The following is a 576,716-nucleotide window of genomic DNA, read 5'->3' on the forward strand; positions in this document are numbered from 1 at the left end:
AATTCCTGTATCTTATCTGCATTAGTTTGAGCGACAAAAGGTAAGTCATTGCAATGTGGATGCTCTTTTCCCTTTTGATAATTGTCACATTATTTCGTGGTGAAACACATTGTTTGAGCAAATCCTGTTGTAAAGGCTTACCTAGTTGTTTATTTTACCAATAGGCATGTAGAGATTGTATGTATAGGAACTATTGTAATAAGATAAAAACAAGTCTTACAAATCAATATTATATTTTTCACAGTACCAAATCCTGTAATTTGCACTGGTGACAAAACTAAAAATAACTGAAGATAACGTCCGTTTGTCTTGCGTAGTTATTGATATTCAATACAAATGTGCTGTATAAACCTTGTTTAAAACTGAGGATGTATGGCATGTACTGTACAATTATTTTACACATATAAAATCAACTGGGGTAAAAGCAAAGGGACCACCGTAGGCAAAGAGCTTGAATATATTGCATGGTATTGACAATTGACATGAATAACAGGTGTAAAATGAAGTAAGTCGATATAATGTAGATAAAAAGCTTTTTTAACCTGTTTTCACGCTCATAATTTAGACGCTTTGGGAAAGTCTGATGAGTATTTGATAAAAGTATGTTTATTTATGCTTCTGCTTTCTAAATATCAACAGAAAAAATGCACAGTTGAAATAGATATGAAATGTATCGTTGATTAGGTTACGATCTCGGTGTTTCTTGTAGCTCCATATCTTAAAATGGTATGCAGCATTTCCAAACAATCGAAGATTGTACAATCAGTCACATTTCATTTTATGAGAAACCTGTGGAGTGATACCCATTAGTTTTTGGGGATTCAATTTTTCAAGCCAGTAAGACAGCGAAAATAAAAACTTAGTTTTGATTTTTTGACAGATTAGGACTGATGATATTTTTCATATCACCCTAGTATATCAAAATATACATAAATTTCGAAGAAATCTAACCCGCCCGCTTAGCTCAATAGGGAGAGCTCAGATCTATGGATCACGGGGTTGTGAGTTCGATCCCCGTTGGGGCCGTATGTTCTCCATGACGATTTGATAAAAGACATTGTGCATGGAATCATAAAACCTCCACCTCTGATTTATGTGGGGAAGTTGGCAGTAACTTGCAGGGAACAGGTTTGTACTGCCCGCCGTTACATAACTGAAATACTGTTGAAAAACGGCGTTAAACCCAAAACAAACAAACAAATCTAAGAAATCTATCTTTCACAAAAGCAGCCTGTATAATTCGTCTCTGTCAAGTATTTGGGAAACATCAAACTTTTAACACTGTGTTAACTGTCTGGTTTTCTTTGGTCGAATGTGTATAGCAAAGGCGTGTCTACTTTCCAGATTTTATTTACTTCACAACAGCGGGTGTTAAGTGCTGTGTGGCGGCCGTAAAAAGTCGCCCCGACTTATTCTCAGTGTTGTTATATATTCTGGTCCTTCGGGATCATTGATTTCAATTCATTTAGATTTGAAGATTGAATACCGCTTAAGCCGGTGCTAGGGGGCGTGGGCAGTGTTGCACTTTCCATTACTGCTCATGAACAGACTCAGTCAAACCGAGTCTGCAATTTTCACTGTTTGCCTTGTTCTCGGTGCTTCCGAGGGATCTCCTTTCCAGATTTTATTTACTTCACAACAGCGGGTGTTACGTGCTGTGTTGCGGCCGTAAAAAGCCGCCCCGACTTCATCTCAGTGTTGTTATATTTTCTGATCCTTCGGGATCATTGATTTCAATTCATTTAGATTTGAAGATTAAATACTGCTTAAGCCGGTGCTAGGGGGCGTGGGCAATGTTGCATTTTCCATTACGGCTCATGAACAGACTCAATCAAAACGAGTCTGCAATTTTCACTGTTTGCCTTGTTCTCGGTGCTTCCGAGGGATCTACTTTCCAGATTTTATTTACTTCACAACAGCGGGTGTTAAGTGCTGTGTGGCGGCCGTAAAAAGTCGCCCTGACTTCATCTCAGTGTTGTTATATTTTCTGATCCTTCGGGATCATTGATTTCAATTCATTTAGATTTGAAGATTGAATACCGCTTAAGCCGGTGCTAGGGGGCGTGGGTAGTGTTGCATTTTCCAATACTGCTCATGAACAGACTCAATCAAACCGAGTCTGCAATTTTCACTGTTTGCCTTGTTCTCGGTGCTTCCGAGGGATCTACTTTCCAGATTTTATTTACTTCACAACAGCGGGTGTTAAGTGCTGTGTTGCGGCCGTAAAAAGTCGCCCCGACTTCATCTCAGTGTTGTTATATTTTCTGATCCTTCGGGATCATTGATTTCAATTCATTTAGATTTTAAGATTGAATACTGCTTAAGCCGGTGCTAGGGGGCGTGAGCAGTGATGCATTTTCCATTACTGCTCATGAACAGACTCAATCAAACCGAGTCTGCAATTTTCACTGTTTGCCTTGTTCTCGGTGCTTCCGAGGGATCTACTTACCAGATTGTATTCCTTAATGTTCTGAGAATAATAAATAAATATTTTAAGTATTAAATATGAAAATATTTATTCCACTTTGATTCACCAGACTAGAACCTGCTTAAATACGGTATATAATAAAATATATGCTGAAATATTATACGCATCTTATAATTTCATTGTCGCTCATTATGTATAATGCCTTATAGCTGTAAACAAAATAAAATGGAGAATTTAAATTCATGAAGAGAAGGCATTTTACTTTTTTGACATGATGTACTGTACGTTTGTAATGTGAAAAGTTTCGCAATTAATTTTAAACTTTGATAACATGATTAATTCAAAGGCATATTCCTTGAAACAGTAAGCGTGCTGAAATATGTTTTCGGCAAATGATTTAAAGCAGCACTAATTTATGCTCCTGTTATCTTAAAATCAATTATGAAAGAAATATATATATATAATCGTATAGTTTCAGATAGGTTGTTCAACTTCCTTATGCGTGCCAAAGACAACTTTATATGACCAGCACATTACTACGCTCCTGTTTTCTTAAAAATCAATTATGAAAGAAATATATATAGTTATATAGTTTCAGATAGGTTGTTTAACTTCCCTATGCGTGCCAGAGACAACTTTTAATTATATGAACTGCATTTACTAGCCTAGTCACATGCTCTGTAAATGTTTTCCCTTTTTCTTCTCTTTAGTTTAGTACAATTTACAAAAACGCATTTTACATGTAGTTTTCTATCTTAGACTAATGCCTCAACCTCTTTCATCCGGTAAATATACGAATACACATACACTGCGTATTGCAGACGCAAATGAAGTAACTGTTTTAATACAAACTTCCATGAGTGTGTTCAACAATATTGTATAGTATTATATTCGAACAAATTTTTGTATATATTTTTAGCTAAAAGCGGAGATAGTTTATGATTGGCGTGAAAAATAGAAGTTCATACCATTTGATAGTAAAATTATTTTAGTTTTTGATTGACCGAAGTTTTATGAAATGAACATGTTAACTTGTATATTAATAACTAATTAAATGATTTTTCAGCCATTTTTAATTCATGTAATGAATATCAACATTGTTTGTTTTTTGTATTATTTAATACTGGATTTATCTTTTTCATCGCTCTGTAATGTCACCCTGTTGATAATGTGACCATTTTACTAGACACTTTGGCACTGTTTGTTTTATCTATGGTCAATTCTACGAATTAATTTTCGTATGTCATACTTAGAAACATGTTCATGAATGACAGTGTAACGTACTTTTCACCGCAGTTGATGTTTATCACATTCAAATATTTTCGTCCAGAATCAAATAAATATATATGTTATCTGTGCCTCTTTGTTTGTTTGTTTTGGGTTTAACGCCGTTTTCAACAGTATTTCAGTTATGTAACGACGGGCTGTTAACCTAACCAGTGTTCCTGGGTTCTGAACCAGTACAAATATGTTCTCCGCAAGTAACTGCCAACTTTTTTTGTTTAGTTTGTCATCATGAAACGATTTAATTTACTTTTAGTTAGGTTGGACTGTTTAATGTTGTGGACTTGTGAGATTTCTCACATGAAATAATAGAGAAACAGCAACTATAAACAGCGTTTAAACTTAGTTGTATTTCAATGCAACAGTATTTATGACGGATATCCGTGCATAAAACGTTATTGAAACTCCAAAAAAAAAAACAGTAAACCAATGGATTATAACCTGTACTTTCTCACAGCTGACACAGTATTATCCAGAATCAATCTTCTAAAAAAACATATTCATAAAAAGAAATTCCATATATAAGTACGAAAATATCACCATTCAGTCGTGTTAAGCAAACTGATGCGTGAAAAACAGCCAATACGGATTACACAACAAATAAAAGTCATAACGAAATAACAGTGTTTGATAAAACAAATAAATCTCTGTCCTTGTGCAAGTATTAATTATACAACGTGTAGTATACAAATATCTCGTAATCGTGACAGGTTATTATGCCGTCTTGCGAACATTGCAAATAACGCAAAATAAATATCATAATTTTGTCACAATTAATCAATGGAACATATTTCAGAGAAAAGTGCAAATCAATCCAAATTCGAGTGGTTGAAGGTTATAAAACTGAGTACAGCTGTACCATTGTGCTTGATCTTTCCAATGAATTGAGCTTTTTTCCAAATATTTATTCGATTTAGATAAAGTAACTTCCCCATTCGACTCGTTGCTTGACCTTACAGGCATGCACGAATGATCTTTATCCAGCGAGAATTTGTTTACTGAATAATGTTCTGTTATTGTCCGTAAGTATTGACCTGGCACTCATTAATCTTCGCCAATATTTTCGTGCGTTTTCGTTATTTTACGTGATATTCGTGTCCTAAAAATATCTAGATTTATCAAAATAATCAATTTAGAGAACCAACGGCACAGTGGTGTAGTGGTAAGCTCTCCGACTTGGAAACACGTTACCATGGGTTCGAATTCTTTTCAAACCATTTTTTGAACTATGATTCCTTGTGTTTGTATTTGAATCTAATTAAAGTATGATTATATTTTTTTTTCATGAAACATTGCATTTTGTGTCGCTAACAAAAATTCCTTGAATTGTCCGTTGAATGAATGAATGAAGATTTTAAACGACATTTTGTATAACTCTTTTATGTATGTAGAAGAACGGTAATCAACAGTAGAGTAGTTCGTTGATAAATGTGACAAGTTTCCGTCTTTTACAGATAAAATTTAAAAAAAAAAACAATTTGGGCAGACAGAGGGCTCGAACACTCAACCCTGAGTTTACTGGCAAAACGCTTTGTCCGCACAGCTATATCTGCACATGATACATGACGGTATATAACTGGCTTTTCAATAGTTATATCGTTGTTTGGGTTCGGACACCGAAAATTAATTTACGGAAGCATACGGAATATTCATGAGTGCCAGGTCAATACTTATGGACAATACTCATATCTATACAACTTTATAAACATGTTTTACGTATACCCGCGTTCGAACTGTATATTATTCTTGTGAGGGCTATCATTTGTGGTTAAGATAAAAAAAGCCATTAAAATATAATCAAGTTTGCATTCACACTAGGCAGTAGAATGTTTATTTATGTATAGATGCAAGAGTGATGAATATTTATAAGCATTGTTGCATTTTGGGAAGTAAACAAGAATATAGAAACATGGTTGCTTTAGGGAAACAAAAAGGACAACAAACAAGGAGGCATACAGATATACGAAGGAGATGTAGAATTCACAGCCGTTGCATCAATGTTTATAAACACTAAAGATAACCATGAGCTATTCTTCCGTCAAAATTTCAGATTTGGTGGGAAAGCCATAAATATATTTTAAAACCGCAATATTCCACACGTGTATTTACACTAGCGAAATAAATATAGGTTAAATTTTAATGAAACATTAAAACTACGTCTGGAGGTAGTTTTAATGTTACATTATTTTTTAAATCCACTTGACCTTCATATAATACACATTCTTATACATATTGTGTGTGGACGCAAACTGGATTAAAAATAAATCATTTTTAAAACACATATTAAACTGTAGTTTGAAAATGCTGTTAGATTGTTACTGCCATTTCTTTCAGGTCGTAATTGGACATATGCATCACATAAGATAATTAAATATAACTATTTATGATGTCTCAGAGACAGACGGATCTATTTGTGCTCCAGCTGAGTACGCTTTATGATAAATGTTACAGCTATGATAGATCGTATCACTTGAACATTGGTCACATGTAAACTCGTAATGCACTTATATCTAACATTTTATTTTTGAATCAGATCAGATGTATGTTACGTAGTGTCGTACCCAGTACAGGCATTTATATCACGGTAGAACCTGCCCTAACTGTTATTACATTGACCTTTAAAACCAGAGTATATTGGCCTAATATACCAAACACATTTTATTACAAATAGCCAGTAACATTCGGCTATGTTTATATACAAGGTTCGGGACAAGCCTCTTTCCAAAGCATATTCATTGGTTAAGGCACGAACATGCCTATGATAGCTTTAACTCAACTTATAAACCCGATATAATCTCATATATATGTTACTCAATGGATGTGCAACAGTATATTTTTGTAAATGACTTACGTGTACAGACGTTTTATAACATTTAACATTTGTCTTGAAAATTATACGTATTCTGGCAGTTTGGCCTTTTAAAAAGTACTTATAATATCCACAATTAGATTTCCACATCTCACTTTTATTCTCATTTGACAATAGGTTAACAGTGCACACCTAAGCTGCAAAAAAAAACATTACCTTTGGTTTTCTGTCACGCATCAAGTTAACACCTGTTGTTCCATATCAATGTTGTTACAAAGCAGATGTGTGTGTGTTTCTTTTTAACACTGCGACTGATATGAACTTTGAATTACGACTGCTTTGCTTGTCTACTACTAGTTGAAGAAAACAGTGTTCGATACAAAATTAATTTATGCACTATCTTTTTTTCTGTATTCACATTTATTTGGTCTGTATGCACAAATCTAGTCGGTATGCGCTAGTCTGTTGGCACAGGTCTACTATAAGTACGCCCAAGTATTTTGTTCTTTTCATTTGACTTCTTATTTATCTGACCGGTGCTTTATCTGTAATTCAGATTTGTTATTGTTTTAATGCGTTTAACCATCTATAATGTAGGACATCATGGGTGGCTTGGTGGGTTATATCATGCTAAATTGATTCAACGGCAATACTTAATTGTCTTCGGGTATTCGATCAAAGAAGATGGAGAAATCCTACTTTTTTCAGTTTTATGTAACAAAAGAAACCCTCTGGCCTATAATGCATAAAGGTGAGGATGTTATATAGCACTTGAATTAACTAAGTATACTTTAATGTAACACAACAAAATGAAGGTGTTTCCTTTTTTAAACTGATTCTCACTTGAGATATAATTACAGTTTGAGTTACATCATACACTTCATGCTATACAAAATAATTACTTACAATTTAAATGGATATGTTATACACCATTTAGTTATTTCTCTTGAAATGTTCTTGCTGTACTTATATTGTCTTGCTGGTAAACAATTATATAAATTATAGATGCTCACTGCGACTTTTTATCATTCACTGATCCTAGGATTATGATATGTTTTCTGGTGTTTTTAATTTTAGATCTGACATAAAACGTAGATGATTTATTGCTGACAAAAACGCGCATTCACAATTGATATCTTATTTAATGATTATATTCTTACATTCCCAATGCTTTATTATACTCCTGATATAATATATTAAAGAAGCTGATGTTTAGCACGATACTTTGGATATGCCTTCGTCTGAAACGTATGTGAGCAATAAAACTGATTGTAAACATGTGTGTTGATATAATACCTCCAGGTACACATGCGATATCAATTTTTCACAATACCACTCGATCTGCTATATTAATTTCATGTTCATTTTATCAGTTTCGTACTCCTGTGTTCTTCGGGCAATGCTAATACGTATAAGTTGTCCTGGTGTTTATTACACTTTGCATCACAATATATCCTTGCGTGGCGGGGTAGTATGATTAATGTTTTGTCCCCTTTTATGACAACATTTAACACAGTTCAAGTCAAAACATGAAAACCTAAATTTTACATGTTATACTTCAAAAGTTGAGGTTTTTAATGACATGGACTAGGATATGCAGTAATACAGATATAACAACCCATATATTGCATTTGAACAATCTGTGAAATTGTCAGAGGAACGTGTACATTTCTTTTTTAGTAAGAAGTGTGGACAGTAAATGCAGGTTATTTTCACCATCTGTAACGTTACTGGCCATAATGGTTAAATGTTACAATGTAGTTGTATCTATGACAAATCCCCTACCCTTAACGTTTGATGCCTCGTTCGTTTCTATTAAAAAAACAACTTTTTTTTAAGAAATCTGAATGTGGCAGACTATCATTCTACTGCATTTACAGTGACTTTACGAACATACTTGAATGCAAGTGATTTTAAGGTATTTTGCAAACGTTTAAATCAATGTTGTAGTTCCCTGTCTTGTTTATTACATATAATGTTTTGCTGATTTAGTTCTCGAAAAGAACACGAAATAATATGTGATCATATTGCCTTTTCTTCTGTCGGCTCTTGCTTCACATCAGATTTTCTCGTTGACGCATACAACTTGCAGAACCAAGACGAACGTAGTGTTTTATGTTTTACTTGAATACTAGTATATTAACTAAATTTTAAAATCTAACAGGTTTATTACATTGAAATCACTGCATCTTGTACATTTGAGTTAGTCATAACTTATTTTAGTGAACATTGAAGTTTATTAGAACTGAAGTCAACGTCCAAGTGATCGAGTGTTTTATTTCGAGATATCTAAAATTTGACAAAGAATGATACTTTTTGCACGAACATTCGGTACTGCAATGTGACCACTTCATTTAAGGTAGTTCGCGGGGTTCCTACGAAAATTTCGAAGTATGTGATATAAGACTGATATTAGGTCTGTATGTACTAACATCTCCTGTCTTTCATTTGGAGAAAAAAGAAAATCGTTCCGTCTCCACATTTCCTTTGAAGAGCGCCACCTGGCGGCATATGTATTTTTCAAGGGAAATCGCCATTTTACTGTAATAATCTCATTAAAATTAATGTTATTACATTTCTTCAAACTCAGGAATATAGCTAAATTCATTGTTATTGTTTACATGTTGCGTTTGGTAAATTATTTCATTTGGAAAATGCTTAGATAAACAGATATCCGTAGTAGGGGTGGGGAAAAATAGCGAAAATATTCAATGTATTTCATGGCCGTTTAGCCGAAATAAAATAAAACGGAACGGTGAAAGTTCTTGATTTTCAAATATATCCTTCTTTAATCATTTCTGAACAAGAAAATAAAATAAAAATATGGGGTCTTCACGGCAGATATTTTGCAAATTTACTTTTTATTTGTTTTGGTAATGTAAATTTTGTGACGTTGATACACAATGACGGCGTTAACGTCGCGCAAACGCTGATTTCATTATGTCTTTCATTGATATAAACAGGACCTTCAGAGTTCAAAAAATCTTTAGAATCTTTTTTATTTGAATATATTCACATGATGTACATTGTTGCGTATTTTGCAGTCAAAGTATATTATCTAGTAATATATATCAGAGTCAGTTATAGCTACTTGCCCATAGTTTCGGTGAAATTTTTCAACATGTTGATGTCCACCAAGTTTGGCACAAAATGTGAATATGTCCCGCTAAAACATGTACTATAACTACTGAATATGGTATAAGTGGTTGAATTTTTTGAAAATGTTTAATCTTGCATAACTCGCGTATCTGGCTCCGTATTTAAGGGTTAGTAAAGTGTTTGGGGGACGGGGGTGGGGGTGTAGAAAAAATCTTATTAGTTTATCCGCTGTGAATTAAAACGGAACTGTCAAATTTCTTTATTTTCAAACATAGGTTTCTTTAATTATTCCCCGACAAGAAAAGAGAAAAAAATAGTGATCTGCAAATTTACATTGAGCCACGCCATGTGAAAACCAACATAGAGGCTTTGCGACCAGCATGGATCCAGACGAGCATGCGCATCCGCGCAGTCTTGTCAAGACTCCATGCTGTTCGCTTTCAAAGCCTATTGCAATTAGAGAAACTGTAAGCGAACAGCATGGATCCTGACCAGACTGCGCGGATGCAAAACCATTATGTTAGTTTTCTCATGGCGCGGCTCATTTTACCTTTTGTATGAAATGTTTAAGTGCGAAACTGAACGACATTCCTTATTGTTTTTCAATATTTCAAGTGACTAGCTAACAACGAAGATACAAGATACGAAATGTGGTGAAACTGTTTTCCAGACAAAAATGAAATACATTTTTAACGATAAAGAACATTTCGAAGGGTGACTAAAACATCAATATGTTTCTTTTTTGTTATGATATGTAACTTTATTTAGAGGTTTTGATTTTCATTATAATTCTAATTGTGTATTATATTTATTGCTTTTTAAACCTATATTGAATATTTTCAATAAATAAAATCATGGAATCTTAAGCAGATGATGAATAAATGAGATGCCTCTTACGGTAAAAATGTACTTCAGTCTGTGAACTTGAAACCGTTACTTGAATAAAGTTCATTTTGGTGCCGCTTAGTGCATTAAATTTATAACGTCAACGTGAATGCACAATGCAAACCGTATTGAGGGAAAACTTGCTTCAAAATGAAAGAACAAAAAAAAACTCTAACTCATTTCGCTTCAAAACATTTAGAAAATACATAATATAAAACAGATACAGTCGACGCAGACGATATTTTAGGATGGAAAGATGGAAGAAGGGTGATTTAACTGAGGCTACTCTTTCGAAAGGTTTAGAGGCATGCATTTATTGTTCAGACCCAGTGTTTCTGTCAGATGTTTTCAAGGAAATGCACTTTCGACATGGTTCACTGTTGTACATACAAACTTTTCGATTATAGAATTTTGGCGGCAAATTGGGATCATTCTTATTTGAAGAAGGTTTTATTCCAAAATCGAAGTATGGTATTCCAGTGCTGAATGTAATATAAAAAAAAGTAACCACTATGATTTCATCTCGTGCATTTCTTTTGGTGTTTCAAAAATTTTAAAAGGCGGATAAAACAAAGAAATAAATAAAACCACCATTTACATGTACTTTGAAATGTTTTCGCTAGAATGCTGAAAACAAAATATTTGACTGGTATTTAGTGTAAAAGTGCATTTTGACGCAGATGCGAATAAATTCGGATATTTCAGGACTGCAACTCACTGCAGACCTGGAACGCCTGTATAAATTACAGTCCCCGGTATATACCGGATTCAATCAATTTGAATGAAAATTATCTTTAATGTATATATTTTGTGACCATTGTAATACTAACCCTAACCTTTTGTCAGTATATTATACATATTATACACTAAATGCATGCTGTCGTACAATAATTTGCGTATTTTTGCCGTGCACTCCGATTGATAATCAGTTCAGGACAAGCGCAGAAGACCGCACCAGCTATGACAGACTGCAATGAGCAATATCGCATAAAGAATGTCCGTGACATTGAGCGCAAAGTGAACAGAAGTTACGATATGCAAGCATCAAATGGGGATTTTACATTTATGCGTTTTGAAGCGCCTTGTCAGATTTTTCTGTTGATTTTATTTTCACAGTTTTGGATATCATGGATCACAAATGTATCATAATTAAAATGATTATAGTGAAGTCTACAAGCAACCACCGACTGGATATATTCCTTAATGAATTACTGTGATCATTGCGTTGGAGATCCACGGCTTAAAAATGTACCATGAATTGATTACAGTGAAGTCTTCATGCATTAAGTTAGCTCTTTTGTTTGTTTGTTTTGGGTTTAACGCCGTTTTTCAACAGTATTTCAGTCATGTAACGGCGGGCAGTTAACCTAACCAGTGTTCCTGGATTCTGTACCAGTACAAACCTGTTCTCCGCAAGTAACTGCCAACTTCCCCACATGAATCAGAGGTGGAGGACTAATGATTTCAGACACAATGTCGTTTATCAAATAGTCACGGAGAACATACGCCTAGCCCGAGGATCGAACTCATGACCCCATGATCCGTAGACCAACGCTCTACCTACTGAGCTAAGCGGGCGGGCCTAAGTTAGCTCTAAAACTGTTTCAAAAATGGATAAAACAATTTAGCAGATGCGTATTGGTTGCACGCAATGCTAATTACGACGCCAGTATTCAGAAATCCATGTGACTGTAGACTCTGTTCTTGCAGACAGCTAGTCTTATAGAATTTGAGACAGGCTGAAATTTTAATACCCTGACAGAAAAGGCAAGGGTGTCCGTGGTCATCATTCTTAAATGACATTTTACATAATAATATAAACAAAATAATTAGCGTCTTTAAGGAAATTGTTGAACTGACATTGAAGTATATTTCTAGATGATATACTTAGATTGTAAATTACTTAACACTGTAAATAATGTGAATCTATTTAGTAAAAATATTTCATTCTTGTGTACTTTCATCATCGTGTATATACAAAAATGTATCTTTAAAGGACATAATAAACAAAACGTTTGTGCGACGTTAACATCATAAATGACGTATCAACGTCAAATATTTACAATATCAAAACAAATAAAAAGTAAATTTACTAAAAATCTGCCGTGAAGACCCCCTATTTTTATTTTATTTTCTTGTTCAGAAATGATTAAAGAAGAATATATTTGAAAATCAAGAACTTTGACCGTTCCGTTTTATTTTATTTCGGCTAAACGGCCATGAAACACATTGAATATTTTCGCCATTTTTCCCCACCCCTACTACGGATATCTCTTTATTTAAGCATTTTCTAAATGAACTAATTTACAAAATGCAACATGTAAACAATAACATTGAATTTAGCTATATTCCTGAGTTTGAAAAAATATAATAACATTAATTTTAATGCGATTATTACAGAAATACGGCGTTTTCCCTTGAAAAACACATGTGCCGCTAGGTGGCGCTCTTCAAAGGAAATGTGGACTCGGAACGATTTTCTTTTTTCTCCAAATGAAAGACAGGAGATGTTAGTACATACAGACCTAATATCAGTCTTATATCTCATACTTCGAAATTTTCGTAGGAACCCCGCGAACCACCTTAAGCAGCAGATGCATCAGGTGAAAGACATTCAATCGCTGATTTGTATTAACTCTTTAACTCAAATACAAAGATCATATTATGTATATTTTATATTTCACTCTATCGTTTGAATAAATCTAGCTCTACTCAACATAGTAGTTCAGTCTATTTGGCATACTAGGTATCAGTTTTGTTTTGATGGTTCTCTAAATTTGTAATCAAAGCGTACATTGTCTTTTTTTGTATCAACAAGAAATAAACGATGTTGTCAGTAATATAATCGATGGTTTCATTTTACACCCAAATCTGTTTAATTCAGTTCATGTATATGACAGATTGATTAAAATAACAACTGAAGTTTAAATTTCGTGTTGAAACTCAATTCAAAGTAGCCTTTAATGCCTGTTGAAATTGTATTCGCTAACATCTTCAAAGGGTCCTTTTTCCATAATAAATTTGCATTGAAAATTACATAAAACTGAATATGTTGGAAAGTTCTAACCTTTAAATGTTAAACAGATAAAAAATGATCATGGGTATGATATTTTAATTCCGTGAAAGATCTAGTTTTCTTCTTGTTTTCTTCTTACACGCTCCGTAATCCATATTTTTTTTATCTGGTACGATATTTCAGATACCTCTCCAAATATATATATATATATATATTTTTTTTTTCTGCATATCATAACAAAGGTACTTAAACTTAAAAAGTTGACACAAACATTTCATTGTTTTGAAAATCATTGTAAAGCTATTTAAAAGGATTTTTGGTCGTCATAATGTAACGTCATCCGAATAATTTAGCCTAGATCCTGCAAATATAAACGTACGAATATATACTCTTGTCTTCATTGATAAGAATGGCAACGTAGCCTTTGGTTCAATAAAATAAACATGAACAGATATCTCGAGTCCCGACCGTTGATCTATTATCAAAGATGGTATAAAACATGAAAATATGAAATGGGATATATTTCATTTTAATCATTTTTTACTCGTTTACGAGAAAACTTCATCTTTCAGTAATTTTATTGACCGCAATACTGAACAGCTTGTTCATTTTAGAATTCTTAGACACTATTTAAAAGACACCACAGAAGTAGTGTTTTCATGGTAACAAACTATGTACGACTACATGGCGAATTTCGGATGAATCCATTTCCTTAACCAATGTTGATACACCCGACATTCGGTAAACAATATTTAGTCTTTCATTTAATTAAGCAGAAATAATACAGGCAGGTATGTCATCATATACGGTTAAATCTTTTCTTTTTTTCTCTTTCGGGGAAAATATTTCGTTTTATGTATATGTACGAGTAGAAGCTGTAGAAACACACAAATCGCTCAACGCGACGAAATTACAATATTGCAGATTCGGTGTTTGTCTTTTCATTGACGACATCCTACCGTCCTCGCCCTCTTACCCGGAGTTAAGCAACATTTTACATTAAATTTTGCACATGTTTCAAGTAACAAATGTAATTACGAGATATCCATAGATGTATGCATTCGGCGATGTACTTGAAATGGAATTAGAATCTGTCTAAATCGGCGAATAGTCCCAAGTTAAAATTATTGTCAAGTAAACAATGGACGGTACTAAACAAACAACAATTTAGAAAAGGTTGTCGGTGTTACAATCAAGTTGAAACTTCTGACAAATCCGCGCATTATTGCTAGAACACCAAATATAATTTTATTTCAATTCAATAGTATGTATGATGGATATCCGTGCCAGTATTCGCGTGTAACAGTAAACGCGGTCCCTTACAGCCTTACGAAAGTGATCTATAACTTGAGAAATCATTTTTCCCCGAACTATGGGTCTCTTCCACAACAAAAGAATGAAACAAATAGAGCGGCAACTTGTACAATCAAAGTACATACATAATTAAGGACATTGTTATGCCGCTAGTGCTAGATGCAACAAATGTTTTAAGGTTAGTCATTTTGCACGTGTTTGTCAAGTTGAAACTATGAAAAAGGGAAATGGAAATGGTACAAGACTGCGTGGCGTAGGAAGAATGACTTATTTTATGCGGAAGAAAACATTTCAATATAGTTTGCCATTCTACTCGGTGGACAATGAATATCTCAGACAAAATACAACAAATGTATCAGCTTGTGTACAGAGAAATCATGAAATCAGATATTACCATTTTGAAAGTACAAAACAAAAATTTAGAAAATGATCACCAGAATTGTAATGAGCAGAATATAACACTATAAGATGAACTAACAAATGCATTGAATGCACTGGAATGAAAATGTGAAGAAATTGATGAGCAAGATGAAAGAAATCAGCTTTATGACATTATTAATTTTTTGACGAACAAACCAAAATTCTTCAAGGAGAAAAGATAAGCTTTCAAAATATCAGTAAATTACTCAAGTGGAACTTCTCAAATCTAAAGGATAATTTAAAGCAAAATCAAAGGAAACTGAGGAAATGAAGCAACGACTTCTAAAATCAGACCCAGAAAATGTAGCACATGAAAGACGTGTTGAACTATTATCAAATGAATTATAGGACGTAAGAACTGATTGCTTCATTTGAAGATCACACTACTACTCAACTTAAGGGAACTGTACTTTACTCTACTAGAGATATTAAAATTTCACCTAGCTCAGCTAATTCACTTAAAACAAAGGAAGAAAAGTGACATTCAGTATGTCTCCAAAAAAAGTGTTCAAATTGGAAAAATCAAATCAAGAACTTGTAGCACAAATAGAATCTCATTGGGGTAACTGTTACGAGCAGAAAGGAAATCAGAGTCATCAACACTCGATAAACCATGGGGTCTATATGCACGAAAGAGAAGCCACCAGAGAAAATAAGAAACTGTGATATTGCATTTTTTCTGAACAAAGGTCTGTGAAAAACAAACCTACAGGAATATTTAATAGAACCCACATTTGGATGTTACAATGAAGGCATAAATTCTTCCTGAGTGAAATGACATGATTTATAGACACTTGGCAACATTTCAGCTTCATTTTAATTTTTTTCAGTATATCGTATTTTTATTTGATGCTTGATATATTTTGTTATAAAGGAATGATACTTATAGACTTAAATGTTTGTAGTATTACAGGTATATTGTATTTCTTTTAAAATACTAAATATGTTTGTTATCATGTATGTGGTGTCAACTGTAATTGTAAATTAAGTTGATAGATGGACAGCTAAAAATGAAAATAAAGTAGATATTCAACACTTTCATTTTATAGGAATGAAATAACTTTGAAGGGAGGGAAAGTGTTACAATGTATGCTGTAAGTGTTTGTGTCTTTACATTTTGATGTTAAATTATCAAGAATCACTGATATTTGTGAAATTAACATAACAGGCTAACAACTGTCACTTATTTTTCAAGAATTTCTTTTTACATTTTTTTTTATTGTCAAAACTTATTGTTGAATAAATGAAAAACGGTTTCTTCATAACAAAGATTTCCAATCAACACCTGACATTAAAAGGGTTTGTGGTGATAGAACGTTGTATGCAGACTATATTGTCCAAACATTTCATTATACGCCCGAAGGGACATATTATGTTATGACGCCGGTGTCTATTTGTCCGTCCGTCCTTCTGTCTGTCCGTTAGCAATTTCTTGTCGTCTCTGTAACTCTTGAACACCTTGAAGGATTTCGAAGAAACTTGACACAAATATTCATCTCATCGAGCCGACGTGCAAGGTGCATGTTTTGGATGGCTCGCTTCAAGGTCAAGGCCACACTCAGGGGTTAAAAGTCATATGACTTTGTTTCGTGTCTGCTCTGTAACTCTTGAACTGCTGGAAGGATTTTAAAGGAACTTGGCACAAACGTTCACCACATCGTGACGACGTGTAGAGCACATGGCTCGCTTCAAGGTCAAGGTCACACTTAGGGGTCAAAGGTCATGCCTTCTGGCGTATATTGTTCCGCAGTGCATAGTATACTGGGTACACCAATTACCTGGAATCCTATTTGTTATCAGGCTCACAATATATAATAAGGTCATGAAGAACATAAAATAATGTTTTATCATAACATTGCAACACTTGTCTTCAAATAAAGAGCAAACAACTACCGAGTCTACAAAATGTCCAAGTGGGCCGCCATCTTTGTTTAATATTCAGTATATTTATTACCGTGAAACTGAATATTAGCCAATCAGAAGACAGTAAAATCTATGCAGGACAGAATTCAATACATGTACTACTGTACCAAACGTCTGACTTGTTACATCAAAATAAGATATTTTTTAGAGTTTAATTTTTCGACTTTGATAATTACAGATAGTTTTCATTTGAACTACTGTCCAATATTTGAAGCTATTTTTTTGCATCTAAGTTTCCCTGTCGCACAATGGACAAATGAATGTGTCACAGATGCTTTGTGGATTTTCATCCCTTTTTCACCTCATTATAGACCAAAGATAGTAGTTGGGGTCGTACTGACGTTTTCGTTTGACAGCCTTTGGCTTGTCTATAGTTGGGAACTGAATAATACAGAAAATGTAATTGTCAATTAAAATCCAATTAAGCATTTTACACTGACGGGTCGGAAGTTCACACAAACACGCGCACTTGCTGGTTGCAGAAACCCTTGCAATAAAACCAGTTTACCGGGTAAAAAATCAAAGCAATATGTATACTTGTATATGAAACTTACCTTGAATGTGTAAGAAAAACATACTTTTTTACATGACTGGACTATTCAAACAAATAACTTACCCGTAGATATGACATAATCGTCTTGAAAACTCGGTTTGACAGTTGCCGGTTGACAGTTGCCTGTAGCAAAAGTAAAAAGCGTGACGGAAGTTTACCAACTGTGCATGTGTCATTCGGAAATTCCCAGTAATATGTGTATCCAGGTAATAGGGATAAGTAGTATGAATCAAGTAGTGGAGTATTTTCATCTAAAATGAAAATAGTTTTAATATTGAAAAAAAAAAAAACTTGTATTTTCTGGAAACAAATAATCTTTACTGAAAGTTTGGTCTACTAAGTACATTTCTATAATATAAATTGTCATTCATGTATTTGTCAAGTTTTTTTTTTGAGAATTGTGGAAATTTACGATAATACTGGGGTTAGTAGAAAGTAAGATTTGGATCGGCCAAGATCAAGAGAATAGTTCAGATAATAAATAAATTTCAGATTGTTAAAACATTTGCCAGAAATATGTATGCACAATTTAAGAGTTGCTTTATTGATTGCAGTTGTAAATTTCATCCCTTACTTTGTAATTGCAATGGAAGGGAACAATTAATCTGTTAACAATGTCACTTTGATTGTGGAACCTACTTGAAGCTGTGATTAAGGCATTGTAACAAATCAAACATAAGAAACAGTTATATTATACATATTACATTAATCCTGTAGTGTTCTCCAATTGAACATGCCAGTCAAGATATGTTTCTGTCAAGAGTCTTGTGTTACCTCACATTTTCATGCATCTTAGAAGACAGAATATACATTGTCTGGTTTTCAGCAATAATTTTGAGAAGCCTTTGGCCTTAAGCCATAAAATCTTTGACCTGTAGCCATCTAACCTTTGACCTATAACCACAAAACCGTTGCCCCTTAGCCACCAAACCTTTTGCCTATTAACATAAGGATAATGGCCTATAACCTTCAAACCTTTCATTAATATACTGAAATTATCATGAGTCACTGTGAATCACTGTGAAGAAACAGTGACATTCCGATCAATAAATGAATAAGGAGGTAAGGAATGAGGAACTCACAGTTTCAATTTTTATGCTTTTATATAATCTTGTTTTAAAGGGACACTTCTCATGAGATTTTATATGTCAATTTTTATACGCCCGTCTAAAAGACGTAGGATGTATTATGGGAACGTCCCTGGCGGGCAGGCGGGAGAGCGGGCGGCGTCCACAAACTTTTGTCTAGAGCATTTTTTCTTCATTCACCGAGGGTTTTTGATCTAACTTGGCACAAATGTTCACCATCATGAGTCGGAGTGTCATGCGCAAGAACCAGATCCCTAGGTCTAAGGTCAATGTCACACCTAGAGGTCAAATGCCAAATTCAAGAATGACTTGGTTCAGAGCATTTCTTCTTCACGCGTTGAGGAATTTTAATGTACCTTGGCACAATTGTTTACCATAATGAGAGTGTCATGCGTAAGAACCAGGTCCCTAGGTCTAAGGTCAAGATCACACTTACAGACCAAAAGTCAGATACAAGAATGACTTTGTCAAGAGCATTTCTTCTTCATGCATGGAGAGATTTTAATGTAACTTGGCACAATTGTTCACCATCATGAGGCGGAGTGTCATGCGCAAGAACCATACCCCTAGTTTAGAATTACTTCCCTTTGTTGTTACTATAAATAGCTTATATTGTAACTTTTTTTATTACTGGCCGTAGGGAAAAATCGAGACAACTTTTCTGTAGTACAACATACATGTTATATCCAATATGTAGGTGTAATGGACCCATCTTTACCTGGTAAGGATTTTTATGGGAACATTTTTTTTTAAGATTAACCTCTCTTTGTTGTTACTATAAATAACATTATATTGTAACTTGTTTTTTATAATTGACCGTAGGGAAAAACAAAGAGACAACGAAGATGTTACTTTAAAATTTAAGGTGTATTTTAAGGTATCTCTACCTGGTAAGGAATTTTTGTGGACTTAAAAAAACAAAATATAGATTTCTTGTTGACTTTCTTTCCTTTGTTGCTACTTTTGATAGCTTAATTTTGAAACCTTTTAACATGGTTGTTAGAATTGGATATGTCATTGTTTGGGCTTATTGTCTACCAAACTTATACAGACTAACTTTTACTGTAATATTTACATTGAAGATTAATGTTGTTGAAAAGGGATGCCGATTTTTCATTGGTTAAGATCTAAGATGATTTTATTAGTAAAACAAATGCTTGTGTATTTTTATATAACACTGTAGTCAGTTTTTGAAAAGGAAAAAAAAAGAAACTTGTCTCTCCAAAGTGTTACATCAATGGTTTTCCATTAGACATAATAGCTAGTGTTTAAAGTATTTGTTTGGAATATCAACATAGAAATGATTTCAATTATTATTAGTTCTTTTGGACTGTTTCGTGCGTGAACGTTATGGACCTGCGAGAATTCTCACATGAAAGAATACAGAAACAGCAAATATAAATAGCGTTAATTGTATTGCAATGCAACAGTATTTATGACGGATCTCTGTGCATGAAACGTTATTGAAACTCCAAACAGCTCGGTAAACCAATAGATTATAACCGCGCATATTGTCTCACAGCTGACAATCAGTTTTCTGAAGAAATATTTTTATATAAAGAAATTCCATATGAATACGAAACTGTCACCAATCAATTATCTTAAGCAAACTGTTACGTAAGACACAGTCAATACGGATTACACTACAAATGAAAGTCATAACGAAATGACATTTGTTGATAAAACAAATAATTCTCTGTCCTTGTGTAAATATTAATTATACAACGTGTAGTATACAAATATCCTGAAATATTGACAAGTTACCATGCCCACTTGGGAACATTACAAATAACGCAAAAAAAATATCATAATTTTGTAACAATTCATCAACATGGTCGATAGAACATATATCAGAGAAAAGTGCAAATCAATTCAAATCTGAGTTGTTGAAGACTGAGTATAGCTTCACCAGTGTGCTTGATTATGTAACACTTGTCTTCGAAATCACAAATCTTTCCCATGAAATTTGTTGTTTTTTTCCAAATATTTATTCGATTGAGATAAAGTAAGTTCTTAATTTTGCTCTTTGCTTGACAGACATGCATGTTTAATCTTTATCTAGCGATAAGTTGTTTACTGAATGATGTTTCTGCTACTCATATCTATACTTTATTTTAAAACGCTTTACTTAGTTTGTTACTGCCATTTGCCTTCATATTGTGATTGGATGTCATAAAAAGATTTGAATATAACTATTTATGATGTCTCATATTAGACAGGCGGACTATTTGTGCTCAAGCCAAACGTGTTTTTATGATAAATGTAACAGCTATTACAGATCGTATCACTCGGACATTGAAACTCTGAATGTTCGGAATGCACTGATATCTAACATTTTGTTTTTGAATTATGAAATGTATATTAGGTAGTATCGTACCTAGTACATGCATTTATTTCAAAGTAGAAATGTCATTAGGTAGACTGCCATTACTGTAACTATATCGACCAATGCAAACACAGTACTACTACCTGAACTTAATTTACCATACTATGACTATCTTGGCTTATTAAACCAAACACATTTTATTACAAATAGCCAGTAACATTCTGCTATGTTTATATACAAGGTTCGAGAAAACTATTAATGAAGCTACTTTAAATAGCAAATTCATCGTGCAAATCACCCCATGTCAGATGACTCTCGTGCTGTTATTAACAATTAGCGATTCAAGCTAGCACTGATCATACATTGTTTATGTAAAATACGAAAATATCAGGTACCTTGATAGTTTCTCTCCGTTCCTTATACACTATTTCTCGATTCAAAATACGTTATTTTACGGTAGAAACATAACTTTACGCTACAAACAATGTTAAACTTTTTTAATGAACGTCACTGAAACGTCATGACGTCACCTCTGCACACAGTTTATTTCCCGCGCTTTGTGTACATACAAAGAAAGTATTTCTATTTGCTTTATTTTACTCTATGATATGTAGAATACGGTATGCAAGGAAAATATCTGTCAGAATAAAAAGCTTACATGTATACGATATGCAAGAAAAAATATCAGTCATGTGTTTACGAAGAAAATAGATAGCAATATCCGTCCCTCGGCCACCTGCGCATAGACGGTTACTCGGCAAGCCTTGTTACCGCCCAATGCGCAGGTGCCGACTCGTAATCATTATTCCTCAAACTAGAAGTACATCTTACTTTTATTCTCATTTCACTATAGGTTTTGTTTGTTTGTGTTGGGTTTAACGCCGTTTTTCAACAGTATTTCAGTCATGTAACAGCGGGCAGTTAACCTAACCAGTGTTCCTGGATTCTGTACCAGTACAAACGTGTTCTCCGCAAGTAACTGCCAACTTCCCCAATGTCGTTTATCAAATCGTCACGGAAAACATACGCCCCGCCCGGGGATCGAACTCACGACCCCGCGATCTGTAGACCAACGCTCTACCTACTGAGCTAAGCGGGCGGGTTTTTCCCAATAGATAAAGTGTGCACATCTAAACTTCAAAATACATTACCTTTAGTTTTCTGGCAAGCTTCACGTTCAAACTTGTTGTAAACTGTGCACATCTAAACTGCAAAATACATCACCATTAGTTTTCTGGCAAGCTTCACGTTCAAACTTGTTGTTCCATATCAATGGTGTTACAAAGCAGATGTTTGTGTTTTGTTCATTTAACACTGCGACTAATATGAATTTTGAAATACGACTGTTTCGCTTGTCTACTGTTAGCTGAAGAAAACAGTGATTGATCCAAAATTGATTAACGCACAATATATTTTCTGTATGCACATTTATTTTGTCTGTATGCACAAATCTAGTCGGTATGCGCAAGTCTATGGGCACAGGTCTATTATAAGTACGCCCAAGTACTTTGTTCTTTTTAATTGACTTCTAATTTATCTGACCGGTGCTTTATCTGTAATTCATTCAGATTTGTCATATTTTTGATACGTTTAACGATCTATACTCTAAGACATCTTGGGTAGCTTGATGACTTTAATCTGCTAAATTGATTCAACTGCTATACTAAATTGTCTTCGGGTATTCCGATCAAAGAAGATGGAGAACTCCTACTTTTTTCAGTTTCATTGAAGGAAATAGTTCCATTAGCCTATAATGCATAAATGTGGGTTTGTAATATAGCACGTGAGTTTACTGAGTAGACTGTAATGCAACATAACGAAATGAAAGTTCCGCATTATGAAGTGTTTCCCCTTTTTTAAACTGATTCTCAGTTGAAATATAATTACCGTTTGAATTACACATTGCACTTCATACTACACAAAATGACTACTTACTATTTAAATAGATATGTTTTAAATCATTTATTTATTTCACTTGAAATGTTCTTGCTGCTGTTATATTGTTATGCTGGTAAACAATCGTTTTGCCATTACTTCACTTATAGATGCTCTCTGCGATTTTTTAATCATTCACTGATCCTAGGAATATGATATACTATTTGCCGTATTTAATTTTAGATCTGACATAGAACGTAGATGATTTATTGCTGACAAAAACGCAAATTCACAATTGATATCTTATTTTTTGATTATATTTTAACATTCACAATGCTTTATTATACTCCTAAATATAACGTATTAAAGAAGCCGACGTTTAGCACGAGACTTTGGATATGCCTACATCTAAAACGTATGTGAGCAATAAAACTGATTGTAATCATGTGTGTTTATATAATACCTCCTGGTACACACGCGATTTCAGCTTATCACAATATCACTCGATCGGCTATACCAATTTCATGTTCATTTTTACCAATTTCGTACTCCTGTGTTCTTCGGGCAATGTAAATACGTATAAGTTGTCCTGGTGTTTATTGCAATTTACATCACAATATATCCTTGGGTGGTGGGGTAGTATGATTAATGTTTTGTCCCCTTTTATGACAACACATAACACAATTCAAGGCAAAACATGAAAACTTAAATTGTGCACGTTATACTTCAAAAGTTGAGGTTTTAAATGACATGGACTAGGATAATTTTAGAATAATATGCAGTAATACAGATATAACAACACATATATTGCATTTGAACTATATATCGAATTGTCAGAGGAATGTGTACATTTCTTTTTTAGTTAGAATTTTGCGGATTATGTTCAGCGTCTGTAACGTTACTGAACATAATAGTTAAATGTTACAATGTAGTTGTATCTATAACAAATCCCCTACCCTTAACGTTTGATTCCTCGTTCGTTTCTATAAAAAAAAGTTTTTTTCAAGAAACCTGATTATGACAGACTGCAAATCATTCTACTGCATTTACAGTGACTTTACATACATACTTGAATGCAAGTGATTGTAAAGTATTTGGCAAACGTTAAAATTAATGTGGCTGTTCCCTGTCTGATTTATTACATATAATGTTTTGCTGATTTAGTTCTGGAAAAGAACACGAAATTATCTGTGATCAAAAGAAAACAGAAGTTGGCATTTTTTCTGTTGCAATAAAAAATGTGTTTCAGGTGTTTATGAATTTAAAATCATGTTGCTTTTTTTTTGCTCTTGCGTCACATCAGATTTTCTCGTTTACGCATACAACTAGCAGAACCAAGACTTTAGTGTTTCATGTTTTACTTGAGTATATTAACTAAATTTTAAAATCTGACAGGTTTATTACTTTAAAATCAATGCATCTTGTATATTTGAGTTAGTCATAACTTATATTAGTGAACATTGATATCATTAGAACTGAAGTCAACGTCCAAGTGATCGGGTGTTTAACTTCGAGATATCTAAAATTTGACAAGGAATGATACTTTTTGCACGAACATTCGGTACTGCAATGTGTCCACTTCATTTAACCAGATGCATCGGGTAAAAGTAATTCAATCGCTGATTTGTATTAACTCATTAACTCAAATGCAACATATGTATATTTTATATTTCATTCTATCGTTTGAATAAACCTAGCTCTACTCAGCATAGTAGTTCAGTCTCTTTGGCATATTAGGTATTATTTTACTAGATCAGTTTTGTTTTGATGGATCTCTAAATTTGTAATCAACGCGTACATTGTCTTCTTTATATCAACAAGAAAAAAACGATGTTATCAGTAACATAATAGATGATTTCATTTTACTCCCAATATCTGTTTAATTCAATTGATGTGTATGACAGATTGATTAATTTAACAACTGAAGTTTAAATTTCTTGTTGAAATTCAATTGAAAATAGCCTTTAATGCCTGTTGGAATTGTATTTGCTAACATCTTCAAAGGGACTTTTTCTATAATACATTTGCATTGATAAACTACATAAACCTGAATATGTTGGGAAGTTCTAACCTTTAAATCTTAAACAAACAAAATGATCATGGGTACAATATTTTAATTCCTTGAAAGACCTATAGTTTTCTTCTTACATGCTCCGTAATCCATGTTTCTTTATCTGGTACGATATTTCAGATACCTCTCCATATATATATATATATATATATTCTGCATATCATAACAATGGTACTTAAACTAAACAAGTTGATACAACTGTTTCATTGTTTTGAAAATCATTTTAAAGGTATTTAAAATGATTTTTGGTTGTCATAATGTAACGTCGTCCTTATAATTTAGCCTTGAGCCTGCAAATGTAAACGTACGAATATATAATCTTGTCTTCATTGATAAAAATGGCAACGTAGCCTTTGGTTCAGTAAGATAAACATGAACAGATATCTCGAGTACCGACCGTTGATTTATTATCAAAGCTGGTATAAAACATGAAAATATGAAATGGGATATATTTCATAAAAATCATTTTTTTGACTCGTTTACGAGAAAACTTCATCTTTCAGTAATTTTATTGACAGCAATACTGAACAGCTTGTTCATTTTAGAATACTTAATTTATGCCATCAAATACTGTTAAATCTTTTCTTTTTTCCTCTTTCGCGGAAAAGACTGAATTTCGTTTCATGTACATGTAAGAAGCACACAGATCGCCCAACGCGACGAAATTACAATTTGCAGATTCGGTGTTTGTCTTTTCATTGACGACATCCTACCGTTCTCGCCCTCTTACCCGGAGTTAAGCAAAATTCTACATTAAATTTTGCACATGTTTCAAGTAACAAATGTAATTACGTGATATCCATAGATGTATTCATACGGCGATATATTTGAAATGGATTTAGAATCAGTCTAAATCGGCAAATAGTCCCAAGTTAAAATAGTTGTCAGGTACAAAAATGGACAAACCACAATTTAGAAAAGGTAATGGGTGATACAATCAAATTTAAACTTCTGACAAATCCGCGCATTATTTGCTAGAATACCAAGTATAAGTTTACTCGTTTTAATGCACTCAGAAGGAAATTCTATCCTTTTAGTATCAATTTTACAGCAGTCTGCTGCACAAATATGTGATTTCTTTCCACGAGAATAAAGTCAGAACGTTGCTATATGGAACAACTTTAAAGACAAATACCCGTACGTTTCGTGAATGACATCAATGTCGCGTGCATTGATATTATTGCACCAGTGTTGCAAGTACACACAGATACGAAAATAAACATTTTGTCTTTCTTTTCAAAACACAAACTAACTATCAACTGATGATAACTTAAATAACTTAGGTACTGCATTGATATCGGGTAGAAAATATTGTTTTATGAGAATTGGACATCAGTTATATCTGTAACCTGGACTAAAACCGCGTTTCAGTAATATATACATACGCTAATAAACAATTTGTTATAGCTAACTGAGAATAAATATATCAAAACGATTTTTCAAAAGTAAAAATGAACACAATATGGATAGGTATAAACAGACAAATGTATGTGTACTAACACGGCATTTCAAGTTTATACCGAAAATTACATTTGCATATTTCGTGTAGCATTTTGGCTTCAACATACAGGTTTTGAAGATTTGTTTACATAATTGACAAACATAAAAGCAACTATTTTTGTTTATTGTTTTCTCATCGTTCATCAAGCCATGTTTCTAAAATAAGGTAAGAGTCGGTTTTCCCAAAACTATTTGTAAAACCCTTTACTTTGACTCCATTTTCATTGTAGAATAAAAATATACTGTTAAAATGATTTCACAGCAAATTTTTCTCTCGAGGATCCGTAAACGCAATGACCCGTAAATAGCTAATTATTTGATCCTTTTAAAACAGTATTTACATTCATGTTTTTTCACGTTAACACTTTGTAATCAAAATTACAATTTAACACTGCATTTAATATATAATTACGCCGAAGTCTCAAAAAGGTGGTACGAACATAGCGATTAAAAAGTAAAAATTGTAAATAACTTACAAATTATCTTCATTAAAATGTTGTCAGCATTTTTCGCACAGAAAAATGACGGTTATTACAGATTCTATATGTATACTTACGGTTATACGTCAAAATTGTCGAAGGCAATAAGACTTTATTGGCACAAGCTACGTGTTGGCATGGGTTGGAATGCACAGGACAGTAGATATCTGATTTATCCATTTTCTACAAATGGCTGACGGAGGTGAAAAAATAATTCAGTGTTGAATAAAAAATTTAAATTCTAGTCCTTATTTTTGGATATCAATATTTCATATAATGTTACCATATAATAATATAGAAATATGGAGTTGCGTCCCTTGATGGTGAGACACGTGTTTTTCTGCATATATAAAATCTTGTACTATTTTCATTAAATTGGATTATTTTGTTTAATATTGGAATGAATATTGTGTAATTTTGGCAATGTACATCAGGCCCCATTTGGGAGGTGCAAAAAAATCCAAACAATATATATTACTATTAGAATCAGTTGAAAAGTATTTTCAAAAATGTAGATGGCTATGTTATAAGGCTCATAGATTGCATATACTGCATTGCAGCAGATAACAACATAAATTTGTTATATATCCTTTGTTGTGCAATATATTACTTTTATTTAACATTTTTACATAAGTGATTGCAAATTCTTTGAAACAAAGCTTCTCTAAAAGGTCTGCTGTGACTTACAAGTCAAATTTTATAAGAGCAGGGCTATTTTCACATTCCAATGAGCGCTTGGCATAAGTAGTTCATTATCAGTTGTAATAGTTTGATCTGAGAAAATGTCAATCACCATTTTCTACAGACCCTATGTTTTGAAAAGAAAAGGGACACACAATTTCAAAATTTGAATAGCTTCAGGAGTCACCTATTGTGAAAAAAGTATAGGGTCTGAGTACAGACTAAAGTATCATGATCATTTCTTTGTTTTTCATACCATGCATTTTGTAAACAATACGTTTGTTACGGAATCATCTGGCGGGTATAACATTTAATTTACACTGGCACGTATATTTATAAGGTGATATCGTTTTAGGCAAACCCTTAACTAGTTTGAACTTCTAAGTAATCACTGACTGTTCAACTCTGTTAATTTGTTTTTCTGCGTTGACAGTATGTTCTACATCTAAACATGTAAAAACATATTCAATAAATATCACTTCATTACAAACAAGATCAGGCAATGATATCATTATTCAAAAGACGAAAATAAGAATAATGAGTTTAAATTTCAGACTTGTGCGATGCCCAGATGTCTTGATATTATTGAAATTGCATGTCTTGTGTAATTGACATGTCTAGTTCGCTTCATAGAGTGATTTTTATGAACGTCGCTATACAAGTGATTAAATGTGATTGCAAGAACACAAAATGAAAATAAATGTATAAGGCCATGAACAGAACCAAAGTAATTAAACCTCAACACTTTAAACAGAAACAACACTACTTTTTTCCTCTGGTACTGTACTATAAGAATACATCTTTACACTTTCAGAAGCAATAAACCTATTGTCCTTCTAATGCTTATTCAAATACATCTTCCTCTTTAAAATCATTGTAAAAGAGAAGTATATCTTCACTCTTTGAACAAGAACAAACCTGCTGTTATTTCATTTTACATTCGAAAACATCGTTGTACTTCAATTAGGTCCGAAGACTACTGAATGCATCCACAAACAAGGGACATTAAAAACAAAAATACAGCAGGAACATGCATCGTGCATCGGCTTAAACAGTTCTTCTTAGTATTATACAACTGTGTGAAGATCATTTAGAAGCATAGAATGCAACCAAACAAAGTAATAACAGACTCGATTTTGAGTCTGTCCATGAGAGGTAATGGAAAGTACAACACCCTCGTGCCCCCTAGCACCGGCTTAAGCGGAACTCTATTACAAATGTATTGAATGGACTCCATGATCGCAAAAGACCAGAAAATATAACAGTCATACAAGTTCATATTGGAAACTACACCATGGTTTAGGTCTGGACTAATCGAAGTTGCATTATATTATTAAACACTCTTCTGATACATATTATATAGAATGAGTTCGTTTGGACTATAATAGATATAATATTTTAGAAGATGTGAATAAACAGACAATTTTCTGATTATGTTTACTTGTTTTTAGGAGGTCTTCAAAAGTTGATTTCATTTATAGTTCTTGATGAAGATTCAAAATAAAATTGCATTATTGTGTAAACAAAAGTGTGAGATAAATGCCTTTGGCAGACTATTGTGAATATATAAGAGATACTTAAGTGACATCAAAGCTTAAATGGAAAAATCAGAAATTAATTTTACATATCAATATATATTAATATAAACATTCAACATGACTCCATACTTGACAGACATTATTTTAAGCAACAAAAGGTAAGCCATTGAAATGTGAATGCTGTTTTTCTTTCCGATACACATTTTTGTGGTACCAACATTGTCAAATGATAACCTGTTATAAAGGCGTATTCAATTGTTTACAATGTAAATCGGCAGGTTTAAGGATGATACGAATGCAGTATATAGTGATATTATAAGAGCTAAACCAAGCAATTAATATTATGTGTTTTTTTCAAAGGTACCCTACCTTTTTGTTTCATTGATAACAAAACTATTAGTAACACAAAAAATTCTTCCGTTTATCATGCTTACATATTTGTAGTCAATACAAGAGTTGTATAGACTTTGATAAAAACTTAGTAGGACGTGTTACTTGCACAGTAACGTTTTTGTTGTTGTAAAACGTAACACTTCTAGAATCAGTTTCGAGATAAACCAAACAAGGTTTTACAGTAGCATGCGCAGTGATCGTAGATATATCATATCATATTGACAATTGATAGGTATGACAGGTTTAAAGTGTAGAAAGTCGATAAAATGTGGATGAAAAGCTCACTTAACTTGTCTTTACGCTCGTTATTTAGACAGACGATCATTCGATAAGAATTTGCTGGCATATGCTTCCAGTTGTTAAACAGAAACAGGAAGAAAATGCAAAGTTGATACAAACGTCAAATATATATCTGAGTTCATCTGTTTAATAGACCGTCTTGGTAGCTTAGTATTAGAGCGCCTCCTTCGAGTATGGGAGGTCGTTGGTTCAATCCATGGCCGCATCAAACCAAAGACGTAAAAAATGATACTGGTCGCTTCCTCGCTTGGCCCTCAGCTTTAGGAGGATAGTTTTATGACTGGTCAGCCCGGTGTCAGTATAATGTGACTGGGTGGGATATCATGTCACATGTCTACGGCGTGATATTCCAGTGAGGCGGCACTATAAAGCTGATCATTTTACTCAATGCTACAAGTAGACACCGGCGTTTATATGACTGAATTATTGTTGGAAAAAACGTCAAAGCCGAACACATACATAATCTGTGTAAATACGCTCCTAACTGTTAAATATAAACAGTAAGAAAAAGCGTAGTTAATTCCCATTATCAGAGTATCCTTAATTAAGTTTAAGTTTATATATCGCTGGTTAATCAGATAAAAGTTTTTTTCATTACACTTATTTATTCCAATTTACTTGAATAAGCTTATGTTATCAGGAAAATTTATGTAATATTATATAACAAAGAATATAAAGATATGGAAACATATACTACAAAAGGAAATCATAAGACTTAATGTACATCTTACACCTGCCATTTAACTTGCTCACATTGGGATAGATAATGACGATAATTGCTACTTAATATTTATCAAGCAACGTAAATCCCTCTGGTCACTTGCTGTAAGGAATATGTGCAAATTTATTGTCGGTATAAGAATAATGCGGTTTCAAATAACTTGTCTATAACATTACTGATAAAATAGTTAAGCGTTTTATAATGACGATGTATTTATGATAAACGTTCCCCGTCAACGTTTGACTTCTCGTTCATTTCTATTGAGAAGTTTTACAAAAATGTTTCCAAAAAACTAAATGTGGAAGACTGCAATATTACATTTGATTGCATTTACAGTTTCGTAATAATAAACATATTACACATACACTGCAAAACAAGTGACTTTTAAGCATTTTTTGCTAAAATTAATGTGGCTGTACCATATCTGATTGATTACATATGTTTTGCTGATTTATTTTTCGAAAAGAACTCGAAATATTCTGTGATTGAAAGAAAACACAATTTGGCATTTCTTCTGCCGGTGTTTCAGGCATTTATGAATGTAAAAGCATACTGCTTTTTCTACTACTGTCTCTCGCGTCAGATATACTCATTTATGTATACACTAGCAGAGCCAAGGCGTTAGAATTGTATGTTTAAGGATGTAGTATACCTTGTCACAAGGGTAAATTCTAATTAATTGAACTGTTGCTAATTATTGTATTTCGTGTAATTTAATGTTTAAGCTGCTACAATCTCAAGTTCGTTTATCTCTGTAGCTTCAGTTGATCAAGGTTAAAAATAGCTTGACCTCCAAAGGTGTTTTATATTGAAAGAAGAATGAAAATATTTATATATAAAATTTTTGATTGTGTTTCGATTACACTGTAATCCACAGAATATGCATATTTGATAATTCTATTCGTGTGCGTGTTAGCTTTTTAATATTAAATTATGATGTATATGTGGCGAAACTCGTGCTTCCATGGTAACGCATTTTCTGTCTTTTTCTTCAAGCAACTATGTGTAATAAAGGTTTTTCGGGGTTTTTCGACGGCTTCAGTGCCATTATTTATATGACCAAAATGGAATGTTAGCGTAATATTATCAGCAGAATATGGTACTCTATTTATCATAATCTTTTACGTAACCATTGCAACAGAGATGTTTAATATATCTGATATCCGACTTTTTATTGTAAATAATAATAAAATTCATCTTTCATGTTGACGAGCGGTACTTCTCATCTGACTTTTATGGAAAAATCATTGTGCCTGCAATTATTATTCTCATAGATAGAAAGCCGCGAAGTATTGATCAATATTCAAAGCGAAAGACTCATAAAGCATATTTAGGCAAATAATAACTGTTTAAAGTACCTTACATAAAGAAGGTTTATAATTACATACTTCTAAAACTAAACTGGTGTAACTAACACGTAACATCATGATCTCAATTTAACACAACAATGTTTTGAAGCATGTCTTTGATAATTTATTCATTATTTCCGCATTATTAAAACATTAAACATCCGAAAGGAGACAGGTTAATAATTTGTTTCAAAATATTAATTATAAACAAACACATTTTGTTTGTCGTAAACGTTTTCATATATACCCATATTAGTTTTCGGTTGGGCATGCGCATTTACAACTGTTACCTTTCTTATTTGAATGATTCAACTTCATTAACTGCATCTTATATACTAGTGTTAGTCATACCTTGTTTTATTGAAATTTACTATATAACTATAAAGTGAACATTTAATTTAATCAGATGCATTCCATCGCTGATTGTCATTAAAACCTGTTATTGGATAACTAAATTTCAAATTATTTCTCAGGTATTTTATATTGAATGATTAAATTATTTCTAAATGCAAAAATTTTCCATGTAACGCTGTGAAAAAGAACCTTCATTTCATTGGTGTGAGCAGTTTTTTAAAAGCTGTAAATTTTTGTCTGTTTTTAAAAACCAAAACCCCTAAGTTATGTTTAAAAAAAACAGTAAAAATCAGTTGTTTTTTTTTCCCTGAACATCTTTTTCTTCTTACTGTTTTTTAAATATTTTTCTACTTTTTGGTAAAAATTAAACTTCGCTTTTTTAATTGTTTCGTCTTAAAAGGGCGATAAAAAAATTCTTTGTTTGAAAAATCATTAAAAATGTATTTAAAAAATGTTGACTTTGTTAGGTATTTGAAGCCAAAATGTTCCTGATAATAACCCAAGTCCAGCAACATAACGAAAGAATCAGCAACCCCTTTTCTTTATTGAAAATTAAAAATCACAAAGAATCAGAGATTGCATTATGCATTTAAATAAAAAACAACATTTACAATTTTTGTTCACCTTTTGTGGAAATGTTCCCTTTAATTAACCGGGTAAATGCAAATTCTTGCAACCAATCTGTTTTAAAGCCCTTGGTTTTTTCCCAATTGTTTAAGGCGGGGGGATTTTCCGGGGCATAAAAAACCCTTAAAAAAACCCTTTTCCCACCCATTTTATAAAAACAAAGGACAGTTGTCTGAGAAAAAAGGTTTTTTCCCTGGATTCAGGGATGCAAATCTGTTTGCAGACCGTTTTTTTTTTGGAAGAAAAGGGACATTATTTTACAAAATTTAAATAGTTTTATTTTTATGATGATTGCTACTCGTTTCTTGAGCTGGTCCTTCAATGTTGCATCCATATATAGTTATTAATGAATTGTTTTTTGTTCGGGGTTTAGCGTCATTTTTTTTTAGTCCCCCCCGTGTTCCGGATCTTTACCAGTAAAACCTCTGTCCGCGTAACTGCAACTTTTAGCATGTATGAATCGAGCAAAGCAATGATTTCAAAAAATTGTTTTGGATGAAGTTCCAAGAAAAGCATTTCTTGATCAAAACTAAAAGAAGCGTACATTTAAACAAAACGTATAAAAAAAGCCTTTGGTAGAAAATGTTTAAAATTTGCGAAAATATTAAAAAAATTTGGTTTGTTATCTTTGTTAAAAATAAGGGGGGTTTACATGACTTAAATTATCTATATAAAACGTATTCATTAGTCAATTTGGGAGGGAAACAAAAGGGAAAGTCACCAAAGGCATGAACTTGAATGACTATTGAAAATTTAAAAGGACGGTGTAAGGTAAAGAAAGTCGATAGAATGTAGTTTAAAAAGCCCTTTTAAACCTGTCTTCACGCCGTTTTAAGACGCCCTTTTAAAAATCTGACTTAATTTGATAAAATTTTTTTTTAAAGGGTTTTTCAAATTGCTAAAAAAAAAAACAGAAAAAAAAATGCAAAAATTGAAACATGTCAAATGATATCAAATAATCGTTTTTTTTAGAAAATATTTCCGAGTCGAGGTTTCTGCCTGTAGCAGCCCCATTCAAAAAGGTGAAGACATTTCCAAAGATCGACGGTTTTCAAGAACAATTCAATTTAATTTTAGCAAAATTACATTTAAATCAAAAACGTAAAAAAAGAGCGGGGATAAATCCCGTAAATTATAGGACTTAATACGAAAACAGTAAAAATTGACAAAGTAAAGACTTGGAATTCACAATTTTGCTGAAAGTTGTCAGTTTTGTTTGTTTAAAACTATCAAATATTAAAAAGGGTTGCTAAAAAATTTCAAATCGATATCCAGCCAAAAAATTATGAAAAGGGCAAACAAAACAATTTATTTTTTTGTAATTCAAACTTTAACCCCCTTAAAAATATTTTTAAACACTGCATAAATAATTAAAATTTGATATTGTTTGTTTTTCTTTTACCCCAAAAGGGATTTGAAACTTTAACGAATTCAAACGTATGAAAAACATAAACCGCTGATCCTTTGGTTGTACTTCAGATTAATGCTTTTCACATTCATTTGGGTTTTATTTAATTCTGGGGAATGAGCTATAAGCCAATAAGATTTATGGTGTTTTATGAAAAAGGTAAAATGACTAAAATTTTGCAAAAATATATATAAAAAAACCCCAGATACCTGGCTTTTAAGCTTGCTAACTTGGGATAGACAATGGTGAAAATTGCTACTAATTTTTATATCAACGAAAACCTTTTCCAAAAAAAACCGCATAATACCTCTGTAAAAGTTTTTGGGAAACTCAAAATGTGAACACTTTTTAATTTGTTTTTGGTACTTTTGGTTGAAGTTGTATAGCAAAAGCGTGCTACGAAAGTTTTTCCCTCAAATGTCTATGGAATTATGTCAACAGGAAACGTGGTGGGGCCCATTTTTTATTCAAAAAGTAATTCAATAAAAAAATTACTTGATCAACTTTTGTCTTTTCATTCTTTGGTACAAAAGAATAAACTAGTTTTACGCTAAATAGGGAGTAAAACATGACTTGCGCAAAAAAACTAATTTTAAATTTTCTCCCTTTTCAGGAAAAAAAAAACAATTTTTTTGACATTTGAAAGTTTTACAAAATGAACCAGATATCTGTATTGTTATCCAATTTTTCCGAAAATTTGTTTAAATGTATCCGTGGTTTTTTCATTATTGAATGTGCTTATTCAAGTACAAAACAGTTTAAATTTTTAGGTGTTGAGCGGACAAAATGAAATTCCACAGTTTTATATTTTAATTTTTAAATTAATTACGATTTTACCACATCTTTGCAGGGGCCTTTTTGTACACGAAAAAGCTACGTATTTTTTGCGTACCTCACGAAAATAATTATCTTACAAATTGTTCATGATTGTAGTTTTGGCGTTTAAAGCAATTTGTTAATATTTTTTTTTTCTTAGGTTTTTGCTCATCCGGGGGTTTCCGCCCAAAATTTTAAAAATTGTTATATTATTGTCCCGAGAAAAAATTTTTTTATCGAAAATATCTGGGCCCCGGTTGTGTGATATGATTTTATCTGCTGGCTATAACTTTTCCAAATTTTTTCTTTCTACAAGGGGCTTAAAATTTCAATAACACGCTTGTTTGTAAAGGAAGAAAAAATTAAGCAGGGAACAAAGCGAAATTGTTCATTTATTTGTGCATGTGGTTGCCGGGTTAAATTTTTTAAGTGAAAACCCCCTGATGACATCGGCAACTAGACAAGGAAAAAGTTCTTTGGCAGAAACTATCCCAATTCTTTCTAAAATTTGAAAAATAGAAATAACATGCGACCGCTTGTTTGCCCCGGGGTATATACTCCCCTTACTCCCCAAGACATTTTACTACCCAACGCGGAAAGGATCCGACAAAATGTATGAAAACCAAAACACTTATTCAAAAGTAACATTGATTTGCCAGTGTCTTTAAAATTGCTACAAAAAATCTTTTAAATTAAACACAAAGAAAAACAATCTCATTTAATTTAAACACGAACTTTTGGGGGAAAAAAAAGCGATGAAATCGCAAAAAATTTGATATCTTTGTAAGTCAAACCCCGTTTTTTAAAAAAAAAAATTATAAACGTTTTTTTTCTATGTAGTTTGACAAAAATTTAAAAGCCTTTTTAATTTTTATGGACTGTTTTGTGTCAAAGCAACCGGGGTCAAAATTTATAAAAGGTAAAAAAGTGTGGTATGCAACGTACTTTTTAAAATTTATAATTTCTCTAATTAAAATTTTTTTCAAAATTTTAAACAATATGACCATGTGAATGGTTCTTTTTGAGAATTACTTAACGAAATGAATAGATATTGAAAAAATTAATTTTAAAAAGTTTATTTATGCTTTTTTAATTGCCAAGCGTGTTTAAATACGCTGTGTCTCCCAGCTACAGTTCTTCCAAAATCAGTTTCCTGACTTTTTAAAGAACTTTTTATATAAAAACAAAAAAGATGAAAAGTCCCAATCTTCTTTAAGAAAATGAAAAATTGTCAATGGGTTTTGTTTAAAAATAAAAGAAGTCAAACGAAAAAAACATTTTGATAAAATAAAAAATTTTGGGTCTTGTGAAAAAAATTTACAACGTATAGTAGTAAATGTCCTGAATATGAAAGGTATCATGCTTTTTTGGGGAAAAATACACAAAACGCAAAAAAAAGCCCCAATTTTGTCAAATATTCAATAAAACATTTTTAGGGAAAATACATTTTAATAAAAATCTGAGTGTCTGATGTTTAAAAGCGGGGTAAAACCCTCTAAAGCATGCTTGTGTTGTAAAATGGTTTTAAAAACAGTTTTATTTTTTGATAAAAATAATGGTGACGTTTTAATTGCTGTAGTTTTTAAAGTATGCAGAATCTTAATCTAAAATTTTTTTTCAGAAGTGTTTCGCTATAATATTTAAAAAATTTTTTGTTTAGATTGACAGAACATTACTTTCGTTTTGGGGTTTTTTAAAAATGATTCAATTTGTAATATTTTTTGTTCAAAAGACCAACGACCTGTTTGTGGCATTTGGATAAGTAGAAATTTGCTTAAATTAAATATGATTTTGTGTTTGCGGGAAAACTCTGAAATTTTGAAAGCACTGAAACTAAATATGATACAACTGGAAAAAAAACAAACCCAAGGCAGTATTGGATTTGGGAAAAAGGGTTTTTAGGTTTTTTATGTTTTAAATGTTATAAGGTGTGTCGTCCGATACATACGTATAGATGAAGCCTTTGGGAAAACTGTGCACAATTTTTGCGTATGCACAGTTTCGTGTGGTATTCATTTTATTCCCTCTTTACAAGTGTATGGTGTTTACGCATCCCTTTTGTGTGTTGCCTTCTTTACAGTTATCTTTAGTTTTTGTTTTTTTGAATTTGACTTCTTATAAAGACCTTTGGTTGGTGTTTTATCCGTATTTATGGTTTAATTTCATCCTGATGTTTTTGACCATCTGTGCTATTGGGAATCATTAATAGTAGATTGGGGTTTGTCATGCTGGTTTTATAATACTCGTTGTGTTCAGGAACGGGTATGTAGAAGATGCAAAACCAAGTTGTTTTCAGTGTAAGGGCAAGTGAAGAGTTGCCTTTTTTTTTTTTTTTTTTTTTTTTTAAAAAACTTTTTCCCAAATTTGATCTTTTTAATTTTTTCTCCGGCCGCCCAAAATTTGGGTTTGCCTTTTAAAAAAGTATTACAAAAACAAAAAGGTGTTTTCCAAGAAAATTTTGACCGGAAAATTAAAATTTTAAAGGGCAGGAAACACAGAATTTTATTTTGGCTTTGCCTTAGTAAAAAATTGTTTTAAAAACATAAAAAGGGGAAAGTTTTGTCGCAGTATTCAAAAATATTTATTAGAATAATAAAACTTAGGGGATTTTTAATTAGCATGTGTTTTGCGACCTGGGGTTACCCTTTGGGATAAACTAAAAGCAGATCAAGTTATGTCTCTGATAAGTTAAAAAATACAAAATTTAAAGGGACTTAAAATTAAAATTAAACTCTTTTATAACAATATAAAAAAAAATTGGACAAGGGGTGCACATTTTTTATAGGGGAAACAAATTTCTTTTCTGAAAATGCATTTCCAAACGACATAAATGCTGTTCAATAAAAAGGCTTTACAACCTTTTTCAAGGTCCACATTGTTAAAAGTTTAATAATGCAGTCCCAAAAAAGCCCTACCGAACTGCTACGAGAAAAAGTTGCATTCCCCCCTTGCAAAAACTTTTGAATTTTGGGCACCCGTTTTTCAGTATTAAACCCGTGGCAAAGTGGTGACAGAGTAGAATCGATTTTTACTGCTGAAGATACCTTTTAATCATTAATATTAAACTTATCCTGGATTTCGCCAGAATTTTTAATCGACCAAAATAAGTGCCCACTGTTCGTGGGTGGAGGTGGGGGGGGGGGGAGTTGTGAGGGTTAACAGGCAAGTAAACGTGTGTTAACAGAACGATTCTCGTGCACACGTGCTGTTAAAACACCTTTTTATACATGTGCTTTCCGTTAATGAATATTTCTTTTTTTCCAAACGAAATTCAAAACGTCAAAAAAACCCAAAAGTAATTCCGTTTATGGAAATTTTTAATTCGTGAGGGAAAATATTTTATTTAAGTTTTACACGTTTCTATGCTAAAGGCGTTAGCAATTTTTAATTTGTGTTTAACATCTTCAGAACATAGGATACGTTGGTCACTTGTCCCACCAGCGGGGAAACCAATCCCTCGAGTTTGCAGATGTTTAAACGAGAAAACATGCGTTTCCCTACAAAATTTTCCTGTGTAGCAGAACTTTTTAAAATTTTTATGCCACAACTAGAAGCATTCGAAAGTAAAAATATCATGTCAAAGTTTTTAAGAATACATAAATGAACAGGTTTGATTTGGTTCCCCTGCAAAATGTTTAGTCAAAGCTTTAACACTTTTTTAAATTTCCAGGATCGGGCACTAACAAATCCCTCGAATTCTGCGATGTTATAACACAAAAAAAAATCGTTCTTCACAAAAAATTTCCCGGGTAACAGAGTTACAGTCCCCTTTTATGCCCCAACGAGTTTTAATTTTAACGTAAACTATATCATGTCAAAAGTTTTTAAGCCAAAACATAAAAGAACAGTTAGTTTGGTTCCGTTTTCAAAATGTTTAAGTCAAAACTGAACCTTTTTAATTTGCGGGGTTTAAAGCAAAAAAACTGATAACAACAAAGGTTGGGGGATATGGCTGGTTATTTTGAGAGTTTATGTCCCCCGTAATAATATAAAAAACAGTAATATCAGATACTTTTGGAAAAGGATATTTTTTGTATAAGCATGTGGAAGAATATCCCGGGTTTTTTAATGTTTTTAAAAAATTGGTTGGAACATTATGGTGTATTAAATTTAAAGTTTTTTTTTTCGATGTTATTGACAAATGTTCCTCATTAACGCTTGACTCCTTGTTCGTATCTATAGATCATTTTTACAATTGTTTCAAAAAAGACTTTTAAGTTTTTGGCAAACGCTAAAATTAATGTTTTTTCCCATATCTTATTTGCTATACAAAATGATATTTTGCTGATTTATTTCTCGAAAAGAACCAGAAAAAACTGTGATTTAAGGAAACGCAAACACGCCCCTTTTTCTCTGCAATAAGAAATTGTGCTTCAGGTATTTATAATGTAAAAGAAATTTCTTTTTTACTATTGGCTCTCGCGTCACATCAGATATTCTCTTAATGCATATATCTACAGGACCAAGGCTTTGTGTTTTGAATGGCTTTTGAATAAAAAATTCGGGGTTTATAATTTAAAAATCATTTTCATTTACAGACTTTTGTTTCTCAACCTTATTTTGTGGGGTTGAATAGTGTGAACAGTTTTTTAAATCAGGGGGGTGCCAGGAAGACATTCAATCGCTGATATTAAAAAAAACGATCGTCGGAACCTTTTGCTTTGTGAAAATGGGGTAACTAAAAGGTAAGTGTATAAAAAATTTCTTTTTATTTTGAATGCGTAACTAATTTTTTAAATGCGTTTTTTGCATTGAATAGTTGAAAAGGAACCCCAAGTTATTGCGTTATCGGGGTTTCGAGATGCGGGCCCGTGCTTTCTGGTTGTCGAAAACCTTAACTGAAACATGTTTTTTTTTTATATGTTTTTTATCCTTTCTTTCATTTTTTTTCTTTTTTGAATAAATCTAGTCTACGCTACAAGCTTTGTGTCCAACCCCTTTGGATATTTTGGGATTTTTATAGTAATTTTTTAGAATGGTCTTTGATGTGTTAAAAAGTCATCCATTTTTCTTCTTTTGTAATTTCTTTAGCCGGAAACGATGTTTCCTTTTAATTCCAAATCTTTTACTTTTGTTTTTGATGGGTTTTTTTAAAAAACGACTGAAAATTTTTTTTTTCAGTGAAAATATCAAAAAATGCTTTTTAAATTTTTGTTTGCTAAAAGTTTTTAAAAAAATTTTGTATTTTGAAAATGTGTATCTTTAAAAGTTTTTTAAATTTTTTTATTTCATTTAATGGGCTTTATTTTTCCTTACAAACCGCTTTCCCAAACCTTTTCCGTTTTTGGAAGTGTTTAGAGCCTTTTTTCCAAAAAAATAGAACAGATTTTTTTCGATAACAAAAAAAGAACAAACCTCCAAAAATTTTTGCCAACATTTTAAGCTTATACGCCTTTAAGGGGGAAAAAAATATAAATTTTTCGTAGAATTCGACGACCATTTTTTTGAAAAATTTAAAGTAAATTCTTAGTTTAAACGTAAAATATATGTCTTGACAACTGCGTCTTTATTTCACCAAAAGCACGTAACGTCAAGTTAATAACATTAAAATCCATAGAAAAAATGAACAGTATCTAGGGCACCAAAACCCCTTTCTGTTTTAGGGGGATTTTATAGAACAGAAGAGATGGTGGTGATAAACTTCATTAAAGTAACTTTTTTTTCGTTTTCGGGAAAATATTTTTAAAATGTTTTTTTTTTACAAATTTCCAATTAATTCTTTTTAATTTTTTTTCATGAGTTTCCGAAACCACACAGTATCAAGTTATCAATCTTTTCAGCATCTTGATGAACAACCAACGGCCCGCTTACGTTAAAATTTCAATTCGCCTTCCGATGAAAATAAAACTCCAAAATAAAAAAACATCAATTGTGATGTTTATCGACAAAAAATATCCTTTTTTTAAAAATCTTATTGACTGTTTTGAATATTTTTTTAGGGTTTTTTTTTGTGTTTTAATTGATGTGTGGTGTGTTGAGAATGACCGTGTAAATTTTGCAGAAATTACCAAAACTTTATTTTAACCAATGTGCGAAAATAAAACCTACGAAAAAAAATTTCTGTCTTATTCAAACAACAATGAAGGTAAGTGTTACATTTTTCGTAACGGTTACTGAGGACAAAAGCATATTTTTTTTTTTTAACAGGCAACCTTGATATTTCTCAGTGGATTAAAATTGGGGTTTTATAAAGTACACATACGTTTGATGAAAAGGATTTGCATAATAATAATCTATTTCTTCCGAAATTTAAAATTTTTTTAGGGTTAAAAAAAAAGAGAAAATGTTATACGATAAATTCTTTCATAATCGTAATTGAAAAAAGGAGATTTTTGGGATCATCATACGATCGTAACACGAATAATTTTGTAACATTTCATCACATTTCTTTCATTAACGATGCTTTGGTATTAAAAAATGCAGGGGGATAAACTGTTAATTACGTTATCTTTTGAATAATGATATGTTTTTGTTAATTAATCTTAATATATATTTTCATAAAAGAACAAAATTTAAAAATCATACAGCAAAAACGCTGCCACCCAATACAGCACTCCGCATTTAAATAAGGCCTGTGTATATGTTTCCCGTGCAGCGGGAAACGAAACAATTTATCAACCTCAGCTAAACCACTCTTTTCTTAAACAAAGGGTATGTTGACACAATAATGAAAAATAACATTCTAATGTAAAGATCTGTTTTAAATGTTTTTTTTATTTTATTTATTGTTATTATAAAAAATTAAAATTTAAACAATGCTTTTGCTAGCCTTTTCTTTAAAGTATAACGTTTTCCCCAAAATGTCTAACTTTGCTTTCATAATAAGACGTATTATTTTCTTTTTCAACAATAATACATTTTTAACATTTTTGCTATAGTTCTCTTTCGTTTTGGAATTATTTAAATATAGCTAATAGACGTAATCCATAATAAGTTGTGTCCATTTGTACTTTTCTTCCTTTTTTAAAGGTTAGTAATGTAGTGATATATTTAGTTTAATTGATAAGAATAGCTAAAATTGTTTTAGTGCTTTTAGCGGTTTCGCTACTACACTAATCAAGCTGAATATGAAATAGGCGCCACTTTTTAAATTTGTTTTTGTTTCCGTTTTTGCATTTAATTTTATTTCGTATTTTCGTTGATACATGTATATTTAATTTATTTGTTTGTTTGTTTTGCTGGGTTTAACGTCGCACCGACACAATTATAGGTCATGTGGCAACATTCCAGCTTTGATGGTGGAGGAAGACACCAGGAGACTGTCCGTGCATTATTTCATTACGAGTGGGCACCTGGGTAGAACCACCGACCTTCTGGATGGCTTCCTGTATATTTGATTTAACGTTGTATACCGTGTAAGTATTTTCTGTATTATCGTTCAACTCTTCAATATTGAAGGCAAAATAAAGATCGATCTATCAACGATATTCCTGTAGCGAAATATTCTACGAACCAAAACGCACAGTACTTCAAATAGATTTTCATGAGTTTTCGCTTACAGTATTAATCTAGTATCTATAACTTTACGCTAGCGATTGTATGAAATAGAAAATGATAATAAATGCTTAAACTTATATCGATTGGGTTGTTATTAGTCCCCTACTGGTTGTTAACCAGTTTCGGGGACTATGGTCATTCCGTCATTCGGTCCGTCAGTCCGCAATTTCGTGTCAAGTCTATAACTCTGTAATTCATTAAGGGATTTAAATATTACTTGGCACAAATGTTCCTCATAATGAGACGACGTGTCATACACAAAACCCGGACCAAAGGTCTAGGTCACAACTGGAGGTCAAATGTCAACAGGGCTCTTTTCCTGTCCGGTCCATAAATCTGACATCCATGAAGGGATTTTCATATTACTTGGCATAAATGTACCTCGCAATAAACCAATGTGTATTGCACACTTTCAGATCCCTAGCTCATAGGTCAAGGTCACACTTGGCAGTCAAATGTTAACATGGCATAAACAGTGTCTGTTTCGTGTCCGGTCCATAACTCTGTCATTCATCAAGGGATTTTAATATTACTTAGCACAGATATTCCCCATGATAAGACGAAGTATCTTGCGCAAAACCTGGACCCTTAGCTCAAAGGTCAAGGTCACAATTGGAGGTCAAATGTCAACAGGTTCTTTTTTTCCTGTACGGTCCATAACTCTGTCAAAGGATTAAATATTATTTTGCATGAATGTTCCCCATGATGAGATCATGTCTCAAGCGCAACACCTAGAACCCTAGCTTAAAGGTCAAGGTCACACTTGGAGATCCAAGGTCAATAGGATTTTTTCCTATCCGATCTATAACTGTGTCATACAAAACAGGATTTAAATATCAGTTGGCACAACTATTCCCCTGGATGAGAAAACGTATCATACGCAAAACCCGGGCCTTAACTGAAAGGTCAAGGTCACACTTGGAAGTCAAAAGCCAAAATGGCTTTTTTCCTGTCCAGTCTGTAACTCAACAATCCTTAAAGTGATTTTAATATTACTTGGCACAAATGTTTACCACCTTGAGACGGTCCCTAGATCTAAGGTCACGGTCACACTTATAAACCAAAGGTCAGATACAAGATACAAGAATGACGGAGCATTTTGTCTTCATGCATCGATGGATTTTGATGTAGCTTGGTACAAATATTCACCACCATGAGACGGATTGTCATGCGCAAGAACCAGGTCCCTAGATCTCAGGTCAAGGTCACACTTAGCGGTCAAATGTCAAATTTAAGAATGATATTGTCAAGAGCATTTTTTCTTCATGCATGACGGGGTTTTGATGTAGCTTGGCACAAATGTTCATCACCGTGAGGCACCCTTGTTGTTAGAATTACTTTCCTTTGTTATTACTACAAATAGCTTATATTGTAACATTTTTATTCCTTGCCATAGGGAAAAATCTAGACCACTTTTCTGTGGTACAACATAGGCATAGGAAATAGAGATCAATATAATTGCACCTTTACTAATCCTACCACGTGTTTCTGGTTTTCTCGTTTTCATTTTCCCCTCAATTGTGTAATTGCAAAGGAAGAAAACTAATACAGATCTCTGCTTGTAAGTACTAGCCCAATGCAAGAGTTGTCATTCTTTGCAGATCACAACTTTAGATTAAATATAAAAACTTCTGTTATTGATATTAACAAAACTATCATAAATTTCACATTTGTGAAATCATTTTTGTTTTTTTCAAGGACTTGGAAATCAATTTCTAGACTTTATTTAATGTATTTCTATCATTTATAATTTTAGGGTCTATCTCTATACAACATGTTTTACCTATCTCTACCTGGTAAAGAATTTTGTGTGGACTTATATTACATAGAATTTTTTTAGGGTTAACTTCCCTTTGTTGTTACTATAAATAACTTATATTATAACTTTTTATAATTAGCCAAAAAAAAATCCATATGAAAATACAAGTACAAGTGTAAAGAAATTTGATATGACGGGCATATATAGTGACATTCTGGCACTCTTTATAGATGTTACGAAACAATCAAAAACTGTAGGTTTTTGTATATGCAAATTTTGATCCAAGTGTTTTGTTATAACACCTTGTATATATAGTACAATATTGTTTTTACACCATTGACAAATATCAGTTCATTATGTTATACTGCAGTAGAGAAAATTATGCGCCTTCCAGTAGGAAATTTTGTATTGCATGGCAACACTTCATTCACTTGTTGTTCCTTATTTTCCCTACCTAGTACAAGAGCAGTTTGCCAGCCACGGACTAGGCCATATGAGGAAGCAGGGCACACAATCCCTCCTTACGAAAACATTTCTGATGTAAACATTGCCGCTTTATAATTTTGACATACGCTTGTAGAAGTAATATATTACACATGAAATGTTTCAAACGAACAGTTAGAGGGCGATTAAACGTCAGTATTTAACAATCTTTTTCTGGAGCAAAATTGTAGTTCGTTTAAAGTGATATTTAATTTGCAAATGCAAAACGTACAATTTGAGACGTTTGTGAGTGTGAATATATTGTGTAATTAACTGTTCTATTGTACTGAAGTAGCAGATTATTAATTTCCTTATTTCGAAAATGTATGCATGATGAATGCATTCAACAAAAATATTGCTCGCATAATCATCTTTGTCAAATGTTTGGACCAATAATATTTCAAAGGGATATTAAGGTGTTTTACATTAAATGTATCCAACCCGTTGGTGTACTACTAGGCTGGATATATTACTAGACAAAATGTCCGAACCTCAAAATACTTCTAACATGAAGTTTTACTGCTGATTTATAATCTTTAGTTAAGTATACAATACGGGATAAAAGTCCTGAAAAAGAAATTCAAGCCAAACTCTGAAAATTAGGTGATATTTAAGGGCAGTTGTCTTCAGATTCTAATTTCACAAACTATTGCAAATTTATCTGCAATATCATCAACTAAACAAAATATTAGTATAATTTCTTTATTCACATTCATGCTTTATATTATAAAGCAGTTCAAAAAAGCATAAATAATTGTCGTAACTGTTTATGAATTTCGAGCACATATTGATATTATTAAGTACCCCACCCATCTGCTGCAGTAACATTGTGAAACCCCTATGAATGTTTTTCGGCGAACGCCGTCTAAGAACGAATTCGTGACCTATGCCACGTGACTTAAGTTTGCAAATCAGATTACTTGATAAGGCATTTAAATAAATTATCAAAATGAAATTTGTATGCAACACTCTCTGATTAGACGAGAGTGTCTATTTTTTCACTCTGCTGATTGTGCAACGCTGAGTGAAATATCCGACAAAGCGTTTATTCTTAATGATGTTGTTTACAGTTTAAAGCTGCGTTTCGCTCAGTATATTTAGCAAGGATATTGATATATCTAAAATGATAAATAAGTTAATAAATATAATAAAAAAAACCCTGTTCAAATACCAATATATACCAATTAACAGAGAAAGTTGAATACAGTCTGCGTATCATATGAGTAAGGGTGTAATTAGCCGATCGATTAAAGTCTTCCCGGTACAGAAGTGGCGTCCAGACCACTGCTGTAATTATTCGTCGTAGAAAAAACGAAACAAAATTGCACCCCTACGAAACATTTGTGAAAGATTAGAAGAGGACCATTTAAATTGTTGAAATATCTTGATTAGCTATGTGCAAAATGTTAGATAGAGGATAGAATAACACAAATGATAGGAAAACCTCATAAACTTCTTGTCTTATTACAATTCACCGACCATCATTTTTAAAGATATTTCTTTTTTTTCCTTGTTTCAGACTTTGAGATACATGTTTAGTGTTTAAACCTTTTAACTTCAATGCCGACAAGTCTGTTTTAGAAATATGTACATTTAAATTTGGTTAGAAATTCTGTTCTGAATTTTGAAAATCTATTTCCACTACCTTCTCTGTTGAAAACGGCGTTAAACACAAAACCAATGAACGAAATCCTCAGGAAAAATACAGGGAACCAATCAAAAACGCTCTATTTTTATAAAACCGCTATTTTTATTTATCACTCATTCTGTTGACCGATATGTTCATTGAGCATTTATATATCGAACTATACAAGCGGTATTTACGCCGTTGCTGTGTTGTTTTGATTTATGCTACCCTTGAAAAAGGCTTTTTTAAAAAGCCGAAAGCGCTCGGGTTTATAATTAACTTTTGACACTGTTTGAACATATATTTTTTCTCATACTCTATATATTTTATCTTTATGTTCTTGTATCCTTCCGGGATCCAGTGTGTTTGAAAGGCATTTCGTTGATGTTTTTTCTTTAATATCTCACTTATTATATATATATATATATATATAATATATATATATATTATAATATATATATATATATATATATATATATATATATATATATGGATTCTGTGTTAAAACTAATTTCCTAATGTATATCTTACCCTGCATAAAACACACATGAAAACTATTTTTAACATGGATAGGCTTCCACTTGTTACTCTTGCCTCCTAGTTTTACAGTACAAAGCTAATGTCATATTAATACTAAAATAATAAAAACAAAGCACAAAAATAATAATTTGTAACCATCTCACAGAATAATTGTCGGAAATATTATTTTATTTTCGGCACGACATGATGATATCATAATGTATAACACAGTTAACAGCAGACATAAGAAAACTACATAACCACAATCAAATTATTGTGTTTCGTATGAAAACGTGCAGTCTGCACATTAAATTCAGTCTACTAGCGTAGGAAATTAACTTAGGAATGAGTTAGGGAAGAAAATCAATTGTTTATGGAAATTATGATGAACAAGTAGCCTGGCTAAAGTCGTTTTGTTGAATTGATTTTTTTCATGAATGTACACATCAGTGTATATATCAAACTGTATTCAATTTGAATAAAAAGTAACATGGAAGCCTACAAATAAGTAATCATCAACGTTTAAAGTACCGAAAACAGTTCATAATGTTGAATTTAAAACTGGTTTATTTGCCTTTGAAATGGGAAAAAGTATAATTCTCTCTGTTGTACGTTGCATGGTTGTATTTTACGTCTACATATTACCAATTTAAGAAAATTAGAAGCAAAATACGAAAGTCAAATAGCAGAAAAGATCAAGGAATGACATTTGAAAACAAAAACATGATATTTTGCTGTAAAACAAAACACAAGAATGCGCTTAATGCCAAGTAGATTTTATAGAAAAATCATTGATCATTTAGGGATCTAAAGAAAACTAGAACATTTGTTCCAAAAAATTGCACGCTTCAGGAAAAAAAATCATTCTCCGCCATGTTTACCGTTTAGTGTATGATAGAGGCTTGACACCTCAAACTGATTAACTTAATTGTTACACATATCACATACTTTCTTTCAATTTTATATTCAAATCTCAAATCACACCGATTCCCAAGTTGCTCAGATAACTAAGTGATATCCTGCTAATCATTCAAAAGTCTATGAATGTAATTCAATTGAGCCAGCAAAGAAAGAAGGTACTACACCTTATATTTTAAACATGTGCAATGCCTATAAACCTGCGGTGCTGACATAAATCTCGTTGCGCAATGTTAGGTTTCCATAATAAAACTCTGTGACATAACATCCGTAACGTAGACAAGAAAATGTAAATCTGAATTAAATTTATAAGATGTAAGAGTAAGTAACTTTACTGCAGTGTTTGTAAATAGCTCTAGAATACGTTATGTCAACACCGAATTATTGGCTAGACCGTTCGGCAAGTTACCAGCGGCTATACATTTGACATTTAAACGGGGTACTGCCAGTGTCCTTTCCCATAGATATATGAGACCTCTTGTCGTAAAGACGGTTCATAGCAGCGCTCCGAAACCATTACATGGATCTTCAGTATGAACAATATCATTGTAAAACATAATTAGGTAGCATTCTTTCTTTACGATTCGTTTTATTGTCAATAGTGACAATATAACCTGATGTAAAAAAAACATTGTCTTTTAACGAGTTTCAATGTTTTAGTTTCTGAGTCGTCAGGCGTGTGTTTTCCTTGACATTGTGACGTGTTTCATTTCGTCCTCCAACTTTGATTTAGATGGAGAATATAAAATACCATATTGACAATTGATAGATATGACAAGTTTAATGAGAAAAAAAAAGTCGATAAAATGTGGATGAAAAGCTCACTTAACCTGTCTTTACGCTCGTTATTAAGACGCTCAGTGAAGATCAGACGATCATTTGATAAGAATGTGCTGGTATATGCTTCAAGTTGCTAAATAGAAACAGGAAGAAAATGCAAAATTGATACAAATGTCAAATATATATCTGAGTTCAACTGTTTAACAGACCGCCTTGGTAGCTTAGTCTTAGAGCGCCTCCTTCGAGTGCAGGAGGTTGTGGGTACAATCCATGGTCGCATCAAACCAAAAACGTAACAAATGATACTAGTCGCTTCCTCGCTTGGCGCTCAGCATTAGGAGAATATTGTTAGAACTGGTCAGCCTGGTGTCAATATAATGTGACTGAGTGGGGTATCATGTTACGTATCTCCGGCGTGATATTCTAGTGAGGCAGCACTAAAGTTGGGCATTTTGCTCACTGCTACAAGTAGACACCGGCGTTTATATGACTAAACAATTGTTGGAAAAAACGTTAAAGCCGAACACATACATAATATGTTTAAACACGCTTCCGGCTGTTAAATAATGCGTAGTTAATTCCCAATATCAGAGTATCCTTAAGTTTAACTTTATATATCGCTGATCTTGATGCGTATCTTAATCAGATTAAAGCTATTTACATTACACTTGTTTATTCCAACTTACAGGAATAAGCTTCCAAAGGATCTCGAGTGTTTTACAGATTTAATTATAGTATTAGGAAAATTTATATACAGTTGTATAACAAAGAATATAAAGATATGGAAACATATACTGCAAAAAGGAATCATCTTGTACATCTTACACCTGCCATTTAACTTGCTGACATTCGAATAGACAATGACGATACTTGCTACTTAATATTTATCAAGGAACGTAAATCCTTCTTGTCATGCCTGTAAGAAATATGTGCAAATTTATTGTCGGTATAAGAATAATACGGTTTTAAATAACTTGTCTATAACAATACTGATAAAAATAGTTAAGCGTTTTATAATGACGATGTATTTATGATAAACGTTCCCCGTCAACGTTTGGCTCCTCGTTCAATTCTATTAAGAAGTTTTACAAAAATGTTTCCAAAAAACTAAATGTGGAAGACTGCAATATTACATTTGATTGCATTTACAGTTTCGTAATAATAAACATATTACACATACACTGCAAAACAAGTGACTTTTAAGCATTTGGCAAACGCTAAAAATAATGTGGCTGTACCATATCTGATTGATTCCACATGTTTCGCTGATTTATTTTTCGAAAAGAACTCGAAATAATCTGTGATCGAAAGAAAACACATTTTCGCATTTCTTCTGTCGGTATATAAATTGTGTTTCAGTCATTTATTAATGTAATAGCATATTGCTTTTTCTACTACTGGCTCTCGCGTCACATCAGATATACTCATTGATGTATACACTAGCAGAGCCAAGGCGTTAGAATTGTATGTTTAAGGATGTAGTATACCTTGTCACAAGGGTAAATTCTGATTAGTCGAACTGTTGCTAATTATTGTATTTCGTGTACTTTAATGTATAAGCTGCTACAATCTCATGTTAGTTTATCTCATTAGCTTCAGTTGATCAAGCTTTGAAATTGCTTGACCTCCAGGTGTTTTATATTGAAAGAAGAATGAAAACATTTATATATAAAACTTTTCGTTGTATTTCGATTACACTATAATCCACAGAATATGCATATTTGATAAATTCTATTCGTGTGCGTGTTAGCTTTTTAATATTAAATTGTGATGTATATGTGGCGAAACTCGTGTTCCTATGGTAACGCATTTTTCTCTCTTTTTCTTCAAACAACTATGTGTGACAAAGCGTTTTTCGACGGCTTCAGTGCCATTCTTTTTATGACCAAAATGGAATGTTAGAATAATATTATCAGCAGAATATGGTACTCTATTTATCATAACCTTTTACGTAACCATTGCAACAGAGATGTTTAAAATATCTAATATCCGACTTTTTATAGTAAATAATAATTAAATTTATCTTTCATATTGACGAGCGGTATTCTCATCTGACTTTTATGAAAAAATCATTGTGCCTGCAATTATTATTCTCATAGATAGTGATGAAATACCGATAAAAAGTTGAAACCTTGTTCTTAGACAAGTGTCAACGCCATTGAAATTTACATTTAGATATGTATGTCACGCGGTTCGTTTATATGGTAGCATTAATCAAGTTCAGGATATCACTATTGTGTACTGAAATGTTAACAGTTTCAGAACATAGTTTTAGTATATAAGTACCAAATTATCAATGGAAACGGAAAAATATGTATCACAAATCAAACTTTCCAATTATTATTTGAAAATTGTCGTATTAAGTAACCTTGCACCCAACTGTATTTCCAGCATCGATATCAGTAATCATCATCTACTTTCTTTCATTCCGCTTGACATTTCAATACAAGTTCATAAAGCCGCGAAGTATTGATCAATATTCAAAGCGAAAGACTCATAAAGCATATTTAGGCAAATAATAACTGTTTAAAATACCTTACGTAAAGAAGGTTTACAATTACATACTTCCAAAATTAAACTGGTGTAACTAACACGTAACGTCATGACCTCAATTTAACACAACAATGTTTTGAAGCATGTCTTTGATGATTTATTCATTATTTCCGCATTATTAAAACATTAAACATCAGAACGGAGACAGGTTAATAATTTGTTTCAAAATAATAATTATAAACAAACACATTTAGTTTGTCGTAAACGTTTTCATATATACCCACATTAGTTTCCGGTTGGGCATGCGCATTTACAAATGTTACCTTTTTTATTTGATTCATCTTAATTAATTGGCTTATCATGTTAAACTCACTGCATCTTCATCTTATATACTAGTGTTAGTCATACCTTATTTTAGTTAACATTGATATTTACTATATAATTATAAAGTGAACATTTAATTTACTCAGATGCATTCCATCGCTGATTTTCATTAAAACCTGTTATTGGATAAATAACTAAATTGTAAGTGTATGAATTTAAATCATGCCTCAGATATTTTATTTTGAATGATTAACTATATTTCTAAATGCTTAAATTTTCCATGTAACCGTCTGTAGTAAAAGAACCTCCAATTTCATTGCGTGTGTAGCAGTGTTTCAAAGCAGGTCAACTTTTGTATGTTGTTGAACACCAGGGCCTAGTCGTTCGAAACTTTAATCGGCTGTTAAACTAACCGCCTGTTAAATTTTGATTCAAAATATAAGGCATGATGGGAACTACTAGTATGATGTTTTAATTTTACTGTAAAGACGTTTTAGTGTTGACGATTCTTAAATTATAATATGTTTTAATAAGTCTTCTAAAATGTCAAAATGTAACTCGAAAAGTTAATCGACTGTTGGCTTAATCACCTGTTAAAGTTTCGAACAACTGGGCCCAGAACACCTGAAGTCTGATGTTTAAATCATAAACAGATAAAAATCATAATAGGTAAAAAATTTTATTCCCTTGAGACATCTATAATGTTCTTCTTACACGCTCTATAGATATAGTTTCTGCATATAATAAAGATACAAACCTTCCAAGACTTCAGCAAATATTTTAAGAGTTTAACGTCATATTAAGTCGATAAAAACTATTCATTGTTTTGAAAATCATTAAAATAGTATTTAAAGGAATTTTGACTTTGTTACGTATTTTGAACGTCAGAATGTATCCATCCCGATAATAAAGCCAAGATCCAGCATACATAAACGTAAGAATACAAGACAACTCCTGTCTTTATTGATAAAATAAAATCACGAATGAATCAGAGATTGCATCTATTGCATTTAATGCAAACAACATTATACATACATTTGTTACATCCTTTGTAGTGCAATGTTGCCTTTATTTAACACAAGTGAATGCAAATTCTTTGCAACCAATCTGTTCTAAAAGCCCTGCTGTTATTTACTAGTCAAATGTTATAAGAGCAGTAAATAATCTTAAATGAACACTTTGCACCACTTATTATAATAATCATTATCAGTGTAACAGCTTGATCTGAGATAAGGTTTATCACCTGGATTCAGGAGATGCTGAAATCATATTTGCAGACCGTATGTTATTTAGAAGAAAAGGGACATTATTTTACAAAATTTAAATAGCTTTATTTTTATGATGATTTGTACTTGTTTCTTGAGCTGGTCCTTCAATGTTGCATTCATATTTAGTTATTGATGAACTGTTTGTTTGTTCTGGGTTTAACGTCGTTTTCTCGTAGTCCTACCCAGTGTTCCAGGATTCTGTACCAGTACAAACCTGTTCTCCGCAAGTAACTGCCAACTTCTACGCATGTATGAATCAGAGACGAAGGACGAATGATTTCAGAAAAGTTATGGATGAAGATTTAAACTAAAATTGCATTATCTTGATCGAAACACAAAGAAAGCATACATTTAAACAAAACTGTGTGACAAAAGCCTTTGGTAGAAAATGTTTGAAATTGCGAAAATATTAGAGAAGATTGAGTTGTATATACTTTGTTATAAACTAAGGATGTGTTACATGCACAGTAAATTTATCTTTATATAAAACGTATCTCGTCTAGATCAATTTTGAGGTGAAACGAAATGGAAGTCACCAAAGGCAATGAACTTGAATGTATCATATTGACAATTTATAGGTATGACAGGTGTAAGGTGAAGAAAGTCGATAGAATGTAGTTTAAAAGCCCATTTAACCTGTCTTCACGCTCGTAATTAAGACGCCCTGTTAAAATCTGACATTAATTTGATAAAATTCTGTTTAAATGTGCTTCTAATTGCTAAATATCAACATAAAGAAAATGCAAAATTGATATACATGTCAAATGTGTATCAAATAATCGTTTATTTAGAAAATATTTCCGAGTCGAGGTTTCTGATCCTGTAGCAGCCCCATATCAGAAAATGGTGAAGATCATTTCCAAAGAATCGACGGTTTTACAAGAACAATTCAAGTTAATTTTAGCAAAATTACATTTTAAATCTAAACGTTCAGAAGACCTTGTTGATAAATACAGTAAATTATCTGGGATTTAATTTTGCAGATCACAGAATACAGTGAAATAGTCAAAGTTAAAGACTTGGAATTCACAACTTGACTGATAAGTTGATAAACTTTTAATTTGTTTGAAACTATCAAAATATATAAAAAAGTATATGTTACTATCAAAATTCAATATCAGATATGCCAGCCAAAAAATTATGAAAAGGGACAAACACAAACAATCTTATATACTTTTGTAATTCAAACTTTTAACCTCCTTAAAGTATTTATTAACACTAGCATAAATAAATATAATTGATATATGTTGCGCATTTTCTTAGTACGCACAAGGTTTTGATACTTTACACGAATTTGAATCAGCAACATAAACCACTGATCCTTATGCGTATGTACTTCAGATTAATGATATTTACATTTCACCTTTCTATACTAATTTACGGGAATGAGCTATAAGCATCAGCAATATTTATGTGCTGTTATATGACAAAGAGTATAATGATACTAAAACCATATGCAAAAAGTATATCATAAATATACACCAGATACCTGGCGTTTAGCTTGCTAACATTGGGATAGACAAGGGTGATAATTGCTACTACATATTATCATGCAACGTAAACCTGTCTTTCACAAAAACAACCAGCATAATACATCTCTTTCAAGTGTTTGGGAAACATCAAAATGTGAACACTATTTTAATTGTCTTGGTATCGTTGGTTGAAGTTGTATAGCAAAATCGTGCTACGTAAGTTTTTCTCTCTAATGTCTATAGAATTATGTTCAACAGGAAACGTGTGTCAGACCATATGTTCATCTACAAAAATCTACCTGTGATCAACTTTTTTCTATACAATCATATTGGAACAAAATAATTAAACTAGTTTTACTCTAAAACTAGAGTAAATGCATGACTTGCGTAAATAACTAATATAAAAGTTTTACCATTTTACAGAAAAACAATAATTTTAGACATTTGTAAGTTTTACAAAATGAACCAGATATCTTGTATTGATTAACCAATTTTTCCGCTACATTTGTTTAATGTATCCTTGAGTTTCATTATTGAATGCTGCTTATTCAAGTACAAAGACAGTTTCAATTTCAGATCTGTATGAGCGGACAAAATAAACAGTCCACAGTTTTATATGTGACAATCTTTAAATATAATTACGATTTTACTAGACATTTTTGCAGTGTCCTTTTATGTACAAGGTAAATGCTACGTATTTATTGCGTACATCACGATAATAATACTATCTTATGTTCATGAAAAGTAGTGTGGCGTTTAAAGCAATTTGTATAATATTTTACTTTTCGTGGTATTTATGCTCATCAACTAGATGTTTCCGTCCAGAATTTTAAAATAAAATGTTTATATTATCTGTGCCTGTAGATAAAGTTTTTATCGAAAATAATCTCGGCCTGGTTGTCATGATTTGATTTTATCTGCTGGCAATAACTTTTTCCGAATTTTTTCTTCTCTACAAGAGGCTTAAATTTTCAATAACACGTCCGGTTATGTAAAGGAAGAAAAAATTAAAGCATGGAACAAAGCGAAACTTGTTCAATAATATTTGTGCATGTGGTTGCACGTGGTTAAATTTGCTTATTACGTGAAGACTCCCTGATGATATCGGCAACTATGACAATGACGAAACATGTGGAGTTGGCAGTAACTATACCAATTCCATACTAAAATTGGAAGACAAACAAAAACATTACATGCAGAGCCGGCTTGTTTGTACCACCCGTGGTATATACTGCCTTGCTACCAAGACATTTTACTATCCCAACAGCGGTACAGAGATCAGACAAAATGATATGTAAACCAATAAACACTTATTCTAAAGTAACACTTAGTATTTGCCAGTAGTGTTTAAATTATGCTACGAAAACGTTTTTAAATTAAACACAAAGAAGAACAATCTCATTTCAATTACATGAACTTTGGGAAAAAATAGCTGATGCAATCGCAAATAATTGATATCTTTGTAAGTCTTACCCCGTTTTCTAAAATATATTATCAACAGTTTATTTTTCTATGTAGCTTTGACAAAATAATAATGCCTCTTTAATTTTTATGAACTGTTTTGTGTCAAATGCAACCGAGTGTCACAACTATTCCTCAAGGTAAATAAGGTGTGGTAGTGCAACGAAACTATATTATAATTACTGATATTTCTCTAATTAAAAATATTTTCTAAATTAACAATATGACCATGTGAATGCGTTCTTACTTTGAGAAATTAGCTTAACGAAATGAATATGATATTGAGAAATTATATGAAAAGTTTATTTTATGCATTATTTAATTGCCAAAGCGATGATTTACTACTACGCGTAGATGTCTCCCAGCTGACAGATTACTTCCAAAATCAGTTTCCTGACATTTTAAAGAACATTTTTATATAAAAATCATAAAATGATGAAAATGTCACCAATCATTCGTCTTAAGCAAACTGAGAAATTGTCAATACGGATTGTTCTGCAAATAAAAGAAGTCATAACAAAATAACATTTGTTGATAAAACAAATAATTGTAATAATCGATACTTGTAATAATTTGTTTAAATTGACTTGTGTTCTGCTGGAAACTCTGACATATTTGCAATGCACTGACAACTAACATATGCATACAACTGGAATAAAGATTGCAACAAACCAGGCTAGTATTGAGAGTTGATGAAAGGTTTAGGTTTTTTATGTTTTAATGCTTATAAGGTAGTGTCGTACCGAGTACATACGCTGATAGATGAAAGCCTATTAGGTAAACTGTCTTTACTGTTATTATTACATTGGCATTAAAAAGTACAGTAGTTCTAGTTGGAGCTGACTTACGACCGTATGACTACTAGTATTTGAGCCTAGTTAACCAAAGAATATAATTGCAAATAGCCAGTAACGGCCAAATTCCACAACATACATGTATTTATCAATGAAAAAATGGAAATGCTTAAAGCAACTTCCACTTGTAAATCCCGATAAAAAGGTCATCTGGATATTGACACTTATTTCTGGACTCTGTGGACGTACATTAAAGTACATGTGCTAATGGTTTACTCTAATGATATCTCGGTTACCTTAATGTGTAATGATATGAGGTTTGGCACTTTTTAAGTTATTTATATTTTCTCCTTTTTTAAATTCTCATTTCATAATACGCATAGAATGAGAGGAATAAACATCCAACCTGGTAAATACATTACTTTTAATTTTCTGGCAATCTTCAAGTTCAAACTTGCTGTGCCATATCAATTTTGTTTAAAGGAGATTTGCGTGGTTTGTTGTTTTAACACATCTATTGTCTACCAGGCTCGGCCACCAACCAATCCCTCGAGATTCTGCAGATGTTATAACACGAAACAACATGCGTTACCCCTACAAAATATTCCTGGGTAGCAGAGCTGTACAGTCCCATTTGATGCCACAACGTAGATAGACTAATTTGAACGTAAAATATATCATGTCAAAAGTTTTTAAGCAATACATAAATGAACAGGTTAGCTTTGGTTCCGCTGCAAAATGTTTAAGTCAAAGCATGAACACTTTTTAATTTGTCGGGTTTAACTGCAAAAGCTGATGACAACAAAGGTGTGGGGGATATGGACTAGGTTATTTTGAGAGTTATATGCCCTCAGTAATAATATAAAAACAAGTAAAATCGCATTTATACTGTATATCAAATACTTTTGGAAATGTGTATATTACTTGTCAGTAATATTCAAACAAAGGAAGGATAATCCGGATTATTTTTATGTGTTTCAAATAATTTTTCTGGAACATTACTGAGTGTATTAGTTAAACGTTATTATGTCGATGTATATATGACAAATGTTCCCCATTAACGCTTGACTCCTCGTTCATATCTATAGATCATTTTCACAATTGTTTCCAAAAAAGACTTTTAAGTATTTGGCAAACGCTAAAATTAATGTGTTTAGTGTTCCATATCTTATTTGTTATAGAAAATGATATTTTGTTGATTTATTTCTCGAAAAGAACCCGAAATAACTGTGATTTAAGGAAACGCAAATACGCCTTTCTTCTGCTGCAATAAGAAATTGTGCTTCAGGTATTTATGAATGTAAAAGAATATTGCTTTTTCTACTATTGGCTCTCGCGTCACATCAGATATTCTCATTAATGCATATATCTAGCAGAACCAAGGCTTTAGTGTTTTGAATGGCTTATTTGAATAACTAAATTAACGGGATGTATCATATTAAAGTCATTGCATCTTATAGACTTGTGTTAGTCATACCTTATTTTAGTGAAGGTTGAATTAGAGTGAACAGTTTATTAAATCAGGGGGATCGTGCCAGGAAGACATTCAATCGCTGATAGTAAATAAAACTGCTGATCGTTGGATACCTTCTAGCTTTGTGAGAATGGTTAACTAAATGGTAAGTGTATAAATTATGCATCTGATTTTGAATGCGTTACTACATTTTGAAATGCTTGTATTTGCAGTTGAATAGTTGTAAGAAAGAAACCACCAATTTCATTGCGTATATCGGAGTTACGAGATGCAGGCCAGTGCATTTCTATCTTGTCTGAACACCTTAACTCAAACATATTTTTTGATATTATTGTTATCCTTTCTTTCATTTGTTTTCTTTTTTGAATAAATCTAGCTCTACGCTACAAGCTTTGTAGTCCAACCATTTTGGCATATTAGGCATTATTTTACTAGTAATGGATCTTTGTATCTGTTATAAAGTCATCCATTGTCTTCTTTTGTAAATTGTCTTTAGCCGTGGAATCGATGGTTTCCTTTTAATTCCAATATCTTTTACTTCTTGTATATGATTGATGGATTTTTCAATAATCGACTGAAGTTTTAATTTCAGTGTAAGATATCAATAAATGCTTTTTAAATTTTTGTTTGCTAAAAGTTTGAAAGAATATATTTGTATTTTGAAAGTGTGTATCTTGGAAGGTTTTAACTTTAAGATTCTCAACAGATAAAATATTAATGATGTGACATTATATTTTACATTGAATGGTCTTTATTTTCCTTACAAACACGCTCTACAATCACTTTTCCGTTATCTGGTAAGTGATTTTGAGTATTTTTCCAAATATATAGAAGCAGATATATTTTCTGAATAATATAACAAAGATACAAACCTCCAAAAATTTAAGCCAACATTTTAAGACTTATACGCCTTCTCTAGGGAAAACTGATATAAATATTTCGTCGAATTCGACGACCTTTGTTTTGAAATTAATGTTAATTCTTAGCTTTTATTAAATTAAAAACGATTACTGATTTTGTTAGGTATTCCAGACGTCATGATGTAACGTCGATCCGGCATTATAAACGTAAAGATATGTGTCATTGACAACTCGCGTCTTTATTTCATAAAAAAGCACGTAACGTCAAGTATATTAACATTAATCTTGACGTAGAAACATGAACAGATATCTAGGGCACCAACCGCTTTCTGTTTTAGCAGATTTGATAGAACAAGCAAAGATAGGATGGTGATATACTTCATTAAAGTAACATTTTTTTCTCGTTGAGAAAATATATTAAAGTGTTTTTCTTTTACAAATTGCCATATTTAATATCTTGTTAATTTTTTTTCATGAGTTTCCGAAAACACATAGATATCAAGTTATCAATCTTTACAGCATCCAGATAGAACAGCTAAACAGGTCCGCCTACGTTAAATTGTAATTCGCCTTCCGATGAAAATAAAACTCCAATATAAAACACATCAATTGTGATGTTTATCGACAAAAACCGAGTCACTTTTTTTTAAAAATATTGTTGACTATTGTGAATATTTTTCTAGATTAATTTTTGTGTATGTGAGCGTGTGTGTATCTGTGAATGTCATGTGTAATTTCGCAGAAAATTACACAAAAGTATTATTGAACCAATGTTGCAAAAATATCAACCTACGAAAATGAACATATCTGTCTGTATCCAAAACAGTGTTACATCTTCAGTTGAAGGTTATAATAACATAGAGAGCTTAGTTATTAAATTAAAACGAATGTTTGTTTTGTTAAAATGGCAAATTATGATATTTGTAAAGTGGACTAAGTTGCGTTTCACTAAAGTACACATACGTTTGTTGAAAACGGATTTGCAGTCCGCCTAACAGACTATAAATATATCAATACTATTTCCTCCGAAATAAACACTATTCTGCTAGGTCTAAATAGACAAATGAAGTATATACTAGCTGACAAATTATTTCATACAGTTTATAGTAATTGAAAAGTAGATTTTGGCATCCTCAAACAGGTCTGAAACACGTATAATTCGTTACATTTCATCATACTTGCTTTCATTAACGATGCTTTGGTTTTAATTAAAAAATCAGGACATAAACTCATGTTAATTATTATCATCTTTGAGATAATAATATGTTCTTATTAAATTAATCTTAATCATATATTCTATGTAAAAGAACAAGTTGAAGAGTCAAACTGCAAACCCTGAGCCGCCAATACAGCACTCCACATTGAAATCGGGGCCTGTGTATATGTATTCCCGTGCACGCGGCAACCGAAACAGTGTTTATCATAGCTCAGCTAAACCACCCATTTTCTTGAAACAAACATGGGTTTGTTGACACGATAATGAAAAATAGCATTCTAATGTTAAGATCTTTTTTATTTGCTTTTTTATCGTAATTATTATAATTATAAGAAAATAAGTGCTTTTGCTCAATTTTTTCTTAGATATATAACGCTTCCCTAAAATGTCTTAATTTGTCCTACATAATAAGACTTACTATGTCCTTTTTCAGAATTACATTTTAGTAAAAAAATAATACATTTTGACATTTTTGTAAGTACATTGTTTGGTAGTTTAAATGCTATTCTTCTAATAGTTATCTTTCGTATTGAAATTAGTTAAATATAGTTCTCTTCCTTTTTTAAAGGTTCTATTTAGTTTAATTGATAAGAATACCTGTTTTAGTGTTTTTATCGGTTTCGCTAGTACACTAATTAAGCTGAATATGAAATATGCGCAGCTTTTTAAATCTCTTTTTGTTCCTTTTCTTGCCTTTAATGTTATTTCGTATTTTCATTGATACATGTATATTAAATTTAACGCTGTATAACGTGTTAATATTTTCTGTATTTGTACATACATTCAAATCTTCAATATTGGAGGCAAAATAAAGATCGACCTATCAACGATATTCCTGTAGCGAAATATTCTATGAACCAAAACGCACAGTACTTCAGATGGATTTTCATGAGTTTTCGCTACAACATTAATCTAGTATCTATAACTTTACGCTAGCGATTGTATGAAATAGAAAATGATAATAGATGCTTAAAGTATCCTAATACCGGTTGGGTTGTCATTGTATCTTTTTTTCCGCTACCTGTTACAAGAGCACTTTGCAAGCCACGGACCAGGCCATATGAGGAAGCAGGGCACACAACCCCTTCTTACGAAAACATTTCTGATGTAAACTTTGCCAATTTTTAATTTTGACATACCCATGTAGAGGTAATATATTACACATCGAATGTTTCAAACCAACAGTTGGATGGCGATTTCACGTCGTTATTTAGCAATTTATTTCTGGAGCAAAACAGTAGCTCGTTTAAAGTGATATTTAATTTGCAAATGCAAAACATACAATTTAAGACGTTTGTGAATGTGAATATTTTATGTAATTTACTGTTTTTTTGTACTGAAGTAGCAGATAATTAGTTTCCTTATTTCGAAAATGTATGCGTGATGAACGCATTCAACAAAAAATATTGCTCTAATCGTCTATGTTAATTGTTTGGACCAATAATATTTTAAAGGGATATTAAGGTGTTTTCATAAAATATATCCAACCTGTAAGCGGTTAATAAACAAAACAGTTAACAATAATTCAGTAATTGAAAACACTTTTGATTTTCAAAACTCCATATTGAAGTACGTGAAGTAGCTAATCTGAATGAATGATTCATTTGTCCCTAAAAAGATTCTTTATGTGGAGTCAAAGGCAGGCATGCGACACTGGCACAAAGCAATGCATCTTGACATCAGAGATGCATCAAGTGGTCTTGATGGATTGACTGTTGGGGTATTAAGTTACTCCGAATTAACAAATTATTTAATATTTAATCAGTTATTTCTTTAAACCTGTGATAGCCAATAGGGAAAGAATCTTCGTAGTTTTTATTTGCTGATAATGTATATTTCCACTAACATTGAGCTGGCTTACTATTATAGCTGATCGAAAGTAAACAATTTCTTTTATGACATGCACTGCAATAAAGCAAAGGATAATAAATTGCAAATTGTATGCAGTTTATTAGTTATGAGTCGTAGGGTCGGTTGGTGCCATCTTAGGGGGATTACTTCTCATAGTATTTTTGGCAAGGCATACAACCATAGAGTTATACAATATGTGATAGCATTGTATAAGCGGATATCATCCTGTTTAGGTGCCTACCCTTAGAGACACGTTTTGGATATTTGCCAAGTAAGGGATAAGACATTCTTACTCAAACTGACATCATTTTAGTATCAGTTACATTCAAATGTATGTAACTTTTAACTTAATAAAAAGTACTCAGCGTGCTTAAAATGAAGAGTGTCATTGGTGATACTTATAGAACAGTATCTATAGCCAGTACGATGATTCATACAAATTTTAGAAAAATATCAGATTGTCAGATTATTGATACAAGATAAGAAACATTTAATTTATTAATTTGTCTAACAATGTTATTGTTTGTGTATATATATGTGGCCAATAAAGTTATCATCCCCCTATCTCCGCCCCCTCAACTAAATGCTTTTCTATGTCAAGATGTTTTACTTGTTGATAATTTCCAGAATCAATCAAAGGTAAATGATAGTAAATGATATTCATATATAGGATTAATGTTTGTCCGTATAGTTCCTAAACAGATAAAAACTTTCATCGATTTAAAAACTCAATAATGCATGAATGAAGAAAACAAATATCCTTATCTTGACGAATGTGTCAAAGATGACAATGACATACAGTGTCAACCTGTAGGGCAAACACTTTCAGAATTGAAAACAAAAACAACAAATATTGGTGTTGCATAAGAATAAAGGTCATTATCTAAATACAATGTGTTGCTGGTATACACTCATGAGCTTTAAAAACGCCTCATTCAAATATTTCGATATTTATGAATATAAATGCCAAAATTTACAATAATCATTTTGGACATGGCAATCTTCCACTAACCATGCAAAAGCCTCGCAATTTATACCACAAAGGTACCATAGGCTACCATTCCATACCTATATGGTCCCACTCAACATAAGCGGAGACCCGCTTGCCATACCTTGCCGCGCCTTGCCGGCGACACCTTTGTTCTACACTGGTGCACCCCTCCCCCATAGTGTTATATCAAGAATAATTTTTATTTTATATGTATGCAACAGATATGATTTATACACATTGCAGTTCATTAAATGTTCTATACCATGCCGGAGAAGTTTATTAAGTCGAAGTCGTTTCAAAACCTTCAAGTAAACTTTTGCTACAGACCAAAATTAATGAAGATCCATTTTGCAGCTCATGAGAAGAAGTTATTAGACATTTGCGAATTAAGTCTACGTGGACTGTGAACGCCTAAGACGATCGATTTTTCAAGGGGACCGTCTCAACATGATTATTTTAATTTATGTGTGGTAGGAAAACATTCCTATAATGATGGTAAGTTCTGATGTAACCGCACAGGATATGATTTTGATTTGTCTGTACGTCCGTCTGTTCGCCAGAGAAATGTTTTGTTATACATATCGAAAAAAGTATTTGATCTACCGTCATAACACTTTCCTGAAATGTTCTTCAATATTCTAAGTTGCGCATCTGCGACAAAGTTGAAAAGATGAGCTAGTCTGATCGCAATGTATCCGTATTCCATCGTCGTCGTCGTCCGACATGACAAAAATTCTAAACTGGGTCAGCTGGGATCAAAATGTAGGTCAGCAGGTAAAACATTGCGAAAACTGTAGAAAACGTAATATCTTGCGTCTCCATTCCTTTGTTGTTATTATACGCCCGAAGGGACATATTTTGTTATACCCCAGGTGTTCACCTGACCGTCTGTCTGTCTGTCTGTGCGTCCGTCTCCGTTAGCAATTTCGTGTCGACTCCGCTCTTTAACTCGTGAACCCCTTGAAGGATTTCAAAAAAACTTGATACAAATGTTCTCCACATCAAGACTACGTGCTGAGCGCCTGTATCAGATGGCTCGCTTTAAGGTCAAGGTCACACTTAGGGGTCAAGGCCATATGACTTTGTTTCGTGTCCGCTCTGTAACTCTTGATCTGTTTGAAGGATTTTAAAGAAACATTGCACAAATGTTCACCACATTGAGACGACATGCAGAACGCATGACTCGCTTCAAGGTCAAGGTCACACTTAGGGGTCAAAGGTCACATGACTTTGTTTTCTGTTTATGTTGCTTTGCATTGCGGTGCTCTTGTTTCTATTTGACAGGTCCCTTTTTTTTATTGAATTACTTCCCTTTTATGTTACTATAAATAGGTTATTTTGTCACTTTTTTATTATTGGCCGCAGGGAAAAACACTTTTCTGTGGTACAACATGGATGGTACCTGCAATGTCAAGATGTATTTTGACATACCTGTACCTGGTAATGATTTTTAGTGGACTTAAGTGTTTTTCGGGGAATTTCTTCCCTTTGTTGTCCTTTTCCTTTGGGCTTCAACAGTAAAGCTCTTTAAATTTTGCTCCCATCCTCCGATATACCGTATAGCGGGTTAATTCTGCGGGCAAAATATTTTGCGGGTTTGTCTTTAAATGTGCCTAATTTTTTTCTGCGTTTTTTAATTCTGCGACCTTCGAGAAAAGCAGGAATTAGTTTTTGCGGTTTGCATAAACCGGAAGTAAATTCTGTGCATGGGAAAAAGCTACCGCATTTACTACGTCATAATTAACGGCTCAAATGGATATCGTTCCCGTCAGTTATGTCTTGGTGGCAGTATCCAGGTCGGAATCTAGGACAGTGAAGTTGGCGCAGCTGATATATGTTTAAATCTGATTTCTTTTCAGTATCGTGCATGATCAAAAATCAGAGTTAAAAATATTAAATACTGTAGGTCTAGTACCGGTAATTCATTTTGAAAGACATTTTCATAAAAATGTAAATACCGCTGGTAGAAAAATTGAAGATTTATGCACAAATATATACAAATGCAAAATCGAGTACATAGTCCGTTCACAGTCCATTCAGTTACAACAGTTTCAACACACATCAATAACTTCTTGAACCTAGAGTGTTTTATAATATACACTTGTAAAGATTGCACGCCCGAAACGTTAACCATTCATTCGTGGACAATATTTTGATACAATAACAAAAAAGCAATCAACCACGGTCGATACGGTGTGAATAACTTGACAGCAGACGAAAAACTCGTGAGATAAAGATAACGGGTCGTTATATTAAGCGAAATATCAAACTTTATTTATGCGTCAAAAATTCTGCTGATAGTTTAAAGGTCCACAACTAACACCCGAACGAGTATTATATGAAAACCAGAGTTTGTAGCTGAGACTTCCTATTTACTGAAAATATCTGACCAAGAGGTCATTAATATATTCCAGAATAACCAACAAATATACAAAAAAAGATTGCCAATTTCAAACCGAAAGTATGGTTTCCGACTGCTTACAAACACGTCGCGCATCTCCGGATTTTTTCGGAAGAATCATCCAAAACGAGACTGTAATTTATAAATAGATGCAACATATATTATATGCCCAAACGATAACATGATTTTTACAATCTTAGCATAGGGAGTTCACCATTCTTGTAACTCACAAAAACTTAATGAAAATCATTCTTATGATACAGGTAATATACAGTTATACTATGAAATTTTGGCCCTTCCCGAATAAAAGTGTTTTCACAACTTCGTCTGCAAATCTTTTCAGTTAATATCTTTTCAGCACAGTTTTAAGAATATAATTGAATAACAATCTTACACTGTAGAAACAAAATGCGATTGATATTTACCTACATACACTGATTTATGTACATATGGCTACATTAATTCAATAAAATTTTAGACATTAAACACTTTGTTTTAGCCTAATATATGTCACTGTCAATTTGAAACTAAAAATGTGTACATTTCATAATTTGCATGCAAATCGTGTATAACTACCATCATGGAAATATAGTTATTTTGTCGCGCGTCTTTAAACGGATATTCGTTTGAATTAATTTTAAAATCACGTGATCCCGAAGAATTTCCGACCGATTACGGAAAAGTTATAAACACGAAAGTAGGACAAAATGACCACCCATGTCAGTCAAAGAAAATACAGAAACAATCATTTGTTTCTCTGTACTTACGTTGATTTCAAGGGAATATTGCACGGCTATCGTAATGTTTAGTAGTATATTTCAAAATGTGTAGTCTTGTTTTAAGATTTATGTCTATTCATTTGTCTTTATTTTGCACCTTTAAATGTAGAGATGGTACCTAAGGCTACGTATTCAACGACAACGACAACAACAACAAATCAAGTGCAAAACTGAAGCGCATACCACTTATCTCACGCTAGCAATATTTTAGCATAGCACCGTACAGTAAATACTGGAACCTTTGACAGCGAAACCGGCTTCGTTATTTTGATGGATTAGCTTTAGAAAGGTGATTGTCATTTCTTTTTAACTAACACCACCATTTTATTTATACTAAAGAACGTCTGCATTATATTAGCAGAAGTTTATGTAACGGCAGATTCCGCACGCCTTGGTCAATATGCAAATTAGTTACATTTGTAAACACAAGGTGCGTGTCATAAAAAGTGAAATAACTTCTTTCGGCACAGTTTTTGGTATGGTTTTGGTGTGACCATCAGATAGAATATACATTTTTATATCGCTCTGTTTTTAACTCATACATTTTGAAGCCTTGATTATTCTTGGCAAACGAATTTTGTAAAATGTTGAGTGATTCGATGTCGTAAAATTTTTATAGTCTATTTATATTTTTTTCTCACGAGTAATGTTTTCTTTCCTATGATCATACAGTACCTGTAAATTGTTGGCAGTAATGAATACAAATAACTGTCTTTGAATTATTTCGTTCGAAAATGAAAGATAATGCTCAACTGTTTTGTTTGACTATGATTATTCATAGATCTTGAATCAAACTATATTTTGGGAAACACATCCGAATCTATGCGTACTTTGTTCACATAACTAAATAGTCCTAGAAGAGTTATCTGTCACTGGCTTCACTTTTCCAAGTAGGACATTTTTTTTCGGATTCAATATTGCCTTTCAGCATGAAAAATGAAGTACGAAAGTTAAACTATTATATAATTGAGGTACTCCGGTATTAAGTTTTCAAAAGAAAATAATATCGGATGCAATTTGAAATTTTAGGTACCATCTCTATTAAATGTGCGGAATTTATTTCTGCGTGACAGCCTCGACCCGCAGATTTAGCAGAAATAAAAACCCACAGAATTAACCCACTATACAGTAACGCTTCGGGCGTATATTGCCCCGCTTGGCGGAGCACTTGTTATTTCTGTAACAGCCGCGTTAAAGACTTTGTATTCGTATAACTTTATTGTTTTAATTTGTCAGACGGAAGGACAGACAAATCCAAATCTTGTACTGTGTGGTTACATAATAAGCCAGAACTTACCATCATTATAGGAATGTTTTCCTACCACACATAAATTAAAATAATCATATTGAGACGGTCCCCTTGAAAAATCGATCGTCTAAGGTGTTCACAGTCCACATGGAATTAATTCGCAAATGTCTATTTAAAGGTTATTTCTGTTTTAGCTCAAGTGACCCCTAAAAGAAGCCAAGTGCCCCCATTTAAAAAAAAAACTTGGCAGACTTTTTGTTTTGTCTTGTTGGATTCAACGAAGCCCCGACACAAATATAGGTCATATGACGACTTTCCAGCTTTGATGGTGGACGAGTGCCCAAGATGCCCCGCCGTCTGTTATTTCATCACGGGCTGGTACCTAGGTAAAACCACCGACTATTTCTTTTTCAGATATCCACTGTTAATATATATATACATATATATAATATCAGCTGTTGAAACACATTTTCACTGTTGCTTTATCAAACGGATCACTATCACATATGAGAATATTTCATTCGTTTTGTAAAGTTGTGGAGTAGTTTAATCATAAATCGCAATTAAAACAGAACTAGTGAAATAGATTCTGTGTTAAAACCAATTTCCTAATGTATATCTTACCCTGCATAAAACACACATAAAAACTATTTTGAACATGGATAGGTTTCTACTTGTTACTCTTGCCTTCTGATGTTACAGTACAAGCTAATGTTACATTATTAATAAAATTAATTTTAAAAAGAACACATGAAATAATATTTTATAACCATCTTACAGAATAATTGTAGAAATTAATATTTTATTTTCGGCACGACATACTGATATGACAATGTATAACAAAGTTAACAGCAGACATAAAAAAACTATACAACCACAATCGAATTATTGTGTTACGTCTAAAAAGTGCAGTCTGCACATTAAAATCAGTCTACTAACGTAGGAAATTAACTTAGAAATCAGTTAGTTGAGAAAATCAATTGTTTATGGAAATTGTAATGAGCAAGTAGCCTGGCTAAACTCGTTTTGTTGAACTGATTTTTTCCCATAAATGTACGCATCAGTATATATATCAAACTGTATTCAATCTGAATAAAAAATAACATGGAAGCATACAAATGAGTAATCATCAACGTTAAAAGTACCGAAAACAGTTCATAATGTTGAATTACAAACTGCTTTATATGCTTTTGAAAAAGTAACATTTCCTCTGTTGTACGTTGCATTGTTGTATTTTACCTCTGGCAGGCAGCGTCTACATGATACTATCTCAAGAAAATTAAAAGCAAAATACTGAAGTCAAACAGCAGAAAAGATCAAGGAATGACATTTGAAAACAAAAACATCATATTTTACTTTAAAACAAAACACAAGAATGCACTTAATGCTAAGAAGATTTTATAGAAAATTCACTGATCATTTAGGGATCTAAAGAAAACTAGAAACATTTGTTTAATAAAATTGCACGCTTCAGGAAAAAAAATCATTCGCCATAATGTTTACCGTTTAGTGTATGATAGAAGCTTGCCACTTCAAACTGATTAACTAAATTCTTACACAGATCACATATTTTCTTTCAATTTTATATTCAAACCTCGAATCACACCGGTTCCCAAGTTGCTCAGATAACTAAGTGATGTCCTGCTAATCATTCAAAAGTCTATTAATGTAATTTAATTGAGTCAGCAATGAAAGAAGGTACTACTGTTAAACATGTGCAATGCCTATGAACATGCGGTGCAGACATAAATCACGTTGCACAATGTTAGGTTTCCATAATAAAAACCTGTGACATAACATCCTTAACGTAGACAAGAAATAGTAGATCTGAATTAAATTTATGAGATGTAAGAGTAAGTACCTTTATTGCGGTGCTTGTAAATAGCTTTAAAATACGCAATGTCAGTACCAATTTATTGGCTAGACCGTTCGGCAAGTTACCAGAGACCATACATTTGACATTTAAACGGAGTACTGCCAATGTCCTTTCCCACAGATATATGAGACATCTTGTCGTAAAGACGGTTCATAGCAGCGCATCGAAACCATTACATGATTCTTCAGTATGAACATTATCATTGTTAAACATAATTACGTTACATTCTTTCTTTACGATTCGTTTCATTGTCAATATTGAGAATATAACCTGATGTAAAAAAAAAAAAACATTGTCTTTTAATGAGTTTCAATGTTTTAGTTTCTGAGTCGCCAGGCGTGTGTTTTCCTTGACATTTTGTCATGTTTCATTGCCTCTTCCAACCTAGAGTTAGATGGGGAAGTTGGCATTTACTTGCGGAGAACAGTAAGTACTGTTGCAGAATCGAGGAACACTAATCAGGCTAACTGTCCGCCGTTTTATGACTGAAAAAGAAATACCACAGACGGCTTCCTCACATTACATTATTTACAGCCAGTGTGAGGAATAAAACCACGGAAGAGATTTGGAAGATATTTTAAGCCCACTCGGCAATTGATTATTCATCATCTTTTTTAAGTAACTGCAAATAAATTATCCTGAAAAAAAGAAATTCTTTCGGTAAAAACACGAGGAATAATTGACATTTGTCTTTGCCCGATATATGTTAATTTTATATTTGAAGTTTTTTCTTCTTGTTGTTTTTGCTTCAAAGTACACCCAATTGAAGATGCTCTATAACTTTGTTTGTGATGATTATTGATTGTCACGATTATCCTTTTTCTAAACGAACTTTTATCATTATGTCAAATATCTCGGTCAGAACTACACAATAGTGATATATTTTGTAAATAACCATACAAGGCAAATTAGATTATTTATTTAACCTTAGATGGCATATAAAGAATTATAATAAATTGATTGAAATATGTATAGAATTTGCAAATGTATTGGTCTGAAAAGGTTGCTGGTCATAGAAATGGTGTTTTATAAAAATTTAACAGATTTTGACAGACTGCTTTACATGGTTGTAATATTGCTTCTAAATCAGAGGGTAATACATTTCTAATGTGTGTCTGTTAGGTTATAGTTCTATTATGATTATGCCACTGACATTTACTACCTTCGTTGTTGACCCGTTAGGTTTTCTATTCTGTATAATTATTAGTCCCCTACTGGTTGAAAACCAGTTTAGGGGACTAAAGGAATGCGCTTTTCCGTCTGTTCGTCATTCCGTCCGTCCGTCCGCAATTTCGTGTCCGGTCCATAACTCTGTCATTCAATGGGGATTTTAATATTACTTGGCACAAATGTTCCACATGATGAGACAACGTGTTGTGCGCAAAACCCGGACCTCTGGCTCAAGGGTCATGGTCACACTTGGAGATCAAAGGTTAATAGGACTTTTTCCTATGATGAGACGTGTCATGCGCAAAATCCGGACCCCTGTCTCAAAGGTCAAGGTCACAATTGGAGATAAAATGTTAACACTGCATGAAAACGGTGTGTTTCGTGTCCGGTCCATAACTCTGTCATTCATCGAGGGATTTTAATATTACTTGGCAAAAATATTCCCCATGATAAGACAACATGTCATGCGCAAAACCTGGACACCTGGCTTAAAGGTCAAGATCACAATTGGAGGTCAAAGGTCAACAGTTTTTTCCAGCCTTGTCCATAACTTTGTCATCCATCAAGGGATTACAATATTACTTGGCGTAAATGTTCCCATGATGAGATTACGTGTCATGCTCAACACCCAGAACCCTAGCTTAAAGGTCAAGGTAACATTTGGCGATCGAAGGTCAATAAGATTTCGTTCCTGCCCGGTCTATAACTTTGTCATGCAAAACAGGATTTGAATATCGGTTGTCACAAATATTCCCCAAGATGAGACAACGTGTCATTCGCAAAATCCGGGCCCGCCAAAGTCAAAGTCAAAGGCAAAAAGGGTTTATTTCCTGTTCAGTCTGTAACTCAACAATCCTTAAAGGGATTTTAATATTACTTGGCACAAATATGCTCCACCATGAGACGGAGTGTCATGCGCAAGACCCAGGTCCCTATGTCTAAGGTCAAGGTCAAACTTAGAGGCCAAATCTCAGATACAAGAATGACTTTGTCCGGACCATTTCTTCTTCATGCATGGAGGGATTTTGATGTAACTTGGCACAAATGTTCATCACCATGAGACGGATTATCATGCGCAAGAACCAGGTCCCTTGGTCTAAGGTCAAGGTCAAACTAAGAGGTCAAAGGTCAAATTAAACAATGACTTTGTCCGGAGCATTTCTTCTTCATTCATGGAGGGATTTTGATATAACTTGGAACAAATGTTCACCACCATGAGGCACCCTTGTTTTTAGAATTACTTCCCTTTTTTATTACTTTAAATAGCTAATATTGTAACTTTTTTATTACTGACCGTAGGGAAAAATCGAGACAACTTTGCTGTGGTACATCATGCATGGTACATCCAATTGTTAGGTGTATTTTGACCTATCTGTACCTGGCAAAGAGTTTTATGTGGACTTTTATTATATAGATTTTTTTTAGGATGAACTTCACTTTGTTGTTACTATTGTTACTATAAATAACTTATATTAAAACCTTTTATAATAGACCAAAAAAATCCATATAAAAACACAGGTGCAAGTATAAAGAAATGTGCAATTATGGACGTATATTGTGACATTCTGGCACATTTGTTTATATTTATAGATGTTATGAAACAATCAAAAACTGTTTGTATATGCAAAAGTGTTTTGTTATAACATATAACATTAGATACACTGCTTGTTTGTGACAGGATACGGGATATACGCTGTCGAGGAAATCCATATCAGGCGAGAGCGAAGCCGACTACCTTTTACATCCTCGCTGTAATTGACATAATTTTTATATTCATAAAGCTACTTACAATTACAGTGCAGACTGGAATCCTGCTACCTTCTCTGGTAATCATGCTTTGATTATAGTTGAATGTGTTGATTAACACCAGCCATAAAATGTAAAATGAACTGTATTTTGACTGAATTACAAAACACAGAAGCTCATGTATACTGGTTTTGAAAAACTTGTATGTTCCATCCTGACAAAACATCATCAGATTACACGATGTCAGAAATGTCTTAAAACTTCGGCTTTCGTCCTGTTTCCTGTTAATTCCTTTATCTTGCAGGTAGACTAGATGATCCTACAGCAAACTACTGTCTTACAAATGTGTTAATTCCTTTGCTTAACGATGATTTAACTCAAACAACATTTCAACTTGGCAATCGCCGCCGTCCCATACAGAGTTACTGTTCTCTATTGCCACTAGCTTCACGAACCTAATTTAGATAGGTAAAAATAGAACGGCAAAAAAAAAAAAAAAACACTAAATTTTTTATCTCGGAAACGATATCTATAGCTGGAGCTTATAATCTGACTTCATTCAGTTACGCTATCGATGCGGCAGTCATTTTGTTTTTAATCAAGATTCTATATCTAAAATGTAATAACAGGATATGGAATATATCCTATCTCCACGTGACGTCTATTGACCAATAGAAATGCAAGAATCGTGTAGGAGGCAAGATAAAGTACAATATTGTTTATACATCATTGACATATATCAGTTCAGTATGTTATGCTGCAGTAGAGAAAATTAGGTGCCTTCCAGTTGGGGTCTTTGAATTGCATGGCAATACTTCATTCACTACATCATCTGATAGGAACAATGTTAGTTTACACTGATACGTACATTTGGAACACGGTATAGGTTTTTGCAGACTATTAACTAGCTTAAATTGCCCAGTGTTTTGTATTACTGACCTTTCGAAGTCGATGCCTAATTACATGTATGCTTCTTTGTTTGTTTAGTCTGCATTATTAGTATGCATTAAATTGATATGTGTTTGAGTTGCATATTTGCCATGCATACAACTCTGCATACACTCTTGTCAGGGCGTTAACTTATGTGGTAATGGCGTTTTCTTGTTGGTAATTGTCCTTGTTATAATATGTTGTTTGTTAAAATGCAAAAGGACATACTCTTGAAAGAAATCCCACTAACGTCTTGTTTCGTTGATTAAGGTGTCGTTCATTGTTTTTCTTTAATTAAATTATTCGTGATCTGTTCATTTGTTCGTTGTGGCTTGTGTTATTATAGTTTTACTATTCATTTTCATTTGATTTTGCTGTTGAACTTCTTTTGTTTACAACGGTAAATAATGGATTGGATTTAAACTAAGTACTTACTGATTCAAAAATATTTTATACCACCAGATACTAGTATCTGGGGACTATACTGGATTCCGCTCCGTCCGTTGGGCCGTCCATCTGTCCGAGCTCATATTTGCATACTCAGGTGGCTATGGGAACAATAGGTAACTGTACTTTTTCTTTGATATCATTCATTCAGTAAGGCTTTTATGTTGTTATTTTTCTTTTACGTTGGATAAAGAACAATACAGAGAACAAAGGAGTAGCCACATAATTACCCATATGTAGGAACGTCCGTCCGTCCGTCTGTAGATGGAATTTGTCCGCGCTATTTCTCAGAAAATATTTGCCAGATTTCCATCAAACCTTGTAATTATTATCAGTACCAAGCTTAGTTGTGCATGTGCGAAGCAGGTTCCATTTGGATGATTTTTCACCTAGTTGTGTTCCTTTATCATTTTTTTCTTTATATGTATATGGAAAAAAAATTTCCGCGCTATTTCTCGGTCCTTGCCAGACTTTTATCAAACTTCGTAATTATCATTGGTACCAAGTCAAGTTGTGCATATGCAAACCACGTACAAAGTTGTGTCCCTTTATTAATTTTTTCTTCATATGTATATGGAAAAGAAAACAACAGTTCGCGCTATTTCTCAGTCATTGCATACCAGACTTTTATCAAACCTTGTTATTATTATCATCGATACCAAGTGTTGTTGTGCATTTGCGAAGCTCATTCCATTTGAATGATTTTTCACGAAGTTATGGCCGTTTATTTGTTTCAAAAATAAAATGAGTTACATTGAAATCATTTCACTAATTTTCTAACATAATTCATATGCTGTTAAGTATAACTAGTTGATGGCCCTTAGTGTTACTTGGTCCTTTTACCATGACCTTCACCTACTGACCTACTTTCTTTTTTTAAGGTACAGCAATGAAAGTTCGAGACCTTATACAGTTTTGCACACAGATCCCAAGACTTGACTTTCAATGACTGTATAGAAACTGTTGACCTACGTTCTTAATGCATTGATATTTAGACAATATTTCGAACAGATCTCCACTTGGATGATTTTTCACAAAGTTATCGCCCTTTATTATTGCTTTCATTTATTTAGGTACTTTCAAAATGCAGTGTAAACACAACAATGTACAATTTTTGTGCATCTTTGTACATTTTCTCCCTGTACAAAATACAAATGCAGTGAATCATATTTTCAGTACCCATGTTCCTCTGACAATAAGCTGCTATCTGGGGTTATTCATCACCATTAGTGATTTTTCTGCAGTATCTTCCGCCATAGTTACGATTGTCTTTTATATTGAAGCTAAACCTTCTTTATAAAGCAAGCATTTGTAAATGTCATCAAGATTTTTCCGTATCAGTCTAAACCTGATAAATATCTTCAATAAATATCGCTTCCTTAAAAAACGCGACCAGGCAATGAAATCATTATTCAGACGAAGACAATAAGAAGAATGAATTTAAATATCAGTGTCGAATGATGACCGATGACTTCATGTCTTGATATATTTATAGAAATTGCATTCCTTGTTTAACTGACATGCCTTGTTTGCTTCAAATAGTTATTTTGTACACATAGTTATACATTGATTGTAAGAACACAAAATGAAAATAATTTTAAACAAATCTAAAGTCGATAACTCTTAAATATTTGAATAGGAATGAAACTACTGCCCTTTCAATGTAAATTTATATGAAATGTCAGCCTAACATACGCATGTACCCAATGCTTTAGAACATCAGGAGAAACAATATTGTGGGTCCGATGAAATAAGCCAGAAAACACATTTTTAACAATGCCTTGGAGTATCTCCTGTTTCCTTGGAGTCTATCTCCTGTTTATGTCGAAAGCAATTTACAGATAATGTATTAACCTAAACTGCCATATGAAGTATGTAGAAACCTAAACTGCCAAACTTGAACTGAGTTCAAAATGTTTGAAATGTTACAAAGCTCTTAGGGCTAGTAATTTATGAAGACAGGTTGATAGATAGTCATATCAGTATAAAATTTAATAGTATAGAAGTCAGGAGGTTTGAAGGTCGTCAGCAATGCGGCGACAATCTCACTTTTTTCAGATCACTGAATATGTGAATTTATTTTTGACTTTACTTGCATCTACTTTCCCTGAAATTGCTGGTGCACCTGATAAAATGCAATACATAAATAAGTGTTTGTTTAGTATGATATAACTTTTAACTAATGAGTCAGACATATAAACGTGTTTATCTTGCAATTTAGTTTTATGTCAGGGAAACAGGTGGTAATAGAGATTTTCATACTTTTTACAGATGTATGTGGTAGATTTGCCCGTAGCAGTTGAATAAGAATGATAACTTACTTTGAAAAATGCATTTTGACGAATGTACATTTTCAGTTAGGTGGCACGTTACGGATAACAAATGGTAAGGGCAAATAAATTTCAGCAATGGCATATGTGTCAGTGATAAATAAAAAGAAGATTTTTAAAATGTCTCCTTTGTGTAGTAGGGGAGACATAATATTGTCTGTCAGTCTGTTTGTCTGTCAAAAGTTAATCAGAGCAATTCAGTCGACCCCACCGGGCAGATTTACATCTGACTTCACAAAAGTTACCATTGTGAAGCCTAGCTGTGCATATCGTCGGCATTTTCCCGGTTGGTGACTTTTAGCGGAGTTATGGCGAATGATTCGTCATATATTATGACGTTTTGGTCACTTCCCTTATATAACTTGACGGATTTATAACAAACCTTACAGGTGTGGACAGTGCAAAGCCTAATTGTGCGTATTGGTAGCATGTTCTCACTAAGTGATTTCTTAGTGGCGTTATGATTGATTTTGGCATTTTATAATGTCTGCCTATTAGCGGCGGGAGACATAATGTCTGCCTGGTAATACGTTGTTCATAAAAGGTTAAGCTCTAGATAACATAGAATTGTTAAATGCACTGTGCACACATAAACTAGAAATAAATTTAAATTCATATATTTTAGTTAATGCCAGTATGCTGTCATATATTTACATGCATATTTAGTTTGTATGAAATGTGATAAGAGCATATACAGACTGGCTCACTCAATTTAGACCACTCAATAATTAAATCGGTAAGCAGTAAGTGATTTCAAACCTTCCAACCAAAACCGTTATGTGGATCACATATGGCTGCCTGAGAGGTTTTTACAAAGTCAATTGTCTCGCATTAGTTTAATTAGGGCGCTGGTCATCTTAACCAGTAGACCTGTGGTCTACCAAATATGGTTATTGTTTGGCTGTTACATATTCACCTTACTTTCAAACCAATAAATGTAATTATCTTACAAACTGTAATGACATCAAATGCTTTATGGAATTGTCAGAAATTTATTTCACATAAAACAAATATTGAAAATGATAATACTTGACATTTCTGTAGAAATGAGCGAAGTGTAATTACTGTTTATAAATTGTTCGCATGTTCTTTATTTCGTTTTCGTAGCCTTAGAATCAAGATAAACATTTTATTTTCTAAAATCAGATGTTGAAGGATTGCGATGGGCATCACACGCAACGGCATAATTTGTTATTGATTATATTTCCATTGCAGATGATACGTCATGGTACGAAGAATGTTTTTCTATTATATAAGTTTGTGGCTGATCTAAAACCTTGATACTTGTGTGTCTATATTTATTTTGGAAGGTTTCCATTTTGTTACAGCGAGGCTTTTATCTGGTTAAGTGTTGGTATGTATGCAAGCCCTTTCCAGACTTCTTTTACGAATCGCAGCACTATATAATTTCATAAATATTTCCATGTCAATGTAGCGTTTCAAAAATGCATGATAATATGATTGCATTGTTGTAACACCTTTAAATATTTACTTGCTGTTTAGCGTCAGTGCCTCACTATTTTTAAGGTTTTTATAGAGTCAATCATTTTATTATGTTAAGTGCATTTGAATACTCATCTTAAAGAAAAAATGTTTTCTTGGTTTAGTTATATAATATGTGCAGTTACATCTTCATGATTCATGTCATAAGGTATCTTGGCATCAAAGAAAATGGACGGATATAAAATCAATGTTTTTCTTTTTTTTTCTGTAGATCGCTTGTTGTCTTTATTTTTTATAACACATAATTAACTATACATACAATTAGCTTACTGGCATAGATAAGAGAGTCATATGATGAAGTCTGTATAATACTGCTCGTAAATTTTATGAAATCACGTGTGTTAAGTCGATTTGTTCTCTATGTCCTTCGAGAATTTCCTCTGCAATTTAATCAATAAAAAGGCTTTTGGATAAAACATATGTGCATGTTACTAATTCAGTTGCAACAATAACAATTCCAAACCAATGTGATCCTAATATCCAATAAACTGCCAGGACTATAAAGACATGCACAGCTAGCAAAAATCGACATTTTTGTATTTTGAAGTATGCACCATTAATAAAAATCAATGTGAGAGAAGGAAACTATAAGCCTGCATATGTCAAATATAAATTTAGGTTTAGTAATTTTCTTTTGGGTAAAAATACATGGTTGGTTTTTAAGTACGTATGTAGGCTTCCGCACAATTCAAAAACGGCATATGAAAATGACATTTTGCATTTTCAACCTCATCGCATACGCACATTGAACTGTTCAAAATATTTGTTCATTGAGCGAGCGAACTACAATGAGTTATAAGTTTTTCATGAATATTTTGGTGCATCAATACATCAGAAAACAGCCGTTTTTAATATGCTTTTAGCGAAATAATTCATTTGGTCTAATGATAGTTGTTTGAAGCCAGTTATTATTGATGGCAGAAACTGTAAGCAAAGAGTTGAGTTGATTGTGACAACTCAAGTTTCAGGAAGCACTGGCATTTCTATGATTGCATACGAATATTATTTTTCATTTTGTGGAAGAGGAGTTTTTGTTTTTGCAAGGCCTTTTTTTGCCTTCATCTAGTGCTTGACAGAAAGCATAATTTCATATATTATTCGTAAAAGACTGGTTGGTGTATGAGGCATTATGAGCAAGGAAAATTGTTATACAACTCTACGAGGGAGTAAATGGAGAAAATTTGTTTTAACAACACCTTAGACTCAATAGCTTTTATTCAAATAGTACAGACTATTGTGTACATTTGCGAATATAACCTAACATTGATTAATCTTAAACTGAAATAATAAATGATTCATTTCATTTATATATGCTCATTCAACTATATTTATATTGAGGCTCATCCTATTAATTGCGATTATATTCTGATTTGTTTCTAATTCTCAGAAAATCCCACATAATATTCATTCCATGCGGGATATTAATAAACACAAATTCTGAAACTTTATAAATTGATTATACAAGCTCAAATGCTTCTCATTTTGTCATCTCTGAAGACATTAGTCAGGTTTAGGTAAAATTAGAAAAACTTTAAATTTGAAAGCAACCATTGCCTACTGTTAGGTAAAAATTTAAAAATTAATATTTAATTTAAGCGTTAACTAATTCTGAAGGCGCAGTTTACATTTGCATTGATATGTTACCTTAAATTATTCTTTACTGTTATCTGAAGATGCTTTTAGTATGTCATTTTTATATCTGTAGCTGTTCAACAGTTCGAGCTGAAAGCTTTACAATAAAGCTCCATGTATGTTTGTCACATTGTCAGAAAACATGAACTAGAAGTAAATGAGCTACGATATGCTTTCAAATTTCACGCACAACCCTACTATTCAAACTACAACATAACAGTTGTTATTGGAATATGAAATGAATATTCAATTTATTGTTTGTTGTCTTTGTATTCTGTTTGACTGTCTCGTTGAATATTGTATCATATAAAATTATTACCGTATTTATGTCTACCGATTCGCGAGGCTGACTTTGGAACATGGCAGGGGTAAGAGTGAGGTTAGTGCACCATAAACCGGTTTAGGCTCCCCAGTGGTGGTTTTACCACTGTCCGTTCCAAGGCGGTGCCCCACTGTGTTCCTCATTCCCTTATTTGCTTGTTTTGTCCTTATTTGTTTGCTTTGCGTGTGTGTGTGTGTGTGTGTGTGTGTGTGTGTGTGTGTGTGCGTGTGTGTGTGTGTGTTTTTGTGTGTGTGTTGATCGCGTGCTGGGTTTGCGTTTGGGGAGGCTTTTTGCGTTTTATGAACGTGGCTTTCCCTGTTGGATATTCTTCCTTGTTTTTATTTACTGAAGAAAATGCATTTACAAAAACTACAATTTAAAGCAAATATTTGTAAAAAATTGAAATTGTTGAATATTGAGAACCAAAGTTAAACAAAAAGAACATGCACAAATAAAAGAACAAATGTCGCCCAATGGTGGCTGATTTCTGCTAATTTTCAGACATCTGTTATAAAACGTAGAGTTAACTTTTTCTGAAACCAGTGGCATAGGGTTTTAGAAGCATTTTTCCTTCTATTCGAACGAACCGTCAATTCAGAAATTATTTATATTCACTAAAGATCTGAGATTATAAAACAATGCAATAATATGTCAGATGTCAGTATCGTTTTAACAATACAAAGTGTATGTATAACAGACCCGGTTCCAGAAATATTTCATTGGGTGCGGTGAGCGGCAACAGTTAAAGAATGAAGGCGGCATCGGCGAGCCGAGTGGGGTTAGGTACGGAAGCGGGTAACCCCCAATGTTAGGTAGGTCAGGGCGTGTCCGCCTGGAAATGTTTGAAATATATGAATAAAATGGTGGCCCCTGCTGCATTTTTTGAGTCCAAAGTTTGAGGTACGGGGGTTAAACCCCTCCTGACAATGGAATCACAGGGTCTCTCCCTTGTCATTTTTGAAATATAGGTATAATGGTGGTCTCTATTGCATTTGTGTCCAGAATATGAGGTACCTGAGGGGGTAAGATGGTATGCCCAAGGACATTTTTGAAATTAAGGAAAGCAATGGTGGATTCTGGTGCATTTTGGGTCTAAATTGTGAGAAAATATTACTTTTATATTCGACCTTCGTCTGTCGATATATTTTTATGTAACAAAAAGGTATTCGGTCGAAATATACATCGAACAATTTTAATTCTTAAGGTCAAATTTTCTAGCATGCAGTTATGTTGTGTATTTGTTGTGTTTTCATGTTGTCGTGTCGGCGGGGAGAAAACACGACAACACGAAAACTCGACAAATACCTAATTTGTCAAATCGACAATTTGAAACTCGACAAATAAAGGGCGCCAACACGATGTTTTTATACCCGCCAACACGAAAACTCGACGAATAAATTGGTAGTATTGGCGCCCTCTAAACGTCGAGTTTTCGCGTAAAAAATGTGTCGTGATTTCGCCCCACCGTCACGAAAACACGAAAACTCGACAAATTAAGTTTTGTCGAGTTTTCATATTGTGTTTTCACCCCGCCAACACGCCAACACGAAATGGCAGAAATCAGCCACCATTATCGTCCAATATAACAAAAAAGAAAATGTTGCAGGTTCGGTTCCATTTCAGATCAGTGGTAATTGTATATTTGACCAAATAGGGGCCTCCGTGGCCGAGTGGTTAAGGTCGCTGACTTTAAATCACTTGCCCCTCATCGATGTGGGTTCGAGTCTCACTCGGGGCGTTGAATTCTTCATGTGAGGAAGCCATCCAGCTAGCTTACAGAAGGTCGGTGGTTCTACCCAGGTGCCCACTCGTGATGAAATAATGCACGGAGGGGCACCTGAGGGTCTTCCTCCACCATCAAAGCTGGTACGTCGTCATATGACCTATAATTGTGTCGGTGCGACGTTAAACCCAACAAAATAAATAAATAATATTTGACCAAACATAATGATTTCTATAATTTGATTACAATAGTTTATACCATTTATTTACTTAGTCTTGAACTGACTATGTCGAACCGAGTTGTCTTATTTTTTTCCGTTGTTGTGTTCTATACTTTTAAAGGATTTTCTTATAGACTTAGTTATTATATTCATTTTAAAGCATTCTTGTCCCATATTGATTACTTATGTTTTCAAAGAATTCATATGGTTACACACCGGTTTTAGGAAGTTTAAACTTTCTCATACGCAGGATTAGGGAACAGACATTTGGAAAGCAAGTTCACTAAGTTGTAAGAACAAGAATTTATCTATTAAATTTCGGGTTCTACTTGTCGTGTCCATCCATTGACAAGGAGTTCATAACCGTATCAGTGACGTAGTAAAAAGGAGTTTGGATAGCAGCGATAGCGACCAGGGTCTGATTCCGGTCCGAGCTTAGATCCCGAGTTCACCGCTGGGAGATTATTTAAATGTTTATTGTGTCAAGCAGTGTCCGCTAGACAGGTTTGCGGGTCGGTAAATATACTACCTGCCATTGGTTCGGCTGATATGAATTGTTCTGTCTAGTCTAGAATAAGACATATAGCACGTTAAGAGTTGAAACAAAAAAAAGCAACTTTTTTTACACATTTTCTGCTTTCGAATTTGTCATGACATTTGATCTTATGTAAATTCAGCGTAGCCCATTTCAGTTTCAATTTTAATCAGTATATCGTTTTTTCCCTATTTCCTAATGCAACTGATAGATTATGTGTATTTTTGTATTTAACGTGTTTTATTTTAATTATGTATAGTGTTCCCTTTTGCATAATCTACTTCTTTCTAATAAATAATTCAACTCAATTTGGGTAAATTTAAAATTCTTTTGTGTCTGGTGTGTATCATTTAAAACATAGGAATCAGATATTTATTTCGGCAGTAAACATTATGTAAACAGTGCTGTTAATGTGTTAAATAGTCTATGATTTTAAAATGAATATAGTGGTACAAACAAAAATGTAAGATATTTGTCGTAACTACTACTTTATTTGTATTTGAAATAAAATATCAGGAAACTGGTCATATTAACTGTATGAGAAAGAATAAGTTTCTTGTCAGTAAAATAAATGGTTTATTTTTGTGACGAAGTACTGACAGAATTATGAGGATCGGAAAATGATTATATTTTTAACATTATATTTTTCACTGTGTACAGTAACAGTATCACAAAAATATTGGGTCGATGAGCTTGTCGGTTCCAAAGAGGTTCTAATCTAATTCGTGTATAATTACTTTAGGTAATCCTTAATAACGTTATTTTGTCGAATACAAATGGTTGTAGAAACATTCATGTACCCCTCATTTCATTGTATTGGAAAAGGGCTGGTAGTTTTGCTGCATAAACAGTATTTTGTTTATAATATTTACTCTTTTTAGCTCACTTGTCACGGGTGAGCTTTAGTGATCGCCCGTCGTCCGTCCGTCCGTCCACAATTTCTTGTGAACACGATAGAGACCACATTTTGCAATCAATTTTAATCAAACTTGCACACATCTTGTATTGACATAATATCTCGGTTCCTTTCCAAAACATGGGTTTTAGAGTTATGTCCCCTTGAAGGGCCAACATTTGCTATTATGGCTTGTGAACATGATAGAGACCACATTTTGCAATACATTTTAATCAAACATGGGTTTAAGAGTTATGACCCGTTAAAGGGCTAACAACTTATCCCGTGCGCACGATATCTTATCTCGAGCGATCAACATCTTATTTCGTGCGCACGACATCTTATCTCGAGCGATCAACATCTCATCTCGTGCGCACGACATCATATCTCGAGCGATCAACATCTTATCTCGTGAGCACGACATCTTATCTTGAGCGATCAACATCTTACCTCGTGCGCACGACATCTTATCTCGAGCGATCGACATCTAATCTCGAACGCACGACATCTTATCTACATATATTAAGGCCCTTTGTGTGTATTTAGGTCATCAGTAAAACATACGGATAAGTTGATAATTAGGGTCCCGCCTTTTCCGACATTACTTAAACCTTCCCACAAATACATGTACAAGTTTATCACATCATTTGGGAGAGCAGTGCACATAATTGGTCATCCTATCTTCAAAATTAAATGAACATAATCAATGATGCTTTCTGAATGTTAGAATAGCAACAAATCGCAGTTCGACTGATAAATTCGCGCAGAAAAGTTATAAAATTGCATGCTTGAATTAAGGGAAAACAATGAAATTCTTTAATATATCGGCGAGGCCTACACACTAAATCTGTTTTTTTTTTTTGTCAAGGACTTAAATTTATTTCTTTGCGTCATCACTGCTTTTTTGCTGCCCTTTTTCCAGTTTGCGTTTGCGTATTTAAATTATAACCCTGCAAACACGTGGAACGCTTATAAGTATAATCGAAACAAAAGCAAAAACGGTGGCAGTCGTATGGTTTTAATGATGATCTGAAGTCACACAAAGGGCCTAAATATATATTGATAAGATGTCGTGCGCTTGAGATAAGTTGTTAATCACTCAATATAAGATGTCGTACGCACGAGGCAAGATGTTGATCGCTCAAGATAAGATGTCGTGCACACGAGATAAGATGTTGATCGCTCGAGATAAGATGTCGTGCGCACGAGATAATATGTTGATCGCTCAAGATAAGATGTCGTACGCATTAGATAAGATTCAGATCGCTCGAGATAAGATGTCGTGCGCACGAGATAAGATGTTGATCGCTCGAGATAAGATGTCTATCGCTCGAGATAAGATGTCGTGCGCACGAGATAGGATGTTGATCGCTCAAGATAATATGTCGTGCGCACGAGATAAGATGTTGTTTGCTCGAGATAAGATGTCGTGCTCACGAGATAAGATGCTGATCGCTCGAGATAAGATGTCGACCGCTCGAGATAAGATGTCGTGCGCACGAGATAAGATGTAGATCGCTCGAGATAAGATGTCGTGCGCACGAGATAAGATGTTGATCGCTCAAGATAAGATATCGTGCGCTCGATATAAGATGTAGTGCGCATGAGATAATTTTATCTTAATAAAAATAAATGCCTGTGCTAAATTAAATATACCACCGCACTTTTTAATGGTGTCAGAAGAAAGCGGATATTATGTGTAATACTGTCTGTATGAATTTCCGCCTTTTCCGATATTTTGATATGGCACAGTTATTTTTTTGTTTCGCGCAGTCGTAATGGTTAATGGCAGATATGTTTTTGCATTGGTATATTTATTTGATTTTTTATATTCCAAACAATGAAGGTCTATAGAGACATCATCTCAGGATTGAATTGATTAACTAGAAATTGCTAAACCTGTACACACATAGGCCTTGTAATAAAGTCATCTGTCTCGGCAACTGAATGCAAAAGGATTGAATTCGTCTTCGATAAGCCGCTGGCAAATTAAAAACATATTCTTAGGCTATAACGCGTTTTTTTGCGATAAGCATTAATATGCATTCAACAAAAATTATTGGTATATGATGATTAATTCATAAACTGAATGTAAACGCAATAAATTATCAACACCATATATTTTCTGGAGTATCGGACAAATTTGAACCATCATTCTGCCGGTATCAAATTCAAAAATATTTCTTACTTGCTCACAAGACGTTCAATTCTTATAAACAATGTGAAGGGCTTGCTTCAAAATAGAGGTAAAATACTAAAAAAGTCTGCTTTTAGTCTATATAGTAACTGTATAGCAACACTGCATTTCCTCAGACATAATTTGAAATTAACTACTACCCATCAAACTGCTTTTACACGTACAACATGAAACTTGTAAAGAGATGAATATCTATAATTTATCTCAAGAGAATTCTTAAAAAAAATCCATTAGATTTATTTCAAGAGCATATTGTATCATGCAACAGCTTGCACTTCTGATAGCGATATCTTAGTGTAGTACTGCGCTCTGTTGCAAGCAATAACATCTAAAAGTGTAATAAGAATATACACTTACCTGAAACTTTGAGTTTTGGGGCAGCTTATAGTAATATATTTATTCTGCTATATCTAGCATTAATTAAACATTGATCATGTATAAATGTGAAGTTTATTTATTTACAGTACGTTGAAGCAAATATTCTGCTAAGGAGTACAAAAACGTAAATAGATACCTTTTCGAAAATCTTGAAATTATTAATTGACTCAAACGAAATCATATGAGAGCATTAACACTCAGATCAGCGGTATCTCGTAACGATGAATACACGGTCGTGTACAAAGTGCGGCTTACTCTCAGAATCTCGGAACCTCTGCCTTTTTGTTTAAGGGCGGTTATGAGCGCAAACTTTCAAGTATACTAAAACGTCTTACTAAATAGTTAGATTATCAAACCTGGTTGCCTTCTTCCTTGCACTCGAGTTTTATATCATTAAGGTAATGAATAGCCATTTGAGCGTTTATGTTCCCCCGCACTCCTGGTCAGGGCTTCATACCATAGAAATGTTCTGCCTCAGATGAATCGATATCTGCAGCTGTGAAAATCAGCAGATAAGTAATTTACGAAAGGGATCCCAATAATTCTAATTATTTTTTTCTGCAAATTTCTCAAATTCATCAACTTGGCCCATTTTCAGGAACACCTCCATATGCCACTATTCAGCTTAAATACACATACTTAAGATGAATCTAAGGCATATAGGGGTTTAAACATTGAAACTTTACCACAGTTAGGGACATTTTACAGACCGTCGACATTTTGTTTGATAAAACAGCGTCATTTTTCACGGAGATTTTACATATTAAAAATGCTACCACATTTAAGGGTCTATATAAGGTAACTTTAAGACACATTTAAAAAAAAAAAATAGAAACTGTTATTTCAATTGTTCTAGAACTTTCATTGTTAAACGTGCGGAAAGTTCAAGCGTTAGTGAGTAAATTTCGAAACCCATAATTCAAAACCATCTTACTTATTTAATAAAGTAATTTACTAACAAGTCTATCTGTCTTACTATTAGTACAGCACCATGCAAATGATTATAAAATGTTGCGATCATTCAGTTGTAAAACATATATAATGGAGACGTTGAAATCATAGCTTAAGATGATTTGTTATAATACAGATCTTTTGTTTTCAGCTTACACGTCGATCAAGTAATAAACACTGGATCATATCAATTGTTATATTTCTTTTATTGTCTACATTATTCTAAAAAAATCAAAACAAACAACTGTGAATAGAATCTGTAATTTCACACATCTCCAACACCAGATATTTTGGTCTACATAATTCACACACGCACACGCGCACGCACACATGCATTTCTACTCATATTCACGCTAACCTATGTGAAAATGTATGAAAATTGGATTCAATCGCCAAGAATATCATTTAATACTTTCTCCGCCTAATGTTTTCTTTTTAACTTTAAGTCAGACTTCTAGAATTACAAATTTATACAATGCTCAGTTTATCGTATATGACACATAGCTTTGTTTTATTTATTCTGTTGTTGTGTGCATTAATTTCGACATTTTAAAGGCTTATAAAGCCTTTGTTGATAATGTGGCTGTCACAATTTTTGTTGTAAACAGTTAATATAGTAATTACTTGTAATGTCCAATATATGTCAAAGATTTGAATTTTGATTAACATGGTAGAAAGTTTTATTCATAGTTTTTGATTATATCCCTTTATGTCTCTTACGCCATTTGTTCATATGCAGTAATTAAAGTAGTTTTTTTCTACTCATGTAATTATGCATAACATCTATGTAGCCACCTAGTTCGTCTGTTTTTATCATAAAATTTAAAGCCTCACAGAACTTTAAACGCAAGTTTAACGCCCATTGTATGTAATGCACCGCCACATCGATGGTATCTGTATCAGCATGTGAAACGAAGCAAATTTTATGAAAGGTTTATTAGATTACATTTTCCTAATCAAGATTTGCCGTTAAATCAAGCTGAGAAAATTAAATAAATAACCTGTTAATCAGATATTTCAATTAATGGAATCAGGTATCTGGTCTTTGCATACATAAATATCATTCAGAACGTTAGTTCAGAACTCCCTTAATATTGATACGAAATTCTAATGCAAAATCTAATTGGACAAAAAATATTTGAATGATATCCTTCTAAGAATTATCATTTGCGCTTAAATGTTTATCATATGGGCGCCACACTGCTTTCGAAATTGACGTTATTTACAAATATAGGAAAGTAAAATATGGTCATTAATATTTCATAACTAAGTAAAATAATTTCCTTTCCCAGGCTATAGTACTAATAACTAAGCCACTTTTACAGCACAGCTTGAAATATTAGAAATACATCTATAAATGACAAAAATATCACCGTAGCAATCTTTATAATATATAAAAAAAAACATTATACCTCCTATTACAGTGTATTGCTCTGATAACGAGGTACACGCACATGAAACAGTGATAATCTAACAATCGAAGAAATCTCCAAGCTTACATAAGCCTATTGCGAACAAGAAGTAGTGTTCATATGTTCTCAAACGATAACTCTTTTACGGGACATTGAAGTCTTTCTTAATATGTTTCCTAACAACATGTCTAAGCTGTATTTCGTAAAATGATTATCATTGCAGAAAGGAAACTGAAGTTCAGTTAATATATATTTATAGTAATGAGCAAGTTCAAGTAGCAAAATTAAAATGTTCAATCAGCATGAACAATCATTGCTATATAAAATAACTGAAACATGACTGCATTGTTTACCGTGTCGTGTACATTACAATACCATACTGATGTAGCGCATTCAGATTGCTGAGTTATGTTATCTAATATCAAACGTGTCACATAGAAAACTTTTGGTAGACTTAATCAGGCATTGAAATGGAATGTAAAAGTACAAGGTGTTATGTCGTATGCCCCAGCAGCATACATGACACAAGGAATGGTTTTGTAGAATGACCTTCCAATTGCAACATACAGATGTGTATTTGAATGCATAAGGTATTAAGAAAGACGTTTTGATGTTTATATATTGTTGTATATCATCGCGGAGAAATATGTAAATATGTAAGATGACCGTTTGGAAACGTTTGTGTATCTGTGAAGAACAGAACCATTAACCGTCCTAATGCCAGCTAGATAGAAAACATCAACACCCAAAGTTCGGTTACAAACCCATATTCCATGATTCAAAATCAACTTTAACCACTCTTCGCAGTATTATGCTTCCAAGAATTTCATTTGTACTTTTAAGTGGTTACTTTTCATAACGATAAGCAAACAGGCTAAATTCTAGGTCATAGTTTGATATGTGAATCTTTCTAATGAAACGTTATCTCCCATATAATTTTTGGTATTCCTAGATAACTCTCGTAAATGTGATTTCAATTTATCTGGCTGAGTCTCTTCCTGGGCAATTACAAACGGACGAAATACGTGACTGAACTTCGACATGCAGATAAGGGATAATGAATGCAATATAAGGTTTTATGTACCGCCAATCAACTGGTTATATAGTCTTGTCCTTTGGGATCATAGAATCCACGCAAGTTTTCTGTTAAATAGAGTTCCTCTAAATATTCGGTGAAACCAGGATGCATTTGGCTATTTCGTCATCTCTCATTTATACACTCAGTCAAATCGATCCATCTGTTATATTATTTAGTTACGTGTCATATTTCGAAAGGATATCTTTCGGACTTACTTAACTATCAAAACACATCTTTAAATGCCGCCAAAATATGTATCGCAGTGCATGTGCTGGTCTTTGGAACTATAGATCCTATTGAATGTGTCTGTATAATGGAGTTCCATTTAGACCGATGCTAGTGGGCGTGAGGCATGTTGCACATTACATGTCTTCTCTCGAACAGACTAAATAGAATTAACTTTCTATGCATTTAATGGATTTCATATTTTATAAGTAATAGTTTATAAACATACGTTTATAGCAATTTTGCAATATGATGGTTAAAAACAGCATTACATCATATCCAATACTATTACATGACTCCCAATATACATGTAAAACAAATTGTTCTATAAGATCGGTCTTTATTTAAAACATGTTTACTGGGCTTATAAGACACACTTTTAACAAGAGCTGTCCGTAAGACAACGCGCATGACTTTTCTCAGTGCTCGTCTCTGAATTAGAGCTTTGCCAGTAAAAAAATTCCAAGTTAAAAAGGGACATAACTCTGTCAAAATTATAATCAGAGTTATGGGAATTGTGTCTCCTGGTGTAGACTTTGAAAGTAAATAACTATTTAGAGTTTCAAGTCAAAAGCTTTAATAGTAACAAAAATATTTGACTTTTAACAAAAAATTCTAAGTTAAAAGGGGGCATAATTCTGTCAAAATTCAAACCAGAATTATGGAGATTGTTTCTCCTGGTGGAGACTTTGATGGTAAATAAGTATTTTAAGTTTCAAGTAAAAAGCTTTGATAGTAACATAAATATTTGACTTTATATAAATCTTTAACCAAAAATACTAAGTTAAAATGGGGCATAATTCTGTCAAAATTCAAATAGAGTTATGGGAATTGTGTCTCCTGGTGTAGACTTTGATTGTAGACAACTATTTTGAGTTTCAAGTAAAAAGCTTTAATAGTAACAGAGATATTTGACTTTATTATTTTTCTTTAAATTCTAAGTTAAAAAGGGGCATAATTCTGTCAAAATTTAAATCAGAGTTATGTGGATTGTTTCTCCTGGTGTAAACTTTGATGGTAAATAAGTGTTTTAAGTTTCAAGTCAATAGCTTTGATATTAACAGAGATATTTGACATTATCAAAAACTTTAACCAAAATTTCTAAGTTAAAATGGGGCATAATTCTGTCAAAATTCAAAGCAAAGTTATGGGGAATGTTTCTCCTGGTGAAGACTTTGATTGTAAATAACTATTTTAAGTTTCATGTCAACAGCTTTGATAGTAACAGAGATATTTGACTTATCAAAAACTTTAACCAACGGCGACGCCGACGCCGACGCCGGGGCGAGTGCAATGGCTCTACTTTTTCTTCGAAACGTCGAGCTAAAAATGAAACAATGGACTTTAACTTTTGGTGTCATGTAATGAAACAATTTTTGATTGACTTGCCTGTCAGTAGCCAAAAATATTGGAGAACATTGGGCAAAAGTTGTGACTATTGACAGGTAAACCATTTTATAGAATAGTTTCAAGTTGGTTTAAACCGGTGTTTACTATTTGTGAGATTCGAAAGTAATGATGCGTGATTTGTTAATAAATAGGTGGTTGATTCGGTAGTTGACTGAACTGTTTATCGTCTTCGAACATACATTAGGAGAGTCTGTAGTCGTAATCATTATTTCTATCATTTATACCACATTGTCATTTTCGCATGAAATTCATCTTTGCGATGTTCGCTGTAGAAACACTCGAGTTTTCTAAAGTATTAAAGCGGGGACCGAAACTCGTTACGTAGACATAATATTAGCTGTTAGTTTGATTTACAGTCCAACCAAGCAGAAGTCAATTTAATCAATTTTCCACTGATTCATTTAGACTGATCAATTTTGAAAATCCACAGTAACTGTCTGCTTCAATTTAAGATACCAGGGTTTAAAGGCTAGCGTTCTCGAATAAGTCACGTAATGATCTTAATATACCGGTAACTAGACATAAATGATATACTTGGGAAATCATTTACTGACAATTAGGCTTGTCATTTTCAAGTTGTCTCAACATATGTACATCGCCTGCCTTTCATATATGAAGCTTCAGAATTACAGTGCCTGCAGTAAAGTTAAAGCATAAGACCCTAGGTGCCCCACCGGACATTATTTCATAATGGACGAGAGCCAAAGTGGATCTACAGACCTTCCGAAAGCCAGCTGTATGACTTCTTAACATAAAAGAACTCTACACCCTAAGGGACGTTTCGAACCTACTCCATTTAGGGGCATATGATTCGAAGTAAGCGACCTAAACCTCATGACAGAGAAGCCCCCTCAACAGCGGTCATTTGGAAGACAATGCACATTACAAATGTTCCAAAACTGTTAATATTCTAATGTAAAGGCAAATAAATCTCACCTTTGAATACGCTTAATACAAATAAAGTAACAAATAGATTAAAACTTAAACTTAACATTAGTTTTGACACTGATCTTTTGTTGACAAATTATAGGAATATGACCATTTCACTAATAAATTTGTGAAATATATTGATGTTCAACGCAAAATATTACAAATATTAATTTATTTTGATGTTTTATTTATAAGACATCCATTTTTATTTAAAAGTAAATTTGAATGCGACTAAGCGCGTCGTTTGAAATACTTGATGAAATTTTTAAAGTACAAGTTTTGTTAGATACAGCTATTAATACAGAACATTTTGTATTATTCTTGAACTTTCTATGTGACATTTATTTGTCCAATTGTATTACGTGAGTCTGTGTAAACAGGATTTAAATGTGAGCCAACGTATATCCGTATATCCTGTGATGAACATTGACAGTCCTTAATAATTTCGGGTATTCTAACCAACATTCATCTACACTTTACAGGTAAGATGTCAACATTTCGAATTAATAAATATAACGCACCTTAACAAGTTTTTTTTTTTGTCGGTGACAGAAAAATCTCCTTTTTTAAGGTTTCCTTTAAATTACCAGCATCGATATGTAATAAAGGAATTAAGTCTGGGCTCAAACTTAAAGCAACCCGAACCATCACAACCTTTGACTTAAATTTTATCCATGTAGTCAGATTGGCACAGTCGACAGCTAATTTACTTTACCATCTTTAAATTCGGGACTCAGTTAGCTTCAATAATTACTAAATTAATTGTCATTGGGGTAGCTATGCGTAAAGGAGCAAACATTTCGTGCCGCCAATTCACTTAAGCGCTTAATGACGTCATATATAATTGTATGACATAATTGAAATTCAGCGTTTGAAAAGTTATTGTGTCATGTAGTTCTTGTGTGTTTTGTATTGTAAGAAAGCTGAAGCAGTTGACGGTTTTGTATCGTACAGGTTTTACTTGGATTATGCATTTGAAAAATACTGTGATTAAAGATATTGTTCCGTATGCATAGTTCAGTTATCTACCTGAAATTCTTCAAAACACTGCCGCTCGGTCAGTCACGGACTAGATCAAATTTTAGATGATGGATTTTCTGTGTAAAAAGTTGTGCATTGAAATAGACATCGATTGGAAGGATTTACGGATACTAGTAAAAGGAATTATGAATAAAGGAATTTATAACAGTGAATACGTAATGACAGGATTCTTTCGTGCAAATTAAGTTATTTTTTCTAATTTTCATTTTCGTTTGTACACTACACAATTGTAGATTTTATTTGAAACTAAAGCTGTTTTTACGGAAGGAAAAAAGCTAAGAGTAAAAAAAATAAGTGTGAAACGTCCCCGAGGAATAACACGTGAATTTTCCCGAAAATCTCCAAAATAGAGAATACTTGGCAATGGCGACCAGAAATGAACAACAGCGAATTCCCATAGAGAAGTTAAAATTTAGTCGCACGGGAAAACCAGACGATTGTTGCAAAAATCCTTGAAATTGTCGAGGGTGACATTTTTTTAGTTTTATGTTCTTTGATCCCGTTCCATTTCTTCATATCAGTCCAAAGTTGAGGCCCAAAGTTAGGTGGAACAGACTATAGTTCAAAATGATATTGATAGACACGATGATGGTTTATAGAATACGAAAAAAAAACTTACACCATGTTGGTAAACTGCACAGTAATACTTTTTCTTTCAAAATAGCCGCTTATTTTACCCGATAAAAATAAGAAGATAAGAATAAGTAATAACGAAGTAAAAACCTGCATTAACTTTTCAAAAACCATAATATTGAAAATTGGTTAAACACCAAATATGTTATCCACGTAAAATAAAGTCGTTATTATTATTATTATTATTATTATTATAAAAGAACAAACTTTTGCATCCATCCAAGTTCATTCTCCATCTGTCAGCATTTCTTCATTTCAGTTAATCAATATTCAGCTATAGTTTACATATCAATTTGACATTCTCCCGCTAAACCTTAGAGACGACGTTGATAACAATATTACTGCATTGCTCAAGACAGTTTTGCAAACTATTCACACGTACGTTTTGTAATCCTTTTAAGAGCAATATCACACCCTCAACGTAATTACATGATTGATATCTATACGATGAAGCTTAGCAAAAGACACTATACATATCTTGGCAAAGGTTCTTAAGTAAAGAAGTGGTATGTGTGCCAAATGAAATTATTACTGAAGTAAAATATAATACATGTGCAGACCTATTTGTCGTAAAAATGTTTTTCTTAGATATTGTTTCACAATAATCTTGTAATATTAATGTTATTCCATATTGATGAGAAAATGAAGTAATTGTTGCAAAATAATTCGAATGATACTATTGATTTTATGATATTATATTGTATTATATTATATGACATTATATATATTGTATGTTATTACACAAATGTAAGTACAATTTAAAGGTTCCATAACTTTAAGAATACTCATGTAATAAGTACTGATACCGCAAACTAAATAGCTAAGCTTATAAGTCATTCGATCTTGCACTTTTAGTAGAGACAAGCCATGGACATAAAATCATCATGATGATTGAAGGTTATGTCAAATAGAAATCTGGATATGGAACATTGACTTTTCGCACCTTTTTCTTGTCAAGGACAGACAACTCATATGAAGGATATTTGCAGCAAATTTCTTTTTAAATCGTAACATTTCGCTCAGTTTTTAATAAAATTTTAAGATTTTGGGGATTTAAGTGTTTTGTATTAATATCTTGCTATTTATAGTAACAAAATCAGGTTTGCTCTCAAGTTTATTCATGCAAAACGACTTCCGTTATTTTGATAAAAAATGCTCTTTGTTGTTATATTTTTTAATGAAACCTGACAAAATTGTTATATAATTTATCTTTAGGAATGCAGAATTGAAATAATATAAATAAATAATATATTTCAGAAAAAGACAAAAATATTCATTGAGGTTTATATACAGCTATCGAACCTTCATTTTTTATCAAAATTACCGTAAAATGCGTGTATTATAATATTCATTTTTCAATACAAAACCTTAAGACAACACTTTTTACACTTTTGCATGGCGTCCGGTTTATTACTACTTGGATAAATGAAGCCCAGCAAAATTTAATTAAAACATTTCAATGACAAGTAAGAATAAAAATAAATAAGGCCGTCGAGTGGTTTTTACCTGATTTATCACGGTTCAGATCTCAGATGCGCAGGAATTGAACCAAAATGTTTTAAAATATGTTACTAAAATGCGATATTTTTAACAATGTGATTTATATAAAGACATGGGTGTAATATTTTAAGTGAAATGTATCTATTAATCTAGCAAAGCTGTTTTACTCTTTGTAACGTCATGATGTGTGTATCATGATGTATATTTTTGCAAACTAATGCAGTAAAAGATTTATATTCAGATAACAAATCAAACTATAAGCTAACACAGATTGTGACCGAATATGTTTTTTATCCTGAGCTGATTTTTATTTACACTATGGTCATAGACCTTTGAGATGATAGGTCAATAATTTCTCTGTAAGACTTTTTCATGCTTTGTTTGATTAAATCATGTTCTAATGTAAATGTTCTTTCAATCTAAAAATATTCATTTGTCAGATATAAACACAGTTTGATTAACTTAAGAAATCAATCGCGACTTAGTACTGTTCATTTGAATATATTTTTACGTGTTTTAAGTTGTTAGGGGTGCGTATTTCAAATGCACCCATGTAGTACATACTAAAATAGTGGAAACTGCTAAACCGCTATTTATATCATAAAAATACATTTTTGTTTGGTCTTTCTTTAACATTGTTTACACTGATTCAGTTTTGCATTACTTTAACACGGGTGGTAAACGCGCAATCCAATTCCCACTGGGAATACGCTAAAAATGGGTTGCGCGACTTCCGGTGCTGGTGTTGCGCATCAATACATACAAAATCAAGGTAGGTGGGTTTTTGTTTTTGTAAATAATTACACATTTACGAGTGCTTTCGAAAAAAAGCAAAATGCTATTCGACACAAAAATGAATAAGGATCATATGTGTGAAATACCAACTTATTAATTTAAGAATCAGCTCTGTTATCACGAAAACTCTAATGGCTCGAGCTGTCAAAAAAGCATGGAAACATGAAAAATGCAAATTTTCTAACTCTTGTGCCTTCTTTCTGGAAATGTGACGCTTCGAATAATCAAACACGTGTAAAACAGTCATGAATATTACATACACTTGAATGAAATGTTGCTTTTGGGGAAAGACTGGCAAAAAAATAACCGGGAATGGGATTGCGCCCCGGGAATGGAGTTGCGCGTAAACATTATACACATTATGATGTATATGAGCAACTCCATTCCCGGTGCGCAACCCCATTCCCGATGATTATTTTGTCAATTATGTCCCCGTAAGCAGGATTTGAAACAAATAATTTGGATATTCGTTACTTTATAACAGTTGAGTTATCATAAAAAGCATCAATGTCCTCAGATTAGGCATATGAGGTCAGAAACTGCCATTTTTGTTGATTTCATACTTTTTTCACGTTTCGTGTCGCCAGAGTTTTTGTGATAATAGAGCCGAATCATAAATTACAAACCAGATATTTTACACATATGATGTATTATCATATCTGTGTCGAATAGCATTTTGCTTTTTTCGAGAAAATTTATTCTTGTCTCATACTAAGCAAAATCATAACTTCACATACCTCAATTTCGTCTTATTTACGCGCAACACCAGCACCGGACGTTGCGCAACCCATTTTAAGCGTATTCCCGGCGGGAATTGGATTGCGCGTTTACCACCCGTGTTTAACGTTTTTAACGATAACCTTTTCAACTTACGGCATATATTTATACTAGCAGACATTATTTAGAAAGTGTCTTATGACTAATGTCCAGTGTAATCTAAAAGAATGACGACGCGACGTCTCTAAACAATCGTACATCCAAACGTTGTGATATTTGTAGACCCGTTTTTGGAAATCCAATTAACTTCGGTAGAACTATTTATTTCATTTCATTTCATTCTTCACACGCACTTTAAACAAACACCATGTATCTTATACCAAAATATAAATTTCTAAACTACTTGAAATATTCAGTCTAATTTTACATATTTTGGGAGCTATACTTCTCGGGAACCATGCAGCAAACGTATTAGTGTCGTTTCACAATGCAGTTTTCCCATTGGTCACATTCGGTAACATACACATTTACCATACCGCAATTGTTCCGCCTTTACGTAACGTCATAGCAATGGTACATAGGTTTATCGTTTATAATGCAGAAGCAAGTTTAACATATACTAATGAGGAAGCCTATCCAAATAGTAATGTACTTTGTTGACTTTGAAACCTACGTAAAAATACATTTGTAAAATTTCGTCTACATTCATACGACAGACTAGCATAGTATATGATCTAACCGGGGAAATGCAGTTTGATATAAATAGATTAGATAAAAGTCGCCACACTATAAGAAAAACATTTAAGCAATCATACATTTTTTTTCTCATTATTTATATAATAGAATAATGTATCTCTGACAGGTAAAACACCCCCAAAAAAATCAAATGTAGTAAGGAAATCGTTTCAAACATACGTAAATGTTCAGTTTTATTCATCAGTTAAAAAGTATATTCGGATAAGTACCCTCCTCCCTCCTCCAAATCCCCCTCCCCGCGCCCCCCGCCCCCCCCCCCGTCCCCCTCCCCCCACACACACAACACACCTTCTTTCAGAATAGTTTACCTTATCGGGATCAACTTGCATTAGTTCATGTCAAATCATTATCTCACATGCCACTTTTAAAAATGGAGTTCGAAACAAATGTTTTAAATGACTTCAATATACAATAGAATATGAGCTAGATACCTAAATAAATAGCTAATTTCAATTAGCTGTAACACTATTTTATTAAAAGATACTGTATTTTCATTTTCAGTATGTTGCCAAAAGTGACTTTTTTCAGGCTTTGCTTTGTAACTTTGAAATGCACATACTGTTTTCAATTTTTAGACAAATGTTATTTAGTATTCTGCAAGCTTTAGATGAGTGAAAGTAACAATTTTCTGAAATATCACAATTCTCCAGACAGACTTTGAAAAAAATAAAAACTTGCATGTTTCTTTAAGTAAGTTTATCATTATTGTGAAAATAAGTTTCTGATTATCTTATTATTGTGTTTGATCAACAAATATTTTTCTTTACATAGAAATGCCAAAAAAAAAACTAGTATAACTTTAAAAGTTATCAATTATATATCAATTTAAGATAAATTACATTGTTTCCCCTTCTCACTAATTGATACACTTGTAAGGTAGACTGACCCTCCAATAAACATTGACCCTTGATAATTGGAACCATACTGTGATGGTCATTAGCCCCCAACTGTGCTGGTGAAGACAGAAATCTCTTGGCCCACTGCCAAAATCTAGGCCTTTAAGTCTCTACTAAAGATTGCAAGGTTCGGCCATATTTTAGGATTTATAAGCCGGGCTAAAAGAACATTTTATTAGTTGCGCATATATGGCTTACTGTATAAAGTACTTAGGTCAATAATAAAACTTTTTATAGTTGCATTTTAACCATTTTAAGTGGTGGTCACTAAACTGCATTATAATTTATATGGTTTTCAATGTTTAAGATTTTATGACTATATCCTGTTTTACAGCAAAGACAACATTTAATGTACGGCAATTCTTAATATATTGAAATGTATCAATCATATTGAAATTGTACTAATCCTTTTGTCTTAATTTAAGAATAGCGAGCTACTGGTATCGTTAAAGGAGTCGAATTGCAACAATTGCAAACATTTTACGTGGAAAGAGCAAACTTTATTTTCGTTATGTTAAAGAATGAAAATTTACATAATTTCTTCAAGGGCCTTTTTTTAACGCTTCATACGTCTGTGTTGTAATATATTCTTACAATGTCATGTAAATTGATTGTCGAGATGTACGTAGTATATAACTGCGTTATTTTGCTCTTGTTTTTTTCTGCATTCCAGTGAATACAAGTTTAAGAGTTCGAAGTAAATGTCTCTGTTTTTCCTGACTGTGATTGTTTATAAAACAAATCGAATGACAAAGATTTTAGACCATAATCAAATGCACCTTTTTCATTATTAACTACTTAACCTATTTATCGAATGATTTCATGCAAGGATTTGTAGATTTATTCCTGTTTTATTCCTAATTGTTTATCATTGTTATGTGTAGTGAACCAGAAATGTAAGCAATTTTCTTTGAAAAACTGTATTCTATAATTATGAGGATTTCACTACCTGTTTACAAGTTGGACTTCATACGAAATGAGCTTATTTCTCTTTATGTCTTCAAATAATCTGTGGCGTTCGTCTTGGCAATGCATGATTTACAACTTTTGGAAAACTTCATTTAACTTCCTGATATGAAAATATTACTATTTTTTTCTTTTGGAAAGGTTACCGTCTTAAAATGATTTTGAGTAAAAGGAAAGAATTTGACATACTACAAAGAGATATTTTTGAGAAGTAAGGTTCCTAGAATATTTCAGCGAACCAACAAAGTGTCAGATCTTTTAAAAAACTGAATAAGATATCAAATAAATCGATCTGCCATTCGGATGTAATACCTCTGGTATTATTGTGCATATAACCTCTAAGGCGCCATTCAAACATTGTTGGTCGTTATAGGATATCTATTTTGTTTATGAAGATAAGATTTTCTATAAAATGAAAAAAAATGCATGCTGCTTATTTTCGTTTTTATTGGCAATATGTCCTATTGCTCGGGGAAAACTGCTAGCGAAAGTGTAATGATAGTTATATATATCCTTATACGTCTTAAAGGAGAGCGTTATGGGTACACTTAACTATTTTATTGAAATCGTGAACTAGCCGATTTTGTAAGGGTAACTAGGGAATTGTCGATAACGGTGAAATCTGATTGGCTTATAATGACGCATGCGATTTTGTTTACCTTCTAAAATTATTAAAACTATGCTACTAAATGTTAAACTGGTTCTCTGCAATCTACGGATGGGCGTCTTCGACTGGAAACTACGAAATGAAAGTAATGGTGTTGACTATAATAAAAGCTTTTAATGTTGTGATTTAAATTAATCTTAATGATAAAACAAAACAATGTACGCAGCAACCATTGTTATAGGCTGGACAGAACTTTATCTAAGTAAAGTGAAATAATTCAAACATACAGAAATTTAACGTTGTATAGTGAACTTGTGTATATCGTTATTACATGAATTTACTACTGCCTGTTTTTAGACATTATAACCCATTGATATTTTATAAAATGCTAAATGTCACTGAAAGGCTGGTCCGTAAAACTCCACTGATAGTTTTAAAGGCTCATCATGCCTTTGTTTAAAAGGTGGCTGCCAAATCTTTGTTATGAATATAAATTATATTATTATCTTGTTTAGTCCTATTTTCTGCAACAATTGTCTTATATCTTTGTCATAGTTTTGAATATTTGATTAACATAGTAGAAAGTATTATTGAATCCACTTTTTTGATTACCTCTCCTTATGGGCTAGACTTTATGTTCATGTTTAATGTTGAGTGTCAATGATTAGTGTTTTACCTACCATATGCTTATGCATATTCTCTAGTTGGAAAGATTCATTATCTGTTTTTGTTAAAATTAAACTCTTATGGAATTTTAAATGGATTTAGTCCAAGCCTTCAAAAATCCATAGATATGCAGTTAATGTTCAGCTATGTTTAGAACATGTGACCAATGTAAGATTCAAGAGTCATGACCCCTAAAAAAGTTGAAAATACTGTATTTTTCTATTTACTGATACTGTAATAGCTTTCAAAGGACCCTCTCCAATTAACGGAAATGTATCGTTATTACGTTAACTGATGCTTGTTTTCATAAATATTACTGTTTGTCACACCCTAACAAAACCATTCCAATTCATCATTTTTGCCAAGGTTTCTTTTTCATATATGTTGTCAATATTTACATGAACTTCCGTAAAACCATATGCAGATCAAGTTATTATATGTGCTACTGTGTTCGTCAAACGTTCCTGTTCAGTCATTTTATTAAATACATGTATTTACTTACGAAATTATAAACAAATAAACGCTCTCTTAGAAAAACGTTTGTGCGGCTAAAGAGTGGAATTTCAATGTCCTTGAATAACTAACGATATCAATTAGATGAGGAATGATTATCTTGAATCATAACTCGCTTCTAGATAATATTTATCTGTCACTTTTATACTTATTTTTTTCGTTTTATAACATTCTAACTACTGCATGAAATATAACTCTATTAAATGCCCTAAGCCTATTCTTACACGTCATACCAGCAAAATGATGTCATATTTGCTGTGTCAGTGATATATTCGGGGAAAAAACATCAGCGTACTGATAACACCTTTTTGACAAATTAAATTATAGATAATATACCATCATGTGCCGTTTTCAGTCTCAATAATAGCTAGATGCGTTCACGTTCAATCAGTGCATTGATTTGTTCTGTATACTTTAAGCTTTTACAGTCTTAGTTGCAAAGTAAAGGGTTCGCATATAGAACATTATGCTTTGACTTATATCAAAATCTACAAGTCCTTTCGAAGAAAGGAATGCAAACATTCAAAATAATAAAATTGTTCTTGAGAGGTAATAAAATGAAAAACACCCTTCACGCCCCCAGGTACCGGCAAAAGCGACCTTGTATGATCATTGTGAAAATTCATGATTCAAAAGTAACAGAAACAAGAGGGCCAAGATAGCCCTAGGTCGCTCACCTGAGAAACACACTGCAACAGTGTAAACATGTTTAACCTAGTGATTTCATCGAAACAAATATTTTGGCCAATTTTCATTAAAGATTGGACTAAAAATGTTGTCTCTTGAGTTTAAACAAGAATTTTCCTTAGATATGACCTAGTGACCTAGTTTTTGACCAAGATGACCAATATTCGAACTTATTTATCAAAGCAATCATTCTGACAAAATTGCATGAAGATCAATTGAAAAATACAGCTTCTGTCGCATACACAAGGTTTTTCTTTGATTTGAACTAGTGACCTACCTTTTGACCCCAGATGACCCATATTCAAACTAGATCTAGATTTTGTCAAGGCAATCATTCTGACCAAACTTCATGAAGATCAATTGAAAAATACAGCCTCTATCACATACACAAGTTTTTTCTTTGATTTGACCTAGTGACCTAGTTTTTGACCTCAGATAACCCATATCTAATTTCGACCTAGATTTAATCAAGGCAATCATTCTGACCAAATTTCATGAAGATCAATTACAATTAAAAAATACAGCCTCTATCGCATACTCAAGGTTTTACTTTGATTTGACCTAGTGACATAGTTTTTGACCCCAGATAACTCATTTTCAAACTCGGCCTAGATTTCTCAAGTTAATTATTCTTACCAAAATTCATGAAGATCTATTGAAAAATGCAGCCTCTATCGCATACACAAGTTTTTCTTTGATTTGACCTAGTGACCTACCTTTTGACCTCAGATGACCCATATTTAAACTAGATCTAGATTTGGTCAAGGCAATCATTCTGACCAAACTTCATGAAGATCAGTTGAAAAATACAGCCTCTATCGCATACACAAGCTAAATGTTGACAGACGACGGACACTGCATTGCTCAGGTGAGCTAAACAACACTGAGTCCAGTACAGACAATTCTTGCAGTGGCACTACATGTAGCTCAATTGTGCATTCAGTATTGATTTTCATGCAGCCACACGAAGATTTCCCTTGGAAACATTGTAAATTACATACTGTCTATTAAGTAACAATGAAGACTTCCACTTAATAATTTTAGAAAGAGATATGTCTATCATATATCTCTTTGACAGCTCTGCAGTAGTCTATCAAACTAAATTGTAGAATTTATGTAGTCACGCAACCGCGCATACTTCTAACTAGACGGTCTCTTGAGTCATACTGCGCCGGTACTCAAGAAATAGCTTTAATATTTATAACCAATTACATTAATTTCTATTTTATGGCTGTTTATTGCTGTAAATCTATTGTTAAGTCTAAGGGTAACAAATAAATTGCTTGTTACTTAAACTACTGCATGTAACAGAAAATGAAACCAGCAAATATTAACAATAACAACATTAATTATGAAAAGTTACAATTAATATACCATAAAAATGTTAACTAGCCATACAACCATTTATAATATAGAAGAATAGTCCTAGTCCTGTCCTGGTCAAATTTAAATTCAATCAGTAATAATTCCAAATTCCATCCAAACAATAAAAATCCTCCCTTTTAAAACTAATTTTTAATCCACAATATTAATGTATATCAATCACATATTGAATGGTAAAAATTAAATATTTTTATTAAGAAATACAGGAAAGTTTTTCAGTAAGATTTTACTTACGGCTCTGCCCTGTCCTCAGACAGCTTCCTATTTAAAGCATCATGGAACGTTTCAACACTTTCATGTATAACCAAATATAGGAAGAAGATACTGGAAAAATCCAGAATAATCCAGACTTTAAAATAGTATAATACCCTGTTTATTGAGCCTTCTAGAAAACCATAGTTCATAAATAACTTATTGACATACATGATGTTTTAAAAACTAGGACAGGCTTTATCAGTAAACAATGAGTCATCAATATAAAAAAGTAATACAGTGAGCATAATTTGGAACACCTCCTCACCTAAAGGAAAAGAAAGTTTTCTTTAAATTTCACTACATAATATTAATGAACCATATATAATACATAAAAAAGAAATTAATACTTCAATATATCATATTTACTATAATAGCACTTACACTTAATAGCATTCAATTTTATAACGTTCTGAGCTCTTGGTGGTAATCCTGGATGGGCATCTGGCATAACAATATCTTTTCTCTTGATATGTTGAATATCTCAATTTATACTGTTGGAGTAAGAGACTCCGTCTCAATGATTTTTTTTTATATTTCATTTTGTTAAAGTTATGAAAGTATGAGGATTATGGTCACTTAAGACATCAATAGTTAACATGCTCCCACCTAAATATACTTCGAAGTGCTGAATTGCCAAATTACGAGCTGGAAACTCTTTCTGCAATAATACAGTAATTTCTCTGATGTTTATTGAACTTCTTTGAGAAATAACAGACAGGATGATTAATTCCAGAGTTGTCTCTTCTTCTAGCATTAGCCCACAAGCACACATATTACTAGAATCTACGCCTTACTTAAATGATAGATCAAAATTTGGTGCCAAAAGAACTGATTCACTCTTCAGTATGGCCTTCAATTTCTCAAATGATTTTGACATAAAGCATTCCAGATACGTTTTGAGCTTTTAATTAGTAAATTTGCTAATGGTTCCACAACTGAAGAAAAATGTTGACAAAATATTCTGTAATACCAAGCTATACCGAGAAAACGCATAAGTTGTCTTTTTTTCTGAATGGAACTGGAAAACCAGGAGATTCAACCTTAGCATCAATATCTTTTGCTTGACACTGTTCCACTGCACGAGCTAAGAAAATAACACAAGCTTTATAAAATTCACCTTTTGATAAATTAATTGTCAACTTGGCCTCACTGACTCTTTTGAAGATTTTCTTGATCATCTGCAGATGACTTTTGCCAAGTATTATGGTATGTGATGACATCATCAGTGTATCCACCGCATCCATTAAGTCTAGAAATAATGGAATAAACTAGTCGCTGAAACGTTGCAGGTGAATTTTCATTCATATTTCATGACTTTGTACTGAAATACTCGTTAAGGTGCAACCATAGCTGAAACTTGTTTAGCTTTTTCTGTGAGAGGAACTTACCAAAATCCTTTATACAAATCAAAATGTATTACAAATGGTGCATGTCCAGCTTTATCAATACAGTCGTCAGCTCTAGACATGGGTAATGGCTCCGTTTTGTGACGCTGTTAACTTTCCTGTAATTTGTTTACAACAGGTAATGTCAGGTTTTGGAACAAGAATACAGGGGAACTCTAGTTACTGTTGCTTGGTTCGATGAAATCATTGTCCAACAAATAATATGTTTCCTCTTTTAAACAATTTTGTTTTGTTGGTTCCATTCTGTATGGATGTTGTTTTATTGGAGTAAATCTGTAACCTCAATGCAGTGAAAGATTCTATTAGTTCTAGTAGGTTCATCTGGAAACGAATGTTCATATTCTTGTATACATATGTTGTTCAGGTTATTTCTTTGTGAAGGTTTTTCATCCAGGTGTTGTAGAATGGCTTAATTCGTAAGTTTTATTTGACCATCGACAGTGCTGTTTTCATGTTCAATATCACATTCAGTTAAATTTTCAATATCCTCACTAACAGGTAAAATAACACTAACACGTTGTGGGACAGAACGGAGCTTTTTCTATTAGTGCATGTATACTCTTTCAACATATTTACATGACATAGCTGTTTTTGCTTGCGCCTCCCAGGAGTGTTAATAATGAAATTCAGACTTCTTTTGAATGGTATTAGGTCCATAATATCTAGCATGTAATGGTTTACCAGGGATAGGTAAAAGTGCCAAAACTCTATCATCTGGTTTTAAACTTCTTTCTTCGGAACATTCCTCATATCTTGATATCATTTTGATTGCAAATTTGAACATGCCAGTTCACAGGCTTTAGTCATCTTAGTTCTAAAGACAGAAACCTACTGTAACAAAATTGAAGAAGGGTCATCTTTTAAGAGAAATTTCTCCTTAAGTAATTTTTAGGGTTCACGGGCAGTATGACCAAACACTAATTCAGATGGTCTGAAGACTAATGGTTCTTGTACAGAATCTCTGACCGCAAATAGCAATAAATGAATACCTTCATCCCAGTCCTTCTCTGTATCAAAGCAATCATTTTTAAATGTTTTAAGAAATCTTTCTGAGGCACGGTGACTTTCCGGATGAAAGGCTGAAGATTTGTAATGTTTTATGTCTAAGCGTAAAATTAGAACCTTGGTCAGTCTGTACAGATTTTGGGAGACCAACTAATGTGAAAATATAATTCTGGCCTTACAATAGATTTTATCTTAATATTTCTTAAAAGAATAGCTTTAGGAAATCGTGTTGAAGAACACATAATGGTCAAATGATACTGGCTTCACAATTTAGTTTTAGGCAAGGGACCAAACATAGTCCACTACAATTCTACTGAAAGGTTCATCAAATGCCGGTATGTGGTGAATATACGCCTTGGGTATTTTCTTATTAGCGTTTCATGACTAGGGTTAGAATTTCCTTTCGATAAAATTTAGGTACCACAATTTGGTAATTAAATTCCATTCATCATCAGCTTGGACATCTGGTGGCCGCCATTTTTTGATTAAAGTCCCATCTATGACAAAATCGTAGAGAGGGTTTGTGAAGCTTCGTCGTCACTTACAGCCTTTGAAATAATAACGAAATTTCAGGATCACTGTGTTGTTCCTGAATTAGCTGTGACCTTGACAGTGAGTTATGACAGTGGTCATTTACAAGAGAATGATCAGAGAAGCTGTCTGAGTCTGTAACCTGATCAGACAGATTTGAGGAAAACAAGAATAAAAATAAAATTGTGAAAAATCCAGAATAACCCAGACTTTAAAATGGAATAAAACACTCTGTTGATGGAACCTTAATTGTGTTTATATACCTTAAAATGCTATAATGCTACCTAATGAAAACTGGAATATGCGAACATAAAATAAGTAGAGGTGAATTCGGAGGGCGGGAAATAAAATGACTACCAAAGCATACAATAGTTTAGCGAAAATTCATTTAAGTTTGTTGGTTTATATACTAACCCAATTAATTCATAAAATCAATTTTGTATTTATATGATATATCATGATATAACAAGAGATGACAACGAATAACAGTTTTGATATTCGAATATTCGGGCAACCTTCCGAACGAATATTTGAATGTTTGTTCGTTACCTGACACAAAACTCAAAATCTGATGCGCTTATCATACGCAGATCAGCGACTTGTATCAATTCTACTTTCGTCACGCCGGAAATAATTCAGACACTGACGAATTAAGACTGACTTATCGGTCTTGTACCTAGTTCATCTTTTGTAATAATATTAACACATTCGTTATCTGCCTTCATGTAGATTAAATTAAATGAATTTTATTTCTTGAAAAAGTGTAGCCTCTACGTAAGTAAGGTTCTCTTCACACAAATTACACGTACCTGACTTCTTATCGTATGATTACGTGAAATACTTCCAAATGGGAGAAGGTATAGGTAGCATTTTGACAGCAGGATAACGTAATAACATTATCAATATCAATTAAACGAGGTGTTGTAGACTGTAGCTGAATCTGATGTGGGCAATATAAATGAATACTTGCTTAAGCATACTGCTAGCTTGAATACTGAGTAGTTCTACTTGATTCAAGCGTTAACTATACGAAACTCATTTATTCAATGATATTTTACAATTGTATGGACTGGTAAATGTAACTAATGTCAAAAATACATTACATGTTGCTTGTTTTCTTCACTTTCCGGCATTTTTCTTAACTCAAATACATCTTTGATAGACTTTGATTGAAATACAAGTCAAAAGATAAAGTGCTGTTCAATGGGATTTTTTTGTTAACAGCGGATTGTACATACTGAAAACAAGGCGATATGTAACCGATTCGCATCAATATGTGATCCATAAAGTTTTCTAAAGAAATTACCTGTATAGAGTAACAAAACAATGTTCAAATATATTCGTGTAATAAACGAATATTCGAATAATGAGCGAATATTCGAATAATCGAAAATTCGTTGTCATCCCTAATTTGATTAGATTTTGTATCGAGAATTATGCAAGAGATCTGCAGTGAAAATATTGCGAAACGTATACTAGTACATGACTGACATATTTTCGAAATCCCCTATACACATGTATTTGTTTTGCCAATATATCTAGAAACATGTAACAAACAAAACCCAATTCATTTAACATTTTATTAAAAAGAGGGCCATGATGGCCCTATATTGCTCAGCTGAGTTTCACTGCTTGATTGGACAGTTTTGGAAGATAACTATGCAAGGAAAATGTCTGTGAAATTATTTTGAAATAGCATATTGGTACAATCTTTAAAAAAGGCCAGCGGTGTCTGACAATGAGATTTGTTAAGGTTCCACTATATGCATATAGGTAAAAGTGACCATGCCCACTGGCGGCAATGTTTTCCACGAATTAGAATAATCCGAACAGTCTTCATTAAGGGTCACCAAAGGAACATTTGTGTAAAACAATTTTTAAATTCGGCCTGCTTTTTCTGACAAGAAGACTTTTTAAATTTCCAATATATACATATAGGGAAACGTGACTACGCCCTCTGACAGCCATTTTTTTTTTTTTGACGAACAAGAATAATTTGAACAATCTTGGTAAAAGGCCACACAGGACCATCTGTATTGAATTATTAAAAAATCAGGAAAGCAGTTTTCATACAAAAAGATTTTAGAAGTTTCCAACCATATACATATAGGGAATGGTAACCTCTGGTGGACATTTTTGACGGATCAGAATAATTTTAACAATCTTAATACTATTAGATAGTATACAGGGACAATTTGAATAAATTTTGTTTTTCAAAATCGGGCCAGCAGTTTTCATACAAGAAGATTTTGCTAAAATTTCCACCATATACATATAGTCTAATGGAAAGTTAACCACGCCCTCTGGCGGTCATGTTTTTGATGAACAGAATAATTTGAACAGTTTTGGTAGAAGGTCATACACGGACCATTTTCGTGAAATTATTTTAAAATAGTGAAAGCAGATTTTTATAGTTTCCACTATATAAATATAGGCAAAGGTGAGCACGCTCTCTGGCGGCAATGTTTTTTAGACGAATCGGAATAATTTGAACAAACTTGGTAGAGGGTCACAGAAGGACCATTTAAATGAAATTATGTGAAAATGGGGCCAGCAATTTCATACTAGTATATTTTAAATGTTTCCAATCTATACATATAGGGAAAAGTAGCCACGCCCCCTGGCGGCTATGTTTTTTTTAGAAATCGAGATAGTTTGAACAATCTTGATAGATGGTTTATGTGCAATTATTTCAAGTCGGACCAGCGTGTAAGGAGAAGATGTCGTTTGAAGATTTTTCTTTGTGCAACCAAGCGAAACCGTTTGAACAAGATCCAGGCTAAGTTTCATCAACTTCTACCGAGTGGATTCAGAGGAGATGTTGTGCAAAGAAGTGTAGACGGACGGACGACGGACAGTGAACGGTCACAAAAGCTCATGCGGAGCACTTCGTGCTCAGCTGAGCTAATAACGTAATAAAGATATACATTCACCTGATCAAGATTGTATTATATATAATAATAACCTGCAGCAAATACAGGCAATTGCCTTCAACGTAACCGTGCAGGAAATCTGCTTAAAATTTTCCTCCCTAATGCAATTTATCGCTTTTTATCTGAGCATTTCAATGGAAAACCCGCTGGTACACGAAAATGATTATGGATATTTTTTGTATAAAAAACATTGCATTTGTGCAAACGACAGTTCGTGCTCAATGAATTTCGCTTATGGCTCTTTTCAACGACCCGTTAACGTAAACGCAGGAAATATAAATCGTAGAAGTAATAAACTATATGAAATAATTTACTTATATCTTGTGTTGTTTTCAAATGTACAAAAGCCGTTACTAAAACGACAATATAGGCATAAAGATATTGCAAATTTCAGAACCTCGCCTACCGTTAATATATCGGCTGAAAAAGATATGATATATAATATTCATTCGCCTGTTTTCCTACATAATAGTCGTATTTAACAGTAATTTTCCCTGTTTTATCAGTTTCTCAAGCTAATATATTTGACTGAAATGTGTGATAACCCGCTACTCAGTATTGATTTACAGTTATGTAACTCCTTCGGCAGACAACAATGCTAGATTAAGTGTCACATTGTTAGAACGTACGTGTGAAAACTCATGAACATAAATGAAACAACAAGTTTTTAACTTATTCAAATAAACGAACAGCGTATCAATGGTGTCCGTTTTGGGGAATTTTCAAGAAGTCACATTGGCCAATATTTTACTGCTGTTAAATATCAAGAAATCCTATTAATGGAGTTAAACACTATTTACCAGTAATAGCAAAAAAAAATAAGAAAATATAATTTCTCACTTATCAGTTTTTTAAGAATATATATATATATTACGCCCTTTTCATGACAGACACAATAAAAGAGGTGCTTTACATACATTCTGAGCACCAATTTATACTCTACCAGTATAAACATGAACCGACCTGACCAAAGGGACAGTGAGAGACAGACAAATCCCCAAATAGTTTAGATACAGATATGTCCAGCTAACATAATCTAATTCTTTGCGAATAGACAATCTGATTCTTATCGAATATATTGAATCGATAAAGGCGAAGCCGTCCTTCCAGTACTGGCTTTTAATTTAGTTAGGAGACACTCAATAGTATATCTGGAATATTCAGTGTTTGGATATGAATTCTGACCCTTGACCATTGAATTGACAGTCAAACGTATTACCACTAAACCATCGGGCCATCCATACATACAATACAGTGTAGGCATTATCACATTTTCTGGCAATGTAGTTTATAGTCTATGCAATATTTACCTGAAACTGTAAGATGTATTTATTCTGTTTGGATGTATTTTTATCTTTAGAGTTTTGTTCCATGTCACAACTAATTATATAATTATGAAATCACAATTTTAATAATTTTACGTATTCAAAGGAAACCAATACAAACTGTAATTTTGAAGTGTGCAACATTATAAAAGATGAGACATACAATGTATATTAAAATGTATATTAAATTAATCCCTTTTTATTAAAGTTTAGAAAGAAAGAAAGAAAGAAAGAAAAAAGGTAGATAGATAGATTGTAACGGCCATGAACATTTTTCACATTCACAAACCTTGATCCTGTACACAAGAGAACTATAAAACTTTTAAACATGCCAATATTTATCTAGGCCGAAAAATCTTAACATGACTTATGTACATTGTATATGACTTATGTACGTATAAACTTATCGTCATTGTCATAATGGCTTATTTATGGAGACAAATATTGTAAATTGGAATATTCAGGATGAATTCTGACCCTTGACCATTGAATTGACAGTCAAACGTATTACCACTAAACCATCGGGCCATCCATACATACAATACAGTGTAGGCATTATCACATTTTCTGGCAATGTAGTTTATAGTCTATGCAATATTTACCTGAAACTGTAAGATGTATTTATTCTGTTTGGATGTATTTTTATCTTTAGAGTTTTGTTCCATGTCACAACTAATTATATAATTATGAAATCACAATTTTAATAATTTTACGTATTCAAAGGAAACCAATACAAACTGTAATTTTGAAGTGTGCAACATTATAAAAGATGAGACATACAATGTATATTAAAATGTATATTAAATTAATCCCTTTTTATTAAAGTTTAGAAAGAAAGAAAGAAAGAAAGAAAAAAGGTAGATAGATAGATTGTAACGGCCATGAACATTTTTCACATTCACAAACCTTGATCCTGTACACAAGAGAACTATAAAACTTTTAAACATGCCAATATTTATCTAGGCCGAAAAATCTTAACATGACTTATGTACATTGTATATGACTTATGTACATTGTATATGACTTATGTACATTGTATATAGATGCGGCTCTATTCATGCACGAAATTAGCTTGTAAAAGTTGTGTAACTATACAGATGAATTCTCATACAACTGAAAACCATGTTATTATCAATTGTTAGATATGTTTTACAACGTAGTAACAACATTGTATTATGTTGAGTCAGCAAGGCTTATTTCAGAGGCACTATCCATTTTACAGCATAGTGGTTCTTGGCCTCTAGTTGCTTAGATTCTTTCCAGTGAAGAACTTCATAAACAAAAATATGGTACACTTGAAATTTTGACGAAATTTCTTGCCTTTCATGTACTAATTATTATTATCCCGGTTATAAAACTTTTTATCAAATTGAGCACACCTGGAAATATTTATAAAGATGAATAACGGTCATACCATCTCCATATGCTTTATAAAATATACAAAAACAACAACGTTTTAACATACTATTTTTGTGTACTTTGTAACTTATTCTTCTAATGGTTGGAATCGCGGAGTCATGCAATACTACAAATGTAGCATATTGTGTGCGGTTTCCACAATATATTCGACATTTATTTTGCTTTTTTATGTAATCTATATATCTATGCATTTGTAATATTCTTACATTTAGTTCGTTTATTTTTGTTTTGTTTTTGTATGCATGTCTTGTAAATTTGTATTGTATTTGTATGGAAGGCAATAAAATATGATTAAACTAAACATATATTTCGCTATTAATTCATAAAGAATTATTTGTAATTCAATTACTAAAATCCACATTGATGAATGTCCATTAATTTATTTGGCAACACATTCGCAGCCTTTTGCATTGTCTATGGATAAACCTACAAACATTAACTCCCCACTGGTCTTTATTTATTTACTACAATTGTTTATCAAGAAGTGTGTGTTAAAGATATTTGAAAGAATATAATCCTGGTTTGACCCGAAGTTTGTTTCTTTTACATAAATAAATGCGGCCATTCATTAGGCGAGCGGATGAGTATATATCAAAACATGTGAATTTACCATTAATTTTTCATACACCTCAGACACTTTGCTAATCTAACAAAAGATTAACTGTTTTACGGTATTTCTAAATGTTTTCTTTCATCTGAACGTCACACCTAAACTGTACAATTGCTCTTTGAATATGTTACTGCACAGCATGACATTCCGAAAGTATAAAAATCAGCATATCATTAAATAGTCTTGCATGTCCCTTTTTTGTTCAATGTTTTAAAATTGGCCAAGGCGACATTTGTGTTGACTTTTAACTTTAACGATTTTTGAGCCTCAGGAAATCACGTGCCGTTCAGAAATGGCTAATGCTTGGCAATATTTTGAAAATGAAACTATTGTAATACCCCAGGTTAATCTTCATTAATTCCGCAGCCTTAAAGTCAAACGCTGAAAGAATTCAACTCTTCATATTCTTTGACCTTTCAGAATACGTTCAAATGATTCCATTGTCTGAATTTTAAACGCTGTGCGTCACAACATGTGGAAATAGACATTCGAACTTCGGACGTTTCGGCAGCGTTTATTGTACCGATACGGGCAATCAACGTTCTAACGAGGTTTAGGTTCCAGATATGAATGTGTATCTAAATTGTCAGTAAGAGTATCCGGTTTTATTAACATGTTATATTAGATTGATAAATAATCTTTATATTTAAATTTAGTTTTGTTGCATTTTCTTCTTCTCCACTTCTGAGAGTTATAAACCGAACTATACTAAACCAAAGAGCTAACCCGCCATTTGCTATTTTGCAAATAGTTTAAAAATTACCAAAACTTCCCCTTCCATCCACATTTTAGTCAGACAGTTCAGGTATTAAACTTTCATGTGCACCACATCGTTTTATACAGTTGTATAGCGTTTGTCTCAAATGATGTATCTTGCATCTCGGTGTGATTCTGATTTGTTACCGTCTGTTTACTAAGTGTAATAAAGTGCAAAGTACAGCGTCCGTTCTAAAATCGTCACAGTAAGGGGTCAAACCTTCCGTAGTCTGTTTGACCTAATCTACACATACAATGATAAGAATTTGTTCATGTAAAATGTATCATTAATGATCTTAACGTATCGTTAAGTAGACTTAAATGATATACTTGGAAACGCATTTACTGATGATATCCTCAAGTAACTTAAAACCTCACGACTGTGCCATTTATTTCTAACTTATGATGTTAAGTTTGTCTACCCAATTAGTGAAAAAAGTAGTTTTGAGATTTACAGTACCTTAAAAATCGGTTTATTATTCTTTAACTATGCTCTTTGCATCTTATTCAAGCCTTATCTTATAAAGCGCTGAAGGAAGGCTAGGTAATTTTACGCATCCGTAGATAGAAAGACTACTACTTATGTGTCTTAATTTAATTATTTACCGTTACAGTGCAACTATTGTTCCTTAAGTATACATTTAGAAAATCTTCTCATTTATTTTTGGAAAGTCTCTCATTCTCCTTTTCTTGGAAAAATGGTTTTATGGTTTTGTACATTCTTGTATTCTAATGAAAAACAGTCCATAATTTATTTACATGGTCATTAGATGCTGTGTAAGACACGGGAAAAAATTGTCTGCATACTGCCTGTATGTTTGATTCAAGCTGCATACACTTTATGAATAACTTATTTTGCTATACCCGCACTAAAGGCAATGCGTTTGTAAGTTAAACTTGAAACACTTTAAATATAATATCTTCACATGCGTTTTGATGATACTTTAAGTGAATGTATAACAAACATTTAGAATTATTTATAACAAGAGTTGTTACTATTAGTGACAGAAATTTGCCGAAGAATGCTACAGTTGTCTGTGCAAAATATGCAAAAATTGCTTAAGGTATGAATCATTTTGTGACCAGACATAAAAAATGTTCTCCAAAGGTAACCTTGACCTTGGAGCTATGGGTCTGGGTGTTGAGCACAACACATTAACTCATTATAGGGAATATTTAAAATCCCTTGATGAATGGCAGGGTTATTGACCAGACACGAGATATATCCTGTTAACCTTGGACTGGTAAGTGTGACATTGACCTTGAAACTAGGGGTCTGGGTCTTGTGCTGGACACGTCATGTCAATATAGAGAACATTTATGCCAAGTAATTTTAAAATCCCTTCATCGATGACAGAGTTATGGACCGGACAAGAAACAGACTATGTTAACATTTAACCTCTAAGTGTGACCTTGACCGTAGAGTTAGGGGACTGGACTTTGCGCATGACACGTCGTCTAATTATGAGGAACATTTAGGCCAAGTAATTTTAAAATCCCTTGAAAATTGGCGGAGTTATGAACCGCACACGAAACAGACCCTGTTAACCTTTCACTTCTACGTGTGAACTTGACCTTGAAGCTAGGGGTCTGGGTCTTGCGCATCACAAATTGTCTCATTATGGTTAACATTTATGCAAAGATATTTTAAAATCCCTTCATGGATGGCAGTTATGGACCGGACACAAACCTTTGACCTCTAAGTGTGACCTTGACTTTGGAGCTATGGGTCTGAGTCTTGCGCATGACACGTCGTCTCATTATGGTGAAAATGTATGCCAAGTTATTTCAGAATCCCTTTATGGATGGCAGTTACAGCCCGGACAATAATTTACACGTACGCATGGACGCACGCACGGACGGACGGATAGTGCGGTTTTAATATGCCCACCTTTTGGGGCATAACAAGGTAGTGTACATCTGTGTTACTAAACTGACTATAAATTCTATCAGTTGACACAGAAGTATTAAGAAGATTATGTCTAGTGTAAGCTTCTACCTACTTGTATTTTTAATGGAAGATTTTATTAAATTTTTAAATATATATTTTCTCTTTTATCTATTCTTATTTCATAAAATAACGGCGTTTATATTTGTTTTGCTCTGTATGTAGTTCAAGTATGTATCACATAATTCTATAAAGTTTTGATCGCCTACATTTACTTCTGACACAGAGTCTACATTTTACATGTGATTTATAAAATGTTATGAAAGTATGTATACACTGACTGATATTTCTTTCTGCTTTTCCACTTATATATGTTCATATAATGATTACACGTATGTTTGTCGATTCATTCAAGAAACTTCCACATATTACGATTGCTTTCTAGTTAGAATAATTGATAATTGGAAGCGGAAGTATTCCTCGTAATATAAGTGCCTTTTAAAACCTATGTATGTTTTAGAAGACGTTGCAGTTGATGAACATTAATCATTGGACCTATAAATAACTGTATTGCTGCAAAACTCAAACTTTTAATTCTGTTACTACAAAAACACCCGACACTCAAGACATTATATTATATGTTTTAACGATATTCCAACGAAGTCAAAATCAATTAATTTTGTTTGCGTTTAAGATTCCCACGCCAAGATCTGATCGTTTAAGAATGCATTTGCGTCATATGATAAAAGTATATTTGTTTAGAAAATAAGGGAGGGTAATGCAAATATGGATTCATACAGATATAACAGGACAAAGAAATGTACAAACAGTGTAATTCACATGCTACTGGAAACGCATTCTGAGTATCCAAATGAAGGAAAAACATTTTCCTTATTTGTTAACAGCTAGCAGGAAATGAAATTGCTTTAATGTCATGCACATTCACCTTATCATACATGTAAAAGGGGAATATTTCGACATATTCTTCACATAAGCAAATGAGTTTTAAAGGCAACAACAACTGGTATTTGGCTTACATCTTAATTTTTTGTATCATGTCTATTAAATTCTTATTTTACAAAAGTAAACACTTTGATTTGTTGTAATTTCTTGACGTGTTGTTGAATAATACTGGTAATATAATTCAAGTTACCCATGGGGTGTTTAGACAACCAATTCATTGTGGTGTCTCCCGGCAAAAAGCAAGCATCAGTTATGTTTTAGCTCTAACAAATATATTGTAATATCTATCAAAAATGTTGTCATCTATCTAATATTTGTACATCCGAAAAATCTTTAACTTTTGTAGAAAGTACAACACTGACAACACTATTTTAAGACGCACATCGTCAAATTATTATTTTTTGTATGTTGCTGTCTTTTACATATACTTTAAGTGTTCGGAAATGATTAAATCATAATATATCTAGCAAATTAAACAATATCTGTACATTTTCAGCATAGTTATATCCAAGTGTTTGTTCTTTTTTCTCGGTGACAATGTATAATGACGACCATACTTAAATTTAGTAAATGTAGATATTAAGGACTTCAGTTCCTGATTAGCTTAATATAATACGAGGGCTGTTCAAAAATAACGTAGACTTTTGATGTCAAATGTTGCATATTGTGTAAATAATAATGTGAAATTTATCGTTGTATTTCGGAATCTCTCTGTAATTTGGTCATATATTTTTTGTAACATTTTTGTTGATAGGCGAAGCGCGTCGAACGTTTTTATTACCATAGCTACGCATAACCGGCGCAGTCGCTTTTTGATCTGTCGCGATTTGAATTCGATCGCTAATGTTCGCAGCTAAAAGTACACTTTTTGGCCAGAAATATGCCAAAATGCAGCAACACGTCAGGGCGACATGTACATAGAGTATGGCGTCATTCCGACGTGGGAGACGGAAGAAAACAACGTTTGAACTAAGTGGGTATTACTGGATGCGGATGGACGTTAACGCCAATGTATGACGCCGTAGAAAAAGACCAAGTACTCACGTTGAGTACCCTGTCTGAGATGCGTGTCGTAAGTGTTCATACATATTTATCATTCTAACCAAACAACTTGTTATGACTTAAGTATTGCTCATGAAATTTTATGAAATAAATTTACATATATGAATTAATGCAAACATAATGAAAGCATCACAATGAAGGCACGACGTCGTTAACGTCGTTGAAATATGATCGCCGTGCGCCAGGTTCGTGTGAGTGACTGTTTTCGAGGAAGCGTAACTCCTGAATGCATGATCATAATCTCGTCAAATTTGTAGTGCAGTAAGTAGAAAGACTGCAAATCATGATGGTATATTTCTTGTTTTGCTTCATTAAAGTATATAAAAGCTAGAGAAAAAGTCTACGTTATTTTTGAAGAGCCCTCGTATATAATATATTCTAAGCAAACTGACATGGCTTTGCTGTGGAAAAAACCGAGAGGTTCTGTAAACCTTCTGTAATTTATTGCAAAATGATATTGATAATTATGTTCTTCTCGAGTAAACGCCTATATAAATACCTTCATTAATCATAAACTGAAGGTAACACAGTTCATACATTTCTAACTTCCAGTTTAAGATAAAAGTTTTTATTAACTTGTCAAGCGGAAATGGGTAGTGATGTTTGGATATTGGAAGAGCTGTATTTTCATTTCAGGAAAGTTGCTATGTCCATATGAGCAAGGTCTTATAGGACAAATCGAGGGTTCAACGCTATATGGGCGTATCTACATATAATTATGATATGTAGATACGCCCTTATTGCGTTGAACCCTCGAAATGTCTTTTGGGTTTTTTACCAAGGCAAAGTTTTTTTTAACATATAATTATTTCTCTTATTGAGTCAAAGTACATCAACACCTGATTACTTAACATTAATTAAATATGTAAAGCAGCGGAACTACGGGGATATTAAATGTTTTACAACTTTAATTTTAAGCGCTTGAATGTTAAAAAAGAACACACGAAAAAATATCAGTCGTTAAGGTGAAAATATAGAGCAGATAGTTGACCTAAGCAAGGTATATTGGTTCAAACTATTTCAAAATACTGTATTTACGCTGTGCGACGGACTCAAGTTTTAGGTATATTTCACACGGGACAAGCTGTTTGTATTAAATCTTCAGAGAATTTGTCTACATCCATCTATGAGAATTTCTGGTCTGTTAGTGTGAATAAACCACTCCTTTTGATAGCAAACTATGTATTCAGAATCGACAGTGTATATAATAAAGATGTTTACCGCATCTGTCGCATCAAGTCCATTCCTAAATTACAAGTACTAAATACTTTTATCGCATTGGAAGCATTTCGCTAGTAGGCATGCTGGTTTAAATTGTTAGGTTTGTGCATTTCAAGGTCTATATATGGGTCCTATCTAGTCAGCAAAAGTAAAAGGTACGAGTCGAACGCGTAAATAAAGACTCGGTCCAAAGTGTTTTCTTTTATTCGTCGCTGAGAGGACAGTCTTCCATGCAAATTCTCTAAAACGTTCCATGTATCTACCTTTGTGCTAATACACGTGTCTGTCAGTACTTAATAGATCCCATCTGTTCTGATATTTCATACTGGTTGATTTATTTACAATGTCTATGGACATTCGTTTGATTTTTATTGTTTTATCAGCCAACTCTTCAGAAGTATGATACTTTTATACATTAACACTGCAATACAATTTAAAATGTATGTCCTATCAAATTAATTGATTCATACTAGTGAAAATGCAAATGTCGTGACTGTCAGTCAATTTATAAAAAGGCAGTCCGAATAAAACATTAATTTGTTCAAAAGCAAACGGAAATAACATTGAAACTGACATCTAATAGCATGCTTTTACAAGGTACGGAAGGCAAAAACTGGTCGGTTTACATCAACATTTATATTTCTGGTTAATCTAATAGATTGCAACAAAATCGGAGCTTTTATGAGATTGATTATGATATCATCAAGTAGTGTACTGAAACGAAACCATATGTGTTTGATTTATTCTATAAATAATGGCAAATAAATCTGTTTTCAAACGTATTTGTCTACTTTTTGCAAAAACGTGCGAGTTGTTTCCTTTCATACACAGAGTTAAAATGTAACCAAACTTCGATATTCAAAGCATTTTCAGCTGAAAGGCTACTTCAATTAACTTTGTTTTGCAATCATCTGCAAGACATGTTTAAGTTTGTAAATCATGCAATAAAAAGTGTGGATGCTCCCCTCGTTGGTTTTTCCTGACCTGGTTAGTTTTTTCCCTCCTTAGTTCTTGTTTACCAAAACGGAGAAAGAACTAACTGGTTAGTTGTTTTCGCTCGTAGTTACTCTGCCCTAGTTTTGATATATCAGTTTTTTTTTCTCCCCTTAGGTTTTATACACAAAAAGAAGAAAAATGGTTCGTTCATTTATTCTTCTCCTATGTAGTTTTTTATCCATAGTATTTGTATACAATGACGGACTTGGACTTTTTCCTCAAAAAGGAGAAAATGTTATATCTTCAGCCAGGTTGGGTTTCCCTCCGTAAATTGTGTATACAAAGTGGAAAATATGTTCATCAGCACTATCATTTACAGTATATCGCCTTACTCTAAAAGAGTATACTCGCCATTTGTAAATATTATCTGTAAAAAAGATTCACGACTTTAATGTTATCTGAAAAAATCTTATCAGACAGACTGACGAGTAACGAAAGATGAGCTAAGAGCAACAACTTAGCACAAAAAATGTTTGGGAGTAAACATTCAGTCAGTTTTTCCTCTTTATCATATTTTGATACTCAGATATAACGATACATACACACAGGGGAAAGAACCGGCTAGTAAGTTTCTTTTTCCTTCCCAATCTACTATTTTGGTAAAATGTTTGTAAACACAACTAGTCAGTATCTTTCCCCTTCGTCATCAGTTATTATTCAGGTAAGTAGATATATGCAGGAGGGGGGTGGGGTGGGGGTGTAGGGAGAAGAACCAACTAGTCCGTTTTGGCCTTCTTCCCCATCTATTGTTTTTCATATATATACGTGTGGGGCAAAGAACCAAATAGAAAGTTTCTTCCCTCTTCTACATCTATTATTCATGTTTGTAGATATACAAATAGGGTAGAAAGATTCAATTAGTCAGTTTCTTTCCCCCTTTACTGTCAGTTATTATTCAGGTATATAGATACATACACACAAAGGGAAAAACAGACTTGGCAGTTTCTTCCACCTTCAGACATATAGATACATATAGACTAGTTTATTCCTGCTTCAGACATACAGATACATACATACTAAGGGGTAAAGAATCAACAATTTAGTAGTTACTTAAAGCAATACAATTTTTATATATGACAAATGTTATCTCCGTAATGATTGAACATATTTTGAGACTTTTTTTATTTCAGTCTTCCGATTATTTGTGGCGTCCATTTACTATTACGTTCTGAATAATTCAACGGACCTGGGTAATAATTCGTGACTGGCATAATGAAACCTTCTCCTTTTGGAGACATTTAAGAAAACAACATTCTTCGGATAGAATTTGTTTTAATTCAAAGAATTATGGAGAAAAAGGCCTAAAAGCAATATGTTTTCTGAAGAGATGGTAATAACATTGTAAATGGACATTAAAATGCGAGTGCCTAGTAATAACGAAAATTTGAGACGCCTTAAGGTTTCTTGTTGACCGTGTTAAATAATGAAACACACATCAATATGCATAGCAAATTACGTAGATTAATTGAAATTGCAAGTCAGTTACACTATTTTTGCGTACGTGGTTTGTAGAATACTTGTTTCCTGAAGAGATGGTAATAACTTTGTAAATGGACATAAATTAGTGAGTGCCAAGCAAATATGAAAATTTGAGACGCCTTAGGGTTTATTGTTGCCTGTTTTAAACAATGAAAAACATATCAATATGCATGGCAAATTGCGTAGATTTATTGAAATTGTGAGTCAGCTGCACTATCCTCTGCCTACGTGGGTTGTAGAATCCTTTTGTTTTCTTCAGAAGATTCTAATATGGCGAAGATGGATTGCTATCTTCTATCTTCTACACAATGCCTATCAGAATAATGTTTCAAATTTTGTATCATTTCCTCTGCGTCATTTTAAAGAAAATATTTCTTTTATAAGTTCTTTGCATTGATAAATATATATTTTCATCATTTTCTTTAATGACAATAAAACTATTTTTGTTTTAACATTTGGATGATTTACAAAAACAATGGTTCTGCACTTTTCAAACTATGGTATTTTCATAATGGTTTGATTTTGGATATGAAACTGTGTAGAGTTCCATCATCTTCATATTGCAGCCCTGAAACACTCGTTAATAGTACGTAATGCTTCGCGATTTCTTTGATCACTATTTAGACAATATGGCAAAAATCTGCTAAACACTCGACTCTTTAAGCATTGACATAATTATATTTCTCAATTAATTCGGTTTGCCAGAGCAGTGTAGTCATGTCAAGGAAGGATTTCAATGAACGTAATCAATATATTACAAGTAAACTTCTTCAGCAAGGCTACCGTTATTACAAATTGCGTAAATCTTTTGCTAAATTTAACTATGGTAATTCTGATTCAATAGTAATTTAAAGACACTTCTGCGAGAAGGTATTTCAAAACCCGTTTTTTATGAGGATGTAGTTTACAATCTTCGTAAGATCTTGGGTCATGGTAATGTTCCAACTGTATTCGGTAAAATTATAAAACATTTTATTAAAAGAGGTTACAACCCAGCTGTTTTGAGACATACCGCATGTTTAATGTTCAACCCGTTTACATTTGGACACTAAGCTTCCCTCTTTGATTGTGTCTGACGGAAGAGGGGGAGGACTCTATGAAAAGCAGTTTTTAAATCCCACCAGGACTGAACTGTTTTGCTATTTGTCTTCTGGCTTGTTTCGTCGGGTCCTTAAGGGTATTTCTCTTGTTGCTCTGTCTTCTGTAAAGGCATTGAGTAAATACGTTTTTGGTTCTTAAGGTTTGCTTTTTATATATTTATACACGAGCATTTTTGTTTTACATGCCATGCCTTTTTGTTTCCATTCCATTACGTGTGTTAGAGATTCTCCTGGCGGTAATTACTTTTATTTACACTGTCCCGTGTCTTTAGAACATTGTGGGGGTAAGAGTGAGGTTGGGTGCGCACCATAAACCGGTTTAAGCTCCCCAATAATGTTTTTGCCACTGACCGTTCCAAGGCGAGCCCCACTCTGTTCCTTTGGTTTTGTCCTCGTGTGTTGGCTTTGAATGCGAGTTTGTGTGTGAGTGTGTGTGTGTTTGTGGTATGCACGTCTGCGTGCTGTGGTGTTTTAGGGAGGCTACGTGTTTTGTATGTGGCATTCCCTGTTCGATATTTGTCTGTTTTTTAAGGCTTGGTCTACAGCTGATGTCATTGAATTGAATATGAAAGATCTTCAAATGTGGCAAAATATCTTGAGTTCTAAAATATTTTAATTGCGAATATCACTCTGTTCTATTTAAATGTTGTATTTGAATTTTCTGACTTTGTCCTTTTTAGTGCATATCCTACTACATGTATTGAGTATTCAGCAATTTATTCAAGTGTAATCAATGAAAATGTGTTCTAAATAAAAAAAAAATATCAAAAGTAAAAAATATCTGGGGATAATTAAGTCTTCATTTATGGTTTTGCCTGTCAATTTCAGACTTTTCGGAATATAGACAGTGTAATAATAAAGGATTTAAATTTCTGTAATTATTTGTCAGGAATTTAAATGAATTTCCTAAGGCGCTGTTTTCTTTGACAAACAGTATGTTGTTATTGAAGCTCTAGAGGTTTTTAGAATGCAACGGAAAAAGGCCAGCGTATTTCAATCAGGAGTCTTCATTGAATTAGGATGATGTATTATTTTAAAGTATCTGCTAAATACAACCAAAATATGTAAACATGCTAAATGATTTCTGAATTGAAAGAAAAAATATTGAAAGAAGCAAATGTGCATTTGCATGGAACATTGTAATACTATTAACTAAAGATATAAATTGCTTTATATCCCAAGAAGAGAAAAAAGAATTTGTAATTTGTAATTTTTGCATGTTGACATCATGTCGGTTTATTTTAAATGACCTATAATTATAAAATGTTGTTACAGTAGATTTTGAATTAACTACTTTCAAATTGCCTAATTGTCCTATCTACTGTCATTTATCTTGGTAAAGTTGATCTTGAAACTAATTGCATTATTGCGCAGGATAAAAGATAAGTGGATTGTTTCTTTTCTACCCTTCATACTAATAGACTGACAATAATGTAATATTTAGACTCGCACTTTTAAATAACTTCAAATGCAGCAGAAGGAAATCAATACTTTGTAAATTGTCAAAATGTACATATTTAAACAGCTGGACACGATAGGATGATTTTGTATGCGAAGAGGTGGCTAGATAATGTTGGAATAAGTTTTGGCCCAGTTTTCGTACAAATAAAAGTTACCTTCGAGGTTAAGCATACTGAGTGTGTTTGACGGATCTATGCCGTGTGTATTCTAAACTATGGAAGTAAAAGTTTTCTTTTCATAGTTTTATAAAAAAAAATAAACATTGCTTGAGTGTTTATCATTGTCTCATGACACAAAAGTCTATAAACGTTAACAATTGATCTGTAAGTTTACGGATGGATAAATTGTTTTCTTGGAAACACAACAGTAACTAATTTCCGCTCCTCTTTTGTATCTGCAAATGTGTTTGATCTACTAAATATGTTGTTTAAGGAGGTAGGTTCCCTTGTTACCAGAATAAATTCAAATTAGTTGAACCGCAGCAATTGTTTGTATTTCTTGTAATTTAATGCTTAACTGCTACAATCTCAATTTCGTTTATCTCTGGCCCTTCAAGTACAATTATTATACAGGTTTGAAGAATATGACCGTACCCCTCGTCTGACATTTTTATGAAAAATCGTTGTGCATGCTGCTATTATTATTATGGATATTGTTGAAATGCAAATAAAAAGCTGATGCTGAAGCTGTATTCCTTAAATAGACCAGTGTCAACGCTTTTGAAATTTACATTTAGATATATAGGTCACGGGCTTCGTTTCCATGGTAACATCAATTTAATTCAAGAAACGACAATTTTCTACTGAAATATTAACAATTTTAGAGCTTAGTTTTAATATATAAGTAACACATTATCAACGGAAACTGAAAAATAGGTATTACAAATCAAACTGCCCAATTTGTATTTGTATTACATAGCCTTTCACCCAGCTATATTCCCAGTAACATTGGTTACCATCATCCATTTTCTTACATTCCGCATAACATTTCAGTAGTACAGCATAAAAGAAGCAAAATATTGATTATTATTCAGAGCGTAAGACGCATAAAACATATTCCAGCAAATAATGGCTGTTTAAAAAAAGTTAAAATAAAGAAAATGCGCAAAATTAAGTATTTTCAAAATAAAAGCTATTAATTTTGCGCAGTAACTGACACGTCACGTCATGACGCTAATGACGTCATTTTAAAGCAACAATGTTTTGAAGCATTTCTGCGGCAATTTATTCATTATTTCTGCATTATTAAATCATTAAGCATCAGATCGGAGACAGGTTCATGATTTTTTTCTCTGAAGAATGGATATATAAACACATTTAGTTTGTCGTAAATGTCGTCGTAAATCGTCACGATAGCTTCCGGTTGGGCATGCGCACATACAAATATTAAGGTAACCTATCTCCTTAAGGTTTGTTTCACAACAAAATTTTGACGTTGAAATATTGAGAATTGAAATTTTTTAAAGTAACCGAAACTCATCTAAACTTATCAAAGCCCTAGAATGTCTATTGACTATAAATATGTCTATCTCCGAGTGTGGTTTTTAAGTTTACAGGAAAAATCAAACATTTTGATATATAATCTGTAAATTTACAGATCCTATCGTATCTGTATTTATCGTGATATGGCTTTTTTGCCATAAACATATTGGACAGTTAAAATTCATAAATACTGATTATATCCTTGTTAAAAATCTACAACTAATAAGAATTTGTTTTATCAATTATCATGAAATGGAAGCATCATTGATTTTGTGAAAGAATCACGTAATCGATTAACATAGTACAAAATTATATATCTGATGTTTAGAATCAACAATTAGATTTTCTTAATGCAGGCGCAATGGATTCCCTCGTTGTAATTGTAAAAGCAACGTATTTACAAAGTTTAATCGTTTCGAGTTTCATCAAAATGGATTATGCTTTAAGCTGAAAATAGCCTTTGTATGGAAAATTACTTGGTACAGAAATCATGCTCATTTTTGAAAAAAGAGCAGAGTAAATCGTTCCAACTGAGCTTAAGTTTTGTTTTGATGCTCCTGCAGGTAGTTATGCACGTTTGATGAACCGGAAGTGATGAAGTAATCATTTATCCGTATAACGTAGAATAAATGGCGCTATATAAATCTGGTATAATAATAAAAATAATAAAGCCTGGACTCGTATACACGGAAATGTAAATCGTTTAATGAATTAATTGCAACCTGTGAGTAAATTTATTAAAACGGCATATATAGTTACTATCTTTCTAAAATTGAAGTATGATATTAAAACGTTTCTTACATTGAATGATTTGACATGTAATGTGCTTTAATCATGGACAAATATCCCCAAAACAAGTAAATGGACACATAACTTCTATTTCACCACATTTAGAGATGTTTAGATATCTTCAGAATGAATATGTGTGTAATTGGAAATCCATTTAACAGCTCCTTGAAGCAATTTTAGCACGAAACAGGAGGTTGGGTCTAAGTGCCTATTACATGTAATTGATTTAGTTTAACGCAACAGAGTCCTACGATGTCGTAATGCATCTTTGAAGCGTGTATTGAGTAAACAGAAATTAATTTAAGCATGACAACAAGCCAAAAACCGCTTACATGTGCACAAAATCGTTGATCTGTTGATAGTTTAGGTATCAAAGAATATGGAAATATCTCTTTTATAATATACATACATATATAATTATTCCCGCCCTTTCTATGACATATCACTGAATGTTCGTTTTAATCAAGGCCACGACAGTATGAACAAACATTTTTTGACTGACCTCAATGTCTTATGCTCAATAACATTAGATGTATTTCGATTTTACAAATCGAGGACAAACATCTGTTTATTGTATCACATATGCGTAGAAAATGGTTGATGTGTGCAATTTATTTGGATATTTACGGTGGTATATCAATTACGTAAATGATGTATATGTTTTTATAACTAGAATGAGTGGTATTTTAGACAGTAATGGAAAATGTATATTTTAACAGAAAAAAAGGACAAATACAGGTATATGTTGCAATAATCATTAAAATATACCAAACAACAGCAGCAATTTCAAACAGAAAGTATAATAAAATAATATTTTTTCTACAAAAACATTTTTCAGTGTTAATATGTGCCGGTAAATAAAGTTTGGCAAGTCATTGCTTTTACATATAGGAGTACCAATACTTTAAAAAATGAAAATCATCGTAACATTCTGCATGGATATACTATAAAGTGTTTACAGAAAACGAATGAAAAACACAACGACGTAGCTTAAGACTCTCTTGATTCATTTAAATCATCATAATGTTTAGAGGTTTATAATCACTGCAAGACGTTTATTCGAGTCGATGTGACTCTTCCATTAGTACTTGATGCTTGAGATGAACATTTCATTTCTAATATTTACCTGATATTCCTATCTCTGTTCATGTTGGGTCCATCAGTATGAAATTTTCTCATTAATCATTAAGAACTTCTAAATGAAAACGGAGAAGATAGGACAGAAAATACCCAAATTAACATTTATGTAAGGCATGTGAAATTTCTTTTTTAATAAACACGAAAAATACACGTATGTCCACCCGCTTAGTTCAGAAGGGAGGGAACATGTATACGGATCGCTTGGTCGTGTGTTCAATCTCCAGGCTTTACGTATGTCCTATGTGATGATTGATAAGAGACATTGTATGTGAAATCATTCGCCTTCCACCTCTGATTCATATGGACGCATAAATCAATGTTCAAATGTAATGAGGTGTATATGCTTATTAAGGAGAATGATATTTTGGGTAGCAGACATTCTGTATGTTGTTTCATTTAAGATGTTTCTGCACGGATGGAAAATATTGTTTTACTATGTAGAAGATAAACCAAAAACGCGTTGGTCTTGGAAAAAAAAAAAGACCAATGTGAAAATATTGGTTCTCAAGTCATTATTTACTACGTGTTTCTAGTGGAAAATCACACATTGACGACATGTTCTCGAATAGAAGACGTCCAACGGTGAAGGTTTTACTTAAACTTTTCTTATTTGTAAATTTACCTTGTTTCAGTCATATAGTGCTATGAATTGTATAGGTCCCTGTGCTTATTTGTTCAACATATGATCAATATCAGTTGGCGTCTTTAAATTTCTGCTAATTTTACATAATTTATTATTTTTATATTTTATATCAAAACCTTTCTCATCAAAACATTAAGAAGCACAGCAAGGCTAGCTGTTAACACTTAATGCACGGGATATAACAGATTTCAAGCCACACTTAAACTTAATGCTACAAGATTAACGGATGTCATGCATTATTGTAGGTGTTTATAATGAACTTCTGTTTAAACATTCGTTTCTGATAATACTACGAGCGAAAAACTAGACATTGAAATTGCAAAAAGAAAAAAGATATTTCAATTAAATTAATGTCTTTATTCAAATAAAATTACAAGTATCGTGACTGTCGCTCAGTCGTTAAAACATCGTGAATTTAAACATTTTTTTTTGCTATGATATTGAGGATTTAAATTGATTTGCAATCCTGTTTCTTGTTTTTAAGGTCCATTTCAGGAGACATCTAATTGGATTGCAAAAACGGTTTATTAATTTACGGGGCAATGAGTTTTTTGTATTTTTAACTCGAGTAAAATTAAGTTTATATGGCAAAGAAGTGAAATAAAATAGCATTCAATTTTGTTAGCTCAATAATACCTTTTTTTTTTTTTTAAAGAATCTTTAGAAACAAAAATCTTTAGGCACAGAAATCAGCTTTAAAATTAAATTTGTTTGGGTTTAGTTTGCCTTTTATGATAAAAACGTAAAATATACGCCACCTGATAAAACTTGCAACGTTTTGAAAACATTATCATACTCGGACGAAATACTTTTGCAGTCATAATTATGTCTTCGTCTCGGCCATTCTCTGAGCCCGGTAATTGTCTTCCATCATTTAACACTGCTTTAGCTGTGGAATCATGAGAACATACGTTTCTTTATATAGCAGTACTAAGTGTTTTTCTATATGATTTAACATGTTTCTTCTCAATATAGGGTGAACATAATATGAAGTACAATGTATTGTCTATATATTTTCTACGGCGTTATTGTTGCCTAGTATAATTATATACTACATCGTGAATAGTTGATCGATTTTACATTAGCAAAATTAATGACTGGCATTTAAAAACTCCATTTTCGTTGAGACATTTTTTTTGAAATTTCAAGTATATATTCTTGGGTAAAGAACGTTTGGTTGTTAAGCTTCCGGGATTATACGAAAAGCTAAAACAGACACTGTTTTTGTCTAAGCAGATGACGAGGATTATAATGAGATGTGAACGTTGAAAAATAAAACAATTTGAGTCGCATAATCATTGACAATAGAATAACAAAATAAAACAATTTACGTCAAATGTGTAGGAAGATCGTCGAAAGCATAGAACGCAACCAAGCAAAACAATAGCAGCCTCTAATAGGATGCATTTCTTTATCTAACTTAGCGGAATTCAATCATACAGAAATATTATGTCTCATGATAACCAGGGGACATTGAAATATAATAACACTTCAATAACGTGGAAATATATTTTATGACCACAATTTAGCACATTTGTCTTCTTAAAGTTTTGTTAAACCTCTCATTTGGACCGGCTGATTAGAGTGGTTTTGGTTACCTATATTGCTGTATAATAGTCTGGAAGACCAAAATGTCGATGGTACTACTCATGTGTCCGAATTTGCCTGACATTTGCTTCGATGACAGCTTGGTTTTGCGAATAACAGAAGGACTACTAAGCCTTTATACTTTTCATATGCTTTTGGTTACCTATATTGCTGTATATTTGTCCAGATAGTACCTTTTTCAACCATTATTATACGCTTGTGAATGTTAACGTTATGTATAAAAATGGAATTTTATAACACGCCCCTTCCCTTTTTCAAACTATTTACGATTTGAAATACCTCGATAAAGGTTGTCATTGACATGAGAATAGTTTCGTTACAGGAAATTACGTGCAGTAACTTCTGCTTAGTTTTGTGAAACGATATTCAATGATTTTATTTGTATCACCATATAATTACGTAGAATGCAGTGTCAATATGACGAACATAATCAATATCAGATCATTACAAAACCTGCTACAGTTCATTTCTTTTAAGATGTTCATGCAAAATATGAAATATGCAATGCATTTCCGTCAAAAATGTATTTTCAAGGAGGCATTTTCAATATGTGTTTTAACAGAAATATGACTGAAAATGTATAACAATAGTCTTATCTCATGCAACCATTGTTTACAATACTCTTTTGAGAGGTCCAGGTTTAAATATACATGCAACTTATCACAAAGAAGTAATTATTTATAATTATATTGCTGTACAATACGTGAATTATCATACAATAATATACATAATATCTGCATAGAATGTGATTGTTGATAAATAAAACAAGAGTCTTAATCAAATGTTTCCATCTTACGGCACAGTTTATAAAACGAAAACGTATTCAGATTTATCTCATGCTTCGAAACAGCTTTCTTGTACCAGTAAGAGAAGTTAAATATTGAAACGTAACTGTCTCACTGATCTTAAATTGATAAAAAATAAACTAGAAACAGTATGCAGCTTTTTGGCATAAGTAAAACAACTAATCAACTAATTGTATCTTTAGAAAGAATGTCAAACCTCTAAATAAACTATTATCAGTTGAATTTTGAATGTCTGTCAGTAGGCGTAATTGGTCGTAATGTATTACAAACTGAATTGAAATACATAATTTGAAATATGGCTTTAAAAACTAATGCATAAGTACTTAAATTATTTTGGAAACTAGCTGATGTCATAATGAAAGATCAAGCATCAAGAAATTCAACATATCTATAGTTTTTATAACTCTAAATATATCTAGTTTTCGTAAGATAAAATTCAACACATAAATCATACAGATATTTTCAACAGAACGTTTTTATTTCGAAAGTTAGTATAGGCAGATAATTTGTGTTATCTGCAATCTGACTAAAGTACATCTCCTATTACGCTACGCATAGGATCTGACAACGACCTATTCATAGCCTCGTTCTGACGACCCTTTCGCTAGCCAATCAGAGCTTAACTTACAATATCTTGCAAATCTACCTGTAGACTTGACTTTTGATATTTACAATTCTTATGTCGTAATGTGTTAGACAGCCGGTTAGCTCAATCGGTAGGCCACTTGCTTTGTAAGCGAGGGGTCACGGGTTCGAACCCTGGAATGACTGCACATTTTTCTTACTCTTCGACATTCCAACAAGTCGTCTGATTGGTTTAAATAAAAATAGCAATACTGGAAGTCCAAAATATACAGAAGACGTATGTGAATGGGTCGTTCTCAGATCTTCGTGTAGAAGATCAAGTACTTTAGTCAGATTGTGTTATCTGTAAATGTATTTGTATGTTTACCATTTCTAAATCTGGCATGGCAAATCATTAAAATTTAGTAGCAAAAATGTCTTCTCTGTTGTTTTATTTGAATGAAGTGATCACAAATCTGATAGAAGTGATTTTACTCTATCGTACCGTAAATTTGGATTAATGGTGCACTTAAAATGAGCCGTGCCATGAGAAAACCAACATAGTGGGTTTGCGACCAGCATGGATCCAGACCAGCCTGAGCATCCGCGCAGTCTGGTCAGGATCCATGCTGTTCGCTTTCAAAGCCTATTGGAATTAGAGAAACTGTTACCGAACAGCATGGATCCTGACCAGACTGCGCGGATGCGCAGGCTGGTCTGGATCCATGCTGGTTGCAAACCCACTATGTTGGTTTTCTCATGACACGGCTCAATTATCAAGTCAAACATTGTTAATCACCATTTGACGTGACGTGGTATAATTATACCCAAATAATAACGTGATATAGTGTAAACGCGAGGACGTGTCCATTTCATGATTTTTAATATACTGAATTGTCAAGTAAAAACGTACAAAGTATTAAGAACAGTTGTTGAACTCCCCAGTATGTACTGCACAGTCAGGTATTTGTGTACGTGTATATCTTCATTCAAGATGTTTTCATTATCAACTTTCTGTTTATTATATGCATTTTTAAAATTATTATCGATTGTTACATACTGTATAAATATTTCTTGCAAATTAGCGCAACATATAATTTTATATCGTTATGATTAATTTCACTGTCATCATGTATAAACCCTAAAGTTCACTGCGTTACGTTATTTAAATCATCAAGCAGCCTTGTTGTTAGATATTGAGCGGTTGTTTCTCCATGCATATCGACTGTATCACTATAAGAATGCAATCATTATAAATTTAGGGCTTCAAAATTAGAATGGGAAAAATCAGACTGAAACTACCGAATGTATGGCAGGCAAATTGGCTCAGATGTAAATGCAGAACATTGGGATTTCAAAGATGCATGTAAAACTTCATTTTTGGAACTTAGGAAACTTATATATGCATCAACTCTCGCAATCAAACCGATACATTACGTACCCCCAGTGAATAAGTATGTTTTTTTAATTATCGGCAGAGTGTCTGTTTGAATAATTTACCTCGTTCTGAGAAATTTAACTATTTTGTGCAAAATAATGACTTTCGAATTACGCACCTTGTGTATGCCTGGAACCAGTAAAGTTTCAAATAATAATAATATCGTAGTCAGCTAACGTTTGCTTCGTCAGTTATTGTTATACAAATAGTGCTGCTTTGAAATGTCATTATTTTCTTAGACAAAAAATAGAATTTGCCGAAGTATCAGACAAGGTGACGCATTTGTAATATTAGACGTTACATTATCGTGTTAAGTACCCATTTTGAAAGAGACTTAGCTTTGCTGTAATTTATAGTTTTATCTGCCGCTTTCATACGACCACAGACGTAAAGTTACATTTTAGTACTGCAAATCAAACTGAAAATATTGTTTTTTCACGATCAAATTTACAACTGTTTTTCCAGAGAAAAGAAAAAGAGAGAGATCTTGACGGCCGCTCATTTGTAAAAATAAATTTTGTTTAAAGTTTATTTCATGTCTTTCATTTTAGCCTGACGCTAATTTTGTATACCCTCTATTCAAGAATGGGTAAAGGGTTAGTTGTTAATATGAAAATTTCAACAAAGACTGTGAGAAGTCGTAAACATTTCTTTAGCTAGAATCACAAAATCTCACATAGTTATTTATTAGCACAATACCTTTGCAAACATTTAAGGAGAACTACAATCTATGGAAAGAATTTGTTCTGTTGTTAAGATTCTGAGTACCTTGATCATTTCTTTATAAAAATAGACATTAAGCGGTTAGTGCCTAAAAACTCCGAAATTTCAAGTCACTTTTTAGCACAAGTTGAATAACACATCCAAGTGTTTTCCGGTTGGTATCATTGTGTGCAGGGGAATATATTGAGCGGAAGAGTGAACAATCGGCCAGTGACAGGTTTCAGAGCACTGTAACAACGAGTTCTTGCACCGAAATCGGACAACCACAGAATAAGAAAGTTATCTCCTAACTGGACACGGGCACCAGTTATTTTCATGCGCGTTCTCAAAAAAAAAAGGCTCGCTGCGGTATTACGTGATTATGATTATTAAAAACGGTACGGGTACTCGTACGTATAAGGTCTACGTTGAAAATATACACGTTCAACTGTATCTGTGCAAGGACATTTACACTGTTCATTCGTGTACGCTGATCTGCAGCGAGCGACACGGACAATTCCAGCAGCAATCTATTCTTAATCATAGGAAAGGACAGTGAAAAAACTACTTTTGGGAAGCCTAGAATTGTTTATTGTACGCATCTAACATTACCCACACTGTTCGAAATTTACAGGGCAAAGTAAATCAAATAATCCCCACAAGATGAGTTCCTGAAACACGCAATGGCAAAGGAAGGCGTGACTTGTAAAATACTCTTGTAAATTTGTATAAGAAGGTAATAAACACAAGTAAGGGCCCGACGAAACGGGCCAGAAGACGGATATTAAAACAGCTCAATCCCGGTAAGATTTAAACTTTGCCTATCAGTATCATCCGCATGTTCCGTCACAGCCAAGCTAAGAGGGAAGCATGGTGTCCAACTGTTAAAGGTTTGAACACTTAAACATGCGGTGTGTCTCAAAACAGTTATATCATAACCTCTATCTATTAAATGTGTTAAAATTTTGGCAAATATATTTGAACAACATCTTACGAAGTTTGTAAACATCACCCCCATGAAATCAAGTCTCGCGGACTATTGAATTTTATAACCTAATCCGAATTAAAATAGTAAAATGTCCTAGGTATTTGTAATATATAAGTTATATTCATTTAAATCATCCACACTCTTCATTGACCTTTAATTTAAGATATTTTGCATGGCCAAACGTAAAGATAATTTGTTTCTGCACAAAAATTTCGCAAAACAAAAGAATATTTTAAATTCTCTTTATTTACAACGTATAGGGTGTATAAAGTTTCACTGGAATTCAAACATTAATGCATCCTTATAAATTCTGTTTCCTCTTATATAGCAATTGATATTTTCAAAAATGGGTTGTCATTGTAATTATTCTGTCACACTGCCAGATATTCAAAATTAAGAAACTCATATCAGATTATCCATAGAATCTTCTACTATGTATATATCTCTGTTACTAGCCATCAATATCTAGGACACAACCATTGTTATATATGTCAAATATTGGTTCCGCCATGCCCATGCCCATGCTACAAGAGAGAAATCAACCTGACACACTTTATAGATGATCTAGATCACTGACCAATCATCGGAATATAGAAGGAGTTCATGGAATGGAAATGACAGGGAATTGATATTTGCCAAATACCTTGTAGGTGACCGACTTTAGTATGATATAGCTTTTAGTGTTTTGAAGATAAAAAAAAATATTTTCAGTGCAAAATAAATCAGTTTGATTTTCCCTTCTCATAAAAATCTTACATAAGATTTTTACACATTCCTAACTCTGTGTAAAAGCGCTATTCCATAGTACATCAGAACATTCTTAAACATTAATTAAATATGTAAAGCAGAGGAACTATGGGGTATTAAATATTTTACAACTTTAACTGTTAAGCGCTTGCATATTTAAAAAAACACACGAAAAAAAAATCAGTCGTTAAGGTAAAAATATAGAGCAGATAGTTGACGTAAGCAAAACCTATTTGAAAATACCGTATTTACACTGTGCGACTGACTCAAGGTTTAGGCATTTCACACGGGACAAGCTATTTGTATTAAAACTTCAGAGAATGTGTCCACCTATTACAATGTCTGGGCTGAATAAACAACTCCTTTTGATAGCAAACTGTTTATTCAGGATCGACAGTATATATAGTAAGGATGTTTACCGTATCTATCGCATCAAATCCATTGCTTAATTACAAGTACTAAATACTTTTATCTCATTAGACGGATTTCGCTAGTAGGCATGCTGGTTTAAATTGTTCTGGTTTGTGCACTTGAAGGCCTATCTCTATATGGGTCCTCTCCAGTCAGCAAAAGTAAAAGGTACGAGTCGAACGCGTAAATACAGGCTCTAAAATTTCGACTCAGTCTAAATATTTCTTTTGATTCGTTGTTGAGAGGACAGTCTTCAATGTAAATTCTCTACACGTTCTATGTATCCACCTTTGTGCTAATACACGTGTCTTCCAGTACTAAATAGATCCCATCTGTTCTGATATTTCATAGTGGTTGATTTATTTACAATGTATAAGGGACATTGATTTGATTTATAATGTGTTATCAGTCAACTCTTCAGAAGTATGATGTTTTTCATATATTAATACTGCAATAAAATTGAAAATGTTTGTCTTATCACATTAATTGATTCATACTAGTGAAAATGCAAATGTCGTGATTGCCAATCAATTTATAAATAGGCAGTCCGAATAAGAATTAATTTGTTCAAAAGCAAACTGAAATAAGATTTGAATTTGACATCCAATAATATCATGCTTTTACAAGCAACGGAATACAAAATCTGGTCGGTTTACATCAATATTTATATATAGATTGCAACAAAATTTGAGCTATTGTGAGATTGATTATGATATCATCAAGTAGTTTACTGAAACGAAACTATATGTGTTTGATTTATTTTGTTGATAATGGCAAATAAATCTGTTTTCAAACGTATTTGTCCACTTTTTGCAAAAAAATTGCGATTCGTTTCATTTAATACACAGATTAAAAATGTAATCAAACTTCGATATTCACAGCATTTGCAATTGAAAATCTACTTCAGTTAACTTTGTTTTGCAATCAAGACATGTTGAAGTCTGTAAATCATGCATTAAAAAGTGTTAATGCTCCCCAGGTCCCAAAAGGACAGAAGAAAAACGAAAACGTTATAAGATCAATTTGAAACGCGTTTAACCATCTACGTCCTCTTGACCCGATGTAACACCCAAATTTCCGCCAGTCAGTTTTTACCGCAGTATAAACAACCAACCGGTTTCCTCCCCATGAAAAAAATCAGGTAAAAATTAGCAAGTTGGTTTTCCCTCACCTAGTTAGTTTTTTCACTCCTTAGTTCTTGCTCATAAAAAGGGAGAAAGAACTAATTGGTTAGTTGTTTTCGCTCGTAGTTACTCTGCCCTAGTTTTTGCATATCAGTTTGTTTCTCGTCACCAGTTGATTCTCACCTAGTTAGGTTTTTTACACAAAAAAGGAAGAAAACAAGGCTCGTTCATTTATTCTTCTCCTATGTAGCTTTTTATCCATAGTATTTGTATACAATTAGGGACTTAGACTTTTCTCAAAAAGGAGAAAAAGTGGATTATTGCTTCTGCCTGTTTTGGGTTCCATCCTTAAATTTTATAAACAAAATGGAGAATATGTTCATTAGCACTATCATTTTCGGTATATCGCAATAACCTAAAAGTATACCCGCGGTTTGAAGATATCTGTAAACAAGAAATATCTTTAAAAATGATAGTCGGCGAATTGTAATAAGGAAAGAAGTTTATGAATTTTTCATCTAACATTCATCTTTCATCTAACTCTTTTCAAATTGTAAAACTAAACACCGCACTTTAACAATTTAATTGGTTCTCTTTTAAGTTTTCGCAAAGGTTTCGTAGGGTTGCAATTTTGTTTCGTTTATCCTTAGACGAATAATTACAGCAGTAGTTTGATGAAGATTCATGAAGCGGTTCATGAGAAGAGGTCATTAAACGTGTTTATATTTTTAGCTAAATTGGTCCCTATCCCATTTGTAACAAAATAGCAGGAGACCTTACGATATTGTTACACATCGAGTTTGATAAAAATCCATTACATTTTAGTGGTTAATGCGAAGAAAGGTATATCTACTTTTAGCTATAGTGGTCCCTAATAGGGCCCAAGTTCCTATATAAATAAATTTGGAAGAGGACCTTATAATGATGCTCCAGACCAAGTATGACAAAGATCCACCAAGCTGTTCATGAGACGCTGTATAAAGGCATTTCTAGTTTTAGCTCTAGCAGCCCCTAAAAGGGGTCAAATAACCCAGCTGAACAAAGTTGGCTGTGGGCCTAATAAAGATGCTACAAATCAAGTTTGATTAGAATACATGAGAAAAAAAATCAATTAAAGCATTTTTCATTTATTATTTTTATTTATTTCTAAAATAGGCCAACTGATCCCGCTTTAACAAATGCATATTCGCTATTCATGAATCTTTGGACAATGACGTCACACTTATAAAAAAGTGAAGGTCAAGCAAAACATACAATTGTAATTATTTCAATATTTCTGTTTCATAAGCAAAGTTTGACCGTAGTCATATCACATAGATAAACTGTATGCAGCGTACCTTCATTTCAGTGTAATAAGAATCAGTCATTATATAGCATATATATAATGAAACAGATTTCAACTGAGTTCAATATTTGCATACCATACTAAAGAAAAATATTCATATATAATAAATCAGTTAAATAATTTATAACAAATATATCAAAACAAACAAGTACTCATTTTAATATGCAATCTTAATAAGTCACAAAAGCAAGAAACCTTTTCATATACAGACGACAATTGTAACAAGGAAAATCTTTTAAAAAGCACTTCTCTACATAAAAGACTCTTATCACACCCTTATTCATGTGATACGCAGACCGTATTCAGCCCTTTCTTAAATTTGATATATGTTGGTATTTGAACAGGTTTTTATCATATTTATTAAACTTACTTATCATTTTGAGATATATCAATATTCTTGCTAAATATACTGAGCCAAAGTAAGCTTTAAAACTGTGAAAAGCGTCGTTTAGGATAAACGCTTTGTCTACCTTTCACTCAGCGTAGCACAATCAACAGAGTGAAAGAAATTGACACTCTCGTCCAATCAGGCAGAGTGTTGCATAAATCGTCCATTTTGATAAATTATCTATAATGCGTTATCAAGTAGTTTGATTTGCAAACTGAAGTCACGTGGCATAGGTAACGAAAACGAATTTAGACGGCGTCGCCGAAAAAAGATTCGCGACTTTAATGTTATCTTAAAAAAATCTTATCAGACAGACTTACCCAGCAAAGAAAGATGAGCTAAGAGCAACAGGTTTGCACTAAAAATGCTTGGGAGTAAACATTCAGTCAGTTTTACCCCTTTTGATACTCAGGTATAATGATATATACACACTGGGGGAAAGAACCGGCTAGTAAGTTTGTTCCCCCTACCCAATCTATTATTCTGATAAAATTTATGTAGATGTACTCACTGGAGAAAGAACCGACTAGTCAGTCTATTTCCCCTTCCCGATATATTATTCTGGTAAAATGTATGTAGATATATACCTACTAAGGGAGTGCGCGAGAAACACAACTAGTCAGTTTCTTTCTGCTTGATCGTCAATTATTATTCAGTTAAATAGATGCATGCATACTAGGGGGGAGGGGGAGACAGAATTAACTAGCCCGTTTGTTTACTTCTTCCCCGTCTATTGTTTTTCAGTTATGTAGATATTTTGATATATATACATGTGGGGCAAAGACCCAAATAGTACGTTTCTTCCCTCTTCTGTATCTATTGTTCATGAATGTAGATATATAAAAAGGGTAGAAAAATTCAACTAGTCAGTTTCTTTCCTCCTTCACTGTCCATTATTATTCAGGTATATAGATACATACACACGATAAGAAACACAGACATGGCAGTGTCTTCTACCTTCAGACATATAAATACATATATACTAGTTCATTCCCCTTCAGACATACAGATACATACATTCTAAGGGGTAAAGAATCAACCATTTAGTAGTTACTTAAAGCAATAAAATTTCTATGTATGACAAATGTTATCTCCGTAATGACTGAACATATTTTGAGACTTTTTTATTTCAGTCTTCGGATTATTTGTGGCGTCCATTTACTATTAGGTTCTGAATAATTCAACGAACCTGGCTAATAATTCGTGACTGGCATAATGATACCTTGTCTTTTTGGAGACATTTAAGAAAACAACATTCTTTGGATAAAATTTGTTTTAATTCAAAGAATTATGGACAAAAATGCCTAACAGATATTTGTTTTCTGAAGAGATGGTAATAACTTTGTAAATGGACATAAAAATGTGAGTGCCTAGCAATTACGAAAATTTAAGACGCCTTATGGTTTCTTGTTGCCCGTGTTAAATAATGAAAAACACACCAATATGCATAGCAAATTACGTAGATTAATTGAAATTGTAAGTCAGTTGCACTATTCTCTACGTACGTGGTTTGTAGAATCCTTCTATTTTCTTCAGAAAATTCTAATATGGAGAATAAGGATTGATATCTTCTAGCTTATGTAAACTGAAAAACGCTGAAATTAACAATAAATACCTACCAGAATAATGTTTAAAACTGTTGTATCTTTTGCTCATTTTAAAGAAAATAATTCTTTTACAAGCTCAGCTCTTTGCATTGATAAATATATACTTTCATCAGTTTTCAAAAATGACAAAAGACTATTTTTGTTTTAACATTTGATTGATTTTCGAAAACAATGGTCCTGTACTTTGCAAATTATGGTCTTTTCATAATGATTTGACTTTATATGTAAAATTGTGTAGAGGGGAGCGGTGGTCTAGTGGATAAGGTGCCGGTCGCCCAATCCAGGGGTCGTGGGTTCGAGTTCCACAGGGGTCACGACCATGACTTCTCATATGACACCAGTACTGGTTTTTCAAGGAATTTGAATGAATTTTCTAAGACGCTGTTTTCTTTGACAAACGACAATTGTTGTTGCTGAAACTCTAGAGATTCTTAGAATGCAACAGAAAAAGGCCAGCGTATTTTGGTTAGGAGTCTTCATTGAAATTGGATTCATTCTTACAAAAGATATATTATTTTAAAGTACCTGCCAAGTACAACCAAAATTGTAAACATGCTAAATGATTTCTGAACTGAAAAAAATATTGAAAGAAGCAAATGTCTATTTGCAAGCAATATTGCATTAAGATGTAAATTGCTTTATATCCCAATAAGTGGAAACAGAATTTGTAATTTGTTATTTTTGCATGTTGACCTCATATTTGTTTAAAATGATCCATAATTATAAAACGTTGTTACAGCAGAATTTCAATTAACTACTTTCAGATTGCCTAATTGTCCTATCTACTATTATTTATCTTGGTAAAGATGATCTTAAAAATCGTTTTATGAATTAATTGCAACCTGTGAGTAAATTTACTAAAACGGCATAGTTACTATATTTCTAAAACTAAAATATGATATTAAAACGATTTCTTACGTTGAATGATTTGACGTATAATATGCATTAATCATGGACAAATATAAGTACACGGACACATAAGTTTCACGTCACAATATCATATACCATAGCTTTATTAACGACATTTAAATCTACATTCTAAACAAATTCTGTTCTCTAAAATGTTATCAAAATTATGACTTTCTAATAGACACAAACAATGAAAAAGACATCAGTGGGAACTCAAAGGTCGTTCAACACAACAAAAATGTACATGTTTGACTGTTCATGGTCGGTATTGGAAATGCATTCTACCGTCCACGCCCCATGTCCAGTCTAACATAATGCTAGCACGCGACCTGTTCTTATTTGTTGAGATATATTGAAGTATATTTTGAAGTATTTTATTTCTAAAACTCAGTGTTTAACCTAATACTACATTATAGAGAAAAATCATCCAAACGTGCAGAACTACCTTAAACCTTTTAAAACCCGATTAAGTTGTTTGTCCAATCCTATATTGATTCCTCTATCTAGTAAGATAAGAATCGGATCAAAATACATACCTCGTTTCCAGTGACAATTGAAGGTATAACGATGTCCTTGTGATCCTATTTAGATTCAAAATAAATCACTCTGTTGACATTAAACCTGTAACAGAAAATGTTGTAGTATTGTTACAGGTTCACTTCATATTGTTGAGTCGTACGTCCAGTTTGATTTAAGTTTGTTAACCACATGCTAAACATGAACTTATATTACTAACGACTATCAGTTTAAAGTTTACTCAGACTGTTCTTTTGGTAAAAAGGAAGACATGCCTGGTTCAAGTTGATGATGTATAGCAAATGTTTGGTAGTAGTGTCCGTGATCAAACAAGACTCGAAGATTTTACAGTTTGTCTACTTTCCTGATTTATTTGAAATGTTAGTTGTTCGTATGTTCAAGGCGTGTAGATTTATATAAACTGATGCGGTTTGCAAAGTATTAGTTTATTAGACACAATTTCACATTTAGAGATGTTCAGATATCTTCAAAATTAAAATGGTCGTGATTGGAAATCAATCTAACAGCTCCTTGAAGCAATTTTAGTACGAACCACAGGAGGTTGGGTCTAAGTGCCTATTACATGTAATTGATTTATTTAACGCAACTGAGTCGTACGACGTTATAATGCATTTTTAAAGCGTGTATTGAGTAAACAGAAATTAATTTAAGAATAACAACAAGACAAAATCCGTTTTCATGCGCAAAATATCGTTGATATTCTGATAGCTTAGATATAAAGAATATGGAAATATCTCTTTTGTAATATAGTTACATATATATAATTATTCCCGCCCTTGCTAGAGCATATAGTTGAATGATCGTTTTAATCAAGGTCATTATAAACAAACATTTTTGACTGACCTCAATGTCTTATGCTCAATAACATTAGATATGCATGTATTTTGATTTTACAAAACGATGATGAACATCTGTTTATCATTTTATTGTATCACATATGCTCTGAGAAGTTTTGATGATGTTGCTCGTAGAAAATGGCTGATGTGTACAATTTATTTGTAAATTTACGGGGGTATATCAATTACGTAAAATTAAAATTTATGCTGTATTTTAGATGGTTATGGAAAATATATTAACATGAAAAAAGACAAAGACAGATGTATGTTGCAATTATCATTATAACATACCAAAAAACAGCTGCCATTTTCATCAGAATGTATACAAAAACGTGTTATTTCTTCTACAAATTCATTTTTCAATGATTATATGTGCTCGTCAAGCCATTGTTCCTTACATTGAAAAATTTGTTCAAGAATATGAAAATCATCGTAACATTCTGCATGAATATACTATAAAGTGTTTACAGAAAAGGAATAAAAACACAACGATGTATCTTAATATTTTCTTGATTCATTTTAATCATCATTTTAATGTTAAAGGTTTATTATCACTGCAATACGTTTATTCGAGTCGATGTGTCTCTTCCATTAGTACATATTGCTTGAGTCGAACATTTCATTGCTAATATTTACCTGATATTCGTATCTCTGTTTATGTCGGGTCTATCAGTGTGGAATTTTCTCATTATACATTAAGGACCTCTAAATGAAAACGGAGAAGATAGGACAGAAACTACCCAAATTAATATTTATATAAAGGCATGTGAAATATCATCTTTTTAACATAAAAATACACATCTGCCCACCCGCCTATCTCAGTAGAGATTGAACAGATTTACGGATCGCTTGGTCGTTAGTTCAATCTCCAGACGAGTCGTATTCTCCCTGTGATGATTGATAAGAGCATTGTATGTGAAATCATTCGTCTTCCACCTCTGATTCATATGGGGAAGGACGCATAAATCAATGTTCAAAAGTAATGACGTATGTATATACTTATTAAGGAGAATAATATCTTGGGTAGCAGACATTCTGTATGTTGTTTTGATTTTAAAGTGTTTCTGCACGGATAGAAAATATTGTTCTACTATGTAGAAACTAAACCAAAACGCGTTGTTCTTGAAAAAAATGAAATGATTGGTCATGTGCTTGACTATTTATTTGACCAATATGAAAATATTGGTTCTCATGTTTTCATTCACTATGCATTTCTGCTGAAAAATCGCACTTTGACGAGATGTTCTCGAATAGAAGACGTCCCACGGGAAACTTTTCTAATTTGTCAAGTTACCTGTTTTAATCATATAGTGCAATGAATTGTATAGGACCCTGTGCTTATTTGTTCAACATATGACAAATATCAGTTGGCGTCTTTAAATTTCTGCTAATTTTACATAATTTATTATTTTTATATATTATATCAATACCTTTTTCATCAAATTAACATTAAGAAGCACAGCAGGTCTAACTGTCAACACTTAATGCACGGGATATAATAGATCCCAAGCCACATTTAAACTTAATGCTACAAGATTAACGGATATCATGTATTACTGTAGGTGTTTGGAATAAACTTCTGTTTAAATATTCGTTTCTGCTAATACTACGACCGAAAAACTAGACATTGAAATTGCAGAAAGAAAAAAAAAATTCAATTGAATTAATGTCTTGATTTAAATTAAATTACCGGTATCGTGACTGTCGCTTGATTTTTAAAACGTCCTGAATTAAAACATTTTTGCTATGATAATGAGGATTTAAATTGATTTGCAATCCTGTTTCTCGTTTTTACGATCAATTTCAGGGGACATCTAATTTGTTTGCAATAACGATTTATTAATTCGGGACAATGAGTTTTTGTATTTTTAACTCGAGTACAAATTTTAGGTTGCCATAAAATTAAGATTATATTGCAAAGAAGTGAAATGAAATAACATTCAATTTTGTTAGCTCAATCATATCTTTATTTTTTTACAAGAATCTTTAGAAACAAAAACCTTTAGGCACAAAAATCAGCTTTAAAATTTAACTTGATTTGGGTTTAGTTTGCCTTTTATGATAAAACGTAATATATACGCCACCGGATAAAACTTGCAACTTTTTAAAAACATTATCATACTCGGACGAAATACTTTTGCCGTCATAATTATATCTTTACACTCAGAAGAAAGCACGTCTCGGCTATTCTCTCAGCCCGGTATTTTTCTTTTATCATTTAACACTGCGTTACCTGTCGAATCATGAGAACATACGTTTCTTTTTATTGCAGTACTAAATATTTTTCTATATGATTTAACATGTTTCTTCTCAATATAGGTTGAACATAATTTTAAACTATGTCTATACAGTTTCCACGGCGTTATTGTTGCGTAGTATAATTATATACTACATCTTGAATATTTGATGGAACTTACATTAGCAAAAATAATAACTGGCATTTAAAAACTCTTTTTTCTTTGAGACATTTTTTAAAATTTCAAATATACATGTATTCTTGGGAAAAGAACGTTTGATTGTTATTCTTCTGAGATTATGCGTAATTAAAAGCTAAAAAAGAGACTGTTTTTTGTCTAAGCAGATGACGAGTATTACAATGAGATGTGGACGTGGAGCTGCATAATCATTGACAATAGAATTGCAAAATATAGCAATCTGCGTCAAATGTGTAGGAAGATACGCCGGAAGCAAAGTACGCAAGCAAGCAAAAAAAATAGCGTCCTCGAATAGGATGCATTTCTTTATCTTCCTTAGCGGAATTCAATCATACAGAAATATCATGTCTCATGATAACCAGGGGACAATGAAATATAATAACACTAACTTACATAACGTGTAAATATATTTTATGACCACAATTTAGCACTTTTGTCTCCTTAAAGTATTGTTACTTTGGGAATATAACTGACTAGGATCATACGTGGATCAATTTTGCGGAAGTTTTATAACCGTTTAACAAAACGTCGAGGGTACTATTCATGTGTTCGCATGTGCCTAACATTTGCCCTGAAGACAGCTTGGTTTGGCGAATATGAGGAGGACTACTAAGCCTTTATACCTCTTATATGGACTGATTAGAGTGGTTTTGGTTACCTATATTGCTGTATATTTGTCCAGATATTACCTATTTCAATCATTATTATACGCGTGTGAATGTCAATGTTATGCATAAATATTTAACTTTAGTACGTGTCCCTTCCCTTTTTCAAACTATTTACGATTTGAAATACCTTGATAAAGGTTGTAATTGACATGTGAATAGTTTCGGTACAGGAACTTTCGTACTTCTGCTTAGTTTTGTGAAACTGTATTCAATGATTTCATTTGTATCACCATATAATTACGTAGAACGCCGTGTCAATATGACGAAAAGAATCAATATCAGATCATTACAAAACCTGCTACATTTCATTTCTTTTAAGATGTTCATGCAAAATATGAAATATGCAATGCATTTCCGTCAAACATGTATTTTCCAAGAGGCATTTTCAATATGTGTCTTAACAGAAATAGGACGGAAAATGTATAACAATAGTATAATCTCATGCAACCATTGTTTACAATACTCTTTTGAGAGGTCCAGGTTTAAATATACATGCAATTTATCATAAAGAAGAAATGACTTCTATATTGCTACATTGTACAATACGTGAATTATCAATACAATAGTATACATAATTTTCACATAGAATGTGATTGTTGATGAATGAAACAAAGTCTTAACCAAATGCTTACGTCTTACGGCACAGTTTACAAAAGGATAACGTATTCAGACGTATCTCGTGCTTCGAAACGACCTTCTTTTACCGGTAAGAGAAGTTAAATGAGCCGTGTCATGAGAAAACCAACATAGTGGGTTTGCGACCAGCATGGATCCAGACCAGCCTGCGCATCCGCGCAGTCTGGTCAGGATCCATGCTGTTCGCTAACAGTTTCTCCAATTCCAATAGGCTTTAAAAGCGAACAGCATGGATCCTGACCAGACTGCGCGGATGCGCAGGCTGGTCTGGATCCATGCTGGTCGCAAACCCACTATGTTGGTTTTCTCATGACACGGCTCAAATATTAAAACCTAACTGTCTCACTGATCTTGAATTAATGAAAAAAATCAACTAGAAACAATACTATAGCTTTCAGACATAAGTAGAACATTCAAATAATCAACAAATTGTATCTTTAGAAATAATGTCAAACCTCTAACTAAACTATTTATCAGTTGAATTTTCAATGTCTGTCAGTAGGCGAAATTGGATATATGTATTACAAACTGAATTGAAGTACATAATTTGGAATACGGTTTAAATAACAAATGCATAAGTACTCAAATTATTTTGGAAACTAGCTGATGTCATAATGAAAGATAAAGCATCGGGAAATTCAACATTTCTATAGTTTTTCCATTTTTTAACTATTTTTCCTACGATAAAAATCAACAAATAAATCATACAGATATGTTCAACAGATCTTGTTTTCGTTCGAAAGTTAGCATTGGTAGATAATTTGTTTTATCTGTAAATGTGTTTGTATGTTTATCATTTCTAAATCTGGCATGGCAAATCATTAAAATTAGTAGCAAAAAGTTTTTCAAAAGCGATTTTATTGTTTCGTACCGTAATTTTGGATAAATGGTGCTCTTAAAATATCAAGTCAAACATTGTAGGTCATCACTTGACGTGATGTGGTATAATAATTATACCCCAATAATAACAGAACAGAACAGAACAAAATTTATTGATTTAAGCATACAAGCTCATCATCATATAATCAATATGACAGTCACAATAAATCATGTATAAATCATAACTATATGTACATGTAATAAATACAATCACATTCAAAATAACAATAAATAAAACATATCGAGATTGATCCTATACAAAACAAACATAGGTAAAGCGTTCTTACGTGTTCAAAGTATCATTTCTAAGTTTAAAGCTTTTAATACAACAAGTGCCAGTTTAGTCAACAAACTTTTGTTTTCTCAGTTTAACAAAGATACCAATTTGTACGTACTAGGTCGAGTTGTATAGAACCTCGGAATATACATATTTCTAATCTGGGTATACAATGGACATTCTAATATGAAGTGTTACCCATCTTCCAATGCATTTAAGTTGCTTAAAGTGCATATTCGTTGATTCCTTTGTGTATGTCTATGGCGCCCAGTTTCAATACTTAAGTTTTGAGAATTTAATCTTATTTTTACTTACATTTCTAAACTTTGGGATTTCTCTAATATTTAGGTAATAAGCACGAGATATACCATTTATACCAGTACTGATATGTTTATAAAGAAATAAAGAAACAACGAAGAACAAGCTTCCACTCCAACGTGCCATCATTCCGTTGGATATATATCTTTCAGTCGAGTATTAAACAAAGGTATAAAGACATTCATATTAACTGATTCTGGAAATAACCACACATCTGTGAACCCTGAGGTTTGCAAAATATTTCGTACCTTTGATGACCAATTTGTAAATTATGGTCGGTAAGTATTTCCATTCTTTGTTTATCTACAATTATAGTTTTTATGATACAATTATTTTGTTTGCAACCATATAGCTTCAACCAGTATTTTATAATTCTAGTCAGACGAATAACATATAGTGGAAATCTATCTAGTTCCGCATATAAAGACAATGTGTTAGTTGATCTTTTTACATTTAACAGCCATTTGCAAAAATTTCTATGGATGCGTTCTATGTTGTCCGCTTTTAAAAATCCCCATATTTCACAACCATCGTTTAACACAGATAAAACAGGTGCTTCCATATTTCTAGTAACACTAAACAGAGAATTCATAGCGCGTAGACCTTTTCCGGCTAATGTTCTCGTGGCATGAATAAAAGACCCACCGCTTGAAAAAATAACCCCTAAATAACTGAAAGTACTAACAATTTCTATTTCCCAATCAGCATAATACCATTTGAAATTTTCTCTTAATCTGCTCCCTTTTCTGAAGACGACAATTTTTGTTTTTTCTACGTTCACATTTAAGTTCCATTTCTTATAATAAGTTTCTAAATTGTCCAATGACTGTTGTAACCCCTCTCTAGTAAAAGAAAATAACACCGTGTCGTCTGCAAATAACAGTAAATAAATTGACAACTGATCTAATGTAATGCCGGCATCTAAGTTTTGTTGCAGATGAACTTCAATGTCGTTTAGGAACAGTGAGAACAAAATCGGAGATGTTATCTCACCTTGTAATAAACCAAGATAATCTGACTATGTATTCATGTGTCGTACACTTAATTTTATATTTTCGTACATTGAGCGCATTACGGATAATAATTTTCCATCAATACTAGATTTTATCAGTTTATACCATAAACAGTTCCTATCTATTAAATCATAAGCTTTCTTGTAATCTACAAAACAGCACATTAAATAGGATTTATCTTTCAATTGCTTTTCAATAAGAGAATTCAATATGAATATAGCGTCGACAGTACTGTAACCGGATCGAAATCCAAACTGAGCATTGGTAAGTATATCGTTTTCATCTACCCACTTCTTTAGCCTATTATTTATTATAACAGTAAAAAGCTTAGAAAAAGCAGAGTTATACCTCTATAATTATTTGGATCACAGGAGTCACCTTTTTGTATAATGGTATAACAACTCCTTTCGACCAGCTAGGCGGAAATTTCCCTTCCTGTAAAATATAATTGAATAAAAGCCGAATCGGTTCACCGATTACTTCTATACTTGATTTAAAATATTCATATAATTATGATATTATCAAATGAAGATGCTTTATTTGGAGACAGGGATTTCACTGCTATTAAAATTTCCACTTTCGTGATCTGTGAGCCAAGTTCGGAAAATGTACTCTCGTTTAGGCCGTTACTATCAAATTGAAAAAAAATCTTCGTTTTCTGTCATATCATCCATTTGCGCTAAATTTTCAAAATGCTGGAAGAACTCACTTAATACAATATTATCCGTGGGTTGACTAACAGTCTTTTTCTTGAACATGTTCCAGACATTTCTGGGACTACTTCGACGCATATCATTCATTTTCTTACTTAATTATCTATTGTCTATTCAATTTCTTTTTATATTTTCTACAACAATCTTTTTCTTGTCTAACAATGTCTGTCTTGTTAAGTTATTTTTACTTATATTACACTCAAATACAACATTATAATGTAACTGATATTTATTTTTACATTCGTCATTATACCATTTTTGTCTGTTTTTTGTCTAATAATAATGTGATCTAGTGTAAACGCGAGGACGTGTCTATTTCATGACTTTTAATATACTTAATTGTCAAATAAAAACGTACAAAGTATTAAGAACAGTTGTTGAACTCCTCAGTATGTATTGCACAGTCGGGTAAAATGAAGATACTGGTAGCATATCATCAAACATTTATGCACGTGTTCAAGTCCTCGAGCGGCTTTTTTTTCAGATCAATTTTGTTTGTTGTTTATCCGATTTAACTTTATGTTCAAATGTTCAAATGTCCATCGTTTCTTTCTTTGACGAACTGGAGTACATGTATATCTTTATTTAAGATGTTTTCAATATCAACTTTCTGTTTATTATGTGGATTTAATTATTATCGATTGTTACATACTGTATAAATATTTCTTGCAAATAAGCGCAACATATAATTTTATATCGTTATGATTAATTTCACTAACATCATGTATAAACGGTTAAAGTTCACTGCGTTCCGGTATTTATATCAACAAGCAACCTTGTTGTTAGATATTGAGCGGTTGTTTCTCCATGCATATCGACTCTTTCATTATAAGAATTGCAATCATTATAAATTTAGGGCTTCAAAATTTGAATGGGAAAAAATCAGACTGAAACTACCGAATGTATGGCAGGCAAATTGGCTCAGATGTAAATGCAGAACATTGGGATTTCAAAGATGTATGTGAAACTTCATTTTTGGAACTTAGGAACTTACATATACACCAACTCTCATAATCAAACCGATATATTACGTACCCCTGGTGAATAAGTATGTTTTTTTAATTATCGACAGAGAGTCTGTTTGAATAATTTACCTCGTTCTGAGAAATTTAACTAATTTGTGCAAAATAATGACTTTCGAATTATGCACCTTGTATGTGCCTGGAACCAGTAAAGTTACAAATAATAATAACATCGTAGTCAGCTGACGTTTGCTTCGACAGTTAATGTTATATAAATAGTGCTTCTTAGAAATGTCATTATTTTCTTAGACAAAAAGTAGAATTTGCCAAAGTATCAGACAAGGTGACGCATTTGTAATATTATACGTTTCATTTTCATGTTTAATACCACATTCTGAGAGAGACTTAGCTTCGCTGTAATTTATAGATTTATCTGACGCTTTCATACGACCTTAGACGTAAATTAACATTTTACTACTGCAAATCAAACAGAAGAATTTAGGTATCCTCACGCTTAAATTGATAACATTTTTCCAGTGAAAACAAAGCAGGCATCTTGACGGCCGCTCATTTGTAAAAAAAATAAAGCCTGAATCAAAATTAATTTGTTTAAAAGCTGATTTCATTCCCATATCATTGCTAATTCAAAATGAATTGACAACGCTATCATGTGGTCACTCTTGTGAGCATACAATAGTCGTTTGTTTAGTTACATGAAAAAATGTCTTCATATTTCGAAATAAAGTATTAACTGGAATATCAATGTAAAATTTCTTAAGTATAAGATTTTGTCAAATAAGTCTTCTTTTTAATCACATTTTTCTCATCTGTAATACATAATTATATATCGTTCAGTCTAATGTATTTGTGAAAACTTTTATACCGGGTAATAAAACATGGATTTGAAGTCAACGTGATGGTAATAATTGGGTACTTACGAATGATCTGTCACAATAAAAATAGACCTATTCATTTAGTGTTTTGTCTTGTATAAAGCTTATGATATGAGATGGTAAGTTTTGTAAACGGTTAATGATCACTCAGGCTTATCCTTTATCTCGCTCTGTATCTTATATTGCATTTACATTTTGTTTAGAGTTTATTTCATGTCTTTCAATCAATTTCGGCTGACGCTAACTTTGTATACCATCTGTTTAAGAATGAGTAAGAGGTTATTTGCTAATACGTAAGTTTCAACATTGTAAGAAATCGTAAGAATTGCGTGACTAATTTAATAAGCATGTTAAAAAAACTAGTAATATCATTACCCCCCGCCGAAGGCGGAGAGATACAGATTTGGCGTTGTCCGTTCTGCTGTTCGCCTGTGCATACGTTCGAGGACATTTGCTGAGAAGCGATGACAATAGGTAACAACAAATTGTGTTCCTTCCCTATCGCTTATTCGTAACAAAAGAAATACCAACTGAAATTGCGTTCGTAGGAACGTCCGTCCGTCCGAACTTAAAAAATGCTTATAATTAAAAAAGTATTCATTTAGCTAGAATCACAAAAGCTCATATAGTTATTCATTTGCACAATACCTTTGCAAACACTTAGTATTATCTTCCTTGACCAGTAAAAGCAAAGTTTTTCCTCTTTAATTGGTAAAAAATAGCGATTTGCCAGTATCTAAGCAATCCATTGATGGATCTTCATGACACTTTACATAAATATAGGTCACTTTTGGGCGGTGGTGCTTGTACAATTGTCGTCATAATCACTTCATTACATTAGTTTTTGCTCTTTAACTGTTTTACAATCCATACATTCCAGTATAACCAAGTAATCCATTGATGGATCTTGATGAAATTTAATACACAAATAATAATCACAAAAAGACGATGATACTTGCACAACTTGTCAGGGTCTCTTCAGTAAATGCAGTTGTTGCCCTTTTATTGTTTTAAATCATGAATTCCCATATTTCAAAGTTACCTATTAATGTATCTTAATACAAATATAGATCACTGTTGGACAGCTTTGTTCATGCAACTTTTTTTCTTATAAGAGTTTTTGCCTTATTATCTGTAACCTTAAGAATGTTTTTTTATCTAAATTTTAAATCACACTATACTCAAACCAGTCAGTGAACCAGCAAATCATGACAATATATAGTCCCTTCATTCACATAAATAATCTATTCGGCGAGGAGATATAAATATAAAATATTCAAAGTGTTTGCATATCAACAAAATCAGTAACTTGGAAATTTGGAAACAAAACAACACTTGTATTGAATATGCTCATCATCTCTGTTTTGCTACTTATGTAAATAATTCATCAAATTTAACAAGATGAAAGACTATTTTAAACCATTTTGTCTTTGGGACACTAATATGAACTTCATCTTTGGAAAGGATTTGTTTGGTTGTTAAGATTCTGAGTACCTTGATAATATCAGGATAATATCTTTATAAATTAAATTTATAGATTAAACATTAAGTGGTCAATGCCTAACGACTACGAAATTTCAAGTCCCCTTTTAGTACAAGTTAAATAATACATCCAGGTGATTTCCGGCTTGTATCATTGTGTGCAGGGAATGCAATTTAGGTAGCAAACTAGCCGGTAAAACACAATTATGAATTTCTTTCATCTTTTTGATATATATAATTGTTTTGTTTTTTTTGTTTTGTTTTGTTTTGTGTTTAACGCCGTTTTCAACTATATTTCAGCTATATAACGGCGGCTTTTTGATATATTTGATTATATATATACAATGTATATCGAGTTACATAAGCCAAAGCGGAAGAGTAGAAATTCGACCAGTGACAGATATCGGAGCACTATAACAACGGGTTCTTGCATCGAAATCGGCCATTCACAGAATACGAAAGTGTTCTCTTCTAACTGGACACGGGCACCAGAGCCTGAACTGGTTCTTCCCAGGAAAGACGGCTTCGCGTGTATCGGTGCTATACACCGGACAAGTTAAAGAACCAGACTGTCTATTCGCAAAGAGCTAGGCTAAGTTAGCCGGACAGACCTGTACCTAAAACGGATTTCCCTCTATCTGTTCTGGGGACTTCATCTCACTCTGTCCCTCTGGTCAGATCGCTGTGTGTCTGTACTAGTAGAGTGTGTGTGCGTGTGTGTGTGTGTGTTCGGGTTGAACGTATTTTTTCAACATTTTTTCAGTCATATAAACGACGGTGTCTACTTGTAGCAGTGAGCACAATGCCCAACTTATTAGTAGAGGATGAATTTCTCGCCCTGTGTGGCTGCGCTTGCTATATGTAATTAAAGCGCCTTTGAACGTGTTTATCATGAAAAGGGCGCTATATAAATCTGGTATAATAATAATAATAATATTTTTTTCATGTACGTTGCCAAATACAATAAAATGTCGCTGCAGTGATGCTGCACTACGTGATTGTGATTATTTAAGAGCATACGGGTACGCTTACATATAAGGTCTAATGGCAAAATATAGTCTTACACGTTTAACTTTATATGGCCAAAAGCATTTACGCGTTTTAATCGCGTACGCTGATCTGCAGCGAGCGACATGATTAAATTGATCGGACAATTCCAGCAGACGCCTATTCTTACGCACAGGGATATAGAACTCATAGGCTTTAACGCACGTGTATGTAATCTTAACTTCTTGATAATAAATTCACATTATTACATTCATTAACGCAGTCTCCCCAAATCGCAACTCACGGCACGCGAACACGCATAAGACCGGTAATAACGGAACACCGTTGGGCACCGCCTTGGAACGGTCAAACATAAAAACTACTACTCAGTCTGGTTTATTGTACGCATCTAACCTAACCCAAATTTACAGGGCAAAGTAAATCAAATAATCCCCGCAAGGTGAATACCTAAAACACGCAAAGGCAAAGGAAGGCATGACATGTAAAAAAACTAACCTTTTTACCATTTTCATTTTTTAGAAGATAAGAAACACCATTAAGGGCCCGACGAAGCAGGCCTGAAGACAGATATCATAACAGCACAACTCCGGTGGGATTTAGACATTCTGTATATCAAAAGTTCCGTCACACGCGATCAAAGAGGGAAGCATGGCGTCCAATTGTAAAAGAGTGGAACATTTAAACATGCCTAGTGTCTGAAAACAGTTATGTCATAACATCTATCTATTAAACGTGTTATAATATTAGCAAATATATTTGAACAAAATCTTACGAAGTTTGTAAACAGCACTTCCATAATATCAGGTTTTGATGAAGTGTCTTTCAGTTACTTTTAAATTATATAGCAAATTCCGAAATTTGGTAGAAAAATTTCGCACAATGTCCACATTATATATACTTAGTCTAATGGTAGCATTGCTTATTTGTAACAATATAAATTATATTCATTGAAATCCTCAACATTCTTCATTGACTTTAAATTTGAGATTTCTTTCCAAGATGAAAAAATTTCCCCAAACAAGCTTTCTTTAACAAAATATCTTTTAAAATCTCTTTATTCATAACGTAGAGAGACATATAAAGTTTCACTGGAAATCAAAAATACCTGTAATTTATACTCGATCAGAAATAGAAAAAAAGAGTTTAATGAATGTATTTAACATTTAAAACAATATTTCCGCCGGTCGCGAGTGGTTTTAAACACAAGATCAGGGGCCGTATTCATAAACCATCTTAAATATAAGTTTTGACTTAAGTTGAAGATTTTACTTAAGTTTGTGGTGATTTCAGTTTAAGTCTAAGTAAAAAAACTTCAGTCCTATTCATAAAACAGCTTAAACTTAAGATAGTAAGAAATGACTTAAGTCAGAAAACAAAATGGCATCGTGAGTATGATTAAAGTGTTGTTTTTTCAGATAAAAGCACTTTAAACATAATTGTGTGCATGTTGTATCTGTTATTAATGTTGTCTTTTTTAATGTTTTCGTCCATGAATAACAAATATTCTTAAGTAAAATAAATTTCTTACCTAAGTAATACTTAAGTAAATAATCAATTTCTTATACTTATACTTAAGATGCTTTATGAATACGGCCTCAGATCTTAGCATTTATGTATCCTCTTAAATTCTGTTTCCTCTTATATCGCAAATGATATTTTCAAAATGGGTTATCATTCATTATCTGTCACACTGCCAGATATTCAACATTGAGAAACTCATATCAATTTATCCTTAGAATCTTCTACTTTGTATATACATTTTGTATCTCTGTTACTAGTCATCTGTATCTTCTGACACAACCATTGTTATATATGTCAAATATTGGTTTCGCCATGTCTGTGCTACAAGAGAGATATCAACCTGACTCTCTTTATAGATGATCTAGATAAATGACCAAAAAAATAAGACAGGTTATTCATCGGAATATAGAAGGAGTTCATGGAAGGAAAATGACAGTGAATTAATATTTGCTAAATACACTGTAGGTGACCGACTATAGTATAATTATGAAGCTTTTAGGGTTGTTTTATTTATTATAGAGAAATAATTTTACTTAAAATAAATCAGTTTGCTTTTCCCTTCTCATAACAATCTTACATAAGATCTGTACACATTCCTAACTCTGTGTAAAAGCGCTATTCTTTGGCATGTGGACTGGTCGGTTAGTATTTAGGGTCATGTTGTCAAGGTCCTACTTGGGCGTCTTCAATGCTCAGCTGTCCCGATGATACAATTCTAATTCCAGCGAAGTGTTTATTAGATTAAACAATTGAGTTTGGGCGGTACATTGTATGCACCCACTGCAAGGTCGTGCTTTGATTATACTCATGATTGTAAATTTTATTGTCGCTCTGTGCCAGAAAGTACAATAGATTAACATTGCAATTTACTCCCTTGTCCTAATAAAACAATTTCTGTTATTTCTATAAGTACTTTCTTATTTAATTCCCTTTTAGAGCCATTTAAATTCTATTTTTCAAGCTAATGCCTGAAGCTTTGTTCCTTACATTAAAAGTTCTTCATGTTCATGTTGCTAAACTGTGTCGTTATCGCCAAGAAAAAAACTGTTATTATAGGCTACTTCACAATATTGATTAGTTTTGTAGATCAGCATTCAATGAGTCCTTTATATGGCTATGGAATTAAGACAACTCAGTAGTTATGCTGGTAATAAAAAAAAAATAACAAAAACAGCACAATCAATTCAGTCCCAAATTTGCGTCATTCAGATAATGATTTCAGTTTGAGTTTTAGAATTTCCGTATAAAAAATCAGAAGTTCGTTTTTGCAATGTTAAAGAAGGAGTGCAGTTGCGTCATTGGATAAAAATATGTCCACCAGGCATTTCTGTTGTTCTTGAAACAAGGATAATACAAATTTTAATGCGGATTTATACATATACATAACAGGACTTCTCATTGCACAAAAAGTATAGACTCAGCAAATGGTACTTGAAACAAAATGACGATATATAAAAACTAAGGTGTAGCCTGAGGAATAATGTCGCTTAGAAACAATTACCTGTTAAAAAGATACGAGTACCTTACACAGGCATGATTCTAGATATCCCTTTTACATGAGAACGTTTTTGAATCAGGTATCAATATATACATATAAATCTTATAGATAATCAAAATGCAGATGGTTTTTTTTCAGTTTAGTTTTAGGTTTATCACCGTACAACATGCATGTATTTTTACCAATATCTAATTTTATTTTCACCCACTTCATCATTTTTCAGTATCATATATTCATTCTATGCCAAACTTGGTGGAAATGAACATGTTTTAAAAATTTCACTCAAACTATGGGCGAGTAGCTTTAATGCCCGAACGTAATTGCAAGTAGACACGTGCTACAATGCTAGAACTATAGAATCATGTTTAAAACTTCAGAATTTTTGAAAGTGTTACATCTTCCTGGACTTCTTTTCTTGATCCTAAGATATATTTAAATACAATGACAATTCTTTAATATCATAATAAACATGTTTATTTGATGTTCAATTTATCTATAAAGCACACTGTGCTTAAGTGAAATACAATTAAACCTTAATAAATTCAGGCATTTAAATTAATAAGATCATTTTATAATAAGTGGTCTGTATCTGACAATGCTACAAAAATATGAGCTATCTTTTAAACAAATTAGGTGGCACTATTACATGTAAGTCTCTACCAGTAAGGCAAATACCTTCTACCGAGAATATCCATATACTTTTTCACTTATTGCAACTCTTTCATTTGCTTCTTCTCTCCCTCTTTACCTTATATGAACAATCCAATGATATGGTCACTTATAGTAAATGTAGAAAATCAACGAACAGTGTTTTATCAAGAATTGGTAACAAATATATCATATATACATTTACTCTAAAAATGTTATTGGTATGTACGTTAGATTGTCCGCTTAGCTCAGTAGGGAGAGCGTTGGTCTACAGATCGCAGGTCGCGAGTTCGATCCCCGGGCGGGGCGTATGTTCCCCGTGACGATTTGATAAAAGACATTGTGTCTGAAATCACTCGTCCTCCACCTTTGATACTTCATTTTTCGAAGTTGGCAGTTACCTGCGGAGAACAGGTTTGTGCTGGTACAGAATCCAAGAACACTGGTTAGGTTAACTGACCGCAGTTACATGACTGAAATACTGTTGAAAAACGGCGTTAAACCCAAAACAAACAAACAAACAAACAAAATCTATAAACCTAGCAGCTTTCCGGCGCAAATAATGATACGGTTTATGGTGGTAGTATTTTCTAAAATGCTTCATTCAATTTGAAATTCCATGCTTTTCAGAAACTACGCAAAATTTAGGACCCTAGCATTATTGACATCTGTTAACAAATTATTGCAGGAAATTTCATTACATTGATTAGTATTTTTACAGCAACACTCAATTTTTCCAAACTTACGATAAACGCAGTGACAATGCTTCAACAATCTAAAATTTCATTAAATTTTAAAGCACTGTAATATCTTATAACTTACCTGATTTTGTGGCTAAACGCTTTTCTTCATTCAAAGAAAACTTTTGCGTCAGTTAATAAAAGTATAGTTTGAATGCCTGGAAAACCATTATTTTTTTCAAATGTGGATTTATACAAGCATTAAAATTTGCAAAAATGTAATTTCGATCTCAACTGAACAAAGAAGAATCCTACTTTATTCGATAACTATTTACAAATGAGGAAACTCTGTTCTGATACTAACTTCTGCCAGATAATGAATTTGGTTTATGGCCATCTGGTTATATGTGCCTTTCCACCGAAGGACACGCCACTATGTACCCATAACTATTTTAACTGTTATCAACATCCATACATCAAAACATATGTAAGCTGATATATTGTATTGTCATTTATTTCACATTTAAATGCGTACGTGTAATTGACTGAACTAAGATAGATTTTCTACAATTTTACAGGATATATAAGTAAGAATACACGTAATACTCCAAAAGAGGGCGTGGCAGTGTAAAGACCACTTTGCAGTGACACTTATTTATGCTAAACAATGGTATTTCATGATATGCACTTCTCAATCAGGTACAATGACAGTTATGGAACGGTTTCACAATAGCCGATATAGATTTCTAAATTTCAAGAATATACAGGTGCTAGCGCTAAAAAGACTTGTCCGAAGTCGAAAGAAGAAAAAACTTTGATTTCTTCACAGAATATTAACCCTTCTTTGCGACTCTGTTACTAAAAGTTTATTCGTGCGCAAATACAACCAACATGTCTGCGGCAGAAGATAAGTCGGCAGCAAGCGGTTTCGTCAAATCAGTACAAACTACAAAATATTAGTAACATATCGACTAAACTGACGGGGAAAGCAAGAGTTATGGATGCTATAAGTAAAGTAGTATAATGCATTGTGGCAGGGCCGCGTAAATGCAGACCCCGAGTTTGATTATTTCAAAAAACTCCAGTCTGACATAAAACACGCCGTAATTTATCAACTCGCACAGGCTCTAAAGAGATATAATAATAGCAATTATATAGACAAGATCCCTAGATATAACGGAAGACTTATATTATGTTAACTGTGATATCCCATTCCTTGAATATCTGTCTCACGTTATAACACAATGTCAATAAGTGCTGTTACGACGAGAAATACATTTCACTGAACTAGTTTGATTACTTACTGATAATTACATTACAAGTATCAAATGGCTAAAAGCAAGAATTGTTTGCTTTAGAATTACTCAGAGATATGACTGAGACCGAGTATTTATCAAATTCTTATGGCTTCCATATGATTACATTATAGACTGTTTGTTTTTGATATCAGAGAAATACACTTTTGAGAGAGCGTAAATCAAATTGACATGGAAGCAGTAGATATAGTTGTAAATGATACTGCGGTATACATCAACGCATTATTGCTGATATGCCATCATAATTATATATATATTTTTCACCTATGTACCTTTATATGCATGCATGTGTAATAGTTATATGCACCATATGGTCTCCCGAGTGGAGGAAATAAAGAATCAGTTCAGCTCAGTTTATACTTAAAACTGCCTGCATTGTATGTATAAACAATTTATAGGATAACATTGAAATGCAGAAAAACCTTCGGTTGAGAAAATCATCTGGACAAAGATTTGCATCAGTCATTGCGTAAACATTAACCATCAAACATTTCCATTAAAATAGAAATTATTTTATGCAAATTGAACATCTGTCATTATTTTGGTGCTGTTTTATCAGAAAATTGAGAAATATATTTTCCGTATGACAATATGATAAACATCTAAATTTACTTTGTCTTTAGTTTGTAAATATTTGTTGTAAGAGAATTTATGGAGTAAACTTATTCCTACATCAAGAGGCAAAAAGCAGTCAAACATTTAGATGTTCAAGAAAATGTAGTTTTTTTACATTTTGACGATTTCATTCAACTTAATTTTTTATTAACGTTTAGGAATCATTCTGCTCTTTAGAAATACGGTTTCAAAAATACAAAACACAAATCAATATATTTACCAGTTTCACAAGCAGGCACATAATTATGTAGACAAGTAGAAAATTCCTGTTTCTGTATTCATAATGATATACATTGTATTGATATGTAAAACATTAAAGCATGAACAGGTGTAGAAAGTTTTCTTTCATTACGATTGAAATATTACATGGTGAGGTACAAGCAGTTGTTGTTGATGTAATCGTTGAATTGTTAAATAATCAGTTTCGCTTATAATGTGTTCTGTCTAAAAACAGGTGGTAAGATTACAATTATATTAAATGAAGTAGTCCGTAGCATGTTAAATGTTCAATATAAAGAAGAGTGAATAACGCTTAAATCATAATCTTAAAATGTCAAATTTATGATTTTGTACCCTATATTGGTATATCTGTTTTAAATTTAAGGATTTTTCATGATTATTTACATCATGATATGTTCTGATTAAAATGTAAACTGTCTACATTCATACACTAAAATCATACACTACTGTTGGGCTTCGTTTTCTGATGGATGTGTTCTCGAAACGTGGATTTTCCTAGTGGAACTTTGCCAGTGCTTTAGATAGATTTTTTAGCAGTTCCTAACCTTTACATTTAACGCTAGTGTGACGTGAAACTAAATTTTTGATATGTACCTTGAAATAGTTATCCATTGTTAACACTTGAATTCATGTAATTAATCGTTGTTCACGGAAGTTACGTGTTACAGTATCATTTTAACCAATAACGAAATTAAGAACAAAATGAATGTAACTTTTGCTAATAACTCTGAGAGTTTTTGACTACATTTTTTTAGTATTTAATTAAGTATTGCGTAAAAACCTCGCCTGAATATCTGTTGTATAATATTGATTTTTAAGCTTTCACAATACCTTTGTTTTATTTACATAAACGAAATACAATCCTAATTTATAATAGTCATTACTTGTGGAAAATAAATGGAGTAAAATAACCCGGGTTAAGTGACAGAACCGATTCTATTACAATCATACTGATTCAATGATTGTTTGATGAAAAAATAATTTAGATTATTTTAAACGCTGCTGTTTTATATCATCAACATCAGCATCATGATATATTATTTCATCAGAACGTTTAAAAAGTGTTACAAAGGAATATGCAATTTATCGTTACTAACATCACATTTTTCGGTGTATTCTCATGTTTAATAAAAGCAAGGATAAATATCCAACAGGGAAAGCCACGTTCTAAAAACGCAGCCTCCCCAAACGCCAACCCTGTACGCGGACGCGCACACAACTAACACACACACACGCACGCACACCACACATACAAAGCAAACACACAAGGACAAAACAAACAAAAAAAGGAACATATTGGGGCACCGCCTTGGAACGGTCAGTAGCAAAACCACTATCGGGGAGCTTAAACCTCACTCTTACCCCCACCACGTTCCAAAGTCAGTGTATATAAGACATAGGAACCGCGTCGTCATACACTGAACGAACTAGTTTTATTGTAATCGACAAATTGACAATTTCTGATAACGTACTCATGTCCTTTATCAAGGTATCATTTGACCAGACATTGCATTAGTGTCCAATAGCAAATTTACTTTCGTCTCGATGTTTAACATAACATAAAAGACAAGTTAGCTAGTTAATCACTTTACATTTCATTGGTCGTAAAATATGAAAAAAAAACGTTTATTTTATCTTTTATGGTTTAAGTCAATGACGAAATACACCGTTTATAAACTTATATAACGTTAATTAATTAAAAATTCATTAATTATGTCATTTCATATTGGGTTTCTTCAATTTTTCAAATATTTATAATTCGTTTGTGAAATACAACGTATTTCAGACAAAAAGAAATCGTAGGTATAAAGAACATTTGTCACCAGTCAAATTGATTCTTCCGAATAAAATACTTGACTGTATAAGATAATACCATCCACGGTTGAAAAAGATCTTGTGAGGAAGCTATCTAGCTGTTATACTGTACGCATTCCTTGTATAAATGGCTACGGTATTTATGGAAGACATTGTAAAATATTAACAAATTTTGCAATGAGCCGTACTGCGGTAATTACAGACAGGTATTGGAAATAAAATGTTTTCTAATTTATACTTATAGGAGAGGCTTACAGCCAAATGTCTCGTGAAGAATTATATCAAGTAGATTAAAAATGAACTGTTGTTTTGCGCTGCACATACTAATGAATTTTAAGAGTTACGAGACAGTAATTGTGTTACAGGAATTAAATTGTAGATTTATTAAGACTCCAAACAGTTTATTTCTGTTCTTTGACGAAGAGGTTGCATTCTTGTAAACAAATTAAGCTTACACAGTAATGAAATTATTTCAGCACAGAAGTATTCATTTTGTTGTTATCATATAAAAATAAAGTTTGCAAGAATGATGCAAGAACGTCGCTAATACATTTTGTTTCGGTACATGTCCAGTTTCATGACGATGTCTTACATGTATCTAATATTTTAGCATTTGAATCTAGACGTTACAAGTATTGAACATTCGCTGTAACATGTTTAATATAAAATTATAAATATTACATTTAAGGTGAATAAGATTACGAGAATAACTGATGTTTTTTATTACATCAAATTATCCGTGGCTTTTTTTCTGCATAAATATTAAATTTATTACTTCTTCAATTATTCAACGGATCTGAACAACTTGAAACTATAACTCGAATTCCAAGGGGGTCGATCGTTTTACTTCGAGATAACCGAAATTCGACTTAAAATGATGTTTTTGCACGTGGTTTCCAGACTGGCCTTGAATATGTCTCCGAGATAACCGAAATTTGAGATAAGAAAGTTCGAGATATTGAGTTTCAACTGTATGTATTAAATAACAAGCGTTTCAAGACATTTCAATTAAATTGAATAAAAACCACATTCCACGGAAACATAGTATTACTATGTTTTGCATTTTAGTTTGTTATTCCGTGTATGTCACAGAAGAGGAAACAAATATTTATCTTAAATTTATTAAATATGAATAGCCTAAAAATTTTGAAAAAAAAAAACTCGGGTGATATAGGACTTTTCCATGTGTGTGCATGAACACACTGCCTCCCTACATATTGTGTTGATGTGTTTATATTAAGTAAGCTCGGAAATAGATAAAGACGGACGACATACATATACGTTAAGCTTTGTTTTATACTTGACGTATGAAATATGAAATATTAGTTCCTGTTGCTACATAATCGGTGACCATTTAAACTTTCAAATTAAATTTGCATGATGTAATTACAATACTTAATCTTTGTCGTTTTGTTCGGAAACAACCTTCGTTATGTCCTTGTAAGGCACCAGAACACAATCTCTGAAACAAAGTTATCAATTGTATAAAGGATCCTTTTAGATAATGGATAAATTTACACATTTGAATGATCACAACTTGCCATTACATCGAAATCGGATAAGATTTCCACGCAAATGCTACAAATTGCTTTTTCAGGGGGAATTTTAACGAAGACAGCACGCATCAAAGAACTTTTCCATATTCTTGCAGAAAACAAATATTCCGCTCTTTGAAGTTTGTTTTCTTGATAAAAAAGTTTATATAACTGAGCTCACCAATAGTTATTTTTTTTAATTGTTTAGACCCGTATGACTATTAGAAATACTCTCGTAACAAAACTAAACATTACGAATACTTTAACGATTTTATTGACTTCCGGTTTATTTTTGAACTCATCCGATGCATACGCTGTCACGGATATCAATATCTGGTTCAATATAGACGCAAATAGTTTTTCAGAAATTCATAAGACATTTATAAAATAGTAGTTAAGGAATTGGATAGAAAGCTTTGCTAGTTGTCCTCTCCTTGAAAGTAAATATTAGGAATTTGTAAAGGATACCCTTGCATCTTATCATCAACTACACATATAACCAATATAAGAATGATACAAGTCTCTATATTACCGATCAAGTTGAGAATTATTGTACTAAGGAACTGCAACTTCACAAGAAATGTAATGTGACTGACAAAGACGTTTGTGGTAAGTGTGGTAAAAAGTCGACGTACAATGTGTGGTCACCTTGAAAATATTTTCTTTTCTGTTTTGGAAGTAGAGGTTTTAAACAAAACTTACGATATCAACATTAAAAACAACAATTTGACCGTTTTCCTCTAATCATTTTATCATCACTACCGATACCATACTCTCTGAAAGAAGACCAGCATTGACATGGCCGAGTGGTTAAGGTCGCTGACATGGACTCACGTTCCCCTCAACAATGTGGGTTCAAGCTTCACACAGGGTGTTGAATTCTTCATGTGAGGAAGCCATCCAGCTCGCTTACGGAAGTTCGTTGGTTCTACCTAGGTGCCCGCCCTTGAATAAATAATGCACAGATGAGCAACTGGGGTCTTCCCCCACCATCAAAAGCTGGATAGTCGCCATATGAGATAATATGTTGTCGATGCGAAGTTTGACCCAACAAAAACGAAGAAAGTAAAGCAACTGCCAGAAATTTTATTACACACATTAACTTTCAAACACCTCCAGCGGCAGTTTTTTTGCTTCAAGACGGCGACTGCTGCTAGAACATATAAGACACATAAGATGATTTAGTGGGAAGTGAAGCCCAATACATTTAAATTTAAATTTAAATAGAACATTACTTTGCCAATTATTGGAGCGATTATAGATATTTTGTATAGCCTTAAATAAAGTAATTCTGAAATCCGCACCATTCAAATTTAAAAAATGACGGAATATGGTTATGCCATCAATTTAATTGGATATAAAAGTATAGAAACACAGAAATACCAGAGTGTGATTGTTTCGCAGAGAGGATAAAAGTCTTAAATCACTTAAAAAGAAATATTTTGATCAGTAAATCAGTTTGGTACTTTAAACAACTCTTTACTACATCTAAAAGAAGCTAGGCCTTGTCATCGTTTAACATACATGTATACGTTGTCTAGATTGCTGACAATTGATCGTTGCTTTTAGTTTCCATATTTTTGTTTGTTGATGGTTCGTGACGTGTGTTTTATCTTAAAAGTTGGTAGCATCTATAAGAAAATCACCGGGAAGTACATGATGCAACCATCTAAACATTGTAGCTGAACATGTTCCTGGGAGGATATAAATGTACAACACCCCTTAAGTATCCTAGCACTTTAAGCGGGACTGGTGTGCATAAACATGAATGTATGCTCGTGAAGGACGTTTCAAGCATCCTTTAAAAAAGAATATTGAACTGACTACAAGAGCAGTTAAATTAAAATGTAAAGTTTTCCTGTCGAATTCCACCTATTGTGTACATTGCATTGTAAAAACTATCATTTTATTTCATAGTCTTTGCAAAATATGTCTTATCTTGTTTACAGCAACTATAGTTTTCCGGAAATTGCTTGCAAACGCGGCAAGACGTCTGAGCGACATACACCGACATTTAGTATCATTCGACGATGGAGGCGGAAATATACAATGCTAACATTTTATAAGCACTGCTAGTCTATTTATGACAGATGTAATATGAACCTTATCACTGGACCCCATTGAAAATCATACTGTTGTTAAATTCTGAAAAAAAGGTTGTATCAAACATCTGAAACGTTAAATTATTCAAAATTATGATTTAAAATTAGCGTGAATTGTGCGGTTCACTGTGATCGTGGTTAAAAAAGGACATGGACCTATATATTTTATTTCACCACATTAAAGGCCGTATGTTTATTAACAACTGTGCGAAGTTTCATCAAAATCTGTATTGTAGAAAAAATTCTATTCGCGATAATGTTATGACAGTTATGATTTTCCTATAGACTCCCATTTTGAAAAATTGCATAAGGTCCGAATTTTTCTAATCAGTCTAGCAAGAACCTATCTTTTTATTTGCAGAGTTTTCTAAGTATATTCTGAAGTTTTGAAAAATCAGAGTTTAATAGAATTCTACATTGTAGAACAAATTTCGATCCGGACGTGCAGAACCACCTTAAACTGGTTAACGTTATGGTTTAATTTAGCGCGTTCTGTTTGTTAACATCCACTAAATGCATATGGAAACTATTGCTATCAAATCAGCCTTCAATTCTGCGATTTGTTGTGTTGATGTGTTGCGGATGCTTATTTCTGATGTGCATTACTCTGTTAATATTGATATGTATGCAAAGAGCCGACAACATCTGTATGCGAAATTAACAATAACATTTTTTGTATATGGACCATTGGATAAAATAACTTAAGTAAGATGTGACCAATAAGATTTTCTACTAAAATTATAATGGTATATAATTATGAGAATATAAGCCATTAAATGTATCTTTATTGATCTTATAGTTTGATTAAGTAGACTATAATGACTTCTTGAGAAATCTTCTACTGACAGTTTATTCCAGGAACGTTCAATATGTCGTATGGAATGCAATATATGTCCGTCATGTATCAAGCAAGTGAACATAAACATAGGGAAGAATATATTTGTAATACAAAAATCCTCAAAAGAAACATAAAATATAGCTGTCAAAAATGAGCTTCAAAAGACATACATGCATATATAAATGTGTCACTTATCTTGAAGTTTTGAGTGGCTACTTTTTCTACAAAACAACATCAGTATTATTTAACATCTTTTTTATTATTTCCAGGGTAGACTGTGTTCGTTCTAAGGCGGTGCTCCATTGCATTCCTTTATGTCGTTGTTTTCTATTTGTCCTACTTTGTCTACGCTTGTATGTGTATTCATGTATGCCTATCCATTACACATACATAAGAGGCACTGCGTTGTGGTTTTGTTTCGGAGTTCTGCGTAGCGTAGGTATACATCAGGATATACCTACTTCTGTTACACGTTCATTTTACCCTGCAATTACGAAACGAAACTAGAAGCATATATAGTTTCTTAAAATCCTCAAGAGACGTTCCTATTTACAGCCAAACGTCACAAAAGGTGATAGGCCTTTACTAGTTGGGAAAATAGCACAATATATTAATATGGACTACACTCGAGCGGACACGGAGGCAAATCCGACGAATTATTACCATCATGCCTGAAAACCGTAATGAGGATTAATCATTCTCAGACAAAACGTTTTTATTATAAATGATTCATTCTAAACATTTAGCGATTATAAAGTGTATTTAATCTGAATGCACTAGCAATCTAATCTAATATTCGTACATGTAAAGACTTGTGACTTTTGCATTAATGCCTTCTATATTTCAATAATAGGACAAAGGTGACGTCACAGTACTTGTGATGTTGGACCTGTCGGCTGCATTCGACACCATTGACCATAACACCCTTCTTCACAGACTCAAATTTAATTTTGGATTTGCCGATAAATCCCTTCAATGGGTGTCATCATATCTAACAGACCGCTACCAAACAGTATGCATCGATGGCAAACTCTCTGAACCAGTCCTTATGAAATTCAGTGTTCCTCAAGGATCTGTTCTAGGCCCAAAATTCTACACGATGTACACAAAGCCAGTCGGGTCCATCTGTAGAAACCACGGTCTAAACCACCACTTTTATGCTGATGACTCCCAACTCTATATATCGTTTAAACCAGTTGACCAAGCATCAAAGGCAGCCACAATCACACGAGTTGAACAATGCCTGAAAGAAATCATCTCATGGATGAATTCAAACATGTTAAAATTGAATGCAGACAAAACTGAAGTAATTCTTTTTTCGGGTCAAAAACACTCCAAACATGTTGAAAATCTAGAACTGAAAGTTGGCGAATCGAGCATAAGACCATCAAAAACTGTTCGAAACCTTGGTGCTACGCTTGATTCGAACATGCACATGGACCATCATGTTAATTCTGTGACTCGAACATGCTACGGTCAAATACGACACGTTGGTCATATTCGACCATATTGACAACTGAAGCCACAAAAACCCTGATAAACTCGCTTGTGACCTCACGATTAGATTACTGCAATGCTCTTTTGTACGGCGTGCCAAAATCAACAACGAGCAAACTGCAAAATGTCCAAAACACAGCTGCACGTCTTATTACGAAAACAACCCGTTTTGAACATATAACACCAATCCTTAAAGATCTTCACTGGCTTCAAATACAAGATAGAATCAAATACAAAATTCTCATTCAAACATTCAAGGCCTTGCATGGACATTCGCCTGTGTATATGAGAGACTTACTGGAGGTGTACGTGCCAACTAGAAATCTGAGGTCAACAAATGCAGCAACAACCCTTGTGCCACAAAAAAGTCGACTGGTTACCTACGGGGATAGAAGTTTCAGGGTTGCCGCCGCAAAACTATGGAACTCTCTCCCTGACAATCTCAGAAAAGATTCATCACTTAATTCATTCAAAAGAGCTCTCAAAACACACCTTTTCAAAATTTTCTACAACACATAGATACCAACTGTGACTGTTTCTACTCATAATAAATATGTCATTGTTATTTTTGTAATACAGAACTACAGCAAGTCATTCGTCGCTGACGAAGGTCTCTTAACTGTACAATTCATCATGTAATTAACTAAATTGACAATCCATCTTTTATTTCATCATGTCACATTTTAAGGGTTATGACGTTCTATGTGTGTGTTTTTCGCAAGACTTGAGTTTCACTTGAAATGTGTGTTATTTCTTTCTAAAACAGTACATGATGGCACCATTTACCGGGAGGTTGAACCACTATATGCAGCCCGTCTGGGCGTACCAGATGTTTAAAGCACTGGTATTGTCAATAGGGGTAAAACGACCTCAGGGGTGGGGGGTGCGGTCATGGCTGTTTGTTATAATAAGGCTGTAAATATTATCATTGTTCATTTATGATATTGTTGTTATTTTTTATTATTATGTACAACGCCATTGAAAATATCATTTATAAAAAAGGCGTTTAATCAAATTGTTCAGTTTCAGTTTTGTGATTGCATATGTCACGTTTTGTTATTTTCGTACATATCTGCGATGTGTCACATGTTTAATTGTAAAGCGCCTTTGAACGTATATTACATATGAAAAGGGCGCTCAACAAATCTGGTATAATAATAATAATAATATTTCCCCTCAATAAAAGTTATCACAGCCTTTACCTGCCGCAACTCAAGATAGCTAACATTGCGACAATATATCAATTTACCCGCTCAAGCTGTCACTTCCTACATGATACTTTTAAAAGCCAATATTATTTTCTGACACACCTACTGTTATATATACATGTATCTGTATTCATTCCGGAAGATTCTCCAATTCTGAACCAGTATTAATCAACGTTTAAAGCCTGAAAAATTGACTTAAAAATTATACTTTTTTCTTGCTCCGCCGTTGTTGAACTGGAATTATAGCAACGACACTTAGCGTGAACTTGCAATAGCTCTGATTTAATTCATCACTCCAAATCTACAATAAACAAAATTATGGGAACATGAATATTTGCAGTTTTCAAGTCAAGTCTAAGTTGCAGACTTGAAACATGGTTGAATACAGGTCCAGTGCTATGACAGAGATATAACTGTACTGAAGACCAGACTCTAAAGACCTGTCACTCGGTATTGATGACCAGAGATAGTGCATAAATTACTCGACTTCTTCGTGGAGAAGTAAATGACAGTTATTATTTGTTTGAATAATAAATTAAGTTTTCATTATGCAATTTATTCTGTTATATTATATGGCAATATGGTGTCACTGAGTTATGGAAAAACTTGTATACACGTAACATGAATACCGTCATTACACTATAATCTGACGATTAGGTATATTATCCAATTAAAATTCCCCAATCGCGTTTTTCGGCGTAGCTTTCTAAGCCAACTTTTGACCAACTTCAAAAACCAATTCACGTCAATTTAAAATTCTTCATCAAATAAAAACAGCGGAACTGGACAGAAATGAATACATGCCTACGTTTAATTGGCTGAAATCAATATATTATAATTTTAAAGTCCCGATACATTTTAAAAGAGTAATACATAGATACAGTAGATACTGTCTCTAATGACGTTTATCGGAGAAGCACAAAATATTACTGTAAACAGGAGGTATTTATACACGTAGTATTTGATTTATACCTGAATGATGATTGAATGATTGATTTTGGGTACACGAGTCTTGGAATTTCAAATTTAAGTAACTATTTATGTATAGTGTAGTTGAAAGTTCTGAGCTCGGCTATCTCCCTAAACATGTACATGCGGATTGATTTCCACCACTTGATTAAACCAAAACTAATAAATGCAAGTGTATTTTATGGCTTTTAATCGTAACATGCCGTCTATTTGCTGGTAAATCTACCGAAAAGTGTCAGAAATGCAGTATTAATTTAATATTGCACAGGAATAATGTAACTCTTTTGTAAAGCTCCATGTAAACAACACGCAGGAGACTGACATTTATAATGATTTTATTTAAACTTCATATTGTTAAAGACTACATCGCGAAAAAGTATGCACAGTATGATAGAATAACTTTATTATTATACTTCTTCATCTACTGCAAACCACCATTTTCAATACATTTAATCCCAACCAACACCGAATTTCTTTTTAAAGATATTCCTTGTTTGCAATTAACCTGTCAATCTATTGATTTCGTCCTCGTTGTCTTTATGTTTTACTTTTAAACTGCATTTTGTTGTGTAAATGTATATCATATACACATCACCCAGATACTATAACAAGGGATGGCGGTTGAGTGGAAATGCGTTCTTCCAGTGTTACTTTTCTTGTTGACTATATCCGTGTTGTTTTGTACCGTAATGAAGCTGAACAGCGCTCGAATCATGACTTTGCACAACTGGTTTTTTCCACTTACTGTTTAAAATTTGTACTCCTGTGTTCCTTTATGCGTTTGTTCCGACCTTGATGTCTTATTATTTTACGCTTACATCTGGATTTTGTCATTTCGCTTAACCACCATCATGGTTTCATAACATTAAACATCAACATCTGGAGGCACTATAAACATCTTAAAAGGAGAAGGTAGTTAGAAATTAGGACCTCAATAGAAGTTCCTGCCAAAATGGACAGTTTTGTGCAAACGTGAGACTTCACCGTCGTATAATAATTATTAGAATTAGAAAAGTCTGACGCATAACACTCTACATCACTTTATTTCAAGTTTCATATAGATTTGTTCCTTGTTCAACACTTCATATGAACAATCGTTGAGTCTGCTTTTAGTTGTCTTGGTAGCTTTTTATGCTTCTTATACTTTTTGTATTTCATTCAACTGTCTGTTTCTTTTTCTTCAAAATTTCTTATACACCATTCAATGGAATATTGCATGGTATTGAAACCTTTTGAAAGTTCTCCTTTTAGTTAGCTGCAAAAAGAGGAACTTCCTTGTGTAGCCTAAAGAACCATGCACATTTTGAAATTTCTTTGACGGTTCTGGCCAAGATGTAATTAAATTCCAGCCTAAATCATGACAGATACAGTGAAATTTCAACTTAAAAAATCTTGTTTCCAAACACGTTGAATTCATAAGTGGTATAGCCTAACAAGAACAAACTATCAGAAATAAATTTGCAACACTTTCGCCTTTACATTATACGTAATTATTCATAGTTTCCTTTACACATAAGTTTTGTTTCACTTTTAGCTTGAAATGATACGAATACGAGGATAAAGCCTTTAAAAGAATTTATCATATATTGCAATATAACATGTAAACTTCAATTTACTTTCCATGAAACGGATTCAATATGAGTAGGCCGATAATGATCCAAAGATAAAACGGCGAATGTGTCACATTTTAATGCATAGTTACTGTGTTAACATTCAAAATAGTCTGTCAATAGCTTGGATCTTAATTTATTCTGGATTTGTTAATTATCATTTGTTAAATGTTCACTGTTAGGTAAGCGTGGTATTAAATGTTATGGTATCATTATACATACTCTGTAGTTTGATCGAACAGTAACTATTCAGTGTTTTTTCTTCTATCATTCTTGATAAATGAACATTTTGTCGTACAGATATGCACATTCGTAAATAAATTGTCGTCATTTACACAAACTATTTTCTTACATGGGGATAAATGCACACAATTAACTGCAAAGACTCGTGATAATGTAACTGTAACACAAGCCGGCGTTTATGCTATTGTCGTATATGCTGCAATTCTGAAACAGTTTAAAATGCATAATTTGTGTTATGATTACATCTTTATCTATAGTCCTTTGCATTGGTCTAAATAAAATCACTTAAATTATAATAAACAAGTATTGTCTCGAATTCCTGCACTGACGTCATAATTTTTTATTCATAACAATGTGACATTGTACACAATTGAAATCCAAAACACTGGTAACGATTTCAAACAATTGACACAAATCTCCTTTAAAGTTGAATATATACGTTCACTAGTTTAAAACATTTTATATGCTATTTTCGTATAAACAACATTTATGTAATAATTTTAAGAACTGCTCTTTCTGCAAGGTTGCACGCGCAATACGACGTCATTATTTAAAGAAACATGAACAAACGGCGTCGTTGGAAAATTTCTTTCGAAATTGGACTCCAAAATATCAAAAAGAACATTAAATTATAGCTTTATCTATTTTTTCTGAAGGTAAAGATAATAAATAAAGTAAAAATAACTGAATGGATACGACTGTATGATGTTTTACTCTATTTAACGATATCTTGAATAGAAGCCAGGAACTAAGATTTTGTATGTATAAACTAAATTGGTACTTCGTGCAAACCACCCAAAATCGCTAGCGAAACTAAGAATTACTTCATGTAGAAAGAATTGACAATCCATTGTTATTTGCCAAGTTTTTTTCTCCAAAAGTAGGCGAGGAATTTGTGTAAAGCAATGAAATCTGTGACATTCTGTTATCTTTGATTAACGACCAAAATCTAAAAAGTTCAGGGTCAAATGTCATTGTAATGAGGACTGTCCGTAAAATTGATAGACATTATATGTGTTGTTTCTTATCTAAGTAAATTAATGTCAAGAAAGAAAAAAAGAAAGGAAGGACATATCTTTGTTTTTGATGTTTTGAAGTTTGATCATGGAGTGCTGTCATACACAATATTTGTTCAAACTTTAGCATGCACATATCTGTTTTTTAATAGAATATCAAGAAGCCTGTGCGCTTACATTTTGCTACAGCTTTGTAAAGAAGCATTTGTTCCGTTGATCATACCTTAAGTGTTTTGAGATGTCCAAAACTAGGAATGCGTTCTTTTCTGTAGAATGGTATAGTACAATTTCGCTTCAGCATCATCTGATAAAGTTGTTATTTTCCGTCAGACATTTGAAATGCCCCGGGAACCAGGATAATCACGATATTGATTAACAAATACAGAGATTGCAGGAGTGCTAATTATACAAAAATCAGTTTACAAATATTTTCCTTAAACTCTGTTGAAGATATTTGTAAAACAGAAAAAGTAACGTTAAACCTGACAAATAGTGTGTTACTAATTATAAAAGTTTCAACACAATTATGATTTCTTAGGAAATCAGTGCATTATAACTGTGTAAGATTGGCATATAAACATTTACGTACTTATAAATTAAAATTAGAAAAGAAATACTTTCTGTTTCTGTGGTAGTTCTTTTATTTATGTCAGATTGCAAACAAGTAATAGTATGATAAAATGCCATGGAAGATTTCGATTCTTAACATGTAAAAATTGAAAAGTATTACATTGTGTAGCTATGTTACAGGCTACATGATTAGTGTTTTATAAAATTAATATGTACAGACTGGAACTCATTTTCATTACGTTGTTTTTAATTTCTCTTAGTTTCTTTACACGACCTCTATCAAGTGCATGTACAAAATATATACTGTAGTTATAACGGTACATAAGTCGGTAGGAGTACAATTAGCGTAATATAAATTTTCTTTCGCTTGAAGACGAATACAGAACACATGACACCCGGCGATATACATTGTGTATATTCAGTTTTTTTTTAAAAAAACCCTAAATATTATCCAGAAAATAAAAAAGTCTGATTACATCGAAAATGCTCCAACGCTAAAGATGTCTGATTTACAAAGAAAACGAATTGATCACGTTCAAATGTAAACAAATGTCCGTTTCAGACAATTCTGCAAAGATGTGAATAAATCTTTCTGTTAACTTTAACCTTCACACATTTCCAATCGAAACGCAAGTATTATTTATATGCAAATAGAATGTCTGTCTGTTTACAAAATATTTCAGTATCTTATATTGTTAGCAGTATAATCCTGTTTTAATCGGACCACGAAAAGAGAGCAAAATGGAACAAACTGGATATGGCTTTAAAACAAAAACCGAGAGGTTGTTTTGTGTAAGAATCAATTGTTTCCGTTTACATCTAAGTAATTTCAGAATTCATGAAATGACGATAGCGTTGTTCACAGGTAACATACTTCCGATTTAGTTAATGGTATCGATTACTTGTCAAATCTAAATGGGTACTTTTGCTTTAAAGTTATTCGAAAATGCAATAACTTGTATCTGCCGTGCTTCAGTTATAATTGATTTGTAATCTGGAGTGTATTTTTGTAGTTTATTTCGGAAAACACAACCGCTTTTGATTTTCTGTTTATTTACAAGCATATCAATGTCCATCACTTGACGAAATAAATTACATATATTTTATTGACAAGTAATACTGCAACAACCGGGTATGGCAAATATTTCATTCTAGCAACTTGTAGTATACATTTATCATTATTTATTAAATACTGTCTTTACTGTGGTTTCTTTTGTGTTACATAAAGCGTTAAAAATTTTCACAGGTGTCATCAGTATTTCAGTTATATAACTATCGGTATTTGACCTTAACAATGTTCCTGGATTCTGAAACAGTACCAACCTATTCTGTGCAAGTAACTGCCAACATGTCCAAATGAATTAGAAGTGGAAGTCAAGTTATATCAGACATAATGCCTTCTATTAAATAGTCACTGAGGACAATCGTTTCTCACAGGGATTGAAATCAGGACCCTGTGACCCATAGAGTTGCGCCCACCCTATAGAGCTAAGCGGACAGTACGTGGAGATCCTGTTAATTCTATATTAGAAAAGTTACAGTTTTCTGCAAATAGCACAGGAATCAGAAGTTATATTTACGAAATGTCAAAATGCAAAATGAGTCAGTTTAATTGATTGACACAAATTCCTCTAGCAGGACTAATATTCTTATAGATTGGTCATCATTGTGTCTTACAGAAGTATTTAATAATGTTAAACTTAACAATGTTAATAATTGCTTAAAATTACAACATTGCTATTATAACTGTTGCTACGTACATTCTCATAAGAATCTTCTGTAATAGCGAGTATACGGATACACAATAGAACAATATTTGTTTCCTTTAATACTGATTGCCTATAATATATGGATGTCACTCGTTGTATATCATTCGATTAAAATGTGTCACATGATTTTCTATTTCATATAAAACAGGCTCCGACTGAGCACCACACAGTATGCAAGGGAATATCAATAGTGGAACAATTATATAATTATATCTACTGATACATGATGGAACTATACGATAACAGTGATACTACGTGTTTGAAAATAATCTGATACAAATGACAATTGTTTTACTGGGTTATAAAAGGCACGAAGTAGGCAGTTCCAGTGTAGTTGTTCCCAGTGATTGTAGATTTATTATTCAATCCCATCCTTAATTTATATATGTTCCTGTTATATTAATTCATTAAATAACCCAATCTTTATATTTTTGTCACTTCTGAATCAAACTATTAACAATGTATAACTATCTTGCACTTTCACACGGGAACAAATTGCATCATCCGCATAATCAATATTAACAATTACCCTGCTAAGTTTCTATAATGTACTTGTCCATCTTTCAATTTGGACTGTACCATGATTAACTGTTAAAACGGGTGCATAAACAGTGCAGGATGTGCAGGCTTGATCACGATGCATACTGGTCACGAAGGCAGAATCAATCTTGTCTAGTTAACTGCAATAAAAAGTATTATTAAATTTGTTTTTAAAATAGGAATTCGGTGTCCGTTCTTCAAGGTGCCAGTATTTATTGACCTTTCTTACAACAAATAGGTACGCAGACAACAGAATGCAGCAAATATTATTAACTGGTAAAATAGTGTAAATATTGCTATGTAAAAATGCATATAGGTAAATGGCATAATTTAAATTACTACGGCTTCAATAAGTTAATGAAATACACAACATTTTGTTATTGTAATGAGTTGTTTGCTGAATTACTGAACAACATATGATATTACGACTACACTTCATTATAGATAAGACTGCATTCAATTTAACATTGACAGGTGGCGGAAAAGTAAAAGTAAGATCATCCAAATGGAACGCAGATGGGTTTGCCATTAAGATTCAAACATAAAATCTAAAATATTGCAAATCATACTTAACGATGCGAAAAATCTCGTAATATTATCCGTTCTTGATGAACAAGCAGCCTGCGTTAAGATAAAAGTAGTACAAAATGCATGCATGATGATTTAGTATTACGTATCTATCAATGATAATTATGCTGACTTTTTAAATCGATGTACTATTGTTATAGATTTATATCTGCTAAAGAAATATATGTAAATATATATGTGTGTATGTTTTCCAAACAAAATGACAAACAATTACGGATGAATAAACTAAAACAAATGTAACACGAAATGACAATTCATTTTCGTATAAAATCTGAAGTTAGCAATCAATTTCACATATAAATAGAGACAGAGTAGTCATCTGGAAATATGAATAATCGAATATTGTGTAATTAACGTTCCGCAAGAACATTCATTTTACTATAACTTTATTGTTTGGCTTACATACATATTAAATATTGTCTATAATGTGTACGTTTATCTGCTGGGATATTTAGCATATTATTACATTGTATTATTACATTAAAACCTATAAAAATCGCCCGCCAATACTTTGTGCTATGGACTAATCTACATTTCAGCACAAGTGTGCTGAGGTATATTAAAAACTTAAAAATGTAACAATGTGATATACTTGTGATATTATATAATAGAACACCTATTAAATACCATGCTGGTGACAATTATGGGTCCTCAGTCCTCAGTCATTTGACCTCGAGCAGAAAGGTTTAGCCATTAACCATCAAGCCGTGCGTAGATGGTTAGCCCGACATTTTGAAAACAAAAATCAAAACAACAAATCGTAGAAAGAAGGAGTTGTTTTCCACGAAAATTGAACAGCATGTTAACATGTATATTACTCCACAATTCAGTCGTCAGTTTACTGATATACGCATTGAATTCCAGAAAAGGACCGAATAATGGGGCCATACTTTTTAGAGAGTTGAATGTGTTTAAAAAAAACTTCACTATTTTCAAAGAACTGATAAATATCTTCGTTTTGATACAATAATGTCCCAGTGCTGACATTTCACATAACTAGGTTAAAAATAGTTTTCAGCAATTGTTATTTTTATTTATTTACAAATTACATTCATTTTTAATGAGGGACAACTTTTTGGGAACATTTTAAGTACTCAGTCGACCGGGACAGTACAGTAAAACATGTACTGGACAAGTAGATTGCTGGTATAGATGTTGTTCGATTAATAAATACGTCTGTGGTTTTGCCATAAGCGCTTGACAATATACAAAAATAGTTCAGACAGAGTATACATTATTGTCGTAACTGTATTATTTTCTCTTAAAATACAGACAAACATATTCATTTATTCATCACTTCCTTGCATATGTTTTATTTCCATTACTTCTTGTAAAAATAAGTATATTGACGTACAAACTTCATTAGCGGTATGTGAAAATTGTAGTTTAATTACTTACATATTGAAATATGATATATTGGCAAGATTAACGGGCCCGAGTTCAGCAAAGGAAATTATTGCTATTTGATATTATCATATATCTGTATTTGCTCGATATTCCTACATAACAGTTTTTGTTTTTCATTTTCAGTGTGTTGCGTTTGAGATTCAGCAAAGAAGACTAGAGTGTAATAAATACGCCAGCAGACCTAGCAGATTCTCTTAATGGTAACAATAGCCGACTGAAATTTAGAAACACCTTTGGAAGTGATTCTGCTAATATATATATATATATATGGTTTTCGAACTGCCGATGTGTTTAAATAAATTGCAATAAACTGCGTCTAAATTTCTTAATAAAACAATGAAAGACATTACTAAAAACCTATCTTAATAACCTATGAAACTGTACTATGAGACTGGATTTAGATTTTAGTGCAATAAATTGGTAACGTTTCTGAATATTTTTGTACTATTGGAAAACGGAAGCTTTAGTCCGAGTAAGATACATCTAAAGTGGCAGATTTCGCAGCAGGATAATGGTTGATTCCTATATTATTGGACGAATGCCACTCTCGGTATTTCATTCAGAATTGGTTATCAAAACTTGATTGTTCTTTATGGGACCCATTAATTGTTTTAGGGAGATAAACAAAACGTTTAAACGGAAGGCAATCTGCTAAATCATACGTTAAGTCTAGAGTTAGAAACGTATGGCAAAATGTTTTGAAAACATTAGTATCGTATTAAGGACACATAAAAGGACTTTACTTGGCTTAGAAAACAGTAAGGTGAAAACAAATTATACTTACTGTTGAAACGGTAAATAGTGATATATCAGACATGAAGTTGGTTGTGACAATGGAATTGCTTCTGGTGATTCTAATGGGTGAAATAACGATGGGAATAGAAATTTACGATCTTCGAAACCACCAGGTAAGTATTTACCTAAACATTTGTAGAACTAGTCATTGTATGTTGTACAGTGATAACATGAAATTTGGTAAACAGAATCAACAGCTATTTTATTGACTGACTATTTCCATACAACAAAGATTTATACTAATTCAGAGAACATTTTGAGAACATGAACTAATTTATGCAGATGAAAAATGCAACAGATTTATATAAGAGAAGTCTTCAGATTTTTATTACGGGATATACACTGTATACCTGCAAATAACTACAGATATAACTGTAAATATGTCCCATTACTATATGTTACATAACATCATACAAATACTAAATTCGTGTATTTATTTGTTTGATTTATATAATATATTTGCAAATAATACTGAACGTTTTGAAAATGACGATATCAAAGGCTATATGCCGAAAAATAATATTTAAAAGAATATAGTGCTAAAGAGTATTACGCAATTCAGAAATTGTAAGTTAAACAGCATAATATTATGTGAATTACATGTACACATAATACTAAAATGTAACACAATAATATCGATTTTTTATTTACACTTTAAAAAACCGGGTGTATCCAAGATAAGAATTTAATATGTGACGGAAGTAACGTAACGTCGAAAAGACGTTTCCTTGCCGGGAGGTCTTTCATTAAGAAGTTAATATACGGCTTGGTTGTGCCTTCTTGCCATAATGGCACACCTAGTGTCATAATTGCCCGATGGCTTTAGCCCGAGGGTCATTATGAAACTAGGTGTGCCATTATGTAGAAGGCACAACCAGCCGTTTTTTGACCTTTTTATTATATACCTTTGCTTCATACTCATCTTGTTATTTTCATTTTACATAATCTTTTCGACAAATTTATGGGGTCTAAGCATCATTTGTATTGATTTTTTCATCAAAAGTGCCATCATTATTTGACAATCGATCTGAAAATGATTCAGCACCCTTTCACCCGCCATAATGACGTTGCTACATGACATCAACGTCAGAACGCGCTAATATTCCGGTTACACGGGGCCATTATGGATTCGTCAATAGAGGCCGTAATAACCAAACGGCTTTTTTGTTACTATTTATAATAAACATACATAATTATTCTCGTTGTTTATAAAAGAAAATAACACCAGATCTAATAACAACAGGTATCCTATTTAATAAATTCCATTACATTATCTAGTAAGCTACTGTCAAAGAAGATTGAAAGAGCATCCTGGGCATGAGTTTCTAATGTACAAACGACATTTTAGCAGCACATTCTAGATTTTATTATTTTAGCATAATTGTAGTAATCAACATTTCACAGTACAAAAAAACGCAACAAATGACGACGGTGTCCGTGAAATGTGTTTGTTGTTTCTTGTTTTGGATTCATGAAAGCAAGTAGAAAGCAAAATAAAGAAAAAAGTAAGATGGTGCAGAAGTATAGATGGCAAACCTACACACATTCAGCCAGACTTTGTGTGTGTAAAACTTAGGTATCTCGACATGTTTGAATCACCTGATACGTAAGTATTTTACAAACGCGATAAGCTTTCGTATTCCAAAGAACGTTTATCGAGTGATTGACGATCGGTCTTTTTGTGTATGATATAATGAATATATAAACTGTGAGGAAGTTACATTACATTAATAGTAAGAGCTTACACAAATACTATAGATATTCAAACATAATAACATAGTTGTGAAGCGAATTAAGAAAATCTGAATCTAGAATATCGCATGCAATTCTAAAAGAAATAATACAATTTTTACAAATTTAGAACCTTATAGTCCATAATTATGTTCATTTACTAAAATTGGGCGTAATATGCATATTTTGTGTTTTAAGATGGCTGATATATAATAAATTACCTAATATATATTTAAAGTACATTTGTTCTGTCATTTTTGTAAAATTTCAACTTTTTATGATTACTTCCTGAGGAAAAGGCAGTTCCTTTTCTGAACTAATGCGAACATTTGAGTGCAATAACGTAATAAAATATTTGTCTCTGAAAACTAAGCCTGCCATACCCTTTGTATATCTTTCATATTTAAGTGCTTACTAATAAGTAATGATTCAAATAAATTGCAAAAACTAGCATTTTTTCCATTTCCGTTTACGCTGACGTTTTACAAAAGACAACTAACGATGCAATGATTCGTATACAAAACCCAACGTTTCAAAACATTTTAACCTTATCAATGAAAACCTCTTTGAGCGCATGATGAAATCTATATTTGGTTTTTGCCTTGAATTCTAACAATGCATTTGTTATAAACAGTTGTCAAAATTCATTTCGATCTGTTGACAAAACTTCAAACGGTGTGAGATTGAATTAAAGTATATTACAGTTAAGAGGAAACGGGACAGTTGCCTATATGTATATAGGCAAAAATTTTCCTACGGGCAGAATTTCTTAAAACTTTGTGTACGGACTGAGAATCAAGTTTAGAACGGAAATATTTATTAAAAATCATAGGTACCCAGGCTTGATCTTGAATTATCTGCCCTTGAAAATTTTCAGATAAGGGCAGATAATATAAGATCAAGGCAAGAGAACTGTGTATTTTAAATTTCATTTCTGTTTCAGACTTCATTTGCAGTAAGTCTACACGGTTTAAAGAAATTCAGTCCATGGGAAAGACTAGGACTTTGTGGTATCATTTTGTCATGTTCATAGTTAGGACATTTGCAACAGTCTGTGAAAGTCGGAAAATACTGAAAAAATATATACTTTTAAGGGCAGATAATTCAAGATCAAGCCTAGGTACCTATAAATTTTTATTCATATTTCTGTTTTAAACATGTTTCCCAGTTGGTACACAAAGTTTAAAGAAATCCTGCCCGTAGGAACTTTTTTGCCCTAGATACATATAGGCAACCGTCCGATTTCCCCTTAACATGACGTGACAATCGGCTAAGTATTGTCAATAATAAAGTCGCCACATGACTTTTACGATTGCATATTTGTAGATTTGAAATATCGAAATATACTGTATGTCTATATATTATCACACCAGACATTTTGCAATAAATATCTCGACGTAGCCTACCAAAAAGTTGATTACTTTGTAAATGGAAAACAGTAATATAATTTGAAACCGGGTCTGTTTGCAGTGTGATAAATTCGTTCAGACTTCTTCCGACCTGTCCAAATCATTTTTCATGTTGTGTCTGAACCACTCTAATCTTCAAGTTCCAGAAATATGCTTCAGATTAACGTCCAATATTAAGTACAGCTTTATTAAAGCAACTTATCAAAAGAGAATTGCAATTTGACATTATTCAGTCTGGCTGTTTTCGTTTTGCAAAGGATCAGAATTTTAGAAAAATTGAAGAGCAAGCATACTACTCTAGACAACAGTTATAGTTGATATTCAAAAAATACTGCAGTAGGTGGTACATTACTTATATTACTGTTCTATTTATATTACTGTTCTGCTTCATACTGTGTTTATGTATGTATAAAATATTAAAGCGGTAAATATTATTGCATGCTATTAATGTACCCGTATAAAAATTGCCGGCACATAGTTTGGGCTATTGACAGGAATATATTTTAACAATAAATTCTCCTAGGTTAAAAGAAAACGCGAAGAAATAAATAATGTTAAGTTATTTCTGATATCACCTTGGATAAATATTTTTGATTATTGACCGAAAAGCCATTCAATAAGCGTATATAAATACATTTCAGAATAATGAATTTAATTTCTTTTTCACATTACTCATGTTCACATTGTGTATTACATCTATTAAAGTTGCCAACAATTAATTCGTTTCGAAGTACTTTTACTTTGTGCTGTAATACTACATTCTAGCACCGATCTGTAAGGACGTTTTTTAAACGTTCTTTTTTAATTACTAGTATTCTAGTACGACACAATGCGGTCTCATTTAGAACGCATATTGTGTTTTCTCTTGAGTATCTAATTATCTACGTTGGAAGTTCTTCAAATATTAAAATGTAAATAAAGTTTGCCTTGTGTTGGGTTAAGAATTGCCGACACAAGTTAGGCCCTATGAAGACTTTCCAGATTTCCATGAAGCAGGAAGACCACAAGTGTATCTTCAGGCATTGTTTTGGGCATGTCCGGGCATCTTGACAGAACTACCTATTTCATAAGCCAGCGGAGTACTTCCTCACACGAAGAATTCTACACCCCAAAAGAGGATTCAAACCCTAACCGTAAGCGCAATGAGCACACCTTAAAATTGGATGCAGTGACACCGAGCAAGTTCAAGTATTTCAGCTCTGGTACATTTACATAATTATTACGATTCAACTTTTATATAAAAGATATAGGGAAAATACATTCCTTTGCCACCGTTAAAATGAATCAAACGACGAAGACCGGTGTAAGACATGTATTATTCTGTTTACATACCATCGGAAGTGGGTTTTAAAATATACAATTTTGATAAACAGAGCAAAGACGTAACGGTTTTTGAAGAGCATCGAAGATGCTAGGTAACTGGGGAATAAGCTATAAAACACACGTCAAAGGTGTAACTTGGTTGTAAGTTAAAGTTTTCTTTACATTCTCTTAGCAAATAATGTAGTTTAATATGTTTACAGACAAGATGTACTTCATTGCTTCAGAATACAGATAAAGCTAGGTAGAGTAAATTTCAAGGTACAAACTACCTAGTTTGAGCCTATTTGACAAGGATATGTATACCTACCTTACATGAACGTGTAGTTATGTGTCCGACTAATTCGTGTACTTGCGCATCCCTCGATTTGAAAGAGAGTCCATACAAAAATACCCGGTAGTGTTCAAACTTCAGTTATTCTCTAATTTGAATTTATTGTGAAAGTTTGGAGAAAAATTTCAACCTCCTTTATAACAGCAGTTGATCTTCAATAACTAATGAGTGGCTTGACAAATTTAAGTAAATGTTGGTACACAATGTAACATCATAAAATTCAGGTCAAGTTCGACTTTGCCTACAAACCACAACTTTTGGACGTAGTTATGGCCCCTTTCCAACTTTAAATTTGGCAAATTCGTAGTTTCCGGACAATAACTAATGGAAGGCTTGATAGATTTTGAAAATTGTTGGTACACAGATGATACCTAAAATACAGGTCATGTTCGACTATGACTCAGACCACCAATTCTTTGGCGTAGTTATGGCCCCTTTCCAACTTAAAATTTGCAAATCTCACGGCTTCCGAACAATAACTCTTGAAAGGCTTGACAGCTTTAAATAATGTGTTGTACACAGGTGTAACATCCTAAAATACACGTCAGTTTCGACTTTGGCTACAAACCACCATTTTTTGACGTGGCCGTTTCTTTCTAATGGTTGCCATACTTTTGTGAGAATGCCGTATGTGGGGTATTATTCGTCACTACTGTGACAGTTCTTGTTTGATACTTCTGTGTTTAGCAGTCGACACAACACTATGTCCCTCCACCAGACACGTCAGTAAATGTTTGATTTATAACATATAAATAAAAATCGTGTTACCTATTGTTTGGTTAATGATCCGACAAAAACATATCCACCAAATAACTGATTAATGGCTGGCGTACACCAGATATGACTTCCCTCGTCATTAACGCTGAAAATGAAGATATAAGATCCACTTTCTTAATTGTATCCCCCTAACAACGAAGTTGTAAGGTGTGTGTGTGGGGGGGGGGGGGGGGGGGGGTGTATGCTGGCTTCAAGTTGTCCGTCTGTCAATCTGTCCGTCTGTCTGTAGACACAATTTTGTGCGCACCGTATCTCCTCATCCTCGTGACACAATGTAAAGAAACTTCACACAAGTAATCAGTAACAACAGTAGTTATGCATGGTGCATGTTAGATTCTTTCAGAAAAAAATTCTGCAGAATTATGGGACATTGATTTCTGTAACTATCCTATATACATAGTCTATGTACATACAGTCCACATAATTATGCAATCTTGTGTGTGTGTCATATTGCAATGTACAGTGTCAGTGCGTACGGGGTGTACATTCATCACCTTCAGTGATAGCTCTAGTTGGAAATGTAGCTGTTCTTGCATGTACTTAAACAGATGACATACTCTTTCAAATATCGTCGCGAGAGTGGAACGATGCTCTATCTACCATTTTTTAAACGAGCGAAAATCGCTTCCAAAGTTTAACTCTCGTCCAGTTTCTTTATTTCTGGGCGAAAAAAGATGATAAATATATCTAGTTGTTCCTTGCGTTTAGTTCTTTCAGATTTTAAATGCTTTCAAATATATTTCGTTTTTACGTTTCTGCAATTATACATTTTTCACTTTGGAGATAGAGCAAATTTGAAAAAAAAATGTTAAAGGTGTATTGCTGTAAATTTCCAAAATTGGACATACAGCAAGATAATTTTTATTGCAACTGTATATGGAAAATAGGGCAAGAGCTCTTAAATAGTAATTACAGTCGCTGTACTCATTTTGAAATTAAAGGAGGATTTGTTTTGGTTTTAGCATCGTCAAACTGACACAATATTATAGGCCATATTGCAACTTTTAAAATTGTCATTGTGGAGGAGGACTCTAGGTGCATTATTTTGGGCACGGGCGGATACCTGGGTATATGACTTCCTTCGTGTCAGCTAGATGCCAAATATAACTAGCTTTTTATTACGCTGAGTAAGATTGTCCATGTTTTGTTATCAGTTGGCATTAAGTTTGACATAATACTAAGCATTATAACAATACCTAATAACATTGTCTTTGCAATTAAATATTCTCAGTAATAGCTGTATTTTTTTTCACAAAACAACAATTTTAATATTATGTTCAATTTCTGCATGTAACACACTGTGTTATTTATGTCTCTTTTTAGCTATTAGTATAGGTGAATTATACTGCGTCCATCGTCCGTCTTCCTGCGTCAACAATGTACTTAAAATTCTTCTCTGAAACTACTGGTTACATTTATACCAAAACTTGGTCAGTAGAATTTTCAGATAGACTTCTATCAAGTTTGATCAAATGGTTAATCTTGGCCCCTTTAAGGGCCACCAGAGCAGAAAAAATAGGAAACACGGTTAAAGAACTTCTCATGATTGGTGGATCTTCATCAAACATAGTCTGTAGCATCATTTTAATATCCTCTGCCAAATTTGTTCAAATGGGGACGATTTGCTCCTTTGAGGGGTTACCAGAGCTAAAATTAGAAATGCCTTTAAATGATTTCTTCTCATGAACCACTCGGTGGATCTTCTTCAAACTTGATTTGTAGCATCATTATAAGAATCTTCACCAAAATTGTTCTGTTGGGGGCATTTTGTCCCCTTTCGGGGCTGTTATATTTCAAAATAGAAATACCTTTAAACGAATTCTCATGAAGCACTTGATGGATATTCACCAAACTTGGTCTAGAGATCAGTATAAGGTCCTTTCTCAAATTTGATTGATTAAGAGCATTTTGTCCCTCTAAGGGGCAACTAGAGCTACAAATAGAAATACTTTCTTGTCATGAAACCGCTTGACGGATCTTCACCAGAGATAGCCAGTGGCATCATTGGAGAGCTCTCTTCCACTTGTATTCAAACGGAGGCTGTTTGCTTTCTCTAGGGCTAAAATTAAAACTACCTTAAAGTTTAATGACTACTTCTAATGAACCACTCAATGGATTGTCATCATTCTCGGTCCGTAGCATCATTATAAGGCCCCCGTTATTTGTTTTTAATTGTGGGTAGGCGCATGGGCCTCTAATGGGCCACTAGACTTAAAACTACACATGCCCTTAAATGACTACTTCTCAACCGTTTGATGGATCTTTATCAAACATTTATTAGGTCCTTTAACAAATTTATTCAATTAGTGTGGCCTCTTTTAGGCTGCCAGAGTTAAAAATAGAGATATCTTTTACTAAATTCCTCTCTAACTCCTGAATGGGTCTTCATAAAACCTTGTCTGGAGCATCATTATAAGGTCCTATACCATGTAATGTCTTATAGTCAAATAGGAACACTTTGGCCCTTTTAGGGACCACTAGAGTTGAAAAAGAAATAACTTTAAATGATTTCTTTCGATGGTTATGTGTTTTGGTGCGTGACAGCAAAATGATGATAAAAAATAATGACCAGCTTAAAAGATTTTCACCAATCCTAGTTAGAAGCAATGTCAGATTGTTAAGGTTTTCTTCAGTTGAAGGATTTAGGCCCATTTAGGTCTCTTGTTAACTTTTCACATAATTCTGACAATTAAATCAAGGCTCAAAGATATTACATCGCAAATAATATGTCCCGGTCATACCTTTCATACTAATCTTATTGTATATATTCATTTTAGTTTCTGCATGTCGTACTCAAAACTGGTGGCATACATTCAACTTAATACTGAGTATCATAACAAGAATTCATATTACTAATTTTACAACTAACCATTTGCAGTCACAGCACATATGTTTCATATTCGGTACAGTTACAGCATGTGAACCTTTAATAGTTTTGTGGCATTGATTTTGATTCACACCAACCATTTGTAATAAGTATTGACTACTTGAAATTCTAAGAAACATCTATTCTCTCTCAGAAACACAATTGTTATTTATATTCCTCACAGTTTCTTCATGTACGTACGTTCATTTAGCATCCGTTTGAATTTCACCATTGCATTCCCTGTTTGATATTTGTCTTACATTTAATTTTCTCTGGTGACAAGGGTTGCAAGTTTAACGATAGGATTTTTGCATCTGGTAGTAGGGATATTGTACTGCCAGTTCTTGTTGCCCTACAAATGCTGCATTCAGCAAAATTTCCATAGCTAAAAAAAGTGATCAACAACAAAATTAGTTGGTGCCTTATTGTACCTTTGTAAAGTAAAATATGTTCTGTTTTGGTTTTATTTATACTGCTCTTAATAGACAATAACACAAATTTGCTTCACGGAAACATGTTTGCAAATACCGCTATTATATTCAGTAGTATTTCTCAAGATACAGCTTCAGAATGATGAAAATAGCTTCTATCTGAAATGCACATCACTACAGGTTTGTTGAAAAATCTTGCATGTATTTTCTTGCCTATAGCTTGACAAAGCTATGTGTCTGTATAAGTATTAAAATGATAAAATGATTAATCTATGTAAGCAATCTCACCTATGCATGTCGTGTAGATAGGCATTCTAAGTATATTTCAAACATGCTACAACTATGCCTATCCGCTATATTTTGTTGTGATCACATGCATATAACTATGCATTCTATTGGTTAAAATGGAGTTAGAGCAATTCTGGATTAAGTTACCTGGAGATAGAACATTCCTTTACAAAGTCTAATGATGACCACATGATGTTAGTTTATGCAAAGAGCTATAAAAATAAATAGATTGGCAACTTGAAAGGCATATAGAGCAAATTTCGCCAACCTCCCGTGACAAAAAGACGAGATCTCGTTTACCGGAAGTGTCGCTTTCTCCACGCGCCATTTTGTTTGCAAAAACAATTTGTTCATCGGTAAAATGTTAATACCCGTTTTATGATCCACGACGCTTCAGAATGATGAAAAAAAAACGTTTGTTAACCAATTTCTCCATATTGAAAACTATTTTGTGTATTAAAAAGCTAAATGTTATTATGTAAATTACTTTGTCGTGTAGAACATTAGTAATTCCATGCTACCGCTGATGTTTTTTTTGTAGATAAGCAATACAGCTATGGAAAGGAGTAGGCAAGGATTAAGCCAGTTGAACATTCTTTACATTTATATGCCACTTGTTAGTTTATGTGTATATTGGTCAGAATAATTTTAAACATTACAGTGCTTTAAGTCCTGGAGATAGAGTACTTTAATCGTTACTGTTACATTCAAACAGAGGACATAGAGCAAAGTAATGCCCAGAATCTTCCTCTATGACGTCGAAAGTTACGTTTTCTTACTCCAGAACGATAGAGCTCGGCGAGACAAACAGAATGATGTAAAAATCTCATTTTTTCAAAAAATGGAGATAGAGCACTATAAGAATCAGGCGACGATATCCTGATGTATGTATGTAAGAAAATATTAACATTGCTTTTACTAAGATAGTAATGAGAATTTGTGTCTGTCAGGTAGACTTATTGTTTTGTCGATAAATATCACCATAACTGATAACATTTGTGACATTTTGTTGTAATGAGATACCCTCTGTTTAAGAATATAAGCGATGGAAGTTTTCTGATTCTTTAAAATCGGAAATCGCAAAAGAATGGCAACGTCTAGTTCGAAACATATATTGTGTTACAGAACGTATCCTCTCTGGAGTTGACAGTGATCTTATTGCAATTTGTTATGATGAGATTTTCTTTGGGAAAATGATGTGAAGACAATCAAAAAAGGACACCGAAACAAATTTATAACCCTTGGCGTATAAGATAACTCGGAAACTTTTGAGACTTTATTTGTTGGAAATTAAGTTGACATGTATTTTTGTTTTCGATAATTTAGAAGTTGATCAATATTATTTACATCACCGGCGGCAATATTTTTAACAGCAGTAGCAGCAGCAATCGTGAAAACATCACATTCTTTCAGCATGAGGAATATATCACCTAGTAAATAGTGTACAGTGTCTTTTAATACATTTCAAAAGATTGTTTATTTTAGAATTGAGATAATTCCCTAAGTATTTCGAACACATTTCGCCAACGACTATTGTTTGTAATGCTGAAGTCCATTTTTCTTCCTTACACATCATTAAAAGAGCGAGATGGCAAATTAGGGTATTTCCCTGGTACGTGCATTTTCCATGCTAGTGAGGCAAGCATATATTGTATATGAACATGACAACAATGTCTATATCTTAAGTCACATACATTTGGCAATATTAAGGGAAAGAGGAATCAGATTTGTTAAAAACTCCAAACTCTTATGTATTAAGACAAATATCAAGGATGGGAAAGCTGTAGAAGTAACAAATAAATAAGCTATGCACTTTACAACACACTCGTATATTTATTCTTACATCAAAGAAATAATTTTATGTAAACGTTCTGCTAACTATTTTCAAATCATGTGTAATAATAATCTGTTTTATAGATTTCATATAAACTAAAACATGTAACATGAATACGAAATAAGTATTGTTAACACCAATTTAAATACAGCTGTGCTATAATATTCAAATCGAGATAGTTTGGGGTAATTTGATTTAATTGGCAAGCATTATCTGTCGAAATAAAAATAATAACAAAAAAACCAATATCAGGGAAAAATATCTTTCATTTATGTTCATATACGTTCATATACAAAAATGTAACAAAAAAAAATAAACTGTTTTATCTTAAGCAGGCAATTATTGTTTTTATTTTAATTATAATTGGAATATAACAAAACGTAATAATAACCAAATAAAGTATTTCGTATATTCATTCATTAACAACTATAATAAATGAAACATCATTATCGAGTAATCTTAATATCATATCATGAATGTTGTCATTGTAGCAATGTTGTCAATATCGAAATAAACAAACAAACAAACAAATACTGTCGCTGAAGTAGCTGAAGAATGTTTCCGTACTACCATCATTAATCAGCAATACCAGGAGTAACCATGAAATGTGGAATATTAACTGTCAATATATGTTGTCAAAATATTGCTCAGTAGAGACAGGAAACGTTACAAGTTTCATCGAAATGGTACTACATCAAGGCAAATCAATCTTTTGGCTTAGAGACATTTCAATGCCAACGAACCGGCATATTTATTTAATATAATTCATAATACTGCGCCATGATGCTGAGTACATCTCTCATTCAATCAAAGCCGAAGGATACCATATAACAAGGGTAGATGGCTTTAATCAAGAAAAGCTAATCAGCTGTAAACCCATCATCGTCATATATCTTACCACGACTGTCAGTATATGTCAGGCTCAGCAAAAGCAGATACGGATGTCAACGAGACCCGAATGGTTTTATTCGTGGTCGTAGAGCAAACATAGCACTTTATCAATTTCCTTCCGTGGAATTAATGGCAAGTAGTGTCATGGATAAACCATTTTTGCCAGTATATGTAGGCAATTTATTTATATGATAAGCTATAATGTGCTTTCAGTCTTGGGCTCTGATGGAAACTGGATAGAAACTGTTGTCGAAAAAAGTTACTTTGTTACATTTACCTTTAAAATGACTATATATAACAAATTTGGTAATTTGTAATAATAATTAATAATTTGGTAATATTTTTCGAATGACAGCTGTAAAAACAAAGCACAATGTGGTTATTCAGTGCAAATACCAAATTGCGCTTCGGTTGTCAATACATCCGGCCCCTTTCACTGTTTTACAGTTGCAAAATTCAGAAATCAGTTCCACTGCTAAACAGTGAATTACCTACACTCTTCGTTTCTGAAAGCCCGTAATCTGAGAAGCATACTTCTATTTTTCAGCCTTTGACCATTTTGTCTTTTGTTCATAACAACCTTACTTTCTACTTTACCACAACAAATACACTATAATTTTTCTAAACTAGAAGTTCAGTTGTAATTTAAAAGGCTATTTAGTTTTCAATATTCATTTCTGAAAGCACTGTACATACGAAGACTTCTGTAAATGTTTGCAAGTAAACGAGTTAATCGTTTCTCGGTTTACTACAAATAAAGTTTTAAGTATTACCGATTTGTGTTTGGTAATGAAAACTATAATCAGTAACTTTATTGTAGAACTGTATTGAAAATGCTGATTATGTTAATAATTTCAAAAATGTCCGTTACGAAGGCAATGTAATAGTTATTTTACATGATATTAAAAAAATAAAGACGAAATGATGTGTAAACAAACTGAAGATTGATTTTATATTTAATCAAGCAAGAAACGAGTTGTTTTAAAACCCGATCTAAAGGCAAAAACAAAGAAAATAACAAACAGTTAAAAAGAGTCCATCATTTTCCTAAGTGAAAAAGTAATTGTATAGACGTGAAGCTAGACACCGTTACCTTCTGAAATTAATTATGATTTTTATTTTTATTTTAGTTACAGCAATGTAGCCTGTATTTGCAAGAAGTAAAACGTATATAGAAAAGATATAAACAATTACATAATCAATTAACTATTCATTTCAAGGCATGCAAAAATAATTAAATTAAATACTGGTTTTTGAGATATTGCCTATATGCACTTTTTGAGGGGTTTGAAATTTAATTACTATAACAAAATATTAATTAATCACAAACATTTTCTAGAAGCTCAAATAATCAAGAAACAGTCAGACATCATAAACTCGCCTTATAGTATTTTATACAAGAAAGGCTTACAGAACAGCAGACCAAATGATCAATCATATTTGTAACAAAAACGTGCATTGATATGCCTTCAATGTTTTGAGAAATAAATAGTAATAACATATGTGCGTGTTTATATATAAATGTTACGATTTATAAAAAAAGAATGGAAAGTATTGCCAGATGGTTTAACATTTAACCAGTCTAGACAAACTTAAAACCATTTCAATTTCTAAATCACGTGTTGCACAAAGCAAACATAATTTTAAAAAAAACATCACCACCAAACCAAATGTCATTCATCCAGACATCTGATCTTTATACCGTGCAACAAAATATGCAATCATTTGAAGATATAAACTGAAGTTCAAAAAGAAAATGATTAAAACTGATCTCGAAATCATTCTAAACTGACGATTTCTTGATAACATATAATATAATCTTAACGTTTAGTTCTGTCTGCAACATCAGTATCCAATAAGCATCAGTATTTGTTCAATATCTTAAACATCAATTACTTGTTTCTCGTTGTAATCATTAAGCATTAAGTCCTGGTCTAGTAAATAAGATAAATCTAAGTAATGAAGTGAGAAAGCTGAGTAAAAGATCTCGTAAAATCCTGATAATCCAAGTTTAACATCTATTTATACACCGGGACACGATCTTCATTTTTAATCTCGATTAATTTTCTGTAATGTCATGTTATTACGATTTCATTGATACTGTACTAGGTCATCTAAGATTATTCTGTCTATCAACTTATATTTGTAATATGTATTTTTTACTGTGTTATTTTGATTTTTTACTTGAAAACTAATCCTAAAGTCACATAGCAATAGTTTAATATTTAAATATTAATAACATTTGTATCGCGCATATCTCAAATGTAAATCTATTTACCTAGAGTGATGAAATCAGTGTAGGACTGTTATTCAGCATGTGAAGCTGTGCGTTTTTGTCTGGAATTTCACTAAATGATTTAATAATGACCACTGACTTAGTCACAATATTCAGTTTTAATAGTTTTATATCATATCATAAAATCAGGATAAAACTTGAAAAAGAAATTGCATTATCAAATGACAAAATAAACCAACATAATATCAAATGGTCTGGTTTTGAGGTATGAGTTTAGATGCTGCGGGTTGAAAAAAATGTCTTATATTTTTACTCCTCTACCCATTATAAAATGCCACCTTTTTAGAAAGTGTGTATACAAAATACAAAATGGTTTACATGATTGCAGCTGAAATAACCATTACAATTTTTGATAATTATATGAACTTGGAAACGATCTAAACATTCCATACATCTATGTTTTATTATTTTTTTTACATTAAACATTTTTTTTTTAATTTTTCACATGTTCCCATAAACTTAAAAACATCTTCTTTGACATCTAGGTAACACAAATGTTTGCTTGATCTGACGATCCTTAAATACATGTTTATTTGTATTGTTAAAAATATTTTTCATCATATTTTTAATGTACGAAAATTGAAAAAAAAATTATAAAAAAATAATACAGGATTTTACAGTCATGCATCTGAAATTGTTTTCTTTGTTTTTCTCATAGTTCTAGATATTATTTTCCCCATACTTTTGCGCATATATGTGGGTAGCATGGGTTGTTCTCTTTCCAGCAACATCTTTCTCAACATATTTCGTCTTACAAAACGCTTTGGGTTTTAAATTTTTAAAATTAAAAACAAATTGTCTGTTTGTTGACAAATTTCACCACAAAAAATGTCACACTTTCCCCAGAGCATTAAATGGTTTGATCTTTAAAAGTTTACATACATTTCTTTTCAATGTCATGAACATTGCAGTACTTATAAAGTAAATGTTTTAATGCATAATGGTAAACAAGTGCATGGTTTCCATGAGGTACTATGTACATAGTCACCTAAGCCTACAATAATGTTTTAGCGGAGTTGTCTCCATTTGTTTTCAGATATCTAAACCAGGATTTCGTTTCAGCTGAACTATTTTTTACCAGAAAAATTATATTTTAAATACTTTGTTCAGACTGTGTACTCTGTTGCAATTAGTAACACATATATCTAAAATAGGTAGTGCCTACTTGAAGTAATTAACTGTTTATATTTTTACTTCCAATGCCTACAGTATGCATATAGGGACTAATTAAAACAAAGACAAAATGGATTTATTCCAAACTGATCGCCTCGGTCTTTAGGCTACGCAATATTATTATATTTTGAAAATACGGAAATACCCGATGTTTCACGATTGGGATATATTCGTTTATGTATGATTTCCCTTCGCAAGACTTCGTCAGTTCTTTTGTCAGCTTACCTAGTTAAATTTGATATTAAGTTTCGTATGACTCATTTTTCGGCGAACGCCGTCTAAATTCGTTTTCGTTTCCTATGCCACGTGACTTCAGTTTGCAAATCAAACTACTTGATAACGCAGTATAGATAATTTATCAAAATGGAAGATTTATGTAACACTCTGCATGATTGGACGAGAGTATCAATTTCTTTCACTCTGTTGATTGTGCTACGCTGAGTGAAATGTAGACAAAGCGTTTATCCTAAACGACGCTGTTCACAGTTTTAAAGCTAACTTTGGCTCAGTATATTTAGCAAGAATATTGATATATCTCAAAATGATAAGTAAGTTTAATAAATATGATAAAAACCTGTTCAAATACCAACATATGTCGAATTAAAGAAAGAGCTGAATACGGTCTGCGTATCACATGAATAAGGATGTGATAAGAGTCTTTTATGTAGAGAAGTGCTTTTTAAGGTATTAGATCACTAATAGAGAACCTCCTTTTTGAAGAGTATTCAATTCCTACCATAAACCTACTTTTACTGCAATTCTTAGGGGTGCGTAGGTTCAAGCCCTACTGGGACCAAATTTTTTTCCCTTATTTTCCTTTTTTACTAGTAAGTGTTTACTTCTTTCGAGACTTTTTATTGATTTTTGTACAAAAATGTAAAAAGATGAATCTTATAAGCGATTTATTGGTGTTAAAAAAGTAAATTTACTACTTAAACAGATGGGGTAGAGTTACACATCTCTAAAAATATTGAGTTACACGCGGTGAAAGTTCTCTATTTTGCTTTCACTCTTAGATTATATATTGTGGAAGAAATCTAGATAGGTTTTACATCTTCCCTAAGGTTATTTTTAAATGGAGTAAGCAAAATTCAAAACAGAAACACATCATTCGACCTTATTTTTTCAATGCTGAAGTATAAATTCTGTCCCATTAAATTCGTTTACTTGAGGCACCATAGGAAAAATGATACTGACATTTTTATTTTGTGTTTTAAAATTGTTTACCAATAGTTTGATGTTTCTTCTATTGAAATTAATGGTAAAATGAGTTCTCTGCAAACGTTTTGGATACTGGCTATCACTTTGAAATTTGTCTCTACTTGAGCTTGAGGAGATACCACAAGTTATTCAAAATTTATAAAAAACGGCACGGTAAAAGTTGTTTAAAATTTGCAGAATAGTGCAAAACACGGTTACCTTTCAGAATATACCAAGCAAAGGCCATTTTGTAAACCTTACTATTAGTGACCTAATACCTTAAAAGATTTTCCTTGTTACAATTGTCGTCTGTATATGAAAAGGTTTCTTGCTTTTGTGACTTATTCAGATTGCATATCAAAATGAGTACTTGTTTGCTTTGATATATTTGTTATAAATTATTTAACTGATTTGTTATATATGAATATTTTTCTTTAGTATGGTATGCAAATATTGAACTCAGTTGAAATCTGTTTTATTATATATATGCTATATAATGACTGAATCTCATTACACTGAAACGATGGTACGCTGCATACAGTTTATCTATGTGATATGACTATGGTCAAACTTTCCTTATGAAACAAAAATATTGAAATAATTACAATTGTATGTTTTGCTTGACCTTCACTTTTTTTTATAGGTGTGACGTCATTGTCCAAAGATTCGTGAATAGCGAATATGCTTTTGTTAAAGCGGGATCAGTTGGTCTATTTTAGAAATAAATAAAAATAATAAATAAAAAAATCCTTTAATTGATTTTTTTCTCATGTATTCTAATCAAACTTGATTTGTAGCCAACTTTGTTCAGCTGGGACATTTGACCCCTTTTAGTGGCTGCTAGAGCTAAAACTAGAAATGCCTTTATACAGCGTCTCATGAACAGCTTGGTGGATCTTTGTCATACTTGGTCTGGAGCATCATTATAAGGTCCTCTTCCAAATTTATTTATATAGGAACTTGGGCCCTATTAGGGACCACTATAGCTAAAAGTAGATATGCCTTTCTTCGCATTAACCACTAAAATGTAATGGATTTTTATCAAACTCGATGTGTAACAATATCGTAAGGTCTCCTGCTATTTTGTTACAAATGGGGATAGGGACCAATTTAGCTAAAAATATAAACACGTTTAATGACCTCGCTTCATGAATCTTCATCAAACTACTGCTGTAAAAATTCGCCTAAGGACAAACGAAACAAAATTGCAACCCCACGAAACCTTTGCGAAAAATTAAAATAGAACCATTTAAATTGTTAAAGTGCGGTGTTTAGTTTTGCAATTTGAAAAATGTTTGATGAAAGATGAATGTTAGATGAAAAATTCATAAAGTTCTATCCTTATTACAATTCGCCGACCATCATTTTTAAAGATATTTCTTGTTTATAATGAAAATACTATATTTTTGCTTGTAACAGTATTTCATATTACATTTTATGTACAGGTGTAATACTACATCGCAAAGTAGTGAAGGTATAATCAAATTAATCTGTAGTGCCGAACATATAAAACACCACGTATCCTTCAGAACATATATAAATCATATTTAGATACGCACGATACGTATATGTATGCGCTGGTTCATATTCGAATAACAGTTTATCATCATCGTGCTTTTTATTAAAAGACTATTTTATGTCTCACACATAGAGCAGTAAAGTTACCATCTTTAGCTTAGTTGTATTAATTAGCAAATAAAATATTCTCAAGATCAAGAATGAAAATATAAGGGGTTCGTCATTGTAATGTCTGTCGAAATAACTGTTTATTTTATGATTTTTTACACACAAAACAGTAAAAATAATAAAGTGATCAGTAATTCAAATATTTTTAACTTATCTTGGAACCTATAAAAAGCAGGTCATTAAATACAAGTTATATTCATAAACTTAAAAGCCCTACACATCTTAAACTAGGCCGACTACAGATAGCTGTTACAGCAATGGATAGATAGAGCAGACGAATTGCTTCAAATATCCTTCATCGAGTACATTTTTATATGAACAAGTTATGATATATATATATACACACCGTATTGTGTTGTTTGATGGAAATCTCCGTCAACGTCAGGAGATTAACAAGTTCAAAGCGGAAATCGTATCTTTTATCGACATATTATTTTGTTTTTAATTTATCATAATTTAGCAAAATGTTAGATATAAGTCCAACAACTACGCCTGCTAACCAAGACAAAGGACATTGTGTGATTTCAATTACCGTTCTCCTCAAGTAAACTTCAAAATAAAATTTCTACTAATCTTCTATGGAAAGAAAAATATGACCCTGATAATGAAAAAAAAACGACCCCACAATGTCTTCATTCACCAAAAAATGTAGAAAATGACTTTGAAACGTTTTGTCTGAGTACTTCCCCTTATAATTCATATACAATTTCATTTTCAAATGGCATGACTCCCCCCCCCCCCCCCCCCCCCCCCCCCCACACACACACACACACTCACACCCATGCAGCAAGAAGCCACTCATGGAATATGTGTATATATCAATAATCAACATTATGTGTTAATATTTTTCTGTTGCATTGGTGGGGGGGGGGGGTACTTTTATTTCCAAAAAATGCACATACACGGTGTACCATGATTATTGACACATATACATTTTTTGTATGATGAGTTTCTATCAAAGATAATATTTTACACTTGAATGGGGCAATATTAACATTAAATAACATTCTCATGGTTCCTGGACACTTCAAAGAATTAATATGTTGCCTCTCCGACCTTCTAATTATCATATTATTGGTCATAATATTAACATCATTTTTTGACTAACCTATCAGATTTTTGGTATGTAGGTACAATTGAAGGACTTACCATTTTTGATAAGGTTAAAAGTACAGGACTGAGGTCAAGGTCACTGATACTAAACAGATTTCTGAACATTACTCCACATGTTCTATTTTCAACCATACAATAAAATACACGATTGCCTCACTAAACTGGGATGCATTTAACTATATGTGTGTGATGTAGGGACACTGTGGTCATTTAAATCAAAGACCACTGCAGATACAAATCAATGCAAAAATGTTGATTTCTTTTGGTTTTTGCTTAGTTAGGTACTGTAATATATGTCATATAAAATTCTGTAGACATTGAAGCTTACATGTCTTAAAATGCTTATCAGGAATCAGAAATATTTTTGGATATGGTCATTGTAAAGAAAACCATACTTAAGTTTAAGTACATTAATTGAATGTTTCACACATTATAAACAGAAGTCTAATATATAACATAATAATACTGCAGTTGCACCAAATACATCTCTCTATATTTTACAATACAATAACCCAGATATGTACAATGTACTCAGATTTATATATAAATCAGTCTAGATATTGACCACTACAGTTAGAAACATACCGTTGTGATAAGGATGGACGTACCGGCGACAATAACTATCAGAACAAATCTACACCCTTTACAATATTTACAAATTTATTTACATAAAATGATTATTAACAATGAATAAATGATCAATTGAAAAAAACTGATTATAAGAAAGAAAAAAAGAAAATCAGAGTTCAGTATCTCTAGATACAAAGTTTTAACACTGACAGTTCAGTTGTAACGTGACGTGGCACAGTTGTTTCAGTTAACTTCGAACTTTAAGTAGCACAAAAAATATAACATATCTTCAGATAAAGTCCCTTTAAACCGTGAATACGTTGACTCCGTTTTGGCTCCCTATGATGGTAGGTGATTGCCTCCCTGATCTGACTTCAGAGGATATCAAAAATCATCGTCTTTGCGGTTTACGGCACAACCATGGGACGAAAGCTCCGCGCTGGGAAAATCACATCCAGGCGAGTGAAGACAAATGAACCTCGGGTATTGTACTTCCGGGTTGTGACATCATTACCAGGTAAAAATCGTCTGGCGGAAGAAGCTAAAATATATAACATATGGTAAGCACCATAGCAAAACAAACAAGTGAATGAAGTATTGCCATGCAATACAAAGTCCCCTACTGGAAGGCACCTAATTTTCTCTTCTGCAGTATAACATAATGAACTGATATCTGTCAATGATGTATGAACAATATTGTACTATATATACAATAAAATATAACAAAGCACTTGGATTAAAATTTGCATATATAAAAACGTACAGTTGTTTCATTTGGATTTTTTTTTTGCCGATTATACAAAAAGTTATCATAAAAGATATTTATAGTAACAACAAAGTGAAATAAACCCTAAAAAAAAAAAAAAAAAAAAAAATCTATAAAATATAAGTCCACTCTTTACCAGTAGAGATAGATCAAAATACACCTAAAATTTGGATGTACTGTGCATGTTGTACCACAGAAAAGTGGTCTCAATTTTTCCCTATGGCCAGTAATAAAAAAGTTACAATATAATCTATTTATAGTAACAACAAAGGGACATAATTAAAAAAAAAGTGTGCCTCATAGTGGTGAACATTTCTGCCAAGTTACATCAAAATCCCTCCATGCATGAAGAAGAAATGCTCGGACAAAGTCATTCTTGAATTTGAACTTTAACCTCTAAGTATGACCTTGACCTTAGACCTAGAGCCGGGGCTTTGCGCACAACATCTTGTCTCATCCAGGGAAATGTTTGTGCCAACTGATATTCAAATTTTGCATGACAAAGTTATACACCGGACAGGAAAAAAAATCCTATTGACCTTTGATCTCAAAGTGTAACCTTGACCTTTAAGCTAGGGTTCTAGGTGTTGCGCGTGACACGTCGTCTCATCATGGGGAACATTTATGCCAAGTAATATTGTAATCCCTTGATGGATGACAAAGTTCTGGACCAGACAGGAAAAAAACCCTACTGACCTTTGGCCTCCAATTGTGACCTTGACCTTTGAGCTAGGGGTCCGGATTTTGCACATGACACGTTGCCTCATCATTAGGCACATTTGTGCTCAGTAATATCAAAATCCCTTCATGGATGGCAGGGTTATGGACCGGACAGGAAAAAAGCCCTATTGACATTTGTCCCCCAATGGTGACCTTGACCTTTGAGCAAGGGCTCCGGCATTTGCGCAGGACATGTTGTCTCATCATGGGGAACATCTGTCTAAGTAATATTGAAATCCCTTAATGAATGACAGAGTTATGGACCGGACAGGAAACAGACCCTGTTCAATGCCATGTTAACATTTGACTGCTAAGTGTGACCTTGACCTTTGAGCTAGGGGTCTGAAAGTTGTGCACGACACATCGTCTTATTATGAGGTACAATTGTGCCAATTGATATTAAAATTCCTTCATAGATGGGAGAATTATGGACCGGACAGGAAAAAAGCCCTGTTGACCTTTGACCTCAAATTGTGACCTTGATCTCTGAGCTAGGGGTGCAGGTTTTGCGCATGACACATCGTCTCATCATGGGGAACATTTGTGACAAGTAACATTAAAATCCCTTCATGGATGAAAGAGTTATGGACCGGACACGAAACAGACCCTGTTCATGCCATGTTAACATTTGACTGCTAAGTGTGACCTTGACCTTTGAGCTAGGGCTCTCAAAGTTGTGCATGACACATCATCTTATTATGAGGTAAAATTGTGCCAAGTGATATTAAAATCCCTTCATGGATGGGAGAGTTATGGACCGGACAGGAAAAAAGCCCTGTTGACCTTTGACCTCCAATTGTGACCTTGACCTTTAAGCTAGGGGTCCGGGTTTTGCGCACGACACGTCGTCTCATCATGGGGAACATTTGTGCCAAGTAATATTAAAATCCCTTCATGGATAAAAGAGTTATGGACCGGACACGAAATTGCGGACGGACGGAATGACAGAATGACGGAATGACGGAATGACAGAATGACGGAATGACGGAAAAGTGCATTCCTATAGTCCCCGAAACTGGTTTTCAACCAGTAGGGGACTAATAAGTCAGGGCATAAAACTGTTCCTTTGAGTACACTATACCTCCGTAGGCGCCCATAAATAATACGTGCTACTTATAAAAAATATATGTGCTACTAAGTTCATACGTCACGTGATTAAAATACGTCACTTATTACTTTCATTATTACAAAAATTAATTACTTAAAAGTCTAAAGTTAAAGTAGGAAAGAGATATGAAAAGTTTATGATGAAGAATTATAGATACGGAAATGATAAACTGCAGCTATTATTTACAAATACAAATTAACAAAATTCAATGCAATTTACACGTTATACCATAGTTTGTATCAATATGATGTCTAATGCCATACAACAAAACGGGCATTATATGTATATGCTATAGACTGGCTTACAATTTCATATTACAATAATATAAATTACATACATGGTACTAGACTTGCCATTATAGATTTATACATTACAGTGCAATGCAGTATCGGCGTTCCATAACAACGAAATGTATGACATATGCTTTTGAAATAGAGTACTTTACAATTATCATGTTACAAATTTCAGTACAAATCTTACATCTTATATAAATGAAACATTTTAGGCTCTTCTTTCGAAACAATTTACAAAAGTCTGAAAAATTTAATAAATAGTCCTGACATACCGAAACTAGCCAAAATCACATGCCGAAAAGTAAACGTGTTACAAAATTCTGTAGAATGAACAAAAAATTACCAAATAAAAATCGTAATTCAAAAATCATACAAAAATCTAACAAGTAAACTTCTTACCTCGATCGAGCATAAATTTCTACCAAGAAAAATCAATTTGACATAGATTCGTCTCATGTCGAAATGTGGTGTGCGCTAGGCAAATCTAGTCCAGTCTATATGTAGGGTAATGTCGCCAAATACTAAATTTCATGGGACTCACGGCTAATGCGGGAACTCTGACTATTTTTATTTTCACGGGATTCACGATATAGCCGGGAAATCTGACTACTTTGGCGCGGATTGAAATTGACAATTTGAGGCCCGTTATAGTGGTTTTGGGGATAAAAACATGAATTACTTAAATGTAGAATATTCCAACTTTCTTATTACTGGACCGAATTTAATAAAATTTACAAGGAAATTTAAGTTATGAAATACAGAAAAACATGAGAGGTATTTTATACGTAAAATCAGACATTTATCTCAATAACTCAAAAATTTACAAAAAGATGATGCAATACCTGCATTTACGCTACAGATACAATAAGGCCCGTACGTCAGTTTGTGACAACCGTCTGTTTATACCTGTCCTGATTTACACACAATAGAGTGGTCAAGGTTGATATGAAAACGCATGGGTGTGTTCAATGATACAGGGTGGACAATAAGTTTTACCACGATTTGATGTTTTTCTGTGCAGTTTCTATTGAACAGTATCTTAAACTCTTAAATAAAACATATTTTCTGCTAAACGATATATTAAATGTGTATCAAAATTGTAATTACTTAATGCTAGATCATTACTAAATGAAAAATGTACTCAAAAATATTTTTTAAAAATTCAACCCTTGCTAATTTAATCTTGTTATTTTTCTTTTAATAATCAAAACTCAAAGAGTTATTCAATGAATATTACTGGAGACATATCAAACTAAAAGATTTAATTCACTTTTATGCCCTTGTGCGCCTTCTCTTTTAAATATTCATGGTTGAAAATGAGGACCAGATACCATCAAATCGTACGATGTCCTTTGGAATTTCATACTTTTAGCTATTAGACACAAATCATCAAAACACAAATATATTTTGATCAATTTAGGGTACAAAGCAGCAAAACAATGATGGAAACAGCGTCGCTCTGTTTAGCTGCCAATATATCAAGTATAAATAAAACGTGTACGGTAAACATAAATCACCAAACACATAATATGGATAGAAGAATTTTACGAACCTTACCAGGTGGTATCTAAAAGTAAACAGTAGAATAACATCTAATTCGGTTTTTGATAAACGCGGGAAATATAACACCACAAAGTGAAAGTCATATTGACCCGTTCTTGTGTGACTACACCCACCAGGGTTTTACAGTATGGGAATTTGTGTGCGTGTGTGTGCCTGTGTGTACGTATGCGTGTGCGTTTGTGTTGGTGTTTCTTTTTGCGGAACAGTTCGTGCAGAAACATTAGCATGCACATTTGTTAGATCTTCCTCATAATTTATATTTCCTACCACTTAAGGTTAGGTAAGTTTAGCTATATGACGACATGAAGTAAATCAAGTAAATATTTCACGCAGTCGGAGAAGTCAGACTCTATATAACTGGATGAATAGTTTTCCAAATACGAAGAATAATCAGCTGTATACGTTTAATTGAATATCATAGAAAAATTACCCCGACGTCTGCCAATTGGTGAAATGGTCCTCTCAAATGAATTAAACTGTGTCATTTCGACAGATTTTAAGAGACACAAACCTATCAGGGAAATTATCGCAATACTTCTTACAATTTATATAATCTAGCTGTTGATAGTAATATTTTCAATTCATAAGGTATACATGTAATAAGACATTACATATATAATGAGGTATTGCATGCATCTTGTTATGTCCAAAAATGACGCCTGCAACAACTTAATGAACTGATAAAAATCTAGTTGGTTCAACTAAAATTTGGGTTTCTAAGATAGAACGTAGGCACGAAACATAACGGTTACCGTGATATTAAGTATTTTTCTTATATTTCCTACCACTTAATGACCCACCACGATCTAGTGACCTATTTTTCCTCCTACATGAATATCGTGAAAATCACTTGTTGAAATACAGATATATCACAGGATGACAGGTGGACAATTTAGGTCCTTTTTGAATTAATGTGTTTTCACAACTTTATCTGCAAATATATTCAGTCAATCTCCTTTCAGTATAGTTTTAAATCATAAATAAATAGCAATCTAACCATGTAGAAGCAAAGTGTGGTCTAAACTCTACTTACTACATCAAATACTATGCGTACTGTAGTATTCCTTCAATAAATTGCTTAGACATTTAACAGATTGGCTTGGCCTAATATATGTCACTGTCAATGTGTAAAGAAATACTTGTATTTCTCAATTTATTCGTGCAAATCGAGTATAATTACCATCATCACGATCATGGAAATACAAAAGAATACAGTTATTCTATTGTGCGTCTTAAGTAAATCTGTTTGAGTTAAGATATTGTTTACTATAACGGGATGACCTAATATTGAGAAAAAACAGTAACATAATCCTAGACGGTCCAGCTGGTTAATGCGGTTCATAAAAAGTACTTGTCATTTACATTCTATGCTGCAGTCGACTATCTTGATTTTAAAGGAAATCACTAGATACAGTCAGACTAATATGACGTCGAAGACGGATATGTTACAATAACAAGAACAAGGGATAAGAAAAGGAGTCATGACTATTACCGATAGCTACTTTCCATCAAAATCGCTTAAATCTAGTAATCAGTATACTATACTCCAAACAAATTATACATGGCAAACTACAAATAGTTTGTCGCAAATTCGTGATACTCGTGTTATCTTGTATAAGAGATATATATGCTATTGTTAAATGAAGCGATCGCAGAAGACAGATATAGTACTTTGTGAAATGTGGTTAATATCTCGTTTTGTTTCAAAGAGAAAAAATAACCAATATTCAGTTGTTAAAAATCTTTAGAGTATACGTGATCAATTATTCATTTATACTTTGATGCAGTCACAATTTACATGAACAAAAATAACGTTTGTTGTACAAAGATGTGAAAGTGCTTTTATGTCATGCACACATATTTAAGTAAATTATATATATTAACATCATCTACAGAATTCATCAATTAGAATTATGGTTGAATGACAAAATACGTTCTAACAGCACGTTCTGAAATTAACAATAAATATAAATGTGTATATTAAAACGAGCTGGTTCGTAGAATATAGCAACGTAAGGAATGTATGTTCTGACACAAATCGCGTGTTCAAATTGAGAGATTAATTGTTTCTCACCACTGAGATTCCAAGCTATACTCGATCTGTGGAATGATGTTATCACAGAAGCATTCAAGCTGCCTCTACAGTTGGTGTTTAAGATGAAAGAACGTTTGGGATTACCTATGCAATGCTCTAATTAAATTTAAAGGCACAAAATGAAACAAAAAAAAAAAAAAAAAAAAACAACAACAAACGTTTTCACATATTTTACAATCTTAGATTTTAGTAAAGAGCTTAAGAATTGCTGGGTTGTCTGAATAGAGAAACAAAAGAAAACTAAAGATAACATTTACAATTATGTGTATCGTATACCTAGAGATCATATTCATTTGGCATTGACATACATTCTAGTGAAAAATGAATGGTTTGAAAAGAAACGACAATTTATACCTAATATCGTACATAAGATATTTATCGTAAATATAACCATACGCAATATAGAATAGTGGCAATTGCAGATGAAATATTAACAGTAATTATGGTCTGAGATTTCGTCTTTGATAATCGATTAGTTATTAATAGAACTTCATTTTGGAGCCTCTTCTCCCGAGTGTGTTGTTCATTGAAAATGAATGAAGTCATTTATATTCCCGCAAACTCAAAGTTGATGAAGATCTTCGACGGTGATTGGGTGACAAAAAGTATCCGTAGGCGTTTGTTGCTTCGATGTGTATTCAAATGTCATACACTTGCAATGTCATTAGTTAGCAAATAGTGTTATTGCTGAGCAAAATATTTTCTCTATATTTGTTTGAATTGCTTGTACAAGTTCATAACATAATAATGTAATAGCCAACATAGTTTCAGACACGGCATTTAATTATATCACATGTTATTGTACTGATTACGTAATTTATCATTTGTTTCTATGTGAAAGGAAAAATAAAAGAAGAGTAAATTTGGCCAATAAGAGAGATTAAAATTTTGCTTTCAAACAGGCTATAACTACGATGCACATACAGGCCTTGTTCAGACCGCGCATTATATCTTAACACGAGGAAATTAGAAACACGCACAGTGAAATTACAGCCTACTGATAAGCATTACTGTCAAAATAAGGCAATTTAATAACTTTATCTAAATGATATAAGAAACGTTGTGAAACTTAAATCTGTAGCACCAGTAATTATAAAACTGAGTCACAGCACAGAAGGTGTTTTTTGCCGCCACTTGTTAGTTTGGTATGACTGTTCTGATCAACATTTGTTCTACACAGCAGTATTTGATCAAAACTCGAATCTTTTTAATATTTAAGAATAAATGCCTTATAAAATTTTGCTACACTGTTTTCAAAACATTTGGACCTCAATGATATTTTAAAAGCTGTGAAGAGACGGTTTTGAATAAAGAAATATTTTACGTAGCTTGTATGTTTTACTGCTGTAAATTTACATATTTCCTATCTTGTGGTTAGATATAGCTTTTGTGCATATTTGTATTGATATATTAAGTCTAAAGAAAGATATCTACGTTCTCGATTGCATTAATGAACAGTAGGCTTATTGTTTATTGATGATATGATATTCCATTCCATATGAAAGATTCAGACTTTATTCTATGTCTCCGATAAATGATGTTACACTAAGACGTATATGTGCACGGTATTTCAAGCATAAAGAACTTCCTTAAAGGGTGCTGTTGTAAATGTTATCTAACCTATAAAAAGATATATTGAAGCAAGGAATATTATATATAAGAACAATCAAAGACGCCTCGGTAGAAGTGAATATTCCAAAAGTCACATTTTATTGTCAAACGAAAGCCAGTGATGAATTTTCGATACAGTACAGTACAGTTACAGTTTCAGTTACAGTACAGTACGGTACAGTATTGTATTATATTGAAAATTCATCAAATAATTATTTTTGATTGTAGTGAAAGACGCAAGATGCCCCTCCGGACATTATGTCAAACGGACGGGCACCCAGTAGAGCCACCGACCTTCCGTAAGCCAGCTTGATAGCTTCCTCACATGAAGAACTATATGCCCCAAGCGAGGCTCGAACCCACATTGGTGGGGGCAAGTGATTTGAAGTCAGCAATCGTAACAACTCGACCACGGAGGCCTCTGACTTACTTAATAAGAAATTATTCTTAGATGTTTTCTTTCTGCGACAACATGAGGTTGAAATTTTCATGGATTTGCTAACTTGACCAACGTATGCCAGGTTAGGATAGCACTCAAAATGCAATAAAATGTCATATTCTACCCTTTAATGTTACGCATTTATACCACTGAGAATGTAAGATAATTTTGGTGTCAGGATCAAATTACGTATTGGGATAATAAAGTAAATGTTCTTTTCATTTTCACATTACATGTAACTTTACTCAATTCAGAAATCATTCACACATCATAAGGAAGTGAATGGTCAATCATTTATTTCATGTTTCAGAACTTTAATAGGTGAACATGATGCAGTGTAGCAGTCTCATACGCAGTGATCTCCCCTTACAGCAGAGACACCTGCCATCACAAACATTTTTATCAGGATTCAAACTTAAGTTCTTGCTTAAACTTAAATCTGTTTCAGTATTTTTCTGTTATAAAATCATATAATTATGTGGTCAGGTATTTTGCAATCATGACATTGTGCTCAAGTGGATGTTTTCTACCATGCAATCAACATGTGTGCAAATGAACGGAACTTTTAAATGAAAACAGAGTTAATCAAAACTAAATCTAGAAAAAGATTTCCATTGTATTGTTGAAGTATTCTCATAAATTACCTTAATTAGAATCAGCACGCGTCGGCTTACAATTTTCGTTCGCTCTGTCACAAAAGTACTTTGAATAAATAGTTTGATATTTATATACAAAATGGCAAATGGCAGAACAAAAGACTGGATGTTGATCTACAGTCAGGTATATGCATAACACGTTTGCTTAGTAATTGCTCATAGATAAACTACATTACTACATAGTTTCCTGCTACAAGAATACGGCCCTAAGCAACTACAGAAATTATTTGGATACGTCCTACAAGGACTAATGACAAAGTTACATGATATCTTTTTTCTCATATGTGTTTGTTATGTTTTTTGCAGAAGTCAGTTTTGTTTTATAATTAATCAGTCAGTCAAAAAATTCATTATCATTCAGCAAAAGTACGTTCCAGATAAACTTTATATGGCGCGAATGTGTTACATTTGTTCATGGGTAGAAAATATTGCACTAAATAGCTGGTTCAAATTCCGATGCATTGCAGTGGTACAAGAACAAATGAAAAGACTCTGTTTATCTCTTGACAGCCTTGTCGGCTTAAAAACATAATTATACAATGTACTGTTGGAATCTCTTGGTGCCGTTTGGTCATATAATTGACAAAAGAAAGATCGGGAGAATACGTTTTAATCAAAAAGAGTTAATCAGCCGTATACGATTGTTAAGCCATCATAGGAATTTATCATTCCTTGACTGTCAGTCCCTGACAGCCGTGCTCTTACAAATCAGATCGCAGTCAAACTTGAGCATATTTTAGGAAAAGAAAAACTTCACTGACTTTGTCTGTGTTACGTCTCAAAATGTATGAAACCAAACATTTGGATTGTGCTTATGTAAACTGCCAATATATACAGAGTTACACAGATGCAATTTATTAAATATCATAACTTTTCTGGCAATTTTCGTCAACTAATTCACTAAATACAGTTTAGGAAAGGGAATGGATATCACTACTGGATGCACATACCATTAAATAGGGTTTAAAACCCTGTAAAATATCCATTAAAATAGGAAAAACCGTTAATCAACCCCATTAATTCTTGCATTACTTTATTTAACAGGTTTCACAATATTAATGAGTTACATGTTAAAATACCATTAAAACACCCATTTTGACCATGAATCATGCCATTAAATATTTAGTTTGTAGCTAAAATAGTTAATGGCTTTGAAAAAATAGTGAAATTCTGTATATTTTGAATTTAACAGGATTATTCATGGGCCTTTAATTTGATTTAATGCCCATTAATTGTTCAGGTTGTGTACGAGTTCATTTAAGAGTAAACTTAATTGCCCTTAATAGCAATGTAATGCCCATTAAATCCTACATTCTGTAAAATGTGTTTCGTATATATTCTCTTTTTGTTTTTTTGCTTGCTCTCCTATTGTATGCTTATAATTCCAGCAGTCTCATATTGTTCTAAAATGGAATTTAATCACAATAAATACATACTATGCACTTATCGTCTATAATATACCATGATGTTATATTTAGTTGCATTAAAGTTATTTCCCCTTGATGCAGTTTCGCCATATTTTTCAAATGTTTGCCAAATTGTAGTTATTTCAATGAAAGCCGGATGAAAACGTATTAATTTGTTTGATAACATCAATCTACAATATTTTGGTAAGGGGAAATACGTATTGATGCATGCCAATTTTTCTGTTCTTTGTTTTTCTTGTCCAAATATTCAGCATTTGTATAAGAAAATGGGTGGGGTAAGGAATTTACATTATAAAATGTGTTCAGACAAGTTTAGATTTTCAAATTTTCCAATCCTTGAGTAGAAACTAAGGTTTATAGAGAAATAAACAGTACACATAATTGTGAAGATTTACAGTCTGATTTAGATTTATTTGGGGCATGTGCAGATCAATCGCTTCTTCGTTTTGAACAATGAATCAAAGAGTGTGGTACGCTTGATTGGAGATGAGAGAAGCCCTCAAACATTTGCTCTTAGCTGTTTAAGTGCATGCACGTGAGCACAAAGTACTGAAGTAGAGCTAAATTGTGATTGCCCATTGTGAGCTGACATTTTTATCAACAGTTGCTTTTTGAATAAACCTGATACCTAATGTCTGTACCAATAAAAACTTGGTCAGACTGTTTGTCAATATTATAATGTTGAATAGTGAAAACTACCCACATGGTCACTTGATCTATTAAACCGGTACCTGTAAACCCTTCTCAGTACAACTTAATACAATACAATATCCATTTATTTTCTCATTTCATATGAACATATGACAGATTAAGGATACAATAATTATAACAAATGTTTGAACGAGGCTGTTACATGTGTTTACATTACAAAATAATAAGAGAAAAAACAAGAAACAAATATTCTTCTAGCATTTTACAAAACAGTACAAATGTATAGATACTATTACATGTGTAGTAATAAGTAGTTTAAATTGATACGGCAAATATTAATATGAAGTTGATTATCTTAAGATGTCTAGTTCTGATGGCAAATTTTCATGGCATTTAATTTGATATACAATTAAAATATTATGATCCCATTAAAATTAAATCTGACATATTTAATGAGACCATTAATCAATTTTTTTAATAATCAACGGCCATTAACAGAGTATTAGAAAATTAATGGCCCCATTAGTTCTTACTAATTAATGTGGAATTAAGGGGTACTTTTTTAATGGCACATGAATTTCATGCCAATTAAATTTTTCATGGAGTTTTAAGGAGCCTGTTAACTTATTTAATGGTTTATTTTAAGCAGCTTTTCATGGCCATCAAAGTAATATTTTATGTATGGCATTAAAACTATGGTCATGAAAATCCCATTAAATAGTAAGAAATAATGGGTGAATTTTAATGGTGATCTGTTCAAACTCTGTTAAAAACGTTTGAAAAATTAAGGCCAATTTCATGACCCTTTAAATGGCATGTGCATCCAGTAGTGTATCTTCACGTTATAACTTTTATTTCGACAATTTGAAACTGATTAGAAACAAAATCCAGTGACATATCAGAAAATCGTGCACAGCTTACGACTCCTCTTCGTTACAGTTATTTTGTTATCTTAATCCATCATTCATCTAATAATACAAACATTTGCAAAATGCAATCCGATAAAAATACAGTTCCTTGTTTATATTCAAAATATCGTTAAAATAGGGAAAATGATATAGCCGTTTCAATTCAATTTTGATCAGAACCGTCAGGACAAATAGTTGTAGCTATAATCAAATGTTTGTTTTCGAAATGTTTGTGTCACGTTATGAAAGACTTTCATAAAGAGCAATTTTTGACATTATTACACAAATGTTGTTTGTACAAAAACAAACGATTTGTGCTATTTACTTTACAAAATATATACGTATAAAGTGAATGTTAATTTTGTATAATACCTACTGAAATGTGTTAAATACAGATTAATAACAGGCTGGTAAGTTTCAATTTATCAAATTTTAAGAGAGATGTTGTTCGTATATTTAGAACTAGTAACAATCGCTGTACTTTAGCATCATCTTGTTACTTTCTACTTACCTCTTCACTAAATAGAGACACATGGAGTTTTCAGACATCACTTTGTACTTGATACGGATTTCCATTCTACAATGTAAAATGAAATAACAAATGACCCAATTTAATGCCGGATATTATGTATGGATTGTGGCACGTAGTGCATATATCTTCACAATAATTAAAAAACACTACGAAATTCACAGTAAAGTTAATATTCGGTTTTAGAATACCTTTTATATTCGTCCTTGCTTTTCAAGAATCGTATGTCAGTTCAACCATGTATTTAGTGGCAAATACGCATATAAATATGACAAATCTTATCTTTCCCCAGAGGGGGAATACAGCAAATTTGTTGGACAAACAAATCGATACTTTTAGATTTTGGCCAGATATCAGAAATGATCTTTGACAGTAAGTTCATATCTTAGACTGATTAACAATGACCAAACAATTCACAATAAACATTGTGTAACATTTCCGGTAATCACAGTCAACGTCAGACCTTTTAATGCAATAATCAATTGCATTAAAAGGAATGAATGAACGTTCATGCCCTGCATTTCATATAAAGTTTAATAGATTGGAGTTCAACGCGCGGAAATATTTACGTATCTAAAAACATGGTATAGCATATCCTGTGCTCATTCTTAAAATTAACGTAATTTTAAGGCAATTATCGATTCGCATGAGAAAAAATGAACGTACCGACCATTCAGCTCCTATAAACGTTAAATTAATTTAAGACTATCTGCATGTACTGACTGCCGGTGATCTACACTGGTTCTTGTTTGATGAATACACATTGGGTACATCAGTTACTGTTTGTAGAGGTCGTTTAATCACGATTTGATTTGTTTGGACTCAGTGTTGTTATATTTTCTGGTACTTTGGGATCATCAAGAACATTCATATTGACTGTAATAGAATTCCACTTAAGCCAGTGCTAGGGGGCGTGAATTGTGTTGCACATGTCATTACCTCTCATGAACTCAATCAAACCGAGTCTGCTATTAATGTATCGGTGTCTGTACGTCTTCAGATTTGTCGCCTTTTTAATGCTATTTCAGTTGTGTAACGAACAAATTTTAACAAATCAATGCCAAGTTATTTGGTGTTTTAAATGAATAAAAACTGTAGTAGTAGTGGGGTTCACAAGTGAAATATGTACCGTAATATTGTAAAGTCAAATCAGTGTCATAACTCAAGGCATAAAACTCAAACGTAGAATTAATGCGCATGCTTCCTTCATGTTAATGATGTATATTAACCTTTACTTGAATTTGGTTGGGGCTGTAGGAGGAATTGAGTAAGCAAGGTACAGGTGTAGTTACAATATTGTTATGTCCAAAAATCGGCTTTGCTCAAGAAAACGTAAGTAGGCACCCAAGTCCAAAGAATAGGCGCACGTCATGTCAACTATATGTTAAAACTTTACCAAAAAGTATGATAAAAGAGGCTTTGCACCCAACACAGATACATAAGAGTAGATTTGGTTTAATTGATTCTGTTCATGAGTGGTAAGTTAAATTCTGTTTAATAGCGGAATTCTAGTACAGTAAAACTGAATGTTTTCCATAATACAAAAGGATAAAAAAGCATAATAACACCGAGTCCAAGAACGGGGAGACGTTTTACAGCGTTTTACCCTTTCAATACATTTACAAAGTTGCATTTGAACTGGATGCAAACTGTAGGAAACTGTAACTGTAGGAAGAGTTCTGCATACAGTTTGTAAGTGTTTTTGTTATTGCTAAGTTCAAACGAATGGAATATTACTCTCAAAAAATCCCAACTATGTTCATGTCCACTTGATGTTTATGAGGTATATCCACTCAAGTTTCATTTGAATTGAATAAAAACTATAGGAGTTGAATACATATGTACATACGTTTTTATTTGTGATACTGTTTAGTCCATAAAGCATCATGACTCAAAAACTAATGATTTCATGTTGATGAGGTATATCAGGTTTCATTTGCAATAGATGAAAATTTATATGAGGAACTGGAAAACACTAGGTAGTTCCGTTATTTTTATGTTCGAGAAAAAGGGCATGATTCAACTGATGATAGTTTCACATTAAAATCCTGAAAATATGCATATATCTGCATCATGTTAATTACAATGTATTCAAAGTTTCATTGAAATTACATCGAAACTGTAGAAAAGGTGGAGTGCATGAAATCCAAATGTTGTTATAATATAATCAGTTTCAAAAAGGAGAATTATTCAAAATAATAACCAGACATATGTGTCCGGACAAGATGCATATATCCGCTTCATGTTGACGGATGAAAACTGTAGGAGGGAGTTATTTCACAAGAATGTGTTACGTTTGAACGGACAAATAGAATGACAGACGGGAGGACAGTTCAAAATAACATATACCTCGGGGGCATAGAAATCATTTCATTACCTCTCATGAACTCAATCAAACCGAGTCTGGTATTATGTTTCTTGGTTCTATGTTCTAATGTATCGGTGTCTGTACGTCTTCAGATTTGTCGCCTTTTTGATGCTATTTCAGTTGTGTAACGAACAAATTTTAACAAATCAATGCCAAGTTATTTGGTGTTTTAAATGAGTAAAAACTGTAGTAGTAGTGGGGTTCACAAGTGAAATATGTACCGTAATATTGTAAAGTCAAATCAGTGTCATAACTCAAGGCATAAAACTCAAACGTAGAATAAATGGGCATGCTTCCTTCATGTTAATGATGTATATTAACCTTTACTTGAATTTGGTTGGGGCTGTAGAGGAATTGAGTAAGCAAGGTACAGGTGTAGTTACAATATTGTTATGTCCAAAAATCGGCTTTGCTCAAGAAAACGTAAGTAGGCACCCAAGTCCAAAGAATGGGCGCACGTCATGTCAACTATATGTTAAAACTTTACCAAAACGTATGATAAAAGAGGCTTTGCACCCAACACAGATACATAAGAGCAGATTTGGTTTAATTGATTCTGTTCATGAGTGGTAAGTTAAATTCTGTTTAATAGCGGAATTCTAGTACAGTAAAACTGAATGTTTTCCATAATACAAAAGGATAAAAAAGCATAATAACACCGAGTCCAAGAACGGGGAGACGTTTTACAGCGTTTTACCCTTTCAATACATTTACAAAGTTGCATTTGAACTGGATGCAAACTGTAGGAAACTGTAACTGTAGGAAGAGTTCTGCATACAGTTTGTAAGTGTTTTTGTTATTGCTAAGTTCAAACGAATGGAATATTAATCTCAAAAAATCCCAACTATGTTCATGTCCACTTGATGTTTATGAGGTATATCCACTCAAGTTTCATTTGAATTGAATAAAAACTGTAGGAGTTGAATACATATGTACATACGTTCTTATTTGTGATACTGTTTAGTCCATAAAGCATCATGACTCAAAAACTAATGATTTCATGTTGATGAGGTATATCAGGTTTCATTTGCATTAGATGAAAATTTATATGAGGAATTGGAAAACACTAGGTACTCTTGTAGTTCCGTTATTTTTATATTCGAGAAAAGGGGCATAATTCAACTGATGATAGTTTCACATTAAAATCCTGAAAATATGCATATATCTGCATCATGTTAATTACAATGTATTCAAAGTTTCATTGAAATTACATCGAAACTGTAGAAAAGGTGGAGTGCATGAAATCCAAATGTTGTTATAATATAATCAGTTTCAAAAAGGAGAATTATTCAAAATAATAACCAGACATATGTGTCCGGACAAGATGCATATATCCGCTTCATGTTGACGGATGAAAACTGTAGGAGGGAGTTATTTCACAAGAATGTGTGACGTATGAACGGACAAATAGAATGACAGACGGGAGGACAGTTCAAAATAACATACACCTCGGGGGCATAGAAATCATTTCTAGTCTCCGGGGTAGATCATGTATGTGTGTCAAACAAATAAGTACAAACCGCGTAGTACTACAATGTACCAGCATTAAATGTTCCTGGATTTAATATTTGGCTCAATTCAACACATCATTGTTTCTCAGTAATTGTATTAATATACCACACGCCTGGGAAACAACAGGGCTACCTCTTTCAGAGGTATACGGTAAATCGCTCTGTCGGTATTTCCGAGCTAGTACACGTCGCGAGAAAAAACCGTTAACAAAGGTGAGTGCCATCATATTTTTGGCATTTTTATGAGCATTGTATCGAATATCAAAAATCGGGAAATAGTAGGCGGAGAAGATTTTATTTAACTTTACAGTCGAGTTAAAGTTGATAAATTTATTCCTGATTTGTGGGCGTGGCGATATTTACCAGATAGCTGATCTAGCGTTGAATGTGCCATTTCGTCATGAAAACACTTTCATTCTCACACACTTGCCTTTTAACTGATATCAAGAACCAGACCGTCTAGGGATGAGGTAGCCCTAAGGTATAAAATTTATTTGGAATTGAAATTTGTACCAAAAATCGTTTTGGCGTAGAAATATTTACTTTAAATTGTGAGAGACAGCTATGCCGTGAAGGAGACAGTCATGTCGCCAAGGAGATAGCCCTGTCTTCATACGCTGACATCAGCTGTATTCGTCCAATTTGTGTAATATTAAGTGTACTATCAATCTGACTAAAGTACATATCCTATTACGCTACGCATAGGATCTGAGAACGACCTATTCATTGCCTCGTTCTGACGACCCTTTCGCTAGCCAGTCAGAGCCTAACTTACAACATCTTGCAAATCTACCTATAGCCTTGGCTTTTGATATTTACAATTCTTATGTCATAATGTATCAGATAGCCGGTTAGCTCAGTCGGTAGGCCACTTGCTTTGTATGCGAGGGGTCCCGGGTTCGAGCCCTGGAATGACTGCACATTTTTCTTACTCTGACATTCGAACAAGTCGTCTGATTGGATAAAATAAAAATAGCAATACTGGAAATCCAAAATATACAGAAGACGAATGTGAATGGGTCGTTTAGAAGATCAAGTACTTTAGTCAGATTGGTGTACTATATGGTTCTTTTTTGAAATAACTAAATTGGTAGACTTACTGATTCACGTTATTGAACATACATGTGTATTGATTTTCCAAGCATTGATATAATAGTGGTTTCATAAGGCTTTATTGCACAATTTTGAATAGTTATACATTCTGTTTGTTTTTATTAGTTAAAATGAAGGCAATATTATCATTTCGTAACGAATGCTTTCGTTCCAGATGGGTGTATTAGAAGGGCATAATTCAGACTTTAGAATGGAAACTCCCATTACATTTACAGCAAGATCAGGAGAAGCCAGTGGAAACAAATACATCAACATTCCATAAAAAGAAAACTGGTTGTTCAAAATTCCACCAAATTGCCTCTTTCGAAAAAAAACAAAAAACAATACTGCTGACGCCATCCTCACGCAAAGTTAATCGATCTCATTCAGGAACGACACGTAAGAGCCAAAAGAAGATTAGAATTTAAAGAAGTACAAAAAGACAGTTTTAACCAATATGACCAACGTATTCGATGTCATGAAGTAACTAGAGCTGCTTTTGAGAAAAGCGCATGTCTCCCAGAACTGCGAAATCATCTAGATTGGCATTTCTTCTCCATTATGTATCCGAGTCAACCATGCACCAAGACCTGTATCACTGGCATCAGTATTTCCGGTATTTCAAGGGCCATAATTCTGAAGTGCCTGGGCCGATTTGGCTAGTTATCGAACTTGGTCGAGGACAAACGCATTTTGTTCAAGTTTGGTGAAGATCGGATGAGAAATGTTCGACTTAGAGCGCGGACAAGATTTGTGATAGACTGACGGGCGGACACACACACAGACAGGAGTAAATCAATATGTCTCCTACCACAGTGGTGTGGGAGACATAATTAGTGATGCAGTGGAAACACTGGAACACACTGAAGGTAACATTGAATCAACTGTGCAGGATGTACAGACAGTTGATGTTGATGTTGAAGATAATATATATAAAAATATCTTGATGTTATTTAAGAAATGAAAGAACGCAGTCTTAAGACGGAATTTTAGTCTTTTCTTAAACTAAGTTCTTAGCAAAAAAAATCCTTAAAATAACGTTGCTTTTCTTTTATTCATGGTTGTTGTTTGGTTGAAAATATGATTACTTAAATGTTCAAATTTAAATGAATTAAAAAAGGCTGCGATTTCAATTTTTGCTTGTGTAATTCAGAGGTTGCTATTTCAATGCGTATATTGTTAACACACTAGATACGTAATAATGTATCCGATAAATTTTATCGGGTCGAGTATTAAAGTCAAATCTAAATGTTTTAGATTTACATGTACAAGTGCATTTGAACGTTCACGTTCAGTGATAAAATCGGAACGTCTCTGTTAATAGACAAAAATACACATATTTACGTGCAATGTCCTCCACGAAAAGTAATTAATGTTCGGATTTGATTTTACAAGTGTAATTCGCAATGTAAAATAATATTCAGAGCCATTGGTTAAATTTCTGCAGCAAGCCTAACGTTTGGCTTTGAGGGACAGGAAAAAGTGTTTATCAGGTTAATGAGCCACAAGGACTAACCAACACCCTGTAAACTCGTCTACAGTTTTCAACAAGCTAATTTCGCGTAAATCATTTCTTCTAATTGAATAAATTCAATTAAAAGGAAAAGTAGCACATGCATGTAGATTCTAGGAAACTATAACCCGTCCGCTTAACTTATTAATAATAAGAAATTTCAGATCTGTGGACCGTGTTGCTGTGAGTTCGATCCGCTGCTGAAGCGTGTGTTCTCTGACATTGTGTCTAAAATCATTCGTCCTTCATCACTATGTGTAGAAGTTGGCAGTTACTTGCGGAGAACAAGGTAGTGCTGGTACAGAATCCAGGAACACTGGTTAGGTTATAAATCTGAAATACTGTTGGAAAACGGCATAAAATCCAATCATAAATAGATCAGCATTGTCTAAATATAAAAAAGGGATATAACTGAATTGTACCTCGCAACTGCACATAACTACTGTTCTGTTACGTTCTGGAAGACTGTTGACTGTTAAGGAGTCGAATAAACTTTTGAAACAGAGCTATCTCCTTGGCGATATGACTATCTCTTTCAGAGCTGTCTATCGCAATAAAAGGTAAATATGTTTACTCCAAAACTATTTTTGGTGCGAATTTTATTTCCAAGTGTAATGTTTACCTTAGGGGTATATGTATCTCAAACCTACTCGGTTATCTTCTTGATATCAAGTTAAAAGGTAAACGTTTTACCATGAACACACTTTCATGACCAAATGACCCTCTTCACAGCTAAATCAGCTTGATGGTAAACATCTCCAAAACCACAAATCGAGAATAAATTTTCTAACTTTTAGTTGTCTCGAAAGTTAAATCAAGTCTACATCGCCTACCATTCACCGATTTTTGATATTTGATACAATGCTTGTAAAAATGCAAAATAACTGATGACACTCACCTTGGTCGCGACATGTACTAGCTCGGAAGTTGCAACAGAGCTATTTACCGTGTACCTCTGAAAGAGGTAGCTCTGTTGTTTCCCAGTCGTGTAGCAGCTGCCATACGATTGCACATTATCATTATCTTGACAAATATGAGTATTTATAGCTGACTTCTTAATGAATTTCTCAATGTCTGCTGACATGTTTAAGGTAATGGACCTGTAACAGTGTACCTCCTTTTTGAAGAGTATTCATTTCCTACCATAAACCTACTTTGACTAATTTTAAGGAGGGCGTAAGTTCAAGACCCATTATGACCAAACTTTTGTTTTCTTTATGTATCTTTTTTCTATTAAGTTTAATTATTTTTTCAAGACTTATTATTGATTTATTGTATAAAAACCGATTATTTTCATTTGATAAGTCATTTCGAGCTGTTTAAAGTGAAGGTTAGACATCTTTGATAATACTGAGTTACATGCGGTAAAAGTTCTTTATTTTGCCTTTAGTCGTTAGTTTACATATTGTGGAAGAAAAATAGGTAGGTTTTATTTCTGCCCCATGGTTATTTTGAATAAAGCAAAATTTAAAACAGTCTCACAGGATTCGGCCATAATTTTTCACTGTTGGAGCTAAATTTCTGTCCGATTAAATCCATTTTCTTGGGGCTCCCCAGAAACAAATGTTATCAACAGTATTATTTTGTGTTTTAAAATTGTTAACCAATACTTTGAGGTTTCTTTGATCAAATTTTTTGGTATAATGAATTCTCTGCGATTGTTTTGTACAGTGGTTATCACTTTGAAATTTGTCTCTTTTTGAGCTTGAGGAAATAACATAAATTATACAAAATTTTGAAAAAAAACGACACGATAAAAGTTGTTTAAAAATTGCAACACTGTGCGAAACAATGTTATCTTTAAGACTGTATCAAGTTAATGCAATTTTTTAAACATTACTATTACGGGTCCACTTCCTTAAGATACTTTGTGCCTTCAATCGTAAATAGCTGGACTAAAAATCATATTATTAGAAAATTCTTTTAGCAATCCTGAGAAAAGAACAAATGTGTAAAGTGCAACTTGAACATTCTCTAATTATTTCTTACAGACAGAAAATTATGTTTATTTTTTAAAAACAAAACGTTGGTTGGAGATTTAACGTGCGCTCAATCATCAAAACTTAAAAAATGCGTCGTTCAAAATAAATCTTTGAAAAGCGTCAATTAAAATTTAAAAAAGAACATTCAGTAATTATAGCTAAAACATCTTTTTCTTACGGTGAAGACCAAAATTGAAACGACATAACTATGCAAATAAGAGTTAATGTTGGATTGGATTAGCTTTACTTTGTATTAACTGTATAGATAGAAAAATTATTATATGACTTCCTTTATATACGGAACCTCATACTTTTGTAGAAGATACTGTAATTCCTACTATCTTTAGCGCGATTTATGGCTAGCCAAAAGTCCAAATCTGGTTCATACACGTATAAACGCATAAGAAAAAAAACATTCAGTCCTTAACTGATAAACTAAATGGTCACGAAGGATTTGCATCACTATTATGAGTTTCACCTTTCAACAGAATTTCGGTGTTATTTAAGAGGATGATTTGAGTCTCGATTGAAATTCGCTAATGCCGTGTTCTCGATCATGTACAGGATTTAGTTATTATATTGTTATTATTTGGAAATAATAAGCTATCAAGACTTTCCTTCATGGGATGATGATTAATCACTCTATTTTGTATGGTAATTGTGTAATATTTAGTAAATAACAACTTAGTGGCGCATTATACCTTTTTTATTAAATAATGAAGCATAACAAACCTATCGGTCCTACACAATAATATAATTTTCTACCTAATATTGTGATTTATCCTTCAAAACACAGTTTATTGCCCAAATAGTCTTTAAGCGGTGCATATAGGTTTTATCTAATGACATTTTGTAGAATACTTTATTCATTAGAGAAGTAATTAAAATGACGATAACAGGACCATGCATGTTAGCAAACAGCCTATTCGTGGCCTTTTTACTGATTTCATATTTATGTGTCTAGTTCAAATCTGATGCTAATAAAATAAAATATTAAATTATATATAAGACATCCCTTTAAATCAACAAACAAAACAAAGGTATAAGCAAACGAAATGTGAATTTATTAAATACAAAGAGAATGGAACTGAGGAACTTGATCACACTGCATATAATATATAGAAAATATTTAGATACGACCTTATGAGCTTTCGTACGTAAATCAGTCATACAACCCGCAGTCACAGAAGCTATATAATCGAATACAGGAATTTTAAGCAGAAGAAATTATTCAGCTGTATAAGTATTATTATTATACTTACTGATCATCATTGAAATATATTCTTCATCAACTAGTGATCTGAACACTGACGTTTCAAACAAATTTGCAAACTGTAACTTTGCACGTACGAATGTGTCTGAACAATGCTAGTGCTACTCATCTGGAAATTATGCAATTAAGTGATTTAGGTGATATGAATATAAGACCAAATTACGATGTACAAGTTATCTAAAAAGGTAGCTAACAAATCTCTAAGTTAAAGAAGTATAAATTACGTTATTCAGATTTAAAATACTTATCAATACATTTCTCTGCTTGTCTATACTTCAGTGTGGGATGTGTGCAAAGTAAAAGTCACTGTTTTCGACGCTTCTGTTTCCTTTTCCCTTTTTTCCCCATAAATATTCATTGTCCATATTACATTTTTTACAGTATGATACATGTACAGCTGTATATGTAGAAAACAAAAACATGAATATCAAGACAATCGTTTGTATCTTACGGATTGCGTTGATTTAGATTGCCTTTGACCAAGAGGCTCATCGTGTTTTGCAGCGGGTTTATACATGTACCTAAAGGCTAATTATGCCTTCGTTTTAAATGTGGCTGCCACATTTTCTGTTATGAACATAAAATACATACATGTCTTGTTAAATCTTTTTCTGATAATAACTTTCTTTAACATTTGCCATAGGTTTGAATATTGCTGAATATACTAAAATGATTTATTGAATCTATTGTTTTTATTACCTCCCGTTATGGCTTTAACTTTAATAGTGCATTTGCAATATTAAAATTAGTGCTTTTCTAATCATGTAATTACGCATAACATCTATTTGGAAAGCTGTTTCATCTGTTTTTAAGATAAAAATTTAAAGCATTATGAACCACCTTTAAGGTATCCGATCCAAAAAATAGGTATATTCCGATGCCTGGCGACCCCATGTTTTTTTTTTTTTTATTTTATTAGTCAATAAGATGGTCATAAATAATATGCAAGAGTCAATGCAGTCATGTTTTTTGACTGCCAAATGATAAATCTTACACAGTAATAACTAGATTTTCATCGAAGACTAGAAAGTGAAAAAAAAAATATTCTGTAACATATATTTGTCATGCAGTTTATATTATTTTTTTGAGCTGACAATACACTTTTAAATGATACCAAAATTATATGAGCCGTGCCATGAGAAAATCAACATAGTGGGTTTGCGACCAGCATGGATCCAGACCAGCCTGCGCATCCGCGCAGTCTGGTCAGGCTCCATGCTGTTCGCTTTTAAAGCCTATTGGAATTGGAGAATCTGTTAGCGAACAGCATGGATCCTGACCAGACTGCGCGGATGCGCAGGCTGGTCTGGATCCATGCTGGTCGCAAACCCACTATGTTGATTTTCTCATGGCACGGCTCATATGCGCTTACCAGGCGTCTATATTTGATATGTATTTAATAGCACTATTCTCTAGAATTTGCTTTGAATTTGGATGGGATACCTTAAGTCAAATATCCGTATATATCATACAAACTAAACAATCTATCCATACATGTAAATACGAATCTTTAACATAACAAAGGTTTTGCATTACCATGAAGTGATGTAAGTATTGACTATGTAAACGATATTTACTTTAACAAAAATCAATTCAAGTCAAACAAAAAATATTGCTAAAGATAAATTATACCTTTTATATACCATATTGTGTATAGCTACATGTATTTGCCAAATTCAGAAACAGGAATACATCGAAACTCATCAGTCTACGATCAATCATAAATGTCTTAGAAAGACGCTTGCCACTATATTCCGTTTCACATGTAGAATTATTCGTCAAATTAGTTTGTCATAAGCGTACGTCTATACAAGATCATTTGTATAGTGTAATTACAGGCATAACTCTGTAATATGGCGATGGTCAATGCAGTTTGCATGCACACAGTATTGTTAAAAACTTTCGACCTAGTTGACACCATTTTAAGTGTTGAATATTCTTCTGTTAAGTGTTGATTGGGTCTTCTGTTAAAGTGCACTTCTGGATATGAAGAGAGAACAGACAATTGTTTTCCATCAAGATACAATCTCCAAGCATGGCTATTTCTGTCTCGTGAACATACGAGTCACCTTAAGGGTTCTGTAAACAGCCGTCATCTATTGTAAAACATCATTCAAGAAGTTTGTAAGTAGTTGCACATTTCCATTGAATTGTGTAATTGTGGGATCTGCAAATATGAATAGTGAATGGAAATGGTTTAAACTAGTTTTTGCTTTTTAAAATGGAAATTTGCTGAATTTTGTAAAATGAAAGAGTTTTGCAACAGCTGAAAAAGCCAAACGGCGAAACAGACTTATGCGCCCTTAATACACGCGACTGCAGTTACTGTAATGGCAAATGAAACTTTAAGTATAGTTTGAACTGGCTGCGGATATGTCATTTCAACGTGTTAGTGCCATTTTTGGTCAATCAAATTTTGAAATGGAGGGAAATTTCAGCGAGGTTATGTGCACCATAAACCTATGATGGTTTTGCTGCCAACCGTTCCGAGGCGGTGCCCAATAGTGTTACTTTATTTGTTCGTTTTGACCGGGTGTGTTTGCTTTGTTGAGTGTGTGTAATGGTCATGTGCACGTCCGCGAGCTGGGTCAAGGTTTTGGGAGGCTGTGTTTTCGGAACGTGGCTATCCCTGTTAAATACTTATTCTTGCTTTTCCGGCCGCAGGCCGGTATTGAATTCATCTTTTCTTCCTGTAAATATCTGAGGTGAAGGTCATTTAACAGCTGATTGAAACTGTACATTATGATTGGTGGATGATAAATTCTACAGGGTTTCGAATGGAACAGATAATAATTTCTTAAGGGGTGTGCAGAAGCTCTGAGCTGTATTGTTAGACAGTATACGTTGCAAGACTCCTGTGGAAATAGCTTACGTAATAAACATGAATCCCCTCGGTATTTGACTGCGGCAGAGTTGGACTACAAACCTTCTAATACGAAGTGATCTCCCGTAAACGATTTACAGTCATTTCGTCCCCTATTCAACTCGTCCCCATTTTGGTCATTTGGTATCCTTTGACGATTTCAAATTGGTCATTTCGTCCCCCACTTTTCGGCCCCTCATTTTAGTCTTATTTTTTGTCAAAGTTTCCTAGATTATGGTTAATTTAATTATGATAAAATAATGATGGGTTCTGTAAAATATGTTCTACATAAGAAATGTGAAAATTTTACTTTAAAAACTACATTTTGTTTTGCTTTATAAATACCCGATCGTATGTAAAAGTGCAGCTAGAGTGCATGCACGTTTCGTAGCTTAAAGTGTGCATTGACTAATGCGGTCGTTTATCTTTTTTTACAGGTACTTCTTGTTTTTCTTATCATGAGGTATAATATTGTACATCAACTGAAGTTTTTCCCTTTGATATTTGTCGACGACTTGCTTTCCTTAATTAACAAAGAAAGTTATCGTACCAGACTGGACATATATAATGTATTTATCCGAAATATGACCTTACCCCGCCTTTGTAAGGTTGTTGAAATATTTTTACTGGTTGAATGTATAGTTGGGTGCATGCAATTAAATAGTTGAATATTACCATATCATACAATTATAAGGATAGATAAATTAAACAAATTTATGTATGCACTTTTTATTATTGTAGCATTCGAATTAAAGAAATATTAATAAATCTTGTTCACAATGGTGTTTTGTACTACACAGAAGTCATCGGAAAGCCGCCCTGTTGTGTAAGACGAGTATTGTTGAAAACACCGTATACCCCTATCCAACATTGTTGAACTGAAAAGTTTCGTCAAAAAGAAATTATGTTCATTGGTTACACTGAAAACTGCAATTGATTAAACTACTACTCGCATATGTTAACAAACTACAGTGTACTTATGGCTTTAAAACAATACAAATATACATGTAGATGAATTTTCAAACGGTTTTGCGAATTGCAGAACAGACAACATTCAATGTATTTTTGTAGCGATTATGCTTTTCAGTGAAGCTTTTGCTGATTATTTTAGTGTATATAAATATCACTTTGGAAAAATTCCTGCCAGTAATTTAGAAAAATACAATATGCTGTAAAATGTCAACAATAATATGACTTATAATGATCAATAGATTATTAACGTTGCTGTTAGTTTCAAACATCATGTAATGGTTATGCTCAGCTTACGTGCAGTCCTTACATTGTATCATCGCAATCAATCATCAGCAAATCCCCCTCCCGCCCAGATAAGAAAGGAATAGTTTTTTTTCGCATTAAAATAATTCATTAATGACACAATCCTTATGTTTATTATGTCCGTAGTTCTTATGCTGTTTTAGTTATTTTCTTAAATGATTTATGCATATCTGCTATGATATTGGTTTTGGAAGAAGCTTAGGAAATATGTAAAATATCTGAAATAATAATGCATATCCTTGCCTAAAAGCTATAAGATGAAACAAATATGTAAAGGACTTATTTATTTGAAGATATAAGCGTCTATATGCACGCCATTATTGCAGGATACTTGAAGTTGCTATCGCCTAACAATATTATTCATTACAATTTAATAGAAAGCCTTATTTGCCAGCATCAAATGGTTATTGAAGGACAAAATAGCAGAACGACTAGAGGAAAGACTTGCCGCAGGCACTTCTCGCAATTTCCCATCATGTCTTCAAACCATTGCTGCAATTGTGATACAAAAGTGCAGGTTTAATTATCTTTATTTTAAATGTCACTCATTCGGCCCTGAAATAAAAGAGGGCGTGATTTGAACATAGTTTCAATTTAGCTAACGAATATAGGTTTGTTAAAGTTATATAACTTTTTAGATTACGTTTATTATATAAAATTGGTTAAAATGGTCAAACTGGATTACATTGTTCTTAAGCATGAAAATGCATGCGATTAAAATATCTAATTGTAATATGTCTCCTGAATAACAAAATGTTTTATGCTATTTTCATATCCAATATTAATATTTAAATGTGCACAATACTATAGTGGCTGATTTCTGCCATTTCGTGTTTAATGTTGGTGGGGCAAAAACACGACAACACGAAAACACGACAAATTTTACACGAAAACAAGACGTTAAAAGGGTGCCGACACGACATATTTATTTGTTGAGTTTTCGTGTTGGCTTGTATGAACATGTCGTATTGGCGCTCTTTATTTGTCGTGCTGTCGTGTTTTTTGCTCCGCCGACACGAAAACTCGACAGATTAGGTATTTGTCGTGTTTTCGTGTTGTCGTGTTTTCGCCCCGTCAACAGGAAAACTCGAAAATACGACAAATAAGGATCTTATTTGTCGAGTTTTCGTGTTTTCGCTTTGGCATCTTCCGTTAGACCTGCACACAACAACTACTGAACTGAACACAACATAACTGCATGCTAGAAAATATGTTTAAGAATAAAAATTGATTTATATTCTATGTATATTTCGACCGAATACCATTTTGTTACATAAAAAAATATCGAAAGATGAAGGTCGAATATCAAAATCATATTTTCTCACAATTTAGACCCCAAAATGCACCAGAGGCCACCATTGCATTCCTATATTTCAAAAATGTCAGTGGGAATACCATCTGACCCCCTAAATAGGAGGGCATGACCCCCTCACGTACCTCAAATTTTGGACAAAATACAGCAGGGAACACCATTTCATACCTATATTTCAAAAATGACAAGGGAGAGACCCTGTGATTCAACTGTCAGTAAGGGTTAACCCCCGTACCTCAAAATTTGGACTAAAAGTGCATCACGGGCCACCATTTTATCCATAAATTTCAAACATTTCCGGGCGGACACGCCCTAACATGAGGGGTTACCCACTTCCATACCTAACCACACTCGGCTCGCCGTTTTCACTCACCGCACCCCAATGAAATATTTCTGGAACCGGATCTGTTATACATCCACTTTGTATTCTTAAAACGATAACTGACATGACATCTGACATATTATTATTTAGTTTTATAATCCAGCTCAGAACTCCTAATGCAGCCTTAGTGAATATATGACTGTTCGTTCGGATAGAAAGACAAATGCTTCTAAAACCCTTTGCCACTGGGTTCAGAATAATTCTACGTTTTATAAGAGATGTCTGAAAAGTATTTGTCGTGTTTTCGTGTCGGCGGGGCGATAATACGACAACACGAAAACTCGATAAACACCTAACTTCATGTTGTCGTGTCGGCGGGGCGAAAACACGACAACACGAAAGCACGACAAATACCTAATTTGTCGTGTCGGCGGGGCGAAAACACGACAACACAAAAACTCGACAAATTAGGTATTTGTCGTGCGTGTTGTCGTGTCCGCGGGGCGAAAACACGACAACACGAAAACTCGACAAATACCTAATTTGTCGAGTTTTCGTGTCGGCGGGGCGAAAACACGAAAACACGACAAATAAAGGGCGCCAACACGACATATTTATACCCGCCAACACGAAAACTCGACAAATAAATTTGTCGTGTCGGTGCTCTCATCGAGTTTTCGCGTAAAATGTGTCTTGTTTTCGTGTTTTGTTGCCTTTTCATGTTGTCCTGTTTTCGCCCCGCCAACACAAACTGGCAGAAATCAGCCACCATATCAAACTGAATTGAGACGCCAACAATTTGTTATAATAATTAGAAATACTTTATGTAGTTCAGCTTTGAAACAATACAAATATACATGTAGATGAATTTTCAAACGGTTTTGCGAATTGCAGAACAGACAACATTCAATGTATTTTTGTAGCGATTATGCTTTTCAGTGAAGCTTTTGCTGATTATTTTAGTGTATATAAATATCACTTTGGAAAAATTCCTGCCAGTAATTTAGAAAAATACAATATGCTGTAAAATGTCAACAATAATATGACTTATAATGATCAATAGATTATTAACGTTGCTGTTAGTTTCAAACATCATGTAATGGTTATGCTCAGCTTACGTGCAGTCCTTACATTGTATCATCGCAATCAATCATCAGCAAATCCCCCTCCCGCCCAGATAAGAAAGGAATAGTTTTTTTTCGCATTAAAATAATTCATTAATGACACAATCCTTATGTTTATTATGTCCGTAGTTCTTATGCTGTTTTAGTTATTTTCTTAAATGATTTATGCATATCTGCTATGATATTGGTTTTGGAAGAAGCTTAGGAAATATGTAAAATATCTGAAATAATAATGCATATCCTTGCCTAAAAGCTATAAGATGAAACAAATATGTAAAGGACTTATTTATTTGAAGATATAAGCGTCTATATGCACGCCATTATTGCAGGATACTTGAAGTTGCTATCGCCTAACAATATTATTCATTACAATTTAATAGAAAGCCTTATTTGCCAGCATCAAATGGTTATTGAAGGACAAAATAGCAGAACGACTAGAGGAAAGACTTGCCGCAGGCACTTCTCGCAATTTCCCATCATGTCTTCAAACCATTGCTGCAATTGTGATACAAAAGTGCAGGTTTAATTATCTTTATTTTAAATGTCACTCATTCGGCCCTGAAATAAAAGAGGGCGTGATTTGAACATAGTTTCAATTTAGCTAACGAATATAGGTTTGTTAAAGTTATATAACTTTTTAGATTACGTTTATTATATAAAATTGGTTAAAATGGTCAAACTGGATTACATTGTTCTTAAGCATGAAAATGCATGCGATTAAAATATCTAATTGTAATATGTCTCCTGAATAACAAAATGTTTTATGCTATTTTCATATCCAATATTAATATTTAAATGTGCACAATACTATAGTGGCTGATTTCTGCCATTTCGTGTTTAATGTTGGTGGGGCAAAAACACGACAACACGAAAACACGACAAATTTTACACGAAAACAAGACGTTAAAAGGGTGCCGACACGACATATTTATTTGTTGAGTTTTCGTGTTGGCTTGTATGAACATGTCGTATTGGCGCTCTTTATTTGTCGTGCTGTCGTGTTTTTTGCTCCGCCGACACGAAAACTCGACAGATTAGGTATTTGTCGTGTTTTCGTGTTGTCGTGTTTTCGCCCCGTCAACAGGAAAACTCGAAAATACGACAAATAAGGATCTTATTTGTCGAGTTTTCGTGTTTTCGCTTTGGCATCTTCCGTTAGACCTGCACACAACAACTACTGAACTGAACACAACATAACTGCATGCTAGAAAATATGTTTAAGAATAAAAATTGATTTATATTCTATGTATATTTCGACCGAATACCATTTTGTTACATAAAAAAATATCGAAAGATGAAGGTCGAATATCAAAATCATATTTTCTCACAATTTAGACCCCAAAATGCACCAGAGGCCACCATTGCATTCCTATATTTCAAAAATGTCAGTGGGAATACCATCTGACCCCCTAAATAGGAGGGCATGACCCCCTCACGTACCTCAAATTTTGGACAAAATGCAGCAGGGAACACCATTTCATACCTATATTTCAAAAATGACAAGGGAGAGACCCTGTGATTCAACTGTCAGTAAGGGTTAACCCCCGTACCTCAAAATTTGGACTAAAAGTGCATCACGGGCCACCATTTTATCCATAAATTTCAAACATTTCCGGGCGGACACGCCCTAACATGAGGGGTTACCCACTTCCATACCTAACCACACTCGGCTCGCCGTTTTCACTCACCGCACCCCAATGAAATATTTCTGGAACCGGATCTGTTATACATCCACTTTGTATTCTTAAAACGATAACTGACATGACATCTGACATATTATTATTTAGTTTTATAATCCAGCTCAGAACTCCTAATGCAGCCTTAGTGAATATATGACTGTTCGTTCGGATAGAAAGACAAATGCTTCTAAAACCCTTTGCCACTGGGTTCAGAATAATTCTACGTTTTATAAGAGATGTCTGAAAAGTATTTGTCGTGTTTTCGTGTCGGCGGGGCGATAATACGACAACACGAAAACTCGATAAACACCTAACTTCATGTTGTCGTGTCGGCGGGGCGAAAACACGACAACACGAAAGCACGACAAATACCTAATTTGTCGTGTCGGCGGGGCGAAAACACGACAACACAAAAACTCGACAAATTAGGTATTTGTCGTGCGTGTTGTCGTGTCCGCGGGGCGAAAACACGACAACACGAAAACTCGACAAATACCTAATTTGTCGAGTTTTCGTGTCGGCGGGGCGAAAACACGAAAACACGACAAATAAAGGGCGCCAACACGACATATTTATACCCGCCAACACGAAAACTCGACAAATAAATTTGTCGTGTCGGTGCTCTCATCGAGTTTTCGCGTAAAATGTGTCTTGTTTTCGTGTTTTGTTGCCTTTTCATGTTGTCCTGTTTTCGCCCCGCCAACACAAACTGGCAGAAATCAGCCACCATATCAAACTGAATTGAGACGCCAACAATTTGTTATAATAATTAGAAATACTTTATGTAGTTCAGAAAGAACTCTCCAAATGAATTTTACTTCCACAGTGAAATGTAATGAGGGAATGTTTGTTTTCGTTTTAAGAAAGTTTTGCACAGCTTTTGTTTATTGCTTCAAAATATTTAAATTCATTTTGGTATCCGTTTATGTATTTCATGAGAACAGTGTTTAAGTAGAGGTGATATATCAGACTTGATTTTGTGCCCATGTAGCCGCTATTGGACTGTTGCTTAAATTATTACCTTTAATATCTATAAGCTATATATGTATACTGACTTTTAATTCATATTGTAATAACACTTTTGTTCATAATTGTATTTTCGTTTTGTCTCAACACTTTTGTTTATAGTTGTGTCTTCGTTTAATCACCATTAAGGCACCAATATATTTTGCCTAAGTAATAAAGTAAATTAATTCTTATAATAAAATCTTCTTATGTGTGTAGCTGTATCTTATTTTAGCACCGTAAAGGCACCCAGACAATTCTCAACGGTAATAAATAACTGTTTCATTTCAATTATTTAAATACGGCACTACAGTCTCACTTTTACGTCTGTGATTGTATCACCTGCAGTGTTTTCTTCGTAACATCAAATCATCTAAATTTAAATTTATCTGAAATAAATGCATGAAAGTTTGGATTTATGTATATTTAATGCTGTGACACCAAGAAAAGAGAAAACATTTCAGTGCCGTTGTCCACGTATATAATACAATTCGAATTGATTGATAAATACAAAGACGATCTTATGGTGAAAAACTCTTGTTATAAATACTTTGGGACACCATCTAGTCGTTCTATCAATCATAAAACAGAAACAAATACTCTCATATGATACAGCCAAAACGGGATCAGAATAAAGAGAAATTGGAATGTGTCAAGCTGGAAGTGGGTAGATACAGACACTATTTTGATTTACAAGGCTTCGACATAAATAAAATATCTTTACAAAGTCAGAACAAAAGTGTCTATTGACTATTTCTTGAAAATAACACTGTCACATATAAATTCAGGAACGTGTTAGTTTACAGCTGGACAGATTTATTTTGCACCGTTAAAAATTAAGTTATTTAGTTTGCATAAAGAATATTTTATATGTTGCTTGCTTTAGTAAATGTATCATATTGTCTACACAGAAAGACTCAATATAGTTAATTTCAGGAATAAATTATGACAAAACAATTCAGTCAATCAGCTGTAAACGAGTGTTGGTAATAAATGGGATTTATCTTTTCCTACTGTCAGTCCTTGACAACCGTGCTCTTAGTAACGTTAATATCAGTTTAACTTAAGCAGACTTTCAAAGACTACACTGGCTTTGTCTGAACACTGATTTGATTGTCTCCAAAAATTATCAAAGCATTCGGTTCTAATTTACTGTCAACAGTAAAGACAGAATATGCATGATATAGAGACTCGGTTTGATTGTGTTTGTGAGAGGTAATGAAATGTGCAACGCTCTTTCAGTCCCCTAGCACCGATATAAGTAGAATCCCATTACAGTAAAAATGGATGAATTTTCCGGTATGTTATGATTGAAACGTTCATCATTAAGTACATGATATTGCTGCAAACAATGTAGAGTTATGTAAGTATATACCACCATCAACAAGAGCAATATTGTCATCATTATTGTCTACAACAAAAACTCCACTGGCAGTAACCTTGACCTAGGATTTAATGTTCTAGTTATCAAATAGACATTTGTTTTCGTAACTGTGCAATACGTGAGACTTGATTTAGTCAAGGATTCACATGGTAGAGCTTGGGTTCTGAAAATAGTTGATATTGTGAATGTGCTTTAAAAAGTATTTTTTATTATCTGTGTGTTTGTCTCAGGAGTAGCATTTTTAAACGTTTTTTAATATGGAACTGCCTCGTCTTTCTGGTCTTGGTGTAACATGTTTGTTTCGATATTACCAGTTAGTGGCTAATTTAAATAATGACGAAATATTATTCTACTCAAAAGAACGTTGACATTGGGTACAATCAGAAGTGTTTGTACAACAGTCAAATTACTTAAATGAAGCCGTAGAAATGCATCTGATTCGGAGTAAAAATATAATTGTCCTGTTATAGAGAGATATTTCTAAAGTTGATTGTTCTAAAATGCATTTTCTTATGGTATTGTAGGAACATGTTAAAAGTGTTATCTGCTTGGTAAGCGTGTATCACCATTCAATCTAGTTTTTATTTGTTGGTATATGTATAATTTCATATCAAGCATTAATTATCAAACATAGGAATGTCGAAATACAATATTAGAATAAGGCAGTATGAACTAATATTTCGTGCATGCCGGACAGGCTTTTTCCGTGCTTCTACGGTTCTAGAAAAACTCATTTTACACCCAGGAGTGTAAGATGACTCGCATGCTGTATTTATGAATGAATGCGACATTCTATAATAAAATAGTGTTTAAAAGAAAATGCTCCGTTTTATGTCCATGAAGTGGGCATATTAAAATCGCACTGTCCATCCGCTCGCGCGCGTGTGTGTGTGCATGCGTGCGTGCGCGTTAATTCTTGTCCGGGATGTAACTCGGCAATAAAGGGATTATGAAATAACTTGGCATAAATGTTCACTATAATGAGAAGACGTGTCATGCGCAAGACCCAGACCCACTAGCTCCGAGGTCAAGGTCACACTTAGAGGTCAGATATTAACAGGGTTTGTTTTGTGTCCGGTATATAACTCTGCCATCCATGAAGGCATTTTGAATTAAGTCATAATTGTTAACCACTATGGGACGTTGTGTCATGCACAAGATCCAGACCCTAGCTTCAAGGTAAAGGTCACACTTAAAAGTCAAAGGTTAACGTAGTCAGTTTTGTGCCCGGTTCATAACTCTGTCATTCATTAAGGAATTTTAAAATTACTTGGCATAAATGTTTCCCATAATTTTATTGAGACGACATGTCACGCGAAAAATCCAGACCCCTAGCTCTAATGTCAAGGTCACACTTAGAGGATAAATGTTAACATGGTCTGTTTCTTGTCCGGTCCATAACTCTGGCATTGATGAAGGGATTTCGAAATTACATGGCAAATATTACCCTATAATGAGATGACATGTCATGCGCAAGTCCCAAACCCTCAGCTCCAAGGTCAATGTCACAATGTCAAAGATTAACTTGGTCTGTTTTTGTCTGGTCCATAACTCTGCCTTTTATCAAGAGATTCGAAAATAATTCGATATATATGTTAAACATATTGAGCAGGTATGTCGCGCTTATGATCCGGGTCTGTCAGGTCAAGGTTAAGGTCACAAAATGATCCATACCTAAGCTATTCTGGCATATTATGCGCAGACAACTGTAGCATTCTTGGGCACGCTTCGGGTGATTCTTGTTATATCTTCTACAAGTTGAATAATACGGCTTGCAAGAAGAAAGAATTTATCACTAATTGAAAGTGAGGATGGAAATATCTTATCTCATTTTGACATCTTAATTCAATAAACTGTTGACAAAAAATATTTTCCCAAAATACATATTTATCATGGACAAATTTGTATGATTGTGTAATTTAAACATAGAAACTCAAAATGTATATCTAGTGGTTAAATGTTCTTTACTGAAATCAACCAACTGAAATCCATTTTTTCAAATATACTCACCTACCATTCAGTAACACCGTATTGTAACAAGTATTGTCTACATCGTCTCAACTTAAAACGTACATTTTTTGTTTCTCGTAAGACGAAAAACAAAATGCACCATGCGTAGTTTTCTCTTCATTGATCCCCTTACAAATATGTTGCATAAATCTTTCGATGTTTTACATCAAGGCAATGTTCTTGTATTGGAATTTTGTGTCGGTTTTAATTATCTTCACAAAAAAGAAATGACATGGAAATGACATAACTACGTGATATCATACATTAGTACGTTGGCCCAACTATTTGTTTGAGGGCAAACATATTCCTTTTCATCGTAATTGAATCCGTTAAATATTGAGGCTTTTTAAAGGAGTTTATACATTTTTGATTTCATTTTGTCAAAACAAAACATTTTCAATCTATCTTCCTTTCATAAAATTTAAATTTGAAAATGTAAAAGCAAAGTATAAAAGATAATTTAGTATAATGTTTATATTAGAAAGTTATTCATTTTTAATCTAAATTTGTTCGAAAAGAAAACGCGTCATAAAGGGCAAATAAAGCGTTATTTCAAAGTTTTGTATTTACTTTCATACAGACATGTTCGTCGTATATGTGATCAAGAATATTGAAGTTCATTAATTTATTACACAGAGTTATTTCGTCACCTGTATGATACTGTTTCGCAACTAAATAGATAAACAATTTGTAATTTCGATGACAATTACAAGTTGTTTAAGTTTCGATTACAAACTAAATCTGAAACAGAAAAAATATAAATTAATGTATATAATAATACAATGCATAAGAGAAACTAATCTTGTTGTAAATGCATTTATTTCAGATTGAATTAAGGTGATTAAATAAAATACTGTAACTATCCACTGTGAAAATGGGACCCCGTGAAATGGAATACGTCTTATTTTCTTTAAATTGATAACAATCTTTTGCAATGAGACACATTGGAGACCCACCGAGGATTGCATGTTATTGTCCACCCTCTCTAGCCCTGGGTGGAGCAGAACACAACATTTACACATGTTACAAGTGCAAGAATACAATATCGAGACATCCACCTTCATTCGATAATGTGAAAGGAACTCTAATTGTAGTGCAATGGCATATGGTTCCCATTTAATAAAATGAGTAGCCTGAACTAGAAAAGAGGCGACAGAAATAGAGAAACTAGAAGATAGCGATGGGATCAAAGTATATGCAAGTCAAGCTTACTACACGTCAACAATTACATGCTACAAGGTTGACATATTTTTGATATAATCTATTTCTATTTCATGTCTCACGCCGCCATCTAAAGTAGATCTGACATTTAGTTAAAAATATAGACAACATATCACAAATGGTATGGTGTTAATGAGAACAAATAAATCAGCTGTACACATTTACAGACCATCATCTATCATACATCCTTCACGTTCTGTCAGTCTATGACAGGCTCTGATTTAACAAGTTAACAAGTCAGCAAATCTCAAGCGAAATTTAATCAGTTTTTTGTATTTGCAGTGTCTGTTGATTAATAAATCAAGAACTTTGAATCAGTTGTCTGTCTGTGTTCCCAAATTGAATTTAAAAAAAAAACGAATGAGAAAACTGAGATTTACAAAAGATAATAGGTAAGGGTAGATTTCTCGGAAGCACAGAGCACCAAAAACACATACCCAGAGCCACGCATTTACAAAACAAAGAGTGGGTTTAACTTTGTTTGTTTCAGTGTAAGATTATACCATATGATATGTGTTATAACAAGTAACGTTACCCCCGATGCTATGTGCTATTGAAAACTACTGTAATAACAAATGAAGTTTGAAAACCTAAACAAAAGTTGGACATACACATACACTTTTCATATTCATGATAGCACGTTAGATGTTGTGGAACTGTTCAAGCAACTTGGAATTACGCTCTTCAAAAACGGAATCTGGTATCGTAATCAAAAGCTTATCGCCTAGCAGGCCTCTAACCTGTTTTTCTAATTCTTTGAAATATTAATAATAATTAATAACATTAATTTTTAATATTATTGGTTTGCTCAATCCTTAACTTGGAATGTTGGAAGCTAAATACATAGAATAAGTATACTCCAAGTTTGTACGTCGGATCGTCGTTGCTAAAACATCTACAAACCTGTCAGTGCTCTATGGTGAGCTAGGACGCATACCACTCAATGTATATAGACAAATATCAATGATTATATACTGGATTAAATTTCTAATACTTATTGATTCATCCCTTACAAAGAAGACTAATTTTTTTTACCTGGAAACAATATAAAGGACAAACATATAATTTAAAAAATAGGCTCATGTAACTTTTGAATGAAAGGATTGAAAAATACTTTTAAGCAACGTATTATTGAAACATACCTACCACCATAAAACTCTGATATCAATAACTTAGTCGTTTGAAATCATACTGCATTTCTTAGCATAATTTTGGATCGGACAAAATATATGGATTTCATTAATGAAAGAAACTGCCTTGTGAAGACCCAGAGTATCTTCACATGACTATTTATTGATAGCATAAGATATCATAAAATCCATCGCAAGGAAAGAATCTCTAACTACCATACGATAATACATCTGATAAAAAGAACACTATCTTTACCCCGTAGAACCATTTCAAGCGAAATTAGAAAGTAATCAAAAGGAAACACGATAGGTGGTTACGAAATATATGTGAAAGAGTTGGATGATTTTCATTATCTAACATAATGATTTATTAGAATCATCTAAAGAACCCAGATAACTAATAATAGGTTGTGTTTTCTTTCAGAAATCAGGTTAAGTAGGACTTAAAAGAAAAAGCCGATCGTGTTACTTGAGCTTCCTCAGTAGTCAGTTTAGAAAATTGCTTAAGGCAAAATATAGCATCCGTCGTACAATTTGATAAGACAGTTAGTGACGCGACGTCTTTGTGAGAATATAATTTATGTATAAATTCTGTACATATAATGCATTATAAAGATTTAGCATCATCTGAAGATACTTAAATTAAAGTAAAATAGAAGGGCAAATTAATCTGATTTGCTAAATTCTGACTTTGGTTTATTGGTCATCCTTTTTTTTTACTGTGATTTAATTGTTGGAGGCTATATGAGAAACAAAATGTTGAATAATAGATTTATTCGTAAGACAATTTAGATTAAGACCGGTCGAAATATTCTAAGGTCATTTTAAGGAAGTATTTAACGTTTAGTGTTTATATATTTCTATTAACTGAAGGCGTCTATTCGTTATCAGATATCACTTCAGAGAGAAGTACAATACTCGCATATCCTTTCTGCACTTTCCGCCTGTCACCAATACCATTAACGTTATACTATTCAGAAACCAGATCTTATTATATATTTGAAAGCGATTGCTGAACTTATACTTCAACTGATAAATATTTGAAACGAAATATCTACGCCTTTAAGGGTAAATGATCGATAATATCAAAAACATTTAAGAAAATTAGTACATGCTTCTGCAAATGAGTGAAGAAAAAATTATTTATGTTACGTTAAGAGTGGTCGATTTTATCTTAACCAGAAGGCAATGTGTATCAGTACCAAATTTTACATGTCATCGAATACGATAAACTAACGTAAGAGTCGAATGTGAGGGAAAATGTAGGAAATTGCCAATTTCCCAAAAGCAAAAAGTTAGTCTGAACAAATTATATGGCACAGCGCAGCAGGTGATTGTTTATTAAGGGTATATATTCAGTACAAAGAATTATAAGATTTTCGAAAACCAAGAATAGTACACAACACATTTGTATATTGTATATACCACTGAAATCAAACTTTGACTGTCTATTGTGTATGTAATAAAGAGGTCAAAATGTAAACGACATAAAAAGAACAGCTTCGTTAAATTTCCAGCGGCTGTTTAATTGACTACTATGATATAGAACTATCATAGCATTTGCTGCTGTGTTTAAAAATGATAATAAGCACGAACTCAAATTATGGTGATCTATTTTGTTTTAATATAAGAGTTAAATTGGTTAGTTCATTGTCTTGGTATATTGGCGCTTTCCAAAGGCATTTCGGTTATGTTACAATAGCCATTTAACCAGCTTAGTATCTGGAATGTAGTAGTGCTGAAGAACGTTATGGAGCATGTTGGCTGTAACAGTGAGCTAGTCGTATGACATTTGTTATAAAAGCTACATGATAATAACAATGTTATTCATAGAAATGAAAATAAACTAGTATGAAAAGGAACACTGCATAGTTGCAAACCGTTGCAATATTGGCCACTAAAAACACTTCCCAATCCAAGACGTATGAGTGTGATTTTACACTACACAAAGTTAACCTAATGGAAGAAGATAGATAAACAACAGAGTTTCCAACTTTGATCCGCGGTGTCAGTTACGAGAAGACAGGGATATCTTTATTGACGTTTGGAAATTATTCAGCGCCCGTCAAGTGCTATACTATAAATTCACTACATAATTACATTTCCATTGTCTTCAAATAATCCATTTGTAAAATATTATATTTTGAAACTGAACTAGATCAACTGGGCAGATTTAATTTAAGCTTTTGTACAGTTAATACATTCGGTTTCAATGCTACCCAATATGCAACTTTTACTTCTTCAAAATAGGACACACTTCAATGTATAAAGGTAGATGATATTATTAGTTTCAGTTTAAGATTGAACTTTCACGAGTGAACACCAAATGCAATATTTTCACGAGTGACATAGACATGAGTAAAACTGTAACTGTAAACTGTAATGGTTCCCACGAGTGAAAGATATTTTGATCTTAGATGTAAAACAAAAGTTATTTTGCCAATGAAAAGTATATTTGATACTGTGAAAATACCAGACATATTTAACTCAAATATTGCAATTATTTACTGAAAATAATGTAATAAATTATGCTATTAGGTATTAGTGGTTTAGTATGATATATCTGCTGTAATGTAAACCAAATATCCATTTTATGAAAACATCAGATATTAGAAAAAATCTACTCAGCGTTGTCATTTTGCATTTCTGCAACCCGTCTATAACATTTTTTTCCGTCACAGCTTTTTTTGTTGCGGACCTACTTTGCAAATTCGTGGCGCTATGGCTGTGTTTGTGGTGTTCTGTGCTTCCGAGAAATCTACCCTTACCTTTTGTCGTTAAATGGATTTGTCAAAGGGTGAGAAAAATGTGCAGTCGGTCCGAGGCTCGAACCCGGGATCCCTCACTTACAATGCGAGTGCTCTACCGACTGAGCTAACCGGCTGCCTGACACATATCCTCCCCTTACGTGACCAAGTCCGTACCGTGACATACACCCCCACAAATTAGAAATTCGTCCTCGAATTCCGGAGGTACATAATATTGCATGCGTCGTAAGACTGACCAAGCAAGTATGCCACGGACCCATGTGGAGTGCCATATGTCACAGAGTGAGAAAGATGTGCAGTAAGTCTGGGGCTGGAACTCGGGACCCCTCGCATACAGGGCGAGTGCTGTACCGACCGAGCTAACTGGCTGTCTGACACATCTTCTCCCCTAACGTGACCAAGTCCATACCGTGTCAGATTTGTATATTGTTTCTATGATGCGATAGTGTAAAAATGGCAGACATGACAACGTAACTATCCTTTACTGAAATGTAAATCCTTCAACTAAATTAAATATATCCTTTAGCTCATTGAAGAAAAGGCAAATAGTGTATTTTTGATGTTTGCTCATAATTACCTTATTGTCACAGGTCCTCTTTAGCAATATAAATACTTATAGGCACGACATAATAAATTGTATAATTTACACATACGAATTAAACGTTTCTTACTTAAATTAAATGGTACAATTGTGTATAATCCACTCGGATGAATTAGAAAGAGTGCTTATTGTAAGTTATACCCGTACGCCGGACAATAGTGCGTGAGTGCTTGCCAAATTCGGAAATAGCAAAAACAATTTACTTGTTTATGATCAATCATCAATATATTGGGGAAGAAGACACTTGTCAGTTTATTGCCTTCAAAATAATAACTATCCATCACATATGAAAATACCTACATCATCAGTATACGTTCAATTAATATCATTATCAAATACACACACGCACACACGCAAACACACGCATGTACGCACACACACATAAACACACACGAATATATCATTATAGGTCTTCCCCTGTTATATGGAGATGCCAGAAAAATTTGCGCACTCGCCATTATTGATGACTGTCCTTACAGGTCACGTCATTTCAAGTGTCTTCGTCTGCTATTAAAGTGCTTATCATTTTGTAAGCTTAAAGATATGAAGTACATGTAAAAGAGGAAAGATAATTGTTTTCCGTCAAGAACAATTTGTTGGCATGGCTATTTCTGACTCGTAAAGAACTGTGATTTGTGAACTTCGTTAGCTAAATTGTCAATATCTTGATGCCAGAGTAAAACTTGTAAAATAGGTTTAATTTTTGCATGAAAATCAATCACATGTCATTTTAAGTTAGTATTTAATACAAGAATTCGCAATGCTATACTACAGATAATTTTGGCATCTCGTACCGTTTGATGACATTTCATGCTAGCGATTGTCACAAATTGACATACGGGCCTTATTTTATATGTAGTGTAAATGCAGGTATTGCATCATCTTTTTGTAAATTTTTGAGTTATTGAGGTAAATGTCAGATTTCACGCATGAAATACCTCTCATGTTTTTCTGTATTTCATAACTTAAATTTCCATGTAAATTTCATTAAATTCTGTTCAGTAATAAGAAAGTTGATATTTTATAAACTTCAGTAATTTATGTTTTTATCCCCAAAACCACTATAATGGGCCTCAAATTGTCAATTTAAATTCGCGCCAAAGTAGTTAGATTCCCCGGCTATATCGTGAATCCCGTGAAAATAGAAATAGTAAGAGTCCACGGCTTAGCCGTGAATCCTATGAAATTTAGTATTTGGCGGGACATTATCCTTTAAATAGACTGGACTAGATATGCCTTGCGCACACCACCTTACGACTTTATAGACGAATCTATGTCTGAATTATTTTCTTGCTAGAAATTTATGCTCGATCGAGGTAAGAAATTTATTTGTTAGATTTTTGTATGATTTTTGCATTACGATTTTTATTTGGTAAATTTTTGTTCATTCTACAGAATTCTGTAACATTTACTTTTCGGCACATGATTTTGGCCAGTTTCGGTATGTCAGGATAATTTATTAAATTTTTCAGACTTTTGTAAATTATTTGGAAAGAGGAATCTAAAATGTTTCGTTTATATAAGATGTAAAATTTGTAACATGATATTTATAAAGTACTTTGTTTCAAAAACTTATGTCAAACATTTTTGTTAATTATGGAACGCCATTACTGCATTGTATTGTTATGTATAAATCTATATGGCAAGTCTATTACCATGTATATATTATTGTAATATGAAATTGTGTGACAGTCTATAGCACATCTAATTAATGTCCGTTGTAGTGTATGGCATTTGATATTATATGGATGCCAACTATGATATAACGTTTGATTTATATTGAATTTTGTTAATTTGTAGTTGTAAATAATAGCTGCAGTTTATCATGTCCGTATCTATAATGTTTCATCATAAACTTTTCATATCTTTTTCATACTTTAACTTTAATCTTTAAGTAAGTAATCTTTGTAATAATGGAAGTAATAAGTGACGTATTTTAATCATGTGACGTATGAACTTAGTAGCACATATGTTTTGTATAAGTAGCACGTATTATTTATGGGAGCCTACGGAGGTATGGTGTACCCAAAGGAGTAGTTTTATGCCCTGACTTATTTGTTTTGCTATGGTGCTTACCATATGTTATATATTTTAGCTTCTTCCGCCAGACGATTTTTCCTGGTGATGTCATAACCCGGAAGTACAATGCCCGAGGTTCACTTGTCTTCACGCGCCTGGAGGTGATATTCCCAGCGCAGAGCTTTCGTCCCATGGTTGTGCCGTAAACCGCAAAGACGATGATTTTTGTTATCCTCTGAAGTCAGCTCAGGGATGCAATCACCTACCACCATAGGGAGCCAACACGGAATCAACGTATTCACGGTTTAAAGGGACTGTATTTTGAATTTAGAAGCTATGTTTTGTTTGTGCTACTTAAAGTTCACAATTACATTAAAGACCTGTGTCACGTCAGATTAGAATGGACTATAAGAACTTTTGTATGTAGAGATACTGAACTTTCTTTTTTTTTTCTTTCTTATAATCAGTTTTTTTTTCTTTTCATATCTATTCATTGTTAATAATCATCTTTTGTAAATAAATTTGTAAATATTGTAAAGGGTGTTGATTTGTTCTGATGGTTACTGTCGCCGGTACGGCCTTTCCTGTCACAGCGATGCATATACAGTTTTAATCGTTCCTTCTCAGAATGTTAAAAACGTTTGTACATGATTACAGGGCAACACAAGAAAGGTACTAAGATGTTGTCTTTGAAAACCGATTAACTCTAATCAGTATTTCAGAGCATCGTTTCTTGATTCTTTCATCATCAAAAATAAACGAAGCTAGTTTATTTTCCTGAATACACAAAACTAATGAACATCTTCAAGAGTGAATCGATGATAAAATGTATCCGTGGGCAGTCTAAGATTCCATGTAGGCTTAAAATACGGAAATGTCACAAGCTATACATGTTAAATAATTTTATAGATGACGAAAGAGCTTGTAAACAATAGTACAATATGTAAAATATTCGATGAATATTTGACATTTTGATGTTTTAACATCATCAAATCATAGAAAGAAAGAGACGTTAAACATGAAAATTGAACAGCTTAAAAATAGGTAATTACTGTAATATTCTAAAAATCGATTGTCAATGAACTGATGGATACTTGAATTCCCGAAAAGGGTCCACATTAAGGGGTCACACTTCTTGACAGATGTGTAATACTGCACATTGAGTAAATAAATCAGCAGCCTATTAGAATAGAATATAAGGATGTTAATGAATTAAATTCAAAATGCTGCGGTCTATACAGTCTAACAGTCAAGCCATATAAAATACAATGAAAAAAGCTTTAATTACATTTTTAGACGTAAACCTCTAAAAGGAACTGACAAGAAACGGACATTTCCAGAAATCGATTTACTTTCATCTTCTTTGAAAACTCTCCTATACGAAATGTCTCCAAAGAGATCTCAATGAGATACTTTTTTCTCGGGTCGTGTCGTAAATTATGTAAGTCCTTAACTTAATAAATAGACAAATAATCAAAAATACATCAAATATTTAAATCCCGACGGATATTAATCAAAACTTAATACTGAAAAATGCTTCCTTGGCTAGAGGTTAAGAAAGTGTTATAATTATAAATTGCCACAGTTACTGGAATAACTGATGCAATCATTCTACTTTCCACTGAATATAACAACGTAGAGCAATTTATCTAGATTAATGGGACATCAGTTTGTTAATGTTGGTTGACAAATATTCTACTATAGTAATAGACACTGATAATAAAGCATTATAAACATAAGTGTATTTAAAACAAATGTATAAGATGAAATGTATAAATCTTCACAATTATTCGTTATATTTTTGTAAATCTGACTTAAAGACAGCTACGTTCACGGTGTTAATTAAACCAGATATAGTACATGTAAGTAATAATTTAAACATATTTTCCCATTTTGCGACTGACACCACAGTACAACATAAACGTTTCCTGTCTACTGTTGGTCGATTTGTGTTGCTATATTATTATTTCTATAATAAACTGCTGTGATTTCTTAAATGTACAACGTTATTAAATAGTCTAGCCGTTCTCTGTATTTGATGACATTCTTGTTTGCTTCGAGAATGCATATAACTATAACTAAATAACATACAATTATTGAACAGCAATGGCGTGCCATAGGTGTGTTCGTTTGCAGGAATACACTTACATTGGTGGAATGCTTATTAAGTTTTAGGAATGTCGGTACTTACTGTGGGCATTTCCTTCGGCTGTGTATTCATAATGCATATAACCGTAACTTTCGCTGTCTGAAATATCAAGAACCATGCCAATAACCGTTCACCCTGAACATTTCCACCTGTCTGCATGGGTTATAAAATTTTGTCCTGTATAAAATGGGTAACTGTTTGTAGTAAGTTATGATTACTTGTTTGTATACGGAATTTACGAATTACATGGTATTAACAATATTGAACTAAATAAAATGGTTACCAAACTCCGTAAATTAGCACCTGTATAAACGTTGAATATGTGGAAATATTGCGCATAATTACTAAAAGGGACAACAAATAAATATCTAGTGCGTATTTACAAACGAAAGTTTGAAGATATTTCTTCAAAATTCATTGTCAGTATTACATGTAAGTGTTCTCTAAATACATATGCTGTCTAATATTCAATTAAATGATATTTGTTTGTTTCAGGGTAATTAGAAATATCTTTCATTGAATGTACACTGGATTCGGTATTGCAACGCGTGTCCCGGCAACGAGTGAAATGTGTAAAATATGGTGCTGAATAGTGAAAGATATTTCAGTTGTAAATGTACAACAGACATGTATTACTTTCTTTTAAGAATATTCAATGGTTTTAACAAAGTCACAGCATTTAGAAGTACCCAGGCAACGTCATATGCATTGCGACTTGACGTCATAATATCTATGTTAATTTCTTTTTAAAACAAGTGTCAAATAGTTCTTTGAGATTTCTGCTTACTACGATGTAGTGTGTATCTTTATGTTCGCTTATGTATTTGTATACATCTAAGCCCATTCAATTACATCAATAGGCAAAGCACAGATCTACAAAAAGTGAGATCGTGAGTTTGATTTCAAGGCAAGGAATATGTTCTATGATTAAAAACACTGTTTCTGAAATTAATACGTCCACCACCTCTGACTCATGTGGAGAAGTTGGGCAGTAACTTGGTGAGAACAAGTTTGTACTGATACAGACACTAGGAGCACTGGTTTGTTTAACTCCCGCTCTTCATAACTAAAATACTGTTAAACAACTGCGCTAAGCCCGAATCAAACAAACAAACAAATGTCTATATCATTGTTGGAGAAAATTAATCTTGAAATGTCTTTGATTATCTATTATTCATATTCATTCGCATTTAAGTACAGTTATGTCCTCGGAGATTTATAAGTTCAGTTACCTACTAATTACCTATAAACGTCCTGCAAAAGCCTGTTCTTAAAACGTTAAATCTCCATTTTGCCCAGAATAGAAAATAAAAGCTTTTACCGCAGATGAAACTAAGATATTCTATTAACATAAAAAAGCATGTCATTGTTTATCGTGGAATACACAATACTGATAATAAAACAAGCATACTGTCGGAAACTGTGACAGTCGCCTTTTTCCACATTAAACATCTAATTTAATTCCGTTAATTGCGCGCACTCCTTATCAGCAAGCGTAAGCGAAATTCTATCCTCACCCGCACCATTAAAAAGGAACAGTACGTTTTTTCGGCGAATGCCGTATTAAGAACGAATTCGTGACCATGCCACGTGATTTCAGTTTGCAAATCAGACTACTCGATAACGCATTAAAGATAATTTATCAAAATGAACGATTTATGCAACACTCTGCCTGATTGGACGAGAGTGTCTATTTGTTTCACTCTGCTGATTGTGCTACGCTGGGTGAAATGTAGACAAAGCATTTATGCTAGATGACGCTGTTCACAGTTTGAAAGCTAAGTTTCGCTCAGTATACTTAGCAAGAGTATTGATATATCTAAAAAATGATAAATAAGTTTAATAAATATTTGAAAAATGTTAGATAGATGATAGAATGACACGATTTGTAAACCTCATATACTTCTTGTCTTACTACAATCAGCCGACAATCTTTTTTAAAGATTGTTCTTGTTTTTCACTCTCCTGATTGTGCAACGCTAAGTGAAATGTCAGTCAAGGGGTGTTTAATGACGCTGTTTACAGATTTAAAGCCACGCTTCGCTCAGTATATTTAGCAAGAATATTGATATATCTAAAATGATAAGTAAGTTTAATAAAAATAATAGAAATCTGTTCAAATACCAATATGTATCAATTTACAGGGAGAGCTGAATACGGTCTGCGTATCACATGAATGAGGGTGTGATCAGCCGATCGATTAATGTCTTCTAGGTAGAGAAGTAACTTCAATACCACTGGTGTAATTATTCGACACAGAAAAAAAAATGAAACAATATTGCACCGTTACGAGACCTTTGTGGAAAAAAATAAAAGGGAACCATTTAAATTGTTCAAGTGTTGTGTTTAGTTTTGCTATTTTCAAAATGTTAGATAGATGATAGAATAACACAAATGATATGAAAACCTCATAAACTTCTCGTCTTAATACAATTCGCCGACCATCTTTTTTAAAGATATTTCTTGTCATATATGGAATAGTCTTGGTATGTGCATATTTGCAGACGTTTGATTCCACTATCTTGTTTAATGTTTCTTGGATATCCGCTATAATTATATGTATAGAAGCGGAAGTTCTGAACAATTATCAATCAAACATACTTAAAAATGCGTAATTCTGGCTTACAGTAAAATTTATTACAATACGCGCAACAACACAGGTTATTGTTTGAATTGAACCGGGCGAAGTCTTATTTTAGGTAGGGTAGATGCCTGGTCATTTAGAAAATGTTAGATTATTCCTTCAATCATAGCAGGAAACTGACGTTGCTATTGTCCAGCAATAGTCCATATTATTTTTAAGAGGGTAATTTGTTACCAAGACACAGGTATTGGAAGACAAAATAACAAAAGTACCAGACTGAGTGCGCAGAAGCCATTTTCTGAGTATATCTTTAAAACGATGACTGAACTTGTGACAAAACGGTGCAATTTAATTCAACATGCATACAGTTGTATTGTGTAAATACACCAAATTACCCAAATTACAAGTTCACGGATATTTCCTTTTGTCTAGTTAAAGTCATAACATCTGAGACAACAAAGAGCTGTCACAGGAAAACTTTAAGCACGTGACCCTATTGTTTTATTTGCCTAATTTTCTAAGTATGATCTGAAAATTTGTGTGCAACACATTTATTTTAAGTTATAATTTAAATCCTTCATATATAACAGAGACAATAGTTTAAAAGCATCACAAAATTAACAAAAAAATTTAACTTAAGTAAAAAGTGGGGCGCACATTCATGAAATTGGTGCAAGATTTGGACCTTGTGTCAATAATGTGGCTTAAACAACTGTTTTAGTTATTATTATTAGTATTATTATTTTATACTTATTATTATTAATAACGATTTGTATAGCCTTTTCAATGAATATATCAAAGCCTACAATACTTCAAGTGAAACTCAAGTCTTGCAAAAAACACACACATAGAACGTCATAACCCTTAAAATGTGACATGAAGAAATAAAAGATGAATTGTCAATTTAGTTAATTACATGATGAATTGTACAGTTAAGAAATCTTCGTCAGTTACGAATGACTTGCCGTAGTTCTGTATTACAAAAATAACAATGGCATATTCATTATGGGTAGAAACAGTCACAGTTGGTATCTATGTGTTGTAGAAAATTTTGAAAAGGTGTGTTTTGAGAGATTTTTTGAATTAATTAAGTAATGAATCTTTTCTGAGATTGTCAGTTAGTTTTGCGGCGGCAGCCCTGAAACTTCCATCCCCGTAGGTAACCAGTCGACTTTTTTGTGGCACAAAGGGTTGTTGCTGCACTTGCTGACCTCTGATTTCTAGTTGGCACGTACACCTCCAATAAGCCTCTCATATACACTGTCCATGCAAGGCCTTGAATGTTTGAATGAGAATTTTGCATTTGATTCTATCTTGTATTAGAAGCCAGTGAAGATCTTTAAAGACTGTTGTTATATGCTCAAAACGGGTTGTTTTCGTAATAAGGCGTTCAGCTGTGTTTTGGACATTTTGCAGTTTGCTCGTTGTTGATTTTGGCACGCCGTACAAAAGAGCATTGCACTAATCTAATTGTGAGGTCATAAGCGAGTTTATAAGGGGTTTTCGCGGCTTCAGTTGTCAAATATGGTCGAATATGACCAATGTGTCGTATTTGGCCGTAGCATGTTCGAGTCACAGAATTAAAATGATGGTCCATGTGCATGTTCGAATCAAGCGTAGCACCAAGGTTTCGAACAGTTTTTGATGGTCTTATGCTCGATTCGCCAACTTTCAGTTCTAGATTTTCAACATGTTTGGGGTGTTTTTGACTCGAAAAAAGAATTACTTCAGTTTTGTCTGCATTTAATCTTAACATGTTTGAATTCATCCATGAGATGATTTCTTTTAGGCATTTTTCAACTCGTGTGATTGTGGCTGCCTTTGATGCTTGGTCAACTGGTTTAAACGATAGATAGAGTTAGGAGTCATCTGCATAAAAGTGGTGGTTCAGACCGTGGTTTCTACTGATGGACCCGACCGGTTTGTGTACATCGTGTAGAAGTTTGGGCCTAGAACAGATCCTTGAGGAACACTGAATTTCATAAGGACTGGTTCAGAGAGTTTGCCATCGATGCATACTGTTTGGTAGCGGTCTGTAAGATATGATGCCACCCATTGAAGGGGTTTATCGGCGAATCCAAAGTTAAATTCGAGTCTGTGAAGAAGGGTGTTATGGTCAATGGTGTCGAATGCGCGGTATCACATAGTGATATGCGTCCGTCTTCTGAAGTAAATGATTCATTCTGATCCTGGGATGCAATACTAGTTCTGATTTTTTCTATTTTATCTATGAAGAAATCGCTGAACTCCTGTGCTAGTACTTCCGGGTTCTTGCCTGATGGAAGTGCAGCTTCACTTGGACCGTTCAATAAATGTTTCGTTATTTTGAACAAGCTTTTTTGGTCTCGTTCACTTGATTCTATTTTCTCTGAGTAATAATCAATTCCTGCCTTTTTAACATTTTGTTAACGATTGTGTATTGGTTCCTATACATTAAGTGGTAAACGGTGAGTCCTGAAGTCTGCGATTTACGTTCTAGTTTACGTTTCAAATGTTTGGCGTCGTAGAGGTCCTCCGAGAACCAGGGTCAAGATGGTCTTAATGTGATATTGAAGTTGGTATCAAATCCATTTAGTAATACCAGAGTGAAAGTGCACGAAAACTTTAATCCGAAATTCGATGGAAAAAAAGTAGTGGGGGCGGGATAATTAATGGAATATTGGTACCAGAATTATAGCCCTTGTGCCAAATAATGTGGGTGATAATGATGAAAAACTATTTTAAGTTTGAAGTGAACCCATCAAGTAATTACAGAGATAAAGGGAAAGTGCATCAACACTTTAACCAAGACGTGGCGCGGATGCCGAAACCGGATCAGGTAGTTCTCCGTATACTAGAGACCGTACCAGAGCTCTTCGCATACTTCGATTTTTCAAAATATAGTAGTTTTTACAAGTGCACCGGTTATGATTAAAATGTAAACAACAGACTATGTCTATGAATTATTGGAATGAATGAATGATAGACGATCTTATTCATAATTACTGATTGACAGTGGATGCAAATGACTTCGTGTGATGCAGAAAGGTTTTTAGTTTGTAATTGTAATTTCCTGTCCGTTTAAATCTCCTCGAAAATGGTAAAATTGTTGCTTAAATTTAGAAAAGCTCACTGTCTTTGCCGTTCGCCAGCTGCTAAAAGAGCAAATATAAAAGATTCAGTGTAAGTTCTATTTCATTTGTACTACCAGTTAGTAAGTTCATACTCTAAGAAACACGTCAAAGAAATTTAGGCAGTTTTAACCGATTAAAATGTTGGCAAAATTAGATAATATTTTTTCTTTACATGAAAATTGCCGTTATGTAACAAAGCGAATACGCCGATAATCCGGAGAACACCGTACATGTTATTGTCACAAACGTACGTAATGTAGTCGGGAAAAGAATAGGGATGCACTAAAACTGCCTAGCTATAGCTACTGCTGTTATAGGGAAGTGGTAGAGTGTCTGACTTAGGTGTGAGAGGTCCTGGGTTCGAGTCCCGGTCAGAGCTTAAATATTTGCATTCTGCTACAGCATGTTTCTGCTGTTATCAGACTGTTCCAGATGCTCTATATTTTTAGCGAACAGTATCATGGATCATTATATAGCAATCCAGATCACAGCTGAATGTAAAATCAAATGCACCTAAATAGAAAATATCCAATATATTATGTCCCTTTGATGTTTCTGCTCTCTATGTTCAAGAAGAGTTATATTTCTTTGATCACAAAATTTTCTTTTATATTTGAATATTAAATGCTCGTAACTGTACGCTTCTAGTTAAAATATTGTCAAAATATCTATTTTTTAGAAATATATGGACATTTGCCTTCATTTCAAAGCTTTTTAACTACATACCTATGGTTTGAAAAAATTAGGTACTAGCTGTACATATACTTTTATATTTGGTTTTCCTTCATTTTATGTTAATCGACTAACACTTAAGCCATATTCTTGTCATCGAACTTGAGTGTTTTTTTTTTTAATTTTTTTTTAAATATTTTGTGTAAGTATTATGTGACCTTTTATAATTTTTCATGCTGTGTTCACGTACAGAAATGTCATAGTGCCGCAGTGTTGCATAATGAATTCTCACAGAATAGTGTAATTTACTAATTAGATAATGGTTATATTGTATATTATAGCTGCAGCTAGCTAATCTATATCTAACCGCTATGACTTTGGTAGCTGCTGTATCTCATTTTAGCACCGTTCGTGTTAACGCCCCCTGACAATTTGTCTCAGTAATAAGGAACAGTTTCATTTCAATTATTCTAGTACCAAGTAATAACGTCTCGTTTTTACGTCTGTCTTTTTATCAAATTCTGTGTTTTCTCACAAAAATCTAATTATCCACGTCTAGATCGATCTCAAATTACTGTTCCGAACTTTAAATTAATGTATCTTTAATGCAATGACATCCAGAAACTTGAAAACATTCAAGTGTTTGCCCAAATGCGTAGTGAATACTACAGTTTAAAATGAAACCTGTTGTTTGTATTGGTATATTGTCGTTCCAAAAAAAATGAGACACTATAGGAAGATATTGATATCACAAAAACTGAATTAATAGACTGGAAAACAAATTTCATGTGTCAAGCCGAAAGACATAAGTCATTTTTAAAGAACCAAGAACAATATAAGCTACTGCCTACTTGAGGACGATGCTATTCTACATTGTTTAATCACTTTTTTTTTGCATGATAAAATCTGCTGTCAAAGATATTAATTGGTTAAGCTTTTTTTTAAAAGGAGATAGATTATACTAAAAATATCAATTTCTTCTACTGCAGAGCTGTTTTTACATTTAAGAAATATATTTACATGTAAAACCAATCTGTATTGTATTTGATAACTGTGCTGTATATCGTTGAAAGAGCAAATACGCTGAAAATCCATTAATTTTCATCTATGTCTGACTTATCTGAACACTTCGTTTATCTGAGACAAATGCTAGAACATGTGATGTTTCTTTGCGCTATCTATATGCTTCGTACTCTTTATGTTATCATTGTTACACTAAATGCTAAAAACTTTGGAGTGTTCATTACATCATAAAATCTAAAGTCCAACAGATATATATCTTCCATTAGCAAAAAATATCTATTCTCAACTTTAATCTTTCTTTTGGCGTTCTGTGACGCGTTTAGATTTCTCTAAATAGAAATTCGAACTTGAAGACCCATGTTTTAAAATTATAATTGATAGGCATTTTAAATGAGAGTGTCAGTAAATACATTGTAAATGTTCAATGGCATACATGAAGATATTTCGTAGTCTGGATTGTGAAGCATATCGACTGTGAAAACAAGAATAAATATCCAACAGGGAAGCCGCGTCCTAACAATGCCTTCCAAAACCGCAAAACAGCACATGATGCGCCAACGACCATCACCCCCCCCCCCCCCCCCCCCCCCCCCCCACACACACACACAAACACAACAAAAACAAATTACGGTTTGGGGCACAGTGAGTGAGGAAAAAATCACTACTCGGGAGCTTAAAACTGTTAATGTGAAAGTAGTGTACAAACTATAAACGTTCTACATGATTCTTGACTAGACATCTAATAAAAGTTGACAGCGGTTTTTTTGGAACTAAACATTCATTCGATCGGTCGGATGCAAACTTTACGTGAATCGACAAAACTTGTAAGATAATTAGTAGGTTCAAAGTCATGGCAAGGTCGTCCTTGGCGGCCGCGTCATACAAAATACATGAAAACAGGTAGTTGCAGCTTCCTTGATTGGTGCCATACATTAAGAAGAAAGTTTTAGGACTGGTCTGCCTGTTGTCAATATTATGTGACTGGGTATGTACCATGCCACGTGACTGTGGTGTGATATTCCTGTGAAGCGTCACTACAATGGCATTATGCTCACTGTTACAAATAGACACCATCGTTGAAATGACTGAAACCCGAACACACACGCACGCACTTACGCACTCACACACACACTTTGGTACACACGCATATATGCACGCACTCACAAGTTAGCGTCTGTTTTCGAAGTTTTTGGCTGTTCAAACAACAAATGAAAATATTCATTACAGGCTTCATAATGCTTACTGCTATGTTAATGAGGCTATCGCTTTCTACTTTCGTAAGATCGGGAGTAGCAAAGGACGACAGCGAGTCATCAGAAACTTATTAGTTTGCAAACTTGTCCTGTCTGGAAATGACAGTGCTCTTATTCCCGTAAATTATAATACAAAAGGCCTGTTTTTAAACATGCGTACAAACTTTGCATAATGCAATGGCAGAGCACCAAAATGATACATTTGACTACTTCTGATTATTATCATTGAAAATATTTGTTTTGAAACGCTCCTGTTTTGCATTGTATAACTAAATAAATACTGCCACAATCGTCTACAGATTGATATAGAATAAAAATGACAGCAACAGTGGTAAGAACAACAACAACAACAAAAACAACAGCAAAAAATGAAATAACAACAGTACTTCACATTGTACGTGGTTTCATACTACACCACGTTAGGAAAATAAAATATTTATGTAACTAGTGCTTGAATAAGAGCGACTCACTCACACATGGATGATTTGATCCGAAATAGTTTTCGTCAAATTAAGGACGCATGCAGCAGCTTTGGGTAAAACAATCCCAATAATAGAATTTGTTCAAACTTTGGTTATGAACACAGTGCTAACGGTTGTCAAATAACATGTTCATTGTTTCATATTTGTGTCAAATGTTGCAAGTTATGAACAATCCTTATCATTAAAGTGTACCCATTTTATTTACTTTACTTTATAGTGATATGTCATGTCCGTTTGAGTCTTAATTGTAAAAAAATCCATTACCCATTACAGATCTATATAATTTATTAGCATGAAACTGAGCCGTAGTCCAAGAATGATTCAGTCACATCACCAATGAAGAGTAAATTTCGTAAAGAGGATTGTTTTCCACCAATATCAGAAATATCAAACAAGTAACATATAAAAAAACAACTTAAGTTGATTCGTTTTCTGATCACATTTAGAAATTCTATGTCTTTTGAAAATAACATGTTAAAGTTCTTGTAATTGTATTAAAATATAGTTAAACAAGAGCTAAAAATGAAATAACATGGAGATATGAAAACTGATGATTAATGCTTTCTCAATGCCAAAGTAATATTCCTTTCGAATTGTGACTCCCATGTCTCACAATGAATGTCAGTTAGACAATGTGCCATAATTTTGTCATGAATCTTTGCTTAAGATGGTGTACAATGTAAAATAATGTTTCGATAAATCAATACAAAATGTATCTAGAATTGATGAAATTAGTATTATTCAGAAGTATAATATAAAAATGCTGTTGTGTTGCTAGGCTTAAGTGTTTCCATAAATTTGATGAACAAGTACAATCACTCATCTTCTTACGATTTAGAGATGAGTGTGTCACAATGTGACAGACATAATGAATTTCGCATTACTGCTTGACAAATCCTATTACGAATAAAATGAATTAGTCGTTTGATATTTACATACAAAAAGGCAAATTTCTAGTATTGACCTGTGGTTTATCTGGTTATGCAAACGACCGCAAGTACGTATTTGTCTTAATTCGATACATTAAGTTAAATTAAAATATTTCGCAGTTTATAAGTTTGATACATTAAAAATATGAAATGTAATACAAACATTAAATAAAAAACGCAAACAACATCCTTCACGATCATCACCAGAGCGCTTATCCAAATAAGTTTTCATACCGTCATCAAATTATGACACTTTAACAGTGGGTTCAGGAATATTTTCTAATCCAAAACAGTTATCATCTTATTACAGCAAATATATGTCATTGAAATAGATCTTTCTCTGGTTGTCAGTCTTTTAAAGTCGTTCTCTAGCAAAAGATTAACATCAGTCTAACTTAAGCAGGTTTCGAAATGATTTAAATTTATTTTTCTACACACTAATTAAATTGTCTCAAAATACCATCAGACAAGTTGCCGTTATTTATTATCATACTTAAAGAAGAAAATTGCAAATAAATTGATAGATGAGCAGTTAATTAACAATTCGTAGTGTTGTATCTTTTACACAATGAAAAAAAAAACAAGTGACATCTCAACTTAAGTTCGATTATAACACATTGTCCTGAACGCTTAACCCTTACTTTAGTCATTTGTCTTTATTTTACCGCCATACGCCATTGTTTCTAACACACAACAATGTGAAAGTCTATAGTATCTAAAGAGTTGGCAAATAAAAGAATAATCATGTCTTGGAATAATGACACAAAACACCATCTGCGCCCATGAAATTGCTTCTGTTATTAGTCCCATCAGTGTATAAACTTAAAAACTACATTGGTTATGTAATAACAATACAAGAATGGTAAATTCTTTTATTTAGCACTGTTTACTAAAATTAAAGGGAAAGGAAAAGTTGTTATTATGTTAAATCCTTCTTCTACAGATTCTTATTTCATTTAAAGAAGTTAAAGAATTTTCAAATTCGGCTTGAAATTGAGAAAGGTATGAGCACTTAAATATTGGAACAAAATTGTGGCCATTTTGTATCCATGGTAACAAAAAAAAAACAAAAATGGCGGATTAATTAAATTAGATAGTACATACACTTTTTGGAACCGTACAAGTATTCACTTATTTCTGTTAAATAATTTATCTACTTGTTTCCAGTTATAATTACTTTTTTTCGGCGACGCCGTCTAAACTGGTTTTCGTTTACCTATGCCACGTGACTTCAGTTTGCAAATCAAACTACTTGATAACGCATTATAGATAATTTATCAAAATGGAAGATTTATGCAACACTCTGCCTGATTGGACGAGAGTGTCAATTTCTTTCACTCTGTTGATTGTGCTACGCTGAGTGAAATGTAGTCAAAGCGTTTATCCTAAACGACGCTGTTCACAGTTTTAAAGCTAACTTTGGCTCAGTATATTTAGCAAGAATATTGATATATCTCAAAATGATGATAAAAACCTGTTCAAATACCAACACATTTCAGATTAAAGAAAGCTGAATACGGTCTGCGTATCACATGAATAAGGGTGTGATAAGAGACTTTTATGTAGAGAAGTGCTTTTTAAAAGATTTTCCTTGTTACAATTGTCGTCTGTATATGAACAGGTTTCTTGCTTTGGTGCCTTATTCAGATTGCATATTAAAATAAGTACTTGTTTGCTTTGATATATTTGTTAAAAATTATTTAACTGATTTATTATATATGAATATTTTTCTTTAGTATGGTATGCAAATATTGAACTCAGATGAAATCTGTTTTATTATATATATGCTATATAATGACTGAATCTCATTACTCTGAAGTGAAGGTATGCTGCATACAGTTTATCTATGTGATATGACAACGGTCAAACTTTGCTTATGAAACAGAAATATTGAAATAATTGCAATTGTATGTTTTGCTTGACCTTCACTTTTTTATAGGTGTGACGTCATTGTCCAAAGATTCATGAATAGCGAATATGCATTTGTTAAAGCGGGATCAGTTGGCCTATTTTAGAAATAAGTAAAAATAATAAATAAAAAAAATCCTTTATTTGATATTTTTTCATGTATTTTAATCAAACTTGATTTGTAGCATCTTTATTAGGCCCGCAGCCAACTTTGTTCAGCTGGGACATTTAACCCCTTTTAGGGGCTGCTAGAGCTAAAACTAGAAATGCCTTTATACAGCGTCTCGTGAACAGCTTGGTGGATCTTTGTCATACTTGGTCTGGAGCATCATTATAAGGTCCTCTTCCAAATTTATTTATATAGGAACTTGGGCCCTATTAGGGACCACTATAGCTAAAAGTAGATATGCCTTTCTTCGCATTAACCATTAAAATGTAATGGATTTTTATCAAACTCGATGTGTAACAATATCGTAAGGTCTCCTGCTATTTTGTTACAAATGGGGATAGGTACCAATTTAGCTAAAAATATAAACATGTTTAATGACCTCTTCTCATTAACCGCTTCATGAATCTTCATCAAACTACTGCTGTAATTATTCGTCTAAGGATAAACGAAACAAAATTGCAACCCTACGAAACCTTTGCGAAAAATTAAAAGAGAACCATTTAAATTGTTAAAGTGCGGTGTTTAGTTTTGCAGTTTGAAAAATGTTAGATGAAAGATGAATGTTAGATGAAAAATTCATTAATTTTTTTCCTTATTACAATTCGCCGACCATCATTTTTAAAGATATTTCTTGTTATATCTTACACCCAAAAATATATGAAATTAATATAGTTCAAAAGTCATTTGCTAAATAAAGAATTCAGCATGTGTAAATAGTATCATAAACACACTAAGATGCCTCTATGGGCGGCCATTTTCTTAAATATCAAATTGCCATATCTTTTTCAATAGTGGTCCGATTTTATGAAATTCTTTCAACGTAATAATGGATGGCTTTCATGAAATTAAATTATCGAGATGCGTTCCTTGCCCTTTAAGCAGGTTTAAATACAGTTTTAAAAAAGACAGTCTGCATATTTGTTATAGCTTGATGCTGTTAAATTTAATTGTTTTGATCTTTTGATATATAATGTGAAAAGCTGGAGATGGAAGTTATATATATATGTCATTCTCTCGAACTGCCCCCACCACATGTATCAATCGCAAATACTGTTAGAGTTGATATTTACATACATCAATTCAGCTTACGCTTTAAAATCCTAAAAGCATTTTCTCGTTAGGTGACTGAAGAATATATAACGAGCAGTAGTTTTCTCTTGACTAGTCCATTTACAAATACTATGCATAAATCTTTCGATATTTACATATAAAAAGGTTAATCCTTGGAGTATGTTTGTGCTGGAATTACTTCTGGGTTTTAAATTTCTTTAAGACGGAAACGACATGGTAATAGTATATGGCAAATTAAGTAACTACGTAATATCTTGCACTAGAACTTTTTCTTGGCTGGAAAGCATAATACTATATATTCCTTATGAATCTGTGAATCTATCATATAGTGATGTTTTTGAACAAGGATACCGCGAATGCGTGAAATAATACTTCAGTTCATAATCATTTTGACAAATTTTCAAATCTGTTTTTACTTTTTAAATCTTTACTTTGAATATCTAAAACAAAACACAAACTTACATTTAAAAGAAGCAAATTTAGTTATTAGAATTGTTTAAAAAGTAACGAATAAGAAGTTAGAAACACATTTTTTTTTCAGATAAAGAAGAAAGAAAAAAACCAACAGATGCAAACCATTTACAAGTGTTCATGTTCTTGAATTATCAGGAAATACACACGAGGTTTTCAGCGGAAATATTGCGCTACTTTAGGGGCACTACATTCTTCCGCTGAAGAACGAGTGCATATTTCCCGATGCAAAGATAATAACCTTTTTATTATATACGCATCTACACGTTTAAATATACTTTCAAACCTGTGTTAAAGACCACATCTGAACAGAGACCACCTGGCTCCAAAGACCACATGTTTTGTTTCCCATTTTAACATTTTCAGTGTATTTTAACCTGTCCATAAAGACCACCTCCCAATAAAGACTACATTTTAGATCTCCCAAGGGTGGTCTTTATAGATAGGTTTGTCCGTAATGTAAATATTATGAATTTGTTCAATAGCCTGAATAGGATTGTCAATACTGAACTATATAAAACAAATAGTGCAACAACACACACTAAATTACGTCACGCACCCGATATTTAATTCAAGCGTCAGTGTATGGAAAAATATTGACGTTTCCGGTACCAGTGTAACTTAACGGGGAATAGAAACGAGTAGGTAATAAGTTGACGAATTACATTAAGTGTTGAATATGTCTCTTAAAAAATGGTGCTTTAAAGGCACTGCAACAATATATTTAAAATACGGAAGTATAATTCAGTTTTAATGGATTTATTTTGTAATAAACTGAATGTAAAAGAATTAGATCTCTTTCGTTTCTCCATTTATCAAACTCTCTAATTTAACCTTTAACCTGCCGGTGACTACTGATTCTGCCTTTGCGACCAGTGCAGACCAAGATCAGCCTGCACATCCGTGCAGTCTGATCATGGTCTGCACTGTTCGCTATTCCGTCAGTAAATTTTCAGTGAACACCCTTTTGAATAATAAGTGATACTGCCCAAACTGAACGATGGAACAGTCCATTCTAGAAATTTAGCAGGGTAAAGGTTAAAAGCACAAAAACAATTTGAAATGAAACATGACTACATGTGTAATTACAAACAAAATATTAATCTTTACCCCGCTAAATTTCTAAAAGGGACTGACCCATCATTCACGGACGTGCAGGCTGATCGTGGTTTGCACTGGTCGCAAAGGCAGAATCACTTGCCGCCAGCAGGCTAAAGATTAAAATAAATACTGGTAGCAACAGAGACAACTGTACCTATTCTATAGAATCGTAAGCAATAAGTAATGATTCTTCAATCAAAAGGTAAATAAATGCAATATGTGTGTATAAGAGTGTAAAAACGTTGAATGTTTTGCGTTTTGCACCGTCTTATATATTTTAAAATTGTAAAACAACTAAACATCTTTTCTAGGTTCGTCTAATAGAATCTTTCTAAAGTGGTATAATCTAACAATTTGTAGTATTTCTTCCTAAAATGAGGTTAAGCTCGACTTAAATCATACAATTCGATCATGTTAGTTAAGCTTCACAATTACTGTTTAGAAATGTGACACTGCTATGAGAAAATGGGCAGATTCATTTCGACCAACTCCTCGGGATACGCCGGCAAGAAACAAATTGCTTAATACTATATAGAATGCCGTTCGAATGCTTCGAAACAGAAAAAGTGGAAAATCCACAGGTCGCTCAACAGACAAAAACAAAAATGTTGCAGTCTCGGTTTGATTGAGTCTGTTTGGACGGTAGTGGTAACGGATGGTTCCGTCCACGCCCTATAGCCATTCCAAAAGAAAGCGCTGATATGTTCACCTCTTATTTAACTGAACACATATAGTTGTTCTTAGATATCCTTTTGTAGAAGTGTAAGATTCAGATATCAATTGTGTCATTTTCGCCCGAGATCCATAATGCTCTAATAGATAAATCAAAGCGATACTATTTTCTTGTCAAGGGATATTTACAGGATTAGAGATGTTATTACATGAATCCATATATAAAACGCCGAACTATAGTTTGCGCTACTGTACTGCTTGTAGTTCAACACAAAATATTGCAGAACAAAAATCAAAACTTGAAGAAAACAATTAAGAAAATGTATGTCGTTTGTTAGGTATACATTTTGTATATACTTCTAGAACGACTTACCTGTCAATACTTATAAAACTGGCAAAACAAAACAACGATAACACGAAGCCCAGATAACAGTAATGATATCTGAGCGCATAATCAGTTCCAGGGTTAGCTAATTAGGATGACTTGTTACCTAAACATTTTGAACATAAGTCATGAGGGCATAAACGTCTAGAAGTATACGTACCTAGTAAACCAGCGTAGCAAATACTTAGAAATTATAGCAGGGGATATTCGCCTGTATATGTTTACTTTATGACATTTTATCTTGTCATATTGCATTTGTAATTTAGGACTGTTAAATACCATGTGCCTTTTTGTTGTTTTAATGTAGGCTCCTGTAGTTTGATATTTATCGCATGCTTATTGGCAACTGCATATTGACTTTTTCTGTAATAAATGTGTAAGTCTCTTGTCCTTTTCGGGCTTGGTTATTGATGTTATATTGAATAGTGATTAGTTCCACGAGTAAGTTCTTATTTTTGCATTTGGTTTCACTTTATATTATTGGCAGCGTTGACTGTAGACTGATGTGTCATTCAATTTCAATTCAAAACGATTACAATTTAGCACATACATGTAATTTAAATAACTTTGCAATAAAGCAGTATTGGTAACGGATTTTGACAAAGTGCATTGTGACAAAATTATTGTTATAAAGATCGCATAGCAGTATATTAAGTGAGTGTTCAATTTTTTGTATAAATTGTAAGGAATACTTGTAAGATATCAACTTGTATTTTGTTTTGTAATCAAATTGAAAGTCAATTTGAAAAACAGTGACGGTCGCTCTTTTCGAGCTTTCACAACATATTGCTGCAAAATATGGAGAATTCGCTGATAGAAAATATCAATTAGAATAAAACGGTCTATATGCGATGGTCCGTGCTATTCATAAGATAAAATCGCAATTTTCTGAAAATTATAGAATGTTCCATAGAAGAGATATTGTAGTGAAATTATCTGTATAATTACCAACCCAATATATACTTCTGGACCCCTTACACCCCTGTTTAATTCTAAACGATAGCATGATAGGTGTGGATTGCGTAAATATTTTATTAAATATAGACCAGGTAGTCTTCGCACGTATGGGTTTCCGACCTTGTTTGAGCCTCTTTGACCAGAAACTATACAATATATGTACATTTGATACATTCAGGGTCTGAGGAAGGTATATGCTGGGACAGTAGGGTCCAGACATAACTATTTGGACCATGTCTGGAATTAGTTTGGTCGTCGGTGGCAAGGACAAATATACAGTTTAAGATGATGAATTGGCAACTGGGGCAACCACATAAGAAAAAAAACGTCGAGCGCTCGAGATAAAATATCGTGCGCACGAGATAAGATGTCGAGCGCCCGAGATAAGATGTCGTGCGCTCAAGATAATTTAATCTTTTGTATAATAATACAACGTTGAATAGATGCGCAATGGACGAAGTGGCATTACTTCTGAATCAACCCTTGTATATATACACTATATATTAACACTTGAACAAAAAAGGGCATTAAGAAAATATCAGTCATATCTTTGTTTACTTTCTATAGAGCGTTGTCACTCCAAAATGGATTCCAACTTTGATTTCACAATGCAATACTATAAAGGCAGCAGATATTATTATAAAACTATCTGTTCTTCTGATACAAATCAATCACCTAAATTAAGTATTATCCTGGAGACAGATAAGTATGTGCTCGTCTAATAAAAGGCGGCTGAGTAATTTATACCAACCCACGTAATTCATTTGACGAATAAGCCTTTTGTCAGAAAAAAAAAACACTTTTAGCGATTTAAGTACTTTCAATAGTAGACACCATCTAACCGGGAAAACGGCTTCAAACAGTGATGCCATTTATTGCGCCAAAGAATACTTCCTTCGTACAATATCAACAATATGGATGACCATTCGATCTTCTGTCAGTTGGTATAGTATAACAATCGACTTTAATTGATAATTCCTTGATTTTGGAAAGACGGGAACAAGTAGAGGTAAAGCACGAATTAACTGTAACGGTTACCGTAGACTAAATAAGGTAAAATGTTTACATCTGACCGTCTCGCATCCTATGCAGACAAAATCTCAATCAGATATATATTTTGCAAGTGTTCATACATTTGGAGAGTATTGCTTTAGCTCCTTGCCTTATCAGCAATATCTAGCACTGTCACTAGTACAACATAGTACTCCACAGTGTAATGTATATGCAAATCATGTTTATATAGTACAGTTGCTGTTGTGCGATAAACGTGTAAATGCTTGCGGGCTATTTTCATACGAAAATGGCCCGTGTAAGCGCATATCATTTGATTTGAAGGTATAACGAATATGACTTTATAATTTATATGTCAAAATATATGATCAATTGATAATTTTTGCACAATTCTGAAAAATTAGGGATAATCAGATTTACGTGCGTACTAGATAATTCCATCAGGAATTGTGTTGATAGACATGCCGTCAACACCTGGTATAGGACGAAGCTCGTGCTGCACAGAAGTGTGCAAATGTTGTTGAGATACCGGGTTATAGATTGTGATGAATATACCGTGTGTACGTCAAAGCAATTCGATGCACTGAACAGATTTTCTTACAAATGAAGGCTTATTTTTATAGATGTTGTACTTGATTTGAAACAATGTTATAGCAAACAGCACAGTTATGAAATACGAGTAATTGTACGGGAATGAAAACCTCTATACCAATGCAGTTTATTTTGAATACCGGTGTAAAAACGGAGCTAATCCCAAGACAAACAAAAACACACTAGAATTGTGTCCATTAAATACGGATATCCCCATATACTGTGCCATCCTCTAAATAGCAAAGTTCTTCACAAGAAGGATATTTGACTAAAAATTTGAAGCAAAGTGTATTCAGACTAGGTTGTGCATCTGGGCAACTTTGAATCCATTCTTTTAAAATGTGATGTAGGAGTTGAACACACTAAATTGTTTCACTATTTACTATTTTGTGAACTTAAAAAGGGCCATAATTATAGAAAAGGAATACACAGATAAAAGTCCATCTATGAAAGTTTGAAGTAATTCAGGTTAAGAGTGTGGGAGGGGTTGGACACACAAGATTTTTCTATATATTGTTTTAGCAAACCTATCAAAGGACCATTACTGCCGTCAAGTAGTCACAGAAAAAAAATCTTCCTGTATGGTCATCTGCATATCAAACTTATGCATCTGTGACAGCAACAACGCTGTATGCCTCCACATAAATGTTTAGGCATACGAAAAAGTTTTGGTATTTAGTTCTAAGATTTCACTGGACTGACTTATCAATATTAACCGGTTCTCTTTCTATCAATGTATTTAAGTGAAACCTGTTGTTACCACTTCTACACTGCGTTTCTTGTTCGTTTATCTTTTTAAGATATTAATCATGAAGCTGACTGATAAATAATTTGTGTTCGACTGAATCCAATAAAAGAGTGCTTAACTAATATTAAGTATGCCATTTATAGTTTATAGAAAATATCTTGCACGTATTTCACAGGATTTCGAGCAATGTATTAGCAGTAGACTCGACCAAATTGACATATACACAAGTATTAAAATTTGAGACTTCAGTACGCATTTGCCTTATATTTTTATGTATAATACACCCTAAAAAGTTGACTAACGATCCAAATGTCACACATTCAGATCTGTATTAATGTATTACGTAATATGTATAAACATATTGTGTACCATATATATTACGAATTGTAGCAAAGGACAATATAATTTGACACTGAAATATATTAACTTAAAAAAATAGTTCTCTTAATAATGCTTTGTGCTACTCATTTTATATTCATTACTTATCACTGACTGGCAAAAAACTCTGAAGTCCTAAGGCTGTATAATCTTGAGATGAACGTAACGTAAACAAATTAACGTATTTACGCTGGCTATATAATGCATTCGTCAAGTCGTCTACAGAACCAAAATGATTTCAGAAATATTTCAGTTTAAAAGGGGGAATTATGTGCCGGGATTAAATTGAATTGACTTTTTTTTACTGGTCGGATATGCAATTATATTATGATCTTAATATGATCTTATGATCCGTTTGAATGTGATGAGTTCTAAGACAAAACGATGTCTTACCTCATCATTTCAATTTATAGGGTGATTTTGTACTACATTTTTCGAATATTTGCTTTTAACATATCCCATTTCATTTAAGTACTGAAATCTTAATTTGCTAACTGAACGTGCAAATCACATATTCTTTAAGCCATGTCTTTAAATGTACGTCCGTAAATATGTACGTGTTATACAAGAATGCATGGTTTTTATTGGTTATAAACTGAATAAGAAACGCCTTAATTGATTCAATGTTTTGTTTTTGAATAATTTCTGCTTTTTTATATTTACTTTTAGACTGTATTATCTTCCGGAGCGGCAGAGTTGCCTATATAAATCTTTTATTGGTTGTACTACTGAATGGGAATACTATGTAGTCGGAAGCATACTTTGATTGATTATTTGTCTCGCGTGCCGTATTCTGCAAGTAATAATAGAAACATATATAATTCCTCATAAGCTCTTTTTTGTTTACCAGAATACGAATTTCCACATATATTCATCAATATCGCTAGTTTAATGTCAATTGTAGCACAAATGTCACTCCGCTACTTCATACTATGACATAAAGTGAGCTTTTCCTACTTTCGTGAAATCAGGGGAAACTACTACTGTCATGCATTTCGTTTTTATAAACATACTATTGCACTTGTTTAGGTTGATGTTGAGTTATGACTTTTGAAAATTGTTCATAACTGGTCAGATATTTAAACACGAGAAGCAACGCCTGTTGAAACACTTGTGACAGCCATACTTTATCTAAACAGGAAACAGCAAATAGCAGGTCTGTGATGTGACACCCTATATCTGTTATATATGCAACAATACCATCTTCTAATGTCATTGTGGGTTTCTCTTTTCTGGGTATAGGTCTTAGTAAATTTGTCACAATTTAGAAACCACAAGATATTTCTAACAAGACCGATCATTTAAGCTTAGATGAATCCTTATACGAGCATTAATCAAATATTTTGCATGACATTCAAATAATATTGTAAGATGCAAACTTTAAAGGTAATTCTATAATTCGTGAACTAACTTTGCTAGAAGTGTTACTTATTGATAATAGTTGTTCTCTTTTCAGGTTTGGTTAATCATATTTTCATATCAAAGTAATATACTTTAGATATCTATTAAAACCATACAACAATTAAAAGACAGAAGAAAACAAAATTTAGACAGTTCATATTGTTAAGCGTTAACTGTTTGAAGAATCTTACTAGACTTCATGCATAGCTGAACAGCGTAAACGTTTAGATATGGTTCCTCTGTATAATTAAGGTAACATTTCCCAAAGAAACCCAATCATGCAATCCGTTAAGACTGACACTATAATAACCAGATAAGTGGTTTCCAAGTCTGGAAGAGTTATTCAGCTATATACTTTAATTGACTATCTGTGTGATATATCCTCCATCAAGTGAACATTTGTGAATTGGTTTATTACAAAAATCGTAAACTAACTCTGCATAAACAGACTGGACGAAAGGACTATCTTACTAGATATATCATCATCATTAAAAGGGTGACATTATAACCAAAATAAGTTTGATTAGAAAAGAAGTTCAGGTTTTGTCGTTATTTAGAAAAAAAAAACAACATACAGTCGAATACCGTTACCTCGATATCCAAGGGACTGTAAAAATTGCATCGACGTATCCGAAGTTCGACGTAACGATATCGACTATCTGGAACTTCTTTGTACTTGTGTTGGACGTCTATATTGTCATTATATATGGGTTTGAAAGGGGAAAGAAATAATATAAAACGTAAATACGATTTTAATTTTATTTACAAATAAAACATCTTAATCAAATACATACATACAACATTTTAATTTTTCAAAATATACATTTAAACAGTAGCATTTTTATTCCTTCCCTAAACAAGCCTGAATGCTACGGTAACGTTCCTAGTTGGGTAGTCATTTTGACTGTGCTTCGATAACGAAAATTTGTCAGTTAAATATGCATATTGTTTCTCAATCCTAAATGGCAGAGTTTTACTCCGTCAAACAGAAAATAATTCATCCAAATTAGTTGTTATATTTTTGAAACAGCTTTCCTGCTTGCACGTTGTTTTATAATACTAATTATTGGGAATTAAATGCAAACTTCCCGACATTTAAATTGGATTAAAGATTAAAATTTAATAACAAACAAACAAAAAAAAAACACACACAAACTAACTTGAATATGATTAATACATCGCGGGACAACAATAGGTTGATTTTCACACCTTACAAATAACATGGATATTTTTTGACAAGCTGTGATATCGGCGAAACCAGGTGTAAAAACAGTACAGGTAAGTTGACGGGACTGAAAAATCTCATCGAGCTAAACAAAATATCGAGCTAATCATATCGAAGTAATGATAAATAATTACATTAAGATAAAGAGGGAAAAATTGGGACCGACTCAAACACATCGTACTAACCGGAGTATCGAGCTAACCGATATCGAGGTAACGATATTCAACTGTAGTTACATGATTCCAAGGAAATGCCAGAAACAATACACGGATATTTCAGTGTAACCCACTTAAACTAACTAACCAAACATGGAAAATACAGATTAGTATAGGCCATTTCTGAGAGCACAGAAAGCCACAAATTAAGGAAGGGGTACCGCCTTGGAACGGGCTGTACTCAAAACGCTAGACAGGTAATCATTTGTAATCAGGTGTAGGCTTGCCTCAATGAAAACAGATTTCATAATTTTAATCATTACAAGTGCTACATTTAGTTGGAACAGTAACTATCACTGAAAAAGGCGTACATTTACATACAAGGAATTTTGAAATATTGACAATTAAATAGCAAAATTTGATCTACTGTTGTATGCCATTTAGCCTGTGTAAGATAAGAAAAACGCTTATCCTGTGATGTTCTTTTGGTGCAAGTAATTATTACGGTACTTAACAATGACAGCAGACAAGCATTCACTATATTTAGCCTAGGATACTGTTAACTCACAGACATTAGATAATATGTAGATCAATGAACACTCTGTTTTTCGTTCTAAATGAATGGACAAGGAGACAATTCCGTTTTTTTTCCATCGATTTATTACATGACATTGTATCTTTTAGTAAGGAAATGTTCTCTTGTCAATGTTTATCAAAAAGCAAATGTAGAAAACCGGACGCGGCGGCGGGTATAATTGTAGCGTTAATTGTGGCAAATATCGCATCTTTCCCGGAGAAGTAAGACAACAAATCAATTGTATCAAAGAAGACTAATTTTCTTTTTCATACCTGAATTTACAAGATTACAGTGCTATCCAAACAAAGATTGCGTTTATTGTGAAAAGATAAAATAACTTGGGTGTTAAGCAGAAGGATAATGCAGATGAATTAATATCATTAACATCAACACAATTGTGACTCAACCATACCGAGCCAGCTAAACTGTGATTACCGTTGTGACGTTATTAAGGGACAACAAAATATTGTTGAGAAACGCCTATATTTTTAATAAATATGTGCTTAAGTTATCAAAGTCTGGCAACTTTGAAAAAAAATGTGATTCTCTTGTTTGTTATCAAATTTAAGATTTGATAAAATACATGATTTGATCAAGACAAAAAATATATAGAAATATTTGCATTTCAAGCTGCAGGAAGGAAATAGGAATATGTGCCGTAAATATATTTTACGTTAATAAACTTCTTGTTGACTTAAACGTATTCTGGATCTAGCCAGTGGTCTGACCCTTGAGCTTTTCATATCCGACATTCCCATTGTTTTGACAACTTCGTACATTGTAAAAGTATATTTATGTCGACGAAACTTAATCATATAATTCTTAAAGTAAGGTGAATAACCAGCAGCATACGCTTATTGATTATAAATAGAACATTTCGTCCCTTGGCTATCAGTCTGTGAAATGATCTGATCATTCATAACCGGCAGACTGAGAATATATGAGCCGTGCCATGAGAAAATCAACATAGTGGGTTTGCGACCAGCATGGATCCAGACCAGCCTGCGCATCCGCGCAGTCTGGTCAGGATTCATGCTGTTCGCTAATGGTTTCTCTAATTGCAGTAGGCTTTAAAAGCGAACAGCATGGATCCTGACCAGACTGCGCGGATGCGCAGGCTGGTCTGGATCCATGCTGGTCGCACACCCATTATGTTGGTTTTCTCATGGCACGGCTCATATGAATTTGTCAGAGGACCGGCAATTTTCTATGTAAGACTTAAGATTCTTTTATCGTTAAAGGTTCAGAAATAGCATTACGCACTCTGATTTTTAATAAATAAAGCATTTAAAGAAGTGGTAGGCAAGGCATTATAAAATTTACTACTCATTGCATTCAAAAAGCATAGATTCATATCTGTGCAATGTTTAGTATGTTTTTTGTCTTAAAAGACATAACCAAAAAAGTTTGCAGTATAGAACACATTCGGAGAAAAGATGACATTACTTTTTGTAAACAGTCTACGGTTGAATAAACAAATAAACATTTATCTTTAATGTTAATACTACTTTGAACAACAATAAGACGTTAAGGAACTAATTTGAAAATAAAACAGTGGGAGACACAGGAGTAAAGACTGGTATTACATATTACAGTAATTATCTTTGTTCAGTTATCTCTGCATTCCTTTGTTCTATATCAGCTAAGTCTTAGATATGACTCATTGAACGTTATAACAGATTTAAGTGACATAATTATCATCACCATAAAATAGTGAAGAAATATGGATACATAACAAATTGATTAGTATAAAGGTATCCGTTCCACAAATAGATAACATTTCGATGCCTGGTGACCCAATGTTTTTGTATCATTTGAAAGAGCTGTGTCTGCTGATAAGAATTAGTAAATAAGATGACCATAATGATATGCACGAATCACATTGTTTGACTGCGAAATGATAATTTTAAAACCATTCACGGTATAACTGGGTTTCTGTTGAAGTATCATTGAAAACTATCAAGTAAAAAAATAAGAATTCTATAACATATTTTGTCATGTAATTTATATTTTCTTTTTCAGTAGACAATACACTTTCAAATGATACCAAAGTTATATGGGCTTACCAGGCATCAATATTTGACATATTTTAATAGCACTATTTATTTAGGACCGGATACTTTAAGTGAATTTTTTTTTCACAAACAATGTCACGTATTATATGAGTAAAGGAAACGTGACTTAAATTTCGATACCGGGAATAATTGGAATTGTTATTGGAATAAGTGGAATTATTATGTCATACATATTAGATAATAACTCATCATGTAATTTCAAGGGAAAGCGTGGTATTTCAGCATACAAAAACAATACCTAGAAGATTGGGTTTGTACAATTAACAAACGACTTAGAAAAAATGATTGAGTAGCTTTAAAATGTCTAGCAAATGTGTATTTTAAGTTTAAAGTACATGACTAGTCCTTGAACGAAAACTAAACAACAATGGCTTTCGAACTTGAGCTTTTTCGCCAATTTTGGGGCAGAAATGTGGCCCCATCCCCAATCAAAAATAGAATGTTTAATCCCAATTTGTGAAGAAAAAATTCCAAAATCCATGCTGCAAAAACAATCATCAAAATTGGTTGAAAATGACAAAGTTATTAAGTGTACGTCTCCAATGCTAGTTTTCACACCTTGCTTTAGATCTAGGCATCAATAGTGGTTACCAATGGGCTTGTTTGGTAATTGAATATTGTTATTTTTGGAGATAAATTATTCCCATTTGATACAAAATGACGTGATTTTCCCAACTTGAAGGGAACTGGCCCCCTTCCCAAAACAGTGAGAAAAAAAATACTGCAAACTTCTTATAAAAGCTATTAATGTTACAAAGTTCAGATTGACAAGATTTGTCTTGCACAATAACTGGACGAAAAGCATGGTTAGTGATATTTTTTGTACCTAAATACATGTTAGTTGGTCGAAATTACACGTACGACAGACTACGAAAGTGTTCGAGATGCCTGCGCCCCTCACGATGCCTGCGACACAATAGAGATTCCTGCGGAACTTAACTAAAACGTCGGCAGAACGAGGGGATATGCCTTTTCCTGGACATCTCAGTCGATCAGATATCATGTCTTTATATAATATACGACAGAAATACATCGTTCCTTTTTAGCATGAGGTAAAATGACTCGAAATATTCACTGCTTTTGGAATTTTCACGTTACTATACCCGATGAAAACACTCGCAAAATAACAATATTACATATTTCTTCACAAACTGGGCATGAGTGTGTCGGCAATATACAACTACATCCCGCTGCATTCCCTTATTTCTTAAAAGCTTTTACTGTAAAAAGAAAATAACCAAAAACATTAAATTTTACACACCGTGCTCGTTATTTCTGCTAAGCCCTGCTCAGTGTGTGCGCGATGCCTTCGTTTCAGCGGGGCACATTTTGTGCCGCAGGCAACGTTTCATACCCGTAATATTGTGCCAGTGCAAGGGAAGTTAACAAAAATATATCAATAGATGTAATTGCCAGTACCTAACAAATAACTACCTAACCCAGGAGTCAAGATATCAGAAAACTTAAAAAATGAAAGTAAGCTCTGTTAAGCGTATTCTACTTTGAAGATAATTTCTATGTCTCTTTAACATTCCATCTCCGCATAGAAATGAACTAGAATATATGGTTTTGTGTGTTCTGTGCTTCGGGAAAACTACCTTACCTTTTATCTTTTGAGTTATTGTTAAATTTTATCTTGGAGTGCAAAATTAATTAAACAGAACGTTGATAACGTCTGCCTAAGACGTTTATTCGATTTGTAGACCTTTTACTTCAAAATAAACCAATCGGGTTATTAGCATTTACTACGCACAAGACATAAAACCTACAATAAGGTTTAGTGTCCTCAAAATTTATTGTGGGTCTGAAGTCTTAGAAAATAAAATGTAAGAATACATTATATTAAAGCATTGAGCAATGGAAACATATCCAGAGCAAGATATGACAGAGTAGGTCAACCACAAATAGAAACTGTTATGAATACATATTATTTAAGATGCCCAACAACACGTATATTTTAATTATATAAAATACGCAAAAATACGCTAAAGATCGGGATGAGATTAAAAAGGGGGAAAGCTTAGTAAAAGTTAGGTCGGGGGGACATAAAATGTCTTGGAGGAGGCAATTTAGGTGGCCGAGAAAAGATAAGCTACATGTGCGCATATTCACGTCAACATTTACCGTCAAATTATAACGTCATAGTGTATATACGATTTTTTATTTATAGTAAAGAAAAACGGATCTATCAGCACTGCGTTGATACAAATCTTCGGTTCGCGAGTGCTCGGTTTTCCATTCCATGTTTAACCTCGGGTTTTGGAAAACCCTGTCTAACACAGGCAGTCATAAAAGATTTTTATATTCTTTGCCACACTTTCGTTGAATTGCACAAACCTGATAATGCTTTTAATTTACCAGCAGACCTAAACTGTGAACTCAATTCCCTAGAAAGGAGATATATTTGACACGAGCTTGTTACAAACTATTCTCACAGGTAATATAATTCAATAATAAGCCAGTCTGATATATATCGCCTTACCTATTTATTACATTACCGCTGTTGTACGTATTCCGAAGGCTTCTTGTATGATGAACTTACGACAGTTGTAAACAAAAATACATAAAGCAATTCCTTGCGCTTTAGTCTGTAGTCGTTTAATGTGTTACATTGTATAGTACGCGTGCAAAACTCTCAACACAGGTGCAGGAATATTTTCAAACAACCATCCCCGCCTCCAAGTAAGTCACTAGACGACGGTAAAACCATGTGACACTTAAATGGCGGCACGCTTGGTAAATCAAAGTCTTGCCATTATCTACAGAAAAATAGACATTTATGTCACAACCTTTAAGAACATAATGAAAGTATTATATGTGTCTTTTTATGCAGTGTTCTCTCATTATACTCAAAATACTGCCAACTGATTTCATTGTTAGCAGGTGCGCGTCACAAAACAAGAAAAAAGTAATTCTTGTATAATTTATTCTTAATTATTTTGCTCGTTTTACGAGCTAAATATGTAATATTTCGTATTGAGATAAAGACTTTGTACAAAAAAAAATTAAAATATGAGAAATTCAGTCCAATTCATACGTAATAGCAGTGTCTACAGAACCGATAAGTGTTGGAGGTTGCACAAATTTCTCAAATGCAGTGGCTACGGAATAAAACTGTTCTGTAAAAATGTATTAGAAAAGCGTGTTAAGCTCGTAAAGTATTAGCTTAGTTATATTGAATAAATGACATTAATATTTGGTATAAAATGCTTTAAGTTTTGCTTCTGTTTCTCAAACTTGATGTGTGGAGTTTAACTTTAAACTGACCTGAAATTATGTAATTTTCATTCTTATAAAAAACTGGTATATGTTATTAAAGGATGATCAACCTATCATTCCCTTACTATAATCTCAGAACCAAAAAAAATCACAAGGATAAACTTTCAGTAGGAACAACAGGAGCCATGAACGTAGCCTCCAAACGCCAGCCTACAATGTAGTTTTGTGCACCAAAAGATGATAGGTAGTGGTAGATTTCTTGGAAGCACAGAGCACCACAGAAACAGCCTCAGAGCCACGCATTTGCAACTAACTAACATAGATAAACAGACAAGTAAGAAATAACAACACTGTAGGGCACCGCCCAAGACACACAGACCCATAAGCACGCAAACGCACACAAATAAGCAGAAAAAACAACAATCGGGCACCACCTTAGGATTCCGGCAGCCAAAATTAAGGTGAGCACGAAAACTGACTCATAGTAAAGGGGGAGGGGATGCCAAAACAAGGGAGCGCTATTGCAAGAGGAAAGGATGGGGGCGATAGGGGGAGTGAGGTGAAAGAGGAAAAAAACGCTAACAACAAACCAGAAAACATACGCAACACAAAATACAAGACGGACAGAAAACAAGTTGAAAAAAGGGGCACCGCCTTGGAACGGTCAGTAACCTATATAAAGGAAACTTGGGGTTTAAACGCTTTTAGGGCATGCTAAACTCGCACTTACCCTATTCCCAACAAGTCAGATAAGACAATGCTAATAAAATGTCAACAACAAACAAGACTACATACGCAACACAAAATACGAGATGGATAGTTAATAAAATGCCAACAAGAAACAAGACTACATACGCAACACAAAATACGAGATGGATAGTTAATAAAGTGCCGACAACAAACAAGACTACATACGCAACACAAAATACGAGACGGACAGAAAACTACGGAAGCCTATTAGGGACATTTTGTCTTAGTTTTTATGCATTACCTCTTATGTTTGATGTATTATGCGTTACGTATAATTTATTTACTCTTTGATTATACACGTAAGGTAGAGGTAAAGTTGGAAACATGAACTGAATCCTTTACTGATATGTGGAATGTATAAAGTTTTCTTTCACAAAGCTCGACAGAATAGCTCTGTTAACTTGAATCTACATTCCGCATGGTCTAATGTACTTTGTTACCAAAGTATTTGATCCGTATGATTTTGGCAAGGAAGTACGCTAAGAAGATGTCAAAATATGCTGTGAAATGTCTGGCTCCTATAGGAAGATATATAGCCAAGGCTCAGAATGTATAGTAAGACTGCTCAAACCAATAGTGTTCAAATTTCCAAACATGTACAAGATGCTATATAGAGAGCTATTAACACTTGTTGAAGAAAAGCTTGATTTAATCACTTATTAACATAATGAAAATATCTTTCATTTCATATTAGTTGTCATTGCATCTGTGAAAATAAAGATTCTATTTTGTATATGATACAGATTTGGTTAGGGGACACTTCTATGACGTTTGAACCAATTCCTTTGCCTCAGGGAATGTAAAATTAACTTGGGTTTACGCAGAACATTGATTTGTAGCAAAAATCGCACGTACGCTTTAAGAATATTTTCATCGAAATTCTTAGCTGAAAAAGGGACAACAAACTGCTGAAGTGATAAATGTTTTTGTTTTTATACGTTGGTGTAAAGTGTTTAACAGCTCTTAATACTGGTGAATTTATAAATACGTAGGAAGAAAACTTCAGTCCTTAGTACGGCGCGAACTGCGAATTCCTACTAAAGTCTTATTTATCAGCTCTTGCATATATAAAATGTAAATAATTATGCATTAGGTAATTTTATCTTACATCTTATGTCTAAGGTTTAAGCCATTAGGTATTTCATCCTAATGTCAAAGGGTATTAGGAATTAGGTATTTCATCTAATGTCTAAGGACTTATATACTCTCTATTATGGCTATCGTACTTTATAATAGTTTGTATAAATATAGTGTTCAGTTACATAAGTTATTTCAGAGATTGCTAACTGCGCAGTTAAAACAAAAGACGACGCACAAGATCTGTAATGAAATATATAATGCAACAAGATAACAAACCGAGAAAAACAACAGAAGATAAGGAATTGGTTTATTTAGCCTGTTTATGGGCAGTAATGAAATATATAATCCTGCACGTCAACAAACTGAAATGAATCACTAGGAAGTAAAAAATGGGTTTTATTGAGTCTGTTTGTGGTCAGTAATGAAATACATAATACTGCATACGCCCGTTTGCGCGGGTTTAAGACATTCTCTATTTTTAGGAACAGCCAAACCCCGACTTCCTTTTACAGTAAGTATATTTTATTTAAATCATGGCCATGGTCTGGTTTTTAAATCTCAAACCACAACACCACCAGAAGTGCAACGTCACATGTTTAATAACAATCATAGGTCTGGTGACTCTAGGTTAAATACTTTCTGAGATATACATGACATATATTCGGATGGACGTACTGACAATAACAATTTTAGGTCTCCCATAAAACAACAATAAAAAAGCTGTCGGTTGACCGGACTATTCGAAGAATTGACGGAAGTATGGGTTCAAAATATCTGACAAAAGATAAAAGATTTATAAGACAAACAATCTTCCTGTATTTGGGGATCAGGATACATCTTGCACTATATGGCAATGTATGGCCATGATGGTAAGCAAGTGTTCAAAGTTTCGAAGTTATATATCAAGCATTTTAGAAAAAAATATGGAATTGTATGCGAAACGTAACTAATTTCTATGGCAAAAGAAAACGCCATAACTGAGCTAAAGACCTTGTCCTATTTATTTAGTCTTGCCTACATATGTATACTGTGATAGTAAACAAGTGGACATCAGAAAAAGTTGTTTAAAGGTACTTCTATTTCTGCGCGTTTTGAAACAAATCTGGAAATGACCTTATAATAATCAAGATCCATCATGCTGTTCATAGCATAGGCCGTTTAAAGCTTTTTTTCTAGTTTAAAGGAGTTCATCACAATATTTTGTGCGCAGCTCAATCGCGCAGCAAGCGATATCCACGTAACGTTCAGAATTGCCACGAAAGTGCATAATTGTCTGATATGCAGCGACTCGCGCAAAATATATGTATGTATGACATATAGGTCGTGCATCCATATTTAGCCTTAAATGATGGTGTTTATTGGAGGATAGTTGTAGGAAGGTTCGAATCGAATACATTGGGACAGCCAATTTGAAAGTAAACATTCGCCATAAGATGCAGCGACTCCAGTCAAATAAATTCCAGAAATCTTAACGTAGATAATCTCCTTCAAGTTAAAATGTGACTTCCTAAAAACGTTGTTATACTTTGTGCCCCATCCGCATTCACGTAGTAAGCCAGAGTATGGCCCTTGATAGTCAATTAAATAAAGGGTTAAACATTTGTGTGCATGTACCTCAAAATATATGCGCCAAGAGTCATGAAACCATCAGAATTAACTCAGCATGCGAAGTGTGCACCATGCTTATTAGGTTCACTAAAAAAACAGATTATGTCCCTTGACGTGGTCAAATATATACGTAAATGGGATGAGAAGCTTGGTAGACTATCTCAAAAGTATTTGACCTAGAGGCATGCAACCTTAAAAAAGCATATCCGCATGTGAGTAAATATTGGTTAAGAACTGATAATAACATTGTGCATTGTTTTGTAAAAAAAATGTTCATAATTTTAGGTGGGTGGGGTACGAAAAACTTTGGTTGGTGAATTTTAATTTCTTGAAAACAGCATGGTTCTATATTTTTATGGTTTAGATTTTTGTCTTATTCTAGCTTACTAATATAAAATTTGGAAATTCTGTCCGCAGATTTCATATCATTAAGAAATACTGTGTTTCTCCGTTCAGATACTTCTACATCTGTCAAAGAATCTTCGAGTTAAAATCTATATGTTGACATTTATGCTAGTTATAGTGGTGTTATAATCGGATGCATAAACAGTAACATCAAGTGAACTTCGAATAAATAATTGTTTGCAATAGTTTTATTATGACAGATGTACTGTTTCTTCAGACAAAAATACGATTTGGTGTTCTTAATAAACTTTGAATATTGAAAAAAGAAGCACGGTACCTATTTTTATTTTATTTTAACTTGTCATACATCAATCTAAAATATGCAAAGTTACAAAAAATTCTGTCCGCCTGAAATAATTGTGAAAAACATCTTTAAGCTCTAGTGGTCACCAAAAGGGGTAAAGTGCCACAAGCAGTTATCGTTTACGTCGCCATTGTTTCCTATTGAGAACTAGGCAAATCTAACTTTGATATAACACACAAGGATAACACCTAAGAGGTAAACGTAACATGTAAGAGGTAACTGATACACTAACACATATATGTCATACATAAGAGGTTATGCAAAAAACTAAGACAAAATGTCCCTAATAGGCTTCCGTAGAAAACAAACACATTTCTTGCGCACACGATAGCAACACAAGGCACAATCCGTTTACTAGAGAAATATTGCTAAATAGCTGTTCATTTAAGTCACCGCAACCTGTAAGAAAACTGTTTTTAAAAAATCTAAACTTTCAAAACAAATCGTTATTCACATTTGGTTTTTAAAGGTATCTAAGTTGCAACAATACTTACTCAAGGTGATAACCTAACTGCATTCGGTAATATAAACCTAACTGTGCATGTTTGTTGTTAGTCGATTTACATAATATGTATCATATATAATTTATGTCTGACTTTACTTCAACTGATACTGAACTGGTTTGTCTACTGATTTTCAACTAACCTTGTCGCATACCTAGGCAAGATAGACGGTAAGAAAATGAAACAAAAAATGTTTGCTAGTAAGCCGCTCAAATTCAAATTCAAACAATTAAAAGTCGAATTTGCGGTCCAGTCAGTATATAATGAGGTTATTTGTACCAAACAGCAATATATTAGTGCAGTGATTTACTTTTATGTCACCAGATTAATTTTTTTAATAAATACAAACAATAAACGATGACAGATTTCATCTAAGTATAATACTGGAGTCGTTTTCTTAAGAACTTAAATATGAAGTAAATGTAACCCTACTGCCTTTTCTTGATTGCTCACCAAGGTGGTTATTTGTTGATGTGGTGACTGGTAAAATTGCAGTTTACTCAATAATGGACATATCTTATTTCATACAGAAGTTTCAAATGTCATATTATCTATTACATGCTAGGTCGTCATTAGGTATGCGTGATATCAACTGTGATGAAGATATTTGGTTAAGTCTGTTCTATAACGAAGGAAGGGAATAAACTTGCAACAGACGTAGAACTTGATGCATTGCAGAGTTGTATCTCTTAGTATACAAGTCAATTGCCAGTATCAAATAAAGATAATTCACGTTATTCTTTGTGAAATTGTGTGGCCGCTTTAAGATGAGATATTATGTTATCTGACTTATTTCTTTATAGAACGTTTAACCTTTAATGTCTGGTTTAAACTCTTGTTCAGTCATGTTATAAAAGATATTTATATGCCATTACTTTGCATACCACACTACGCTTAAAGAAAAGTAAAAACACTGTTTATATATAGAAAGATATAAGTTCGAGACTAAAATCAATCTACTAATACTGGATACATCGTTTGAGCAATAAAGCCATCACACTATTTGACTGACTTGCTGTATTTCAGTTACATATCTAACCTCCGGATATACAGAATATTTCTTTACGTGGAAGCTAAATATGATAGCCCGCATTTGCATTAATGATCTTACATAAAATCTTTTTGATATCGATTCTGCAGTTACTTTTAATACCTTGTTGGCAAAATTTGATTTACAATAGAAATGAATAATCAACATGAAAAATAGCCCACATCTAGTTTATATTCGCACGAGCTATTTGGTATTTTTCTGGCGTGTATCCCGTCATATACTCCAAAAATTTCTTTACTATCATCATATCTTTATGTTTTAATAGTGAATCAAGAAAGTGTAACGATCATTGGAGACCGTGATAAGTGTAAATTAGAAGAACAAAAACAAATATTATCTTCTGATTTACAAATTTGCTGCACAGTCATGACAAACGAAGAATAATATATAAAAAAGTTGCAATTCATGTGCAACGAAAAACTTATACATAAATCGTTTCTGAATTCTAACTATTAAGGTTAACAACAAAATACCCAAAGGAAATTACACTTTGTTATTGCTGGCGGCTGTGTGGGTTAACTTTCATCATTTTCTTGGAAAATTAAAACTTTACATTAATGTTATGCCATGCTCTCTAGGGAATACAATAAAAAATCAAAGATGTCGGAGACAGCTTTTGTAAATGCCTTTACTAAGCCTGTGTTGGATTTAATGTCATTTAACTATTTTCAAAGTAGATTTTAATGTGATCCTATTGTTGCATACGGGAAAACGCCGATACCTCTAGCACAAATTGTGCTGACATGAATTTCCGTAATGGGTTTAGATTTAAAAAGAAAGATATAGCTGTTTTAATAGCAATTAACAACGTCTTCTAATGACTGCACAACACATCTGTAACCGCGCGAAATGATAATGGTATGTCTTAACAACATTAATCATATTTTTTCATACATTTATACATTTCTAAAACAATTGCAAAAAATGTGATAATCAATATAACAAGTCTTAGAAAGACTGTTAGACTGTTACATTATACGTGTAAATATTTTGTACGTTGATAAGACTGGCAAGCAGGAACATACTAACACTGCTGTCTCATCAGAGCACAATTAGATTATAGTAGAGAGGTTGGTACTTAACATGCTTAACGCAGTTTAGACATTGGCATTTTGTCAATGAAAGGGGTTGTTGATTAAAATGGAAACTGAAAACGTACAGATTGCATAAAGTCACAGAAATACAAAATTACATGTAATTAATAAGCAGGGTTGATTTCACAATGACATATTTAAAGCATGAATTGGTAGTTTTACGTTTACAGAACTTTTGTCAGAATTTCTCAACAGTTAGATATAACTCAAACATTTTATACGAACAAAAAAAAAATAATTACGTATCGTATTTGATTTTGTACTTATATCTAAACATTATTATTTTGAATTAACAATTAAATAAATGAAAGTCCACTCTAAAAAACACGAATGAAGGCTACAAAAGATAGAACATGTCGTATATAACATAGTCAACACCTGTTAAAGCTAGCAATAACTGATGTATTTTCCCCGTGTATTTCCTCTACACAGGAAGTACAACAACATTTGCTTATAGGGCATACAACAAAAAGGCTTAAAACATTTAAAAACGATTAACCTTTCTTGCATATGAAGGTTAATAGATTTTTCCATTGCTTTGAATATTATGAAAGGAAAAATGTTTGGAAGAGAGAGATAATTAAATAATATATAATACTTATATGTGAGTTCTGTTTATACTTTTATCTTTCTTTGAATTCCATTTTATACCTTTTGCAAAAAGGGGCTTTGTTTAGAAACCAATCGCGGTTTTTGTTACATTTTTACGCTAGGAATTAAAGAATACTGAAATAAATAATATTTTATATTTTATTTTGATACCGTTTGATAGAAGAAGAAGTGTGCGTTTATTAGTCGAAAGGTGATTATTATGGCGTTTACAGAAACACATGGAGAGTATGCATTATATATATATATAATGCCAACAGAAGAAGGTGTGTCTTTGTTCGAGGGGAATATTCATACTAAACTAAGATGTAGGTAATACATGCATCTCCTTGCAGTATATTTGGTAGTACATGCGTATGTTGACTATATGAAAAAAGACATGTTTTTTTCCTATATTTTTTTTCGAAATTGAGGGGAAGGTTTTATACTTGGCAATACGTTAGAACACGTATAATATTACTATAATATACTACGACAGCAAAGGTATATATTTTAGTAACTTGAACTGAAAAGCTTTTGAGCAAAATTTCTTCCCTTTTACTAAAAAAAGTTATGTGCGTTTAGCACGCACATTTATGTTCAATTATTGACGTTTTTGTTCAATTATTAACGTTTTAGGCAATATCTTTGACACCCCCTTTGATGGAACTTTAACATATTTTTAGACAACAAAAGGTGAAAAAGGTGATAACAGCTTGATAATTGTATTTTGAATACATGTATTTATTAAATTGACACTGTTTTTTTTTTATCCGAATGTAACTTTTCACATTCATTGATATTCTAAAATTTAACCAATTCCTTTTATTCCAGGATTTCTTTGTCATTGTGTTTGTCACATAGGACATTATAGGTACAATGAGTAGCATATTTTTCATGACCATATGGGTCACCTTAAAAGCAAAGAAAATCTCCTATATAAGTGACCCCCCCCCCCCTCCAAAAACCAGATTTTTTAATCCCCAATATACAAGATCCTATCTGGTCCAGTCTGAAAAGGGTCCATAGAACCCCATGTAGAATTGACATGTAGCCTAATTATTGTCAGGGAATCATAAATTTTATTGCCTACAGATAAATTGGTTATTTCCTGTGTTTTGTATTTTATTGATTGAAATGCTTTTTTTTTCTCTTTTAAGAATGTACACAAATGTTATTTTTTTAATTAATGTTGATTAATGTCCCGGCCAATTAAATTAAAACTCTTATAGCAAAGCAATTCTCACTCCTTAACCTTTCAATAATTATTCAAAACTTAATAAAAGAAATTAAAGTTTGTTTATTCAATGATTATGATCTTTTTATCAAAAGTAACAAAGAAAAAAGAACAAAAAAAGATAATTGCTGGACTGTATTAGAAATTAAAGAAGCGTTCCGTTGCATTTTTAATAGATAAAATGGAATATCGACAGAAGGATTTTATACATTAAAAATGCATAATTCCCCTTGTGTTGTCTAAATAACGTTTCTTTTATGTATAATAAAATCCAGCAATAAAGAGATAAAGTTATCATTGTTCAAAATACACATACTTTATTATTTCTAAAAGCTATGTGTCTGAATGCATTTTTTATATTTTTGATTAAAAAACAGCAATGATGAAATGTAATTGTTAAAAAAAACTTGATTATTAAAAATATGATAAAAACATTGTTGTATCCTATCACTTTATTTATTTAGCCCCAATTCAATCAAGCTTTCTAAACTCGTCTGATTTGCTATGAAGGTGAGAAATATTACCTGTAATTTATGTACTGCACAGTAACTATACAGTAGCTTATTAGTTATGATAAATAGAAGCAAGTCTATCAATGGTCCAGGCTTGTGTATTGGCCATTACCGCCAATACGCAGACCTTATCATTCCCATAGGCCACATACCAGGCATACCAGAATCAGTGTCTTTAAGTGATGGCTCTAGTTTGGACTAGGTCTCTTGAAAACAGTTACTGTATACAGGAGAAATCTTTACTATAGCGAAATATAGCATTTGTAAACTTTCATCAAAGGATCATCGTTATCAAGACACCGCATGTATGTCTTGACAATATACATAGTATTTTATTAAGTTTGGACCAGTTCCCCTTGAAAACTGTATGAATTGTTCGAAAAGACTTATATTAGTATTGCATAATATACAGCATTGTTTTAAAATATTGTTGGACATAATTCATAGACCAGACATCACACATTCATATTCTGACAATATGAGCAAGATCAGTACAAGTTGCAATCTCCTGTAAGTTTTGATCTAGACCCTTGAAAACCGAAGTATCAACACATATACTTCAGTACATGTATTACACAACATACAGTATTCAGTCAAATTTCAACGGTCAAGACTATTAAACCAGACAAGAAAACAATCAGACCCTGGTAATAGGTGGGATTGACTTCATAGTTATAAATATCTGTATGCTTTAGCAAAATCCTTTGAAGATGTAGGAAGAGTTATCATTCCAATATTTCTTGACTGACGGATAGAAATACAACCTAATATCAATCACATATATTGGTTCATAATTTTTGTCGAGCCCGCTTGCGGATGCGAAGACATAGTTGTCCAAATGGCTGTTCGGTGTATGTGTGTGCGTGCGTGCGTCCGTCCGGATTTGTTTGTCCGGACCATAATTTTGACATGCATGGAGCAATCTTGTTTATATTTGGCATGAATGTTAACCTCAGTAAGACGGAGTATCATGCGCAAACCCCAGGTTCCTATCTCAAAAGTCAAGGTCGCACTGACAGGTCAAAGGTCAAATTCAAAAATTCAAATTTTACCTGCATGGATGGGGGATTTTGATGTAACTTGGCACAACTGTTCACCATCATGAGACGGAGTGTCATGCGCAAGAACCAGGTCCCTAGGTCTAAGGTCAAGGTCACATTTGGAGGCCAAAGGATACAAGGATGACATCTTTGTCCGGAGCATTTCTTCATCATGCATGGAGGGATTTTGATGTAATTTGGCACAAATGTTCACCACCATGAGACGGAGTGTCAAGCGCAAGAACCAGGTCCCTTGGTCTAAGATCAAGGTCACACTTAGAGGTCAAAAGTCAAATACAAGAATGACTTTGTCAGGAGCATTTCTTTTTGATGCATAGAGGGACTTTGATGTAATTTGGCACACTTGTTCATCATCATGAGACGGAGTGTCATGCGCATGATCCTAGAATTACTTCCCTTTGTTGTTACCATAAATAATTTATATTTGTAACATTTTTATTACTGGTCGTAGGGAAAAATCAAGACCACTTTTCTGTAGTACAACATGATTGTTACATCCAATTTCCAGGTGATTTTTGACCTATCTCTACTGGTGAGGATTTTGTGTGGACTTAGAATTTCTTTCTTTTCATTTTTTTTTTAAGATTTACGTCTCTTTGTTGTTACTTTAAATAACTTATATTGTAACTTTTTGCAATCTCTTTTTTATTTGGCATAAATGTTTGCCTCAATGAGACAGGGAGTGTCATGTGCAACTCCCAGTCCTTTTGACGGGCTCGACATTTTGCCCGTGGGCATCTAATTTAAAGTTTGTCATTCTGATTTAGGATGCATTGTAATAATTTTCAACGCTGGAAATCAACACATGTACGGTGACAAGGTCAGCTAAACACGGTCTTTTCCACGTTAGATTAAGATGTAAGATGCAGTATAGATTGGACGTATGTTTCAACAGCTAGTATGATACTGGATCATTTGAACTAAAAAAAATTGAAACGATGAAAGTGCAAACGTGATTTCTTCTTCTAAGAAGCGTTATTATTGTTTTGCAGTAAGTCAGTTATTGACTCTCGTAAATCATTGGCGTAGAATAGTATGACTGATAATTAATGGTATGGAGGTAAGAATTGTTGAACCGTAATTTTCACACAAGCGAATTCGTCACAAGTTTGAAAATTTCGTACGAATTCCTCACATATTGGGTGACAAATACGTGCGAATATGTCACAAGTAGGTATTGTGAAATTTTCGAGCCCCATTTTTTAACCACCTCTTAGTACCAACAAAATTTTCACAAATATGTCATACATGTATGAGGAATTCGTACGAATTTTTCGCATATGTGACTAATTCTCAGTAAAAATTATGGTTCAACATAGGGTCTGTGTGAAGAAAGCAGAATAGCAGAATAACAAATTTCAAGGGCATATTTGAGGGGAGAGGTTTCAAGGTCAAAAATATTTTTTTGCGGGGCGGGTTTTTTTTTTGTTCGGGTGTGGGGGGGGGGGGGGGGGGGGGGTGAAAATTATCTATTTTTTTTACAGTGCGTTTGTAATTATTTATAGCAGGCAGTGATTTGACATTTGACTTAAAACCACTAAAATCATGCCGTAAAATTTAAAGATACTCATCCACCAATCTTAGCTGAACTTTGACCTATAATCAAATAGAAGGATTTAACCGTCATTACAGTGTGCCCTTGACCTTAGATCTAAAGTACTTTAAAACAACAAATGTACTTCACTTGTAAATCCGGCGAAGTATGAAAACTCTGTTACAAAATACTCTTTACGTATTGAGTGATTCCTGTGACAGTGATCTTTGACAAAGTCATAAACGAGTGAATGGAGTATTGCCGTGCAATACAATGTCCCTTACCGGCTAATATTATCATCCGAAAATTTACTGTTGTTAATGCCAGGTTCCATGATGAGAGTTTACCTAAGGGTTCTGCATGGTGTCACAATGAGGTGATAATTTGAGCCAAGTTTCATGAAGAATCTGCAGTAGGCTAGGACATATGGAACGAAAACGAAATTCCAATGCTTCCTTCAATGGTGATCTTGACCTTGTATAAGTGTGCCTAGATCATGGAGCATGTCGTCTTGATGAGCATTTGACCCAAGTTTGAAGAAAATCCTTCAACGGGTTTTGGACTTGTGGAGAAGGTGAACATATAACTAGTAGGGGACTAAAAGCCTATTATTTGCTCAGAAAGTATGAGTCAACACAAACGGTACCATCAATACACTTTACATTTAAGAAAATGTCTAAAAGTGCACTGTGACCTTGACCTTCAAGGTATCTGGACAGTTTCTGAATACGACACATCGTGATGTTATAGTGAATATTTATGCTTAAGTCATTTTAAAATCCCATCATGAATGACAAAGTCACAGGCCGATCACCATACTTATATAGTGAAAATCAACAAAGTTCAAAAGTGCACTCTGACCTTTTCCGTTGACTACGGACCTGGGTCTTACACACGACACGTTTTCATGCTAGACCTGCCGTCCACTAGGCTCCCGAAGGGTTCCTGAATGCGGAATTCGCAAAATCTGGATGTTTCGGCATGTCTTTGTGATGTTCTGGAACCCTTCCTTGTCCTTCTGGAAACCCTTCTGGCACTTCGAGGCCAAGTCAGTATCGGAAAACTTCGGCATCCAAATTTTAGAAATTTTAAAATTTGGACGCCGAATGCTTTATTCGGGATCTTCGGCGTAAACCATCGGCAGTCATTCGGGATCTTCGGGAACCCGTCGTCATTTACTCGGAATCTTCGGAAAGCCTTCTGCAAGGTTTTGTAATCTTTTTAGCCATCCCGAGCGGCGTTTCGAGGTATGGGTAGGTGACTACCTCACAGGTTTTGCTCAAGGGAGAGCAGTTTAAGACAGAGTGAAGATACAAAGGAATCCGGGGACCAGGCCCTAGTTCTTCTGTGAATAGACTTCCATGGTTCTTCAACGTGCCGGAAGTATAGCACCGATACACAGGGGCTCTCTTTCGTGGGAAAGACCAGTACTTAGCCCCAATGTGTGAAGTCGCCAGCCTCTGGTGAGGCTCGAACCCGGGACCCATAGATCCCAAGTCGTGCGCTCTACCACTGAGCTATCATAACAAGATTATCATAGTAGTTTGGCATTGTTTATATCCCCGACTCTCAAATCGGCAACATTTCAACATTCTATCGGCAACGATTCGGCAACTCTTCTGCATGTTCTGCATTGTTACAGCAACCTTTCCGCATGATCGGGAAACATTCGGGAGCCAATTCTGGAGCTGTCGGCATTCTTCCGCCTCGCATTCGGCTACTTCGGATAGGTTTCAGCGTTAATACCACAACCGTTCGTATGCCACTCCTCGAATACATGCCGAACGAGCCCGATGGCTAGGCTCCGCCAATTTTATTGACTAATGATCCCGAAAGGTTCCTGAAAGTAGCAAAATTGTATCGGCAACCCTTCCGCAAAGCATCGGGCTGTAAGCGGACGGCAGGTCTTACTTTTGCCAAGTCGTTCTATAATCCCACTATGGATGGCAAAGTAATGCCCCAGACACCAACAACACCATCACTATTTTTATATAGTGAAAATCAACAAAGTTCAAAGTATATTGTGCTTTTGACCTTTATGCTATGGACCTGGGTCTTGCACGCTACACATTGTCGTGAAGTGGTCAACACATGTGTCAAGTTATTTGCAAACCGATCCGTGAATCATGAAGTAACTGACCGGACACGAAATGCGACAGACTGAAGTATCAGTGTCAAAGGATTATCAAGATATTGAGTGCTGAAGAATATGACATTTTACCCCCTGTGACCTTGGTCTTTGATCCAGTGACCCAAAATTCTGCATTGTTCATCTGCTCAATATGTTCTGTCATCCTGTGTAAAATGAGACTCTATCACGTACTGTTGTTTGGAATGTGTTAAATTTTCGTATGAACAATATTTTTACAATGTACATATGTTTTTCTACATTTTTTGACTTGTGAAGTATACGTTTCTGCTTTGAAGCGGGGTATAGGAACAGAACTAATTTTTCACAAATGTGTGACATATTCGTACGTATTTGTTACACAATGTGTGAGGAATTCAAATGATTTTTCCACACATGTGACGAATTCGTATGTGTGAAAAGTACGGTTCAACAAAGCATGACCACAAAATTATATGAGTGAGAAAATGTAAATATAGTACTATGTAAACACTACCTTTAAGCAAGAAGAATGATGAAGCTGGTAAAGATTTCAAAACTAGATTTATTAGTTTCTTAGAAGCTTCCACATGTAATTAAAGTTATTTGTCTGTCTGTGAGATAGAACCAAAATGATGTTGTGAAGTACATTATATTATACATGAGTAGAAAAAAGAACTGTGTTTAAGAGTGCGGCATGGAATAACGACACCTTGGGCATAAGTAAGTATATTTCCTGACAGACATTTTGTAAAAGCATTGAACTGGAGCTAATATTTATAAGTTCGTTATGTTATAGCTCGTTACTTTTTTTTTTTTTTTTTTTTTTTTTTTTTTTGTAAAATGTTTGAGTTTCTATCCAAATTCTAACGCACGTTGTATAATGTCAGATTTTTAATATTGTTTTAAGACGAGAGCTGCCAAAGTCCAGACAATGAATAAGACAATAAATATTGCTTTAATAATTTACTTGTCAGGGTTGACATATCCATTTAGAATTGGTTAATAACCTGTTATCTGGATGTGTCATATGCACTGACATTGATAAGCTGAAGGCCTTGCGGAAAGAAGTTCACTTTAAAATTCTGTAATGACAGCACTAATCCTCTGTAATAATAGCTCTATTTCAATTTTACCGTAGGAATTTTTTTTTTGAATGTCTATACGAATGTCTAACGACTAACCCACTGCCAACTCCACGCTCTGTATCTGCTATAAGCATGATTATTCCAGGGACAGGCGCAGAAACATCATCATGTTATCGGAAATAACAAAAATGCGTATGTGATTTGTTAACTTTTCTCCGTACAAGTAATTAAGGTCTTTTTCCCCAGATCTGTCAAAGTTTATGCGACATTAAATTGATTTATAGTTTTTTGGGGATGGTTTAACGACAAACGTATTTAAAAAGCAGCAGTATCATCTAGTTTGCAGACATTTTTTATACTTGTAACATCCAGAACAGAAATTAGAATTATATTTTAACCACGCTATAAATTTGACAATATTTCAGTAAACATACACAAATGTATGACTATTATTAGTTGAAATGTTGTTTTTGTATGCTTATTGATGAATTACTGTTTTATCGGCATAACATAATCGATATCACTCACTGCATATCACTCACTTTGGGTACTATAGCTCATTAATTACTAGAATTAATTTCATTTTTCTCGAAAAAAGGATGAAAAGTATAGTATATTCTTTTCTTTGTTCTTCGATTTATTAAAAAGGTTACTTAAGGAGAATGTTTGCAGGTGAGAAAATGAATTAGAGCATAAAACTACTGTTTTTGTCACTTATCGGGTATGTTTGGACTGGAGAGTAAACGTGTGTTAACAGAGACGTGCTGTTAAAGCACCTTTTTATATATGCGCGTTCCGTGGCAAAGCGTAAAAGCATTACGGCTCCGAAAAAAATGACGACGTCATTAAACAACGCCAACATTCTCGCGGTGGAAATGTTATTACGTTGAGGGACAATATATTAATTCATTAGTTTTTACATGTCTTATGCTAGAATAGCGTTAGCGAATGTTCATTTCGTGTTATAACAATATTAAAATCCGTCGGGGTACATGGATACCAACCAATCCCTCGGGATTCTGCAAATGTTATAACACGAAAAAAAAAACCCCAAAAAAAACATGCGTTATCTCTACAATTAAACTTTATATTGCTTCGGTCTATTTAACATAACATGAAATCTTACGTAATCTTCTTTAACGCGCGTCGTTTTCCCCCGCTAAGAATATAATTTGTTTCAAAATACGTAATTTCACGTAAAATTTAGATAAAGTGTTTTTTGTGAATATGGAATATTCGTCAGCTTGAAGTGAGCTTCTCATCCCTCGATGAGATAAATAAATCAATATACATTGATAAAATAATCAAATCGTAAGAACAGTCAAAAGGAATCGATTATGGAAAAATCATACCCACAATTCTAAAATAAATATCATATCATTATCTGCGTTATATCTAATTTCTCTATGTTAGAATATAGTTATTAATCAATTTTACAAGACAGCTTCGTAGTTGATGATATAGCCGAAAGGTTTTAATGGTTGTAAATTTGGTAACAATTTCTAAAACAAATATGGAGTCAATTATCAATCGTTATTTTTGGTTGTAGACCATCTCGAATTTGGACTAATTTGATTGTTACCAAACCTTTTAGTTGCTTAAAAGACTAAATAAGCTTGATTAGAGACAACAAAATAATTATCATCAGATAGATATAATTGTGTTGCGGAAAGGCTTCAGGTTTCTTTCACTGTGAAAATCAAATGTCATCTAAGATTACTGACTTTTGAGGAAGTTTTAGAGTGTTAATATAGATCAGAAAATATCAGCGGAATTTGGACATATTATAGCACGAAATGTTTCTAAATATATTTAAAAAAAACATAGCAAGTATGTGATTAAATTCGTTTAAATCCAGTTAAGATTTTATATGCTGTACAGTCTGCAAATTTATCAAAGTACTTAACGGCAATATGATATGAAATAAGGCCGATCTACCTTCAACTCATCTAAATTAAACTTGAAAATGCATGTTTATGAAGAATGTTTTACAATCATACAGTCATACAACACTACAAAAAGTTTCTGAACACTGGACTGGCAAAGGACAGCATGTTTGATATTACTTTATAGTGACACCGTAGAGATATATCAAGATACACGAGACCGAATAACATCTTTACACTTTGTTTTCGCCAAGGTATCATTGCATTAAAGTTTTTAAGAGTTAGTTATAGTTGATGAGCATGTGATCAAAAGAGCATGTATGACGTTAATAAGATACATTACAGAAATGTTGGGATCTCTGCTTTTTTCCATCAACAGTTTTAGGTTATCGAATTCACTACATATTTATAAAAATATCAAAATAATTCATTTAAGTAGTGGTACGACGTCAAATAACAAAATGGCGTTTTCGCTAAGACAAGCTCCTGTCACTCGTTCTCGGATTGGGCTCCTGCGTTATAGATGCGATCCGTGGATATCCGTGTCAGTCAGTAAAACTCGTTCTTGGAATAGGAAAAAATGTATACTGACATTTTATCCGCAGATCCACTTTGTGCATGTTTTTCACGTTTATGATAAAATCTTCGTATTTTTTTTTTCATTTTAACACGTAATATGTAAACTATATAAATCACTTAAGCATTATCATTTTTATTATAATGATATTTGCAGATATTGTTTGTCAATAAAACCGAATTTCAAAGTTTTCACTATGTTCAAAAGGGCCGTTATTGCATTGAACAAATGTTCAAGATTACCTTTAAACAATGATATATATAACTCCACTGCATAAATAAGATATATTAACAAGCAAATTCTATATACAAGCTCTCCAATAGTTCACATAACCTGAAAATAATGTCAATTTGTGTCAATCTTTTAACCCAAAAACATTTATTTTCATATCCTTTTCAACGTGAGAACGTGAACTCTTCAAAGTCCCTGTATAAGTTTTGTTTCATTATTACAGGATCTCACCGACACAAGTTAGTTCATCTTGGGACTTTTCCAGCATTTGTGGATGGAGGAAGACCCTAGGTGCCCCTGCATGCGTTGTTTCAAGCATGATCGGGTCCCTAAGTAGATCCACCGGCCTTCTGTGGCCTATTCACATGAAAGCTTATACACCCTGAGTTAGGTTTCGAACATACATCGGTGACGGGCTAGTGATTGGAAGTCAAACACCTTAACTACTCCCCTACGAAGGCCCCTTCTCAGTATAGCAATAAATGACAATTTATACAAATTGAAGAAAAACACTCTCCCGGTTAATAATTCCGTTTAATTTCACATATAACTGATTAATCAGCCAAGTTATATTTGTGTGTCATATCTGAGGTTGAACTATTAAATCCAAATGTGATAAATTAATCTAGCTAAGTGAAAAATGCCATTACTTTCCTGCTAATAATGAAGTCTTAACACAAAGTAATACATGTCCGTTCCAAGTTATTTTCTTACTTTTTACGACAAATGTAATATTTATCACAAGAGTCTAGCAGATAATATTAAAGATTGGATAGTCTTTTTCTCAAATTCGCATTTTGTTTTGAAATACCCTTTCTCCCCTGATTACTTCAAATTTCGCGGTTTTGACCAAAACTGCTATTTCTTGTGCATTTGAACGTTTGACAATTACACCTAAAGGGAATTTATTTCTTTGTTGAGATAAGATTTTGAATTCATGAATTGACTCAACCACAAGACCAACGAATATTAGCAGTCGGTTGCTGTTGCAGTTGCTTAAAGGGGTGATAATTATGAAACGTTATCTTCCTGACACCGTTAGAACGGAGAGTTGAAATCCAGCTTGATCAATGAAGCAGCACGAAGCAGTTTAGTTTGAAATACAATGAAAATGGACATTCTACAAAAACACAAGTCCCTGGTTATGTTTATGGTTCCCTAGTTGCATTGGAAATATAAAGAAGTCAGTTTATTATAATTGATGTCTTATTTGTTAAGCTTGACAAGAATAGAAAGCTCGTGATTTTCATCTGCAGATTTGATGTTCAAAGGATATTTTGATGACAAATGTAGTAATCAATTTATAATTTGCAATGCTGCAAAACAAAAGGAACACAGAATGTTCTAATGCTGTCCTAACTGCATTATCTCCTTTAAAACATTCATGACTAGAAGATTTATATCTTAAAATAATTAAATTTTGAACGTATTTTAACATTTTAATAACAATAACGTCATACGGATTTCAAAAAATGGAGCTGTTTATTTTTGCTTAAACGCAAACTAAATTGAATAATGTCACAGGGAATTAGCCTTGAAGTGTTTATTTTTGTTCCTCTCTGTTTAAGAATTCTCAGAAACGTTCCACCAATGGTAAAGATTAGATCTGGTGGGATCTTAAGGATTTATGCATTGTCAGAAATCTGAACAATTACCAGTTCCAGTTACACATTAAATTAAATAAATTCCAAAAGATTTAGACTTACAACAGATAGACAAAACTACTTGTTCAAGTTTGGTTAAATCAGGTACCTTTATGATTATGCATATGTTGTCTTGCTGCTGCCAATGTCAGATGGATTTTGAATAAAGCGCGGTTTCCTGCAAAGTCCTATGTTTTTGTTTGATTTACATCGGCTTGGTAAAATTATAAATAAATCAACGAAAGTGGTTGAAAATTTTCTTAAAGTGTCTTATATGGTCATGTGCTGTATTAAAACGTATAGATTTAATGTTCCGAAACAGGTAAAGCTTCTTACATCAAATGTATATTTTACATTTTTGCTTGAGTGCTTGGTACCAACATGCCTAGCGGAGCTTGGGTGAAAATATCAGACTTGTCTCCCTTGTCAGTAACGACATATTTCGATATCACACTGAAATCAAACACATGTTTTGCTTATTGTATGCTACGTTGTGAAGACCAACATATTTTCTGTGTATTACATGCTTACAGATTCAAATAAGGCAGATATTTTTTGACAAATGTCGATTTTATTTAGGCTACCGTGGGACATATCCGCGAAATAACCATAGAAAATTATGCAGAGTATCATCATACTCGTAATTAGGTCCGTGAAATCAACACGAAGTCATTATTGTTTAAATCTGAATTTTTAATTAAAAATACACCATTTTTGGCCTATAGAAATCGCCACTGTCAGACCATATGCATTTTCATATTTTTTCAGTTCGTTGAATTACACTGAAAGCTGGCTTTATTGACAGCCTGGACAAGATTACGAAAAACATAAACAATTGAGAATAACCGGGAGGCTTGGGCGAATTAATTATTATGATGGATTCGATAGAAATAGCTGGGAAATATCGCTCTTAGAGCTGCATTGCGTAACAAATTATGTTACGTAAATAAGAACATAACTGACAACGGAAACAAATCTGCTCTGGACTGGAAAACTACTTGAAAGAAATTTTTAAATTGATGTCTTGTGATAATTAACTGAGACAACAATTAGCTAATTGTGCTGTTGCCAGTATAACCTACCAAACGGTAGTAAGCAATTTTGAAAGCAAGTTCAACATTAAGTAACAAGGATAACATTTCTAGAGCAATAATATTACTTATACCATACCATTAGCAGTATTTCCAAAGGAAAAAAAGAAGTTAATTGAAGAACATATTTCAAGGGAGATTTTGTTTTCTAAAAAAAGGAAAGAATCTCGGCACAGTGAGTGAGATAGAGATATACCACACTAATGATTTTCAGTATTTTACATGTTATAAGATAATGCGCACGCGTTCGGCTTCGATGATGTATGATACTTGTACATGTATCGTCGGTTTGATTGAGTACTCGAAGTATGATGTCAGCTGTTTCGTATTTTACTGTTGGAATTGATCTTATTTCTCCATGTTTTCTCGCTTCAGTAAAAACCAAATAACTGCATTGTAGGCTGATCAGTACAAAATCAATTATAAGCCGACGCTGGTTTTGTCACTAGTAGTATAAATATAAAATGTCCTAATATTTTTTTTCTTTCCTCATACCCTTTCAAAATAGCATGTTTTCTTTTACTCTGTCGCGTTTCAGTATGTATGTGTAGCATTATATCAAAGTCGGAAGATTTTGTGTCTTGGAAAGACACACTGAAAGAAGCGAAAAGGAGTAAATTCAGCGGGTTGTATTTAATGGACTCTAGTTTTCTTAAACGTTAACACCTTTTTTTTTCTTTCTTCTTTTTCTAAAGTAGTGATATAGTTCTTTATGGGAATATAACTCTCTGAAAATCGGATATGCTGGAAAAAGTCAAAGAAACGTTATCATGTAAGTGGATTTTATATGAAATAAAGAACAGCCGGATTTAATGGTTTTCAGCCTGTTACTGGATAAAAAAAATAAGTTCAATATGAATGCTATTAACTTGATAAATGACCAGAGCACAACATCAGTCTGGCATTAAATCTAGATCTTTAGTTGGTAATACGTTCTGAAAACTCTGTTTTGAGGTTAAAATAAAAAGTACAAAACCGTGTAATACTGTAGCATTCCAAAAATAAGCAAGATAAAATATACTGAAACTCATTTTACACATCTGTTCGTAATGTCCACAGTATGTGAGATACAACACTGAACTTCTTTGATTTGAGACAGTGTAAGATTAAAAAATAGAAATATCAATAAACGGCTACTTCTTAATGGAATAGTAATGGAAAAGGAAAATGTAAAAGAAATAATTGGTAAATATGAATGACTTTTTTTGATATTCTGAAATTTAGGGTTTGGCACATTTCCGTTATTCATGCAAGGAACGTCTCGTAGGTCTTCTAAAAGGATTTAGTAAGTTTAATTTTAGACACTCGGCTAAGTCTTTTAAGTAAATGAGTTTCTCCTGATATTTTGTTATCATAGGAACTTGAGGCTCATTAATCATAGAGGTATGTCCTCTAACATTAGTCGAATTTTAGGAGGCTATCAATATCGAGTACGTGTATTTAAAGAATAACTGAGTGTAGATAAGTCATACGCATTTAAGATATACTTCGCCTCGAAATGGTACATTGCTAGAATTGTGTATACCTACAACGAAAACTACGTATGAAATAAAATAAATAGCAGTTGTCAGCATGTCACAAAAAGCTTTGTCAAAAAACATGTTTGTGTATTCAACCTTGCACTTTTTAAACACATGGATTGCTTATTGGTATATAAATGTCTAATTCTTTCTGTCCGTTTTACGGTTAAAAGAAAGGTTATGTAATGCATTAATACTGATTTCAGGATATCATCTGTGCATTTGTACGGCATCTGATAGACAGGAATGAACGCATGTTTCTCAATTTAAAGATACGCAAAATGTAGCACTTTAATTCGATATCTGAAGAGGCTATACCTTTAGCATAGAGCAACCATTAACAGAATGCATAGCACTCTTTGGATTGTCAACGACTATACTCTGTTACTATATGTGCATGAATATATTTGGTGCTACGCAAATGCTAAATACAACGAATGTCATATAATATAACCTGTAAAACATTCAAATGACTGCATGAACCATAAACATGTTGTAAGCTTTGTGGCTCTCGCCATACCACATGTCTAGTATAAAAACAGACTTGACATACTGAATACTTGCGACAGACATTGCTCAATGTCGTTGCGTTTAGCATTTTATGACATACTCTTACAATAGTGGTAGGCGATATTCTAAGTATTGTAAATTCCCCAATGAAAGATCTGTAACTATATATTCTCAGAAAGTGTATACAATTTATATAACGGTTAAAATTTTCATACGTCTTAAGAGATTCATATATTGCCTGAAGTCGCTGTTAATACCAGCCATGCATTACGTTAAATGTTCAGATTTAGGACATTAAATGAATCCCAGAAGATGCCAGTCAAGTCCATTTTTGTATGTTATATGGATAATTTATAAAAAATTCAATACGTTTTTGTAGCGGTGGAATGGAACAAGTTATGAAAAACAACATTGATTAAACGTTTAGCACAGTTAGTTTGAATCATTATTATTATGTGTTCAATAGCGATTTAAGAAAGATTGTATTGGCACTTGTAAGATGTGTATTTTCGTATTTCAAGATATTTGAAACTCAACGTTATATCTATTAACTTGATTTAAATAATATGACATTTAACGTTTCTTTTTCTATCATTTTGGGAATAATCGTTTTATATAAAGGATACCGGACCTATTGATAAATAAACAAATAATGTTATTTTATGACCACTAACAACCCCCGCAGTTCATGTTTTGATTTCTCCCATAGGAGTCGTAAATAGAAGCTAACGCGATGCATGGCGTATTTTATGTAGGTCTATAGGAGACCCGAATAACGGAATTTAATCCCTTCTACTCGTTCATTATAAAAGCGAAGATTAACTATCATTTTAGTGAGCGAGTTCCCCTACACCTACCATCGCAATTATATATTAGTTTTGGTCATCTGTACGATAATTTACCACGTCAGTATTTCGTCATTAAAGGAGCGAATCATTCCTCAGGGCTTATGATCAATTTAGAAGCATTATGACGTTATTCAGCAGCAATGATTTTGCTTGTTACATGTACAAGAAGATCGAAGTGTGGCTGCAATAATAGGTTATTATTAGAGATAGATACCATTTGTCAGATAAATTAAAAGTGAAAGATAAAAGTTAGAAGTATACGAAACATTTCAGAAAACCGCTAAGCCGTATAAAGGAAGGTTATACATGTAATGTGTAATAATAAAATATGGATTTCCGTTATGATACGCCGTCCACGCATCTCCAATCTTCCTTAGGGATTTACTTTAATTATTATTGAGTGCAGCTTATCTTATCAAAAGAAAGAAATACACGTTACAAATCTTGTGAATATTTAAACATTGCGGCAATAGGTTTCAGTTATTACAACGACAAATTTGTTATGTAAGATCATTAAAACATTGGAAGGCTTTGGCTGTTAATGTATGGTGGCTGTGCAAACAATTGCAGTCACTGGAAGTAAATCCTTTGTATAAACACCTGAGAGAAATTATGTTACATATGTGTATGTTTTGTCTATTTCCGTACGTTAGGAAATATTTTCATTTTTACACAAGTAATTGTAAGATCATAGTTATGACATCAGATTCTGTATATAAAGTGGAATTATTTCGACAATTAATCTCATATTTTGAGGCATAAAAATGGCGAAATATTAGTGATACCCAGAAACTGGAGCAATATTCGGTCTGTTCGAAACATCGAGGCAACTGCATGCTGGGAAATTTATTGAGAAAATGCATACATCACAATACACGTGGATGACGGTCATAACGTTAGGACGTGCTTCAATCGCGCGCGACTGTTACACTTTGACATAATCAAGAATCGTGATTTTGAACATAGTTTATTGTATCTATCTGAGTGAATCCCTAAATGGCGTATTAAATTACAAGAAAATGTCAATTAATTTCTCATTGTTCCAGATGTCTACGACTTAATAAAACAACACTCATAGATCATTTAAAGATGTGATAAGGTCTCAAGTTTCTTTCATCATAAAGACAAATTGTCAACCGTTTGGCAAAGCCGTGTGTAAATGTCATCTAAGGTCATTGTAACTTTAGAAATTTAGATCAGAAAAAGTATTTCCAAAAAGTGTTTGAGAAGGCCTATACTTGATGGACACACTAAAAACTTGTTAAAATTATATAAGGTAATAAAAATCTACTTATTTGACAAACCGGAAGTAATGGCGTAACGACATTTATCCGGAAAACGTAGAATAAAGCCTCGATTCGGCGTACGGATATTAAAATCATTTAATGAATTAATGACAAACTGTGAGTAAATGTATTATAAATGCAACGTAACTATCTTTCTAGAATTGAATCATGATATCAAAACATCTGACACTTTAAATAATTATAAAAATGCTTTAATATGAGCTCGAAATGCGCGGATATCTTTAGCCACTAGCAAATACCTCGAAAACAGGGCACGCTATACATTTTATTTCACCATATTATAGGTCATATGTGTACTAACGACAATGAGACATTTCATTAAAGAGCCCGCCCGCTGAGCTCAATAGGTAGAGCGTCGGTTTACGGATCGCGGGGCCGTGAGTTCGATCCTCGGGCGGGGCATATGTTCTCCGTGACGATCTGATAAAAGACATTGTGTCTGAAACCGTTCGTCCTCCATCTCTGATTCATGTGGGGAAGTTGGCAGTTACTTGCGGAGAACAGGTTTTTACTGGAACAGAATCCAGGAACACTGGTTAGGTTAAATGCCCGCCGTTATATGACTGAAATACTGTTGAAAAAAAACGGCGTTAAACCCAAAACAAACAACAACAACAAAAAAATACATTTCATTTTAGTCTACAATGTAGAACAAATTCTATTCTCAAAAGTGTTATTGAAATTGTAATTTTGCCGTAGAATCCCATAACGAAAATTTGTAGTAGGTTCAATTTTGTCATATCAATGTAGCAAAAAAAAATCAAGCACACGGTCCAATCTTTTTATTTGCCGTATTTAATAAGTGTAGTCTGAAGTTTTGAAAAATCAGGGTTTTATCAAAAGCTACGTACATTGTAAAAATAAATTGTTCCGGAATTACCTTAATACATGTAGCAGACGCGTATTTTGATTTATTTAATTTATACAAGAAAGATATAATACTTTCTACAAACGTTAACAATGTCAGATCATAATGAACGGAAATGTGAAGAAAATTGTTTATTGTGTATGTACTGTAACAATCATCCACTGATTAGTTTAGGTTAATAGCTTTGTGTGAGTGATGGCGTGAATTCAGGTAAAAGTATTATTACGTTGGTGAAAATGTGCAAATTTCGCAGGCAAAGAAATTAGTCCTTTTATTACAGTGTCATATACATCTTCTCTTATTACTATGATGCACATTGTAAATGACGTACAACTGGTTTTGATAGCCCAAGTAATATTGAGAATATCACCGTTAATGAACATTTTAACAATAACTCCCAAATAACAGATATGTTACGAAAAACTTACAAAACATATTAAGTAGAACTGTAAAAACTAAAATTGTGTAACACCTGAAGAAATTCATATCTTGCCTGAGATCTGATCTAATAATTATCAAGGGGGGTATTCGATCTACTCCTTACCACCGAAACAAAATGGCGGCCAAAACTGAAAATGTGAGTTTTTCTTACTTTTTTTCTTTTTCAAGGATATCTAGACAAAAGCACATGTCTATCAACCTGCTCCACTGTTTTCTCTATCAACCGGTACCTTTTACTTTGGAAACAGTGCTGTAATTTGTCTGGAATGCTGGTCATGAGATTCGAATCGATGAAAAATCCTCCGTTAAACATGGGATAAGGAATAGTGCGACTTGCAAAAATGGTCTTTTTTACCTAATATATCGCAGGTTGTAAGCTATTTTTCTGATTGGAAGGAATATTTCCACATACTTATCTAATACTGTTCGTTTTGTGCAGATCACAGTTCGTATTTTCACAAAAACACAATTTTTGTCCGATGGTAAGGAACAGTGTGCGAAAATTAGAGGATAAGGTGCAGTGCAATTTTTTCAAACGGATTTTACAGTTTTCTTTCATCGTTTCTGAGATAACCATGTAATAATTGAAGGGGTCGGATTGAGGAGTAGAACAGAAACATAATCCCCGAATGAACATATTACCAGACAAGATATGTCAGTAGGTAAGCACACTTGCCTTTTTCAGTGATTGTCGATTAAACAAAACTGTTGTTCTCTGTTCTACGTGGTGTCTTATATCACTTTTGACCAGATATTTGACCAATCAAACATTTTATAGGAACTTATATTTGGCCATTCAAATGCTAAATAGGTAGGGAGCAAATGTAACCGATTTTTCCATTGGTTTAATATACAAAGCAACCAATTTCCTCTTCAGAAGATATACTACAAACATTTGATTTCCACTTCAGAAGCTTTTCACGAAATATAAACAACAACGATTCTTCTGGAACTTACAAATCGGTTAGGTCTCTTGGTAGACTTTTATGATTATTCATGACGGCCAAGAACCGTTGCTTTTTATATTTCACAATCTCATTTGCATATTTAAAGTGAAACTCTGATCATCTTAATGTAATTCTTGTAGTATAATACTAGTAGCAATTTTCAGTTGCTGTGCATTTCCATGTGTAAAATGAATAATATTTCAGCATAAGTATGGTTGTCGTGCTTTTGAAATATATAAACCAGGCATTCTGAACAGGACAATGCTCTATTCTGTATGCAAAAACATACGGTAATCCAATCTCACTTGAAAGACTTCCAAGTAGGATGTCTCATCAGCCTGCATGAAAAAAGTGAAAAATGTAAACATTTTCATAAACATGGCTATAATTACGGTGACTCGGATTCAGTCTTCATTTAAAAATGCAAAAGGAATTATTCACCCAAAATCACTAGTGAGGCGCATGTGTATGTTACTGTTTACTATCTTATTCACAAATCAATAGAAGAGTAATTCGTCTCCATGTCATATAGCACTAAGCTTGTTTGATTTTTATACCAAATCTTTGACTGTTACCTTTGTCTGTTAGTAATTTATGAAGCTTCAAACTACCGTAATCAATACATACGTTACTGTCGCCAGCTCATTTTATATGTTTAATGAATGTTCTTGTAGTTAAAATTCATCAGTAGTCAACGAAATCACATATTTTTTATGAAGTAACATAGGAAGATATTTTATAATCAAACATAGATACAAATTTTTCCGGACTCCTTTGGTATCAGTCATCATTTAAAATGATGTCTCAACCATAATGATACATACGTTATGCCAAAGAATATGATAATGTTTCTGCCGTTTCTGGGTAGAATAAACATTCATACGTCTGTTCGTAAATTATATAACTATTATGCTTGCTCATTCATGCTGTTAATCCGGGTTACATTTTATACCATATCAGCGTGGAAAACCTTACCCAAAAGCGTATATAACAGATTGATACATCCGTTACCGTATTGTAGAAATATCACAATTTAATTCATTTTTTAATGCTCTTAAAGACTAAGTTCATTGTCATATCTGATAGCTGAGAACCCTTTAGGCAACAAATATCTATGAATATTCTTTATGAGCATCAAAGAAGGAAATGGTACATAGGTGATCGATACATACGTTACTGAAATATTTAAAACTAACTCCTACGTCAGCATACGTCAGCATACGTCAACTGTGACGCACGGTTTCATGTTTACAAGCTTTTTAGGCCGTCAACTTTTAGTTTTGATTACATTTTATCACGTACACATTGTAAACAAATTCAGTTTTGAGAATTGTATGCTATAGATATAAGAGAATAATATCACATCGTAATAAATTTTCATATCTAATAATTTTTAAACATAGAATATGATTATTATTTTCAAATGAAATCATTACATATATATTATTATATATAAAAGTAAAGATACAGTGTGTACGAGTGATACATACGTAACCAAAAGTAACGTTTGTATAATTTCAAATAAAAAAAACATTTTTTTGTGCTATTCGTAATGTAGTAATAAAATAATTTGAATATCATGTTCGGAATATACAGGATATGAATAGATAGAAAAGTATTTTCGCATTATGTTTAATTTTGAACGGGTGCCATTATTTATCTCAAAAGTTCATTTGACAAAGTAATTCAAGTTCCATTTGATCTGTAATTCATTTACATCAATCCTAATGCTTCAATTCATTCGTACAGGATGAATTTTATGTCGTTTCGTAGAATTTTGATGATTACATTACGCAGATTCTTATTTTTGTACAGCAGGAGGTTACATGCCAGTGTAATTGTGCAGTAATGTATGTATTTGCTTTGAAAAAAAGCTATTTGTTGTCGCGATATTGTTTATTCTTCTTTTCTGCAGTTCACATGATATGCATAACTGCCTCGATAGTGATTAAACATCTTAAAACATTTTCTTTATTATAGTTTTGGACCAATATACTAGAAATTTAGGACGTACATAAATTTCAGGCCAGTACCATAGATGATTGAATTCATATGAGATTACACTATTGCCCATTAACAGTAATACAAAATTTAATGTTATTGAAACATATTCAAAGGGCATATAAAAGATTTTATTAAATTAACGAAAAGTGGTATCGGTAAATACATTGTACATTGCATAATTTACTTAACTGGTACATACGTTACCTTGAGCATACTCATCGATTTTGTGTTATGTATGATGAAAATATGATAGAATGTTCTCAAAGCTGTTAGAATGACTGTAAATATTCCAGGACTTTTCCTTCAGACAAAAGTATTGTTTGTATTATTTGTATACCTCAAATTTTTTTCAGAATTTTTACGACCTATTTGCGCCTAATTAGTGATTTTGGGTGTATTACTTCCCCAAAAAAGCTTTTAAAATGTTTGAATTATTATATACCATTAGGAGAAAGGCTTCTGGAAAATAAGGTGTAGTCCTTTTATAAAAAAGATGTTAGCAGTAGTGTTTTCAAATCATAATATTAAGATTTACATTCGTTTATTTATAAAACTTATGGAACTAGATGTGTTGATAAACGTATTTTATAATACTGCTTTCACCCCTGAAATTAACATGTATGCTTTAACACATAGTGGGAACTCCAAAAACATTAGAAGCATAGGCACCACTTGTCAAACACAAATTGAAAAAGCACATAGTGTAAACCCTCCTATACCAAAAAGAAATTTACAGATAGTTAAATGTTGGCAAGGGATACTATATTAAATACTTGCTAAACTTTTAGCTTTCAGTACATCACGTGTCTGATAGACAGGCGGATACCTTTTAAATCTTACTACATTGAGCAAGAGATGGTTATAAATGATCACCAAAATATTATTTTATCAGAATTTTACTTATCGCTGAAAAGAGAGAAGAAAAAGGTCACTTGAAGAAGTGAGCTGCACCTTATCCTCTTATTTTCGTACACTGTTCTTTACCATCAGACAAAAAACTGTGTAATTTAAAATTACGACTTTTAATCAGCTCCAGACTAACCATGAAGGAAATATATATTGAAATTTTACTTCTAATCAGAAAAATAGCTCACAGCTATTTGAATAATTAGGAAAAAAGATCATTTTTGCTAATCGCACTATTCCTTATCCCGTGTTTAACGGAGGATTTTCCATCGATTCAAATCCCATGACCAGCATTCCAGACAAATTACAGCACTGTTTCCAAAGTGAAAGGTACCGGTTGATAGAAAAAACAGTGGAGCAGGTTGATAGCCATGTGTAATGGTCTAGGAATCCTTAAAAAAGATAAAAGGTAAGAAAAACTCATATTTTCAGTTTTGGCCGCCATTTTGTTTCGGTGGTAAGGAGTAGATCGAATACCCCCCTTGATTATTATCCCTGCCTTAAACAATGGAGAATAAAATGAGTGAGAAATGTGTTCTTTTACATTTTCATACGTTGCATGATAGTCTCCTGTGCAAATGAAAAAGTAGGCAATAAATCGGTCTGTCCTCAATTGTACCTCGGAAATGACTTCTAAGTCTTAGGGTTTTTTTTATCTCAACAGCCCCCTTTTAAACGAAAATATCAATCAGCTTCTGTGAAAAACATTTTATTAGATTTGCAGTTATATCTTTTTTAATTTCGCCATACATGCACACTATAGTCGACCTTATAAATTTCAAAGCTTTCAACTGTAATATCGGAATAATTTTTCGGATATCCCACTTTGTATAATGTTAACCAAGATATAACTTGTAACCTTCATAAAAGCAATTAAATAGATTCCCTAGTACGTGCACAATTTCACACCATGAACTGATTCAAACCCACAGGAGTATTAAAAAGATGTTAAGCACACCTAATATCTAGGTCGCCAAAATTCAGAAAATGGTATAGTCTGAAGCAGTAGAAGGAACCCTTTCCCTGCTAAATTTCTAAAATTGACATATCCATCATACAATTTGGAAAATACAATTTATTATCACTGAAAATTTACTGACTGAATAGCGAGCAGTGTAGATGTGCAGGTTGATCTTGGTCTGCACTGGACGCAAAGGCAGAATCGCTTGCCAAGTTAATTGCAATAATAGAAATTGCATTCACTTGTTGTAAATAGGGATCTTTGTCAAATAGATACAATTCAATTTTTAACAAAATATTTCAATAAGTGCGAAGAATCATTTCTGTGCTTGTTTTACTGATAAATAAAGCGATTATCTCACGGATGGCAATAATTATGGTAATATTTGAAATGGAGTATTAATGGATTTTTTCTCCATATCAGTTAACAAATTCGTCAAACTTTTTATCTCCTTTTTGAAGTTTAAACGGTCTACGAGGTAATCTGTTTAAAACTAATCTGTTTTAAATCTTCCCAGATTGACGTTTTGATGTAATGTCAACTTTACTTAATAGTCACCTTCCGTAAGGAACCAGATTGTTCCGCTCCGTTGGCTGGCTGCTAAATATAGGTTTTACTGTAAATATTTCAGGTTTGTCTAGTCAAGTATTAAAGATTGTATTTTTTCCTGTAACGACTTTGCTGACAAATCTGGTATAAATCCTTAGAAATAATTCCTCTATGGCATTTTCAAACTCCTGTTTAAAACTGATGGAAATTGGAGCGTGTCATGGACACAATTGTCCTGAAAGGCGAACAATGTGATGGCATAGAAAATCTAATATAGGAATGTATTTTGTCAGGGCAGCCGGGCAGTAGAAGATGCCAAACAAATGACATTGCTTGTGGGGGAAGCTTGTTATCGGAAATCGGAAATAATGAGTGTCAGTTATGTTAAAGCTTAATGCTTTTTGTTTTACATTTCTGAATGAGTTTTTATCAAAGATCTGACACAATTTATTTTGCATAAAAGTAATGTGGGTGTTTTCGAAAATGGCTCTAGAGACAATCTTATAAAAAATCAGTAGCATTGTCGTGTTCGCTGACATTTTAAAGCCTAAACGTTTAAAAATGTTATTTCTTGAGGTAAGGTTGACATCCTACAGGAGTCCTGGACGAAAACATTTAATGGAAATGTCAAACAGGAAGGTAACAAAGAACACAGCCACATACACAGCAGTCTAAATGAAATTTAGACAAAATGACTGGACACATGGAAGCAAAGATGCACTAAAGGAATATATTTTTATGCATAATTTCACTCTTCTGAAGATAATTCTATATCGAAACAAAAATGATAATAAGTTAGCATCTCGTTGATTAGAGCACATAACATTGTACATCTAATGAGAAGACGATATAGCTGAAGAATATAAAGAATATCATTTTTTATTTTAAATACAAAACTAAAGATAATAGGTAAGGGTAGATTTCTCGGAAGCACAGAGCACCAATACACAGCCCTAGAGCCACGCATTTACATAGTAAACCCACAACAAAAAGAAGCTGTAATGGAAGAATATTTCAGACGGGTTGCTTCAAACATCCAACAAGTACATATTAAATTATGCTGAATATTGATGGAGGGGAAGGAAACGGCAAGGGACGAAATAGGGTCGGGGGGGGGGGGGGGGGGGGGAATCCGAAGGGGAAAGTTGAACAAGGACGAATATACAAGGGAATGCCATGATCTTTAAAAACAGTCGCACTACAACGTAAACACAATAATGCAGACACTCATGTACCAAAGATAAACACACAACTACAATCAACTAAATAACATAGAAAAACGAACAAGCAACACATAAGAAAACAGTAGGGCACCGTTATAGACTCACAAGCATACAAGCGCACCCACACACGTAGGAAAAACAATCAAGTACCGTCTTGGGATTCGGCTGCCAAAACAAAGGGGAGCCACGAAAACTTACTAAAAGTAAAGGGGGAGGGGATGCAAAAAGTAGCGTAAATGCAAGGGAAAAGAGAGGGCAATAGGGGGAGTTGGGCGGATGAAAAACGCTTACAACAAACAAGACCACATACGCAACAGACAATACAAGACAGACAAAACAATCAGTTGAAAATAGGGGTACCGCCTTGGAACGGTCAGTAACCTAAATAAAGGAAACTGAAGGTTTCAACGCGCTTAGGGCATGCCAATCTCGCAATTACCCTATTATCAACAAGTTAAACAACACAATGTAAATACAATCCCCGCTGAGAAAGGCTCTAACATTAGTGCAAAAGTAACAGATAAATAAGGCAAAACATGCAATTAAGGTAAATTTAAAGACTGACTTTGTTATTCAATCATTCGATGCCTAATAATTTTGACGATCTATCCACAATTATATCATCTACTGTTCGATATAACTTGTCAAACATCTTAGTAATATTAAACATAACTTTGTTTATCGATTGGAAGTTGTAATTGGTCTAGATAGATGTGTGACATTTATATAGCTAAAAACAAAATATCATTATTTTCCCGCCACAGAATTCAATTCACTTTCAGATACGTTTGGGTTTCAAATCTCTTTTAATAAGTTTCTGTTGTAGTCGAAACTGTTGCTGTATCTTTTGCTGAAATTGGAAACAATAATTAAAAAAATAAATTCGTAATACACCGCGATTCAATAGGGTAAATACCAAATTCAGCAAGACCTACTGTATGGAGAATAAAGTACAAAGCAGAGGTTTATTCTAGGGTACTTCCGCAACATATCTGTAGTAATTAGATGGACTTCGGCGGAAAGAGGAATGTATCTTAAATCTTCCTTACATTGTCATAGTTTTTTTCCTTCTGAAAAGTACGACTCACGGCGCTCAGTCTCGTGATTTGACGTCCCAATAGTTTCTTTAAAGGATGTATTAACGACAGGGTCTACGAAAAAAATCACAGAAATTTTTAAATATATACACGATAACGATAAGTCCAGTTTGAGCGTATTTGGTAAATATACCTTTTTAAAAATGACATATTATTTCTATAGTAAGTCAAATGAAATTTCAATCTATATGCGATTACATATATATTTTAATGCTCAAGTATGTTTGTTACAGATAATAGGCTGTTTACGACTTGACAGTTTCCGGTTAATATCAAATTGCAATCAAAGATTAATAGTTCACTTTCTGGTACGAAAGGACAGTCATCAACATGAATTCAACACTGTTATATTATAACTACAAAAGGAAATAACTATGGACATTAATATGATTAACTGCTTTATCGAATTCCGTCATCGTGTTGTTTGTATCTAAGAGTAACAGTTGCAACAAGATTGCATGTGTGTGAATCCTTATGTAAAATGCTATTTGTGAGTCTGGGTGTGAGTTTATATTATGTAGGAAATCATGAGTTTTGCCTTGTCTTCATGTATTATTACATTGGGTTATTATTGTTGTTGTTTTTTTTTTTTTTGGTATTTTCATCTGAATAGTTTGTAACATACTTTTAATGGAGGAGTGGAGAATGAAATTACCGTAGGTTGCAGTGTTAGAACTTTATGGTTGTTGTTAACTATATAAAATGCCCCCATGATGCGTGTACATGTGAAAATAACAATCTATCATCAGATCATATAGAAGCATAGAACGTAACAATGTAAACTGAATTGCTTGTTCAATCTGAACATTAAGTAACAGATTTTAAATACACCAATGGTCCAAACGTACAAAAGATACAACGACATTGAGATGATGTTGTAGAAGACCATGGCACAAAAAAGAATATATATATACACATTTTAGTTATCACCATAGAGAGGAAACACGTTTAACAAAGTATGACCTGCAACATTGTGCTTCTAGCGACAGCATGTCCCAGATTGTCGCAATTACCAAATAAATCACTTTGATTGAATCCATATTACGCCAGTTAATGGAAGGAGGACATTTCATTCCCCGATGCCTATAACATTTGCTACAATGGTTATTTAATAAAAGATTATTCTTCATTGCTTTTTGAAGGGATTCATTTTGACGGAACGAACTTGAAATTGATCTCGTTTGAAAATAAAAATGCACAGTGACTACATTATAGTTATACTTGTTAAATCACAGCCTACTTTCTTATAGATCAATTATGTTAACAACCCTGTGTGGAACTTTAAAACAAGAAACTGTCAAGTGATGAATATACGAGTATTTTATAAATATAATTTATTATTATTTATTATAATCATGTCTTCTACATTTATTCAAGATTTTACAGATTTAGAAAGCAATACGATGAATTGCAATGTTTTATACAGATGTTAAATAATGTGTTATGATTTAAGTTTATGAAATACGGCATTGTTTTTGCATTTGCTATCCACAGTTGATTAATATGACTAATAAAAACTTTAATTTTATCTAAATATGTAAATGCATATTACTTGTGAAATACATGAAATACTTAGTGTTCTATATTGGTGACCTTAAGTCGTCATTGGAGGCAAGCAATATCAGATACCCGTTGGAATCCTACAATTTGTGTGTGTAGCAGCTACCGGCGGTTCCCCTTTAATTAACATTTGCAGTCGTAATAACAAAGCATAACGAAAATATGTAGATTAAAGGGCATTGCGAAGGATAAAATATCACATGCCAGTATTTCGACAAAAGTTAGAACCTAATTTTACACTGTTTATTCAAAGTGAATTTTTAAAACAAAAAATAAATGGTAAGGGTAGATTTTCCGGAAGCACAGAGCATTTCAGCAAGATAGCCATGCATCGCAAAGTATGCCCGAATCAAAAAGAAACTGTGGTGGGAAGATTTAGCAGACGGGTTGCTTTAAAAACTCAACAAATGCATTTTAATTATATGCAAAATACAAAAATGGGTAAGGGGTAGATAAAGGGCTGAAGTGAAAACAGGATTAAACAATACACACGTATTAAATAGGTTGTCGGTCAATACACATAATTATTGATCGAGGTCCAAAGAGCTTAGCGTCAATTTGTAATAATTGCCTTCGTAAGCAAATCATTAAACGCAAAAGCAAATATTTAACATTTTTGAAAAATTTACTGGATATGCACAAATGTGTATACATACTGATTACCGTGTAATGAGAGAGATAAACACTCATCAAGATATAATTAGGCAACATTTTATCGTAAAAATAGTTCCATAACCCTACCAGCAATATCAGATGATCGTTGCAATCTAAATCACTCGTTATACTCTCACTCAAGTAAAAAAGCCATACAAATTATCAAGCTATTATGTTTGAGTATATGAACACTAATGAAAATACGCAGGTGTTTTTTTTATATTAAATGTCCGCAAAAATGACGATATTACATGGACATATTTAGGAAGATTAAATTCTAAGTTCTTGCAAGCGGTAGAGTGTATGCTATCTAGGCTGAATGTGTATAAAAATGAGTAAGGCTACATATTGAGAAGATTATCTAGTACAAAAATATCTCTATAAAAGGGTAAAGAAGCAGTTATATCTATCAACTATTGATGCGTGTACGTATATTATTTCAAGCTAAGATTTACATGTCATTCGAAGTTGGCATTCGTCAGACTAACTACTGCACATGGACGCGCGGACAGTGCTACGCATGCACAACCATTGATTAACAAGTTTATCAAGCTTTTTCATCAAGGTATGGATATAAAAAAGAAGGATAAATATCAAATAGGGAAAACTACGTTCCAAAACCAAAGTCGCAATTGGATTCTTTCATATCACAATACATAAGATGATGTCTGATGATGATCTTTGGTCTGTACTTGATAATGATTTGTCTGGAAATTCCGTTGTTAATAATATTGTAGACAATGTAAATTCTAGAAACAAGTTTTCGTACAGGCAGTACTGAGTAAATCAATGCACATAACTCTGTGCAATTCTCTTATTCAATGTAATTTTGATTACGAATGTGCATCATCTCGGTACAGTGGACTTAGTAAGCAATACAAGAGTAAACTGCAGGTTGCACAAAACGTAGTTTTAAGATCCATCAATAATGTTAATTGCAGGACATCTTTAAGAATTGGGATTTTTTAATATTGAAGAAAGGTGCCGGCAGATGATACTAAACCATGTTCATTAAATATTTAACAATGAGTGTCCTAGTTATTTAAAAGGAAATTTTATGTAAACAAGTGACATGCATAGTTATGGAAGCAAAGATACCTTAAAAAGTTTTTTATTCCACAAGTAAATGGTTTTACACAAAGTACATTTTAGTATAGGAACATTCATGATTGGAATGATCTTCCTAAAATTATTAAACTTTTAAAGTCTAAAGCAGCTTTTAAGCATGCCGTTAAACAGTATTTGATGGACAAAATGATAATTCATGATAATTTAGAATATGTGTACTTTTAAACTGTGTTTTTTTTTTATAAAGTTTTAGTTGTAACAAAAATTCTGTATATTATTATGTTTTAAGTTGTGTATAGCTGTTCGTGTATGCACATTATGAGCATTTGTTTTACTATGGCTACCAAGAATATTCATCTACCCAGTGTTATATCTGCGGCTAACAACATCTTGCCAGTGTTCAAATTTATGGCTACTAACATCTTGCCAGTGTTATATCCGTGACTACTAATATCTTTCTAGTGTTATATCTATGACTACCAATATCTTGCCAGTTTTTACATCTTACTTCTTCAGTACATCTTAATTAAGCTGTGTGCTTTTTGTTTTTTAGAATAATGTAAGGCCATGGAGCCCGATGAAAATAAGTCTTCGGACTTAATCGGGTTATCCTGTGCAGGCATTTGTCATTAAACTTTGACTGTGATATTATAACATTATTGTGCAGGTGAGATTCTTAATATTAAATTGTGGTATAAATTGTCAGTATTAATTATTTGCCTAGTATATTTATTTGTCTTTGACAGATTGTTAATAATGTGCTACAAACTGTAGTTGGACATATGGCACGAATAAAATCTTATCTAATCGTATTTTATGTAAATCCATAAATTTCTGAACGGAATGCCCGACCCGATATTCAATGGGCTCCCTCCACTATACTTTTTCACTCCAAGGGTCAGTTCACTTGTTGGCTGCTTTACGATATGTGACACTGATTGCGTTTGCTGTGTCTGTTGCATCCAAAGCCAAAGAGTTTACGGTTACATTTTAGTTCGCTTTAAGGATATGCTGTGGATCTCGTTAACGTTGTTGATAATTATCAGGAATAGATTCAGTGGAGCTATAGCATTAACTCAATCAGACTAGTACATGTCTACGTAGTTCGGTCTGATTAATTTCATTGATATATGATTATATTTATGTTGGGATCTAACTAATTAACAAAATAACTAGGGTGCTTGTTTTGAATCCTGATATACAATATGATTAAGACCAATCAGCGACTGTCAGGCAGTAAACATTTATTAACGTAGGTAACACGATGAAATACAGTAGCTAGGTAATCGTTTCACTCGGACCGTACATGAACTTAGTGTTAGTCATATGTGTGTGTGTCACGGGGATGGGTGGGGGGGGGGGGGGGGGTTAGTGGATGTGTGGAGGAAACACGTGTCATTTCCTCTCTTAAAATACTTAAAATATTTATTTTTCTAAATAGAAATTTTGGTAGTTCTGATCAATTATTTGATCACTACTACAAATATATGGTGTCCGAACAAACATGTCTCATTTTTCTAGACATCTGTACAGTCATTTAGTGCTCAGTAAAGCAGAAAGACTAAGACTTAATTCTGTTGACTAACATATTAAGTGTGCAACTGGGCAAGACGAAACATGAATCAGACTATAAGAAAATATGAAACATGATTTAGCACTAAGTTATAGCACACCATTTGTTATATTATTATTGCGCTGGAAAACAACAACCCATTCCATTTGTTCAAGTTTCCGCTATCATGCACCTGATTAAAATTCAACCATAAAGTGCCCGTGTGCTGTTCTGCCTATTAAATGGAATATAATCGAGCTGTAGGATTGGTTGCTTCTTGCACACTCGACAATGCGATTGCTATCAAGTTATATGACGGTACACAACGGGTAAACAGATTGTTATCAGCATCCTGATCTATTTACGTTGCAGAAAGAAAAATAAGTAGATACATGTACATGGACACTCCTTGAATGCGTTAAGGCTAAAAGATAAATATAAAATAATTTTCATGTGCTATCAATTATTATTAATTTTATTTAAACGGTGAAATTCCTATGTTCATTCAATTATAATTTGATGTATTTAAATATACCCTTTACATGTTCTAGAGGGCACTTGATTCATGATTTATGATACGTTAAAATAATAATACAGTAATAACAAATTCATTCCTTTTTGTGACCTGTTGAATGGAAACAAGGGAAGTAATTGAAAATAATTTGAGTACAGTTAAAAGAATTTGACGAATCGCATACGGCAAACCATAAACAGTTTGAATATTTGCATAACGTTCTTAAAGGCTGTTACGTAGACATAAATGTCTGTGTGTATACTGACAAGCGTTTGACTTTGCAGCCGTTGCCAAACGTGTTACCTGGTTATACTTGCTTAGAGGCAGGGATGATTGACAATATTCCTCCAACCTTTTAAGAGCTGTAGAATTTGATAAATGCGCAGAAATAAACAGATTGATAATGAATTTTGTCTTTTCAAGTTATTGTACTCTTCAAAATTTATATCAAAGCAAGACTTTCTTTTGATCATTGATAACTTTGTTCTTAGATATTTCAGTATAAATTGAAATGTCTAGTTGAAATATGAGTCATGTAACCAATATGATAAGATATTGCAATGAAATATATATTTTAACACCTATTTTTAAGCTAATAAAAACTGCTTGTGTTATAAGTGCAAATGGAATTTTCCTATAAGCGAGTATGAATGCCTAAAATGCATGGATATTCTCTTTACAGATATTAACCAAAACGTAGTATTATCAGAGGCAGAGGACAAGATAAGATGATTTCAAATCTAACTGTCCGTTTGTAGAGACTTTCTTTAAAATTTGAAATGATACAGTATCTCCTCTGATGCGGAGACCTTAGAAAAACCATCTCTGCAAAAGCAGATATTTTCAATTCATTTCAGAGAGCAACAACCTCTCCAAGAAAAAAAAAACAAATTTCCCTATGAGCACACAACTTTATAATCTAGAGTTCCAAACAGGAACTCTTGAAAACTGCCCTTACGCTATCATTACTTCGTAGGTTATAGTAAATCTTTAACACTTATTTTAATAATAGTCAATGTTGTAATAGTTCTGTGTGCTGAAAAGTGTGGTATTGATAATGTTGGGCACAATCGTAAAACACTGTTTATACAAGAGAACATGTAACGATATATTTTATATACAGATCATCAAGCGAATTGCAAGAGGTCATGTACCACACACATATGCTTACATCTGGGGATTTTTAATTATCATGCGCAGAAGATATTATAGCATGTTTATTTATAATATGAGATCCATTTTATAACCACGGCTGTTAATAAATTGTAATTGGAAAATATTCCTTAACCGAGACAAAACATCTTGATGAAGTTTGCATTGAAGTTTTCCAACCTGTTTTAGTGCTTATCTAATGCATTTCTAAAATATTCTGGATATTATTGTAAACAATTATGCAATAAACCAGTGATTATATAACTTAAATAATCAAAAAGACGAAATATTTAATTGACATATCATCATACTTCCTATGGAATACATAATCCTCCAAAATTATTAGAAATTATATGAGAAGTCGCCAGTTCTAAGCCTAGTCACAAAAACAAACAATAAGATGGCAGACCCGCCCGCTTAGCTAGCAGTAGGTAGAGCGTCGGTCTACGGATCGCGGGGTCGTGAGTTCGATCCTCGGGCGGGGCGTATGTTCTCCATGACTATTTGATAAACGACATTGTGTCTGAAATCATTAGTCTTCCACCTCTGATTCATGTGGGGAAGTTGGCAGTTACTTGCGGAGAACAGGTTTGTACTGGTACAGAATCCAGGAACACTGGTTAGGTTAACTGCCCGCCGTTACATGACTGAAATACTGTTGAAAAACGGCGTTAACCCCAAAACAAACAAACAAACAAACAAACAATAAGATGGCAAGTTCCTCTTTCTTATAATAACTCTTTTCAAGTGTATTGCAGCCAATGAAAATAATTCTCAACATTCATAATGAAGGAGAGCGGTGGTCGGCCGCTCAATCCGTGGGAAGGTGGGTTCAAGCCCTACTGGAGTCATGATGACGCCTTCTCATATGACACCAGTACTGGTTTTACCAGGCAGCGAACTCGAGAATGGTTAAAATAACCTTAAATCTCTCATCATAATCGTACCAAAACAAATTATTACCAAGTAAAAATAAACTCACGTTCATAAAAAAACTGTCGAAATATAATCATCGTTCCAATGGAAAGGTGATTTTCCTATTAGAAATCAGTCATTTCCCATTGGAAAGCTCATCCGATGAAAGACAATATCTTTGATGATGATAGCGGTAGGACATTGCAAAAACTTAGGAGGTGATATACTGTACAAGTTGTGGAGTTACAGGGTCTAAACTACACGCTACTAAATATCAGCAACTACAACAACAACTGTTTTTTTCCATAATTACTATTTAATATTGTACTAAGTCCTAAGATAATATATATACATCAATGTCTTTCTTCATAATTCTCTTTAGTAACATAGTTCTTTAACATTTCCTTACTTATTTACAGAAATTCTATTCTTCGGCATAATTACTTCAACGTTAATTGCCTCGGTTCTTATCTAACTTATTCATTTTGCATGTATCGGACATACGTATCTAACCTAAATGAGTACCAAAAGTGGTACTGAAGTTCTATCTCAAAACTTCTGCTTAGGAAAGAAATGATTCGTGACTTGTCATGCGGCGTGATCAAAAGACCGGATGTTTATAATTACTCTGTCATTTATCCAGTTAGTCAGTTGTCAAAACGATTAGTAATTATGAAACATGCATTGCTGGACAATGCATTTACTGGGCGATATAATGTAACCTGTCATTTATTGCACATGACTAATTTCTAGACCGGATAGCTTAGTGTGAAAAGGAATGCGAAATATATTCTTCAAGTACATGACTTATTCTTGACCGAAAAGCTAACTGAAAGGAATGCCTAAAATTATTTGGTATAATGGATTCTTTAAACCATTATAGTTACCAAAGTTATATTTTTGGCAAATATTGGCAAATTAAAACTGGCGAGTATTAAAACATAATGTACAAATAGGTGTCCTTTACTTTTTGAATTCTGTTTTCGGGTCATATCTTTTTCATTATCAAATTGAGACGGGACTGAACGGAAATATTATTTTTATACGGTATATACGATGATTTAACATGGGGAAAATTGAACCATTTAATGATATAACATATTAATTCTAATATTAAAATTTAAATATAATTGTTGCTATTTGCATATTTATATGAAAAAAATAGGAAAAAAGGAAACTCCACTGGTCGCTCAACACAACAAAAACGAAAATGTTGCAGGCTCGGTTTGATTGAGCCTGTTCATGGACGGTAGTGGAAATGCATGCTACCGTCCACGCCTTCTAGCCCCGGGTTGAGCAGAACTCAACATTTACACATGCTACAAGTATAAAAAAAAACAATTTAAGAGACATCCGCAGATGTGTTCATACGGCGGTGAACATGGAACCTTCAATGCTACACTAGTGTGTAATTCCATGAAAAGCGGCGTATGGTCCCCAGTTAAAATAATGGGTTTGCCCTAAACGAGAAAACAATGAGCAGAACTAAACAAACTGGGATTTAGAAAGGGGATCTGAGGTTATGGAGCTGCATATCAAAGGAACTGCCAAAATACAAAATTAAAAAGCAGGCACCATATCCAAGGGGTGATTAAACAATACCCAAAGCTATGAAAGCGGGAGTACTGGAACCACCCAGGCCGAAATGTTCATGCTGATAAACTAAACAGTACCAGTAACACGACATAAAAGTCGTGCTGAACGATCTGAGAAGATCGAAATATAACAGCCCTGATTGAATGTACGAGGAGACTGGGCTGTTATATTTCGATCTTCTCAGATCGTTCAGCACGACTTTTATGTCGTGTTATTGGTACTGTTTAGTTTCTCAACATGACCATCTCGACCTGGGTGGTTCCAATACTCCCGCTTTTACAGCCTTGGGTACTGTTTAATCACCCCTTGGATATAGTGCCTGCTTTTTAATTTTGTCTTTTGACAGTTCCTGTGATATGCAGGCTCCATAACCTCAGATCCCCTTCCTAAATTCCAGTTTGTTTAGTTCTGCCCATTCTCGTTTGGGGCAAACCCTTTACTTTATCTGGGGACCAAACGCCGCTCTTCATGGAATTACACGCCTCAACACGCGTATCATTGAATGTTCCATGTTCGCCGCCGTTTGAATACATCTGCGGATGTCTCTAAATTGCTTTTTTTACTTTTAGCATGTATAAATGTTGAGTTCTGCTAAACCCGGGGCTAGAGGGCGTGGACGGTAGCATGCATTTCCACTACCGTCCACGGACAGGCTCAATCAAACCGAGCCTGCAACATTTTCGTTTTTGTCGTGTTGAGCGACCTGTGAAGTTTCCACTTTTCTCTATTTTTTACGGCCGCCACACGACACAAACAACGAAACCGTAAATAAAATGTTTGAATACTTTAAGGTTATTTTAAGTAGATATGTGTCTAACTAAAAATTATAGGCTTCAGTTTCAACATCTTGTTTAAAATAAAATTCAGCACATTGAATTTTCTCATTTAATGCGTATATTACATTTTTGATATTTCTGTGACTTTTTCTCGGCAAACCTTCAAAAACGCCTATTGACGGCCATTTTTGATGAACCGTGATTTGAAAATATAATAAGAAATAAACAAATCGATTCGATTTACGGAAACAATCTGAAACATCCAAAATGGACGTCAACAGAGGTGTTCGAAGGCTTGTAGAGAAAAAGGTTATCAAAAATGTAACATGCGCATTATATAAATATTATGCTGAATTTTATATTATTTGTACTATACTAAATGTCTAAACGGAACGCTTTAACTTCAGCTTAGGCGCATTTCACTTTAAGATGAGCTTTATATCATTTTGTTTATTGTGTAAAATTCAAAGACCCGTGTTTTATATTCCACTAACTCTTTTACTTTGAATGGTTAATCGGAAATGTCAGCCAGCTGAATCTCAGACAAGATTATATTTATGTTTACTGTTACAAAGAACGTGCATGGTTATGAAAACGTATAAAGGACTAAGGATTCTTTCTGCGGTAGAGGCTCCATTTGTTTGTAGACTGTGACGACACTCAATAAAGGTAGACGATGCAGCATTTACAACAGGAGCTTTATGTCCGTTTAACATCAGTTTTATTGTGCATTGTTGTTTCATGTGAAGTCTAACTGTAAACGTCGAGCCAGGGGTTTTTCAAAATATTTTACTTCATGGGTGAAAAAGGAAAGCATCTGAATAATGTTTTCTATTCAGATCGGCAAAACGAGTAGTTCTACATTGCTGTAGATTAAGCATTTGACGTTAACTTGGGCAATTACATGTCACTGCGGTTTTTTACATAAAGTGCCACTTATGCGTTTCTGTTAATACCACCCGCCGAAGGCTTAGAGATATAGAATTGGTTTTGTCTGATCGGCTGTTCTTCCCTCCGGACGTCTGAAATTGAAAATACCTATATCTCAAAATTATTTTAGCTAAAACCACCGAACATAATTTTATGTATTAATTAGCATAAGACCTTTGTTCATATTTAGTATTACCCCTTTGACATAGTTACAGCAGTTTATCCATATACATGTTAAAAACACTTTCGATTGAATCAAATAAAACTGATGATTTTATAAAAAGGGATTTGACAAAATAATCCCTGTTTGGGGGTAGTATACGCCATTTTGGGTGTCCTTATTTTGACTAAATAACGGAGGACTATTTAGGAAATGGTCGAATTTGTAAATAAATTAGGTTATGACAGGATTAACCATGCTTTGAAAAAAAACAATAAAAACTAAGCTATTATTTAAATTTTTTTCCGTGCATTAAAAACGGTTTAACCCATCTGCAAAATAACACCCATTGCTGAAAGCCTTTACAATAAAACTCCAATATTTATGTAATTAAGGAACAGTGCTGATTAACCCCAATTCGTCCATCTTTTCCCAATAATTTCTACAAAATAAAAACCCAAAACAATTTTTGCTGGATTAATCCTCTACAATCAGCAAAACTCAAATAAGCAAGCAATCGACTGAAATCAGAATTTTTCCTTTTTATCTCATTTTTTTACAAATAATGATCGTCCACTTAAATGTAATAAAAAGTGGATTAACCCATCCTTTCACTGGATTTTTTTTAAAAACCCTTTTTCTGACTGTGAAATGCAACTTAGGTTTTATCTAAAATTAAAACCAAAAACATGGATAAATCCATGCATTACTTTATAAAAAAAGTATTCTACGAACGTGCCGCATTAATTATAGAAAAAAGGGATTTCCATCCTTTCATCTTAATTGTTATTGAAATGCCATTTGACTGTGAAATACACACTGTGGTTTTATCTAAAAGTAAAACCAAAAACTGGATTTAATCCTGCATTGACTTTAAAAAATCAATTTTCCCCAAACGGCCGCATTAATTATAGAAAAGATGGATTAACCCATCCATTTTTTTTTTGGGGAAAAATTTGTTCCCAAATCTATTCATTTTATTTTGAACAAATACATGTCAATCCCCCTTCTTGTAATTTTAACATGGATTAATCCTCCTTTCATCTTGGACTGTTATTACTGTCATACCGTGTGAAAAACCTGTCGGTTAATCAAAATGTAAAATAAAACAGGGATTTCCTGCTTCATCTTTAAAGGAAACCAATTTTTACAAACAGGGCAAACTTTTAATTAAAAAAAAGGGATTAATCCATCCCCATTTTTTTGGGAAAAAAATATTGTTCCACTCACCTTTTGTTTGAACAAATCTTTATCAGTCCATTTCAGTTTAATATAAAACATGGATTAATCCACCTTTCATTGGCTGTTTATGACTTGAATACCCAATGTCGGTTTACTAAAATTTTTAAAAAAAAAACGGGATTAATCCATGCGCTTTTATTATGTGAAAAAAATATTTCACAACTGCTAATTTTTATTAAAAAAAAGAGGGATTAACCATCTTTTTTTTTGTTTAGGGAAAATATATTGAAGCCGCTAAAATGTTAAAAAAAGCATATTTATCTGTCCTTACTTTTAAAAAAAAATGCAAATAGGACAAAAAGATGGTTTAAATCCATTCCAAATTTTATGTTTGGAAACGTCTCCAAGCAAAACAAACCAAGGAAAATTTCATCTTTTTTCTTCATGTTTCCACAATTCTCACACATTGTTCATTTTTGTATCGTAGAAAAAGAGGGATTAATCCTTTCCCGTTGCTGTATTAAAAACACATAACAAACCGTAGAAACGTTTCGAATTTAGTAAAAACAAAAAACCCTGGTTTAAATCCTCTTTTTACTTCCAGTTCCCAAACCCTTTTTTTAAATTCAGTTATTAAAATTAAAAATTTTTAAATTTTAAATCCACCCTTTTTTTTAATAAAAATTCAAGTACTTTTTTTGTTGAAACACTCTTACGCTACAAATGACTTTAACGTTAATTTAACGTTTGGTAACTTCAATTTTTAAGGTTTGCGACCAAAAAAAACCCTCTTATTGTATCTTTTTGTTTTATTAAAGGGGCAATTTTAAATCAAAATAATTATAAAAAAACCCTTTTTTTAAACACTTTTTTATCATTGGGGCGAAATACGGAAAAAAAAACATTACGCTTGACGTAAAAAACGCCCATCCCTGAATAGTTTAAACACTTTTTTGCTATAAGTTTTTTTTAAAAAAAGCTTTTCGGGTACTTTAACAAAAAAATCAAAGACACGGATTAAACCCATTTTTCCCAATTTTTACACTAAAAAGTTGAAAATTAAAATAAAAAACAAAGAAAAAAGATTTTCATTGCTTTTATGATTTACTTTAGTAAAAAACTTTGGGCTTCCCATACAAAATAAAAAAAAAAAAAATCAAAGACATTGTTTAAATCAAAGATGGATAATCAATCTGATTTTTTTTTTTTTCAAAAAAAAAAAAAATTTGCGATCTTACCAAAATAAAAATTTAAAAAAGCTGGATTTAATCGATTCTTCACGGTTTTGGTGCAGTTGGAATTTCCGGGCCGAGGCTCGCCGGTTACCGCAAAATTTATACCCGGGGGCCCGGAATCTGCCCCTAAAACAGTGATATTATCTCTTTCTTCAGATATCATATTTAAAATAATAAAAATAATAATAAAATCTACGAACGGTTTCTTTTTAGAACTTTCTTAAGCAGGGGGTTTAAAAAAATAGGGGAAACCAACGTCCATAAATTAAAAAATTACTACAAAAATCTTCTCTAAAAAAAAGGTAAAGGGAAAAAGTTCTTTTTTAAAAAAAGGGCAGCCAATTTGGCTTATGGAACCCCTTTAGGGGCCCCCAAATTTGCCCCAAAAATCCTCACTATCCCGGCCCAGGCGGAAAAAAGTGGGTAACCATTTAACTAGCTCGGGGCTCACAAAACGGCCCTTTTGGGAACGAATCCCTTTACAAACATTCTACGGCGAACGCCCCCTGGGGTCGAACCTTCGCGGCGCCTTAACCCCCGGGCCACGGTAACAGTAATATATTATATATTTCGTAGACGCTTTTAAAAGCACGAGGTCCCCCGGTGTAAAGGGTTTTTTTCCGCTGGGGTGGAAAATACCAAATTCCCCTTTGGGAAAAAATCTCCAAACTTTTTTAATGAACATTTGTTTCAAATGATTTCCAAATAATTTAACAAATTTTAAAAACCAAAAAGAATCTTAAGGCATTTCAAAATCTCCCTTAAATTACAGTGTAAAAATATTTTTTTCAACGGCCCGGCTTTAAAAGGGCCCCTAATCTTGGTAGGGGGCCAAATTTTCATGGTCATTGGGGGATGATGATGTTTCTAATAAACTGGGGTCAATCATCACCTTAATTACTGTATAAATTTGAAAAAGGGGGAAACAGTGAATTTTTTTTTTAAAACACGAAATAATTTTTGTGCTTTTTTTGTGAAAAGAAAAATATTTGTTGATTAAACTCAAATAAAAATAAAAGAAACCTATTTGGAATACGTTACAAATTTCATTATGGTTTTTTGGAAAAAAAATCAAGTTTTTTTTTTCTTCGATTCTGTTTGAAGATGTCACTAATTCAAATTTTTAAAAATGTACATTTACCATTTAAAAATTTTTTTTTAATGCTTGCAAAATATTTGAAAACATTTTTCTCAGATTGAAAACCGTAATTTTCAACAACAACAATAATAATAATAATAAAAATCAACTTTCATCGAAGGAAAATCAATTTCTATCAACTCTACCCACCGTTTTCCGGGTCTAGCTGGGCCCCCTTCTGTGCAATTTCCCCCTTTAAATCACTACTGTTAAAATAATCCTGATAAGCAACAATAAGATGGATTGTTAATTAGATTGGGGGACACATATATATATGGATCTGGCCCTACAATGCAGTAGCTGGATTAATGCGCATAATACCACTTTTATGTTTTTTGTACATGTATATAAATGTAAGGTGAAAAAGTACCCGCAGGGTAAAAATTTCATCCTCTTACCCTTGCAAAAGGGTACCTCCCTTTGCAAAAAAAATAGCAATAAAAAATGTCATAATAACTGAAAAAAAGGGATTAAAAATTAAACAGGCAATAAAAACTTGCGATAATGATTCACGGGGGTGGGCTTGGAAAGTTGTGATACTGCTTACCCTACTGTTTTTAATTTAACTGCCACATTTATTTATTTGTATGTTTTCTTCTGTGAATATAAAATTTTTTAAAACCCTTTTTCCTGAAAAAGAAACTAGAGATAAAGCGCGGTAAAATTAGTTAAAACATAAAATTAAAAAAAGTTTTTTTTAATTCTGTATGAAAAAAAATAGCATTCGCGGGTTTATCAATATAATTAGGTTTTAAATTTTTGCACGGGTTAAACAAACGAGCTACCTTTATTTTAAATTTCAATCTTACAATAAAACAAAAAAATATTCTATTATAATTCATATTGTTCAAGTTATTTGAGCCACAAAGTAAAAGAATAATAATCGGCACGTTTGTTTTTTTCACCCCCCTCAAATTCCGGGCAATTTCAGATTTTTTATGAAATTTTAAAGAAAATGCCTAATCTTTTAAAACATCAAATTAAAAAATTTAAATTTAAGAATTTTTTTAAAACCCCATTATAGCCCCGAAAAAAATTTCCCAAGCATAGCCGGGCTTTTCTGGGGGGCTTTTTTTTTTTTTTTGGGGGGGGGGGGGGGGGGGGGGGGGGGGCCCCGGGCCAAATTGGAAATTTTCTATGTGCGTGGGTTTACCAAAATCGGGGGGAAAGGTATAAAGAAAATTTGTGTTTTTTCTCAATTATAATTAAAACTTTTTTTTAAAGTTCAAGTTTCAAGGCATTCAGATCCCTTACAAATTTAAAAGTACCCCAGCGAAAATTAGAGAATTCATTTTTTGGGATTTTTCTCAATAATTGTCTGTTGCACGGGAGCAAAAAATTACTACTTTTCGCCAGTCCACATAACGGTTTTCGTCCCCTAACAATTTTTTTTACTAACGATTTAAAGCTATTATTTTTGTTTTTTAAATTACTTTTAAAAGACCCCAATCTCTTATAGTTTTTTTTAAAAAAAACAATACAAAATAAAAAGTTCGGCTGGGTTTAATTGAGCCTTTTCATTTTGGTGGAAATGCTATGCTACCGCCCCACCCTCGGGGGTTTTGAGTTTTTTCTGTTACATAAATTAAACGGGTTTACTACCCAAAATTAAAAACAATTTGTACTCTTTTCACTTTTTAAAAATTTATTTTAAAAATAAGGGGACGCGAAAATTTAATCTTTAAATTTTTTTTCTTCTAATTTATTAAAAACTCTTTGTACTTTTTAAAAAAGTAAAAATTTTTAACACGTCCTACAAAATATAAAAAACTGCAGGGAAATGTATAAAATGGATTTTGTCAGCAAAAACAAACGTTTTTTTAGAATCTAGTGTAGGGCCCATGTGGTACCATTAGGAATGGCCCCTTATTATTGATTTTTCTAACTTCTCATACCGTGAAATCCTATTTAATGCTGGAAAAAGATATTTTCGGAACTTGTCCTTGTGCTTAGGACTGCATAAAATGGGATGAAACATACTGTTTATTTAACTGTGTTTTTTTCGATATTTAGAAGGGTGGTCTTTGTTTGATATTGGTTTTTTTAAAAAATAGAAGTAGACCTATTATAGTTTACTGATTTTAAAAGTTATTTGTGTATCTATGTATATAGTTCAACGATGTCGTATGACAAGTAAAAAAAATTTATTTCTTTTCTTTTCTGTTCCCTCAAATTTCCCCCTGCTGTATTGGTAAAAGTGGTGAAGGTTTTTTTTTTTTTTTTTTTTTTTTTTTTTGCCGAGGCAATCGGTTTCGACCCCCCGGCAAAAACTGCATTTCTAAAGTTGTTTAAATGGAGGTTCTTTTTTAAAAAAAAAGAAAAAAAACCCCCGAAATTTTACCCAAAATTTGGGCCCCAGACCCCAAATATTGATAAAAAAGAGGATTTCTGTAGTAAAACACTTTGTGGACATTTAAAGGGAACCCAAAAAGACATAGAAAAATTCAGCTTTTTTTTTCGCTTTTCCAAATAAAAATAAAAAAAACCCACTTTCACGGACCATCAAAATTCAAATAAATTATTTCTGCCCCCCACCTTTCTTGCATTTTTAAAAAAATTCTGCATTCAACTTGTATTCTTAAAAGTTTTTTCTTTTCAAGCAATTAAAAAAGGTTTTTAATAATATAATTTTTTAAACTTCCAATCCTTAATACAGGGGCCCTATACAGAGGGAAAAATTTTTTTTTAAAATCAATCCCAACGAAAGACAGTAAAAATATATCCTTCCCCCATTTCAAAGGAAAACTTTTTACATTCTTCAATTGTACAATTTAAAATAAACGCTGATTTTGACGAAATAATGTTAATCTAATTTCAAAGACATAATAAATCCATCATTTCTTCTTGCCGTGTCCAATTTTTTGCCATTAGTTAATATGTTTAACCCACCCCTATTTTTAAAATCAAATGCTGTAAAAACCCCTTTGTCTGCCTTTTACAGCACCTTGCTAAAATAAAAAATAATTATGAAATTTTCACACCCAAAAGATTCGAACAAACACGCTTTTCATTCATTGATAAAATATCGTCTGCTACATTTATGTTTAAGTATTTTGTTTATTAGGTAACAGCGTCTTCGTTTTACTTAAAAAATCATTAAGTGAAATTTTGTTCATATCCTTTGATTTTTTTTTTCCCCAAGTAATTCCGCTGTTTTATGTAACAGTGTTCAAGATTTTTTGTTTCCGGGGTATTTTTTTTTTTCGCTATGATATTGTTCATCATCATTAACATTTAAACATATTTTTTAATAAATGTTACATAAATTAAACTGTTAATCCACCAACAGTTTAAACAAATTCATTAAATCTACACTTTATTAAAAAGGCAAAGTACCCTCCCGCAATTGAACGTCCAATCAGCGGGGCACCTTGTGTGTTTATCTACCCAGGCGAAAAAATCCTGTGAAGGACCGCCCGAGAAAACTCTTCTTTAAATTCTTCAGGGGAAACTTGGACAATGGTAAGTACATATTTGTTTATAATTATCTTTTAATTTTAATTAACTGAATTAGAAAAAGATAATATGCGTTTTTTTTTTTTTTTTTTTTTTTAAAAACACATCATTAAACATATTTTTGTGCACTGAAACACGATTTTTGTATTTAAAAAAATGAATCTTATAAATTGCTGTATAACAAAAAAAGTGAAAAGTCATTTAAACTGACTAATTTTGAAAATTCGTTAAAAATCCGAAAAACCGAAAAAAAGAAAAAAATTTATCGTGCAAAATTTTTCATGAATGCCTTGGGAAATTTAAAACGAAGAAAAATTTTGAAAAGGGAAGAAAATAGCACTACAGAACCGTAAAAAGTTTCATTTCGTAAAGCAAATTTCTTTACGAATGAATTGGGCGCACAACTTAATTAATTCATTCTTTAAAAATGTAAACTCAAAAAATGCATTATAAGTTTAAATTATTTTTTAAATTTTATCTTAAGAAATTGGGGAATCTAAGCGTCATATTTACTGCAAATAACGCTATTTCAAGACTTAATGTAAGCGTTTTGATGTATACGTAATTTTGTTTCAAGTAATAACAAAAATTAATCGTCACTACGAAATAAATTAACACACCCTCCTTTGTTTTCCTAGGGGCAAAAATTTCGGGAAACTTGCATGAACAAAAAATATCTCGCGGGAAGGGCTTTTGGGGACGTAAACCGGTTTTTTTATTTTACTAGCCAACCTGTTCCCTGCCTTAGAGACATCGCACGTGCCACAAATTATTCTAAAAAAAGAGGTTCTGTTGTAAAATATTGAGTAGGGCTGTAATTCCGATCTTGTAAAAAAAAAAAAAACAAAAAAAAAAACCTGTCAAACCAGAATCTTTTCCCTTTTATTTTAACTACACTGATTGGCATTATACAATATTACATAATTATTTCGAATGATTTGGGAATCCAGTACGAAAAATGTATATTAAAATTTGGTCCAGTGAAATACCGAAGTGAAATTACTCTGTATAATACTTAAATTTCATTTTGGTTAATCTATAGATTGGGGGACTTTAGGTTTTTTTTAAGTACATGCGCCTTCAATTTGCAGCTTTATCTTCTTTACACATTTATTCACCATCGGGTTTACTGCGTGTATTTTCTTTTAAATTAATGATTCCGAAAAGGTGCACTTTGATACACGTAAAAATGGCATTATATACAGGGGCGAATCCCAAAATTGGGCGGGTTTCTAGGGGACCCCGGGTCCATGAATATGCCCCTCGGGGCAATTGTTTTGATGTGTAATTGAAAAGGCAAAATTTATTTTAATCTGGCGGACTTTTTGAGGGATAAAAGCAATTTTGGGCGCCAGAAAAACCCAAAATTTTTACTTTGCGACCACATGGGTCCAACCAGCGTGCATCCCGCAGTCTGGGCGGATCCCCTGCTGTTCGCAAAGGTTTTTTCTAATTGCAAAAAGCTTTAAACGGGAAAACGTGGGTCCTGACCAGAATGCGGGGGCCCAACTGGGCTGGACCATATTTTTGGCGCAAAGCCACCATGTTGGTTTCTCATTTGCGGGGTCATAAATGAAGTTGAGATGTCGTCCTGTCCCCACTTTTCAGGATTTAAATTTCGAGCGAACAAAACCCGTATATCAATTTTTTGGGCATGAATGTATGCTTGCCGCCCCGCCCCCTCCCAACACACACATACACAAACATGCAAAGGGAATAATTTTTTAATACGGACGAAAGAAATTTTTTTTTAAGGGTAGCTTATAGCAAAAAGTGTTTTAAAAGCTATTTTACAAAATAGACGGTTGTACGTCGGCGTAACGTTCCACGTACCCCTTACTCAGTAGGGGGGGCCAGTCTAGGATCATGGTCTTAGTTGGGTCCCGGACGGTGCGTATGTCTCCGGGGCGATTTGATAGAAGACATTTGTCGAAATCATTCGTCTCCCACAAGATTAAACTGTGGGGTTGACAGTTAATGCGAAACAGGTTTTTCTGTACACTGATAAGCTAACTGCCCTCCGTTTCAAACTGAAAAAAATGTTTGAAAAATACGTTTTAAAACCCCAAAATAAACAAAAAATAAAATTTCACGAGGGGGCAGGTTAAACCGACATTTCGGCCTTTAATGTAAAAAGCCTGCCGACAAATCATTAAACACCTCACGCTCCCGCTAATGGTCACATGCTGAAACCTCACTCGGCTATATCTAACTTTACATGTTTTTAAAAAAAAAAAATAAATACGTGTTTTCGAAATGATCTGAAATAAATCAAACTAGTATTTTTTTCACAATGGCCTGAAATAAAAATTTTTTCTAGTACCATGTAATAGATCCAAAGATTTTTGTATTAGGAAGGCCAGAAGGGCCCCAGGGGCATGTCGTTCATTGGTCATTTTAAAATGTTTTAAAAATCGAATAAAGAAAAGTTTTATGATGTCCCTTTTGCCGTTTCAAACGATACATAAGTGTTGCCACAGTGAACAATACCTCCAGGCAAGGAGGGGGGAGATACTACCCCCGTCTGTGCCTCGGGGTTTTAAATCCAAGGGAGAAATAAAAACACTTTTCATGTCAAAAAGATGCTATATTTTAAATTTTTTGCTATGAAATTTGCGCTACAGTTAAAATTTCACAAGTAGTTCTTAAAAAATTTAAATAAAGCTTTTTAATTTATCGAAAAGTTAAAGGCTTTTAACACTGGGGTCCTGTAAAAAAAAATTTAAAACAAAAAATTTTGACGGTTTTTTGACGATTTTTTTACTTGTCTATAAAACACGAAGAAAGAAACACAAATAAAAATCGTTTTAGATAAAAAAAAAAATCTTGCAAAATATTATATGACCGCGAGATGAAAATCAAATCTTTATTTTAGAAACACACATCTTTACACATTTGGACAAAATTTAAAAAATTAAGTTGAAAAAAATTTGACGGAACTGTACGTCACGAGAATAAGGAAAATATAAAATTATTTTTTTAATTAAAAAATAAAAAATTTCATTTCACTGCCAATTTCATCAAAAAGTACATGAAGAATTATTTTGCTTTTTTAAAATACAGTAGTCCTAATATAGGGGAACAAGTAGCCAGATAAAGGGGGAAAGAAAAAATCCTCCTTTTTTCCCCCGAAAATGGCATTTTCGTGTTTTATTTTAAAAACGGGCCTTTTTTTTATTTCATTTTGACCCATACCCCACATTTTTGGGAGCATTTCAAGGGGGGTTTTTTTTTTTTTTTTAGCTTTTAAAGAAATTAAATAAACAATTTACACATGATTCTTACCCACAATTAGAAATTTGTCTTTGGAAGATTTTCCTGGTGTAACTTCAGACATTTAAATTTTCGACATTAGAAGATACCAAATCTACTTTTCTTGGTTTCTTTTTTGGGTTTTAGGCATTTGGAACATAGGCTAGGATCCTTTTTTTAAAATGGGTCTGGGATATTTTTACAGCTGCGAAGATTGCTAATTTTATTAGAAATACAACTTTTTTTCACCCTTAAATAATCTAACTTTCGACAGGGTTTGGAACACTAATTAAGGGCAATAACGGCAGACAGGTTATGGGACACTAATTTTACAAGGATCGCTACGGAGGGGGGGCTAGGTTTTTGGGTTTAAAATTTCTGTGGGTTATTTGTGACATTTTGATAGAGCAGAATGGAAAATGTAATTAAATTTTTTTATTTCTTGTTTATTTTTTTTGGGAAGTAAAATACATTTTAGTAGGAGTAGTAACGCAATCACAACACTGCAGTTTTATGTACTTTAAAGTAAACAATTATGATGAAAAAAAATCCTTCTTTAAAAACTTTACCCTTTTTGTCTCATTTGAAAACAATTCTTAAATTGAGAAAGGACTGGCCCCGGGTATTGTGACAAATATGAAACATTGTATTTAATATGGAAAAATTATTTACAGTTTAAAGAATTATAACCATAAAAACGCAAATGAAGTTTTACACTATCTGATAGAAAAATTTTTTAAAATTTTTTTGTATCAAACTAAAAGGAAAAATTTTAAAGAATTATTTTCTTTTTTTTTTCGATGGAAGGGTAGGGGCTAATGTACTAAAACTTGTCATCCCCCCCATACCAATTTTTTTTCAAAATAAATTTTTCCCCCGGTCATTTTATAGCCTTTTTCAATCTCGTATCGTGAAATAAAAAAACCGAGTCCGTTATTATAATTTTTAAAGCGTGTACATTTTTTCAGGTTGACACACGATGGAAATACTTTTGGGAAGTTTCCAAAGTTTGGCCTGTATTTTCCGTTTTCCGGGGGATTTAGCAGATACGACAGCAGCCTTTTATCATTCAGAAGTTCGTCAAAAGTCAGAGATGAACTACCGGGGAAACCTTAAAACCCTGGGGATGCGAGAATGGGAACTGATATTCGTATCTCAAAAATTTAAAAACATTTTGGAGACATGAAACTGAATATTTCCATGGGTTTTTTTTTGTTCATAACTCCTCTTTATAGTGACGGGAAATAGAGAATCAAAAAATCTTATAAAGACATTTTTGCATGTCTTTGAAAACGAAAATCTAAAAAAAAATGTGCTAATTATTTGATCGTAAACGGCGCAGATTTAAAGTGTAAATGTTTATTACTATTTAATAAATTGAAACAAACATCAAAAAAAGCATACGTAGTATTTATGATCATTTTTCTGATTTTATTTAGGGAAAAAAGGGAAAAAAATAATATCGAAAAAGCGTATACTGAACAAACCGACTGAAACAAAACAAATTTTTTCGTTTGATTTTTATCAAAAAGGAAGGGGAAAGCTTTTGTTGAGAGCCTCGTCAACAATTTTAAACGCTTAAAAGAATTTTGAAAATCGACGATAGGTATTTGGGCCCACGGCAGTGTAAAAAACTAAAAACCAAAAAACCAGCCAGTGCAGCAATTAAGGGGTATAACCTCAATCATGATGAAATATCTTTTACCCAAACCCGCCTTTTAACCCGATTAATTTCTAAAACCCATTGAGTTTTGACACAAAGAATGCGAAATTTCTTCGTTCAAAATTGGGAAAAAAAAAAAAAAAATTTTTTGATATTTATTATTTTTCCATTTAAAACCAAACCCAAAAATTTATGAGTTATAGAATAAATTACCTTTTTTCTTTAAAACCTTTTTTATGTTTTTAATTTTTTATAGAGGGAGGATTAAAACCTGCTGTGCATAGAAATCAGTAAGGTACCCGCAAAGAGAAAGGGGGGTTTGATTTTTTCTTTGAGATTGTCAGCAAATTTTTTGTATTTTTAACTGAAAAAGGATAGAAAACCAATATTATCATTTTTATAAAAAAAATTTGGGGAAAAAGGTTTGGGAAAAAAAGATGGATTAATCCCTTTCTTTGACTTTAGACCGGACTGTTTTAGAATTGCTTCCATAAATGAAAATGAATCCACCTTTTTATCATTGTGCATCGCAGAGAATTTTTGAAATGTACAAGAAGAAATGTGGATTATCCGTCGCGACTGGTTTTTCCCAAAAATATTTTGAATTTCTTTATCTTTTTTCAAGTTTTGAAAACTTGAACACCAAAACCATGGACTAATCCATGTTTTGCAAATATTTTAGACGGGCTTCAATTTGTTTTTTTTTAATATAAAGGGGGTTTTAAATTTATCTTTTTTTCAATAAGTGCCTCGCAAGTGAAGTTTTTGAAAGTGCAAAAAGAAACGATGGATTAATCCTTCCGCCATGGGGTTTTCACTCAGAAATAGTTTCGGAACATCTTTTACATTTTGTAAATTGCACACCAAAATGCATGGATAATCCATTTTTTCTACATATTTTTGAGGGGCTTCAATTTTTTTCATTATTATAATAGGGGGGGTTAAACTATCTTTTTATCAATATGTGCTGCATGAGAAGTTTGTGAAATGTGCAAGAAAGAAATGATGGGTTAATCCCTGTTGCGAATGGTTTTTACTACATGAAATTGGTTACGGGGTTACTTTATCTTTTTTCAAGTTTTTTAAAATTTCACACCAAATCAGGATTAACCATGTTTTGCAAAATTTTTTTAGACGGGTTTTCAAATTTGTTTTTTATTATATTTATAGGGGGGATTAATTCATCTTTTTTAAAAAAAAGGCATCGCCCTTAGAAGTTTTTTTGAAATGTGCAAGAAGAAATATGGGTTAAACCATTCGCGAACTGGTTTTACTACATGAAATTGTTACGGTTTTTTTTATCTTTTATCAAGTTTGTAAAATGCACACCAAAATACATATTTTTCCATCTTTTGCTATATATTTTAAAGGGCTTAAATTTTTTTTCATTTTAAAAAAAAGGGGTGGATTTAACCATCTTTTTTATACTTGCATGCTTAGAAGTTTTTTAAAGTGCATAAAGAAAAGATGGGTTAAACCCGCCCCAAAAAAAAAAGGGTTTTTATTACATGAAAGAAAAAGTAATTTATCAATTTTGAAAACATGCACTAAGAATGCATGGATTAAACCATGTCTTTGATTTATAATTTTGACGGGCTTACAATGTTTTCTCATTTCAATATAGGGGTGGTTAATCCATCTTTTCATCAAAATTTGCATGGGGTTTTGAAAGTTTTGGGAAAAATGTAACAGGTTTTTACTACTTTAAAAAAATAATTTATCTTTACAAGGGGAAGGGGGGGTTAACCATCCCTTTTTTACTCTACAAGAGATAGCTGTAAGTGTTTCCACTACAAAATTTTTGGGTGGATTAAACCCTCTATTTTTTTTTTTAAAATTGCTGTAAAACTCGCGAAGGGAAGGGGAAAAATATCTAGCTTTCATTTTTAATTTTTGCATTGACTTTACTACATGAAACGGAGATGGATTTAAACCTTCTTTATTTTTTTATCAATATTTTTCATTTTTTTGTGCTTTTTTTTCAAAAAGTACACAATCAGAGGATTATTTCCCTGTCTTACATTTCCCGATTAGATGGGACCATTAATTTGTCAATTTCTACTTCAAAACACATGATTTTTTAGATGATTTAAAACTGCAAAATAAAAGCATGGATTAATCCATGTTTTTTTTTTTATATATCATCCAAAATTTTATTACCATGATTATGACATATAAAAACATCCAAAGAAAGGTGGGTTAATCCATGTTTTATAATGAACTAAAGTGTAAATTTCTTAAAGTATGGAATTTATTTGGGCGAAAATGGATTAATCCTTCATTTTTCAGTAATGAATTATTTTCGCAGAGAATTAAACCCGATAAAATGGAAAATTATGCTTTTTTTTATTGGGGTTTTTTCCAATGCATGGATTTAACCATGTCACAAATTCCGCGTTTTTTTGCAAAGTTGCTTTCCAAAAAATCCTCCGATATTGGGCAAAATAAAAAACACCTAAAAAGGCATACTACCCCCAAACAGGGGTTTTTTTTCAAAACCCTTTTTTTAAATCATCAGTTTAACATTGCTGGGGCCAAGAAACGTTAACAAATGTAGACCCCTACAGGTTTGTGGATCATGTTAAATGTAAAACAAAATTTATTAGATCACTGTGGGACTGTGCAAAATCCCTTTTGTCGGTATATTCCGTTAATTGCTTAAAATCTTTTTTTCAAACTAAATCAAGTAGCCAATTAAAAACATTCACCTTAAGTAAATAAAAGTAGTAACAGAAGGATGAGTGGCGAGGTCACGACGTCCCTCCCTAAATCAAATTATTGCCCTTTGTATTGTACTAATTTTTTGTTTATTGGAAATTTAAAAATTTTTACAGTCCCAAAACTACTGTGGGGATATACATTCACTGAAAGCCTTTAGTACATCATTTCTAGCGAACAGAATATGTCAATGTCACATACGTCAATCACAAATGCAAACGTTAAAGAAAACTGCTTCTGTCATCGTCATAGAGGTTTTACATGATTCGCGTCATACATTTGTACTACGTGGATATCAGGTAACTTTGTTTTCTTTTGCAGCATATCAGCTGATAAAGTTACAGCCTAAAAATGTACACACAAATAAGTTCAAACAAGGTTGCTTATCTGTCTTCACCTATTTGTAGCATTCGGGTTAGAGCACTCGTTGATTGTAACATAATTTACTCAGTCAGTAACATGTTTGGTTTTGAAATAAAAGAAATAAAGATGAATACCATTCTTTTATGCCAGTCGTCCTCCTATCTGAAAATAATAAAAAAAGTGGGAAACCACAGGTCGCCCAACATGACATAAACGAAACTGTAGCTGGCTCGGTTTGATTGAGCCTGTTCATGGGCGGATTAAGCAGAACTCAACATTTACACGTGTTTTAAGTACCAGAATTTCATTTAGAAATATCCGCAGATGTATTCATAAACAGCGATAAACAATATTACTTTTAAAAGTGTGCAAAGAGATAATAACTAATGTTAAATTGCATCAATTCTAGTTAAGGCATCGAATATAACCAGACACAACAAATGTCCATTTCTGTGTTTTTGTTCCGCCATTGCAAGGGACGTTTAGGGTATTCAAAGCAATATCATCGATTTCGTGCTCTAATTGTCCTGTGTTCTGATGAGCCCATATTAGATGAATATAGATCTACTGAAGCAAGCAGCCGAAAAAAAGATAAAAGATCTAAAAAATGAAAGGAAGCTCCACATGACGTTTACATCTATATATACACTCAGCCAATCAACGCTATCTTTCACTGATTTTATACCTGACTTGTTTGATTAATCGATAAGCTGCTTCCCCACGAATATATGCAGTTCACGCGTGATAGGCATGATTCCATTCGTTGAAGGTCGCTTTCGAGTAGAAATACATCTTTTTTAGATTCTGTTATTACAATATTTTAACAGCGAATTTCTCTTGGGTGATTTCTATTGTATAAGTAATATCATTTCAAATCAATTTTCCAGGTGATATCGCAAACGCTTGCTGCTGCTTTCTTTTTGTTAACCAATGACTAGTTCTTCATGTGCATTTGACGGTTCAGATCTAAAGACTTTCACCGAGTGTCTTCGGATTTAGCCTAACTAAAGCAAGTGACTCTGACGAGGCCTTTGCTAAAAACCGTCAGTAACATTAGTTACACTACATATTAAACTTACATTTTCTGTGAAGAGATAAATTTGAGATATCCAGAAAAATATCTGTTGACAGAACAATTTTAAAGTAACGATACTATATATAGTTCGGTCATGTCTAACTACCAATAATATTGCCGGTGTAATGAAGTATTTCGACCCCCATAGAATAACGACCCCCCGGTCATTATTCTATAGAAAATGTGACTCCTTTCCTGTAAAATATTGACTCCCCTTATAAAATTCTGACTCCCTTTGAAAACTCTATAGAATAGCGAACCCCCGGTCATTATTCTATAGAAAAACTGACCCCTCCAAGTAAAATACTGACTCCCTAAAGATGACTCCATTCGAATCTCATAGAATAACGACCCCGGTTATTTCTATAGATAAAGTGACTCCTTCCATGTAAAATACTCACTGCCGTAATTACTACATTCGAACTCTCATACAATATCGATTCCCGGACATTATTCTATTTAAAAAAGTTACTCTTTCCGTGTAAAACACCGGCTGCTAAAAAGACTTTCGACGATAATATCTATTAAAAAGTGATCCCCACCAAACCTAACGGACAATTTTACTAGATCTACAGCTCTAATACCCTCCATTGCCAATAGTTAACATTTTGATTGTACTACTACTACTGATGCCGCTACTTCTATTGCTATTATTACATGTACTTCTTCTTCTACTACTACTAGTGCTACTACTACTACTACTACTTCTACTACTACTTCTAACAACTGCTACTACTGATACTACTATACCTGCTTCCACTAATACGTCTTGTATATCTACCTCTTCTTCTCCTGATGTTGTTGCTGTCACTTATTCCTCTGCTGCTGCTGCTGCTGCTGCTGCTGCAGCTGCTGCCGCTGCCACTGCCACTGCCACTGCCACTACCACTACTACTACTACTACAACTACTACTTTCTATTGTTGCCGCTACCGTACTTTACTGTCACTGCTAAGTATTGCAACTTCTATTAATACTAAGTTCTATGCTAGCAGTTTCTTGTGCAGTTTTCTTCTGAAGAATTACTTCATACCGAAGTTTGCAGGGATTATTGACACTGGTGTGTTTTGTGAACGTATTGTGAATTGTTATTTTCCTGAAAAAAATGTATACACCAAGATACAGCGTTTAGAAATAGAATGCCTTTTCCCGTTGCGGAATGCTCTGATTTCTGTTTCAAGTGTGGTATCTGGGGCTAATGGTCAAACGGAAGGACGGACGGACGGACGGACAAAGGCAAATCTATATGCCCCTCTCCCCCCGAGTGGGGGCATAAAATGCAGCAATTAGGCCTTAGATACATGAGTTATCACTAAATTTGACCAAATGACCGGGGTCGTTTTTTTATGGGAGTCAATATTCTTCGTGATGTTCAGTTTACTTCACATGGGAGAGTCATAGTACTATGATCTGGAGGTCATAATACTATGACCGGGGGGTCACTTTTTCTATAGAATAATCACCGGGGGGTCATTATTCTATGAGGGTCGAAATACTTATTACACCGGCTTGTTTATTTAGGCAAACAGTACGAGGGTTGGGAATGATCCTATAAAGCATTTGAATTGCAACACGACTCTTGTACATTTTATGTTTAATATTGATATAATCTAACTCGTATTGAAAATAAGACTATGGATGTGATTACGTGTACAGGGTGTTCATACATACGAACGCAATTATAAGACATAAAAGAAACAAAGTTTAAATAAAAATACACGAACAGGCAACACAGCAGGGCACCACATCGAAACAGTCAAAACCATCACTTGGGAGTTTAAACTCCTGTACTGGCGCAATAATTCATTCTTTGTACCAAATATAACCTCATGGCGGGCAGCAATGGGAGTATGAACCTCTAAATAATACGGTTTGCAAGAATACGAATCCATCAACGGCAGTAGTAACATATGAAAATGCTTTGCTCTCGGGTAGCTGTCAATGTGTAACCTGACAGCCTCGCCACCACGTGAACAGTAAACGTAAAAACTAGAACTGCACCTTAAAGAGAATTCCTATAGTTTTTTTCCTTTCATAGAATTTTTTTTAATTCACATATATGATAGGAAAATTTGTGCTGAAAACAATGAACAAATAAAAACAATAGGTCACCAGGCTTGTTTTTGTGAAAAATTGTTTTGAACACACCCACTGTTGCTGAAACTGCCAGCGATTTTTCAACATTTTCATAATTTTCTGCTTTTTTATAAATACCAACCAAAATATACATCCAGGCAGCACAATACGGTTTTTTCTTTTTACAGATTTTATTATATACTTATTTGATATCATAGTCATATTTGTAATACTCTATCCTTACAATAATTGGTACAAATGAAAAAAATATTGTTTCATATTTACTTTTGTGAACTTTTTCAATGAAAAATACCCATAGTGAAGAATATTTTTTTTTTAATTTTGAAAAAACTCTTTCATAGAATTTTTTCTTTTTCTTCTTGTGTATAGATAATTGTATTGTGAGCATAAAAATGGCTAAAAATGTATGGGTCACCAGGCTAAATTTTATGTTAAGACCGCTAGAATACAACACCTGTTCGGACGGAAATGGCGCGAACCTGGCCAAATTGATTACATGTATGTCTGCTAAAAGTTAAAAAAAAGTTTTAAAAATCCTTAATTCTTTCTATAATTGAATACTAAATAATCTGAAAGGTGATATTGTCTTATCAGTACTAAGTCAATTATCTTACATTATATGAACAACACTGTCTTTGTACTAAAATGCGATGTGAAAACACAACCACAAAAATAGCAAGACACCTGTCAGGCATGATACTTGTCAATGCAACATAAACCAGTATCAACATTTGATTACTGATATAACTTATCAAAAATGTTATTTCATTCAAAATTCCTCATATTTAAGATTGTCTGTAACATGTTTCAACAAATGTTGACTTCAGTTCAGTTTTCCATAGAAAGTGTCGGCTGCGCAGAAAGATGCGCATAAAAAACTATAGGAATTCCCTTTAAGCCATTGAAATTTTCTTAAATTACTTTTAAAACTGTGCAAAGAGATAATAAGTGCCATTTATTTTTGCAAAAGCAATTACGGGCAGTTCGAAAAATGAAAGCACGTTCAGAGGATGTATGGCATGTTCTCTCTTAATACGTTTTATTTCGCCTTCGACAAGGATTGGCCGGTTGTCCCGGCAACAGTTGCGTCACTAACACATGTAATTTATCAAGGCAAATGTAAATGCTTTTTTGTCACGGACGTTAATGCAATCTATGTTAATAAAAATGTAAGCCAGGTAAATCAAGTCTCAGAAAATGATTAAAATGAATGTATGCTCTTAGCCATTAAAACGCTTAAAGTTTGATTATTACCTTTAAGTTTTTATGACACTATGACCCGAACGGAAGATATAGGCCTTAAGATGAATGAAGTGTGACGATTGCTCTTTGATATAACTGCTGTGAATGCTTTATTAAAGAATGGATAAACCTCAAAGCACAAAAAGACAATTAAGAAAGCACCGAATCCCAGTAATTATAGAGCGGTTCCTTTTTACAGCCTCATTTCACTTGATGATTGTTACTATGGATGTAATTAACAATTATATTTATAGCCCGCTCGCTTGGCTTAGTAGGTAGAGCGTTGGTCTATGGATCGCGGGGTCGTGAGTTCGATCCTCGGGCAGGGCGTATGTTCTCCGTGACTATTTGATAAACGACATTGTGTCTGATATCATAAGTCCTCCACCTCTGATTCATGTGGGGAAGTTGGCGGTTACTTGCGGAGAACAGGTTTGTACAGGTACAAAATCCAGGAACACTGGTTAGGTTAACTGCCCGCCGTTACGGTCAGATGTTGTAATTATTTGCCGGCTTCGGATTGGTTGAAAAATGTGTAGGGAAACCCGTAACATTCAATGAGACTTCAGCTGATTGGTTAAAAATGTGTTGCTTTGAATCATGAAAATATCCTTAAAATCTGGAAATATAATGTTTTCTGTGCATTTTGAAGTATTTTATAGCTGCCTGGCTATATATTTAACTTTGAAATTAGCAATTTAGTGAAGTCAGTACTTGTTGGAATTCACCACTAAATTCAATGCACAGTTGAGGGTGGTTGTCTTTGAATGGAAATAAAAAAATATGGATCCTGCATGCCCATGTAAAAGTGTTATTTTTTGTGTCTGGAAGGCTATTTGACAGGGTAAATGGCACCTGATGTGTCAACAAAAGTTTTAAGGGGGTCCTACAGAGTCATTTCTTACAATGTAAGCCTATGGAATATTAATAGCAGTGTCTGACCTAAAGAAGGTTTCATTTCAGCTGTGACTTAACTGAAGTAACAGGTACAGAAAATAGATTTTGCTATTTAACATACTTCTGCTAGTGTTTTTAACAGAATCAAAGCTTCCAAGGTTGTTTAGTACTACAATTGCAGGAATTTAAACAAGTAGGTACATACTTTCAGCCACTATCAAGACCAGAGGTGCTCAAACTTTGTATTATCAATATTTCAAATATTTGTTTTCATGTTATCTAAGTGATATTTCAAGTTTTTGGTGTCTGCATGGATCCAGAGTTTTCTCATTGAGCAGGATATTAAGGAGGAGTGGAGTGTTGGATGAATGCATTGTTATTTTCTTGTAAATCTTTTATTTAGGTCTCAGAACATACTCAACTGGCTGTGGTTCCATGAAGATTTTTGAACAAGATTGTAGGAAAAACCATGTACTGACAGTGCCCAGAAAGCTTACTGATAAATAATTGTAGAGATATGACACTAAAAATACATAGTTACAGGCAGACTTAATTTAAGTTTTGCCCCTACAACCTTCAAAATTGTAAATAGAATTTTTTTCTCTTTTCCTTGAAGCAATGAAAGTTTCCGGGGCGCCATTTTTGCCATTTTTATTTCTCTTTTTGTGTGAACAAAGATTATGTATCACATTTTTCAGACATTTTTTACTGATTCAGATGCTCAAAAGCTCAATTTGAAGCAGGAATAACATTGTAAGTAGAATATTAGAATATCTGTAAGCTTGCTGCTTACAATATTTTATCAAAACAGTACATTAAAGGGCACATGAATATTGTGTAAAGACTCAGCTATATAGACATTGCTCTAGAATCACTTATTCAGTAAAATGTGTTGTTTGTGGGGTTCAGCTGGAAGTTATTATATTACAAAAATTAGTTATTTTACTTGTATTGTTTAAGTGGCCAGTCTTCAGTTACATTATATAGGCATTCTAAAGATCAAACAGTAGTCTGTTGTGTGTTGTCTTGTTGGATAGAGCAGGAGAGGTATTTGTCATTTGAACACATTTCTTTGGTGGTAAGTTGATACATATTTTATTTGCTTTCCAGTATGATGAACACCTTTTATAACCCGTTTTTAGTCTTGTTGTTAGTCAGGTTGTCTGAAAAAATGCCAAAATTGAGCCAAGGATTTATTAGAAATGAAAAAGTAATACATATATTAAGTGAATTATCTCCCTTTAATTGTTTGTAATTCTTATATTTCTGCTTTTAACTGATTCATTGAAGTATTTTGGGCTCTACAATAATTATTTTCATGCAAGAGTAGTTTGTCAGGCATTCTTAATTGCAAAAATATGTTCTAAAATATGTATTTTACATTTCCATGATCAAAATATGTGTGAAAGTAACCTTCAAAATGGCACTTCAGAGGTGGTTGACTGTCATTTATTTGAGAGTACAGCAATTTTCAGCAGCAAAATTGATATACCTGGCAAGATCATGCCTCCTTTTGCTTATATTTGCATCATTTTTATATAATTTATTGTCTTTCAATGGGGAAAATGCTTATATCTACGGCATAGTGGCCAAAAACTGATGAAAAGAATATGCAGCAGAGGTCTCCTTGAAGGACATGTAAGGTGCAAAATGCTCTAATGACAGTGTCAATAGTGTGTAATCTTTATTTTGGTATCAGCTAGTGTTTATTTATTGTATTTTGAATGCTTAAGTCACTTTCAGTAATCCCCTAGGATGAGAAATGTGTTGATAATGCAGAAAAACACTGTTTTTGTGATGGGTGGGGTATGAAAACAGCTCTTTGCAGTAGCATTTATGCTTGAAAGTGTATGTAAGTAGTATTTTGTTGAAGTGGACTATATTCATTCAATATAGGAGGAGTTTCATGTATATTGTCTCAACATTGACTTCATGGTGATCATTTAAATAAGAAAATGCAGTTTTACTCCATATTTTCAATATAGCTGATTTAAGACACTGTGACACACTATAGATAAAAGGGGACAAGAGGCATGGGATTTGGATGAGAGTAAAAATAACACATTTGTTACTTTGGTAAGTGTTTACTTTAACATAATAATAGCTGAAATGCATGTATACTGGAATTTTATATTCTCTTTAGGTCAGATGTTGTTATTATTTGCCGGCTTCGGATTGGTTGAAAAATGTGTAGGGAAACCCGTAACATTCAATGAGACTTCAGCTGATTGGTTAAAAATGTGTTGCTTTGAATCATGAAAATATCCTTAAAATCTGGAAATATAATGTTTTCTGTGCATTTTGAAGTATTTTACAGCTGCCTGGCTATATATTTAACTTTGAAATTAGCAATTTAGTGAAGTCAGTACTTGTTGGAATTCACCACTAAATTCAATGCACAGTTGAGGGTGGTTGTCTTTGAATGGAAATAGAAAAAAAATGGATCTTGCATGCCCATGTAAAAGTGTTATTTTTTTGTGTCTGGAAGGCTATTTGACAGGGTAAATGGTACCTGATGTGTCAACAAAAGTTTTAAGGGGGTCCTACAGAGTCATTTCTTACAATGTAAGCCTATGGAAAAATTAATAGCAGTGTCTGACCTATTACATGACTGAAATAATGATGAAGAACGGCGTTAAACCCAAAACAAACAAACAAACAAAGCAGCGCAAAACCCAATAAACTTAATCAAAGTGAGCATAATTATACCCTCGTGCAAATTGGGGTCGGTCGTGTGAATTATAATGTGGAGTGTTACATTGAAAAAAATCATTTTTGTTTATCGCTGTTTATATCAATTATATTGAAGAATTATATATTAAAACTGAACAGTGTAAAGATAAAATTGACATATTTATCAATCATAATTTTTTCTTTCTGTAAGGTAAGTATTCTGCACACTAAAACAGGTTCAAATGTTACAACTTGCATTCTACAATAGGGAACACAAAAAAAAAATACCAACGATTTGTCACTTATTTTCAGACTTCTTTTGAGGGAGCATTTATAAATTACGCATTAGGATCCATTACCATAACATTACTTACGGACAGTAATTGCATTATATTGCACAGCAAAGACAACCATGCCCGACACTTTACATCGCGTATAGTAAATGATGCATCACTCTTTCAAACCATTTTATTCTTATTGCATATTTATTTTTAACTTAAAACTAAGTCCTTTTTGAGTTATCGTCGCTATGAGAAAGATTTTTACCTCAGGATTGGAACAAACTAGATTTTTAGCAATCATCTAATTATTCAATGTCCGCAGCACCGGTTTAAGCAGATATCTTTAATGCATAAACGCATGTTAATAGCAGCTTTGGTGTCACTTCTCATAAATAAAAGGTAATGGAATTTGCAATACATGTCTGCCCCTAGCTCAGGCTCGATACGTAAATATAAAGCTAAAGAGTTCCAAGCTTTTGTAAGAAGATATTCTCGAGTACTTTACAATTAATGAGCAAAGCATTTTTAGCATTTTACTATAATTTTGGGTGCTAATTTAACAATAACATGAAGGCTCTCAGAAACAATCTATGCACAACATATGTGCGGACTGGATTTGAGGCTTCAAAAAATATTCTCAAATTGTATCAGGTTTACCTTGCTTTTTACGTGGCTTGCGGAAGCTTATATTTTGTGAATCAATAATTTGGTATATAAGTGGAAATGCACTTGTTGTCCGATGATAGTTTCCTCTGTTATGCCCCTTATTTCACTTTTAACAAATATACCCGAACATTGTGTACTCAATAAATTCTACAGTTTTAATCCCCTTCATACGAAACTTGAAATAAGTCTTTAACATGCGCAGTAGTCAGGACTATATTTTCTTTAGTTAAGCCAAATACCAGATTGTATTATATATCACATGAACTGCTTCCTTGCGTAATAAATTCCCCCTACAGTTTCCATCTAATTCAAATTAAACATGGTATACCTAATCTCAATTGGACATGCAAATACTGTCAGCATTTTTATGTCCATTTTCTTTCTTTAATTATATTCCTTTTATACGTTTAAGTATTACATGCACAATGGTTTCTAGGGTACTAAAATAATAGCTGCAGATTCAACCTATTTTCAAATAGAAAAAGTAAAATCTGAAAAGTAGATCCCTCGGAAGCACCAAGAACAAGGCAAACAGTGAAAATTGCAGACTCGGTTTGATTAAGTCTATTCATGAGCAGTAACGGAAAATTCAACACTGCCCATCCCGTCCTAGCACTGGCTTAAGCAGTATTCAATCTTCAAATCTAAATGAGTTGAAATAAATTATCCTAAAGGATCAGACAATATAACAACACTGAGATGAAGTCGGGGCGACATTTTACGGCCGCCACACTGCATTTAACACCTGCTGTTGTGAAGTAAATAAAATCTGAAAAGTACATCCCTCGGAAGCACCGAGAATAAGGCAAACAGTAAAACGTCGGCATACATCATCAACAAAAAGTGGACATTCTTATATGGACGGGACTTCACAATTTTACGTCTTCATTTGTACCTAGTATACTCATAGTGTTCATTCACTGGAAATGAAACAGTATACATGTTTATAAACAGTATGCAGTTTGCATGAGCATTTTGTTCACAAGTTTCATGTCGAATCTTTCTATAGTCCATTTTCGCACTTTATAATATAATTTCATCAAACAGTGTGGAGAAATGTGTTAAACTTTTATCTTGTATGTGTACATATGATATAATTTAAAAAGGTCTTTTGGAGGTTTGATAGAGATGCATGTTTTCGAATTGTAGATAAACGTGAGATTAATTAAACAAACGTTACGCCGTTAATTATTTACCCATTACTTTTAAAATTAGCTTTTATTAATACCTTCCAGTAATTCCATTCATGCTGATAAAAATTCTATTAGAAACCTTTTCAAGCAATGTTTAGTTTGATTTGCAAAGTACTGTCACGTTTATAAATGAGATATGGCATTAGGAAATAACACAAGCTTACTTGTTGCTAAGAAGCTTATTTCTTACTCAAAGAACTCACAGTGAATTGCACAAATAGCTCTTCTTCCACCTTCTTTTTCACCGTAATGACCTTGATCTGCCGCAAATAGATTTCTTAATCTGATATATTTTACTAAAATGAAAAATGGATAATACCGTTATGTGGCACATCCCTTTTTTATTAAAGAGCTGTCCTATCGTGCCTTACATTCATTTGTAAATTTGTCAAAACATATAAACTAAAACGCTAAAACGACTGAAATTTCAGAATACGTATACAGACAGCGTACGATATATATTAATGCATTATCCAGACACTTGAAAAGCGTTAACATGGTTAAATCTTTTTGGTAAATTAGTCACTTGAATGAAATGTTCAAAAGAAAGACCATTTACATTTTTACGCAATTATCAAAATGGTATCAATTTGCTTCCTATAACTTGGTTCCTTCCAATTCTCATGAAGTGGTCAATAAAATGAAATTCACAGAACAGACAAAGCTGTCTGCTTTGACATTTCCTTAGCAATAAATATTTGAGCTACGGATCATTGAAAATGACAGTCGAGTACTAGCAGCGGTTTCTATCTGATGTTGCTAATGAAGATAAGCGAGAACTATGTCTGTTTCACACTTCCTTATTAGCTGTAAGTGTATTTCTTTGATTAATTTTTATTACAACACTCTAAAGTAAATTGATCCATATTTTGTAAATATCTTGTTTTATTTTATAAAAATGTGTTTCATCCTTGCTTAGTTTCTAAGGTACAGCTTGTGACCCTAATTCATTTGATCTGTCGAATTTTCAACCGAATCATATTAGACTTTTGGTAATATTTCATAAACTTGCAAGTGTCACGGAAGGTATTGCACTCGCCAAAGCATATCGTTCAGAGGTCTAGAAAGAGGACTTTTACGGTCTACAGATTTACAAAACATCCTTTAGAGGTACTGAACGTAACTACACTAAACTTGCAGAGTTGATAATAAGACTAGAATAATTTGTGAACAAATATTAGAAATTTATACATGTATAGCAAAATACTATAATTATAGTATCTATGTAACGGGGAAGCCATATTAAGGAAATATTTTGTTGACGTGTTTATGAAGACGTCTATAATCGAATTCGTAAAAGTATTCTCATCTGATTAACTTTAGACAAGAATTTTAGTTAGTTTTCTTTGAATATGTTTGCGACCAACTCATACCTAAGGCGGTGAATTCAGACAACAGTAATCTAGACGAGAATGTCTGAGCTATTACTGTTTATTTAACCACGGTATTTAAAACCATTTAAGGCATCGATTAGCTGCGAAGAACAGAAGGAGATGTCTTGTAAGCTTTAATTTTAAATGGCCAACATAAAAATATTGGGGAGCAACCTATTTTTGTTCATAAAGACGCTGCAACATATTTACTAATAGTACAAATGAACGCTTGAACTATATGTCATTTTTTTTAACTTATGAACGTTTCAGGTGAATCTAAGCCAAAACAATTATTATTGGAAACAGATTACAACATTTTATTTAATACGGTATTATCACATTTTTGACAAACATAGTTTAACGTGATTATTTATTAGATTACTGACGATGATTTGCTTATTCAAAAGGATATTTTGCAAAATTCGTATGTCCGTACATCAGTAACACTGATCTCTTTCACATTACCTTTTACAGAATGAAAATGCTGCTAAAATATGAACTAGTCGCTTTAAATATCTTACGCTGATATTGAGTAGGTAAGCTGATTGGCCTGAACTACTTATTATATTCAAAGGGAAGCTGATCCCTGAATAATGTTTCATATTTCAATATAAATCATTTGTTATTTGAAATAAGACCTCTTCGTTATAAGTGAAATATTTCCACGAACACCATAAATGTTTACAAGTCAAATATTATTTCATTATTATTTCCGTGCATTCGTTATAATACAAAGTGAGAACATCCTAATGAGATTGGTTTTGGATTTTCGTACTTAATTCACTTTTGCGGTCGTAATAACAATGCATGCAGAAAATATGAGCAGAATTAAGGACATGCGTATGATGAAATATTACACCACGACTGTTTTCAAAGAAATATCGGATTGGTATGCCAGTTGAAAACTTAATTTGACACTATTTGCTCAAATTGTTTTCTCAAAGTCCATTTCACAAACTTAGTTTATATAGGCATTCATCTTCAAATAGAAATGAAAAACAGCAATAGTTATTCAGAATACACAGAAATGATTCAAACTGTCCAAGTTGATGGAGGTTAGGACAATTTAAATATAGAGCAAGCTAAGCAGTATTTTATGAATCAGATAATGTCTTTTATTAGCACATAAATGCTATATTCATGAACATTTATAAACGAAACATGCTGAAACATTGGTCCCATTTTAATTTTCTGTAAACTGGTGCGCTGTACGTGTAACTTAAAACCCACAACTTTAATCCTCTCTCAAACTACGTGGACACGGTATAATTCCTGCTTATTTTTTTGGTGACTTCTTCATAACGTACTTGGACATGTATTTGGCCGAGGGACATTGAAGCAGTCTAAATCTCACTGATTGTGATGGTGGATCAGTTGCTGTTATGATCGAGTAAGAAGCATCAACTTCGGTTTTCTCATTATGTACAATACTCCGAATCGCTGAAATATAATACAAAAAACTAAAATCGTGGATCAAAAAGTAATGGCAATCAAAAGAATGCTAAAATGCCCTAAAATTTTCGTTAAATATAGAAGAAATCTAGAACGTTTCTGTAAATAATGGCACTTGAGTACTTGATGTAGTATCATGAATATCTAAAAGAGACAATATTCAGTCAAAATAAAGGCGTCAGAACATGTTTCCCGTACATCCTATCATTTACACCTGTCTGAGAAAACTCCGTACTACCTATCATTTCTTAATATCTCCCACAATACGTCGAAACTTTCGCTTTTTTGACTTGATCGACCTTTACGATTAGAAAATACAATGTGCAAGTAAGATTTCTAGTAAATAGATTAGCTGATTATTGAGAAAAAGATGGAAAATGAAATTTCACGTAACTCCTATCCACCGTAAAAATGCATTTTTGTTCACTTTCTTGTCATTTGTCAGGGCATCAATAACAAATGAAGGCAATGACAAAATACATAGGCACATGCATTCGGTGTTCCGTTAAGGCCAGCGCTTGCTCCCTGTGAACGCGAAGCGCGAAGGTACGTACGATGGAGAAGCGTGGCAGAACAATGGCGATAGCACGACAGTTTGATGGCGAAGCGCGATAGTTGGAAAAAATGTAGATGTATGTTGAACAAGATTATTAGTAAGTAAACCCAAAGCACGTCCCTGCGTCTGACGTCAGGTAAACTAAGTGAATTCTTTTGCGCATGCTTGACAGGAAGGCGACAGTAAGATGGTAAAGCGCGAAGGTGCAATGGCGAAGCGCGACCGTACGACGGCGAAGCACGACAGTACGATAGTGACACTACGATGGTGAAGCGCGACAGTGCGATGGCAAAGCGCGGCAGTACGATGGTGACACTACGATGGTGAAGCGCGACAATGCGATGGCACTACGATGGTGAAGTGCGACAGTACGATGGCGAAGCTTGACAGTACGACGGACTGTCACGCTTCGACATCGTACTGTCGTGTTATCGCCGTGTTTTCCCGTACTTTTGATAATTGTTTGCACACGACACGAACAGCTTCGCCACAGTGAACTTCCAAGATATATAATTTCAATCTGATCAAATGATTTAAAATTAAATAAAACCATTGCACAGTTATATTTTTTGAATTAAATTCTACGTACAATCATTAAGTTTCTCTTGATCAGGAGACGTAAGAAAACACATTGAATTACGCATTTCGATCTTGGGTAGGGGTAGAGTAATGTACGATGGGGTGTCGATTTTATCGCATTGTCATATATCAAATATAATTTAAAAATTTAAATATTGAGTTCTACACTGAAATAACTACGTGCAAGGTAACACTGTTTTGAGGGCTGTTTTCGTTTGATTATACTAAGATAGTACAGTTTATCTAAAAAAAGAGGATATGCAGGAAAACAATACTAAATTGTGATTTGGTGGGTAGGGGTAGCGTAATGTAATATTACGAGAAAATAAATTTTGTGACCCCATAATTGTATTCCCTCAATCATCAGAAAATAAAGTTTTTAGCATTATGTTAGTTTTGTGTCAAATTCTCTCGTTTAAGTTATACATGAGACAAGATTAAAGGAAACCATTTATTAAAAACTCAACGTCAAATTTGTCGCTCTGATGTCACTTCAACGTAAAGATCGACTTTAACATCTAGAATAATCTCCACACATTTTACACCATTTTAAAGACATTTTATATGAAAATATGATGAGTATTAAGCAAGTCGATACTTGTTGAATGAACAGAACGGTTTACCAAAACAGTCTGACGGACGTGAAATCACGGTTCATCAAAAATGGCCGTCAGCAGTGGGGTTTGAAGGCTTGCAGAAAAAAAGTTATCAAAAATGTAAAATGCGCATTACATAAAGAATATGCTGAATTTTATATTATACTTGATGTCGTAACGGAACCCTATACAATTCGGTGCATTCTCTTTATATTATTATGTTTATAGTGTAAAATCCAAGTTAAATCAATTACCCAGTTTTATTATATATCATATGAACTGCTTCTCCTCCTACAGTTTCCATCTAATTTCAATTAAATATGGTATACATAATCTGAATTGGACATGCGCGTACTGTCAGCAATTTTATGTCCATTTTCTTTCTTTCATTATATTCCCTTTTAACGTTTTAGTATTAAAAGTACAATTGTATCAAGGGTACTGAAATCATAGTTGCAGATTCAACCTTTTTTTCAAATTAAAATCGACATGCATCATCAACAAGAAGTGGACATTCTTATATGGACGGAACTTTTTATGCCCGTTTTTTTTTCTGTCTTGAATTTTGCCCTTTTCACGACTTAACAATTTCACATCTTCATTTGTACCTAGTGTACTCATAGTTTCCATTCAATGGAAAATTATTGAAACTAGTATACATCATCAATATGAAGTTTGGTTTAAACAATAATTTATTTATCATAATTTCAGTTGTTACAATTATAGTACATATATTAACATAAAGGATTGAGTAGGAAGCTATTAGCTTTTTTTGAAACTCTCTCCCTGTGAATTTTGCATGGGCATTTTGTTCAGGAGTTTCAAGTCAGATCTTTCTATAGCCCATTTTTTGCACTTTATAATATAACTTTAGCTTTAATACCTTCCAGTAATTCCATTCATGTAGATAAAAGTTCAATTACGGAAAGCATTTCAAACTATGCTTTAATTTGCAAAGTATGTCACCGTTATAAATGAGATATGGCATTAGGAAATAACGCTAGCTTACTTGTTGCTAAGAAGCTTATTTCTAATCTAAAGAACTCACAGTGAATTACACAAATAGCGCTTCCACCACTAACATTTTCAACGTAATGACCTTAGGCCAATAGATTTTTAAAACTGATACATTTAAATACTAAAATGAAAAATGGATAATACATGTACCTTAATGTGGATCTTCTCGAATTGTGTGTGCCTGTTTTATAATTTTGCCATAGAAACACAAAATTTGGCACACGCTTTTAAAAACTAAGATTCTTTTTGCATTTTCAAATAAACTAAAAACGTTCATTTGTAAATCTATCGAAACTTTTAAATACATTAGCTTACTTAGTACATGAACGTTTAAACGACTCAATTTTAACGGGTGTCTGAATATCACATAAAAAGAAGACGGTTACGAGTACATGCCATACATACAGCTACTGCAACACCATAAACTACATGTATTTGTGTAGTATCTACACATATTAAAAGTGTTAGCATGGTTAAATGTTTGTTGTAAATTAGTCACTTGAATGTTCAAAAGACATGCCATTCACGTTATTACACAATTATTGACATTTTCATCATTTTTACGCATCCCCTAAAGCTAACTACTACTTATAGTCCCATTGGGCCGAGTGTTAGAATATGTATTATGATATTAATGTATTTTGATTATGCAAAACACAATGTCACTTTAATAAACTATATTCTATTCATATTCTATGTATAAATTTGTTTCCTTTAACTTATTTCCTTCCATTTTGTCTTGCAGTGATCAGCAGAGTAAATCTCATAAAACAGGTAACGCTCTCTGCTTAGACATTTCTTTTCAATCGGATTTCTGAAAATGACAGTCGAGTACTAGCATGGGTTGTTATCTGATGTTGCTATTTGAGATAAACGAGAACTGTGTCTGTTCAAAAATACATTGATCCATATTTTAGTAAATACCTAGTGTGTTTCACCATTGCTTAAATTATTCTACCAGAAATATAAGGCACTTCAGGTCATATTTCATACATTTGCAAGAATCACGGATGGTATCTCGTTTTAACTCACCAAAGTGTATCGGTCAGAGGTCAGGAAAGGGGACTTTTACGATCCACAGATGTAAGAAAACATACTTTAGAAGCACTGAACGTAACTATATACTACAATTGCAAAGTCGATAATAATACCAGAATTATGTCATATATAATTGTCATGAATAAATATTTTGTTGCGGTGTTTACGAAGACCTGTATAATCAAATCCGTTTATTTGTTTGTAGTCCTCTCATCGCATTAACTTTAGACAATTATTTTGGTTAGTTTTCTTTTAATACAAGTGCGACTAAAAAGTACAGACAGAGGGAGATAAAATGATATATTTTCTTCAGGCGGTGAATGCAGATAACAATAATTTAGATTTAACCACGGAATTTAAGATCATTTCAGGCAACGATTAGCTGCGAGGAACAAAATTAAACCTCTTATAAGCTTTAGTTTTAAAAGGCCTACATAAAAAACATTACGGAGCAATTTATTTGTGTTCATAAAGACACTGAAACATACTTACTGAAAGTTCAAATGAATGCTTTAACTATAGTTTAACATTTTATTAAGGTTATGTTTCAGCAATAGTTATTAATGAAGATCAATTACAAAAGTGTTATTAAATTAATTAATACGATATCATCACATTTTTGACATACGTAGTTTAACGTGATAATCAAATAGTTGATATGCTAATTTATAAGGATATTTTGTAAAATTCATACATTGTTTGTCAGTAAATTTGTACTACAGTGCTCTCTTTCACTGTACGCACAATTTATTATTTTTTTTCAGAAAGGAAATATTGGTAAAACATGAACGATTCGCTTTAAATATCACTCTGATATTGAATAGCTAAGCTAGTTTGCTGTCACACTTTTAGTGATGTCGCCTGGACTACTTATTATGACCCAAACAAGAAATATCTTTAAAAATGATGGTCGGCGAATTAAATAAGGAGAGAAGTTTATGAATTTTTCATCTAACATTCATCTTTCATCTAACATTTTTCAAATTGCAAAACTAAATACCGCACTTTTGTTTCGTTTATCCTTAGACGAATAATTACAGCAGTAGTTTGATGAAGATTCATGAAGCGGTTCATGAGAAGATGTCATTAAACGTGTTTATATTTTTAGCTAAATTGGTCCCTATCCCCATTTGTAACAAAATAGCAGGTGACCTTACGATATTGTTACACATCGAGTTTGATAAAAATCCATTACATTTTAGTGGTTAATGCGAAGAAAGGCATATCTACTTTTAGCTATAGTGGTCCATAATAGGGCCCAAGTTCCTATATAAATAAATTTGGAAGAGGATCTTATAATGATGCTCCAGACCAAGTATGACAAAGATCCATCAAGCTGTTCATGAGACGCTGTATAAAGGCATTTCTAGTTTTAGCTCTAGCAGCCCCTAAAAGGGGTCAAATGTCCCAGATGGATAAGTTGGCTGCGGGCCTTATAAAGATGCTACAAATCAAGTTTGATTAGAATACATGAGAAAAAATCAAATAAAGGATTTTTTTATTGATTATTATTATTTATTTCTAAAATAGGCCAACTGATCCCGCTTTAACAAATGCATATCCGCTATTCATGAATCTTTGAACAATGACGTCACACCTATAAAAAAGTGAAGGTCAAGCAAAACATACAATTGTAATTATTTCAATATTTCTGTTTCATAAGCAAAGTTTGACCGTAGTCATATCACATAGATAAACTGTATGCAGCATACCTTCATTTCAGTGTAATAAGATTCAGTCATTGTATAGCATATACATAATAAAACAGATTTCAACTGAGTTCAATATTTGCATACCATACTAAAGAAAAATATTCATATGTAATAAATCAGTTAAATAGTTTGTAACAAATATATCAAAGCAAACAAGTACTCATTTTAATATGCAATCTGAATAAGTCACAAAAGCAAGAAACATGTTCATATACAGACGACAATTGTAACAATGAAAATCTTTTAAAAAGCACTTCTCTACATAAAAGACTCTTATCACACCCTTATTCATGTGATACGCAGACCGTATTCAGCTCTTTGTTTAATTTGAAATATGTTGGTATTTGAACAGGTTTTTATCATATTTATTAAACTTACTTATCATTTTGAGATATATCAATATTTTTTCTAAATGTACTGAGCAAAAGTTAGCTATAAAACTGTGAACAGCGTCGTTTAGGATAAACGCTTTGTCTACATTTCACTCAACGTAGCACAATCAACAGAGTGAAAGAAATTGACACTCTCGTCCAATCAGGCAGAGTGTTGCATAAATCTTCCATTTTGATAAATTATCTATAATGCGTTATCAAGTAGTATGCTTTGCAAGCTGAATTCACGTGGCATAGGTAACGAATTCGTTCTTAGACGGCGTTCGCCGAAAAAGCTGATCCCTGAACAAAGTTTCACATTTCGGTAGATCTACTTAATTCCTGCTGCATTTATATAATCATGGGAAACTTGACATAACTTTATATAGCAATACGTACAACACACTGAGATTTAAGAAATATGTAAGAGCGATTAATCTATTTCTTTGTATTGTACTAAGGATTGCAAATTTAAAAAAAAAATACCTAACCGTATGAATATCTAAGAAAAATTATTTGATAGTTTGGCCGCGTACAAAGGCCTCCTTTTGGACAGTAACTACAATCTTATTACACTTTAAGTGAAATATTCACTTCTTTTCTAGGACTAAAAATGAAACATAGAGTATACCGCTGATTAATTTCCTGTCATATAACAATGTTTTCTAACCATACAGTTTCACCGTCAGATATTTAATTTAGACTTCTTTGAGGACATTGTACTGCTTTTCAATTAAGCATTTGACTTCCGTATGAAACGACCAGTTCTTTAATGAATGCCAAATATAATTTATCTCATGCACTGAATTCATAAATCATCCGTTCATTTTTTATCAGTTCTTTGAAATGATACCTGAGGTTAAAAATTTGCGACTGATTAACCTTCTTTGTAATCAAATAATTGCAAAAATAACATAAAGGGCTACAATACAAAATATGATATGATCAATTATTGACTTTCCGTGCATTCATTAGAATATATGGTCAACTCTTGGAATGTTCAAAGTAATGAGGTTAACACTGAATATTCGTACACTATTAACATTTGTGGACGTAATAACGAGGTATACAGAAAATTTGAGCTAACTGAAGGGTATTAGGTAGGATGAAAAATTACCGTGACTGTTTGCAAAGAAATATCGGTTTTGTATGCCAAATTTACGACAATATTTGCTCAAAGTGTTTCGTAAACAAAACAAAAATTTAAAAGGTTAGGTTAGATTTTCCGTTTGCACAGAGCACACCAGACACGACTAGAGGACAATGCATCGCAAAGTAAGCCCGCAAAAATAAGAAACTGTGGTGAAAAGAAATAGCAGACGGGGTGCTTCAAAAATCAGAAGACAAGTACGTTTAATAATATGTAAATACAAAAACGGGTAAATGGTAGAAAAAAGCGGTGAAAGGTGAACATGTTTAGTTAAGAAACACTTACTAAACAGCATGTTGGTCAATAGTCAAAAATATTGCCCTAGTCAAAAGGAACAGAGGGTCAATATGCAAATACAAAAATGGGTAAATGGTAGAAAAAGCGATAAAAGGTGGAAATGATTAATTAAGAAACACTTAGTCAAAAATATTGCACTAGGTAAAAAGAACTGAGGGTCGATACTTTTTAACTACTGACCGTCGGGTCTCTGGCAAAAAAAATGTGGCTATTGGTCGGCAAACCTTTCAAAAAATGTTTCATTACATCCCATTTGAAACTAATGTTCATACTCTGTCTTCAAGTTTTAGTTAAGTTCAGCAAAATGTAGAGTGAAAGAAGGACCGGACAATGGTTAAACATATTAAATGGTGAAATTGTGATTTCTGTAGGAGTCCGTGGTATGTATTCAAAATTCCATAGCGACCAAGTGATTAAGCAGGTGTATCTCGCTTCATAGCACCGGCCTCCAGATCGTGCGACAACAAAAAAATTAAAACTATTTAAGCATCAGGATAGTAATTTTATAAATTATTAAAGTAAGTTCTGAAATCAATTACTGACAAACTATATTAGTTGTTTTTACTAATTTTGTACATTGAAGATTGAAAAATGTTTGTAACGCTTAACTCGAGGAAAACTGCCTTAATTGTAAATATCTATATTTAACGTTTGCTAAGTACGTATGCCTCCGTGGTGTATTGGTTAACACCGCGGGAAAGTATTTATTGCCGCCAATGCCCTGGTTCGACTCCCGGCTGTTTCCTTTGATTTGGTATTTTAAAGATAGTTTAGAAACAAAAATCATATTCTTATATTCATAATATGACCAAACTTTAATTTAAAGAAAGTTAGTTTTTAGCCAAAATGTGGAGGTCAGTGCAATTAATCTTATAGGGAAAACGTAAATATGATTGCAGATATTGATATTTCTACAACATTCTGTTGCTAAAATTACTCTCTAGGAATCTTAGAGGAAAATAATATATTTTAGTATCATCTTGTGGAACTGAATTTATTCATTTAAGAACATGTAAAATAATATCTATTTTATATCTATCATATGTATGATGTTTTTACAAGTTTATTATATTTCATTCCATTAGGCTAAGAAGCCCATGAGGAAAAACATTGCATGGTAGTAATAATATGATGAACAGTGATATTAACAAATAATATTGAAACTTAATGACAAATGTTCTAAATAGCCGGAGAAGGTTACATGTAATTTTGCTAAATATGCAATTCAAAAAACAGAAGAGGTATCTACATAGACACATAATTATATGTAACCATACTACAAGAAACATTCTGCCATGTTCATAAACAATGTCATACCTAGAGAAATATATACATATACATATACATAATTAATCATACCTCAAAATCAAGATTACCGTAAACCTTTCACGAAAGCAAAAAGAAAGGTCCAGATGATAATAACTTAACTGTAGAAAATATTCTATTTGTGTTAACCTTTTTGCTAGCACAATACCTTTGTATGTTGTTTGTATTTTTGTACAGATTTAGATCTTCCTAATTTATATGAAAGTGAAATAATTTTCTTGAAATCAGTAAAAGATTCCAAGTTTACAATATTATTCTTATTTACAACAAAACACTCATACGAAAATAACAAAACTTTTAATATGTGCAACTGTTACAGTACTCCTCATCCGACCTTTATAAAGAAATCTGTGTATATGCAATAAAGTCTATTAGTTTAATAAAACATTTTAAAACACATTTTAAAAACTGAAATGCCTTGTTCCTTTTACGATAACTGTTCCAGCATTTGAATTTTGAAGATGAATATACAATAATAATTCAGTTCACAAAATCAGCAACCTATATGCAACATGTACAACTGTCCGCACTATTTGAAAATTTCCGTATTTCTCGTTTTACACCTGCTATCTTCCTCATGAAATCTGTTACATTTTGCATGCCATTCAAATAACAGTGCAACACAAAACTGATATCGTGTAGTCAAATTTGAAAGAGAAGCATCGTCAAACTATTTCGCTATTTTAACGATGTTAAAAAAGCTCAAATAAAACTAAAACCGTACTCAAAATCACGTACTTTCCAGGTAAAAGTTATTAATTTTGTGCCTTAATACTAACTTCATTACGTCATTTTGTGTCATATTGATTTAACAATACATTGTATTTGTAAAGCTGTTGTGGTAATATATTCAGTATTAAGAAAATTCCTTTAAGCATCAAAACAGAACAGTATTAATAGAATATACATAAATACACTTTATCGTAAAATACTACTTGCCTCCGGTTCAACATACGGTCAGTCACGTTTATCTTCAGCTAAATCGCGCTTTTACACTCTTCTTTCCTCTACTAAGACTTTAGCTCCTCCAGTACGCGGAACATCATATACAAGCAATGTATTTCTAACAATGTTATCTGAATACACAATAGAATTCTATGTTAAATTGCTAATGAAGATTTACGACTGCCATCTACAATACATTTCTCTCTATTCTATGTGATAAGAAATGTACTTTATATATATATAATATATATATATATATATATATATATATAATTCAATACTACCGTAGAAGTGGGCATCTATATCTTTGATCTATTCCGTAAAAGTGGGCATATGGAGCCGTAGAAGTGGGCATTTTACGGATACCAACTTCTACGGTAAAATATATATAAACTACATGAAGTAATTGCTAATGTTTTTAAATATGAATTCTGTATCTTTTATCCCTTTAAGAAGACATGCGGAGTCTTCAAACTAAACAGAGCGAAAATGTAGCAACCACAAATTGATACAATGTTGCTAAAGTTTTAAGCACTAATGCGACCAAAGGAATGGCAATTATTATCAAGTCTCATTTCTGGTGATATAATCTGTACTTGCATAGAAATACAATTTTACAATAATAATTTGTTTTAGCTAGCATAATCAAATACTCCTTGATTGAATTATCCTTAGAAACGTCATTAAAGATTTTCATAATTAGGAAGCCATACGAAGCAAAGTTCGTTTAGTACGAAAAATTGAATTCGTTAACAAGGTTCTCCTCATCCTATTACTGGAGCAACATTTCAGTCTGAATAAAACAAGTGATTATGAAAATCTAAACAAGTAGTAGCTATTTTCTTTGTTTTATTTATAAAAGTAATTAAAACACAACTGAACCATATTATCAAGTTTCTGTGTACCTATGAAATATTGTGTTGTATGATTGTATTAAAACGACACCATGGAATTGATAAATTAAGATATTAACAAAATAATGAAAAATGAAATGAAAAAAGTCTATAGGATAAAACAAGGCCAAAGAAACTTAGGGAATCGCAACGTTTTAAGACAATCATACTGGCTAAATCCAAATTCTTCGGCTGTGTCTGTATTAACTTTTAGCCTGCTTGCGACCGGTGAGTCTGCCTTTGCGACCAGTGCAGACCATGATCAGGACGTGCAGGCTGATCTTGGTCTGCACTGTTACTCAGTCAGTACATTTTCAGTAAACAACCCTTCGAATAATAAAGGATATTGTTCAAACTGTCATTTAGAAATTTAGCAGGATAAGGGTTAATCACTAATTACGTTTGAGATAGTTTCGGTCTATTGGGATCATGGAGTCCATCCAGTTTTATTACTAACAATAGAACTTGGCTCACACCGGTGTTTACGGGGCGCGAGGGATGTTGTTTATTTCATTGTCTATCATGAACTGAGTCCATATTATGTTGATGCGTTGGATTCTTATCTTCTAAAATGTCTTCTTAAAGTCTTTCCCGCAAGCTAATACATGATTGTATAAAAAGATCGTATTGAATTATAAATGCACATCCGAGATATACATTAAGAGACATTTATTCTATACCTTTTTTATCTATCCAATCGCGAACGTTCATTTGCAACACGTGACCGTACAATATATTACGGTATTTAGATGCACGTGCGTACAAAATCCTGTATTTTCTGTATTTGGACGCACGCGCGTACAAAAAATCCTGTAATTTCTGTATTTCGACGGTTCAACAGTCCCATGTTAAACATACGATAAAGCCCGAAACGCGTGAAAATGTTCCGAATGTAAATCGGATGAAGTAGGCGCTCTATGTACAGAGTTTGATTATGCATCTTGAAATCTGGATTTAATCTGAGTTTTTTGTTTTGTTTACAACACACAAAAACGATTCAAGGGATAAAAATGCTATCTGATTTTGATATTAAAACGTTTGTTCATAATCAAAACTTAAAAATACAGTAAAAAGGATAATCAGATGTTGGAATATTTGAAAAGTCGCTAAAAGAAGCCGTTCCGAACGAAACCTAGAAATTGGTATCAGCCATTTAACGGTTAAGAAACAAAATGGAGAAGATTATGAATGGCAGCGGACGGGCGGTCAGCATCCAAAACATGTCTGCTCTATAATTCAGTTTTCGTCGGATCTTCACCAAACTTGCTGACAACGTTTGTTGGCATTACATCTCGGCCATTTTCGATAACCAGCCAAATTGTACCAGGCACTCCTTGATTATAGCCCTTGAATTACTCGAAAAACGGGGAATTTAGCCTTGTCCGCTCTTTTAAGTCGAACAGTTTTCATCCGAACTTCACCAAACTTGCTGACAATGTTTGTGGGCATAATATCTCAGCCAAGTATTATGGCTGTTGTAGGGAGGTTGCATCATATACTTTTTTAATGACGATACGCAGAAAAAACAACATTCGATGAATTACGTATATTATGTATGAAGTGAAATAAATATAGAATAAAAAAATTATTTAAGGTCTAACATTGTTCTATATAATATATATTTGCACTCATACCAAGCTGGGAAAAACTAGAAAAGGCAGGAATACAATATTCAGTGAAATATTCTTACAGAACAATGTTAAATAACCTAATAATATTAGTGCATGAATAAAGAACAAGTCACATGACAAACATCTAAGCATGTTACCAGTAGGAAGTAAGGAGTGTTCCGCATATTCCTTCAGGCAGTCTCGGAAAAGCCATATCAATATCAAAATCAATCAGTAAATTGTCAGTATAACCTTTAAGGAGACAGTATTAGCCAGATTTATTCCATGTCAGTTCAAGCAAGATCAGTCGTTAGATATTATAAGCCATAACATATTATTCGTCAATTACAAGCGTATAAATCATTATGACATGATACAACATGAAATAACACAGGTGTTGACTGCAAATTAAATGGTGAAGAATTTGATAATATTTAAAAATATGTGTTAAAGTGGTTTTTGTTTTTTGTAGCAACCTTAGAGATCAAACAGCGTAACGATATTGACGTGGATCATCAACAAAATATATACCACCAGTATTGTTTCGTACAGTAAATTTTAATTATATCTAAAAAGCGTAATATACAGTGCATATTATACATGAATTATAATTGTCTCTTTTAGAATGTAAACGCCAAAGATTGAAGATGTAGGAATGTTACAAATGCAAAATATATAACCATGTGATATGTAAAATGAAGACATGACAAGTGATATATTTAAAGAACATATATTTTAAAATTGAAAACAACGGTAACTATACCACACACACACACACACAAACACGCACACACGCACGCGCGCACGCACAAATACACGTACATGTGTGTGCGCGTGTGTGCGTGTGAGAAGCTTTTAAGTACCTGTGCCCGCCCGCTTAGCTCAGAAGGTAAGAGCGTTGGTCTACGGATCGCGGGGTGGTGAGTTCGATCCTCGGGCGGGGCGTATGATCTCCGTGACTATTTGATAAATGACATTGTGTCTGAAATCATTAGTCCTCCACCTCTGATTCATGTGGGGAAGTTGGCGGTTACTTGCGGAGAACAGGTTTGTACAGGTACAGAATCCAGGAACACTCGTTAGGTTAACTGCCCACCTTTACATAACTGAAATACTGTTGAAAAACGGCGTTAAAGCAAAAACAAAACAAAATTAAGTACCTGTTATTTATACCCTAACTGAATGTATTTATCACACACTTTCTTTGAATACACTAGTTCGATTACTAATTTGATTACTGTACGCAGTGAACTGTGTTTTTAAAAAAAGTTTATAACCCTGAACTCTGAGCAGTTCAAGGGACATTAACGTCAGTTAAAGCTCGGGATATCATTCCAATACAAAGAATGCTTTTAGTGATTTACAATTGGCCCATATTTGTAAAGCATCCTAATAGAAAAGAGACACGCAGGTCAGAAATATAGATATCTAATATCGTTTTAAATTTCTATTTGAAATACATGTAACCATTTCGGATTATTCATTTTATATACTTTGGACAGCATTTATTACGATGATACTAAGAATGACGCAAACTGCATTGTGGACACGCTCGAACGTTACAAAAATATCTTTCAAACATGTCTAATCGCGTTTAATAATAATGGCCTCAATTATACCCAGATAAAGTTTCAAGTTTCAAGTTTATTCAATACTCAATTCATGTAGTTCATGACAATATGAGCTATAACATATATACATATTGAAATATATAATGAACGTGTCTCGTTTTGTACAAAGGAGGGAGATACGTTTATAATAATAGTCAACATACATTCATAAACTACAATGTATATTACTTCTAATAAAAATGAATGGCCATCTAGATAATAGGTGGCGTTTCTAACAGAGACGAATCAATAAAACCAGTTAGTTCATTGAAAAAAATTCAAACCTTGTATAACATAAATAGTTCCTAAACATTACCTGTTATGAAATTTCATAATAATTTTCGAAGCTATTTATTCGACATTGGCATGCCTAAGGACTCAATATGTTTGCCTAATTGAATCATTTCTTCTTGACATGATTCTAATGTATTTTGAAAACAACAAGTATTTTTTTATTGAAGTGTTTACAGGCATATGATTGAATTATTCCTTTATATTGAAAGTAATGAGATACGGATTGACACGAGTTTTAGAAAGCTGATAGATGACCTTACTGAGGTAATTCTTTTACTAACTGCGTCATTCTAGATAATAAATAGGAGAAATACAGCCGTCTTTCGTTAAGAAAAAAGGTATATTACAGTTATTTTTTGTAGCATCAGAAATTAATATCTTGTTGAAAATTTAATTATTTGTCGTATCCATGATTTATTATAAAACGTTTTTGCTCACATCAAATCTGCATTTAAATGCGTTAAGTCCGATTTAAAGCCTTCTGTTAGAATGAATAATCAGAGGGAATTCTAATCGGGAAGAACGAAAATACGGATTCATTTTCTGGTCCTTTGTGATCATGGAGGCCATTCAATATCTCTCGAATAGAATTTCACTTAAGCCAGTGCTAATGGATCGGGGTTGGGGTGCATGAACAGACTCAAACCGAGTCTTCTAAAATTTTACTTGGTTGCATTCTATGCTTCCGCAAGATTTTCTTACAGGTGTTGTTATTGACATTTTAAGATCACCTCAGCAGGTAACGTAATAAATGCTAAGTTGTATCTATGCTTCTAAATTGTAGAACATAATATTATATTTATAGGTAATAAAAAATACTCACTACGTACATCGAATCAATGATAACACACACATAAAAGGAAATTCCTTCCTCTACTTTTGACAAGTATATGAGTTATGTTTTAGTGATAAGCGATTTGCAGTGATCATTTATATTGACGGATCAGAAATGCATTCAAAACTGCTTTTGCAGCAGCCTCGATAATATCGTGTCATAACAGTAATGCAAAAGTGTACACAATATTGAATTTCATAAGATAGCTAGAAAATAGAACTATACGTCTCAAAATAAAGCATGGAATGAAATACACCTAAAACTTTTAAATGCATGTAATTCTTATACGCTTCTGTAGTGTTATATAGTGAACACTTTGTGGGTTCTATTCTGGTTTCGACACGTTTAGGTTTCGTGCGGTTTTCTAATTTATTGACCGTTCCTGATTCTTGCGCTGCTGTGCCTTCGTCCATACGTTTTGACTGTAGATCTGCTAATTCCATGGTGGAAGCAATCCTACAAAGTTCGTTCAATTTTAGATCTTGACCTTTTTCTAACAGTTTCGTTCTTAATTTTGTTGACTTGCACTTTTCGATAACCTGGTCCCTAATTTGTTCATCAGTATTTTCGAATTCACAGTGAATTGCTTTTTGCCTTAATCTAGACACGTATTGTTCTACTGTTTCCGAATGTTCTTGTTTAGTGGCTCTGAATTGATATCTTTCGTACGGTATATTGACTTTTGTGATAAAGTACTTGTTCAATGTTGCCACAGTCTTTAAATATATGTTAGCGCCTTCTTCTTCTTGTAACGTAAAATAAATGTCCTGTACGTCCATACCAGCGCAGTGTAATAATAGTGAACGTTTTTGATCAAATTTGGTAATTACGCGTCCCTCAGCGAACAGTTCAAACGATCTGAGCCAACGCTTCCACAAAGTTCCCTGTTCAGACTGGTCACAATGAACATTAAAAGCTTCTATGCCGGTTAAGTCCACAAATTTTGCCATCTTAATTACTTATCAAACTTAATTTGACTGATTTAATCACAAAAAAAGCAATGTTCTCGAATTTAATCAACATTGAATCTTCCGAATTTAATCCATTTAAACCATGTAGACAGTTTGCATGTCCTGTTTTAAATCAGTCCTAGAATTTAATCAGTTACAAACGAATTAAATCATAATGTCCTTTGAATTTAATTCAAAAACATCCCATTGCGTCGCCAAATTGTAGTGTTATATAGAGAACACTTTGTGGGTTCTATACTTTAATACACAGTTATACTCATAGATGACAAATATACAACTAACATCAGCATCAAGCATGCATACATATTAATACATAAGATTCCCGCCAGTACATGACCACGTGATATACCGTATATACTCTACAGCTTCAATGCACTGCTTTGTGTCATTTCGAAAAATCGGAAAGAGTTATATATCAGACAGCAAATATTTAATACTTTGTTTATAACTGACATTTGGACTTAACAGTATATTAACAGTATATTAATAGTAATATCGTCGACTAAATTTGAACCCGATGAAAACTTAATTAATGCCATCAGTTCACTATACTATTTGACTATGAAAGAATGGCATTTCCCATGCCGTCTTGAGATTGAAACGTTTCTGGGAGGTAGACTTACTTCACTAGGCGGAACTATCCAGCAGATTTGTAAATAGTTGATGGTTCTTCAAAGGTATATAAAATAATAAGTGAATCATACTTTAGAATATAAGACACATCGATTTTTCGAACGAGTGAAAATATTTTACATAGCACAAAGAAGGAGTCCTTTACTTTATTTAAATTTGCGGAAAAAATATTTAAGCTACTTTGCAAACGATGTGATAATGTTCAACACATTGTCTTTCTCATGAATATTTAATTTTAAAATGAATATAAAAGAAAATGGTCTTATTGCTTTGTACTTTATGCCTGTCTATCCCGGGCTTCTGTGGCCGAGTGGTTAAGGTCGCTGAATTCAAATCACTTGCCCCTCGTCGATGTGGGTTCGAGCCTCACTCGGGGCGTTGAATTCTTCATGTGAGGAAGCCATCCAGCTGGCTTACGGAAGGTCGGTGGTTCTACCCAGGTGCCCGCTCGTGATAAAATAATGCACGGAGGGGCACCTGGGGTCTTCCTCAACCATCAAGGCTGGAAAGTCGCCATATGACCTATAATTGTGTCGGCGCGACGTTAACACCCGCCCCCTCCTCCCCCACCACCACCCCAAAAAAATGCCTGTCTAATAAATATATAATAAAATATGAAGTGAAATACGGATAATTTGCTGAAATTACTTCTGAAAAGGATTAAATAATTTGTTTTAAGACCATTGCAAACGACTGAGTAATGTATATTCATTTAGCTATTGTTTCATTTTAACTTCAGTTTTCTAGATAAAAATGGCCTTTCTTAAGCGTTTTGTAGATGAGTACATGACTTTGTATTCTTTCGTTATCGGCAAGACTCTAATATTCTCGTATATTTCCGTATACTCTTACGGAAATAAAATTCCCTGCACAAATGTACGGATTTAGAAATTAAAATCCGATCTTATTTACAGTCATTTTAAACAGCCAGAGGGTAGAAATTCAAAGATGATTTTGAGTTTGAATCGAATTTGGGTCTAGACTGAAGCTCGAAACTGAAATTTTCAGCGATAAACGCGAGCCAGAATTGTACTTTGAGTCTGTCGAAAATGGAAATCTAAGGAACTGAATTCGAGCCTGAATTAACTATCTGGCCTGTAAGAAGAAAGAAATCAAAAGTTTTTGAGGCGGCAAATTTTGAGCAAATTAGAAAATTAAAATTCAAATCTTCTAAAGGATGACGTTGAATGTCGCTGACATTGAATTTCGAGCAAATTCGGAGATCGAAATTAAAATCAAAAGAAAACATCAGATTCCGAGGTAAAATTGAAATAAGAGCCAACTCGAAATTCAAATATTTGGAGCTAGCATATATTTCTAGTCAATCGGCATTTTGAAAATTTGACTTGCGATCTTCAAGCTGACTCTAAATTTGATACCTGCTCAATATTCAAATGGAAAATTTGAATTTTCATGTCCGAGCTAGATTATCAAAACGTCGAGCGGGCTCGAAATTAAATTCCTTCAAGATCGACATTCAGACATTTCAAAAGTAAGTTTCATATTCAATTCGAGCTTTAAATTCGATTGCTTTGAAAATTATTGCAGGCTTGAGATATATTACCAGGAGTTATATATTTAGAAATCTTGAATTTCGGTAAATCCTATCTGACACGACTTTGAGTTATATATTTAGAAATCTTGAATTTCGATAAATTCAATCTGACATGACTTTTGTGTTCTGCTGAACCCGTGGCTAGAGGGCGTGGACAGCAGCTTCCTTGAACAGGCTCATTCAAATCGAGCCTGCAACATTTTATTTTATGTCGTATTGGACGACCTGTGGTTTTCCACTTTTCTATTTTTTAACTTAAATTATAATCTTTAGCAGATCTAAGTTTTAGTATTTCATTGAAATGCATCTTTTCAAAATTTGAAGTACGATTTTCGAGCTGGCTCAGCTCAAATTTTCAGTATCAATCTCTTATCAGATGTATATCAATACCAGGTCGAATTTAGGTTTTTCGAATATCATGAATTTCAATCATTGAGCTGGCTCGAAATTTAATGCTATTTTGAAATTAGACTTTTGGAAATTTAGTGCTAGCTTGGGATCGAAATTCTGCAACTTATAAAGCTGAATTTCGATCTTTGAGCTGACAAAAGATTATAGCTAGTTAGAAATTGGCGACGACTTGGTGATAAATGTGCAACCATATATTTGATTACACACAAAACTATTTAAAACCTTATTTCATTGTTATGATTATCAATATAGTATTATAAAAAGAAGCATTCTGATCCTAAATTATTTTTGCAAATATAAATTAATTTAATGGATGTATTGGTTTTACAGTAGAGAAAGTTTTATTTTGAAATTTTAAACCAATTTGATTACCAGCAAAACAGAAGGAGATATTATCTTTTATATAATCTAATATGACCTCTTGAATTCGGTGAGTATAGAATTGTAAAGCAAATTAATTAAGATACACTTTGTCAAAGTGATTATCGTAGTCATAAAGATTATACCTCATTGTGTGTTATCATGCCATTTTTAATGATATTTCATTAAAAATGTCCTCACTAAAATAACATAAATTGCAGTATTAATGGCGTCCATTTATTTACCAACAACCATTTTGTTTGAAAAAGTTTAAACGAAATATATGTCTGCTTCGCTAAACGTCTGCATTAAATTTAGAAAAATCGTATACTAATTTGAGATAAACAGTCTCCGGATTTAGTTTGCAAATCCGGAATTTTCGCAAACTCAGCTACCTTTTGCCTTTGACTTTTCTCAGATTTTTTGACATTAAACGATAGTTCTAGTTCCATAGAGTAATAATTGGTCATTTCCTTCTTTATGTTAAAGAATGAATTCATGGGAAGTTTTCAAAGTTGGTACTCCCATGGGAGTATTTTTTCCTCCTATGGGGTTTTTGCTAACCCATGGGAGGTCCCACAGGTGGATTTCTCCCACTTCACCAATTACGGGAGAAAAAGAACGTGGGTTTTTTCTAAAATTTTCAAATCAAAATATTTTAACTCAAATTAATAATTTATACAATACAGAAGTTCTTACATGATTTCGCGTTGAAAAACGACTTTTGCAAAAAAACTCCCATTTTCCTTATGGGAGGAAACCCCCCACTGGCGACTCGATGAATTTTTGAAACTGCATTTAATGTTTCACTTTTTGCTAATTAATTATAATTTTATCAATATCAACTCAAATTTAACTTAAAGATGTATTACTGTGCGAAATAAAAAATAATCGTAAACCCCGCGGGTGAATACCTCCCATTGTTTTAAATGGCAGCACAATGCCGTGGGAGGTTAGAAAAATAAATAAAAAATTAATATTGTGACATTTTGACAGAACAAAACATCAGTATTTTATTTTAATACTAATATTCCATCATAAAGTAACTTCTGGGTTTCTATTCAGCGAAAATATTATACATTGTATAATTACAACGCCACAAACACAGGCCGCCTTGCTAATTATGACCGTAGCATTGCGATCTCAACGATGTCACATAATTAGACGGGGTCATAAACTTACTGAAGTATATACGATATATTTGACCTGACAAATATGCACCGCGGGACTTTTTTAATCCAAAAATTAAAAAAATGCAGGAGATTAGGTGAAACTCTCCTTTTAAATTGAGGTTCACAAAGAAAAATATATCCAAATCTTACCCGATATGCCTCTGTCATAATGCTAGTGTCAAAGACTTAAATCATTATTAAGTACTTCCTTTCTTATTTTATTCTTCATATAATTGTTAAAAAATACGATGCGAAGAAATCAATAATTTTCAATATTAATGACATTATTAACAAAATAAACTGGAAATCAAAAGATAATGACCATCCTCCAACAACCTAGACATGCCGCACCTTCTGGAAAAATTCTACTCCGTAATTTGACCAGTCAAGAACCATTGTAGAAATTAAATCAACAGAAAGGACGATATAATGATAAGACCTGAGAAATGCCCCACTCAGTTTTTATAAGAATTTGAAAAATTAATACTGTAACTTAAAACTTTAACTGTTAGATCATAACTGTTAATACTAGGATTAAAAATATCAAATCAAGTCAGAATGCAGTTACTAAAATAAACATTTTAAGAGAATGTTGAATTTCAGCTTACTTGAAGTAAACAGGATAACGCACTTATCTCTTCTTAAGCAACCGTACATAAAAAAGATACATACTGGGTGGGTGGGAGTATAAGAAATTTTAATAACTACGAGTTTGATGTTAAGTGAAACTGAAAGTAACACATGAATGTTTACCCAAAATCAACTGCATTTGGCGTTATTTAAATTTGATAGTGTTTAAGCGGCATTTCAAAGAAAAAAAATGTTTGGTTCCTCAAATGTTAAAAAGCATGAAAGACACCTTTGAGCAACGCAACTACTCAAAGTTAATTTTTGTTTATGTAAGAATTATTTTCTGCTTTGACGCGATCGTACGCTCGCAGCTCAGTGGTATTTGAGGTCAAAATCCTAAAGGCATTATTCTGTCAATTACGACGTCATACTACTTGATGATTAAAAACACTAGACTTTCGTACCATATTTTGTATTTAGTATCGAGTTTAAATATCCTGAACCATTTATCTAGGCTATTTTCTTTCATTTACTGTATGTCCGTTACATGTTATAAAATGTGTTTTGTACTAATGATGCAGAAAGCCTACAATCTGTATGTACTTAACGTACCATTCGATAAGTGCTTTCATAATTGTAGATAAATGCCATGTTTTACTAAACCGTTTAAATACTTTCTTAGTATGAAGTTTCATAAATAAGCGTTGAGATTGAACCCACGACTTCCCATATAAGAAGCGGTGCGGATTAGCTGTCTGCTCGTTAGTGAATACTTTTTGAAATAAATATTCTTCAATCCGAAAATGGAGGTGATAAATTTAGAGGGTTATGCCGTTTTCGTTTCCTAAAAAACAGTACTAATCTAAATACGGGAATACATGTTTGTTACGGTGGCACAGAGTCACATAAATAAATATCTATGGCACGTACGTGTTTGGCATTGGTATTGTCAACCCGAGGGCAGAATGTTACCCGATGAGAAATAAAGATTATTGTATTTCATACAAATACGTGAGCACATAATAATTATTTCGGACGGACGTATTAGATCTTAAACGCGCACATACTTGTATTGAAATAGCTGCGCACATATCAATATAAGATATATATGAGCCGCGCCATGAGAATACCAGCATAGTGGCTTTGCGACCAGTATGGATCCAGACCAGCTTGCGCATCCATACAGTCTGTGCCAGAGTCTATGCTGTTCGGTTTCAAACCCTATAGCAATAAAAGAAAACGTAAGCGAACAACATGGATCCTGACCAGACTGCGAGTATGCGCAGGCTTATCTGGATCCATGCTGTTCGCAAAGCCACTAAGTTGGTTTTCTCATGACGCGGCTCATATATCCCCGCACATGTAAAAATGTATCACTCACCATGTTGGAAAGTACCGGTGTTTTGGCTTACTATTGTGTAAGCACTTACCAGCTATTACCTGCGAACATATTGCTTATTACGTGCGCAGATGCTATCTTTATATCAATACGCGCAGGTATTAGATGGTATGTGAGCACGAAACAAAAGTAGTACTAGCCTCGCAGCGTATATATGGTTCCTTCAATGTGTATTATGTATACGTCATGAGCATAAACAACACATAGGTTTTGTTTTATGCAACCTTTTAAGTTAATCCTCCAGCAAAGAACATTAAAAATAGTAACTTAATTGTTTTTTACTGTAGCTGTACCTTCTCAATCTGTGTAGAATGTTTAACTTGACTTTTGAGTATGGAAAAGTGGCTTCTAGTCAATTGCAAAGCGGTCGTCTGCTTTTCATTATGAAACCTTTGCCTTTATTTATCATACAATTTATAAATTCCGTCCCGCTGAATGTAATATTCAGTATCATTTTTAGACAAGCTCATAGACTATGATGTATTCTTACATTTTTTGACAATGTAGTGAATATATCCTATGTTCAACATCCTCTCTCAAATAGACTGGCTTTTGTCTCTATGGAATTAAATTCGAAAAAAAGGGGAATGTAGAAATATATCTATCAACTGTCTAGTGGCTAGTCTATATCATTTTAAGAACGTAAAGTGATCTATCGTCTGCCGCGTATGAAAATATCATTTATTTGGTATATCCCAGGCGGCCTTATAAAACGTATTACCGTCTGAAGGCTATTTAACGCTTCCATAGAATCAACAGGGAATTTCCCTTATAAGTTCCAAGTGCATGTATATTAATTCTTACTGATTTTAAAATACTAGATATCGCGTGAAATGTTTATTTTTTATTTAAAAAGATCAGCTCCGCCACGTGATATATGAGCCGTGCCATTAGAAATTCAACATAGTGGCTTTGCGAGCAGCATGGATCCGGACCAGCCTGCACATCCGCGCAGTCTGGTCAGGATCCACGCTGTTCGCTTTTAAAGCCTATTGCAATGAGAGAAACCATTAGTGAACAGCATGGATCCTGACCAGACTGCGCGAATGCTCCATGCTGGTCGAAAAACCACTGTGTTGGTTTTCTCATGGTGCGGCTCATTTATTTCTGAAATATGTAGGTATGCAGCGCTCAAAATATAGAGTATCCGACATCAGAGGTATATGCTAACACTTTTAGACAATATCAGAAAAGATCTTTGGAATGATTTGATGAAGTTTGTGTTATTTCCGAGTGCAAGCATTTTTTCGTAGATGGAAAGCTGGCATGTCTTACTAAAGCCCAGGTATTTTCAAATCGTTAGAAGAAAATGAACATTGACCCCATATAAGCAAATAAAAAAGAAGTCCACGCTGATACATTTAGACGGCGTAGTAGCCCCTGCGCAAGACAAATGCGACTTTCTTTTCCGAGTTTAACCTAAGTACATTCATTTTCACTGCTTCCGCAAAAAAGCTGAAGATTGTCATTTCTTGTGTTGTCAAAGACGTATGTATACCTGGCGAGATTGTTTTAAAATAAAAATAGGTCGGTCGTCCTAGGGATAAAAGCCGTGAATATTTGAGGGGGTGTGTTGTAACATTATACTGTTGTTAAAACTTGTTTACAACAATAACCTCCAAAAGTCAAATAATTAAAAATCTCAAAACACTGAAAGTGGCCTTTTATACACCAAACTTATAAAAAACTGTAATCTAATTTTATCAAGAATATGCAAACGCTGAAATTGAAATATAACAAAATGGGATGAAATCAAATTGTTATGTTTATAAATAGTCAGATTCTTTGCAAGGAAAATACCAATAAATGAAATTGCTTTTTGTTTCATATAGAATTCTGCTACTTCAGATCCAATTTTGTTTTTGGATTTAACGTTGCACCATAGGTCATATGGCGACTTCAGATCCAATTTGATACAATTTCTAGGAAGACCTATTTTCAACAAAACATCGATCAAATCATTTGCTACAAGAAAAACGAAAAGAAAAAGGGGTAGTGAGTAATACGCAGTGAAGAAGTCAGATATCTTCATGTTGCCGCTGTCCGCAGAATAAAAATCTTTTTGTTTTCAAACAAACAATTGGAACGCATGCAAAGTGTCTTATTTTATTTAAAATACATTGAATTTCTTGAGTGAAATAATGCCCATTTGGCTCCCGGTTTACGCACCAATGCGCTAAAAATAGAACAAATAGGATCTATATTATCATAAGGGTCTACTTTCGAACTACACCACGGAAGTATATTTTGACCGAATTACTTCTATATAACCTGCAGGAAATAGGGAGCATTTAAGTTTCATGCTAGTCTGGCTAGCGGCTAGATAACCATCGTTTTAGAAAAGATTATGTTGAATATTCCGACTTCATCAGTCTTGTCTCTGATTATCTAGCGTTTTTGATAAGAAAAGGGACATAATTATAAAAAGTTTGAGCAAACTCAGGAGTTGTCTCATGTGAACAAAACACAGGGTCTGAAAACAAACTATAGTTTCATACAAGCATTTTCGTGGAAAAAACTGAACCCGCCTTTCTTGTCTGTCATTTCATAATAATTTAACAAACGTGCATGTGTTTTTAATAATTCATATTTATGTTATAGAAACGGTTTCGAGTTTAGTCCAGTCAGGTGTACACGAAATCATTATCGAGTCATCGAACTGCTGCGTGCACTTAATGCTCACACGCTTCCTGTGTATTATCTGCGTAATAAAGAAAATACCATAACCCTCCGTAGTTAATACATTATGTTTTTTCTTCTTCTTTTTTTCATTTTTTAAGCATGTCGGACATGAAGGCAATAATAAGATAGATTTATGGCCACCGATCTATCGCTATCAAATTAGGGGCATGCAATGTTCACGACACTTATTGACGCAACTGGACGGCGATGGTACGAGTCTAAAATGTGGTGGAATGGACCTGTCATGAAGTATTAAAAAAAAACACTTCAAAACTCTAATGCATGATGACGCATAAATTATGTCTCCAGGATAATTCTGAAAAAAATTCATCCTCAAAATGTTTCTGTTAGGTCAGTTACTTGAACGAAACGAGCTTAATGATGTTAAGGTATCCAAGACACTGTCCGAGGTAGCAGAAAGTTGTAATTATCAAATAAAACACAGATATGTATAACTTCACTATATTCACTATATTAGATTCATCTATTATATCACAAATGTAAATAATATTCTTAACAATTAATTTTAAATATCATGTACACATTTATATACATGTATCCTCTTGATAAATTTGCACAAAACACAGAATTTACATTTTGGTGGTTTTGTCGTTGTTGTTGTTTTTTGCTCAAATTGAGAAAATCTTAAGTTTTCAAACCCATAGATATTTTAAGAAAATTAGGCAAACGATAGAGGAATCCACATGCCGAGTCCAGGTTTTGTGTTATATTTCCAGTTAAATGACGTCATGCCTTTACTTCCGGTTTGTCAGACGTGTAGAATTTCCTATGTCAAAATAACTCTAGATGAAACATTGTTTATAAATCTTGATAATCATTGTACTTATTGTATTATGCTGCTTTCTGAATTCGGATAACAGCAAAATCCAACTTCGATACCGGTCTATCAACTGATTTATCAATATTTTGTCAAGAAAATGTCAATGTATCAATTACGGAGTCCGCAGAATACCAGTTATAAATCGACAAATATATGATAAATTAAATGGCAATATCGATGCCGTTTACAGAGATGTAAATGCTGGCTGAGAGTTCTGTTCTGGTCCGTTCTGTTCTGTTCTGTTCTGTTCCGTACTGTTCTAGTTAAATATCCATTAAATGATAGAAGGTATTTCATCAGCAAAGAGGAGAATTTCCAAACGATATATCAGATCATGATTTAGAATGTCCAACGACTGACACAATTTGTTAGATTGGGTTCCTTTGGCTTTAAACTGTTGTTGTCTTTTGAATTACACGTATATGAAGCAAAATGCCGTGCTGTATTCTGGTTTACCGCAAGGAGACGTATATTTCTCTTCGACCTGAAATATAAATTATTTAATTGGAACACGTTTACAAATTCTAATGAAATCATCTAGCAAAATATCTCTATTAAAACACACAAACTCACAAACACACACATTTTGTGCGCACACGCACTGTCGCACACACGTGCAACGCACATACATAATAACAGTGCATTTTTAAAAACATCTGAAACATGATGAAGACTCATGAAGTTCTCATTTTACAAGCAGGTTTTTGTTTGTTTTTGTTTTTGGGTTTTACGCCATTTTTCAACAGTATTTCAGTCATGTAACGGAGATCTACTTTAATACGGCAAGACCATTATTTTAACTGAGGACTTTACGCCGCTTTTCGTGGAATTACATGCTAGTGTATGTTTGAAGGTTCCGTGAGCAACGCGGTATGAACACATCTGCGGATGTCTCTAAATTGTCTTATGTACTTGTAAGATGTGTAAATGTTGAGTTATTTCCAACCCGGGGCCAGAGGACATGGGCAGTCTCGTGCATTTCCACTACCGTCAATGATCAGGCTCAGTCCCTTTTCCAGCTTTTCAGTCAACGTAATTACACATAGCTAATTGTGTTCCCTGAAATGGTATTCTTTGATGTGATTATAATATAAGCTTCTATCAGTCGTCATGCATATAAAACTTATTAAACAAAACACTGTAAAGTGGGAAATAAAACCAGTTTTGTTTTATTCTTAAAAATAAAATTTCTCTTTGGTGTAAACTTATAATTAAATTCTTAGACGTCAGTTATTTGCAATTATTTTCAACATGCATCCGGAGCATGCTAGAATAACAACACTTTTGATTGGACTCCAATGCTTTTGATGTAAACAGTAAGGGTAGATTTCCTAGAAGCACAGAGCATCTCATACACAGCACGAGAGCCATGTATCACAAAGTAGACCCGTAACAAAAAGGAACTGTAACGAATAAAATATAGCTGACGGTTTGCTTCCACTTTCCAACAACAAGTACATCTTAATCATATGCAAAATACTAAAATAGGTAAGGTGTAGATAAAAGAGAAGGGGGTGTTGCAACAGTATGCAGCACAATTGTAACTGTCGTGCGTTTTTACAAACCATTGTTTGTTCCTATGTTAGGATATCGCATTTTGAGTCTTATAAGCTATTGTCATTCTAATTGGTTTTTTACTGAACTCCACTTGATATGAAATGAGCTTGGACTTGATATGAAAGTGATACATTTAATGAACCCTAACAAACACATAATGTGATACTGCATACTTAAGGAAGTTCTGCACGTTTGATAAACCGGAAGTAATGGCGTAAAGTCGTTTATCCGGATAACGTAGAATAAATCCTTTATTCGGTATCCGATATCGTTTTATTAATAAATAGCAACCCGTGAGTAAAGTTATTAAAACGGCAACGTTACTATTTTTCCCAAGGTGAAATATTACTGTTGACGCGTTAAATAATTCCAAATAATGACTTAAAATCAACGTGTAATGTGCTGATCTCTTAAACATAAACATATTTCAAAAACAAGCACACAGAGCTATACATTTTAGTTCAGCATATTATAGACCATTTGTTTATTTATAACCATGAGAAGTTTTATTAAAATCTACATGGTAGAAAGATTTCTATTCGCGTCAATGTTAACAAAATTGTTATTTTTCCCATTGGTTTCCATAGAACACTAGTACGAGCTCGAGGTCCAAATTTTTCAAACATTCTAGCAAAAGATCAAGCACACGTTCCTATCTTTTCTATTTGCCGATGTTCCATCCATTTCAGGTGGGGACTTTCGTCAACTACCCACGTTAAACAAGAAACTTTACTCTGTTTTAACAACGTTTTTGTCTAACAAAGCTGGTTTACTCATTTCCTTAGTGACAGCATAGGAAAACCTTCCTCTTGTTTTTACTCTGACAGTGAATTAGATTGATGCAGTATTTACATAGTTAAATTAGTTTCATTTTTCAATTCAATCAGATTGAGTCACTTTCAAAATGTGATGTAGAAAGTGCAAGAAATTTCTGTTAGTGCAAATAGATCACAAGTACATTTTTTCAGTGTCATCAAAATCTTCATTACAACTAGACTGTGAAGTATCGATAGGTGATATTAGATTATTTATTTGCTTAGATGGTGTCTGTAATTTTGACAAGATATAATTTCTTTTATTAAGAGTTTTAGTAAATGCTCTCTTAGACTAATAAGACTATCCCAAAATGAAATATTGGGACATAAAGCATCATTTTGCATGTTCCTTAAGGTCGGTTTTGTCTGGTTTTGAGATTTTTATACAGAATATAGAACGATAACAGACATAACCTTTGAATTCATACAAAATGTTCTCTGTAAATTTTTATTCTAATAACCAGCTAAAAGGCAATAGAAAACTCCAGTCTGAAACAGATATAATGAAGAGTCCCGTAAGGGCAATCTGTTGTTAAAAGCTGTAATTCTAGTATCATTACTGAATTATTAGTTCTGCTAGAGATATCCAGGAGGAAACTGGCTCTCTTTAACGCTAAAATAGAAATTATGCTTGATATTTAAGATGCTTTCAACTTTCATGACTTTCTTCCCTTACCTTTTATCTTTTATTCAGCTCAAAAATGAAAACCTCTGTACAACTGAGTGGACGGATAGCTCAGTTGTTTGCACACTGACCTTCCAATCCTGAGGTCGGGGGTTCGATCCCCGGCAGCTACTCGGAAATTTTCAGAAACGCTTTTCAGTGTTTCCCACCAAACTAGAGGTGTACTGGTCAGGAACCCAGGCAATCCTTGCGTGTATCAGTGCTATACACTGGGCATGTTAAAGAACCAGGCTGTCTATTCGCAACGAGCTAGGCTAAGTTAGCCGGACAAGCCTGTATCTGATTTCTGATCTCTCTGTCGTGGGAGCTTTGTCTCACTCTGTCCCTCTGGTCAGATCGCTCTGTGTCTGTACTAGTAAAGGATGAATTGTGCGCCCTGTGTGGCTGCATTTGAACATTGTAAAACGCCTTTGAATGTGAAATTAATCATGAAAAGGGCGCTATATAAATCTGGCATAATGATAATAATAATAACTGATAAACTGATTAAAATATGAAAGGAAACGTAATATATTTTTATGCTTATTTCAATAAGAAAAGTAGTCAAAACTTTGATATTTTTGTTTTGTTAGTTGTATTGATGTATCCATAGAACTAAAACAATGCAAATAGTCCAGAAGAACTTAAACTGGACCTTTCAATGGAGTATATGCGTTTTTTTTGTAGTTATCTTTTCGCTACGATTCATTTAATAAGAATCAACTGAATGACACCATGTCATCTTCTGGTTGGCTAACCCAGTGACTTTTGTATACGGTACACACGGAAGAAAATGTGCGATTCAGGTACATTTGCAAATATGTTCCTTTTTTCTCGACGGATTTTCATAACAAGCGTAGGAGACAGCAAAAGGAGTGCTTTCTCTCGCATAAAACGTCTGCAATAATATCTCAGAACTTTTCTCAAACACTTCGTCCAACTGCAAAAGTGTGTACATTATCTACACAGTAAGTCCACGAAAAGCAATTGGGCAAAGTATTTGAGAAAAGTACTGAAAGCTGATAACATATAACGTCACTATTACGTTTTGAAATGACAAAGTAAATGCTTGTTTAGAGCATCTGTACACAGTTAAAGGGAAAGAAGTCGTTCATGGTGGCTTTTTATTTACTGATTTAGATAAAAATAGCACAGGGCACTCGGTGGCCTCTTCTTTAAAATAACCTAAATGGCAGAATACTGCAAAGAAACCGTGTATATACCCTACTGTAAGGTTCTGTCTCTTTTCTCTATTATTCTATTGGACTTAACAGTAAATGATATTAATTGCATTGACATTTTGTTTTTAAATTCTTCATCAGTTGATTCAAAATTAGTTTTGCATCATTACACGCAGGCATTAGCAAAGTGTGTAATAGTACAAGGCTTCATAACTGTACAATTTTAAATTCGGAATAGATCAAAGCGATCATATTTACCACTGACGAATTTAATGAGAAATGTATGTTTTACATTGAATAAGATTATCAATTTTTCAACTTTCTGTATCACGCAGGTATCTTCATTTATTTTCTTTTCGGTTTTGTATGTAACTTCTTAAAATGTGCATCCGTTTTAGAGTATTATTAAGACATTGAAATTAATCTTTATGAGTTATATTAAGGAAATCAACCTCTTACACTTTCTGACTAGTTTCAATGATTTACGACAATTGCTGCTCTTCTCTAAATGAGCCGTGCCATGAGAAAACCAACATAGTGGGTGTGCGACCAGCATGGATCCAGACCAGCCTGCGCATCCGCGCAGTCTGGTCAGGATCCATGCTGTTCGCTTTTAAAGCCTACTGCAATTAGAGAAACCATTAGCGAACAGCATGGATCCTGACCAGACTGCGCGGATGCGCAGGCTGGTCTGGATCCATGCTGATCGCAAACCCACTATGTTGATTTTATCATGGCACGGCTCAAATATCGTTTTGTGGTCAGATCTTACCCATAGGATGAAATGCACATCATTTACTACTTAGTCTATAGCCTGTAAAACAAATGGACAGATGCAACTTAATTTCAACGTCAACCACAGGTTTAAGGTATTTTATACTGACCACTTTGTTCCAGTCTCGGCTTATAAATACAAATTTACTCATAGTTCAACTATTCATTATTAACAGAATTCGGTTAACAATGTTCTGCTCTAAAATGTCAATCTTGGTTTTAAATTCAAGGAATATTTGTTCCAGCCGAAAGCCAGATGAGAAGCGTCATAACTACTATATTACATTGAATTTCATTACAATTTATTTAAATTGATTTGCAGGCATTTTTAGAAACAAAACAAGCTACAGATAATTAGATAATTATCTTTATGGTTGGACTGATCCAAGCACGACATCTTAAGTTGTAGACTCTTCTGAATATATTGAGTTTATTTTGTCAACACTACAAAATGGTTTTTAAAGTTTCTCTAAAATATAGCAATAGGCAGATTAACATTTTTACCAACTTGACTTTGTTGCTGCTATATGCCACAAAAAGATGGCCAATATGACATACGCTGGATTTATTATCGGGTACGTGTTTTACTTAAACCTGTTAGTATGATAAAACGCAGGCTGAAATGGTCTATCTCCTTTTTTACACTCATGTATATAACTTCCTTTTGTTACTAGAATGAATAAGATTATTAAAACCTCTCCGGAATTTGCTTTTATTCAATTTAGAAAATAGGTCACCAGTGAAAATTTAACATGGCTTCAGGAAAGAACTAGGTTGATAGTTAAGATGCCTATTCAAAAATCGTTCAATGTATACCACTGACATTTTTATTTTTAATGACCATTAAACACTGCTTTGGAAGACGTTATTCAGAGACACCTGACATGAAATGGAAGACTACATTTTTCTTGTTCTGTGATATATTTGCTGGTATAGTATAAAATAACTGTTTAAGTTGTTCTTGTGTTTTATTTAATAAACAAAAATAATACACCAGACTGATTATGCCAGATATGATAATAAAGAATGCGGCCGTCATTTTTTGTTTTACCAGTGACATATAATGTCTTAAACTTTGCACTTATGATGCATATACATTATTTTGTCGCAAGTCAAGTACACAAAGTATATTGGCTATTTTATATATTAATCCTTATTCATATATAAAATAGTCCCAATTATAAACAGTAGTATAGGCGCCGGTTTGGCCACGACTGCGCATGCGTGAAAAGACGTCATGTGCAGCGGCCATTTTGAATTCTAATTTTAGAATGACATCATCTTCCTATTTTAAGAATGACCTCACTCTGCTATTTATATCTCCCGGAAGTATATAGAGCTGACTTATATACCTATCTAGGGCGTGTTCGCGCACATTGAGGGTCAGGTGCTCAGCCCTAGACGGGGAGATAACATGAAAACAAAAACTATATATCAATAATGTTTAATTAATAATCATATAGATTTATCTATAACGTAATATACATTGTATGGTAATCAAAGAACTTATTAATGATAATTTAAAGCAAAATATTTATTCCATTTAAACTAAAACATAAAACATTCTTTAAAATAAGTACATTATAACTTAAAATAAAGTATTACATTTTTGCCAACAATGTTTGCTCCTTGGCGTCCACTGACAAAATGACTCCAATCATAAGCGTATTATTCCTAAATGCGCATGCTCGGATCTATTTTTACAATGACTTCATAAGCTATATTTAGATAAGATCATGAGTGCATCAAACATGATCATGGTCAGAATGTCTAGCGTGTGTTGATTTAAGGCCGGATAGACGGACAATAAAAAGTAAACATGTCAAAGTTAATCCCTTTAAAGTCGCCACAATGTCTGGCGTGTATTTATTTAAGAGCGGATACATTAACAAAAGCGTATTCAACTGTCAAATTTAATCCCTTTAAAGTCGTCATAATGTCTAGCGTCTGTTGACTTATGGACGGATGCATTAACAATAGCCTATTGATCTGTCAAAGTTAATCCGTGTATTGAGTACGGGAAGGGAGGCGACATCAGGCCTGGGTCACATATGGACCGAAGTGCCTCTTTCATACCATCAATGATATGATGTTAAAGAATATTTTTCTTAAACAATTGCCAACATTTTTTATGACCATCCAGAGTTTTAGAACCAGTAAAGGACTTTTTAAGAAAGTTGCTAAAATCATCAAAATAAGACGTTTTAGGGTCCATTTTTACATTTTGAGTAATTGACATTTTTGAAAAGCCCAAAGAGTGCACTTTACCATAAACTAGGTGCCAACCGGAAATGAAGTCATTAAAATTTCAAAGTCATCGTACAGACTCGGGACCGGTACCGTTAGAAAGATCTTTTCGAGTAGGTGCAGAAAATATGTACAATTACGTGTCTATCTTTATCCGTTTTCCAGATATTGAGGTTTAAACCAGAATCATTCATCCGGAAACACCCGGGTTCATGCCTTTATTATTAAAGATAACCTAGGCATGTTGGGTATCTAACCGAAGGTCTCGACTAGTACTATAAGTTGGTACACTCAAACCGGAAGTGAAATCAATCACGCGTAAAATTCACATTTTCTGCACGTCCCTAGACTCGAACCTACACAAGCACAAGCACAAGCACACGCGTACACACGAGAACACACACACACACATACACGCACACGCACATACACACACAGACACACACACACACACACACACGCACACGCGCAATCACACACACACACACAAGCACACCCACACGCGCATACATGCATGCACGCACACACGTACGCGCCATTAAACAATATATGTAACATCATCAAAATATTCAAAATTATCAAAATCTTTCGTGCCTATTACCCTAGTACACAGATTGTGTCTGCAACTTCATTAACAGGTATCACAATAATATCTTCCTTTGTAACTTTACATTTGTCATCTATAGTTATTACAACAACATCATAGTCTCCGAAATTGAACATGCCAGTTCCACTACGGTGTAGATACTCCAACACATCACACAATATTTCATATATATAATTTGGAACATTTTTCCAGAATTTTGAATTTACAGAGTATACACTTCAATATAATCGTACAAGTCTATGCATGAAATTCAACCTTCAGCGGATATTAGTATTAATATTTTTTGACTTGAGATCGCTTAAGATAATGTATGAAAGAGAACTGGCCAATGTTGACACTAATACTTTGAAAACTGTAAAAGCGGATTAAATTTCGGTCAGTTTTATGACTTTTAGGAGAAACTTATAAAAACGAGTATTTTGTGTTATAAAACTTTTATAGTCCTTTAGGATACTGTCTTAAGTACAGATAGGTTCTAGAAAGCCTATTTCGACTATTTTAGGAAATCGTCAAGAGTTTCAATGAACAGAAATACAGTTAACATTGAACAATCAGTTTTCTCCATTTCGTGACACATTTTCTATTCATCAATTCTGAGATGTTAATTTCATGTGATAGAATTCATAAAAATCTTTCACTTGCATCCCCCATTCTCGATTCGATTTTCAACCGTTTACGCGTTATGACGTAACAGCGATTTTTAAACCTTTCTTGAACTTTGCAATAAACTCTTGAAACAGATAGCATTGGAAAGATCTCGTCGCATAGGTTCAGAAAATGTATAGATATTTACCTCTATCTAGATCCGTTCTCAAGATATTGGCGTTTAAAGATCGAAGTGATGTCACCTTTTGAGCGGTAAATTCAAATTTCGCAACCAAAATTTTCAAAATGTAATTTCTCCTCTATTTGTGGACCGATTTTAATGATCTTGGTGTCAAACCAAAACGCTTGACGAGAACTAAGTGTTGGTAGCATACAACCGGAAATGAAATCACTCATGCGTAAAAAATCGATTTTCTCCTTTATTACTCAACCGACTATACCCGTGTTTGGTATCCTACGAAAGGTTTTGACTAGTACTATTCCATTGTTTGCACTAAATGAATATGGAGTCACTCACGCGTAAAATGCGTCAAAGTAAGCTTACCTGATCCATACACTTTGAGATCAAAAATGACAATGAACGAATTCACAGGGTCATTTAGAACTGCTAGAAACGCTTATTGCGAAGCATGATATCAATCTGTGAAGCAATGTTGGAGAAATAAAATACAATAAAGGAATATGTTGTTTTATTTGTGTACACCACAACACCTACTGACGCTTCTTCTTTTCTTTCAAATCAAATTCAAACGTATGGGTTATAAATAACAAAGACATATTGTTCTTTTAATTTTTTATTGCCAAAGCTTGTATCACTAATACAGGTTACATGTATCATCTAAAATAAGACAAAATAAAGTCATCATTCAACTTCTTGCAATACACATTAAACGGTTTTACAATGTCCTTCATTTTTCGTCCAGAACATCGGTTCATAATGTAATATACGCAATACAGCCCGCATATGTTTGAATCTGTATCCTGTATTTGACTGAAGTTCATCCGGTAACGCTTCTTTAACACTTGCTCAAAATGAACTTTGTAGTGCGCTGGTCTATTACCTAGTGAATCGAAATATTCGTCGTGTCCCCTTTTTGGAAAATAAAAGGCCACCCAATGTTTTCCTGATCCCTGGCTCGTGTCTGTATTTGAGATGACGTATTGTCCTCTACGTATCTGAAGTTGATCCGCAGCACATATTGTCACAGGGTATTCTTTTAACATTTCCTCGAGTTCATAGTTATTCATTTTAAAATGTATAGGTGTTCCAATCCATAGTATCTTGGGTCATATTTTGGCGATATTTCTTACGTCGTGGGCTGTCTAAATCACGACTCATAGGTGTGTCCAATGTATTCCTATGTCGCTTTAGATCACTATGCTTTCGTGACCGTCTTATTTCCGACCTAGCAATATCAACCGCTTGGGCTACGGGTGTCACAAGTTTTACTACGGGGAGATCTTCCCCTTTTTGTTCTTCTAAGATGAGCACCGCTACCCACGATGTAACGGCCCATATGATCAGGATACACATATCCGTCCCTCAAGTCTTTGAAGTGTTGTATTCATTTTTCCGGGTCCGGTTTATCCGGTACCCATTTTTCTTGTTTATAATCATATACCTCTATGGTACCCATTTTGCATGATGAAAAGTTAAAGCACGCCAATCCTTCTTACAACGTTCATTCATCATCATCCGATTCTTCATCGTCATCACTTTCTTTATTATCATCTATTGAATATTCTTCTTTGCTTTTATGATCGGGCCACAACTCATCAAATAGGTCTTTTCTAAGGGCAATGGCTTGCCGAACAGATTCTTTGACAGTCATGCCGTGCTGACTTCTTAGTTTTTTAGCCGACTGTAGAATCTGCTGCTGAGTAGGGTCGTTTTGTAGCTCATAAAAGTCAATTAGAAATCGGGCATAATTTTGTCTCAGTCTCTTTCTTAATTGAGGCAATTCATCATTAACAGTGCGACGGTACGCTTCTTTAAAAGAGAGCCCTTGTTGTGTATAGTTGTTAACTTTAGCTTTAAATTGTTCTTTAATAGATTGTATGAGAGGATCCTGAAAACGCTTATCCCATATCTCACGGCGTGATCGCTGTTCTATAATCTCAACTTTTCTACGTTTACCTGGAGGTCCCTTGATCAAAGATCGTTTCTTTACAAAAGTATCATTATTTCTATTTTCTGTTTCATCATCACTATCATCATCATCATGGTCATCAGAATCCTCCTCCTCATCTTCAACCTTGTCATCATTTTTATCAGATAAGTATCCTTCACCATTGAAATAGTCTTCTTGTTTATATTCATCATCTGTTCGTTTTCTCTTTTCTGGAGTGTTTGCCTCGAAAATGTTTTCACGTAAACGGTGTTGTTCTTGGGTGCTGGATTTTAAGTCTATTACCAAATAACCGTGAGGTCTTGATGTCGCTCGTTCAAACCGTTTCATAAAGATGTTACTAGACGAAGGATATATTCTTCTTGCCAATGTAGCCACTTGCTGTCTATCAATAGGATTATTAAATAGCACCAGATACTGCGTATTCAAAGCGATGTCTCTGCAGGCTTTACCTTGAGGAAACAAATTTTGGGTGAGATAAACGACAGATATGTTCCTGTGGTGACTGCCCTTCGTAAAGAGATCAGCAATTCTTTGGTCGCATTTAGCTTCAGTCATCAGGTCGTCAAAGACCAGCAGGTTCCTTTGACTAACATTTATATATTGGGAATCATTCAAGTAGTCTGGAATACCGTGTACAAATTCGACACCGGGGATTTCACGCTGAAGTTCATCATACAACGGTTGCCATTGTCCAAAACACCATATGATACGCTGAGGCTGAGGTCTTACAAGATTTGATGATAGCAGTTTTCTTGTCCATTCAGTTTTTCCACTACCACTTGGTTCTGAAACGACCATAGAAAATGGATGTTGAAACGCCGTTTCTCTTGAGATGTCCCATGTCTGTAATGGCGGTGAAAAACTGTCAGTTGCTTCGTCATTTCCGTGGACATAACGTTGATGTCTCCGCATGTTGTCAATCCGGGAGAAAGACTGATGGCAAACAGGACACTGATACATTTGTGAAACCGATGTAAGTATCTTTTATCAAAAAGACACTGCTTTATTCTGTTTGCCATTCTTACGCTTTCTTGGGGCAGAGGAGAAGGAAGAGGAGGAGGAGGAGGAGGAGGAGGTGGAGGGGAGGAGGAGGTGGTGGAGGAGGTGGAGGAGTGGAGGAGGAGGAGGAGTGGAAGAGGTGGTGGGGGAGGACGAGTAGTGGAGGAGGAGGAGTGGAGATGGAGGAGGAGGAGATGGAGGAGGAGTGGAGGAGGTGGAGGAGGAGGAGGAGGAGGAGGAGGAGGTGGAGGAGGAGGAGGAGGAGGAGGAGGGGGAGTGGCGGAGGAGGAGGAGGAGGAGGAGGGAGGAGGAGGAGGAGGAGGAGGAGGAGTGGAGGTGGAGGAGGACGAGGAGTGGAGGAGGAGGATTGGAGGAGGAGGAGGAGATGGAGGAGGAGTGGAGGAGGAGAAGGAGGAGGTGGAGGAGGAGGAGGAGGAGGAGGAGGAGTGGCGGAGGAGGAAGAGGAGGAGGAGGAGGAGGGGAGGAGGAGGAGGAGGAGGTGGAGGAGGAGGAGGAGGAGTGGAGGTGGGAGGAGGAGGAGGTGGAGGAGGAGGAGGAGGAGGAGATGTGGAAGAGGAGTTCTTGGTATATACAGTAACTCGTAACACCTTCAATCATGGTTAAATTTACTTTACGGCTTATATATGACGTGTGATCCCTAAGTGATCAATCAGAATGCGTCATATCATCAGCCAATCAGAGCATTGCTATAAGTAATACTGACTTATCAGAACGTTGCTTTTGCTCTATTTATTTTACTTTATCCTGTGAATTCGTTCATTGTCATTTTTGATCTCAAAGTGTATGGATCAGGTAAGCTTACTTTGACGCATTTTACGCGTGAGTGACCCCATATTCTTTTAGTGCAAACAATGGAATAGTACTAGTCAAAACCTTTCGTAGGATACCAAACACGGGTATAGTCGGTTGAGTAATAAAGGAGAAAATCGATTTTTTACGCATGAGTGATTTCATTTCCGGTTGTATGCTACCAACACTTAGTTCTCGTCAAGCGTTTTGGTTTGACACCAAGATCATTAAAATCGGTCCACAAATAGAGGAGAAATTACATTTTGAAAATTTTGGTTGCGAAATTTGAATTTACCGCTCAAAAGGTGACATCACTTCGATCTTTCAACGCCAATATCTTGAGAACGGATCTAGATAGAGATAAATATCTATACATTTTCTGAACCTATGCGACGAGATCTTTCCAATGCTTTCTGTTTCAAGAGTTTATTGCAAAGTTTAAGAAAGGTTTAAAAATCGCTGTTACGTCATAACGCGTAAACGGTTGAAAATCGAATCGAGAATGGAGGATGTAAATGAAAGATTTTTATGAATTCTATCACATGAAATTAACATCTCAGAATTGATGAATAGAAAATGTGTCACGAAATGGGGAAAACTGATTGTTCAATGTTAACTTTATTCTGTTCATTGAAACTCTTGACGATTTCCTAGAATAGTCGAAATAGGCTTTCTAGAACCTATCTGTACTTAAGACAGTATCCTAAAGGACTATAAAAGTTTTATAACACAAAATACTCGTTTTTATAAGTTTCTCCTAAAAGTCATAAAACTGACCGAAATTTAATCCGCTTTTACAGTTTTCAAAGTATTAGTGTCAACATTGGCCAGTTCTCTTTCATACATTATCTTAAGCCGATCTCAAGTCAAAAAATATTAATACTTAATATCCGCTGAAGGTTGAATTTCATGCATAGACTTGTACGATTATATTGAAGTGTATACTCTGTAAATTCAAAATTCTGGAAAAATGTTCCAAATTATATATATGAAATATTGTGTGATGTGTTGGAGTATCTACACCGTAGTGGAACTGGCATGTTCAATTTCGGAGACTATGATATTGTTCTAATAACTAAAGATGACAAATGTAAAGTTACAAAGGAAGATATTATTGTGATACCTGTTAATGAAGTTGCAGACACAATCTGTGTACTAGGGTAATAGGCACGAAAGATTTTGATAATTTTGAATATTTTGATGATGTTACATATATTGTTTAATGGCGCGTACGTGAGTGCGTGCATGCATGTATGCGAGTGTGGGTGTGCTTGTGTGTGTGTGATTGCGCGTGTGCGTGTGTGTGTGTGTGTGTGCGTGTGTGTGTGTGTGTGTCTGTGTGTGTATGTGCGTGTGCGTGTATGTGTGTGTGTGTTCTCGTGTGTACGCGTGTGCTTGTGCTTGTGCTTGTGTAGGTTCGAGTCTAGGGACGTGCAGAAAATGTGAGTTTTACGCGTGATTGATTTCACTTCCGGTTTGAGTGTACCAACTTATAGTACTAGTCGAGACCTTCGGTTAGATACCCAACATGCCTAGGTTATCTTTAATAATAAAGGCATGAAGCCGGGTGTTTCCGGATGAATGATTCTGGTTTAAACCTCAATATCTGGAAAACGGATAGAGATAGACACGTAATTGTACATATTTTCTGCACCTACTTGAAAAGATCTTTCTTACGGTACCGGTCCCGAGTCTGTACGATGACTTTGAAATTTTAATGACTTCATTTCCGGTTGGCATCTAGTTTATGGTAAAGTGCACTCTTTGGGCTTTTCAAAAATGTCAGATACCCAAAATGTAAAAATGGACCCTAAAACGTCTTATTTTGATGATTTTAGCAACTTTCTTAAAAAGTCCTTTACTGGTTCTAAAACTCTGGATGGTCATAAAAAATGTTGGCAATTGTTTGAGAAAAATATTCTTTAACATCGTATCATTGATGGTATGAAAGAGGCACTTCGGTCCATATGTGACCCAGGCCTGATGTCGCCTCCCTTCCCGTACTCAATACACGGATTAACTTTGACAGATCAATAGGCTATTGTTAATGCATCCGTCCATAAGTCAACAGACGCTAGACATTATGACGACTTTAAAGGGATTAAATTTGACAGTTGAATACGCTTTTGTTAATATATCCGCTCTTAAATAAATACACGCCAGACATTGTGGCGACTTTGAAGGGATTAACTTTGACATGTTTACTTTTTATTGTCCGTCTATCCGGCCTTAAATCAACACACGCTAGACATTCTGACCATGATCACGTTTGATGCACTCATGATCTTATCTAAATATAGCTTATGAAGTCATTGTAAAAATAGATCCGAGCATGCGCATTTAAGAATAATACGCTTATGATTGGAGTCATTTTGTCAGTGGACGCCAAGGAGCAAACATCGTTGGCAAAAAAGTAATACTTTATTTTAAGTTATAATGTACTTATTTTAAAGAATGTTTTATGTTTTAGTTTAAATGGAATAAATATTTTGCTTTAAATTATCATTAATAAGTTCTTTGATTACCATACAATGTATATTACGTTATAGATAAATCTATATGATTACTAATTAAACATTATTGATACATAGTTTTTGTTTTCATGTTATCTCCCCGTCTAGGGCTGAGCACCTGACCTTCAATGTGCGCGAACACGCCCTAGATAGGTATATAAGTCAGCTCTATATACTTCCGGGAGATATAAATAGCAGAGTGAGGTCATTCTTAACATAGGAAGATGATGTCATTCTAAAAATGTAATTCAAAATGGCCGCCGCGCATGTGCAGTGAATTCATTTCTTATATGCAAATGAGTTACTATATATAGTAACTAGGTCATCCAAGATGGCACCCGTTTGTTTACCCCCAAAGAGACCCCTATACTACTATAAACAAAATAGCCCCTCTGGTTTTACTTGACTGTATAAAAGAAAAGCACGTATGCCTTTTGTAATTGCATTATACGCGTAACGCGCATAAAGTCAGTCTCGCGGTATTTTGTGGTGCAGTCGGCATATGCGGCGATACTCCAGCCATAGGCTTTACGTACCATTACTAAGTGTTCAAGAAACAAGCTTTTGGCCTTTAAAGGTATATCATGCTCAAATTTTACATTGTTATCACATGTTCGATATATGTCCTTGTTTTCTTAAACATTTCAAGTTGACAAACAAAAATAATCCAGATTGTATATGAGTTTCATTTCAAACCAACAAATATAAGAATACCTGTTTAGAACTTGTGGTGATAAATCATATTACAAAGTCCCTGGAAGATACTTCCGCCAAAACAGTTTGGTATTATAGATACTATTTGTATTACGCGGAATGTTTCAATTCCATCGTGTATTGTTCTTAATCTTAAAACAAAAATATAATAGTAAAGCTAAGTAATCATGTTAGACCATGAAACTGGTGGATTCAATCAGTTTTAATCGCTCTTCGTGTTTCCTACTTATATGTTTGGTATTTTTATGGTGTCAGATTCATGCCATAACGTTTAAGCGTTGATAGAACGTTGCTCATCCTATGTTTATCGCTGTTGTTGTGTTTTCTTTCATCAAAATCATGTCTTGATGAAAACGATGGATATAGATACCACACTTAGTACAAATGGACAAGAGACGTGTGTAAATCAGGCGACAAAATGTTATATTGTACAACTTGTCATCTTCCATTCATACCCAAAGGTATTGATTTCTTGAAGCGGTAAATAAAATTAATCTTCGTCGACATAACGCACTCTACGATGTGTAAAACACCAGTCAGTAGCGTCATTGGACGGAAATGGTCTTGATAGAAAATAATGGTCCGAAATAAAAGCATTTATTTGATTATTCATTCTATTGGAATGGCAAACACCATATGCGCTGGGGTACTGACATCAACATCCGATTAGCCGCTGAATTGTCTGTCCAATATTGCTAATGAAAGACAGCGAGTGCTCTATTTTTGCCAAACTGTTCGTGAAAAATTTCTATCAAATGCAATTTTCTGCGATCATTAGGATTACATCAACAGGTCTGAGGTAAATATCAATATAGTTTATTACCCAAGTCGTAGCTAAATCATTATTTTAATGTCCAAATTTGGTGTAAGGTCACACTTATTAAGATAATATAAACATGATGTTTTATTAATTTAATGGAGCAAAAGGTCAAGTTATCCTACCTTTAATTATCAGGACGACTGACCTTAACTAATCATGTCTCAGCCCGAATCGAGACAATAGTAGTTGCCAGTGAGGGTTAACATTTTTAAAGTCAGCGACCCTAACCTTATTGCCAAGTAGCGTTTCAGAAGAACTTTTAATTGCTTCTTGTCTTAAGAAACAATTTATATCTTGGACGTACTAGCAACTTAAAATTTAATACTCAATTTTGAGGTCCATTTTGTATTACAACATTTTTACACAGTGACACAGAACTTACTGAACAAAAGTTTTGTTAAATGAGGTTCCGTTCCTTAATGCCTGCTTTCTTTAGTATAATAATATACACGTTTATCATCACTTGTTACTCATAAATGTACATTTGTAATTATGTTTTAGATAAGAAAAGTTCATAAATTCACAGGGATATCATATAATTATGAATAAACTGAGTAGTTTGAAAACAGATGTTACAGTTCATAAAGTGTAAAAAAGTTGCCCTTCCTAGATCTTTGCGCTGACTTTGTAAAATATCATTTTGCGCTTACGTAGAACTCATAAACATTTGACAGCCTTGATTAGTTGAGGCTAGGGTAAATGTCTTTCTTTGGATCATATTTCATCATATTAAGTTACAGACATGCCTCTTATACTTATGTGATACAGGAAAATACAAATATCATTAGATGATGCATTTCGAAAAAAGACGCACCTACATGGAAAATAAGGGAATAATTGGAAAGAAAACTCAGACTGATTATTTCCAACAGGAAACCAACTCTGTCCTAAATAGACACAAGGAATATTTCTCACATAAACAATTTATAAATTGTGTAGAATTTTGGAACTTCCATTAACGTCATTATTACGTAAATTGCAAAACGTCTCCATTCATTATTCGATATCGAAGATTGATACTACAATATATCAATGCAAATAAAATGCATGATCTTTTCTTGCAGCATTTGCAGTTAATTTGCATACTGGATTTTTAAACGTGCATTTGCATAATTTGAGGTAATGTCAGTGATGTAATGTTACTTCAAACAGTATGAAAACAAGCCAGACGTCATGCAGATATGTTAGATAATGTATAGGATAATTTCATAGGGGCATAATATCGTGTATTTTGAGGTTATTAGGCAAAGTAGTTCGCCAGGTGACGCAGCCTTGAATCCGCATATTAGTAGACTCGTGTACTGTAACACATTTATGGTACTTCGGCAATTTTTACCATTATGTTTTAAGTTATCTGGAATTTTCTGAAATTGGACAACAAATGCACGAGTTAATTGACGTAATATGAAGTGTCTTATTTATCATGGAAAACTTATTTTAGTAGCACTTTCTTTTATTTTTGACGGATATTTCCGCTAGCATTAATGTTTCCACTATCGGTGCAGTCACTCCTAACGAACTGCAGAACAACTACTTTATGACTGTAAGTTCTCGCCGTAATCAATAGTTTATGAAACATATATTAGAACTGTTGTCATTTACAGATATATGCATTATACACACACGTTGATATTTTTAACATTGCCATCAAAATGTCTATAAATAATTTAACAACAGAGGAGCCTTTTTTTCTTGTCTAAACAAGTATTGAATAGAATTATTGATACATCGGTCAAGTATAAAAAATATTTCAGACAGTATTCTCCTTACCCGTCTGATTTCTGATGTTATGAACCCATACGTTTGAAATAAAATTTCAATTGTCATGAATGTTATATAAAAACTTTAAAGCTGTAGTGCGATTTCGAATGACCATTCGGGCAAAGACACCAATCTGATTCATTTTAGTTCAAAATATGTTTAGGATCAGTGAAGTTGCTCCAAAGGCTATGCGCATCTGCGCTACATAAGTAAATGTTTTATGAAATAGTTCTATAAACAATAGTCAAAACAATCAAAATGTTTATTAAACATGAAACATTTCATAAATGCTGATATCCAATACAAAATTGAATTTCAATGATAGTGAAATTAGATAGAAATAATAACGAAAGAGAGATACGGTGCTGTCGGGTAATTTGGCGCACCTAAGACAAACTTTGACGTATAGATTAATCATTTGCATATGCATAAACAATTACTTATCATTTTGTGAAGAATTATCCTTTCTGCTACAACTTGCAACATATAAAAGAAACTTAACTCCCTCAAACTGGGTCAAATATCACTTCCAACTGAGAAACCATATTGTTTACATTACGTCATTTCTGTCGGCTAATTCCTGCGCTTGCTTACTGAAAGTCAGTTATAGTCTATTTCAACTATCCCAGATATGTCACACAGTGCTCTGGACCTTTGAAATTAGGGATAAGTGATCTGAGAACTTTGATATCATTGTATTACACATAGAAACTGAGTTAATAGGTTCTATTCCAATTATTATTAGTGGCAATGACAAATGTTTACACTTCAGGTACAGTTTAAACAATAAATTTCATTATCAAATGATTACAAAAGTCAACTTTATATCATAATATTATAAAAACCCTTTAACAACTTAAACAGAACAGTTTATGTGTTAATTAACTGTTTTCTCATTACTAATTTAATTGGCACTTTGGACACTTGAATGGCTCATTACTGTGAAGCCGTGACTCCAGAGTAAAGTATTTAAGGTGTACCCAACCGCAACATATGTCCCACTTTGCCCAATTTAGTATTTCTAACTGGCCATGTTTAGCAAACCCAGTAGGAGTAAACTGTCCACAGACTACACATAGGGCATCATCATCATCTTCTCCTTCACTACTGTCACTATTACTATGATAGAAGGTCAGCCATTCTTTTCGCATGTTACTGGGACCAGGTTCTTGGCTGTCTAAGACCTCAGGTGTTTCAGATTTGTTACTGAGACTATTTTTTCAATTTACAGTCTCCAGAAGTTATAGCTACTTGCTCAGTGTTAACTGACTTTACCTTTTTTACTTTTTGTTTACATGTAGGTTCTGATTTAGATTTTGGCTTTTTGACATGTGCTTTTGGCTCTACCTCAGTTTTCCTTTTCAGTTTTTCTACAAACTCACATTCAGTAACAGCAGCTCCATGATTTGAGATGATGTACTGTTTTGTTTTACCTGCTTGGGTCTCTTCCAGTTGCTTTTCCACGTTTTTGTCAATATCATTTAGCAATAGTTTAATGTTTCTAGCATCTTTTCTTTCCTTTCTAGATTTTGGTTTTGCTCCACTGGTGTGGTATTGATCATTTACAGTATTAGTTAATACTTCTGGGTTGAAGGGGACTATACCTGTTTTGCGGAATGCAGCCATTAAGTTTGGCACTGTCATGGCTGAATTGTAAGCATACGCGATCAGCTTTGGTAAGTCACTGCGAGTTACATGTCTTCCAACTTCAGCATGAATAGGCCAGTGACAACCTGTAGCTAATGCAGCCTTAAAAAGCCCAAACACTCCGACATCCAGGGGTTACATGATGGCTTGAATGCGGAGGTATCACAAACATATGGGCATTCTGCTTTTGGGCTAATTCAATGACGTCCTTTGTCATGTGTGTTGCATGCCCATCATATAGAAGTAGACACGGTCTGCTCTTAACATGGACCAGGAAATGGTTCTCTAAGAAATCTTTGAATGTTTCAGCGGCGGACCAACCATTTTTTGTCATTGTAAACTTTGTCTGTGGCAAACACCCTTTAGTAAGTTCTTCACTAAGACGCTGACCCTTGTAAATTACAGATGGAGGTATGGTCTCTCCAAGAGCATTTCCAGCTGCAATGACAGCTGTTGTAGCTCTACGTGATGAAGTTTCAATGAAAGGCTGTTCTCCTTTACCACAAGCTATTTTAGGAGGAGGTACATCTAGGGTGATCCCAGTGTCATCTACATTCCACATTGAAGCAGGAATGTTCATAAGGTTATATTTGGAGAGTACAGTTTCAAGTTCAATGAAATAATCCCCAATGTTAGAAGCGGACCCACCAAAGACCCGAGCAAGTTCTCTCTTTTTGGGTCTGTGTATAGTCAAGCCCATTCGCCTTATGAATCCATAATACCAATCCTTCTGGGGTATTACAGTCTCAATTCCTTTGGTCTGAAGCATATTCTGGGCAAGCTGACACACCTGCCATCTGGCATAACCATAACCAAGTCTTGCCATTTTCTTAATATGGACAGCTAGTTGTTGTTCCTCTAACTTTGTGAACACTGTTGGACGATCTGCACAAGATTCAGTTAAATATGACTGGTTAATATGTCTCCTGAGAGTTGGTTCAGGTATAGAGTATAGTTTAGCTGATTTTCTAATAGAGTCACCAGTTCTTTTCAAGTGTTCATGAGCATTATGTACAGCCTGCCGTCTAGTTTCTGCCTTTTCTTTTCTTGCCTTTGCCTTTTTAACATCAAACTTAAAAAATGCAAACACGAACTGAAATAACTTTGGGCAGTCCAGATGCAGAGTACTTGAGATGACAATAACATTTTTGGGTATAAACTTACACATAATCTTTAAATTATGATACAGACTATAGATTTCTAGGTAGACATGTGCAATGTTGACATTTGAAAAACAGCGTTCATATTTTTCATGACATTGGATTTCATTTTCATGGGAATTTTTGACAGGAGTGTACATTAACAATTGCATTTAATTGCTTTATATAGAGGGAAATTTGTTACTTGGCGTTTCTGATTTTGTCTGCATGAAACGACGGAGCATGGCAACCATTTTTAACTTGTTTCGGGTCAGTGATTACAGCTGTCAAAGCTGTCAAGCAAAATGAAAGTAAGTTGGATTTTACAAATTTACATTCAGGAAGGCAGTATCTTTTGTCGATTTTGATCAGTTATGCTTTGAAAAATACTAACCTCATACTGGAAAATCTTCATTTACCCTTAAACAATGTAAATTACAGTAAAAATGCCGAATAAACGCATCTGCAAACGCGTAGTGACGTCAGAGATTGTTTACGTGAATATGCAAATGAAGGTGCGCAGAATTACCCGACCCGCCGAATTAGCCGAAACTACTGTATAGCATAAAGTAAGTAATTTAAAAGGTGTACCGCGGAAGCTGTGACTTATACAAATGAACCACGTGAACTAAACGTAGAATTGTCACAAATATTCGTTTTTATACGCCCGTATTATTGGAACGCCCCTGGCGGGCGGATGGGCGGGCGGGCGGACGGGCGGCGTCCACAGACCTTGTCCGGAGCATATCTTCTACATGCATGGAGGGATTTTGAAGAAACTTGGCACAGTTGTTCACCATCACGAGACGGAGTGTCATGCGCAAGAACCAGGTCCCTAGGTCTAAGGTCAAGGTCACACTTAGAGGTTAAAGGTCAAATTCAAGAATGACTTTGTTCGGAGCATATCTTCTTCATGCATGGAGGGATTTTGATGAAGGTTGGCACAATTGTTTATCATCATGAGACGGAGTGTCATGCGCAAAAATCAGGTCCCTAGGTCTAAGGTCAAGGTCACACTTAGAGGTCAAAGGATACAAGAATGAAAACTTTGTCCGGAGCATATCTTCTTCATGCATGAAAAGACTTTGATGTAGCTTGGCAAAGTTGTTCACCATCATGAGACGGAGTGTCATGCGCAAGAATCAGGTCCCTAGGGGTAAGGTCAAGGTCACACTTAGTGGTCAAGGATACAAGAATGAAAACTTAAACTTGTCCGGAGCATTTCTTCTACATGCATTGAGGGAGTTTGATACAACTTGGCACAAATGTTCACAAGCATGAGACGGAGTGTCATGCGCATGAACCAGGTCCCTCGGTCTAAGGTCAAGGTCACACTTAAAGGTCAAAGGTCAGATACAAGAATGACTTTGTCCGGAGCATTTCTTCTTCATGCATGGAGGGATTTTGATGTAACTTGGCACAATTGTACACCATCATGAGACGGAGTGTCATGCACTGGTCCCTTCTTTTGAATTACTTCCCTTTGCTGTTACTATAAATAGCTTATATTGTAACTTTTTCATTACAAGTCGTAGGGAAAAATCGAGACCACTTTTCTGTAGTATAACGTGCATGTTACGTCCAATTCTGAGGTGTATTTTGAGCTATCTCTACCTGGTAAGGATTTTTGTATGGACTTGTAATTTTTTTTTTTTATTTTTTTTTTCTCTCTCTCTCTTTAAAGATTAACTTCCCTTAGTTGTGTCTATAAATAACTTACATTGTAACTTTTTTATAATTGACCCTACTGAAAAACCAAGACCACTTTTCTGTGGTACAACATTGATGTTACTTTCAAATTTTGGGTGTATTTTAAGGTATCTCTACCTGGTAAGGATTTTTTTTGTGGACTTAGAAAAATAAAAGAATTACAATAATTTCTAAAAAAAAAAAAACATTGTAAACAACAAGAAAATTAAAATTCCATTTGCAAATACAGGTGCTAGTGTAAAGAAATTTGCTGTGATGGGCGTATATTGTGACATTCTGGCACTCTTGTTATTGTATATTTTATAGTTCAAACAAAATAAAATGGACTTTTAAATCGAATGTTTAACTATTTTCTGAAGTTTGATTACTGTAAAACCAGAAATTTTCACGAGGGTTTAATTTTCTTTATATTCGCGAGGCTCTCCATTTCGCGAAAATTAATGCTCGCGTAAATATTCACCATTAATATAATTCAGATTCAAGTGTATGATACCTTTTTAACAAATTCGCGAATACTAAACATCGCGAACGTACTCAAAATTTCAAATTCGTGAAATTTTGAAAGACATTGTAATCAATGTTCATATCCCCAAAATTAAACTATCATATCATTGTAATAGTATCCTTACTCCTATTCGTAATGTTTCGTTTGTTCCTCTTTTTTTTAATGTTGTTACACTAAAAAAGTGTTTATATCCTACCGTCAATTTATACAATACACATGTGACGTTATCACCTTTGGTTTCGGCAGACATGGATTTTCTGCCGTTCTAACTGCTCTTAAACCGCCATATTTATTACGTCATATTTTTTCAAGTTACGTGTCTGGAAGGACATTTAGTTTGATAACTCATTTACTATAGATTTTCCCCACATACAGATTGTTTTAAGTATTCCTTTTTCCCCAGGTTAATACCAGTCTGGAATGGCAAGTCTGAGTCAACTGTCTCTATTAGTACAGTGGACTCCTTCAAGAAGGCCATTATGTCAATGTAAGGTAATATAGCCCTGTACATAGTTTTAACAGGTTGTGTCGGCTACCCTTTTTAAAAAACATATAATTTGTCTGTCAGAGCGATTTTGGCATCAAAATTAATTATTCGTTTTTATTAACTATATATTTTATATGGGTAGTTGTTTGTTTTTATCAACTCCTCTGACTGTACAAATTGCCACCAGCATGTTGTTATGATCAGTAATGATCGAAGTCATTATAGGAAGAAAGAAAGAAAGAAAGAAAAGAAAATGTATAGCAAAAGAGCGTTTTAACACTATATATGCACGATGGGCGGTTATACGTCGGGCGTAATAATTTCACGAGAGCGCAGTCCGAGTGAAATTATTTGTACGACGTATTATCGCCCGAATGTATAAACAGTGTTAAAACACTGTTTTCCTATAAATTATTTCGATTCTAATAGGCCCTTACTCTTAAACAAGGTAAAATATAGTAGCGGTCTTTCTTGGTAGCAACAAAAACATTGACGTCACCGCATGTTAACGTGACGTCATTCTAGTGTAATCGTGTTTTAACAGTGACAAGCATATTAGAATGAAATATCTAAACATGTTCAAAGTGTTTTGTTTCAAATATCTAGGATAACTGGCACGGTTCTTCTAAAATATATCGAGATTTCTGATTTGAAGAATACATCTTATTCTAAAGTTTACCTTAGCAATGGGCCAATGGCTTTGGTAATATTTTGGGGATCTACCTTAGTGACATCATTTAATTTGTAAACTACTCATTGAGATCTGATTATTCGGTATTTTTATACACATACATCATATAACATATGCTTTGTCTTAAGTCAGAAATAGTTTCAAACAAAATGTGCTCTAGATATTTGTCAGTAATGATATTTACTTGTTTAGTTTTTTTACTTGTATTATAATCATGCAGGTTAAAAAGGTTCAAAGGGTACGTAAAGGATGTAAAGAAACGGCATGTAGTTTTCTAGCTACATTGGCATCGATCGCAAGCCGTGCTTTTCTTCCACTGGCAGCTCTTCATTGGCAGCGAGCCTCTATTGCATTTAAGATTTCAAAGCATAACATCATACTACTTCGATTGTCTCTAATCCTTGCCACTGGAACAGAATATTTCTAATCTGTTTAACGTCATGTAACTAGTGATTTTTAAATTAATATTGCAAAATTATTACACACTTTTAGCTTCCATTATTATTTGTAATTGCCGCTTCAGCAAAAATGATATTGTAAATGAGACGGCTAGAAAAAAATAAATGGTACATTCTTCAATATTTATCGTTTTATGGCGGATGGACATAACAAGAAGAGTTGTTTATATTGAAATCAACATGTTTCATTGGATTAATATTTGTCCAGGTAATCATTTTCATCAATTGTCATACTACCATAACAATTCTAATAAATTTTTAACTAATGAAAATGTGGCAGTCAGTTTTGTTGAAAGATACAATAAGATTATACGAGCACAAAACTATAGGGGAACAGAATGTCATTGCGTCGATTAAAAAATAATCAGATGTTTATATAATCTAATTTGGAGAAAAAAGAAGCTACAAACTCCACTGTTTTCTTAGTATACAAAGTAACGCTATCAGTGTTTATAAATGTATCTTTTGAATCAGCCAAATAAATAGTTTACAACGTTTCAACATTCACACGACGTATATTGTTCTCTTTTTATATTTTAACAGAGATTATATATTTAGAGATCAATGTACGGCTTGGTGGTGCTTTCTTGCCGTAATCGAGCACATAGTGCAGTAGTTGCCAGTGGGCTATAAGCAAAAGTTATTCTAAAACTAGGTGTTCTGTTAAGGCACAAAAACTGTACATTGGTCTTGTTATGTATGTTGTCTTCAGTTTTGTCTTTGTATTTTATTCACAATTTTAACCACAGACTTACAAGCATCATGAAATGATTTATTAATCCAAACTCCCATCAATAATTGCGTCTCTCACCCTCTCATATGCAATACTGCCGTTGAATCCCGACGTTGATATCTTTTTATATGTCTCTTCATACGTACAGCAGGATAAAACATTACAATATTAAAAAAAATACGTATGCCTTTCTATACAGAAATATAAGCGACAGTTTGACCTATGCACATTTACATATTCTAAAACCTAATATCTATTAAGATGACTATGTCACCAATATAAAACTATTAAAATCCTTATATGTAGGTATACCTTCAAAAGGTTACTTACATAAAATTTTAAAAAAGCATAAAATTAAAAAGCATGAGGAAACTGCGAATCTATCTGTGGCTATCTGCAGATAATTGCTGCAGGGAAATTTTGTATCTAGTAAGATGTTAATATACGGAAATTTAGAATCTATCTGTGATCAAATAAAGGTAACAAGAGCTGTCCGAGGACAACAATGCTCGACTATTCAACAGCCTTGTCAATTGAATGAATATTAAAGTTAGAAAAGGGGCATAATTTGTAAAATTGCAGAACAGGGTTATGGAACCTGTACAATGCATATCAGCTCATGACAATAGACAATTGTGTGAAGTTTCAATCCATTCCCACAAGTGGGTACTAAGATATCAGCTTACATAAAAAACAAAACTGCTAAGTCAAAAAGGGAGACTAAGTAACAAAATGCAAAGTAGAGTTATAGAACATGTGCACCGGATGTCAGATCATGACAGTGAACAATTGTATTAAGTTTCAATCCATTAGTATATACTGATCAGTGGGCATCAAAGTTCAAGTTATAATGGCCGTTTCGAGGGAAATTCTGTTACTATTTTATAGTGACGTATACAATAAACGTTTTAGTGCATATACTTTATGAGCCAGGTCATCGGAATTCAGCATCATAACCAAAAACAGTGTTTCATCTAAATTTTATGATGTTGTAAGAACTTAATTTAAAATAAAGGTACCCTAGCCGAATTACTCCTGTTGACTTCTTTTATTAAAATATAGGAGTAAACTTCGGTTAGTTGTAAATTGTTTTGTGAGAATATCACATTAGCGAAATTTTCTGATTCTTGAACTCAATGAATGATACGATAATATGTTTAAACGATCTGGCATTCAGTAACAATTCTAAAACCGCTCATATCTTTTTTTCTGTAGCTTTCCCTAGTGATATGGCGGCGGTATTTTTAAGAGGTCGTTATAATAAGTCAGTGTCAAAAATATATTTCATGCTGAAAGAATATTTGCTCATATACCCCTTGCAATACAAAGCAGAAATCAGGTTTTGCATAGCCAGAAAAAACACACCTTTCTTATAAATGCGTCCTTAGTCTATTTAACCACCTTCCCACAAACTGTGTTGCTTCATAACGTACCGAAAGTTCAACGGATTTTTGTGATGTGACAGTTTGTGTGATTTATGTTGTCAGTTTGTGTTCTGTGATTGTGTGATTGAGTGATTGGCTGTATGTGGCATTATTTACAATAACGCGTATTCTATCAGGTTGTCGATAAGAAAGTACGATTCCAAACGAAGCATTTATGAAATATGTTTTAACGGGACATGCTAGTTCAGTATTCCTGATTATTTTCAATGACAACAATCTTCACTCCTTATTTGAGGAGTAAATTTAGTAAGAATAATTAAAGATGTTTTTACATTTAGTGACATTTATTTGTTTTGCCTTTGTCTTTTAATTCCTTTATTTATTCTATGTTTGGTGTGTAAATGTAAACTGCTTCAACAGATGTTTATGCATTGATTTAGGATTTCGTTTCGGGGAGGCTGTATTCTTGGAACATGGCTATCAATCAATACTAAGTAATAAATAAACGTGGTCTCTGAAACGTCAAATTACAACGAAATTAATATTTGTCTTAAAATAATTATACAGTTATGCACTGACACAAGTTGATATCAGCTGCTTAGGTTCAGCTGATTAGCGTAAGTCATCGACGCTTGTCATTTTAATACAGAGCTAATGACTCGGAAAAAAAAAACAAAAAAAAACAACAAAACATATTAGCTTGAAACTACAAGTACAGTATCTAAACACTATATTTGTCTTCCTGATTTTACGTCTTCAAGACATTGAAGATTAATATTTTCAGTACACGTTTGTTGGGCGGATATTTAGTAGTAATACATAATTGTCAGGTACAAACCTTCAATCCATTTATGTACCTTTCTTGAGAAGTAGCAGTGAATTGATGAAAATTGACGAAACTTAGATTTCTGGTAGGGGGTAGGTCGAAGTAGAGTTGAAAAGGCTGTCTTTATCTGTCGTGATATTCTCCTGAAACGAGGAAAATTCTTTGTCTTATATGTACCATTATTGATATAGACCGGCCAGCTGAGAAAGGAAACAAGGTGTGTTAATTTCCTTATTATTTGTATTGAAATTTCTCCTAATGAAACGGAGGGAATGGTGTCCATTTTATTATTATGAAATAGCACAATTTAGAGCCATTTTACGATTGAAACATTGCTAAGCAGAAGTGTATTTTCAGTTCAGTGTTACGAAAATTTGAATGAGAAAAGTAGACGTATGTCTTTTTACAGATGTGACGACAGATGGGAAAAGTACATACATATACATTGTATATGCAATCTTGTTTCCTGATCACTAAAAATATTCTAATTACTCTTGTCAGTCAACTGTATGTTCTCAGTTACCTTTTCATTTGTATATTTAAAAATGTTATATTGTAGATGTCTCTTTTGTAACGATTTAACTGTGTTTATTTTCAATATAATTATTTCGCATTGTTATTATATTTGCAAATAATAAAGAACAAGAACTTAGTTCATAAGCAATCAACTAAATTAAAATAAGGCAATACGCAATAATATGGTTCTGATGGCAGTCATTTTGGATTTCTGTTGATAGAAAACAATGATGAAATTCACGATCGTATAAAAAATTCAGTTTTCAAATTGGTAATGTTTTTGACCTACATTTCTCAATTATTACCAATAACATTCTCTTTTATAATATTATGAAATATGATACACTGCAACGACTTTAGAGGTAAATGTCTAGATAAAAACACTTATTAAAAGTCACATACAATTCTATGTAATTATTATTTTTTACACCAGCTCTGACTCCTCAAGAGGTTACTATGCAAGGAAACTATTCTGCATGCCTAGACTTCTGATGGCATCGTAAAACTAGGAGCTAAACATGAACAAAATGGAAAATGTTTTATGTTGGTACATTTGTATGAATAAATATACAGATACCGTGTACAAAGGTGGACGTTACAGAACGTAGTTGCGGCGAAGGTAATCATACATTCACACATTAAAATGAATATTAAAACAAACTTCCAAAGCAAGTCCGATTCAGGTGGAAAATTTCCTTGAGTTTCCCTTGAATTTACTTAAAAATATACAGAATTGGATTGTTAGTAGTAGATAGTAAATTGCAATAAAATATGTTTTATTTGTTTTATATTTCTTTTATTTTCTCTTTTATGACATACATATATGTTATACTTGTTTCTTGTACAATTCTACAGATCTGTCGAATAATAACAAAACAGAAATAATATCTTTGAAATACATAAAATATTTGCAATTATTTCTCGTTCAATTTGCTTATAAAATTGTTTTGTCAAAAAGTGTATCCACTTTGCATGATAAGACGCTAAAAATGAGACAAAAATGTAATGTAAATATTAAAAAGAGAGAAAGAAAGAATATAGTATACACATTTGCGCTCATGATTACTTTTAAGTAGTTTTTTTTAAATTTTATTTTTGCATGTGTCTCTGTCCTGTACGTGGTAAGGATACATACTATAGATTTTAGAAAGACAATTAAATTTTGAATTCTTAAAATGATAATCAATTTTATTTTGCATACTTGGTATTTCGTTTCCTAGACAAAATCTGATATTTAAATAGAATAAAATCTGGTCGAATACGGGAACCTTATATCTGTTCTTCATTTGAAAAATAAAATATTCCATCAAAGAAATCATGAAATTTATGATATTGCTTTTTAACCCCTTTTGCAAATTCACTAGTAATTCCGTCTGAACCAGGACTATTTTGGATTTTCATTTCTTTTAAAGCCTCTTGTGACAGAATGGACGCACCGGGGACAATAACTACCAGAACAAATCAACACCCATTTCAACATTTACAAATTTATTTAAAGAAAATGATTATTTACAATGAATAAATGAAAAGTGAAAAATAAATCTTATTGTAAGAAAAAATGAACAAAAAAATCTAAGCGGAGTATCTCTTTTTAACAGATATAAAGTCCTAACACTAACAGTTCCTTTTTAACATGGCGTGACACAGATGTTTCCGTTAACTTCGAACTTCAAGTAGGACCAAAATAAACAACATAGCTTCCAGTAAAGTCCCTCTAAACCGTGAAAACGTTGACTCCGTTTTGGCTCTCTATGATGATAGGTGTTTGCATCCCTGAGCTGTTTCAGTTGATTGCAAAAGTCATCGTCTTTGCGGTTACGGCACAACCATGGGGCGAAAGCTCTGCGCTAGGAAAATCACATCCAGCGAGTGAAGACAAGTTAACCGCGGGTATTTTACTTCCGGGTCGTGACATCATCACCAGGTAAAAGTCGTCTGGTGGAAGAAGCTAAAATATATAACATATGGTAAACAACATAGCAAGCAAAAAAAATAAGGGCATAAAACTGCTACTTTGGGTACACCATACCTCCATAAATAATACGTGCTACTGATACAAAATATATGTGCTACTAAGTTTATATGTCACGTGATTACAATACGTCACTTATTACTTCCATTATTTCTCAATATTAATTACTTAAAAGTCTAAAGTTAAAGTATTGAAAAAGAGATGAAAGGTTATGATGAAAAATTATTGATACGGAAATGATAAACTGTAGCTATTATTTACAACCACTAATTAACAAAATGTAATGCAACTTAAACGTTATACAAAAGCTAGCATGAATATAATATCAACTTCCATTCAAAAAACGGACATTGTATGTATATGTTATACACTGGCACACAATAATTTCAAATTACACTAACATATTACATACACGGTTCTAGATTTGCCACATAGATTTATACATTACAATGCAATGCAGTTTCGGTATATCATAATTAACAACGAAATGCTTGACATGTGTTTATGACAAAGAGTACTTTACAATTATCATATTACACAAATTTCATTACAAATCTTACAGCTTATACAAACGAAACATTTTAGATTCCTCTTTCGAAATAATTTACAAAAGTCTGAAATATTTAATGAATTAACCTGACATACCGAAGCTAACTAATCTCTTGCCGAAAAGTAAACGTTTTATCAAATTCTGTAGAATGAACAAAAATTTACTAAATAACAATCGTAATTCAAAAATTATACAAAAATCTAACAAATAAAATTCTTACCTCGATCGAGCAAACTTTCTACCAAGAAAAATCAATTTGACATAAATTCGTCTAATGTCGAAAATGGTGTGCACTAGGCATATCTAGTCCAGTCTATTTGTAGGGTTATGTCCCGCCAAATACTAAATTTCATGGAACTCACGACATATGTGTGAACTCAGACTATTAACATTTTCACGGAAATCACAATATAGCCGGGAAATCGGACTACTTTGGTGTGGATTTGAATAGGACAATTTAAGGCCCGTTATAGTGGTTTTGGGGATAAAAACATAAATTACTGAAGTTTATAAAATATCAACTGTCTTATTACTGAACCGAATTTAATAAAATTTACATTGAAATTTAAGTTATGAAATACAGAAAAAACTTGAGAGGTGTTTTATGCGTAAAATCTGACATTTACCTCAATAACTCAAAAATTTACAAAAAGATGATGCAATACCTGTATTTAAACTACAGATACATTGAGGCCCGTATGTCAGTTTGTGACACCTCTAAACATTCATATTCAGTTAAATATCCTTCGCTTGTGTTCTTCTTACTTTCATTTAGTTTATTTTATTGGCTGATTGAAGAAGTCATAATCTGTTGTTTTTTTTTGGTCGTTTTAAATACAAATTTTCATAAAATGCTTTTTCTGCTTTAAAAATTTCGACTTGGTCATTTTTTCAGCATCTCCAATTTTTACTTTGAATATGTTTTTCGTCTCTGATTTTTTCTTTTCCAAACTTGCGAAATATTTAGTATTTTTTCGTTCCCTTCAATGCTTATTGCTTTTCTTCTTACCAAATTTACCTTCTCCATCTTACAGGTTAATCTAGAAAAAAATATGTTAACGTCTTTGAAATGCATCGCAAAATGCAAACATTTCCTAAACATTCTGATACAGGTCACAGCAAAAATGTATTACGTTCCAATGTCAAAGAAAAACATTCAAAGAAGATATCCATCAAATGTATGAGTAAAATGCTTTTTTTAGGATTTGGCAGAATATATTAAATAATATTAAAACATTTTCATTTATATATGATATCAATTGCTTTGTATTACAACGCTTAATTTAGACTAAGCATTAACCTCTTTGATTGTTACATCGTATGAGTTTTTGCCGTAATATATGACTTGTTAATCTGACCCAGATAATTCGTAAATGTTGTATACGAAAATAAATGGATTTATACATATATTTAAGAGCTATGAATTAGGCACTTGCCTATTGATTTCTAATTGTGCGCCAAATTTCTCTTCACATATAAATGCCGTTCCACATTTGGTACATTTGTAGTAAACAAAATCTTATTATCAAAATAAAGTTAATTTTTCCTCCTTAGTATCTACTTGCTCGATCAATTTGAACAAGTGTCTTCTGATTACGTGAAATGGTCAGTACAACCGCTGTATAGATCTTCAGGCTTGTACATATTGGCAGTTACATATGTGCAAAGAATGATGATTAAGACATTGCGTAAATCAATTGTGTTGTTTGCAACTGTAAAATAATCATTATCGTCACTGTTCCATTTCGTTGAATAGTGATTTCATACAAATGTAGAAATCTTACACTTCCAATATTCGTTATAAGATGTAATTGTTATCGGCTAGCGGGAAATAAGAGTTTATAGGTTTCCAAGAGATTGCAATTATATTCATTACGGCGCGAAAGAAGCTGACAAAGGACGCGAATTACGGGAAGAGTGGTTTATAATTGATTTAAAATCGGTCGAGTTGGAATAACATAATTTCTAGGTAAAAGTTTTAGTAAATATTTCATTCTTCTTTCAAATGCATCATAGATTGTTATTCATTCTCGGTAATATTATGTTAAGAGTGGTTTATACTACTTTCCAGATTTTATAATTAATATAAAATCGGTCGAGTTGGAATAACATAATTTCTAGGTAAAAGTTTTAGTAAATATTTCATGCATCATAGATTGTTATTCATTCTCGGTAATATTATGTTAAGAGTGGTTTATACTACTTTCCAGATTTTATAATTAATATAAAATCGGTCGAGTTGGAATAACATAATTTCTAGGTAAAAGTTTTAGTAAATATTTCATTCTTCTTTCAAATGCATCATAGATTGTTATTCATTCTCGCTAATATTATGTTAAGAGTGGTTTATACTACTTTCCAGATTTTATAATTAATATAAAATCGGTCGAGTTGGAATAACATAATTTCTAGGTAAAAGTTTTAGTAAATATTTCATTCTTCTTTCAAATGCATCATAGATTGTTATTCATTCTCGGTAATATTATGTTAAGAGTGGTTTATACTATTTTCCAGATTTTATAATTAATATAAAATCGGTCGAGTTGGAATAACATAATTTCTAGGTAAAAGTTTTAGTAAATATTTCATTCTTCTTTCAAATGCATCATAGTTTGTTATAAATTCATTCTCGGTAACATTATGTTAAAAGGATACGGAACTTATAACACTAAGAAAGCAATAAGTAAGAAGTATCCATAACAGTTAATCATGGTAACGACGAATGTCTGAAAATGTGTTTAAAACAATTTTATGCTAATCCTGTTTTAAAAGTTTTCACGTAATGGTTTATCACTAGGTGATGTATAATGAATATTCCGACACATTTTAAATGTTAGAGAAATCGTAGTTATTTATTAATAGCCGATTTTAAAAGTGAGCTTGTAAAATTAAATATATTTGAGTTTAGTACGATTTTTCATGCCCATAATTATGTTTTAAGTTAATGAAAAGAAATTAATCAAATCATATACATGAATAGGTTCATAGCATTATTTCATTTTTCTAAGAATATTGAAACAATGATTGCTTTAAATAGCATAGTCTTTTGTCCTGAGTATGCAACCTGTACTTGCTGTTGGAGTGGACCTTGGTTTTCAACTAGAACATTGGTTAGATGTATTCACTACACTATTTTCTCCTAGAGCTTTAGTTTGAAATGTCTTTCACGATAATGATTGTTCGCCTCTGTTCGGCGGAGATTATTATTCACTAAGCTGTCTGGGTAAGGTTTCATCGTCATTAGCAGACTTCATTAACGCGTAGACAATACTGAGTAAACAGCAATATGGAGAGGCAAACCATTATTCAAAACGCACACGATTGTTGCTTTCAAAAAAGTAAGTGACTTGTACATTAATTTTAAAGGTGCCTGTAAAACACTTGTATCTTCTTTGTTTAATGCAACTTAATTATTTGTTTGTAATATACTAATGATAATGACAATGGAATTATCTAAGAAAATGTTCAAGGGTAGCGATAAATATTGTAAATGTTTACAGTTTACTAACAAGTCATAGAAAATGGTGATTCTGTCATAATTATTGTTGTATATTAGCATTTTTATCATCATAAGATTTTCTTATTTCTAGTTGGATGTGTTATATTTTACAAACCTTCTGGTGCTCAGTTCTATTTATATTTTTTCTATGACTACTTGACTTTCATCTGTTAAAACCATACATACATGACTTTCGTCTGGTAAATAGCATTTCATTGTGTAACTTCAAATAATTTAAAACAAACTAAATTCACAGAAACAAATTTAAGTAGATTTAATTTAATCTACCTAAGTACAAAAATTATTATTCAGACAGATGGGTAGACAGACATACACTTAATTATCCAAAGGTATGAATATCATAAATGTACGCTAATTCTTTTAAGCCATTATATCGAACGGAGTTTTGCTTTGCGTCAAACATTTATATAGATGTTTAATTTTGGTTTTGTATTAAATCATAAAATACCTAAACGAATACGACAACTATCACTGTACTATCAAACAACTATCAAACAATGGACACATACTGTATTTACCAAGAAATTTTGCCTTACTTTACTGCATTTTGTCTTCATATAGATTAAATCATTTATCTCGGTTGTCATGAAATGTTCTGTTTTGACTGTAGTCCCAGTGCCAGAACTTTTCAAATTAGGCCTCCCGACACTAAATATTTCAAATCTTCTATTTTATTTCAGTCCGTCGCGACGTGTCGGTATTAAGACAGATTTTTGTTTGAAAATAACGAAAAGAACTGAAACGTACGAATCCCTCGGACCGATGTTTGTTTTACCTTGCAACTTCAAAAACAATGCTAAGCCGATACAACACCCTTTCTAATTTCATTTGTTTTCCGTTTTCTTTGATGGTATACCAGTATATGTACTTCGCAGACTTTTCAGACACAGTTATGCTGAACATAGATATAATAATCGAGTCGCGATGTGATCACCCATCGTGGTCTGTCAGTTCCTAATGTCTCTAAGCAACTTCTCTGAAGGTATTGGTTTGAAGTTAAAGCTTGTCAAGGTTCATTTTTTGGTCTTCTTCCGAAGTTGTTCAAACGATTTCTATTAGTTCACCAGAGTGAATAAAAGTTATACAACATCTGCTGCTTAACCGTTAGTACTTTTTACAGAACTGCTTCTTTGACGACTGCCACAAAGAGTTTTCTAATTCGATTCGTCAAAACCATACTCATCAGAGGGCATGGTCACGTTTAAAATATGTATATAGTGCAACATTTTCAAATCTTCTTGTCAGAAAGTGCTTTTAAAATTATAGCTCTACTCAAGCGAGTCATGGGTAACCTTCTACCAATCTATTTGAAATCAATCGATTCGTTAAAAATAAAATGTAGCGGTCACGGACAAGGTCAGTTTTTCTATATTATGTTTATATAGAAAGTTCAGTTATTATATTTTTATCAGAAACTGCTTGCATCCATTAGTCTAAGAATACTTTCGTCGATGACCCATTACCATGATTGTTCAAATTATTCCGATTTAAGGAAGAAAATTGACAACCAGAGCTAAAAATCTAAACGGCCACTTATCTAAAGTGTCAGATTTTAAAATGATTCATAGAAATGTTCCAAGTGTGACACTTTTTCTACGATAGTTCAATGTGAAACCCATTAGATTGTTTTTCAGTTTAAATACGTGCCGAGGGCGGAATTGAATTGTTGTCTTTTTATGACTTCAAGGTAATCGTTGAAAGTATTTTTGTCTGAATCTGAAGCCCTTTTTGAAAGTAATTGGCAGATTGTTTACCTATTTTAGCAATGTAAACTCAGGTGAGCGATCTGCGGCCATCATTGCCTTTAAGTTATTCAAGATGGCATTGATCAAATTGTTAAAGCCAGATACAGTAATCTTATCTAGGGTGTCACTTATCGCTATAAAATTGGGAATCATTTCAGATATGTTTATGATGGTAGATTCAATGTCCCTGAAGTGCTTGTTACGATTGCAGAATTCCAAGCAGCTTTCGCAGACTAAAATTACTAATAAATGAATTTTATTGTTGTTAAATGTTTAACATTTAAAATTGTTATTATCACAAAAATGTGCCTAAGGTATGTATAATTATGATATCAACAAAGTGAATATTTGCTTTCGTACAGGTAAATAGTTTCTTCGAATTACATTTTATTCCTTTTAAAAGTACTACAAACTTCATGCAGCTGTTTAATTAAAGTTTACTTGTAATTTGCATGAAAAAAAGAACATCCAAAGATTTTGCTAATAGATTTTGCTAATGTGTCTCTAAACAATTTTTGACATGCATGATTTCATCAGCTGTAAGATACATTTAATCTCTTAAACCTAACCAGTATGATTGTGCAGTAATACTGCAAAGCTTGTCATTAAAAGCAGAGGTGATATTCTATTTTTTTAAACTACTTTCTTCGACTGGAATGTGGCATGAATTAACTGGAGAAACAACATTGTATTAACAAGGCAACGTGCTGTTCATACATGACTTTTATTTTGTAATGATGAGTCAGGGTTCATTATCTACTGTTTCGCCTCAGTTCACCCTTCCGAATTTGCCGTCACGAAAATGTTCGTCGGTAGACATGAATATATTGAAAAGCATGTAACTTATGCGATTGTTTATTTTATCTTAAGGAATTATATCAACGATTTTCGGAAGTGTCAGTCAATGTGTTATCATTTATAATATCACACGGAATCCATATAAATCTGTGAAGCAAGGCAACACGTTGAAACTGTTCAAAATAACTCGTATGTAAAACTATTGAAGTTATGTTTCTGTTTACTGAATATTTAAAAGTTATGCAAACATATGGTTAATGTCTTGTTTGCAACAACGAGAAATTGAAATAATAATCGTTTGAAAACATTGAATAGATGCTTTTGACTGTGTTGTTGATTTGTGGAACCCGATTACGGATAATTTAAAAAAAGACAATGGTAACTGAAATTGTACAGGAATCTGGAAGTCCTATCCTACATTTAGTCTTCGTGTCATGTTTTTACGCAAGAACAGCTTTAAGACATATTTCGTTTGTGTATAAACGTCTGCAGTAACCCATAGGATGTTGGTTACATCGGCATTCGGTCTCGGTCACCATCACAAACAATCCCGCAGACGTCTGCAGACGCTAATACACTGAAAATGTGTACTATCTCTGTAACAGGACTATAAGATCAAACAATGTACTAAATGTATACGTATACTCAAGAGTTCCGCTTATTCCGATGTTTGAGACGTGACACATGTACAGATCATGGACAGATTCAACCAAACCGAGTCTACCATGACTTGTCTTGACTGCATATTCTGCTTGTTTTTTCTTCTGTTTTTCTTTATTTTGGTGTGTGTGTGGGGGGGGGGGGGAGGGGAGTGTATCGGGGTATTTTCCTTTCTTTCCTACTTCTACTTGATCTTTCACCAGAGCTCGATAGAACTTTAAAACGATAAAAACAACAATATGCACTCTGTATTTTTAATATGTGACACAGAGACGAAAATATACATCTGTTAGTAATGAACAGTAGAAATATTTATATTTTAAAAACATATATTTTCAAACAGTTTTCTGTTTTTAAATTTTCATTCTAAAATACTTATAATTTTGTGCTATCGCAGAGTAAGGCATAGACTGGCATCAGTCGTTAGAGTCCTTTAAAATAAATAAGTGTCGAGATGAGCCTAGGGAGAAAAGAGTTTTCTTAGAAATCATCAGTGTCATTATGAAGAAATACATAAACTTTACTACATTTTACTTGATCTCAACAGACTTTATAAATCTAAGTAAGGCATATCTGATATTAAAGACCAGTTCTGGTGATATCATATTTTGTCATATTTAATGTTTTCTCGATATCTATCACAGGATGTCTACGATAGAAATGAAGGTTACCATGGATGTAACATAGTTGTATTGCAGCAACAACACTTTAGAAATAAAGTGTAAATGATAAGTTTACTCAATACGGAAGGCCACTTATTCTTGAACACTTCAGAAATTCTCCCGGGAAATTACAAAAGTGGTAACTGACAATGTGACAATTATTTCTGCAATGCGTTTTTAATAACACGCACAGTAATCAGAATAAATATCCGGCGAACTAGAATATTGCCTCTTTTAATGAAAACACCGTGCCAAACAGTAGTAAATTTGATTTTCTGTAATTATTTAAGATAAGACTGAGATTTATTCTGGTGCTCAGGATATTTACTTGACGATTGAGCATATTTTTTGCGACTTCACACAAAGTTCCAAAGTGTAGATTCAGGATGACTTTTAAAGTTTTTGAATTTATAATGGTTTTAATTAAACGATGTAGGTATGTATTGTATAAACTCCATATTTTATCTCCCCTTTGAGACTTAACTTAGTGGGTTTTTTTAATATTAAAACTACTAGTACATAGTTATTCTGTTTAATCTTATTACGATTAATAAAGAAGAAACAAATTTATCTTTTAACTGTCTATCACTTTATCTCCCCACTACCCCTTAACCCCGGTATTCAATGTTGATTGTCTGGTGTTGTTCATGTAATAGATCTGAAGCTGAAAATGAAATAAACTCTTGGTGTAATGACATTTTAAACCATAACGTATCAACAGTTGTTGCCATTTTGCATCACTTTAATCCAGTTGTGTCTTAAATAATTCAAATATTAGTTACGTTTTAACGTGAAGAATGCATTCGAGAAGCACAGAAGGGTTTACCAATACCTCGTGTTAATGTTGTTATCTTAACATGTCGATATCACTTGGTATCATTAAACTGTACAAACAAATATACATATCTTTTGTAATAACAGTTTTATTATCGGTCGTAAATGGGTTAGTAATATATTATGAAAATGTCATGGTCTTCTTTCACATGGATTTATGCCAATGGTATGTTATAGTAAAGTATGTGAAGAGCTGAATAACCATTCGGAATACTCATACAAGTTAAGAAATATTAATCAACTGTGAAAGAAGAGAAAAGGTAATGCTTTGAAAAACGTAACCAGTTAACAATGAGATGTATTCAATGATTCCGTCTGCGAAATATATAGCTGATGGTGAAAATTGTGTATTCAAAATAGAACACAGCATATGCAAAGAATGAGATTATCTGAGTATTATACCTTGTGGTTAATATGTCTTCAGTAAGAAGCATTTATTACCCAACACAAATGAACCTGTATTCAGATTTTGATTTTCATTTAAAACACAAGGGACCTTCTTTCAATATAAATGATTAAACATGGAAATTGTTAGGGAGATACGTATGAGTGTGGTGAGTGTACAGCCTCATTAGCTTTTTATTTCTTTCATTCCATAGCTTAATATGCTGAAGATCACTTTTCTGCACATTTTGGGATAACGTTTGCAAAAACATACTGTGTACAACACCCAATATTACTCTGTTTTACATATAACTGACAACTGTTGAGTGTATTCATGTGAGGAAGGGGCAGGATCGGTGGAACTGCCCAGATATCCACACCTTGGGTTTTCCTCCGCCATCAAAAGCGGAAAAGTCGCCAGATGTACTAGAATCGTGTCAACGATGCGTTAAACCCAACAAAAACAAAATTAAATTTCTTGATAGCGAAATAACATTATATGGTCTGAAACAACAGCACAATCATTGGGATTTATACTTTAAAAAACAATATTTTAGCTTTATCTAAATGGACATTTCCGCCGTGCATAACTCACAATACTAGAGAGTCGAATGATTCATTACAAATATCGTGAATGTTTACACTTAACACTTTGCAAAATATCGTATAATTATTTTAAAAATCTGGCTTTTCTTTATAATTTGTATCTTACATGTAATAATTTAAATACATTTTTGTGATTTGTAAAAACAGAAATAACTCCTAAATCGATTTAGCTTTTATGACACTATTATTTAAGATCAATGGAACTGCAATTTCATTCTGACATTTAAATATGTGCACATTTTCAGAGTTGTAAAACGTGCATTTTAATGATTTTTGTAAAATATAAGCCAATATGTATGCCTTTTTCTTATTGACAGAACTCTTAATGTGACGTCCGACACCATTTTCATATATCGGTGTGTTTTATTTCTTATTTACAAAATATAAATATAATATGATTTTATGAATTAAGATGTGTTATTTCAATAAGAAATATTTGTCGTTTTTAAGAAATATCATCTTATATTTACAAAATAAAATAAATGTAAAGTGTCAGATGTCACTTTAGGGGCTCCATACCTATTTGACACAATATAATCGCGTTATTCACAAATAGTCTGTTCTTGGTGCGGCAAAGGATGCAATTCACGACACATACATTGTATTACTTGCTGAGAAACTGTTCAAGAAATAAATATATTTCGGAAATGTGCCTTTGCGCTGTATATGCTCGTATTACAGGATACGTGTCATCGTATATTATTGTTAAAGTTGTTGGCGAAATACTTACATAAATGTTAGAGTGTGACGCAAAACGGTGGTTAATGAATACAAATGGCCTTAGAAGGAAGTCGTCTAATAAACTCGTAAATCACAAATAATCTGTTCTTAGTGCAGCAAAGGATAAAGTCCACCACGCTCACTACTTAACGAACATCAATAATTCAATCCAATGTATTTACATATGTATTTACATATGTATTTACATATATAAGATATAAAACGTTATTAAATACATTATCCCTTTCATCATCATAGAGCATACGTACTTAGAAATATTTTGTTAGTTTCGTATCAGATTTTATTTGTATAATAATTATATAGATTTATACACATTTGAATACTTTTCCGACTAGTCCATGTTAATAAATTGATAAACTGTTTTGGTAGGGAAGGTACGGTATTATGATAATGTACTAAATATGTTATTCTTATGTCTCTAAATCTAGGATAAATTAAAAGAAAATGATATTCGTTTTCGATAATTCCAGTATTACAATCTGTAAAAGTTTATTTTCTTCCTTGTTACGTTAGTGTAATGCCCTTTCATTAGTACGATGTTTAACCATGGTTATAGAAAATATTGCTGTTTAGAGTCGCCTGCCTCAATATTAGTCATCAACATATTGTATGTTTAAAAAATATTGATTGTTTAGAGTAAGAAATCTCATCCAGTATTTAACTCATTAACAATACTTTTGGGTAAATATTCATTGGCGTGATAAATGATTATAAACAACCTTAGAAGGCAGTCTCGTAAATCACAAATAATCCGTTTTTAGTGCGACGAGGGATACAGTATACCAGGCTAACGGCTTGGTGTATATTAGCAAACGAATCACGATTATGTCTTCTATCATCAAGTGCTAATAGTGTTGCTTACATACACGAATGTGAGTGTCTTTTCATTTTGAAACAAAGGCTTTTCTTTTTCCCAATTTAGTTGTAGTTGAAAGAAAATAAAACGTTTAACGATAGCGCTGAAAAAAATGTATTTACCAAATTATTCAAAGTTGTAATAAAAGAGGAAAATATTGTAAACAATAAATAAGTAAAAGATATGTTGATAAATATATATCATATTATATCGTGTGTTATCTTTACGATTTTTCTACCTTCCTATCAACAATTTGCATTAACACTATGTGGCCTTGCATGGTATTTTATCAGGTATAGTAAATAAAGTCGCCCACCGATAAAAGTATCCGCATAAAATTCATCGTTACAATAATTATTGTACATATGGGAATCATTATGCACAGAATTTCAGAAAGTCCAGTGGCTTAGTCGGTCGGAAATTGAACCACAGTGCTCTGGATGTGATACCGCTGAACCATTATCAGTCTTTTGTTGACAATGGCTGGTATTCATGTTTTAAAAATATTTCATACGAATGAAAACTCTGTTTTTAGGGAAATTTAAATGTTAAGGATATCAGACTAATTTGTATGCGCGTTTAAATATCACTTACTAAAACGGAAAACGATTTTTAAAGAGATTCTGAACAGAATACTTATGTGTTCCTACGCAAAATTCCTGAAATTGTAAATTTGCACGTGATACTTAATGCCAAAAGTTGCTATGCCGTTAATACATATGTTAATCTCGTGGCTGCCTTGACTGCCCTTATTTTGGTCAATACCTGTGCCAGTCATTACGGAATTTTAATATTACTTGACACAAACGTTCCCCATAATTAGACCACGTGTTTTGCGCAAAGCCCATATCCCTTACCCACAGGTCAAGGTCACAGTCGGTGGTCGAAGGTCAGAAGTGTATTTTATTCCTGGCTGGTCCATAGCTCTGTTATCCATTAAGGAATTTAAACGTTGTTTGCCACAAATGTTTCCAATAATAAGGCAACGTGTCATTAGTAAAATCTGACCCACTAGCTCGAAGGTCAAGGCCACACTTGGAGGTCAAAGGTCAACATGGTTTTTTTTTCTGTCTGGTCTGTAATTCGACAATCCATGAAGGGATTTTAAAACTACTTGGCGTAAATGTTCCCCATAATAAGATGATGTGTCATGCGCAATACACAGACCCCTTGTTCAAAGGTCAAGTTCACACTTAGAGGTCACATGTTAAGATTAATATTTTCTTGTCAAGTTTGTAAATTATTTTAATATTAGCTCATATATTATATTGACTCAATTAAAAAATGTCAGTGTATTTTTTATGCCCCCGAAGGGAGGCATATAGTTTTTGAACCGTCTGTCTGTCAGTCTGTCCGCAATTTTCGTGTCCGGTCCATATCTTTGTCATCGATGGACGGATTTTCAAATAACTTGGCATAAATGTGTACCACAGTAAGACGACGTGTCGAGCGCAAGACCCAGGTCCATGGCTCAAAGGTCAAGGTCACACTTAGACGTTAAAGGTCATTTTTCATGATAGTGCATTCGTGTCCGGTCCATATCTTTGTCATCCATGGATGGATTTTCAAATAACTTGACATGAATGTGTACCACAGTAAATCGACGTATCGCGCGCAAGACCCAGGTCCGTAGCTCAAAGGTCAAGGTCCCACTTAGACGTTAAAGGTCATTTTTCATGATAGTGCATTCGTGTCCGGTCAATATCTTTGTCATCGATGGATGGATTTTCAAATAACTTGGCATGAATGTGAACCACAGTAAGACAACGTGTCGCGCGCAAGACCCAGGTCCGTAGCTCAAAGGTCAAGGTCAAACTTAGACGATAAAGGTCATATTTCATGATAGTGCATTGAGGGGCGTGTCCGGTCCATATCTTTGTCATTCATGTAGGATTTTAAAATTATTGGGCATGAATGTGTACCACAGTAAGACAACATGTCGCGTGCAAGACCCAGGTCCGTAGGTCAAAGGTCCTAAACTCTAACATCGGCCATAACTATTCATTGGAAGTGCCATCGGGGGCATGTGTCATCCTATGGAGACAGCTCTTGTTTTTTTTAGAAATACTAACCTTTTATATGATGAATTCTTACATGTTTTTCTCATATTTTCCCACCAATTATAAAATGAAATGCTATCAGAATTGAAATTAAGTACATTTTTATATATATGGATGTTATAAACAACCAACAAGGCAACAACTGGATGTTTTAAAGAGGCAAATTTCAGTCTTGACATTGTGTTATAACATATTGTATATATCGTACAATATAGTTTATACATCATTGGCATTATGTAATACTGCAATAGAGACAATTCTTTGCCTTTCAGTAGGGGATTATGTATTGCATGACAATACTTCATTCACTTTTTGTTTTTCGCTGTATCTACCTAACTTCGCCCAAAATCTAACTTTACGGTTCATTTTACGTTAAGTAGCACTCTAGCTGAAGTATTGCTTATTCAGGGAAAAGGCTTGTACGAAAAGAAAAATATGGATAGGCTGTATTACGTTTGACAGGAAATCATAACGAAACCCTAATTCCAAACGTCGCGTCTGCAATTACTTTGAGTGTAATCAGAGCTTCTCCGAGCCTTGCCATTACGTGATAATAGTCTAAAAAGTGCCGGTTGAAACCCGAAAGCGATTATCTAATGGCATGTATTATTCAGTTAGATGTGGGTTATATTAACACTTCTGCGTGCGTGACAAGCTTAATAATACGATGTACCGTTCATTCGGAATCAGACGCCATCGTTTAATATACATTTAAATATAAGATATAACATGTCAGCACATACAAAGTTTTTCAAAAGAATTTGTAATAAAAAGCTTTAAAATATTCTTTATTCATTTCTTTCTGGTAAATGCAAGCTTTCTCTCCTATCATTTTCAATACTTCAAGCACTGTAATGAGGATGTCTAACATTGCATTGATTCTGGGATAAAATATTATATAATAACTAAACAACGATGGAAAGCACAAATGTACTAACTTGCTGTTTTATTCCAACTAGACCTTTAAGCAGTTACAATAATCTGCATAATTTGTCAATTAGTTTAGATTAGTTTTATTGTCGAGCCAGCTTGCGGAGAGCGTAGACATAGTCATCCAAATGGCTGTTCGGTGTATGTGCGTTAGTGCGTGCTTCCGTCCGGAATATTTTGTCCGGACAATAACTTTGACATGCATGGAGCAGTCACTCTTGTTTATATTTGGATATGAATGTTTACCTCAATGAGCTGGAGTGGCATGCGCAAACCCTGAGTTCCTATTTTAAAGGTCCGTGTAGCAGTCATGTCAGATCTTGTCCGGGCCATTACTTTTATATAAAATTATTTATATTTGGCATGAATGTTGTCCTCTATAAAACGGAGTGTCGTACGCAACCTCTAGGCTCCTATCTCAAAGGTCAAGTCACAATTAGGGTAAAAGGTCATTTAAGAGCTTATCTGGGCCATAAGTTTGATAAATATGGAGCAATATGTCTTTTTTATTTTGCATTTATGTTCACATCCATGAGACGAAGTGTCGCGCGCAAACCCAAGGTCCCTATCTCACAGGTCAAGGTCACACTTAGGGTGTCACATGTCATTTTAGACCTTGTCCGGGCTGTAAGTTTGCCATGCATTAAGCAATCTTTTTTTATTAGGCAAAAATGTTGGTCTCAATGAGACGGAGTGTAGCGCGCAACTCCAAGAACCCTACCTCAAAGGTCAAGGTCACACTTACGGGTCAAAAGTCATTTTAGAGCATAAATAATTTCCTCAATGAGACAGAGTGTCACGCGCAAACCCCAGACTCCTGTCTCAAAGGTCAAATTCACACTTGGGGACTAAAGGTTATATAAGATCTTAAGCCTTATTTTTGACATGCATTGATCAATCATTTTTATATTTGGCAGATCCATTAATAGCTGACTTACAATTTTTTTCTATAGATTTACTTTCCATTTTTGTTACTATAAATAGCCCATTTTTTTAGTTTTTTATTATTGGCCGTATGGAAAATCGAGTCCACTTTTCTGTGGTAAAACATTGAAGGTACCTGAAATTGCTAGGTGTCTTTTGACATATCTGTACCTGGTAGTGATTTTTTTGTGAACTAAGATATTTTTGTGGACTTATACGTGTTTTTAGAATTACTTCCATTTCTTTTCCTATAAATAGTTTATTTTGTAGCTTTTTTATTACTGGCCATACGGGAGAATCAACACCATTTTGTGTGGTATAACGTGGATGATACATCAAATGTTTTCAAGTTTGTGCATTTTGGGCTATATCGACCTGGTTAAGATTTTTTGTGGACTAATAATCATTTTTGTGGATGATTGTTTCTATTAAATAGCTTTAGTTTGGGTCAAGATATTGAAATGAAACATGTTTTAATTGGCTGAAATGTTTGAGTCATTCAAGCGGTGTGTCAACAGATAGTGGGCTCGACATAGCCGCCTTTGGGCTTCAACATTCTAGTAAGAATTAATGAACGAGTCATAATAGTAGGTTTAGTTATTGTTTACTTCTAATGGTGTATATTTTGCAGTCATTTAGACGCTGCACGTGATTTGAAGTTTACGACAACGATTCTGAGTTGACTAAAAAAACCAATATGTAATAATATCTAAAAATGATTTGATACCGTAGATAAAATATTTCTATCTTTTCTTCTTATACTGCAGGTTGTGAAGTTGAGCCTTGACGAACAGATGGGTATTCTTAAGCAGAGAAAAAGCGCATGTGAGCTTAAAAAGCTCCAAGATCCTCCTGGGTCAGGTAAGTGCGATGTTACTTCCATAATCTAGTATGTCTTTTACAAAAATGGTTCACGTTAAGAAGTGATTGAACGGAAGCAAAGACAGTCTCAGTAGTAACTTCGTTATGATTGAAAAATATTACTACATCGTTATGACGTCATAGACGATTACCTAAATATTTTAGTGCTGTATTATTACATCAGAGCACCGCTCAACATGACAGGCCTGAAATCTTATTTTGTTACCGAAGAGTATCTACTTCATGACGTACCTGAGTGAGTGATTGAATACATTTTAAGATTTTAAAGGATGATATTTAGGTAGTCATATGACTCTCATCCCTTACTGTATTTCACTATTGTGTCATAATTCATCTACTGGTTAAAGTTACTTTAGTGAACATTTTGTTGAATTATATTCAAGTAGTCTATCGCTATGTATTTATTCATTTGCTAAAATATTCTATCAGCCTTCCATTAATATAACTGACTGATACAACAAAATATTTAATGAAACGATCATATCAGGAAAAGGACAGTCGTGTACTTTTGTAAACTTTACCTTCAGTGACCAAATGTCCTTCCTTTCAGTAGAATTGAAGTCAATCTTAGAAAACATAATTTTATAGTAACAGCAAGTAATCATATCATTGTTTTTATCTTTATTTCAAAGAACCCGTAACGAAGTTTTTTAAATAGACTGCATTAGGTATATATCTAATGTATTATGTCAGAATCTACATCGTCTTAAGATCGTTTGATTTCTTTACCAAAGGAAAATGTGACATTTCATTACTTGTCCGTCTTTTTGTTATAAAATATGTTCTTTATCACTACTCACTAACTTTATCACTACACACTACCCTTAAGTCGACATATGACCTATATAACGTAGTAACAAACTCAACAAAAATAACTTGCACACTTACCCTTGATTCCGTATTTCATAAGACAAATATTTTACATATACCTGTTTCTCAGAACGTAAATAATACAGACGTAAATATTACCACGTTTCAATAAATGTCTTAGTTAAACGTGAAATGAAATCCCATTACTGTCCGGCCTTTTATATATTTTACGTAACTTGTTGTGAACTGACCTATTTGTCTGCCTTTGTTGTGATGTTCAGTAACACAACGCTAAAGCAGACAAATCGCGCATTTGTGGTATTCACCTTTACTTCCTGTTTATGTCTTGGGTGAAGGTAATCTATTAGCTGATTAAAACTGTATATTTTAATTGGTTGATGAAAACTTCCACTGGTTTTCGAATGGAATAGATAATATTTTTAAGGACTGTACAGATGCTTTTTAAGTTAGTACATACGCTGATGTTTCCATGTTTTGATTACGAGCTTGAGTATATTGTTATAATACTGCAACTTTCGTTAGATTTTGGTAAGGTAACCAGTCCGCAAAATGCCACAGTATGTTTTATGTATCAAAATGTTTGTGAAGGTTTGTATGTTTTAGAACTGCATGTTGCAGTTGTCAAATCTGTGGTACAGCACAAGTATTTAAGATGGCCGCCACAATATTAACATTTAAAAATAGCTTATGTTAAATTTAACTAAAACGTTTGAATATAAACAACAATTTATTCTGTTACATGTATATATTCTAGTACTTTAGCCCCGTCAAAGAAAATTGCAAGCAAAATATATGTCCAAGGGAGGTAATTTGTATATTTTGATTCTTTAAAATTTTGAATATTTGGTATCTGATTCGGAGATCTTTGTGTAAATAAAGTTCATATAGGTCAGCTGTCATTATTAATGCTCTGTAGTGTACATATGCATACAGAAGTGAAAGGACTGGAGCTTAAAAAACAAATGAGTCTTCTTTAACAACACCATGCCTGTTATTGGCTGCGTCATTAGGACTTGTTTCAGAAACCGCATATTCTTTCATATCATATACATGTACGTATTAGTGGTATGAACATGTTTTTTAAGTAGAACATCTACATTCGTGGTACAAAATTGCTTAGCCATTGAAATTATCGTAACATTGTTTGATATATAGTTAAACCAACAGAGTTGATGTATATTACGTTACTGCAATTACGTTACATAAAATATTTTGTATCAAAGTATTGTAGTTACTATTTAAAATGGTTAATGCAATATCGTAAAGTATCATCGCAAACTTAAAGCATGATTGTGTTATTTTCTAGTAAGTAACTGATTAAAAAATCCATGAGAACTGGAGTTATATTTTACGTAACTGTGACGATTACATGTGTGTAATTTATTACTAAACTAACTTGACAACAAGTAATTTGTATTTATATGTACTGTACTTTACAAAAATTAGAGTAAACACATTGTCGATGTAGAAATCAGAAGGTAACATGCATTACATATGATACGTTACTTATTCATTTAACTTTTATCACATCAGTTTACTCTGTAGAAATATTTTGTAGTTAAATTACTATAACGCTAACTTCAGTATCGATACGTTACCGTTTAAATCATTTGGCTATATATTGGGAACTATGTTTCGACTTAGAAGAAATTGAAAGCAGCACGGGTATCAAAATGTTGATGGTTTGTTTAAGGTGAAATATGACATAAGCCTTTTAATAATGAAATGTATATTTGCAGTCACTTATATGACTGCTTAAGCCTTATCATGCTGGACACAATTGATTCTGCCTTTGCGACCAGTGTAGATCTTAATCAGCCTACACATCCGTGTAGTCTGGTCAAGAACTGCAGTGTCCGCGATTCAGTCATATCTTTTTGGTAAGCGCTTTTAACAGTTAATGATACTGTCCAAATTGAAAGATGGACGAGTCTATTATAGAAATTTAGCAGGCTAAGCGTTAAGCACAAGTATATTATGTTGCAGAATTTATACAGAAGACCTATGCTCAGTAATGTTCAGAACTTCAAAAAGATACTGTCTCATAAAGCTATTGATAGTTGTCGAATACAGTTTGAACTGTATATTATATCTGTAAAGATGCTGAATATTGCAGAAGGACATAAAACATAATCAATTTAAGACAGTATTTGTACTGGAACCACTTGTTGCCCTATAAATGTTGTGACTGCCAGTATGACGTTCATGTAAATCTTTATCATATATTTCTCCTACATTGGTTAAATTTCATTGATTAATATTTTGGTTTATTTGTATAAAAATGCAAAGTTATTGAAGAGCATGTCCTTTTTGGGAGCAAGTTAAAACTGTAGCAGCAGCAGTTACCGGGAGGATGATAAATAATTATAAAATGATGCAACATACTTCCCAACCAAGTTGTTCTGAAATGTCATTCCTGAATGATAAATTAGGTAGAATCAGGAAATTATGCTAATTATGCCAAATTCGCATGACTGTATAAATGTTACTTGTAGAGCCAAAGTGGAGCACAAACTAAATAAAACTGTCAGATATTTAACAAATCTTGAGTTTGACAATAGTACAACATACATTCTGGCATAACAAGATTCTGATTCATCATACAAACAAGGTAATTGAACAAAATTATAGCAGATTTTTATTATTCTTTTACACACAATTTAGGCCATATGGCGACTTGTTCCAGTTTTGATGGTGGAGAAACCCCTCAAGGGTCTCCTCTCGTCATTATTTAAGGTATGGGCGGGCACCTGGGTAGAACAACCGATCTTCTGTAAACCAGCTCGATCGATATTCTAATGTAATACAATTTTGCTGAATATACTAAATGTGTTAGGATTCCAGTTCAGACATACTTAATACAGTTTGTTAAATACTTGAACATAATTTTGCATACATTCTGAGAGATAATTTAGTATTTTACCATACTTGTTCTCTTATTACTGAAATAATAATTCAGACAGTTTATTCATGTCTAATGAATACACAATATGTCATGATGAACATTTAATATACACATCACAGCCTGAAAAGCAGGATTACAATTTAATTAGAATATTGTTTATACAAGAGAAAAGTTATTGATTGATTAATATAGTGAACATATACAATCTTCACCATGTCAAAAATTATCGTGAGCATATTTAAGAAATATATTTCGTACACACAGACTGAATTGTAACATACATTTTAAAATGTTTTTTTTTTTTTTTTCATTTCCCTGGAAATTCAAAATAGCTATTAAAATTTCTAAAACCAATATAGACAAATAATAATTGTTATCAAGTTTACTTATACGAGTAATAATGGTTATTTATTTCTTAGGCTCAAGAATATCGTAATAACTTTTCTATCACCTTTCAAATAAACGTGTTCATGTTCATCAGTGTATTTTATTTCTAATGCAAATAAGATTCTCAGTAACGTACACAATTTGATGAATTGTTAAGTAAAGTAAGTAATATTATCATTCAGTGAAACCAGGTATGGTAAAGTTGGTGCCAATCAGCTAGTTAGGAATAATGCATGATCTAAGTCAATAAAATGCATTTGTTACCATTATTGAAAAGTTATATTTTACTAAAGCGAGCACAGCTACATGTATTAAAAGTTCAGAAGAAATATACAGTTTACCAATTATATCACATAATGTTGAAAATGAAATGCTCAGAGTTCATTTAGATTAACAATGATTAATAATAGATTATGATAATTTCTGAAACACCAATTTTGAAACAAACATTCATTTCTTATTTTTGGTAACGTAGTAGCATAAATTTCTTACATTAACTGTTCAAAACATTATAAGAGTAGTTGTACACTTAAAATGCACATAGTTTCACACATATAAATCAATAAAATAGTAAAATGCATGTACATTTAAATGATACTTATTCAGTTTAATTATTATATAAGATGAAACACGGTACCATAAATCTACCATTCAGACGTGGATTATCATAAAGACGTGAAAAATGTTTCGTTTTATTATGACAACAATAAGCTTTTATAATCTTATCATCTTGTTTTGCGTAAAATATGAAGAGTTGGTTCCAACTGATGTACGGATAATATTGGTATTTTCAAGGTAACATTATTTGTAAAATTATATTGTAAGGAAGGCATAATTAAGATACTTTGGTAAAATTTATACCTGTTTATAGCTGATAGGTCAGAAAACTCAGATATGCTATATTATTTAATATCAAATTCATTACATAAATATAATTTGTGCTTGTGAACGAATAATGTATTGTTACAATTTTAAACCTATAGAGGATATTTGTTTGTTTTAGTGTAAGATCGAAATATATTTCACCGAGTGAACAAAATAATGCAATATTTTCACGAGTGGCTGCGCCACTCGTGAAAATGTAAATTATGGTGTTCACGAGTGAAATATATTTCGATCTTACACTGAAACAAACAAATTTTATATTTATTTTATGCATTTTTAATGGTTTTAACCAAAATATATTCAGTTTGCCCGCGCAACGTCACGTGCATCGCATCATAACGTGATAATGTCGTGACGTGAGGATGTCTTTGTAGAAAAACTATAGATAGTTCTGTTACGTTTCTGATTTCTTTGACATTTTATTATGATAAAATGTAAATATTTATGATCCTTTTATTATTTTTATACATCTTTACCTTTACTGAAGAATATTTCGCAAGGAGTTTCCTATCATTTATAATTTATATCATTTCGCATTCAAACGTAGTTCCGTACCAGTGAAAAATAAAAATGATATTTTCACTGTTTGAAACAGTGAAAATATCAATTTTATTTCACTGATAAATTTCAGTATTTCACAGAAGAGTATAAAATAAAATGTTTTTAATCGACTGTTACGGAAAACGTCCCGCCTTTCAATATCTTAATATGTTTTCAAATGTTCGTAATAGTATAACAAGTTTTAAAACAGAATAAGTATAAAAAAATCCACAAGTGATAACACTAAAATATAGGTGCGAAAATCAAGTTAAAAGGGCAACAGAATTTGATATTCATGGAACAAAGTTGGAATGTTCTCCCTTTTCCGAAGGAAATCATAGCAGCGACACATGGGAGAATGTCTTTGAAATGTGAAATTGAAAGAATCCAAGCTTATACACACGTGCAGTAAGATATGAATCTTTAGGCAATATGAATATATTTCTATAATTTTTGTATTTTTTCGGCCATCTTGGACGCCATTTTTGATTATCTGCGTTGCACCACAGATTAGGCAACTGCAAGACGCAGTTCCAGAAACTACAGACCCTAATGAACATTTTGATATTTAAAGCATAATGTGGTATTTTTAGACCGGTTTTCCCTGAAAAATACACCATTTGCTCTCCATATCGCAATTCTGTTATTTGCAACATGTTCCTGTGGTTACTATTATCGTTTCTGATGGTTTTGCCTTGCATGTATCTTTGTGGTTGTTTTGCTTTCCCCTGAACCAATGAAACTCGACTTATCGTCTATGGAAAAACGGGTGGAAAAGTCAGTAAAAATCACATGTTATGTCTGTGCCGATTAGGCGAAACGTGGGATTCCTCGTGATTTCAGGTTCATATTTTTATATGTGAAATATTGTTTGGTTCATATGCAAGCTATTTCGTCTTTTTTTACAGTTCTGAATTAACACATTTTAAACTGATACAGGAGATTAAAGGTTTGTGTTGCTCATTTATGGTTAGAATTCTGCCTAAACTGATCCGCGAAAATAATGTTTAAATAATATTTAAAAACATATATTGTCGATTCGATAGAGCGAGGCAAACAGTAAAATTACTGGGCCTAGGTCGAAACACGAAAACCTCGTGACCTGTCATAGAATGATACAACAATAAACCTTTATTAAAGACGATGAAAATTTGAGGCCCGTGTGCTAAAATAACATTAAAGCGCACCAGAGTTTTGTGTTGTAACTATTCAACTGCATAAAAAAATCAAGGCTTTATTGTAAAGACACAACTAAAGAAGTGGGCCTCAAATACCCCGCGTTAAATCCTAACAGTAAATATCACAGTTTTAAGCGCGCCTCTACAGGCTCCCGTCCCTGTGTTTGTTCTGGCATATTTCTCATAAAAAATTATATAAATTTTCTTCATTAATAGTGGAAGTAACTCCAGCAGATTTTTTTCTGTATTGACATTTTTTATTGCCCCTGGCTCCGAACATAGGTGTATGGTTTAGCCATCAAATAAAATGTGCTATTTTGGAGGCTTGGAATTTACTTATAAAAGGTTTGCAGTATTCAAAAAAAAAAATAACCATGCAGCCATGGAGCCAGGCTAATCAAGGGCGGGCAAGAAAAGCATGTATACTGTGTTTTTTTGAATATACCAAAGTAATGTCTTTAATGTAAATGCGCCGTTTATCTTTTTAAAGATATTTCTTGTTTACATTTACATCCCAGTTCTTTTTGTTTGTAGAAACGTGCTGACTCGGACTGTACGTGTGTACATCTATACGTATTCATGTTTCCAAATGGAGCACGATATAGGTTGCTGCTTACATTGAATATGAATTTCCTACCGGACTTTGTTCTGTTTTATAATTCTCTTTATTTTAAGGAAGTTGATTTATGTGATCCATAGATCGATACTTTTGTTTTGTGTTTTTACATCCGGTAGTCACAAAGGCATTTGCAATGAATTTCAAAAGCTCTGTTAAGTTCAAGGGATGCAGTAAAACTCAAGAAATAACTCCAAGCATCTAAACAGAAGACATATATTTTTCATTCCTAATAAACACATTCTAACCTTTGAATAAGATTGAAACATGAAAGTTATAATGATGCTAAAATATTTAGAGTGTTAAGATATAAAATGGTTTAATTCCAATAATTCATAGCGAAAAGAGTGGCTTAATTAAAATTTTATTAATATCTTTCTAAAATGTTATATATATTCAGTTCAGTTCTTCACTTACAAGGTAGTGATCTTGGAATTGTCATTACCTGAAATCAAACTCTTTTATTCTTTGACAATAGTTTTATTTTACTTTTATTAATAACGGAAAAGTGATACATGTATTGAAATACAAATTCCATCATAATTGACGTAAAGTGTATAATTTGTTCATCCTTCTCTGCAAAACACCACAAGTAATATATGGCATTCATTGTATAAATATTTATTTCGCTTCCTTTTACTGCGTTTACATAAAGTATATGTATTATACAACATGTCAATGTTGGTAAGCTTTGAGGATAAATTAATCTTTAATACCATCCGCCTTTTTCAGATGTTGAGTTTATACTGAAATTAGAATGACAAGATATGTCTGCACTAACTGTTTTGTTTAATTATAAACAACCAGTTTAAAGGTGAATAGGTTAACTGTCTAACTGTTAAAAGTTTTCGAATTGTCGTCAAACCTCTACGTTATGAAATTTATCGAACGTGTTCATGAGAGGTAATGAAGTGTGCAAAACTCCTCACACCTCTAACAACGGCTTAAGCGGAATATGTTATATGGTGTAATTCTGTTATAGTAACACTAAATAGACTTCATGATCACTAGGAACTAGAAAAGATAACAACACTTAGTCCAAGTACAGAGAGATTTTTACAGTCGCACGACACAAGAAGTAAAAACAAATATATAAGAAGTACTTTTAGAAGCATAGAGTACAACTAAGCAAACTAATAGCCGTCTCGGTTTGATTAAGACAAAATGAAATGTGCAACATCTTTCAACGTCACCAACATTTCAAAACTGAATTTGAATGTAGAAGTATAATTGTATGGACTTCCCTCCAGCGTTTAGTACATTTGTTTGATATTTAAAAACAATTTAGTCATAAGAAGGATTATGATAAGTTTTTCTCCTAGCTCATACATTCATATATGTTACCTAATTATATTTTATGTCAAAAGGTACCGTAGAAAAAAAATACACTATTTTTAAAATTCCAACTGTTCGTTAAAGATTCTAATAAACATTGGCAAGTACACAGAATCAGCACATCGATGAGTTGTTGGATGAATCTTTTGTTTGTTTTATCATTGGAATATCTTTTTTGTCACGATAGCGAAATGCCAATGTCCTTTGAAAATCCATAAACCATAAGTCTGCTTTTGTCATAACGATTAGGAAACCATTTAAAAACGAAATGATAATTGTGACGGTCATCGTAAAGATGTTTCTTATAATTAATTGATCTTTCCACAAACAAAGAAGAAAAAAAACACATTAATTGAGCCGTGCCATGGGAAAACCAACATAGTGGCTTTGCGACCAGCATGGATCCAGACCAGCCTGCGCATCCGCGCAGTCTGGTCAGGATCCATGCTGTTCGCTAAAAGTTTCTCCAATTCCAATAGGCTTTAAAAGCGAACAGCATGGAGCCTGACCAGACTGCGCGGATGCGCAGGCTGGTCTGGATCCATGCTGGTCGCAAACCCACTATGTTGGTTTTCCCATGGCACGGCTTAATTATGTTTTCAACTATTTTGACTGTTTTATATTTCCCAGGGGTATACTGCAACGTCACATGGGATAATGCAATGTGTTGGGACTTCACAGCGGCCGGTACCGTGGCACAACAGTCATGTCCAGATTATATAAATGGTCTCAACAGTGCAGGTTTGTATCAATTTTCAAACGCATTACTTACATTTCGTCTTTTGTCCCTTTATGCAGTTTATCCTTACCTGTGTATGATATTGATAATAACCAGTGCTTACCCACAAGACGTCTCCATTTGACTCAAAAAACTGTTTTAATCATAGACTGTATTAGATAGATTGCATAGTCATTTAGTCAAAATACTATCATTTGATTACGTCATTAATCATTTCTGATATCTATTAAAAATCTTCAAACTATGTACTACCTATTTTGTTTTTCTTGTGTAAACACAGTTCCTTTACACACTTATGTTTAATTCTAGAAGTTAATTAATAATGAAGTCTTTATTATTAAGTCTGCAATAGCTGTGAAAAAAATAGGATATGATAATCTTCAACGTGCATCATTGGTGTTACAACGATAACATTCAACACGGATAAGACATCATTCAATACTGACATCTTTGATTTGCTTCTTTGATAGAAGTGTGGTGAACAATATATATTATAGCTTAAATAATAAAATAAACCTAACAGTTTGGCTAGTCAATCAGGACGTAGTGATTCATCTGGGATTCATCTGGGAATATCTGAAGCAAATTTGTACTTCTGAAAGTACATTGAACAATTCGTGTAAGCAAATTACCGGAAACAGCGGGAAATTATACGAGTCTGGCTTTTGATTAAGCAAGATTACCGCTTCTGTAGTGTTATATATGGTATTAGTTTATAAAGGCTTGTATACCCACAAGGATAAATCTTAATCAGAAGGCGGCATAGACGTAACGTAAATATTTTGATATATTTTATACGAAATATAGAATGCCAAGCAGAAATCTGTGTTTAATGATTACATCGCAAGTTATACTCCTATGTGCAAACTTTCTGATGATTGACCTTATCAAATAAAAATATTCTATTTTGATAAAGTATATATAAAGTGTTAAATTAAGATCATCGCATCACATTATGTCAGACGTGTTAGATAACATTTTTAAATACAAATTTACTTTGGCTTAAACATCTTACAGATTCTCAATCAGAGACTGGCATGAAATCTTGCTTTGATACATCGTGGCTGGTTATGGTCTTTCAATGTGCTGTTCTCAATTAAAAATGATATGTACAGACTTATCTTACACCCTTTTTACACAAGGGAAATTTGTTCATAGAGTAAAACTATTGAGTAAACACCGCTTTTCAGTCCTTATCCCGTCCATGGTATATATATTGTACAGGATAGCACCGTCATGCTTCTAACAGTCCTGAAATTGTTTTCTTTAATTTTCTCATATTTCTAGATATTTCACCTATACTTATATATATCCTATTTGATAGCTTTAAACTAACATCAGTGTTTTTTTAAACAAAACGTTGAATGATTCTTTTCTATAATTATGAATAAATCTTGTAAGAGATTGTAGTGTCACATTGGGTGCTAAAATCATTGCTTGTTTGATTGATGCAAGTGAAGGGATATGGTCCGAAGGTTTCAGTACTTACAAAAAAAAAAATACATACAAACAATCATTTTCTGTATGAAATTTTCATATGGAGCAATAACCCTCAAGATGCAGCGTTTTACAGATATTAAATGTTAATCTTTAGTACAAAAATTGATAAAAAGTGCTTGAAAAGCCAGTCCATAAGATTTATAAAGTTAAATACAGTACATTTTGTGAATCATTTGATCAGATATTACCGAAGCTTGAAGTAATGCAACAGCTTCAAAGATAATAGAACGAAAATATTATGTATCTCTGCGGTAATTTTCTTGTTGGCTCCCCTTTAATGCAAATGGTAATAAAAAGATGTTCTGGATTTCCAAAGCCTACTGAAATTTATAACAAGTGTGGCATTGGTGGCCCAGTTAAAGTCACTGAATTAGAATCACTAGTCCACCATTGCTATTGCTTGTCATGTAGAACTAGTAATCAAAATGTTTTACCGAAGGTAAGCGAAACTACCCGCTGATGCGTGAAATGATGCCGACAGGTCTTCCTCCTCCACGACAAGCTGGAATGTCACCATATGACCTGTAATTGTGTAGGTTGAACAAATAAAAAACTATTTATCATAAGTAGTAACATACTTGTTATTTTCAATAAAATGATATTGCACCGTTCTTCAAAATAGAAATGTTTAATTTAGAGGGTAATAGGGATAGGAGAAAGATATCTAGACAGGCTTAGGTTACTGTCGAAATTAAATAAAATACTTATATTAAAATAGTTATATTTGGTTAAAACTGTAGAATGAACTGTTATATTGAAAATAAATTAATGTCAACACTTTGAAATGTGTTCTGGCGTTAACCCACAATCATTTTATTAAATCGCCGACTTCCTATTTCTGGGTATTTCTGTTTCTTTCCGTAATTAAAATTGAATCGTAAACATCAATTAAACCCTGTGGCACAAACGTATTAACATGTTTGGCAGGAAAATGATCTTAACTTGTTTCTTTAGTGAAATTGTATAAAATCAATAAACCTTCTAATGTTGAAAGAAGTTCAATAATCAATGATATAATCTCCTAAAACCTTTTTTTCATTAACAAAAATAAGCTAAAATAAAATAACATTTATCAATCGGATACGCGTTGTGCAAAATGTAATCAACGAAGTCAATTCGTGTAATGGAATAAGATTGTGAATGACCTTTGCATTCAAACTTTTAAAACAATAAAAATCCAAAATCAAAAGTATATAAAACGTAAAAATATAATATATTTCTAGTTAGGACTGTCTTATGGTACGTCGAGGTATATAGGAAAAATATTTTATTATAAGAGGAATCTTTTTAAAAAAAATCTTTGTTGAGCCCGCTTGCGGTGAGCTCGATATACAAATGTAGTTGTCACTTTTGGCGGGTCGGATTATGTGCGTGCTTGCGTCCGTCCGATTTTGTCCGGACCATAACTTTGACATGCATGGACCAATTTTGTTTATATTTGGCATAAATGTTTACCTCAATGAGAAGGAGTGTCATGCACAAACCCCATGTTCCTATCTCAAAGGTCAAGGTCACAGATGGAGGTCAAATTCAAGTTTGTGGGAACCATAACTTTAACATGCATGGACCAATCTTGTTTATATTTGGCATGAATGTTTACCTAAAGAAAAAGGAGTGTCATGCACAAACCCCATGTTCCTATCTTAAAGGTCAAGGTCACATTAGAGGTTAAAGGTCAAATTGAAGTTTGTGCGGAACATTTCTTCTTCATGCTTGGTGGGATTTTGATGTAACTTGGCATGAATGTTCATCATTATGAGACGGAGTGTCATGCGCAAGAACCAGGTCCCTATGTCTAAGGTCAATGTCACACTTAGAGGCCAAAGGTGCTGGCGGTCTCGACATTCTGTCCGTGGGCATGCATAATGTATTTCTAGTTACAGTATACGGGCAGATGCTGCGATACCACCAGGAGAAATTACACAATTAACTGTGATCTCTGCCAAGCCTAGCTATGCATTTCATTGGCATGTTTCACTGCGATGTTTTTCAGCAGATTCGCATATATGGCCTTTGATTTGTTAAATTTTAAAATGTTTTTGCCACCTCTCTTATATAATAGGGCGGATTTCCGCCAAACCTTACAGGAGTGATCAGTGCCAAGTCTTATTATGCAATAAATAGAATGTTCCAGTTGAGTGATGTTAGAGGAGTTATTTTTCGTGAACAAATTTTTTTTGTTTTAATTTATCTAAAAGATATCTTATGTCTGATATATATCCGTCTGGAATAAATGTTGATTGTGCATTTATTCCTGAAGTGTCGTTTCCTGAAGGTCTGTTTTTCTATGAGCATTTATTACAAAGTTGCATAGCAACAATTCTTCCGCATTACTAGACAAAATAGAATAACTTTTTTTTGAAAAGACACAAATGAGAAATACATGTACTTTTAAAACACTGAAGCGCTGATGTAATTCAGTTTCTTTACAGGAACTAAATTAGCAAATAGCAGACAAAGAGCATTTTCAACCATTAATCTTCTAAAAAAGGTTACGTATTTTTGATAAATTGAAGTTTTTTAATCGAGTAAAATGTTATAAGAAACAAGAGGAATATCAACGTGTTTGTTCTATTCCGTTTTATGAAATTCCAGTCTGGTATGCAAGTAAAAATAAAAAGATCATGGACCAGTTTCATGACAAAAAGGACTGGATATCACTTTAAATCCGGGAATGTCACGAATGCCTTGCGAGTTAAAACAACCCTTTATTTCGACTTTAAGTATCTAGTTTTTATAAAATGACCACAAGCAGTGTGAGTTGCAACCGTTTAAGCGAACATATTTTTAGCTCGACTATTCAAAGAATAGGCAAAGCTATTGTATTCCCAGTGCGTCGGTGATACGATTTGGTTAAGTTTTTGTATGTAAAATAGTATCGCATTAACCACTTGTTGGAATGGAATTTAACTTCACACATTCACTGTGATTAACTGACTTACATTGCATATATTCCATCATCCTATTTTTTTATTTTTGTTTTTTACAAATTTATGCTCCGTTTTCGACTTTTGGCTAAGGTTTTATATGTAAGCTGGTATCTCAGTACCCACTAATGGGAATGGATTGAAACTTAACACACTTGTTCACAGTGAGGACCTGACATGCAGTACACAGGTTTCATAACTCTATGTTGATTTCTTGCAAAATTATGCCCCTTTTTGACTTAGCAGTTTTTTGGGTAAGTATTTGTATGTAAGATGGCATCTCAGTACCTACTAATGGGAATGGATTGAAACTTCACCCACGTGTCCATTGTCATGAGCTGATATGCATTGTACAGGTTCAACAGCCCTGTTTTGCAATTTTACATAATTATGCCCCGTTTTCGACTTTTATATTCTTTCAGTTGACAAGGCTGTTGAATAGCCGAGCGTTGCTGTCCTCCGACAGCGTTTGTGAACTTAGTTATCTAATAAAGACTATGCAGTTTAAGAAGATTGCTTCCTTTTACTATGTATTCTTCCTCCATTAAGGTCTTGGCCTTCCGTTCGAAGGCTATGTCCCTATTTTCGATATGTTTTTGTCCGTTTCGTATTTTATGTTATGTATATTGTCTTGAATGTTGGCGGTGGTTTTTTCCTTATTCCTCGAACCACGCTTTTGATTTTTCGCCCCGGCTAACTCGCTGTTTTCTATAAGTGAGGTTAGGTGCTCACCATGTTAGGTCACTGTCCGTCCGCAGGCGGTGACCCACTGTGTTACTTTTTTCCAGCGTGTTTGTTTGTCTGCTTTGTGAGTGTGTATGTGTGTATTTGGTTCGTAGGCATCCAAATTTGCGCTGCTATGGTTTATGGTCTCGGGAAACTGCGTTTTTTGGGCTTGGATTTTCTTGTTGAATATTCATTCTTGATTTTTCCTCCCCACTTAATACTCCAAACCCTTTCTGTACGCCTTACCCGTTTTTGCATCTTGCATATTATTAAAATGAACTTCTTGAAATCCGTCTATTATATCTGTCCACAATAGTTTCTCTTTAATGTAAGGCTACTTTGCGATGCATGACTCTTTGGTTTTGTTTGGGGCGCTGTGTACTTTCGAGATATCTACCCTGATCTTTTTGTAGATATATACCAACTGATGCATTTCAAGGCAATAAATAAAGTCAGGAAAAGCTTGTCAAAACCAAGCTTCCATACGGTATTATGAAAAGGAAACTAATGTCTGGATTCAAAATGACTGTGGAAATCAGTGTGACATAAGATTTGATGTGTCGTCATGCTTATACAGACTTTTGTGCGTTTCTAGGCTTTTGTTGATCGTCTTTCACAACATTAATGTATGAATTAATACAGGGTATGATGAATAATTCTGTGCTTTATTTGCGTATTTGTTGCATTTGTTCTCGTAGTAATATACAGAACTGTATCAAAGACTGTGTTTATTTTTTTACTTCAAACAATGACAGTGTTTATAACAGGTGTATCTGCAGACAAGATTAAACAACAGAACACAACTAAATACCACACGGTTGCCAAATCTAAATAGCTGTTGCCCGTCACTTTAAATTTAGTGGTTAAGAACAATAACTTACGTATCAAGGTATAATCATTTAACAATTCACTTCATGCAGCTGACTTAGAAATTGGATTTCCTGTAATAAATGTTTTAACACGAATGTTTATTACAATGATGCCAATATTTGTTACAGGCTTTGCAACACGTGAATGCCTAACAAACGGTTCATGGAAACCGAACTCTGATTTTAACAATACTGACGGATGGACTAATTACTCCGGTTGCATGGATGGGTCTAAACCTGACCCACCAAAAGATTATTCAGTAAGTTTAGCATATGCTAGTATATTTGCAGCTATTTACATAATCAAAACACCGATGAATGCACATTTTTGTTCATGTAATATTGATATAGTTCATAAACTTATTGTTAGGTAATAGAAAAGCTAGTTAATGTAATATTGTTGCAATGCAATGTATACTTCTTTACAAAGGACAGAAGAATCAATAATATTTACATGTTGAGTGACTTGCTAGTCAATAGTCAATATTGTTGCCAGAGATCCAAAGTTTGGTATTGACTGCTAGGCCATTCAGTAAGTTTTCTATTATATGACACCATTTTCAGTGTGGACATATTATACCTGTAAACATGTGCTCAATATAGGCTGGCCATATAGCACAAACAACGGACCGGCGATTCATATAAGAAATAATATAAGAAATAATATTATTACAATCTATATTTGGTAGACGTTTTCGATGTCATTACATATAGTAGATAGTATATAAATAGTTTCCTTGCTAATTATTTGGTTTATATCAATAGTGCATAGAAGCCTTAAAGACACTTTCATATTGATGAGAAATAATAGTAAAACTATAATATATTTGGAGACATTTTATATGTATTGATACTTTCAGCATCATCTAGCTAAAATACAGCTGATGTCGGAGATAGGCTACGGAGTGTCCTTAGCTTCACTTGTTGTTGCAGTGACGATAATGATAGCGTCAAAGTAAGTCTTTCATAACTCGGTCTACTGTTGCTGTTATTTTGCTTGGTTGCGCTTTATGCTTCAAAAGGGTCTTCTTACAGATTATATTATTTATTTTTATATCATTGACTTTGAATGCGAGTTCCTGAATTGTTTTGTCTCCGTATTCGCGTTAGTATTACCTAGACTTTTAAAAATAGCTATTTTGAATATTTATGCTGGTATTGAATCACATTTTCATTAGAATATATATGAAGGCGAAATACTATACTCTCGTTGTTATTTGTATTTGTTGTCGCTTAACACTTGCATGCACTCCTCTTTAAGAAATAAAATAAAGACAATATTAAATGCAAGACGAAATGGCGACCACAGCTCTTCCCTGTTTTTCCACGGGAAAATGTGTAATACCTGTGTTCTTGTGACAACATCTAGTGTGGTAAATAATCATAACTGGATTGAAATAAACAGTTTAATGAAATACTCGCTTTCAATGTTATACAATCTACAAGAGAGTATCTTATAAATAAAGAAGAATATGTCTTTGTAATAAAACTCTTAGACCCATTGACATTTTCGATCATTGCAAATATATGATATAAGGTCTTTTAGAAGTCAATTCTGTTTTGATATATGTGAAATTGTTATTAATTTAATGTGAAACGTAAGAAGGTAAATTAATAATAAAATCGAAATGAGATGTACATTATCGTGATATAATGAATAATGGAACATCCTGGTTACAGCAGAAAATACTTACGGTGTTACACGTTTAGGCCTTAAAGTACCAGCGAAATGTTGTTTGGACGAAATGAGGTTGATTCGTTTCGATGTTTACAATTATGACACTTATGTAGATGCACTTCCGACTCATCAATTACGATTATAAAGCGCATTATTTTCTTTTCCAGAAGATTACATTGCAAAAGCAACGTGCTGCACATTAACCTTTTCCTTGCATTCATTCTCCGAGCTTCTGTTACATTCATTAAAACCTTGGTGTTCGTGGATGACCTAGGTTTGGAAAAAGACATAATTCGCCATCCTGGTGGACTGATTACTTTTAAACCAGAGGGATTGGTAATTTATCTATATTTACCTTGATTCAGTACTCCTTATTGGCCACCGTTTCCTTATGTCTGTACATTGCATAATACACCCCATGTTTTCGATTAACTCTGGTACTAACTCTCAACCGTGACTATGAAATACACCTTTCATCGTAGGTACAACTATGCTTTTACTTTGGTAACTTTACGCAAGTTTTACATTGATAAAATCATTTAAAAAGACAAAGAGTGGTAAATTATAATACAAATTTACAGACATGTTCTTTGTTAAAAAGAAATCTTTTATTTCCCTTTCTATTTTTCCTGTCCAAAAGAACTACCGTTAATTTAATTACTCTTTTCATCTTAGACATTAGAAGACAAATTACTGAAAACACAAGTTTTCGTCTTCATATTTGAAATATAGAAATACATAATGATTTATTTCTTTTTCATTTCCACAGCATTGGGAATGTAAGTTGATAGTTAGTATCTTTGTGTATACCGTTGCATCCAGTATGATGTGGATACTGATGGAAGGACTTTATCTTCAAATGCTTGTGTATAAAACGTTGTTTACAGAGCGGAACGGGACACGAATATACGTTTTAGTTGGCTGGCGTAAGTAAACATACATTCACAAATAATCAAGAACTGGATTTCAAAAAAAAGCAACAAAAAAACATTAAAAGTTTAGAAGTACCGCGTTTGATTATCTAAATAACTGCACGTTCGCATTACTGAAGAAGGAAATTTAAAGGTTGATATGTACACTGCAGTATTTGTTCGAAAGGCACTAACCATTAACGTTTGATTCCCAGCAAGTCGTTGAATGTAACATTTCTTTCATGATATTGTTTTAGGATTACTATGACTGTATAGAACAAGAAACAGTCTAAAACGTATTGAATAGCTGATTTTTGTAAGTATTTTCCGCAATGCTGTGGCGTAGTTCGGGTGCTTTACTGCACAATGTATGTATGTATGTATGTATGTATGTATGTATATATGTGTGTATGTATGTATTATACGACAAAACAATTCTGCGAATAGAAACTATTACAATCATTCTTTTGCAGTTTCACCGTTCGTCTATTTGATACCATGGATTATTGTTCGAATATACAAAGAGAATGAATTGTAAGTATGAATAATGTACAATACGTATTCAGATACTTCATATCATCGTTTGAATAAAAATAAGAACATTTACAGAGTGTTCGGCTTCAGCCAAGACCAAATTGACGGGACTTGTCTTCATTTAGTTATTACAAATATTTTGGCTGAAGACTAGATTACAAAATATGGGCATTTAGCACGTGTAAATGACAGCAACAATACACCAACATGCGAATTAACAATTATTTTGCTATTCAGTTTGTTATACTGACAGAAACAAGTTATTAGATAAGTAACACTCCAAATTCCGTTAGGCACACACAGACTTGGACAAAAAAGTTACAAAACATAAATGATAGAAGTAAAAGGCAGTCTTTGTTGTGTCCAATAGAGAAGTTTAGTAAAAATATTAAGGACATTCGCTGTATGCAGCGAGTTCAACAAAACCGTGAATGACCGTTCTCTTACTGTTATTTTGATTTCAACGTATGAAACTGATTGCAGTTCCGAGCCGTGGATAAAAAACCCAAGGATAAGGACCGTGTGATCTGGAACTTCAAAATAAAAGTCTAAATTATAACGAAATTGTAATTTCAAGTGTGATGCAAAATATTTGAATTTTCTTTATTGTTCATGTTTTTTGTAAGATTCTTTATATTGCGGCTTGTTGTTAACAACGATACTAAGTAAGAAGAGACAGTCTTTCTTTTCTTGCAGTAATTGCCTTAAAACTGCGTTAAAAGACAAGTTTACAATGTCGACGTCCTTGAAATAAATAATGTACCTGATAATAATCAACGCAGTGGTATTTGAACTTTATCTGTTTCAATTTTATTTTACTGTAAAAGCAGAAATTTTCGCGAGGGTTTAATTTTCGCCATATAATCGGGGTCCCTCACCTCGCGAACGTTAATCCTCGTGTAAATATTAAGAATTAGTATTATGTAAATCATGCAGATGTCGTCACTACTGGTACTGATGATAAACCCGAACAGATGATAAAGTCGACCACCTTTGAAATATTCGATTGCAATCGGTTACTTATAAAATTGAACACACCATCTAAAAGTACCACTTACAACACCAACTGGTGTAAACAAAAACAAAATTGGTTAATATTCTGTATAAATAAATAACTTACATAAATTTGTATAAAAAATATTTATCCAAAATTACTGGGGAAGAGGGTGTTTTTTGCGCATGCTCACTGTCGAAACATGAAGGCCTGACATTTGGTTACTTTTCATTACTAGATCAGGAATGACTGTTGCAGCTTTTTGGGGAAAGTTTCAATATAATAATACCAAGAAAATTTTGTAAATGACAAAGTGTTCGAATTTATCATCAGTCAACGTTCATACAGTCCTTTTTTTACATACCTCTTTCAGGGCCTCACTTCGTGTGAGTTTGTTTACTAAATATAAATTTGAATTATGTAAAGTTTTAATCAAAGGTTAAGCTTTATTTTGATACCGACCGTTGATTACAATTTGCAGAAATAAAAAAGTTACAGGTAAAAAACCTCATTTTCTGTTTGGGTTTATCATCAGTACCAGTACACAAACCTTCCCAAACATATCAATTGGAAACGGCCAAATTTACCAAAAATGACTATGTTAAGTGGTTCCGTAATAACTATAGGGTAGCTTTTTTAAAAAAAACCACATAACTGTTTAATTAAGTACGATATAAAACCTAGCGAACATACTCAATATTTCAAATTTGCAAAATTTTGACCCAGCGAAAATATGTGCTTTTACAGTACATATGTATTTCCTATTTATTTAACGAGGATTGTTTTGTATCTAAAGATGTTGGAACCGGCACAGGACCGACGGGTATTTCTGGATCATTAAAGCACCAATACAGTTATCTGTTCTTGTGAGTATTTTTTCTTCTTTACGTCATGTTAATGCTGTTAGAATAAAACGCTTTTATTTGTAATAGAAAACCCATTAAAATCATTCGCGGCATCACAATTTATTCACGATTTATTCTTACTTGACAAAACTAGAACTAACACGTCGCTAAATGCTAATAGGAGAACAATGAAATACGTAAATATTTTATTAACACAAACTGGTAATATTACAGTATTTTGTCACTTGAGGAAGAACGTAATTTTATACAGACAGATACTTTTGTATTACTAGTATTCCTAGAGGTATCTGCTCTAATTTATTCAAAACAATGTAATTATAGATTGCGATTTGCAGCTCGATTCTAAAAAAAGGTCAAATGCGACATTAATATTATAAAATAGTGAGTTTTTTGTGTTTTTATTTTCGTTAGAAAGAAAGTATTACGCGCAAGATAATCTCAATGCGCAATAATTTTATATATTGGTTAGTCTGGTTGGTCTTTCAATCGGAGTATATGCAAGTTGGGGTTTGGATTTGAAGGATATTGGAATGAGCTATTGGAAAGTGACCTTTCATAACGGATATTTTCTTCGTTTTCGTAGAAATGTCAGAGTTAACAATTATTTAATCATTAATTTACATTTGTAATACTGCACTCTTTTATCTGGTTGTAGATATTTTGTACAGGAGACAAGCAGGTTCACAGTTTGTGATATTAAAAGCAAAATGAGTTTTTCAAATGCTTTTGTTTTGCATATGATGAGTTTCAAAACTGACTCCATTTTGTAATTATCGTTACAGATTAACTTCATATTTTTCATAAATATTGTACGAGTTTTGTGTGTGAGGGCCAAGATAAGTCGACATGTAAAAAGCGATTCGCAGCATTTGAGGTAAGAAGGAATAAAATGTTTCTTTGTAATTTTATGTTACATTTTACTGTATTTATGCTGATACGGTTGAACGACTTTCAATAGTCAAAGATTGTCTTTTACTGTCAAAACGTGTTTGATTGCTTAACCAACTTTTCAGAAGTGCTTTTCTGTAATTGCATACGCATTAATTCCATTGTCTGTTGGTAGAAGATTTAAAGCAAATCCTTCTGGAGATTGTTCTAAAATTAATGTTATTAATAATATAGGCATTGTATTGTCTTCCATTTAGCTTTTTTTATAAATGTGTATACTTTGTTATACAACATCAATGTTTCGAAACTTTTGAATATTCAACACATAAAATTTCACTTCTTTGTTGTATATTTATCAAAGATATAAATTATGTATCAAACTTTGTTCATATTGTGAGATAGAGCATTAACTTTATTTTTCTTCTGTAAGTGCAAAAAGTAGTTTTCTTAAGAGAAACTGTGTCTTCAAACTAATCACAAGTCTGCAGAAAATACTGGTTTTATCTCACTTCACGTTAATCTCTTTCCTTGGAAGTCATTTGTCTTCAGTTTGTTTAGTTCTGCTCATTGTTTTCTCGTTTAGGGCAAACCCATTATTTTAACTGGGGACCATATGCCGCTTTTCATGGAATTACACGCTAGTGTAGCGTTGAAGGTTCCATGTGTACCGCCGTATGAACACATCTGCGCATGTCTCTAAATTGTTTTTTGTACTTTTAGCATGTGTAAATGTTGAGCTCTGCTCAACCTGGGGCTAGAGGGCATGGACGGTAGCATGCATTTTAACTACCGTCCATGAACAGGCTCAGTCAAACCGAGCCTGCAACATTTTCGTTTTTGTTGTGTTGAGCGACCTGTGGAGTTTCCACTTTTTCTATTTCAGACCATAATGAAGCAATCCTCTACAATTTGAATAACTTATATAATTGAAGTCAGAGATATGTACTTGGAACAATTCAGAATTAATGACTCTGACATGTTTTGTTCTCTTTATATTTTCCAAACCACACCTTATAGATTAATATTTTAGCGGTTTCTGTTAGTATTCTTCGAATTGCTGCTCAAACATTCAATGTTTCATGAAATGCGAACAAGGCGATTAAAGTTAAAATAATCTTTCTAGAATATTAAATACTTTTGACGAAAAACAATCTACCTTTTGTTTGTTTGTATAATAAAACGGTAAGTTTCAAAATGCCTACAATCCGTGTCTGATAACTTCGGAGTGACTATTTGGACGAGTCCAAGTCAGGCTAAGTACAGACTTTCATATTATACTACTAACTGGAACGCTTACTTTGAAGTAGAGGGATAGTACCGGCCGTAGAGCGTTAGCCTTACATGTAAGATTCTTTTTATTTCCATTGTCGCGATGGTTCGAATCCCACCGTAATTGATACTTTTTTTAAATCTTTGTTTTTTATTTATGTTTTAATTACATTTTTTTTTTCAAAGATGTTTTTTCTTTCTTTTTTTTTCTTTTTCTCTTTTTATTTATATATTTCTTTTTTATTCAAATGTATCAATCAAATACACAAATATCATAACATTACATTTCAAGCACAAGAGGCCGGATTCGGGATTCAGCTTGATGCAGTGTCTGTCCTCTAATAATATTATCAAAGTCTTCCAGTTTCTGTGCTCATCAATGAATTATCAAATGTCTCTCCATTCTGTTCAAGCTACAGTAGCCATAGTTTTCTCAACTTTCATCACATGAAAACAGCATGCCCGCCAGTCTTCTGCAGATACTGATGCAATGACTTCCCTGGTAAGCTGCAACACATCTTGTTTGTTGAAGGACAGATTGCGGCGCGCTATGCATCCTTTGATCCTTGCCCAAATCAACTCTATAGCGTTCAAATCGGCATGATACGCAGGAAGTCTGAGACAATCATGTCCATGTTGCTGTAACTTGGTGTCCATTAAGAAGGTCGGAGGTGTTTTTTGTTGTTTGCATCCAGGAAAAAGGAATGATTATGGTGGTTAACCTGAAAGAGAACCCCCCCCCCCCCCCACAAAAAAAAAAAAAAAAAAAAAAAAACACCAAAAAAACCAAATCACTTACCTGGATTAGAACCTACGGCCCGCAAAATTCGACATTTCAAACATCAATGCTTACCACTGAGCTACCGGGGCTGACAGACGTGTTGCAATAAAATATACCCAATATTATTGTTTATTGTAAGCTGCTTTACCTATTTTGTTAGTTTTATAAGTCCAGAAAGCATAAACAAACGTGACGTCACTGTGAAGTTATCAGACTTTGACTGTTGATTTGCAAATAAAATCAAAAATTGGTTTTATTTATTGTTTTTATATTACACAGTTTTTCTTTTAATAACGTCTCATGTGAGATGTTCAGGAAACTAGTACTAAAACATTACAATTGAGTTTATTATCACTCAACAACGTGAACCATTATTTGATAGCATATTTTACTAATTTTACTTAAATTCTATACCTATGGCATTTATTTTGTTCAACTTATGTATTATATCATTATTACATGATTTTAATTTGTAGAAAAACAGCCAAGTTTGTTTTGGTGCTCATTCCTCTGTTCGGTGTGATATATATAGCGTTCTCGGCATACCCTTCAGGAGTCGTTGGCATGGAAGCTGATATTATCTACCTGTACTGTGAAATGTTTTATAATTCCTTTCAAGTAAGTACCGTTGATAAATGAGTAAAATATAAGCATTATTCATTGTTATATATTTTGATATTGATAGAATAGCGTAATTAATATTGATATAAATTCTGACAATATCCATTTCTGCTTAAATATACTTTAAATTTGGATTTGACCGTTCCAAGGCCCCACTGTGTTCCTATAATTGTTTTGTCCTTGTGTGTGTGTGTGCGTGTGTGTGTGTGTGTGTGTGTGTCTGTGTGCCTATGGTGGGGGGGGGGGGGGGCTGCGTTTTTGGAACGTGGCTTTCCCTGTTGGATGTTCTTTCTTGTTTTTATTGTTTATGAACCTACTCGGTTGAAACTCCAACAACAGCTCAGTGTCCTAAATATTTTGCCGTTAGTCATTGTGTAGCCTGAAAGGTTTTATACATAGATATACATTATTAACATTTTTAAGTTTACTGAATTATTTAGTTATTGTTATTATACCACATTTATATAGCACTCACTTTATGCACATTACACGTTCAAAAGTGCTTTACAGAATAAATTGCAAACAATACAAACAATTACACATTCAGACAAACAAAATATGCATTTTGACATTAACAAAATTCCTGAATGTAAAACATAAAGACAAACATGTATTGGTTAGTTTACGAAATGTTTTACAAAGTAGTGGGTTTCGAATAACATTTATTATATTTTTTTCATTCAACTGTCTTGCAGACGTTCAATGCACAAATGTTTTAAAGATCATGCCTGACCTAAATTCATTTTCTTTCTTTTTTCAGGGTTTTGTTTTAGCTCTGTTGTTTTGCTTTCTGAACGAAGAGGTAAATATTTGCATTAGAGCATGGACTTCTAGCTTATTAAAGAGGTGTGCATACCATTAGTGATATTGATATTGTAGAGTGCATAGTTTGGGCATAATACATATTTTACAGTTTTTACAAACTAACGCATAATTCGCTGTCGTTGTACATTGTATCATTTGAAGAATATGAATCTACAGAGAGTACATACCTCTTTGGTAGACACTACCAATATAGCATATGCAGTATATGCCAGAACGCAAACTAGTCTATTTGTATTTTACCCAAACTATTATCTTTTTAATGTTACATGTAACTAACATGCGTTTAACTTCTGTATTAAAATTACCGATTATACTTCACATGTAGAGATGTAATAATGTTGTGGGCACTACCGTAAAACATATACGAGCAGTACGTTTGATCTTCCACCATTACAAAATTACAACATGTAGCGGTTTTGAACAGAACCTGAAGCAATTTAAAGCAACCCTTATACAAAATTGTTTGAAAATGAGGTCGTGCAGCAATAATTTGTTCACAGCATGATACTGTTTTTATTATTTTATTATACATACATAAAGTGATTAATAAGTAAACACAGGGGACGAGGAGCGGGGAAGTGAGTGATGAGGAAAATACTTATAAGAGCCGATGTTTTAATAAATTGAAACATTTCAATTTGTTTTAACGAAGCAGGATATAGTTCACTCAAAAATCGCCTGGTCTAATCTCTGAATAAACAGTCTTCGTCGAATAATGTACAAATAAAACACAATTTAACAAATGTTAGGTAGCAATATTTTAAGTTCATTTTTATTTACACAAGGATTGCGATCGATAATAGTAATGCAACTTATGGTATCGCAAGACTTATTATTTCTTTATAAAATGATTAAATTTCGTTGGATGTATGATGACGTCAGATTTCATTTCCCGCTACGATTAAAGGTAAAAATATTTTCCCCGCATATTCGAGTCATTCAAGTAGAATCAGATACAAGTTATTATAGTGTAACTATTTGTGACCATATTGTAACTGGTAGCTTATATGTATACAGAGTAAAAGGAAGTATTATATGTATTGTTTCAGCTGGAACATTTGTGGCATATGTTGCATTCTGCCTTAGTCATATTGTTATGTGAAACCTTTATGTCGTTATTTTCCATTAAATAGAGTTATGTAACATTTTCCTACTCAGTAGATTCATTCGTCAAATAGTGCAAATATAGGCGATATTTTCTTCGATATCGTAGCTTGGACCAGATAGTAATGTGTGTCCATTTTTCAGAACAACGCCTTCAAAGATTAATTCTGAAGCCTTGATTTTGCTAAAGTTTTGTTAATCAAAATAAATCTTTGATATTAAGCGGAATTCCCCAAAAAAACAAGAAAAATGTAACACTAAATCCCAGTACGGGGTAGTTACTTTTACAGCCGCCGCCACTCGGCACTTGAAGGTTGAGGTTCTGGTAGTTTATAAAATTTATAAGGTATTTTGGAAACATAGAATGCCTCCAAGCAAAATAATAGCTGGCTCGGTTTGATAGAATCTGTTTCTGAGAGGTAATGAAAATTCCAACACTCCTCACGCCCCCAAGTATCGGCTTATCAATAAGTGGAACTCTCGTACAAAGATATAAAATATACCCACACGTCTTAAAAGATCGGAGCATGTATCAACACTGAACCCAAGTACGGGGAGACATTGTACAGCCACATCATGGCACCTAAAGATTGGTGTTGTAATAATTAATAAAAATTATAAGAATGTCGTTTGGAATGCAAGCAAAATAATACAATCTCCGTTTGCTTAAATCCGCTCAAGAGAAATACTGGACAGAGCAACACCCCTCATGTGTTCTGATAAATACTGCATCCAATCATAAGTATAGCAGTTTATGTTTTAAACACTTTTGAATAATAAGGATTTGTATTTAGAAACTTAAATTTTGCAAACTGTAAGAAACATGCTAACACTGTTATGAATTGTAAATTGGAAGAATGAACATAGTTCAGCATCATATTCATAGAGTGTGGAGTTCAGTATAAAGTACAACAAAACATGTGAACATAGTGTGTTTAGTATATATGAGTCATTTCCAGGACACGAGGTAACCTAATTGCCGAAAGTGTCTGTCAAATATGGCGCGATAAGTGATAATTGCTTACTTAACTGTAGGTGTAATATCTTGTCAATGGGTCTAGGAAAGACTCTTCGGTAAAAAAGTCAACGGCATAAAACTATTAAAACATGAACATTGGTCACTTAATCAATAAGTATCAAGGAACGATGTTTAAGAACGGTTCACATTTAGAAATAGATCAGAATGGCAGTATTCAGGAACCTGGACGTCCCTCTTTCACCGGTGCTGGAAAACTCCATCTCCATCTCCTGTCTTAAATGACGTATAAAGAACTACATCTATGTAGCAGATTTTTGCAGTAATTTATTGTTAAAACGAGAAAAAAATCAAATCCCTTGAAACTTCCTCTTTATTCCTTAAATAATATTTACCGATACAGAAAACGTTATGTTATGAAAAAAGACATAATATTACGCTGCAAAACAAAACCGGAACTAAACTTTGTTATGTGCCCTTGAAAGGTATGACGTCTTTCCTGTTTACGGACGTTGAATTCCCGCTCTTTGTTTAAATACGCTACTGTAAGAAAGAAGTGCTATATAGAATTCATTCGATTGATTTTATTTTTACTATCGTTTGCTGAATATGGTATGCAAGAAAACTAGCTGTAAGGTCAAATTGGAATATCCGGCTCTCTCGGGTAACTTTTAACACGGTAACTCGGAAGAGCCTCATTACCGCCTAAACAGTTACCCTCCAGCCGGATATTCCCATCTGCACCTACAACCAGTGGAAGAATCTTACAGTATTTTCTTCTCCGGTAATGTCTTAAGTAACTTGTTATTAGAAAGCGTTTGCTTTAATGAGCAAGTCTATGAATCTGTAATCACTCATTTCTTGGAAATCAATAAGAGGTTTTTTAAATCTTATTTTTTGTTTCAGTCTGTTATTTAGTATCAATGCAAATATAAACGGATTGATGCAACTAAATACTGACATATAAGCATTTGAAATCAAATATAATATGTACTGCAAATATTTGACAGTAGCACATAATATACAATTAACAAAGATATATCACCATTTTTGTACATTAGAAAGTATTATGTCCTTTCGTAAACTAAACTGAAAGTATTGCTAGATGTAGTAACTTGCAGGAAATTTAATTAGAATTACATTTATTATAAAATGAGATTTTATATAAAATATTCTTTTATTGTTTTACCGCAACGTGAATTATTGCACTCAAAAGGCGAAGATTAAATTCTACAAATATAAACATATATCAGTAAACTCTTTATTTAGGTCATTGTTATGCATTAATAATGCTGGCCTTGTACAGGTATGCATATGCCGCCCCACTTCGTTTTCAAACAAATGTCTGTTACAGTATTGTGTCAGTTTAATATTAACACGGCTTTGGTGAAAGATTGAGCATACAACTGTTATCTTGATGCTTATTCCATTCAGGACAAATGTATTTTACAGGTGCACAATGAGATTCGGCGATTCTGGTACAGACGTAGATTCAATCGTTTTAACACGCGTTCCATTATCCTCTCGTCGTGGCGGAAAGCCTCGAGGACATCACGTGACACCTACTCAAGGGATACACGTTTGACGGAGGGCGTTGTCCATTCTCATGGCAATTGTGTTGATACCTGTAAATTAAATAAAAAGTGTCAGGAGCACGTTATGTGGTCAAGAAAAAGTCACGAGAAACGGAATGGAAAGCCTACAGTACCTGCATGGCAGAACGAGGATATGGACGGTATTATTACAGAAACAAAAGCTTGTAATTCTGCTGGTGATGAGGTATAGATCTATTAGTGCGTGAAACCATATACAACAAGAGTTTACTTTTACTCGATTGAAAGGTGTGGAATAAAAGTACACTCGCACGTATAAACGCAAAAGCACATAGAATGACGTCTCCTTTATGTGGGGATACACTTTTATAAACAGACATATACAGGTTAAAAACGAAGTTTCTTTAGCTCATTTGATATGAGACATTGCACAAGTCATTATGCTAAATATGTTAGCATATCACTATGTATGTTACGCCATTGTCAAATACCTGTAATTTGGTTCATTAACACTATAGTTATCTACTACTATATATATTTTATTCAGACGTTATTGTTTTCTTAATATCTACATTGGATGTCAATATAAAACTTGTAATTAATATATTGTTTCACTGAGAAGTATTTAGGATTAAGTGCCATTACAGTTTCTTAGCAAATAAAAGTAAAATTGAAGTTACATACTTTAGATAAAGGAATTTGATATTTGAAGATGAAAACATTACTATGAATGGAAGTATTGCAATTTGTTAGGATTCGTGTTTGATTTTCTTATAGTACATTATGTACGAACAATATAATTTTGATATTGATAACTGCAGTTAAATCTGTGATTCACAAGATCTTGACTTCACATAAATGACAAAATAACTTTCAGTTAAATATATTTAATGCCCATTTCCTACGTCGTCGTGTATTTTTTTACCGTTAGTGTTGAATATTGAAATGAGTATAAAAGGAAACTACGTAAATATCAACATCAAAATGTTTGGTTTTTCATTAATTATTTCGAAATACTCTAAATGTCAACAAGCTGCCATGTTGCCTATCTCTCTGTATGTGTATATATTTACACGCTCTCCAATGCAGCCCGTATGCACGTGTTCTTCTTACCCAAGTATAAGACTTCGTATGCTGTTTAATTCCTATTATATTATCTTTTACTTTATTCTTTTGTTGAATGAAATGACACGTCACATTTTTATGTGATTCAAAAGACAAATTCCCCCGAAAGAAAGTTCAAAAATATGATAATACAAAATGTTGAACTGCCATTATTTCATTTTTGTTGTGTTGATAGCAAATGTTTATTTACAATAAGGCTCTCTACAAAGCTGTTGGGGGCCAACATTACTTAAGTCCGACTATGTTTTAAATTACCAAACATATCATTGTTCTGACAAACAACCAGTCCTATTATTAAGAAGATTTACTAGAAGCTATCTGGTTCATTTTTAAAGAATATATATGCCATTTTATGATTAACTTGAAACAAATCTATATTTCCCTACAAAACTTTGACATATATATTTCTTAATTTACATTTAACCATGAACTGTAGATATTATGCTCACAATACACATTAATTATCATCCACATACTGTAAATGCTAAAGTGAATGATATATATCGTGATTGTTTGTGTTCTAATTTCAATTCAAAATGATTTTTTTTAATTATTTGAATGAGTCTTCTCATTGGCCTAAAGAGGTCCCTTGCAGTCAAATTTCTTCTTTTTATATTTGGAGAAATATCCGTTAACAATTGTTAACAATTATTATAAAATTATAGAATTATACAGCTCCGACTACAATTTAATATAGAAAAGAAATAAGTGTCTTTGGAATGGCGATTCTTATTATTGTGTATCCGAAAAAGAATATACCATAACATCTGCAACAAACAGAAACAAATATTTATTACGATATATTTATTAATTGTAATCAAAAGTGATATCAACAATAAACAGGGGCTGGTCTATATTTAGTTACTTTTGTCAAAATACGACCATCCTTTCAAAAATACATTATGTTGTAGAACTTCTGAAGAATTAAGTTTTGCAACATTTCTTGGTAATAACTAACCAACACAAATGAATTATTTTATTATTTTATTTTATGTATTTTTTTCTCGTTAACTACGATGTTTTCATTTCTTTTGACATACATGTATCTTGTATCTAAATTTTGTTTTGTACTGAATCCATCTATCAAGTCAACTGTATTTGAAATCATATTTCCTTACTGAATTATCTCAGAAACAATGCTTTCGTTGGACCTGCTACAATCTTCAGTGAACAATTGACTGGCGATCTATTGATCGTTTCTGTGTCCACCAAAACATTTTCCGCCTAAATGGATGTCCGATCTGAAAGTACCGGGCAATCATGAAAAAGACCCAGTGATTCTCAGTCAGTAGTTCCGTAGTAGGAAGAGCCACTTTTACAACAAAAAAGACGTTTTGAGTTGTTTCTTGATTGAGTCAATTCCAGCAACGAAAGTACTAAGAAAAATTAAAATGTTTAGGCTTTAAGATTTTGTCTATTCTAATCTTTATTTTATCTAATTTCCTAATGGACGAAAATGTCATAAATAAAGATTGGTGTACAGAAGTGAATACAACAAGCCAAAATTGAAGAATAAAATAGATACCTGAATTATTCGCATTGTTATTTTAATATCTGTCTTATCAAATCTGCAACATATATTTGTCATTGCCCTTAAATATGTCACATGGCGTCTCGTTTCGTTTATCAAAAACAAATCACATTGCTTACTTCAGTCTTGATTAGTATTGTTATACGTTTACGGTTTCATGAGATTTTATGCCCACGAATGGGCATCATATAGATACCGGACCTTCCGTCTGTCTGCCTATCTGTCTGCCTGTCCGTCCCCTCCCTCGGTTTGTTGCCAATCACTAACTGAAGAAAGTTTGCACGGAGGAAACTCAGACTGTCGTGACCGACAAATATCACCTATTGATTTTGAGGTAGATTCCTCAAAAGACAAGGTTAACAATTGGTCTGACCTTGCTTTACAGTCGTCAGTTATCAGTGGTTGATCACCTGAGGTCAGTAAATGACCCTTGCTTTTGTTGTTGGCAGATCAAAGGTGATGTCACGGAGACCTTGAGCAGAAAATCGGCTTCCGATCGATAATTGAAAAATGCCTTTGTCTACAGTTATCAAACTTCATAGGATGATAACTTATGACACTTAATGTTTTAAGAGGTAAAGATCAAAGACAAAATGTCACTGAGACTGAATACAGTTTCCTGTCATTAATTTGTATAACACTTATTATGTTGGGTCAGTAGATCGAAGGGCAATGTCGAAGTCGTCTTGGACTACAATATGGATAGACCATCATGTAGGGCTTACGTGTTTTACAAATTGCTCTTAGACTAGTGTATTTACAGGTATTTACATAATAATATTTGTTTCACAATGTTTTCCTTTAATTAATGTTTCCTGTCGTGAGTAAGGAATGCACCTGTCGGGGCGTAATTTTATGTACACTGTCATATAATAAAGGAAAAAGGTGGAGGTTAAATTGAGTTTTTGCGCCAGTAAATTAAATTCTCCAGTGATAATTTTGCTGTAAAAGGTGGTGTCTTGTTATGTTTCATTTTCGTGTTGTTTGTGTTTGTTTGTTACTTGTTTGTTTTATTAATATATTAATTTGTGTTTATGTGCACATACCACAAGCCAGTGTATAACTGTGTATATTTACACGTAACCATTTCCGTGTGCGACTGAGTTTTTTGGATATGATCTTTCCTGACTGATGAAAAGTGTCCTTTTTGTAAAACCGTCAGTTATTTGGAAAACAAGAACACTTTCATCTGTAAATGATTTATTTGAGAGGTATCGCGTGACAGTCTACCAAGCTGTATTATCTGTTTTATGGAAAACCAATCCAATTTGTCGGCACCAAAATCACATACATATGTAAACAATCCCAGGTTATACCTACATTTGTCTGAGCTACTTAATAACATGCAACCATTACATAAAGCTGCAAATATCGAAAACTGGGTTTCCTTTCAAGGTTAGAGGAAACCAATAATTGTTCATCATTAAACTGTAATTTATCAACATGATTTACATATTTTCTAAGCGGCTCAACGGTATGAATAATTTCTTAAAGGAATTGATGCAGTTATCTTTTTGTTGGGTCCAACGTCACACCGATACAATTATATGTCATATGGCGACTTACCTGCTTTTCATGGAAATGGAAGACCCCGGGTGCGTCTCAGGGCATTTTTTCATTACGGATCGGCACCTGGGTAAAATCACCGAACTTCCGCAAGCCAGCTGGATAGCTTCCTTACATGAAGAATTCTACGCCCCTAGTAAGACTCAAACCGACATCAGTAAGGTGCAAGTAATACAAAGTCAGCGACCTTAACCACTCGGTCGTGGATGCCACTCCAATTTAATGGACATAATTTTCATCCCATGACATAATTTCATGCGGGATTTAAATACCTGAGAATGTGTTTTGTTTTTCAAAACAGGGACTATGGTATATCTAATAATTACAAAACATAAATAAACCAATATCATTGCAGAAACACTGCAGCTTTTACAAAACAATGCAATAAACTAACTTATATCATATTTGTGCACCTGAGCATTGGACAGAAAAATGCTTGCTGAATTACGTCGCACATAAAATATAATATTGTCAGCGGAAGTGAAACTGGTTAATGCACGGTAATTCTACCTCATATCGGAGAATGTTGTAGAATATTACATTATAATCCCGTTAAACGTCTCAGAAATTCACGTTGTTGAGACTAAACAAATTGGAAAATAGCAACAGGACGACACACCTATTAATATAGACAAAAAAGACATTAACATTTACAATTAGCATTAACCGGTCAACAAGACCGTAACCGCTTATCCTCAGTAAATTCCAATGCATTAGGATAGTTGTAACATGTCGAATTCCAAATAAGTGACAAAACTACACATAACTTTAGATGAAATAAGCAAACATGAAGATCCGAAAATATGCTCATGTCAACTTCGTGTTGATGATGTATAACAAGTTTTAGAATACATTTTATTTCTTGAATTCAGGACGTTTCCTGCTGCTGGCGTTACACAATAGATCTTCATCAAAATAAACGGTAAAGGCTGTGCGCATTAGATCAATAAAAACAATTAGCATTCATGCTTATAACGGTACCTAAAGGTTATCAGTATTTATGTTTCTCATATCACTTTGACTGTCACAAATTGGCTTTGTACTGTTTACTATTTATTAAACATGTGTAATTGTTTAGCCTAAATTTCAAGTATTAAGTGTGTATACGTTTACATATGAAAAGAACTGAATTAGAAGTGTCAGCTCAGATTTGTAACTCCTTATATGGGTATTCGGCAAGTACGCGTACTCGTTTTAATATTTCGTTCTCTTTAATATCCAAATAGTGCATTGCTTTGGCCAAGTAAATTCAAAATTCCATCGAACATCGATACATGTACACATCGAGGCGCTTTCCATGAGAAACACACCAGTGCTACCAATACAAATGTCAACAATGTATGGAGAGGAAAATATTATCCAGATAGACAAAAATTAATCAACGGAGTCAATTGAATTTGTCATACTAGAATAGAACTTCTACGACAGATTAAATCAGATGTTATCGATATACAAAAGACCTGCTACAACGAGGTCAACGGAGAGATATATTTCCTCATAGTTGTGTGACTTAATTATCTTTTTATAGATTTTATGGTAATTATCTAAGCCTATTGACGACCTCTCTAACCGAGCATTTAAAACAATTTAGTTCCACGAAAGAACAAACCGAGCTATAAACAATTAAGTTTAAAGTGTATCATATGCCTTATAATACAGCCAAGTACTTATTGAAGAATGCTATTCAATGATAACAAAATTCTTTTATCGAGTATCGTTTACAAGTCATGTATTTGTAAGAGATCAGTACTAACAATTAACGACAGATACTATACTTAACATAATATTTGATCGGTTTGGTGATACAATATTTTGATAGAATAAGTTTAGTTTGCATTTTATCCTTCGTCCACTCGCATACTTGGGACTGAACAACAAATTTATTAATTTGCAGAATGGGATATCCCACAACAACGGTCACAGTACGCACTATATAAAAAAAATCCAGCATAGGCAGATTTACGGCTAAGCAATGAATCTGAAATCGACCACTGAAATACATAACAAGAAAAACTCAGATATTTCTTTTCTTCATAAAATAATTATGCTTTCTCCAGTTCAGATTTCTCATTTAAGTGCAAACATCCCTTTGAAAGTTCAGTTACAAGTGGGTTTCAGTATTACGTGCAGGCAAATGTAACAAATTGCTAAACTAGAGACTGTCTTAAATATACCAATATAATTGTAATACGAGCATTGCAATGGTTTTCAAAAGGCATTGCAATACACTAGCCAGTGCTTTATATGTAAATGTGTTACCTGTCGAAGTGTGCAGAAAAATTACAGTAAAATTGATCATTTAACAGACATATGCCTATTTAAACTATTGGATAAAAGTGTATGTAATATTCTTGTTAACACGCAGAGATTGAAGAAAGATACTAGTAAATAAAATTGTTTTTATAAGTTTCATGAATTATTCATAAGTGGGAACGCATAGTGTGATGACGATAGTCGTAAGGCTAACCGTTCGTCTGACTGTCCTTCTATTAACGTTCCGCTTATGATAAAATGCACGAAACTATACTCCAAAAGTAAAAAACAGGTAAACATATCCCACAGGGAAAGCCACGTTCTAATACCGTAACGTCTCTGAACCGAACTTCACAACATTACACCAATGTTATACAAGCGGTTCACAAACACTCTCAAGCAAGACATACTAACAATGTGGACATGAAAAAACCAAAAGAACACAGTGTGGCACCACCTAGGAATGATATGTGGCAAAAATACAATTGGGGTGGGGGTGGCGGGGGTGGCCATGGGGGTGGGGGGGGGGGGCTTAAGCTAGTTTATTATGTACAACGGATCTACTGTTTCCAAAGTCACATGACAGCGTAAGTTAACACCGCCTGGTGAATTAGAGGGCATGCCATGTAAAACATTAAAACTGTCTTTTAAAACCTTAAAACTCTTAAACTTATGCATGTATTCAGTACCTTTGCAGAAAACTAGCCATCAGGAAAAACATCGATAAATCAAACTCATTAAGAAACAGATTATTGCACGTCTGGAATACCATCTGTCGTCGAAATATATGACGCTTAAAATAAACACACAATTAACTTTAAAACAATAACCCAATTAAACAGACATGCGCTGATCGCAAGAACAGAGATCGATCGAAATCACACGGAATAAACGAAGACTCTTTACTTTGGCGACATAGTCTATAATATCTTCGTCTACAAGTCACAAACGAGCAAAATATATAAAGGTTATGAACTATTTCACAAAAGCTAATAAAGAAACATATATCTACATAATGGCAATTTATATATCAAACTGCTCAATGTACTTACTGTCATCACAAGAAGCCGATATAAAAATGGAATTCTTGTAATAAAAATTAGGGTTCTTTTATCACCTCGCTTTCTACAAATGTCCCTTTCGTTTGTTCTAAAATACACATACTGAAGTCCATATTGGCTAAACAATTACGCATATAATTAGAAAGAGCATTTTGAAAATATTCTATGGAACTTTCTGCAACGTTTTACGTTGCACTGACACAATTTTAGGTCGTATGGAGATTTTTAAGCTTTTTAGGGTTGACGAAGAGCCAGTGGACGCTGTATGAGTTATTTCGGCCTGACAGGTGATTTTCGCCGAACTTCCACAAGCAGAGGAAATGCTTCCTCACATGAATGAATTCAACATCTCTAAATATATATCTAAACGAATAAGGTGTCAATAAATCAAATTAAAACATTTACTTTTGTGAATAACATAGCAGATAACTAACCGCCTTGAATGCTTGAAACAGTAGAAATTAAACATGTCTGTCTAGTGACTTAACATGATTACCGTTAAAATAATCCGATATCTCAGACAAATGCATTCCTGCTAGAACACGAAAATAAGTCTTGATATAAGTGGCTGTGAATTTTACCACGTCATTAAGCTTGTGAAATTAGTTATTAACGGAACAATTTCCAATTTTCGGTGTGACAGAAAAAGAAGTTGTTTTATCAACTCAGGTAGTACCATCATAATGATATCAATGTTTAATGCATATTTAATGTTTCTACACTAATATGCATAGCAGGTTTCAAGTAATATTTTCAATAATTCATGAATCATTTAGAAGCATAGAATGCAACCAAGCAAAACAAAATCAAACAAAAAACACAACAAAAAAAAGAAGAAAAAACAAAACAGACTGGGTTGGTTTATTATTAGTAGTAAAAAGTGCAACACTCTTCATGTCCACTAGCACCAGCTTAAGCGGAATTATGTTAGACAAGATATTGATTAGACTCCATAATCCTAAAGGGACAGAAAATAAAACAACACTGAATAAAAGTACGGGGGAACTTTTAACAGCCGCCATATGTCACTTAAAATTTGTTGTTGTGATAGTTAATAAAGTCTGTACGTAGATCCGTTGGAAGCATAAAATATACCAAAGCAAATTATAAGCAGAGGTTTTATTGACCTTTAAGACTTTATTAATATAAGGATAGTTACCATGGTTACATTAAAACTAATTATCTCAGCCGGTTGCTAACATTTGCTAAAGCACTGTAATTCAAGTTGCTGAAACGTCAAACAGACGAACCACAGATAAACTGAAACACAACCCTGGGAATACATCTTGCTTTGCGATTTTTTTACTTCACCGCCAATTATTTGGAACATACCTTTTTCATTTAATGAATCTTGTCCAGATTATTGCGTAAAATTCTTCAGATCTTAATAAGTCATCTCAAGGAACACTTAAACGAGATTTGTACACCAAACCCTGTGATTCTCATAGTCATCTATAAGTCTTAAAAAGCTACATTATTGGGGTTTTCATGACATTCGTTACGTTTCTACGTACATTAATATTTTTCTTAAGAACTGATTGATATGAGAGTTTACCCAGAATTAACCGGATTATGCCACATCTTTTGTGCTATTCAATATATTTCCATCATGTTTTCACTCGAATAACTTCAAAATTTGCTTAATCAGTGTTATACTTTAAACCTTTTTTACAGCCTTACTATTCTTCGAAGTAGGACTCTAAGGAAACCGTTCGTCTTGAAAGCGGGACCACTTTATTTTTTACAATACTTTGTATGTGCGCAAATAACGCTGGCGTTATTTTAGCACCGAACAGCATGCAAGCAAGGTGACAACCCTTATATCACTCAACAACATTCGGATGTTATTCACATGTCCGTTACTAAATGACAAGCGTCAAAAGACATCTCAATGGTTTATCGTCATTGGATCGGCAAGAAACGCGCCAGATTAATAAGTTTTGTTGCTAAATTGGATACTCTCCAACGAAAACGTGTGAAATGCTCAAACAGACATGTACAGGGAAGAAAATATGTAGAATTTAAGTTTTTGAGTGACATCGGAGGTTCCGTGAAAGAAAAAGCTCAAAATGTAATGATAATGACAGACGTCGGAAATCTTCCGTGGATACGACGTTATTGAAGTCAGTCAAAGACATTTTTGATTGTGTCAGGCGTGTGACAATACGTGACATTTGCGATGAGACAAGCTAAGGGACAGTTCAACGTGTTATCACTGAAGAAATGAACATCAGTGCGAGATGGATACCTCGTCGACTATTCACTGACGATCACAGGCGGAACCGAGTAGATGCTTACATCGCTATCGCCGCAATGAAGCCAATTTCCTGGATTTAATCGTGACCACTGACGAGACGTGGATGTATCTGTTCGATGCCGAACCAGAGAGCAGTTGCGACAGTGGAAAACTGTGGGTTCCCTCTATCCGCAGAACGCAAGATTCTGCAAAACAAGCGGAAAGCAGATGTTCGTCTTCTTTGCCGATTTTGCAGCATACCATTCCCGTTGGACAAACGGTCAAGATTGCGTTCTACAGAAGTAAGTTTTGAGTTACTGATTATCAACACTCAACATTTATATTATTAACTAATCTTTTTTTTTCTTACAGATGATATGTGGTTTCTTAGAAAGGCAAGATATGAATATAAAGCATATAAGTTTCACGATTATTACATGCTAAATTAGTACATTGTTTTACAGGTTCTGCTAAGGTACCTCACACGAGCGTTACAGTAGATGCCCGGACGTTCTTCTCAATCAGGACAACGCGCCTGCGCACATTTCGCAGACAACTTTGCTAGAGATAGGGTTTCTTGGATTATAGCTCATTGAGCACCCAGACCCAGTTTATTCACCGGACAATGTCCCAAAGGCTTTTTCGGGGTTTTCTTGTTGCCAAAAAAGACGAGGATGAATATCCAACAGGGAAAGCCACGTTCTAAAAACGCAGCCTCCATAAACGCAAACGCAGCACGCAGACGCGCACACGACCAACACACACACCATACCCACACACAAAGCAAAAACACAAGGACAAAACAAACAAATAAAGAAATACAGTGGGGCTACGGGTTTGATTTCTTTCTGGAACTGTCCCGGACTGTGCATGGTGTTGATTCTTTTTTAGAGTGTTTGCTAGACATGAGACGCGCTTTTCTTGTAAGGTCAATTACCTAGAAATATGACAGTCTGGAGCACTTGCTGAACTGTTGTTACAGTCATTTACCTGTTACTAGCTTTGTCTTTATGTAAATGGTTTCAATGTTTGATGTCAGGAACTGTGCAATAAAGATAGTACAACTATATATATAAATTCTACAAATGAATGTCGATTTCTTAAAGAAAGTTGCCTAGTCCGGTTAATTCTGGATCACCCCTCGTATTGCTCGACCATTTATACGGGTATAAATCACAGCATAAAATACTGTGATGATTTATATTTATGACTAAATGTACTTTAAAGGTTATATTTAAAACATGTTCCATATTTGTTGAAAGGTTGTATTTTTAACAATTTTGAAGCATACTGAAGTCGTTAAAAGGAGGATACGTGTAATTCCTTGTCCGTTATCTAAGAAATGAAATATGTTTTCGGAATTCATGCAAAATGAACGACAGAATAGGTTCGGCAAATCCACGAATCACGCGATTCATGTTAAATTTTCCCATTCTTCTCTGTCATTCATTTCGCATGAACCCGAAATAAATTAATTAATTTCTTCTGTTTACATTATATTACCTTTTCATTTGTAATTCCCGTTTGAATTTCAAGGTTCAGCTTATCGATTATCCTGTTAACCATACGGAACAACGGCGAAGCTAAGGAGCGTTGTCCCATACTATAAGCGGATGTTGTCAATAAGCAGCGTCGTCGTATCGTTGGTGCATTTCCTTTTATTGTTCAAACAAAATCAACGTCAGACTTTTCAATAGGAAAGAACAGGGCAATTGTACATATTTGAAATGAGGCCAAAAGTGATTTTTGCGTAACCATCTTAATTACATACATTTTGCTATAATTAATTTCTTAATTTGTTATTTTCCTTGACTCGATATAAATTAATTTACATGTTTAAATGTTTTTATATCATCAGTGAAGAACTTACATATTTTATGCCTAATTCACATATGACTGGGACACCGTGCAATAAATTAGTCTACGATTTCCCTTGCGGTTTTTCGGGAATCGTAGGAGATTATACGGAAATCGTGCAATTTTAGTGCAGTTGCCGTGCGGTCTCCGCAAGCTTCCCATGGAAATCGTACGATGCCCGTACGGCTTCCGTGCAGAGGCTGCGCAGAGAAGATACGGTGACGATGCAGCTGAAAAATGTTTTGCCCATATCAAGGCAGCCGCACGGCAATGGTGTAGGGTGCCGCGCAAAACTTGCTCAATATCCGTGCGATTTCACGGGTACTGCACGGGCTTCGAGCGGCAACCTTGCGGCAGCTGTGCGAAGACCATGCAACTGTCCCACGAGTCTACAATCTCCGTACGATTTCTTTTTTGGCACCATGTCCACGGAAAACCGTACCAACAGCGTGCGGCCTCCTTACGATGCCCGTGCCGGGATTGTGCAATGCCACCTGCGACATGTCTACGGGCTACGGGCTTACGATTTTTTCAAATCTGTATAACGTTTTGCTACACAAAATCGCACTGCCGCCTCCTGCCTAGGCACTGTAAGGAGGATACGAGCAGTTTACGGGCTCCGAAGACGAATCGCCGGCCAAATGTGAACTAGGCATTATTTATTAAATGAGACCCGAGGGAGTATTTTTGTAAAAAAATGTCTACATGTACTTTATAGGGTTAATGAATTTATTTTGATTATGAATAAACTATGAAGATCAAACATCCAGGTACTTTATAGGGTTAATGAATTTATTTTGATAACGAATAAACTATGAAGGTCAAAAATAGCTTTTTTGAAGACTTGTTCCATTTAAACATTAATCAAGCACTGTTTTCATTTTAGTTTCAAAAAGCATGCATGCATAGTTTGTTGCATATGCCCGTATTACTTTTCCGTTCTCAGTTCATTCTTACACCCATTTAACAATGCTATTTTTGAATTAAAAGTAACTTGGGATACATTTTGACTTTGGTACTCATATTAATCAAAATGATTTTAATTTAAAAGTGACATATTCTGTTTTTGCATTGGAATGTGAAGTTTAAATTCCTTTAAATGATATTATAAAGATACTTTCATATGTATTTACTTGACAATTAATTGCATTATGTTACGCAAAGCATATTAAATAAATTATCATATGTCCTATTGTTCCTAGCTATTGTTTGTCATTGTTATTATTAATTACTACTTTTATGCCCCTTGAAACCATTCTAATCTGAGCTTGATTCAGAGGAAAGCTAGCTGCTTGTCTGTATCAGTCTCAAATCCGCTTGTACCAGAAGTTTCGGACGTGACCAAAGTTGGGATTTAATCTACGACCTTTCTGTTGCGGCCGGCACTTTTACAACGGGACCGCAGTTCCTCTTAATACCACCGCACCTCGCACAAATTTTATGTTTATATTTACTTTCAAAAGCGAAGTGCCTTTCTGCAGACACTCTAAACTTTTATATTCGTATATTGTATATTGTTGCTTTAAATATTATTAGACATAAAAGCAAACAAGACAAATGGTTGTAGACTGAAAACTCTGAAAGTCAAGATTAGTCTGTCTGTTAACAGTGTTTTCTAACATAAAATGAACAGACTGATTCAATCCAAGCTATTATATTGCATAGTAGCGTTCTTCAGTAATTTGATTAACTATCACATCAACAGTCTTTATATGCTTTGTAGCGGCTGTAAAAACACCCTTATACTTGTTCACAGTGTTATATTTGCTTGTCCACCTTTACCATGGGGAACATTCACCTTTACGATCTCGTTTAAGCCGTTGCTATGGGATATAAGGGTATTGAATATTTTATTGCAGATTCAGTAAAACCGAGCAATGTTGTCTGCTTGCGTTCTATGTTTCCAACGGAACTTTTTTTCTATTTTTGAATCTAGTCAATGTATCAACGTGTCTTAACTGTATTAACATGACTGGAATAAAATCTGGAAAGTAGATCCCTCGGAAGCACCGAGAACAAGGCAAACAGTGAAAATTGCAGACTCGGTTTGATTGAGTCTGTTCATGAGCAGTAATGGAAAATGCAACACTGCCCACGCCCCCTAGCACCGGCTCAAGCAGTATTCAATCTTCAAATCTAAATGAGCTGAAATCAATGATCCCGAAGGACCAGAAAATATAACAACACTGAGATGAAGTCGGGGCGACTTTTTACGGCCGCCACACAGCACTTAACACCCGCTGTTGTGAAGTAAATAAAATCTGGAAAGTAGATCCCTCAGAAGCACCGAGAACAAGGCAAACAGTGAAAATTGCAGACTCGGTTTGATTGAGTCTGTTCATGAGCAGTAATGGAAAATGCAACACTGCCCACGCCCCCTAGCACCGGCTTAAGCAGTATTCAATCTTCAAATCTAAATGAGTTGAAATCAATGATCCAGAAGGACCAGAAAATATAACAACACTGAGATGAAGTCGGGGCGTTCTGTAAAGAGCGTTCTGGAAAGAGCGTTCTGTAGTCTAGACTCAGTGCACAGAAAGTTTCGTTTGCCACAGGCGATGGTTCTAGCCCTTTGCACATCTAATGAAACAGTATCTTTTGATCTTTGGTTCCTAACCGGCCTGTATTCTTATGTCATGTCCCTAATATAGGCTTGGAAATGATCATGTAGAACATTGCATATTTGGACAGAGTTTCGTTCCGCATTCTGAACCACACGGAAAGCAAGTGGAGTTCATTCAACACATGGTAGGACATTCTATTAGCTGCTGTGTTCTAGACATGCTACACTGTCAAATACTATTACATACTCACTAGCACTAACTTTAAGGCCTTTACAAAACACAAATTTGTACACAGGCAATTTACTTTTTTTTTTTGGTTGGGTTTAACGTCGCACCGACACAATTTTTAGCTCACCTGCTGCTCAGGTGAGTTTTTCTGATCGCTCGATGTCCGGCGTCCGTCGTCTGTCTGTCGTCTGTCGTCCGTCAACATTTAGCTTGTGTATGCGATAGAGGCTGTATTTTTCAACTGATCTTCATGAAGTTTGGTCAGAATGATTATCTTAATGAAATCTAGGGCGAGTTCGAAAATGGGTCATCTGGGGTCAAAAACTAGGTCACTAGGTCAAATCAAAGAAAAACTAAGTGTATGCAATAGAGGCTGTAATTTTCAGTTGATCTTCATGAATTTTTGTCAGAATGATTACTTTGATGAAATCTAGGCATAGCTCTAAAATGGGTCATCTAGGATCAAAAACTAGGTCACTAGGTCAAATCAAAGAAAAACCTTGTGTATGCGACAGAAGCTGTATTTTTCAATTGAGGTTCATGAATTTTGATCAGAATGATAACCTTGATAAAATCTAGGCCAAGTTCGAAAATGGATCATCTGGGATTAAAAACTAGGACACTAGGTCAAATCAAAGAAAAACCTTGTGTTTGCGATAGAGGCTGTATTTTCAATTGATCTTCATGAAATTTTGTCAGAATGATTACCTTGATAAAATCTAGGCTGAGTTCGAAAATGGGTCATCTGGGGTCACAAACTAGGTCACTAGGTCAAATCAAAGAAAAACATTGTGTATGCAATAGATGCTGTATTTTTCAATTGATCTTCATGAAATTTTATCAGAATGATTGCCTTGATAAAATCTAGGCCAGTTACGAATATGGATCATCTGGGGTCAAAAACTAGGACAAAAGGTCAAATCAAAGAAAAACCGTGTGTATGCAATAGGGGCTGCATTTTACACCGGATCTTCGTGAAATTTCATCAGAATGTTTTTCTGGATGAAATCTAGACTGAATTTGAATATGGGTCATCTAGGGTTAAAAACTAGGTCACCCGGTCAAATTAAAGAAAAACCTTGTGTACGCAATAGGGGCTGCATTTTACACTGGATATATATACAATTTAGTCAGAATGATTGCCTTAATGAAATCAAGATCAAGTTAGAATATGGATCATCTGTGGTTAAAAACTAGGTCACTAGGTCAAATAAAAAAACCCTTGTGTATGCGATAGAGACTGTATTTTTCAATTGATCTTCATGAAATTTGGTCAAAATGATAGCCTTGATGAAATTAAGGTCAATTTTGAATACGGGTTATCTGGGATCAAAAACTAGGTCGCTAGGACAAATCAAAGAAAAAGGTTTTGTATGGTTTCAATTGAGGTTCATGAAATTTAGTCATAATGATTGCCTTGATCAAATCTAGGCCAAGTTTGAATGTAGGTTACCTTGGCTTAAAAACTATGTCATTATGTTAAATTGAAGAAAATATTTGTTTACACTTCAAGAGAATACATTTTTGGTCCAATCTTAATGAAAAATGGTCAGAATATTTGTTTCCATGAAATTACTATGTCAAACATGTTAACACTGTTATGGTGTGTTTAGGTGAGCGACCTAGGTCCATCTTGGCCCTCTTGTTGGTCATATGGCGACAATCCAGCTATGATGGTGGGGGAAGCCCCAGGTGCCCGCTCGTGATGAAATAATGCATGGAGGGATAGAACCATCGACCTTCCGTAAGCCAGCTGGAATAAAAATGTCATATGACTGCCAATGCAGCGGCAGTACCAGATAATAAGAGCATAAGGCACAATTTTTTTTTTGACAAATACTTATGAAAATCGTAAATTGTTCGGAATGGCAAAATGCAGGTACATCCATCAAACTGACTTACCGGTTAAACTGATATAACACAAAACTCGGCGTTTGTTCAGTGCATCATTTTTCATTTATTGCCTTGTTGCAATGAATCTACATACAACAGCATATGATAATCAGCTTTTATTCCGGGTGCAGGACCCAAAATATGTTTATTAGGTAATCGTGCTTGTTAATGTTTAAGTATCATCGGGTAGTGATTCTACACATGTGCAGGCGTTTACATGAAGACAACCGTTTTGCTATTTACGGCCATGCTTTGTCCAATACATTTGTACCAAATACTACAAAACACGTCGTAACTGATTGGGTGGTCTTAACACTTTTGCGCGATACATTGCTGAGACGTTTGAATTGCTTAGTCCTGGTCACTCGAGAGGGAACAAGAGTAATGTCACTTGGATTACATTATTGAGCACAACTTCTATGTTGCTAACAGCTGCATGGAACATTAAATGTATATCTAAGACAACAGACATGTCAAAAGTAAATATATCAAAGTCATATTACTATGTGCATAGTTATGTCATTTTCAAGGTCTTTGTGCTAGAATGAAGTTCAGAAAAAGTTGATTACATGTTTAGATATAATATAATTATATTGAAAAGGCACACACCACCTTTCTTAATGTTTTTTGTGTCTTTAGATGAGCCATTCAGTATATAAACATGGTTAAATACGTACTTGTCATGTCATATATAAAATATCATCATTGTTATAACAGTTGTTTTTTCACATATATAAACTGCTTGTTTCAATATAAAAAAAAAACAGAATAAACATATAAAAAGCTTCACTTTCGAATGCATATGTTTGTTTGTTTGTTTTGGGTTTAACGCCGTTTTTTCAACAGTATTTCAGTCATGTAACGGCGGGCAGTTAACCTAACCAGTTTTCCTGGATTCTGTACCAGTACAAACCTGTTCTCCGCAAGTAACTGCCAACTTCCCCACATGAATCAGAGGTGGAGGACTAATGATATCAGACACAATGTCGTTTATCAAATAGTCACGGAGAACATACGCCCCGCCCGAGGATCGAACTCGCGACCCCGAGATCCGTAGACCAACGCTCTTACCTATTGAGCTAAGCGGGCGGGTTACTTTCGAATGCATATCATGTGCCTTAATATATGTATAACAATTAACATTTAAACCAAATGAAGTTTTATCTTAGCTAAATGGCTGCGAGAATGAAAATACAGTGTTTTACGGAAAAGGAATGAAAACTGAATAAACAATACAACTATTGAAGGGTACAACACGTCCTTAAAGGTTCCTGTCATTTTGTTACATAAGATTTAAATGTAATACAAAACCTATTCATCTTTTGATATAATTTATATATAAAATCGTTTAGGTTTTTCAGTTCAGCGATACGATATCTATGAAGAGAATGCATTAATTTGCTCTTAAAATGAGTTAATTTATTTTTCCTGCGTCTTGTATGTGAAAAGTGTATAAAAACGTAACTGAAATACTTCGTGTCAAAAATGCTTATACTTGATTTTGGAAACTGTATTTTAAATACTTTATGATTGGACCCCTAATAGTAATGTTTTAAAAATGGTATTTGCTAGCCGAAGGTATACTCTTAAAGTTGACTGTGTTTTGCATTGAGTTGCGAATTTTAAATAACTTTTACCATGCCGTTTTCTATAAGTTTTGTATAATTTATGGTATTTCCTCAAGCTCAAGTAGAGACAAATTGCAAAGTGATGGCAACTGTCCAAAATGTTTGCAGATAATTCATTATACCATTACTTTTAATAAAAGAAACACCAAACTATTGGTAAACAATAACAGAACACAAAATAAAACTGTCAATATCATTATTTTCTAAGGTGACTCAAGTAAACGGATTTAATGAGACAGAATTCTAACTCCAAAATTGAAAAAATATGGTCGAGTCCTGTGGGACTGTTTTAAATTTTGCTCACATCAATTAATAATAATCTTGGGGCAGAAGTAAAGCCTACCTACATTTCTTCCATAATATGTAATCTAAAGAGGAAAGGCAAAGTAGAGAACTTTTACCGCATGTAACTCAGTATTTTCAGTATTTTTAAAGATGTCTAACTCTGTCCCCTTCTGTTTCTGAAGTAAATTCACTTTGAACAGCAATAAATTGCTTATCAAATGAAAAATTTTCACTTTTGTACAATAAACCAATAATAAGTCTTAAAAAATAATAACTTTCTAGGAAAAAAGAAAAAAAATGGTCCCAGTGGGGCTTGAACCTACGCCCTCCTGAAAACTTTCAGTCAAAGTTGGTTTATTGTAGGAATTGAATACTCTTCAAAAAGGAGGTAGTCTATTACGGGTCTCATACCTTAAGAAGCATATCTCCCCATTTACGGCCTCGTTGTAAGGTAATTTAGACCGACGAGTCGTGTGTCATCAGTTTTTAATTTAGGTCCATCTTCAGATCATATAAATATTACTGTACATATATATTTCCATTTACAAAATGTACTCGGAATTGACGGTTTTATTTCTCTCCTCTGGTAGGACTTGGCATACCTTAATTTAATGCAGTTAGGTTCTTATCTTATACACTAAGTTTAATGTTTTTATACCCATATAAACTGACAAGAGATCACAGTGACTCCTTACAGTTGCATTTTCATAGTAACTTAGTACAAGGATATTTTCCTTCCACAAATATTAACAAGAGGGCCAGGATTGCCCTAAGCCGCTCACCTGACAAACACACCATAACAGTGTAAACATGTTTGACCTAGTGATTTCATGGAAACAAATATTCTGGACAATTTTCATTAAGATTGGACCAAAAATGTGGCCCCTTGAGTTTAAACAAGCATTTTCTTTGATATGACCTAGTGATCTAGTTTTTGACCCCAGATAACCCATATTCAAACTTTTCATCAAGGCAATCATTCTGACCAAATTTCATGAAGATCAATTGAAAAACATAGCCTCTATCACGTACACAAGGTTTTTCTTTGATTTGATCTAGTGACCTACTTTATAATCCCAGATGACCCATATTCGAAATCGACTTAGATTTCATCAAGGCAATCATTCTGACTAAATTTTATGAAGATCACTTGATAAATACATCTTCTATCGCATACACAATGATTTTCTTTGATTTGAACTAGTGACTAGTTTTTGACCCTAGATGACCCATATTTGAACTCGACCTATATTCTATCAAGGCAGTCATTCTGACCAAATTTCTTGAATATCAATTGAAAAATACAGCCTCTATTGCACACACAAGGTTTTTCTTTTACTGATATTCGAACTCGACATAGATTTCATCAAGGCAATCATTCTGACAAAATTTCATCAAGATTATTTGAAAATGACAGCCTCTATCGCATACACAAGATTTTTCTTTGATTTGACCTAGTTTTTAACCTCAGATGACCCATATTCAGAGTTGACTTAGATTTCATCAAGACAGTCATTCTGACCAAATTTCATGAAGATCAATTGAAAAATACAGCCTCTATCGCATACACAATGTTTTTCTCTGATTTGACCTAGTGACCTAGTTTTTGATCCCAGATGACCCATATTCAAATTTGACCTAGATTTCATCAAGGCAACCATTCTGATCAAAATTCATGAAGATTAATTGAAAACTACAGCCTCTATGATAATCGCATATACAAGGTGTTTATTTTATTTGGCCTAGTGACCTTGTTTTTAATTCCAGATGTCCCATTTTTTACACTTGGCTTAGATTTCATCAATATTATCATTCTGACAAAATTTCATGAAGATCAGTTGTAAAAAACAGCCTCTATTGCATACACAATGTTTTTCTTTGATTTGACCTAGTGACCTACTTTTTGATCCTAGATAACCCATTTTCGAACTTATTCTAGATATCATCAAGATAATCATTCTGAACAAAAATTCATGAAAATCAATCGAAAAATACAACCTCTATCGCATACACAAGATTTTTTTTTTTATTTTTGACCTAGTGACCTGGTTTTGGACCCAAGATGACCCATTTTCAAACTCGGCCTAGATTTCAACAAGGCAATCATTCTGACCAAATTTCATGAAAAGCAGTTGCAAAATACATCCTTTATCGCATACACAAGCTAGATGTTGACAGACGACAGACGCCAGACGACAAACGACGGACGCCGGACATCGAGCGATCACAATGAGTTAAAATTCGACGACAATTGATCTTCAAAATAAACAGAAATAATGATCTACCGACGATTAATTCTGATAAAATAACCGTTGTAAATTTTTAGTAAAACTGTCGGTAACTATGAGGGCATCTCGCAAAGTCATGTCGATTAAGATTTGATATTTATCATGAGGAAAAACGAAATTTAGCGAAGCTTTATTAGTCTCAAAACGGACTATACTTTACCAATTACTTTTAAACTACATGTGTTTTTACAGAAGCTAACAGTCAAATGTAGAACATTTTAAAACGTATCACTTGATTACACCTTAAAAATGACTATGATGACGCGCGGAATAGGTTACAAAAACATACTTTTTGGTTTTATTCCAATTGTTCAATTTATGACCAATACGACAACCTCCGCTACAATATTTCGATTGAAGCTTTTTATACCGGTATCCTTGAATCAGCCAAACAAACGAATTTCGTAGTGCCTTAAAATCTTATTTAAAAGACAAAGTGAAGTGAATATTAACTGAAAGAATTGAACACTTCAACACGTTCAGCAGCTTTGCTACACCTATTGCACGCGATGATTTTTTGTCCTTTGACGGCAAACATCACTTTTGCTTTTGAAATGTCGTGTGTTTCTACAGTAGCTGTACGTCAAGGAATAATCTTTAAACGAAATAACTTTACTCTATAATGTTATGTACATGACATTTCCCGTTATGCTTATTTTTTTATTTTTTATATTGATGACTCATTCTTTAATTCAAAGACTTTCCTAGTTGTAAGACATGTATATCAATAAGTTATTTATAGTCTATGGTTTTCTAGAAAGTTCCATCAACAGGATGTTTACATTATTTCAATGTATGCGCTATTTTTGATTTTTCCAGAATCTATTTATTCTGGTGATACGTGAAACTGCTAAAACCTTCCATGATGCTTTAAAGAGAAAGCTGTCTGAGAACAGGGCAGACTCTAAGTAAGATCTTATTGAAAAATGTTCCTGTATTTCTTAATAACTAAATATTACCAGTTTGGACATTTAACATTTGACGGTATTATATTAAGATTGTGGATACAAAAATAGTATCTTTAAAGAGTTTATATTCTTTATGAATATCAAATTCAGATTGGATTATGTGAGGGATTTGTAATTATTTCTGACCGGATTTAAATTTGACCAGTATTTAAACTATAATTGCATAGACGATTGGACTTTACGGCTAGTTTTCATTTTTAAGTTATCCGAGTTGTTCCTTTTCAAAATAATCTTAGTATTTGTAAACAGTTGCTGGTTTGTTTTTCTGTTACATTTAGTATTATAAGTAACAAGCAATTTTTTACCATTATACGTAGCAATAAAGACAATGGTATTTAACGTATTTCAAGCATTACAATCCTCAGATTGATGATAGGTTTAATAAATTGCCGAAGGCGAAATGATCATGTATTTATAAATCATTACTACCATTATACCAGATTTATGTAGCGCCCTTTCAACAGGTATAGTGGTCGCCAAAATACGACAAAAATGTGGCAGGCTCGTTTTGACTTGGCCCGTTTAATGGACGGCTTAGAAAAAGCATGCTACTCTACACTCTTTAGCCCCAATTGATCATACATCAAAATCAAAATTTACGCAAGTTTTATGTACAAAAAATATTTCAAGACACCCGTAGACATGTTCATATGACGGTTGAACATTCAATGATACACAGAGTGTAATTCCATGAAAACCGGCATATGGTCTCCAGTTAATAAATGGGACAGCCCTTAACTAGAAAACAAAAGGCAGAACTGAATAAACTGGAATTTAGGAAGAGATCTGAGGTTATGGAGCTTATATATCACATATACTGCAGAAAAACAACACTAAAAAGCAGGCACCATATCCAATAGTTGATTACACAATACCAAAGCTATGAAAACGGGAGTATTTAAACCAACCAAGCCAAAATTTTTAAGCTGGAAAACTCAACAGTAACATTTACACAACATTAATGTCTTGCTTAACGACCTTTGAAATATAACAGTTCTGACTGAATGTACGGTGAGAATTTTTAATGCAGCCACATGCCACAAACGCCACTGCTGTAATAATTTGATATAAACCTTCTTTCTGGAAGTTTTCAATAATCAGTTTCTTCCAACAAAATACTAAATCATTAGATAACAAACATCGACCTGTACAACATCAATAATCACTTCCTTCTAACCAATGTGGGATCGGCCTCGCTCGGAGTGTTGAATTCTTCATGACATTGTGTGGAAGCTATCAAAATGGCTTGCGCGCTTGTGATAAAATTGAGCACGGAGAGACACCTGTGTCATCTCATTCACTCGATGATTTTTCATGCATGAAGTTATTCAGCTACCAAGAAACAAAACCGTGTGCTAAAAATGTAAAATTAAAACACAAAACTTTCCGTCCCCATTAAATGCTAGAAGTCCCAGTTATTCCTTATGAACTGAAACTAAACCAAATAAATAAACATTTTACATGTATGTATGTTGTCTGATCTTTAGCCGAGGAACTTTTTATTGGATATTTAAATCTTAGACTGTCTGCTATAACAGGACTGTTTCCATTCCAGCTGAGAATTCTGCTACCATTCAGACTTGCAGTAATAAACCAAGACAACTGCTAATGGCAGGAAAAAGACAATAAAGAAAAATGTTTTCCTAAAGGAATTATAAAAATGAAAAAAAACGTCTGAATACGATAATCAGAGACCTAACTAATCCGTCATCTATGTTACAATGTACTCGTATGATTGGTTATGGGATTTGTTTGCTATTAGGGATACGCTAAGGAGTAAATTGGCATTGGTTGGACATTTTTTTTGTGTTAATTTCATACAATCTTACCATAATTTCCTCTGTCAGGTGCCAAAGAAATGAATTTAAAAATCTTTTAACACGTTTTTGAAAATAACAGCGAGGCTATAAATTTAGTCACGGTATACCTGGACCATCAGCTTAGCATTCTCAGTAATTACAATGTGGTCATCAATGTTTTAGAGGGAGCGTTAATGGGAGTTTTATTGCTTCGACGTAACCAAAATTATATTGGGGATTTTCACCAGGTAAATATAACGGATTTTGACTGAATGTCTTGGTTGAGAGGCCTTATTATTAGTGAATAACTGTTAATAATGTTCAAACTGCCGACCTATTAAAATATGGAATGGAAGAATGACGCAGTTTGATTCATTGGCAGATAAATCTTTGAAGACGGAGGAGCCTAAGGATAAAGTTCATATAACATTTTTTTCTCAAAACAGACATTTTACTACTTTGTAAAGTGTTTGAAGTGAATCAATTCCTTTATTTATACGGAAAATGTTATAAAATTAGCAGTGTGTTACATTGAAGAGTACGTATCGTAGTTTTGCAGTAAATTAAACCATTCTTGCAGGCATTGGAACTAAAATACAAACTTTACGTAGGCACTATCTGTTTTACATATATGTGTAGCGAACTGAATCGAAGTACAAAATATATTTAAATATCATTTTCTGAAAAAAAAAATTGAGCTGAAAAAAAAATCATATTTGGTAAAAATCGAGACAGTTCTGCTAAAACATCATTGTAGGCTTAGGTGACTATGTACGATGTATCTTGTGCAAATCATGCACTTTTTACCTCTGGACATGAAAAAGTGATGCATAATTACTGCAGTTGAAAAGAAAATTATGTAAAGATCAAATCATTTAATGCCCTGGGGAAAAGTTTAACACTTTTGTAGTGAAATTTGTTAAAAAATAGACGATGTTTTTAAAAAAGTTAAAACCCGCATAATTTCACTAGGTAAAATATGTTGAGAAAGCTATTGCTGGAAAGGGAACAATCTCTGCTATCCATATATGTTTGCGTCAAAGTTTGAGCACATATCTAGAAATATGAGAAAACCAAAGAAAACAATTTCAGGACTGTTAGAGACATGACTGTGTTATCCTGTATAATAGCAGGTAACATAGATAGCTTTCATTTCCATTGCATTGTTATGTCATGGGCAGGATAAAGATTGACAAACGGTGTTCACTTAACAATTACCGATTGTTTCCCTTGTGTAGAGAAGGCTTAGGGCAAGTCTCTATATTATGTCACCTTTAATTCAGTAAGGAAGGAATCAGAAATTAATTAATTTCTGTGTAACTTTTCGTGTGATAATTTGGAGAAATTTGTAATGCATTTGGTAGTTTATGGGACTGCCACACAGCACATAAACAATGTGGCTCATTTTATTTACTGGTGAGAGAGCTGAACCTGCTTGAAGATAACAATAGAGTTTCATATATTTTAATATCTTAACAGAAATGTGTGCTTAAAATCTTAAAATAGACACCCCTCACTGTTAGTGTACCCTTAATTGTATTTTCTCATAAGATCATATTATCAATTGAAAGAACATGAAGAATATTAACATTTGTTGGTGTAACTTTAATTCGATTGTGTGATAAAAATAATATCTGCATTAATAGCTTGTGCTGTATGCGTATTAATCAGATACTTTATTTGGTGGTTGAAACAAAACAAAAATCTTCCATTTTATTGCCTTATGATTAACAACCAAATAATGTGTTCAGAGTCTGAAAAAATAATAAAAATATCAGGATTCTAAGCGTGTTCTTACTTAAGCTTTGTAAGAATTGCATGTAAAAACTGTAAATATACTTTTGTAGTTGTGATCATAACGGAAAAATACGTATAGCTATCGTAGTCTTACATTATTCTTTTATTATTTACATTAGTGATCACTTGTATGTAATATAATCCTAACTACACTTGTATTCTTAAAGTATGGCAGTCATAATTTCCTTTAAATGATTAGATGTATAACATTGACTCTGTGTAATGTGGCAAGCTGTCTTAAACTGCACTAAAAAGTCTTCGTATGCACCATGTAAAGCATGTAGGTATATGTTTAGGTTAGCTATCATTCTATTAGGCTTTGTTTATTTTTGAGCAAAACATAAAACCGACACCATTATAAATATGTCATAGCCAGCCTTTAATGGTGAAGGAAGACACAGGTGCCACCCCGGACACGGACACATACAGGTACCTGGGTAGAACCAATTACATTTCAAAAGCCAGCTGAGTAGCTTCAAACCAAATTCTCTTTTCTCAATACAATACATGCTAGTGTCATTGACTTTTCACGCTTACCTCTTGTATCTTCAGACCTGGAAGAATCCGGTGTTGACGTTGGAAGTAGACAATGTAACAACAACTGTTTGTGACAATCCGCCCGCTTAGCTCAATAGGGAGAGCTCAGATCTACGGATCGCGGGTCGTAAGTTCGATCAATGGCCGAGGCGTATGATTTTCGTAATCATTTGATAAAATACTAAAGTCTTCTGAAATGATTCGTCCTACACCTCTGATTCATATGGGGAAGTTGGCAGTACTTGTAGAGAAAAGGCTTGTACTGGTACAGAATCCTGGGAGACCAGTTAGGTTACATTACTAAAATACTGTTGAAAAACGGCGTTAAACCAAAAACAAACAAACAAACAAACAAAAGCTATTTGTGACATTTTCTGCAGAGAACAAATCCTATTAACTTGATGAATAGGTGAAATGCTGCCATAGACTGAGGACTGTTTTCTATGGCTGCTCTTTGCATTTGTTGTCTCTGATTTTCACCAAAGTGCAAGTCAACCGGATAAATGGTCTAATGAACATGTTACATTGAGAGTGGGCATAAGCTTCATTATGCTGTCAAACAACAATACAAAAAAAAAAAAGAAAAAGGAAACACAATACATGTCAGATGAATGCGAGATAACGGTCATTAGGTTATTCTTTGTTTTGCCCGCAGGAATGTGGTACTTATTACCCTATATAATGAGTTCTTGTGACACGAGTTACTGTAATGAATAAATCACATTGATGTAAAGCATTTATTTAACTATTTCATTCCATCGTGTTTACAAGAAACTGTCTTATAAACATTATTTTTTCTTTGAAATATATCTCTGAAATCAAGTTTCATTTTCAAGCTTTACTAGGCACAATTTTCAAATTTGAAAGTATTAACAAGTACCAATACAATTAACGTAAATATAAAATTAATAGGTTTATGTGTATTAACAGCACTAAGCATCAAGTAACAAGGTATCCGGTCCACAAATAAACAAGTTCTGTATAACAGTGCTATTAAATAAGCTCATATAATTTTGGTATCATTTGAAAGTGTATTATCCACTGAAAAAGGAAATGTAAATTACTTGACAAATCATGCGACTGAATTTCTATTTTTTACTTTATAGTTTTCAATGTACCTCAGCAGAAATCCAGTTATTACAATGTTATATTTAACATTTCGCAGTCCAAAAATATGACTGTAGGAATTTGTGCATATCATTATGGTCATCTTATTTACTAATTCTTGTTCAGCAGACACAACTCTTTCAAATGATACCAAAAGAACTTAGGGTCACGCGGCATCTATCAAATGTTACCTATTTGTGGATAGGATACCTTGAATAGACTGTACTCAAAACATGTGCAAACGCTGTTACTGTTACGGTATGTTACGGTATGACATTTCATTATGAATGTAGCTCTATATGCAGAATTAATTTTACTTTTAGGTTAAATATATTTGATGAGGTTTAGCTACATTTGAGGAAATATCTAAAGATAAAATATTTTAGTGGAGGTTTTTAAATCATAGAGTTGAGACGGACATACGACCATGTAAAAGTCCGTTCGATCTCTTTCATATTTTTAAGTTTATATTCTAAATGTAATCGTTTCTAATATGTAGCACGATTTTGCTCAATCATCCCTCAGCATATTTTGAAAATGACATTATGAAAAATGGACTAAAAGGTTTACCATAAGAAAGAATCTCACTACTTAAATATAAATTAGATGTAACAGTTATTATGTTCTTATTATCAATAATATAAAAGCCGGTTGCGCTAAAATACTGTGTTAATGCACCACTGACGCCCCACCTTTCTGACTAATGGGAAGCACCTGTTAATGAGACTAGAGTTGACATTTTTGCGGTGCATCAACTGCATATACCGGAAAGGCAACGTGTTAGACATCACACTTTGCACGGGATTCTATTAGTTCATAAAAGTGTTTGCGGACTACAAGTACATTATTTGACATTTTATTTTTTTATGGTCATCCTTTGATTACTGTTGTCTGTCGACCATTTGTCTTCTTATTTATTTAAAAAATCTTTCTTCTAAAACTACCTCCACGGGTCATTCCAATTTTGATTCCTTTACATCTAGGTCATCTATACCGAATTCTGGGTGCAAAGGCAACAAAAATGAAAACCTAGCTGTTGACCCGATGGTGAAATACTTTCACAGAAATATTTCTTTGGAAACCATGTACCATTTCCTTTAGATTATTTGTTTGTTGTTCCTTTGTTGATACTCTACTAAGTTTAAATTTTTCAAAACATCTATATGGAAGTTTTTGAAAATTTCTTCTCAGAAAGCGTTAGTCCGATTTTAGCACTCTGACATCCGAGAATAATTCTGCTTCGTTAAAAAACATGACTACCAGGGTACAGGACTAGTTTCCTTTATGTTGCATTATGAAAACATTTGAAAATCTTCGCCTCGGAAACAAATGACCCGATTTTACAATAAGTGCACAGTAATGTTCCTTTAGTGACCCTATGCAAAATCCATTCAAGCTATTGTGATTTGTTAGCCAATATGACTGCAGGGTGTGGTGTTTGGGGCGGTAGGGGTTGGGGAGGGAGGGCTAGCTTTGGCTATTCGGCATTTCAAAATAATTTCACAGCATTGTTCTTAGGGTGTGCCACTGCCAGAAATGTTCAATCCGGTTGTGGAAATTTGATGAACGTTTAAGGGCCTTTATGGCCATTTTGTGTAGGTTAAGACATACACCCATTTAGCTGAATGTTACTGATAGACTTGATAATTAATAAGGCCTTAATTCTCACTTAGCTAGAATTTCGCGGGATGGAATAGCACGTTTTCCAAACTATGAAGAAGGACATAAACGATAACCTGCAATAATCCCTTGGAGAAATCAAATCAAACTGGTTTTAAGATTTGCCATATAACAGAGTTTTTTTAATCAATGTCAATAAACTTCTATTACTATTTATGACAATTAATTGATTGCAATGTGTTGTCTGAAAATAGAGCACGATTGTTCGGTCACAAATATTGAATGCACTTGATGCCAAATCCTTGTTTATACTGTCTTTAACAACCAATCTTTTGCAGTCATTCATGATGAACACATCTGTAAATACTGAATTAGGTTCAAACCTTCTAATTACTCCTTGTGTGAAAATATTCTAATATGCGTATACTGTAGAAACAAAAGAAATGTATACAAGCGAACACAGCCAACACACATTTCCTGCAAAATTAGAAATGGATATGGATTGCTAATTGAGTATCGTTGATACTGTACCTAAGTAGTATCATAATTGTTCATTTGTTGTTTCAACCGCCCTCCACCTCATTCATGTGGGGAAGTTGGCAGTTACTTGCGGAGAACAAGTTTGTACTGATACAAAATCTAGGAACACCGATTAGGTAACTGCTGTTCCATAACTGAAATACCGTTGAAAAAAGGCGTTAACGCCCCCACCCCCCCCCCCCCCCCCCAAAAAAAAAAAGGTTATCAATAAATTACCTGCCCATGCATGGTGAAATTTATGCCCTTGTATTACAATGTTTCCGAAGTTTTATACTTTGTCCTAGATGTAAGTCATGCATCGCACTGGGTGTATATAACGAGAAAGGAATTTCATTAAAAGCAGAAGTGCCATTAGAAAGTATGACAATTTGTCTGAAATGCTATAAATTTCGATTGACATTAACGTTTTCCGAAAAATACTTGTCTTCAGACAAGAATGCGGCAATATTTAACATTTTTTTTTGTAATGAATATATCTAAAACCGAAGAAATTTACCCTTTTATTATTACACGGCGACACGATATGTCTCATATCAATTTAATTTGTTAAAAGTTTAAGTGCGGTTTCTGCTATTTTTCGCTGATTTATTGCCTAAAATGACAGCGTTTCATATGAACAAGGCGGCTGAAATAAAACTTACAGATTTGTTATATGAACTTCTAGAGTACTTTGTGTACTCTTTCTCCGTTCTCTCTAAATTATTATAGACAACATTAAACCAAAATGTTTAGATAATATTCTTCTATGGATTTTGGGTCAGAATGCATCTCAGCCAGTACTGGAATGCGTGATTGGCTGTAAATTTGACGTCATCTGAATATTTTAAACGTCAAATCATTACAAATAATTTACATATACATGTATTATCTAATTATAAAATAGAACAGAACAGATTATAAAGACAGGTGATAAATAATTTAGTATCAACATATTATAATTTCAAGATGTAAAATTAATGGAAGACCAAAGTGTGTAATGTTGTCGATAGAAATGGCTCCAAACATTGTACTTGAATAATTGGATTTAGGAGGGACTGCTGTTGAATTCACATTGACAATTTACTATTATGTGGATCAATATCCTATAAATTGAACCAGGCATTGAGTTTACCTGGCTACTAGCACGAACTTGTCAGAGATTGCAGCGATGTTTTCCATAACATAAAAGGCAGGTGTAACACTAAATCTAATATACGTTTTGTTACAGGCAGTGTTAAATTTACTTTTAAAGATATACGGGGAAATATTTCGATGAAAGAGTCATTAGGAAACTTCTTTTTATTTCAAGTATTCAAAATACTAGTTTGAAAGTAATGCACTGATTTTTATTGTATATTAGCAGTTTTTATAGAGGATATATCGGTTTACTTTGTTGCTGTGTTAATGTATTCTTTTTTAATTATCAACAAATAAGCGAACCAAGGACTATCATTCTAAGTTTCAGTAACTTATTTCTGCAGTTCAACTCTTTTTTTGTTAATCGAGAGAGCAAAATATCTATTTATTGAATCCATTAAATGGCACACATTCAGCATAAAATTATAAACAATTTAAAGAAGTACACTTTGTATGTTGTATAATATGTTTCTTTTTCAAATTGGTTTTGATTCATATCAGACACTACACGTTTGGTAGCCTGTACTTTTTTATAATAGGAAGTACGTTGAAAGTAAACATTTAAGAATTTGCTATATGCTATACGAACCTAAGTCATGTTAAATATCTTAAGGATATACTCGACATTTCAATATCTATAACAACAGTAAACAATATCCTGAAGATTTCAGAACAAATCCGTTTTAGGTCTTTTTGCTTCACTCCAGGCAATTAATCGGACAGCAATGCGGCAATCCTTTACATTTTGTATGTAATTTATATATCTGAAACCGAAGAAATTTACCATTTAATTATTACATTGCGTCACGATATGTCAAATCAATATATTTGTTAACACTTTAACAGACGTTTCTGCTATTTTTCGCTGATTTATCGCCTCAAATGACAACGTTTCATGTGAACAAGACGGCTGATATGAAAACTGCAATTTTGTTATATGAACCTCTAGTCTAAAAGTACTTTGTGAACTCTTTCTCTATTTTCCCTAAATATGATAGACAATATTAAACCAAAATGTTTAGATAATATTCTTCTATGGCTTTTGGGTCAGAATGCATCTGAGGATAAATCTCACACGGCATTACTGTCTCATTAACTTAATATTATTCTCCGTAATATTTTGAAAAAAAAAATTCAGTTCGTAAATGAATTACTTACTACTGAAAACTAAGATATCTTACAAGTTAATCATTTATCTGTGGCGATTAAAATTTTAAAAACTTATTTTAAAATTATTTAATTTATTCCAATATACTATTAGGTGTCGTGGGACATCACGTTCGCAAAAAGGCAGAATAGGTACATATCCCATGCAATCATAATTTGAGCAACACCGACTGTTAGTAACAAATTACTTCGTGGGAATAATTACAATATTTCATTAAAGCGACTAACCCACATATTCTGGTTTGTAATTTTTAAAATAATTTATCACCGAAAGGCATAATGCCGCCACTGTTTCATATATTTACATGGCACTTAATGGTTGATTAGTTTCTAGTTTCCGGAATTGCCGGAACATTCGAGTTTTCGCAATTTTTTCTCATGCACTTTTATAAACCGTTGAAACGCTTTACTTTGTAAACATTGATATGAATATAGAACGAGACGCGACAGTATTTTAAAACACTTTCATCACGTGGGCAGCAAGCCAAAACTGCGTGTGCGTATAGTTTGCTTCCGTCACTAATAATAGAGCGCACACGTATCTATAGGTATCGCACAGTATTATGTCGTTTTTAATTTTAGCAATATATGAATAAACAATCAGTAGCACTCTTTACAGATAAACGATGGAGATCAATAGTTGGCTTGATGGCCCAGTAGGTTGAGTGGATGGATACATATTCATTTTGTAGTGATAGTTTTGACGGTTCGAACCTTGCATTCGACCAACAGTTTTTCTTGGGTCTCATATCTGAATACCTTTTCAAATAGTTCATGCACTTATCCTGAGCGCAATGACATACCCTAATGATTGCTGAAAATGACAGAGGTTATGTATATTGAATTATACTAATGTAAATTAAAAACATTGTCCGTAAAAAAAATTCTGTTTTATCTTGTTCAAATTACATTCAAATCTGTTACATTTTGGCAGAAATAAAAGCACAAACCATGTGTGAATTTAAGAACTTTGATGAATATATAATGGTCATTTCCATTGCTTTGAACACAGTCACATTTCATTGATTGACACAAGGGCTGAGTCATCAAATACAGGCCTGTACGAAATCCCTTCGTATTTGCCAGGCCACGAAACAAAAGTGACGTAATGTAAGTAACAACTTTGTGATAATGTCGTCATAATTTTTTTTCGATTATAATTTTGATTAGTTTGGGTTTTCATTGGTAACCTGTGAATTGTTTCCATAAGGTTTCAAATAAACTTAAGGCTACGACCTCGGACAATGTTATCTTTGCTGGGTTGGTAAATTCTCATGCCGATCTCACTAAAAACAATAATGGTATTGTAGTATGTTTTAGAATCACCTCACCGTTAGGCCAGGGTCTAAAACACTTAAAGAATTCCGTGTTTATCGTTGAAAGTCATGCAATTGTCTTCATCATCTTTTACAAAAAGTAAAGTGCTGTTTTTCAGGAAGCCAGAAGTAGTGCATTGTTATCTAGTAGATGTATGATATCACAATATCAGTAAATGATGTGTACCACAGATGACCAGACTATCAAACCAGGTCACTCTGATGTTATATTTCTTGAATATGTTCTATGCTTCAAGTGGATCTTTCCATAGATTTCATTGTCTTACACGTTATCTATTTGATAATTAAAACAATGCTTTAAAAGTAGTAGTAGCCTATGATATACTTTTGTGCAACGCTTTACGACGCAGACACATTTAAATGTTACTGCCAGAAAGTATTTTCCGCAACAATTACTGAGACAATTATAGCCTCTGTTAAATATTTATAACTACGTAAAACCAAATGATTTCCTATTGCGTTAGTATGAGAACGGTATCTTTATAAAGTACAATTGTTACTAACTAAATTCCATTGAAATCAAGGTTTTAAAAGCTTAGTTTTGTACTTTTATATAATTTACAAAATGAATCGTTTTATTTAAGTGAACGAATAGGATGATCGTGAATTTAATTACTTTATAAAACACGGGTTATTTTCCATTTAACTGTACCATTTTTTTTCCAGCAGCTTGAAAAAAAATCATATTAGCCTCTTATAAATCAATATTTGAAACTCTTTCGGTTTCATTATATGTTCTTAAGGTGTCTAGGCCATTGAAAATGAAATATATATTCTAATAGATATTAACTGTATATATGCTGTTCCTTACATTTTTGTCGTATGTGTCTATGTATACATATAACGTTTTGATTGAACTGTTTGAGTCCAAATACATAAGAACCTATTAACGTTTACTGAACACATACTTGTATCTCAAAAAGAACTCTTGAAATAACCGTTACTCTTTACTATAACAAATATGTATATACACACTACTGTATGCCATTAACTTCATAGTGTATTTTACGAATTACATTCATTGGTGACTTATCGGTCCATTTGTTTATTTTGTGAACACTCATTAACTATTCGTATTAGTTTTTCTACATAGATTGTCAAATCACTTCTCTTGGTCTTATATTTACCTTTTTCCTTACTGCAAAAAGCTTCTTTCTTGGATGCTGTCACTTCATTTATTGCTGTAGTACTAGACAAGTTTAATGATACGATGTAACGACCATTTGGAATCAGACGCTATTGCTTTAGTATATATTTAAATATAATACATAATGTGTCAGCTCATACAAAGTTGTTCAAAATAATGTGTGAAAAAAAATATCCTTATTCATTTCCTACTGGTAAATGCGAGCTTTCTGGCAAACTGTTAATTTTTCCATATTATTCTGCATAATTAAAGCACTGTAATAACTATGTCTATGGCTGCATTGTTTCTTGGATAAAATATAACTAAACAATGAACGAAAGGAAAGTTTTGTTAATTTGTAGTCTATCGTTATGTTGATATTCATTTGCTAAAATCTTTTATAATGCTTCCATTAATGTGACTCTGGCTGATACAACAAAATGTTTGATGTAACGATAATATCAGGACAAAGACAGTCGTGTACGTTTGCTAACTTTACCCATAATGACCAAATGTCCCTCCTTTCGGTTAAACGTATTTATAAAGTATTAGCAGATCGACATGGTTTGTTTCTGTATTTCAGAGAAGCCAGGATGTTGATTTAAAAATAGACTGTTATAAGTAGGATAATTAATTCATTTTTCGAGACAGTACATCGTCTTAAATTTCAAAGTCCTTTAAATCTCTTTTTAAGTTGACTTTGCCAAAGTACAAGCATTACAAGCCGGTTATTTTGTCAATTTAAATAAATTCCATAAATTGCACGACCCGCCCACTTAGTGCAATAGGGAGAGCGCAAATCTACGGATCACGGGGTCGTGAGTTCGATCCTCGGGCGGGCCGTGTTTTCTCCGTGACGATTTGATAAAAGACATTGTGTCTGAAATCATTCGTCTTCCACCTCTAATTCATGTGGAGAAGTTGGCAATGACTTGCGGAGAAAATGTTTGTACTGGTACAGAATCCAGGAACACTGGTTAGGTTAACTGCCCACCGTTACATAACCGAAATACTGTCGAAAAACGCCGTTAAACCAAAAACAAACAAACATACATTGCACACCAACATACAGACTACATTTAAGTGGCGATATGACCTAAAGTTTGTCAAAGTGACTATAAACACACAAAAATCCTTAAGTCTAATATTTCATACGACATACATTTTAATTACATTTGTTTCTCAGAACGTAAATAATCCGTAAATATTACGGGGTTTTAATATATTCAAATGTGAAATGAAATCCAATTTCTGTCCGGCTTATTGTATATTTTAGGTAATTTGCTCAGGTTTATTTGTCTGCCTTAGTGTTATGTTCATTAATACAACGCTCCAGCAGACAAATCGCCAAATTGAAGATAATTTATTATGCTTCTGGATTCTTTTCATTTTATATCTACACTTGGTCGTGTAATCTATAGCATATTTTCATAAGGAATCGACAAACTAATCTGAGATATATTCATCAATGAACACATTGAAATTACAAATTTTTATCCATATTTGATGCATATGTGTGACAGTTTACTGCATTGTCAAACTAAACTGAGCAAGCATTATTTTATTAAAGTCTTATGACCAATAAGACAATACATACATATATTTTTATTATCACCGGATAGACTAATGAATATATATTACTGTAAATTCAGTTGCTACTGTATCTTTGTCTTTTTCGGTTTCTTTCATTCCAATTGAGCTATCTGAAGGCTTTACAATAATTCGGATTGCATTGCTCGCTTGAAACTACCGGTATTTGAAATCTTGTGGCATATTGTAACTTATTTACCTAACGCCGTTATGACTATGTATTTTTGCTGGTAGTATTGCAAGAAATCACTGATAAAGTTTAATGATTCTCTGATTTGTTTCAGACAAGTTTTGTCAGTTTTGAAAGTGCTGACAATTAATTGGTATTCTAATAGAACTAATTGCACATGACTTGTCGAAGGCATTTTGCATTGCTATCGGAATGCAATAATAAATGTAGAAAATAACAACGCTTTTTTCCTGAATGACTGTGCAAAATGCTCTGTTCCGGTTAGCAGCATGCGGACTTGTTCAATAATAGTCCCTTGAGCTTTATCGTGTCATTTCTATTGTTACTTTTGTTCCGCTGGTATTTAGTAAATGCGTTTCTGGTTCCATAAATTTTGATTAGTATATCTTTACAGGAAGATATTTGCTATTTGCAACGTCTTCTTTTAGTAACTATAACCTTGTCAGGTACTCACCTATATTGGAGTAATCGTTATAGTTTTATAATATAGGAATACACTTTACGCCAGTAGGTAAATCTATATATTTCGATGGTTTTACTCTGTTCTTCCTTCATGTATCTTTGTGTTGTGTTTTACATTGGCGTTTTACTATCCCATTTCTTTGTGTTTATATAAGCATGTAATGACTGACGATACCTGTATACATCTACACGTATAGCGCGGTATACATTTGGCTGCGTATTTTGAGTATAAACGTTTCCTACTGAAATTTGTCCATTTTGAATTTCTCTTTTCTCCAAGAAAGTTGATTTCTGTGATAATGTTTGTATTGTATTTTTACATGCGTTGGTATTTAAAGCATTTGAAATGAATTAACAACGTTCTGATTCAACATATCTCATGAAATGCCCTAACTTATTCAATGACATCATCAATCATAAAAGCAGAAGTCATATATATATGTGTGTGATACATCTCCGATAAAATTATGCTAAAATAGTCAGAATATCAAGATATAAAATGAGTTTCAATCAATCATTACTACGCGAGGTTATTGCTAATTATAGAATTTTATTATTGTATCGTTTTAACAAGTCAATCAAAACTAATTTTATTCCTTCACTTCCTGAGACAACACGCAATGTAATTATTGTGGCATTGTCATTTCCTGAAACCAAACACTTTTTTTCTGGGAAAATAATTGTACTTGTAACATACTCATTAAAATTGTAAAGTGCTTTGCACTTTGTTGGCTGGTCTTTTACTTCATAACATACTTCTTATTATGTGTTCTCTCAGTTGTTTCAAAACGTTAGAAATATTGATTTACATTGTATACAGTTTACTGTAATTTTTATTTTCCTGTTTTATTGCATTAGATGTTTTTATTTTCGGACACACGGAAATTACATTATTCCACATCCTTTAAAAAAGGAACATTTGAGCAAAAGTACTAATGTATGGCATGTCGAATGCTAGAATGGGAATCGGATGTCCTTTTGAACAACCAAAAGTTAGAAAAGTCGCCAATTTACCTAAATTGTGTCAGAATGGCTCTAAACCAAACGGATACAGAAACCAAAACAAAGACTCGCCGAATTATGATACAAGTCTAAATATGTTGTTTCCATTACTTAATTGAAGACAGACAGGAGATATTTTGATGACAGGTGACTTAATCCGATTGTACTACCTGTTGCATTGTTTCTATTTATGTATCAGAAAACTGTCACATTCATGGTGCAGAAAAAAGCCATAAAATATTATAATCTAAGCCTAGTGGTCATATCTAACAACATGTATATCAACTCAGATTTCCACAGATTCTAAACATCATTGGTAGAGGTGTTCTACAGTATCTAAGAGGCTTATTATCAATACAAGGTATGAAAAATTAATTTAGACGGAGGCTAATATCAGGATATCAGATTTTACCGTTTCATATCTATTCCTAAATCTTATGCTTTCAAATATATTTGATGCGTTCAGTTTTCCCCATGGCTTGGAGAGATAATAAAGAATGTTTGGCTGCTCTGACGTGTTGGTAAGCTCTGAGGTTAAATTAATCTTAAATTCAATTAGCCTATGCCAGATGATGTTTTATACTGAACTGAGGACAATATATGTTTGCAAATTACAATAAAAAGTTAAATAATACACTAAGCAACTGTTACACGACGTCCAGTTTAATGACAAATACGCAAAACAAGAAGAAATTAACGGCATTTTAATTATCTAAGTGTTTCGAATTGTCGTTATGAAATTTATTGATCTTGTTCATGAGAGAAAATGAAGTGTTCAACACTCCTCACTCCTCTAACAACGGCTTAAGCGGAATTATGACGTATTCAAAGTAAATGGACTTCATAATAGTCACAAATACCCAGAAAATATAGTAACATTTGAGTCCAAGAACAGGGAGAATTTTACAGCAATTACTGCTGATGTGATAGATTGTAAGGCCGTTTGGATGCTTAAAGTAAAACCAAGCAAAATGAATAGCAGGTTTGACTGGGTCTGTTCATCAGAAGTAATAAAATGTGCCACATCCTTAAACGACCCCAAAATTTTAAAGCGGTATTTTAATTCGGTAGTTAAATTGAGTGGAATCGTCACCAGTGTTTAATGTCTTTGTTTGATATATAAAACCTAATTCACAAAATAAAAAAGTGGAAAACCACAGGTCGCCAATGTTGCATGCTCGGTTTAATTGAGCCTGTTCATGGACGGTAGTGGAAGTACAAGCTTTTGTCCACGCCCTCTAGCCCAAGGTTGAGGAGAATCAACATTTATACCAGAATGTAATTATGAGACAGGGGCCTCCGTGGCCGAGTGGTTAGAGTCGTTGACTTCATACCATTTGCCCCTCATCGATGTGGGTTCGAAACCTCATTTGGGGCGTAGAATTCTTCACGTGAGGAAGCCATCCAGCTGGCTTACGGAAGGCCGGTGGTTCTACCCAGGTGCCCGCTCGTGATGAAATTATGCACGAAGGGGCACCTGGGGTCTTCCTCCACCATTAAAGCTGGAAAGCCATATGACCTAAAATTGTGTCGGTGCGACGTTAAACCCAACAAAATAAATAAATAATTATGAGACATGCGCAGATGTATTCATACGGCGGTGCACACGGAACCTTAAGTGATGCACAGAGTGCAATTCCATAAAGACTAGATAAAATAATGGCTTTGCCCTAAACGAGAAAACAATGGGCAGAAGTAAACAAACTGGAATTTAAAGAGGGCGATCTGTGGTTATGGAGCCTGCGAAACACAGAAACTGCCAAAAGACAAAATTAAAAAGCAGGCACCATATCCAAGGGGGTGATTAAATGTTACCTAAAGCTTTTAAAGCGGGAGTATTGGAACCACCCAGGCCGAAATGCTCAAGCTGAACAATTAAACAGTACACTAACATAACATAAATCTCGTGCTGAAAGATATGAAGAGATAGAAATATAACAGTAACAAAATCTACAACATAGATCCCCCGGAAGCACCAAGAACAAAGCAAACAGTGAAAAATGCAGACTCGGTTTGACTGAGTCTGTTCATTAGCAGTAATGGAAAATGTAACACTGCCCACGCCCCCTAGCACCGGCGTAAGCAGTATTCAATCTTCAAATCTAAATGAGTTGAAATCAATGATCCCGAAGGACTAGAAAACAACACTGAGATGAAGTCGGAGCGGCTTTTTACGACCGCCACACAACACTTAACACCCGCTGTTGTGAAGTAAATAAACAAAGTCTGAAAAGTAGATCCCTCGGAAGCACCGAGAACAAGGCAAACAGAGAAAAATGCAGACTCGGTTTGATTGAGTCTATTCATGAGCAGTAATAGATTCGTTACACATTTTATTTCTACATTGTAGCCATAAAAAAGATTATGATCAGTTCTTTGAACGTCTTTCTGCTAGCTCATACATATATGTTACCTTATTATTTTGTAGGTCTAAACGTATCGCAGGGAAAAATCCAAATATTCGAAAAAGAAACTTGTGTATACAGCAAAGTAAACACAATCAACACAGCGAGCTGATAAGGGAAAATAATCATTTCTGTTTTCAACTATTTTGATTGTTTTATGTTTTCCATGGAACACTGTAACGTTACTTGGGATAATGCAATGTGTTGGGACTTCACTCCGGCCGGTACCGTGGCACAACAATCATGTTAAGATTAAATATTAAACGGTCTCAACAGTGCCGATTAGGTCAGTCTCTTGTATCAATTTTCAAACGCTTCACTTACATTTCGTCTTGCATCCCCTTATGATGTTTATCCTTACCTATGTATGATGTTGATAGTAATAAATGTTAGCCCCTTCCACCTTCTAAAAAATAAAAACGAAAAAAAAGTCTCATTTGTATGTCTTTTCTTTATGTTTAAATTGGCTCATTAAACCGTCTTAATATTTGTTTCGTTTCTATAAATAATTGATGTGTATTTAGCAATACATTTGAGAGGCTATATAGAAAATAAACCCACCAGTTTTGCTGGTCAACCAAGACGTAGTTATTGAATAGAGAATACCTGATGCAAATATGTACTTCAGAAAGTACATTGAACATTTCGTGTACGCAAACTACCGGAAACAGCAGGAAATCACGCAACTCTTGTTTTTGATAAAGCAAGATTGTCGCTTCTGTAGCGTGATATATGGTACCATTTTGTAAATGCAATGCTTGTACGTCCACAAAGATAGATCTTTATCAGATGACCACATCGACACAACATAAATTATTTAGAACATTTAATACGGACTATAGAATGCCGAGTAGAAATCTGTGTTAAATGTTTCACTGGATATTACTTCGCAAATAATATTCCTGTGTTGTACCAACTTTCTGAAATCAGATGGTTGACTTTATCGAATGAAAATGTTCAACTACATTGAAGCTATATTTGTTAGGTATGCAAGAGTTCTATCAGGATCATTGTATCACATTATGTCAGATGTATAAGATTAAATATGTATGTATAATGATGTATATAATTCAACTTTGAAGTTTTCACAATAAGAAATTGCCATGAATTGTATTTACATTAAGACTGTTGTATGTCTTTTAATGAGCTGTTCTGAATTAATAATTGTATTTAGAGACTTATCATAAACCCTCTTTACACAAGGGAAACAATCTGTTCATAGAGTGAAACTATTGAGTGAACACCAATATTTGTCAGCCTTTATCCAGTCCATGGAATAACAGTGCAATGGGAAAGAATTCTATCTATATTACTGTACAAGATAACACGTTCATACATCTAACAGTCCTGAAATTATTATCCTGAATATTCTTATATTTCTAGATAAATTTCCCATACTCTGTCGAATATATAAAAATAGCAGAAACTGTTCTCTTTCCCGCAGTCATTTTTCAAACAAATTTTACATTGTGAAATTCTGTGGGTTTTAACTTTTTGAAAGCGTCTGTTTTGTTGACAACATTCACTACACAAAATGTCACACTTTCTACGGGGCATTTCCTCAATTGATCTTTACAGATTTTCCTCTTTATAATAGTGACCACAGCAGTAATTATGCATACTTTTATCATACCTAGAGGTAAAAAGTGTATGGTTTGCAGCTACACAGTCACCTAAACCAACAAAATTTATTTATTTATTTGGGTTTTACGGCGCACCAACACAGTATAGGTTATATGGAAACCAACAAAAGAATTTAAGTACAATTACTTCCATTTTTTTCTAAATATTTACGCGTAGGAGTGGACTATAGAAAGTGTGGGCTTGGAAAGGAGATGCGTGCGCAGAAATGACTATTATTAAAAAAGAACCAATATTTTTCCTTCTCTCGTTCCCTCTCTCATACAAGTACATGAAACGGACAAAATGATTAGACATGTACAATACAATAGACTGACAAGTGTTTACCAACTATATTGCTTCAGTGAGCATCGGCAATTTCCGCCACATGCGTACATTGACGAGTATCACCGATTCAATACCGGAAGTCAAACACTAATGAATAAAACCAAACAAATCCGATTATGACGCATGCGCGAAGGTTAAGTGTTTAAAATGTGGAACGCTGCATCGGACATTACAATTAAACCATAATAAATATTTGACCTGTGACATTGATATTGTAACTAATTTCTGTGTAAATTTTCATCTGGAGTAACGAGTTTCAAAGAAACAGTTTTTAACAATAGTCTTAATCCGGAACTGGGTTTTCCCAAATCAGTGTAGGTACACACATCCCCGATTTGTTATAAAAACTATTACAGTTTAACCTTTAATCAAAAATTTCTTTGAATTGACAAGCCAAACTGATACTGTTACTAAAGATACTAAAGACAGGTATGTTAACGTCATTATGTATTGGATTTATAAAATAAGGCTGAATTTGTGTTTGTGTGTTAGTTTAATATTTTGACATATTTCAATGCTACATGATGCAATCTATTTATAGAATGGTTTGTTTGTACCCACAGCGCGTGCATAAATCTTGAAAATTCCAGACGTAAACTGAGTTCCGGAGTAAATCTATATCATGGTCACCTTAAGTAGAAAAACTAATATACGAAATTTTAAGTAAATGCTTGAAAAGCTCAGTCCCTAACATTAGAAATGTTTAACAGTGTACATTGAGTTAATCATTGGCTAGATACCGTCAATGTAACAGATATGCTTTCAGAAGCTTGAAGTAATGCAGCAGTTTACATATAGTATATACCATATTCTTCTTTTTGTCAAAACTTATATGCAGATGAGCGTAAAATGATGTTCTGGAGTTTCAAATCTCACGGAAATTGATAACTAGTATCTATATCCTAGTGATTTAAGTCACTGCGTCCGAATTACTTGTCCATCATTGCTATCATTTTGAAATCTCGCATGTGGCGTAGAATGGTTTCTGTTAGGAAGCCATCAAACTATTTTGCGTTAACGGTTCTACCCAAAGATGCGTGAAATGATGCCTTCGGGTCTTTCGTCGCTATGACAAGCTAGAAAGTCGCCATATGACCTGGAATTGTTTCAACACATAACAAAGGAAATATGATTAGTAGTAATATACATGTTGTTTTTTTCCAGCAGAATGTTGTCGTATACGGAAAATTCTTTTTATGTCCATCTGCATAAAAGGAGAAAACAAGAAGAATATGGTATAGACTATAATGTAAACTGTTTTCTCACATGAAGAATTCAACGACCCGAGTGAGGCTCGAACCCACATCGGTGATCAGCGATCTTCATCATTCGGTCACGCAGTCTCCCTTGACATGTTGAAGATAAACAAATCATGTATCCATTAAGATATTCTAAATGTTGCGATTTTCCAAGGCCTGTAAACACTTATAAATAACATACAATAAATGAAATGCCACAAACTCGCTCAAATAAAAATATTTACTGCCTTATCAGGGATATCCGGTAAATTAAATATGGTAGATACATGATTGTGTAAATTACTAGTTAATGCCTAGTCATTAAAGACCTTCAGTACGAGTAGGTCATGTTTGGTTTTAACTAGCAACACGAATTATTTCAAATTTGTCTGCATTAATGTTCGGTATTGATAGCCTACAGTAACAATTCTAGTCACCTCGATTCTTTGACCATCCATTTAGTAGAAGCAATGAGATCGAATGAGCCTAAATGAACGTATCTAAACGTTGTATAACTGGGAACTTAAAAAGAACATCATCCAAAAATTTAAAGAAACATGGACTGTATTTCACGATGATGTATACGTAGATATAGATGACTTCGTGCTGTAAATTTCCAAAAGACATTTGTCCTTTTTGTATTTCTCATTTTTTATAAGGAAATTGATTTTTGTGACCGATAGTGTTTGTTTTGTGATTTTTACATCCGTTAGTGTCAAAAGCATTTGAAATGAGCTAACAACGTTCTGTTAAAATCAGGAGATCCAACAGATCTTAAGAAGTTCCTTAACTAAATTATCACCAAGGATAGGAACAAAAGTCTGGTAATTTGTTTTGAAACATTACCGTTATAATGATGCTAAAATATTCAGAATATAAATGTCTATCAAAGGGTTTTCATTTAATTATCAAAAATGCGTTTATTGATAAATATAAAAGTTCATTATCTTATCGCTCAAAAAGTTTACCAAAGTTCATTTCAGTTCTTCACTTTCTGAGACATAAGATACTTATCGTGGAAATGTCATTAACTGAAACCAGACACTTGTTTTTCTCTGATAATAGTTGTATTGATGTTGAACCCATCAAAATTGCAAAGTGCTCTGCACTATGTTTTTCGGTATAACATCCATTTTATTATTTTTTCTCAGTTGTTACGTTAGAAATATTTTTTTCAGGTTTTTTGTCAACCCCGCCCCCCCCCCCCCCCCCCCCCCCCTCCAACTCCAACCCCCCTTTTTATATGCATTTTTGCATATTGAATTCGGATACACAAAATAATTCTATTTAACATCTATTAAAAGACATATAAACAACAGTACTAAAATAATGACAAGCCGAATGTTTAAAAGGGCACCGGATGTGCTTCTGTATCATTAAAAGCTAGTAAAGTCGCAATTTAACCTAAATTGTGTCAGAATGACTAAACACAACAGATACAGAACTCGCCAGTAAGGGCAAAAGTCTGTATCCATTGTTTAATGAATAATAGAAAATAGCCTGACGACACTTTTATGATAGGTGACACTTCGATTGTATTGGTCTACTGCCAAGTTTCTATTTATCAGATGAACTTCTGAACAAATTACAGAAATGGTGCAAAAATATTATCATGTTTCCTAATGTTCTTATTTAACAACATGTATATCAAATTAGAGTTCAAAAGATGTTTTGTACCTGCACATATTCTAATTAATGCATCAGTCTGCCTTTTCACTACTTAATAAACAAGATTTCTCATTTGCTGCATCGTTCCATTTTTTCTCTCTATTGGTATAACTGGCGGCCTTCAATATCTAATGTACAAAATAAATGTATCTCACTGGCTTGCATCTTTCATATTAGCAGACGCAGTGTGGAAGATAAAATTCAAGCATAGATTAATTTTAATACCCAGGACTTATACTATAATAGCATTACCGCTTCTTTTCTTTTCGGAAGGCTAAATCGTCAATGACATTAATTCTTCCCTCCTGGCAGACCTCATGAAAACTTAATGAAACACGATCTTAACAACATCAGCGCAAACCCAGTGATTCATGAAGATAATGTTACCATTCCTCATTGTACACTATCACAATGGCTTTCGATTATTCAGTAATACAAAGCTACTACACAAATCCACAGATATTTCCTGACATGACTGGTGAAGGTGTTCTATAGAATCAACGAGTCTTGTTATCCGTGCAATAGAGGAAAAACATTTAAGACGGAGTCTAATATCAGAGTATCGAACTGCATTCCAAGCTGATTTTTTTTCACTTTCACTTTGAGAATATTATTAGAATACCAGTGCCTGTGCAATTAATTATATATATCTATATTAAGAATAAAAAATCCCGGAACGGGAACAAAGTATCGTAAAAAATATAAAAAGACTTCATACGCTCGCTTAGATTTTCTTAAATTTCAATAAAAATGTCACAAACACAAGGAAGAATATCCGTCAGGGAAAGCCAAGTTCTAAAACCAAAACCAAACTAGTTTCTCCGTAAATGGCGAATTTGCTATACTCGTCTCTGTGTCCGCTATTTTTAATCATGTTCTAATAGGCCTATTTTCTTCTTTGCATTGTATTGTCCCAATTTTGGCTTTGACTTTCAGTGTCATTAACTCTCCTGTTTGACGTCAAAATTACGTTCGTTGTTACTTTGTCGTCAGAACTTTTGAATTACTTCCCCCTTTTTATTGTTATATATGTAGACACACTGATTAGCCATTCACGGCGGAACTAGTTTGTGACATTTCAAAGAGAGCGTGTGAAGCCATTACGTATTTCAAGCATTTGTATTATCCAGGCTATATTGTTACATTGTATACTATATAAAACACTATACATTCAAGCATGTCATTATTTCCTCGCAAGTGTATAATTTTCTTCACCCTCCTTTGAAGAATTCCAACAGTTATATATGGCAAGCATTATATAAACATTTATTTCACCTTGTTTTAATTACCGCTTATTACATTAAATATATGCATTATACACAGTTTGCCATTTCATAATTTTGCCTAAAACTTATGTTTTCTAAAGTTTGTGTTGCGTTCGGTTTCTCTCATTGTTTGAAGGCACTGTCAGTAAATCATGTTTGACTGCTCTGACAGATTGATAAGCTCTGAGGATGAATTTAACTGCCATATCATCAACCTTTATGATATTTTATACTGAAATGAGAAAGAAAAGATGTTAGGAAAATACAGTAGAAAAGTAAATAACAGACTACTTAAATGATTTTGTATAAGTTATTTGAATTGTAGTCAAAACTCTACGTTATGAAATTTATTTAGCATGTTCAGTCCTCACTCCTGTTACAACAGCCTAAGCAAGTATGATTATGTATTAACTGGAAGTTTGTTATAAAACAAATATGGCCTACATAACCACAAATAACTAGAAAAGATAACAACGCTTACATTTACAGGGATATTTTACAACCGTCGCACGACAGTAAATAAAACGTATAAGAAGGGCCCTTGGAAGCATAAGTAAAACCAAGCAAATTAATTGTAGACCCGGTTTGATTAAGTCTCTTCATGAGAGGTAATGAAATGTGCAACATGCCTCAGTATGTCACCAACATTTTAAAGCGGAGTTTCAATTTAGTAGTAAAATTGAATGAACTCGTCGCCAGCATTTGTTTAATATTTAAAAACAAATTCTAAAAGACTCCTTATACACTGTATTTCTTCATTGTAGTCATAAAAAGGATTTTAACTTCTTTCTCTTAGCTCATACATATATGACTATTTTACCTCATTATATTATATGTAGGGGGCCTCCGTGGCCGAGTGGTTAAGGTCGCTGACTTCAAATCACTTGCTTCTCATCGATGTGGGTTCGAGCCTCACTCGGGGCGTTGAATTCTTCATGTGAGGAAGCCATCCAGCTGGCTTACGGAAGGTCGGTGGTTCTAGCCAGGTGCCCGCTCGTGATGAAATAATGCACGGAGGGGCACCTGGGGTCTTCCTCCACCATTAAAGCTGGAAAGTCGCCATATGACCTATCATGTGTCGGTGCGACGTTAATCCAACAAAAAAATGTATTATATGTAGAACGTATCGCAGTAAAAGCTCTTCTTAAAATTCCGAACGTTCGACAAAAAAAACTTGTACACTCTGCCAAATAAATATAGCGAGTTAATATTGCTGGCTTAGACTTTTTACATTTTCATCGATGGAATATCTATTTAAGGACAATAGCTAAATGCCATCGCTCTGGTTTTGTCATAACGATTATATAAGGAAACGATGATAATTGTTACAATAATCGTAAAGATTTCTGTTTTCTATTTTTTTGACTGTTTATGTTTTCCAGGGGTATACTGTAATGTTACATGGGATAATGCAATGTGTTGGGACTTCACAGCTGCCGGTACTGTGGCACAACAATCATGTCCAGATTAAACAAATGGTCTCAACACTTAAGGCTATGTCATTGTTTTTGTATCAGATTTCAAACGCTTCACTTACATTTCGTCTTGTGTTCCCAGATGTAATTTATCCTAACCTTTGTGTAATATTGATAATAATCAACGCAAGCCCCTTCCCCCTCCGAAGAAGTAACAAAATAAGAAAGAAAAATTCTAATTTGAATGCATTTTTAGCTTTAAAATTGACTCATAAAACCATTGTAATCACAGACAAGATCTGAAAGATCAAATAGTCATATAATCAAATACTGACAATTGAATACTCCTTTATATATTTGTAATATTTCTTAAACATATAACTATATTTGTACTATCTATGTTATATATCTTGTGTAGAGATTTAACTTGTATATGAAATAAAGGATATTTGATAATCTACAATATGCAAGCTCTGATTGTGTTACAACTTTCAGCATGGATATTTTCATTGTTTTGTTTATTCAAATTATGAAAGTTTGTTGAACAATACATTTGAGAGCTTATATAATAATATACACCCAACAGATTAGCTAGTCAATCAAGACGTAGTAATTGAATAGCGAATATGATGCAGATTTGTACTGAACACCTCGTGTAAGGAAATTTCCGGAAACAGCAGGAAATTATACAAGTTTGGCCTTTGATAAAGCACGATTGCCACCTCTGTAGTGTGATATAGAGTACTAGTTTGTAAATGCTTGTATTCCCCCAAAGACAGTTCTTAGTCAGAAGAAATCTGTTTAATGTTTTACTGGATAATACTTCGCAAACAATACTCCTGTGTTGTACCAACTTTCTGACATGAAATGGTTAAATGACGATTTTCAACTCTGTTGATGCTATATCTGTTAGATATACAAGACACAAGATCATCGTATAACATGACATATAAGATCAAATCTGTAAGTATAAACTTTATTTATGTATTTATTTTGTTGGGTTTAACGTCGCACCGACACAATTATAGGTCCTATGTCGACTTTCCAGCTTTGATGCTTTGATGGTGGAGGAAGACCCCAGGTGCTCCTCCGTGCATTATTTAATCACAAGTGGGCACGACCATCCGTTAGCCAGCTGGAGAATAAATTTAAGTTTACATTTTTCATACTCATAAACTGACATGAAGTCTTATTTAGAAACACCAAGACTGTTGATGTTCTTTTAATATGCAATTCTGAATTAATAATGATGTATAGAGACTAACCTTAAACCATCTTTACACAAGGAAAACAATCTGTTCAAAAAACGAAACGTTAGAGTGAACACGCGTCCAGTCCATGTATACTAGTGCTGTGGCAAAGTGTTCTATCTATGTTACCTGCAGTCTAGTATAACACATTCATGCATCTTACAGTCCTGAAATTGTTTTCTTAATATCCCTATATTTCTGGATATTTTTCACATACTTTGACGAATATATATAGATAGCAGAGACTGTTCTCTTTCGAGTAGTCGCTTTTCCAACATATTTTACATTGTGAATTTCTTTGGGTTTTAACTTTCAAAATAAAATCGTCACAATGACACAAAATGTAACACTTTCCACGGAGCATTTCTTCAATTAATTTGTACAAATTTTCCTCTTAATAGAACTGACCACAGCAGTAAATATGCATATTTTTATCATTCAAAGGTAAAAGTGAATGGTTTGCAGCTAGAGACCTGAGCCTACAAAAAGGTTTGAGTACACATATCGCCACTTTTTCAAAAAAAAAAAAAAAATAAAAAAAATAAACAGGATCAGTTTCTGGGGTTCAAATAACTCTTTTTTAGAAAACGAATACTTTTTTTCAGATTGTGCTGTTTCATATCTTTGGCTATACATATATCGAAAACTTGCGGTGACTGCTTGAAGGTTTTTTTTAGTCTATTATCTGTGATAATGTGGCTATAAATGAAAGACCTACGTTTAACTTCTTCCTGGGTCTATACAGTAGTAAAAAGTCTCTGCAAAAAATAAATATAAGAAGTGAGTTACATAACATATTTCCAGTGATACATTATTCAAAACGGTACTTAACTCACTTTAACAGTAAACACACGCACATATACATGTCTATACTATACACTTTTCAAAAAATCAAATGACACTTCTCGAAAACAATTTAAATTAGCAATTTTAATGTTTTGATGTATTCCTCACACGTAACATAACACAATTATATTGATAAGAAGTGGGAGGGATTTCGTGTCGTTTTCCTAATTCCTTTTTACTGTTTAGTTTCAATATCGAAGTAGTTTGTAATTATCAGTATACACGTGTTACCTTTTTGTACCATCATATATAGCTACATTTACATCATATAATGTAATCAAAGAATCAATTTATCATTATATTATTTTTTTTGATAATAATTTCAACCTTTGGTTCTGAACGCACATACAACAATACAAACCGCGTAGACAATTAAAAGAAATCGTATTCATGCTAATTAAACTTTATGTCTGTTTTTAATGAAAACGATGAATCATTCTTTTCTATAATTGTGAACACATATTGTCTAATATATGATTTTACTAAATGGTTGGTGACCATAAGTTTTCTATCTAATACTGTAAGTGTATCAATACCGGACTTTATGCAGACACATTTGTTTCAAGTCATGCAACATGTCTTTCTCGTACCTAAGGTCTTTAATGACTTGGTATTGAATATATATATATATATTTAGTCCACTGCCATTTGTAATCCCGCTCGAAGGTAGTTGAGAAATATAGTCACATATACCAAATTATTCTTTGGTCTAAGACAAAAGCAATATGTATGTATCTCTTCAAGGGACCGCGACTGCATCCGGAAATGACGTTATCAATGTGGCGACCGATACGAAAATAATACTGCTGAATAATGTCTGAAAAAAATCAGTAAAACTACTTATAATATCGGATATCATGTCACTAAACAAGCCAGTTGGACATTTCAAATGTTTATATTTACACTTTCTCAGAAAAGTTATACTAAATTTATTTTAACTGTTTGATTTGTATCCCACCCACTTAATTTACAATGCATCTTTACACATCGCTACTACCTCTTGATATTAATTGTTTTCGACTTTTCCTATGGTGTTGAATTTGAAATATAATTATTTTCGAAAGTTACAAGAAATATAACATACAAAAAGGGAATATAAGCTACCAATATCTGCTCGAAATTATTAGAAGGAAAGAAATTTGACGAAAATGCAGTATAAATCAATGTCGGCATAAGCAGTAGCCTATGCTCTAATTGCAAGATTATGGGCAAACTACATGCATTGTTTGCAATTTTATCTCGATAATATTTAGCATGATCAAGACAAGTATGCCAGAAGAAGTTTAACATGATTTTTTAACTTAATGTAAGTGTTTAATTCATGATAGTCTTCTGAATTACTCAAATCACTGGTTAATTATATTCATTCAAACTTGACATTAACACTGAGAATGTTTTACTTAATTAGTCTTCAGTCCCGCGATAATAAAGCTATCTACACACAGTATTATTTAATACCCCTGCATTTAAAACGTTCTGAGTTTAACATGGGCTTTCCGCAATTACGTTCAGCTAATTGCAGATGGAAGGACATCAGGGGCAGGTGGTAATTTGTCATAACTGAAACAAAACAATCATTTCATGTTCTTTTTTTCATCATTTCTTCTCTGCAACTGAGAGTTTTTATGTTCTCCACGCTGTTGCAGAAAGCAGAACAAATGTAGAACATTATTAAAGATCCGTCAAATCAGAAATATATCAAAGCAGCTCAGAGCAAGTGGGCTTTAAGAACTACCTATCATGGCGTCGTCCACCCCTTTCGTTAGGCACAATAAAAGATCAAAGTGTATCATCCAGTGAACACAAAATATGCAATATATCTACAAATAAGCGGGTCAGAATCGCATAAAATAAAACATTTTATCATTTTACCAAGTACATTTGGGGAAATTTCCATTGAATTGGATAAATAACACACATAAGTATGAATTACGATAGTGACATTTAGTAGAATATTCTCGCATTTGATAATAGCGGTAGTTCTGCAAAAGAACATATTGTTAACTTTCATTGAATTGTTGAAAGCCACTCTTTCAAAGATGTATTGACGATTATATAAACTTTAGGTAAAGCAAAAGGTATTTGATATTTAAGGTGGAATGCCCCCCAAATTTTTTTGCCGAATATCGTCCTGAAATTTATACTGTACAAAATTCAGGATACATGCGATTGAGCTCCAGTTTTACTTTTTCGCCATATTGTTCGTGTTTTTTGCTATTGTGTCAGGTACATGGCCCCTGGCGTCACTTTTCGTGCAATGCCGAGTTCCGAGTGTTTTCGGCATTTTTCCTTTCCTGCGCTCTGAATGTCATATAAATGTGAAATACAAAATAATGTTCATTTTGCAAACAGAAAATACTACTCAATGGTATAAAATTCAGTGATATGAAATTGACGCTTAGGACGTCAGTGACGATTTTGTGACGTCAGAACGGAAAAACTCACATCAAGTTTTGTTACAAATTTTGCCTTAAAATCCAGTTTATAAAAATTCGGCTCGATAAAAAGGTGTATAATTTTGGTATGTTGTTTCGCAATGTGTGTACGTCTAGTAGACACATAAATACTTAGGGGTCACCGTCTCTAATTTTTCAGTATTTGACGATATTTCACACCTACCCCATTAAGAAATGACGCGTTTAATCGTCATTTTTTTAAACAAAATAATCTAAAGAATATGCGAAACTGCATGTATTAACGGTAAATTCGGAATGAATTGATGAAATGAATCGACATGAAAGTATTGAGAGACACATGGTGAGATTTGCTTAAAAAGTGTTAAAGAAAAGACGATCTTTTTAAAATATGTAATAACATTCCGGTGATTACGGACATGTTCCGAAAAGAAGAATTGTAGATATGAAATATCTTAATGAGATATTTGATAAAAGGTGTGAATTATGTAAACGACATTTCGCATCTATGGATATTATCGAAAAAGACTTTTGATCATTGGTTAATGTATTATGTGTGTTGATTCCTTGATTTGACTTAAAATTATTAAAAATTAAGTGTTCAGATTGTGAACACGAAACTACAGTTTCTACATCTATACCCAGGGCATCCGGAGGAACAGATATGGCTTTTACTTGTTCCGTACTTCTTAAATCTGAAAGCTGCAACTAGTGAGTGTTTTATTGATCATTGATCACGCGATCATATTGAATAGGTAAACTATATGCGCGCTGGGGAAAATATTTCATGATGGACCTGTGAATTCTTTACTTATGGGTGAAACAGGTCTCATAAGCGTAAATACGACTAGCTTCTACTGATTATAAAACATACCGTACGATTTGTTGTGAATTAACTGTTGTACTTTCAGTAGTTCAACCGCCACCCTTGTTTAAGAGCAACATTTAAAAAACACGTTTTTTTTTTCATCCTCAAGTAATAAGTTAGTAGACTCGCCCAGTTTAATCAATCTAGACGCATAATCTAACTCTATACATAGAGCGCCTACTTCACCCGATTTACATTCGGAACATTTTCACGCGTTTCGAGCTTTATCGTATGTTTAACATGGGATTTTTGAACCGTCCAAAGATGTTGGAAATGTTTGTCTCATTGTTTAATTTTTTTAATAAAAATGTTACTGCTTCCATTGTCTACCACTTTTTTTCCACCCTTGCCTGAAAAAAACAGTAATGAGTTTGTACACTGTTCAGACAATTGTGCTCTGTTGAAATTTAACCAAACACAAGTTTACCTGCATAAACAGAAAGCATGATATGTCACCATGCGCGGATCCAGAGGGGTGGGGGTGGGGGGGACCGGGGGTGACAATTGTGCTCTGTTGAAATTTGACCAAACACAAGTTTACCTGCATAAACAGAAAACATGATATGTCACCATGCACGGATCCAGAGGGGGGGGGGGGGGGGGACCGGGGGTCCGGACCCCCCTCTGGAAAATCTTTAAAAAAGGAAAGAAGACAAGAAGGAAAGAAAATGTTTTTCGAAAAAGGCAACATTAGGACTGCATGTAAAGTATATGCGGCTGCTGCTACATACGACCCCGACATAATTCATATTATTTATCTAAAAGAAACTAAGAATTTTACCTTCAAGAAAGCTTGATTTTATCATTTTCCCAAATTTAACAGGTTAGTCCATAAAACTGTCCCAGAATGCAAAAAATGAAGTGCTAAATTTCAAAATTTCCAGGGTGGGTCCGGGGGGGGAGGCAAGGGATCGGACCCCCTCTGAGACAATTGGCTGTGTCCGTGCATGGTCACTATATCTGTCCAGTACTGGCCATTATGGTAAACGCTTCTTTCCTGCACAAATGACAATTTCGCAACTTCTGTCCGGTTTGTACAAATGTCTGGCCGCGATAAACCATTTGACTTGTGATTCATTATTAAGAGCTTGTAACTGCTCTTGATCAGAAGGTTCCCGCTAAGAAATAAATTATTTGCATCGGAGCAGCAGTTGTGCTTGAATGTAATAAAAAGACACTGTCTCAAGAATAAATTCTCTGTGTCTGACCAGCTGCAATACTTTATAATCATCTGAAGATCTTTTTTTTAAGAATAAAGTCTGTTCGCTGGACTAGCTACTCTGCCTTATTATGACCTCACTGTCTTTGTCTGTTTGTCTCTCTGCGTGCGGAAGGTCGGGACATTGGCCGCTAGTCGTTTACCAAGGATACAAAAAAATACGAGTTGCTCAGCATTATGCGTATAGAACAGACTCTTCTCTCAACTCGTAATCTCGCACGAATGAGATGTGGAGATTGATGTCTAAATTGGTAGAATTTGTTTCATGATTCACAATAAATTAATCCGTGTAAAAATATATTAATTTCATATCAGACAGAGGATCTGGTATACTGTTTTCGTACTGATTATACACGTGAAATGGAGCAACAGTCCGACATGCGTCGATAAATATTTTTGGTAAAACCAGGCAGTCCCTCATATCATAAAATTACATACGAACGAAATTTCTAAATGTTTAAAACATGTTTAAGTACCTATTTTCACGAAATTAAATCATCAACTGACCACATACTAGCTTTTTTTTACAAAATTAAGTTAGCATTTTGCATTAGACTGAGAAGATTAGTAACAGAAAAGACATCAATTCACCAAGCTTTGAATCTACATTTTGAAACTATCAATAGGAATAACAAATGGATTGTAAAAAGTGGACATATTGTCCATAAGTATTGACCTGACCCTCAACAGAGAAATAACTACTGCGTAAGTATTCTTTATGATTTAAAAATATCGCATGTGCATGTAGCCGCGAGAGTAAAACGATTAGCCTTCAATCTCGGATTTGTGGGATGTAGTCCTCAGTCTAATATCTTTTTTATTTTATCTTTTTTTCAAATTTCACTCCAAATTTAACAAGCCGGAAAATTAATACACTTATCTATTTATTTTTATGGTTCATTTATTGAAAGAAATACTTGTATTCAAGATATTTTGTAGTAAGTGTCGAATAAAATCTTTAAAGGTATCTTAAATAAAAAGACAAATTACTCCCGAAAATATATACTACAAGAGAAAACAATTAGAATTCGGGAAAATCGTTGCAAAATACACTGTAAGAATAAATATATTGGATTTAAAAATGGTCTGCGGTAATTTCGTACCCGTGGTAACTTGCATGGAAGTCAGACGGTTAACTATAAAGGTTATTTATGTAATTATAGATCTTTTCAGGATACAATATTGCATAAAGTAACGAAACGTCCGAAAATCTCAGCGAAGATTGATGAGTGTCAGGTCAAACACTTACGGACAATTGTACAATATATATATTTTGTCAAAGATGTTTCCTTTCACTAGTACATGGCATCTGAAGTTGAGATCGAATATATCGTGAAAATTTCTTATAATAAATACTTCTCGTTTTTAACACGAACGTGAGTAGTGAAGGTTGAAACACATTCCTTTTTACTCTAACGTCATATAGCCACAAACCACGTGGGGGTGAGGGTAAAGTTATGTTATACTGCGAAAAATTAAAGTCGGTGACCCCTAAGTATTTATGTGTCTACTAGACGTACACACATTGCGAAACAACATAACAAAATTATACGTTTTTTTATCGAGCCGAATTTTAATAAACTGAATTTTAAGGCAAAATTTTTAGCAAAACTTGATGTGATTTTTTCCGTTCTGACGTCACAATATCGTCTCTGACGTCCTAGGCGCAAATCTTAAATCGCTGAATTTCATACCATTCAGTAGCATTTTCTGAATGCAAAGTGACAATTATTTTGTATTTTTAATTGATATGACATTCAGAGCGCAGGAAAGGAAAAATGCCGGAAGCACCCGGAACTGGGCGTTACACGAAAAGTGACGTCAGGGGCCATGTTTGTGTCACAATAGCAAAAAACACGAACAATATGGCGACAAAGTAAAACCGGAGCTCAATCGCATAAAACGTGAATTTTATACAGTATAAATTTCAGGACGAAATTCGGCAAAATAATTTGGGGCGCATTCCACCTTAACGTCGCATATAACCGACAGACAACATGACCTACAAAGCTATTGTGCGACAAACCAGGTATCTAGTAACAGATACCTGGGCTGATATATATCAAAAGTTTGTACGGGGAACATCCCCCCTCCCCATCTAAATAAAGGAAAAATCTTGAGTAAATCTGGGCACTTAAATCAATTTTAAATATGGAGATATGTCCGGTATTGTACTCTTTGAATTGTATAATATATCAACAAAACTATCAACTATTCGAGCAACAAGTGGTTGTCCATATTTGAAAAACATTATCAAGAATGCGTGAATTATTGTTGATATAATAACCACACCTGAGTTTGTATAACGTGTTCTAAATCATTCCCTAACCGGACATCAATGTTGTTCAATAAGAAGGAGAGGGTTTTACAAACTGCCTCACAGGTTCACGTGGAAAAAAATGTTTAGCAATGTTAAAAGCAGGAAAGCTTAACTGAAATTAAATGCACATAAAGTGCGTTTAATTAAAGCAGTTCCTTTGTCATTCATTAGATTATTTGGTAGATAGGTATAAAGAGTAAAGAAATAATATACAACGGCTGAACAGCAAACCTTGTAATTATTGGATTTTAATTTGTCTAGGATCTTGCAAGAGTTTATACTGACTACGAATGTTTTACCAGTTTGCATATACTTTGTCGCACGTGGAGTGAAATGGCAGCTCGACATAAAGTTATACGATTAAATAAAGTAGTATTGGTACATGTATAAGAGGTTAAATTATCTATGAAACAAACTTAATGTGACTGTATATGCAATTAAGGAATCCAATATAATCTTGCTCATCATCTATGCGAACTTTGAAAATACAAACTTCAGGGATGTGATAAGTGACCAAATTCTGTTCATTGGAAGAACTCAAAGTGTAGGTTTTAGTACTATAATGTTATGTAAAACTTAAATAATCTGACATCATAGACCACCTAGTATGCTTGAGTTAAATATACATAGAGAAAACTTCTGATGATTCCTTTCGGAGATGTTTTTTACTCAGGTTTACGGGGAATTATGTATTAATTTATCAATTGTAATAGGAAAATCGACAATATAAAATTGTTTATGTTTTTCAGATGTTTATGCATTAGAAACAACATTCTCAATATTGCACAAAGTAACCGATTCTCTTTCTATTGATTTTGCGTTATGACCACAGTGTCGAGACATTAACCTGATCTGACACTCTCATACACATAACAAAGGTATGTATATTTATTTGATTATGGAAGTGATAGATATACAGACTATTTCTATTTTGATCGAACATAATGCGCCATTAAACAGAAATTTGCTCACTTAATATCGTTATTTAGTCATTTTCTGACATTTATGGAAATTTTTTCATTAAAAGCATTATACATTCCATCTTCTTTTTCATAAAAAGTATTTTATCTGCTAGAATAAACATTTCTGTCACTAAATATATCATTTTTACAAGTATAACATAGTTTTCAAGGACGTTGTCTAGTTATTTACACGATCATGTATCTACCATTTTCCTGGGGATCCTTTACAAGGCAGTAAATATTTTCTTTTACTTGTACGAGTACATGTGGCATTTCATTTTTCTATGTAATACATAAATGTTTGTTTTTTTAGTTGGAATCGAAACATTTAGAAATATCTATCTTCAACACGTCTGGATCTTATTTAGAGATAAAATAACATAATATCATTCGGATGCGCGGTGTGCAAAATTGAATCAACGAAGTTAATTCGTGTGGTAACATGCCACTGAACTGCTATGAGGGGAAGGTATAGACATTGCTGTGAGCGACCTCTTCATTCAAACTTTTAATTAAAACCACATAACATATTTCTTACTTGGAATGTCTTACCGTACGTTGAGTTATATAGAAAGCAGTATTATACTATAAGAGGAATATATCTAAAACTATTTTTTACAGAATCTTAATTCCATGTCCGCCAATTCATGTTGAAACGTAAGTAACACTTGTCCGTGATATTAAAAGAAATGATGGTGTTTCTTTTTTGCAAGTCTTTATAACTGCTTGTTAATGACTTCGAACAACAATATCAATGTCCATTTAGCAAGGCACTCTGCACGTTTCTGCATAAACCAATACTTTCTGTACTTTGAATTATCAATACTTTCGAAAGAGTTATTTTTCCCAATGAAAACAATACTCAGATACAATTTGTCCAATTCAATTTTCATCATTCAGAAAAGTGTTTTCGATCATTACAATGTACATTAGAATGTCTGCGATTACGTTAAATAGCTTATTTTCTGGTGCGTCATAACTAAAATGATCCTAATTATGCAAAGTACGATAACTGACAGATTATCAGTCTTAAACATTTGTTCAATATATTGTATTGATTTGATAGACATTGTTTACATATAAATTTAAAACAATGATCTCAAAGATCTTTTTAATTACATAAGACCCAAGATAGCTTGAAAATTGTTTGTTTTCCATAGTCGTAACTTTGTAATATATGTTGCACTGACTCTATCTGATATTAGAATGTTTCAGACGCTTCCGTAAGGTGCTTAATAAAATCTGAAAAGTCATATCATAAATAATTAAAAAGGGAATTGTTAAATATGAAAAAGCCACTTCACTTATGAGCTAAAAAACAATCTAGAAAATGTAGAACTGTTACCCTACGGTTAAACTTCGTTATGTATCCAACATGTACTAGGAGAGATATAATGATTTTGTGCTTCCCGCCTGTCTGTTTGTTAGTCTGAAACAATGTGTGTCCACACCACCTCATCAACACCTCTAGATCGTCGGCATTTTCGGTATAATGATTTTTCAGCAGAGTTGTTGAACTTCATTCATCAAATTTTACGATGTTTTGACCACTCCTCATATGGTTAGACCAATTTCCATCGGACCTTACAGGAGTGATCAATGCAAAAACCTTACTGTGCATTTTTCGGCATTTTCCAAATTGATGATTTTCAACAGAATTATGACACTTGATTAATCAATTCTATGTTGTTTCGGCAACTTCCCTTACATCATTGGATAGATTTTCACCAAACCGTACAGGAGTGGTCAATGCTAAGCCTCATTGTGCATCTTAACCGCATATTCAAGTTCAGTGATTTTCAGGTGGGATATAGTTCTTGATTTGTTGCATTTTTACCCTGTCCGGGTAACTGCTCACCCAATTAAGCATCGTAGAAATGATTATTGCCAAGCCTAGTTGTGCATGTCATTGGCATGTCCCAGATTGGTGTTTTTAAAGGTGGTCAATCACATTTAATCAACATTTAATGACATTTTTTACTTTTTGTATATTCTGGTAGAGAATTATTTAAGGAACAAAAAGACCGATTACATAGAGTTAGATTCCTATTTGAAATGTATATTTTATTATTTTAATTAAATTTTGTAATTACTCCCCTTTAATATGAAAGTATATAAAAAGCTGGGTATTTCTTTTTATTTCGATACAATGTCTAGTTTTACATTTGCATTTGATAGACATATCAACTATTGAACAGTCTGAACCAAAATGCAAGTTTTAAAGCTGTGTGTAGCTTCTGAATTCATTTATTTCCAATCTATCTTGGTTGCGCAACCAAGATAGGCAAAGGGAGGTAATAATAATTTTTCAAACTTGCGTTTCTAATGAATTCTATCTAAATGCATAATTTTTAATGCAAATATTTTACAAATATATTACAATATGTCAAATATTTATACATTTCCTTAGGCAAAGTATGTTTATCAAATTTATACTTATGATAAGATAACTCTATCTTGGTTGGGCAACCAGGATAGGAAAATGAAATTTTAAAAATACCTCCAGTGAAAATCTAATTAGTATTAAGTGTTAAGTGAACATAAATGAGTGTAAATGATCAGATGCTAAAGTTTCGAACAAATCCGTTACATGGCCAAAACCTGATTATCCACCTTTAAGCAGACCTGTGAAGTTTCCACTTTTTCTATTCTATTACATGTATGGCTTTTGATGCGGCAATTTTTAAAATATTTTAGCCACTTCTCTTGTATGATAAACCTTGAACATGCGTTTCGTGCCAAGTCCTGTTTTTCAATTATAAGTATGCTTTAGTTCTAGGGAGTTATGGCCCTTTTTTGTCAAGTTTATGATGTTTTGGTTATTTGCAGATTAACACCAAACCTTACAGGAGTTATCAGTGCCAAGCCTAGTTATACATGTCATCAGCATGTTCAGGATCAGTGATTTACGGCAGAGTTAGTGCCCTTAATTTGTGATATATGATAGTGTTTAAACTACTTGCTGCATACTATTAAGCTGGACATAACTAAATCTTACAAGTAATTAGCGTGAGTCGCAGTTATGCCTACAATCATCATGATCTATTTTCAGCGGAGTCAGGGCCCTTGATTTGTCAAATTCGTTGAAATGTGCTTCTTCTCCGATACCACCGATTTGAATTCCATCAAAATTCACAAGAGCTACCACTCTCAAGCTTAGTTGTATAATTATGTTGTTAGAATGATGTGTTTAGGTGATTTTCCCTAGAATAATAATTTGTGGCATTTTATAATTTCTACTTGGTAAGTGGTGGCAGACATACATTTTTTATGAAAAAATCTCTATAGTTTAAAAATATTTCTAACAGTTGCCTTATGTCTGATAAATATCCGTCTGGAATAAATGTTGATTGTGCATTTATTCCTAAAGTGTCATTTCCTGAAGGTCTGTTTTCCTATGAGCATTTATCACAAAGTTGCATAGCAACATTTTTTTACTCATTTCTAGGGAAAATAGAATAACTTCGTTTTACAAAGACACAAATGAGAAATACCTTTCAAAGCAGCTGAAGTGCTGATGTAATTTAGTTTCTTCAAAGGAATCCAATTAGCAAATAACAGAGAGAGAGAGAGAGAGAGAGAGAGAGAGAGAGAGAGAGAGAGAGCATTTTCAACCATTAAAATACTAAAAAGAGACCTTTAGTCAATTAAATAACATTGCGATGGGGATTGTTCATTTTTCACCTGTCACTACACCTTGAAAGGCATGAATGAAAATGAAAAACTTAATGCATTGCAGAAATTGCAGGTGTTTAATTTCAATATATTTATGAGGGCGAATATAAAATAGAATTTGACGTTAAACTTTTCTGTTACTATGCATTTACTATTATGAAGCGATGCAACTTAAAGATGTAATTATGCCCATGTTTCACTAATATGATAATTGTGTATCATCCAAATGAAAACAAACGTATAATAAGATAATGTTTTAAAATCCAAAATTGTTTTAACTTGACTTACTAAATGAGTTAAACCTGTGTGTAGGACTGCAACCAAACTGAAGTGTTTGCGAACTGTATTGCTTACTGGCTAAAGTCGTTGTTATCGAATAGTTTTATTCATCTATCTCTACTTGCTGTTGATACTTAACGACGAACGCGGCAGTTTTGGGTAAAAAACATTCCAAATAATTGAATTTGTTTAAACTTTGTATATGAACACAGTGTCATGTTAAAAACAGAATTATGAAAACAAATGAAGGTCACCATGCTTGTTCAGGAGTTATCTGCCCTTGAAATGCAAAGTTGAAGAAAAATACAGTTTAAGGGCAGATAGCTCCTGAACAAGCACGGTTACCTATGTAAGTAAGTAAGTAAGTAAGTAAATTTTATTATAGTGACATTGTGTATATACATGACAAACATTTGACTAATAACAATAACAACACCCGGCCATGTTGGGCCTATAAGTCCCTTCAATAAATAGATTTTATGATACAATATGAGAGTATTTATGTACAATCAAGTCCTATTTACAATGCGCAGGCTATAGCTAGTTATTCAAACACTATGATATGAAATTTATCAATTATACAAAAGAGATTTTCCACTATTTCTTGCTTTAAATCTACTATTTTTGATTAAATCACAGAGTTTTCAAAACATTCGCTTTTATTTCGCGCATGCGCACTAATAATGTTTAATAACTATGATTGTTTTTTTTTTGCATTTTTCTGTTTTTGATATGAAACTTTGTTTATATCTAAAGTTTGAACAAATCCTATTATTGGGAAAATTTTACCCCATCTCTCATACAAGACACTGCAGTTAGTGTCTTTAATACTTTCATGTGAAATATGTATTAAGCATATTAACGATATGCTGACGTTCCTATTACAGTGCTCCCCTTGCCCACCCTCACCGATGTTGTTTCGAGCTTCGCTTTGGGTGTACAATATAATTCTTCATTGTGAGAAAGCCATCCAGCTTGCCTACGGCTGGTCGATGGTACTATCCAGATGCCCGCCCGTGATGAAATAATGCAAGGAGGGGCACTTGGGGTCTTCCGCCACCATCAAAATCTGGAAAGTCGCTATATGACCTATAATTATGTCGGTTTGACTTAAACCCAACAAAACAAATATTGACGTCGTGTGCAATTACAGTATTCTACGAACCTGATATATATGTGTCACGTTAAGATAACACAATAAATTACTCCAAAGTACCATATTTCATTTTCTGTTGTAAACTTTTTTTACTTTAAAATCAGCATCCGTTACATGACAAACACTAGTTTTGTTCCATTTTTGTTTTATGACTTGCAGCGTAAGTTTATGTTTTTTTGACAAAAATGAAGTTTGTTTTATTTTTAATCGAGGAAAATATACAAAATAAGAGGAAATTTCAAGGTATGGGTTATGTATTCCGTTTTTAAAATTAAATGTGAATTACTGCATAAAACGTCTACAAATATTGAGTTTATTATAGGTCATTTACAGGACGAGAGTCATCTTAAACCCCGGGGTATAAGCACCGTTTAAATCACCAGAAATTCAAGTCCGGTAAGAAAGAAAAATAAACAGATCATGGACCTATTTCATGATGAAAATGTCTGGATACACAGTAGCTTATTGTTATAAAACGAACACAGATAGTTGAGTTGCAACAGTTTTAGTATCCCTATTGAGCTATGCGGGCGGGTTTAAATATAATTTCTGAATTCCTAATGTGTGTTATTTGAGTAATTATTGGCTTTGTAAACCTTGTTGTATTATACAGAACTGCCTCCAGTTATTGCTTTGTAGTATGCTATCAAATTTTGAGTTAATTCATTCAAACAGTAACAGTGCTTATATCAGGTGTACCTGCACATATGATTTAACATGTGGGTTCGAAACCTCATTTGGGGCGTAGAATTCTTCACGTGAGGAAGCCATCCAGCTGGCTTACGGAAGGTCGGTGGTTCTACCCAGGTGCCCGCTCGTGATGAAATAGTGCACGGAGGGGCACCTGGGGTCTTCCTCCACCATTAAAAGCTGGAAAGTCGCCATATGACCTAAAATTGTGTCGGTGCGACGTTTAACCCAACAAAATAAAAAAAAAATATGATTTAACAACATTCACACGCTTGCCTAATTTAAAGAATGGTTGCTCGGCACTTTGACCAAGTGGTGAAGAACATTCAATTTTGCCACAAGTTGTAATCATTTTAACGGTTCATTTCATGCTGCTGACCTAGAAATTGAATTTCATGAGTTTATTGTTTTACAAGGATTGTTCAAATATGAATGCATCTAAGCACATAAAAATGTACCCTTGATAGATTTCAATGAAAATTTTATTTGGTCCCCTCGAAGTATTCACCTCCAACAGATTTGCAAAGTTTCAGTCTTCTGATCCAATCCTTGAAGGCATTTTCATAGTCTTTTCTAGGTATACTATGAAGACACTGGAATATTGAAGAACCGAGGTGTTTGCGCTGCACAAAGTTTCGTCCAGAAAGGTAGTTGTGGAGCCTTGGGAACAAAAAGAAGTCACACGGGGCAAGGTCAGGCGAATAAGGAGGATGAGGGAGCACAACAACCTTTTCCTGCTTCAGAAAGTCTTGTACAATAGACGCCTTGTGCGATGACGCATTGTCATGTAGCAGTCTGACATTGGCATAACCAGTTGTGGGTCTTCGATTTTTGAAATATTTCTTCAGTTTTCGAAGAACTTTAGTCTTGTAAAATTTCGCATTTACGGATTTGCCTTTAGGTACAGCAACCTGAATGGCAGGACCCTGTGTTGTGAAGAATATGGCATACATTACCTTCTTGACACTCATGCATAGTCTTTTGCCAGACTTTGTTGCCCATATTTTATTCTGAATCTTTCGTTTGGGCTCAAAAAAAGTGAACCCATGTCTCGTCACCAGTGACGATATTTGCGAAAGACCGTGCATTGTAATTTGGAAAGTGTTTCAGCAAAAGTTTTGCGCATTGCACGTGTGCCTTTTTCTGCTCATCTGTCAACAGTAGGGGAATTCATCTAGCACAGATCTTTCTCATTTTCAAATTACGTTTCAGAATTGTATGAGCTGCTCCTAATGAGATGCCAAGCATACTAGCTATTTGCCTAGCGGTGTATCTTGCATCAGTAGCAACAATTACTTTCACTCTAGCAACCTTCTTGGCAGACGTTGCTGTTTTCGGCCGACGGCCATGTGGTGCATCTTCTGTTGAAACTAACCCACATTTGGATTTCTTAAACCAACGAATAACTGTCGAAAAAGACATTTCATTATACCCATAAACAGAACATATTTCATCAAAAAAGTCTTTACACACTATGCCAAGAATACAACGATTCTTAATATAGGACCGTATTTCAACGGCATAGGCTGACCTTCTTCCAACCATTTTTGTATTAGTATACACGATTTGGCAATGTTTAGCCAGCTAAAGTGAACGGATTTTAATGGGTGTGGAATTAATGTAAAGCTAACATGTTTATCTACCCAATAATCTTAATTTCCTTGTGATTTTCGCATGATTGAGCGAGGTAACGTTCTAGATGCATTCATATTTGAACAATCCTCGTAACATGAATTTTTATTACAACGATGTCAATGTTTATTTCAGTCTTTGCGACACGTAAATGCCTAACAAATGGTTCATGGAAACCCAACTCTGACTTTAAGAATAATGGCGGGTGGACCAATTACTCTGATTGCAAGGGAGGGTCTAAACATTACCCAGCAAAAGATTCAGTAAGTTTCTCTTGTGCTTGTACATTTGGTATTATTTACATAATTATGTAAACGATGAATGCACGTTTTTTCCATGTTACATTGATATAGTCCAAAAACTTAGTGTTAGATAATACAAAAAAAAACAATACTTAATGTAATATCATTGTAATGTATTCTTCTTGACATAGGACTAAGCATTCAATAGTATACGCGTGTTGAATGGCAAGCCAGTAAATAGTAAAAAAATGCCCGATATCCAAAGGGCCGAGGGCAAATAGTTGAATTTAATTGTCAGTGTTGACATATTACTCAGTAAACATGTGTTCAATTATCAGGAAGAACATATACGTTCGACTGTCGCTATCGTATACCGATGCGCTACCAGAGCAGCCTAATGCAGATCTTTTCGCCGTTCTCCATTACCGCGGCTACTGTTTTGCTGAATGTCTTACAGAGACGACTTTTGCGTACCAGAAAACGGGTTTGCCTATTTCCCTAATCGAGTATTGCTGGCGTTTGGTGAAAATCTGTTTATCTCTTTATCTCGCACAATTGAACAAAGAAGAAAACCCCTCAAATATACTACATTTTTACGCTGTGGTAACTCATAGATTCAGTATGTTTATGCTTGTGTTTTTGTTAAACGCAACAGTCCGCTATGGTACTAATAAGCGAAGTAACCGTAGTGCCGTAGTGTATGTAATCGATATATAGTCTACAAAACTCATCAGTGGATAATCAGTTGTTTTCAGAATCTAAGAATGCCGGAGCCGTATAATGCAGACATAGGAAAATAATGAAGTTTGCCATAGTGAAGAAATGAATAATAAGTTGATTTTTTAAAAATGACTATGTTATTTACCGAAACAAACAACCTCTAAAACTAATTTTTATTTCTGAAGAATAATCATCCCTTATTGGCCTAAATTTCTTAATTACAGTTAGCGATAACAATAGCTGTTTAGTACATTATTGGACACAAGGTGATTCATTTTCTTTTCAAAAGTACATGACACCTGTGAGTTATTACGCAATATAATGCAATATATCATGTAATGATTCACATGTATAAATCACTGTATACGAATATTGTAGCAATATTAGTGAAAATTTATACTTCAAAGTTAATTCTGTAAGCAGTAAGAAAAAAAATAACTACAGATTAAAGAAAAATCTAAATAAGACACCATAGTAGTCCAGCGCTGAACGATGTTGGTAGTCAACATCCTCATATTCTTAGTGTGTTTTAGGCATCTCTGGTAGAACTTCGGTATACAAAAGAGGTAATAGCACACCCCCGTCCCCCAATTTTTATGGTACGCATTAGGCTGCTATGGTAGCCAAATGGATATAGCAGATCTGGTTTACTTCAATAGTGCGCGGAATTCTGAAAGAAAATTTCCTACTGATAAGAAATAATAATATGATAAAGTTGTCGGAGCTTCAATTTTTATTACTGGAGCATTTATAAAGGCTGAATACTGCGTTGCATATGTCTCCAAATAACCTGTTTAGCATCTATATTATGCTAGGTAAAATGTCAGCATGTTAATACTCGGACTGTATTTACCTATGAAATAACGTTGTGTAAAGTAACAATTAAAACAAAACATTAAGTGCCTTCCAAAATTGCGACCGCTGCTTTTCCCTGTTCTTCGTGTCGCCCACAGAAAAATAAAGTAATATCAGTGTCCTTGAGACAAGATCTAGTATTGCAATAAATTATCAGGAACAGGTTGAAACAAATAAAGTAAAATACTTGTTATGATGGTATATTACCGGGAAGAGAGTATGTAATAATTAAATAGAAATAGGTCTTTGTAATATCAAATACCAATATGTTAGATGTGCGGTCCTCTAGGATCCGTTTCCGTACGTAAACATTGCATTTATAAAAATAGTAAAGAGTGTTGGGTTTCGAAAAGTAAAACGTTCTTTCATGACATTGTTTAAGAATAAGTATGACTGTCTATCACAAAAAACAGTCTGAAATTAATTGAATGTATAAGTTTTTTCGGCAATTCTTTGGCGTAGTCCGGGTGCTTTACTGCACAATCTATGTATGTATGTATGTACGTATGGACACACGGACGCACGCACGCACACATGCATGTATATGCGTGAGTGCGTACGTACGTGTGTATGTATGTATATATGTATCTATGCATGTTACGACAAAAACATTTCTGTGGGGACAAACTATCAAAATATTTCTTTGGCAGCTTCAGCGTTCGCCTATTTAATACCATGAATTATTGCTCGAATATAAAAAACGAATTGTAAGTATGATTATTGCACTAACCGTATTGAGATTATCTTGAATGTCTCCGTATCATCGTTTAAATAATAAAACATTTACATAATTGTTTGGCTTTAGGGCAAGACCAAATTGACGAGACTCCGAGTCGGCTATTATTTTACTTGGTTGCATTCTATGCATCCAAAAATGTTCTTACAGATTTTATAAACTATTACAACAGCAATCTTTTCATCAATCAATCTTCACATGAACATACATAATCATACAGAGTCGGCTATTTTTTTGCTTGGTTGCATTTTATGCTTCCAAAGTATTTTCTTACATTTTATTGTCTTCATTTAGTAATTACAAGTATCTTGGTTCGAATCTAGATAACATAAAATCGGCATTAAGCACGTAATAATGACAGCACCGTTACTGTCCACCGGATATGTTTAAAACATGCAAATAAACCATTAGTTGGAAATGCGTATCATGTAAACAATTGTTATAGTGACAGAAACAAATTATTTGATAAGTAACAGTTCAGTTTTTGGTAAGAACCCGAAGACTTAGATCAAACATGTCAGGACGTAAATGATAGAAATAAAAAGCAATCTGTGTTGTTTCTTGTAGAGAATTCTAATCAAAACTTAATGGAAATTCGCCTTACGCCGCGAGTTAGCTAAACTGTAAATGACCGTGTACTGTTCTATATACTGTATGATACTAGCTGCAGTCTTTTGTCGTAGATAAGTGCATGATGAAAAGGCCAGTGTGTTCTGAAAAATTGCAATTTAAGTCTGATTCCAAATATGTATTTTTTTTTATTGTTCATGGTTATTGTCAGAATCTTCAAATTGCGGTTTATTCTTAACAATGACAATGTTTATGACGAGCCTTCCTTTCAATAGTATCGTTTTGGCCTTGTACAGTAAGTACCATAAACCAGCGTTACAAGACATGTTTACAATGTCGATTTTTTAGAAAGGAAAGATGTACCCGATAACAATCAACTATATATTTTTCGATTTTATTATACGTAAGTATTTGCTACGAATTTTACGAGGTGTTTTTGTACTTTAAGATGTTGGAACCGACGCTGGCCTGGATCATTAAAGCACCAATACAGTTATCAGTTCTTGTAATGATTTTACCTGATGTTAGATTCAGCTAGCATTAGTTTAAACGCTTTTATTAGTAATAAAAGTCGCTAAAATAATTCAGCGTATCACGATTTATTCTTACTTGTAAAAACTAAAATTGACATTTCGCTAAAATGCTAATTGGAGAGCAATAAAATACGTAAATAATTTATGAACACAAATGCATGTTATTACAGTATGTTGTCACTTGAGGAAAATCAAATAGAGGCAGAGACACTTTATAATTTTGTGTCATTCTCTGAGTAAACTGTCGATCATTCAGAACAAAATGTGATATAAATTGAATTTTGCTACTCGATTCTATTAATTAGATCAAATGCGACATTAGTATTATATAGATGGGAATTTTTCGTAGAATGGTCTCAGTAAACAAATATTTTATCATTATAATACATTTGTAATATTGACCTGTCGTTACAGATTAACTTCATATTTGCTATAAATATGGTACGTTGTTGCTGTATGTATTCTGATACGGTTGCACAGCTTTCAAAGTATACTGTCTGTACTCAAAACCCACTTTTCAACATTGCTTTTCTATAAATGTATGTACATAATTCCATGGTCTTTGGTTCAAGCTTTAAAGCAAATCTTTCTGAAGATTTTTATTCAAATTAATGTTATTCACAATATAGGCATTGTATTGTCTTCCATTGACCTAATCACCAGTCTGCAGAAAATACTGAGGTTGTACTACACTTCATGTTAGCTTTTTGTCTTGGAAGTTATTTGTCTTCAGACAAGAATGTGGCGATCTTATACATTTTGAATGATTTATATCCCTAAAGTATGTACTCTGAACAACTATCATGTTTTATCCTCTATTTGTATTGTCCAAACCACAATTCATAGCTTAATAGCGGAATGTGAAGAAGGTGGTTGAAATTTAATTAAGTTTTCTAGAAGAAATAAAACACTCGTTGAACGTGTTTACTTTTTTGATTGCATTTATAATCGAACGGTAAATTTCAAAATGCTTAGTTCCATTTGTTGTTCTCATTTGTTACATATTTTTTGCATAATTCTTTGAGCAGGAAATCAATACTAAATCCCAAAATGAGTGCATTCCGGTCAACAACGTGAAACATTATTTTATATCCTGTGTTATTGTAATTGGCGATAAACATGTATATGTTTTGCCGAATAAACTTTGAATTGACTTGACTTGTTATAAATTTTTCTTAATTTCTTATTCTTCATTGATAATTATTTTTTACGCTCCATACAGAAGACCGAATATAAACCATAATATCATACAACATACATGTACGACATGTCGTGTTTTGTCGTGTTTCTCATGTATAAAACTTTAAAATTGTGACGTCATATTCACCTTTTTGTAGTGACTAAGAAAAAAGCAGTTTTTTCGGGGTGGGGGAGTGGTGCGGTGTGGGGCGGGAAATACTTATCTGAGTAGATATATTGCATAGCTTAAACTTGTAAAACGAAGCACGGGATAGTTTATTCAAAAACTTACTTGGACTAGGCGCTTCATAAACAGTCTCCGTCGAACAATGTACAAGTATAAATATTTTAAAAACAATTTAACAAGAAGTAAGTTGCAAATAATTATTTTCAGGTTCTTCGTAGTTACATTACGATGGCGATCGATATGGTAATGCAACTACATTTGTAATAGTTTACTGTAAAGATTCTTTTTTAATAAGTTGAAAAGGGGCGAGAACTACGTCAGAAAATGGTGGTTTGTAGCCAAAGTCGAATTGACATTTATTTGATTATGTTACACAAGTGTACCAAAACTTATTGAAATCTGTCAAGCCTTTCATGAGTTATTTCCAGAAACCATGAAAAGCGACCGACAAGTTCACTCCTATCTACACCCACCACCCCTACTTCTCTCCCCCCAGCACCCCCCCCCCCCTCCCACCAAACTTTGTAAAGTACAAACTATTTTAGTGTAACTATATGTGACCATATTATAATTTGTAGCTTATATAGAGAGTAAATGGAAATGTAATATGTATTGTTTCATTTGGAACATTTGTGGCATAGTCATCAAAATTTTCACATTGTTGACACTATACAAACTGAAAAAAAAACTTAAGTCATATTACCTTCTCATACACAAAAAAAACAATACAAATAATGTACATCCAACAGAAAAAGCCATGTTTTAAGATCAGTTTACGTCAGTGTATTTGTAGATGTGTAAATGATAAATTGATGCATTGCAATAGGTCGATACAGCAATCAACACAGATAACAAAGAAGAAAGACATATATAAAGGAACTCAGTGGGGCACAAATAAACCAAACAGAGAGAATAAACCGGACAACCATACATAAAACCGTAACCCTTGTCCCGACTAAATTTTAATGCATCAGTACAGTGTACAGAGGAAACTGTAGAATAAATTAAATACTCGATGTATAGAACTGAAGTAAATAAGTGTTGTAACATTTCATTACTCCAGACTTTATAAGCAAACATGAAGAACCGAACAGATGCACGCGTCAGTTTAATGTTTATGAGGTATACCAAGTCTCATAATTGGAAAGAAATTGTAGGAGTTGAGTACGCCACCTTCTGATGAGGATGTAATAATTTTATAATAAGTCCCGCAGATATACAGATATCCACTTTATGGTAATTTTTATCAAGCTTAATTGTTATTCTAAAACTGACGTACAGCAAAGCTTTCGATGACTGTTCCACTCAGTCAATGCGTTTGAAATGAACTTTTCTCAGTGTGAATGTTTGCTGTATAGATACAGTTTCCCACTTGGTTAACTTGGTCAACTTGATTTAGTTATTGAACGTTTGCTCATCATTTCTAGAGAGCAAAACCAGTTTCAACTTATGCGAATGTTAAATTACTTGTTTCAAAACTGATTCTAAGCTATGTTTGAAGCAAAGATCAAATAATCACGTTTCCACCACCTAATGGTATAATTTCATTGCAGTGTGATTAAATTTACTAACAATGCCACTTTTATTTGCGATATGAATGACAATAGCGGTACGAAAAATAATAAAGTGTCAGGAAGTACAGCTTCTAGATAAAAAAGTGGAATTTATTATGTCGCCAGGTTACACATATTGCAGTCAGATAATTTCGATCTGAAAGTCTTCATAAATGTATTACGTTTTTGCTTTTAAATTATTCCATTAGATATATATGCATAGTGTTCAAAATATAAGATAGTGTGCTTACATAAAAAGCATTGTCCACTCGCGATCTTTTCTCAGTGTGACAATGCACTGATAAACAACCATGTAATAAAAACAACCAGAGCCGAAACTGACGTCTACTTAGATTATTGTAAGTCACTGTTTTAAAAATGATTTGTTTTCTTCAGCAACTTTATCCCGTGTCATTACAGGAAATAGACGTTATGCCATATTCTGTTCATTTCTATTGATAAACAATCTTCGGCCATAATGATAATGTTTTGTGGAATAATAAATCACTTAAGAATAACAAAATAAAAGTTAACAATATTTTGTCATAGAAGATACAACAGAAGAGTACAATTTGTTTCCTTGAATTCCTGTCTGTTCCTGCTGCTGACTTTATACCATTCATCTTCCTTGGTCCAATTTGTTTCACTCAACCCGAGACATACCGGAAACGTGGGCTGCAAATAAAAAGGTTTTCTGTTGTGACCTGTTCCAAATAAGTAAGCAAAATATTTCTTGAGGGGTGTTTCTACCTTTACTAGTATTAACCCCAAATTTCCAAATGTTTAGCCGATTTTATATCGCGAATATATATGATTTGCGGACGCTGCATATCTCGCAAGATATTACACTAGCGTACGCCCGACAGACGCCGAAAAGTAAAACAAAGTTGCCCATTTAACAGCTTAGGGATTAGGGATTTGTGAGGTAGATCAAAAAAGACGTTTAGAATTAATGATTATAATGATACATAAAGAATTTCAGTATTTATATTTATCACATTGTGACTGTAAACCAAATGACTATGTATTGTTTAAACACTACACGCATTCAATATGTGTACTTGTTACCCCAAAATGTTTAGTTTTAAGTGTGTATACCTTTATGGATATTTGAACGTGAAAACACGCGTTTTGAGATTTCTTTCTCCATAATATCTAAAACGTTTTTTTTCGACCAAGTAAATTCAAAATTTCATCGAACCAACATACATATATGTATCGAAACGCTGTCCAATTGAAACACGTTAATGCTGCCAATAAAAATGTCCGGAATGTATGGAGAGGAAAATATTAATCAAATAGACAAGGAACAAAAATTAATCAACTAAGTCAATCGAATTGATCTTACTAAAAGAGTCAATCAAATGTATCAGAATATGATAGAGCAGCTACAGCAGAGAGACGTATTTACTATATAATTGTGCGACTTAATTATCTTTCTATAGATTTTATGGTAAGCCTGATGACGACCTTTTTACCATGCAAATGAAACAATATAAATCCACAAAAGTACAAACCGAATGCTAAACAACCTAGAACCTTTAGTGTAACCTACTGTGAAAAATAAATGCCTTATACAATCAAGTACTTTGAGGAGACTGTGTATTAATGTATATATTCAAATGGATCATGTGAGTGTCCATTAAGTCTGTGAACAAAAGGAAGATCATTTTAAAGCGCCAAAATCATTATCACATGTTTATACATCTCTTGTTTAACTTGAACGACACTTGTCTGAGATACTTATAATAACAAAATGCAATCGTGTAACTGTCTTAAAATATTAAGGCATCTGTGAAAAAATTGCTAAATTAGAAACCTACTTAGATATCAATATTATCATACGAGAACTGCAATGGGTGCAATACAGGAACTAGTGATTAATTTGTGCTCGTCTTACCTGTCGAAGTAAAGTGTACAGGAGATTAACAGTAAAGTTGATTATTTGGCAGAAAGTTGCCTGAACAAAAGCATATGTCAGTTTTGTGTCAACACGCAGATACTGAACATAGATACTTGGATAAAACTGTTTTAATCATCAATGTTACTTGTCGTTAAATTATTCATCCGAGTTTGTTTCTGTAATTGTAATTCACAATAGGGAACGCAGAGTCTGATTGCGATAGTCGTCAGACGAACCGTCTGTCTAACTATCCGTCTGTTAGCAATTAACTTTCCATTTTATTATGATAAAATGCATGAAAGTATACATATCCCACAAGGAAAGTTATGTTTCAAGAACGTAATATTCATGAACTCTACCTCATTACAGTACACAAATAATATGCACACGACCAAGACACACACACGTAGCTCATAGACGAAGCAAATAAAGACTAACAATGAGGAGAAAACAAATAAAAGAACGCAATGGGGCACCTCCTAGGAATGGTCAGTGTCAAAAACCACCACTTGGGAGCTTAAGCCTGTTTATTGTGCACACCGGTCTACTATTTCCGAAGTCATATGACAGCGTAAAAAAGATATCTCCACCGTAAGAATCTCTAACATACGTAATGGCAACAGAATGTTCGGTGTTAGACACAAAAATCTACCCCAAAACTTATTTACTGAACACTTTGCACAATTATAGTTATCGCATAGTTGTTATACTTGCGTTTTACGGGCAAAATCGTTTACACCGTGTCATGTGAGGCGAAAGAAGTACCCCCTATTTGCATATTGTGTATATTGTTTCACTTTACAAATGATTGGCATTTCCAAAGGGTCAAACTTTGCAACTGGATACAAGCCTTGTGCATGTCAACAGCGTTTGAATTAAGGTGTTATGATTTAACATGAGCATTGATTGTCATTACTTTTGCTGTTGCCTGCTTATAGTTGAAAATAAATATATGACACAAGTCTAGGACGCAGCCTGTAATATAAAGTGTTCAATCAAATGGAAATAACACACTTAGTAGGACTTAGTCTAATAGAAAGAAGAAATGGAAACAAATGAAAGCATTCAAAATAGTCCTCGCCTCTTCAGCTACATACCGCAAAATAAGTCATACACGACATAGGCATGGTTAATAGACCCATTTCAATCTTACATACGTACATACATACATACATACATACATACATACATACATGTGGGTGTAAACTGCATAGTTATAAGCTGAATACTGATGGGAGACAAACCAGCAAAGCCGAACAAAGCCAGTTTCTTCTACAAAAATGATATATAATCAAACTTACATACGTTCTGAATAGAAAATATATTGTCATTTATTTCATTAATTATTTGTAGTTTTGAAATACGTAATTGCTGTCTATAGACTATATTTTTAGAAAGTCACAACAATCAGTTTGTTATAACAGTGTTATGCTTGCATCAAATGATGTCATCTAAATATCATACAAATTATTTATGAACTGATTATGCATTTTATATTCCAATAAATGATATAAGGAAGATATTCCTGGCCGTGACAACAATTAAACCATCATTTTCTGCACGAGCAATTATTGTACGTGATGTTAATTGCAGTTCTATATTCGTTCGCTTGTTGTCAGGAACAATTCCATTTATACAAGAAAATGAGCTCTTGAATACTTAAGTTGTATTCATGTCTTGTATATTACATATTCCGTTAGTAATTAAAGCAATTTAGGTTTCATTTATGTCTTTCCTTTATATGCTTATAAACGGTGTCTTGGCAGACGCCTATTATGTATATGTGTTTGCGAATATATAAATTAGGAACTACTGATTTATGAAAAAAACTGTTCATTGCACCATGGGCGTGTAACTAGATATTCTGTTGGTATGTATTAAACCTGCTCCTAAATGTTTTAAGATGAATGTGTTACTGAATCTTCTGTTAAAGTTTGTAGCTTTGAACGGCTTTCAGTCAGTCGTCGGTACAAAAATATTCCAATGTTAAAAGAAAAGACTGTAATGCCAATACATAAATATTCATTAGAACTGCTACGTAAACGTTTTTGTACTTTGTTTTAGGTCAGGAGTAACATCGACACAATTTAGGCCATATATCAGTATTGTCCAGGAATACCCCGATGCCTCTCCAGACAATCTTTCATAACGAGCTAGCACCTGTTTGAATCTAATAAGTCAGCTGGATGGCTGTCTTGCATGAAGAACTCTACATGCAAGAGAGAGTTCGAAGGGGCAAGTGATTTGAAGCAATCGACCTTAACTTGTAGGCCAGTCAGGCCCTATACAGTTTATATTGGCACATTAACAAGTGCATTGACCCCTCTTTCGATTTGGAAGTTTTATATAAAATCCAAAAACTCTTTTTTAGAAGTTAAACATAAACTTTTAATATCATTTAAAAATGTCTCTTTTGATAATTTCTTGGCCTCCAGATCGTACAACAACAAAATAATTGTTTTAAATGTCACAAAATTATTGCTACATTTCTTAAGGTGGCTTTGAAATTGAGGTCAACAGGTAAACTGCCTTAATTATGTTATACGTACATATTTAAATGAAAACAAGCCAAGCTTAAGAACGCGTTTTATTGGTCCGTTGTGTACGAATACGCATTGAAGTTAATTTCTGGTTTTTATAAGCGTCTGCGGAAACATTTTTCTGTGCAGTACTGTATATGTATAGACATATCAACTTCTGTAATATTTCTGTGAGTAACATGATCTGATTTGATTTGCATAACCGTGTATGGAAGGGCAGCCTTTTTGAATAATATGCAATACGTCTAGTCCATAAATCAAAATTAATCAGTCGATCTATCTAGAATATTGAAAAGAAAAATATCAACCAGAAATTTAAGTAACAGAGTCAGTCATACGTTTACGAATACGAGAGATCTGTATTCCACAGAGAATTTCCTACGACGAAGAGATATTACTCGACAGTTTCATCAACTAATTATCTCTGTCAGTTACTGATATTTGCTAAAGCAGTGTAATTCAAGTAGACCCGCAGATAATCTTAAACACTTCCCCTAGATTTCATGTAATACTGTCATGTAGTAAATTGCTCTAAACCGACAATTATGTGGAAGGCACCCTTTTCACTGAACAAATCCTTTCAAAGTTATTGTGTAGATATTTTTCAAAGTGTCATAAGTCATCTCGTGGACTACTTAAACGAGATTTGTACAAGTTATTTAAAGAAACAATTCCTGTGATTCTCATATCCACCTATTTAAGACTTTAATTTAAGACTTTTAAGCTATGTCGTCAATATTGGGGATTTTACGACATTAGTAAAATTTCTGCGTATCCCAATACTTTTTCTTGAGAACTGAATGTTATTTCTTAAGCCTTTATTAGGGAATAAACCATTGCGTTAAACCATTTAATAAACACTGTTCACATTTTTAGGTTCAGAAATGGTATACTATAAAACAATTAAACTTGTGTATTCACAGTTTGTTTCAAATGTCCGCTTTTTCTGTTTCTACTTATTACATTCCTATATCAATTTATCAATAATAATTAGTGTTAATCATTATTCACTGAGTTTCTGATATTATCAACATTTTAAGATACCAACATCGGTACGCGATGTGTACCACCGATGAACTGACTCAATCAAACCGAGTCACTCTGATGTTATTTGCTTGAATACATTCTATGCTTCCAGTAAATCTTTTCATGAATTTTATTGTCTAACACGTGATTTATTTGGTAATTTAAACACTTTTTAACAGCGGTAGTCGGATCTTTTGTTGGCAACACAGCCAACCTTTAGATGATCACTGGAACCGTGTGTGTAAATTTGGAAATAATCCTTAGTTGACTTGATTTCATTATTTGGATTTGAAAATTTCAGGGTTTGTTTCAGATTTTTAAAAAGCAGTTTCCATATAAAAAAAGAATTGTAGGGGAAGTAAGTGTCCATGGTGGTGTATCAGGAATGGATTTTTTTTTATATCATCGAATTCAAGTCTGCCCACTGATAAAAGATTTTATGCGAAATCCAAAAGGTTTGATTTGATTGTTTTTTCTCATGTCTTTAGGACGACGGGCACATTTTTATACAATCTCGCTGGGCATACGTATGTTTTTGACAACACAAAATGACGTCAGACGACCTTCAGCTTTTCTCGGAAGTAAAGAAAATTAAAGTAAACAGGCTAAACTTGAAAACGAAAGTGGCAATTTCATTGGTCGATAGTCAGGGGTCACGCGCAGGCTCACCCCGTCTAAATGTATGCGCGTGGACTTCTATTTTTGCTAATGGGGAGTCAAATTTCAGCATATTCTAACAATTTGAAAATACCTGGGCTTTAGCACGACATGTCAGCTTTTCATCTACCAAAAACGTTTTGATCTCGGAATAAATACAAATCCCACAAGAGTCCGTAACGGAGCAATGTTTTATTACGTTACAGGCGAGGAAATGATATGAATCGAGGTACTTGGGTTTAAAAATGATTTTATGTGCAGAATTTGGTTTGTTTGCATATTGCAATGAGAGTTTTTCTTGGCGTGTGTAAAGAAAGGGCACATTTGTTTCGACAAACAAGCTTTATACAGGCGATGTTCTAAATGCACTAAAAGCAATACGAATACCTTGATTATGGATGGTATCTAACAGTTGTAAATAAGATTTTCTTGCTGCGCCATAAACAACACAACGGTAATCTAGCTTGGATCTAACCAAAGAGTCGTAGTAAAAACTTGCGATCGGCTCCCCAAACAGTATTTGAAATTATCTTTAAAATACTCAAACCCTCAAACATTTGGTTTTCTGATATTTTATGTGTGGTATAAAAGAAAACTTTTTATCAAATCCACTCGTCAAAAAGGATATTTTCGTACCATCCAGAAAAAAATCAGGATCGCAGTGTTGTCTCAGTAATTGACAACAGTGGACATATTGAGTTTTCAATTTGGAAAATTTAAAACAATTTTCATTAGCCCAGGTTTGTACTTTATTCAAACACTGCTTTAATAGGCGTTCAATTATATGTATACGCATACATTTCGAACGATAACATATCAAAAGGCATTGACATATAATGAACAATCTGTCTATAGGTTTTGGTATGGGAATAACTACAGTGCCATTAGTGCTTTGTTCTGTTTAAAGGTTAATGCGATTTAAACTGGTAAATATACTTTTGATCTTGTTATTGATTTTTAATTCAGGTTGAATTCCATTAGTTCTGATATTTTTTTATCATATCGGAGGTCATTGAGTTCGGTCACAAGGTGAGGCACATGTTCTAGGTGACGATTTGATAAAATACAATGAGTCTGAATTAACTCGTTTCGTGCTTCTGATTCGTGTGGGGATGCGGAGAACAGGTTTGTACTGGTACATAACCCATGGGAACTGGGAAGTGCACATGCCTGCCGTTACATAAATGAAATACTGTTGAAAAACGGCGTTAAACACAAAACAAACAAGATAAATTAATGACAAATTAATTAAGAAAAATGGAATAATTATGTCAACTTCTTTTCATGACATTGAAACTCTGCGAAACGATTTAAGATGCCAGTTTGGGATGCTTTTAGATACTTGTTTTATCATTCATTTATTTTTTTGTTGTGTACAACACTTAAAATACACGAGTATGTTCATCTAAAAAGGGAACTTAATTCTATTCATTCCGTAAAGTACCGCTAGTTATACCAGGGCGTTGTATATATATATATCCAAATTGAAAAGCACAATACGGATTGAATACAGGGGAAAAAAGATGTGGAGAAAGATGCTCAAGTCTTTACATTTTAATATTGTCTATAAAGATTTAAAAATCAATAAAAACAAACGGGTGAAACCGGTTATTTATTTCTTTGTTTTTATTGATTTTTACACGTTTATAGACAATATTAAAATGTAAAGTCTTGAGCATCTTTCTCCACATCTTTTTTCCCCTATATATATATATATATACATTTTTTTGTATATATATATGCACAAGTACTCAAATATAGAGTTACAATAAGCATAACATAACCACACAGACACATGACTAACATTATAAGCTGGGGACTTTCCAGGTTAAGACCATTTTGCCTTGTCGCAATATTTTTCGAGTTTTTTTTTTTGCTTTTGCGTCAGAAACATGAAACCTGAAGTCACTTTTCGTGCAACGCCCATTTCCGAATGTTCTCGGCATTTTTCGTTTCCAGTGCTCTGAATGTTATATAAATTAAAAATACAAACTAATTGTCACTTTGAATGCAAAAAATTCTACTCAACTGTATAAAATTCCGCGAAATAAGATTGACGCTTAATTAAGACGTCAGAGACGAGATTGTAACGTCAGAACGGAAAAACTCATATCAAGTTTTGCTTCAAATTTTGCCTTAAAATCCAGTTTATAAAAATTGGCTTGATCAAAACAAACGTATAACTTTGGTATGTTGTTTCACAGTAAGTGTACTTCTAGCAGATAAATAGATACTTAGGGGTCATCGACTTTGTAATTCAATATTTGACGATATTTTACCCGTACCCCATTAAGAAATGACACGCTAAACGTATAACGATTACGGGGGTATCACGATTTGAGGTGAAACAATGGTAACAATGAATTCTGTCTTCTTGTAAAACTTGAATTGCCAAAAACGAATCGGTGTAGAAGCCGTCATGCAACTTAACCTTCAGTTAAGTGCCCAATTTGTGTCCCTGCTGCTCCAACTCTAGATAACTGGGGAACATCATAACAATATGTTCATTCATTCTCGAATATATTAGCAATGTTTGCAATTACTCAGCATCCTTACTTGAGAATTTAGATCTCTAAAATCACTTATGCTTGTGGCAGTAAGATGATGAACACTATCTGAGCACATAGGTTATGATTGTATGTAAAATGTACTAGATACAAAAAGTACTTTTTTCACGAATTACAATGTTCTGTAGCATTTAAGTTCATTTTCAACACATAGTCATGTGGTATTTCTGCTGTTATTGTGTACACATTTATAGTGTTCCAATTATATATTATTACCATTCAATTATATTAGATTAGAATCTTGCCTATCACTTAAAATTGGAGTATCTTATTTTTGTCGTAGAATTGATGTGTAAATAGCGTGTAATTACAACCAAGTGCTCATAATAGAAGGGATTTATTACTTAACATAAGTTATTAGTTTTATAATACTATCTATGGGTGTGAAGTGACAGAGTAAATTTGCAAGGGACCCCAATGTAAGATGAAAGGTCACTAAATTTACATTATTTGCCACTCACTGCTGTTGATTCGAAACCTCTTATGAGGTTTAGATTTCTTTCAAATAAGGAAGCTGTCCAGGTGGTTTGCAGGAAGGTTTCGATTCTACCCAGGTGCTCGCCATGTTCCTCAACCAATCAAGCTGCACAATGGTCATATGTCTTATATTTATGTCGTTGTGATGTAAAACCCAACAAAAAAGTATTAAATGCCTAAGGCCATCTGTAGTGGATTGTTACGTCAAACAAAATCGTCCCGATTTCCGGCATTCTTTATTATAAAACATTCCATCTGCACAAAAATCATCGAGATTTTCCACACAGAGCAAATATCCGCGCATGTGGTGACGCGAGAAAAGCAATATCCGAGAACAGTAGACTGTTATAAACATATAAAAGACGACAAAACAACTGAAAAACAACTGATACTTTTAATGTGATACATTTTGCCTTAGAAATACAGTGCACTACAGAATGGTTTTTTGGATGAATTTAACTAAGTATATAAACGTTTTCTGTGACAGCGTCAAAGACCATTTCAAGCGTCTCTTGTTGAACTCGTTAGACAAACACCATTTAAAGTAACGTGTAAAACAAAATAGTGCTATTGTCTTAAAAAACTGATTTGCCATACTGTAAGTTTTCAGAAAGCACTGAACTTTCCATTGTTATACAGTCAACTTATTATATAAATATAAAATTGTAGGAGTTCATACCTTCAACCCACAAACAACATTAGCAAAACGAGACAAAGTTATTAAAATGTTTAATGACTGACAAGTCATTTTATGTCAACGACTGAGGTCACAAAGGTGCAAATGTCTTGGATCATTAAGACCATTAAAAACAACCAACTGTTGTTAATAAAATCAGAAGTATCACTTGATATTCTCCCGAAATCATACTTCAAAAAATCAGTTGCAGTGTTATTTAAGCAAAGAGTTTTGTCGATGCAAGTGAACTTCTAGTAGAAGTTATAAGCCTCTTTTTATGACGACTTGGTAGTCATGTAAACAATAAAAAGTACACAATTATTTAATACTTAACTTGAAAATATTCTGTTTGTTTATCTATATTATTTTAATTCTAATATCAGTTGATATATACGTTCTTCACAAGAACACAATTAAGGAGAAAACAATTTTCCCCACACATAATGAAGAAACATATCAACACTACCTTTCAGCAAAGATTTTAGTTATCAAAACCTTACAAGAATAGAAATAGATACTTATTTATTTCCTAAGGCAGTAAACATGTTTACGCCTATTCTCATTATGGAAACATTTGATGGAAAAAGATAGAAGGTCACTACAGTGGGGTATTTAAACAGGAGAGATTAAAAACGTAATACCCAGCTTCATTGTTATCCATTAAACCCAAGTGTTTTCTAGTTACTGCGACTAAGTGCGGAACAGCCTCAATTATTACCAGAACGCAGTTGTAGCTGGGGCGATCCTACATAGATATCCAGTGATGATAGCACATTCTTGAAGAATACCAAATAAGAACATCAGTAGTTACCGATGGTAGGCTGCTTTTCAAGGTGGTGATCGTTCTTGAGAGTTTCAGATGTAGACTTAAATGGCTGAAGTTATTGTCTATGCGATTTTGGTATCGTCAGCTGAGCCTCAATCTTCGGGACTTCAGTGATTACACTGCAAGCGAGAGAAAGGCCCTGGTCTTGGCGTCCTCACCACTAATTCTGAGGTTCCGATGGTGTAACGAAAGGGTACTGTTACACTAAAGGTGATCTTGTCAATGTCAGTATATACTTGATACTTTGATCAAAAATCCAAGAAAGGATAAATCTGGTTCAAATATTGAATAAAGCGCATATCACATAGAAAATGTGGAAACTACACAGGTCGCGCAACACACAACAAAAAATTTAAAAAAATGTTGCAGGCTTGGTTGGATTAAATTTGTTCATGGACGGATATTGAAATGCAAACTACCGTCCATGCCCTCTAGCCCAGGGTTGAGATGAAACAAACATTTGCAGATGTTAAAATTACCAAACAAGCCGCGTTTATGAGGTATTGAACCGCCCGGTTCTTTTTGGACAGTTGTTAAGTTAGCATATTAGATCTATATATTATTTTTATTAATTTGGCACATCTTTTCACGGTACTATCGAACAAGCCGAATGCATTATATATTCAGCATTTGTTTATCAGCCATTTTATCTAAAACGTTATCAACAGAAATTCCTTTCAGTCTCCATGTTACGTATGATAAATATAGAAAACAAACACTATAAAAAAGATATCTTTACTCAAGATAGTTATATGTTTTGGAAACAACAAAGAATATTTCAATATAAATGTATAAAAACTTATTTTATCACGAAAAATTAGTCATAACAATTTTTACATGTATTGGAATTTTCAATGATAAAGAAAGTACTGTTTACATCCAGTAGCAGTTGTGTAATGCGACATGGATACAATAAGATAACGAAATTATATTGCAGTGTATCCATGTTTTAAAATGTGTAAAAAATTATCGAAAAGTGGTGACCGAGATGGTCACCGTGGCCAAATTCGTCCCTAACCGTTTATATTTGATTTATCTTTTCATGTTTAACTTATTCTTATATGTTTACTATCACAGGGGAACACTTGTATCCATCAGGGTCACTTCAGGTCTGGGTAATATGCTGAAGGGCTCATTTCTCTAGTATCAAGATGAATCGCAGTAATATTTGATAAACATTTGAAGATTTAAAGGAACATTGATTTTTGAAACAAAACATTTTACTGGAGTCAATACCGTACCATTAGATGCCTTGTGGAAATGAATGATACCTTAGCAAAGTTATGAAAAGCCTATGCGCTGTTAATGTCCGATATTTGCGCTAATATTTCACTATGTGGGCTTTCTGTAATATATTTAATAATCTTTTATAAAGTTATGGAAAGCCAACATTGTCTTCTGTAACAACATACCTGTTTGAAATTTGTTTGTTTGTTTTTGGGTTTTACGCCGTCCTTCAACAGTGTTTCAGTTATGTAACGGCGGGCAGTTAACCTAACCAGTGTTCCTGGATTGTGTACCAGAACAAACCTGTAAGTAACTGCAACTTCCCCACATAAATCAGAGGTGGTGGGAAGAACGAATGATTGCAGACACAATGTCTTCTATTAAATCGTAACAGAGATCATAAGCCCGCCCGAGGATCGAACTCACGACTCTGAGATCCGTAGATCTGCACTCTCTCTGTTTGAAATGGCAATTCATAACATTTGCTGAATTAAAGACACTAAATTCCTGAAATAGAACGAAATGTTCAGTTTATCACATCAAAACAAATCGAACACAGATTCGTAACTTGCTTGCAATTTGGTTCAGTCGAATAAGATTTCCTCTAACATTATATTGTTAAACATAATGATGAAAGAGTTCAAGAAAAAATAACTCTAGCAAATACAAACATGTTTATGCAGTGTGAACTTTGCTGATGCTGCTTGGAACGTGATTAAAGAGATTTGCTATAGCTATGTCAAGAGGGCAGAAACAACTTGTCACTGAATTAGATGATAATGAAACTGTCTGATTGGATTTCAAGTACGTTACGTGCTGTGATTGAAAAAGTCTGAGACTTAAATATAGGTTTATTCTGCGTACAAAACGTCTACTGCAATCTTAACTGCAAATTTTGCTATTAATAAGAAGGAATTAGTCTAGACAGTAATGTACTTAAATATTTTTATCATCATTTGTTCAGTATTCATATATTGTCATTTTCATAATTGTTACTATACTTCAATTTAATATCATATTATCATTTAATCATTCTAAGTAATAGTAGTGGTTATTAGGTTTTAAGCTATACCTGAGTTATACTTCAGTCTCCTTAAAGGTGCAAACCAAAATAACCAAGTTCGGATTGATGTTGTGTTGATAATTATTCACACCATATACAACTCAAAGCAAGAAATGATCTTATTCAAATGCTGCTATACATCTTAAAACATATGCCCATTCCATACATAAAGCATTTCCACATTCAGCTGTGTCATAAATAGGCAGGAACATATTGTTTCTTTGCGCCAATCTAATGCAATATGTACACAAAATATAAATGTATTTTGAGCATAGCGCATTTCAATTATCGTTTTATTATAACCTATACATTACAAGAAGCAAGCCAGGAAGTATGATCAGAAAGTATAATAACTATAATAAAAATTACTTAACTATGCATCGAGACCAAATGATACAGATTGAAGATAAATCACGATGCAGACAATTCTTATGATTTGTTTACAAGTTAATATTTCCCATGTTGGAAACGTAAACCAATCCGACAGAGATCACTTCTTTCGTTCTGTCTGAAGACAAATTACTTACCAAAATGGTAACCAAGTAAGAAAATAAATAACGTCTTCTACAAAATTTTGATAAGATTGAAGACGTTTTTATTTCGCTGAATATGAAGAGAAATAAAATAAATCCTTCAGTAAAATTTCGATAATCGGAATATATACTTCATACGGAGGGAACTTTCATTTGGGTGGCTGTGTCCTTTGATTGACTTTTCTTGTTAGACTTTTGTACTTTCGTTCCAGACTTCATCTTGACACATTTAAATCCTCTCGCCAAATGATTCAAACCAAAAACGTTTTATATCTAATTCGAAAATGAAAAGGTTAAAAACAATTTATTCAATTTCGTTCTGCATCACTAAATTATAATTTGTTTTCTATACGGAATAAAATATCGTACATAAACAAAGGTTTCTGGCCTTTTGTGTCATACCATATATGAATCTGATTGCGAACAATCTACAGTGTTTATCTATTCATTTAGCATTAAAATGAATAATAACTGAAATGCACTTAAAGTTAAAGTCTAGGAGAACGAACTACAGTGTTTATCTATTCATTTAGCATTAAAATGAATAATAACTGCAATGCACTTAAAGGTAAAGTCTAGGAGAACGAACTACGGTGTTTATCTATTCACTTAGCATTAAAATGAATACTAACTGCAATGCACTTAAAGGTAAAGTCTAGGAGAACGAACTACAGTGTTTATCTATTCATTAAGCATTAAAATAAATTAATAACTGCAATTCACTTAAAGGTAAAGCCTACCTTGTAAATAGGGAAGATTGAAATTTAATAAATTGTAGCTAGTCATTCTATTTCGATTTATTAACTGTTTTAAACTGGTGGCTAATATCACGTTTAGCTTTCCCAATCCTTTCAAGTAAAGTGTTATGTAAGTTTGAAGTGAATGACCCTCCAAAGGTAATGCATACTGAACAATGAAGGAAATACATTTAACAATTTTCAGCTTATATTTGGTTTGACCCGAGTCTGTCTTGTTTATAACTCTATTTTTGCCGACTTTCATATTGAATAAAGGACAAAATCGAATGAAATGATAAAGTGGTATAACAATGTTTGCTTTATAAGGTCAATAACGAAATAAAACTTTGCCAGAGTCTTTTTTTTTTTTTCAAAACAATGGCATCTTGATTTCCTGAAAAGAACCGCCCAAAATACATAATGTTAATGTTTGTTTATCATTTAACTAAGGTCTAACATTTTGTATCCCATATGCAACTGAACTTCGGATAAAACTTCACTTGCTAGCAAAATCAACAGTACTTAGAAGTCAAGTACAAAATATAAGGTGACATTTCTAGCGGTGTACTAATTTGTAAACTATTGTTTAAGTTGGTGGGGTAGTTCAAAGTATAATGATTGAAAAATCAGAAAGGAAGGAGGGTAAATAGAGCATTACTGTCATCATAAATTTTAATTTGTTAGGCTTGTCTATGGAAACATAAAGTATTGACTGTAGCCGCCATTTTTATATTTTATTTATGACATAAAGATGGTCACCTTTCACCAAAATATTTCATCTTTAGATATTTATCAAGTGTATAAAATCTTCATCAAATGTATTTAACTTTACTAAATGAATAAATTAACTACATTCATGATTAAATGTTGATTGTTAAAGAACCAGCCAGCTTTAGTGCTAGTACACATAAATTTTATGCTGTATTTATCTATACATTTAACAGTGTGTGCTGTTTAATTTAAACCTAATGTTAAGCACTGTTAATATTAACTAAAATCTTTTTAAGGTTATGTTTACATAAACTATATGAAGTAATTGCTCATGTTTTTAAATATGAAGTTTTAATCAAATATACCTTAATATGAAGTATTATGCTTATTGTATGAGCATAGTATCATATATATAACATTCAAGCCTATCGTCACTGTATCATAAAGTTAAAAGTAAACATTGCGTAAAAGATTCTAAAGTACTTTATATCTGGCTGTTTTGCGATTTCTTTAAAAAAGGTATTATACAATTTAATATTTCACGTTTCACGTAGAAGTTTACTTTTAAAAGTTTCATTTTCCTTTATTGAAACTAACATCTGAGCTTGAAATTCATATATCATGAACTAATGCAGAACAAGTTATATATCTGATGCTACAATGGCAAGTTATAAATGCCGAATACTATAATTATAATAAATACAGCATCTATCTTTTTAGCTCACCTGAGCAAAAGGCTCAAGGTGAGCTTTTGTGACCGCTCGATGTCCGCCGTCCGTCGTGCATCGTGCGTCGTGTGTCAACAATTTCTAAAAGAATCTTCTAGATATTTTACATGTGGCATTGTGCAGTGGTCCTTTACTAAGATTGTTCAAATCATGACCCAGGGTCCATTTAAAGCGTCGTCCCGGGGTACTTAAGTTTTATATGAGTTATATAGGAAAAAATAATTAAAAAATTATCTGATCATATTTCCTAGACTGTTTAATTATAATTGCCTGATGACCTCACTTGACAGTTACCTTGTCCTATTGACTTACTTTTTTGTTTTCAGCTCACCTGAGCCAAGGTGAGCTTTTGTGACCGCCCGATGTCCGTCGTCCGTCATCTGTCAACAATTTCTAAAAAATCTTCTTCTTCAAAACCACTAGGCAGATTTACACCAAACTTCACATGAATGATCCTTTGGTGGCCCCTTTCAAAATTACCCAAAGAATTGAAATCCATGCAGAACTAAGGAAAATCTTTAAAAATCTACTCCTCATAGAAACTGTGAGCCGGATTTCAAAAATGTTTTAAAGACGATCTCTAGGTGACCCTCTACCAAGAGTGCTCATCACGTTATATTTTGGTAAAAAATATGGCCGCCAGGGGGCAGGGCTTTTCTTTTAGCTAGATGGCTATATTGTAAACTTCATAAATCTTCTCCTTTAAAACCACTGGACAGATTTAAAGCAAAATTAACAGGAATGATCCTTGGGTAGTCTCCTTTCGAAATTGACCAAATAATTAAAATCCATGCAGAACTGTTGTTCCCATGGCAACCAAAAGGTATATCTTTAAAAATCTTCTCAGAAGCTATGAGCCGGATTTCAGAAAAATGTTGTAGAAATAATCTCTAGGTGACCCTTTTTCAACATTTCTTTAGTCGTTCTATTTTGGTAAAAACATGGCCGCTTACAGCCTTGAAATTTGGGTGATATATACAGTTTTGCACACTGATCTTAAAACTAACTTTTAGTGACCTTGAATTTAACCTACTAACCTACTTTCTTAATAGTTTAGCATCAGTTTGACATTTGCAACATGTTCACACAACTGGGAAAAATTCCAATGCTAACTTACATTTTTACTTTCCTACCTGATCACTTGTCCATGTAGCTCAAATTACTCAGGTGAGCGATCCATGGTCATCATGACCCTCTTGTTTTTTTTTCTATTGTAGATTTAATAGAGAAAAGGCATGGTAAGTAGTGACATTACGGCAGTTTCGTATGTGATGTGAAATTGTTCTTCAGCCGATGAATAAAACTACTCTTACTGTTTGAATAGAGAGATGTAATTTATGTGTTATTGCACACTTATGTAAATTGTATTGCCGATAACTTTGAAACGTTCTAAGATATAACAGAACGGGGTAAAGTTTCAAGTGACCATGTGTTTTATATTTGTTACTATGAATATTATTTCTGCTTATATTATTCATTTATTATTATTATCTATAATATTAATTATCATGACATATGTAATACTTGTTATAGAGAAAGTGCTATGACGTTTACGTATGTAGTTCAACTGATAATCAACACTGACAATTACACCAGTTCTGTTCTTCGCGCTATATAGAAAGTTATTGGACGTTTTTTAAGCACTTCAACCAAGATTACAACTAATTTAACATTTAAATCGGAATTTATTGCACACAGACTATCAAATAATCTGTCATTTTACTTGCACGTTCTCAACCGTATCATTTCTGCAGCAAAACCTGAAGCTAACGGTGTTGCCTAGCGTCAACATCTATTTCATTTGGACTAAATTATGCTACAATTGCAATAAAGAATTAAAACAGCTTAAAAAGTGCATATATATTGCATACTATTTGTTTTCTTTTTTCTTTTCATCAATAAACCGATCATTCAAAACACAAAGTTTCAATTGCCACATATTCACTATGATGCTTAGTATACACAAGTTAGAAACGATGTCTACCACAAACCCCAATGATTATGTTTCGAACTAGACAAAGACTCCATTAATTTTTTATCTTAAAATAATTATACACGTATTTGTCTTTACGATGTATCCTCTTGACGACAAATATGATTCTAAATGTGTAATCGTTTGAGGTCGGTTGCATAAAAATGTAAACACGTGACGCGACATCAATTCTTTCAGTTTTACTTGCGTTCGAAGTGAAACAAAGTAGCAAAAAATGTTTTTAAATATTTATACAGATACAGTTTACAGACGACTTCGAGTTATTAAATGTCCATGTTATCAATTAATATTACCACAGTTACTTGAAAATCGACAGTAATAGATAAAAATGCAACTTATTTATTTCTAAAAATTTCGCAAACCACAGCAGCGCAAACACAGACGTGCACGATACCAACACACACATGTACGCACGCACACACGCACGAACACATGCACGCAAAACAGACATTCAGGAAAAGACAACTCAGTGGCGCACCGCCCAGGAACGGTCGGAAGCCAAAACTGACATCAGTACGTTTTAAGAAACGACATTGCATCTAAAACCTGTTCGTGATAAATTTCCATAGTTACTGTACTATAATACATATTTTCTAAAGATTTATGTTTCCTTGTCGTAGACATTCTAACAAATGAAGCGAATCTTGTTGATAATCGCGTCGAGAATGTGCATGAATTACATTTCATTAATATATACACGCTTTTAAAGGGGAAGATTAAAATTCCTGCAGAAAAATAAAAAAAATAACACGATTCGTCATCACTGTACTAAACCAAATGCTTGCAATAAAATATAAACAGTTATCAATGCATCACGTTAGTGTATATATCTTAGACCGTGTCTTTTACCGTGCATGTGTATTGAATATGGAATTCATTGTATGCAACAAAATACGCAGGTGTGTTTATCATTTCAAAAGAAATATGAAAAGAAATACCATACTTGATAATTTGAAAAGACAGAATGTGTTCGTAAAAGATAAGGCAATTGCGGACTAGTTTAAGCAGAGACATAAACAAATATTCATTATGTAGAAAAAGTTAATAAAATGTTCTTAATAAATAAATATTTTTAATATATCTTTCGCTTAAATATAATTTTTATAAAAAAACAACAGTTTACTACCTCTGCAATACACATTAACCATGGGTTCTTTTATCGTATCTTGTCTTTGTTTTGTGGCAGTTCGTGTTTTTTTATCACAAATCATGTAATGTTTGTTTATCAGTGCTATTTGTGCACCATTTTTGTCGGGTGGTACTCTTGGCGATTTGAAAGGGAATGTCGACTTTATTGTAAATTGCGTTTCTTTGATCTATTTTGTCTTTCAATTAAACTAAAAGCTTGTAATAACATAAAGTAATACATTCAATACATTTCTAAATAAATGATTAGAATTCAATGAGATTCCGTCAATTGTGGAATAAGTTATTCCAAATTAATGAATGATATAATTTTCAATTTTATATTTATTTAAAAGTCATTTTATAGAAAATATAATTGGAGAAAACGTGCTTGCAAACGTGATTTCCCATGACAGAATGTAAGTGCATCATTGCTTCAAATACTAAATTGAGTTAAATTATCTCAGCACCCACGTTTCTTTGGGAAAATGAATTAATTTCATTTTCATTAGAATCGGAAAATGACTTCATTTAATTTCACTTTAGCATGTAAAAGCTATCTGAAAATTGTAAAGACTGAAATCAAATTATGTACGAATTTACACTTCCCTTGATACTGTATTGCAGGTAGGAACTCACTCTTGAGTATAAAACATGTATGTAATAACAAAGATGTTGTACAGGTTAGGATTTGCATAAAGCTTCAAGGTGTCTGTTGCTTAAGAACTTAAAGTTTCTCATGCCTCGTTGTAGAGATTTACACATCTTTACACAAGGGAAACAATCTGTTTATAGAGAGAAATTGTTGCGGGAACACCATTTGTCAAATTCATAATCCTGTCCATGTTATATCAATGCAATGGGAAAAGAAGCTATCTATGTTACCTGCGCTACAGGATAACACAGTCTTGCATCTAACAGTCCTGAAATTGTTTTCTTTAATTTTCTCATATTACTAGATATTTTACCACACTTTGACGCATATATGTATATATGGGTAGCGGAGATTGTTCTCTTTCCAGCAATAGCTTTCTCAACATATTTTACCCTGTGAAATTCTGTGGGTTTGAACTTTTTAAAACACATTGTCTGTTTTTTGACAAATTTCACCACAAAATGTCACACTTTCCCACAGGGCATCAAATGGTTTGATCTTTACATATTTGCTGACAATTGCAGTAATTATGCAAGCCTTTTCATGCCTAGAGGTAAAAATGTATGGGAGATACTATGTACATAGACACCTAAGCCTACAATAAAATTTTAGCGGAGTTGTCTCCGTTTTTCTTCTAAATATTTTACCAAGGGTCATTATTATTCAGCTATTTAACTCTTTTTCAGAAAATGATATTTTAAATATTGTTCAGACTGTGTACTTTGATGCAGTTAGCTACACATTTGTCTAAAATATATAGTGCCAGCTTGAAGTTTGTAATTTTAGTTCCAAAACCTACTAGGTGATTCTAACCTATACTCTTATTATTCTGTTTGGACAGCTATACGACTAACTGTGTGAAGAGCTGAGTAAATTCTAGATGTATGTAGTTTTGCCTTATTACGACAAACACTACGATAATAAATTGTTTAGGTAACTTAAACCAATTAAAAGTATTATCTTAAGAAAAAGGTATTGTATTCAGTCTGAATACAAACCTTTATTCACATCAGTAAAACGAAATTGTTTCCATCAACTCAATTAACTGACAGCGCATTTTAAAACAAACTTATTGATGTTATTATCATATATTATATTTATTTGACTGGGAAAAAAATACTATCTACTGGCTTTTGATTTTTGGCATGGACTTGTAATACACTGAATTTCATCAAGAGTGAACAAGATACTATATTACTAAGTGAGCTAATGATAAGTGATCTGTATTGCTGGCTTCAAGTGACTCATATGAAATCAGCTCAGCTTTCATTTTGTTGAAACAGCTGTATTCATATGTACAATTAGATCATGCTAATATAACTTCTTTCTCGTTGTATGTAAGTAAAACAGCACTGTTGTCGGCGATGGGTGCTTTTCCCGTGGTAAAAGAATAAAATAAATTGATCATTTTTTCTTTTAGATTAAACTATCCTAGAACAATAATACTTTAACATATTCTTTAAGCAACTGTCTTCAAAAGATATATTTATATAAATATTTCAAAGGATCTATTTATATAGATATAAAATATATTTTCATATGAGAACTTCAAAGCTTTAGATTGCTGAGAAAAGCACAAGGTACATATTCGGACAGTATTTCCTGAATATAATCCGAACGCTCTAAAATTATTGTCTGCTTTGCTTTTCGTTTGTGAACATTTTCAATAATAAAAGATAATAAAATAATTATTAAATCTGATGACATTGTATTTTCAGTCATTGTTTTTACTGAATAAATTAACCACACCTGTGTTCCAGTTCCTAAAATGTATATAAATATATAAGCTGTAATGTGATAGTATTCATTTTACATGAATAATAACGAAAATTTCCAGTGATGGGTCGACAATCGTCGGCGCGACATTCACACTCGCGATGGCAGACTGAACATTTTACCAACCGATTAATTTATTGTTACCGCAAGCAGGTAAATAAGTTCGAATATCATAATTATCCTTTTAACTACCTCATGTCTATGAAAATAACTATTAGACTATTAAAACAGATCGTAACAATTTATCTGGGGGAAATGGAGACAACTCCGATTTGACTTCGGTGACTACGTATCATTAGACAGATAATCTCTCCTGCAACCAGATTTTATTTGGCAAAAGTTTGTATTACTACAATATTGCAAATAAGCATAGCTATTATTGGGTTTAAGCAAAAATTAGGTGTACATAAAAGAAGTCTGGGTTATTTTATTTTATTTTTATTTTATTTTATTATTTTATTGCTTTTTGGCTTTTTGTAACCTTATAACAGTTATTATTCGAGATCAGCAGGAGACTGATGTAATTTCGATATAAAACTATATTCATATCACTCTGTCGTAGCAAATTTTATGCCTATCACAAACTAAAGTAGATGAAGTTTTCTGTATATGGACAATCTGGTTTATCAAACCGCTTTTCTTTTGGTCTAGAATTGCAGATCTATCTTGTAATATTTCAGATCTATTAATCAATATTACCACAATAGAAATGAAATCCTAGATTGTAATACCACTTTATAACCTTCTTGCTTTAAAATTTTTCTTGTCTTAAACCACAAGACATAGGCCTTTGATATTTAGTATGAAGCATTGCCTGGTGGTCCTCTACAAAGAGTGTTCAAATTATTACCCTGGGGTGAAAAGAGGCCCCGCCCCGAGGGTCCCAATTTTATATAGACTTATATAGAATTTTTCTTTTTTTTTAAATCTTCTTGTCTGAAACCACAAGACCTAGGCCTTTGATATTTGATATGTAGCATTGCCTTATGGTTCTCTACCAAAATTATTCAAACTAAAACCCTTGGGTGAAAAGAGGCCCCACCCCGGGGGCCCCAAGTTTTACATAGACTTATATAGGATTTTTTTTTTTAAATCTTCTTGTCTGAAACCACAAGACCTAGGCCTTTGATATTTGGTATGTAGCATTGCATTGTGGTCCTCTACTAAGTTTGTTCAAATTATGTCCCTGTGGTGAAAAGAGGCCTTGCCCTGGGGGTACCAAGTTTTACATAGACATATAAGAAAAAAATTTGTTCTGAAACTCCAAGGCCTAGGCTTTTGATATTTGGTATGTTGCATTGCCTAGTGGTCTTTTACCAAGTTCATTCAAATTATGCCCCTGAAGTGAATAGAAGCCCCACCCAGGGGTCCCAAGTTTGACATAGACTTATATAGGAATTTTTTTTTAAAATCTTCTTGCCTGAAACTGCAAGGCCTAGGCTTTTGATATTTGGTATGTTGCCTTGCCTAATGGTCTTCTACCATAATTATTCAAATTATGCCCCTGTGGTGAAAAAGGCCCTGTCCCGGGGGCCCCAAGTTTTACATAGACTTATATAGGATTTTTTTTTTAAATCTTCTTGTCTGAAAGGTCAAGGCTTAAGCCTTTGATATTTGGTATGTAGTGGTTCTCTAACAAGATTGTTCAAATTATGCCCTTGGGGCGAAAAGAGGCCCCGCCCCAGGGGTCACTTGAATATGAGTTATACAGGAACAATACTTAAAAATTATCTGATCATATTTCCTATTTTGTTTAATTATAATTACCTGATGACACAAAGTAATTAGGGTTCACTTGACTGTGACCTTGACCTACTGACCTACTTTCTTGTTTTTCAAGATACAGCCTTGAAATTTGGATGACATGTACAGTTTTGCACACCGATCATAACAGCATAGAAATTTGGACCACGTCAGTAACTTTCGATAAAGATTTCAATACTCATCTAGAATGTTCTTAGCCCTAACCTACTGACGTACTTTCTTGTTTTTGAAGCTACAGCAACGAGATTTGTATAATTTTTTAACAGATTTCAGTACTTATTTTGAAGAATATTTGCCATGACTTTCTCACCTAGTTTTGCTTTTGTTTTTGAAGCTTTAGCAAAGAAATTTGTTCAAGAAAGCTATTACATTCAGGTGAGCGATATAGGACCATCATGGCCCTCTTGTATAACATTAATACTTACGTAACTCATTTCAAGAGCGATTACCATAATAACAAATGCGACAACATGTTCAATGAACTTTTTAGCATTAATTCACTGTGAACTTTGATGATAATGCTAGAAACTAAATGAGATTTTCTCCAGCTATGTCAAGAGGACTGAGAAAAAAACCGGTAATTGCAACATTTTACGGTAAGATTGTCTTGTTCGATTTCAAGTCAGTTAATTTCTAATTTAGGAGTAATCAGACAGCCTGAGGTATTAGTGTTCGTCAATAAGTGTTTGTTCTATGAAAAAGCGGTAAGTCAAATCATATTTGGGACATATGCTGTTAAAACAGAACATTTGAAAATAAGAATTGATCGTGATTTTAAAAACGTCATACAGATAAAGCAGAAATCATTTTTGCTTTTGTTTTTTGTTGGGCTGAACGTCTCACCAATACAATTTTAGGTGATATGGCACTTTATTAGCTTTGATGTTGGAGGAAGACCACTGATGCCCCTCCGTGTATAATTTCATCACAGGCTTGTTATGAAGTTTAGGTATCCTGCTATTCTGCTTAGAAGTGTCAGATACCTCCTCAATGTTACTATAAACGTATCGTAAGCAACTGTAGATAGATGTAAGTTTATGTGTTTTAACATTAATTGCGAATAAAAGAAGTGTTTTACAAGATATAACACCATTGTAAGCTTATATTTTAAACTAAAATATACTACTTAAGAAAACTTATTAATTACCTTGGAGGATTCTATGATGCCGCTTGGCAGACTTTCTTTTTTTTGTATTTAAGATCGCTGACTTAGAGTAACTTGCCCCTCAACGATGTTGGTTCGGAAGCTTGCCTCTTGTAATCTATTCAAATCACGTATAATATATATGTATGATATTAGTATCATCACTTTTAAAACATTCCTCGTAATAAACCGTTCCTATTCAGAAGAGGTTTCACATAAAATGGTTAGCTCGAAAGAAATGAAAAAATAATTAATTGCGGAACATAATACTAGATTTTCTGATATTATATTCTTTTATATTATAACCAACAAGCAACGCTCCTGTAACCAGACCCTAACTGTTACATTTTGTATCATTGTCAAACAACATATTTACTGCGTTTTTCTCAATACCAGAATATATATCACTGCATAACGTCAAGACTAGATTTAATACTACTAGATAGAAATGATTATAATTGTAGTTTCTCATCATTATCTGGCGATCCAAGTGCTAATATTGTAGCCTTAAAACTTATTAACATTATACAGTTGTAAACCTGCCAATGCTGTCGGTTATGATGTGATATTTCGTCTTAGGCAGGTAGTGTTTCAGCAACAAATGCAATACAACAGACGTACGATATATGTCAATATTGAGTTTCAAACTGCATTTTAAACGAAAAGAATGTGGTTTGTAATCTAAGAAGCCTGCGTTTTTGTAGAGTTGGTTTACTTGTTGAATTTTCATCCTTGCTCTTTCCTACTTCCTCCGAAACCCCCAACAACTTTCTCTAGCCCATCCCCATGTTTGCATTTTGCATATAATTTAAATTTAATTCTTGTTGGATTTTTAAGCAACCCATCTGTTACATTTTCTCACAGTTTCTAATTCTTGCGGACGTATTTTGCTCTGCATGACTCTTGAATTATTTTTTGATATCCTAGACACTATAAACACTTGGTATGCAGATTATGAATATATTCATGTACTCTGCGTTTGATATATATAATTATATATTTTATATCTGATATTTTAAAATACAAAATTTAGTGATATCCGGCGTAATAATTTCCATAAACACACTGTTAATCATTTAAACATTTCTTTGCCGATTTTGTTCACTTCTTCAGAATTGTTGATATTTTGGTAGTGGACCTGCAATGACAATCGCCAATTTCCGAGCGTATTTTCGTCATCCAATTCGAATTTCCTCATCCTTAAACATGTTAAATGTAGCTAATACGAGCAACGGTTTCTGTAGCACCCAGAGAATGCCAAAATAACTTATGGAAATTACCGATTGTTATTAAAGGGCTCACTACGTAATCTTAGACATAAGTTTAATAAAAGTATTCAAACATATTTGAATAAATTGGGTTTAATTATGAAAACAAAAACGTTTTAAAAACTCAGTATTTTACCCATGTTTAACTAATGTCGTCCTATCATGCTAAGACGATATAAGATCTATTTTCTTCTAAGAATTAAAAGATACCCATGTTTTTGAGCAATTTCAGCCGTATGACATCCTTCCAAAAATATATTACAAGATATCATTGTGTATACTGTTAATTTCATAAGTGCTTTGAGTATCCTGATTATCCTGTATGCATGTACTGCATGAAATATTGTGATTTACATACCAGAAACCGTACGTTGAGTGGAAAGAACGATCGATGTTTCCTCAGACATTGCTAATTTGACAGATGGCAGGACCACACTATTATTATATTAGTATGGTGTGGCTATAGTTGACATTTTCCAAATAATAAATAATAAGGCTGTATGATGATATAAAAACACGGAAATTGGGGAGACGAAATTTTATGAGATTACCTGCAGCTACGTCAAGATAAGAAGAAAAAAAGCTAGTCAATGAACACAAAGACACTAGAATAATTTAAAATGCGAATATTAGACGAACAAAAAATATATGCAATTTCAAAGGATAGATAGAGAAAATTACGGGAGTGTGTTTGCATATTGAATTCATCGAACATGTTGAATAAGATAATAAATCGTTCTGTCGAACTTTTAATTATTTGTATTAAATAAAGTGTTATACATTTTAAGTCAATGTAAAAAAGACAAACGTAATAATCTTTTTGTCACATGTAAGCTATTGTTGCTGAAAAAAATATTTAAATCTGATCCATGAGTTGTTAGCACGGTATTGAAATTGTTTCCTGCTTCAGATCTAATAGATCTGAAAGCATTTTGATTGAATGCCTAGAGATGCTCGTGCCAAGAGACGGATTGAACGGTTGGAACACGTTGAACGCGTCTTTAGACCCATAGGGGCCAGGTTAAGAGAATGGCGGTGCAGCAGGCTAAACAGAAACGGGCGCCCATTAAACAAAGAAGAGCGTCGCCGAAATAGAAACCTCCGTGATAGGCAAGAAAATGGAAACTTTCAGCTGCAGAACGACGACTAGCCGCAACAGAATGGAGACGCTGGAGCGCGTTTTTCCCCACTTCGCGATGCACCAAATGCAAAGGTTCAAACATGTGGTGGCCATGTGGAGCAGCATCCGGCATTTCTACCTGACCGTGGTGAGTCACCAGTATCTGCATTTAATTTTGATTGGCTCAAATCCTTGCAAACATGCAGTATTTACATATCAACAGAAGTCGAATGCAAGCAATCCATTTTAAGTACTTTTCTATAATTGAATATAAAGGAAAATGAAATGGTCACGGAAATATCTTAACCTGGTATTGCTACAAAAATCCTCCACCGAAATAATTGCTAAACAGGTGTCACAATTCATTTTGTCTGATTGAAATTCGTCCTAACAGCTTACCGGAAAAATAAAACCATAGAACAATTGACAAAAAATTGTTATATTTATGAATATTTACCTGGTACAAAACCCTTATGCATGCTCCAAAATGCTAACTTAAATTGCCACTATCCACATAATTTCGCATGGCGTGTATACGATAAGCAGCTTCGTATGCGTCAGGATAATTTCGTACAACACTGGCCATTGCTAAATACCGATCTGGTTAAAAGTAATGGCAATGCAACTTAGTCAGTCAAACAGCAGGTATTGTAGTTCCAATAGTGATACCATTTATCAACAAACGATTTGCACTAGGTTTAATGAAAGTCAGTGCCCGTTTGATAAATGCTGTAGATACCGGAACTTTTGTTCTATCTACGGAATACGGCATTCTAATCTGACATGTCATTCATTTCGCAGGAAAGAAGTGTCCAACTACACTATCCCAAGCAAGCTATCAAATCGATAATTATTCAATAGGAAAATCGCATATAAACGTTTTAGTCTGCTAAACGAACTCTCAGGTAAATGACATTGCATGCGAACTTTTTGATGGCATTATAAACGGGTTCTTACTCCATTATTATTGGCCGAGAATTTCGTTTTTCAGCTGGAAATTGAAAATCTGCTTACCAAAGACCAGATATAATTTAGTTTATAAAAGCTCAACAAAGAAATTAAAACAGCAATAATGTATAGCCTCTTTAAAAGCCTTCCTTTTGAAAACAGAATGTCACCCGTTGACGTTGCTGAATAAAATGATAAAGGCGATTTTCGATTTAAACACCACTTAAGTTTGCAAAAAGAGGAATATCTTAATGATTATGTTCCTATAGAGCTGGGAAATGTCCAATATTTCAACTCTGTATTACAACAGCTCAGTCAAAAAGTTCTGTTAGCAAAACCACTACACAGCTTACCTTTAGAGCTATTTGGTATTAAATCAAACACAAATGCCAACATTTCTATCTTGTGCAACATTTGAAAAGTTTTCTTCGTTTTTGGTAATTTTCAAAATGTTCTAGTTTAAAAAAATACATAGCATTTTGGGTTAGTTTTTTATCATAAGGAAGTCAAAGCCTTCCGAATGTCACATCCTACTGGTGGAGCCGCCGTAGCGCAGTGGTAGCGCGTCCGCCTTGAGATCGAAGGGTCCCGGGTTCCATCCTGGCCACTGCCTTGGTGGTAGTGTCCTTAGGCAAGACACTTTAATTCCACATTGCCTCTCGCTCTCTGCTCTTAGAGGTTGGTTCCATCTGGAATGAGTCTCGAGAGCCATTAATATAAGTTGTAAGAACTTGTTTGGCAATCGAGAATAAACAAATTAGTATAAACTACTGGAACAATTTTTCGAGCTGTGTAAATATGCCTCTTGCTATCAAAACCAGGGGCCCGTTTCCCAAAGGTTCGTAAGTTTCATCCTATGATCCCTTTTAAAACTCAATTATTTCATAGAATACAATGTGTATGCTTTTAAACAGGTGCTTAGAATTCAATTCTATGTTATTTTTGTTCGGCTCAGATACTAGCAATAGCCAAATAGTTGTTATAAACAATTAATCTACTTAAAATGGTGTTCGTGAAACAACATACTTCTAAGTTCTAAATTTGTCCTAAGTAGGCTTTTATTAAAAGAGGTTACGACCCAACTGTTTTGAGACATACTGCATGTTTAGTGTTCAACCCGTTTACAGTTGGACACTACGATTCCCTCTTTGATTGTGTCTGACGGAAGAGGGGGAGGACTCTATGATAAGCAGTTTTTAAATCCTATCAGGACTGAACTGTTTTGATATCTGTCTTCTGGCCTGTTTCGTCGGGCCCTTAAGGGTGTTTCTCTCGTTGCTCTGTCTTCTGAAAAGGCATTGAGTACATACGTTTTTGGTTCTAAAGGTTTGCTTTTTATGTATTTATACACGAGCATTTTTCTGTTTTACATGTCATGCTTTTTTGTTTCAATTAGGTGTGTTAGAGATTCACCTACCTGGAGGGGATTACTTTTATTTACACTGTCTCGTGTCTTTGGAACATATTGGGGGGTAAGAGTGAGGTTGGGTGCGCACCATAAACCGGTTTAAGCTCACCAGTGGTGTTTTTGCCACTGACCGTTCCAAGGCGGTGCCCCACTGTGTTCCTTTGTTTGTTCGTTTTGTCCATATGTGTTGGCTTTGTGTGTGAGCGCGTGTATGTGTGTGTGTGTTTGTGGTGTGCGTCTGCGTGCTGTGGGTTTCGTTTTGGGGAGGCTGCGTTTTTTGTACGTGGCATTCCCTGTTTGATATTTGTCTTTGTTTTTTATGAAAAGGGTCCAAGAAACGTCAATATCGGCATCTTCAGCCTACCGTTTGCATGTACAGCAATTTTCTGTGGTTATACCGTTTATACAAAGGCTTATTGACTTGACAGCTGGAGTTTTTCTTATTCTCGTTTACCGATAACTACAGAACCGTTGCTGGTCTCTTGAATTCATATGTCTATCTCAAGATGAAGTAATACTTCTAGTAGCATTTTTCAGTCAGGTTCTCGTAAGTGATATTGTGTTTGCAACACAAACGCAATGCAACTGCCCTCTAAAACGTCTGGTGTGAAACGGTAATTTTAATTTTAATCTTACAGCTAAGACGCTGCCAAAACAACATAACAGACTTCTACAAACACTAACATTGTACATAATTATCACTCCTTCACAATAACCAGTTTTGGTGATTACTAATATTTGTTAATAAAGCTACATTCAATTATTTGTATCGCCACACAAACGGAATCCCCGTTACGAGACACCAACTTGTATATGTTTTAAAAGTGTGCACACTTTGTTTAGGTCTTCTTTCTAGAAGGTTGCTGTCACACAGGTTCCGGATTGACGCTGCGGCATACCTTTTTTTCAAAATGTGTACCTCGTGATCTTTTTCATAAAAAAAGAGAAGATGGGCATCAAACGTTTGATCAAAGCACATTCGTAAAATGCCCTATGATATCTGTTTCAGTTATTAAATCGTGGAGTTTTACATTCCGATCTGGGCTAAAGGAAGGACCGCCGTCATCTTCATCAATTGGTAGTGTACCAAAAGGCTTATTATTAGTGCTATGAAATATGATAATTTGAAAATTCACTATTTAGTTAGTCCTTCAATTTCAATCGTGTGGTCAAACATTTTGCAAAGACTAAAGTGGCTCTCTGATCGTCATTGCAGTTTGAATAGTACTTCCATTGAGAACATTAAAAGGGCAGAGTTTATAACATCTACGTTATTTACACAAATATAAACAAATATTACCTAGGAATGGGGTTTAGAAACCTAACATAACTTGTCGGTTTATCAGATGTTCAGTTGTTGATGTCAGCCTTATCTTGATAAAGATTTGACTATTTCATTAGATTTGAAATGTACAGTGCTGATATTAATGTTGAGAACTCTGCCGCCTGTAACCCACTGTTCAGTGGAAAGCATTCAATCGTTGGTCATCATGTATCGTAATGACTTACGTATTTTCTTTTTCCTTTATTAATTTGGATTATATATTTACTTCCAGCGTTAAATAGTGTCAAATGGTCAAGCAACAGATGATCTTTAAAATGAAGCTGAAATGTCGTTTGAAGGTATTCTTGTTTCTGACTAGCATTTAACTCAGGATGTCATATGACAATACGCAGCTAAAGACTTTCATTTGTTAGCACACAATTTCGAATTAATTTTCACTTTGATCTCGAAAACTTGTAAATTTGATATTCAAAACAACTATCATGTTTTATTATGTAAAGTCAGTAAATGGAATGCTGGCGGATTCTATCGATTGACTTGCATTAAAAAGTGTTATAAAGAACAATGAACATGAAATTCCATAATCAAAACTTAGGATAACATTCAGTTTGTAATTGCATTGTAAAATTATCTGGACATTTTTGTACCTGTGCAACAGGAAATTAATTGTTTTAGGTAATCTGAGTCATCTTTGTCTCAGTAATTGTTACATAAAACGTATACTGTCAATTAAAGTTTAAGCTCGTTTAGTCTCATGTGACTGCTTACACCAAAATATTTCGAATAATGAAATCGGATTAGATCAAAGCGGAAAACGATAGAACATGATAACTTCCTGAATACAAAAAATGCAGTGTTAATTTTGAAATTTTAAAAAGAATGTTAAACAGATGAAATGACTTGTTCATTGACAAAAAGTTCCGATATTTTGCGTTTGCATTTAACTGGGAATTACTAAGTGGTTTCTGGCTCTTAACAACAGCGTCGAGACTTCAAGGCAATACTTTATGATAGATTCTTAACCATATAGGAATGTGTTCAGCAGAGTTAGAAAGTTAATATGCCATTTGGTTAGGATTAATAAAATATCTAAAATATTTTTCAGTCAACGATTGATTAATGTTTGCTGTGGTTTTGTAGAAAGATTATGTAGGTTAGCAAGAACATTGGGTATTTCGTAATAAAACTTATCGTAAATGTTGCTCCGTTGTAATAAAGGTGATGTGAAAGTAAATGTTACTGACTCAGCTTAAGCTATCTGGTGAATGAAGCATTTATGTATATTAATTTTTGCAGTTATATCTAACATTACTGTTAGCTGATATGTGAGTCATGTAGATAACCGATTTCGACGGTGCAAGGGAGTAGTTATATATATGGGGTAGCGAGCGCAGTTTGACCCAACTTAATTTTAACCCTTGACCTAAACCGACCAATGCTGACCAATTTCAACAAATTTAAAACAAATTTAAAACAAATTTTAACAAATTATTGTTAAAACCTATAGTAAAATATGATTAAAGATAATTTTAAACACTTCCACCAAATATTTGCCAAAATCCTGCCAAGTGGCAGCAATGTGGCAGTCGCTGCCAACTTGACAAACTTTTGGCAGATTATTTTTATTGATAAAATGTAAGGTGGGTCTACGACCCCCGGAGGCAAAGCCTCTGGTCTTTGATCTTATTTTCAATTAATAACTACATTATTAGTCTTTAAATAATTTTAAATACATTTGATAAGATGAGTTTACAAAATAAAATATATTGTTTGAAAGAAAGAAGATTTACTGAAAATTAAATCCTCATTATGTTACAACAAAAAACGGGAGAAAAAATGATAAGGGCTACTTGTTCATCTTGTGGAAAAATGAAATCAAGTTTGTTAAAAGTACAGGGGGTAAATTTAGATATTCACAAAGCAATGTTACCTTTATTACCTAAGAAAGGTTTAACACTTCCAGGATATAACTATTGTGGACCAGGAAATCCTTTAAATAACGGACCTCCTGTCAACGAACTGGATGCAGTATGTATGGACCATGAGTTTGCTATGACGTGATTTTAAAAAAGGGTACATGTGAAAAACAAAGCTTTCCAATTTAAAAAAAACTAAAATCAAAAACATTGGAGAAAAGATTGCAAAACATTTAGTTGTGAAACCATAATTAAACGAAATACACACTTGGGTTGGGACAAAAACAAAAATCAAAAAACGGGAAAAGGGGGTAGAGTTACCCCCGGAATCACTACACCAAGCTACCGCTGGAGCGATGAATTACAGAAGAATTACACAAACCAATTAAAAGGAATTTAGGAAACAAAAGAGTGATAGTTAATGATATTGATGATACTGGTCAGCTGATTTAGTGGACATGCAAGTTTTTTCCCAAAATATAATAAAGGAGTAAAGTACTTGTTAACTGTTATTGAATATTTAGTAAATATGCTTGGGTTATTCCATTAAGAAAAAAAACTGGAGAATCTGTTACTGAAGCATTGAAGAAATAATTTCTTGGCTTCAGCTCCTGATGAACTTCACGCTCGGCCTAAAGTTTAGAATTCAGGGACAAAAGTCCCCGAAGACTGCAAGGATTCCACAAAATTTATGGGTAGATGAAGGAAAAGAATTTTATAATAAAAGTTGAATCATTTTTGAATAAAAATAAGATTAATATGTACCATACATTTAATAAAGGGAAAAGGCTGTAGTATTAGAAAGATTTAATAGAAGTTTAAAAGAATAATGTGGAAATATTTTACAGCAAATAATATTTATACTTATTTAATAATTTGCAGGATATGGTTGATAAATATAACAAAACAAAACACTTAGTAAAAAAATGAGACCAACCGAAGCTAGTAAAAACTTAAATAAAGGTACTGTTTACTTTAATTTATATGATGATTTAAAGATACCAAAGAGTAAAGCAAAATTTAAAATTGGTGATCGAGTTCGCTTAAGCAAACTTAAAGACATTTTGAAAAGGATATACACCAAACTGGACAGAGGAAATATTTATAATTTATAAAATTAAAAATTCAATCCCAAAACATACACTATTAAAGATTTAAATGATGAATAATTCAAGGTTCATTTTATGAACAAGAACTTTTACCTACTACACAAGAATTTTTTAGAATAAAAAAAGGGTTATTAGACGAGACAAAAGAAAAAACAAGCTTTAGTAAAATGGAAAGGTTATAGTGAAAAATTTAATAGTTGGGTACCATTGCGATCTGAAAAAATTTAATTTAGAAATAAAAATTTTAAATTTATATAAATGGCAATAAAAATCTAATTTCTAATAATAATGGAATAGAAACATAGATCAATTAATTATTCACTTAACTAAACTAGCTGCTGCTTACAGAAAAAGTTAAAAAATTTTGTGGGAGAGTAAATACTGGATTATATATTACAGCAGGTATTTTGGTTGTTCAGCTCCCATTAGTACTTGTTCCAGTTTATTCCATTTTTGGGTAGCAGTTGCTGGCGCTGTTCCATCAGTATTACCATATTTACTAACAGACTAAAACTTGACGACAAGAAATTTATTTTAAAATCACATCATCATAAAATAAAACAACTTATAACAAAGCACGATTGGAAAAGTAATAAAGAAGATCCAAATAAAGTTATTCAGGTATTTTTACAATATATTGAAATGCAAAAAGAAAAAATTATTCAACACCTCTTGAAATGCATATGAAGGAATTAAAACTTAACGGATATAAAAGTAAAAAGAAGAAGAAACGTATTAATTTTAAATTTAAAAGATTTTTTCTATAAGTATTTTTATAAATGAGAAAAATTAAAATCGGGTTGAAGGTAATTATTGCATCAGGAAAAAGTACGTTTTTTAGATATTATTAAAGAATATAATCCTACTTTTAATATAATTCCAGAACCAATTCACGAATGGCAAAATGTTATGGACTCTGATTATAATCATATAACCTTTTTGAACTTGCTGCTCAAGAACCTTCCAAATATTTATTTCCTTTTTCAGCTAACAACTTTAAATAGTCATATAAAAATGTTATCTTCTGCTAAACAGTTTGATGGTGTTTCTGTCCTTGAACGTTGTTATTTAACAAAACAGACGTTTTTACAAAACAACATCACGACAAGGGTGTTATAAATGACCCGGAGGGGCAGTATACAATCTTTTCTTAATGATCATATTATAAAACATATGGAAAAAAACCCAATTGATGGATTTGTTTATGTTAAAACCGACCAGAAATATGTTTTAAAAGACTTCAAAAAAGAAACAGCCCCGGAAGAAAACAAAGTTGGTTTAGATTATTTAGAAAAACTACACAAATTACACGAAGAATGGTTAAACAGAATGTTTCAAGAAGGTTTAAAAATTTTTAAACAGTTGATAACAATTTAGAAAAAATGACTTAAAATCTTATTCAAAAGATATAGATAATATAAACAAATTTCTCAAATCAATATATTTCATTAGGTGCGTTTTTAAAGATTTTTTTTCTATAAGTATATTATATATGAGGGTTTAAATAGAAAGGTAGATAGAATGATTATACCAAAATTATCTAGCACTTTAGGAGAAATAATGAATCCAGATGAAAATTCATATAAGAAAGTTCTTAAAGAAGAAATGTTTTAAAAATCAAAACTTAATCAAATAGTTACGATGAATATAAAATCATGTCATTGATAAATTACAAAATGTTATAGACCCTTTTATCTTCGTAAGAACTTTATTTAAATGGGACTGTGGTTGTCTATTAATGAAGAAGAAAATGCTAAAAGATTATGTGATTGTCCCAGACCAATAATTCGAAACAATCCTAAAAAGTTATTGCAACCCGATTGTGCCCACTAATGAAGAAAAAACTTTATAAAAGCACTTTTTGCAGCACCCAAAGACCTTAATTTTAATTCAGGGTTAATAACAATGTGCTGAAAAGGGAAAAAACCCAAGTTAAAGTGGAATATCAAAAACCAGCGGAAAAAGATATAAATTTAAATATGTTAGTTCTTCTTAAAGATAATTTAAAAACTTTATTTTTTTTAATTATTTTTTTAATCCTTTTTTCCTTAGTGATTTTTTTTTCTAAATATAATTATAGATGGAATCGGAGATCTTCAAAAAAATTATAAGAAATTGAAATTAAAATTACATATAGCCCAAGACCCCAAGAATCAATTATATTTAACTATAAACGATCTTATGAAATTACTTAAATCTGAACTTAAAACTTTAAAAGGTATAAAATAAATGTTGTTTTAAAAATAACTTTTGAAAAAAATGGATAAAACTGATACAATATATAATCAGCTTTTTTTTCAATCAAAGGCTTTAGAAATTATTAACACAAACGAAATAAAAAAAATTTACATCAAGCTTTTGATGAAAATAAATAGAATTGGTAATTGGATTTCTGAAGGAAGTGGCTGGAGAATAGAGTCAGTTGATGCTATTATATAAATAGATATAAGTATAGTCCTTTGGCTGCTTCAAGTTATTTAGAATTACCAAAACCATTACAAAATTATGAAAGGATTAATAAATATAAAGAATGATGATAACGAATGTTTTAGATGGTGTCATTTGTTAAAAATTTCCTGTTGAAAAAGACCCTCATAGATTTTAAAAAATTTAAAAAAATATAAACGATCTTGATTATACGGGAAATTTAAAATTTTCCTGTTACATTAAATCAAATCCCTAAAATAGAATTTTTAAAATGAAATATCATTTAATATATTTGGATATGAAGAAACCTCGGGAATTATCCATTGTACATATCAAAATTAAATACGAAGAACACTGTGACATGTTGCTAATTACTAAGATAAAAAAATGATAAAATAAATGATAAAATAACTGACGATGACTGTAACCCCTCAAGAACTGTAGTCCAACATTATGTTTGGATAAAGACTTTAATAGATTAATGTTTCAAAAAACCAAACTAAAGAAAAAAAAACATTTTTGTAAATCATGTCTACAGAATTTTTCACAAGAAAGAATATTAAATGAACATTTCCCAAATGTTTTAGCTATTAAGGGGTATCCAGGCGTAAAAATGCCAAAAAGGGAAGTAAAGTAACAATTTAAAAATTTATCAAAAAGGTTTAGCAGTACTTTTGTAATTATGTGATTTTGAATCAATAACTAAAAAAGTTTTAAAAACTGCTTTACAATCAAATGTTTGCTTCATTTACTGAACCATATCAGCATATGTTGGGTCGGCTACTAAAGTTGTTTGTTGTTATGCGATAAAATTACTAAACCACCCAGATTTATTTGATCCTAATACAATTTATAAGTTTATAAGAAAACTTGAGGAAGTGGAAAATTTAAAAAATATTTAAAGAACATTTAACAAAACTAAGAATGTCTAAAATGATTAACGAATTTAAAAACAAAATTTTGTCATATTGGAAAAAGAATAGGAATGAAATCTGTCCGTGATCACTGTCATATAAAGAAATTCAGAGGAAGTGCTCACTCAGATGTAATATTAATTTTAACTAACACATAAAATCTGTTATTTTTCATAATTTAAGAGGTTAGACGTATTTTATTATGCAAAAATAGGGAAATTCAAAAAAGAAATTAATGTTATTCCTCAATATGGAAAGATATATGCATTTGATTTCGACTTGGTACTTTATGATTCATTCCAATTTATGTTCAACATCGAATAACTAGTAAAACATATTTCCAGAATTTAAAAAACGTACCCTTCACGAATTGATTGTAGGCCCATTAATTTATTAAAATTACAAAAGGGTACATATGATTAACAATGGATTTCCAATTTAAAAAATCAAATCAAAAAATTACAAATTCAAAACATTTTATTAAATTTTAAACGAAAACACACATTTGACAAAAACGAATAGGAGGGTGACCCTCAAAAATACCCCTGGAAAATTTAAAATTAAAAACAATGGAAATTAGAAACGAGAGTGATAGTTAATAATTGATGTTTACTTTCAGCTGATGTATTGAAACTTTTAAAATAATTATGTTAAGGAGTAAAATTAGTTAACTTTTTGCATTATTTAGTAAATAGCCCTTGGGTTATCCATTAAAGTAAAAAACTGGAGATTGTACTAAAGTTTTAAAAATAATTTGAGCTTCCTCTATGAAACTTGACAAGGGCCTGAGAGTAGAATCAGGACAAAGTCCCCGAAGACTACAGTACAAACAAAATTAAATAATGAAAAAATTATTCAAAAGAAGAAAGTTAATCATTTTTTGACAATAAATCTTACGATTAATATGTACCAACTTTCATATGGAAACTTTAAAAATTTATATACGAAAAAAATTTAAAATTACTGCAAATAAACTTAACTTTTAAATAATTGCAGGATATGGTTGTAATATAACAAAAAAAACATTATATAAAAAAACGACTAACCTTTAGCTCGAAAAAATTAAATAAACGTACTGTGGAACTTCTAATTTTAGTTTTTAAAACCCGAGGCAAAATCTTCCAAATTTAACTCTCGTCTAGCTTGCTTTATTCTGGACAGGAAATATTTAAATTATATTACTAATTCCCTTGCGCACTTTAAAAAGATTTAAATGCTTTAAATAATTCGTTTTTTTTCGCACTTTTACCTTACTAAAAGTTTTTAGATAGAAAATTTTGACAAAAATAGAAAAAAAAGTTAAAGGGGGTTTATTGAAATTTAATCGGGACCATTGAGCATCTTGAACAAAAATTTAGAAATAAAAATGGTTTTTATTACAATATTATTTCTAATATAAGTGGAAGCAATAGCTCTTAATACACTTATAACAGTCCTGTTCAAAAAAATTAAAGGAGGAAAATTGGATTATTTATACATCAATTTGTTGTCACTGCATTAGTATTGCCAACTTTCCAATATTCTTTGCAGTTAGTGGCGGACTCTATTGCATATTTTAAGCACGCGCAAGAATTACTGGTTAACTATCTTCGGTCATCTGAGGCTTCAACACATGAAAAAGGAGTTCAACATGGTGAGGGCAGGTGCAAATCAGAAGATTTGGACTGATTTGCAATGGTTTTCAGTTCCGTATTGTTGGTTAACTACGTATTAGACAAATGCAATGAAAAAAATTATCCCCCTTTTTGCATATGGGAATTTAAACCTTATTAGTATTAGTAAAAACAACAGGAAGATGTTGAATTTAATTATATAAGATTTTTTAAAAGTAATAACAAAGATCAAAATTTTTTAGTCGAAAGTATTTATTTGCAAATACAATGCTTTCATTATGAGTAGTTTTCGTGTTTTGTTATCAGTGGATTAACGTTTTAATAATACTAAACCATTACGAACAAATGTTATGGACTTGTCTTTGCATAACCCTATAATTTCTCAAGTAAACTTTTTTCCCTTTCACAACAACTTTTTATAAAATTATCTTCCAAGTTTTGCATGGTAATGTATTTGTCTATACCGTTTTTTTAACTAACAGTAATGTTTTTCATATACTACATTTAGCAATGTGTTATAGACCCGATGTGGCGTTCCAATCGTCTTCTTCTGATCAATAAAAAATATGACCTTATATTTGTTTTTTCCGAAAATATGGTTATTTAAAAAGATTTTCAAAAGGAAGAACCCAGAACGGATGATACAAATTGGTTAATTATTTAGAAAACAGCACTTCAGCTGAGCAAAGGAAAAAATGTTAGGAAAAAATTTAAGGATACTTTAGAAAAAATGCTTTAAATCTTTTTCAAAATATTTTAGATAATATAAACATTCTCTCCCAAACTTTCATTGGTGCGATTGTTAAAGAGGAGTTTTTTCTATAGTAAAATTAGAAATGTATAAATGATGAATATTACAACCACTAATGGATCTTGCACTTGATGGAGAATAATTATAAAATCTTCACGAAAAGTCTTAAAAGAAGCATGTTGTTAAAATTCAAAACAGAAATACCTTAAACGATAATATAAAATCTTTGATGGATATTCCCAAATTGTATAGATCCATATATCTTCTCAAAGTTTTTTTAAGGGACTTTGTCTTGGGGCACTGAAGCTACAAATGCGAAAATTACTGTATTGTCAAATAAATCGCAATCTAAAAAAGTTTCTTCAAGATGGCCTTGGATCATTAAAGGGCTATGCGTCCCCAAAAATTTTATTCAAACGGAATACTGTTGAAAAAAACATTAAAGGGATATAAATCCAAAAATACTTTAAATTTTTACTTCTAAGAACACTCAATTTATTTTTTTTAATTTTTTTTTAATCTTATTTTTTCCCCTTTAGTGATTTTTTTTAATATAAGGGTTAGGTGGAAAGCGAGAGCCCCATAAGGGCAACTAGAACCTAAACAAAAACAAATCCAAAGACTTAATTCTAAAAACGCTTTAGGGAAAATCTTATCAAACTTAATTTAGGTATACATTTAAACATAATTTATTCAATATATAAATCGCTTTTTTCAGAAAGGCTGTTAAAAATTATTCACAAACGAAACTTTAGCGATCACTTATGTAATAAATAATTGTAATTAAATTTTCTGAGGAGTGCTGAGTAAAAGTCTATGAGGCTCATTTACAAAGATATAAGTTGCCTCTCATTCAAGTTTTTTAAAACAAACATTTACCCATTTAAGAGGGATAATAATTGAAAAAGAAATAACTTTAGATGATTTCATTTATGCTATATTTCTGTGAAAACCTTTGATGCAAAATATAAAAAAATATAAGTTTGATATAGGTTAAATTTCCCACCAAACCTAGTTTAGAAATCATTAATATTGGATGGACTACGGTTTTCCAGTTGAAGGACATTACCATTACAGGCCTCTTGTTACTTTTCACATAATTACTGAAAAAATTTAAATAGATAAAATAATATACAATCGCGAATGATTATGTCCTCAAGAACTGTTCAACTTTAATTATTGTATAACATGATATTAATTTGTTTCTGCATGTTGTTCTAAATCATGTCACATAATTTCACAAGAAGATATTATAACAAGAATTCCAATTTATTTTGCAATAATGGTAGTCAAAAGGCAAAACATGTCAAAAGAGGGTAAGACTTTAAATTCATAAAGGTTTGAGTACTTTTGTTTTTGCATGATTTTGATCACAACCAACAAAAGTTTGTAATTTGACATCTAAAATTCAAAAAAACCCATATCATCAAATTCTGTTTCGCACAAAGCATGTTTTTTATATTCCGTACAGTTTACTACACCGTACGACCTATCATTTAAGTTAGTTGAAGTAGCATTGAGTGACTGGAATATTTGTCAAGTTTTAAGAAATATTTAAAAATTTTCAAATTTCACCCTGTTTCAAAGGTTTGCAATTTTAAAAAAAAGGATTTTGTGCCGTCTGGAAATTTAGAGGAATTGTACTCAGAAGTTTTTTTCTTAACACAAACTGCATTCAGTTAAAAGTTTGCCATTTAGCAAAAAAGTGATCAACAAGAAAATAAGTTAGTTCCGTAAAATATAAATATTGCTGTTTTTGGTTTTATTCTTCCTGTTTATGCACAATAACTTAAAAAATACAGAATTTAAACTTATCAAAATTGTTGCAAAACATTGTTATAATAAAAAGTGGTATTTCTAGATTACATGATTCATAATGAAAAATTCTATCCAAATAACTTCAGTAAGGTTGTTGTCTGCATTATTTTCTTGAACACACATATTGACAACGCTATGTGCATGTAAAATAATTAAAAATATATAAAATTATAACAAGGGGTCACATGGTCCTATATTTCGATGTATTACTTTAAGTATATTTGAAACATTTACAAAATGCTATGATTTAGTTGTATACAATGTTTACTGTCATTCTTTTGTTCAATGGGTTAGGCTTGGATCAAGTTAAAGAATAGACTCTGAAATTAAGTTAGATTAATACTGATGTTAGTTTTGTTATGATGGTCAGAAATAATTTTAAACAATACAGTGCAACAATAGAGTATTTAATGTACTGTTATATTCAAACAGAGGACATACAATGTATTACGCCAGATATCTTTACTCTATGTGTCACCTTATGTTACGTTTAATTTTTCCGAACGATTAAGAATTAGGCGAAGAAAACAAATTTATGTAAAATGTGATTTTTTCAAAAAATGAATAGAGCACAAGAATCGGGCGACAAAAAAAATACCAGATCAATGGCTTTCTGATTATAGTAAAAATATTAAAACAGAATTTGAAATAGGAAAAAGTAATGTAAAGAAGTTGGTTCCAACTTTAATGAAAAAACAAAATTATGTAGTTCATTATAAAAATCTTGAACTATATACACAATTAGGGTTAAAAGTAACAAAAATACATAAAGTATTAACTTTTGACGAAAGTCCTTGGTTAAAAAAGTATATTGATTTTAATACTCAAAAAAGATCTAAAGCAAAAAATTCATTTGAAAAGGACTTTTTTAAGTTAATGAACAATTCTGTATTCGGTAAGACGATGGAGAATTTACGCAAGAGGGTTAATATTAAATTAACACATGATGAAAATATTTTATTAAAATACATAGCCAAACCTTCATTTGTTAGTTCAACGATGTTTAACTCTAACCTTTTTGGTATTCATAGAATAAAAGAAAGTTTGTTATTAAACAGACCTTGTTATGTTGGAATGTGCATTCTAGATTTATCAAAATATTTAATGTATGATTTTCATTATAATTACATTAAAGAAAAGTACAAGGGTAATTGTAAATTATTGTTTACTGACACTGATTCATTATGTTATGAAATAAAAACCAAAGATGCGTATAAAGACTTTTATAAGGACAAAGATTTATTTGATAATAGTGATTACGATAGTAATTCAAAGTTTTATTTTGATTACAACAAAAAAGTAATTGGAAAATTTAAAGATGAAGCTGCCGGCATTCCCATTGTTGAATTTGTCGGATTAAGAAGTAAAATGTATTCATATTTATTAGAAAATGAAGTTAATGTTAAAAAATGTAAAGGAATTAAAAAACTTGTTGTTAAGAAAACAATAGTTCATAAAAATTACAAAGATACTTTGTTTAATTCAACCCAAAGTAATCACACTTTTAAAGTTATTCGTTCTAATAAACACAATCTTTCCAGTTATGTTATAAATAAAACATCTTTATCATGTTATGATGATAAAAGATATATTCTTGATAATGGTATTGATACATTAGCTTATTCTTAAATTAATTAAAGTTTTTATTAAAGTTTTTATTAAATTATAGAACCATAAATTGTTAACTGAATATTTTTAACGTTTAAAGAATTAATAGAAATAACATCATTTACTTTAAATTTATTAGCATAATTAATAGAAATAGATTCATTTTTCCTATTATTTTTTGCATTGTAACTTTGAAGAATTACATTTTCTTTATTTTTTAGTTGTAATTTAGCTTCTCCTTTATCTAATTTAATTGCATCAACAAGAATAATTAAAATGCAATTAAAATTAATTCTTACATTATTACCATTTTGAACTAAACCAGGACTAGCATTTACAGTTTTCCATTGAAATAATCCACCATCGGTATCTTGGGTATAACTTGTTAAAAACAATGGAGGTTTTCTTATTAATTGTCTTTCTATTTGTTTTTCTATTTTATTTACTTTTTCATTTATATTATTGAATATTCCCATTATATTAATTATTCCAGTTAAATTTCAGTTAAATAAATGTCCTTATTAGTTAAAATAATTTATGATAGTTTGTTCATTTACTCTTTGATTATGAATTTTTAGTATTTTATACAATAAATCATACAACGGTACTTTATCTTGTAACATTTTAATGAAAAATAAACAATAATATCCACAAAGCATACTTGTTTTGTCTTGATATTGAACATTGTTGTATTTTACATTTGGTATATACTTAATTACTTCTTTTGGTGGAGGAAGTCCAAATGGATCAAAGTACATATTATTAAAGTAACAAACCCAATGTGTTCCAGGACCAACAGAGTCGTCCAAATTTATAATTCCACACTCGTCCTTTTCTTTTAATTTTAATAAATTATTTCTACTAAATACACCCCTAAAGTTTTTAATTTTTAACTGTTTTACCCATTGTTCAATTTCAAAGTTAGATATTGGTTTGTTTATAAATTTTATTTTTTTTTTACTATAGGAATTCGTCTGTAAGGTCTCCGTTGTGAATCAATCTGTAGTCCTTTTCCACTTAACAAAGATGTAATCAAAGGTATTCCTAGACTAGCAGCCAACATACCTAAAAACCCACCGTCTTGCTTTGTTTTGTGTTTAATTTAATCACTCCAGATCCTACTAATTGCTTTCTTTGATTAGGTGTAAGATATGGTGATATCATTTTTCTCTTATCATTAGCTACTGAAATAATACCATTTCCAAGTATTTACTAACACCAGTACTGGCCAGTCCAGACAAAGCGCCAATGCCTAGAGGGGCTAATATTTTTGGAGCTATTTTTGCTGCCATTGGAAGAATTGTTTTTCCTAACAAACCAGCTAAAGCTCCTAAAAATCCACCATTTTGACCTTGACTGGACATCTATTTCTTCGAAATTGTAATTTCTAATCCCTTCTTATTTGCAACAGCTTTTTTAATTTGATTAATTTGTGTTTTTGTTAAAAGTAAAGGGAAGTTTCCATGTAATTGTTCATGTTTTAATCTAAAAGTATGTGGAGTTTTGTTGTTGTAGGCTCGGGCTAAATTTTTCTTTTGTCCATCTGTAAGGTTAACTTTATATTCAATATAATTTGATGACATTATATATAATTTATATTTATTTTATTTAATTTATATTTATTTTATTTAAACAATGACAAGTTCATTTAAACAATAACAAGTTCATTTCCAATAGTATTTATTTCAACTGTTTCCTCATATAATACAATTGCGTAAACACGGACATGTGCTGCCGGCCGAACATTTAATTTAGCTGTTAATGTAATGTGTTTAGGATCTTCTGTTATTGCTTCCTTTTTATATTCCAAGTTAAAATGAACAAATCCAAACAAACTTTGAAAATTTGATCTATTTAGCAGACTTCCAGTAGTCTTATTATTTTGTTTATAATAATAATTAATTACATCATCATATATTCTTGATATACTTGTGTATTCTGTTTCTGGATAAAAAACACCATTACCAACTTCAAGACGACAAGAGCTCAAAATACAAGTATTATCATCTGCTGCATCAACTTTAAATGTATCTAATAAATGTGGATTCCGTCTTTGTGCATTACTTTTATCAGGTCGTTGTAAATAAACAAATACATGTTGTGGTTTTGTTATACCAGCTGTTATTCTAAAAGTTATGTCCGTCTGTCGTGTATCAGTTGATTGTGTTATCATTTCCCTAAGGTATGACCATCTTGCTTTTTTAAATCTTTCAGTAGCAATTAGTTCAAACCCAAATTCATTAAAAACCAAACGTGGAACCCATAGAATTAATTTTGTTACAATTACTCTACCAGCATCAGCAGCATTAGCTCTAAAAATTAATTCATCATCATCTGTCAGCTGCAGTGTTATTTGAATTTGACTTGGAGGTAAAATATTAGTTTCTAAACCCTGAAAAAATGAATAATTATTTAATGGAATTTTAGTGTTTACCTCTTTACCACCTTCGATTAATGTTTTTCTTGATGCAAACCCCGAATTATATTTAGCTTCGGTTTTTCTGCTCTCAGCAGTATCATTTATATCTAAATAGATAAATTCATTTGTTCCAGTTGATTTTGCATAATCTTCAGATAGTTCAACTAAATTTTTTACATTTATTATTTTGTATAAATTATTACAATCATAAACAATTTTTCCATTTTGTTTAACCACTAACTGATCAATTAATGAAGCTGCATTATTAATTAAAGCAATTTGGTCTCCAACATCATAATTATTACCATCAGCAAGCTTATTTACTTTAAAACTTACTTCAAAATAACCATTAAACCAATCAAAATATGAACTTCTATCATTAATTGTAAAGTGATATCCGTTTTTTTTTTGTTGCTTAACATTATTTCCCAAGACAGATATTAAAGCTGTATCTAATTGAATAGGAGTTAATTCATATCTTTCACAATATTCTTTTGTTCTAAACATGTATATATTATATATTATTTTATTTTTTATTAAAGTTAAAACTTTATTTTTTTATAAATTAATCTGTTAATACGTTTTTGTTGAGCTGAAGTTCCAGCACGAGCTAAAGTCCCAGATCCTGACAATATTCTATTTATTCTCATATGAATATCCTCCTCATTATCATTATTTTTATTATTATTTTTATTATTATTATTCTTTTCTTGTAATTCCTTGGCAATTAAATTACCAACTGCCGGAGCAGGTTTCTTTTTAAGTTTTTCAACAATTTTAGCTGCAGCTAAATTTCCAACTTCTGTTCCAACCTTTTTTGTTCCACTTTCAAGTGCTGCTTTTCCTGCTGTTTCCAAAGCTTTTTTTCCAGCTGTGCCAATTGAAGATTGAATTAATTTCGTTAAAGTGTCAAAGATACCTGTTCCGTGTATGATTTCTTCTCCTGTGTGAGCATCAACATAAATAAATATTCCTTTATTTTTGTCATAAACTTTTTTGTACATTATATAAAACTAAAATTTATAATTTCAAATTTCTTTTAAAATTAGTGTAAAACTTGTTTCAACCTCATTAAAATTAATTATTCTACCAAATACATCTGTAATATATATTCTAATTGAATTTATAATATATTTATTAATTTCAGAATATCCAACTCTTTGTGGTTCTTTTGTAAATGGATAAGCTCTTGTTAAATCTGCAGTACTTAAAGCATAGATAATATCACTGAAATTACCATCAACAAGTGAATTATCAATAAGATCACAATGAATGTAAATTGTATCCACAGAGTTAGTTATATTTGGTGTTGCAGTTCCCCATTCAGTATTGTCTATTTTTTTTTTCTCAAATCCAAGCAATGTATGAAAATTTGATATTTCCAAATCCAACTTAAAATTATCTGTAATTGAAATCAAAATCTTAAAACTACTTAAATCAAATTCCAAACTTATTGGAGCAATTTCTGATTTATCAAATTCATAATCATCATTACTTATTAATGTTTCCCTAATATAATTATTAATATCTGTGTAACTATAAGAACCATTTGTAAATATGATATTTTTCCAATCCTTACCATTATGATAACGAATTCTTTTATTGTCATATTCATCACTAATATTATGCCAAGAGTAGGTCATAGTGTTAATACTACCCAAAACCCAAACAACATAAGTTTATTTTTATCTAAAATTAAAGAACGACTAAATCTGATTGTAAAATCACTCGGTTTATTTTTATTATCTTTAACTGTTTCAGAACTTAATACTATTTTTTGTTCCATTTATATATAATTAAAAACTTTAATTAAAAACTAAATTCAAGAAAAATAATTTTTATAAAACATTTCATGTTGTTCTGGTAACAATGTTTTCATTTTTAATAGTTCATCAATTATTCTAATACCTTCATTTTTTAGTTCTTCATTATTATTTCCAGCATTAATTGAACCACAAATTAACTCCAACTCATTAACCAATTCTTTTGGATTACATGGACAAACGTCATAACCTTGTCCCCTAATTACTTTTTTAAATTTCATAGATCTTTTATTGATAGGTAATCCTGACTTTTCTGTTAATTCTTTAAATATTTTTCTTGAATGAATTGAATGCTTTTTCTTATTGTTATATCTTTTATTAATTAAATCAATCAAATCATTATCTACTTTAGTGTTAATTACTTCCTTTCCAGTTATTCTATCCTTAGCAATTAATTTGTTTTGACCATAAAGTTTATTTAAGTTAATAATTAAATTACCATATTGTCCATTTGGTGAAACTTTATATGGGTTATGATGTTTTATTCCCCTTCCAAATACCTTTGGGTCTTTAATAATTTTTAATAAGCGTTCATTGTATCTTTTAAAATTTTCTCTATGTAATTCTAACTCCGAAACATACTCACCTGCAGTCATAGGTTCTGCATCTGTAAATTCAATTTTTTTATTTGGATTTTTTTTACTGTATTCATTTATTTTACGAGTAAAGGTCTTTAATTTTTCGGTAACCTCTTTTCTTGTTTTTATCCAATCATCTTTATTTTTTTTTATTACTAACTCTGTTAATGTAGGCAATTCATATTCTGATATTATATCTTTATCGATATTTATATCTAAATTTGCTATAAATTCTTCTGTTAGTTCTTCGGGAGGTTCTTTAATGTCTTCAAACTCATCATCTTCATCATCCAGACCCATATGATCTTTTGGTGGTATTAATCGTATTGATTCTCGGAATAGCTCTTCCAAACCCATAGTATCTTCCGGCGGTAATGGTTGTAATGGTTGTTGTAGTCCCGGAGGTGGTTGTTCTTCCGTTATCTCTGCCAATTTTTGTTGTTGTTCTACTTCTTTTATTTTATCAACAAAACTTTTTGGAAGTAACGCTAATTGCTCCTTAATTCCAGGTAATGCTTTTAACTGACTTGATAATTGTTCTTTTTGACTTTCTATTTTTTCAGTAATTGGCTTATAAATTTCAGTATACATATCCCGATTTGTAGCTTTTCTTATTTTTTCTCTCATTATTTCTTCTCTAAGAGCTCTCATCTTTTGCCCAACTAATTTTTTTCTTATTATCATTTCATTAAGTTTTGATTGCATTTATATAATAATGTAAGATAATGTAAATAATGTAAAATAATGTGGGATAATGTAGATATTGTAAAATAATGTAATATTATATAAATGGAAATTCCAAATTATGATACAAAAAGTGGTAAATCCAATAACTTTAAACAATTTTATCCTTTTATGCCAGATTCATGTTTTAGAATGTTAATATGTGGATCTTCTGGATCTGGAAAAACAAATACATTAATGCATATACTCCGAAAACCTCTTATATATTATGATAAATTATACTTATATGCTAAAAACCTAGAACAATCTAAATATCAAGATTTAATTAACAACTTAAACCAAATTGCAAAAAAAATTAAAGTAGATCCAAATGAAATACTTGAATATTCAGCTGATCCCAACCAAATTGAACCTTGTGAGAATCTTGAATCAGAAAAAACAAAAAGTATAATATTGATGATTTTGTATGTGAAGATAAAAAAGTTCAAAATGAAATAACAAAATACTTTATTCAAGGACGTCACAAAAACTGTTGTGTTATTTATTTAAGTCAGTCTTACTATAAAACACCAAAAGATATTCGAATTAACTGTTCACATTATATTTTATTTGAAAGTCCAGGTAAAATGGAAAATGATAGGATTTGTACTGAACAAAATATAGATAGTGATACTTTTGCTAATGCAACAAATCAAAAATATGATTTCTTATATATTGACAAACCAAGGAAGTTTTTAAGAAAAAACTTTACTGGTAATATATAATAATTATATAATGGGAGTTTTAATGATGTAAAACAAATTAATCAACTGACAGTATAAGTAAAGTTAATTTGATATTGATTTAAGTGATTATGCTACTAAAAACAATTCAAAAAGCTTAAAAAGGAAACGGAATCGTATCTTCACAGAAATAAGGAACTTGATAACACAATGAACAGAGCATTAGATATGGGAGGTAATGAAATAATCAACCTAGGAAATCCAGATAAACCCAACGATGCAGTTTCAAGACGGTTTGTGTATAAAAAAATTCAAAGTGTAATAGATGACTATAAACTTGAAGATGTCAAAAGTATAAAACAAACACTAGAAGAAGAAGTAAAGAATATTGAAGAATTAACAAAAGATTTTAAAAAGAATTCATTATTAATTAATCAATTACAAGGTAAAATTGAAGAAGAAATGAAAGCTATGACTGATTCTATTAAAGAACTTGAAGAGAAATCTGATTTGACAGATGACAACATAAAAGAAGTATTTCGAGTTAATTTAAACATTTTATTCACTCAAGTTCAAGAATTAAAAGATAGTATGATTAAACATGAAGAGCTAAAAGACAAGATTATTGAAGCTGAGAAAAAGTTACAAAATATGTATCAGTTAGAAATCAGAACAGAAATAAATAAACTAAATACTGAAATGGCAAAAGGGAATCAAGATTTACTCGATACATTTTCAAATAAATTTGCAGAATATAAATCTGAATTGGAAAAGGCAGCTTCACAAAGAGGTGATGATCATGATACAGCATTAGATAACCTTAAAAAAGAAATTAATTCTAAAATAGATGACTTTAAAAAACAAATTCGAAATTGGATTAGTATTGTTGACAACCGTCACAATTTAAAATATGCAGAATTAAGTAATATTACAAAAAAATTACAAGAAGATATTAATGAATTTAATAATAAAATTAAAAAAATAATAAATGATCTGGACTCTGTAGTTGAAAAATCAGTTAAACAAGAAGAAGCAATTAAGATAATTAATGATCAAATTAATGATAAAATTAAAAAAATAACAAATGATTTGGACTCTGTAGTTGAAATATCAGCTAAGCAAGGAGAATCAATCACTGCTAATACCCAAGTAATTACTGCCAATACTAAAGCAATAACCGCTAATGTCGAAGAAATTACCACTAATACCCAAGAAATTACAAAAGTAAAAAATGTTTTCTTAAAACAAGAAACACAATTAGCTAGAACAAAGAATACTGTTGACAATTTGTCTGCTTCTGAAGTTGCCACAACAAAACGAGTTGATGATTTGGCTGAAATAATTCTTAAACTTAAAAAGAAAAACAGGAAAATAGAAGAAAAACTAGAAAAAGTAAAACATGAAGTGTTTCTCTTTGAATACTATAATAAAAATTTTTATGATTATGTAAAAATGAAAAAGTATTTTAACCGTCATGGTGCCTGGATATATTCAACATATAAAGATCTGGGCGGTCTGGGCTATTTAAATATATTTCAATTAAGACCTGGAATTATCGTAGATTATAAAGATTTTATAAACACAAACCAAGAATATAAAATAGATGTACTAGATGTGACTTTGAAGGGTGTGTTTATAGTCGAAAAAACTGGAATTTATATAATAGATATTAATATTTTATTAACGGGGGCCAGGCCCATAGGTGAACCAGATAAACCGATTAAAAGCCCAATATCACATTTTATATTTAGGTGGTGGAATGATAGGTTTCGGGATGGTATTGATGATCTATTTTTTGGTAAATTTAGCAGTAATATAATAAATATAGCAGCTGAGGCAGCTGAGGACTTTGACACTGATCAGTTAATATCTATGTATAAGAAAAAAATTAAAATTTATTTAACACAAGGGACAATGTTTGACATTCATCCTTATAACGATTCAACATCTACAGAAGTAACATTTTCACTTATGAAGGATAGTTACATTAGATTCTACATATCGGATGAATCTATACCGGATGGACGTGCCGATATAAGCAAACTTTTAAATTAAAAGCTTAATTAAAAATTATTTAAAACTTCATTTAATTACTATGTGTACCCTAATAATATACTTACTAATTGAAAATAAAATCAAATACCTTTACATTTTATCAATAAAAATAATCTGCCAAAAGTTTGCCAAGTTGGCAGACATTGTCACATTTGCTGCCACTTGGCAGGATTTTGGCAAATATTTGGTGGAAGTGTTTAAAATTATCTTTAATCATATTTTACTATAGGTTTTAACAATAATTTGTTAAAATTTGTTTTAAATTTGTTTTAAATTTGTTGAAATTGGTCAGCATTGGTCGGTTTAGGTCAAGGGTTAGAATTAAGTTGGGTCAAACTGCGCTCGCTACCCCATATATATAACTACTCAAGGGGACGTGTAGGGCGTTGCATTTCATTACCTATTATCAATAAACTCAGTTAAAATGAGTCTGCTATTATTTTGCTTGATTTCGTTCTATGCTTTAACATTTTATCGACACAGTATGGAATATATCCAACGAATGAGGTATATCTAACTATTTTGTAGATAATGACATAATAAGCATTATTTTACGTTGAAGAGTGTCCTTATACTTTACCACCAGGAGCTTAAACAAAAAACAAAAAAAACATCTTATAATGGGAAATCACAGTAAATGAGGTTTAAATAATATACACTGTATATTCTTAGAATTTGCTTTTTATTAACATCCCTGCAGAAATTACAGACACCCAGGTATTAAGCAACATAAATTTACTAACAAATGTAAATCAAAGACAGCAGCTGCTGCACGGTATAACAATTCCACTTCCATGGTGTGTTCTTTGTTTTAATAAAACCAATATGTAAAATGCATTCCATAAATTGCTGTAATTATATTATGCCTAATACCTTATGGATATTTATGAGCTCTTAAAGAAATTTTATGTAAGATTCGATAATTCCGGCGTTGTACTTTCTTCCAAAAGTATTCCACGTAGCTGGTATATCTTGCCTTAAGCCTGTCAGAAATTACTGACTAAATATCCAGAATCTTATGGTAGTTTTAACAAATATGCTCGAACAAAATGACTAATGTTGTAAATGATTCTCAAAAGTTATAACGCAGACATATGTATCTATATTGCTTCTGCTGAACGATAGCATAAAAATATTTAATAATACTATAATTTTATATTCTTTTGTCTGAATATCACAAGAGGAAAGATGTTAGGATCAGTTTTCTATTAGCATCACTATGCATGAAGTACTTTTTAAGATTATTCAAAAATGTAGTTCATATAGGTGGCGAATACTTCCTTCATTCAAACATCAATATTCGAACATCTGACTTCTTGATGAATAATGACTGTTAGTGATAAGTGATAAATAAAGAAGATTTTGTTTAGCAATCCTCAAATGACAAAGAAATGCAATACAGTGTAATATGAATGTTTAGGCTGATAAAAGGTAGTGTGTGTTGTTTCACTGTATTTCTTACCTTTCTTATGCAAATGTGTTCGCAGACTAAATAAAGGTATAAACGTGACTAACATATATTGTAATAATATGCAGAAACGTTTACCGTACATGACAACGAACATCTTTAAATTTCTTGTTTACATATTTTATTGATGAGGATTCCACCAGGCTAAAGACACTGAACGGTTAAAACATAATAACAGTATGATCCGTATGAAATATTCTTAGCACGATGAAATGCTACTACATGTAAACTTTAAAATTTTAGTTTTATATTCCAAGAATAAAAGAGAATTTTCAAAAGAAGCATTGTCCTATCGCGTTGAACGCTTAAACTGTGCATGCAGTAAATAAACACAAACGTCATAAATTCTTTATAAGAACATCTTATCAGCAGATTCAAGAACGTTGAACAAATTAACCCTTATCATGCTGGACATCTTTACAGTCTGACCATGATCTACACTGTTAGCCATTCAGTCAGTATCCTTTTGGTAAGCATCCCTTTTAACAGTTAATGGTACTGTCCAACTATAAAGATGGACAGGTTTATTATGGAAATTTAGCAGGGTAAGGGTTAACAAAATGAGAAATGACTTTCGAAATACTACGACTGTCTTTATGCACCAGTTAGTTCTGATTAAAAGACTGAATCGTCAACATTGTGTGTTGATTCTATGCCAGCGTTGCTGATATTGTTTAGATCATCATTTGTCTGGTTTTCCCAAGCTGTATGAAGATGAAAGAACAAATACGGAAACAAATCGTTTCAGATGTTTGTTAATTACAGCGATTATTATCTAATAATAAGAGTCTGGGTTTACTTACTATAGTAATTATCATAAGTGCTTGTTTTGCAACGATTTCTTTACAGAAGTATCATTTTGCGATGTTTGCACTCAATTGAAAATATGTTAAACATTCATATCATATATTGCTACGTTTTTTGATGTTATGATTTGCTTTCTGTTAAAATAAATATTGTTATTATTATTGTCGTTATTACTATATATTATCATAACGATTATTAACACTGATGCTTATAATGTTTAAATTTAATTGTTCTTTTGTGATAATGTTTATAGAATAAGCTTTTGTGTCAAAGTTGTGCAATTGATGAAATTTATTCTTTCAGATACATTTATTTCGTCGTAACTTCATACCTGTTGAAAGACTTTGACCGGACTCTATAAGGCATGAACACACTAAATAGCTGGCCGTCTTTAATCTATATAAAATTGACAATATTCCAATGGCTGCAGCACATATCTGGGCACATTTTAGAAGTCTGTAACTTACATTTTCTTGAGGAATAATGTCAATGCTGAATAAATGTTTTTAAAAAGTTGGGATCATGTTTGATGCAAGAAAAATATTTTCAGTCAAACACCCAAACTTTCAAGCATAGATGTTGTCAGAATAATTTGTATTTCTGATATATTGATAACGTAATACATAAGCAAAGATAGAGTTTGACTCCCTTTTCATGCTATCATTGCTATAATTATTGTTGAATTACAGTTAATAATAGGATTTGGGTCATTTGTGGCAGAATTGGGTTCATTATGTCGATAGCTGGATCCAATCATCACACATTTTGTACAATATACAATAGATAAAGGGAACCACATATTTGACAGAGCAAGTACTCGTTGTAAAATACTATGTATAAATTTGGACCAATCAGAAACAAGTTCACATCTGCTAAGGTATAAATAGGTAGGTGGATAACAGAGAGATCATTCGGTATCCAGCGATAGAAGAAGACACATCGAGGATTCAACTAATAACTTATCCTAGTACCTTGATAAGGAAGTTAATGCAACTACCCTGCCAGGGCGGATAAATTACTAAAAAGAAGACGTTTGAAGTTCAGACTAAAGGAGAGTTGCAGAATTTCAACAAGGTTTCGAGCAATAGGGCCAGCAGATAGGAGTTTTACCTTAAGGGTAATTGAATGCTATAGACGATAGCAAATATAGGCTGAGCATCGGAAAGCTGAAAGGCCTAGAGTTTGGTAATCTACTGAGATAGTAGGAGAGTTCCGGCTTATATGGTTCAGCTTTATTGACGAAGTACAGCCAATGCATCGGGGTTGTACCTATATGGTAGTTGAATGCTACATGTGATAGCATATAGGCGCTGAGCATCCAGGAGTCAGGGCAACCATATAGAGTTGCAACTTCAATTAAGATAACAGAGGCCGAGCATCTATGCGATAGGACTCGTATGTTGTTGATTCAAAGACATTGTCTTACGGGAACTTCAACAAAACGACCAGTCAAGAATAGACTCTCCAGCCTATATGAGTTTGAGCTAATTATTATTAATTGAAGACTGTTAGTTTGAAACATTAAGTGATTTGTCTCATCCCTGAAATTATCTAGCTCATAATTTAAATAATTTACGAATCATTGGTACACGAATCATTTAGGCAAGGTAGCCAGAAGAAAATTTATGTACGAGATATTTGGTCTCACCAGCTCTACGTTTTAACAAAGGACATTCAATATCGTTTGTCAGCTAGTCCAAGACATAGTCACCTTAGCGATTGAACCCATTTCATTGTTCAAGATACTAAAAAAAAACAAAGACAAATATCGAACAGAGAATGCCACGTACCAAAATCGCAGCCTCCCCAAAACGAAACCTACAGCACGAAGACGTGCACACCACAAACACACACACACATACACAGACACGCGCACACACACGAGGACAAAACGAACAAACAAAGGAACACACACACATACACGCGCACACACACAAAGCCTACACAAGAGGACAAAACGAACAAACAAAGGCGTAGGCACTTCCCTGGGTCATATAACTCAGCAAAACATTGCAAAGAAAATAAAGAAAATGGCTCTATATAGCTAAATAAAACTGAGAACTATTTGAATGCGTCATTATGCGACTGGCATTGTTTTGCGCCATTTTCCTATTTAGTGTATGTTTACCTATAATTGTCATGTATTTAACTTTCCGCGCTGACGTTGTATAACTATGCAGTTGTTGATTTACCTTTTAACGTTATATTACGTTAATATAATTTGTTGACTACACCATAAATAGATATTACAAAACAAATCTCTATCATCACGCTTGAATTGCATAACCGAGATGAAATGTTTCGGCCAGTTCCCGTTACACAATGCTTACTCAGGACAAAGTTAGAACGTTAGGTGTTTCATGAACCATTTCAGATGCATGTGTTATCTATTTAGTTATTCCTAGGACGTGAATAAACAGAAGTAAGATAATTCTAGCATAATTCATATTCAGGAATCTAAAAAGAACGACAGAAGTAATATCCTGTGAGAGAAATAATGAAATAGATGAGGGACATTGTGTAAATCAACGTGGTGTGCACAACACGAATTACCTTAGAGTTGTTCCGGTAAGGCGATTTAAATAGTAAGAAACAGAGCTCTCAGTTTTGATTGTGTAAGAAGCCATCACCACGTTGATCTAAGTTTGATCCCTTGCTTTAACAAATCTGTGTTATGAAATTTCTATATAACCTATTGTTCAAAATGTACCTTGAAGATGTAGCTTAAAGTGCTCGTATGTCATTTGCAATGTTGTGTTTAGATGAATATACTGATGTTTGCTAACGCTTGGTGCTTTTCGATTTGCGCATATGCTTTTCATTCAGTTCTTTGACAATGCTCTTTCGGATCATTACATTTATCTGCCCACTATGAGGCTCATTTAATGCCGGTTGGGTTCAAACATAGATTATCATTTAAATGTTTCAAATTATATCTTTAGAAATACTAAAAATGTAAGATGATACAACGAAATACAAACACATTGATCAGTATCATATATAAAAATGTAGGAATTCTCATCAGACAAAGTGGTACATAGGGTAAAATTATAATTTGACAGAGAATCAGTTATGATAATTAAAAAACAATAGCTTTCAAGTGCTATAAAGATTTGAGTACATTATTGAATGGAGAAGACTACCTTTTTTTTACTTTTAACTCATTATAATGTAAGACTTATGGAAACTAGTTTCTGCCTGCATCAACAAACATTCCTGTGCAACTGAAACTTTTAGTACAGAAATTGAGCAATAGAAGATATCATCCAACCGACGTAATTTGTTATACTCTGAATGATATGTGTATTGAAGTTCAGATATTAGCTGTTTCTACGTGACCTGAATCCATTTTCCAAAGTTTTGTCTCAGTTCCTATTATAATGAACTTATCCTTTCTGTTAATCAACTTTGAAATCTGTTGAGTCTTGATATGAAGGCTATATAAGTTAACTGATGTAGATTAAATTTGGTCAGTCCTATTGCAGTACTGTCTTCAATTTCTAAGGCAAGAGCTCCTTAGTAGTTGGTCTTGATTTTATAAAATGTTTGAATATCTTCGGAACACTTACGGCTTACAGAAAACCTTCCCAGTGACAGTGTGCACGTGCTTTCCGGGTTTTAAAGCAGACTTTTACAACAATCCCATCGCATGAATTGGTTTTGTAAAGTAGCTGCTATAGATGTTAATTACGGTTATCTTGAAATATTTCAAGCGGATAGTTTTCAATACAGAATCTAATCACGGTAAGACCACATCGGTAGCTTCTTAAAATATCTCGAAGATTCATAATTAAGACTAATTATCAAATTCTCTAAAATGTTTTTTTTTTTTAAAAATTTGTCGGTTTTCTCCTATACAAACACACCAACAATCGCATGTTATTGCGTATATCATACACATACCGTCCTGTCTCGCGGTGTAGTGCAAACGGGCAACGCGGATTGGCTATACGCGGCTATCGATGACAAGCGGGTGACTCCGCCCACTGATATTACTCTCTGAAATATACAGAGTGTCAATAAAATCTGGAAAGTAGATCCCTCGGAAGCACCGAGAACAAGGCAAATAGTGAAAATTGCAGACTTGGTTTGATTGAGTCTGTTCATGGGCAGTAACGGAAAAAGCAACACTGCCCATGCCCCCTAGCACCGGCTTAAGCAGTATTCAATGTTCAAATCTAAATGAGTTGAAATCAATGATCCCGAAGGTCCAGAAAATATAACAACACTAAGATGAAGTCGGGGCGACTTTTTACGGCCGCCACACAGCACTTAACACCCGCTGTTGTGAAGTAAATAAAATCTGGAAAGTAGATCCCTCGGAAGCACCGAGAACAAGGCAAATAGTGAAAATTGCAGACTCGGTTTGATTGAGTCTGTTCATGGGCAGTAATGGAAAAAGCAACACTGCCCATGCCCCCTAGCACCGGTTTAAGCAGTAAAACCTTGTGTATTCGCGGGTTTTTTAAAACAATTAATTATGGAGTTTAAGGTTGCGTCCTACTGCAGAAACATGCGCCCAGTGATCCCCAAGCTTCAGTAAACACGATTTATTATGCATATATTTTGTAAATATTGGACAAAGAAAAAGCATGTGGGCAAGTTTTGAAAAACATATATAAACCGTGGACCTGATCACGACCTAGTGATGATCACGCAACACCGGGGCCAATTATGCCACGGGGACGCCGAATTCGGAGTTTCCGAGAACCCTGTATTAGATGTCACGCTTTTAAAAAAGAATCCGCCGACGAAATGCCGTATATTCCTTACAACTGCTCTTTCCATACGCATTTAAAGGGCTTATATATTACATAAAACTCAATTGTACTGCAGTCTGTATGTGTTTCACTAATTACAGCTGTTTCTTTTATGTTTTTACATAATGAGGCCTGCACCAGTCAAATATGATTACGTTTAACAACTGTAATTTAAAAGTAAATTCTCTCCCATGTAGCAAACTTTATATGGAACACAATGCTGACGTATTCAAATGTACAAATGTATATAATACACTAAATTGATTCATGCACAGAAGCAATTCGGTTGATAAATCTGTTAAATTCCCAATATATTCTAGACGAGTCTTTTAATCTTGCGGATAATTGATAACCTATAAGTCTTGCCGATGAACAGGATCGCATTACGTATTGTCTGTGTGACACATTTCCAAATCTGTTCAGTCACAATTGATTTTACTGTAGAAATACTGACTTATCACGCATACTTAGATATATTACATTCATTTGATCAATGTTCTTCTGACATAAGTAGCAGGAGTTTCACACAAAAGCAAAAAAAATTGTCTTCTACATGGTAAATGGTTAAAACTATTACTAGTATCTGACTTTTAAAAGATAATACAATATCCTTGTATAACTCTGCTGTTGTTCATTGATTACCTTGACTACATAAATATGTTGTTATTCATTCCAACTATTTACAGCTTAGATAATTTAAAACATAATATTAAAACAATATGACGTGGTACAAATTGATATAAAGAGAGTGTTCTTATTAGTGATAAAAAGTCGTATTGACACAAGTGCGGGGTCAAAAACATATGTTGCCGCCTTAACCTTGTGACGCTTTAAATATGGTTCGCATATTACTTAAGACTAACAACAAAAGTAATAATCTCCATTCTAATATCAATATTATTATTATTACTATTTTCATTATTATCATTGTTGTTTTTATTTAGGAACTGATCTTTTTCAGAGCTAATTCAAAAATGATCGACAGATCCATTAATTGCGCTAACGATTCATGGTGAATTCCCTATCATATTCTGTTTTTCTTTGGCACATGAAATCCGAAAATGTATTTCAATACTTACATTATATTGTTTTCCCATTTTGTGTTCACGATGAAATTGTACATTAAACTTTATAACCAGCTTCCCAGACATACACCAGGCAGAATACTTAAAGAAAAGTTCTCCTGAACACAAGCAAGTGTCGACAAAACAGCGGCATGTTATAACAAAGCGGCTTTAAGATATAATTGGCGCCTTTCCCTTTGCGCTTCAAGCAAATTAGTGTCATAATAATAGGCAAATTAATGTCCTGATAGGCAGACGGTGACTATTCGAGAACGTGCCATCATTTTTTAGCATATCTATGAAAAAATGAATACTTACGATTTGTCTCAATCTTTGAGAAAAAATGACATTTATTAACAGATTTAGACATTTTTCCGTTTAAGAACTTAGCCAAGTTAAATGAAGTATAACCCACTAAGCTCTCATATCACAGTACATGTATAAAACACTGGCATAGAAGTTCAAATCAAATAGTCCAGCAAAGCCATCAGAGTGATTGTCTTACATTCTTAATATAATTTTTAGAAATCGGAAAATGTGACGGTATGTCAATAATTTGAAATTAAACTAATTTGTTCAATTTGGCTGCAAGATATCTTGTTTAATGTGTATGCATTTTGCATATTTAAAAAGGCCTCCAGAGGATCTTGTTATAGCAAGAAGTTGCCGAAGGCAAAAGATTGTTGATAATTCCAGGCGTGTGCTTTGCTCTAAATGCAATGAATTTCTTAAACATGAGGTTTTCCAAACAACGATTGGATATCTGTGGCATACATGAACAAAATTTAAAGATATATGTATTGTTAGATCTGCTGAAAAAGTGATATTACCATATTTAATTTGAAAACAGAGAAAATTAATATTTCCTTCAGGATGTGAAACTCGAAGCATGTTTGCAAAAAATCACAAACTTTAAGACAACTTAACGTATAAAAGTAATAAATTAAGACCTAAACAATATATTCAAATAACGCGTATTCTATCTCTTATATCTCTTCTTATATCTGTAGTTCATTTGATCCGTGTATGTATGGTGTGTTTAACGTGTCTATTGGGTTGTGATGGTAGCGTCGAATTTATACAATGTGGCGTTCCGGGAAATTGTTTTAACCTGAAGTTTGGTCTTTACATAAATATTGCCGTTTTGAATTAAGTGATTGGAATTAAATGAGGCTATAAACACAGTTTGCAATATTTGTGACATAGATATCTCCCATTATATATATTTGTTAACAGCCGGCGTTAGTAATGTCGACTAGAGAAAATGTGGGTCTTGTCCGCAAGATACAAATTAAAGTAATTTCACATACATAGAGAAATTTGACGGCACCTATGCACCCAATGCTTTAATGGGATTAAATTATAACCTTTGTGTCTCTACAAAATGAAATAATTTCATTTCACTAAAGGCTCAGGAAACGAGTTGTTGCAATGTCACGCTGTTATCTAAATGTTTTCTGAAAATAGTAAATAATTTAATCACATTTCCTCAGGACAGCAGTCTTTCTAATGATACGACGTATAATGCGCACAGCGACTACAATACAATTCAGTTTGTCTATAGTTGCATCGAATTGCATATGTAACAAAAGACACTACAGAATAATGAAAAAATAAAGAAAGAAAATTACATATGGGTAACGAAAAAGAGTACGAAGAAGTAGTTTTTACAGTACATGCATTCTAGTATCTGTAACTTATATCAGAGAGTGTTTCAACGACGAATTATTTATTTTGACAAGTTTAAAATAGGGTAAGCGTGAGGTGGGCATACTTTAAAAGCTACCTCATTTAATATCTACCCCATTTTAGTAATGAAAAGTTAACTTATTGACGGGAATCCGAAACATTCCGTTTGCAATATTTTTTCCACTACAGTTTTCTATGTGTGGCTGTTGTGCGTCGCAATGTGTGTCTCTTGCTTTGACTACTGTCTTCCTTCCTTTAAGGGAATGAATTAAACTAACAAAATTTGTTATACTCAATTTAATAGGCATGAAACAATCAAACAAATGTTTGTTTTACTTGTAAGATCGAAATACGGTTAATTTGTAAATTTGCACTCATAGCAGATATGATGTTCACACGATGAAAGATATGCTACAATATTTTTATTTGGAATGGAAAAAGTACAAATGCTCTGTATGTTGCAAATTTCAGACAATAGAAATAAGTCTGATGCCTGTCAATTTTATTAATCGCATACGATGGATAGGTACAAAACAGATGTGTTCACATCTGTGAATAGTGATACAGGTCCCTGCGGTTAAGGACTAAACAAAGGAGCATTCTTCCTTTTAAACAGCATGTTAAAAACTCAAAACTACTGTACAATGAGCTTATAAATCTTGTAGTCCTTGGCTTATATTAATAAAACTTCTTAAATAAACTTCATACATTCAGACAATTTGTTTACATGTTTTACACATCAATTTGTATGGTTTCAATACCTTTTTATTAAGAAAAACCTGGAATATTGATTGAAGTACATACCGTGTAATTATCAGCGAATAAATTCTTAATAAGAGGCTTTTTCTACCGAACCATTTTGAATATTGGCTCAGATTTTCATATTACATCAACATATATCGCATCTCATTATAAAAAAAAAAACAATAAATTTTGAAATAGTTTTTCTTGTTTACTGTACAAACAAAATCGGCTTGTAAATGGTGTTCAAGCTTTGCAGATGACTGATGTTAAACAGTTTTCTTTGGCTTTAGCGACTATGTTTATACAGATGGCGTCTTATACATGTTTTATAGCACATAATCGGTATAGAGCAATCTTTTTTTTTATTTGACATAAATGTCCATCTCCCATGAGCCGGAGTGTCGCGCGCAAACCCCAGGTCCCTATCTCAAAGGTCAAGGTCACACTTAGGGGTCAAATGTCATTTTAGAGATTGTCCGTGCCATAACTCTGATATGCATTGAATAATAATTTTTTGTATTTGCCTAAATGATACGGAGTGTCACGCGCAAACCCCAGGCCCCTATCTCAAAGGTCAAGATGACAGGGATCAAAGGTTATTTATGATCTTAGGCTATTACTTTGACATGCATTTATCAATCTTTTTTTATATTTGGCAGACTCATTTTTTGCGGACTTGCAATTTTTTTTATAGAATAACTACAGCTTATTTTGTATTTTTTTTATTATTGGCCGCAGAGAAAAATGGAGACCACTTTTCTGTGGTACAACATGGATAGTACCTCAAATGTTTAGGTGTATTTTGACATATCTGTAACTGGTAAGGATTATTTGTGGACTTGTAGCTTATTTTGTAGCTTTTTTTATTATTTGCCATACGGATAAAAAAACAAAACCACTTTTCTGTGGTACAACATGGATGATACATCAATTTTAGGCGTATTTTGACCTATCTCTACCGGATAAAGATTTTATATGTGAGTGTTTGTCGGATGAAAAAATGCGAAGCTTTCTTTAATACATTGATCATTGATATGCCTTTTTTTTTTTTTTTTGATACATGATTAATTTTGTGAAATTGTTAATATTTGTATACATGTGTATTGTTGTTGTTAACTGAATGCCATACTGTAAATAAATATATGTTTCATTTTCATGTTATGTACACTTTGTATGCTACCTTCGTTAAATAAAAAAGTATTATTATTATTATTAGAATTATTTTTGTGTAGATGATCCTTTCTGTTAAAGAACTTTAGTTTGGGCTAAGATAGTGAAATGGAACTTTTATCAATTAGCTGAAATGTTTTAGTCATTCAGGCGATGTGTCAACAAATAATGGGCTCGACATATTTGCCCTTTGGCCAACATTCTAGTATTTTTAATATAATAATACAAACACTGACCTTATTACATGAAGCAATAGATGTGAGAACTTGGGGATAAAATAG

The 576,716-nt window shown here is 33.2% G+C and overlaps 1 protein-coding gene across 4 annotated transcripts; it reads left to right on the forward strand.

Annotated features, from left to right (window-relative positions):
• The first annotated feature begins 57,977 nt into the window (after positions 1-57,977).
• Positions 57,978-446,076, forward strand: LOC123532271 (secretin receptor-like). 4 transcript variants are annotated; one of them, XM_053518737.1, is made up of 14 exons: positions 57,978-58,271; positions 176,649-177,433; positions 414,869-414,962; positions 424,291-424,401; positions 430,551-430,681; positions 431,282-431,376; positions 432,267-432,435; positions 432,869-433,025; positions 433,484-433,544; positions 435,335-435,404; positions 436,187-436,278; positions 438,819-438,960; positions 439,724-439,809; positions 443,321-443,590. In XM_053518737.1, exons 2-14 carry the CDS (start codon positions 177,341-177,343, stop codon positions 443,451-443,453), a joined length of 1,434 nt encoding a protein of 477 aa, XP_053374712.1. In that variant the 5' UTR covers positions 57,978-58,271; positions 176,649-177,340; the 3' UTR covers positions 443,454-443,590. The 4 variants fall into 4 exon arrangements, with proteins under 4 accessions (XP_053374712.1, XP_053374710.1, XP_045169612.2 ...); XM_053518735.1 differs by having other exon boundaries at positions 57,983-58,271; positions 439,724-439,765; positions 443,321-446,076; XM_045313677.2 differs by lacking the exons at positions 57,978-58,271; positions 176,649-177,433 and adding an exon at positions 407,719-407,766 and having other exon boundaries at positions 439,724-439,765; positions 443,321-446,076.
• Positions 446,077-576,716: the final 130,640 nt, after the last annotated feature.

This window comes from Mercenaria mercenaria, chromosome 11, assembly GCF_021730395.1.
Source record: "Mercenaria mercenaria strain notata chromosome 11, MADL_Memer_1, whole genome shotgun sequence".
In the NCBI taxonomy this organism is placed as follows: domain Eukaryota; kingdom Metazoa; phylum Mollusca; class Bivalvia; order Venerida; family Veneridae; genus Mercenaria; species Mercenaria mercenaria.

Coding starts and splice junctions, on each gene's coding strand:
- LOC123532271 (XM_053518735.1), top strand. CDS start 177,341: ATGAAGTTGGTTGTGACAATGGAATTGCTTCTGGTGATTCTAATGGGT. Junction 424,402..430,550: donor AAATGGTCTCAACAGTGCAG/GTTTGTATCAAT, acceptor TATTTGTTACAG/GCTTTGCAACACGTGAATGC. Junction 433,026..433,483: donor ATACGTTTTAGTTGGCTGGC/GTAAGTAAACAT, acceptor ATTCTTTTGCAG/TTTCACCGTTCGTCTATTTG.